This window comes from Panthera onca, chromosome D1 (assembly GCF_046562875.1).
Source record: "Panthera onca isolate mPanOnc1 chromosome D1, mPanOnc1 haplotype 2, whole genome shotgun sequence".
Classification (NCBI taxonomy): domain Eukaryota; kingdom Metazoa; phylum Chordata; class Mammalia; order Carnivora; family Felidae; genus Panthera; species Panthera onca.
This window is the reverse complement of record NC_138348.1, coordinates 27,448,598-28,012,498: the sequence shown is the minus strand read 5'-3', so window position 1 is coordinate 28,012,498 and position 563,901 is coordinate 27,448,598. Positions and strand designations below refer to the sequence as shown.

Sequence of the window (563,901 nt, the reverse complement as noted above, 5' to 3'; positions counted from 1 at the left end):
TCATCCAACAGGTGCCCTCCTCAATGCCGATCACCCACTTTCCCCTCCCTCCCACCCCCCATGGTTCTTCACTTTTGAAGCCTGATTACCAATCAGTTCAGGCAAACTGGCTATTTTAGGGAGCAATGCTAAGTTTAAATGCCTTCTATGTATTGGAGATAAGGAATACATCGAGGTCTCAGCTAATGTTTTCTATGCTTCCTACGGATGAGAGGAACCGATCAGGCCCACAATAATTTGTACTGTCACCATCTACTATCGTGTCTAAGGCTTATTTCTCATTTTCCTTTTAATTGTGCTTTTATGGGTTTTCTTGGTGGGGGTGACAGGAGGTTGGGTAGGGTTATTTTTGGTTATGCAAAAAAATTTTGTTTGAATTGTTATGTAGTAGAATCTATCAATCTTATTGCTCTGGATTTGGGGACCAAGATAGAAGGGCTTTCTCCATTCCCAGATAATAAATTCAATCATGGTTTTAGTACTTTCTTGGTTTCATTTTTTCCATTGAGATAGTGTTGCTAGAATTGGCAAATAAAAATACAGCACAATCAGCTAATTGAATTTCATACAAATAATTTTTTCTATAATTATGTACCAAGGGGTTAATGTAGGCAACTGTACATTTTAACTGGTAAGCCTACGTTTGGATTTATGATCCATTTAGAGTTTAATCTGGCGTATATTACACAGAATAGATCCAATTTTATCTTCTCCCAAATACAAATTCCATTTTCAAAAATAAATTTTAATGAAAGAGTAGTCTAAAATAAATTAATGACAATATGACATTTTGCTTCTGAATGCTGTGCTTTGCATCTTTCAAGAATGAAGAATATTTTCTGCTTAGCCAACATAATACTATCATACCTAATTAGATTAACATTCTTTAATATTATCTAATATATAGTACATATTCAAATTTTCCAATTGTCCCCAAATTTTCTTCACATCTGGTGTACTTAAATCAAGAGCCAATCCAGGACCACACATTATGTTTGGTTTTTCTGTTTCTTATATCTCTTTTAATCTAAGACAGTTGCTTTTTTCACAACACTGATGTGTTGAAGAGACTGACCAAGCCAGTTAGTTGTCTTTTAGAATGCATGTTCCACCTTATGGATTTGTCTCATTGTTTCCTCATGATGTCATCCCGTAAGTTTCCTGTAAAGGTGTGGTCACTGCCCATTAAGTAACATAAAACTTAATACTGGATTAGGGTGGAGACAGACCGATTCTGTTATATTCTTGCAACTAGAAAGTAATTCTTGGAGCATCTGGGTGGTTCAGTCGGTTAAGTGGCTGACTTTGGCTCAGGTCATGATCTCACAGCTAGTAAGTTCAAGTCCTGCCTCCTGATCTGCGGGTACAGCTCAGAGCCTGGAGCCTGCTTCGGATTTTGTGTCTCCATCTCTCTCTGCCACTCCCCCACTTGCGCTCTGTCTCTCACTCTCAAAAATAAATATTTAAAAAAATTATTTGATAAAATTCCACCCAAAGTTATGATTTAAGGAGACGGAAGTCTCCGAGCAGGGCAGGTCAGGGGCAGCCCCAAAGAGTAGGAGGCGAAGGGGGAGCAGGTGCCCTGGTCTGTTGTAGGGGCGCACTTTGGGCAAGAATCGGGAGCAAGAGACTGCAAGGCTAGGCCTGGGAGCAATGGCATCCAAAGAGGCACAAACAGTCAAAAATTTCAACATGGAAAATGACAGCCAGGAAAATGATTAAAAAAAAAAAAATGAAAAGGAGCAAGTTGCTAATAAAGGAGAGCCCTTAAGCCTCCCTTTGGAAGCTGGTGAATATTGTGTGTCCAGAGTAAATCATAGGCTCTTCCGTGTTTAGTCAGCCCATCCTTCAGTATAGGTGGGACATGATTCAGAGGCTTGCAGAGCCACAGGCAAGGATGAAAGAAGACAAGATGGGAAGGATTGGGAAGGTGAGAGAGCTGATGGAAAAGCTGAGGGAAAAGCAATTCAGTCATAGTCTGCAGGTAGTTAGCCCTGATCCTCCGCACCGTGACCATCATGATGAGTTTTGCCTTATGCCTCCAATCCTGATGTTTTCCCTGAAGTTAATGATAACACACACCTGCTTCCTAAACTTACATGTTCTCCGTATACCTTTGTTGTAAACATTGTGGGTCTCCTATTACCAACTTCTAAATGAATGTTGTATTTTGACCCAATCTGTAAGATTCTGTCAGCGGGGGAGTTTTACCCTATTGCATGGCAAAATGCTCATTATATATTGTGAAGTTAATAAAGCAGTTTAAAAAGCCAAGAAAGAAAGGAAGAAACAAAGAAAGAAAGAAAGGAGGAAAGAAAAGGACATCTCTAACAAAGTAGGAACAGAAGGAAACTTCCCTGTTTGATAAAGACTGTTTCCCAGAAATCTACAGTAGGCCATTTTAAATTATAGTAATGGTCACTTTCTTTTTTTTTATGCTTTTTAAAATTTTTATTTTATTTTTTTAATTTACATCCAAGTTAGTTAGCATATAGTGCAACAATGATTTCAGGGGTAGAGTCCTTAATGCCCCTTACCCGTTTAGCCCATCCCCCCTTCCACAACCCTTCCAGTAACCCTCTGTTTGTTCTCCATATTTAAGAGTCTCTTATGTTCTGTCCCCCTCCCTGTTTTTATATTATTTTTGCTTCCCTTCCCTTGTGTTCATCTGTTCTGTGTTTTAAAGTCCTCAAATGAGTGAAGTCATATGATACCTGTCTTTCTCTGACTAATTTCACTTAGCATAATAGTTGGAAACAGCAAGATTTCATTCTTTTTGATTGCCAAGTAATACTCCATTGTATATATATCTACCACATCTTCTTTATCCATTCATCCGTGGATGGACACTTGGGCTCTTTCCATACTTTGGCTATTGTTGATAGTGCTGCTATAAACATTAGGGTGCATGTGCCCCTTTGAAACAGCATACCTGTGTCCCTTGGATAAATACCTAGTAGTGCAATTGCTGGGTCATAGAGTAGTTCTATTTTTAATTTTTTGAGGAACCTCCATACTGTTTTCCAGAGTGGCTGCACCAGTTTGCATTCCCACCAGCAGTGCAAACGAGATCCTCTCTCTCTGCAACCTTGCCAACATCTGTTGTTGCCTGAGTTGTTAATGTTAGCCATTCTGACAGGTGTGAGGTAGTATCTCATTGTGGTTTTGATTTGCATTTCCCTGATGATGAGTGATGTTGAGCATTTTTTTCATGTGTTGTTGGCCATCTGGATGTCTTCTTTGGTGGTCACTTTCATTTCTACTGCTTAACACTGCACTGGAGGTCCCAGTTAATGCCAAATGAAATATTAATGTTAGAAAAGTGAGACAAATCTTGCAATATTCAAACAATATGACTTTCTACCTAGAAGACAGAAGTAAATCAATTGATAAACTATTAGAAATAACAATAAAATCCAGTAAGGTGTTCAAATAAAGGATCAACTTATAAAAATTAAGAGTTCCCTATACTCCATCAGTAATGGATTAGAAAAATGTCATAAATGATAAAATATACTCATGATAGCAATAGAAACCATAAAACATCCAGGGGCACCTGGGTGGCTCAGTCAGTCAAGTGTCTGACTTTGGATCAGATCATGATCTCATGGTTCATGAGTTCAAGCCCCACATTGGGCTCTGTGCTGACAGCTTAGAACCTGGAGCTTGCTTCAGATTCTGTGTCTCCTTCTCTCTCTGCCCCTCTCCGATTCGTGCTTTGTCTATCTCTGTCTCTCAAAAATAAATAAAAACATTACAAAAAAATTAAAAACAAAAAACCCATAAAACATCCAGAAACAGTTCGTCTGCTGGTTACCTATGACCTCCCAATTACCTAATGCTGTGGTCAGTCTTACTTGATCTACCAGCAATATTTGACAACACAATCACTCCTTTCTTTTGGAAACATTTTTGTCACTTTACATCCAGAATACATATTTCTTGGTTTTGCCACTATGTCATTGGCCAAATTTAAACACATACACATACACACACACACACACACACACACACACACATATGTATATGCGTATGTGTATGTATATGTTATACATATATATACACATACGCATATACATACATACATATATATACACATACGCATACATATATATACATATGTATATATACATATATATGTATGTTTTATATATATATATATATACATATATATATAACACACATAAGCCAACATTATTCATAAAATAATTACTATCAACACATATCTTGTAACATTTTATTACTGTGAATTTTGCCACTTGCAGTGTTTCCATAAATCCCCCAGGTGGCAGACAAATACAATTTCCACTTGATTAAACAAACTTGGTAAGAATGTTACTTACTGCAAATCAATTGGAAATATTAATCAGAATTCTAGAGTACAGGCCAAGTATACTTCCCATATGATTATGGAATTAATTTCTTATAACTTACATTAGAATTTCATTAGGAACATAAATGGCATTGTTAAATTGCTGAGCAATCATTGTAATTAGGCACTTTGATAAATATATATTCCACTTGATCCACCATCATAAACACTTAGAAATGTATCTACTGGGGATGGAAGTTAATACTGGCCCTTTGGGCTCTGAAAAAATCAATTAAGCATCACTGGTAATAAAGCAAAAGTACTGTTAACCAAGTAATTGTTTTTTTTTTTAATCTTTATTTATTTTTGAGAGAGAGAAATAGAGAGCAGGGGAGCAATAGAGAGAGGAAGACACAGAATCCAAAGCAGGCCCCAGCCTCTGAGCTGTCAGCACAGAGTCTGACCCAGGGCCCAAACTCAGGAACCGCAAGTTCATGACCTGAGCCGAAGTCGGACACTTAACTGACTGAGTCACCCAGGTGCCCCCCAACTAATTGAGTTGTTTTTTTTTTTTGTTTTTTTTTTAATTTTTTTTTTTCAACGTTTTTTTTTTTTTATTTTTTATTTTTGGGACAGAGAGAGACAGAGCATGAACGGGGGAGGGGCAGAGAGAGAGGGAGACACAGAATCGGAAACAGGCTCCAGGCTCCGAGCCATCAGCCCAGAGCCTGACGCGGGGCTCGAACTCACAGACCGCGAGATCGTGACCTGGCTGAAGTCGGACGCTTAACCGACTGCGCCACCCAGGCGCCCCAATTGAGTTTTTAAAAAATCTTTAGAGGGGCGCCTGGGTGGCTCGGTCGGTTAAGCATCTGACTTTGGCTTGAGTCATGATCTCATGGTTCATGGGTTCAAGCTCTACATCAGGACCTCTGCTGTCAGCACAGATCCTGCTTTGGACCCTCTTTCCCTTTCTCTCTGCCCCTCTCCCATGAGCACTATCTCTCTCTCTCCTCTCAAAAATAAATAAAAACATTTTTAAAAAATTCTTTAGAGATTTCTACCATTACTCCCAATTTTAAACTCTTGACAGTTAAAATTGGTCCTAAAAGTCTGGGTGTTTGTTATACTTGGTATAATTTATCCACTTGCTATAAATACATTAAGCGTACTCTACCTCCTCATACTCACAGCTATATTTTTCTAATGTTTCAGTATGCTTTCTATAAAAATGGAGCATGATCACAGCTGTGCAGAGGGATGGGCAAATAGTTTAAAGGCTTGTGTGAGAAGGACACAAATATATCTGGGATTTTATTTTTTAAAGTATGTATGATACTTCCAAGTAATGAATTCTCTATGTACATGGAAAGTCTGGAAAGACTATTGACTCATCTTAAATTAAAATGTTAATGAAACACATCTCTTACCCATTTTCTAAATGTAATCTGACTCTACTGCTGGCATTTAAAATTATTTGAAAATTAAAAAAAAATAAAGGCACTCAGTTAAAAACCATCTGGGCATTGTTAAATTTTATTTATTCTAAATATTTATTTTTTTTAAAAAATTTAATGTTTATTTATTTTTACGAATGAGAGAGCTCAGGGGAGGGTCAGAAACAGGGGGAGACACAGAATCTGAAGCAGGTTCTAGGATCTGAGCTGTCAGCACAGAGCCAGACACGGAGCTCAAGAACCATGAGATCATGACCTGAGCCCAAGTCAGATGCTTAAGTGACTGAGCCACCCAGTTGCCCCAATTGTTCTAAATATTTAAAAAATTTTCTTAAATTAGTCAAGAACTAGAACAACAATATGGGCAAAAACTGAGGTGGGGGGAGGAAAGCCAATTATAATCTCATCTCTTTGAAAAACAGTTTTTATTTCATACAGTCCCTTTTTGTATTCACTCATATGCATACATTTTTCCCATTTTAGAAAACATTTCATATATACAATTTAGATTTCTGTGAAGAGCTATTTTTCTGTTTTTAAAAATGTGGGGCCAGGGCACCTAGGTGACTCAGTCATATAAGTGTCTGGCTCTTGATTTCAGCTCAGGTCATGATCTCATGGCTGTGAGATTGAGCTCTAGGTCAGACTCTGCACTAGGTGTGGAGTCTGCTTGGGATTCTCTCTCTCCCTCTCTCCCTCGCCCCTCCCTCACTACCATATAAGCAAACAAACACGCTCATGCGTGTGCTCTCTCTCTCAAAATAAAATAAACTTTAAAAAAATGTGGGGCCAATATTAACTAGTATGACATAGACTTCATCCTGTCTCCAATTGCCTTTTAAGAGAAGCTAAACACTTTTGTCAGGGATAGACACCTAATAAGAATCTACCCTGTAGATAGACTCCACACTGAGTAATTAAGTAATCCAATCACATGTATCCTACTTGAAAGGTTGGAGAAAGCAGAGAGACACTAGGAGAGAGAGAAAGAAAAGCCATCTGGACTCTGGTGTAACCAGTCCTTGAATTGTCTCAGTTATGAAATGGCTTAATAATTTTAAACCACACATGCCCTTTCAGTTAACCCCCTTTTCCCTTAAGACTGAATGAAATTCTGTTCTTTGCAACCTAGAATGTGATACAACCACATTTTGATAAATTATCACTTTGTGTCCTGTTTCCCCTTCTTATTCTGTTTCCTTGCCTTTTATGTGAGCTTGTTCATTTGAAGTAGAAATAAGTTTTAAAAGCAGATTTTACCATCTCTAAAAACAACTTGATGTTGCATAAAAGTAAAGAGTATTTTATAACTTTGCTTCCACACTTTCATTATTGTTCTTCATCCTGAAAATCGTATAAAAGATGTATTCATTTTCTAGGAGAAAAATCCACAATCTCCATAAATTTATGTTAATCTAAAATTCCATGTCTGTTTTCAGGACATGAATTTGGCCCACAAAAGACTCTCAGTAAAATATGTATGCCTCATAATCTTTGGTGTAATAATATTCTGCACAATAGTACAATACTGCCACTATACTCTGGTGCTTTTCATCCAAAAACTCTTCTAAATTCCTTTTATGAGGCAACACATACTTAGACTCTATGATGGTCATTTCATTGTTTACTGGTAATAGTACACAGAAGGATGGAATGTGCTATCCCTGGCACAAAGAGTTCTGCTGGAAGTTTAGAGAGAATAAAATGTCTTCATACTTCAGTGACTACAGAGAAAATACTTGTGGAAAAGAGCAAAGTTCCAAGAAGTATATATTTATTATCTCTGTGCTGGTTAGTTGGAACTCTTCATCAATGAGATCATAGTTTTAATCCCAATGTGGCTCATTTATCTTTCCTAGCACCCTTAATCTTAGCGTGTACCCCCAGCCCTGGCCAACTGCTTGAGAATGTCTCTTCTTGTCCAAAGGGGAACCTGTTAAGAGAATAAAATAATCTGTGCAAATCCACCACTATAATTGGAGAACTAATTTAAAATGCTTGCCAGTTGACAATGGGTTAATAGTTACATTTTCATCTAGACACTAGTTAGTAGTCATATAGAAAGGCACTGCCTATATATACATAAACAATTCCTAAATGATTAAAAAATTTTTTTTTCATAACGTTTATTCATTTTTTGAGAGACAGAGAGAGACAGAGCATGAGCGGGGCAGGGCGGAGAGAGAGAGGGAGACACAGAATCCAAAGCAGGCTCCAGGCTCTGAACTAACAGCACAGAGCCTGATGCGGGGCTCGAGCCCACAAACTTTGAGATCATGACCTGAGCCAAAGTCAGACGCCCAACTGACTGAGCCACCCAGGCATCCCTCTAAATGATTTTAGATGAACAATTAATTGATCCATCTTAATAGTGCTGAGATTTCCCAAATGTGTTTCATTGCATTTCAGTATACAGATAGAGCCTTATTTATTATTTTTTAGATTTTATAATTGGAAGCTCGTACCTCTTGACCATCAAGACATGGTATTTGTCTTTCTCTTTCTGACTTATTTCACTTAGTATATGCCCTCAAGTTCCATCCATGTTGTCACAAATATCAGGATTTCCTTCTTTTTTATGGCTGAATTATATATATATAATCTCATGTCTTCTTTATGCATTCATCAGTCATTGGACACTTAGGTTGTTTTAGGTTGTTTTCATGTCCTGGATATTGTAAATATTACTGCAATGTACATGGGGGTGTAGATATATTTTCAAATTAGTATTTTGTTTGCTTCAAATAAATACCCAGAAGTGATTGCTGGATCATATGGTTGTTCCATTTTTTATTTTTTTTGGAACCTCCATACTGTTTTTCATAGTGGCCATACCAATTTACATTCCCATCAACAGTGTATAAAACTTTCTTTTTCTCCACATCCTTGCCAATTCTTACTTTCAAAAATTTTTATTTATTTTTGAAAGAGAGACAGAGTGTGACCAGGGGAGGGACAGAGAGAGAGGGAGACACAGAATCTGAAGCAGGGGTGCCTGGGTGGCTCAGTCCGTTAAGCATCTGACTTTGGCTCAGGTCATGATCTCATGGTCCGTGAGTTCAAGCCCCACGTTGGGCTCTGTGCTGACAGCTCAGAGCCTGTAGCCTGCTTCAGATTCTGTGTTCCCTCTCTCCCTGCCCCTCCCCTGTTCATGCTCTGTCTCTGTCTCAAAAATAAATAAACATTAAAAAAAAAACTGAAGCAAGCACCAGGTTCTGAGCTGTCAGCACAGAGCCCAACTCGGGGCTCAAACTCACCAACTGTGAGATCCTGACCTGAGCAAAAGTCGGATGCTTAACCGATTGAGTCACCCAGGCACCCAGCCAATACTTATTATTTCTTGTCTTTTTGATAATAGCCACTCTAACAGGAATGAAGTGATATCTCATTGTAGCTTTGATTTTCATTTTCCTGGTGATTAGTGACATTGGACACCTTTTCACATACCTGTTGGCCATCTGTATGCCTTTTTTGGAAAAATGTTCAGATCCTCTGCCCATTTTAAGATCAGGTTGTTTGTTTTCTTGCTATTGAGTTGTATGAGTTCTTTATATGTTTTGGATATTAACCCCTTATCAGATATATCATTTTCAAATATCTTCTCCCATTCTGTGGGTTGCCTTTTCATTTTGCTGATGGTCTCCATTGCTGTGCAGAAGCTTTTTAGTTTGATGTAGTCCCATTTATTTTTGCTTTTGTTGCCAAGAGTCTTAATAAAATGAAGGAAACAAAAAATTTTAAAAGATTAAGAGTCTTCGTATTCTAGCTTTACATCAAATTCATTTGTTTGAGGACACTGAACTGGTTTGGTCTGTAGAGCATGTGACTCTTGCTCTCAGGGTTGTGAGTTTGGGATCATGAGCTCAAGTCCCATGTTGGGTGTAAAGATTACTTAAAAAAAATAATAAATTTTTGAAGATGGTAAAAAAACAAAAAACAACAGGGGTGCCTGGGTAGCTCAGTCAGTCAAGTGTCCAATTTCAGCTCAGGTCATGTTCTCATGGTCCATGAGTTAGAGTCCCATGTCGGGCTCTGTGCTGACAGCTCAGAGTCCAGAGCCTGCTTCAGATTCTGTGTCTCCCTCTCTCTCTGCCCCTCCCCCTGCTTGCACTCTGTCTCTCTCTCTCTCTCAGAATAAATAAAACATTAAAAAATTTTTTTTAAATAAAAGTATCTAAGTGTTAAAATGCAACTATGAAAATGAGGGCAGGGACCTTGCTGGCAATATTAGACTTATTAAATATGAAGTTGTCAGTTATCCCCAAATTGATCTGTAGTATCAAGACAGTTATAATCAAAATATAAGCAAAATTTTTTTAGGATAATGATGAGCCAATTCTAAAATTTATGTAGAAAAAGAAGAACAAAGTTGAAGGTCTTACATTACCTGATTTCAAGACTATTAAGACAGTCTGATATTGACAAAATCACAGACACATGCCAATGCAACAAAACGGAATCCAGAAATGAATTCATACAATTTGTGACCAAAGGTCATTCAATGGGGAAAGGATAGACTTTTTAGCATATGGTATTAGAATAATTGAATATCTATGATCTAAAACTAAATCTCAACCTATACCTTATACAAAATTAACTCAGAATGGATCACAGACTTCTAAGTAAAACTATAAAAGTTTTGGAAAACACAAAGGAGAATTTGTTTTTTTTTACCTTTGATTAGACAAAGAATTTAGATATGATGCCCAAAGTGCATTTAATCCACAGAAGAAAATATTGATCAATTGGACGTTGTCAAAATCAAAAAGATTTTCTTTTTGGAAGACACCATTAAGGGGATAAAAAGACAAGCACAAACTGGGAGAAAATATTTACAAATCATATATCTGACAAAACAGTTGTATACACAACATATAAAGAACTCCTGAAACTTAACAATAAGGAAATAACACAATTTAGAAAATGAGCAAAAGATTTGAATAGCCACTTGACCAAAGAACATAAACAGATGGCAAATAAGCACACGAAAAGACGCTCAATTTCATTAGTCATTAAGGAAAGGCAAATTAAGGGGCGCCTGGGTGGCGCAGTCGGTTAAGCGTCCGACTTCAGCCAGGTCACGATCTCGCGGTCCGTGAGTTCGAGCCCCGCGTCGGGCTCTGGGCTGATGGCTCGGAGCCTGGAGCCTGTTTCCGATTCTGTGTCTCCCTCTCTCTCTGCCCCTCCCCCGTTCATGCTCTGTCTCTCTCTGTCCCAAAAATAAAAAAAATTAAAAACGTTGAAAAAGGAAAGGCAAATTAAAATGATGATAGGTTATGGGTGCAAACCTACTGAATAGCAAAACAATACCTGATAATACCAAGTGCTGATAAGGATGTAAAGCAGCTAGAATTCCTTTTTTTCCCCTCTCTTTTCTTTTCCTTCCTCCCTTCCTTCCTTCCTTCCTTCCTTCCTCTGTCCCTCCCTCTTTCTTCCTTTCTTTCTTTCTTTCTTTCTTTCTTTCTTTCTTTCTTTCTTTCTCTCTTTGTATTTTAGAGAGACAGAGTAGGGAGGGGCAAGGAGAGAGAGAGAATCTTTAGCAGGCGCCATACTCCGTTCGACCCTGGGATCACGACCTGTGCTGAAATTAAGAGTTGGTTGCTCAGCAGACTGAGCCATCCAGGTGCCCAAAAGCAGCTGGAACTCTTCACATTGCTGGTGGGAATGTAAAATGGTACGGACACTTCCTGAAACACTTTGGCAAATTTATTAAATAAATAAATAAATAAATAAATACGATATGACCCAGCAATTAATCCCACTGGTAAGTTTTCCCTAAGACAAATAAAAATTGTCCTCACATGAAAACCACATACAAATGTTTATAGCAACTTTATTCATCATATAAAAATACTAGAAACAAACCAAATGTCCATCAGTTGGTGTTGAATAAATGAACTGTAGCACATATATACTAAAGAAATGCTAATCCAGCAAATAAAAGGAACAACTATTGATATTACTGATATACAGAATAGTGTGGATGAATCTCAAACACATTATGCTTAGTGAAAGAAGCCAGACTCAGACCACATATTAGTTGATTCCATTTATATGACTTTCTGAAAAGGAAAAGCTATATGGTTGGAAACCAGATCGGTGATTGCCAGTTAATTTCACCAGGCAGTTGTGACAATTCTAAACTTGTAGCATCTTCCTTTGTCTCTTTTGCTGAATACTCCTTATCTCCCAAATTTAGAATGCTCTGGGACTAGTTACTGGAGCTTTTCTATCACAGTATTCTTTGGTGATCACATTCAATTCCATAGCCTCAAATACCAACTGTATGCTAACTACCAAATTCAGGCAATACCTCTATTCTGCCCTCCAGACTTATTAAACCCATAGCCTACCTGACATTTCCACTTGGGAATCTAGTAATATCTCAAACTTGACATATCTAAAATAAGCCTTCTTTTTTATGTAATTAAAAAAAAAATTTAATGTTTATTTATTTTTTAATTTTTTAATGTTTTATTTATTTTTAAGACAGAGAGAGACAGAGCATGAGTGGGGGAGGAGCAGAGAGAGAGGGAGACACAGAATCCGAAGCAGGCTCCAGGCTCTGAGCTGTCAGCACAGAGCCCGACGCGGGGATCGAACTCACAAACTGTGAGATCATGACCTGAGCCGAAGTCGGACGCTTAACCGACTGAGCCACCCGGGCACCCCATGTTTATTTATTTTTGAGAGAGACAGAGACAGAGAGAGTGTGAGCAGGGGAGGAGCAGAGAGAGGGAAACAGAATCTGAAGCACACACCAGGCTCTGAGCTGTTAGTGCAGAGTCAGATGTGGGGCTCAAACTCATGAACCATGAGATCATGACCTGAGCTAAAGTCAGAAGCTTAACTGACTTAGCCACCCGGGTGCCCCCAAAACTAGTCTTCTGATCTTGTTCCCCAAACCCTGTCTCTTGTAGGCTTTACCATGTCAGAAAATTTCAACGACATGTGTTCAATTGCTTAGGCCAAAAACAATGCAGTCACCCTTGACCTCTCTCTTTTTCTCTCATCCTATCCTAGCAGCAATTCTAGTAAATTCCATCTTCAAAAAACAAAACAAAACAACAACAACAAACAAAATCTAATCACTTCTCTCCACATCTACTGCCCCCCTCTGCTCCAGGCCACCATCATGTCTCACTTGGAATATTGTGATTGCCTTCTAACTGGTCTCCCACTTCTGCCTTTGACCCCTCTATTCGTTCTCCAAGAAACAGATGCCAAGACATGATTAAATGTACTAGAAATTTTTCATGAGAAGCCCCTGTGGGAGAAAACGAAGAGGGAGTTAGGAGAGGCTAGAAAAGCTGTCAGACTGTGATGTGAATTTAGGTGCAGATGAAGTGAAGGAAGTTTGGGTGGGACACTCTTAGGCTGCTGTCCAGTTAAGAAAATCTTTGTGTCAAAGTCATCTGTCAAAGGAGTCCTGTGATTCTAGGGAAGGGTCCTGCCTTAGTATCGCTGCTACGCTCAATCATTGGCTGAGAACAGCCAGTGCAAAGCATGCCCTTAAAATGCCACATTTGTGGCCCTCAATCAACTATGCTTTCTGCAGTAAGCCACTGAGAATGTTTTCCAGTACCTACCACATCCCCTTCAGTCCATTCTCTACACAGTTGTCAGAGTGATCTTGCTAAAATGTAGCCAGATCATTTAACTCTACTGCTCAAAACTTTTCAATCACTTCCCATTTAATTCAGAATTAAACCAAACTCCAAACATGGGCCACCCATTACTATAAAGAGGTGAGATCAATAGGTCCTCAACTACTAAACTGAAATATTTGTGACATATGTGGGGTAATCTGACCTGGTAGTGTGCTGTGACCAGATTTGGTAACATTTGGAAAGTCAGAAAGTACAAAGAAAGTACTTAGAAAAAATACAATTTGACTTCTCTGGAACCCTGTTATATGTTAGACCACCTTCTCAGAGTGTTAGATCATAGGATAGAGAGGGGATTGTATCAACATAAAACACATTTAATTCCAGTGAGAGAATAGGGAAAGTATGCATGCTTGAGGTTTTCTTGAAGAAGTATACAAAGATTCATCTATAACCAGGACTCTTAAGGTTGTAAGCAGATTGGAATTTCTCTCCTAGTTTCCTAACAAACAATTTAACTCTGTTTTCTATTCATCACTCCTGGAGGACAGAGATGACTCTGGAATTTATATACAAGGACAGTAAAAGGAGCAAGGGCTCCTTGGAGAAATGGTCAATTCCAAGGCTGGGGCAGGAAAAGACAAGATGAGTTGGGAACATCTTATAGTATTAGAAATTAAGGAAGTGCCGAAAAACTAAGGGGACATAGGAGCCAGCTTGAAGGGGGTCCCACCAGTCAAATATTGGCCAGTTTGAATAAACAAATAAATAATAACAGGAATGGGTTATTGTTCACTGATTAATAAGAAAGAAGCCATGAGTCCATGTTATTACAGAAAAAAAAAAAGTCACTATTTTATTGGCCTTGTAATAATTGACTCATACAAGAATCATCAATAAATACTAAAACTATTATGTGAAAAACTGTGGGAGAGCATGATATTCATGGTCTCAAACTATCACTCTGCAGAATACTTCCTAATTACAAAGAGAAAAGATGTCTTTCAGAGAAATTCAGGAGGAACTTAATGAAATGAACAAAGTTAACATCAATGATGAAGCAAGCTAACTGTAAGACTCCCTTAGGTTTGATGATTTATTGGAAGGACTCAGAAAACTTTAAAAAGCTGTTATCCTCACAGTTACAGTTTATTATAGCAAAAGGATATGAATTAACATCAGCAAAAGGATGGGGCAAAAGGAGCATGGGGCAAAGTCTGGAACAAACTAGGAATAATCTACTAGTTGTCGTTTCTCAGTGGGGTCACATGGACAGCACTCAATTCTCCCAGCAACCGTATGTGACTATATGTGTGAAGTGTTGACAACCAAAGAAGCTGACTCAAGCTGTGGTGTCCAGGGCTTTACTGGGGCCACTAAATAACTGTCCAGGGCCAGTTTTAGAAGCATGTATCACCATATGACTGACCTTAGGTACCCAATTACCAGATTCAGAGGTTGAACCCAAGCAGCATGGACCAGGGCCTGAGGCATATGAAAACAGCTATTCACCATAAATCAAATTGTTAGCATAAATTATCTGGTCAAACCGATACAGGATGGCCCAAGGCCCAAGGCATACAAAAACACTTTTTTCAGGCAGATTCTAAGGGCTGAGAGGTTATCTCCCAGGAGCTGGTCAAGGTCTAACCCTTTCTTTGGAATGTGCAGAGTTTAAGCAACCAAGCCTGCTGGGTTAACCCTTTATGGCATACCACAAGATAGGAAAAGAGCACAGATCAACAATGTATCATCCTGCCAAATTTTTAACTTAGATCTAATTGTAAGGAAACCATCAGAGATATCCAGATTGATTGACATTTGGCAAACAATTGTCCTGATTCTTAATTAATGTCAATGATATGAAAGAAAAAAAAGAAGCAAAAAAAAAAAAAAAAAAGAAGGGATGCTATTCTAGATTAAAAGAGACGAAAAGAGATGTCACAACTAAATACAATGTGTGATCTTTCATTGGATGTCCTTGGTCAAAGCAAAACAAAACACAACACATATAAAAGACATTATTGGGGCATTTGAATAGGGACTGCATTGCAGATAATAATACTGTATCCAGGTTAAATTTCTCAGATATGACAAAGACTCTCTCTTTGACCAAACTTTAGTCAGGTTCCTCTGAGTCCTGTTTCTCACTATGCCCCTGACCTTGGACTCTGTCATTGGCCCATCAAGTATAGTTTTAGCATGAATCCTGCTGGGTCAATATATGGAAAATCTGCCACCATTGGTATCTGACCACTCTTGATATCTGATTAAATTCTTCATCTCTTATCCTGCATATCTTATCACCCTGGCCTGCCTTCAGCAGGATCTCATCCAGTTTATTTATTTTATTTTTTACTTTTTTAAGCAATCTCTATGTCCAATGTGGGCCTTGAACTCAAAACCCTGAGATCAAGGGTTGCATACTCTATTGACTTAGCCAGCGATGCACCCCCATCATTGAGTTTAGCTACAGTCTCTCTGATGTTTCGTTTTAGTAATTTTCCATCAACGAACATTCACCCTGCTCCTTCCTTATAAATTCCTGTTTGTCATTGTCAGATTTGGAGTTGAGCTCAGTCTCTCTCCCATATTAGAAAACCCCATTGCAGTAGTTCTCCCTGAATAAAGTCTGCCATTCTGCCTTATCATCTTGAACAGTTATCATGAATAATTTTTTCTTGACCAAGTGTAATAATACGTGTACTATTATGATTATGAAGGAGATATCCTTATTTTTAGGATACATAGGCTGAAATATTTAGAATTGTTATGAAGTCTGCCACTAACATGCAAATAATTTAGCAAATACCTATATATATGTGTGTGTGTGTGTCTATGTATAGATATGTGTGTATAGGTTATATGTATATGTATATATGTGTATATGTGGGAAGAGAGGCATAGAGAGCGCACGAGAGAGAAAGCATATTTGGCAAAATGTTTACAGTTAAATGAACCTAGGATGAGTATTCAATATCCAATTCTTATGAGTTTTATGGTTTTTAAATTTTTTAAGATTTTATTTTATTTTAGTTAAAATTTGTTTATTTTTTTAATGTTTATTTTTGAGAGAGCGAGAGACAGAACACAAGCCGAGGAGAGGCAGAGAGAGAGGGAGACACAGAATCTGAAGCAGGCTCCAGGCTCTGAGCCATCAGCACAGAGCTCGACACAGGGTTCGAACCCACGAACTATGAGATCATGACCTGAGCCAAAGCCGGATGCTCAACCAACTGAGCCACCCAAATACCCCTAAAGATTTTATTTTTAAGTAATCTCTACACCCAACATGGGATTCAAACTTATAACCCCAAGATCAAAAGTTACATGCTCTACTGACTGATCCAGCCAGACACTCATCTGGGTTTTCTTTAATTTTGCAAAATAAAAAGTTGGAAAAAATAATTCAGTAAGGGGGGGGGGGGGGGGAAGAAAAGTATTAGAGGAAGAATTTCGCCAGGAAGACAGCTATTGGGTTTCCCTGTGTTGACATTTATTTATTTATTTTATCATGGTAAAAGACACATAACATTAAATTTACCACCTCAACCATTTTTTTAAAAAAGATTTAATTGTTTTTCTTCCAGCTGACCATGGGGTTGCTGCATGCACTAAAGGACACAACCAACAGAATTGGTTTCTTTTGCAAGATTGAAATCCTGGTAGGTCCAGAAACTGATGCCCAATTCCATTTCACTGGTATCAAAAAATATTACAAGTCTTATACTCTCACAGGGAGAATGAATTGTGTACTAGTCACATACAGAGGTATTGCTTTGATTGTCATATACTTCAAGTTAAGGTCTAAAACAACACCAGCTGTGAAAGCAACACAAATGGATTTTAAAGTGTACCTTATCTTCTAAGTTCCCATGCCTGGAGGAACTAATGTCAACTCGTCATGTGATCCTCAATTTGTACAATAAATTATGAACCTGGAAAACAACAACAACAACAACAATAACAACAGATTTTATTTTAAGTAATCTTTATACCCAGTGCAGGCCTCCAATGCACAACCTCGAGATCAAGAGTCACACGCTCCACCAACTGAGCCAGCCAAGCACCCCCACCTCAACACCAAAGTGTTCAATTCAGTAATGTCAAATATATTCACTTTGTTGTGCAACCGATCTTTCCTACAACTTTTCGTCTTGCAAAACTGAAACTTCATACCCACTAAACCCTAATTTCTCCCTTCCTTTTTCCCCAGCCTTTGACAACCATGTTTCTACTTATTGCTGCTAGATTTTGAGTACCTTAAGTACCTCTCATAAGTGGAATCATACAATATTTGTTCTTTCGTGGCTGTCTTATTTCACTTGGTATAATGTCCTTGGCATTGTGGTATATAATAGGATTTCCTTTCTTCTTTTTAAAGCTGCATAATATTCTATGTATGCATCACATTTTCTTTATCCATTTATCCATTGATGGACATTTGGGTTGCTTTCACCTCTTGGTTACTATGAATAATGCTGCAGTAAATGTGAGGGTGCAAGTATCTCTTTGAGATCCTGCTTTTAATTCTTTTAAATTCCCAGAAGTGGGATTGCTGGATCATATGGTAATTCTATTTTTAATTTTTTGAGGAATCTCCATACTGTTTTCCATAATGGCTACACCATTTTACACTCCCATCAATAGTACACAAGCGTTCCAATTTCCCCACATTCTCACCAACACCTGTTATTTTTTATTATTTTGATAGTGGCCATATCTCATTGTGATGCTGATTTGCGTGACTCTTATGATTAGCAATGTTAAATATTTTTTCATATATTTGTTGGCCATTTGTATATCTTCTTTGGAAAAATGTCTATTCAAGTCCTTTGCCCATTTTTAGTTTCAATTTTTTTTAAGCTTACTTATTTATTTTGAGAGAGAGAGAGTACACACAAGAAGGGGGAGGGACAGAGAGAGAGAGAGAGAGAGAGAGAGGAGGGAGAGAGAATCTAAAGAAGCTCTGTGCTATTAGTACAGAGCCAAAGATGTGGGACTTGATCTCATGAACTGAGATCATGACCTGAGCCAAAATCAAGAGTGTTTGGAGGCTTAACCAACTGAGCCACCCAGGTTCCCTCCTTTGCCTATTTTTTTGGATTATCTGTTTTTATTGTTGTTGAGTTGTAAGAGTTCCTTATATATATTTGATTTGCAAATATTTTCTCCCTTCTTATATAGGTTGATTTTTCACTCTGTTTATTGTTTCCTTTGATGCACAGAAGTTGTACAGTTTGATGTAGTCTCATTTAGGTATATTTGCTTTGTTGCCTGTGCTTTGGTGTCATATCCAAGAAATCATTGCCAAATCCAACGTCCTGAAGTTTTTCTCCTATGTTTTTTTCCAAGAAGATTTATGTTTCAGGTCTTACATTTAGGTCTTAATTTTGAGTTAACTTTTGCATATGGTGTCCGTATAGGATTCAACTTCATTATCTTGCATATGGACGTCCAGATAGCTATTGGCTTTTAAACTTCTTTTTACTGAATGGTTGACAACAATATTATTATAGTATCATAATATATGGATTACTGAGAGCATGAGAGTGGTCTTTTCTTTTTTGGTTTTTCAATTTAACTTGATTAAAAAAGTTACCCCAGCTTGATTTTATTTTATTTTATTTTTTTTAATAAGTTATGTATTTTTTTCAATTTTTTTTAACGTTTATTTATTTGTGAGACAGAGAGAGACAGAGCATGAATGGGGGAGGGTCAGACAGAGAGGGAGACACAGAATCCGAAATGGGCTCCAGGCTCTGAGCGGTCAGCACAGAGCCCCACGCGGGGCTCGAACTCACGGACCGCGAGATCATGACCTGAGCTTAAGTCAGAGGCTTAACCGACTGCGCCACCCAGGCGCCCCACCCCAGCTTGATTTTATAAAAGGAATGTGTGAATTTTCTCTGAAATAGATTTGAATATATAAATAAGTACATTCTTATACATCTTAAAAAGGTGAAAGAGGAAAAAGTCTGAGCAACTCTAATAATAGTACTAATAGAACTAACAGTACTCAGTAAATGCTAATATAGAAAAGTCAGTTGGCTAGAAAGAACAATAACAATAGGAAGAATGTAATTTGCTAGTTAATTTGCTTTCCAAAACTTACACTGTATTAAGAGGGCTTTGCTTAGAAAAGCAACATTAAAAGCAAACTCATATGCTAAGTGTTTCTCTGGAAAAAAACAGATGAATGTCTTAGGTAATATGATAGTGGAAGAGGAGACAAAACAAGAGGCAATTGGATTAATTTAATTAGTGTCCTGTTGAATTTAAGAATATAGTGTGCTGCACATGCACAGACATAGATCAGTAGCAGATTTAGGGAAGCACTATTAGACTGCACCTGTTGGAGTCCTCAGTGAATCCAGTCCTTGTGTAAGGCTTCCAGTTGGAGCTGGCAGTTGTTGTAGGGATTAAATTATTTAAAGCCTTCAGCTGGCTAGTGTAGGCAAGCAGTAGCTTAGAAAACACTTAATCTATTTTTTAAAATCTGTTCCTAAGTTTGCTTTGCTCAGGCTGTAAGACTACATGCACCACCCACCTGCCACATTCTGGAATCTTTTTGTGAGAGAGGGTAAATTTATCCAAGAGAAAGAATGATCTGTAAGGAATATCTATATTTTAATACACTATGCTTATTTTGAGCATAATTTATTTGTAATAAATATTTTGCTAAGCAACTAAAAAGCTATTGTTTAAACTTATGTTCAAAAGGGAATTACCAAATGACTTATTTCAACAGCAATCTTTTAAAGCTCCATTTTTAATTATAGTTAGAGGGGCTTTTGGTACCAATGTATTGGTCCTTTCAACAGGATCGTTTTTAAAAGGCAGCTCCATGTATATTAAGTAATATGGCAGCCCATTGCGATATATTTAATTTTGTTTAGAAAACTAGCATTACTTAATAACTGCACAGTGCCTTGAAGTGACCTAACAAGGAGTTTGGATAAAACCTTCCAGATAATTCTGAGGCAGAGGATTTACCAGGCAAACTATATGTAATTAATCATTACCTAGAGGCCCCGTGTATTTTTTTCTCTGTATTTTTTTTTCCAGAGATTTTTTTCTCAGGTTTCTCTCATGAAACCTACAAGTATCTTCTTTCCTACTATTTTCTATAAAAATAGAAATTTTTATTCTAGTTGGGGTCTCTATAATTTGCTAAAGGCATGATAGATTAGATTAATACATGTCCAAAACAAAGAACTATGTTTCTGACATCATTCACTTGTCTGAAGTTCTTTCTTGGCTGCCTCTATAATAACTAAACTGTTGGGGCACCTGGGTGGTTCAGTTGTTGAGTGTCAGACTTCAGCTCAGGTCATGATCTTGCGGCCATGATCTTGGGTTTGAGCCCCGCATCGGGGTCTGTGCTGACAGGTCAGAGCCTGGAGCCTGCTTCGGATTCTGTGTCTGCCCCTCCCCTGCTCACACTCTGTCTCTCTGTCAAAAATAAGTAAACATTAAAATAATAAAACTGTTATTTTTCCAAATTGCTAGACATGGAACTATGGTGGACAGATGCTCTTTTTTTTTTTTTTTTTTTTAGTTTATTTATCTATTTTTGAGAGAGAGAGGGAGAGCATTTGGGAGGGGCAAAGAGAAAGGGAGAGAGAGAATCCCAAGCCGACTCTGCACTGGCTACATGGAGCCTGACCCCACGAATCATGACACAGTGGAAATCAAGAGTTGGACGCTCAACCGACTGAGCCACCTAGGCACCCCTGTGGACATATACTTTTATCTGCCTGAATTTTGTGTATAGAATTTTTGAAACAAACACCACCCAATGAAATAGCAATAAAGTATTGAATGTAAAAGTCTCAAGTTTTCAGATTACAGGTCTTGAGATCTCTTACTTGTGAAGCTAACACATTTCATCAACTTCTTCCTTTTCTTCTTTAGAACTTTTCATTACTTTATTTTTAGAAGCTTATTTTGGGCATGAATAAGATGAAAGCAAAAATTTAGATATGTGGCAGAGGAAGAAAATCCATTTAGGACAATCTGCCTCTTAAACAGAGAAAATAAATAAAGCTATTCTAGTGCAATTTCTTACTTGGCTGCAAGCATGACCCTTAAAGAAGAGTGGAATGTGATTTCATGCTCAATGGTGCCAGACTTTGGAGAGTCAACTTGGGCCAGTCAAACTAAATGACCAAAACATTTACACCAGCCACATTATCATGATTTTTATTTAACTAATTTTATTCAGCCAGGCAAAGCTTCATATTCTCTCCCATGCAGTTGCTTTAAAAATGTTATCATTGGGCATTATCCCAGAACCCCATGGGCAAGTCTGTCAAGAAGTGCCAGCTCTGTTCCCATTTCTAGGCCACCTCCCTCAGAGTCTCTTTCTTGCTTTCAGCAGGCTCCCTAGGGATTCAGCCCTCATTCCTCTACTCCTCACAGCTGTCACCGCCTGCTCTATTTCCTGGGGTTCCTCCCCCACCCCATCCCACCTAAAACTGGTTGTGGTCTGACCCACTTTCTTTAGCTACCCCCCTTCCTTTCTGCCTCTGAAAATAAGTATGAAGCCTGTTTACACACTAAAGGAACAAAGTACATGGAGGAACTTACAATCCAGCTGTCTCTGCCTTTGTCATAAACATATCCTCTGTGGGAGACCCATCAACTCTCACGTGGCCGACTTCCTTTTAGAATCTATAAGGAATAAAACCAACATGTTTATTCAACTTCTCTTTCAGCTATTTGCCTTTCAGCTAGTACCACTTTGCCACTAGTGGTTGCTTACTACATACACAAGGATTGTTGGCATGAAATAGTTAAGAATTAAACTCCTGTGGCATCAAAAGGGAATAAGCACCCTTCACCTGGCACCCCTGGACCCATTACAGCCATTTGCGGTCACCAGCCTGGCCTCTGGAGGTATCTGAGTCTTACCTTCCTACCTTAGGTTTCTCTTGGCTGAATGCTTATCAAGATCAGCCAATCATGTCTCAAATTTCTAGTGTGTACTATTAAAAAAGTACTATCTGGAGTATGTTGGACCCTTGATTTCCCATATATAAGATGGGTCAGCGTGACCTTCTCCAGGTTTAACTCTTTAACTCTTTGACTCTTCTCATCAAACCCACACCCACACCCACACCAGAGGCCACTGGTAACAATCCATGGCCACCACCCGGACTCTTACTCAAGTAAGGATTCAAGATCTCTTTCTTTTAGTCTGCTTTGCACCACATCACATGTTAGCTCTCCTCCAGTCCCAAGCTGATTGAATTTGCTTTCTGGCTTTTTCTTATCTTTCCTCATTTAGATTTAATGATCAGGTTTCCTTTTTTTCCCCCTTGGAACTGACCTGGTAACTCCATAGAATACTGCCTCTGGCAATTTCTTTGGACTCAACAGGGAAATTAGATTAAATCCCTTCAAGAGCACAGGGCATGTTGTATCTATCTTATCCACAATGGTCTCCTTTGGGTAGTGTGCACTCATCATCAAAGTGTTTTTAATGATGATAGTGTTGAAGATTATGGCTTTGACAACACGTTCTGCTTTAAGAAAGCATTCTGTATGATGAGCACTGAGAAATGTATAGAATTGTTGAATCATTACATAGCACTAAAATAGCATCTAAAACTAATATAATGTTGTATGTTAATTATACTCGAATTCTTTAAACAAAATTAAAAAAAAAAAAAAAGCACTCCCTAGGTCTTTATGCTTGCAGTGATGTGACAGACTTAGAATCAGCCTACAGGGGCACAACATGGTATAGTGTCCATGACCATGAACTCTGGAGCCCGACTTCCTCTGTTCAAACACTTGCTCTGTCACTTTCTAGCCATGCAAACTTGGTCAAGTTACTTAGCTTCTCTAGGCCTCAGTTTGTAACCTGTTCGTCATCTGTAACCTGGGTGGAATACCCTAGGTATTCCTGGGGTTCTTATGACAGTTACCTGAGTTAGCATTACTAATGAACTTAGAACAGTGTCCAACACATTACAAACACAAAACTGTTAATCAGACAAAAAAAAGATTTTTAAAATAAATAATCAATCTACTTCTACCCTCCCAGGTAATACTAAAATATTATAATGTGGAACAGGTGGAAAATGTTTTTATGTGGTTCAGCCAAGTTCCAGAATGCATTTTAATTTAATTATAATCGCTTTGCTTAATATTGAATGCTTTCAATTCAGCTTTCAATCACTAATGCCAATCACCTAGTAGATAACTAGGTGGATAACCTAGTGGATAACTCTAAAGCTTTATGATAAGGTTTTTTTGTTTTGTTTTATTTTTCTACAAATTGTCTCTAAAGCGGAAATATCTTTTACATAAAATAGATATGTAAAAATGTGTGTGTTTATTTAAAATTTTTTTTTTAATGTTTTTATTTATTTTTGAGACAGAGAGAGGCAGAGCATGAGCAGGGGAGGGGCAGAGAGAGAGGGAGACACAGAATCAGAAGCAGGCTCCAGGCTCTGAGGTGTCAGCGCAGAGCCCAACGCGGACACAGACTGTGAGATCATGACCTGAGCGGAAGCCGGACGCTCAACCGACTGAGCCACCCAGGCGCCCCTCTGTGTGTGTTTATTTAAATATAGTTGAGGGGTGCCTGGGTGGCTCAGTTAGTTAAGTGTCTGAGTTCACCTCAGGTCATGATCTCACCGTTCGTGGATTCGAACCCTGCATGTGGCTCTGTGCTGACAGCCTAGAGCCTGGAGCCTGTCTCTGATTCTGTCTCACCCTCTCTCTCTGCTCCTCCCCAACTTGCACTCTGTCTCTCTCTCAAAAATAATAAATAAAAACACTTATGGGGCACCTGGGTGGCTCAGTCGGTTGAGCGTCCAACTTCGGCTCAGGTCATGATCTCACAGTTCGTGGGTTTGAGCCCCGCATCGGGCTCTGTGCTGACCGCTTGCTCAGAGCCTGGAGCCTGCTTCAGATTCTGTGTTTCCTTCTCTCTCTGCCCCTCCCCCGCTCATGCTTTGTCTCACTGTTTCTCAAAAATAAATAAATGTAAAAAAAAAAAAATTAAAAAAAAAATAAAAACATTTAAAAATTAAAAAAAATATATAGTTGAAACAAAGTGTTTTACATTTTCTTCTACATTTTTCTTTATGGATTAAGACTTACTCATATATTGCCAGCACCCTAAAAGGGAATGGTTAAAACAAATCACTGTACATCCTTTAAATGGTCTACTATGCAGCTGTTTAGAAGAATGCAGCAAATTTGTATATACTAATATGGAACAGCCACGCAGCTATATTACAATAAAAAAGGAAAGTGTAGAACAGTATGTATGGTATGCACATACACGGCAACACTCAAAATAAGGTATAAATAAAAAGCAACTTCATTCTTTCCCTTCCCTATCCCGTTAAACCTTAGAGGAAAGTTTGTGGAAGATTTTAACCTTTCTGATCACTCTTAGAAAAAAAAAAAAAATTAAAAGTCCCCCAAGCACTTGAATTTCCCGGAGTAGTTTCATTTCTGTCATTAAGTTGGCCACTCCAATGAAATGACTGAAACTCTAATAAACCTCTATATAAATTAGAGCTCAGCTCTGCTTTGAGCCCTGGGCAAAGGCCAAGCTGGGCAACTTCTTACCTTCTCAGCCTTGTTCTTCCGCAGCCTCTCCCCTGCTTCTCTAAACTCCTGTAGCTCTCCAGGTTTGAGAGAAGTGGGAAAAGTAAAAGACAGGAAAGGTCGTATCTGACTGACAAACAGGCAATTCTAGTTGGGACCTTTTAGGAGTAGCAGATCCTGGTTCTGATTCTTGATCTCTTCTGTGATTTTCTCAGAGGACCCCCCCCCCCCCCCCCCCCCCCGCAACTAGGAACCTCCAATTGTAATTCCTGAGATGTGGTTTGTGCTTTGTGCTTTGCTGTGGCAGGCCATTTCAACCTCTGACCCTCAGCCCTTGCATGTCTGATGATGACACACTCTCTGTCTGCCTGTCTGTCTGTCTGCCTCTCCCAGGGTCTTATGTCCCTCTGGGCAGCCCAATTGGATAATGCTGTTTTTAAGCCTGTTTCAACCTGTTTTTGCCCATAAATCCACTGGATCCTCACGTCAACGCAGCTCACTTCCAGGGAAGCTCGGCCTCTCCATTCTCTGCTTTTTCGGGCCTAAATCCGTAGCTTCTCACGTTAGATTTCCCAGCTGCGCGTCAGATACCATTCCACCACGCCCTCCAAACTCTGAGGGCTGCTATCCAGCCCAGCCCCAGAAGCGATCTCTTTGAAGGCTTCTTTTTGGTTTAAGGTAAGAGGAAACATCATTTTGCTGATCCTCGCGAGCATAAAGGAAACACACACAAGAATAACACAGTCCTCTCCAAAGAAATCGGCCTCTCTGTCCACTTCAACTTCAAGTCTTCTTTACCCTCAAGACTGGCCAAGGTTTGCAAAGCCAGTTTTTTATTCTTGCCATCATTGTAAGTCCTGTTTGGAAGACAGTCACAGTCCTTGGAATGTGAATGCGTGTGTCAGCTACTGTTTTCTCTCAACCTTTGAGGATACAGCCGAAACTAAGACAGAAAGTGTCTCATTATAGCATCCTACTTAACTTATGTGTCTGGAGAACATCTTTCTTCAAGAATACCTAAGAAACAGGTGCTTGCCTCCAGGGGAATGAAGGGGTGGAAGAGAGGGAGACAGTGGGAGACATTTCTCTGTGTAACCTCTGTGCCTTTTAAATTTTATACCATGTGCCTTTGTTACCTGTTCTGTATGTGTAATAATATCCCAAGATGCTTTCTCTTGTAAAGTCAGAGCAAGAACATACTGAAGAATGATGGTTTTTTTTTAAAAATAAAATAAAATAAAATTACAACTCAAGGCACAAAGTGAAGAGTTGATGTAATTATAAAGGTTTCCAAGTCAAGAAAGGCACTTTATCTTTACTTCTCTGTGTATTTTAGTTTTTTGTTCTGTTTTGGTTTCTGTGGACTAAATTATATTGTCTCAATTCTTCATTGCTTATGTCTGCCTTCTTGGTACCACCGAACTGATAAATTATGGTTGATTCAGTTTTACTTAAATTCTGTTTAACATTTCTTTTTTTTTTTTTATTTCTTTTTTTTTTTTTATTTCTTTTTTATTTTTTAATATATGAAATTTACTGTCAAATTGGTTTCCATACAACACCCAGTGCTCATCCCAAAAGGTGCCCTCCTCAATACCCATCACCCACCCTGCCCTCCCTCCCACCCCCCATTAACATTTCATTTTGAGTCACGGAAGAGTCGTGTTGAAAGGAAGCTTAAAAAGTATTATTTGAATGTTCCTCAGGTGTTGGATGAAGAAACTGAGGCCCTCATATTATGTCATCACAGCAAAAACATACTCCAGGAAACCTCCTGGAATGCAATGAATCCTGCCTGTTTTTTGTCATGCATGCGTGTGTGTGTGTGTATGTATGTATGTATGTGTGTGTGGTTTTTTTTTTTCTTCTCTTTTATTTTAAAGCCAGTGTTGAAGATAAATGAGAGTATTTACTGCATTATATAACCCAGTGACAGCCGTTGTTCCTGCCTAGTGTTACCCTTAGGGCAGGACTCAGTACTTCTCATTATATCTCAAAATAAAATCCATTCTACAGGGCACTAGAGGGAAAATTTTGTAGAGAAGATGGATTGGAGGATTACATCATGTAGCACACAATAAAATTTAATAAAAATCCCCATTAACCAGCTCTGTTCTCTCCCCAAGTTCATCGCCAGACACCAGGTATCTTCTTTCCCTTGTAGCCCTTTTATCAGGCAGACTTGTCAGGCCATCCCTGGTTACTATCACCTTCACAGCCTCTGCGATCTTCCCTGTGAACTCCCAAATCTTTCCTTTTTCTCCCACAGAGCAATTCAGCTCTTTTCTGGTTTCTTCAATTTTGCGTCTTCACACTTGAAATCCTGTTGAGCTAATAATGCACTTTCATTAGAAGAAGCAAGTAGTAAATGACATTTTTATTTTATTTTTTTATTTTATTTATTTTTCAAAATATTTTTTATGCTTATTTATTTTTGAAAGAGAGACAGAGTGTGAGTGGGGGAGAAGCAGAGAGAGAGGGAGACAGAATCAGAAACAGGCTCCGGGCTCTGAGCTGTCAGCGCAGAGCCCGACGACATGGGGCTCAAACTCATGAACTGTGAGATCATGACCTGAGTCGAAGTAGGACGCTCAACAGACTGAGCCACCCAGGCGCCCCAGTAAATGACATTTACTTTGTCTCAAAACAGAATTTCTTCCTCTCCCGTTAAGGAAAGCAACAAAAAGTACACATTGAATCCAGCTTTATATCATTAAGGACATTTGGTGTCACAGATCCCCAGAAAATTAGACGTAAAGACTTCGATTTAAAAGATGAAGAAGCTGATACCTAGAACAAGATCCATGGAAGTTTGTTAATTATCCTCCAAAATCTGTTTCCCCCTTTTCCATCGTGATAGATTTATAGCTTGGTGTGGCCCCATGACTAAACTGTCATCAGTAGAATGGAAACAGAGGTGCCTTGTGCAGCTTCCAAACCGCTTGCTTAAAAAGAATTTGCTTGTTCTTCACTTCTTCTCTTTCCTTGTCTGTTGAGCTGGAAATCAGACTTGACAGTAACACAACTCAGACCATCCACATAAAACCAATGCCCTAGCATCTTGCTCCTTTAAGAGTGGTCCATGGGCTAGTAGCATCAGCATCAGCTTGTTAGAATAGGCCCAACTCCAGATGGACTTAATCAGGGTGTGCAGTTTAACAAGATGCCCAGGTGACTCACATTTATATTAAAGTTTTGAAAGAACTACTTAGAAGATAGAGGAGCCATAAGATGGAAGGAATCAGGGTCCCTGATTGTGAGTAGCTGAAATACCCTGAAAGCCATCTATGTTCCCCCAACCCCCACGCTGTGTGTGTGTGTGTGTGTGTGTGTGTGTGTGTGTGTGTGTGTGGTAAAATACACAACATAAAATTTACTATCTTAACTATTTTTAAGTGTACAGTGCGGTGCTATTAAGTACATTTGTATTGTTGTACAACCGTCACTGTCACCCATCCCTGGAACATTTTTGATCTTGCAAAACCAAAACTCTGTACCCATTAAACAACACCTCCCTATTTTCTACTTCCCCTAGCTCCTGGGAACCGCCATTCTACTTTCTTCTGGACCCACCTACTTTGGGGATGTTAAGAAAGAGAGAGAGAGAGAAAAACTTCTAATTAATTGAAGCCACTATGTTTTGGTGCATACTGCTCAGATTCTCCTGCTATAGGATTGAAACACCTATTTTTTTCAGCTGTTAAGAGTATTTGCATAGAGTAGGGCGCCTGGGTGGCTCAGTTGGTTGAGCATCCGACTTCGGCTCAGGTCATGATCTCACAGCTCGTGAGTTCGAACCCCACATCGGGCTCTGTGCTGACAGCTCAGAGCCTGGAGCCTGCTCTGGATTCTTTTTCTCCCTCTCACTCTGCCCCTAACCCACTCATGCTCTGTCTCTGTCTCTCTCAAAAATAAATAAACATTAAAAAAAAAAAAAAGAGTATTTGCATATAGCAGCCTTAGCTCAGTCCCTATCCAGAAACTGCCTTGGCAATTTGTGGGTGAGAATTTGGGTGACATAACTTACCCAAAGTCATTCTAGGGTCAGGTGTTCTATATCCAGTGGATTCAGGAGTCAAAGCAATACAAGCCCTTGCCCCAATTTCAGATAACTCAGAAAAGTCATTCCAACTACAAAGCTTCCCTGGGGTTATTGTGATTACATCACAGTTATACCTTTCCCTTTGCCTAATTCTGCTTCCTCTATTCCCCCTGCCCCCGCCAAGGGTTGATCTCAGGACTACTCTCCAATAAATCTGGTATACAAATAAATTTGGTATCCTTGGCCTAAAGATAAGAGCTATCATAATGGGGAAGGCCATACCTCTAAAACTACCAAAGTAATAAATAAAAAATATCATATTCTGGAAACCAATTTGACAATAAATTTCATATATTAAAAAAAATAGGATAACATAAAAAAATATCATATTCTAGGGGTAATGATAGAGATTGTTGGTTTTATAAGGCCACTTGTTTTTTCCTTTTTAAAAATGGAAGTATAATTAATATACAGTGTTATATTGGTTTCAGGTATACAATATAAAGATTCAACAATTCTATACATCATTCAGTACTCATCAAGATAAATGTACTTTTAATCTTTTTTATCTATTTCACTCATCTCCCCCCCCCCCCCCAACTTACCTCCCCTCTGGCAACTACCTGTTTATTTTCTGTATTTAAGAGTCTGATTTTTTTGTTTGTCTCTTTGTTCCTTTGTTCATTAGTTTCGTTTGTTAAATTCCACATATGAGTAAAGTCATACGGTATTTGTCTTTCTCTGACTGACTTAATCACTTAGCATTATACTCTCTAGGTCCATCCATGTTGTTGCAAATGGCAAGATTGTATTCTTTTTTATGGCTAAGTAATATTCCATTGTGTGTATATACCATATCTTATTTATCCATTTATCTATGGATGAATATTTGGGTTGCTTCTGAGACAGGAGAACTAAAGGGACCCCATAAGAAATTGCTTTTTTCTCATTCCTTTCCCTGCTTCTGTTCTTGCTAGGACCTACACATGCCTTATAGAACAGACACTCTATATCCTCCTTGTAAAGGTCAAGGAGTTAATTATTTCTTTGGAAACTTCCAGCACAATATCAAATACAAATATCTAAGCAGTGACCGGGAAGCATCGTCATGAACACTTTCCAAGTGTTTTCCAAAACCACTGACTCACCAAGATCCGTAGCTCCAGGGTATAAGTGACTTATGAAGGACAAACACTTGTCTTTGTTTCTTGCTGCCTGAGAAGACACTTGCACTGGACCACAATCCTCAATAAAAACCCCAGACTCCAATCCAAGCAAAGAGGAGACTCACTCTTCTTTCCTTTCCAAGTCTTCTGAGGCTCTATTTGCATATGTACTCTCTCTATATCTTCAGTAAGTTCTGCTCTCACTTCCTCTCTGTTTGCATTTGCTTTCTATCCTGCACAAAGCCAAGAACCCTCTTGGCTGGTTCTGCAGGACACTCCTCTGGGTCCTCAGAACCAGCCAGCATGCATCACTTCCATGTCTTTGCTATTACAAAAAATGCTGCAATAAACATAGGGGTGCATTAAAGTTTTATTTATTTAAGTAATTTCTACACTCCACATGGGGCTTGAATTCACAACCCCGGGATCAAGAGTTGTATGCTCCTCTGACTGAGTCAGCCAGGCACCCTGATTTTTAATTTTTTGAGGAGCCTCTATACTGTTTTCCACAGTGACTTTACCAACTTGTATTGTCACTAACAGTACAAGAGGGTTCCTTTTTCTTCACATCTTCACCAACACTTGTTACTTCTTGTGTTTTTTATTTTTAGCTGTTCTAACATATAAGGTAATATCTCATTATGGTTTTGATTTGCATTTCCCTGGTGATTAGTGATGTTGATCATCATTTCATGTGTCTATTGCCTATCTGCATGTCTTCTTTGGAAAAATGTCTATTCAGCAGAAAAAATATGCAGCAAGAATATTTTATCCGGCAAGGCTGTCATTCAGAATAGGAGAGATGAGAGAGAATAGAGAGACTTTCCCAGACAACAAAAACTAAAGGAGTTCATGACCACTAAATCGGCCCCTGCAAGAAATATTAAAGGGGATTCTTTGAGTGGGGGGGAAAAAAAGCAACATAGACTAGAAAGGAAGAAAGAAAAATCTCTAGAAATGACTTTACAAATAATATGAAGGCACTAAATTCATATCTATCAATAATAAATCTGAATTTAAATGGACTAAGTATTCCAATCAAAAGACATAAGGAATCAGAATGGATTAAAACACGCACACATACACATAAGACTCATCCATTTGCTGCCTATCAAAGACTCATTTTAGACCCCAAAACACCTCCAGACTAAAAGTGAAGGAGAACTATCTATCATGCTAATGGACATCAAAAGAAAACTGGAGAAGCCATATTTATATCAGATAAACTAGATTTTAAACCAAACACTATAATAAGAGATGAAGAAGGGCATTATATCATAATAAAGGGGTCTACCGAACAAGATCTAACAATTGTAAATATTTATTCCCCCAACTTGAAAGCACCCAAAAATGTAAATCAATTAATAACAAACATAAAGAAACTCATTGATAATACAGAGTAGTAGGAGACTTTAACACCCCACTCACAACAATGGACAGATCATCTAAACAGAAAATCAACAAGGGAACAATGATTTTGAATGACACACCAGACCAGTTGGACTTAATAGATATATTTAGAGCATTTCATCCTAAAGCAGCAGAATAAACATTCTTTTCAAGTGTACATGGAACATTCTCCAGAATAGATCACATACTGGGGCACAAATCAGGCCTGAAGTATAAAAAAGATTGAGATCCTACCATGGATATTTTCAGACCACAATGCTATGAAACTTGAATTCAGCCACAAGAAAAAATTTGGAAAGACCACAAATAAATGGAGGTTAAAGTACGTCCTACAAAAGAATGAGTGGGTTAATCAGGAAATCAAAGAAGAAATAAAAAAATACATGGAAGAAAATAAAAATGAAAACACAATAGTCCAGAACTTTTGGGATGCAGCAAAGGCAGTCATAAGAGGGAAATATATAGTAATACAGTAATTCCTCAAGAAGCAGGACAAATCTCAAAATATGCAACCAAACCTTACACCTAAAGAAGCTATAAAATAAACAGCAGGGCACCCGGTAGGCTGAGTCTGTTGAGCAACCAACTCTTGATTTCAGCTCAGGTCTGATTGCCACAGAAATCAGACAAGAAAAAGAAATAAAAGGCATCCAAATTGGTAAGGAAGAAGTAAAACTTTCACTATTTGTAGATGATATGATACTATATATAGAAAACCCAAAAGACTCACCCCCAAAAAACTACTAGAACTAATAAGTGAATTCAGTAAAGTTGCAGGATAAAAAAATTAATATACAGAAATCTGCTGCATTTCCATTAACAAACAATAAAGTAGCAGAAAGAGAAATTAAGGAAACAATTCCATTTATGATTGCACACATACAAAATAAAATACGTAGGAATAAACTTAACCAAGGAAGTGAAAGATCTGTACTCTGAAGACTATAAAACATTGATGAAAGAAATTGGAGATGACGCAAACAAGTGGAAAGATATTCCATACTTATGAATTGGAAGAATATTATTAACATGTCCATACTACCCAAAGCAATCAAAGATTTAATGTAATTTCTATCAAAATGCCAACATTTTGACTAGAACTAAAGCAAACGATATTAAAATTTGTATGGAGCCACAAAAGATCCACAATAGCCAACACAATCTTGAGAAAGAACAAGGCTGGAGGAAACACTATCCCAGATTTCAAGATATACCACAAAGCTGAGTAATCAAAATGGTATGATATTGGCACAAAAATAGACACATAGATCAATAGAACAGAATAGAGACCCCAGAAATAAACCCATGATTTTATGTGTAATCTGTGATGAAGGGGACAAAAATATACAATGGGGATGGGGTGCCTGGGTGGCTCAGTCAGTTAAGCATCCGACTTAGGCTCAGGTCATGATCTCCCAGATCGTGAGCTCAAGCCCCATGTCGGGCTCTGTGCTGATAGCTCAGAGCCTGAAACCTGCTTCAGATTCTATGTCTCCCTCTCTCTCTCTGCCCCTCCCTGGTTCACACTCTGACTCTCTCTCTCTCTCTCTCTCAAAAATAAATAAATATTTAAAAATTTTTTTAATTAAAAAAATATATACAATGGGGAAAAGACAGTCTATTCAACAAATGGTGCTGGGAAAACTGGACAGCTACATATAAAAAATGAAACTATGGGAATGCAAGCTGGTGCAGCCACTCTGGAAAACAGTATGGAGGTCCCTCATTCCTGACTATCCTATGACCCTCCAATTGCACTACTAGGCATTTATCCACAGGATACAGGTGTGCTGTTTCGAAGGGACACATGCACCCCAATGTTTACAGCAGCACTATCAACAATAGCCAAAGTATGGAAAGAGCCCAAATGTCCATTGATGGATGAATGGATAAAGAAGATGTGGTATATATATACAATGGAGTATTACTCGGCAATCAAAAAAAAAAAAATGAAATCTTGCCATTTGCGACTATGTAGATGGAACTAGAGGGTATTATGCTGAGTGAAATTAGTCAGTCAGAGAAAGACAAAAATCATATGACTTCACTCATGAGGACTTTAAGAGACAAAACAGATGAACATAAAGGAAGGGAAACAAAAATAATATAAAACCAGGGAGGGAGACAAAACAGAAGAGACTCATAAATATGGAGAACTGAGGGTTACTGGAGGGGTTGTGGGAGGGGGGATGGGCTAAATGGGTAAGGGGCACTAAGGAATCTACTCCTGAAATCATTGTTGCACTATATGCTAACTAATTTTGATGTAAATTTTAAAAAATAAAAAATAAAATTAAAAAAAAAAAGAAACTAGACCACTTTATAACACCACACACAAAAATAAACTAAAAATGGATTAAAGATCTAAATGTGAAACCTGAAACCAAAAAAATCCAGAAATAAAACACAGGCAATAATTTATCTGACATCAGCCTTAGCAACATTTTTCTAGGTATGTCTCCTAAGGCAAAGGAAACAAAATCAAAAATAAACTATGGGAAAGAAAACCATCAACAAAACAAAAGGACAACCTACTGAATGGGGAAAGATATTTGTAAATGATTATGCAACAAGGGGTTAATATCCAAAATATATAAAGAACTTATATACGTCAAGGTGCCTGGATGGCTCAGTCAGTTGAGCATAGGACTCTTGATTTCGGCTCAGGTCGTTACCTCATGGTTTGTGAGTTTGGGCCCTGTGTTGGGCTCTGAGTTGACAGTGGGGAGCCTGCTTGGGATTTTCTCTCTCTTCCCATCCCCTGCTTATGCTTGCTCATGCTCTCTCCCTCTCCGTCAAATAAATAAACTTAAAAAAAAAAAAAGAATTTATACAGCTCAACACCAAAACTAAACCACAAAACCACCCAATTAAAAAATGGGCAGAGGATCTGAAAAGACATTTTTCCTTTTTTTCCCCAAATTTTTATTTAAATTTTAGTTAGTTAACATATAGTGTAATGTTGGTTTCAGGAGTAGAATTTAGTGGTTCATCACTTATGTATAACACCCAGTGCTCAACACAACAAGTGCCCTCCTTAATGCCCATCACCCATTTAACTCATCCCCCACCCCTCTCCCTCCACCAACCCTCAGTTTGCTCTCTACAGGTAAGAGTCTCTTATGGTTTGCTTTCCTCTCTTTCTTTTTTCCCCTTCCCTTATGTTCATCTGTTTTGTTTCTTAAATTCCACGTAGGAGTGAAGTCATATGGTATTTGTCTTTCTCTGACTGACTTATTTTGCTTAGCATAATACCTTCTAGTTCCATCCATGTCATTGCAAATGGCAAGATTTCATTTGTTCTTATGGCTGAGTAATATGCTATTATCTATATCTATATATCTGTATCTGTATCTATATCTATCTAGATATCTAGATAGGGGTGCATGTACCCCTTTGAATTAGTGTTTTTGTACTAATTGGGTAAATACTTATGAATGCAATTGCTGGATTGTAGGGTACTTCTATTTTTAACTTTTTGAGGAACTATCATACTGTTTTCTAGAGTGACCGCACCAGTTTGCGTTCCCACCAATACTGCAGTACCTTTCCCCACATCCTTGCCAACACTTGGTGTTTCCTGTGTTGGTAATTTTAGCCATCCCGACAAAGTGTGAGGTAGTTGTCTCATTATGGTTTTGATTTGTATTTCTCTGATAATGAGTGATGTTGAGCATCTTTTCATGTGTCTATTGGCCATCTGGATATATTCTTTGGAAAAATGTCTATTCATGTCTTCAGCCCATTCCTTAACTGGATTATTTGTTTTGGGGATGTTGAGTTTTATAAGTTCCTTATATATTTTGGATACTAATACTTTGTCAGATATGTCATTTGTAAATATCTTCTCCCACTCTGTAGGCTGCTTTTCGTTTTGGCGATTGTTTCCTTCACTATACAGAAGTTTTTATCTTGATGAAGTCCCAATACTTGATTTTTGCTTCTGCTTCCCTTTCCTCTGGAGATGTGTCTAGTAAGACGTTGCTACAGCTGAGGGTCAAAGAGGTTGCTGCCTGTGTTCTTCTGTAGGATTTTGATGGTTTCCTGTCTCACATTTAGGTCTTTTCATTCATTAAAAAAAATTTTTTTAATGATTATTTTTGAGAGACAGAGAGAGAGAGAGAGAGACAGAGCATGAGTTGGGGAGGGGCAGAAAGAGAGGGACACACAGATTCAGAAGCAGGCTTCAGGCTCTGAACTGTCAGCACAGAATCCAATGAGGGGAGGGGAGGTTGGGGGGGGGGCTCAAACTCGAACCACGAGATCACGACCTGAACTGAAGTTGGACGCTTAACTGACTGAGCCACCCAGGTGCCCCAGGTCTTTCATCCATTTTGAATTTATTTTTGTGTATGGTGTAAGAAAGTGGTCCAGTTTCATTCTTTTGCATGTTGCCACTTGGTTTTCCCAACGCCATTTGTTGAAGAAACTTTTTCCCACTGCATATTCTTTCCTGCTTTGTCAAAGATTAATTGACCATATAGTTGTGGGTTTATTTTGTTTCACTGATTTATGTGTCTATTTTTATGCCAGTACCATACAGTTTTGATCACTACAGCTTTAAAAAAAAATTCAAAGTTTGTTTTTGAGAGAGAGAGAGAAAGAGAGAGAGAGAGAGGGAGTGGGGCAGAGAGAGAGGGAGACACAGAATCCAAAGCAAGCTCCAGGCTCTGAGCTGTCAGCATAGCACCTGACGTGAGGCTCAAACTCATGAACCATGAGATCATGACCTGAGCAGAAGGCAGATAGACACTTAACAAATTGAGCCACCCAGGCACCCTGATCACTACAGCTTTGTAACATAACTTGAAGTCTGGAAACATGATGCCTCCAGCTTTGCTTTGTTTTTCAAGATTGCTTTGGCTATTTATGGCCTTTTGTGGTTCCAGACAAATTTTAGGATTGTTTCTTTTAGCTCTGTGATAAATGCTGTTGGTATTTTGATAGGGATTGCATTAAATACGTAGATTGCTTTGGGTAGTATAGACATTTTAACAATATTTGTTCTTCTGATCCATGAGCATGGAATGCCTTTCCATTTCTCTGTGTCCTCTTGAATTTCTTTCATCGGTGTTTTATAGTTTTCAGAGTACAGATCTTTTACCTCTTTGGTTAGGTGTATTCCTAAGTATCTCGTGCTTTTTGGTGCAATTGTAAATGAGGTTGATTCTTTGATTTCTCTTTCTGCTGCTTCATTATTGGTGTATAGAAATGCAACAAATTTCTGTATGTTAATTTCATATGCTGTGACTTTGTTGAATTCCTGTATCAGTTCTAGCAACTTTTTTGAGTCTTTGAGTTTTCTATATAGAGTATCATGTCATCTGCAAATAGTGAAAGTTTCACTACTTCCTTGCCAATTTGGATGTCTCTTATTTCTTTTTGTTGTCTGATTGTTGAGGGTGGACATTCCTGTCTTGTTCCTGACCATAGAGGAAAAAGCGCTCAGTTTTTCCCCAGTGAGGATGATATTAGCTGTGGGTTTTGTATATAGCCTTTATTATTTTGAGGTATGTTCCTTCTAAACCTACTTTGTTGAGTTTTTTTTTTTTTTTTTTTTATCATGGATGGATGTTGTACTTTGTCAAATGCTTTTTCTGCATCTATTGACATGATCATATGGTTCTCATCCTTTATTTTATTAATGTGTATCACTTTGATTGATTTGCAAATATTAAATCACCCTTGCAACTCAGGAATAAATCCAATTTTTTTTTAAATTTTTTTAACATTTATTTATTTTTAAGAGACAGAGAGAGACAGAGCATGAGCAGGGTAGGGGCAGAAAGAGAGGGAGACACAGAATCCAAAGCAGGCTCCAGGCACAAGCTATCAGTGCACAGCCTGATGTGGGGCTCGAACTCACAAACTGTGAGATCATGACCTGAGCCGAAGCCGGACGCTTTAACCGACTGAGCCACCCTGGTGCCCCATGGAATAAATCCCATTTGATTATGGTCAATGATTCTTTTAACATATTGTTGGATTCAGTTCACTATTATTTTATTGACGATTTTTGCATCCATGTTCATCAGGGATTTGGCCTGTAGTTCTCTTTTTTAGTGGAGTTTTTATCTGATTTAGGTATCAGGGTAATGCTGGCCTGAATCTTAGAATGAATTTGGAAGTTTTCCTTCCTTTTCTATTTTTTGGAATAGTTTGAGAAGAATAGATATTAACTCTTCTTTAAATGTTTGGTAGAATTTGCCCGTGAAGCCATCTGGCCCTAGATGTTTATTTTTCATCTGTATATCTTCTTCAGTAAAGTGTCTGTTCAACTTTTCTGCCTATCTTTAAATTGGATTATTTGTTTTTCTAATTGTTAAGTTTTAAGAGACCTCTATGTATTTAGGGTACAAGTCCTTTATCAGATATGTGTTTTGCAAATATTTTCTCCAAATTTATGGCCTGTCTTTTCATTCTTAAACAGTGTGTTTTGCAGAGCAGAATTTTTCAATCTGAATAAAATCCAATTTAACAATTTTTTCTTTCTTGGATCATGGTTTTGGTGTTTTATCTAAAGATACATTGCCAAACCCAAGGTCACCTAGAAAACAGGAGTGTTTTCTTCTAGGAGTTTTATATTTTTCATTTTACATCTGGTTCTATGATTCATTTTGAAATAATTTTTATGAAAAATGTAAGGTATGTGTCTATATTCGTTTTTTAATTTTATTTTAGGTGTATTTATTTATTTTGAGAGAGAGAGAGAGAGAGAGAGAGAGAGAGCACAAGTGGGGAAGAGGCAAAGAGAGAGAAAATCCCAAGCAGGCTCCACACTCAGCATGGAGCCCAACGCAGGGCTCAATCTCATGACTATGAGATCATGACCTGAGCTGAAATCAAGAGTTAGACACTTAGCTGACTTAGCCACCCAGGCAATCCACATTCATTTTTTAAGTATATGAACACGTAATTGTTGTAACACAATTTGTTGAAAAGACTTTTCTTTCTTTATCAAATTGCTTTTACTCCTTTGCCAATGATCAATTGTCTATATTTTTGTAAACCTATTTCTTTGCTCTGTATTCTGTTCTATTGATCTATGTGTCTATTCTTGCACCAATACCATACTGTCTTGACTACTATAGCTTTATAGTAGATCTTGATAATTTTTTATAGTTGATCTTAATAATAATCATTGTTAGATGATGTGAGTCATCCAATTTTTTTTTTCTTCTTCAGCAGTATGTTGGCTATTTTAGGTCTTTTGCCTTTCTTTTCTAATTTTTATTTATTTTTTATTTTTTAGTAATTTCTACATCCAACATGGGTCTCGAACTCACAACCTCAAGATCAAGAGTCATATCCTCTACCAACTGAGCCAACCAGGTGCCCCTCTTTTGCCTTTCCATATAAACTTTAGAATCACTTTGTCAATATCTACAAAATAGCTTATTGGGATTTTGATTGGGATAATTTTGAATCTATGGATCAGGTTAGGAAGAATTGAACCTTAACAATATTACATCTTCCAATCCCAAACAGAATATCTCTCCACATGTTTTAGGTCATTTTTATTTCTTTCCTTAGAGTTTTATAGTTTTTTGATATAGATATAACAAAATATTTGTAGTTTTTGATATAGATACTGCATATATTTTGTTAGATTTATACTTAAGTATTTCAATTTTCATGTTATTTTTAATGATACTGTTGTTTTGAATTGCAAATACCCATGTGCATTGTTTGTATATAGGAAAATAATTGACTTTTTATGTTAACTTCCCATCCTTTGAACTTGATGTGGTACTTGCTTCCAGCATTTTTTGGGTTGATTCTTTGGGATAGTCTATACAGATGATACTGTCATCTGTGAACAAAGACTCTTTTATTTCTCTTTTCCCAATCTGTATCCCTTTTATTTTGTTTCCTTGTCTTAATGTACTAGCTAGTGTTTCCAATACAATGTTAACTATATCTCCATTTAACTTTTCAGTTTAGTCTCTTCAAAAGCCAGATATATTCTGGAGAACACTAGACTACCACAAATGCAAACAAATAGTGGTCTCAACTGGAATTGTGCAAGATATGGTATCTTTGCTAGAGCAAATTAAATGATTTCAGATATATGATACAGCCATTGCTCTGAAGAATAATTTGTTTTCCAAGCCTATCAAGATAAGCTTGCATATATTTTTAGACTTGCCCCAGGGTTGTGTTAACTCTTTCCCATCTTCTATCACAGTGTATTCTGAAGGGGTCATTAAAGTATCACATTAGTCCATTTTACTGATGACATCATGTTAATTCAACTGGAAGAGGAAGAAGTGGCAAGGACATTGGGGGTTTTGGCAAGACACATGCCTTCCAGATGTGGGAAATTGACCCTACAAAGATTCAAGGTCTGGCCATATAAAGTATTCTGGGTCCAAGTAGCCTAGCTACTTGGTTATGCTGAAACCATCCCTCTAGCATAAAAGACAGGACTCCATTTGAGAATCTGATTCCAAGTTGCCTGACAAATGATATGGAGCCTCCCTCTTGTTGTAGCAGGTCCGTCAACCCTAACTAATATCGTAGTAATGTCCATTGAATGCTTACTTTTTTATAATTCTTTTCCTCTAATACTGCAAAGGAGGACACTAAGGTACACAACAGTTGATAACTTTTCTGAGGTTCTCCAGCAAGTGACAGAGCTGGGTTTTAAACCCTCACATTCTGCTTCCCAGAACTCCGCTTTTTTTTTTTTTTTTTTTTTTTTAGTTGTTTATTTTTGAGAGAGAGAGGAAGGGGCAGAGAGAGGGAGACACAGAACCCAAAGCAGGCTCCAGGCTCTGAGCTGTCAGCACAGATCTCAATGCGCGACTGTGAGATCATGACCTGAGCTGAAGTCAGACGCTCAACCAACTGAGCCACCCAGATGCCCCAGAACTCACACTCTTAAATCATTATGTGATATTGCCTCTCCAAATCCAAGGTCAAGTCAGTGGCAAAAACAGCCTGAGTCTTGGGTTTCCTGAATGCCAAGTTAGTGTTCTTTTCATTCATCCTCTCTCCATTTCTCTAGTGATGGGTAAGTTTTTCCTATTCTCCAGTTAAGGTTGTGTTCTCTATCTGACGTAGTGGTTAAGAGCTTGGGCTATGGTGTCAGACAGACCTGAGTCTCTGCCACTTCTCAGCAGTGTGTCATTGAGCATATTACATTCTTTGAGTTTTGGTTTCTACACATGTGATAGGAATAATAACAGTAGTATCCATGTCAGCTGATGTAAAGATTAAATAATAAAATATGTATTATGGAAGACAAAACTCTAGGACATAAGCTTTAATAATGTTAACTGGCATCATTATTTCTGCCTGGCTTCTGGAGATCTAAGGAGTTTCCCTCTTTCTTTGCCTCACTTTATGCTCTGTTTTGGTTTCCCATTCAGAGTGGGGAAATTTGATTCCTGAGAAGTTCATTTTAACCTGATTACTCAAGCTCAAAACATTGACTAGCAAATTGAAAGAGCACTGTGATTTGCCTTGGTATTGATACCACCTAGGGATTTCCTTGAGTCTCATAGTTGTTCAATATGTATAGACAGCAGTTGTATACATGATTACATAAAATGGAGGACCATTCATTTGTGCCTCAAGTATCATTTTCACCACGCAATCAGGAAGAAAACAGTTTTTCTTTGAAGGTAGTGGGTCTAATAGGGTTATCCTTCTGTTACAGAAACAAATCCTTTATAACACCTCCTTTATTATCCTGAAATAAAATTCATTAATATAATAAATATTTACACATATAATAAACAATGAAGGTGCTAACTTTAATATAAAAGAGAAATGAAGGGAATGCATTTTATAATAAAATATGTATTTCAATATATCAGTGCTCAGGCTTGACTACATTATGGGATGTGGAGGCAGTTGGATGTTTGCACCCGTGCCCAGAATCTTGCAAGTAATTAATAGCTATAAATGCAGACTTCTAGAGTTGCGTTGAACCAGTGACTTGAATATTGAGAGAACTGTGGCTATCAGTGGTTCTTTTCTGAAATGATGAAAAATACTCTGCAAAATTCCAAACAAACCAAAATACAGCTTTCCTTCATTCTAGAAATACAACATGTATTTCTAGAAAATTCAGTATGTTGGAATTTGGGGGAAATGGTATTTATATGAAAAAAATGAAGGTAGGTTGTAGGCTCAGGTAATTATGAACAGGTTTTTCACTGATATATCTGGAGAGACATCACAGTTGTGAGGGACCCAGAATAATTATTTGGAGTGGATAGCATCCCTGACAACTGTCCATTAAATCCCAGCAGTGCTTCTAATCAGTATGGTATCTGAAGATTCTCCCTCAGAAGCCAAAATGCTCCTGGAGAAGTTTCACCTGCTTTGAGAACCAGAGCTTTAAAGAAAATGTCATTATTATGTATGTATGTATGTATTTTAAAAATATTTATTTATTTTGAGAGAGAGAGAATGAGCACAAGTGGGGAGGGGCAGAGAGAGAGAGAATCCCAAGCAGACTCCACACTCAGTGGAGAGCCCAATGGGGTCTCAATCTCACTGTGAGATCATGGCCTGAGCTGAAATCAAGAGTCAGAAGATTAATTGATTGAGCCACCCAGGTGCCCCTTATGTATGGTTTTATTATATCAAGGCAGTGGCACTCAAAACTTCCCATAAATTTTTTCTTCAATATAATAATTATTTTACAAAATCTATCACTATTTTACAAATAAGGAAACAAGCTCATAGAGATTAAGCCACTTGTCCCTGGTCATGCAGCCATCAAGTGGCAGATGTAAACAGTTCCAACGCTTGGTCTTACCCCTCCCTGTTCACTACACCCCCCCCCCCCCCATTGGGAATGCATTGGAAAACTATGGCTCCTGGCTTGGGGCTCAACAATGATATGCTAGAACTTCAGCCCCTACCCTTACCTCCATCCCCTGGAAATCCCCTAAATTCTGGTTCCAGGAACTCTACTGAGCTGCCTTGCTGGTGGTATTTGCCTTTCCTCAACCTCTCTCTGAAAGTATCTTCCCCTGCCACCTTCCATGCCTCATTTCCATGGCCTCTGGCTTTCCCAGGGTAGCCTGGCTGAGGTGGCACAAGTGTGTACCCCTTCCCCACCCTCTGTTACTAGGTCATAAAGCAGGATGGACTCTAGTTCCAGTTTCCTGGAGAGTTTCAAGGGGGCAGCAACTGTTTTGTTTGATTGGGTCTTTATTCCAGGTCACTCTCCCTGGGAGTCTGATGTGGGTGGTTGAGACTGGCCTGGAAGTCTCTCTGTCAACCCTCGATAGTGTCCTTCCCTTCCATGTTCCAGTCATGCTAGTATACTCTGTTTCTCTTTCCCCTCCAGGTGAGCCTTTGTTCCAATTGTTTGTATGGGAACTTAAAAAGGGGGCCGTTATTCAGCAGCTCCTTGAGGGGACCTCATATTAGCCTCATGTGGAATAGAGTACAAAACACTCATGAATGTTTGGGATAAAGCTTGTGACTTAGGAAGACTCTTAGCTCCTAGATATTCTTTATGTTCTCTACCCTTTCCCCTTCCCCTTCCCTTCTCCATCCCACCCTCAGACTATCAGAACTATATATTCACTTCCCTGTTATAGGGATAAAAGGTAGAGCAGCATATCTTCTGTTTGTTAATTAGGTGTTTATGGTAACGACTCCCTGATCTCCCCCAACACCTTCATTCCCACCCCAGACATGTATTCTCAGATGAGGCCTTGCTTTGCCATTCATTCTAGGGTGACTTGCTATGAACCCCAGGGCAGGGTCTGACCTTATTTCATATTTGTATCATGCTGGAACCAAATACAGTACTGGCATTTAGTAAGTGTTCAATAAGCACTAGTTAAACAAATGCATGAATAAATGAATAAATAAAATTCTCACTCTTTTGAGGTCTGGAATGAAAAGCTCTACCTCACCATTAATTAAACACAAATTAAAATAAGGGATGCCTATTACCACCATTTGGATTGGCAAATAATTTGGAGAGGGTAAAATACAGTGTTAGTATAGTAGAGGCAGCTCTGCCAGAAGAAGTACTCTGTAGGCACTCTACAGCACTCAGCAGCCCTGGATGGGGGAGAAGGAACAGCTGGCTGACATTCACAGTAAGACCATGCATTGGTACTGCCCTGCTGAGGAGTGATTTGGCAACATGTGCCAATAATGTTTTCATGTTCTTGACTCAACAATTTATCCTAGGGAAATGATGATCGCTTCTCGGCCTTTTGGCTAAGATCAAGTGTAGTGTCCTAGGGAAATGATGAGGTATATATTTCCAAAAAATTGTTGATGGAAACATTATTTATAATCAGAAAACTTGGAAACGAGCATACAAAATATGGTACTGATTAAATTAACTATAGCACATCCACACAAAGAATATTTAATGACATAGGAAAAGATTCCATAATGTGTGAAAAAAATATAGTAGCTATAAAACATTGTTGAAAACATTTTTTTAAAAATATTTATTTTGGGGGCGCCTGGGTGGCTCAGTCGGTTGAGCGTCCGACTTCGGCTCAGGTCACGATCTCGCGGTCTGTGAGTTTGAGCCCCGCGTCAGGCTCTGGGCTGATGGCTCAGAGCCTGGAGCCTGCTTCCAATTCTGTGTCTCCCTCTCTCTCTGCCCCTCCCCCGTTCATGCTCTGTCTCTCTCTGTCTCAAAAATAAATAAATGTTAAAAAAAAATTTTTTTTTTTTAAATATATTTATTTTGGAGAGAGTGGAAGCAGGTGAGGGGCAGAGAGAAAGAGACGGTGGGGAGCGGGGGGGGGGGGGGGCCGGGAACAGAGGATCCAAAGTGGGTTCTGCACTGAGAGACTGACAGCAGTTAGCTGGAGTCCAGCGTGGGGCTCAAACTCATGAACCATGAGATCATGACCTGAGCCGAAATCCGACACTCAACCGACTGAGTCACCCAGGTGGCCCTGCTGAAAGAAATTTCAAAAGACACAAATAAACAGAAAAACATCTTGTGTTCAGGATTGGAAGATGTAATATTGTTGAAATGTCAATATTATCAAAATTGATAGAGATATGATACAATCCTTATGAAAATGTCAGGGGCATTTTTTTGCAGAAATAGAAAAATCGCCATAAAATTCAAACAAAATCTTAAGGGACACCAAATAGCTAACACAATTTGAACAAAGAACAAAGCTGGAGGTTTCACACTTCCTGATTTCAAAACTTATTACAAATCTACATTAATCAAAACAGGGTGGTACTGGCATAAAGGCAGACATGTAGACCAATGGAATAGTATAGAGAACCTATAAATAAACCCTATGATATATGGTCATATGATTTTCAACAAGGGTGCCAACACTATTAAATGAGGAAAAGACAATCTTTTCAACAAATGGTGATGGGAAAACTGAATATTCACAGGCAAAGGAATGAAGTTGGATCCATACCCTGCAACATATTAAAAAAATCAACTTGAAATAGACCAAAGACCTGAATGAAGAGCCAAAACGAATAAACTTTTATGAGAAAATGTAGAGGGAAAGCTTCATGATATTGGAACTGGCAGATAATGGAACCAAAAGCAAAGGCAACAAAAGTAAAAATGGATAAGTTGGCCTAAATCAAAATTTAAAACATCCATGCATCATAGGGCACGATCAACAGAGTATCCGGTATGTATATCTATATCTATATCTATATCTATATCTATATCTATATCTATATCTATATCTATATCATCTATATATCTATATCATTTATCTATATCTGTCTATATATATCTATATATCTGTATCCGTATATCTACATCTATCTATATCTATATCTGTATCACCTATATCTCCTAAAATGCAACAACTAGACAGATAACCCAATTTAAAAATGGACAAAAGACTTCAATAGACATTTCTCCAAAGAAGATATACAGACAGCCAACAAGTACATGAAAAGCACAAGTGAATGTCACTGATCTTTAGGGAAATGCAGATCAATGCCCCAATGAGATAGTACCTCACACCTACTGGGACGGGAGAAAGAGAGAAAGAAAGAAAGAAAGAAAGAAGAAAAAAGGAAGAAATAAAGGGAAAGAAAAATCACAAGTGCTCGTAGGATGTGGAAAAATTGGAACCCTTATGCATTGTTGGTGGGAATGTAATATGGTGCAGCTGCTATAAAAAACAAAATGATGAACCCTCGAAAAATTAAAAATGGAATTACTATCTGATCCAGCAATTCCACTTCTGGATATATACACAAGAGAATTGAAAGCAGGATCTTGAAGAGATATTATGCTCCTGTCCATGGAAGCATTATTCACAATAGCCAAAGGATGGAAGCAATCCAAATGTCTATCAGTGGATGATGGATAAAGTAAATGTGGTATATACATACAATGAAATATTGTTCAGTCTTAAAAGGAAGACGATTCTGACACATGCTGCAACACGGATGAATCTTGAAGACATTATAATAAGTGAGACATGACAGTCACAAAAAGGACAAATACTGTATGATTCCACATACAAATGCACCCAGAGTACTCAAATTCATAGAGTAGAATGGTGGTTTCCAGGGCCCGAGGAGAGAAGAGTATGGGAAATTATTGTTCAATTAATCAGATTTGCAATTTGAAAAGAGTTCTGGAGGTTGGTTGCACAGCAATGTGAGTATGTTTATCATTACTGAACTATACATCTAAAAATAATTAAGATGGTAAATTCTATGAATATGTATTTTGACACAATTAAGATACATTTTTATGAAAATTTAAACATAAAAATAAAAAGATAAATTGTATATATATGGAATTATTTCATTTTTTATTAAAATTTTTTTTTAATGTTTATTTATTTTTGAGAGAGAGATAAAGCACCAGCAGGGGAGGGGCAGAGAGAGAGGGAGACACAGAATCTGAAGCAGTCTCCAGGCTCTGAGCTGTCAGCACAGAGCCCAACATGGGGCTCGAACTCAGGGACTGCGAGATCATGACCTGAACCAAAGTCGGACACTTAACTAAGCCACCCAGGCGCCCCTGTATGGAATAATTTCAATTTAAAAATAGGTTAAAATATAGGTGAACATATATATGAATAGAGAGAGAGAACTTATATGTTACTGTATAGAGAGATGCAGAGGAAAAAAACTGGAAAGAAATACACCAAATGTTAGCAATGATTCTCTGTGGGTCAGTTGAATTAAGAATGATTTCTATTTCCCTCATTATACTTGCTCTGTATTTTTCAATGTCTAACAATGAATATATCCAATATATCTTTTAAATCAGAAAATTTTTTAAAAATAGAAGTAGTACTCTTAAAAATTAAACACTTGTTTGGTAAAACTCATGATAAATTTTTTAAACAGATGAGACTAGTAAAGATCAGGAAAAAATATTAGAAACATTCATAATAGGATTAATCTCCACAAAACATAAAAAGTTACTACAAATCAATAAAAAAAAATCAACTTCCCTGAACAAATACAGGCCTCTTACCTACAAATAATCACTTCACAGAGGAAAATAAATAAAAATAGCCAATAAATAGAGGTTTATTGTCATTAGCAACCGAGGAGATATAAACTGTAGCAATAAAATATCTTAAACAATCTAATTGACAGAAATTAAAATAATGGATAACATCAACTCTTAATGACTATTCAGAGATAAGGACACTGTTCTACTCTATTGGTGGGTCTTCACAATGGCCAAGCATTTTGGAAATCAAAGAGGCATTTATGTATTAAATTTTAAAATTCACATGTACTTTGACCAAATAGTTTTATTTCTAAGAATCCATTCTAAAGAAATACTCTTACATTCACAAAGAAGTGTGTGTACTTATTACTTTACCATTTTGAAATAACAAAAAAACTAGAAATAATCTAAATGTCTATCAATGGGTAAATAAATTATGATAATTTGTACTATGTAATAGTATCTTATAGTTCAAAAGAATCTATCAGGCCTCTATGTATTAACTTGCAAAGAATTTTGAAGACATAGAAAAGAAGACAAGGAAAATTATTATGAAAGAAAAAAACGTTTGAATGTGTATATGTGTACAAGTACATATATAGCATTCAAACTAAACTGTTGAAAGAGGTTTTCTCTGGACAGAAAATTTGAAGGTAGATGAAGAGTGATTTTTATATTTTGTTCTGTATATTTCTCTATTGTTTGCATTTATAATGAGAATGTGTTCATGTAATACTTATGAAAAGGTATTTTTATCAATAAATAAAAACAAAAATATTTTAGGTAATAAAGATTTTTTAAATGTAAATTTTAGTTAACATAGAGTGCAATATTGGTTTCAGGAATAAAAGATATTTTTAAAACCAAAGAAATCAATTGATTGGCTTTAGGAGGGAAGATTGGATTTTTTAAAGCAATAATCTTTTTTTTTTAACGTTTATTTATTTATTTAAGTAATCTACACACTCAATGTGGGGTTGGAACTCACAACCCCAAGATCAAGAGCTGCATGCATTTCCAACTGAGCCAGCCAGGTGCCCCTAGAGCAATAATCTTTTTAAAGTCAGAGTTGTGAGGATGATAATGTCTGATAATATGATAATTTACTTATTATAATTTTCTTAAAAAAATTTTTTTTAATGTTTATTTTTGAGAGAGGGAGAGACAGGGTGTAAGCTGGGGAGGGGCAGAGAGAGAGAGGGAGACACAGAATCCGAAGCAGGCTCCAGGCTCTGAGCTGTCTGCACAGAGCCTGACACAGGGCTCAAACTCACGAACCATGAGATCATGACCTGAGCCGAAGTCGGACACTCAACCGACAGAGCCACCCAGGTGCCCCACTTATTATAATTTTCATCAGTCCATACTGTTTTCTTGGTCATCTCAACATAGGAAACTTTTTAGTGATCATGGAGTTGATGACACTAAATACCAGCCACCTAATATTTAGTACTCAAAATACATGTTGTTTTATAAAAATATGCTAAAGTTTTAATGGTAGCATCCATGGGAGGATGTTTAGCATCCTTTATTTCCAGGCACCAAATGCTACTACCTCCACCCAGTCATTGAATAAATCAAAATTGCCCATCCTCCTCAACCCCACATTTCCAAATAGTTGTGCAGTACGGTTTCTGATTTAGGACTACGAGCTTCAGTAGTGAGGACATTTATTATTGTTGTTAAACAAGAAGCTTGAGACCTGGTAGTTCCCAGGTTGATGCAGTAGCTTACAAATGTTATGAAGAACCCCAGATCTTTCCGTCTGTTTGAACTCTACTATCTGTAATATGTTGTTTTCTCACCCTCAGTCTAGCTGCTGATGGTAACAAGATGGTTGCCTCAGCTCCAGGACTAATGCTCTCAAACAACTGTGTCCACAGGCAAGAAAAGGGCAATTTTTCTTCATGGGTCCCATTTAATTTAATTTAATTTAATTTAATTTAATTTAATTTTAATTTAATTTTTACTTTTTAAATGTTTATTTATTTTGAGAGAGAGAGCACATGCACCTGTGAGCAGGGGAGAGGGAGAGAGAGAGAGAGAGAGAGAGAGAGAGAGAGAGAGAATCCCAAGCAGGCTCCCACTTGGGGCTTGATCTCACTCGCCTTGAGATCATGATCTGAGCTGAAATCAAGAGTTGGATGCTTAACCGACTGAGCCACTCAGGCACCCCCTAGGGTACCATTTTATCTTATTTTATTATTTTATTTTTATTGTTGTTTTAATTTGTTATTTCTTTTTTTTTTTAATATATGAAATTTATTGTCAAATTGGTTTCCATACAACACCCAGTGCTCATCCCAAAAGGTGCCCTCCTCAATACCCATCACCCACCCTCCCGTCCCTCCCACCCCCCATCAACCCTCAGTTTGTTCTCAGTTTTTAACAGTCTCTTATGCTTTGGCTCTCTCCCACTCTAACCTCTTTTTTTTTTTTTTTCCTTCCCCTCCCCCATGGGTTTCTGTTAAGTTTCTCAGGATCCACATAAGAGTGAAACCATACGGTATCTGTCTTTCTCTGTATGGCTTATTTCATTTAGCATCACACTCTCCAGTTCCATCCACGTTGCTACAAAAGGCCATATTTCATTCTTTCTCGTTGCCACGTAGTATTCCATTGTGTATATAAACCACAATTTCTTTATCCATTCATCAGTTGATGGACATTTAGGCTCTTTCCATAATTTGGCTATTGTTGAGAGTGCTGCTATAAACACTGGGGTACAAGTGCCCCTATGCATCAGTACTCCTGTATCCCTTGGATAAATTCCTAGCAGTGCTATTGCTGGGTCATACGGTAGGTCTATTTTTAATTTTCTGAGGAACCTCCACACTGCTTTCCAGAGTGGCTGCACCAATTTGCATTCCCACAAACAGTGCAAGAGGGTTCCCTAGGGTACCATTTTAAAAGGAGAATAAATCTTTTTTAGAGATCCCTCAATAGACTTCCCAGTCAGTCTCCTAACAAGGATTGGGTACTTGGCTTTGCTCTTCCTACCTAGAGAGGAGATGAAGAGAGTAATATCTAGTACCTGCAGCTTTTATAAGGGGGGGGGGGCAAGCTTGGTGGTCTTAGTGAATGGCTGTTGATATTCTAATGTCTTCAGGTTTGACTGAAGTGAGAGATTGTCTTCTAGTCAAGAAAAGACTTAATGTTCCAATGAATACATAGTACCACTTTTTGTTCTGGAAAAGACAAAAGTTCCAATGACTTGGTGCTTTTTATACTCTTACTTCATCATGCTCCACTTTCATTTTTTATGGTTTTTATAATCAACTAGATTCAAAAAGAACTTCAGAAGGAGACAGCATGGGAACTAAATCACTTGGGCTCTAGGAGGCAAGAAGTTTTAATGTCTGCAATTCATGCTTATTGTATCTACCATAGCTTCACTTTTCCCTCTCAGGGGGCTGAACTGGAGTAGGTGTTGTAGGATAGCACAGTAGTTCTGGATTATGCCTTCTGGTATATTCCTAGCTCTGCCAAATGGCAGCAATATGATTAAGTTTCTTCATCTATAGGCACTGAAAAAAAAAATCTCGGCCCTCATAGAGTTTACATTTTAACACAGGGACACAAATAACACTATATAACAGATTTAAAGTATGTAGGATGTTAGGCAATGATTGCTATAGAAAAAAATTGAGTAAGGGACACCTGGTATATTGGGATGATGAGGGCAGGCTGCAGTATTGCAGGATGGTCAGGGGTAGTCTTATTGAGAAGATGATCTGTGAGAAAAGACTTGAAGAAAGTGAAAGAATGAGCCATGTGGTTGTATGGGTGAAGAGTATGGGTGAACAGAGGAAGAGCTAGGTCCTAAGGTGAAAGTACTAGGATAAAAGAATGACCAGTATTATATGACATCAGGGATGTTAATGGTGGCTGGGTGAAGTGATTGAAAGAGGGAATAGTAGGAGATAGGGTCATGGAAGCAAGGAGAGCACAGACGACATAGAGCCTTGTTGGTTGTTGTTAGGACCTTATTCTGAGTATAATGGGGAGACATGGAGGGTTTTGAGTAGAAGTGGGACATTCTCTGACAGATTTTTAAAAGACCCCCTTGATTGTTTTTCATGTTCTGAGAATGGAGGAGGGGGAAGGGTGGAAGTAGGCAGGTCAGTTAGGTAGCTACTGTAGGCACCTGGGCATCACAAGGGGGTTTGGACTCGTGTGCTAGCAGTGAAGGAAGTAAGAAGTGGCAAAACTCTGGACATATTTTGAAGGTAGAATTGGCAGAGTGTAATGATAGACGGGATATATGACTGGTTTGGAGTTGCCATCAACTGAGTGAGACTGTGGGTAAAGCAGGTTTGGGAAAGAATGTCAGAAGTTTTATTTTGGATATGTCAAGTTTGAAATGCTTATAAGACATTTAAGAAGAGATATCAACTAGATCTTTGCTATATTGTCTTATAGTTTTACGTTTTAATTTTTTAAAGTGTTTATGTATTTATTTTGAGGGGACAAAGAAAGAGAGTCTCCCAAGCAGGCTCTGCACTGTCAGCAGAGAGCCCATCTCAGGGCTTGATCCCATGAACCGTGAGACCATGACCTGAGCTTGGATCATGAGTTGATCAAGAGTCGGATGTTCAACCGACTAAGCCACCCAGACACCCTGATCATTGCATGTCAAAGCCTTTAATTCAATGCCTATAAAGTGATAAATGTTCAATAATGTTAACTACAAAGATGATGATAATTTTCATCACTCACCTCTGAGGGCTCTCTGATTCCCAATTTAGCCATCCTATCCCTTTAATTCAGCGAAAATAAAGTTGGGTTTTCCACTGCTCCATCTTGATTTCTATTTATAGCACAAACAATATAGTCCAACATTAGAGCAAAATTTAAAAAGAATATCTCATAATCTTACTAACTATACTGTTTTTATTTTTCTACATGTTTCTCATTTGTCTCATTTTGAAAACAATTTAAAATAGTTGAATCATAGTGTATATGTACATACATATCCTGGTTAGTTCCAGTAATATTATCCCATAAGTTATTTTTCAAGTTGCTACATAGTTTCAATATTTACAATCTTTAGTGGTTGCAAAATAATCCATATTTACTTGTGCTTTTGCTGTTGTTGTTCATTAGACTATTTGTCAATCTAGCAGTCTTATAACTAGGACTGAAATCTCATGCATTTACAATTTTTTTCCTCCTAGGATATATTGCCAAGAGCAGAATTACTGGGTCAAAGGGTATGAACATTTTTATAACTCTCAATATACAATGCCAAATTGTGAAAGGGTTGTACCAATTTACAATGGCAAAGGTTGGAGTTTTTCATAAGAAAAAAAAAAACAAACCCTAAAATCAAACACATGAAACCAGAGACATTTATAAAACAGATTTCCTAATTCCATTTTAATGAAAATCTACCCATACATGTTTTCAGGTAAGCCACACAGCCTCGGCTCATTTTTCTAGTCTACTTGATCTCTATGTTACACTTAGATTGTAGCCTGAGTTCGGACTTGCTTGTTGCTAGATATGGGGAATGATCTGATACAGTCTTTTTGTTACTTATACTGAGAATTGACTTTAAAAATCATTTAATTAAAGACTCATACATTCCCTTTTATATCCTTACTGTCTTATTCAGATGTTCTAGTTTTATGTCTGACTCCAGCTCTTTTAATGCACCAGGGGATAATCAATGATTTAATCTGGCCCCACCCCCACTGCCCTGGCTTAGGTTAGCTATTCAAAGACATTTAAGAGGCAGAATTAACTGGCCTTGGTGATTAGCTGAATAGCTAATGCCCTTCCTCTTAAAGGGTAAAGGGAAGCAGGTGGGGGACACTGAAGTAAAAACCAGGCAAGCTGGTTCAGACTGGGTTGGTTATGCCTTCAAGGTAACACTATAAGGGCAGGAGCAGTAAAAGCTAGTATATCACTTTTTTCAGGCCACAATAATGTTGCTCAACAAACTACCCCAAAACTCAGTGGTTAAATCTCCAATCATTGTTATTCCTCTTCCTTTCTCTTATTTTCCCTTTCTTCCTTCCCTGAACAATTTGGTCCTGAAGCTATTAGGTATGGCCGAACAAGCTATCATCTACGCCTGGTTGAGTAGGGGGGAAACTATGGTGGCCAAAGCAGGCTCTGAACACAGTGAGTGCTGGAGCCTGAATAGGCTAAAGAAGGTGTCTGCTTGGGGTATGGCCTTATTGAGGAGCCAAAGCCTGCGTAGGGTAAGAGAACATCTGGATGGGGGAGGTGGGGTGGCAGAGATGGGGATTGGCTACATGTAGAGGGGTTCATAAAATAATTATATGGAGGAGAATGGGAGAATGGTTTGTTGCTATTGGAAATAAAGGACACAAAATATAAAAAGGAAAAAAAAACTAGAATTATTCCTGTGCTACTGGGTTGTAGTAGGAAGTACCAAGTGGAACTCATGGCTTCCAGTATATTGTATATATTATATATTGAAATGAATCATATTCAGTTACATATGTTATATGTATTATATTGAATAATGCTATTATATACACATATATTCTAGAATTAGATTAGATAGTAGTAATGGTTGCACGACATACGAATATACTAAAAGTCACTGAATTGTATACTTCAAAATGGTGAATTTCATGTTATATGTATTATATCTCAATAAAAAATGTATGTGTATAGATTATTAGATAAATGAGGGAGAGAAATATAGTTGTATGCCCATTTCCCAGCTCTGTCCACTGAAGGAAACTAAGCCGTGACACCCCAATACCAATGAGCATGCCCAGTGACAAGATTTTGATTTTTAAATATCATTCTCTATTAAAAAGAATCAGGACTGTTTAGGGGTGCCTGGGGGACTCAGTTGGTTAACTATCTGACTTTTGATTTCAGCTCAGGTCATGATCTCATGGTTCAGGAAATGGAGCCCCACATTGGGCTCCTGTGCTGATGGTGTGGAGCCTGCTTAAGATTCTCTCTCCCTGTCTCTCTGCCCCTCCTTCACTCATATGTGGGTGCACACACACTCTCTCTCTCAAAATAAATACATAATTTTTAAAAGAATAAATCTTAAAAAAATAAGAATTAGGACTATTTAAAAGAATGGTAGTTTCTAGGTCTGACACAGGAAAAGGACAAGATGATCTTGGGATATCTTATTGTGTCAGAAAGTAAGGAAGTAGTCAAAGAATGCTGGGGACATGTCAGAAGATGCAGACACCAGCTTGAAGGGGCCCCCATTGGCCAACTCTGAAGGAATCTGAGCATCAGTATAAATGATGAAAGTAACAATGTAAAATGTAAAAAAAGTAAATGATGAAAGATTACAATCTTTTGAATAAAATACAAAACCGTAAGTCTACACTGCTATAAATCATTGGTTAAACTAAAAGTTTGATGAGGAATAGGCCATTTACATAGCATCCACAAAATATTTACTGATTATTTGGGAAAATGGAAACGTTTATAGTGGAGAAGACTCACAGACACCACTTTAATCAAGTATTAAGTGAACATCATCGGTAATTGAAATCAGGTGCCACTGGACAAGATGAGGTAGGAAAAAAACAGCATCACTTCTGTGATTCCTTCCAGAAGGGGAGGAAGGCATACATAAGCAAGCGAGCCTAGTAGGGAGTATGAAAACCCAAGTGTGGTGAAGAATGAATCTCCACAGAGGAAGGCCTGATGCCCTAACTAGGCAAGGAGAGCATCCACTTATGGGGGTGGTCTGGTTTGGGGCACCAGAGCCCAAGAAAGGTACAGAGAAGTGGCCTGAAAGGGGATGTTGGAGCCCAAGTGGGCTAAAGTGATTGTTCATGCAGGGAAACGGGATCCGGATGGGTGAGAAGGACTTCTCTGTTTAGGAGTGGCCTTGACCAAGGTGTCAGAACCCACGCAAAGTGTCTACATGGACAGGAGGCCCCGTGTGGGGAATCAGAACTAAACAGGAGGAGCATCAATTATGCCTAAGCATTTTATATTCAAACTACAGAAACCCAAAGACAAAGAGAAAATCTGGAAGAAGCCAGAGGGCAAAAAAATCACCTTACCTATCATATTACAGAAATAAAATTCATCAGAAACCATTTAAGCAAGATTAGAGTGGAGTGAAATATTTATATGTTAAGAAAAAAACCCCACCAACCTAGTGAATAGAGTGAATAATATAGTGATAGTTTCCAGTGAGATTATCCTTGAAAAGTGATGGAGACATGAAGATTTCCACAAACAAACAAAAACTCAGGGAATTTACTGCAAGCACAACTACCCTACAAGAAATGTTAAAAGAAAAATTTCAGGCAAAAGGAAAATTATATAGATCAAAAATTTAGATTTCTATAAAGAAGAGAAGAGCATTGGAGAAGGAATAAATGACAGTAAAATAAAATGTTTTATTTTTCTTAGTCTTAATTGATTTTAAAAGATAACTACTCATTTAATACAATGATAGTAACCATGTACAGAGTGGTTAGAACACATGGACAAGTGAAATGAATGACAGAAATTTCACAAGGGACAAGAAAGGAAGATTTGGGAATATTCTGTTGTAAGACATCTGTACTATATGTGAAAACAAGTAGTGTAATTTGGAAGTGTACTTATATTAGTTAAAAATGTACATTGTAAACTTTAGGGCAACCACTAACTTTTTTTTTTTTCTGAAGAGTAAATTGATATACCGTGACAGAAGATAAAATGAAATCATATAAAATGTTCCATTAGAACCACAGAAAGCAGAAAAAGAAAAAACAAATACAACAAATAGAAAATGATAACATAAGAGGAACAGGACATCTGACGAGGTGTCAGAGATTAAGCCAAGTGAAGAGGGCATCCATGCATGAGGGTGACTCAGAACAGGGTTTTGGAGGTAAAGCAGGGTGTGGAAGGTATCCACACAGGGAGAGGATCAGCAGCAGTGATGGAAGGTTAACTGTGTAAAGAGAAACTTCATTAAGTTTTTATTAAGTAAATATATTAAGGATATAATTATATAAATATAATTAAGGATAATATGAGCCAGGTTTCTCAGTGTCAGAAAGGAAATTACAAATATGGAAAGGGAGAAAACTAAGATGAAAGTTCTAGAATTGTCAGATATTGGGTTCTAAATACTATTCTCCACTAAAAGAACCAGAGAGTTCCTTAAAGAAATGGTTGATTGCATGGTTGGTGCAAAGGAAATAAAAGATGAGCCTGGACTGTACTATATTAGAATGTAAGGAAGTGTTCAAAGAATGGAGTCATGTCAAAAAAGATACAGAAGCCAGCATGAATGGGCTCCCATAGGCCAAATGGGAAAAGTTAAACATTCATGCAAAATAATAATAGCAGCAGGTTAGAAACCCTTGAATAAAATGGGAACCATGAGTTTGTATTATAAATAAATGAAGAAATTGAGAATTTGACAAGGAATGGGAAATGTAGATAGTTTTTAAAAACTCCTACAAAGTGATTATTACAAAGGAGGGAAAGAGAAACTTCACAGTGGAAAAATCTAGTGGACCCCTCTTTTTGTCAAGTGACCAAAGCAAATATCATCAATAATGAGAAAATTGTGTGCCACCTAATAGGTTGCAATAAGAATACAGCATTACGTCAGACATATTCCTGCCAAAGATGTATAATTTGAACCTACTCATGAGGAAACATCAGAAAAACATAGTACGAGGGACATTCTACAAAATGACTCTCTCGGGAGGGCCTGGGTGGTGCAGTCAGTTACCTGTCCAACTCTTGATTTGGGCTCAGGTAATGATCTCACAGTTCGTGGGATCCAGCCCCACGTCAGGCTCTGTGATAACAGAGACTCCCTCTCTCTGCCCCTCCTCTGTGCGCATGCTCTCTCGCTCTCTCTCTTCCTCTCAAAATAAATAAATAAATAGACTTAAAAAAATAACTGTCCTGTGATTTTCAAAAGTGTCACAATTATGAAAATCCAAGAAAGACTAAGGAACTGTTTGGGGCTAAAGGAGACTAAAGTGACATAACAACTAAATGAAAACACTGTGGAATGGATCCTTTGACAATAAAAACCATTATTAGGACAACTGATGAACTTGAATGGTGTCTAAGGATTAGATGGTAGTAACGTATCAATGTAATTTCCTCATCTTGATAGCTGTATTGTGATTATGTAGAATATTCTTCTCTGTAAGAAATACACACTTAAGTATTAAGGGGCCAATGATGGGACATTACGTTAGCATCTGACTCTAATGATTCAGGGGGTAATTCTTTGTACTGTACTTGCAAGTTCAAGTTTCAAACTATTTAAAAATAAAATAATCTATGGGAAGAAAAAAAGTAAGTAAACTTTTATATTTATCCATATGTATATGTAGAGAAAGAACTAAAAGATACACATTAACCTATTAACTGTTGTTAATTTGGGGAGGGAATTATGAGCTGGAATAGGAGTGAAAAGAGACTGTAAGATGTTACTCTCTAATTTTCTGTATTTGAAACTCTCAACAACAACAAAAAGTCAAGCTGTACTTCTAAAGAAAAAGGACCTCACTTGAAATGACTAAACTTTGAAGAGTTACTAGTCATAAACAATACTTCTGGTACTCCGAGGTATCCAGACTGATGGTTTTAAAAGATTTTATACTAGCTCCCACTGTAGAACTAGATACATTTGACCCTCAAACACCACGGGTTTGAACTGCATGGGTCCACTTAAAAAAAAAAAATTTTTTTTAATGTTTATTTATTATTAAGAGAGCGTGAGCAAGGGAGGGGCAGAGAGAGAGGGAGACACAGAATCGGAAGCAGGCTCCAGGCTCTGAGCTGTCAGCACAGAGCCCAACGGGGGTGGGGGGTGGGGGGGGCTGGAACTCACAAACCACAAGATCATGACCTGAGCCAAAGTCAGACGCTTAACCAACTGAGCCACCCAGGCGCCCCTGCATGGGTCCACTTAAACACGGATTTTTTTTCAATAAATACAGTATGGTACTGTAAATCTATTTTCTCCTTTTTAAAAAATTAAAAAAATTGTTTTAATGTTTATTCATTGTTGAGAGAGAGAGAGAGAGAAAGACAGAGCATGAGTGGGGGAGGGGCAGAGGGAGAGGAAACACAGAATCCGAAGCAGGCTCCAGGCTCTGAGCAGTCAGCGCAGAGCCTGACACGGGGCTTGAACTCACGGACTGTGAGATCATGACCTGAGCCGAGTTGGATGCTTAGTCAACTTGAGCTACCCAGGTGCTCCTCTATTTTCTCCTTCTTATGATTTTCTTAATGACATTTTCTTTTCTCTAGTTTACTTTATTGGGAGAATACAGTATGTAATACATGTAACAGACAAAAGTATGTGTTAATCTACTGTTTATGTTATTGGTAAGGATATTGGTCAACAGTGGGCTATAAGTAGTCAAGTTTGGGGGGATTGTATTGTATGTAGATTTTTGACTGCATGGCGGGTGTAACCCCTGCATTGTTCAAAGGTCAACTATATTGCAATATTGCTTCTATCTATAGAGTCTGTTTTGAAAGAGTCAGCCAGCCTTATCGTAGCTAAATGTAGCCACCAATTTGCTTTTTGTTTACTTTCTCTAACCGGTCCTTCCTAGATGTTTGGGAAATTTTAAGTACTTGATTCAACAGAACTTGCTTGCATTGTGTTCCTATAACCAGAGGCGTAAAGCGATCAGTACACATTTAACAAAGAAACAAAAATGAATGAGTACAGTGTTGTGAGGGGCGTATACACTAAGTTTAAATAAAAGCCTGAACTCGTTTCTTAACTCCTGATGAGTTCACAAGAATTTAATAACTGTTTGAGGTAAGGGTTCTACACTGAACTTTACATTAACACTAGACTAGAATTTAAGTTGCCCTGTGTTTTACTATAAATGTAAAGGAAGAAAAAAAGGAAGAGAAGAGGAAGAGAGAATTTTAAAGCCATAGTGCAGTGTTTTCTATCAAACCACAAAGTTGTGCAATTACCATTTGTTCTGTTTTTGTTTTTGCTTTTTTTTAAGAAGTGTTGAGAACTCAAAGATAAGTGTGCAGGCAGGGTCAGTTAAAGTTCTTGGATAACATATGTAGAGAAATTTGTTCTCAGAAGCGTTTTATTTGTCTTATTTTTTAATTTTTAAAAATTTTTTTAATGTTTATTTATTTTTGAGAGAGAGAGAGAGACAGAGCGTGAGTAGGGGAGGGGCAGAGAGACAGGGAGACACAGAATCCGAAGCAGGCTCCAGGCTCTGAGCTATCAGCACAGAGCCCCACATGGGGCTTGAACTCACAAGCCGTGAGATCATGACCTGAGCTGAAGTCAGCCACTTAACCCACTGAGTCACCCAGGTGCCCCTCAGAAGTGTTTTAAAGTTATATGCTGCATATATGTGAATTTCTGATGACTCACCATACTAGTTAGAATATAGCACTCGAAACCATCTCAGGACCTCATTCCTAGCCCTGTTTTTTCACTAGCCTGCAGGGACTGCCATATAACATTTAACATTAATAAACACAGCAACAAATATATATGTTTAGGGAAACTCCACAACATGGGAGGTACCTGAGGACAAAGGGAATTTGGGTTTTGGGAACCATTAAGTTTCAGAGTTTTGTTTTGTTTTGTTTTGTTTTTAAACACAAAATTAGGTTTTAGGCTTCTTTTGCAATGCCCAGAGTACCTAGTACTGCGTTTGGCTCACAAAAGTACTTGTTGACTTTAGAAAAACTTACTCTGACATGTGTCCTTAGAGACTTATTTCCCTGTCTTGATTCCCTGAGGCCGGTGTAAAAATAGAACATGACCAAAATGCGTTGCAGAAACAAACTTCTGGAAATATGCAATACTGGGTCATGCTTTTTTACCCTTTCTACCAGTAACAACAGTACAACTATGCACATGGAATTGCAATTTTACCTCATTTAAGTTTTACTAACATCCTGGAAACAAAGATCAGTGTATGCACTTGGTTTTACAGCATTCGAATGTAAGAGTTACTTTTCTTTCAGTTAGTAGTGCTTTCTCATGCAAAAAAAAAAAAAAAAAAAAAATACTCTACAGGGTCCATGATTTGATTTTAACGTCTACTAATACTAATAAATACAAGTTTTCAAAAAAACTTTAAAGCATAGTTTTCTACATTCTCTCCAATAAAATCCTATGTAATAGTCATGCACTGATTTAGAGACTGTATTTATTACTCAAAACTCTGATTCTTTAAAGGTTTGAGTTGAACATCATTTTCTTCAGAATGGAGCAAAGCACCATTTATTATTATTATTTTTTGTTTCTAAGCCACCAGTGTTTTTATTTCCATAGCAAGTTGGTTGAGACTGGGCTTTGCCTTCTGACTGCCTTGAGGGCCTCGCCTCACTACTCATTCACTTGTGAATTCAGCCTCCTCAGCTGTGCCTCAGATTCCTTATTTCTAGAAAAACGATAGTTAAATCTATCCTTATGAAGGGATTGTGCAGATCCTATTTATACAATGCTTAGCACAGCGTCTCGGACACAAATTAATCCTATGAAAATATTCTCAACATTGTAGTAAGCTTTTACTAACGATGCAAGGAAAAATGGATCCAGATTTCTAAGAGTTTGAAATCTTAAACCAACTTGCACTAGGATAAGTGCTAAGCTAAGAGCTAACATCTCTATGGCCAGAATGAATTCACAGTAGGAGGAGATTTTTGTAACTGAAGTCCTTGGAGGGGATTTTATGGGGGAGTAGAATCTGCACTGAGCTTTGAAGAATGAGAAATAATAAGAACTTAGAACCTTTTGTAAAATAGAAGCAACTTTGGCCAAACATTTTTTATTTGAAGATTTATTGGGAATCATTCATATATAACCATTTTGATTATTTTGTTTTTATGAAATATTTATATTTGTTTAAAAGGCTTAATTTCTATATAAATGATAACACTCATAATCTAATTAGAGAAAATCCAATTAAATAGTAAGTACTTAATTACGGTTCATTCAGATCTAAAGAACAAACTAATTTACTAACTACTACTAAGTTCCCAGTATGGATATGCCTTTCTTCATTCCTCCTTATGGAAAACTTGTATCTGTTATACACCCTAAGAAAGTGTAATTGATCTGCTGGTACCAGGCTTCACATTGGAATTAGAGGTGTTCACAGCCCATGAAGATATTGTTAGAGAGTTCTGTTTAGTGTTCAGTAGGTAGTAACATATTATGAACATACCATGAACCTTCATCATACACTGTAATTTAAAAAAGAGACGTAGGAACCCAAATCTGAAAAAGACCCTGTACAACCACTTAGGCTGACTTCAGCCTTCTGTGTGTGTGTGTGTGTGTGTGTGTGTGTGTGTGTGTGTGTGTGTTTTAAGGTTAAAAAAAAATTTTTTTTAAGTAATCATGGGGCTCGAACTCACAACTGTGAGATCAAGAGTCATGTGCTCCACTGACTGAGCCAACTAGGCCTCCCTTTTCTGTATTTACATTAGGAAACTAAGTCAGATTCTCCCAAGGATGTAAGTAAACAAGGAGGTGCATTAATTTTTCCAGGCACCTCTGGGATACCACTCTATGCTGTTGCCTTCTTAATCACCAAATTGCCTACAAAGTGGGAAAATAACATATGTCCCCAAATGTGATTCTTAGGATTAGGCTTATGAAAGTTGAGAAACAGGGAAAGCATATTGCCACAACCTCTGTCAAAAAGCTCTAACTTTTAAAGAACACATTTTGCCCTGTTTAAGGTCCTCAGTGAGTTCATACCGGTTCCAGAACCAACCCGTTACTAAGCCTTTCTACCAATGTGGGTGGTACTCACTCTTCTGACTCCAGGCCTCTCCAAACAGTGCTCCATGTTTCACACTTTTAGCTGATCAAAAACCCTGGTGCCCTTCTTTTAGGGGCTTGCTATACAACAGTCACTTCAATAAAATTATTCTACTAGGGAAACTTGCCTCCCTGCCTCCCTTCAGTATTTTACTGAAAAGACTGTCTATGGCTTGGAGTATTCAGAACATTGAACACCAAGAACACTGTGTTATTCTTGAGAAATTCTCTTCCAAATGTCGACTCTGATAAAGTATTTCACCTCCAGTGAATCATGGGAGTAACAGTCTCTTACAAACCACATATAATGAGATGGAAAAAAGAACAGCCTTGGCAAAATTTAGATCTGTTCAAATGTATTTGTGGCTTAGAAATCTATTGTTAATTTGCACAACATGTTCTGATGGCAGAATGACTTCCTAAATTTGAACTTGAAGTTGACATAAAGAGAAGCAATCTGACACCCCTGTTGCAATCAGCCTATTTTCAACAGTCAGGAAAACAAACTCAAATAAAACTTATCTCTGAATTTTTGGTAGGGTAAAACGGAAGGGATGGTGTCACTTTCCCTTTCTTGGGTTTTTAAAGCTCCAGGAGGACATTTTTTGGGAGTTACGTCCTTTGGTTATAATGAACGTGACAGGCAGATAGATCTCACAGAGATGCTTCAATGTCTGAAAATCTGCAGTTTCCGAGAAGAGCTGGAAATTTCTATTCTAAATGGAGGCTTGGTAAGCAGTCCTGATACATGTTTATTAAATTGGTTTAATTGCTGCTGATTTTCACATTTTGCTTTTGAGTTGAATCTCCAATATTTGACAGTTTTAGCACATGGGTTTCACAAGCAACAAATAAAAAAAGGTATCTTTGCAAATTTCCTCACCATTTAAAAAAACAGTAAGGAATATTTTGAACTTACAGAAAGCACTTGTTTCAACAAATTGGGCTGTTGTCTCAAATAGGAAGAAGCTTTTTGCTAATTGGATGTCTTGGCTTTGAAAAATGGTGAAACGATTTTCAAGCCCCTAAAACGATGAAAAATGGTATAGCGTTTTAGGTATCCTTTGCCAAGAAAACAACTACAGAGTAATGCTAAGATTGGAATGGGCTATTTGGGAAATGATTCTTCAAACTGCAAGTGCTTACAGGTAGCATCTGTTAAATAAATTAAGCTGCCAAAGGAGAACAAATGTGTCACCATGGCTGTATAAGTTGCATTTTTACAAGGGCCAAACAAGAAAATGAAAGAGAGATGAATGGTGATCGCGTGTCTGCTATTGGTGAATTAAAGTGTATTGTAAAGATGGTGAATATATTTTTAATATACACATGTCACTTCATGTCCTCTGGGAAACAGACATCAAGACGGAATTAGAAGTGTAAGAGATGTATTAGGGATAAGGAAGGCCTGTGAGAGATAAAGGGGGGAGAGCAGAAGTCAGTCTGTGAGGAAAGTCTGGCACCTGTGGGAGGAGCAAGGGAAGAACTGAGAATTGAACAGGAAGAGCTCTGGGTTATGTTGTGACGTTGAGAAAGTCTTGGCCCTTCCTACAGAGAGCTGCAGCACAGATTGCCAATAGAAGAGTTCTCTGTTGGCAGGAATGTCCAGACCATAGGCCCCAAACACCACTCACTCATTGGCTTAGAGCTGCCTAGGGAGACTGCCCTGGGTTTGGATGCTGAGACAAATCCTAAGTGAACTGCAGCTGAAGACTACTGACTGATCCCATTCTTCAGCAATTTCTCTCTTCAAAGGGTCTCTGAGCAGAGCAACTCCATCAGTGATGACAGTATGCATTATATCTTGCATATCTTCATCATTATGATGAAGAAAATAGAATTCCATCTGAGTCAAATTTTTTCTGCCTTGATTTGTAAGACACCAATATTATTTTGATAAATTTGCAATTTTTCTTTGCCAAGAGATGCATGGCTTATAATCCAATACACTACCCTTGGATTCAGATGTCTTGCTTCATGCTTTCTGAAGTCAATTTTGGGTTTTCGTTTGCTTTGGGTAAAAATTAATTGGTAATGCAGAGTATGATTTGTCATTTCATAATAATATCTTACTATAGATAGATTCCATGATTATTGTTGGGCAATTGTTAGGTGTTCTTAGTGATGCAATTTTTTAAGTTTATTTATTTTGAGACACACACACACACACACACACATACACACACACACACACACACACAGAGTAGCAGGGGAGAGTCAGAGACAGAATCCCAAGCAGGCTCTGTGCTGTCATCACAAAGCCTGACACGGGGCTTGAACTCACAAACCGTGAGATCATGACCTGAGCTGAGATCAAGAGTTAGACACTTAACTGACTGAGCCGCCCAGATGCCCCTAGTGATGAATTCTGAAACAAATATCTTACTACAAATCTTTGCATTTCTGAATGAGTTTAATTCGACAGCAACTCGAAGTTCCAAGGCACAATGTTTAAAAAAATAAAAAACAACTATTACTCCTTATAACTATATATTTGTGTGATGAAGAGTGTTAATGATACTATACAACCAAAACAAAATATAAAAGTGAATTGGAGGCAGAGGTAGATACAAGACAAATGATTTTACCTAATTTCTGATTTCCATTTTTAACAGTCATCAAATGTTAACAACTTCGTTGTTCTTTTGATTGACTTGATAAAAGTAAATATAAATGAGAAGAACTTATAAAATAGATGTATGTCAAAATTAAATGTATTCTGCATACAATGTTGACTTAAAATGGATTTTACAATTTTTAAATTTGGAGAACCCCTCTTTTACACTATAGATTAAAGGAATTCATTTCTTGGGATGTGATAGAAGGTAGGAGCTTCTTTAGGAAATAAAAAATACTGAAAAATAAAATTCCACAAATGTGAAATGTACACTGACCGGTTTCTTGAAGACTTACCTGGTTATGTTCAAGCCGTCAGCTGCTGCCACACTCCATCTTTGTAACTCAGTGGAATTGGAATGTTCATGTGAGTGAGAACTGTGGCTGGCAGTCCCACAATCCTCAAATCAATGCCACCATACCTTTGGGAAATCAAAAACATATCCTTCTTAGCAATTGCTTCAGAAGATGGAAAAGAATATACAGTGAAAAGTAGGTTTCCCTTCTTCCCCTAGTCCCTACTTACCCAGGTCGTTTCCTGGAGACAGCACAGTTATTAGTTGCTTGTTTATTCTTTCAGAGATATTCTATGTATTTGCATATATGCATTTATCCATAAAGCTTTATGTGCCACACTAATGGGAGCATGTTTTCCACAGTGTTCTAGGCCTTGCTTTTATCACAATATAGCTTAGTGGTTGTTCCATATCAGCACATAGAAATCTGCTTCATTTTAATTTTTATTTATTTTTAAGTTTATTTATTTATTTTTGAGGGAGAGAGAGAGAGAGAGCACAAGCAGGGGAGAGGCAGGGAAGGAGAGGAAGAGAATCCCCAGCAGGCTCCTTGCTGTCATCGCAGAGCCAGACACAGGGCTCTATCTCAGGAATCCTGAGATCATGACCTGAGCTGAAACCAAGAGTCAAGCTTAACTGGCTGAGCGTCCCTGCTTCATTTTAATTTTAATAGCTGCACAGTATTCCATTGTATGGATATGCCATAATTTACCTAACTGGGTTCCTATTTTTTTTTTTAATTTTTTTTATGTTTACTTATTTCTGAGACAGAGAGAGACAGAGCATGAGTGGGGGAAGGGCAGAGAGAGAGGGAGACACAGAATCAGAAGCAGGCTCCAGGCTCTGAGCTGTCAGCACAGAGCCTGACACGGGGCTCGAACTCACAAACCGTGAGATCGTGACCTGAGCCAAAGTCGGTTGCTCAACCGACTGAGCCACCCAGGTGCCCCGTAACTGGGTTCCTATTGATGAGCATTTGGATTGTTCCTAATCTTTTGCTACTATAAACAATGGTGCAAATAATATATTTATATATACAGCATTTCACAAATGTATGACCATATCTATAGGATAAATACCATTGTCTTTTTTGTACCAAATTGGTCTTTTTCTTAATGATTTTTAGAGCTGTATATTCATATAAAGGGAAGTTAACCTTTGATATATAAGTCCCTAATTTTTAAAATTTCATGTTAAACGTGGGTTAGAATCTTTCTATATTAAGTTTTCAATTTTTTAGGAATGTACATAACACAAGGGACAGAGGGATCGTGGAGATCTCAGGTGAGGATTGTCCATCGAAGTTTCCTTATTTAATAGGATATTTTACTTTACACAAATGTAAATTATAATCTGTAAGGACATGTTACATTTTTTATGGTAATTATCCTATGAAATAATTAGTCCATCACACCAGCAAACTTATTTTCTACTTGTTACTTTGTCATTTTTTCTGAATGCCAGTCTTAACAGCCTGTTACGGTATGAACTTGAAGACCTATCAAGAAAGTGAAACCTAAGCAAAGTTGGGCTTTTTGTAACATAATTCCTAGAGACAGATGCAAAGCTGTAATACAACCTAGTATTGCAGGAGTAAATAGAATTATTCTGTAACATTTGATAAGAAGTTAAGGCTTACTGTGCTGTAGATACTTTTGTTGGCATTCAGCGGTTGTGATCTGCAAAATCTTACAGCCAACTTTTGTTGTGCCCAACTAGTTTTGTTGTATCAAACTAAATAACATCTAAGGAGTGCATTTATTTTTAGTTTTAGTTTTTGAGTTCATTTATTTTTGATCTTGTGACTCAGGATTGAAAAAAAAATTAAACCCTTCTACACTCAGTGTTCACAAATGAATTTCTTTTACTTTTCAGAATATTTTTCATTTTGACAAGAAAGGAATGACATGTTAAATGGCCCTATCTTCCTATGATGCCAGTTTGGGAGAATTCTTTAAAGAACCTTTAGAAAGACATGTATCTACTTGCAAGGAACATAACCCCCAAGAGATTTTCTGGACTCTTCCCTAATTTTTGGGATGTTTGTCAAATTGCCTGCTTATGCTCATGCACTCACACTTAATTAGACATAATTCTTCTTTAGAAGAGTTTCATTTTAAAGAGAATCACAACTGTGATATCTTTGGAACTTATAAATATCTAGTCAAGGATTTCCTTGAGCTTGTCATCTGTTTCCTTACTTCAAAAGTTAAAACAGTGTTAGGCTTCATTTTTAAAATGTTGGGTTTGTTTTGCCAATACAGGAAAAGCAACACTTCCTAATTTCCTTAGATTGGCGCCCACATAATTTGAAATTATCTCAGCTCCAGATAAGTACTATTGTAATAAGAGGAATTAACAGGTTGAATGTGTGTATACACGTGGATGTCTATGTGTGTCTGTGGTGTGAATGTATATAAGTAATGTGATAGAAGATTTTAGGAACTCAGTAGGAAAATCAATAAATTTTTTAAAAGATTTTTTTATTATTTTTAAAAGTAATCTCTACATCCAACATGGGGCTCAAATATACAATATGCTTTACTGACTAAGCCAGCCAGGTGCCCCTGAATGTCAATTCATTTTTTAAACATTTGTTACCAACAAGAAGACTGAACTGAAGTGAACACCCCTGGTTCTACTAAGGCATTTCCTCTCTTTCATTAATTATTTCCCTGCATAAGTATTTTTCTAACCTTTAAATCCTTGAGTTAGGATTCATTAGTAAGTATATTTTTTATAGGAGCATAGTATTTCCTAAAATGGGTTTAAAAAAAATTTTTTTTTTGCTGTTTATTTATGTTTGAGAGGGAGAGACAGAGTGTGAGCAGGGGAGGGGCAAAGAGAGAGGGAGACAGAATCTGAAGCAGGCTCCTGGCTCTGAGCTGTCAGCACAGAGCCTGATGTGGGGCTTGAACTCATGGACCATGAGATCATGACCTGAGCTGAAGTCGGATACTTAACCAACTGAGACACCCAGGTGCCCCTCCTAAAGTGGTGTTTTAAGAAGAGTTAGACATTAATACAGTCTTTTAGACACTAATAGTTGCCTATCAACATTTATATAACTGTACTAAAAATAATTGTACAGATCTAGTTCAAAATTCTATTCTGTGTGGAAATTTCCCTTATAATATCTGTGATAAATGGTTAATCAGATTTTTTTGTTGTTGTTTTTGGTTAAAAGAATGTATGGGAAGCATCTAGAATTGTTCCTGGTACAATTCACTTTTGTGCTCACAAACATTTTTTATTAATTTTTTTATTTTTATTTTTAATTTTATTTTTCTAATGTTTTATTTATTTTTGACAGAGAGAGAGACAGAGCATGAGTGGGGGAGGAACAGAGAGAGAGGGAGACAAAGAATCAGAAGCAGGCTCCAGGCTCTGAGCTGTCAGCACAGAGCCCCACACGGGACTCGAACTCACAGACCGCGAGATCGTGACCTGAGCCAAAGTCGGACGTTCAACCGACTGAGCCACCCAGGTGCCCCACAAACATTTTTTAAATGGAGAAATTTTGCCAGTTGGTAATCATTAACTTCATTCAAAGATTTACCATAAGGTTCTTTTTCTCCTGGTTGTTCATATATTTTACTGATTATGTGAATAAAACATGTTCCTTTTTATGTATCCAAACAAAACAAAGTTAAAGTGAACTATAATCTTACCTCTCAGAAATGGTCACTATTAACACTTAGGTGTGTGTGTGTGTATATATATTATAATTAATTATATATGTATATTTGAACATATATAAACATTAATATATTTTTATTCCACAGAAATACATCATGTAACTTAAATTTTTAAACAATGTATCTTAGATATCTTTGTAAATAAAAATAGACTTGGGGTGAAATAGGTAAAGGGGATTAAGAATATACTTATTATGATGCACACTGAATAATATACTTACGATGCACACTGAGAACTGTTGAATCACTGCATTGTGCTCCTGAAACTAAAGTAACACTGTATGTTAACTACACTCGAATTTAAAAAAAAAAAAAGGTTTCAGGCTTTTTTTTTTTTTTTTTTAGATTGTATACTTTTTAATCCTGCAGTGTACTCCAATGTATGGCTGTACCCATGGTGACTTATCCAAACTCCCTGTGAGAGTTGTGATAGAGTATGTCAAGCTGTAATTTTGTTGCCAATGTGTTCAAGGAAAACACTCCTTTCATCCATTCAACAAAGTTTTATGAGAGTACTGCTTCAGTGGAGTTTACACTCTAATAGGAAGAGACAAAATAAACAAGCATGTAAACAAATGAACAAGATTTTTTTAGGGGATGATAAATGCTAGCCAAAGGCCGGTGTAATTGATGGAAGTCAGGTATGCCTGGTGGTCCAGGCGAAGAGTCATGAGCGTCATTTACATTTCAATGGTTGGCTTTGGGAGGGTTCAGGCAGGGAAAGCTTCAGGGTATCCCTGGTTTCTCATCTGCCTTCTCATCCCACTCTTTCCCTGGTCCCTTCTCCCCAGTCACACTGGACTTCTGACTCTTCCTGGAATATGCCAGGCTCTTTTCTGCTTTTGGGTCTTTACATTTCTTATTTGATCAGCCTAGAAAAACAACAACAACAACAACAACAACAACAACAACAACAACAACAACAAACCAAACTGCTATTCCTTCACATAATGAAGGAATTCATACCACTTAGGTCTCTGCTTAAAGCTATCTCCTTGTACATCCTATCTAAGATTGCTTCACCCCCACCCTCACTCCCACCATGATGTCTCCATTCAAATCCCTGGGCACTCTCTATATCTTTCTCTTGCTTAATTTTTCTTTGGTGCATTTACTGCTACCTGACCTTAATTCTTTACTTGTTTAAATTCTGTCAGCTCTACTAAAGTGTAAAAGCCACATAAGGGCATGGATTCTGTCTGCTCTGCATATCGTTGTGTCCCCAGTGTCTGGAACATTGTCTGGCACATAGTGGGTGATATTATTAGTTATCTATTCTGTGGAACATATTACACAAAACTTAGTGGTTTAAAACAATAAGCAGTTATCTCACAGTTTCTATGGATCAGGAGCTGGGCTAAGCTGGGTGGTTGTGACTCAGGGTCTTAAGGGGTTGTGTCAGTGTTGGCCCAGGCTGTAGTCATCTAAAAGCTGACTGAGGCTGGAGGGTCTGCTTCTAAGGTCCTTCATATGGTTGTTGGCCAGAGGCCTCAGTTCCTTGGTTTTTCCACGGGGCTGCTCTCAACATAGCCAGTTAGAAAGTAACGACAGAGGGGCACCTGGGTGGCTCAGTCGGTTGAGCATCCGACTTCGGCTCAGGTCACGATCTCGCGGTCCGTGAGTTCGAGCCCCGCGTCGGGCTCTGGGCTGATGGCTCAGAGCCTGGAGCCTGCTTCCGATTCTGTGTTTCCCTCTCTCTCTGCCCCTCCCCCGTTCATGCTCTGTCTCTGTCTCAAAAATAAATAAACGTTAAAAAAAAAAATTAAAAAAAAAAAGAAAGTAACGACAGAGAGAGAGAGAAAGAGCGTGCAATTGATCAAGGTGAAAGCCACAGTCCATTATTATGACCTAGTGTCTGAAGTTGTACACTATCCTTTCATTCTATTTGCTATATCCTCATCATTCTATTTGCTAAAACCAAGTCCCTAAGCAGCCCACACTCAAAGGGAGGGGAACTAAAGCCCATTTCTTAATGAAATGACTATTACGGAATTTGTGGACATATTTTAAAAACTATCACAGGGATGTGTAAGTTGGGTTATATCTTTAAACAATCACGTTGGCTGCTATGTGGAGAAAGGCTTACGGGTGAAGGGGGGTTGCGAAACAGAAACAATGAGACTGACGAGGAAGAGGATGATGGCAGCCAACACATTTATTAATTCATTTTCTGTGCCAGGAACTGGTCAACGCACCTGACGGCTATTAACTCACTTAATCCTCAGAACAACCTTACGAAGTATGCATCATTTTACTGTCTGCATTTTGTAGACAAGGAAATTGAGGCACAGAGACATTAAAAAACCAGCAGTATAGGTGAAAGATGATCTGATACAACTCCAACCGGGAATATTTCAAATGCCTTTATGTTCTTTAATTTATAATCCCAATTCATCAAACCCCTTAGCACAAAGTATTACAGGAATCTCTAAATTAATTGAAGATAATACTAAAACTATGCAAGATAATATACTCATAAATATGTACCATAGATTTTAAATTTCTGCCAGTGATTCCAGGGTAGTCCATGGTCTCTTTTTTTCAGTAATAGAAGTGCATAGTTAAAGATAAGAGTAAAACTGTGGGGTTTAAAATTTTTATTTTATATGTTTCTGGGGCAATAAATAACAAATTTACAAACACAATGACGGTCATGAGTTTATTTATCCTTTTGCAGATTTTATAAAACAAATTTATTTTGTGTTTTCAAATATTTGAATAAGTATATCTTCAGCCTCAGAACTTAATCTGTAATTGTCACACAACAGAATTGTTTTTTCTGAATCTAGATGGTGTACATAAGAAATACTATTATATCAATTATATAATACCCACATTAATATACCATTATTTTAGCTCATTGTATAATTTATATTTTAAATAAAATAAGTGGGGTGCCTGGGTCGCTCAGTCGGATAAGTGTCCAACTTCGGCTCAGGTCATGATCTCACAGTTTGTGGGTTCAAGCCCTGTGTTGGGCTCTGTGCTGACAGCTCAGTGCCTGGAGCCTGCTTCAGATTCAGTGTCTCCTTCTCTCTCTCTGTCCCTCCCCCACTTCTGCTCCCTCTCTCTCAAAAATAAATAAATAAACATAAAAAAATTAAAAAATCTATATATAAACAAATTAGATTTACCTTACACAGTTTTTAAATATTCTATTGCTTGTCATGCAGAGAATGAATGGTCTTCCTCATTTTAAATGAAATTCTGTAGTCTGCAGATCAGACATGACCTTTACATTGCAATCCTCAGTGTGTTGATTAAAGAAAATGTTTAGATTTTGTCACACATTTCGGGGTATCATGTATCTTAGTCAGTCAAGCGACTTCTGCTCAGGCCATGATGTATGGTTCGTGAGTTCAAGTATCACATGGGCTCTGTGCTGGTGGTGTGGAGCCTGCTTGGGATTCTCTTTCTCTCCCTCTCTCTGACCCTTCCCCAGGTGTGCTTTCTCTCTCTCAAAATAAATAAATCAACTTAAAGAAAAAAGATTTTGTTGCACATTTCATTAAAAAAATTTTTTTTTTAATCTTTTTATTTATTTTTGAGAGAAAGAAAGAGAGCATGAGTGGGGGAGGGACAGAGAGAGAGGGAGACACACAGTCCAAAGCAGGCTCTGAGCACAGAACCCGATGCGGGGCTCGAACCTACGAATTGTGAGATAGGACCTAAGTTGAAGTGCGACGCTTATCTGACTAAGCCACCCAGCAGACCTTGCACATTTCATTTTATTTTACTGCAATGTGAACTAATTATACTGTACACAGGAAAATATGTCACTTTTATTTTTGCTTTCATATTTGATTACTTCTCCCATAATCTCATAGGCTCTTTAATGATACCCCTTCATTCTTTTTTTCGTTTGCATTTTTTCCTGAAAATATGCTTTTTCCCTACTAGAAAAGAAAATGTATTGCTGCATTAATCCCAATAGCAATTTGATGAATAATGTTTCCCCTGTTATTTCAAAGGTGTGAGCAGGTTTCCATGCTCTCCAAAAAATAAACTGTGAAGACTGACAATGCTTGAACAGGGTTCAGTGTTTTAAGAAACAAACAAGATACACCACAGCATTAATCTCACGCATATCTAATAACATACATAATTATCGTGCTCCATAGTAATTTAGATGTATGGGTCACAAGCAGGTGACTCAGATAGCTATACTTCTATTTATTGAAGGCAAATCAGGCATTTTGGGGGGTCAGTTGGGGATAGAGGAAATAGTCTGAGAAGAAATTTCAGTAGATAATTGGTTATTAACTGAGAGGACTCCAGACAGTTGGGACTCTAAATTTTCTGGTTGGGGCATAGCCACAGGATAGACATTGGAATTTATGACAAGACGATTAATTCTCTTCTCTCGAGGGAAATTGCCCCTTTCAAAGTGCAACAAAAGCTAAAAAGGTGGTCCAGACACAAAGCTGAATGTAGTAAAGGTAAGAAGAGAGGTTTAAGCTTGAGAGTGACTGATTCTTCCTTTAAGAGGAAGAGAAGAGAAGGAAGAACAGAGAAGGGAAATCATGAGGAAAGTCAAGTGTTTCCTTTTGTAGCTTAAACTTTCTTCTCTCTCTGACTTCTGGGGCTGATCTCAAAAGGGACATGGACCCCTCAAAGGGGTGACCCTGAATATCTTCTCCAATTAGCCTGAAATTTTACTAATTAGACTTATTAAACATTTCGATTCAGTTAACCTTTACAGTGAGCCTACATATATCAGGTTGGCATAAGTGGTCTCACTTAATCCTCAGCTTCTTTGCAAGATAGGCATTCAAGGAATTCAAAGATAAGAAAAACGACTAAGGAAGGTATGAAATGTCCTCGAAGTCACACATTGACTGAAGAGTCTCCTGATTCCTCTTTGTCCAGTCTCCTTCCACCACTTCCTGGCAGGGTCAAAGGACAAAAAAGGAAGTTTGTATCAGCAGGGCTGTTGTGATGTGCGGGGGATGGGAGGGTGAGATTCACACTGCAGACATCACAGATTTGTGTTTTTATTATGACACTTTTCGGACATATGGCAGGAAAGTGTGTTGCCTTCACAAAATTGATACATTAGGACAATTTTATGACAGATGGAAGCAAAACATCATGTAAAGCGCCTTTTCCAATCCCAACGAAGTGTTTGGGCTATTGGCTGCTTTGCCTATTTTTAAACGTAAAATTTTTAAAGTATGTTTTAAATAGCACAAAATAGTCCTCCCTTATCCGCAAGGCTACATTCCAAGACTCCCGGTGGATGCCTGAAATGGCAGATAGTACTGAACCCTATATGCATTATGTTTTTTCTTTAAAAAAAAAAAAGTTTTTAACGTTTATTTATTTTTGAGAGACAGAGCACAAGCAAAGGAGGGGCAGAGAGAGACACAGAATTTGAAGCAGGCTCCAGGCTCTGAGCTGTCAGCACAGACCCTGATGCGGGGCTTGAACCCACGAACTGAGAGATCATGACTTGAGCTGAAGTCGGCCGCTTAACCAACTGAGCCACCCGGGTGCCCCCATTATGTTTTTTTCCTATATACACACTCCCCTTGATAAAGTTTAATTTATAAGTAAAGCACAGTAAAAAGATTAATGACAATAACTATTAATAAAGTAAAAAATTTATAACAACACACTATAATAAAAGTTATATGAATATGGTCTCTCAAAATATTTTAGTGCACTGTACTCACCCTTCTTCTTCCTGTGATGATGTGAGATGGTAAAAATACTTACCTGAAGGGATGAAGTGAGATGAGTGATGTAAGCATGATGTAAGTGTGATGTGGCACTGGGCTACCCCTGACCTTCTGAGAATACCTCAGAAGGAAGACCATCTCCTTCCAGATCACAGTTGACTGGGTAACAGAAACCATGGAAAGCAAGATGGTGGATGAGGGGGGATTACTCCACCTTTCCTAATATTAAAGTTGAATTTACTTGAGGAATCGTATTTTGATCAAAGAAAGAAGTAATTTTGGTGCTAAGGATATCTGGATGCAAGGTGGGGATAGGAGTGTCGCAGGGGGGGCACTTTGGGCTTCCAGAACATAATCTGGAGCAGTTGGAAGAGAGTGTCTTTGATCAGAGGAGGGAGAAAACCATGTATGTAGGGGGGATGTAATATAAGGAGCATCAGAAGCAAATAGGACAAAAGCACCAGGAAAGAGCGAGGAGATTACCAATCTAAATCTCACAACTTTACCTAGGCCCACTCTTTGTGTGTTCTGAAAGTCTTAAAGACGTACTTAGCCTCAGGTTGTTCCCCCGCCTCACCCACACTAGCAAATCTGGGAACAGCTCCCTATGTCCTGTCCCCCAGAAGAGCAGGTGTGACACAGATGCAGAGTAGGTTGTGGTGATATGAGGACAGACCCTCATATCACAGAGAATTTCTCCTTAAATGCCTGAAGTTTCACTAACCCAAGGGGACTGTATTAGTAGGCAGAATTTTTGTTGTAGTTATAACTGGTCATAGTTCTTGCAATGCATGGCTGAACACCCCACTTTTGTTAGGCGGGCACAGTTTTTTCTGGATGATGCTTGCATACTTCCTCATATATTCCACTATTGGTACATGACCTCAGAGAATAGGGAAAGGCAATATACTGCTTGGAGTCAAGCAGTCAATGTTGAACATGGAAGGGACTGGCTGTTTTCCTAGTTCAGGTATAAAGTGAGGGAGGAAGGAATCTGGGGACAAATCAGGGAGTTCCAATTTTGGGACGTTCTGATGAATCAGGTGGGATGACTGAGGCAGGAGGACTGGGTGTGTATGGTCTTGGGTAAAGAATGAGACCTGCCTGAGTCTCTGTTCTCACTTGCTGGAATTTCTATTTCCTCATCTGTAAAAGGAGAAGGTGGGACCGGACGAGCTTGGTTGACTTTTCTCCATGTACCATTTTAGACGACTGTAAACATCTACTTTCCTTTTAGAGCCTAATGTTTGTTGTATCCATGATTTTATGGTAAGAACTGTCAGGAACACGATATATATAGATATAGATATAGATATAGATATAGATATAGATATAGATATAGATATAGATATAGATATATAGATATATATAGATATATATATAGTTATATATATAGATATATTTAAGTAGGCTCCCTGTACAACACGAGGCTTGAACTCAAGACCTCAAGATCAAGAGTCACATGGTCTACTGACTGAGCCAGCCAGGAGCTATAGGAACACATTCTTTTTTTTTTTTTTTTTTTAATGTTTATTTATTTTGAGAGAGAAAAGAGAGACCACGCATGCATGTGAGTAGGTGAGGGGTAGAGAGAGGGAAGGAGAGAATCCCAAGCAGGCTCTGAGCTTTCAGCATGGAGCCTGACTCAGGGCTCGATCTCACAAATCATGAGATCATGACCTGAGCGGAAACCAAGTCTGACGCTGAACCAACTGAGCTACCCGGGTGCCCCAGGAATACATTCTTTAATTTAAACTCTTCTCAAGGGGAATTATAATCTCTTTTATGACTACATGTTTTACAAAAACATTTTAAAGGATGCTTTTAGTGAGTATCTTTGATTTGGGGTAGATGCTTAAAGCCACACAACTTGGGCACAAATCCAGCTCCATCATTTACTGCGTAACCTTGGACAAGTTTCTTAATCTCTGTGCTTCAATTCCCTCATCTATAAAATGAAAATAGTAATAGTTACCCTTGAGTTACTAAACAAAAACTTTCATAACGGTGCCTGGCATATGGTAGGACCTACAAAGTATGTGTGCGATGCAAGAATATCACTTAGGAGTGGTCTGCTCACTCAAAGCTTTTTAGAGGAGGGGCGCCTGGTTGGCTTGGTCGGTTAAGCATCCGACTTCGGCTCAGGTCATGATCTCACGGTCCGTGAGTTCGAGCCCTGCGTTGGGCTCTGTGCTGACAGCTCAGAGCCTGGAGCCTGTTTCAGATTCTGTGTCTCCCTCTCTCTGCCCCTCCCCCGTTCATGCTCTGTCTCTCTCTGTCTCAAAAATAAATAAACGTTAAAAAAAATTAAAAAAAAAAAAGCTTTTTAGAGGAGTGAACATTTGACTTGACTTTGAAGGACAGGTGGATTTCAATGACAGAGGGCAATATTGATGACAGAAATGTCATGTGCATGGAGAAATAAAAAGTGTCATTGGGAAGAGAGAAAAGCAAACTTCTGTGCAGTCATAGAGCCTATAGGAAAATGGCTATAAAGGTTTTATAGAGTCCAACTGTAATGTGCCTCAATAGCCAAACTAAGAAGTATGAACATTTTTAGTAGCTGAAACAGTCTGAATGTTTGTGAGCAGGGAAATGTAAAGATCAAAACAACATGGATGGACTAAGACACCAGGATACAATGTGTAGCACAGGGAATATAGTTAATAATGGAGTAACAACTTTATATGGTGACAGATGGTAGCTAGATTTATCACTTAGCAATGTCTATAAATGTTGAATCATTACATGTTACACCTGACACTAATATAATACTGTATATCAACTACACTTCAATTTAAAAAAAGTTAAGGAAAAGAGAAGAGAAAAACAAGGTGTATGATTTATTTTATTTGCCCATTTTCAATTTCCTTGGTTGTAACATTTTTTTTCTAATATAGAACCTATACTAGTCTATTATATTGCATTATAAGTACGTTTAACTTCCAAGAATGAAAGTCCAGAAGCTCTGGAGAGAGAGAACAAGGTAAACAGTGTGGTGTGGGCAGAGCTTTTCACTCCATGAGCTGGTGTCTGTTAGACAATGGATTCAATCAGTCCTGGAAAAAAGTCTTACATTTGGGCAAACCCTATAGAAATAATGTGCCAAGAATTAGAAGGATTCTCCAACCATGGAGACATCATTTAGGTTGCAGACGAGTGGGTGTGTTAGTGTTTTCACTCTTGGAGAAAGAAATTAAAGATTCAACTGAAGGCTTTAGAAAAACTTTACTAAAGGGAGTGATTGGTAGATTCTATTTTTTTTAATGTTTATATTTTTATTTTTGAGGGAGAGAAAGAATACAAGTGGGGAAGGGGCAGAGAGAGAGAGTGAGAAAGAGAATTCAAAGCAGGGTCTGTGCTGTCAGCAGAGAACCTGACTCAGGGCTTGAAACCACGAACTGTGAGATTATGACCTGAGCCAAAGTCAGACGCTTAACTGACTGAGACACCCAGGCACCCCTATAGATTCTATCTTAAGACGAGGGTGAAACTGGAAAAGCCAACAAGTTACAATCTTCATAAAATTTTTGAAGTGCTCTAAGAAGCGGAACCTGTGGAAAATAGACTTTGTAACTAATTACAAGTAGCAGACCATTTAGAGGTACATAATATTTGTACAAGGTTATGTACACGAAACAATGTATACTGCACTTTATGGGCAATTTGGAAACTTTACAAGGATGAATTTTACTATATGAGATTTTTACTTTCTGCTGACTGTAACATGGAACCCTCAGATTCAGATAAGATTTGTGAGCTTCCAGATTAAGATGAGATTATTCTTTCTTCCTTTCTTTCTTTCTCTCATTCTTTCTTCCTTTCTTTCTCTCTTTCTTTCTTTCTCTCTTTTTCTTTCTTTCTTTCTTCTTCTTCTTCTTCTTCTTCTTCTTCTTCTTCTTCTTCTTCTTGGAACAGAAACAGGTCTTTGGGCTGCAAAGAGTTACTTGTGTGGGCCAGTCAGCTATGCAAATGTAGGTAGGAGTGAGACACTCCTGAATGTTTTTTCCATTCCAGCTGCCCCTCCCTGAGGCCCAGGTATACAAAACTGATCTCTAGCAGGAGGTAAATTATTTGCATAAGGAGGCCAGGACCTTTGGGAGAGAGGAAACCCTAGAAGCCCCCTGCTGAAACTCTCCTGCCTCAGACCTGTAGTTAGGGAGCTCTTTTTGGTTGACTAGGTCCTCCTCACAGCTTCCCAAACCCCCAGTGGCAGGAAAGGATACCTAGGGTCTGGAGAAAAACAAACAAACCAATAAACCCCTAACTTCCTGAGGAAGGAGAGTGCATGTGGATGACCCAGGCTCTGTGACAAATCCCAAGATTTTTCTTTGCAGAAGTATCCCCATCCTCTGCTTAGCCTGTGGAAGGGCCATTTCTCTATAGTGACATCTACATGTGGTACAGTGAGGAACAAGGGCAGTGATGAACACAAGGTAAGTGGAAGGAGGACTGGTCTTCTTTGGAGGGAGTAATTTTTGGGTTTGGGGGTTGGGGAAAGACCTAAAAGAGAGAGAAAGAGGTCTTAGCTTTCATGTCTGGATGATCTCAAGCGATTGTGACTGCACTATGAGTTTGCAGAGTTTCATACTGCTTACACAGAAAATTTGTTTTTTTTATTTTACAAATACAAGTTGATCCTTGAAGAACATGGGTTTCAACTGCACAAGTCTATTTATATGTAGATTTTTTTCCCAGTAAATACAGTGCAGTACTGTAAATGTGTTTCTCTTGTTTGGATTTTTTATTTATTTATTTTAAAATTTTAAAAAAATTCTATTTATTTAAAGTAATCTCTACACCCAATGTGGGGTTTGAACTCATGACCCTGAGATCAAGAGTCACATGCTTTACTGATTGATCCGGTCAAGCACCCCTGTGATTTTCTTTTGTTCTTTTTTTTTAATTAAAAAAATTTTTTTTTAATATTTATTTTTGAGAGAGAGAAAGAGACAGAACGTGAGCAGGGGAGGGGCAGAGAGAGAGGGAGACACAGAATCTGAAACAGGCTTCAGGCTCTGAGCTGTCAGCACAGAGCCCAACATGGTGCTCCAACCCATGGACTGGGAGGTCATGACCTGAACTGAAGTCAGACACTTAACCGACTGAGCTACCCAGGCACCCCAAGCACCCCTGTGATTTTCTTAATAGCATTTTCTTTTCTTTTTTTTAATGTTTTTATTTATTTTTGAGACAGAGCACTAGCGGGGGAGGGGCAGAGAGAGAGGGAGACACAGAATCTGAAGGCTCCAGGCTCCAGGCTCTGAGCTGTCAGCACAGAGCCCGACACGGGGCTCCAACTCATGGAGTGTGAGATCATGACCTGAGCTGAAGTCAGCCGCTCAACCTACTGAGCCACCCAGGCGCCCCATCTTAATAGCATTTTCTTTTCTCTAGCTTACTTTATTGTAGGAACATACTATGCAATACGTATAACATACAAAATATGTGTTAATTGAGGGTGTTATCAGTAAGGCTTCTGGTCAACAGTAGGCTGTTAGTAATTAAGTTTTGGGTGAGTCAAAAATTATATGCAGATTTTTGATTGCACGGATTGGGGGGTCAGCACCCCTAACCTCTGAGTTGTTCAAAGTATTTATTGAGTTCCTTTGTACACCAGGCAATGAGTGATCCACCCTCTGGGTATGGAGCAGCCAACAAAATAGACCAAAAATTCTGCTGCCAGGGAGCTTACCTTTGAGGAAGAAATGGTGAGAAGGGGACAGAAAAATCTACACCATGGATGGTGGTAAGTCCTAAGGATAAAAATAAAAACAGGGAGTTTGGGGCACTTGGCTGGTTCAGTCAGAAGAGCATGTGACTCTTGATCTCAGGGTTGTGAGTTTGAGCCTCACATTGGGTGTAGAGATTACTAAAAAAACAAGTTAAAAAACTTAAAGAAACAAACCAACCCAGGGAGTTTGTATATGTATAGGTGGTTATCACCAAGGAAGTCTTCACTGACAAGGTAACATTTGAGTAAGGTCCTGAGGAGGAAAAATGACTGGAGTCTTTGAAGAAGAATGTACAGTAAGGACACAAAAAGTAGAAGGCCTTTTGTGGACCAGGTCTACCTAGGGTCTTAGAGACCATTTTAGGTCTGTTGTCAGGTTTTTAGCTTTTACTCTGAATGAAACTGGAAGTTACTAGAAGGAAAAATTTAAAAACACAGAAAAGTGCAAAGAAGAAAAATAGATGGTTCCCACACCTGAAGCCCATAGCTGTTTTTTTGGTTGGTTTGTTTGTTTTTTGTATCATGTTGTGGCCCTCCTTAGAATAAGGTCCTCTTATTCTTTTTATTCTTATTTTTTATTTGTACTCTTATTTATTCCTTTTATTCTTATTCTTTGCAGGTAGACTAGGTTTCTTTCTTCCTCTACCCTCATCTGCTTGGATTTATCCTCTCACTCTCACTAAAAACGGTTTCTCAAAATTTCCACTCTCTATTGCCTTTTTCTATGTGACTTTTGCATATGTCTTTTCTCTGGTCTTAAGTGTGTTCTGGGCTACTTTCACCACATCTGTCAGATCTCTACTTTCATTCACTCATTCATCTCGAGTAGTTGCACACAGCCCAGTGTTTCAGGGGTCTCCACGATGGGCTCAATGCTCTGCTCTTACCATCTTGAAATCCTTCATGATTTTAAACAAGGTGCCCCACCTTTTCCTTTTGCAGCCCTGAATCTAGCTGGTCCTGTGGACCATCTGCTATGCACCACTGTGTTGGAGCTGGGAAAAAATGGTGTACAAAAAGACGGGCTTTCTACTTTTGCAGAGCTTTCAGATTGGCGGAAGAGGTAGACATCAATCAAACAAACAGAAAATAAACATAAAATGGCAAATGAGAAAAATGCTACACATGAAGGATGTATCAGGATTTGGCTTAGAGAGGTCAGGAGATTCTTCCTCAGGAAGTGTTTAGTAGGAGAGAGAGAAACGAATGAGGTTTTTTTTTTATGGCTTCCCTACCCTCTCAGGTGTCTAGAGGCACCTGGGTGGCTCAGTGGGTTACGCGTCTGACTTTGGCTCAGGTCATGATCTCACAGTTTGTGAGTTCAAGCCCCAAGTCGAGCTCTGTGCTGATGCTCAGAGCTTGGAGCCTGTTTCAGATTCTGTGTCTCCCTCTCTCTCTGCCCCTCCCCTGCCCATGCTCTGTCTCTCTCTCTTTCAAAAATAAACATTAAAAAAAAATTGATTAGGGTCTATCCTCTCATTGCAGGATGTATACTTTTTTTAAATAATGCTTATTAATATTAAATTAGTTATTTGTATAATAGCCAACTTTCTAGAGAGAGTATAAACTCACAGGGTGTCTACCTTTTCATTGTATCCTCAGATGATAGCACAGTGCCCAGTACATAGTATTCAAGTAGTATTTCTGAATGCAAATATTATTGAATTATTTGGTACCATCTTTTTACACACAGTTAAGTTTTTCACATATAATTTAGTAGTCTGCGTTTTTAAAAAAAGTATATTTATTTTGAGAGAGAGAGAGAGCACAAGCTAGGCAGGGGAAGAGAGAGAGAGAGAGTGAGAGAGACAATCTAAGAAGGCTCTCCATTGTCAGTGCAGAGCCCAACGTGAGGTGGGGCTCAAACCCACGAACTATGAGATCATGACCTGAACAAAGTCAGACCACTTACCACTGAACTACCCAGGTGCCCCAGTAGTCTTCATTTTTGAAAAGAACACTGGAAATTTTCCATTTTTTTCTTACAAACTTCATAAAGTGGCTAAGTCAGGGGCTTTGAAAAATTATCTAGATGGTGTTCAGAATGGATTGGAGAGGGAAGAGATTGCAAGTAAAGGGATTAAGTTAGGAGACAGTAGGTATAAAGTGGAGGAGTACTTGAATGAACAGTGTTCATTGACTTATTTAGCAGCATTTACTAAAGACAACTATAAATCAGGCACTGTAAGTACTGGCAATGCAATTGTTAAAAAAGAAAAAATAGAATTCTCTCCTGGAACTTGCAGTGTGGTGAATACCAATGTCAGGGATAGAAAGGGGAAAAAAAGCCCAAACAAAATCCTCCTTTTCCCCTGCTTGTCCATAAAGGTAGTAATGCCACAAGTAGGGAGAATTGAAACCTCCTATTAGAAGTCATCCAGAGAAATGTTTTGCAAAAATTCTGGAAATTTGAAGTTCTAGTGGAATAGTTCCCTTCTTTCACTGAGATTTTTATTATTGTAACTTTCTCCTGCCAGCAGTGTTTTTATCCTTTTTTGGTTCTTTTAACTATTGCTTTTTTTTTAAAAAGTCAAAAGTAACTAAATACTAAGTAAAAAGGAATGGCTAATATGTTGCTATCTCTCTGAGAGACAGTCATTGTTTTGTTTTTCTGTTTTGGAAGCCTCACTGGTTATCCTCCCTAACTTGAAGAAAACAACCCTCATTTGAAAATAACTTCCAACTGCCTCAGGCATACTATCCTTTTCTCTTTTTAAAAGGAATCCTCAAAAATACTCCTCTCCCAGTTTGAAAAGCAGCAGGGGATAAATGTGTAGTATTAAATATGCAGCAATTTGCCACTCCCTTTGCCCTGCCTGTCCCAGTTACTGCAATAGAAAATGTCTGAGTAAAAATACATGCATGGTAGAGTCAAACCTCCTAGTGAGGGACTTACGAAAGGAACAAAGGACGCTTTCTTGGAGAAAGGTGTTCAGTTTCCAAAAAAATCAAAAGTTAAGAACAAAAGGAAAGAAGTATTAAGCAAAATTAACTCTGAATGATAGGTACTAGAAAGTCAGTTGTTCCTTCGCGCAAAGAAGGGGAGAGACGGCGTGCAGACCGAGGCTTTGCTGTATAACCTTGGGGAGGTCTCTTCAGCTTCTTTGAAGCCCTGTCCTAGCTTAAGAGTTTGGACCAAGGATCTCTAAGTTTCTTTCATCTCTAAAATTCTTTAATTCTATGATTACGTTGCTTGAGATGGGCCATTCTGTTGATTTCCTAGTCTCCAGGAGGGAGGTAACTAGTCTCTGGGAGAGGAACTAACTTGATGGAGTTATCAACACAGAGGTGGGTATACTTCACGATGACAGCGGTTGGGGCCTTAGAGAGGCTCTTGGAACATTTGCAGGAAGGCCTTTACTTCAATCCGACTTTACAATTCTCTTGACTCTTTGGGAAGGCGGAGACGGAGGGACCTGTTTTAGATTGGGACTGTTCACTCGATCAAGCATTTCCCCTTTCCTTATTTTTGGAACCCTTAAGAACAAACAAACAAAAAAACAAACAAACAAAAAACAAGCCACCAAGAAACAGATCCTAAATTGGAGGAAGGGTAAACTGTGATTACGGCATCTCGAAAGGCCTGTAAAATCCTGCTTCCTCATTTTAATCCTTTCTTCGGGTGGGTGGGTGGGGGTTAGGATCTTTTTTTAACTGTGTATTTTTGTCAAAGCGGGCCTAGTGCGAGGTTCAGAACGGCAGAGGGGGCGCTGACGGATGCTGCGGCGGCGGCGGGCGGGCGGGCTGGCGGGAGGGAGCCCCGGGTCCGGTCCACGCCGGCCGCCAGGCGGGCTCGGAGCTACAAGGGCGCGGCTGCGGGCGGGCCCCGGGGAGGGGCTTCGCGGAGGCGCCGGGGCCGGAGGCTAGCGGGGCCGCCCGGGCTCGGCGCGCAGCGCGGCCCGGCGGGCGGTGGCGCTGCGGAGGCGGCGGCCGAGGCCGGCGGGCGCGGAGGAGGGGCCCGAGACTGGGGCGGCCAGCGGCAGCTGCCTCCGTGACGACTGTCGGCAGCGCGGCGGCCTGAGGAGACCGAGCCGCGGGCCCCGGCGTCGCCGCGTCTCCTGGCTGTCTCCTTCTCCTCCTCTCGCGGCAGGGGCGTCAGGAATGGGCCCCCGCCGCCGCGGGCCCCGCACCCCGCGCCGCCCGTAGGCCCCAGCAGTCGGAGGCCGGCCGGCCGGCCTCTCGCCACCCCTCGCCCCAGCCCTGCGGTCCCCACCCCAAATCCCCGGGAAGGAAGATGAGGGAGACGGGCCCGGCGCTCAGCAGCCAGAGCAGCAGTAGCAGCAGCAGCGGTCGGGGGAGGGTGTTTCGCCGTTTCCTCTCAGCCGCCAGGACAAGATGGCAGCGGCCGCGGAGAGGGGCTGAGCCCGGGCTGGGTGGTGCCGCCTGCTGAAGCGCCTGGCTCCCTGTCCCCGGCACGGCCCCGCACCCCATCCCGGACATGCTCAGGGCTGCGGCCGCCCGAAGAGGGGAGAGCGCAGGCCTCTAGGAAGGTAAGGGAACAGGGCGAGGGGCGCCCCCACCCCAGGGTGGGGGGAGCAGCTCCTCTCGCGGGGCCTCCGGGCCCCCGGCTGGACTCCGGCCGGGCCCTACACCGCTGCAGAGGCCCGCAGCCGTCGCGCGCCCTGCATCCCCGACCGCCTCCCCTGCGCTCCGGTGCTCTGCGTTTTCGCCCCGGCCCCCGCCGAGCGGCGAGTCCGGGGGCCGCCTGGGGCTCGAGGCCGCCGGACGCGGGGGCCGCGCGTGCCTGGTGCGCGCGGTGGCGCAGCCTCCGGGAAGCCGCGCCGGGGCCGGGCTGGGCGGCCCCGGCCTTTCCTCTGCCAGGGTTGCGCAACCGCTCTTCCCAGCAACCGAAGTTTTGTTTAGTCCCACAGGGGGCCTCTTTCCCCACCGCAACCCTAGGCCGTAACTACGGAGACCTCTTGTCTTTCATTAAGGGGAACAAACACAAACACGCGCACGCACGCACGCAACTTGAGCGCCCCAGCCGATGGCTGCGTCCCTGGCTTTGTGGCCCAGTCACCAGCGTCGCCGAGCGGCCGGTTTAGAGGGTGTCAACTCAGGAGACGTGAGTGCGTGTGATTGTTGGGGAGGAGAAATGTGACCCGCCGCTCCGCGTCCCCTGCCGCGGCCGGAGGAAGGCGTGGCGGCCGCGCGACGGGGCTGTTGCCGGCTTCTCTCGTTACGGTGGCGGCCGCCCGCTTCCCTTCGCGAACTCGCGGAAAGACTTCGGATGGGAATGTCTGTTTTCCTGTCGGAAGAGAGACGGCTGTTTTAAAATGGTATGTGGCTCTCAGCTAAGCCTGTTGCCCAATCTTATCTCGGCTTGAGGAATTGCGCGAAAGGGTGTGTGCGTAAATTACCTTGGACCTGTTACAGAGTAGTCATAACACGTTCAGTCCTTGAACTGTGTTTTCACAACCTCTTGCTGCCCTGTTAGAATTGATTTTTCCACCTGTCAGGTCGCTGCTTCTAATTATAAGGAGCTTCTATTAGCAAGAGTGAAGTTTTTCAGATTATCGGTCCAGTTTACAGGGAAAGCTCGTGGTTGGTTCTGTTGTCGACTTTGTTAGATTGTCTCCCTGGTACTGGGCCGGGAAAGTTAGCTGGTTCACCAGCCTGGGGTTGCTTGTGCTTCTGTGTACCTTCTAGTAGTTTGGAGATCGGTTGATTCTCCCTCGCCTCCCCCGTCCCTCCCGTTTTAGGTATTTGCTTGGAAGTACTTCTGTGGCGTGGAATTACTTAATGTTCACATCATTTCACTTTATTTCAAAGTTTTAATTTCTTGGTGCCTTAATTTTTAAGAGGTACCCCTTTTGATAAAATTTTTGATGAAAACTTTTGAGCTGGATCGGTGGGCTTTGTTACCCAGCTAAAACATTTTAATCCTACATTCTCATTTAATTTTTCAGAAGCTGGGCAGGCCTCACCATATGTTTGATAAGTCTAGATTCTGCTTATGTTTGCAAGTGCAGTGCTAATTTTATACAGTGAGCCATGATAAGGTTTTGATAGGTCATGATTAAACTTAGTATTTAAGTAAACAAAATAAGGCTGACCTTTAAAAAGTAGTTTTTATAGTTTTATTGGTTACATGCCACTGAACAGTAATTGAAGTGTAACCAACCAAATAAAGTACCTTTTAAAATAAGGTTTTCTTGGTATATTTATGGGCCCATTCATAAAGTGTAGACAACTCTTATTTACAAAATATAATGCTCAACCTGTTTGAGGTTTATTTTTCTTTTATTTTTGAAACTACTTGCTTTTAATTTGTGTTAAGGTGGAGGGGTGCTGAAATATTTTAGAATTTGGACATTTCATTGCGGGTTTTTTTTTTTTTTTTTGCACTTATCATAAAATTAAATCATTTAATTTGGACCTGAATTTTTTTTTTTTTTCTACTTTAGGGAATATATTTTCTAAAAAAGACTTTTTTTTTTTTTTTTTTTTTTTTTTTGTGGAGAGCCTTAGATTAAAACTATGTTTTAAAAAGGTAAGATGAGCTTGAAATCTAGAACAGAACCAGTCATTAAATGTTTCAAATTTATATTTGGACATTGCTGACTACAGTAGCTAAACACATATTAGGCAAGCAGATCATAACATGGTGAGCCAGTCTTAGTTTATTGTCATAATACCTTTTCCATTGAACTAGTCATTATCTTGCTTATAAACCAGTCATTGGCTTCTGGGCATGGAGTTTTAGAGTCACATAAAAGTGGACAGTTTTTATGAGATAATTCTTCTTGTAAACATGCTTGAAAAGAAGCTTCAGATCATACTGTTTTAATTTTTTGGATGTCCTGTCATGGAGCACCATAAAATAAGGTGCAAATTACAGAGGTTAGGCTGCTGTAGCCAGTATGGCAGGGCACTTAAGTATTTGTTTATTGCAAAATTTTAAAAGCCTTTTTTTTCCCCCCTTGCAACTTAAAATAGCAACAGCTGTCAAATGAGCTTTTTGATTGAGCTTTTGTTTTAAATATTTGATAAATGAACACTGAAGGTATGTATAGGTAGGGGAAAAATATAAATTTCAGAATGCTGAAAAACTGTTTCCTAAACCTGTTTCACATGCATTGAATGGAATACTGGGTTGCATGTTATTTTCCATTTGAGTGTTAGAATGACTTATTTTGGTAACTTGAAGTTAGATTTCTATGTTCTCTGCGGCAGTTCGCCGAAGGTGGTCATATGGTACGTTAGAATTGTGTCATTGGTAGTTAAAAGGCATGAATAATGTAGTTTCCATTGCATTCCATTTATGTTTGAGTTTAGAGATAAAGATGTCTTTGCAATATTTGGATTTAAGTGTGTTCTAAAGAACTTTAAAGTTTTCGGTATTTAAAATATCCCTCCAGAGTTATTCTTGTCTCTCAACTATTAGAGGACACAGAGTAACTTGCTATATGATTATATTGTTGCTGCCAAAAGAAATGTTCATGTAAAAATTTCTGGGTTTGCTGCTGTCCTAATTTTCTAATGTCTGAAGTTGAGACTTAAAGTGTGGTATGTTTAACTTGGAAGTTATTTGTGAGACAAACTGCTAGAATTTCGTTAACGTGGAGGAGTCTGTCAGTAAGTTTTATTACTTTTTAAAGGTGTCCCTGACCCACACCCCGCTCAGACAACTTGCTGAAAACTTTGTTTAGGTAGTCCTTTCTATATAATACAAATGTAAGTCTAAAGGAATTATTTTAAATGTCGTTACTAGTTCTGGGTCCAGCTGCTTAAAAAACAACTTGATTAGTATCTTCAAGCACTTAACAGAAGTTGAATAGGGATACATGTTTGGAGTGGAAGTTCTGAATCCATGTCGATTTTCAGGGTAGCCAGAGGACTTATGTGGCTGACCTAAGGAAATACAGCCTATTTTTTTGGTTGAATTAAGAGTGATTTGGGGAAGGAAAAAAAAAAGTGATTTAGAGAGAAACGATATTAGTTTGCTGCTTCTGTAGCTTTGTCATAACTGTTTTTTTGGATCTTATCTTAATCACTGTTAGGACCAAGCTAGAATAGATATTTGGAAGGTATGTGTTACAAATTTTACCTAAATGTTTGTCATATTAGACCTTGACCTATTTGGCAGATCAGGCTGCTCTCCTCTGTTGATACTTGGGCCATATGTCATTACACAAAAGGCAACATATTGTCTGGATTCTGAGCACACATTGTTATGCCGGGGAGCTAGAGGCTCTTAGGACTTGGGTTTGTGTGGAAATTAAAAAAAAAAATAACTGGTCGAGTATTGGAAATACTGTATTTTTAGGGTGGTATTTGTGGTTTGATGACAGTTAAGTCAGTAAACTGATTTATTTTATCTTTTGTATTTTGTATTGAATGCCAAGTTTGTACTTTAGAAAGCTATCTTTTTCCAACAGAAAATCTTTGAACTGAAACAAGCCAAGGACACTATGTTTTACCTTCAGTGTATTTTGTTACTTTGACCCAAACAATATCTTCAGTTTTCTAAGACAGAATCTTTCCTTGCTGGGGAAGAGTGAATGGGAGGGAAGGTAGTGGGCAGGTAAGGTAGGGGAAGCTGGGCCCTAGTTGGAGGAAGAGGCTCATTTAATTAAATTTCTGAAACTTAGAAATCTGTTTTGACTTAAATGTTCAAGTTGCTAGAGATCAGAGTTCACTTAGTTATGAAATCAGTGAAATATGGGGTAGCTTGGGGGAAAGATTAGGAATATACGGTGGCACCTGTTAAAAGATCGGATTTATGAAATAATACCTGTTTATCATCCTTGACTGGTTTTTAAAACCCACTCCCTGCCCTTACCTTCCTTTCTTTTTGTCTTTTGTCTTTTCAATCCAAAGGACTTTGCTTAATGTAGAATTTAGGAAAGATAAACGTTCTGTACAGTTACAAAAATTTTACATTATATGCCTAATTTGAAACCAGAAGTGTGAAGAGCATAGAACATATTAATTGCTATTAAAATGAGTTTGATTTATAGGAATAACCTTTTTTTTTTTTTTTTTTTTTTTTTTTTTAGTTTTTAGAGATACTTGAAAATAAAACTAAGGTGCATATAATAAATGAATGGAGGTTTTTCAAGTTGAATTAAAACCCGACTTCTCTGCTGTCACTCAGTCCATGTTTACTTTCTGAGATTAACATCTCTTCTTTTAAAGATTAGATTTCCAGATGTACTTTTCATTTTTTTTTTTTTTTTTTGTTGCAGTGTATTTTTTTTCCCTTAAAAAGATCATACCTAAAAGAAATGGAGATTTAGAGAAGAATAATAAAGAGAAATACAGTAGTTTGTACCTTTGAGCTGTACTTTAGGTAAGGATCGAAATTGTGAAAGGCTAATTCTTGGTCACATTGTAAATAAAGGATTGTCAGTGGTAGTCAGATAATTTTTTTATTTTTTTTTATTTTACATAATCATTCATGCTGGAGCATCTTTTCTAATTTGAAAAAAAATGTTTAGATTTGATAGATTTTTGAAGTAATTAGATGAACAGAATGAGTCATTACCTCCACCTTTAGAATTGTGTAGTTTTTATAAATTACATTTGATTGCATATGGCTTACCAAGAACGTTGCCTTTAAAATTTGATAGAAACTATAAAACTTGGCTGCATATGACTAGCCAGTTACTGTTTACCATGGTTTGACTTATGATTTCTTGACTTTACTATGGTGTAAACACATGTGTATACACATTTGTGTACTTGGAATTTTGAATTTTGATCTTTTTCCAAGCTAGCAACATGGGGTCTGATACTCTTCCTGTAATGCTGGGCAGAGGCAGTCGCAGCTCCCAGACAGCTGACAATCATGAGGGTCAACAGTGATATACTTAAAACCATTCTGTACCACGACAACTATTCTGTTTTTCACTTTCACTATTCAGTACATTACTTGAGATATTCAACACTTTATTATAAAATAGGCTTTGTGTTAGATGATTTTGCCCAAGTGTAGGCTAATGTGTTTGAGTATGTTTAAGGTGGACCAGGCTAAGCTATGATGTTTGGTAGGTTAGGTGTATTAAATGCATTTTCTACTTGGTATTTTCAGTTTATGATGGGTTTATCGGGATGTGATCCCGTTTTAAGTTGGAGATCTGTATTCCATTTTAGAAATTGAAAAATAAAAGCATATGACTTACTAAAAATGTTTATGTTAATGTCAGTTCTTTAGCTTCCCTCTACTTTGTTGTGTATTATTCATAAATTAAATACAGTATCTTAGCATTTTTTAAAAATATGAAATAGTAAGCTTTGAAACATTTGCAGAAAAAACTTGGTTAGAAAATGTTTCATACCCTGTAAAGTGGTTATTTAAAGGGCTTAAAGATATCATTTGCGTATATTTTGACTGAGTGCTATCTGTTTAATAATACAACAAGAGCCTTGTAGGTTTGGTAAACTATACGACTTTAGATATATAATGTACAGTTTTAAATAGTTAATAAGTTAGATAGAGTGATAACATATTGAAAATTGAACCTGACTTTCTAGAGACATTTCTTCTAAGGTATGATTTAAATTAATACTTTGGAGGGCTTTAAATATGTAATTTGTGATAACTTATATTAAGATTAAATAGCATAAAGTGGCAAAATCATAATGAAAAGTGCTGGTTATGTGCTATATAGTTTATAGCTATGATGTTACATTTCACTACCTTCTCAAATCCATGTTTTGGACCAATTCGTAATCAGTTTCAGTGGAGGCAGTACAAGTATCTCTGCAGTATATTAACTGTAGTTTTGTGTTTTAAGTTAGATAAGAATAGTATTGGGTTCAAAAATATTAGGTTTTTAATCTGGTTACTATGCTTAAAATATTTTTTTGTAGCTGGATCACAGATACCACAAATAAATGAAATTTTGTGTCAGGTAAAACAGTGATAAAATATGTGAGTGAAAACTTTTATCTGGTATATATTTGCGTGTCCACTAAGTGCAGGATACTGTGCTATGAATGAAGAGAGGGAGACATGGTTCCTGCTTTGAGCAAATAGTAGGTGAAATTAGCCTACTACTGTACATGTTCTTTTATATTTGTGCGTATGTATGTGAGCTGGAGAACACTGCCTGAGAAAAATGATACACGTATAGCATGTTCAAGTTTTTTTTTTTTTTTTAAGACTGTTTATTTAATAAATAAATGATATTTAAAATGATCAGGAATGGTTTAGCTTCTGAAAGTTGCATATTAATACTTGCCATCCTTGTAGTGTTGAAAGCTGAAAAAGTCACTTGAACATATGAAAAAGATTCTATGAATTTAATTTTTGTTACAAGCTTTTCTGTCAAGTCTGACAAGTTTAGTAGTCTCACGGTTTTATAGAAATAGGTTGTATGTTAATTTAAATCAAGTGGAAATTCATATTTCTTAGATATGGTTAATTCAGTTCTCTTTTTCTCATGGTTTTTCCTTTTGGACATGCACAGTTCTTGCATTGCTTGAGAAAATTCTAATAGGTTTGCTTTGCTAACTGTATTTTTACCTTCTAAATTTGAAATGCAGAGCTCTCCAAACCTCATTCCTATGCCAACTGGAAAGAAAATAGAAGGTGAAAACCAGGGTATAGATAGAATTCCATTTTAAGGTACTTTTAAGAATATTGAAGTTGCTAGTTGTAACTTATTTGAAGTCACTATGCAGAAGGGGTATTACTTGTTCTTAATTTATGTAAATCAAAAGTATATATAACTTGGGGTCCTTGAAGCCAAGTCATGCAAAAAGGACAAGTATTTTATTACATTGCCCCATTATAATTGTATATGATATAGTCTTAATGAAATTTGACAATTTTGTGCGATCTTGATATTTTATACCTGTGAATTTAAAATTGAACTCTGTGTGGAAACTCACTTAGGTTGTTAGGGACTATAACATAATTGGTTTGCTAATACTTTTGAGTAGAAAACAGTTGGAATGTTTGCCTTCTGAGTTGCCCTAAGCCCAGTGTGGCATTTCTGAAAGTATATCCAGTTGCTACTCTGTTACTTGTGAAATCTCTCTTAAGTATCTCACATCTGAGGGTATATCTAGCTTGAAATTGTTTCTCATAATCTGACTGGAAGAAAATGCCTCAATTTATAACTTAGGAGGTAACCTAATACATTACATTTTGGGAAATTTTTACATTTCAAAATATGAAATAGTATCTGAACTGTTTCTTCAGGTCAGAGACCATGTCTTAAAAGTTTTTATATCCCTTAAACTGCATAATAGACATTGGGGAATCAAACATATAATTATTATAAAAGTAATCAAATACAGGCATGTGCTGCTTTACCTATATCCTTTAATCAAGGTAGCATCTTTACTGAACAGCTTTACAGGTACCTGCCCACACACTTTGCTTCTCAAAACCCTACTCTACCCCTCACTTCTTTTTTTTTTTTTTTTTAATTTTAAAAAATATTTAATTTTGAGACACACACACACACACACACACACACACACAGTGACCAGGGGAGGGGCAGAGAGAGAGGGAGACACAGAATCTGAAGCAGGCTCCAGGCTCCGAGCTGTCGGCACAGAGCCTGACATGGGGCTCCAACCCACAAACCTCCAAATCATGACCTGAGCTGGAGTTGGATGCTTAACTGACTGAGCCACCCAGGTGCCCCAACCCCTCACTTCTTGAATTCTAGCAGATGAGTCTATTTCCTGCATAGAGGTCAATAGGTATGAACTTCCTCCAGATTTCCAACCCTCTACCTCTGGATATAACTTCTACTAGTACACCCTATAGATTTTCACCACTCTCTGAAGGACTGAAACATCTGCTTCCCTCCAAGATTCCTGCCTGTTGTCTATTGTGGATTTCATCTGGAAATGTTTTTTTTCAGCATCTTGAGCCTGTCCAATAACTTCAAGCCTCCTCTTCCCCCCTTTCTTGGGCCTTTTTTCTTCAGCCTTTAAAAATGTTCAGATATCTGAGATCTTTTTTTTTTTTTTTTTAATGTTTATTTATTTATTTTGGGGAGGGGGGCAGAGAAAGAGGGAGAGAGAGAATCCCAAGCAGCCTCTGAGCTGTCAATGCAGAGCCCGACGTGAGGGCTTGATTTCACGAACTGTGAGATCAAGACCTGAGCTGACATTAAGAGTTGGATGCTCAGCCGACTGGGCCACCCAGGCATCTCTCAGATACCTGAGATCTAAAGCAGCCATCTTTTATTTTGCACTTTTTTTTTTTTTTAAGTTTACTTATTTATTTTGAAAGAAAGAACGGGTGGGGGAGTGGCATAGAGAGAGGGAGGACAGAGGATCAGAAGCGGTTTCTGCACTGACAGCAGATAGCCCGATGAGGGGCTCAAACTCATGAACTGCAAGATCATGACTTGACCCCAAGTCAGACACTTAACCAACTGAGCCACCCAGGTGCCCCATAAAGCAGCCATCTTTCAATTGTGCCTCCTCAGATGTGGACCTGGCTTCCTTTTTATTTCTTCCAGACTTCTTAAATGTGTACTTTACCCTCTGTTTGCTTTTGTATTCACTTCTTAGCCCTGGGCAGTATAGTTCTGTCCATGCCACTCTAGTGAAATTACTTCTGCTAAGCTCTCCACTAGTTTCTTTTATTCACAGTCTATGTATTCCTCCAGGTGATTGCATCCATAGTATACCCTACTTAATTCCGAGCTTTCAGCTCATCTTTTGAACTAGTGAGGTCCATATTCCCCCCCACAGCCAGCTCAGATTGAATTATCTTATGTCAAAATTTGTTTCTTTTTCTGTATTTCCTCTTTGTTATCTTCACTCATTTCTATTGCAGTTTATGTTGAAACTTTAAATCTTAAAATATTTATTTCTGGTGGATACATTAAAAAACCCTAACAAAATCTGCACGTTGTAAAACAAAATTTAGTAGTAGTTATCAAGTTTCCTTTTTGGAAATCCATACTAAGAAAATTGGGAATGTAAAAAAACTATTTATATGAAAATATTCATCACAACTTTATATAATATAGTGAACAAATTGGGAAGAAAAGCAGTTCAACAAATTATAGTATGCACACATGGCAGAATATTATGCTGCTATTCAAAATATCCTAGATAGAACAAATTGGCATACCAAGTTATACATGTACCATGATTGGAAACATATGATAAAACATACCCTGGAATGACTAGAAGGAAATAGGTTCATTTTACTGAATATTTTGTAATTTGTAGTAACTGAATAATTTAAAAATGATTTTTATACAGAAATTTCACCTCTTCCTGGAGTGAACAGTGTGTATGTTTTCATGATTTTAAGGCAAAATATATTAAATTTCATGTATTAGTCTTGTCTACCCATATTCTAGCAGTCTTATTCCAGGTAATGGTAATGGTGTAGTGATCATTTTTACCCTTTCAATTTGCAGGGTCTCTATGAACCAATAACATTTTTTAGATGTTTTTTTGTTTACTTTGAGAGAGCGAGAGAGCGCTTGCACAGGTGTGTGCATACATGGGCTGGGGAGGGGCAGAGATAGGGAGAGAGAGAACCCCAAGCAAGCTCCGCGCTATCAGCACAGAAAGGCAGAGCCTGACATGGGGCTCCATTTCATGGCTGTGAGATCATGACCTGAGCCAAATCAAGAGTCGGTCGCTTAACCTACTGAGCCACTCTTGGCACCCCTTAAGTTTTAACATTGTTATAAAATAACTGTTTTGGCAAATTCATCATGTATAGTTGATACGTGATCATTACTTTTATGTTTGAGATTCTATCTAACTTCTTATGCAAAAGCCTGAAAAATTATACAAAGTCACTTTTGGCCAGTAAGAGATTTATAGTTATTATCTAAAAATAAATTTCTCATCGTAAACTGTTAACTGTTTGGCCGTTTTTAGTCATGATTTAACATACTTTTTCTTTATTTTATCCCATGATATCAATAGTTGGCCTTAATTTTGAACTTAAAATGTGTTAGCTGTCACTTACTTAGGCATCTTCAAATGGAATTAAAGTTTTGTAATCACCTTTTTTATCTTTCTAATATGTTGATGGCATTTAAAAAGTTTCTTCAGCTAGATCTGAATATATTTTTCTTATATTTGTAATTCCGATACATAAATTTTGTAATATCATGTATGGTAGTGTGGCTTTTTACACTAATGTGAAAATTTTTTTTTCAGTGTTTATGTGGGGCTTGTAGTAGACAAATATTTTTGTCACCCTTGTTAATTCCATATAATTCTACAGTTTCAGTGCAAAGCTTATTACAAGCAACCTGATAATGTGTCATTTTATTTATTTTTAATTTATTTTTAATTTTTTAAATGTTTTTATTTTTGAAAGAGAGAGACAGACACAGTAAGTGTGGGGGAGGGGCAGAGAGAGAGGGAGACACAGAATCTGAAGCAGGCTCCAGGCTCTGAGCTGTCAGCACAGAGCCTGACGTGGGGCTCAAACCCATGAACTGCAAGATCATGACCTGAGCCCAAGTCGGATGCTTAACCAACTGAGCCACCCAGGCGCCCCTATTTTTTATTTTTTTTGATTGTGCACCTGTTCGAGCAGAGAGTGGGGAGGAAGAGAGAGAGGGGAGAGAGGATCCTAAGCAGGCTCTGTGGTATCAGCAGAGTCTGATGTGGGGCTTGAAACCATGAACCATGAGATCATGACCTTAGCTGGAGTTGGATACTTACCCAACTGAGCTCCCTAGCCCGTACCCCCCACCCCCTGCCAATTTTATTTTTAGGAATCTCTGTGCTCAATATAGGGCTCGAACTCACAACCCTGAGATCAAGAGTCACATGCTTTACCAACTGAGCCAGCCACGTGCCCCAGCAGTGTGTGTGTCATTTAAAAAAGTTAATGATTAGAGTTAGAACCAAACATAAGCAGTTCTAATAGATTTCTAAGAATTCAGTGTCCTTTCTTTGAGAGTACTCTTTTGAGCAGCAGCTTGTTTTCTTTCCTCCTTAGGTCTTTATGAATTTACACTGTTCTTTAGTTTCTTTCTGAGGTTCTTGGGGAGACTTGTTATAAATCTCTGCCTTGTCCCCTTCCTCACATTTGTCATGAGAATGAAGAGGTATTTATTTTTCTTAACATATTTTCATTTCTGTTCCTTCTATTGTTTCTGATGAGATACCATAGTTTCCTGAAGCACAGGATTTCCTGAAGCCATTGTGAGACACCCCAGTTCACAAGATATATATGACAGTTAAAATTTGAAACTTAAAAAATAGTGTTTCCATATTAGAAAGGTTTTGAAGGTACTTCACAAAATTTCTAAAAAAGGACATATAAAGTGGCATATCGGGCCATTAAAATATGAGTACGGAGAGAACATAATTGTAGGGAAAAAAACCTAACAACTTTGAATTTAAGAGTGTAGGTCACCTTAGGGCCATGTAGGATCTTAAAGGAATATGGAAAGAACAAGTAGTTGACTTTTTTGTCCCAGTTTATTGTTTCAAGCCCTAAAACGTTCATAAATATTTTCAAAACTAAAAGTACTATAATCAAGCTTATGCTGCTGTAAATATTTGTCTTTTCAGCTTTTACAAATACAAAACTGTTTTTTGTGTGGGTGGTGGGGGGAGCAGCTACAATTCTCTCTTCACGGGTGTTTAGATTTTAATTCTTGTGATATATGTTACTCTGGAGTGATAGTTCTCTTTCAGTTATGAGTACAAAATGAAAATTTCAAAGTTGTTTATTTAGGATAGCCTGTAATTTTGAGAAGTTTTGTAGAACAGGTCCTCTGATTCTATAAATGTTCATTTAGAACTTTGAATCATCATTTCTTACAAAAATTTTATCACCTGAATTTTTCCTTTATAATGCTTTGTCAGCAATGGACATATGATCAAATTATTAATCTAGGATTCAGCTTCCTCTGTTGATTTGAGTTGTTTTAGAGATACATTAGGTTAGGAGGTATTCTGGTAAGGATCATTGGACTTTTGTTTTTTTTAGTCTTTAATATTTCATACTCCTCTTTGCCTAAAAGTTAGTTACATAGATTTTTTTTCTTTTTTATACAAAACATAAAATTTTGTGGTAGTTCTTTTGGACAGATTTCCTATAAAATATAAAGGGGGCACTTGGGTGGTTCATTCAGTTAAGCATCTGACTTCAGCTCAGGTCATGGTCTCATGGTTCGTGGGTTCAAGCCCTGTGTCGGGTGCTGTGCTGACAGCCAGGAGCCTTGAGCCTGCTTCAGATTCTGTGTCTCCCTCTTTGTCTGTCCCTCCCCCGCTCGTGTTCTATCTCTCTCTTTCTCAAAATGAATAAACATTAAAAAAAAAAATAATTCATTTGGCTTTCTATTGAGGGAGTTGTTCATAACCCAAAGTTATAGAGCTGTTTACTTTTTCTAGCAATCCATCATGCAGGTATTGATACATATTGATTGACCAATTTGAATAAAAGTTTTCAGGGTGCCTGGGTGGCTCAGTTGATTGTCAGCCTTTGGCTCAGGTCAGGGTCTCCCAGTTCGTGGGTTTGAGCCCTGCATCAGGGTGTATGCTGACAGTGCAGAGCCTGCTTTGGATTCTCTCCCTCTCTTTCTGCCCCTCCTCTGCTCACACCCTCTCAGTTAAAGAAAAAAAAAAAAAAGAAAGAAATGTTAAAATAAAATAAATAAAAATTTTCTTTGTACTAAAGTTTTATAAACTAGATTTGCATTGTTAGTCTTAAAGTTTTCTTCAAGGAAGGGAGTGCTTCAGGTGAACTTTTTATCTTTGGTCAATTTTTCTTTTTTTGAAAAAATTTTTAAGTGTTTATTATTGACAGACAGAGACAGAGCATGAGCATGGGAGGCACAGAGGGAGAGGAGGAGACACAGAATCCGAAGCAGGATCCAGGCTCTGAGCTGTCAGCACAGAGCCGGACGCGGGGCTTGAACTCACAAACCGTGAGATCATGACCTGAGCCAAAGTCTGACGCTTAACCCGACTGAGCCACACAGGCGCCCCACTTTGGTCCATTTTTCTATCAGTATTTCATTTCTGTGTTTTTATGTTGTTTTATTTCTTAAAATTTAACTTAAAAAGTTTTTTTAAAGTAAGTTTTATACCTAACGTGGGGCTTGAACTCAAGACCGCGAGATCAAGAGTCCCGTGCTCTGCTGACTGAACCAGCCAAGCACCTCCAGGGTCTGATTTTAGATAGCTTAAAAAAATCTAGAAAATTATATGCTTTAGTAAGCATTGTCCTTAAGTATTCTTTTAATTAACTCTTTTTCAGCTTTTCTAAAGTAAAGGTTGGGGGGGGGGGCGTGTATTGCAGGGTGATTTCTAGCAGCTTTGAAATGTCCAACAGGTCATTTTCTGTTCCAAAAGTTGGAATGTTTTGCTAAGTCAGATGAAGCTTGTTATTTAACATGCTGATTTGTGTTATAGTCAACACATTCTCTAGATGCTTTGTTCACAATACTGCTGGAAAATACCCAAGACTTTAGTGTTTTCAGATAAATGTTTTGTAGGCACCTCAGATAGCAAGTTTATTTTATGAAGCTTTACATTAGGGGAAGTTCATTTATGTGAACATATTTCTTATGTGAAATGTTTTAGCGTAAGTAATTTCCTGGGCAGAATACTGGTAAAATAACCTGTTAATGATACAGGTATTTAAAATACTGATATTTATTAAATGACCAATGAAGAGAGTTAAACTCATTTACTATTCACATTGAACACTTAATTTCTGGTGTATTTATCTATTGTTTTCCAGTTGGACATGTTATTTTGTCTTTTATAAATACACTCTTTAAACAGTAATTGAGAAATGAAACCGTGTGACTAGAAACTACTTTTTATTGTCTGAATATTGCTAGTTAATGTGGTTCTATTTTCTAATTCCTATTGTAGAGCCTTGTATAGACTAGTACTAGGATTCTCTGTCTTTTCAAGAATAAGAAGACCTTTTTGTCAAATTAATTGGAGCACATAGTGAAATTCTACTTTTAGTCTCCATTGAAGAAATTACATAATGACCAAGAGCTCCAGAAACTACTGTGAATTAAGTAATACTTTTAAATGAAAAGATTTCTTCTCATTGCTTATGAATACTTTTTTTTTTTTTTTTTTTTTTTTTTAATGTTGGCTGATGATCCCAGGGACTCATTGTGTATCTGATGATTCTAGATTTTAGGTGATGTGGGTCATGTCTAAAATACTCAAAAGTACATTCCCAAATGAGTAACCCTTGAAGAGCAGCCTTGTGCAAGAAAAACATTTATTTTATGCCTGTCATTCATATTCTTTTTTTTCTGTTTAACTTACCACTTAACAAAAATTCAGACCTACAAAAAAATTACAATAGTACAAAGATTCTTACGTATCTTTCGCCTAGATTCTTCAGATATTAATATTTTATTCCATTTGTATTTACTTTTTTCTCTCTATCTGTATTTTTTCCTGAACTTTGTGAGTTGTAGTCATGATATCTCGTTACCCCTAATATATGTATATTTTTCGCCCCTAATGTTTTTCCTAAAAGCAAAGACTATTCATTTTTTTTTTAATGTTTATTTATTTTTTGAGAGAGAGTAGGGGAGGGACAAAGAGAGAGGGGGACATAGAATCCAAAGCTGGCTCCAGGTTCTGAGCTGTCAGCACAGAACCGGAAGCGGGGCTCAAACTCACAAGCTGTGAGATCATGACCTAAGCCAAAGTCAGATACTTAACCAACTGAGCCACCCAGGTGCCCCGACTATTCAGTTTTTATGTCTCTTTAGTTTTCTGTAATCTGAAAAGTTTCTTAGTCTTCGTGTTATTTTCTGACATCGACATTTTTGTAGAATGCTGCCAGTTATTTTGAAGAATGGCCCTGTTTGGATTTGTTTTCTTGTGCTTAGAAATATCATAGTATAATGTATTCCTCTTAGAACATTCATATCAGGAGGCACGATAGGTGCCATTACTACAGATTTTAACATTGATCACTTAATTAAGGTGGCACCTGCTGATTTCTTTCCTTTGATTAGTATGTATGCCATCGAAGCTTTCCTTTGATTATTAGTATGCCATGGAAGCTGGCAGAAGATAGACTGTTCGGTCAGAGTTAAAGGACCTTCTTACTCATAGCAGTAGCAGTAGTCACTGTGTCAGTATTTGCCCTGCTTCCTCAACTGAATTCCCTACAGGGTGATGTGAACAGGGCAGCCAGGTAACTCCTGCACAAAAGCAGTTGCATTACAGGAGAGGAACTCTAGGCTTAGGAAACTTGAATCTTTCCTAAGGGGCAGGAAGCCTGCCTGACATTTGACCAAGAGGGAGTCATTATCTTTATTATACTGAACATTAAGCAACCTGCCCTTTGCCCTGGAGGAAGACACTATACTATCTCTACCTTCCAGGGATGTTCAGGGATATAGAAATATCCTTTGAAAAGATACTCTGGAACATAGGCAGTGATGTTGCTTGCAAGACCAGGAGAAACATGAGAGACCACAGTGAATTGTCTCCCAACAGTAATATTCTGTTATCTTTAAAGCCTTCTCCCACTAGTTTTTGCATCTTTGCGTCTGTTGCATCTGTTGTTTCAATCAGTAATTATGATTGTTGCCAAATGGGGAATTTTATGAATTACTTTCCTCTCTTTCCTGACTTATTCCCGGGTTCTTCACTCCTGCCTCCTGGGGTGGGAACTTCCTAAGTAAACTACCTACTTGCAGGCCTTTCTTTAAGAATATACATTTAGGGGAATTGGGCTACATCACAAGGCACCTCAAAATCATCATGTCTAAAATCCAACTTTTTCTCTCAATTTTCTTGTGTTGTTGTTTTTTTTTTTAATATTTTCTGTTATCACTTGGCTATCTTTTTTTTTTTCAATAAGTTTGTTTTATTTATTTGAGAGAGACAGAGACAGCGTGAGTGGGGGAGGGGCAGAGAGAGGGAGAGAGAAAATCCCAAGCAGGCTCTGTGCTGCTGGTGGAGGCTGATGTGGGTCTCAAACTCATGAAACCATGAGATCATGACCTGAGCCAAAATCAAGAGTGGGATGCTTAACCAACTGAGCCAACCAGGCACCCCGGCTATAAGTTTTTCAAGCCAGAAACATGGTTGTGTTCCTCCCCACTCCTCACTGAGCTTTGTAGTTCTTCCTCCTGGCTACCTATTGGTAATCCATACTCCGTTTCATTCCTTGGTACTGTCTTTGCTGGGACTCTGATCAGCTGTTATCTGGACTATTAAGTAGTCTTTCAACTGTTGTTTCCGTTGTTTGTTTCTGTCCACTTCATCCTTTAGAACTTTGCCTGAGTGATCTTTCTAAAATACAAATATGATTATGTCGCTTTTCTATTTAAAACCCTTTAGAGGCATCCCATCCCCTATAGCTCCTTAACAAGGAACACAAGGTTCTTCATGATCGGTGCTCTTTTTTTTTTATAGTTGTCTTTCTTCTCAAGGATCATTGTTTTCTCCAGCAACCTACTCCCCTGGCAAGTTATGTTCTAGTGTGGAGGTTAGTGAACTTTTTTAAAGGGCTAGATGGCAAATAGTTTAGTTTTTCAAGCTGTGTATGGTCTCTGCTACAAATTTTTTTTTTTTTTCAAACAACCTTTAAAAAGTAAAAACCATTCTTGCTACGTGGACCATACAAAACAGGCTGGGTTGGATTTGGCCAAGCATAATTTGTGGTCCTTTTCTCTAGCCAAGTAAAGCTAATATGTCATATTTTCATTAGTCTTTGACTTGATATATGCTCTTGATTTCTATCTCATGGAATATTCTTTTCTACATAGGAGACTTCTTCCCATGATACTTCAAATTTTAGCTAATGTGGGAGTGGGGGGCACCTGGGTGGCTCAGTTGATTAAGCATCCAACTCTTGATTTCTGCTCAGGTCATGAGATCACGGTTTGTGAGATCGGAGATTGAGCCCTGTGTCTGGCTCAGTGCTCACAGCCAGGAGCCTGCTTGGGATTCTTTCCCCCCAGCCCCCCACCTCTGTTCCTCCCCTGTTCTTGCTCTCACAATGTGTTTTCTCTTTCTCTCAAAATAAATAAATAAACTTAAAAAAATTAGTTCATAGGTTAATGTAGTGAATCCTTTTGTGCTCTTTCAGGGCATTCTTCAATCATTTCTATTTTCTTTGCTACCTGCATATCTTGTACATCTTAGGTCACTGCCCTTGTTAGTGACATAGTTATGTGGATACATGTATTTCCCTTTTGCTAGAAGCAGCTCATCAATGAGAAAACATGTTTTCTTCATTGCTATGTCTTTCTGCTCCTAAATGGCTTTACTTGATTTGAATTGAAAGAAAAATTGGAAAAAAAAAAAAAAAAAGGACTGAAATCGGATATGGCTATTGAATATGCTAATACAATATATCTAAAATGGTTATTTATATTTTTTCTTTAAAAAATACATTCAGGGGCGCCTGGGTGGCTCAGTTGGTTAAGCGGCCGACTTTGGCTCAGGTCATGATCTCGCGGTCCGTGAGTTCGAGCCCCGCGTCAGGCTCTGTGCTGACAGCTCGGAGCCTGGAGCCTGTTTCGGATTCTGTGTCTCCCTCTCTCTGACCCTCCCCTGTTCATGCTCTGTCTCTCTCTGTCTTAAATATAAATAAAATGTAAAAAAAAAAAATAAAAAAATAAAAAAAATACATTCAGTTGAAGAGATTATTCTATTCTCTGGTAGATTTTTTTCCCTCTTCATTTAAACATTAATGTAAATTTAGGCTGTGAAAGTATAGGGAGTAACATAATCAACTCTATACAGTTGCCATCCGGGGTGCAAAATAAAAGTCACATAGTTGAAGTCTCTCCTTTTTCCTTTCTTTCTGGCACGTTTATCATTTCTGTGGGTGTTTTTATACTTTGACCACATAATTAATATATCTAAAGATTTATTTATTTTTGAGAGAGAGTGCCAGCGGGGAAGGGGCAGAGAGAGAGAGAGGGAGACAAAAGATCTGAAGCAGGCTCTGTGCTGACAGCAGCGAGCTTGATGCAGGGCTTGAACTCATGAGCCGTGAGATCATGACCTGAGCCGAAATCAGACACTCAACCGACTAAGCCACCCAAGTGTCCCACGAAATTAATATATCTAAATACAGTATAGATTTGTCTGTTACTAGTTTTTTCACATATGATAGTGTACTTCTGCAACTTGTTTTTTGTGGAGATTTATCCATGTTCATATATGTATTTTCAGTGAATTCATTTTGCTGCACATCATTAATTCTAACATACACGATTTCTCCCACATTTTAACATCTTCGAAATTGTGATACATCTTAAAATCAGTGATGTCACATTCTTATAATTGTTGTTTTCTCTTTATTTGTGGTATATAAATATATGATTATTGTGGTATAGGCCACTATTGTATTTTGTGCATTTTAGGAAAAAGCCACACTTTATTCTTTTCTGACAATCGGGTTTTTTCAAAAGTTTGCTATAAATATACAGAACAGCAGTGAACATTAATTTACCTGTGGGTTTTTAAAAATTTTTTAAATTTTTAATTTTTAATTTTTTTGTACCTATGTGAGTTTCTGTAGGCAGGATGTATACCTGGAAGAATTGCTAGATTATGGACTATGTCCATTTTCAGCTTTGCTCCCTAAAGTGATTGTACTTCTTTACCTTCTGTTGACCTACAACTTTTTAACATTGGGTATTGTCCTCCTTTTTGTCAGTCTGATGGGTATAAAATGGCATCTTACTGTAGTTCTAATGAGTGTTTTCCTTATTACTAATGGGGCTGAAAATTTTTTAATAAGTCTTTTGGCATGCATTTCCTTACCTGTGAATTGCTTGTATATATTTTTTATCCACTTTTCTACTGAATTTTGCCAAACACAATATGATTTCTTCAGATCTTTTGTTAGTTACATGTGTTGTCAGTATCTTCTCTGTTTCTATGGCTTATCTTTGTTTGTGTTATCATTGAATAAATACATACAAATTTTAAATTTTAGTAAAGTCAGCTTTTCCCATCTTTTCCTCGTTGTGTCTTTTCTTTGTTTAAAAAAAAACCTTTTCAGAGGTTTGTGATTTGTTAAAAACATAACATTAATTTTAAACTGAAAGGTATAAAAATACAAACCTCTAGGCTGACCATGGTGTATTTTGTGTTGTAAGACATTTATAGATGCAGAGGTTTGTTTTTTTTTTCTTCCCCCTTTAATGTTCTTTAGAATTGAAAGGTAGAAATATCTATAGTTGGTGGAGGTTTTCCCCCTCTTTACATTTATCCTCTTGAATATTCTAGCACTTCAGTTGGAGAATAGTTAGAGCATGTGGGTGTGAAACTGTTTAAATGTAATGAGGGACAAACACAGCAATGTAAACTTCTCATAATAAGTTCACAGGGGTCATTATATGTTAAAAACTTGGAAAATAACTAACTGGAGGTTTTTTTTTAAAATAATAAAGCAGTGAAGATCCTCTTTGTTTTTGGATGGGGTAGGGTGAGGTGGGTAGCCATTCCAAAATGAAGCATATGGGTTACCTATTCAGTCCATACAAAATATAAAGGAGTTTATAAACTCTTTTACCTTTGAAGTTTGTACCTATTAAAGAAAAAAAGGCCGGAGTGTGGGGCGCCTGGCTTGCTCAGTCAGTGGAGTATGTGGCTCTTGATCTTGGGTTTGTGAGTTCAAGCCCTACTTTGGGTGTAGAGACATTACTTAAAGAAAAACATCTTTAAAAAAGGCAGGAGTGATTAAATTCAGGTAAATTAACTTAATTTTTTAAAAAATAGCACCCAAAATTTGAACTTACAAGTGCAAATAATTTATAAAAGAGTTTTCCGTTGGATTAAATTAGTAGTTTTTTTCTTTTTCTTCCACAAAATATGATGTATTTCTTTGAAGCTGTCCTAAAAAACACTGATAGATTCATCTATATTTTATTGTCACAAACTAAAGTTTAGGTACTAATGAAGGAAGCTAAACTTTTTTTCTTTTGCTTCAAGTAATTGAATCTTTAAACTTCAAACTTGTAACTGAGAATAGGCTAATTGTAGTAAGATATAAGTATGGTAAAGGTAGAATTAAAATAATATTAAAACATTATTTGATAGTATTCACGGTGGATTTAGTTGTAAGATGTTTAAAGAGTGAATTTGATACAACTTTCATAGATTACTAACTCATTTATCATTTGAAAAATAAGTTGAAATTAGGCCAGTTAGTAGAAATTTAAACTTCAGCTCAAATTGTACAGCTTTTATTTAAAGGTTTTCATTCGTGGTATCACCATAAGTATTTCATGGGCTGTTACATGATTTTTTTGAGAGGACATACAACAAATTCATGTTAATATAATAAAATATTGTGGTTATGAGAGGTTTCAAAATAAAGTGGTCAAAATGCCATTGCAGTAACAAATTGTTTAATTCATGGCTTTAATCAATCACTGTGTCATTAAAATAGTGTAATACTTGTTTTTAGTATTCTTTTCTGTATTTAATACCTTATCTTTCAGTTTTAAAGCTCTTAAGAAAAATGTCCCTTAATCCCCTCTATGAAATGTTGACAGATTTTCAGTTGAAGCATATTTTCTAGGTATACCTATTTTCTAGGTATATTCATGAAAGCAAAATCTTTATGGGTAAACCAAGTTGGAAAAATCTATTATTTACATGAAACTAGATGATAGACAATATTGCTACATGAAGACTTCATTCTATCTCCTTTGATCTCTTTGTCAGACTTTGTGAACTCAAGGCACAGACATTTGTACAAAACTTTGAGTTATAATACAACTTACGTTTGCTGTATCTTAGAAAAAAAGGAAGTTTGAAAAGATGTGTGGCGCTAACACAGCTTTAGGTTTTATTCATTTAACTCTTTTCTAGACTTTGAACAGCGTAATTCCTCTTTGGCCCACTAGCTGAGTGAATTAGGTTGACCCTGTTATTTTCAAAAAGGCATTCTGCAGGGTTGAAAGTCATTATATTGATGCACAAAGCTCCTTTCTTGGAATGGCTTACTTTCTGATTTGCACATAAAAATGTTTTGGTAAAGACCGCCTTCCCTAAAGTGCTTTTACTTCTCTGAAAAAGTTTTGCTTTTGAATACTACCTCCTCTAAAGTGTTTCACTTCTTCTAACTTCATCATACCTGAAAGTGTGTGAGGAAAAGGATTGAGAGCCACTATTCAGATTTAGAATTTTGGATTCTTTTACTGCTAAGCATCTTTAAAAATGCCTTTTGTGTTACATAAGAGAAGTGTTAATTTTGAATGTATTGCACTAGAAGGAGAGGAACTAGAATTTAGCAAAGGATATTGGGAATTTGTGTGGTGGGAGATAGATAATCAGAAAGAGATGGTAGGTCAGAGGAAGAGATCGATAGTATTTTGAGGACAGAATGTGAAGTGCCGTTTTGATGTACCCAGGTCAGATCTTGAGGCTTAATTGAGATGAGGGAGAGAAAGAGGGCCAGAAGAAACGTTTGGATCCCAGTAAAGACCAGAATAGGCTGGCGATCTGGTGTAGTAGGGACCACTTGTGTGGGGTGGGGGGATGGTGGTAGTGGTGGTGTTTTCTTTGGTTTTTAGCATGCGCAATGATTTTTACATAGCGCTTTTCAGTCTTTTTGCCTCTGGTGCTGATCATAGCTGCTGGAAGGCAGTTATAATCTGTAATGTATGTTTGGTAATTTGACTGAAAACATCATTCTCTTAGTGAACTAGGTACTACTCTAACAGTGTAGAACATACCATTACTGTTTTCATGTAGGATAATCCTCCCGACTCTGTTAGCTTTGATGCCATTAGGTTAAAGGTGCTTTGGTACATTTTACTGACAAAACAGTCTTAACTGTATTTTTCATTTCCTGTTCCATTTGTCTCCTTTTAAAGAGTTTGGTAATAAGTTCAATTTTGAAAGTGAACTTCACTTGTATCTACCTTATTTTAATACATATCCTAGAAAGAGTTGATAGGTATGTTCAGAAAAGAACTCTGAAAGCAGGGTTTTTATGTAAACAGAATCAAAGGTTTACTTTGATCTAGTGTACTATTTGCTTATTTCCAGTTCAGTGAAAATATTCCCTAAGGTAACTTGCATTGAGGTGACTTCTTTTTTGTTGGTTGTTGTATTTTTTTTTTTTTTTTTTTTTTTTGATTGTGGAATAGTAGCTACAAATTTAATGCTTTGGTCTCTTATCCCTGTTTATTATGAGATAATTTTTTAGTGCCCTGAGCTTCTCTTTAAGTAAAAAAAAAAAAAAAAAAAGAAATTCTTCTTAAAAGACTTTCATTTTATTTGTTATTTTCATTTATTGTTGTTCATCTTTAGAAATACTGTTCTTTTGCATACTTATGTTTTAAATTCAAACTTGATGCTTTTAGTAATGTAATAATTTCTGTACTTTCCACTGATGGTCTGAAAGACCTGGGGATTATTCAGTAGTCATTTGGGAATGTCCAGCTAATAATGTGGGTTTCTATAGAGTTTTAAGTGTAATGTTTAATATTTGTCAAGAACTCAAATGAAAAAATAGAAAGCTCATTTGTTATAGCTATGGATGACATCAAGCTCTAGGTGTTAGTACAGCTAGGCCTGATGAATTAGATTTAAAAATAGAGATTTGAAAACCACCATGAAATACCACCTCACATCCATTAAGATGGCTATTATAAAAAAGAAAAAAAAATAGGTGTTGTTGAGGATATAGAGAAGTTGGAACCTTTGTGCACTACTGGTTGGAATTTGAATGGTACAGCTGCTCTGGAAAATATAGTGATTCCTCAAATTAAAAATAGAATTATTATATAATCAGGAATTCCACTTGTGGGTATATACACAGAAGATTTGAAGGTAGAGTCTTGAAATTTGTACATCCGTGTTCATACTAGCATTATTCACGATAGTCAAAAGGAGGAAGCAACCCAAATATCTTTTTTTTTTTTAAGATTTTATTTTTAAGTAATCTCTACCCCCAATGTGGGACTTGAACTCACAACCCCAAGATCAAGTGTTGCATGCTCCACTGGCTGAGCCAGGCAGGCACCCACCCCCCAATATCTTTCGATGGCTGAATGAATAAACAAAATATGACATATACATACAATGGAATATTACTTAGTCTTAAAAAGGAGGGGAATTCTGACACTGCTACGTGGATGAACCTTGAATACATTATGCTAAGTGAAGTAAGTCAGTCGTAAGAGCAAATACTGTACAATTTCATATATATGGTACCTAGAGTAGTTAAATTCATACAGAGCATAGAATGGTGGTGGTTGCCAGGGGCTGGGGCAGGGGACATTGGACAGTTGTTTAATGGGTAGAGTTTCAGTTTTGGAAGAGGAGAAAAGTTCTGGAGATGGATGCTAATGATTGTTGCACAACAGTGTGAATATATTTAATGCCATTGAACTGCACACTTAAAAATGATAAATTTTGTGTTTTGCATATTTTATCATAATTTTTTTTAAAAAGAAGTACATTTAAAAATTGAGATTTGCACAAGTAAGAGAAAGTTGAGTGAAGAGAATGTAAAGGCATCATTGCGTTTACTCAAATCTATTTGTGCTGTCACATACATTTTGAAGAAGAACCCAGTTACCTATGGGCTTTGTATAAGTTTGGCAGAATTGTTCAGAATTTTAATATTGGCTAATAAATTGAATGTAAGATAGTAAAGTATTTCTGTTTTTGCTTCCTCCCTTTTCAGAAAGCCTGAAAAGGGAAAAAAGTAGAAAACCTGGTTAGTGGTGGTCAGACAGACTCAGGTTTGTGGGTGTCAATGTTGGTTACATTGCTGTTTTGGTAATTGTAAAAGGATGTGAAAAATTTGGATACAATTCAGATGGGTCTTAAAGTCTTTTAGAGGGTTGGAAAAATAAGGCCCTATTAAAGTACCTGAGATTATTAAGCTTGAGGAATGGAAGCTTAATGGTTGCTCTCACAGGAGTCTTCACCATTCTCTGAGTGATATATTATAGGCAGCCCCAGCTCACAAAGGGGTAGTGTTACAAAACTTCATTTCTTAGTCAGTTGATAAGAACAAATGACAAAGTCATAAATAATAAAGCTACAGAGGTATAATGTAATTTGAATTGCAGTGAAAATAATAGGTAATAATAGTATTGTACTGAGTCTGTGTTTTAGACTCCATGGACTTAAGCAGCTCCTGTACTCTCCTTACTTACTGTACTGTATAAAATCCATAAACTTCAAGTATAAGATACTCTTATCAGACCATGAGTTTTATCTGATGGAGGATTGGGAGAAGAAAAGACTTAATACCTGGATATGGCAGGGAGTCACAGTGGCCAAGTTAATTAGTAATTTAGAGTTCTTTGCTTGTGGTCCTTTATGATAGCTGTCTCCAGCACCACCCTCACCCTTTCTTATGTGTTATGTATATGATGGGACATTCCTATCTGTGTTTATTTTCTAAAGTCTCCTTTGAGATTGGCCCTACATAGCACAGTGCTTGGTGAGGGGTAATTTTCTGAGTTTCCTTTAGTTAACCTTGGTTGGGGCTCTTGGCTTGTTTGCCTTCTAGCTTGGCATGTTGGGGAAGAAAAGGTAGGAACAGCAGAGTTCAGAAAAAAAATTTCTTTTAATATATTTTGTTTAACATTTATTTAGTTTTGAGAAACAGAGAGTGAATGGGGGGGGGGGGCAGAGAGAGAGGGAGACAGAAATCCCAAGCAGGCTCCAGGCTCTGAGTGGTCAGCACAGAGCCTGACGTGGGGCTTGAACCCACGGACTGCAAGATCAAGACCTGAGCCGAAGTCAGAAGTTCAACCGACTGGGCCACCCAGGCACCCCCAGAGTTCAGAAATTGTAGTAGATTCTTAAATATCAGTATGTCAGTTACCTGGATCTCAGCTGTTCATATAACACTTCGCTTTCAAATGGCATGGGATTGGCATAGGGTGCCTGAGTGGCTCAGTTGGTTAAGCGTCTGACTTCAGCTCAGGTCATGATATCACGCTTCGTGAGTTTGGGCCCTGCCTTGAGGCCCTGTGCTGACAGCTCCCTCTCTCTGTGCCCCCCCCCCCCCCCCACTCATGCTCTGTCTCTCAAAAATGAATAAATGTTAAAAAAATTTTTTTTAATGGCATGGATTGGCCAAGACTGGTATGCATTCTATTCCCTAGGATTTCATCCTTGTCTTTTGAGACTTGAGGGCCTTGAATTGGTAGGGCTTAAATTTGCTACGGTTTTTGTATAAACTAGATCATTTTTTCTCAGATGTTAGTGTGAATCTAAATGGCCTTGGGAGCTTGTACACATGCAGATGCCTGGACCTCACTACAGACCTACTGAATCAGAATCTTTCTGGGTGGAGTTTTAAATATTTTCACTTAACTCTTTATTAAGGAAAAGTGTAAACATTCAAAAGTAGAAACGCTTTTTACTTGATCATCAAGATCCTATGAAGTACAGTATATGGCTAATTTCATTTTATTCATATCCTCATCTATTTTCTCTATTATTTTGAAGCAAATCCCAGTATATTATTTCATCTCTAAATATGAAATCTATATATTCTATAATTTTTTTTAATGTTTATTTTTGAAGGTGAGAGAGCGTGAGCAGGAAGGGGCAGAGAGAGAGAGAAAGGGAGACACAGAATCCGAAGCAGGCTCCAGGCTCCGAGCTGTCAGCACAGAGCCTGACATGGGGCTCGAACTCACAAGTCATGAGATCATAACCTAAGCTGAAGTCAGACGCCCAACTGACTGAGCAATATACATACATAGTGAAAATTAAAGTGGTAAAAAGGGTATACAATGAAAAGTAAATCTTTGTCATTTGCCTCCAGAATTCTTGTTACTCTCCTCTGAGGCAAAGAAACTCACACTTTATATGTATACAGATATTCGGTGTATATGCAAATATATACATATGTAATTCTTTTTTTTTTAAAGTGTATTTATTTTGAGAGAGAGAGAGTGAGTAGGGGAGGAGCAGAGAAAGGGGGGAGCAGAGGATCCAAAGTGGCTTCCATGCTGACAGCAGAGAGCCCGATGCCGGGCTTGAACTCCTGAGCTGCGAGATCATGACCTGAGCTGAAGTTGGACATTCAACCAACTGAGCCACTCAGGCACCCTAATAATTCTATTGTAAAGTACACATTTTTCTGAATCTTGCTTTTTTCATACAACAATATGGGTATCAGTCCATAACAGGGTAGATTATTTTCATTCTTTTTTTTTTTTTTAATTTTTTTAACTTTATTTTTTATTTTTTAAAATTTACATCCACATTAGCCTATAGTGAAGCAATGATTTCAGGAGTAGATTCCTTAATGCCACTTACCTGTTTAGCCCATCCCCCCTCCCACAACCCCTCCAGCAACCCTCAGTTTGTTCTCCGTATTTATGAGTCTCTTCTGTTTTGTCCCACTCTCTGTTTTTATATTATTTTTGTTTCTCTTCCCTTATGAGTGAAGTTATATGATTTTTGTCCTTCTCTGACTAATTTTCATTTAGCATAATACCCTCCAGTTACATCCACGTAGTTGCAAATGGCAAGATTGTAGTTGGTCTTGTATTTACCCAGTGCTTTTTGAATGAGTGTTTAGGTTATACTGCATGAATATTCTTTTACTATATCTGAGGTGCCTGATTCTATGTCAGCTTTGTTAGGTATTGTCAAATTACTTTTCCTTTGTCTGTATGATAATACATGGTTTTCTAGGCTCACCGGTTCCCTTTTAAAGATGCTTTTCATGTCTCTCCTATTTATGTTCATGCGTTTCTTTAAATCCACAAGTATATTTATAATAGATGTTTTAGAAATTTTTTTGTGTCAGTTTCATCATCTGTTTCAGTCTATTTCTGTGGGTGTAGATCACAGAAGTGGTTTGAAATGGGAATCACGGTAATGCTAAATTGTTGAAGATAAGGTTGGCGGCCCTCACAAACATTAAGTGAATTAGATGATGGGTTCAATATGTTTAGAAGGAGTTTTCCCTGTGGCTTCGCCTCATTAAAAGGAGAAAAATTCGTGGAATTTTGAAACTTCTTCTGATGCTGGATGAAATGGTTTGGAACCCAGAATTTCAATTTACAATTTTTTCTTACACATTGAACATCAAATCTTAATTTGTCTAATAAGGTTTTATTGCTCATTTCTTACTAGAGCCAGGTCAGTTTAGGAATGTGGTAGGTAGTTATTAAGAAGTGTTTATTTATTTATTTTGAGAGAGAGCAGGAGCAGGGGAGGGGCAGAGAGAGAGGAAGAGAAAATCCCAAGCAGGCTCTGCACTGTCAGTGCAGACCCCAGCGCGGGGCTCAAACAGTGGAACCAGGAGATCATGACCTGAGCTGAAACCAAGAGTTGGATGCTTAACCAACTGAGCCACCCAGGTGCCCCAGAAATAATATCTTAAAAAAAAAAAAAAAATTTAGGAAGTTGAAGGAGGCATAAATTTATGCCCCAAGAGGGCAATGTATTTTCCTGTTCTTTTACTACACCCTAGCTATGTGACCTTGGCCAGTTACCTAATTCCTCTTGAGTTTTAGTTTTCTTAACAGTAAATTGGGAAGATATTAATATGGTTAAATAAAATATTGCAAATAAAGCATGTATTAAACCTCTGCATGGTAATTCCTTCCATAGGTGGTAACTCTTAATATTTTAAATATTTTACATATATTACATACTGTGATGGCAATCTGTTGTTTTTGAATTAAGGAATTGATGTTTGATTTGTTAAAACAGTATGAGACTGCCCAGTTAATACAATACAGATTTTTAAATTGTGGGGAGTGGAAATATTTTAAAATTAATTTGACCAACTCATATTTATTGAGCACCAACTCTATATCCTGGGTACCTTGTTTCAGATCTAGTGTGAAAGACTGATGGATACACTCACAATTGGAGTGTAATGTAATATCATGTCATGAATGCTAATTAGAAGAACATAGAAGCTTTTATTGAGCACTGAATGCCCAACTGTGGCCTAGGGAGTGAGTGGCGAGTGTGTGTTCCAAGTAAATCTTCAACAAGAAGGTATTGCATCACTTTGATCTGAATGTAAAGAAGTCCACTTAAGTGTACAAGGGTGGATGTGGAAAAAGATATTAAGTAAGGAGAACATCATGCAAAGGACCTATATCTTATTTACAATTTTTACAATTGATTATTTTTTCTGGGGCATTTCTTGAACTTTAGCTATAAGGAATGTGACTCTATTTATGCAGTGTATGTTTTCTTTCCTTGTCATTGGTTCATAAATGATAATTTGGTGATAGAATGCTTTACCTTTGCCAAATGTATATAGTTAAGGGATCTGTATTTTTCCCTTTTGGGAGAAAAATGGTTGGCATAGTTCCTAGGGTATATCTTGGCCATTACAGCTGCTTGGTAGATATTTTTTGGTTAACTAAATGCACTCAATTTTTTATTCCCAGGCTTATATGCAATACTCAAAATAGCTGAAGGATTAATTAGCTAAGATGGAGATACTGAAATGCTTATCTTCTCTAAGGGAAAAAAAATCTTAATGGAGTTTAATTATTTTTATAAATTATGGACTTGACCCTTGAGAGTTTTCTTTGAGATTTAAAATTAAAAGCAATTTTTTTTTGTAGTTAATAATGTCTTTTTCTTTCCTCCCTCCCCCCCCCAGGTATGGCCTCACAAGTCTTGGTCTACCCACCGTATGTTTATCAAACTCAGTCAAGTGCCTTTTGTAGTGTGAAGAAACTCAAAGTAGAGCCAAGCAGTTGTGTATTCCAGGAAAGAAACTATCCACGGACCTATGTGAATGGTAAAAATATTGGAAATTCTCATCCTCCCACGAAGGGTAGTGTTTTTCAGACAAAGATACCATTTAACAGACCTCGAGGACACAACTTTTCGTTGCAGACAAGTGCTGTTGTTTTAAAAAACACTGCGGGTGCTACAAAGGTCATAGCAGCTCAGGCACAGCAAGCTCAAGTGGAGGCACCTCAGATTGGGGCGTGGCGACACAGGTTCAATTTCCTAGAAGGCCCCCAGCGATGTGGATTGAAGCGCAAGAGTGAGGAGTTGGATAATCATAGCAGCGCAATGCAGATTGTTGATGAATTGTCCATACTTCCTGCAATGTTGCAAACCAACATGGGAAATCCAGTGACAGTTGTGACAACTACCACAGGAACAAAACAGAATTGTACCACTGGAGAAGGTGACTATCAGTTAGTACAGCATGAAGTCTTATGCTCCATGAAAAATACTTATGAAGTCCTTGATTTTCTTGGTCGAGGCACTTTTGGCCAGGTAGTCAAATGCTGGAAAAGAGGGACAAATGAAATTGTAGCAATCAAAATTTTGAAGAATCACCCTTCTTATGCACGTCAAGGTCAAATAGAAGTGAGCATATTAGCAAGACTCAGTACTGAAAATGCTGATGAATATAACTTTGTACGAGCTTATGAATGCTTTCAGCACCGTAACCATACTTGTTTAGTTTTTGAGATGCTGGAACAAAACTTGTATGACTTTTTGAAACAAAATAAGTTCAGCCCCCTGCCACTAAAAGTAATTCGACCCATTCTTCAACAAGTGGCCACTGCACTGAAAAAATTGAAAAGTCTTGGTTTAATTCATGCTGACCTCAAACCAGAAAATATTATGCTGGTGGATCCTGTTCGGCAGCCATACAGGGTTAAGGTGATAGACTTTGGGTCGGCCAGTCATGTATCAAAGACTGTTTGTTCAACATATCTACAATCTCGGTACTACAGGTAGGTGACAACTACCTTTTGGCTCTTTAATAAATGTTGAATTTTGGCTAAATGAAATAATTTTTTGTGTGTACATGGTAAAAAAGATGGCTTGGGTAAATAAATAAATCCAGACAAGATTGGTTTAGGTTTGAGGTGTTAAGAAGATTTTTAAAATTTAGGCATAAAATCTGCCTAAACAGAGTAGAAATCTCCCCAGCAGTTCCATGCCAAAGTTCCATGACCTGAAGGAATGATAGGTTATTAATGATGATCAAACAGAAGTCTTCAAATGTTGGGAAAGGGTTCATAGTAATTTTCGTATATATCTTTGAGTATTTTGGCACTTAGAGAACTAGTTTATTAAAGGTAATTAGATGTGACTGAATACTTAGATAAGAATTCAAAAAGTTATTTTGATTAGTGATACTGAGATTCAGACACACTTCATGGCTGCCTTGAATGTTTAGGCGACTTTTCCATAACAGGTTTGATTATGCTTCCATCTATATGTTATGGATAATGTTATTTTGGTGTTGGTGCTATGGGTGGAATTTAAAAAAGAAAATAATTTCCATGTAAATATTGATAAAGTGCTATAGTGTCATGATTAATACAATGCTAGCTTGGAGTGTCAATATGTAGTCTTAAGGGCTAATGATTACCAGGATTCAAAATATCTTCTTGAGTATGTAAAATGGTTTTGGATTCATGGTTTTATAATTTTGAGATACTGTTTTCATTTCAGCTAGAATGAAATATACTCTAGAGCCCCAAAACAGTGGGCAAATACAGGAGCTTGCCAATATTGGCCATTTTATAAGTTAGTGAATAGACAGATACATGCAGTTTGTTGTTGAAGATTGTTAGAACATGAGGATTATAAATTTAGGCCCAGCAAGGGTTGTTTTTTTTCTGGTTTTGTATCTACCTTTTTACTATACCTCTCATTCTGATTAGTGTCTTACAAATACATACTTTAGTACCCAGGACACTATATAGGAGAAATTTATTAGCTACTACAAAAAATGAACTCCAGATATATGCCCTGCCATTAGTAGGTTATTAGAAGGAGTCCCATATATATCACTTAGTGACAATTTATTAAAATATATATTAGAAATTAGGAATATAGTCTAATTATTCTTTAGTATATTCCTGGTTGTAAGATTTTTGGTATTAGAGTGCTAGATACTATTCTTAAAACCTTTTACATGATTTAAAAGCTTTGTAGTTGTATTACAGTATTAAGTCTTCTTTAATATATAATTACATTTATTTGAGCCTCTATTTCTGACAGATTTTTTTTAATGGAATACAGGATTAGTTTTTAGTTCATTTTTTTTTGCTGGAATAATTATTTTAAAATCTTATTTAACAGCATGAGAAGAGTAGTGTTTTTTCCCCTTCCCTTTGTACTCTATGGGTTCTGTCTTAAGAGCTTTTAGTTGTCAGCTAGCATATTATATAAACTCTAGGCTCCAGCTGCTTGGGCTCTATATTTAGTTCACTTGTTAGTAAATGACTTCATTTTATTTGGGTCCTGCATTATACTGCGTATCAGATTTAGCTCCGTGTGATACCTATACTCCTTTTCTTTATTGAAATCTTTTGGATGAGAGTAAAAAAAAAAAAAAAAGCTTTATTTTTTACACTTGAGAACATTTATTAAACATTTATTAAATGTTTCAAGGGAGTAAAGGAAATCCTTTAAAAAGCAATCTGAAATGCTAAATATTTTATGATGTTGATTTCTAGCAGTGGGCCTTTGCACAAATATTCGCTTCTGTTGGGAATGAGAAAAAAAAAAAGCTATGAATAATTGCTAAGTACAATTACTAAGTTTTGAATTTGTTTTTATATATAAATTTCAAGTGGATAATTTACCTGAATTTTAGAAGGTATACATACAGTTGCTAAATTGCAGATTCTTTGTTTAGAGTTAAAAAAAAAAAAATGAGGTTCTAATTTGTAAACAAGGACTCTGCTAGTAGCATTTTGATTTATGTTGCTTGGACAAAAACCTTTTAAAAGGACTTTATGCTAATTAGATCCAAGAGTTAGAAGAGTTAATACTAAGGTAGACTGGTGAAAGTGTCACATAGTCCTTAATCATGTGCTGTTTTAATATCTAGTGTAATTTTGCATGAAAATAGCAGGTAAACCATTAATCTTTTTCAATATTTGTTCACCAATTTTGGCTTAGTTTTTTTACCAAGTTTACTTATAAATTTGAGTAGACAGTAAGCAAAAGTGTTTTATACTTGATTTTTAACTTTTTGTTAAAAATATGTTGTATTTAAAAAATGAAAGCAGGAAGTGGAAACTTACCAAATTAAATATTTTTGAGCTAATCACAGTATGAACACACATACCCCAAGTTCCAAGGTAAACGATTTGTGTTTAAACATAGGTTCATGTGTTATTCTGTTTCTTTGAACTGGGCAACACAGAAATGTGTTGGGATATCTTAAAATAGCCAGGGGACAGTGGCCAGAAATTGTTGACTACTATAGATGGTGAGGCTGTCTACCTCTTGCAGTGATATAAGCCAGAAGTACATGCTAAGGGCATTGATTTGCTCAAGGTCAGCATGTTCTAAATTCAGCTGCATGAGTATGGTTTCTGTCAAGAACACACAGGGCTCTTGAACGCATAAAAGGTTTTAGCAGCAGAAGGTGCTGTGTTTCTGAGGTGTGGTGGCAGCATTCGGGTCATGAATCTTTTTCTCTTAAATATAGAATTCTAGCCTGTGATTTGAGTCATTTCAGAACATACAGACTGGAAAGTGTGCTGTAAAGTAACCTGAAAAGCCGTTGTATACTGAGTTGTATACAACTCAGTTGTAGTTTACTGAGTAATTTAGCATTCATTCATTGTTGTTGTGGTACAGAATGCTTTCTATTTTGCCTGTAATAGTTGACAGAAAGGTATGTAATGAATGAGAAACAATTAATTTAGCCTTATCAGTTTTTGTTTAGGGTATCCCCATCCCCTTATGCCTTTTTAGACCCAGAAGTATCAAAGACAAAGTTCCTATACCAAATTAAGTACAGAGAATGACCCATACAGTAATAACTAATACTTGATGTAGGTTGCTCCTATGATAATAGAAGACTGTGTATGTATACTACATTTTTTTCAGGTGCTTTTATTTGTATTTCCTAGTTTGTTTCTCATGACTCATCCCTATGAGTTAGGTAAGACAACTGGTAGAATTCCTATTTGAATAGGTTAAAACTGAAGCTCATAGAAGTCAAACAGGTCCAAATTCACACTCCAAGTTTAACTCAATTTTTGTTGAGTCCTTTTTATGTGCTGGCACTGTGCTAGGAATACAGATGTGATTAAACATGATTTCATAATTTGATAGAGGAGCAAAATAGTTTGTCTCAAGAAGTCCTAAGGTACAGGGGTGTACAGGGAGCTGTGGGAGTACAGAGGAGAGCACTTAACCTAATTTGAGCATTCAAAGAGGCTTCCAGGAAGAAATGACCCCTTGTGTGAGCTTTGAGAGTAGAGAAGGAGTTAGGTTGACTAGCATTAAAGTGTTCTCTTTCCCTAAACCACCCTTACCTAAAAAAACTCAGTATTGGCTAAAATTCCTGGCAATTTCTTCTCTGTATCATGAAACAGTTATTTTTATTTGGAAATCCGAATAAAAGGTTGTCAGTGGGGTTTCATTTTAACAGAAGTTTTAATTGAAATTTCCAAAAGTCTATAATGAGGTAGTTTTCAGTGCCATACATGGTGGCCATAGACATAGATTTCTCTCTCTCTTTCTCTCTCTCTCTCTCTCTCTCCAAATAAAAATTTTGGTAGGGCTCTTTTTTTTTTTTTAATGTTTATTTATTCTGAGAGAGAAAACATAAGGGGAGGGGCAGAGAGAGAAGGAGAGAGAGAATCTGAAGCAAGTTCCACACTGTTAGCGCAGAGCCCAACATGGAGCTTGATCCCGTGAGTCATGGGATCATGACCTGAACTGAAATCAAGAGTCAGGCACTTAACCGACTGAGCCATCCAGGTGCCCCAGAAATTTTGGTAGGACTCTTAAAGTTGTTTTTCTTTAAACAGCTTTATTGAGATATATTTCATGTACCATGAACTTTACCCATTTGAAATGTACAATTCAGTGGTTTTTAGTATATTTGTGGTTGTGCATCATCATGATCAATTTTAGAATATTGTCTTTACCCCCAGCAGAACTCCCTTTCCCATACCCCCTAGCCATCTTTCCCCAATCTCCCTATTCTCTAAGCCCTAGGCAACAAAAAAATCTTTTTAAAAAAATTTATATTGAGAGAGCGTGCATGTGCAGGGTAGGGGCAGAGAGAAGGAGAGAGAGAATCCCAAGTAGGCTCCACGCTGTCAGCACAGATCCCTATGCAGGGCTGGATCTCAACGAACTGAGAGATCATGATCTGAGTTGAAATCAAGAGTTGAATGCTTAACTGACTGAGCCATCCAGGTGCCCCAAATCTAATTTCTGTCTCTGTAGATTTGCACATTCTTAGCATTTTATATGAATGTATTCATGTGGTCCTTTTTGACTTTTTTTTTTCACTTAGCATAACATTTTCAAGGTTCATCCATGCTGTAGCATGTTATTAGTAATTCATTTCTTTTTGTTGTTACATAATATTCCATTGTATAGATACACTACATTTTTTTTTAATGTTTATTTTTGAGAGAGAGAGAGAGAGAGAGAGAGAGAGAGAGAGAGAGAGAATGAGCGGGGGAGGGGCAGAGAGAGAGGGAGACACAGAATGGGAAGCAGGCTCCAGGCTCCGAGCTGCAACATGGGGCTCGAACTCACAGACTGCGAGATCATGACCTGAGCTGAAGTCGGACGCCCAACTGACTGAGCCACCCAGGCGCCCCAAGATACCTTACATTTTATGTCCATCATTTGATTGAGACCTCTTAAAATGTTATCAGCAGAAAGATTCATGAGTAGAAAACTGTAAAATGGCACACAGTTAAGTCTTTAATCCAAGATAATTAGGGCATATAAAGTGTAAAGTATTGTGCTCGGTGCTGGTTATTCATTTAGGAGCAGAAATGTAGACCTAACCATTATGGTGCATGTAATCTAATGGGTAGAGAACCAAAAAGGTAAAGTAGTACTCTCTTAGGGAAAGGAACAGGGACAGAGAATACCAGGATGGAGTTACTTTTTTTGTTTTTGTTTTTTAACTTTTTGCTTGGAAATAATTTTAGACATATAAAAAAGTTGCAAAAATAGTACAGAGTATTCCTGTATACCTTTCACTTGGATTCTCTAAGTGTTTCAAATTTAAAAATTTTACCACTGTAGTTTTATCACTCATTCTTGGTTCTATGTACACTGTAACACATATTTTCTTCTTGCATTGTTTTTGAGAGTAAGTTTCAGACCGTGGGCCCCTTTACCTCTAAATACTTCCATGTGTGTTTCCTAAATATAAGGATATTCTCTTACATAACTCCAGTATGATGATTAAAATCATCATCAGTTAACATCAATTCAGTATTCTTGATTTGATGAACTATTTGAACCACTCAAAATACTATTTGATTTGAGGAAATTAAAATCTATTTAATACTAGTATAGCTTAGTTATAGACTTTATTCAGGTTTTACCAATTTTCTCACTTACGACCTTTTTCCTGCCCACAATTCAATACAAGATCACACAGTGCATCATTTGCCATGTATGCCCCTTTAATGTCCTCTCATCTGGAGTAGTTCCTTCGTTTTTTCTTTGCCTTTCATAACCCTGACACTTAAAAAAAATTTTTTAATGTTTATTTAAAAAAAATTCTTTTTAAATTTAATTTATTTTTTCCCCCTTAATATAATTTATTGTCAAATTGGTGTCCATATAACATCCAGTGCTCATCCCAACAAGTGCCCTCTTCCCTGCCTTTTATTTTATTTTTGAGAGAGACAGAGTGTGAGTTGGGGAGGGGCAGAGAGAGAGGGAGACAGAATCTAAAGCAGGCTTCAGGCTGCCAGATGTTAGCACAGAGCCTGATGCAAGGCTCGAACTCAGAAACCGCGAGATCATGACCTGAGCCGAAGTCGGACGTTTAACCAGCTGAGCCACCCAGTCGCCCCATAACCCTGAGCACTGGATAGTTGTTTTGTAGAATGCTCCTTAATTTTGGTTTGTCTGATGTTTTCAATTTATGCATTTTTAGACTACACAGAAGTGATGTTGTGATCTCACATATTGGGAGGCATATGATGTCATTTTGTCTCAACTGGTTAACTATGATTACTTTGTTGAGGTGGTGACTGCCAGATTTTTCCACTATAAGGTGTTTTTTCTTTGTAATTAATAAGTATCTTGGGGAGAGATACTTTAAAACTATACTGTTTTCTCATCTAATTTTCACGAACCAGTTTTAGCATCCATCCATTGGTGAATTTGGCCTTAAATATTTTTAAGTATGGGGCTGTGAGATGATGATTTTCTAATTCTGTCCTTCCTTTGTAAGGAATTCTTTTATAAGGAAGAGCTTTACTTGTTTTTAAGTTTGTTTCTGCATGGATTCATGGATTCATATTCAAAGGGTTATAATCTGTTACTTATTGTTATTTTTTTAGTGAATAATTGTCCTAAACTGTCCAGCAGGGGCCACGTTAAGCTTGCTTCTGTGTCTCTTTGCCATGGCCCCATTTGAGTGCTTACTTTCCGGTACCACAAGATGATCCATACTGACTTTGTATCTTTCCTTCCCCAACCCTGGTATTGGCCATTTCTCTAAGGAGCTTTGGTTCCTTTTATTGGAGAATGGTGTTTAAAAACCAAAATCTGGATGCTAGTGTCAGATGTGTTCATTAGTGCTAAGGTGTTCTTGCTTTTAGACCCTTTGAGTGGCGAAGCTAGAAAAAATGTGTGTGTGTGTGTGTGTGTGTGTTAGTGTAATTCTGTGTCTGTCTATATGTTAAAACCATGAATTCATACTGATATGTCCAGTTCTAATACCTCCAGAGTTCATTCTATCCTTCTTCCTTTATTTATAATCCCTTTTATAATTCCAGGAAATTTGGATCTCATTATCCACAATATGTTACTTATTAGTTCAGTTCTAGAATACACTTAACATAGTTTTGGTATTGCTACCCCTACCATTGCTAATTTACTAACCAGAGTACAACATTTATTTACAGTTCTTTTATTCTTTAGCCACAGACTTGGAGCATGTAGTCAAAATAGTGTGTTTTAAGTTACTTAGGTTCTTCTTCAAACCTCCGCTTTTCAGTGTGTGATTATTGTTTACTTGAAATATATTTAAGTTCATTTCTTTGTATTTCATTTTGGATCCACCCATGTCCTTTTTTGTTTGACTATGTGAAACATTAATTAATGTTCTAAAACTCAGAACCATGCTAAAACCATCAGAAGTGTCACTCCGTCTTTTCTGTCCTTCCCACCTCATTCCTACCTAATCCCTTTTGGTAACCATTATCATTAGTTTTCAATTTCTTCTTTGCATGTGGGTTTGTGTGTTTGTGTTTGGCAGGGGGTTATGTGAGCAGATAAATGTCTATTTTTTTGTTTCCTTTCTTACAGGAAAGGTAACATACTATAGCTACCTGTTTGCACTTGGCTGTTTTCCCTTAACAGTATTTCCTGGAAATCACTTCATGTCAGTTCATAGAGATCTTTCTATTTTATTGTGGATTACCATAGTTTATTCAGACACTTTCCTAGTTATTGGCATAGTGTTTCCCAATTACAATTACAAAGAATAGCTTTGTGGGGTGCCTGGGTGGCTCAGTCGGATGAATGGCCGACTTCGACTCAGGTCATGATCTCACGGTCCGGTCCGTGAGTTCGAGCCCCATGTCAGGCTCTGTGCTGATAGCTCAGAACTTGGAGCCTGCTTCTGTTTCTGTGTCTCCCTTTCTCTCTGCCCCTCCCCCATTCACGCTCTGTCTCTCTCTGCCTTTCAAAGATGAATAAATGTTAAAAAAAAAAATTAAAAAAAAAAAAGAATAGCTTTGTGCATATATAATTTTGTATTGTTCAGGTTGTATCTTCAAGGTAAATTTTCAGGAGTGGGATTATTTAATCAAAAGGTAAATGCATATATAGTTTTGTTAAATATTGCCAAATTTCTGTCAGTAAGAACTGTACCAGTTTGCATTCCCATCAGCAATATATGATAGTGCCTGTTTCTCTACAGCATTGCCAGCAGAATATGCTATTTAACAATTTTGCGAATCTAATGGTAGATCTATGTAGTTTTAATTTTCATTTCTCATTATGAGTGAGACATAATGAGTGTTTAAGGGTCATTTTAAAATTGTGTGAGTGTGGATTTTCTGTTCATGTCTTTTGCCTATTTTTGTATTAAGAGTTGACCATGGCCCTTTGTCTACCAGTTTTAAAGGTCTCTTACATATATGGAATATTAGTCCTTTATTTGTCATATATGTTGCATTTTTTTTTCATTTTGACTTTTTGATGTCTTTTTGTTTATTTGTTTGCCTTGTAAAAATTTTTTTGTGTGTGATCAATTTTATCTTCCCTTTTATTGCTTGTGGATTTTAAGTCGTGGTTAGAAAACCTTTTCCCATGCTAATTCAGGGAGGCATTTACCAGGGTGCCTGGGTGGCTCAGATTAGTTAAGCGTCTGACTTCAGCTCAGGTCATGATGTCATGGTTTGTGGGTTTGAGCCCTTAGGCTCTGTGCTGACAGCTCAGAGCCTGGAGCCTGCTTCAGGTTCCGTGTGTGTGTGTGTGTGTGTGTGTGTGTGTGTGTGTGTGTGTGTCTGTCTCTGTCTCTGTCTACCCTTCCCCCACTCATGCTCAGTCTGTCTGTCTCTCTCTCTCTCTCTCTGTCTCTCTCTCTCAAAATTAAATAAACATTAAAAAAAAACCAGACATTTGCCCTCTTCTAGTACTTACTGAATTACATTTTAAGTATTTAGATCTCTAATCTATTATAAGTTTATTCTTATAATTTGTTGAGGTATGGATCTAATGTTTTTTGTTTTTTGTTTCAGACAGCTAGTTAGTTGTAAGGACTTTAGGTTGGGTGGACAGGGTAAATTTCTAAGGACATGATATATTCAACTGAGGCCTGAAGGGAGACCACCAACCAGAGTGAGTGGAATTGAGAGCCTTGGGCAAAGAAAGAGCTGTGTGAAGCTCTTGAGATTGGTAAGAGTTTGATAAAGTAGAGAATCTGAAAGCTTGCCAATGAGGCTTAAGTGTAGTAGAGTGGATAAAGTAGGGGTGATTTGAGGATGTAAGGTAGCCACTATGGTTTATGTTTTAATCACTTTAATTGCTATTTGGAGGAGGAGGAGGAGGACCAGAATGAGAGTAGGAGTAGGAAAACCATTAGGAAAGAGGCATTAAAGTAATCCATAGAGAGGATGTGGTGGCAGTGCAAAGAAATGGATAGATTTAAGATACCTTTTGGTGTTAGTGTGGTTATTTTGCCTTTAGTAGGATACTCCCCATACCTACCTGGGGGAAAAATGCTTTGGTATGGTTGATGATATTTGTTGGACTGAAATTGTGTGTGAATTTAGACATGCACCTGACTCCTGGGGATTTCTATATATAAATGTATATTTAACACCATGTGTTAAACCTCCTCATTAAAAACGAGTAAAAACAAATAAGGAAAACAAAGTGACCTGGAAAACTCTCCATTAGCAGTATTTTAGACATGACTACCTGAATCTCAGGAAGTGAAATACAACGTTTGAAATTTTCTTAAGCTAAATCACATTTTGTTTTTAAAGTTGAATGATTTCAGGGGTGCCTCGGTGGCTCAGTCAGTTAAGTGTCCAACTCTTGATTTTGACTTAGGCCATGATCCCAGGGTTGTGGGATTGAGCCCCACGTCAGGCTCTGTGCTAAGTGTGGAGATTGTTATTCTTTCTCTCTCTCTCCCCTGCTTGTGCATGTGTGCTCTCTCTCTTTAAAAAAAAAAAAAAAAGTGGTTTATTTCAGGCTGATTTGTTTTATAATAACCCCAAATCATGGCTAGTATGACTACTAAAATGACTACATTTTATCATGTATTAAGATAAACATTTTTATAAAAATAGACTCACAGATTACATTGTTTTGCAGTTTGCTTTTGTTTAACTGTATACTTTGGTCCCCCCCCCCCCCCCCCCCGTGTATGTTTCCCTAGATTATTCTATGAAACTGTTAAATAGAATCTTCATGTGTGAACTCATTTAGATATTAATTGAACAGATTAACTGTGAAAGAGACAGTTATAAGGCAATAGAGAAAATTTGGATGTCAGATGATATAGGGAATTACTGATTTTTTTATGTGTGATAATAACATTGTGGTTATTATTTTTAAGTATCCCTTAGAGTTATATGTTGAAGTTTATAAGTGAAATTATATATCTGGGGTTTGCTTACTACCACCTAGTGGATAACCATTAATTATAATTTTAGACAGTCTTTGTTGATGCATTGGTAATTTTTGAAGCTAGGTTATTGGTAGATGGTGGTTCACACATAAGCTGTATTTGATGTTTTCTGTAGTAAAAGTAAATAAATACAGTTAAGTCTTAAATACTTTAAAACTAGATGCCAGGGGCGCCTGGGTGGCGCAGTCGGTTAAGCGTCCGACTTCAGCCAGGTCACGATCTCGCGGTCCGTGAGTTCGAGCCCCGCGTCAGGCTCTGGGCTGATGGCTCGGAGCCTGGAGACTGTTTCCGATTCTGTGTCTCCCTCTCTCTCTGCCCCTCCCCCGTTCATGCTCTGTCTCTCTGTGTCCCAAAAATAAATAAAAAAAAAAAAAAAAAAAAAAAACGTTGAAAAAAAAAAAAAAAAAAAAACTAGATGCCAAAGGGTGGGTGGGAGGGGGCTGGGTGGAATAAGTGAAAAAGATTAAGAGTGCTTACTGTGATGAGTGCTGACAAAAACAAACAAACAAAAAAACACTAAATGCCCAAAATAGTTATAGTTCTTAATATTTTACGAATCAGAAAATCCAAGGAATATGCTGTAGTTTTCTAGAGTGCTTTTATCAAAAGCAGGAGGTTTTTGGTGTGTAACCCTCAAAGTGTAAGATTCAAAATATTTAAGTAAGTAGAATTGAAATTTGATCTTGTATGTACTAAGCTTTCATGAAGCCTTTTTTTTTTTTCATTTTTTTTTTTCATGAAGCCTTTTGATATTCATATATCTACTTGCAGCCGTGACTAACTTCCTTTAGTTTCATGGATTGAGTGGTATAAGTCACTCAAATACTTTCAGATCAAGGTGTCTAGCTTAAAGGCTTTCCAAATTTTAATTAACTCCTCTTTTGTTTTTTACTTAGTTTTAGGCAATCTTTTATTTCTGATAGGTGAAAAATGGAAATTCTGATAATGAGAATCAAGAAAAATATTTTGTTTTGAAAGTATTTCATCAAATTATAATTTTAGATATGTTACTATTTTGTTAATATTTAGAAAGGAATATTGCCTTTCTAAAAATTGGTGTATAATATTAGAATATTTTTATACTTAGGTAATCCCTTCCTTTACATATTTCACTCTGAAACATTTGTCCATATAGCTCCCTATATTAAAAAAAAACAAATTGAACTAATTTGTAAACTGTACTGTCATCTTGACCTAACAGTTTGGTGGCCAAAATTATTTTTAAAATGGAATTTTTTTTCATTTTTTTATTGTGAAAAAACACATAAAGTAATATTTGTCATCTTAAGCATTTTTTTCATCTTGAACATTTTTAAGCAGGTAGTTCATTAGTATTAAGTATGTTCACATTGTTGTAAAACAGAGCTCTAGAACTTCATCTTGTACATTTTGAAGATCTATACCCACTGAATACCTCCCTTTTTCCCCCTCTCCTCAGCCCCTGGTCACCACCATTCTACTTACTGTTTTTATGAATTTGACTACTTACTTTAATTATCTCCTAGAAGGAGAATCATTTAGTCCTTGCCTTTTTGTGACTAGTATATCTCACTTAGCATAATGTCCTCAGTGTTCATCCATGTGGTAGCATGTGTCAGGATTTCCTTTCTTTCTAAGGCTGAAAAATTCTATTGTATGTATATTCCACATTTTGTTCATCCATTCTTTTATCACCGGACATTTGGGTTGCTTCCACCTCTTGGCTATCTTGAAAAGAGCTGCTATCAACACGAGTGTACAAATAGCTCTTCAAGACCCAACTTTCAGTTATTTTCTCTATGGACCCAGGGGTGGGATGGCTGCATCATGTGGTAGTTATATTTTTGTGATTTTTTTTTTTTTATGTTGAAAAGCCTTTAATTTCAGAGGTTATCAGCTTTTTCCCCCCTTGTGCTGTATAGCTTTGTGTTAAAGGTACACATTGTCTGTCTGATGAATGTACTGTAATAGAGTGTAATGTAATGGTATCAGTCCCAACCTCACACACACCTCAGAATGTATGTGCTTGTTTGTTTCGGAGTCTTCAGCATTTTCCTGTGAATGGAATTCATCACCGTGGCTATTATTAACAGAGTACCTGCTGCCACAGAAGAGTACAGGTTTGGTGGCCAGTGAATAATTTAGGTATCAGCTGGTGTGGTGAGATTGTATTACTTAGGAGAGAGATCTAATGAGTTAAACTTTGACATTAAAAAGAACAAACGTTTCTTTTGTGAGAAAACACTGAATTATAAAAAAATTTTGAATATACTGATCTAAAAGCCAGTGTACTAAATTAAAAATTATTTGATTTAATTTTTAATTACAAAGTAATGGATGCTTACTATCGGAAAAAAATTCCATAATCGAGAAGGCTGTGAAGCAAAGCAGGAGCATTCCCCCCCTTAGTGTTGTGTTTCTGTATTATAATTTTTATAATGTATTGTATCCTTCAAGCAGTTCTCTCTGATGTCATTTTGTTTTCTGATAATGCCACAGGGATCTTTCTTGTATGTCCTGGGACACTTGTTAGGTACATTTCCACAACATTTCTAGAAGATTTGTTGGGTCAAAAAGGTTATGTTACATTTTGCTGGTGGGCACTGCCATAGTTTCTTCCAGAAACATACTACTTGAGTTTATAATCTCACCCAGTAGTGTGTGAAAAATGCTCCACCCCCCTTTTTTCAAATTCTTGTCATTATAAGGATATTTCTGGTCTTTCAAATTGTTGGCTTAAATAGGCAAAACCAAAATCAAGTTTTAATTTTTTTATCACCTGCACTACATGAAAAAAAAAAAAGTTTTCTGTCTTAATATTACACTGCTAGACACTCTTTTGTATGGGCAATGAAAATGTAAAGATAAACAGGTTTCGTATAACAATCACCACATTTATTGGCTGCTTAGTACAGCCACTGTGCTAGAAACTTTTCTTAACTATCCCTTACCCATACAACAACCATGACAAATGGTAATACTTACATTTTACAAAGAGGGAATTTGAGATTCAGATATGGTAAGCAACTTGCTTAACACAGCTAATAAGTGGCAGAGCTGTGATTTGAACTCAGTCCTGCCTCTCCACTTTTCTATGCTCTTTCTCCAGGGATTTTCCCTCATATTCCTGAAACTCCTCTCTTGAAGGACACTGGTGATTTATTTGTTAATCACCAAATTTGATTTTTTTTTTTTTAAGTCCACATCTGGGACCTCTGTCATTCAGTGCTGTTAGTCCTTTTTTTTACTGAAACTTTCTTTGTTGGTTCCTAAACACTATACCCTCAGATTCTTCTTTCACTTCTCTGACAAACTTTCTTGTTCTTTTTTTTTTTTTTTTTTTAACCTCTTAAATGAATACATTCTATTGGGTTCAGTCCTGTACTCTCTTCTCATTCAATATATTCCCCTCTTGGAGATCTTAACTCTCCTCCATGACTTCAGTTTGTTTAATATGGTAAGCGTTCAGATACCTTCCTGAAGGTAGGAGGTAGATACCTACCTTTCAGGTAAGTTAGGTACCTGGCCCCCCTTTGAACACCTAATTTCTGTTTTTAGTTATTTCCTTGGACAGTCTCTGGATGTTTCTAACTCATGTTCAAAGATTCATCTTTCTCCCAGAGTCTTCTCATCTTCTCATATTACCATAACAAGATTATTAAAGAATCATTTTCCCTGCTCCTCATTGTTGGAAACTTTGGGTTTTTTGGTTTGTTTAGGTTTCCTGCTCAATGTCTAGTCACTGTGTGACCAAATCCTATTGATTTTACTTTTGAAATGTCCTCACATGTCAATTTGCCACACTTCATGTGTCTTGTTCTGGTCTAGACTTCTGTGCTAGATTAGAAAGTAATTTTTTGACCTATAGTCTCTGCCTTTTGCAGTTTATCCTGCATTGTTGGACATGTGTTACGGGTTGGTTTAAGAGATGACAGAAGTGCACACAGATGTGTACTTGGAAGATTTTTTTTTTTTTTTTTTTTTTTTACTACTTTGCTCTTTCTTACCCCCTAGTTCCTAATATGAGGGTGTACTTACCAGCAAATGTCACAAACTAACGACCTCTTGGAAACCTAATGTCAGTGGTATCGAGATTATGGTGTGCCTTTGGCCTTGAAATAGCCCTGTACAACTGGAAAAAGCTGACAGAGTAATCAAAAAAGTGACTCAAATACTTTAAAAATGTATGCTTAGGAAGCATTTGGTAACTTTTCAGTAGATTTTCTAGTACGCACCTTGATAACACAAGCCCTATATCTCTTTTCCTGTATCAGGAGTCTCTGTCCACTCTCTTCTGTGGTGTGGAGCCATTTCATATTGTAGCAGAATGCTCCCCGGCATTGTAAATGTGTATTTTTTCCCTCTTTCCTTTCTAAAGGCTAAACTAATGATCAACAGTTCTAAAAATAAAATAGTTGTATTAAAGTTACTGTGATGTGGAAGCAAATAATTTTATTAAAAAATTTTTTTTAATGTTTATTATTAAGAGACAGAGATGGAGCATGAGCATGGGAGGGGCAGAGAGAGGAAGAGACACAGAATCCAAAGCAGGCTCCAGGCTTTGAGCTGTTAGCACAGAGCCCAACATGGGGCTCGAACTCACAGACTTCGAGATCATAACTTGAGCCCAAGTCGGACGCTTAACCAACTGAGCCACCCAGGTGCCTCAGAAGCAAATAATTTTAGAGCTGGAAACATTTACATAGACATTTAGTCTAACTTATTATAGAAGAGGCAACTGAAATCCAGTATACCTAAATGAGAATTGGTATATCAGCGTTTATAAGTAACTCTTAATTTTTACATGTATTAATATGGGTATATTTGATTTTTAGTAATAGCAAAGTAATAATAAAATTATTCTTTGGAGTGCTTGGGTGGTTTAGTTAGTTGAGTGACCAACTCTTAGTTTGGGCTCAGGTCACGATCCCAGGGTCATGGGATCAAGCCACATATTGGGCTCCGCACTGAGTGTGGAGCCTGTTTGAGATTCCTTCCCCCTCTCCCCTGCTCGCTTCTTTAAATCTAAGGATATAGCTTCTTTATAAATGGTAAAATGTAATTGTAGAATTTGGCATTTGGTCGGTGAAATCAGTCAGTCAATTGGTGAAAGTCATCTGAAAACAGGAAAACCTTTTAAAAACAAAATACTTTTAGAAGTGTTTAGAAGGGATAAACTCATTGAGAGAATTTATATTTGCGTAGTTTGGTGGGGAACTGTGTAACATGAAAGAAGTATGTGTGTGAATCTTTTGAAGGTTTTGTTTGCTCTGAATTGCTTCTCATTAACATGTAACTGCTAGGAGAATGTCGTTGAATGAGTAACAGGCCTTTACGCACTATATAGTATTTTTGATAATGATGGTGTTCCTTTTTAGGGATTACAGGAAAACCTGAGACTTTTCAGTAGTTCATATGAGGCATTGAATATAAAGTATTTTCTTTTAAAAAAATTTTTTTTTAATGTTTGTTTTTGAGAGAGACAGACAGAGAGCGAGTGGAGGAGGAACAGTTAGACACAGAATCCGAAGCAGGCTCCAGGCTCCAGGCTCCGAGCCGTTAACACGGAGCCTGACGTGGGGCTCGAACTCACAGACCACGGGATCATGACCTGAGCTGAAGTCGGACACTCAACCGGCTGAGCCACCCTGGCACCCCTAAAGTATTTTCAAAGACAGGTAGAATTTAAAAAAATAAACAGTGTACTTAATGTTTGGTGCTAAATAATGCCAAATAACAAATTATGCTACCGTATTTATTCACAGGTTCATAATTCCTGTTCTGCCACTTAATATGTCAACTAGAGCAAATTGTTTAACCTTTCTGAGCCTCAGTTTACTCATCTGTAAAATGATGCTAATAGCTACCTCAAAGGTTCTTGTGAAGGTTCAACTCCACAATGCATGTGAAGCACTCAATATAGTCTTGGGAGATTGTATACACCCTATAAGTAGAAGCTATTAAAAATAAAAGGGTGTATGGTTTAAAGGAAAATTACGCAATGGTAACAAGATGGTAGGGAGTCTCCCAGTTGTTCCGTGATGGCTTACATTGTGTGTATGTCCTGCTGTTACCCCGCAGAGCAGAACCTTTGAAAGCTTATGTGAAGTAATTGACTTTGTGTTAATAATGGCTAATCTGTCATTTTTTGTGAACTTTTATTAAAGTAGAAGATAGTATAAAGTGTATAAATTTAAAATTTACAGTTTCATAATTGCAATGTGAACTAACCCTTATAACCACTACCCAAGTCAAGGTTATTGACTATTTGGATGTTCTATTTTGTGAAGTTTCTTTTGTCTGATTTTCTATTTGCTTGACTGTCTCATTCTTCTTCTTCTTTTTTTTAATGTTTATTTATTTTGGGACAGAGAGTGGGGGAGGAGCAGAGAGAGAGGAAGAGAGAGAATCCCAAGAAGGTTCTGTGTAGAGCCCAACGCGGTGCTTGATCCTAAGAACTGTTGAGATCATGACCTGAGCTGAAGTCAAGAGTTGTAGGCTTAACCAGCTGAGCCACCCAAGCACCCCTCATATGTGGTTTTTAAAGTGTTTATTCTCAATATGAAATCTTTTGGAGAAATGTCTTCTTCCATTCTGTGGCTTTCTTTTTCACTTTCTTAGAGCTGACTTAGGTGAATACATGGACCAATTTAATACATGATCTTATTTTAATATATAGTTGGCCCTTGAACAACATGGGTTTGAACTGCACGAGTCCACTTTTGCGGATTTTTTTTGATGAACATGGTACAGTGCTGTAAATGTGTTTTCTCTTCCTTATGATTTTTTAAAAATATTTTTTTTCAAGTCATCTCTACACCCAGTGTAGGGCTCGAACTTACAACCCTGAGATCAAGAGTTGCATGTTCTACCAATTGAGCCAGCCAGGCACCCCATCTTCCTTATGATTTTCTTAATAACATTTTATTTTTCTGTAGTTTACTTTATTAGGAGAATATTGTGTGTGTGTGTGTGTGTGTGTGTGTATAACACAAAATACCTATTTATGAACTATATTATCGTAAAAGCTTTATTAGTTGTTATTATTAGTTGTTAAGTTCTTGGGAAGTCAAAAGTTATTTTGACTGCATGGGTGTTGGTACCCCAAACTCCTCAGTATTGCTTTATTTTTCAAAATTCTCCTTCAGATTAGTAGAATTTTTGTCCTATTTAAGAAATTCTCAACATGAGTGGGGGAGAGGCAGAGAGAGAGAGGGAGACACAGAGTCTGAAGCAGGCTCCAGGCCCCAGATCTGTCAGCACAGAGCCCATGCAGGGCTCGAACTTGAACTTGTGAACCGAGAGATCATGACCTGAGCCGGAGTTGTATGCTTAACCGACTGAGCCACTCAGGCACCCCTCCTATATTTTCTTTTAAAAGATTTACTATTTTTTTTTATTTTAATTTTAATTTTTTATTTTTGAGAGAGAGAGAGACCAAGTGCGAGCAGGGGACAGGCAGAAAGAGAGGGAGACAGAGTTTGAAGCAGGTTCCAGGCTCTGAGCTGTCAGCACAGAGCACGACATGGGGCTTGAACTCACGGACTGTGAGATCATGACCTAAGCCAAAGTCGGGTGCCCAACCCATTGAGCCACCCAGGTGCCTCAAAAGCTTTATTGGTTTACCATCACATTTAGTTAGATCTGCCATCCATCTGGAATTGATTTTTGTGTATCGTATGAGGTAACAATTAAGGTACATTTTCCCCCACGTGGATATCCCTTAAACGGAGCACCATTTATTATTCTACTGTGTAGCAGTGACAACCTCGTCATAAACCAGCTGTGGGTTTATATGTGTGGGTGTTTTTGGACTCTCCATGATGCCCTGTCCTTATTTTGTCTCTTCTTGCACCAGTACCACAGTGTCATTACCATAACTGATAGTCCTCCTGCTTGTTCTTCAAAGCCTTGTTTCTGCTCCTTTGCATTTCTAGATGAATTTTAGAATATGTGAGTTATGCAAAAAATATTTTAATTTCTGAAGTATATTTTCCCCAGGTATGTTTGGGTGTTATTTTCTTAAAGCACTTTAAAGATGTTATCCTGTTATATTTTGGCTTTCCATTATTTCCATAGCAGATTGGCTCTTTTGTGGATGACAAGTCCTTTTTTCCCTCTGTGGCTACATTTAAGGTTTGTTTGTTTTTGTTTTTGTTTTTTGTTTTTTTGTTTTTGGTTTAAGCAGTTGACTCTGAGGTGTGTGTGTTGAATTCTGCTTGGCCTATGTTGAAATCCTGCCCTTAATATTTTAATGTGAAACTTTTCAAACTTACAAATAGGTTAAAAGGATTATATAGTGAACATGCATATACCTGACCACCTAGATTCTACAATTAACATTTTGCTACATTGTCTTTATCATAGGTATTTTTCTACTCATTATTCCATCTTTATTTAATAAGGTAATTCAAAGTAAGTTGTAGACATTAGCACATTGTACCACTGAACACTGAAGCATGTCAATCATAAAATAGCTTGAGGCACGCCTGGGTGGTTCAATCAGTTGAGCATCCAACTTCGGCTCAGGTCATGATCTCACAGTTTGTGAGTTTGAGCCCTGTGTTGGGCTTTGTGTTTACAGCTCAGAGTCTGGAGCCTGCTTCAGATTCTGTGTCTCCCTCTCTCTCTGCCTTTCCCCTGCTCTCTCTCTGTCTCTCTGTCAAAATAAACATTAAAAAGTTAAAAAAAATTAAAATAGCTCAATATTTATGGTTTTTTTTTAAAGTTTATTTATTTTGAGAGAGAGAGAGAGAGAGAGAGAGTGAGCATGAGTGGGGGAGGGGCAGAGAGGGAGAGAGTCCCAAGCAGGCTCCATGTGGTCAGTGCAGAGCCCGACGTGGGGCTCAATCCCATGAACTGTGAGGTCATGACCTGAGCTGAAATCAAGAGTCAGATGCTTAACCAACTGATCCACCCAGGCACCCCTATGATTCTTTTTTTTGAAGTAAGTTTTTTATATAGGAAACTGCACAAATCTTAAGTATACCATTTAGTGAGTTTTGACAAATGCATACGTACACCTGTGTAACCCAAATTCCTATCAAAATAATAGAATACTACCATCACCCCAAAAATTTCCCTCATGTCCCTTCCCATTTGGTCTTGTCTCTCACTCTTGCCCCTTCCATATGTAACTACTGATCTGAGTTTTTTCACTACAGATTACTTTTTTCTGTTCTAGAACTTAATAAAAATGAAACAATACAGCATGTACTCCTTTTTATCTAAGGTTATATTTCAATATAATGATTTTGTGATTTGTTGATATTTTATATTAGTAGATAATTTCTTTTGTTGCTGAGTGATTTTCTGGCACCAGAAGATTTCCATGCCCACCTTATACTTTCCCCACATTTAATCAGTCATTTCTCTTGGGAGACTTAGTTCTTTTTAGTGGGGGAATTGTATTTAGAAATCAAGAATTTGCTATTTTAAAAAGTAAATTCCAGTTTTATGGTGAAATTTTCTTGAACATTTCTATTGTTATTTTAAAGTCCCTGTAGGGGCGCCTGGGTGGCTTGATCGGTTAAGCGTCCGACTTCAGCTCAGGTCATGATCTCACGGTCCGTGAGTTCGAGCCCCGCGTCGGGCTCTGTGCTGACAGTTCAGAGCCTGGAGCCCGTTTCAGATTCTGTGTCTCCCTCTTTCTCTGCCCTCCCCTGTTCATGCTCTGTCTCTCTCTGTCTCAAAAATAAATAAACGTTAAAAAAAAAAAAATTAAAAAAAAAAAATAAAGTCCCTGTAATAATTTCACTGGCTATAAGGGGTGCCTGGGTGGCTCAGTTGGTTAAGTGACCAACTTCGGCTCAGGTCATAATTTCACGGCTCTTGAGTTCAAGTCCCATGTCAGGCTCTATGCTGTCAGCTCAGAGCCGGGGAGCCTGCTTCAGATTCTGTGTCTCCTGTCTCTGCCCCAGCCCCGCTTGCATTGTCTCTGTCTCTCAAAAATGAAAAAACTAAAAAAAAAAAAAAATTAAAAATATAATTTCATTGGCTATATAACTATAAGGCTTCTATTGAATTTTTTCTCCTTTTCTTTCTTTACATCTGATTTTATTTCCTATTTGGCTGGTAACGTTTTTTGTTTGTTTCTTTAGTACTTGATCTTGGGTATGAAAAATTCTTGAGCTGTGCTGTTCATTATGGTAGCTCTAATCACTCATGGCTGTTTAGGCTTAAATTTAAATTAATTAATATTAAATAAACTTAAAAATTCTTTTCCTCAGTCACGTTAGCCACACCTCAAGCGCGCAGTAACTACGTGTGACTACTACAGAGAACGGTCCTGTTTGTCCTTGTTCCTAGGATATAGCCCTTTATGGTTTCATTTGAAAAGCCTGGAGTATCCACCATGGCCCCTCTTCCTTGGCTGATTCTGAATTCCAGATTTTGTTTTCCCAGCTCAGTGGAATAGCTGTAGGCTAAATTTAGGCCACTCTTTTCTGTTCAGCCTCTATGTTTGACTGTCAGTTGGTGACTACCTTAAGGAAATGTAAGGCCAACTTTAATAATCAGTTTCTCTTTGCTCTGGGATTTTTGTTCCCTCAAGTCCTAGCTGTTTTGTTTGCTCTCTGATGACTTCACACAATTTTTTTTTAACAGTAGACTTTATTTCTTAGAACTGTTTTACGTTGACAGCAAAATTGAGCAGGAGATACAGTTTCCATACCCCTTAGTACAACCTCTCCCGCTCTGACTCCCCTGCCCCCTCAGCCACATCAGTACATTTGTTACAATTTTGTTGTAATTTCTTTTTAAAGTTTGTTTGTTTGTTTATTTATTTATTTATTTATTTATTTAGTAAGAGAGCACACGTGCAAGCGCAAGCTGGGAGGGGCAGAGAGAGAAAGAGTGAGAATCCCCAAGCAGGCAGCCTCCACAGTGCTTGATCCCACGAACCATGAGATCATGACCTGAGCTGAAATCAGGAGTCAGAGGCTTACCCGACTGAGCCACCTCGGCACCCCAAATTTGTTACAGTTGATGATCCTAAAGTGACATATCACTGTCACCCAAAAGCCACTGACACAGTTGTTGTGTGTGTGTTTGATCCAGTTTTTGTAGTTGGTCTTGCTGAGGGTATTAATCTGATAGCAGCTAATTAGTACCCTTCCATTTTCTTTTATTAGGTGGAATATAATTCAATATATTTGAAGGCATCTTACTGAGTTCTGGCAGTCCTTTGGGATGGTTATTTGTTGGGATATATGGTTCTGGTAGGAAAGTATGTAGAGGAAAATATGTGTATGTGGGTGTTCATATTTTCACATTCACTTAAATTCTGTTGTTCTAGGTACAGAAGTTGCTGAACGTAGTTGGACATTTTGTAGGTTATCAAATACCGGATAATTTAATTTAAAATGTATATTAAAATGGCATGTATTTGGGGGCATGGTGTCTAATGGAGTATTTTGTGTTCATTGCATACATCTTTAAGAAGTGACTTCTGTTTATAAAATACTCTGTCTGCCAGGGGCTATATAAAGTATCAAACCCAGTGAGAGGCAGCTCCTGATAATTAAGAACCTTATATTCTTCTTAATAGAGAAGATAAGACACATGCATAAATATTAACACTACTCCTTGTAGAAGGCACATTTTATTTCTTATGAGATTTATTGGTTAAACCCAAGTTCTGTTTTGGCATCACCATTCATTGACCCTGTGACCTTGGGAAAATCACTCAAGCAGTCAACTTCAGATGTTTTTTGGGGGAAGGGTTATTAATTATGTGCCAAGTACTTGATTTTATTGTTACAGTAATCTGGAAAGGCAAGTGTATCCCTCATTTGCAAATGCATGAGTTGAGGTGGCAATGACATTTATAACATGCCTAAGGCCTAGAGTTTTGTAAGTAACTACCAGATCTGGGATTTGAATTCTCTTCTGTTACTCCAAAGTTTATAGTCACTTGATTATACCAGCACATAACAATCTATCTGAGAAGTATCAATAAATATTCCTTGAAAAAACTGATGGTAGTAATATGTTTTTTAATATATGCTTCCCCCCCCCCCCCCCCAAATATGCTTTTAAGTGTAAGATAGCATCACTCCTGTGGTATTCCTGCTGAAAATAGATAACCTTGTGAGGAAACATGAAATGAACACAAATTGAGGTCCATTCTAGAAAACAACTGGTCCATATTCTTCAAAGATGACAGTATCAGGAAAACCACAAAGATGTTGAGGAGCTATTTCAGATAAGTGAAACTAAAGAGACATGGATTTGGGGTTTACTTAGTTTTAAAAATTTTGTTTGATATAAAGGAAGGCATTTCTTGGGAATATTGGCAAAATCTGAGTAATAGTATTGTATTAATATTTTCTGATTTTGACAAATACACTGTGGCTGTGTAAGAGATTGTCCTTGTTTTTATGAAGTACACACTAAATCAAGTATTTAGGGGTAAAGGGTTACAGTGTCTGCAACTTTCAGATGATTAACATTTGGGGAATCTGGTTGAAGAATTCTTTGTATTATTTTGCAGCTTTTCTATGGGTCTAACAGTATGTCAACATACAAGGAAAAAAAGTATGAGAAAATAGTAATATTCAGTAGTCCACCCCTTATCCAGGATTTTGCTTTTCACAGTTTCTGTGGTCCAGAAGGGAATGATTCTCCTGACTTCTGTCAGAGGATCAATACATCACAATGCCTGCTGCCTCATTCCCCTCATCTCATATCATCACAAGAAGGGTGGGTATAGTGTAGTAAGATATTTAGAGAAAGAGAGTACACTGACATGTTTTTATTACAGTATATTGTTATAATTATCCTGTTTTATTATTTGTTATTATTGTTAATCTCTTATTGTGTCCGGTTTATAAATTAACCTTTATCATAGGTATGTATGTACAGGAAAAACTGTGTGTGTGTGTGTGGGGGGGGGGGTGTTGGTACTATCCGTAGTTTCAGGCATCCACTGAGGGTCTTAGAACATAACCCCCCTGGGTAAGGGAGGAACTACTCTATTTCCCTGTTAAGATCATTGACCTATAAGAAATGGTGTACTCCAGAGTGCCACCAGATTATGTAAGATTACTTGATCAATCAATGCCTAATCTTCTAGCTTATTAATGCAAAGGTATATGGTCCTATGATTAAATAATGCGTTTGTAATAGTTCATAAAATAAAGGTGATTTATCTGCATGGTGTTGAGCTTGGACTGTCAACTCAGACTGCACAGGTTGTTTACAAGCTCTGCCATCCACAGAGACCTTGAAAAGTTGCTTCTGTGCTTCAGTTTCTTCATGTCTAGAATGGGATAATATAGTACCTTCCCCAGAGGATTTTGATAAGATTTAAAGAGATAATATGTGTAAAACATTTGGCACAGAATTTGACTCTTAAGAGTTCATAAACATTTTTTGTTATTTTCAGTAATTATTATGAAGTTATAAAATTGAATCATTTATTGCAATTAAATATTGCATTTTTTAAATGCAATTTATAGATTATGAGCTTCTGTTGGCAGCTACTGATGATGCATTATAATTATAAATATATCTCATAGTTAAATTTAGGAAATCCTGGATTGTTTTGTTCTTTCCTCCTAATCACCTGTAGAATAGGGATAACAACATTTATCTTATTACCTCATAGAATAAAATATTTGAACAGATTGTAAAATACAAATGCAATACAAATGTAAGATACTAATAATATAGTTTGTATATATGTTAGTTACACATTGATTTTTTTTTAAACATCCAGTAGTATATGACCAAACAAAATAAAAAGCAAACACATTCAACTCAGATATGTTTTTCCTTTATTATTTATGGATACTTTCATATTCCCCTACCAATTCAACCCATTTGCCTCTCTCTCTTGATGTATTACTAACAATTTTCTCAGTCTTCTCTCTCATGTCATGAGAATTCTTGGTGATCTTCCAACTGTTCTTGGTAGCTAAAACATGAAAGAAGTAGTGTTGTCTATAAATGGGATATGTTTCTGACCCCTCTACAAAATACTAGCTGTTGATCCTAGATGTTCAAATAATTGATGTATCCATCCTTTTGGACACTGGGCTCTAAGCCATACATTTGGCATGTTGGTGATGAATATCAAATCTTTGCCAACTCCCATTTTTCTACCTCACAGGTTTAACATTTAATAGGTTTTGGAATTATTTATCATTACTGCTGTTCTTTGTACTTGGTGCTTTGATCTGTATCATTGTCCTGCATACTTAAAAGATTAAGTGGCCTTGGAATAAGGATATTTTTAATTGTGATATTTTTAGCTTGCGACTTAAGCTGCATTTGAATGAGTGTCTATTCTAAGAGTGTGTGCACTTTGATTGCATTTCAACATGTTATTGAATAGCTGCGATTACAGTCATAAAAACAGTCTATGTGAATATCCAGTATTCTGTAGGGATGTTGTTGCCTCTGGTAATGCATTTCTTACCATATTAAAAATGTTCATAATTTAGAAAAATACTTCTAGAAGTGGTTGATTGTCTCTTTTGAAATTTATTTGCTTTTCTCAGAATGTTGAGGTTGTGTTGGTTATTTTTAAAAAGCTCCATACTGGGGCGCCTGGGTGGCTCAGTTGGTTAAGCGTCTGGCTCTCAATTTCAGCTCAGGTCATGATCTCATAGTTGTGAGATCGAGCCCTGTGTCAGGCTCTGTTCTGAGGGCATGGAGACTGCTTAGGGTTCTCTCTTTTTCCCTCTTTCTGTCTTTGTCCCACTCACTTATACATATGCACATGTGCACTATCTCTCTCAAAATAAATACACTTTTTTTTTTTTAAAGCTCCAAACTGTAGAATATTGACAAGGGTGTGATCAAACTGGAAATTAACTCACTAGTATATTTTAACAGTCATCTTTCTGTAAAAGTTCCCGTTGTAGAAATGTTCTTTGATATTTTCATAGGTTTTAGTAGCATTTTGATTTGGAAGGATTGTTAGAGGTCTTCCAGTGTTAGTTCCCTGTTGTGCTTAGAAGAGTCTCCTTCACGGTCTTCCTGCAGTGAGAGAGGCTCTACGTCGCACATTCAATGTCCTTTCTCTCCAGAGGCAGTGTATTCTTACCTCAAAAACTCTCGCTGGAAGATTATTCCTTATAGCAAAGGAAACAAAATTCACCTAACACTGATTATGTGGTCTAATTTGATGGTAGTAATATTAGAAGAAAACATGAAATTTCTATAAAGTCCAGGTGACTGACAATTTTTTTAACATTTTTTTTTTTTTTGTATCTTATTAGATACTTGTTTTAGAAACAAATATTGTGGGAATGTATACTTTCCCCTCCTTGCCAGGTTGATTCCGCAGAGTTAATTACCTATAAAACTTGAGTGTGTATCCTTTCTTAGATTGGCTGTCCTTGTACAAATGTATGTTTCCTGGTGCCTGCCTTTTATAACCACTTTTAGGTCTTTGCTGTCTTTTGCTAGGTACAGGGCTTTGACATGTAAGAATTTATTGAGTGTGTGATGTTAAATTGGTACTTATGAGTATAGATGGTCAAATCCACTGCTGAGCTCATTTCCTAATTGTTTCTGTAAAAGGATATTACAGTCATCTTTGGGAACACGGTATCTGCCAAAGTAAGAGCCTTATTTTAACTAAGATGTATCTAGCAGATGACTGTGTATTTAATGTGAAAGATTATTTATGGTTAAGATGAGTAAATGCTTAAAGATCAGAGAAAGGAGTAAAATGTCAACTAAGTTCTTTTACATAAGTGTATTTATATTTCACATTTCCTTGTTAGTCCTAAAATCAAAGATGATATGTTTAAAGAGAAAAGAACACTTTTAATGATAAGTATAGCATCCAAGTGGGAGAACTTCCAGTAAGACAAAAGTGTGATAGTTTCAGTAATCCTAGGAATTATTTATTTTAAAATGTAAGAGTTAAAGGTATGGGTTTTGAAGTCATAAAACCTGGCTTTCAATCCAGCTGTACCTTGTACTAACTGTGTGACCCGTAGGCAAGATACTTATCCTTGTATCTGTTTCTTCACCTATTAAAAGGATTAGCATAGCTATCAAATTGGTTAATACTTAAAAAGCACTTAGAGCATTGCCTGTTTCATAAGCCATTATGTAACTGATGTTATTGCTGTTATTATATATTTCCTAAAGGATTTATACAGAATGAAAAGTTGGTTTAAAAAATGACAGGAAAATCTTTAAAACAAACAAAAATTATCCTAGGAACACCTGATGGCTCAGTCGGTTAAGCATCCTGACTTCAGCTCAGGTCATGATATCATGGTTTGTGGGTTCAGGCCCCACCGTCAGTGCAGAGCCTGCTTGAGATTCTCTCTCTCCCTCTCTCTCTGCCTTTTCCCCCGCTGATGCTCGCGCATACTCTCTCTCTCTCTCTCTCTCTCTCTCTCTCTCTCAAATAAACTTAAAAAAAAAATTGTCCTAGTGGCGCCCGGCTGACCCAGCCAGTAGAGCATGTGACTCTTAATCTTGGGGTTGTGAGTTTGAACTCCACATTGGGTATAGAGCTTACTTAAAAAAGATTAAAAAAATAAAAAATTATCCTAGAAAACTAAGGACCAGTTAATCAGAAAAGGCACATAACAGATGTTTTCTCATGTTAGGGAACTGTTAGAGAACGTAGATAAGTTAGTATTTTTCTATTCTGTGGAAAATAAAACAGGAGCATAATTTTAATTGCATTGCTAAAATTACCTTGGTGTTAATTTCCAGGTCTTCTTTTTGACTTTCTTGTGTTTCTTTCAGTCATAAGATTTAATAATTTGAGATTGTGTATGGTTTAGAGAAAGTCTTTTTGAATCAGGCATTTGAAATCTTTAGTTCCATCACTTTCTGGGTAACTTGGGGTATTGTATCAGTTATCTGTTGTTGTGTAGCAACTGCTAACTTAGTTGCTTCAAAAACAATGATATATTATTTCTCATGATTCTGTGGGCTGGCTGTACTCAACTGAGGACTTCTTCTGTTTTACGTGGAACATTTTGTTTACCAGCATTTTTTATCCTGGAGCAGAAGAACAGTGCAGAAATCTGTCTTTTTAAAACACTTCTTTAAATGAGGTAATACATTAAAAGTTATTTCCATGATGCTTGACCCATTGTTAAAGCTCAGTAAATGGTATTTTGTTGTAGTTGTTGTTTTTGTTTTTTATATAGTCAAAACATTTAGCTTTCCCAAATGCAAAGTGGCTGGCATGTAAAAGTCTTGGTTGTTACCCGTTTGGCTTATGTATTTGATTTAACAAAACTATTCTTAGCATTTTCGATTTAGTGAATGTATGCTTATAGAGCTCCCTTTGATAGATCAGTTCATGATAAATGATGACTGAGTGCCTACTATGTGCCACACAGTTTTCTCACTGCTGGGAATATAGCATTGAGAGAATTAAAGTTCCTGCCCTTGGGACACTTGCCTAGCTGAGACGGTAGGGCATGTGACTCTTGATCTCAGGGTCGTGAGTTTGGGCCCCATGTTGGGTATAGAGATTACTTTAAAAGAAAAAAATGTTCCTGTCCTCATGGAACTTATATACTAGTGGGGGAGGGAAAAATAGGTAATAAACATATTTAGTTGGTTGGAAGTACTATAGAGAACTATAAAGCAGGATAAAGGAGGAAAGGTAAGTTTATGTGTTGGCAGGGGCTTACCCTTCTATATTTAAAGTGGTCAGGGAGGGGCTTTCTAATAAGTGATATTTGAGCAGAAACACAATGTAAGGGTAAAGAGATTATGTCCTGCTATTCCCTCTACTTGGAACAGATTTTGAAATAGGAACTCTGATTAGAAACAGTAAGGAGGCCAGTGTGGGTGGATCAGAGCAAGTAAGTGGTATAGTGATGGGAAATATTAGATGTAGTTAAGGGCTGAATCATGTGTGACCTTGTAGGCCATTGTAAGGGATTGACTTTACTCTGAGATGAGAAGCTGTTGGGGGTTTTGAAGAGAAGAATGGTGTGGTCTGACTTGTGTTTTAAATGGAGCTGCTAACTTGAGAATAGGTGGTAGAGGACAGGGGCAGAAGCAAGAAGAACAGTTAGGAAGCTTTTGCAGTAATCCAGATGAGAGATGATGGTGGCTTGGATTAGGGTTATGGTAGTAAAGGTGGAGCAAAATGGTCAAATTCTGGATCTTTTTTGAAGATGGAGTCAATGGGATCTGATGATAGATGTGGAAAGTGAGAGAAGGAGAAGGGTCAAATTTGATTCTCCCAGATTATGAATCTGAGAAACTAGGATAGCGTTGTCATTTCCTGAGATGGAGAAGGTTGGGGAAGGAGAGGTTTGGGGGGAAATTGGGAGTTCTTTTTGAATGTGTTTAGTTTGAGATCTGTAATAGATACTCAAGAAGAGACGTTGAGTGGACAGTTGGATACATAGGCCTGGAGGTAAAGAGAAAGGTCTGGGTTGGAGAGAGACATTTGAGAGTGTTAAGAATAGAGGTGGTATTTAAAACTCTGTGATTGGATGAGATCACTTAAGGGGAGTGAATGTTGATAGAGAAGTTGGACATCCAAGGACTGAGCCTTCGATACTCCAGAATTTAAAGCTTGTGGACATGAGATGGAACCAGAAAGGAATCTGAGAAGGGAATGCTAGTGAGATAAGGGGGAGAACGAAGAGTGGTGTTCTAGAAGACCAAATGCAGACAGTGTTTAAAGCAGGAGAGCATAATCATCAAGTCCAGTAAGTCAAGGATATGGCAGTGCAGTGGCTGATAGTGACCTTGACAAGAGAGCTATTTTGGTGGAATGGTGGGGAAATGAAAGCCTGATGAGAGTAAGTTCAATACGGGGGCAGAATTGGAGGCAGCTTTTCTAAATAGCGCTTTTAAAAAGGACTTGTATAAAGGGGAAAAAAAGAAAGGAGTGATGGCTGATGGAGAGTGTATAAAGAAGATGGTTTCGGGGGGGCGGGGGGAGAGAGAGACGAGGAGAGGGATGGGTGAAGAAATTGGTGGAGTGATATGCTTCAGTAAGTGAGCCTGGATGCCTTAGATAGAAGCACTGACAGATGCAAGTGGGCTAGTAGATGTGATGATGAGAAGGTGGAACTTTCTTTCAAATTCTATTTTTTTTTTTCAGTAAAGTAGGATGCAAGGACAACAGTCCGGAATGAGGATGGGGAGGAGGTGGTGGCTTGAGAAGAGAGGAGGTGTGAATTTGGACAGTGGGAGTATGAATAAATTATGGGAATGTATATACTGTTTAACATTTTACACACATTCTTTTATAGGTAAAAGCATAAGATTAGTCCTTTAGATAATCTTCAGAGAATGTAGGGTCCATAGAACTGCGTCTTTAAAAATGAAAATAAGAAGGCTCTGGTAAATTACTTGCCAGTGGAGGGAGAGCTAAGTGCTTACTCTTGAGCGTTTGAAATATAGCTCTCTTTAGATGGTTTTCATTGTTTGAAGTTAGTGGCTCCTTACCAGACTCCAAAATTTGTCTTCCTAGAGCTTTTGCACATTGATTCTCAATTTTTTAGTACCAGCCATAGCATAAAGTTCTTATGAAACTTACTGAAGGGAATTGCACCATGATCCACATTCTTTTAAAATGGATTGCCAGTATATGGGCAAGAGGTTCTTTTAGTGCCCTAGAGGTTTGACAAAGGGGTAGCACAAGATTAACTCGATCATAAAGACTGCTGCATCAAATTAAAACAGACAAATTGGTAGTTCCTTCAACACTCTTTTCCCTTTTGGATTTCTATTCCATCAAAGGCATTTTCTTCCTGTCCTGGCTAGTTCTGTCTGAGGCATCACTTGTCTTTGGTGCATAGCCTTTATGCTCTGACCTTCTTCAGCTCTGGAGTATTCTTGCTCCACAGCATTGGGAGCTGATATATGGCCTCTTTTGGTTAACTTATTTTTCATACTAGCCAAAAAAGGTAGAAAAAATTCAAATGTCCATCACTTGATAAGTGGATAAGTAAGTCTGGTATATCCACACAATGGAATACTATTCAGCAATAAAAGTTAGTGAAGTACTGACACATGCTACGACCTTGAAAACATGCCAGTGAAAGAAGCCACAAAAGATTATGTTAGATGATTCCAGAATAGGCAGATCTAAAGAGACCGAAAGATTTACTTTCGTGGTGGCCTTGGGATGGAGGAGTTTGGGAGGAATAGGGAGTAAATGCTAATGGATATAGGATTTCTTTTTGGGATGATGAAAATGTTCTAAAGTTGATTGTGGTGATGGTTACACAATTCTGTGAATATATAAAAACCATTGAATCATACCATACCTGAATGAAAGTGTTTTCTTAAAAATGCCTACTGCATCTTCTACCTTAGGAAAACTTCTCATTTTAGTATTTTCATCCTTACTGAGTTTACCATTTATTTACCTTTTCCAAGTTGGTCTTGCATTTCTCTAGTATCTTTTTAGCATGTAGATAAATACTTGTGTAGAAGTATCATTATGAGGAGGCTGGATGACTGTACCTTTCAGTCTCACTGAGGGATGTTACTTAGCGTCAGCTTCTGGCCCTTAGCTTGAAATTTCAGAAATTATTTGATTAGTGTTCTGGACTTGACCAGAACAGGGTGGTTCTGTCACTAGACTCACCAGAATCTGAAGTATATCAGCATTATGCTAATTTATTAATTTTAATGAGAAGTGAAGCTCTTAGGCAGACTAGATATTTACACTTGCCTAACCATTATATTCTCTATATGTAGAAAAGAAAACTTACTCTCTGTGAGTTAGGAATATGATAAACATTTGCTGGATGGCCATGAAATCATCATGTGAGTTCATAGTTTAGTGGTGTTTGCAGTGATGACCCAAGATATCTGTCTCTGTTACAAGAATGTAATTGTTCTTTGAGCTGGGTATCCTGAGCTCCTGAACTGAGATACCCTTTTTCCTAACAGGGCTGGTTTTTTTGGGCCAGTAAGTGAATTTTCAGCTTACAAAAGTAAATAAAGATGAAGTAAAGCAAATAAAATGTTCCATTAATAGTCATCTTCTTTTCTGAATGACAGGACTTCACTGTGTTCTTATTTGAAGCATCTGCTGCCAACATTCTCCTCTACTCTGGCAATAGTCCCCAGAGTTCAGTTTACATAGTTAAAAATTTTCTCTGTTTTCAGCTTCTCCACTTTACCCTATATTTTATATTAGTGTTTCAAGGTTTTAGAAAAGTAGAATTTATTCTTTAAAAAAAACTTTTTTAAATGTTTTTATTTATTTTTGAGAGCAAGCGAGTGAGAGAGACAGAGCATGAGTGGGGGAGGGGCAGAGAGAGAAGCACACAGAATCCAAAGCAGGCTCCAGCAGCACAGAGCCCGACGTGGGGCTTGAACCCACGAACCTCGAGATCATGACCTGAGCCGAAGTCAGACGCTCAACGGACTGAGCCACCCAGGTGCCCCGAAAGAATTTATTCTTAATGCTGATAAATTGGATTAAAAACACATGACAAGAAAAAAATAATAGTGAAGAAACATGGCATTTTAGATATATATTGCCTTTGTTACCATATGACCTAAATTTTTTAGTTTGTGGGTTCGACATTTCTAATTGTGAGTTATTATTTATAGAGTGGTAAACAAGAGGTTTAGTTATACTTTCCATTCATTTAGACATGTTTAATATGTGCTTTGCTTGGTCTCCAGAAGTACAAATGATGTGCATTCCCTGTTATATCCTTAGCACTGCTACATTATAGTTGCTCAGAAGGGAGTTAGGGTAGATGAAAAAAGGAGTGGGAGAATTTCCTTTAGGAGGAGAACAGAAAATTTAAGACTGGTCCACATATTAGAATCCCTGTTGTGATCATTTTTATACAAAAGTATAGTTAGCCCAGAGGAAGGATTTGAGAGCCAGAAAACTAGGCTTTATTCATTACTGACAGATGGATATATTGTTCTTTCATTCATAATTAAAAATTTAAAAATACATATATTTATTATTTATTTTTGAGAGGTGGGGGAGGGGCAGAGCAAGAGGGAGACACAGAATCTGATGCAGGCTCCTCCACCAGGCTCCAAGCTGTCAGCGCAGAGCCTGACACGGGGCTCAAACTCACTAACTGAGAGATCATGACCTGAGCTGATTGACTGAGCCCCCCCCCGCCCCAGGCACCCTGCATAATTTACTTTTTAAAGTTTAATGTATTTAAAGACTGAGTGGTGGAACTCTGACATCTCTGGCCGTTTCATCTAGATTGTAAATGCTTTTAAGGTATTGCCTCCCAGCCTTTTATGTTGATCCACATAGAAAATGGTAATATTTTATGTCATGCTAGGGTAGACTGGAGAGAATTTGGGCACATTTGAATGGGACTTGGTGAGGAAATTTGTTGCATTTTCTTTATGATATATGTATTTTATGATACATATGTATGTATTTTATGATATATATGTATTTTATGATACATAACTTTATCATATATATGTATTTGAAAATAAAATAGCAAAAGTTTTGGGGAATCTTGTGGCAACCATGGAATTGTGTCTCTCAGATTCTGCTTTCAGAGAACCTCTTAGAGGGGAGCACAGTTGACTGAGAGTCTCCAGCTGTTGCACTTCAGGTTTGCATCTGGGTTGTTCCTACCTAGCCAGGGACCAAACATAGTAGGGGCATTAGAGTTGGACTATTCTTGCTTGGTGGGGAGGTCTTATCACAGGTAATTTTTTGCTTAGAGACTCTGCATTGGCCCAGCCAAGACTTTCTCTTAATAGCACTGCAGTGGTGGGCTCTCTCTGTCCGACTCTCCCTTTGCCTCTCTCCTTTCACAGGTGTCAGAACTGCTCAAGGTCTGAGGGCTGTCTTCTACTCCTGCCTCCTCTCCCTGCCTTCCCCCAAGAAATTTCTTGTACATCTAACCTGCTTTCAGAAGACCGCAAATACACAATTTGTGTAAAACTTGCAGTTAAAATTCTTTCTAATTTTTTATTTTTATTTTTTAGAGAGGGAGAGGGAGAAGGAGAGAGAGAGAGAGAGAAAGAAAGAAAATCCCAAGCAGACTCCATGGTCAGCATAGAGCCCAGCATGGGGCTCTATCCCACGACCCTGGGATTATGACCTGAGCTGAAACCAAGAGTCAGGTGCTGAACCTATTGAGCCACCCATGCACCTCTCTTTCTTATTTTAAAATGAGAAATTTAAGTTTGCTTCTGTGAGTATAACTTTTGTATCTCAAGTTTTATTCTTAAAGTGGCTTTATACAGTTCCTGGTCAAGAGTTTGAAAAGATAGCTCCACATTCTTGTCACCATCAATTACAAATTTGGCTCATTTGTTAAGTGGTAGCAAACAGCAGAAGGAATTCATTGCTCTTTGTCTGATTGACAGAAACTGCTTTCTTATTGTTAACCAGGTATCAAATAATTTCAGTCTCTTTAAGTTGTATATCCAAGGCACTATCATTCTGTTAACTTTTCTTTCATTGCCAAACGTGATGTCGGAGTTTCCAGTAGCCAATTTCAAATCCCATTACGTTTTCATAGTAAATATTTCAAAATAATCATAAAACTCCTTAAAAAATTTTTTTTAATGTTTATTTATTTTTGACAGAGAGAGAGAGACAGAGCATGAGCGGGGGAGGGGCAGAGAGAGAGGGAGACACAGAATCCAAAGCAGGCTCCAGGCTCTGAGCTGTCTGCACAGAGCCTGAAGCAGGGCTCGAACTCACGAACTGTGAGATCATGGCCTAGCCGAAGTGGATGCTTAACCGACTGAGCTACCCAGGCGTCCCTACTCTTTATTAACTCTTGTGGCCATTTCTCTTTCTTTCTGCCTAGGCTTCTATTCCTCAAGGTCAGTTCAAACTCATTTCAGTCTGATCCTTTTTGTGTGTGTGACCTAACCTTTATAGGAATGACTTATTTGAGAAATGTTTACTGAGTGCATATTCTCTGCTAGGTTCTGTGTATATCATAATGAACAAAAAAAGGGTAAGATCTTCTCTGTCTTTTGTACAATATTGTGAATATGTAAGATTGATAACTTAGTGTAACTTGTTTTTTCCTCTCTTTCTACACAATTTAGCATTTGGTTATATCTGAATATAATTCACATGTATGCATCTACACAAACCCTTACTGACTAAGCATTTTGTCAAAAGAATGAAAGTATTTTATAACTATGTTCTAAAGATCTTTTATGGTATGGTTTTTAATAAATGCTTGTGGATTAAGAGTCTGTTGAACCTTAAGTATTAATTACAGCAGAGATGTCCAGGAGCGGAAGAGTCACTGGACAGATTCTAAATCAATGGAGAAAACAGCTTGCTTATCCCTAGAACTTACTGTGATCAGAAGAGCTGTAGAGAGAAGATGGAACGGTCTTCCCATTGGTCTAACTACTTGAGCCTGGGGCTTTGGTTCTCAACTTTGGCCATGTATTGGAATCACCTGGGAGCTTTAAAAAAATACTGATTCCTAAGTCTCTCCCACTCCCCACCCCTCCTCTCCTCAAGTTTCTGATTTAATTGGTATGGAGTGTGGCCAGGACCAAGTGATTATAATGTACAGCCAAGATGGAGAACCACTGGCTTAGGAGATAATGACAGCAGTATCAGTTAAAGAAATTAGCAGAAGCCTTATTTTGCTTAACTGTATATTTTGTCTAACTTATCTTGTCTAACTGTATATAATATGTATACTGAGAGGACCTGGGAACAGTGCCATCCTGGCACTAATGAGGACCCATAGCTCATTGACAGAGTTCTGACTGGTTAAGTCTGGGAAATTTAGAGTATCAAAATAGATAACTGTAGTAATGGATTATAACGCACTGGATAAAATAGGGTTCCATTAATTTAGGCTCACATAGGCAAATAAATGAGTAAATTGAAAATTTGATAAGAAAAGGATTATATATACAGTCCCAAACTGAAATCCTGCAAAATATTTAATTACAAAGGGAAAAGGAGGAACAAAGTGAACATTATTAGTACTAGAACAAATCAAAATTGTATGTCACCTGATGGCACATAATGAGAAAAAAAAAAACATCACTTCTCTAATACTCTTCCCAAAGATGTATAACCTGGATCTAATTATGAGGAAACACCAGGCAACCCTGCACTGAGAGACATTCTACAAATAACTGACCTGTAATATCTTATGCCAAGGTCATACAAATGAAGGAAAGACCCAAATTATTCTAAAAAAGAGATACTACAACTAAATGCAGTGCATGGTTCGGAATTGGATCCTTTTACCATAAAGGACATTCATTATTAGTATAATTGACCAAACTTGGGGTATGGGGCTTAGATAGTAGAGATGTACCAGTGTGCATTTCCTGATTTTGATGATTGTATTGTGGTTATGTGGGAGAATATCCTTGTTTGTAGGAAATGCAAAGTATAGAGTTATTTAGCAAATTACTCTCAAGTGGTTCAGGAAAAAAACCCACTCATTGTAATGTTCTTATAACTTCTCTGTAAGTTTGAGACTGTTCAGGGTAGCCATGATTGTATGGCTTACTTGGGAATTACATAGCTGTATGTGAAGCCTCTCAGAATGTTAATTTTATCATGGCAGGGCATGTGAAGTAGCACATATTTATCTGGGCATGATATTTTTCATGGAATACATTTTCCAAGTTATCAGAGCTTGTCAACTGATAAAATACTTTATACCTGTTCCGATGTCCTTTATTTTCTGCCTCTTAAAATTTTACTTGGTCTTGTCCCATTTGGATGACTAATGGTCCTGGTTTTGTGAATATTTATTATTGTGTTCTGAAGTAATATCTAGGACTAGATCCACTTTTAGCCTTTGGGGTTGTTTTGTTTTGCTCTTATCTTTCAGTGTCTGGTTTTCAATTCTGTTGATGTCACAGTGTATGTATTTCATAGTTTTCCAGTTCTCTTTCTAGTGTATTATTTCTAATTTGTTACAGTTGCAAAGTCAAGATCTGTGCTTTTTTCCCCCTTTTTAATATGTTAATAAAATTCTCTATGAGACTAAGTATAGAGATTTTTATCCTAGCAATGGTTGTATTCATTGTACCTTTTTAAGCTTAATGGCTAGGCTTCAAAGAGTTCTGAAAAGTGAAGTTACTATAAATAGAAGGTGACTTCTCTGTCATTTATTAACTTTTCTTAGAATGTCAGATGAATTAAGATAATTTTAGAGGGAAATCACTCTTTTTTTTTTCTTTCGATTTCAGAGCTCCAGAGATTATATTGGGGTTGCCATTTTGTGAAGCCATAGACATGTGGTCATTGGGATGTGTGATTGCAGAATTATTCCTTGGATGGCCACTCTACCCAGGAGCCTTGGAGTATGATCAGGTAACAAAACTTCATGATCATCGAGGTAGAATTTATAGAATGTAAAGAAAAATAGTAGACTTATATGAATGCATTTCCCAAGTATATAATACCTGTCAAAATCTTTTTAAAATAAAATAACAAAATCTGAGACCTTAGGGAATTTAAATTCAAGATCTCAAAACTGTATTTGGTTGTTTAAAAACTTTTATAACAATTGAAGTAAGCTTTCATAAAGTTACAATCCACAGGTCCCAAAACAGTTCTGCAAAAAACACTTGGGAGAATTTTTTGTATCATTTTTATGCTACAGACCTATAAAGGGCTGGACTGTATCCATTTAAATAATAGAGCTATGCTTGGGTGACAACTTTGATGGTGGATGAAATGTCAGCCACTTCCAAGGAATAAAAGGCCTCATAACTATTGGTCTTAAATCAACAACCATTATTGGACTTAAGTACTTCAGTCACTTGAACCCTCTTTAGTATTTTAAGTTGTTTTTGAACGGTGCTGAAAATCTGTTTAACATTATTTAAATCATTCTCCATCAGGCTCTGTGCTGGCAGCTCAGAGCCTGGAGCCTGCTTCTGATTTTGTGTCTCCCTCTCTTTCTGCCCCTCCCCTGCTTGCTCTCTGTCTCTTTCTCAAATAATAAACATTAAAAAATAAATTAAAAAAAAATAAATAAATGATTCTCAGTAGAATCCAGCAAATTATTTCATGAAACACTTTTCATGATAGTTTCAGTTATGTTCATTAGCTTCTCTAAGCTATTAGATCATATTGTTTGCTGTTTTATTTTTTTGTTTTTGTTTTTAATACCGAGGTTATTTTTGGAGTAATTATAATCTTAATCAGTATTTTTTGAAAAAGTTTCATAGCTTCAACCTTGTTAATAGATACATATACTCAAGTCATATTTTAGTGGAAAACATTAGTCAAAACTAACGAAGTGATTATATCAGTTTTGTCTTCAATTGGTTTGTAGTGGATAAATATAATTTTTATTTAAACAATATAGTGTTTAACTTTTAATGAAAAAATAGAACATTTCAATGCACACATAATCTAATTGTAACAATGAAATGTGCCTTATTTCTGACTTTCAGGGCTTAGCTTTCTATATCAAAAAGGGTCTGAGAGGTTGTAAATTTGGTGACTTCAGTGTTGCTGAAGTGATTCTACAAATCATTTAATAGTAATTATGAGATCAGATGTTATCATTAACTTTAATTTCTTCTTCCATAGACTTTCTACCCATAAGTCTCCTCTTTTAGGCTGGGCTTCCTATATTCTCTGCTTTTCTCCCTTTGTGTTCAGCATTCCTCTTAGAAGGTAGTTTCTGTAACCTTTTCCATACATACATCTTGGCTTCCTTCAGCTTTTTACCCAGCCACTAACTTTGATGCAGATGGCTAGACTGTGGCTAGTTTTGAACGAGTTGGTGATCTAGTTGCAGAATCCAATAATCTCTTAGCTGTTGAAGGACCAAGGGTACCAGTCACATGCTAGAAGTATACTTCTGGTTTTGTGGGTTACAAGTTATGACATGTATGGTATTATGGAGCAGAACACCATCTTGTGGCAACTTCAGATAGATTTGCTGCTGTACTTTGGATTGGGATTTTTACAGTTCTAGTCTTGGACACCTGTTGTTAGTACTGAGAAGGACCCTACAGATTTTCTAGTTATACTCTTTCCTGTTTTTTAAAGAGGATAATTGAGGTCCAGAAAAATGAAATGACTTGTTAAAAGTCACAGTGGTACTTTAAAACAAAGCCTTGATCAAACCTCAGTTTTTCTAAATTTCATAATAGATATCTTTTAAAACAGAGAACAGGTGTTAATCTGATTCAGATTAGCAGTACTTTCAGGATGTATATTACTTTAATTCCAAAAGGGTATAATAATTTAAAAAATAATTAGCATATAGCATCAGTAGTTGCATATTATCAATTTGATGTTTTAAAAGTTATTTTCCAATAACTTTCCCAATAACGCGGGTTATTTTCCAATAACGCAAGGGAATAGGATCGATGATGTGAGCATTCTTGTTTGGTTTCAGTCTTAGACTTTACACATATTTCCAAATATGATGTATGCTGTATAGGTTTTGATAAAGGTCAGATGTCAAATAGAGCTCCCTCTATTCCCAATTTTCTAAGTTTTTTCTTTTATCCTAAATTGGTTTGGACTTTCAATGCCTATTCTATTCTGTGCTGTGCTATGCTATGCTATGCTATGCTATGCTATTTTTATTCATTCATTCAGAGTGCAAGCGGGGGACAGGGGCAGAGGGAGAAAGAGAATCTTAAGCAAGCTCAGCGCTCAGCATGGAGCCCTACCTGGGGCTTAATCCCATGACCCTGGGATCATGACTTGAGCCGAAATTCAGAGTTGGACGCTCAACTGACTGAGCCACCCATGTGCCCCTCAAATGCTTTTATGCATCCATTAAAATGTTCACCTAAGTATTTCTAGGGGTTGTATTTTACTTTAGTCTACTTATTAATGCGGTTTGATTTCGTAGATTTTCCCCAGCTTCCTAGATTAAGATCATCAATTAGGATGTGAAGAGGCCATCAGTAGGGTATGCCTTTGTCCATTACCTGTTCCTTGTTCCAGTCATCTGCTGCCCTTATGTACTTGGGCACACAATTGGGGTGTTATTGTTATTTTATTTTTTAACTCATTTTTTTTTGCCTACAGTGGCAGTGCAGTGGGTAATAGTAATATTACTAATTAATACTTACTGAGCTCTTTTATATGCCAGAAACTGTTCTTAGACTTTCATTAACTCACTTGATGCTCACAATAACCCTGTGAGGTACATTCTACTATTGCCTCTGTTTTACAGATGAAGAAACCAAGGTGTGGGGAAGTTAAATAACTTGCCCAAGAATCCAACACAGGCAATCAGAATCCAGAATCTTTCCTGCTAGCAGTGGACCACGTCTACACTACCTTGTGGATAATGATACTTTCCATAAGGATCATTACAGTAGGGGAGAGAGTTAAAAGGACCCAACCAAACCCTGCACCTGTCTGTGCTCAATCCCTGGCACCAGCCCTCTTCCAGACTTTCCACTTCCAGACGTCCACTTTCACCTTCCCAACTGTCTCTCTGCTGTCACTTGAAGAGGATTTTCATGGTCTTTATGTTAGTTTCTCAAATCCATCAACCTCCACTGGCATTCTGTCTCCAGACTGAGTTTTAGTGATGGAGCCAAGAGCTTAGTTTATCATTTTGTTCTACGACGACATTTTGTATAAATGTTTATCTCTCAGAATGTATGAGAGTACAAGATACTCTTTTTAGTGTTTGCTTTTATTAATAGCATTGCTTTTACTACCAGAAGTGTTCTTCTATTACAAATCCATCAGTACTACTTATAAAGAAGGGATATTAGCCAATGAATTTGGAAAATTCAATTCCGCACGAACACAGAGCAGTTCTATATTTTATACATCTAGTAATAACTTTAATCTAAAATTGACAGAACCAAAAAAGAAAATAGATAAACCCACAGTCATAATTAGAAATTTTTAGCACATTTCTTTTAGTAATTGGTAGAGCAAAAGTAGAAAAAAAAGAGTATACAGAAGATTTGAGCTCATGAATAAGTTGATTTAATGACATAGGCGTGTAGTACTACATCCAAAACTACACACAAATTGTAGAATACATACTTTTCAAGTGCACATGGAACATTTACAAAAATAAAGACTTTCTATGAAATATAACTTATCTCTTAGGTCTTGTCTTAATGTCTAACCTTTATTTAATCTTCTAATGCAATAACAGTTTTGTTTTTTTCCCAAAGGAAGTGAAAAAGAATTAACAGTAGACCTATAATTATTATATACTTAAAAGCCACATTTGGGTCACCAGGAAAAAATTCATAGATTATTTTAATTCTGCATTATTGGGTTTGTGTTCTAGCTCTTTAATCATCTTTATCATCTATTTCTTAAAGCTTTTCCAAGGCAATTTCCTCTTTGAATTTTGGACTCTACAGCTAGGCATTGACCATGTCGAGAATTCCTCACGTCATATTTTCTCATCTCTGCATTTCATTCCCATTTGTACACCAACGTTTTGGTGTATGTGTTTAGAGAAGGCTGTCCTGTGAATTAGTGCTTGAATCCCTTCCTGTCTTAATTATAATACGACAGTATACTGTCTTATTACTGTTCTGTGTATTGGTTTTAACCTGTATTTACGAGGGAAATATCAAAAACATTCCAGGGAATTAAATAAATTTTATGGATGGCTAGACAATATTAACTTGGTAAATGTTGATTGTTCTTGCAAAATGTTTGTTGGAGTTTAGATAGAATCTCATCCAGAACAGCTAAAAGTCTGAATTTATATTCAAATTATCTTACTTGGTAATTTCAAGTCATATCCTGAGTAAGAAAAATAAAGTTCTCTATTTCATCTCCTGAGTGTTTAGGGGGAGTAGGAATCTTTGAAGAATTCTATTTTATCTGGCTATTTGGGTTGCATAGAGACCTTCTCAAGTAGCTGGCTCTTCATGTGTAGACTATCACAAAAATCCAAGAATGGAGCTATAATATGACTGGACTTTGTGAAGTCTAGAGTTGGAGGTGCTTTTGGATTCAAAGAGACATTTAATGGAATTAATACGCTTCAGTAGAACTTCGCTCTGGGACTGGATAAGTGTGAATTAGATGCTCTTTAAGTATTTTTATCTATTCTGATTTTAGTTTGCTACTCTGAGTTCTGCTTACAATTAACTTTGGTTATGTTAACATGGCCATTAGACTCCAGGTGCATTCAGCTCATTCCTCAACAGTGATTGATATTTCTTAGTTCACATTCCTGACATTGTAAGTCTAATTTGCTTATTAGCTTATTTCTAGTTGAGTTCACAACATGAATTTATGAATGAATCACTTCTGAGTCAGGTTTTCACCCTTCATTCACTGGGGACAGAGGAGGCAAAGGCTGAGTCTTTTCATGTATTAGGAGTTATAGATGGAACAGGGTTTTTTTTCTCCCCCCAGAAGACAGAGCAGGCATTATGACCAAAAATAAACTCACAAGATCACTTGCCATTTTTTTTTTCAGTGCTATTTCAATTGCCCTATTCTGTGTTCTTTTAACACTTTATTTTCTTCTTCATAATGGCACTTCCTAGCTTAATTGCAGATTACGTGCTTAAACATTTATCTATTTTACTGAACTTTATGCTTTTGAAGGTTGGCACCATGTTTTACTCATCTGCATATCTTTAGCATTTGACACATAGTAAATGCTCTGTGTATGTTTGTTGAATTGTGGAACGCCTTTCCCACCATCTGAAAGACTCTGATGTAACATCTAGGTACTGGACCCTTAGTACTTTTCACTTTTGGTTTTCATAAAACAAGGAAGTCAGCCACTCTGGGGATGTGGGGTGAGAGAAGGCACCACACTTCAAATGAAATGAAACGGATTTGTAAGGTGGATATTTTAGTTGTCATTTCAGGTAAAATTGAGGATACAAATATGGATAACTTATCTCTGTTGTCTAGAGACTCGACAGTCTAATAGGGAAAACAGACGTGTAAAAAAATAATTGTATTACAGTATTATAAATGTATTAAAATGGCTCTGTTTTAGGTTGATGGGAACACAGAGGAAAGGAATTATCTTTGTTTGAGAAGGTTAGGTAAAGCTGTATAGAGGAGAAGTTCTTGAACTGGGTCTTGAAGAAGGAACGGTACTAAAGTTTGTTGTTGTGGGACTTGGTGAAGTTGGGTGGGGAGGGGCACAGGGACATTGTTAAGTAGGAGTTAGCAGTTTAGGAAGGAGAAACAGCCCATGCAAAATTTAGTGTGGTGCTAGATGGGCTGCTGCTTTAAAGGACCATGTAAAGAGCAGGGAAGAGATAAAGCTCAAAGCCTGAATGCTATGATTGGAGGTTTGGAATTGATCCTGTAGGCGGTAAAGTAATTTTATACAAGGGGGTAACAGTCAGATTTGTGTTTTACCAAAAATGGCTGTTAGCAGTGTGAATACTGAATTGGGGGTGAATGGATGGCATCATTAGGGAGGCAGATAAACTACTTAGGAGGCTTGTGAAATTGTGTAACTCAGAATTGAAGAAGACTTGAAATGGAGATGGAGAGAAGGGACAGTTATGTGGGACCGTGATGATGGAGAGGTATGTGTCCGGTATAAATTTCAGATTTCTGATTTGGGTGTTTGGTGTTGCTGGGAAATACACGAGGATTAACAGGAAAATGAGTTGAGGATATGTTCATTTTGAGGTGCTTAAAGTCCAACCAGATGGAGAGTTTCCATAAGCAGTTGGATCTACAGCTCCAGAGCTAGAGATAAATATTTAGATACAGATTTAGAGATAAAATTGTGGGCACTTGGGGCTTATAGAGGGAAAGGACAGATAAAACTTCTACCCTACTGGTAAAGCCCTCAGCCTGCTAGTTCACTTTCACCCCTTGTCATTTTCTACTTAGTGAATCTCTGCACTTCAGTATCTGAGTATGTGGTATTTACTCCTGATTGTCCATATTTATTCATATTATACCCTTAGCATAAATCATAATAAGGTTTCCTAAAGAACGCTTACTTGTCCTTTCAGACTCAACTTGAGCATCACCTCTTTTGGAACTTTATGTGACTTCGGTTATTTTAGGTGTCCCTTCTCTGTCTTTCCATAAGCATGTATTTACTATGGTACTTACAACTCTGTATTATAATTGTTTACTTGTATGCTCCCTACTAGACTGCATTTCTTGAGGGCATAGACTACATCATTTAATTCTTGACCTAACATCTAGTTTAGTGTCTGATACAGAATACATGTTCAATTAATATCTATTACATGAAAGAATAAACTCTTCTGTTTTGTATATTATATTTCAGATTCGATATATTTCTCAGACTCAAGGTTTACCAGGAGAACAGCTGTTAAATGTGGGCACGAAATCCACAAGATTTTTTTGCAGAGAAACAGATATTTCTCATTCTGGTTGGAGATTAAAGGTAATTCATTAAAAAAGAAAAAAATTTGGAAAAAAATTTTTCTAAGGTGCTTCATGTAGATAATACCCTCCATGCCTATTTCTATTTTACTGCATTTCGGCCTCCTTCTGAATTTTCATTTTTGACCCCCTCCCTTTTTAATGGGGGGAGAAAAAAGCCCTCCCTGAGTAACTTAGCTCATTCTCTAACCTGACAACATAATTATTAACTCATCTTAAATGGTTTTTTAAATTTTGTGTATGTAATTACTTTTGTGTTGTGTGTTTCATCTTCTCTACTCAGTTTCCCATTATTAAGCTTTATAGGACAGGGACTGAATTTCAACATTTACTCCATAACCCAAGTGCCTCATTTATTCTTAGGCTTTTTGGGGGCTTAGTAAATCCCCAGTGATTAACTTTATAACCAGTTACTTTTTCATATGTATATATTTTTTTTAACTGAACCAAGCTCTTCTCATTTTTCTTTTGGTGCTTTTAAAAAGCACATTTTTGATAATTACTCTTTTAAAATTCCTTGCCTTAGGATATTCAGTGTTTTAGACTAAATGTGCCAGAACTAAAGAAATAAAGAATTTCCAAATGGTGGATAATAATATATTATTTCCCCTCTTTGATATATCCAATAAGACACTAGAAGAGCATGAGGCAGAGACAGGAATGAAGTCTAAAGAAGCCAGAAAGTACATATTCAACAGTCTGGATGATATAGTGCATGTGAGTACCACAGTCATGTTTGTCGTCTTCTGTGCTTACGATGATAGACCTGAATGCCAAGGATACCACAAGTTCATCATCTTCTAAATGACTATAGAGTGCTGTTGGTTTTAAGCTTTTCAAACAAAACTGATTCTAAGGTTTCAGCCCTTTAGGAACTAAACTGCATTTGTCTTTATCAAATATTATTAATTCCATCCTGTTCGTTAGTAGAAAGTATTTTCTTCAAAAGGGGAAATCCTAGCTCTACAAATTTCTTTTCTTTGCATTTGTTAGAAATGGATATTTGTTAAAATATTCGTTAATTTTTTTTACTTTGAATACTATTTGGTACTTTGAAACATTTTCTGAATTTATGAAACTCAATTATTTGTTCTTGTTTCAAAACAGTTGTAGTTCTCTGTTCCTTCCTGTGTTGTGTTTTTTTAAAACTGAAACTTTAACATCTATTACCTTTTATGGCTTATTTGTATTTGATGACTTGAAATTTTGATATTGTAGGTGAACACAGTGATGGATTTGGAAGGAAGTGATCTTTTGGCTGAGAAAGCTGATAGAAGAGAATTTGTTAGTCTGTTGAAGAAAATGTTGCTAATTGATGCAGATTTAAGAATTACTCCAGCTGAGACTTTGAACCATTCTTTTGTTAATATGAAACATCTTCTAGATTTCCCTCATAGCAACCAGTATGTTATTTTAAAATCTTCATTATTTTTTTGAAAGAGTACATTTATTGATTGATTGATTGATTGATTGATTGAGCATGAGTAGGGGAGGCACAGAGAGAGAGGGGGAGAGAGAGAATCTCAAGCAGACTCCGTGCTGTTAGCATGGAGACCACATTGGGGCTTGATCCCACCGTGAGATCATGACCTGAGCCAAAATCAAGAGACGCTTAACCGACTGAGCCACCCAGGTGCCCCATTTAAAGTCTGTTAAAATGGCATGGAGAAATAATACTAAGTCTTAGAAAATTAGTGTTTTAGAGAAATGATTCAATATATCTATTAAATGTAAATAATCTGAGTCAAGAGAGGTTAAGCTAACTCGACCAAATTCACATAGACTAGTAAGTGGCAGCACAGTACTGGAATATGAATCTGAGTTGCATTCCAATGTTCTTTTTCCAAAGTACCATACTGAAAATGACTGTGATTTTTTTACATGACATTCTTAACTTAATAGCCAGGCATATGTAATAAAAGGAAGTATTAACAGTTTTCCTCCCTCTTTTGAGTCCTACAGACTCCATCTTTAATTTCCTTTCACATCGTTTGCTTTCCTTGCCCACACCTTCTCCTCTGTGTTGTGGAAGGAAAGGAGGGTTTAAAAAAAAAATTTTTTTTTTTTTTAACATTTATTTCTGAGAGAGAGACAGAGCCTGAGTGGGAGAGGAGCAGAGAGAGAGAGAGAGGGAGACACAGAATCCAAAGCAGGCTCCGAGCTGTCAGCACAGAGCCCAATGGGGGGCTCGAACTCACAAACTGTGAGATCATGACCTGAGCCAAAGTCAGATGCTTAACCGACTGAACCACCTGGGTGCCCCAGGAAAGAAGGGTTTTTATGGGTTAATGGAAAAGAATATACCTATGCTCACATTGAGAAGGTCTTATCAGAGTTACCTTAGGTAAAGCTTATGCATTCTTTGAACCCCACACCTCTTCTTTGTAAGGCTGCAGGGGATAATGTAAATGACTACTTAAAACAACTTTTTATATTTTAAAATGACTGAGAGTGTCTGGGTGGCTTGGTTTTAGTTAAGTGCCCAAGTTAGGCTGAGGTCATGATCTCACAGCTTGTGAGTTTGAGCCCCTCATCGGGCACTCTGCTGTTAGTGAGGCGCTTGCACTCTCTCTCAAAAATAAACAAACATTAAAAAAATGACTGAATGAAGAAGTTTATAGGGTTGAACCAGTATCCGTTATTGTGGATTCCCCTTAAAATTGTTATTTTTCTCCCCAACAGTTGAAAATATCTAATGATTTCCATATATAAGCACTTTGAAAATAACATAACTATATATTTTGTATCGATAGTTTAGGGATGTAGAGATCTAGAAATTTTGGAAAAATTATTTAGAGCAAGGGTCATGAAATTATAGTTGTGCTAGTCAAAAAATGCTTACTGTTGCTTTGATGTCTTAGAAAATATTGCAGATATAAGATACATTTCCACTAGCTTTAAAATTCAATCTTTTGCGGGTTTTTCTGGTAGAAATAGTATTGAAAATAAGCAGATTAAGTGCAAGTCAGATAATTTTTTCTTTTAGAAATAATTTATAAATTTTAAACTACCCATAACATTTAAAATATTACAGTTACCTTCCCCCCCCCCCCCGTTTTTTTTTTTTTGCAGTGTAAAGTCCTGTTTTCATATTATGGATATTTGTAAGTCCCACCCAAATTCATGTGACACAAATAATCACAATAAAACTTCACTTTTAAGACCAGTTGCTTCAGGCAGTACTGCTAACCTGACAGCAAATTTTACTAAAATTGGCACATTAAGAAATCAGGTAAGAACTTATAATATTTAACAATTTGTACTCCTTTTTAAATGATTGCTCGTTTTGCTTTTGAAGTATATAGAAGTCTCATGTCAGCAATTAGAAGTCACAGTGCCGGGGAGGTTCTCGCGATGGTTATTCTGTAAAATCTCTACCATTTCAGGGCAATGATTAGAACATGTCTACCTAAACTCTTTTATTTCCTTTCACCTTTCACTCTCTTAATATCCCCTACCTACCTTTCTGTGCAGCAGCTCCATGAAAAGTAGAGTTGAGTAAAATCAGTTTCTGGGCCCATTTTTATCAGAGTTACGACTTTAAGAAGTGCATTCAAATTGTATTGGTAAAGCGTGCATGTAGACTACTCAGTACAATGCCGCCTGTGCTGATCCTTTCAGGCGTTAACCACGTCCGCTCACTCCGTTGGGCACCATGGAGTTCCTCTGCAGGCCGGAACTGCTCATTTCGGTTGTGGTGACGCTTTTCAGCAGACGCTGATTATCTGTCCCCCAGCTATTCAAGGTACTCCGATTTAAATTACACTTTGAATTTAGGCGTATGTTATTTTTAAACAAATTTAATTATATTTTTATAAAATATATTGCATAGTTGTTGCCACATTTGCCACATTGCTACATTTGAATTTAATTTAGGCTGGTCAGTAGCCTTTAGACCAGTGACACTTCTTTCGTGACTGGAGCTCCACTGTAATCATCACTGACAGAATGGGTCATCTGATAATTATATTTCCTGTAGAGTTGCATGATAAAATACCTTAGTAGAAATTAATGGGCTTGGAAAGCTATGGGTTGTCCTTTACTGGTTATCACAGCTCCAGATATTTAGGTAAGTACCTTTTATCTGTCTGTTATTACTAGACATTAAAGTAACTGAGAACTCAGTTCATTAAATTTTGGTCAAAAGAATTCTATCCAAGAATGTTACAGTCTTGTTCTTTATCCATACCTTAGGTTTTAAAAAAAGAGAGAGATTGTTTTTTGCTCAGTTAGATTATGCTCCTTAGATAAAAAGCAGAATAAAACCTCAGGTGAGATGAGTGGCAGAATACCTTTGAAGAGGCCATAAATTCTCACACGGGGGAATTTGTTAGTGGTTCTTAGAGGGCAACAGCAGCAAATGTTACAGCTGGAATAACCAGAATAAAATGTGACTTTCTAGGTCCTTTCATAGCACTTCGTCCTTGCTAGGCATCTAGTTCTGTCTTAAAGCAAGAGGTTAATTACAAATGAGGCCCTAAATGATTCTTTGAAGCGTGGTGGTAGGACTGTATAGCATCTGTGAAAGCAGTTGGTACTCAGTCAGGACACCTGGGCTAGAGTCCTGTTCTGTTTGCTGTCATTGTAGATGAGTCTGTTTAACCTGTTTTCAGCCTTAGTCAAAGGAAAAGACTGAGTAGATACGGTCCTGGTCACTTCTAGGTCTAATATTTCTGGATTCTGAAGGTTATTTAAATTTTTTATTTGATTCAAGGACTTAAATGATGTTTCTGAAGTTTTAATATCTCCTACAGTGCCTAATAAAGCACCAAGATATGTTTGTTGACTGGACTGACTGGTAGTAAGAGATGTGAAAACATCTCAACTCTTTAGCCATTTTTGTTCTACCAGGGGAACTTTATTTTCATCTTTTATGTATATTGGGTTTTCGTATAAGGTTTCATCGAGAGAAAGATTTGTAGCACTACAGATAAAAAAACTACTTAGATGGTTGATTTTTAAGGTGAAATTGTGGACCAACATGGTCTATAAGTATCTGTGACAGTGACCCATGGCTGGGGATAGTAAAATACCCATATTATCATGTCAGTGCTCTTAAAGACACTGTTGTGTTTATTTCTTTGTTTTTCCTCGATTGTTAATTATAAAAATTTCTAACCTAAAGAAAAAGTCAAAGAATAATACAGTGCCTTCTACCCTAGATTCAACAAGTGTTAACGTTTTGCCATATTTGCCGTCAGTCTATCTCAACGTACATATACTACCATTTGATAGTAAGTGGTAGGTAGACATCTTCCTTCTAAATACTTGAGCATGGAAGATTGACGCTTTTTTGTTTTTTAATTAGTTGTCATGTAAGTGACATTTGTGTCACATTGTGTCTCCACAAATGCATTTTCACTTAGATGAGTTTTAGTCTATACTAACAAATAGATTTTTAAGTTCTAATAATTTTCCCCCATGTACCAAAACCATATTTCATCAAGATTTAGAATAGCAGCTTTTTTTTTTTTTTTTTTTCAGAGCCTACCTTCTGTTTGTAGCAAAAATTTAGGAGGCTTGTGAGGCACATTTCTAAACACAGTTAAGGGTCATTTTTAAAACATTCAATGAGGTCCGATAAATCTTTTCTCTTTGTGCCTTATGATTGATGAAAGACTAGTGACCTTTCTACACATATGCTAACAGCTGTATGAGTGGTTCATAAGAAGGATAACAAAGAAAAGGAGACACTCTCAGACTCATAAACCCTTTAAATGTCAAGCACAATATTTTTGAATTAGAATTACCAGTAAGACAGAGCAAAATAACTTGTTAGCTTATGTAACAGGTGCAGTTGTAGCAGGATAGGCAGGCTCTATAAATATGTTGTTTCATTGTTTTTTGTCTTAGTGTAGTGTCTGCTTAGCAATGAAAGCTTCCTTGTCTAATCCACTTTAGTATCTCTGTAGAAAATCCCAGTATTGGTCTTTTTACCACTTTCCCTCATAATGTGCCACCAATCCATTTTGAAGAAACATTTTAAATGGTTATTGGGCAGCTGTTGGGTAGTAGTTCTGGCACCATTATAGTTTGTATTTTTAAATAGATTTTATGTCTTTTCTACTTCACTTTACATTTTTTGCTTTGAGGCTGTGGTGTCTAGTAGGTTCATCATGCATTTCATATATTCTCCATGTTATAGATATAATATGTAGGTATAGATATAGAAGTACTATATCCATAATATTATTACCTTTTTCAAGTTAACAAAGACTTAGCCAAGCTTCTGTTTAACAAATTTGAGTATGTATTCGACAAGCATTTCACATTATTTGGCAATCTGAAAAACTAGTTTTTCATCCCCTTTGGATGAAAACTGCTATTTTAGAATGAAATGCATTCCAACAAAATTCTCCTGTTGTACTAGAACAATCTTGTAAACTTTCGTGCCTTGCTCTGCAGATATGAAAGCAAATCTAATCAAGCAAAGATAAAATTTTAGCTAGCCTAAGAACTGTGTAGAAAATTGGGATCTTAATCACTGTTGAATTTGATAAAAATAAGTTAGATCTCATGAGGAGAGAAGATAATAGAATTCTTCTCATCATAAGGCATTAATTATGAGGAGAATTTAAGGGCAACATGACTTTTGTTGGGATTTGAGAATTCGCTCTGTCCTTTACCCCTTGTCAAAGTGAATTCTGCTTTTTTCTCTGATGAGACTGTCTTGCTGCCATACATCTACACTGCCTGGGTGCGCTTAGATTCCATTTCTTGGAGAATTTGCCGATCAAGACATGCTTTTTGGAAGGGCTAAGAAGGTCAGTTAAAAAAAAAAAAAAATCTGTAGATCTTTGTTAAACTTCATCCCTACCTAGCCTTTTCAGTGGATTTCAGGAGATAGAACACCCTGGGAGGAGGGTAAAAGCCTCTGTGAAGAAAAATAAGCACAACAAAATTAACAGGATTAACACTTACAGTGTATTTGCACAATAAAATTATGGGGTTATTTTTCAATAGTAAAAGAAAACAATTGTAGTATTTTTCTCTTACCTAAGATGGCTGCTTTTTCCACCAGCCTATACTGAAAATAACTGCTGCAAGAGGCTGGAATTAATCAAGCACTGAATTTATTCTTGTAACTGAGCTTTCTGAGCTTGGGGGATGTCCCTAAAATCTTGTTAGTGAAAGTTTTCAGTTGGGGTGATACTACTTCACTGTCTCAAAGTTTAATATAAGACAGTATCTATCTGCATGGTCCTTTTGCAATATATGACACAGAAACATTAACATTAACAGGATTAACGTGGCTGGTGATCTTGCTTTCTACTTGTCCTAGTGGGTAAGCAAAGTGGAAGATGTTTGTCCTGGAGTTCCAGCAGCTACTAGTAGATGAAGCCATATTGGTCAAAGCTTAGCACTATCATCGTATTAGGTCTGAAAGGTTATTTTTGCTTTTTCCTTTGGACCTTGGAATGAGTGTGTCTTCCGTGAATTTTCTTGAATCGTGTAAACCATCATGGCCTTTGAAGTGTGAAGTTGTGATACATTCCCCCTTTGGTGCTAAAAGTGTGAGATCCTATTACAGGTTTTAAAGAAGAGAATACTTGGCAGAGCTAAGTTTGTATGAAAAGATGAATGTTTACCTGCTAGAGGATCTGGATGTTGAGTTCGATTCACCTTTCCATGTCCTTTATCATAGTGGCAGAACTATTTGAAAAGGAAATAAAGCTATAATAAGCAAACTTTAAAAGGAATGGGAAGTTTCAAGAAAAGTAAATGATGCACCTTGGTGGTATGCATTTTAAAACAGTAGAAGGAGTAGCTTTATGTCAGTTTCTGGAATGATGTACCACAACGTAGATAGAAAGTACCTCACTTTCCTAAAAGATGGTTTTGTTAGTGTTATGAATATTTTATGTAGGGGATGATTTTATAAACCTAATCAGAATTTTAGTAAGTCTTTGAATTTCAAAGAGTTTTGTAAGTTAAGAGAAATCGTTTTTGATTTGAGAACTGTTTTTTTTTTTTTCTTCCTCTTTCACAGGTATTCCTGCAACACATGGTAAACCCACTAGTTATTCAATAAGAGTAGATAATACGGTTCCACTTGTAACTCAGGCCCCAGCTGTACAGCCACTACAGATCCGACCAGGAGTTCTTTCTCAGGTCGGTAATAATTTATTATTTTTGCATGTGTGCTGTCCTCCTTATACTCAAGAAGGGCAGTGATCCACTTGTAACATATCAGCCCGTGCTGTTGAGAAACAGAAAAGATGATCCGGATGGGAATTTGATCTTTTTTAGTTACTGGCTTTTACATAATTATTAATAATTGTTGCCTTAATATACTTTTGATTCTAAGATGTAGTAATGACGAATTACTTGTAACTCACTAGCTTTTCTTTTGTGCGTGGCACAGCAGACGTGGTCAGGTAGAACACAGCAGATGCTGGTACCTGCCTGGCAGCAGGTAACACCCATGGCTCCGGCTACTACTGCGTTAACTTCTGAGGGTATGGCTGGCTCACAGAGGCTTGGAGACTGGGGGTAAGTTAAAAACAAAAATACTTTTTGTGTGAAGTTTGTAAAATAGATCTGGGTATAGGAGGGATTCAATTTTTCTAAACTTTCTCCCTAGGAAAATGATTTCACACAGTAATCATTATAACTCAGTGATGCCACAACCTCTTCTAACCAATCAGATAACTTTATCGGCCCCGCAGCCAATTAGTGTGGGCATTGCACATGTTGTTTGGCCTCAGCCTGCCACTGTAAAGAAAAATAAACTGTGCCAGAACAGGTTGGTATTGATATTTTAACTTTCCTCTGCATTTTGAAAATTAATCTTTAAAGTAAATTTTGCATGTTCACTAAAGGGTCACTCTGTTTTATTCAAAATGACCTCTTTGATAGCTTTGTTACAAACACTAAGCCAGCTCCCTTCTCAATTTCTCAGAGGTATTTTGGTAAAACTAATGGAATGGGAGCCAGGAAGAGAGGAAATAAATGCTTTCAGTTGGTAAGATTGTCTTTATTGCCCTTTTGATTTATTATCTACATATAATTTTAGACAATTTTAGACACTCAGATATCACATTTACCAAAAAATGACCATTTTAATGTATGTAAATGCAATCTACACTGGTATTTCTAGAGATAATACTTTGTATTTACAAAACAGTCTATATATGTTAGTATGTTATATACGTGATCTTGAACATTGTTCATTTTAACAAGATATCCTAGAAAAATGTCATGTACATATTTTGATTATAGAAATGACACATTATTCCTTTGATTGCAGGAGTAATTCATTGCAGAATACGAATGTCCCACATTCAACATTTATTTCTCCAAAGATAGTAAATGGGAAAGACATTGAAGAAGTACGTTGTATAGAAACACAGGACAATCATAACTCAGAAGGAGAAGCAAGAGATTGTTGTGACACCTCTGTCAGGCAGGAGTCTGATTCATCGGTTTCTGACAAGCAGCGGCAAACCATCATCATTGCTGACTCCCCAAGTCCTGCAGTGAGTGTGATTACTATTAGCAGTGACACTGATGAGGAGGAGACATCGCAGAGACACTCACTCAGAGAGTAAGTGCCAAAAGCAGTTTGTGTTTATACTGCATCCTTAAGTAGCGGTGGCGCCCTCTGGTGTGGTGAAAAAGAAACTTTCTGGGACTTAACCCTTGTCTGTCAATGTCCTTGGGAGTGTACATCCTGAATAGTAACTAACATAATTATTATAGCATTTCTCCCATATTCATAGCTTTAGATTTTTGTCATTGTAAGTCACATTTAACTGCTTTATATCCTTAATTCATGTAAATTTTGGCTACTTCTCATTTTTGACCCATGTCTTTCCCATCCCTCTTCGCTAGATGTAAAGATAGTCTAGATTGTGAAGCTTGCCAGAGCACTTTGAATATCGATCGGATGTGTTCGCTAAGCAGTCCTGATAGTACTCTGAGCACCAGCTCCTCGGGGCAGTCCAGCCCATCCCCGTGCAAGAGACCGAACAGGTAAAGGAATTCCAGGGGGCGTATACCATAGATACTGGGACTGCCAAAAAGCCTGTGATTTCTTTTGTTGTTTATGTTAATACATACCTATTGATTTACCACAGTGGCTTCTTTCTTGGACGTAATTTTTTAACCAGATCACTTGGGTTTTAAGTGATAATTTTCTTTTATTGTTGTAGAACACATCTAAATGAAAAACTGAGGTTCTAATAAGAGATTTTTTTTTTAATGTTTTTTTTTTTGTTTGTTTGTTTTTTTTTTGAGACAGAGAGAGACAAAGCATGAGCAGGGGAGGGGCAGAGAGAGAGGGAGACACAGAATCTGAAGCAGGCTCCAGGCTCTGAGCTGTCAGCACAGAGCCCGACACGGGGCTCGAACTCACAGACTGTGAGATCATGACCTGGGCTGAAGTCGAACACTCAACCGACTGAGCCACCCAGGCGCCCCACTAACAAGTGATTTTTAAAGGATCATTTGTTTCTGAAAGGGCAGAAAGCCATGTCCTCAACTTCAGCTCCATAGGTGACAGTTACTACTTCAATTTGGAATAATAAGATAGCAAAATGAACATTTTAACATTTTAGCAAAGTAAACAAGGAATTTTTTGTGTAATAAAGTAATAACCCACTGTCAGTAGAGTATCCAGGAGGATTTTTTTTTTTCTCATTGGTGATCAATCTGTGTGGCTTTATCCACATTTCCTTTCCTACTCTTTTTTTGGCCAGGGACATGTACTGCCACTAAAGTAGTGAGCTTCTCCTAGCCAGCGTGATGTACTAACACGTTAAGAGAGAAGCCATAAACATCTCTGTGAAATACATTTGATTTCAACTTTTAGAAATTCTTTTTTTTTAGTGGAAACAAAAGATGAAAAATCTTTAAGTCTTAATTTTATACATTTGTTTTCTCTTTTTTCCTTTGTCAGGAAATATGATAGTGTATACTTTAGAAGACATAAAGACGTTTTAACACACCTTATGGATTGCTTATAATATGGTTTGGCAGTTGATATATACATACATATCTGTAAATATATACATCCGTATAAAAATTATATAAGTGTACAAATAACTATAAATATACATAAATATATATAAAAAGATGCTTCAAATTGCTAAGTGTGAAATGAATGATTAAAATAGACCATAAATGCTGTAGGAATTCCAAAGGGAGAGAGATTGTCATGGCCCGATGGGGCCAGGAAGAGAAATGTGGAGAGGTCCAGAGTCGTGTGGAGGACTCTGGCTAGGCCTTTGGAGAGGTGGGGAAGACCTCTCAGATATGTGGTTAAAAGGACCCAAATTACCACTAAAGGCATGAATCCTAACATTAGAATTTAATCTGAACTATCCAGGTCACATGAATATATGTTTTTACATTTCATTTAAATTATCCAGAACATTGCTTCTTTCGTAGTGTTTGGATGAGATTTCCTGGAGTTTATAAAGTGGAATTTTTTGAACCACTACTAAGAATCAAGTGGGAAGGGAAAGGAGAGAAAATAAAGTGCCAAAATGATGTACCTAAACAGGATAGAATTAGGGTTAACAGTCTGAGTAGAGAATTAATGTGAGAGTCTAGAAAATCTATGAAAAAAATAGTATTGGACAAGGAAGAAGTTGTAATTAGATATGAAATAACTGAATGAGATTCTCAACTTCCTGGAGCCTGGATAGTATTTAACTTAAGATTTAATGTTGAAAAACATATTATTCATAAAAAGACTTTCTTGTAGTATGTCAGATGAAGAACAGGAAAGTGGTTGTGATACTGTGGATGGCTCTCCAACATCAGACTCTTCGGGACATGACAGTCCATTTGCAGAGAGGAACTTTGTGGAGGACGCTCGTCAGAACCCGGAACTGGTAACCTCTGCCAATACGGAAACCAAACCAGCTGTTTGTACTGTTGTGGTGCCACCGATGGGACTAGAGAATGGATTAAATGCTGATGAGCATATGGCAAACACAGGTAAACTGAATCTCCCCTTCTCCCCGATTATCCCTTTAAAAAGTCTTAATTTGGGAACGTCAGAGAACAACATTGCCAAAAAATCATCTCTGAATTTCCAACTTGATCCTGCCAAACCTGTTGTACAAAGGAAATCTTTCCTTCTATCATTCAGTACTGGAAATCCTGAGACCACGTCTCTCTTTAATTTTAAGGTTGTCGGACCTTAAAATCACTACTGCGTAAAATACCTAAAGACCTTCCTCATTTTTATGTGAGCAGGAAAAAGCATCAGCTGTCTAATATTTTGTTCATTGCCAGATTCTGCCTGCCAGCCATCAGTAAAAGGACGATCAGCTCCTGGAAGATTAAACCAGCCTTCCACAGCAGGTAATCGCCAGCAGAAATTGACATCCGCATTCCAGCAACAGCATTTGAATTTCAGTCAGGTATGTTTGTGAATTTGTAAGAGTCTTTGGGATTCAAATTCAGCAGTTTTTCATTTGGAAGGAAAAAAGATTCTGAAACCATATGCAGTCTTGAAAAATGTTTCCCTTTTCATTATCCCAAGTGACTAAGGAGTAATTGGCCTACTAATAGGGTATTGAACCAGATTATCCATAAGCCTGAATTTTTCAGAAAGATTAGGCTTTTAGATTCTCTTAAATAATTTTTTAGTGTGTTTGTTGTCTTAGACCTTTCAACTGAAAATGTGCACTGATGGATTGATGGCCGCATTTGTTGTGTTAGTCGTTGGGAATAGTGATGCCTTACTGAGTACTTTACATCTCTTCGGTACTGTGCTCAGCAGTAGTGTTTCATTTTGGGAAAGAACAGAGAACAGGTATTGGAGTCAGACCTGCATTCAAATCCTGACTTTGCCAAATACTGCGTATATTACCTTGGCCAGGTCTCTTCAACAAATCTGGCCCACAGTTAATGGGCATAATAGCTATATTTGTAGGGTTGTTTTGGAATGAAATAATGTCTCATACGTAAGGTGTTAGCCTTACATAAAATAAGTAGCTATTAGTAGCGATGCGGGGGGGGGGGGGGGAGAGATAGTGACACTAGTAGCAATATAATGTTATCGTAATACATAGTAATAAATATTAAAGTGTTTAATATTAATGTGTATAACATTGATATTTTACTTTTCTCTGTGCTTAGTAGAAGTGGAGATCTGAGGGATCCTCTATGGATTATCAGTTACAGACTATATTGTAATTTCCCTTTGTTCCTTTCTTTTTAACTTATAGAGTACGTACTCAGCATTTTTTGTCTGTGTTTTTGAATAGGTTCAGCACTTTGGTTCTGGGCATCAGGAGTGGAATGGAAACTTCGGACATCGAAGACAGCAAGCTTATATCCCCACTAGCGTTACCAGTAATCCATTCACTCTTTCTCATGGAAGTCCCAATCACACAGCCGTGCATGCCCATCTGGCTGGAAATGCACATCTTGGAGGACAGCCTACTCTACTTCCATACCCATCATCAGCTACCCTCAGTAGTGCTGCACCGGTGGCCCACCTCTTAGCCTCTCCATGTACCTCAAGACCTATGTTACAGCATCCAACTTACAGTATCTCTCATCCCAGTGGCATAGTTCACCAAGTCCCAGTGGGCATAAATCCCCGCCTGTTACCATCCCCAACCATTCATCAGACTCAGTACAAACCAATCTTCCCACCACATTCTTACATTGCAGCATCACCTGCATATACTGGATTTCCACTGAGTCCAACAAAACTCAGCCAGTATCCATATATGTGAAAACTCCAAAAGAGTCTATTGAGGAAGCTCAATGATATAAACATTTGATTAAAAATAAAAACATGGTATTTAATAAATATTAGCCATGGCACAAGAAAATTATTTTTGAATCATGTAGACTTGGGTGCAATTTAAACAACTTTGAGCTTTAAAAAAAAAAAACAAAACTCACTTTTAATGTGTTTTGCACATTTGGTATAACTTGTCTTTGGTCATGTTATCTTCTTATGTAGTAACTCTAGACAGGTGACTTATGGGAGCAGAAGTCCAGTTTTGCTCCTGCTATTTTTTATAAAATTGCCTTCTAACTAGTGCAAGACACATCCACATTTGGGAAGCCATTCTGTGTACAGACTTAGAGCAACAGATGCACATATGTCAGAATTACAGCATACAAGTGAATTGTATTATCTGTGTCTTAGTGTATAAATGTTGGGTCACTTACCTAAGAAATTGAGCTATTGTTCTTTACATTTGCATGTGTCTTTGCATGGGCAAAATGTTGCCTAGACTTTGCTCTTAAATGTTGTTCTAATAATCTCAGCTGCATTGTAAACCGTTCCCACACATAGTGCCTTAAATATTTGAGGTTGTTGATGTTATTACCTATATATAAATGTTGAGGACTGCAGCACTTAAATTCAGATCTACTCTTTAGTTTCCTTTTGATAGAGTAATGTTCATTTTTGGTTTTGTGTGGTATGATTTCAGGTCGTAGCTGTTTTTTCCTTACTAAGAGGGCAGCATGTTTGCTATAGCTGAATTCTGCTGTCTGATTTTTCAGAATGATCTAGCTTCAAGAAAAGCAAGCAGTTAGTAGTGCTTAAGAAAAATTGATTCAGTATCTAATGGATAGTTGATATCTGTCACAACACAGCATTTTATATACTGTTAAGTGAAACTGCAATACAATCTAAGTTTATTTTGGGAGTGTTTGCTGTATAATTGGATTTAATGAAATGTTTAGAGGTGAAGTAGGCATGACTTTGAGTAGATAATGAAAGAAAATGCAAAATGCTTATTGATTCATGATGTGGTTTCATCCTAGCTTGGGCAAACCATGCAGTATTTAATAAATAGTAGCAGAATATTTACTATTGAAGCTTGAAAAGATGTGAGTTCTTTGTGTGCAATCTTTCATTTATGCATGTGAGAGGGCTTTTTGTTTTTGTTTTTTTTTTTAATATTTTTACATTGTAGTACTTGTTTTGCTTGTTGGTGGTGTTTGCTTATTTAATACATTCCGTCAGGGACAGAAATTACATGCTTTTTTTTTCCCCTAGGAAGTGTGTCTTGGGTTTTTCCTTTATTCTTTTCTTTTCTTTTTTCTTCTTTTTTGGTGGTGGTGGTGGTTATGTTTAAATGAAGTTGCTTTTACAGCACCAAAGACTTAATCATCCATTTCCTATATAAAAGGTAGCTACTTTTTTGCATAGACCTCAAGTATATTGTAGTATAGAGGTGGACTTTAAGGAAAGGTATTAAACAGGCTGTGTTTTAGCTTATGGGCAAGTAATAAATTGTATCATTTATCTTGAATGTATCATAGATAAGCTGCTATATAACGATTGCCACTTCAGATAGCTGTGAAATTAGGTGATTAACTAGTTGTTACTTAGCCTTCTAATTTCTGTATAAGTCTAATTACATGAAATAGAAGTTGGGGTTTTGATTTTTTACTTTGCTTTTCTGTTTGGAGTGTCATTGTAACTACTGTATTGTAAATGATGGAAAATAATTGCATATGTTATTTTGGGGTGTGTTATTTGCATCAGTATTTTATCTCTATTAATGTTTGTGCTCATCACTGCATATAAAAAACTTGGATGTATCAATGTAACTTAATTTTTTATTTTCATACTGGCATTGTAGACACTTGAGAAAGCTGTATCTTGCAGGCTTGACTTAACTTTTTTTCCTTAAAAATCTGGAATATAATCTTACAGCATTTACTGGAATAAACAGTACAAAGCATTTGAGTGTAAAAACTCTCCAAATGTTTTGGATTTACAGCATTTCTTTGATGAATGAATTGCATACCACTAGTACAGCTCTAATACAGCGTTGACAATAAGCTAATAATGGATAAACTTTTCTTTACTCCATTAACACAAGCAGTGTTTTATTTAATAATCATCAATGAAATAAATGTGCCTGAAATTGATTTTAAAAATTACAGTATTAGATCATAAAATAAAAACCAGCAGTACATTTTTAGTCACACTGAAAATGAAGGACTTAATTTTCCCCACAAGTTTCAGTGTTTTTAGTAATCAATTCTATGCATTTTATATAAATAGAAATATATATACATATATATATTACACATAAAAAAGAGGAGTAGCCTAAGATTAATTTAAAAGATTATTTACAGATGGCAAATTTATGGAGTCACTATTTAAGTAACCTTGCTGCCCTCCACAGCTTATTAATTTTATTTATACGGTCCAGCAGGTCACTGGTGTCTGCTCACTTCTTGGAACAGAATCCACACCGGCAGCGCATGTTTCAGAAACCCCGAGTGCAAAGGATCGATTTATGTTTGTACAGTAGGTACAAAACTGGCGCAGTTTTAGTTTCATTCAGGGCCACGTTTACTACCCTGAAATGTCGGATTTTCTGTATTTCAGTTCCAAGACTCTGACAGTCTTGTTAAATAAACAGTAAATGTTTTCGTAATGTAATAGTAAGGTGTGGTAATGGCGTACCCCCAGTTAAGTACTCTGCTCTTAACTGATTCTAATCACGGGTTTTTTAACGTGTTTAAGAATTAAAAATTTCAAAATCCTGCCAACGTCTAAATTCAACAAACTGACAAGAATTTGGATGTATACCCTCTTTAAAACCATTTGACGAGTTTTCTTTGGTTTTACTGCTTTCTTAAATAAAACACTGCATGATTCCAAGTTGCATATTTGCATACTGTTTTAACTTGCAGATTTATTATTATTTGTTTTTTTTACCCAATACCCTGATAATTTAGTTTTCTTTTCCTTCAGGGTGTTTAAATATGTTACTGTAGTAGCAAAGCCTTTTCACTTTTTAAAATCTCTACTACTAATTTTAATCTTGGTTTGTGTTGAGTAAAAGTTAAATCATACACTGCAAGGTGTAGGAAGATTTGTTTTAATGAACCCAATGATACAGATTTAATTACTAAGTTTGAACTGTTAACTGTTTAACAATTTTAGACTTGTGGCTTTCTTTCTTTGGTTTTGTTTTTGCTTTTACTTCTATGCTACACTAGTTTGCCATGTAGCAATTGCACTGTGCAATATTACAATAAGGACTGGGAAAATTTTTATGGATGTAATGTCTATTACGGTTTGCGCTAGTATTTCTCTCTAGTTCTCAGTGATTTAAATGTGACCAAGCCTTCTGTACTTTGTCACAAAAAGCGGGTTTTCCAGGTGACTATTTTGGTGAGTGTCAAAATAAGAATTTATGGTGTATTACTGTCGATTCACTTTGAATTAAAATATATATATTGCAGCAAACAGCATGTTGACTTTTTGTCCACCCCAGTACTGCTTTACGGGGGAGGGAAGGAAAAGGTTAGTGGTGCTCAGGATTTAACCTACATCATCGCATTTAATTCTCAGAACCACCGTGCGATAGGTACTGTTGTCTTCACCATTATATAAATGAAGAAATAGGTTCAGAATATCTAGGGGAGTTGTCCAGGGCCCCACTGCTGAGTGGTGAAACTGATACATGAGCCAGGCTGTCTAACTGTAACTAATCTACTTTCTGCCAGTTCTTTGTAAACTGACGGCTGAGACAGTGTGCCAGAAGTACTGCACCCACAGTATAACCACGACCCACTTCCCATTAATCTTATTTCTTTGAATATTTTTCTGAGGGAAATATTTGTGTTTAATATGTGTGGGTGAGGGGTGCCTGGGTGGCTCAGTCGGTTGAGCGAACGACTTCGGCTCAGGTCACGATCTCGCGGTCCGTGACTTCGAGCCCCGCGTCGGGCTCTGTGCTGACAGCTCAGAGCCTGGAGCCTGTTTCAGATTCTGTGTCTCCCTCTGTCTCTGACCCTCCCCTGTTCATGCTCTGTCTCTCTCTGTCTCAAAAATAAATAAACGTTAAAAAAAAAAAATTAAAAATATGTGTGGGTGAAGAATAGGGAATTCACATGGATTTCTAAGATGTACAACATGAGACTTCAAAAGAATGTAGTTGTCGTAGGCCACTTTACATTATGTCCTCAAATACTGTCCTTATACTGTAAGGATTAAATTTCGGGGGAGCATCAGTAGGAGAGGTTTGTGGGGAGCATTCTACCAGAGCACACCCAGAATTCATATTCTCAATCTTTCAACAAATCTTTAATTGACATATAACATATATGCATTTTGGTGTCTGTTTTTTTTTGTCTTGACATTTAAAAAAATTTTTTTTCTTTTTTTGAAGTGTGTTTGAGAGAGAAAGCAAGCAGGGGAGGGGCAAAGAGAGAGGGAGAGAGAGAGAGAATCCCAAGCTGACCTTGTGGAGCCTGACGCAGAGCTCAAACTCACGGACTGGGAGATCATGACCTGACCCGAAACCAAGAGTCAGATACATCCATATTGTGGATAGCAGTGGCTCCTTTATTCCCATTGCTGTATAGTATTCTTTTGTGTGCTTATATAGCAATTTGATGATGTTTTTGTTTGTATCTTTTGGAAAACACATGTATGCATTTCCTTTGGGTATATATGTGGGTTTGGCGCTGAGTCATAGGGTGTACATATGTTCCACATTATCAGATACTGCAAACAATATTCCAAAGTGGTTAAGTTCAATTTACATTCAATAGCAGTAATATGAGAGTCCCAGTTACTTCATGTCCTCACACATTATATATTTTTTTCTTTCATTTTAGTCATTCTTGGGGGTGTGAGTTGTTCAAAGTAATGCAAAGATTTCCACTTAGCCCAAGGCACTCATCCTACAAAGAGATGAGATCCAGAGTTTGCAATTTATGTGAAAGAGTTATGGGCTTCTTGAGAACACAAGTTTCCCCACTGAAAGTAGAGCATTTCATAAGCCAAAATGGTGTAAAGAAGCAGTTGCCATCAATTTTTATGGAAAAGGATCTGAGCTTTCACAGATCCAAAAACCAACCTCTTTAGGTTTTTTTCTGATACCCTAGGACACACATATACGAAGTAAGTAGAGCTAAAGCATGAATGTTTCCAGACCGAGTCCAAAGCTATGGCTACTTGATGCTGAGATGTGCTGAGTGTAGTTCCGCAGGAAGGAGCTTGGTGGGGCCACTCTCACTGCTGGGGACGCACTGCCTGCCCCCTATAACGCACCGTTCACCGTAACACAAACCGTGCTGAATGCTGTTTTTGCTTTTTGCCTCTTTGTGAAAATTGAAATCCTCCTCACATTTCTTTTGGTTAGCCTGAAAGGTGCAGTGGTGTAATGCAAACATTTAAACAATGGGAGATACCTGTACTAAAAGTACTCAGCCATTTAAAATGGATCAAAAGATATTAAAAAAAAAAATGTTTTCTGAAGAGATGAAGAAAGGTCTTTGAGCAACATGAGTAAAACATTGTCAGTGCTTAGCACAGTGCCTCACATGTAGTAGATAAGAGTCATTCAACAATATTTATGAAGCATCTACCATGTTTCAAGCACTATGTACTAGGCATGTATCAGTGGACAAGACAGAAGCTTCTCTCTCTCGTCCCTTTTGTGGGAGGGAAAGATTTAAAAGTTCCAATCGGGTAAGTGGGATAAAGAAAACAGAGTATACTGTGACTGGAGGGGGGGATATCGGAATGCCTCAGTGAGAAAATGACATTTGGGTTGTGACAAGGAGGATGCTAGTCAGCTATGCAGGGAAGGGGTATCTGGTGGAGGCAGCAGCAAGTGCAAAGGTCCTCAATCAGAAATGAGCTTTTAATATGGGCAAACCAAAACATGCCCGTGAGGCTAGAGAGTAAGTGTGCAGTTGTGAACAGAAGCTAGAAGATCGAACTAGAGGGTGGGCATGGAGGCCTTTGCCAAACGAAGGAATCTAGATTTAATGTCCTGCATTATGAGATGCCTTGGGGGCGGATTTTAAGCAGGCAGATTTAATGTCCTGCATTATGAGATGCCTTGGGGGCGGATTTTAAGCAGGCAGCCGTGCAGGGACAGAGCGGAAGCTGGAAGACCAGATAGGAGGTTGTTGAAATAGTTCAGATGAGAGATAATAGATACCAGTCCTTTGTCAAGACATTTGTATTACAAATGTTTTCTCCCAGGTTGTGACTTGTCCTTTCATTTTCTTCACAGGATGTTTGCAAGAGCAAAGGTTTTGAATTTTGATAAAGTCCCATTTATCAGTATATTCTTTTATGGTTTGTGCTTTTGTGTCTTAAGTTTTTACCTGTCCTAAAGTTGCAAAGACTTTTCTTCTTTGTTTCTGCCAGAAGGTTTATGGTTTTAGGTTTTATTAGGTCTGTGATTCATTTCATGTTAATTTTTGTGTCAACTTTTTATTTTAATGGCATTATTTTATCCTCTTGAGACTATGTATTTCTCTAATTAGAAGGATGGTCATTTGATTTTTTTTACCTTTATTTTTGAGAGAGAGACAGAGCGTGAGCAGAGGAGGAGCAGAGAGCAAGGGAGACACACAATCTGCAGCAGGCTCCAGGCTCTGAGCTGTGAGCACAGAGCCTGACGTGGGGCTCGAACCCACAAACTGCGAGATCATGACCTGAGCTGAAGTTGGACACTCAGCCGACTGAGCCACCCAGGTGCCCCAGAAGTATGGTCATTTGAAATAGAAAAAATAAGATGTTAATGTTTCATATTTTCCGTCACAAGAATAACTAATACATTATTATACTTGGGAAATGCAGAAGAAGCAGATTTTTAAAAATTCATTGAAATGTAAGTGTTCAGATAGTTAGAATAATGTAAGTAATTTTAGATTTTTCTATTTCAACTTGTAATAAGAGCACTTTGCATGTTTTACAGTTTCAGAAATATTTCGAATGCCAAAACATGAAATTTAGAGGTGATCAACTGTGTTCTAATCATTGCTTGTTTCCTCAGTGACTAAGGAGAATCCAAAGAATTCACTTTTTTTTTCTTAGCATATCAAATTTTCATACTATTTTCGGCAAGTTTTTTATTTTAAGAAAATATAAACAGGAAAAAAAAAAAAAAGAATAGTGCAAGGAACACACATATAACCTTAACCGGGATTCACCAGTTATTAACATTTACCGTGTTAGCTTCATCTCTATTTACATGTAATTTTATTTTTTTCTTTATTATTATTTTTTTAATATATGAAATTTATTGTCAAATTGGTTTCCATACAACACCCAGTGCTCATCCCAAAAAGTGCCCTCCTCAATACCCATCACCCACCCTCCCCTCCCTCCCACCCCCCATCAACCCTCAGTTTGTTCTCAGTTTTTAAGAGTCTCTTATGCTTTGGCTCTCTCCCACTCTAACCTCTTTTTTTTTTTTTTTTTTTTTCCTTCCCTTCCCCCATGGGTTCCTGTTAAGTTTCTCAGGATCCACATAAGAGTGAACACATACGGTATCTGTCTTTCTCTGTGTGGCTTATTTCACTTAGCATAACTCTCCAGTTCCATCCACGTTGCTACAAAGGGCCATATTTCATTCTTTCTCATTGCCATGTAGTACTCCATTGTGTATATAAACCACAATTTCTTTATCCATTCATCAGTTGATGGACATTTAGGCTCTTTCCATAATTTGGCTATTGTTGAGAGTGCTGCTATAAACATTGGGGTACAAGTGCCCCTATGCATCAGCACTCCTGTATCCCTTGGGTAAATTCCTAGCAGTGCTACTGCTGGGTCATAGGGTAGGTCTATTTTTAATTTTTTGAGGAACCTCCACACTGTTTTCCAGAGCGGCTGCACCAGTTTGCATTCCCACCAACAGTGCAAGAGGGTTCCTGTTTCTCCACATCCTCTCCAGCATCTGTAGTCTCCTGTTTACATGTAATTTTAAAATTGAACCTTTTGTGGACAGTCATGACCCCTAAATACTTAAGCATGCATCTGTAATGTTACTGTTTCTTATTTTTCCATCATAAGAGGAATTAATACATTATTATAGTATACTCAGGAAATGCAGAAAAACAGATTTTCAACTAACCACAAAGGTTTATGACATCCAGCAAAATTAACAATTTTATAGCATCTAATTTCTATTCCATATTCAGATTTGCACAATTGTTTCAAGAATGTCTTTTATAGCTATTCCCCTCTCCCCCCAACTCCAGAAACCAATCGAGATTCACCCATTGCATTTGGTTATGACATGTGTCTTTGACTACTTTTAATTCAGAACTGTCTGTTACCTTTTTGTAATGACATCTTTGAAGAATTTAGCCTAGAATGTCCTATATTCTGAATTTGTCTGACTTTCTTCATGCTAACTCGTTCCTCTCTCTATATTTTTCATAAAGTACAAGTTGGGTCTAATGGCTTGATTAGTTTCAATGTTTGTTCATTTGCAAGAACTATAGGAGATGTGTCCTTATTGCATCTTGTCAGGAAGCACGTAATTTCAGGTTGTCCATTATCAATAATGGCACTGGGATAAAGAGGTTGGTAGCACACCTCTCCATTGTTATCTGTGGGTTCGTACTTTGGCAGTATCAGTAACATGTGACTCAGTGGCTTTAGCGTCCATTGATGTTTGTTGTCTGAATCAGTTATTACATTGGGGGTTTCAATTCTGTCATTCCTCCTACATTCATTACCTGGCATCATTCATCACTCTGTAAAGAAAGGCTTTCTGGCTTTCTCCATTAGCTTGTTTGCATCCCCCTGTCCCCCTCCCATCATTATGGATTCATGGATTTTGCTTTATTCAGTAAATTAATTTGCTGAATCCCTTTGACATCACTGCACCAGTCTCCATGTTTCCTTGTTCTCTGGCCCAATAAGGTGACTTGGGCTCACCTTGTATTTTTCCTGCCTTGGATCTGGAATTGTCCATTTCTCCAAAGAGCCCAGGTTTCAAACAACCCAGCCTGAATAATGTTTATGTCCTACACATAGGCAATTCCTTTCTTTTTTGGAGTGCTGTTCATATATGGTGCCATGGGTGTTGCTGACCAAGATCAGTTCCTACTCGTAGTTTAGCTTTCATCCTGTATTTCCATTACTCAAGCTCAAATCTGAGTCTTCTTTCTGAGGAGAGATGCCCACCTCCTTTAGCTATCTTGTGACTATTCCTGATTGTGACTCCTTGCTGGCCTTGTGCATTGATTGCAGATGGTAATTCAAAGCCAGCATAAATGAGGAGAAGAATGAGTGACAATTTTAGAGGGCATGCGTGAAAGAAGAATTCATCTAATAAATGCTGTGTTTATAGCTGTTTCCCCAATAGTTAGCACCTGTGACAATGAATGTGGAATAAATGTGGACCCTAGGGTTTGAGGGCATTATTTAGTAAATCTTAGTAATATTTGCATTGTGTTCACCATGCTGACTTGACTTGAACCAGGAGATAAAGTGAGAGCAGGAATTGTGCTGCCTCATCTCCCAAGTATCTTATGCTTGCTTTTGTCATCATATTTCTTATGATTTCTTGTCTGCTTTTCCCACTAAACTCAACGCATTTTTATCTTGTATACTCTGTATCTTTGGTACTTATGATGTGTGTGCTTGGCCATAGTAAGCACTAAAACATTTGCAAAATAAATGAATGAAATCAACAAATATTTGTTGAATAGAATTTAGGAGGCTCAAATTTTATCATCTGCCTTGGTGCTAATTAGGTGGTAAGAATTTGAACAAGTTTGGGCTTCAGTTTATTCACTGACAAATTGCGAGAGTTGAGGGGTGCAAACTAAAACAGCGAGGGTTGGGCAGATGACCTAAGTATATGAATTAGACAGAGAGGAGACTGTGGCACAGTGGAGAGTCAAGCCCTGTCCACAGGGAGTGGGAAATGCATGCACGATGGCAGACCCAATGAGTACCAACTTTACCGTTTTGAGAAAACAGATGAATGTTGATGAAATACTGGCAACTAATTAAAAGTTAAAATTTTTTTTCATTTTAAATACCAATGGTCTGCAGGCCAGAGTTTGTGTGTAACCAGTCTGCTGGAATATTCTTTGAGTTTCCTTTCTGTTTTGACGTTGAGTAATTCTCATTACAATGTTGCTATATTGTGGTATGGCCAGCAGGGGGAGAAAGCATTCCCTAATTTTTCTCTCAAGTTTGGTCCCATAACTATAATGAAAATAACAAAGCAGAAATAGAGGGGCAGGGTTGGCTCTGTCCTATGAACATTGATAATACAATGTGAGAAGTTTCTAACTTTTATAGATAGATTTTGGAAAAGAGAGGATTCCAAGTCCTAGTGAATCCTTAAATTACTCAAACTAGTTGGTTTATCATGGAATCAAAGGAAGACATACGTTCATCCATACGTTCCTCTGCTGCCATTTGGACCTGCCATGTCGCCCAAAAATGTGTGGATCTTTTCATGTCCAGCGAAGGAAATCAAATTTAAGAGAATTTGACCGCTGGAAGGGGAGGGAAATGGCATCCTCCTCACAATAAGCCCTTTCTGCACCAAAATTATTTTTAGACTTTTTTATTTTGTGGAAGAAAGAAAAGGCTTAGTGAGCCTTAATAATTTACTTCAGATAACACAGAAAGAAACAGTGCTGAAATGTAAGGTCCCATTTGACTCCAAAGATTGTGGAAATTCTACCTGACCACATTCTCTAAACCCAGTGCTGGTGAATGTTTGACAACTAGCTGAGGCAGGAGGCAGGAAATGAGTGTTGCGTGCATATGTACCCACCTAAGTTTGTAAGTTGATTATAAACCTCATTAATATAAAGAATGTAGCACACAAATGATAATAAAATATACTTTTATGAATGAATATTCCACATAGCTAATCAATTCTCACAGGATGCATTCATTGACTTTTGCCAGATTTTTGTATCTATAGCCAACCTATGGTTCTAGTTAAATCACAACTTGAGAAGATCAGGCTATGAATAAATACTTGATTACTGTGTCATTTGGCAAAGAAGTTGCTTATATATTGATGAACAAAGGTAGTTCTGAGCTAAATGTTCATTGTTACTTTCTGTTACATTTAAGACTAAGTGAAACAGCAAAGACAGACCTTGGAACTTGCTGCCAATGACATGAGTGAATTCTTTGCTTAATTTGATGATAGTTTTCAAATATTGGAAAACGCCTCCTCTCAGTTTTTTGTGCCGTTTACAGTGGGCAGCTGCAGACATGATACACTTTTAACTTGCATTAACATTTTCTCCATCACTTAAGTCTAGAAAATCAAAGCAATAAACCAAAGTCTGGTTTGTAGTATTTCCAGTTTCCATGGTGTAAATGGTCCCATCATAGACAATTTCAGGCTACTTACATGATGTCACTGAACATGAAGTTGGGAAGGTTTGTGTGCCATTAGGTAGTATTTCCACCGTATAGATGCAACAGACAGAAATAACTTCAAGAGCACAGATAATAATAAAATGTATTAAAATAATTAGGAAGTGGTAAGCTTTGCAAACAAGCAGTCCTCACTTTGGACAGTAGTGTGGGACCGTAAAAATGACTATGAAAGCTGAAACCATGTTAAGTGGTCTTAATAATCAATGGGAAAAACTAGAATTGTTCCATGACCTTCAATATTTTCTTCAATAATTGCTTCAATAGTATAAAAGTAAACTTTTGTACTATTGGTTATAAATGTATATGGGGAAATGAAGAAATAGTAAGGTTAATATTTCTATGGCACACTAATTTAAGACATTAGAAACATTGAGAATTAAGGCTTCATGGTGCTTGTATTCTTCTCATTGTATAACTTACGATGCATGTTTTCTACACTGTGGTGAATTGTCCTGCTCCTTTCTAACTTTGGATCAGCTTTTCACATGTCATCCTTTGTGCTCTGAGTGTCGTGAAGACATATCCCTGAAAATTCTTCTAATGTGAATTTTTTTCCCCCAATATCTCTTCTCTGATCTCTTCGTCCTTTTTGTCATGAACACTTTGCTCATTTAGGTCAATGAGTTTGCCTTCACCAAGTGCCTCTGGCTTTATCTGTACAGTCTTTCAAACAACAGCCTGTCTGTATTCCCACAACCAGCCATTTCTTCTGAGTCCCTTCACCTTTGATTCAAATTTGACTTCCAGCATTATCAATTTTCATTTCTTTGCTGCACTAACATCTTTGCTGGGAAGTTCCCTTTCTTCATTATCCATGTTTGTAAAAAGCCACATGGGTTAGTCACGAGAAGACAAGTAGATAACACAACTACATGCTTTGTTGGCTGCGTGAACTGATTAACAGATGAGCAGTGATCAATCACCAACAGTCTTTGAAAGACATGATGTGACCGGTCACTGATCATGAAACACATCCATTATTTACATGTTGATTTATGGACTGGAGAGCCAACAGCCAAGTGCAAATGCTATGCAGTCACTCATAGCAAATATACTGTGGTTACTAAAATCTGAATCATGTTGGTGGCACACTGGTGTTATTTAAACTGTAGTAACTGAAATTCATGCATATTGGAATCACGTACAGTAAGGGCTGCTTGTATTTATTACCTTTGTTTTTAATACAGTTTAATTATAGCTATATGCAATTCAATTTTTAATAATTAGTGTATTTACTTATTTTTGAGAGAGAGAGAGAGAGAGAGAGAGAGAGAGAGGAGAGATGCGAGTGGGGGAGAGGCAGAGAGAGAAGGAGACACAATCTGAAGCAGGCTCCAGGCTCTGAGCTGTCAACACAGAGCCTGATGCTGAGCTTGAACCCACGAACCGCAAGATCATGACCTGAGCCGAAGTCGGACACTTAACCAACTGAGCCACCCAGGCGCCCCTAATAATGAGTGTGTTTAAACAACTGGTTCACAAAATTCCTGCAAATTTAACAATTGATTCTTTAAAAAAAAAATTTTTTTTAATGTTTATTTATTTTAGAGAGAGGGAAAGAGTGAGCAGGGAAGGGGCAGAGAGAGAGGGAGACACAGAATTCGAAACAGGCTCGAGGCTCTGAGCTGTCAGCACAGAGCCCAAGGTAGGGCTCCAGCTCACGTGGGCCTCGAGCTCATAAACCATGAGATCATGACCTGAACCGAAGTTGGACACTTAACCAACTGAGCTACCCCGGGGGGCCCCCTAACAGTTGATTCTTTTTTTTTTTTTTTAACGTTTATTTATTTTTGAGACAGAGAGAGACAGAGCATGAACGGGGGAGGGGCAGAGAGAGAGGGAGACACAGAATCGGAAGCAGGCTCCAGGCTCCGAGCCATCAGCCCAGAGCCCCACGCGGGGCTCGAACTCACGGACTCACGAACTCACGGACCGCGAGATCATGACCTCAGCTGAAGTCACGACCGCGAGGTCGTGACCGGAGCCGAAGCCGGACGCCCAACCGACTGAGCCACCCAGGTGCCCCCCTAACGGTTGATTCTAATAAGCTGGTGCAAGCCAGATCCTGTGCATTGCTATTAAACTCCATAAGGCGTTCAGTACTTTCACTTCCCTTATGTATGCGAACACCAGAGGGCTGTGACTTGTTCGCTCACAGGAACAATGGCATAGCCAGAGCTATCATTGCAAGGCTGATAATCTTTAAACTCTCCCGATAACTTTATTTCTAATAATCTGAAGGGTTACTATAAACCTACAGCCGTCTTCTACATCTTCTTCATATCCAGAAAGAGGATATATATATATATATTAATAATGTTAAAAGAATGCAACGTTTATGTTAGCTCTTCTAATTCCTTCCTAGCATTTTTCTTTCGTTAACAGCTGAGATAATCTATTAGTGAGTTTTTGGTAGGTTATAATCTATTAGTGAGTTTTTGGTAGGTTATAATCTATTAGTGAGTTTTTGGTAGGTTATACTGCAGTAACAAACGACCCCAAATCTCAGTAGCTACAAACAGCACCGCCTTATCTCTTGCTCTCACTGTATATTGGTCCCAGGTTGGTGGCAACTTTGCTCCTGGCTACGGGCCACGTGTAGTCCATGGGTTTTCTTCATTTTTGTATCTGGACTGAAGGGATTGTAAATATTGGACATGCTGTCCTAATGGAGGAGGGGAAAGATGCAGAGTTAGACCTTGCAGTGGTTCTCAAAGTTCGCGAATGGAACTGGCACACTGTCACTACGGTCACATTCCATCAGCTAAAAAGGTCACATGGCCGTGTCCAATATCAATGGGGAGGGGAAAAGAACCCAAACAGAAAGATACTGGAACGCACGTAGCAGTGGGTGGGGAAGTAGAATCTGACAGGGGAGTGAAGAAGAGACACAAACCTGGTTTCTGTCTCTCCTTGTGACAAAACACGAATAGCTTCTCAAAAAGCTACCAAAGCTCAGATATTTGATTTTTTTAAAAATTCACTTATTGAGATGAGAAAAAAGCCACCAAAGAGCCTTATATTTAATGGCCTAATGTCTTGTTACTTCAAGTGTGGCCTGTCAATCAGGATCAGCATCAGTTAGGAGCTTTTTATTTATTTGTTTATTAAAAAAAATTTTTTTTAATGTTTATTTATTTTTGAGACAGAGAGAGACAGAGCATGAACGGGGGAGGGTCAGAGAGAGGGAGACACAGAATCTGAAACAGGCCCCAGGCTCCCAGCGGTCAGCACAGAGCCCGACGCGGGGCTCAAACTCACGGACCGTGAGATCATGACCCGAGCAAAAGTCGGACGCCCAACTGACTGAGCCACCCAGGCGCCCCATTTAGGAGCTTTTTAGAAAAGCAGACTCAGGTGACCTCAGATTTCATCAGAATCTTCATTTTGACGAGGACTACAAATCCACGTACACATTACAATTTGTGAAGCTTGGGCCTCGTAGGCATCTCTACCCAGATGCCCTTTCTAGCTTTTGTTTGCCTTATCCCTCAAACTATTCTCTATTCCCAGATCTTGAAGAATGGCATCCTCATTCACCCCAAGCCCCAAACTGAAAGTTGTCCTCAATTCTTCCTCCTCCTATCACGTCACCTCTGTCAGACCCACTTCAACGTCATTCCTGTCTCCTCCTCACCAGCCCCCCTGTGCTATCTTGGTTCAGCTTAGGAACTTGTCTAAACTAATGCTCTGGCCTGACTTCCTTGCCTCCCATCCACCCCCACTCCCAACTCCAACCAACCTTCTTATTACTTGCCATATGGTCTTACCCGAATTCAATTCCAATTAAGATTGTAGCAGTGGAGGTGACAAGGGGATGCTTGGGACAAGTAAACACATAATCTAAATGAGTAGAGTTCTGCTTAGCAAATTCGGTTTCAAGACAAGTCTTTGATCAGTTTTCCGAAAGCTCCCCATGTGGAAATCCTGGAATTGCCCATGGATGCTTGCCTGCTTTAAAATCTTGGCTATCACTTTCCGGATACAGTCCAAATCTCCCAGGAGGATGTTAAATTCTCTATATGTCTGTGGCCTGACTCACCAATAGAATCTCTCATCGCTTTTCTCCTCATACTAAACAGCCATATTGGCAACCATATCGGAAGGTACCTTTGATTTGTAATTCCACACTTTTGCGTGGCTCAAATGCCCTCTCTCGCCCCATCTTATCTGCTTGTTCTGTCAAACTTCAAGTGTTACCTCCTCTGTCAGCCTCCCCAGACTCAGAAAGAGATTTAATGTCTCCTTCCTTATGTAATTTTCACCTATGGCATAGGTAATTGTTTTATAGTTTTAGCTCTGGATGGCTGTATCCTGAGGCCCTTGAGGACATGGGTTTTGTCTTACTCATCTCCATAGCCCCAGTGAGCACAGCGTTGGGCACATAGTAGATGCTTAATAAAGGTTTATGATAATTGAAACAGTAAAGATTAAAATGGCTTCAATCGGACATTGTGAAGAAATGATAAATCAGACTGGGTTAATATACAAAAAAAAGAAAAAAAGTCTACTCTCAGGCATATAACAGGTACTTAAGAATGGAAGATGCTTTTATCATGGTGCATGTTGCCTCTAAAGGAATGATGGTTTCATCTGGCCTAAAGATGCATTTGATCGGACTTCATAATAGAATAAAGTTGTTTTTGTCAAACAAAAAGGGGCATTGATTGGTTGGGAGGGCTGGCATTTATTGCTAGTGGGCTAAATCTATGATAGAGTGCGTTGTTTATATTACGTTTCTTACAAACCTTTCAAAAATGATAGATCTTTATTTTTTAATTATTTTTTTTTTGAGGACAGATTTTTACTTTATTACAAAAAGAAGCTTTTATATGGTCAGAAAATACAGGATTGATCCTTTTTTTTTTCTTCCTATGAAACGCTGCTGCTCCAAGAGCCAGAGTGAATTGTCTCCGCTCACTCCTCTACGTCCTGTCCTATTTACTTGGTGTGGATATCCTTGGCTCCTGAAAATCTGGCCCGTTAGTGCAAGGGCAACAAAGTCCTGTGACCAGCAGTGCCAGAAAGTCCCATTTCCATGTATTGCATCCATGCACACCTCCTAAAAGTGGGGTAGAGCGGGGAAACATTTTCCAAAATAGAGGTCATCTATATGATATATACCTACATACCTTTATTCATATCATGTCCAAATTTTTTTTTTAAAAAGAACACATTTATTATAAAATCATAACAAAGACTGGACAGTGTTTTGCCCATTCTGGAAAGATGAAACTCAGTAATAACACATCCCTGGAAACCTTCCAGAGATTGTGACAATAGCTCTCTGCTAAACAGTCAGATATTCTTTTTTTTTTTTTTTAATTTTTTTTTAACGTTTTATTTATTTTTGAGACAGAGACAGAGCATGAACGGGGGAGGGGCAGAGAGAGAGGGAGACACAGAATCGGAAGCAGGCTCCAGGCTCTGAGCCATCAGCCCAGAGCCCGACGCGGGGCTCGAAGTCATGGACCGCGAGATCGTGACCTGAGCTGAAGTCGGCTGCTTAACCGACTGAGCCACCCAGGCGCCCCAACAGTCAGATATTCTTGCGTTAAGCTTGGCGAAACTGCCTTTCAAAACCAGAAGGGGAAGAAGTGAAGCGAAGGAAGCACACTTTGCTCATCTTTCCAAATCAAATACGAGAAGGATCTTCCAATTAAGAGGCGCAAACATTTGTTCTTTTATTACCAATAGTACTACAACGAACAATGCAAATTTTGTGGTCTAATTTTGTTGAGTCTTTGTGGGTTTTCTTTTTTACAAAAAGTGATAGATATCTAAAATGAAATTTTAATGTTTTTATTTTTGAGAGAGAAAGAGAGAGAGAGAGAGAGAGAGAGAGAGGAAGACACAGAATCTGAAGCAGACTCCAGGCTCTGAACTGTCAGCATAGAGCCTGACGCGGGGCTGGAACTCGGGAACTGCAAGATAATGACCTGACCTGAAGTCAGATGCTTAACTGACTGACCCATGCAGGCGCCCCTAAACTGAAATTTTAAATATAAATACCCCTTACATGCTTAAGAAAAACACTTTACATAACAATAACATCAAAGATTTATTGAGCACTTGGTGCCAGATTCAGTTTTTTTTAACACCTTTATTGGGAGATGCTGTACATAACATAAAACTCACTAGTTTTGGGGCGCCTGGGTGGCTCAGTCGGTTAAGCGGCCGACTTCGGCTCAGGTCATGATCTCACGGTCTGTGAGTTCGAGCCCCGCGTCGGGCTCTGTGCTGACGGCTCAGAGCCTGGAGCCTGTTTCGGATTCTGTGTCTCCCTCTCTCTGACCCTCCCCTGTTCATGCTCTGTCTCTCCCTGTCTCAAAAATAAATGAAAATGTTAAAAAAATTAAAACAAAAACAAAAACAAAACTCACTAGTTTTAAGTACTCACTTAAGTGATGCTTAGTATATTTACAGAGTTATATATCCATAACCACAGTCTAACTTAGAACATTTTTGTCAGCATAAAAAGAAACCTTGTGCCCCCTGTCAGTCCTCATTTTTACTCCCCCAGCCCCGGGCAACCACGATTCCACTTTCTGACTCTTTGAGTTTGCCTTCTCTGGACATTTTGTATGAATGGAATCATATGATATGTGGCCTTTTGTGACTGGCTTCTTTCACTTAGCATAATACTCTCCAGGTTCATCTGTGTCTCAGCATGTGGCCGAACTTCGTTCCTGTTTATTGCTGAATACTATGCCAGTATCGCACATTTTTTTTATCCACCGACCAGCTGTTGGGAATTTGGGTTGTTTCCACATTTTGGCTCTTGGCGAATAATGCTGATACAAACATTTATGTTCAAGTATTTGTGTGGGCATATGGTTTTATTTATCTTGGGTAGATAGCCTTGATATCTTGGATAGACAGCTCCAGTTTTCTGAAGGAGGGAGACTGACTTTTACTTTTTTTCCCCTAAGGGTCACCGGTTATTAGGTGGTAGATGAGGACTGGAACCCAGGTTGTAAATCACTGAGATTTTCAATGGTCAGTCCTAGTTGCCACCCTACAGAGCCTGAGAAAAGGGCTTCACACAGCGAAGCTGGAGCTTGAAGGCAAAGCGATGCGGTAGAAATGAGCTAGTCCCATAGTGCCAGAGCCTGGACCATATCCCCGCTCTGCAATTAGATGAGCCCCAGGAGCACCAGAAATATTAACAAGACAAATTATCCCTTCACGGTTAAAAACTGCATTCTCCCACTGGAGGATATGGAGAATAATTAGCCAGAACCTGGGACATTGACTTGTCATCGACAGGAGACGGGTGCAAATGAAGCACTGAGTTTCGAGGCTACTCTAGGTCTGAGATCAGCCTCACCCACCTGGCCGCTCAGAGCTGGCCCTCGTGGGTGCGGGCACTGCCCTGCTGGGCCTGTCGTGCTGGCTCCTGGAGCGGGATGTGAAAGCCTCTTTCAGAAAAGCAGGTTGAGAGATGAGGGAAAGGGAAACAAGATGACCCACCATTCTGCAATGGCCTTTTAGTTGGCCTCCTAATGCCTCCTCGAATCCCTCTTCTAGTCTATTCTGTGAGGTGGAGAGTGATCTTCCCAAACACACATCTGATCGCTTACTCTGCTTGAAAATTCTCACAGCTCCCTACTGCCCTCAGCATTGTTAATTCAACCACATCTCCTTGCCCTCCAGGGCAGTTCTTGTCTGCAGGGACCCCCACCATGAGCATCTAGGACCAGACAGTGAGATGCAGGCAGGGGCTGGTAAATGCTCCATTTCATGTAACCCTGTTATGTTTTCTCAAGGGTGCCGAAAGCAGGGAAAACCAGATACCATGTTTAGAATTGCATTTTAAATTTCTGTCCCCCCCCCCCCCCACTTTAAAGTAATCTGAAATATATACCATGGCACTTTAGGCCCTCATGGTTTGTAAAGCCATGTTTTAGTTCCTGAACATGGCAGGTGACCCATACTTCCCCTTGTCAGCAATGCTCCACTCAGCACTCTTCACCATGTCTGGCAGCACTTGCCACGTGTGGCATAAGTGTGTGTCTCCCTCCCTTGACTCTAAGCACAGTAACAGTGGGGCAGGGGCACTGCACCCTGTAGGAACCACAGGACCTTAGCATAGTCTTGGACACACAAAAGAAAGACTTCAGTGTAGACTTGGGCTTTGTACAAGCAAGGACTGTCAGTAATAGAGATTAGGGCTAGAGCAGGTAGATCTGCTTATTGCAAAAAGAACGAAACAGAGGCCCAGGTATCTCCCCTGTAAGGCAATGTCTGGAAATTTCAGTTGAGAGCTAGAAACCACTGCCTGGAGATTGACCTTTGCCACTGGCCTAACAATTTTCTTTGTAAAAAGACACAGACTTTTTTTTTTTTTTTAAAACATGGTTACTGTTTAATTGGCAGCATTGTTTTCCTTCTTACTGGTACACAGAATAGTGGGGCAACTTGAAACCAATTGGTGCAGTGAAATACGGTCTATTTTCTTAAAAAGTTTTTTAAATGTTTATTTTTGAGAGAGAGAGAGAGTTCAAGTGGAGGAGTGGCAGAGAGAGAGGGAGACAGAATCTGAAGCAGGCTCCAGGCTTTGAGCTGTCAGCACAGAGCCCAATGTGGGGCTTGAACTCACAAACTGTGAGATCATGACTTGAGCTGGTCAGAGGATTAACCGACCAAGTCACCCAGGTGCCCCCAAAGAAACAGACTTCTAACGCTATGTAGCAATAATCACACATAGGGAAAATCCCAGAGCCTCAGTCTTAACAGACTAAAGTTAACAAAAGGGATTATGGTTCAGCAGGAATGCAATTATTATATAAGACTGAACACTGTGTGTCAAGTATATTTTTAAATGCTTGATATGTACCAATTCAATCCTTAAAACAACCCAATGAGGTAGGTTCTCATCATTTCCAGTGTTATAGACAAGTGTGATTTGTCCAAAGTTATACAGCTAGTATATGGCAGAACTTGAATTTAAATATCTAAGCAGTCAAGTTTCAGAGTCTGTGCACCGACTGATCATCAGTCGAGGACTGGGATCTCATCAAGCTTCCTGCACCAGCAGAAAACTTACCCGCAGTTGTTCCTGCTGGATGAGGATAGGGTACGAACTCAACCTCTCCACATCTGTGCCAGTGTGGATCTCCTGCCTTAACACCGGGTCTCCCCAAGTGCCCTCTGGGCGGCCCTCACCAGATACTTCACTCTTCCTCTGAAAACGTTGTACATGTGTTCCCACCTTTCCACCTTGCCATTTGCCGGGCCTGGCAAAACTGTAAATGTTGCCTTCTTTCACCTTCCCTCCTGATCCAGGCATAAATAGCCATCCCTCACCCACATTCCCGTGATGATGGGCAAGCTGCGCATGCCTCTGCCACCGGATACTCTCCACATCTCCCTAAAGTGAAGGTTCCCTAGAATGAAGGCTCCCTAAAGTGACCTCTACCCCTCTCAGTAGACTACAGGCTTCCTCAGGGCAAGGATCCTTTCTGCTCTGGACACCAGCCTCATCTGGCAGAGAAATTCAACCAAACCTGTCTAACAATATCACAGAAAAGTGATTTATATCTTGTCTAAGGCTGGCAAATAATAATTGAAGGGAAAATCCCAGTAGAGGACATGCTTTTGAGATACACATTTGCTATCTCTCGACCCCATGGAATTTGCCCCCCAAATCCTCCTGTCTCTCTCTGAATGCTCATAGATAGCCCAGCTGTGGTTTGATCTTGTCTCTTGCCTCACAGCCTCTCCCCTTCTGGATCTTTTCTACCTCAGGCCAGCAATGCCCTGCTACCTCTCCCTGGTGTCACCACTTGCTGCTGGGACCATTATTTCCCCTGCCTTGTGATGTTGCTTGAATCATGGCCATGGACTGGCTTCCTCATTAGTGTCTCGAACTCGTTCTCTGAGTTGTTTTCTTGGGTCAACCAGACTGCAAGTTTCTTAAAAACAGCAGAACTCACCTAAATGAACAGCTATCTTAAGTAATAATGACCCGAAGAAGGTATTACTGTGTTTCAGCAAACCTTAGATGCAGTATGAAACACATCTGACTTCTGAGAAGTTAGTATGTGGGAAAATGTGTCTTAGATGAAATATGGTGTTATTTCTATCCTACTGATGCACAATAAGTGAGATATAACACTTTTCCACACCCACTAGCTGGCTTGCTGTGCTTTGAGCACACCAGGCACGCTCTGCTTCTGTGTTTTGGCTCTTGCTGTCCTTTTATCTGGAATGTTCTCCCTGTGAGGCTTATTCCCTCACCACCTTCAGCTCTTTGCTTAAATATCACTTTCTCAGTGAGGCCTTCCTTCACCCTATTTAACACTGCAATACTCCCTTCCTGTTTTTCATTCTTTTATACTGATTTTTCTCCATAGCATCTATCACTTACTTGCTTATTGCCAGTCTAGTCATTTCACTAGAATGTCATAGGAGGGCGGAGATTTTGTTTGTGGCTGTTGCCCTCAGTGTCTAGAACAGTGCCTGACACTTAACAGGCAGTCAGTAAGTATTGTCGAATGCATAGAGCTTGAGCTTCATGAGGTCAGGGACGTGTGTTTTTTGCTCACCACTTACATCCCCAGCGCCTAACACAGTAGCTGGCAGGCAGTGGCCTCTGAATAAATGTTTATTGGCTGAGGGACGTATGAAGCACCGATGAACGAGGTAATTTGCTTAAGGTCATCTAGCTCGGCAAGGGGAAAAGCAAGGAAGCCAATTCAGCTGACTCGGACGCCTTTTGTTCCGCTGGATAGTGACTGCTTAATTCTCCTATCTGCAAGAAGGCTTTTATGGGAAGACGTTTCGCTATGTGCACTGTTTTGCACGTAGTATGGCTGCAGTAAATATTTATACTATGTTTTAGTCCAGCGTGTTATTGCAACTAGGCCATAGTCGCTTCAGGTCCTTGGGGGTAAACGGGGCATGCAGGTGTCTGCCGCCCCCTCAGAGAACTAGTGAACAAACAGCACAAAGCGCGCCCACCTATCTGCAAAGGGCTTTCCAAATTCAGGCTGAGGAGCTTACTGGCCTCTTCAGTACGTTGACCATCACCATCTACCCTCTTTTTGGGGCAGACGACCCCTCCTGGCGATCTCCCCTCCTCTAGACGGGAGACTGGCAGGGAAAGGAGGGAGAAGAGAAGGAACTCCTCCGCCGCCTCCACACCCACGTCTGGACCTCGGCGCGCGGGAACGGCCGCGAGGGGTCCCTCTTCGGGCCCGGGCCAGCGGGGTGCGCGGGAGCGGGGGGCGCGCGGTGGCTCCGCGCGGGGATGCGCGCGCGCGCCTGCCTCGCCTCCCTCGCCCGCTCCGGTAGCTACGTGCTTTCTTTGTCAATGAGGCGCCGCTCTGAGCTGCAGTAACACTCTCGGCCCGGGAGCCGGGGCCGGAGCTGGAACCCAAGCCGGAGCCAGCGCGGGGAGTGGGGCGGAGAGGCAGCAGCCGGCGGCGGGAGGGAGGGTCCCGAGCGCGCCCCGCGGCCGCCAGTGCCCGCTCCTCGCAGCCTCGCCCCCTCATCCCGCGGGAGCCGGCCCCGGGGGTGGGGGCCCCGGGCGGCGCCCGTCCCACCCTCGCAACCCGGGCGCGCCGGCGCGGGGCGACAGGCACCGTGGGAACCCCGGCCGGCTCCCGCCGCGGCTCCATGAGGCCCCGGGCCCTGAGCGGGTGAAGCCGCGGCTCCGCGGAGCCCGCCCCGGGCGCGGCAGGACGAGCGAGCAAGTCGCGCCTCCCGGCGCCCCCGCCCTCCGGCGCCCGGGCCATGGCCGGAGATGCCCGGTGAGGACCGGGGCGCCGAAAGCTGGGCTCCCCGGCGCGGTGCGGAGCGAGGCAGCGGCCTGGATGTGTGAAGCGTCCCCATGGCTCGGCAGGAGGCGAAGCCCCAGGGCCGCAGGGAAGCTGGGCAGGCGGCGCGGAGGCGCAGGGGCCGGGCGGGCGGGGGAGCCGCCGGCGGCCGGGGCGTGAGGGGCTCCGGGCCGGCGCCCGGGCTCCGGGCCGCCGCGTCCCAGGATGCGCCGCCGCCGCCGCCGCCGCCGCCGCCGCTGCCGCCGCTGCTGCTGGGACTCCTGCTGCTGGCGGCCCTCCCCGAGCACTGCCTGGCCGACCCGGGTAAGCACTTGGCGACTGCTTTGCCCCTATGGAGGTTTCTGGAGGAGCCGGGCCGCCCGTCGGGGCCGGCACCTGACGGGGTGGTGGTGGATGGAGAGGTCTTTGCAGCACCGGCGCTAGGATTTTCTCCGCCCTTTGCTGCTGCAACAGCGGGAGAACTGTCAGAAATCTGTCTCCGGGGAAGGCACCGTTGGGCGGGGAAGTAAAAAGAGGTGCATTCGCATCTTCTTTCTGGACAAGTTGCAGATCCTTCCTAGTGGTCCCACAGGCACGCTTCATTTAGATAAAGACATGGTGTGTTAAGACACCTTAAAAGGGATGTGTTTTAGTAGGACACATTTCAGGGTGGAGACATTCACTGTATTTTGGGCTCCCTGTTGGGTGTCCACTTTGTTTTAACTGCATGAAATGGCCAGAGAGTTTTAGGCAATTCCCGTGTCGGCTTCCCAATAGCGTTTCCCCCTACATGTTGACAGGAGACCCGTTTTCTTTTGGGATAGAGGTACCTAAAATAATTGCTTGCATCTTGCAAAGGGATCCAGGCACTGATCAAGTATATAACCCACTGTTTGCAGGAGGACAGTTAAAAATAATCAGGCTTGTCTCTTAGATTCCCAAGAACCCCCAAGAAATAGATCTCTGTAATTCCTTGGATGATTTTGAGAAATCTTTTGTAACTCTTTGCGGGGGGGGGGGGGGGGGGGATTATTCTGCTAATGTGCTTCCAAACTTACTGTGCAGTCAGGAATTGTCTGTGAAATAAGAATGATTACTATGGCACTTGGAAAGGTCAAGCTTTTGTTTGCGATGAAATTCTGTGCTCTTGGTACATTTAATTTATCAAGGAATATAGCTCTCACTTCAGCTAATGTGGTCCTGTAGTTATGTCATTTTTAGCAAGGACTAATGAAGACTGCTTTTTTCTCAGCATACTCCTTCCTCCAAATTAGATTAAATTTCCTAATTATGAAGGATTTTGAAGGATTCAGATAAGAGAGTTTCAGGTTTAAAATATTGCCTGTCTTCAGCTGCTTAATTCAAAGCCCCCCGCCCCCCTTTTGATTCACTTAAAGGGTCCCTGACATGAAGCATCTATGTTTGCAAGATACTGTCCAGGAATTTTTGTGTTATGATTATAGTGGTGACAAAGTTTGGTAATCTTTGGATGTGTGCCTGAGACCCAAGAAAAGCCTTTGAAGAATTTTAGCCCCCAGTTTTTATGCTTCTAGCAGTTTTCAGTGAAATGTATTTGGTATAATGGTTAAAAGGTAAGTCCTGAGTTAGACACATGCAAATACCCTAGTATTCCTTGGATCAGAAACACACTTTGAGTTTTTATTTAAAATAAATCAGATCTTTGGTAGTTTTGTAAACTGTTTATGAGATGTGAATTCCTGGATGTTGTTCATTTGAGTGCATATAGCAAAAAGTGTTCAACCATCTGTAATATGTGAAATTTGGATTTTAGGTATTGTTCTCGTTCAGCCTGATGTCACATGATTTCCTCTGATAGGTTTTGAATTTCTCTTCTCCCTTCCGACCTTTGTACATTGACCCTTCTGAACCTCTGTGGCTTTACTTGGCTCTTCTTTCAGACTGCCAGAGCCTGACTTAGGGAACTTTTGATCCATATCTTTTCATTTCAGCCCTGATGTCCTTTTTCTTTTCTCTTTTAGTGTGCTGATCATGGGGATAGTTAGGAAAGGTGCTTTGATTAAAATGATGGTAAAAATCATTAAAATTGATGTTCCCCTAAGCCCTCTGTCTTTCCCTCTCTCACTGGAGTGACTTGTTTCCTTTGTGCTTTTTGGGTGCCCTTTCTGCTGTCACCCTTGAGGACTAATTTCCCGTGGTCCAGATCACCTGTGGATCCAGAGTCTACCACTGGGCTCCATGGGTTCCTGTGGGTTTGCCACTGATTCAGTGCCATGACTTGTCTCTCTCTCAGTGGAAGACTTGAACACTGGCTCCCTGTCCTGCCTCTTATCTGCCTTCATTTGTTCTCTGGATTCCAGTTGAGGCAGCTTCACTGCACGGTGGGTGAGTGCTGGGACTGACTCCAGGCATCTCAAGGGGTTTGTGTCAGGAAGCAGTGTTTGGAGGGAGGCGGGAGAATGGATGGCACTTTTCTGGGACCTCTGATTTCCAACAACTTGGTTGGGGTACCTTCCAACAACAGGAGCGGTACCTGCTGCAGTTTGGTGCTGCTGCTCACTGCCAAATGTGTCTGATGCCGAGTTGCATGAGAAGCCAGACCTATGACATTAAGAGGCTATTAAAAGTGCTAGTTTGCTACAGTCAAGGCATTGCTGTTCCTTGTTTTCTAAGCAAGGCTAAGGCAGACATTTACCCAGGTTGAAAAATGGGTAAATAGATTTGTTTCAGGAAAATGCTGTGGTAGTTGTTCAGAATCTTTGTGTTCTGTGGGCCCAGCAGTGTGTTTCCAGCCTGTCTCCACCCAAGTGCTTTTGCTTTAAAATTCCTGAGGAATCAGGGCTCCTTCTCTTTGTCCTGTAAAAGGAAAGGCTGTTGCCCCTGGTGTCCTCCCTCAGACTCTCTCTCCTAACCTCCATCTCCATGGAGCCCTTGCTCCCAGGCCGTAACTTCTGTCTTGGATATGGAAGATGGATGTGGGAAAGAAGTTTCTTTAGAGCAGTGAGCGCTGACACCCTCTATCCTCTTCTGCCCTCAGGGGCTCCAGGCAGGATGGTAAAGTTCAGACTTGACTTCCCGACCTTCTTAATTACTGATCCTGTGTGCCAGTTGGGTGCAGGTGCAGTGCTCATTCCTTCATGGGACCTTGCCTCTCTGGGCCTCAGTTCTCTGATCTGTAAAATGGGGATAATAGCTCTAACCTCAGTGAGTTAATGAGGATCGAATGAGTTAATACATCTGAAGCATTTAAAACAGTGCTTGGTATACACAGTAAATGCTCAGTGAATGCTAGGTGTTCTTCTAAAATGGCAGATATAAATTTGGAAGCCATTAGCATGGGATTGGATGAGAAACCTAGAGAGTAAGTATAGAAAAGAGGAGTGACCTGAGCAATGAGGCCTGGAAAACTGCAGCATTTGGGGGTCCAGGAGAAGAGGGACCAGCAAAAGAGACTGAGAAAGGTTAGATGAGGACTAGCAATGAATGTTGGTATTTGGAGATGTGGATGTGTTTGGTGCCCTCAGAGTAGAGGGGGTGAAGGTCTTACTGCAGTGGGTTCAAGAGAGAAAGGAAGAGGATAAATCAGAGATTGTAAGAAAGACAACTCTTTTAACAGCTCCCTGCCCTCTGTGGCTTCTCTCTCCCCAAGTTCACCTTTCCACGCCACAGACCTGCTGAGATCTGTGGTTCAGGTTGTGCAGATTGTTGTGTTAATCCTCAAATCAGTTTTCTGGGTGTGCAGGATGGTTTGGTGTTGATCTGGGTGCATTTCAGGGAGGAGAGATGCAAAGAAAACAAAACAAAACCCCAAAACAAAACTTCCATGCTGTTATGCCATCTTGGCCCCCTCCCCAAAAAGACAGCTCTTTTGAAGTTTTGTCTATCAAGGAAAGCAGAGTAAGAGAGGAAGTGGGTCAAGAGAGGGTTAAGATGGGATATAATTGCATTATATTTGTGCTTTTCATTAAAACATTTTTTTAAATGTTTATTTTTGAGAGAGAGAGAGAGAGACAGAGCATGAACAGGGGAGGAGCAGAGAGAGAGGGAGACACAGAATCCAAAGCAGGCTCCAGCCTCTGAGCTGTCAGCACAGAGCCCCACGTGGGGCTTGAACTCACAAACCATGAGTCAGACGCTTAACGGACTGAGCCACCCAGGTGCCCCTGTACGTTTTCATTTTTTAACATTAAAAGGCGTATGGCAAGAGTTTGGTGTTTTTTCCCCCAGATATAGACAATCCAATAAAATATATTTGAGCTTTTTACTGTCAGTGTTATTTATTAGTGCTTCAAAGATACTTGCAAGATGTCCTAAACCTCGCCCCCTTTTCTTTCCCCATCCCACACATAAGTAAAGAAGATTTGGGGAACAGTAATGCTCTACTTTTAATATTGACATCAAACAGAAGTCAGATATCCCTGCCCTGCCTCCACACCTGCTCTAAAACTGAGCATCCTTGTGAAAACTTTGGGATTCTGGATTCTGATGACAACCAGAGAATCTCTCAGAAGCCTACTTCAGTCTTAAATTACTAGAATATGATCTGAGAATATTCAGCATGAATGTGCATGCTTTCTTTTTCACTTTCATTACCCTTCAAGCCTGTATTGTAGTTTTCTTTCTTTCTTTCCTTTCCTTTCCTTTTTTTCTTTTTTTTTAAACAAACAACAACTCTACTCTTCTGCAGACAAAAATGAATAGCTGGAATGATCCTAAGTGATTTCTTTGCTTGACAACATATTACAGAGGATTTGTAAACACACAGAGGGACACATTATTCTAGGTCACTAGATGTCTGCCTTGGATGGTGACTCTCTTTGGGGACTTCAGGACCAAAGGAACAGTTAGCATTCTGGGTATTGTAAGTATCAGTTATTGTAGCTGGAGGGAAGGTAGCAAGTGAGTCACATTGATGTGACAATGTTTATCAACCACCTGACATATACGAGGCCAAACTCTTCAGCACATACTGGAAGTATAGTGCAGAACTGGCCAGGCCTGGCCCCTGCCCTCGAACAGCCTATAGCTAAGGATAAGAAAGCCTTACTCAGTGGGTGGGGTGGCAGGTCAATTAAATACTTCTGTGAATTGGTTCAGGTGGGGGGATGTGGCAAGACATAAAGTATCAGCTTTGTCCAAATAGTCTGTCTCTGCTCAGCTGCACCCTGTGAGGGAATGAGGCCCAGGGTGTCAAAGTTCTGACTTCTCAAGAAAAGCTGGATCGTTATTCAAAATCTTGTTTTCAAATGTCACCAACTAATTCAGATTTTTGAAATGTCATGCTGTACAAAGAAAACACACCCATGAGCCGCCACTTTTTTTTTTCTTTTTTAAGTCAAGTTTATTAAGGTATAATTTACATACAGTAGAATTCATCCTTTTTAGGTATACTGCATGATTAGTTTTGACAGAAGTATATAATCATGGATCCACAGCCACAATTTAGATATAGAACATTTCTGTCACCTCCAGAAACTCCCTCCTGCTCCTTTGTAGTCAGTCCTTTCCCCCCTACACATCCAGTCCCTGACAAGCACCAATCTATTCTCTGTCCCTATAATTTTGCTTTTAACTGAGGCTCACATAAATGGAATCATACTGTATGTAACACTTTGTGTCTGGCTTCTCTGATTTAGCGTAATGCTCTTGAGAATCACATATGTTACTGCATATATGTATCTCCACTTCTGTACTTTTTTATTGTGATGTACCACAGTTGGCTTATCCATTTACCAGTTGATAGACATTTGGGGTGTTTCCAATTTGGGGCACACAAGTTTCTGTGTGGGCAGCTTTCATTCTCTTGGGTAATTACCTAGGAGTGGGATTTCTGGGTCTTAACATTAGATACGTGTTTAAACTTGTAAGAAACTGCCAAATTCTTTTCCAAAGTGGCTGTACGGTTTTGTATTCCCATTAGCAATGCGTGAGTGTTCTGGTTGCTTCTCTGTATCCTCACTGGCACTTGGTTTTGTCACCTTTCTTTTTTTAATTTAAATTCCAGCTATTCCAGTAGTTTCTAGTGGTGTCTTATTATAGTGTTAGTTTGCATTCTCTAGTTACTAATGACGTTGTGTGTCTTTTCATTTTCTTACTTGCTATCTACTTTGAAGTGTCTGTTGAGTCTTTTGCCCATGAAAAAAAATTGGATTATTTATTTTATTATTATTGAGTCTTGAACTTTTTTTATGTATTCTGGATACAAGTCGTTTATCAGGTATGTTTTTTTGCAAATATCTTCTCCCAGTCTATGGCCTGTCTTTTCGTTTCATTGACAGTATTTTCCAAGAAGAGAAGTTTTAAATTTTGATTAATTCTAGTTTATCAACTTTTAAAGTTAAGATTTATGGTTGTTGGGGTGAAGTAGGTGCAAGGGATTAAGAGTTCACTTACCCTGATGAGCACTGAGTATTGTATAGAGCTGCTGCATTGCTGTATCATACGCCTGAAACTAACACAACACTGTGAGTTAACTATGCTGGAATCAAAATAAAATAGATGAAATTAAAGAGCCTTCATTAAAAAAAGAAAAGATTTGTGGTTTTTGTATCTGAGGACAGACATACTTGCCTAACCAAACCGTAAAAGACTCATAAATACAGAGAACAGACTTGAAGGTTGCTGGAGGGGTGGTGGGTGGGGAGATGGGCTAAATGGGTGATGGGCATTAAGGAGGGCACTTGCTGGGATGAGCACTGGGTGTTATATGTAAGTAATCAATCCCTGGGTTCTATTCCTGAAACCAGTACTACACTCTATGTAAACTAACTTGAATTTAAATCAATAAATTTTTTAACAAAGGAAAAAAAAATACTTGCCTAACTTAAGGTCACAAACAGCTATGATTTCTTCTAGAAGTTTTATAGTTTTGTTTTGACCTTTAGATCTGTGGTTCATTTCATGTTAATTTTTGTATATAATGCAGGGAAAGAGTTGAGGTTAATGTTTTTTTGCATTGGGTGTTTAATTGTTCCAGCACCATTTATTAAAGAGATTATCTTTGCTCCATTGAATTACCTTGGTACTTTACATGTGCGGGTTTATTTCTGGAGTCTGGTTTGTTCTATTCATGTATACTTTTTTCCTTATGCCAATAAAACACTCTCTTGATTTATCTAGCTCAGGGTTTCTTTCTAGCTCAGCACTCCTGACATTTTAGGCTGGACAATTCTTTGTTGTGGGGGACTGTCCTGTGCCTTGTAGGATGTTTAGTGCCATCTCTGGCCTCAGTAGATGCCAGTAGCTCCCTCTCCTTTCCCAGTTGTAACAACCAAAATGTCTTCGGACATTGCTAAGTGGCCCCTGGGGGTAAAATTGCCCCTAGATGAGAGTTCCAGTGCTGTATAGTAAGTCCTGAAATTAGATACTGTGAATCCTCTAAATCTTTTTTTCTTTTTCAAAATCTTTTTGGATATTCTAGTTCTTCTGTTTTTCCATATAGATCTTAGTATCTTTTTGCCAATCTGTATAAAAAAGACTTGCTGGAATTTCTACTGGGATTTCATTGGAGAAGACTGGTATCTTAACAATATTGAATTTTTTGATTCATGAACCTATCTCTCTCCATTTATTTAGGTAGTCTTCCTCTTCTTTCATCAATGTCTTGTTGTTTTCAGCATATAAATTCTGCACATATGTTTTTCATGTTTTTCATTGGTTTGGAAAGCAGTACTTTAAAAAATCTTTGTTGATATATAGATATATGATTTTTAAAATATTAGCCTTGTATCATGTGACCTTTCTAAACTCACTTTAGTTTTAGTAGCTTTCTGTAGAATCTTGGGGATTTTTCTTTATTTCAGATATTTATGCCTTTCATTTTTTTCTCTTGCCTCATTGCACTGGTTAGAACTTCAAGTACACTGTTGGATAGGAATGGGGAGAGTGGACATCCTTGCCTTGATCTCATTCAGCCTTTCACTATTAAGTATGATGTTGGCTGTAGTTTTGTTTTTGTTTTTGTTCTTTGTAGAGGCCCTTTATCAGGTTTAGGAAGTTCCCTTCTATACCCAGTTTGCTGTGAAAAAAAATTTTTTTAATCATAAATGGGTATTGAATTTTGTCAAATGCTTTTCTCTGTTGAAATCACCACAGGGTTTTTCTTTTTCAGTCTGTGAAAAGGCATTAGTTGATTTTAGAATGTTGGGCCAACCTTGTATTCCTGGGATAAACTCCAGCTTAGTCATGATGTATATTCCAGCTGGACCTGATTTTCTGATCTTTTTGTTGGGAATTTATAAAGTCTTATGTTCATGAAGGATATTGATTGGTTTGTAGCTTTGTTTTCCTGATATGTTTTGTTTGGTTTTGGAATAAGGGTAATGCTGGTCTCTAAAATGGTTTGAAAGCAATCTCTCTTCTGTTTTATGAAAGTGTTTGGATAGAATTGGTATTATTTCTCCCCTAAGGCCTATGGTCTTACAGTTGAGATTGAAGATTGTTTAAGAATTTCTTTAGTAAAATAAGAAGTATCAGATACTTCTAGTACATTTCCTCATTCTTCAAGCTAACAGTGGACACTTTCTAGACATTAGGACATTGGTTTGGTTTAAGGTCTAGGGTGAATGGCCTGGGTGAGGCGAAATCATGTTGGATGCACTCAGGAGACCGTTCGCTCCTAGCTGGCTGTTGGCTATTTATCGAGTCACTTCACTTCTCAGAGCTTTAGTTTTCTCATCAGTAAATAAGACCTCAAGATCCACCGTTTTCCCTCCGTTCCCCTGGCTGCATGTTTCTGAGCCCTCAGCAAATGTTTTGGTGGGTTAGAGTATTTGTATTTCTTACCTCTTCGTTCATTGGTGGCAAGTCCAGTCAAGGACTCTCATTCTCAAAGGGAAGAGTTTTCCCATATTTTGTAGTCATGGTTCCAACGTGAAGCCTAGATAAATATTGGCTTATCTTTAATTTTCGTCGACTTTTTAAAAATTGTAAAAGTAATACATACTTTATTAAGTTCAAATAATGTGCAAGTTTATGCAGTAAAATGCAAAAGACCCTGTCGGCCCCATTGCTATTCCTAGAGTTGTGTGCTGTCGAGCAAACATGATCGATCCTTCCAGATCTTTTTTCAAAGGATATGTATACATATCCTAACTTAATTTTTTAAAGAGATTAAGGGTATAATATTCAGAATATTTTTCACTTACCACTGTATCATGGCCCTTTTTATTGTCTTTTTAAAAAAATGTTTATTTATTTATTTTGAGAGAGAGAGTGCATGAGCATGAGCAGGGGAGGGGCAGAGAGAGAGAGAGAGAATCAAGAGAGAGAGAGAGAGAGAGAGAGAGAGAGAGAGAGAGAGAGAGAAAGAATCGCAAGCAGGCTCTGTACTGTCTGTGCGGAGCCCATGTGGAGCTTGATTCCATAAGCTGTGAGATCCTGACCTGAACTGAAATCAAGAGTCAGATGCTCAACCAATGGAGCCACCCAGGCACCCCACATGGCCCTTTTTCCATTTTAAATTTGTCACAAGAGAATTTGAACTTCTCCCTGAAACATAGAAAAGCCCTTACTATAAAAGAGAACTTTTAAAAATCACAGATTGGATTCAAACCTACAGAGTTAAAACCTCTCCTTACACCATTTCTTCTATTTTGTCTATTCCTTGGCTTCCTTCCTTGGAAAAAACTTCCACAGATGTTAAGGAAAATCACAAACCCTCTTAAGCATCAAATAGGATAGGGACAAACACTGTGTTTACACCAACTAATGTAGATGTAAATAAGGCCAAGTAGCTGCCTCAAGTGTTTAGCCCAAGGACATCGCTGCACCTGCCATCTGTCCACTCAGGCAAGCCTCTGCCCTAATGCATCCTAACCACGAGAGGGGAATTTGATTTTGATTTTGATTTATATATGTTAAATCTACTCTTAGCTTGAAATAAAATCTTCTGACGTCAGAAACACAAAAATGACTTTGTTATTTATGCAGTATCAGTAAATAGGAAGGTCTAGAATATTTCTAACTTTACTCTTGTGACGTGAAATACGGAATTAAGTGCCAGAATGATACCAGGACTCCCGGACCTACCCCTCTACTTCTGTTTCTGGTAATGAATGCTGCCTCTCTGTCACTTGTCTTTTTATTTGCCAAATGTCAACAACAAACCAAGGAAGGCTGGAGAAAAATGTGAAGTCTGAGACGAAAATGTGTTGAAATTAACGTGCAGCTTGTAAGTCCTTGTCTAAAAGAGCTGAGCAAAAATATCTCTAAACCTACATACTTCATTATCAAATAATGAGTCTTTGTTTTGAAAAGAATAGAAGGATCTGGATTATGAGCATTATTTTGAATATAATTAAACTAGATTGAAGTGTATGAAAAAAATCAGTGCCATAGAGCCGTCTCTGGCGGTTTCCTGTTCTTATGTTACAAATACTGGAAGTGAACACACGAATCAACCTGGTAAATCCTACAGAAATGAAACCTTCTGTGTGTGTGTTGGTGGGGGGGGGGGGGAGGGTTGGAGAATAATTTCTTGTCTTTAGTCCAGCAATAAAAACAGCATTTTAAACAAGCGTTTTTCCAATGGCTAATGTGATATATTTACTTTTCCCTACAGGGATAATAGTCCCCAGAGTTTGGCATAGCACCTCATAGTTGTTGAAGTTTTTATTTTTTTATTTGAATCTCATGTCACTCCTAAGAGAGGGTTGAGGAAGTGATTTGCTAAAGGTCACCCAGTGGTCCAGGGATTTTTACATTGTTCTGTGATTCAGGAATTCTGTGTTATTCTCTGATTGTATGATTATACTATTCTATCATTACCTAGCTACTTAACTAAAACTACCTCAAATATGGGGCCTTTGGCCACAGGGGAATCTCATGTGACATATTCAGAATAGGAATGAAAATATAATTGGGCCGTGTGGACTATATAATTGATGGAAATAATAGCTAACATTTTTGAGCATTTGCTGTTTGTATCAGCTCATTTGATTTTCACAACAACCCTATGAAGTAGGTCGTTAGAATCCCCATGTTTCAGATGAGGAGCCTGAGGCATAGAGTAACTTTACAGTTACTCATCCAGTATCACATGGGTAAGTGTCAGAGGCAGGATTGGAACCCAGGCAGTTTGATCCCTTAGCTCTCACTCAGCTTCATTATATTGCCTTCCTCCACAGTAAGAAGCTGAGTTTACTGGATTTGTGTCTCAGGGACCTAGTGGCCTCTGTCTCTCTCTTTTCCTGCAGGCTGGATCTGTCCTTCTGCCTCTTCCTGTAGACTGGCTTTCTCTGCTTATCCAAAGCTTCTTGATCCCCCTGTAACTAAATCTTCTGGGTGCTTTTGCTCGCTGTGGTGCTCACTGCAGCCAGGATTGGCAAGAATATTCAGTTTAAGTGCCCACCATCCAGTCACTGTCCCATTTCTGTATTTCCCAGGAGGGCAAATCAGGCTGCTGTCATCTGGCCAATGGAGTCAGGAGTCTACCCCTCATCTGATCAGCAGAGGCCAGAGAAGAAGGGTCAGGTGGTACAAAAATGACTTCCTAGGCTGACCCCCTCTTTCAGCCATGCCTATGGTAGAGGGCAGTTTTAAAATTTTTTTTTTTTTTTCCAACGTTTTTTTTTTTATTTATTTTTGGGACAGAGAGAGACAGAGCATGAACGGGGGAGGGGCAGAGAGAGAGAGGGAGACACAGAATCGGAAACAGGCTCCAGGCTCCGAGCCATCAGCCCAGCACCTGACGCGGGGCTCAGAGCCTGACGCGGGGCTCAGAGCCTGACGCGGGGCTCAGAGCCTGACGCGGGGCTCGAACTCACGGACCGTGAGATCGTGACCTGGCTGAAGTCGGACGCTTAACCGACTGCACCACCCAGGCGCCCCGGTAGAGGGCAGTTTTAAATAAGGTGGTGTGGATAGGGCAAGCTTCCCCAAATCAGTCTCTTTCATAGCGGTGAAAAACCAGGTTCATGTGCTGGTAAGCTGGCTCTGTGAAAAACATTGAGGACAAGTGGCCTGATCTATAGTGTTGGCCGATTTCCATGGTATAAATACTCCCACCATGGCTGATTTCAAGCTATCAGTGTGACAGTGGAGTTGGGAAGAGATGCACACAGTTGGCTCAGCGCCAAAGTGATCCTGTCCATCTGCAAGCTGCATACACTACCCATGCAGTATGCACAGTAAGTGCACGGTGTCTCCAAGAAGTTTAAAGTCTGGGCTTAACAGGCTAACTAACTAGGTGGGTCTGTAGTTATGTAAAAGGAAATACTATTTCGAGGAAGAGAGGGTGGAAGTTAGATTGGGCATGCAGAGCCTAAAATAGCTTGAAGTATGTAGTCCTGAGTGTGCAATCTAGTAGGCACACAGAGATGCTTTCTAAAAAGTTACAATTCCCTTGCCTGTGATGTCTCACTTGTGACATAGAATTAACCGTTTTCATTGATTTTAAGATGTCAGGCCTCGTTTTCTTGGAGGTGCATGGGTTTTGTTGGCACTAAAAGTGTTTTTTTCCTTTCAGATGTCAGCAGTTCCTTCTCATTTGGTGTTGTCATTAACGGGCTCCTTTCTTCCACCTTATAAACCTAGAGAGGTGAAGGCCATGTGGTGGCCTATGAGACACCTTCCAGTTGAATAAACACTGTTAGTCTTGATTGGAGGCTTTTCTTTATGATCTTAAGGCCATTTCTCAGTTCATGTAATTATGCTGAAAGTCAAGACAGTCTTGTGACAACCACCCTTGACAGCACGTCACATGCCGTCACAGATCTCAAGGCTCGTCTGGTTGGCTCTTTTCCCTTGCACATCTGCGAGGGGACTGGGAGTCCTGGCTTCTGTATGCTTCTTATGGTTCTGCCGACGTTCCTGATCCTTCCTCGTGATGGGACTATGTCACTAACTCTGGCCAGCCCTAACAAAGGGTGGTGCTGGCCACTGGGAGATGGAATGAGGAAGTGTTAGCAACGTAGATCTCCTTCAGACACGGAGTCCCAAGTGTCCTACTGATGGAAGGTCAGTGTCTTTACCTATAAAAATAGCACAGTTAATTTATTCTTTTAATTTCCCAGGGGCTGTAGCGAGAGAAAAACTTGACAAGATTCTTCTTTTATGTTTCACTGGAGATTTGTCCTAGTTTATGGTTGTGTTGACTTCTGAATAGCACTAACATTTATGAAACGGCTACTGTTGTGTTAGTCCCTGGATCAGAGTTCCATCTTATTTAACCCCCATGATGACACCGTGAGGTAATTCTTGTCTACTTTGTTTGGAGGAAGCAAAGACTGAGAGAACATTTAAGAAATTGACTTGCCTGAGGGCACATTGTTTGTAAGTGGTGAAGATGGGATTTGAAACCAAATCTGACTACAATGTAAATACATTTTCTTCTACACCGTGCTGGCTTTCCCCCCTCAGCTTATTACATTTTCAAGCACACAGAAGAGTTGAAGGTACTGTATAGTGAATGGCTGTTACCTACCACCCGGATGATCCAATTAACATTTTGCTCTATGTTTTTATCATATGTCTTGTCTGTACTTCTTTTTCTTTTTAATTGATTTTTAAAAATTTATTTCATTTTTGAGAGAGAAAGAGAGAGAGAGCAAGCAAGCATGAGCAGAGGAGGGGTAGAGAGAGAGGGAGAGAGAGAATCCCAAGCAGGCTCCATGCTGACAGCATGGAGCTCTGCACTGGGCTGGATCTCATGAATCACAAGGTCATGAATTGGACGTCAAGAATAGGACGCTTAACTGACTGAGCCACCCAGGCACCCCTATTGTCTGTACTTCTTTCCATCCATTAATTCCTCTTTTTTTGATATATTCAAAGTTATCGAAGTTGCAGACATCAGTACATATTGTCCCTAAACACTGCAGCACACATGCCATTGATTAAACTTCAATATTTATTTTTTATTTTTTTAGGTAATTTTATGTACAGGGAAATATAGAAACCCTAAGTGTACGTTCCTACATTTTGACAAATGCATGCGTCTGTGTAACCCAAATTCTTGTTAGGACTTAGAACATGACCATCACCCTGGGAAATAAGTTCCCTCTTGCCCTCCTGTAGGCAGTCCCCTCCTTCAACACCTTTATCCACCCCAGGCATCACAGTTTGATTTTTTTCACCACGGCTTAGTTTTTTTTTTTTTTTTTTTTTTTTTTTTTTTTTTAATATATGAAATTTATTGTCAAATTAGTTTCCATACACCACGGCTTAGTTTTAATACCAGGCAGTCTTAAATAATGATGCCTGTTGTTTCTAAATGGACTCTTCCTGATATGTATTAATTGAGCCATTATTTATAGAGCAGCTGGTATGTGGCAAGTACTGTGCTGGGTGTGAGGGACATAGCTGGAAGGAAGCAGACATTGGCTCATGGGGGAGAGAGAGACATGGGTCAGCTCCTCATAGGAGTAAGTATACAATTACCTACAGAGGTGAATGCTGTGAAAGGGAAACCCTGGATGCCAGGGAGGCTTAGTGAGTAAGGAGGAGGATGATCAGGGAAGGCTTTCCTGGGGAAGTGAAACTTGAGCCAACATCAGAAGAATGAGTAGGAGATAGCCAGGCAGAGATTTAGAGCAAAGGGAAAGGTGGGCACTGTCTTCTGTGGTGGGAAGAAGTGTGGTTTATTCTGGAACCAGAGAGGAGGGTATGGCTATTGGGCAGGAATCATGAGGATAGTGACTGCTGGACTAAGCAGGAGAGGTGGCAGGGGCACATCACACAGGAGACAGGCCATGAACTCTAGCTTTTATCTTAAGAGGGACGAGAAGCCATTGTGTGATCTTGACATTCAATGGCCCAATCAGTTGGATGAAGAGGAGACATGGACTGTATGCTCTGGAATTATAGCTAAAATTTAATAGTTTTGGCATGAAACTTCCAAGTATTTTTCTAAGCTTATTTATTTATTTTGATAGGGAGAGAGAGTGTGTGTGTGAAAGTGGGGGAGGGACAGAGAGAGAGGGAGAGAGAGAGTTCCAAGCAGGCTCTGAGCTGTCAGCATAGAGCCTGGACATGGGACTTGAATTGTGAACTGTGAGATCATGACCTGAGCCAAAATTGAGAGTCAGATGCTTAACTGATTGAACCACCCAGCTGGCCCATGGAGCCTCAAAGTTTTAGGAGAACCCTCATTTACGTTATGAATCCTACACAGGTCTTCAGATTCCTCATGACTTTTTTCCCTCACCTGTTTGCCTGCCCAGGCAGTAACAGCTGCTCAATAAAGATCTTTGGTGCCTCCAGCTCTTGCTTGCCCACTCCTTCCATTCTCACTGCCTCCATTTCATGGTCTCTTTCACTCTTTAACTGAATACCCTCCTCTGCCCACTCCTCCCTGGAAAGGGATCCTGCTAGAGTCACAGTGACCGCCTGATCACTTGAATCCTGGGACAGTTGTCTAATCCCCTTTGCTCTGTTATTCTGTAGAGCCTCCCAACGTAGCCTCTTCCCAAACTTACGGATTGAACAACCACCTTTGTACCGATGATGTAAAAGGTTCTCTGTTCTGTCCTGAGGTTGAGACTCCTATGTCTCATTGGATACCTCTACCCGTGGCCACCGACACTTCAACATTTCTCCCTCAAAGGAAATTCATCTTCTTTGGAGTCCTGCTCCTCGCCAGTATTTGCAGTTTCAGTGAGTGTGACCAACTACCTTTTCATTGGAGCCAGAAATCTGAGAATCATTCTAGATTGTTTTCTTTTGCTCTTTCCCTTCATTTACTTGGCCACTAAATCTTGATAGTTGTATTTTTGAATGCTCTTGTAATTCTGTCCTTTTTCTCTCTCTGCTGCCTCATTTCAGACCCTCCCTCTTTGTGGTCTGTGTGTTCTTGTCAGAGCCATGCCTCCTAACTGACCACCCTCCTTCTAATCTTGGCCCCTGCTAACCAATCTCATCCTTCAGCCAGAGATTTTTATAAAACATGAATCTACCTAAACCCTTCAATGGAGTTCAGCTCCATTGCTTAGTGATCTGGGTACTTTATGAATGAGCCACCTCAACCCATACCTGTCACCATAGCTAGACTCGCAGTTCTCCTAAAGCCCATTTATGCCCCTTAGGTTTTATTCTTTCTGCCTGAGAAGCACTTCTGAGCCCTGCCTGCTTGGTTGGTGGCTGTACTTCCTTCAGGGCTCAGTCCAAGTCCTGCGTCCTTCAAGTATCCATTCCTGGCACACAGTCTGCTCTCATCCACAGGAGTTAGAAGCCATACTTCCCATTCCTACCCCCTGTACTGTCTGAATGGTTTACTGGTCTGCCTCCTTCATCAGTCTGTGAGCTCCTTAGAGTAGTTCTCTAAAGATAGTCCCAGGTTCACTGGGGTCCTAGAAACTCTTTCACAACAACTATGATCCATGTGCAAAAACTGTTTTCATGATAACTGAGGATACATACTGTTATAGCCATGTCTGTTAGAAGAAACAATGAAGGGCGCCTGGGTGGCTCAGTTGGTTGAGTGTCTGACTCTTGCCTTTGGCTCAGGTCACTATCTCATGGCCGCGTTGGGCTCTGTGCTAGATGTAGAGCCTGCTTAAGATTCATTCTCTCTCTCTCTGTCTCTCTCTCTGTCACTCTCTCCCCCACTCCCTCGCTCCCTTCCTCCCTCTATTTCTGCCCCTCCCTCCCCTTAAAAAAAAAAAAAAAGAAAGGAGAAACAATGAGCTCACTGGCTAGTGAGACAACTTGCTAGAGGAAGAGGGAAGAATATACTACAAAGTCAAGGCAGTTCTAAGGGACAGCCCAGATATGGGCTCCTGAGCTTAGGAAACAGTAAGAGCTGTCAGGGCAGGAAGGAATGCCACTTGATTGCTAAAAGGTGATGTGCCTGTGGAATCAGTTTCAGCTCTAAAGATGAAAGTGTGCAGATAACCCTTGAATTTCAAAGGCTGGGATCACGTCTTATTTGTCTTAACGTAGGGTCTTACACATACATAATACGTACAGGATAATCGTGGTGTGTATAAAGGAAGGAAGAGAATTTCCTAGTACATTCTCACCATACTCATAAAATCCTGTTCTATTATTTCTGGTCTTAAAACCTTTCTTGACTTTTCTGCCAAAAAATACCTGATGGGGTGGTCCCGGTGGTGGAATGGAGTGCAGGGATCACAGCCCAGAGGGCTGACTTCTGTCTATAGATGTGTTTTCAAAAATTAAACACTTGTCAAACAAAAATAAGAATCACTTAAAACTTGGGAGCTTTTCCATAAAAATTAGGATTCCTAGGTTCTCTTGAAATGATTAGAAGGTTGATCACACCGGTAAAATAAATTACATTCTTGCATGGCCACAATTAGCTAAAGTTGAATAGTGGCATCTCCTTTAGATGGGGCATCTGTCACAAGCCCCATCCTGTCCCACTGAAATCACATATTGACCGAGATGGGTTAACTCTGGTAACAATCCAGTATTCAAATCTGTAATGGCTCAAAGCCATAGAGTTTTATTCATTCACGTAAAGACCAAATGAGTGTACCTGATTGGCGGGAGCTCTCTACCAAGCAGTGATTTGGCGACCCAGGATCCTTCCTTTGTGATTTTGCCATCTTCAATCTGTGGCTTCCAAGGCTGCTGGGCTTGTCTGCATCCAGCCGATGGAAGGGGACGAGAAAGGGAAACAGGTCCAAAAGGGCTATGCATCATCCTGTTCACTTTTCAAGAGTGAGGGCTCCATCACTGGGCCACACCTACCTGCAGAAAGAGGCTGGGAAATGTAATATAAGAATGGGCCCAGAAGGAAAAGAAAACAGGTTTGGTGAACAGCCAGCTAGTATCTGATCCAACTCATTTATTTAACTTTCTTGGCTCCTTTAGGCATTTGAGTTTGCAATCCCTAGAGATTAAAGAAACCTGGGGTCAGGTCACTATAATGTCAGCTCCAGCAGGACAGGGGCTTAATCTGTTTTGGTCACTGCTGTATATGCAGTGCCTCGCACACAGTAGATGTTCAACAAATCTTTGTTGATTATATGAATGAATCCCCCTCTGCTCTGAGCAGAATGATATATAACTAGATGATAATAGCTACCATTTACTTAATGCTTATTATATGCTTAATTCTGTTAGTAGGCCTGGTGCTGCCTCAGGGAAAGAGTGCTAAGATTTGGTCAGTAATGATAGCTACAGGATTAGAAAGAAGGGTGGATGTGAGAATTTCTTTTTCTCTTGTCTCCCATTTTCAATGTTTTTCCGGGATTCCCTCTATCAATATACTGATGAAAAAATTTAATATATTGGTTGATGGTTAGGGGACAAGATCAGTTATTTTCAACTCTGTAGTTTTGGTAGACAGATGGTTGCTACTTAAAGTAAGATTTTCCTTTCTATATGCAACAAATTCCAATTGTATTGTACTCAGTTGTACCTAAATGGATCGTGATCCATTTCTTAAAGGGGCTGCTGAGGGGGCAGCAGCTCACCTGCAGTGTTTGTATCTCTCAGACTCTGCTGGAGCCCCTTTCCTGGAAAACCGCCCCTAAGAAGATGGAGGAACATAGGGAATATAGAAATGTGTAAACACATACCCCAAAGCGTAGATCATTCAGGTATTTACAGAAGTATTGTGAGAAGAAAAGGGTTAATGGGGTGGTGCTGGCAGGATTTCTGAGAAGTTGGGTTGATCTGGGGGAGGACCTTGAATCAGTCTTTAAAGGGAGGAGTTTGACTTGAGTGTTTTCCAGCCACAGTGGGAAACTCAGCTTTCGCCTGAGTGAGGGAGAGTGAAGGGGACTCAGTTAAACTCACTTAATTCTTTTTGCTCCCTTTGCCTCACAATAAGCACTCACTTTCTCTCTTTTTCTCTCTTTTAAAAGCTTTAAGGGGCGCCTGGGTGGCTCAGTCGGTTGAGTGGCCGACTTCGGCTCAGGTCATGATCTCATGGTCCGTGAGTTCGAGCCCCGCGTCGGGCTCTGTGCTGACAGCTCAGGGCCTGGAGCCTGTTTCAGATTCTGTGTCTCCCTCTCTCTGACCCTCCCCTGTTCATGCTCTGTCTCTCTCTGTCTCAAAAATAAATAAACGTTAAAAAAAAATTAAAAAAAAAAAGCTTTAAGTAATGAATTAATGCTTAGTTTTAGGCTTTCTCTCCCCTTTCTAAATTTCATCATAATTTCTTTAAAAGTTGAAACATTTTTTTCCTATTTAAAACGTGATCATGGGGCGCCTGGGTGGCTTGGTCGGTTAAGCGTCCGACTTCAGCTCAGGTCATGATCTCACGGTCCGTGAGTTCGAGCCCCGCGTCAGGCTCTGTGCTGACAGCTGGAGCCTGTTTTGGATTCTGTGTCTCCCTCTCTCTCTGCTCCTCCCCTGTTCATGCTCTGTCTCTCTCTGTCTCAAAAAAATAAATAAACGTTAAAAAAAAATTAAAAAAAAATGTGATCACAAGGCAACCTTAAAAAATATATTTATTTTTTACAAGACAACCTTTTAACAATGAGGGGCATCTGGGTGGCTTAGTTCATTGATTGTCCAACCCTTGATTTCAGTTCAGGTTATGATCTCACAGTTTGTGCACTGACAGCATGGAGCTTGCTTGGGATTCTCTCTCTCCCTCTGTCTCTGCCCCTCCGCACGCTTGTGCTCGCTTGCTCTCTCTCTCTCAATAATAATAATAATAATAATAATAATAATATTAAAGGAAAGTTTTGAAAGGAGGAAAACATCACTTACAGATTCCCTGCATTAATGCCTCAATTCGTATCTGGTTGGAAACTAAAAGTTCCAATTTGATAGTCGACTATTAAATACTAATGTTAGGGCAGCATCCTCTCTACACCAGATGACTTTTTACCAGTCTACGGTGAGATAAGTATAGGGGCTAAAGGTGTAGAAACATAGCAGTTAGACACTGTGGGACATCAGGTGTGTGTGGTTGCTGGATTTGCCCCACAGATCGGGAACTAGACCAGTTTGGGTGGGATTGAACCTACATGGTGAGTTGCAGATGCGATGAGCTGTAGGCGATGGACTAGAAAGTGAAAACCAACCAACCAGTGAACCAGCTAACAAAGACACAGTGCACTAGTCCTTTGCCATGGATAGTACTCTACACTGCTTGCTCATCTGTTATCACTTGCTCTTCTATTCATAGCCAAGTTAGAAGAAGAAGAAAAATCACCCATTAATCCCAGCAATCGAACTGTTCTTAGGATTGTTGTCTTTCCTGACATCCCTTTGCTTCGAATGCCTTTTACAAATATAATTATAACCATAATCCATCGTGGTTTCTGAATCTTTAAACGCAGACTTCCGGTTGACATTATGGGGAAATTTTTGTGATTCATCTATAGTCTGAATTAAAGATTTAGTAATCACTTAAGTCTCCTAATTGTCTCTTTTTAAAGGAATTTTCAGATCTTTCAGCTCCAATTAGTGTTTATAACACCCCGAGATTTTTGTGTTTTTTGAGCGGGAGGGAGAGGAGAAGAGAGTATTTTTCTTCTCGGTTCTAAATGTTTTTGGTTTATTGTCATGCAGGCAAGAACTGCTAAGAAATAATTCAAGCATGTTGTGTTCATCTTTTCAGTATTCTACTCTCATTAATCCCAAGGGTTACAGAAGATGCAGTTTTTGTCCTCTGTTTTCTCTGTTCAGGTGAGGTTAAATTCTTACAAGTCACCAAGCTTACCTGGTGGTTGAGACACCAGGCGGTGAGCTGGCCATCTGGTGAAATGGACATCACCTCCCACAAATAGGCATCTCCCATGGTGGAATGCCATCCCGAGGGCCATCGTTCTGAATCCCCCTGGCTCTGTCCACTGCCCACAGGCCATCTGTTCTCCCCCACCCCAGGGTTTATTTTGGCTTTGCATGCTGATGTATGATCAGATCTCTTCTGAGTCACCTGTGCCCACCTTGTTTTTTTTTTTTTTTTTTTTTTAATCTTTTCCATCTTTGGAAATGGTTCCAAATTGTACTCACTCAGTTTTATGAACTCAGAATAACAAAGATGAAGAAGGAAGGGGGATGTCGCCATGTTTTGTTGTAGGCTTTGGCACCCCAGCTTCTCTTTGTTGTGGCTCATCTGCCTGTGGGCTCAGCTTTTTGGCTTACAGCATCATTAAGCCTGCCCTTGCTGGAAAGAGCTAACCCCATTCATGCTCATAGGAAACCTATTTTTGATTCCTCACTAGTTCATTGCTTATCTCAAGCCATCTTTAAGAAGGATGTTTAATAATCTGTTCTGAATTTAGTAATAACTAATAGATAATTCCTATTATTCTGACACCATGTCATATTTTGACAATAATTTTGACAGTCTTGCTGGCTTCTGGTCTTTTCGGTATAGCACGTCTTTACGAGTCAATGATATTTGTAAATGTGTGGAATCAACCAATCAAATATTTACAGATGTGCATGATATCCTAAGTAAGACTAGTGCTAGGGGAAGTTTCCAAAATGGTACCAATAGTGCTTTTAAGAAATATACACAGGGGCACCTGGGTGGCTCAGTTGGTTCAGCGTCCGACTTCAGCTAAGGTCATTATCTGTTTATCTGTTAATCAGATATCTGTTAATCTGTTTATGAGTTCGAGCCCTGCGTCGGGCTGTGTGCTGACAGCTCGGAGCCTGGAGACTGCTTCTGATTCTGTGTCTCCCTATCTCTCTGTTCCTCCCCTGTTCACACTGTCTCTCTCTCTCAAAAATAAATAAACATTAAAAAAATGAAAAAAAAAAAGAAATATACACAAGGACATGGTGCAAGAAAGTAGTTAATTGAACATGGAAGGTAAAGTTTCCAGGTGTGCAGTGTATGGTACAGAGAATGAAAGTCAAAGAGTTTAATCTCATTTTTATTCCTGGACTGTGAAGTTTCACATCTCCTTTGCTTTGGGTTCCAATAGGAATGGACTAGTGGGTCCCTAGCGCTGAGGACGTGTCTGAAAGAGCAAGGATTGCTGAGTGTCTGTGTTCTGGGACCCCACAGTCTGGGATGGGGCTAGAGGTCCTCTGGGAACTTTCAAATTGTTTGCTTTTACCAGAGCATGTCTTAGAGAATCAGGCAGGCACCAGCAACAGAATCTTTAAAAAGAGAATTTGGCATTTTACTCCTGAAATATATTCTTGCCGCAAGACACAGTAGAAATTGTGGAATAAAGTTATCTTTAAACAGTTCTTATTTGAATTACCTGAAACTATAGTATATCTTTACTAAATAACTCTGTGACATGTACGTTATAGTGAAAGCAATCGTTTCCACTTATTCTTTGAACACCTACTGTGTTCCTGCCTCTGTGCTGAGTGCCTGATATGCTTATTACAGCTTTTAACCCTTTTTAAAAAAATTTTTATTTATTTATTTTTGAGAATGAGATAGAGAGCCAGCAGGGGAGAGGCAGAGAGAGAAGAAGACAAATTCTCAAGCAGGCTTCGCGCTGTCAGCACAGAGCCTGACATGAGCCCGAACTCAAGAACCGTGAGATCACGACCTAAGCCGAAACAAGAGTCGGATGCTTAACCAACCGAGCCATTCAGGCGCCCCAGCTCTTAACCTTCACGGCAGTTTTAATGAGGTGTGGCTGTAGTGATTCTCATTTTACAGATGGGGAAGCTGAGGCTGAGAGAGACAGTGTAACTTTGCCAGGACCATAGAGCATAATGGTGGTGGACCTGTCCCTGGAACCCAGGGCCTGTGCTCTGTCCCACTGCTATGCTGAGTGCTCTCTGTGATTGTATCTGCCCCTCCTCTGTCCCAGGCCTGAGGATAAGATAAAGCAGTTTTACCTGATAGGTGCATATTGTATGCTCTACAGAGTTTTTACACCCACCATCTCTATAGTATGATCTGGCCACAAAGCGGGTATGAGTGTGGCTGTGGCCACAAAAATGTCCACACTTGTCTCCACATTTCAGATTTCAGATACACACTAAATGGTATGTATTTCCAAGCTCTTATTATTTGGGATAATGAGAACTGACTAGACGGGGTTTTGACCCCCATAGTGCTTGAAATTCAAGTACACTGGCAAGAATTCTAAAGAGTTTTATGGAATTTTTCACAGCTCACACATACAGATTGACTCATTTGTGCCTTTGGTCTTGTTTCAGCCCTTAAAAAACTCATAGGCCTGAATCACACTGTGGCCACATCTAAATAAAATGTGGATGCCGTGGGATATGGTTCTGAATTTGCCCTTTGAGCTTGGTGAATTATGATTTTTGTCTGGGGACTTGTCATTTTCCCTGCCCTCAGTGACCGCTGCATTTCTCATGCTGGTAATATTGAAAATAATGTTTTGGTTTACAGCTACCTTTTATGGAATTCACATCAATTTATACCAGAGAATTGGATCCGAGATGGGTGTTGAGAATTTCTTGCATCTGTATGCTCAGTTAAAAAATGTCCAATAGCTTTCTTATGTCACTAATCTATTCAGCAGTAATTATTGAGTGCCTACTGTGTGCCAGGTGCTGTGCTGTCCTGAAGACTCACAATTACTCTGGTCCAGCCCATTTCTCAGGGCAGCCGCTAACCACTGCTGAGTGACCCTCATCGGTGCTCACCTGTTTACCAAACATTTACTGGAAGCCCATGTTGATTGATTACCCGGTATTAGGGCGTAGTCACAAGTATCTATACGTTAGGCTCAGACTCAGAGAACCTTGGTCAAAGAGACACTCCCAGGCTTCAGAGCACCGGGGACAAACAAAATAAATAAATGCTGGGTAGACAGGTAACAATCATTTAACCCAACTCCCTCATTTTACAGGTAAGACATTGAGGCTCCGAGAAGAATCATTTGGTCAAATTAAGGAACCAATAGTATTGAAGCTTTCATTTTAGGATTTGGCAACCTCTTGAGTTTTAAGTTCCACCAGTAGGATTTAAAAAAAAAAATTTTTTTTTAAATGTTTATTTATTTTTGACAGAGAGAGAGAGAGAGAGCGTGAGCGGGGGAGGGTCAGAGAGAGAGGGAGACAGAATCTGAAACAGGCTCCAGACTCTGAGCTGTCAGCACAGAGCCTGACACGGGACTCGAACTCACAGATTGTGAGATCATGACCTGAGCCAAAGTCGGACGCTCAACTGACTGAGCCACCCAGGTGCCCCTCTACCAGTAGGATTAAGGAATAAAATTCCTCTTTTTAAAAAAAAAAATTTTTTTTTTAATGTTTATTTTTGACAGAGAGATTGAGAGAGAGAGAGAGAGAGAGAGAGAGAGAGAGAGAGACAGGGCATGAGTGGGGAAGGGGCAGAGAGAGAGGGAGACACAGAATCTGAAATAAGCTCCAGGCTCTGAGCTGTCAGCACAGAGCCCAACGTGGGGCTCGAACTCACAGAATGCGAGATCATGACCTGAGCCGAAGTCGGACGCTCAACTGACTGAGCCACCCAGGTGCCCCTAAAATTCCTCTTTAAAACATTTTCCTGCTTTGACTCTTACAGTTTTCTAGATAGCCAACCAGTGGCAAAGAGAATTGAATATCACAAGATTCATTGTCTAGATGAGTAATTTCAGGCACACAGAGATTAAATGATTGGCTTGTGGTCACTCAGCTGGTTAATGATGGAATCAGACCCAGCGCCAGAGTGTCCTGACTCTTTGTCCACCATGGCCTGGCTGGAGCAGTACCCTTGTGCATCATTGGGAAGGAAAAGGGGGAGAACACATTGTAAGTGGAAGGCAAGGAAGATCTAGGGTGAACAAGCATGATATTTTGGAGCTTGATATGTGGTATTTTGGGTTCTGCCGTGAGGTTGCTTGTTCTCTGGCACTACCTGCAATGTGTGGGTGGGAAGCTGATTTGAATTTTTCTGAGTCTCCCTGCTACTTTTATTCCTTCACCTTCATACAAAGTATTCTCTTCTGTTGAGATTCCTGCCTCCCCTTTCCTTGTTGCTGTCACCTTCTGACGTTATAGGGGCGTGGCTTCACACTTATGGAGGCTTATGGCTTATGGAGGATTTGACACTCTCACAGTCTTTCTCCCCCTGCCAAGTCCTGCTGTCAGTGCAAGCAATCTCAGAAACCATGTGGCTACCCTACCTTCCCCTTCCCCAGCTTCAGAGTTGCTTGGCTTTTTAACTGGAGCCATCTTTATTTTCACTTCAGTTCCGCTGCATTTCCCCAGTGCCCATACCCTTGACCACCTGCAGGAGCTTGCACCCCCTCTGAAATCTTGGACTCTGGTATTCCACTCTGTCGATAGCCTCTTACCATTCTGGCATTTGCCCCCCTTTTCCCACTTGGCCTACTTTTTGGCCTCTCTGAGCTTTCAGCCCCCTCCACCTCTCACTTTTATCTTAGTCTGTCTCCCCCCATCATGCTTCTGCTTTCTTCTCCATCCAGCCAAGCCTCACACATGTCTCAGCTTACTTGCCCTTCTGTCTCTCTCATCCTGCATACCCTCAGCTCTGTGATACTCCCGCCATTCACTGTCTCTGCCTCAACCCACAGGCTGCTGAATATAGACAATACAACTGGTAATTTGTGCCCTTATGATTCTTGTTTCCAGCATCCCTGTAGCCAGCGGGTCCAACGCTGCTCATCTCCGCAGGGCCCTTGGGGCCACTTGTGGTCTGTTCATGGATTCCTCATTAGTGCCATGTCCCCAAATGGCTCTTCCAAATGACGGCGACTGTCTCTGAACCTTCTAACCTGCTTCCAGCCTTCCAGTGCACCTTCCTTCTCAATAGATGTCCTTTATGGCACCTTCTTCACCTGCTTATCCCTTAAATATGGGTGTGCCCTAAGATGTTTTAGCCTTCTTACTTCTGGCTTTACCAACATCCAGGTGCAGACAACTCAAAGTGCTACATCTCCACCATAGTTTCTGCTACACTCCAGCCTTGTTCTTCTGTGCTATGGACACTTCTAGTTAGATGCTCTCCAAGCACCTTGCACTCAGCTGTTTGTGGACCTGATCTCCTGACCTGTTCTTCCTGCTATATTCCTGGTCTTGGTGAATGGAGTCTCTGTCTGTGAGGCAATGCAAGCGAGAAACCAGAATCATCCTAAGGGCCTTTGCTGTCTTTCAGCCGGCACATCTAATTGGCCTTTCAGTTCTGTCTCCTTAATATTTCCCGTGTTCTTCCTTCCTCCTAAGGCCTTTACTCAGGCTCCTGTGATCTCCCATCTGGTGATTTCTGTCACCTCCTCTCTGGTCTCTTTTCTCCCTCCTTTGTCAGTCCATGCTCCCTAGGTCTTCCTAGATCAGAAAACAAATTATATTTCCTTCCTTAGCCTAGGGCTGAAAACTGTATCCAGCCCACAGATATGTTTATTTGACTCATAACATTAGCCTGTACCATATTTAAAAACAATTTTCTTTTGGCTTTACTTGCCTCTATTGAAAATCAGAACATTTCACGTGACAACTCCAGATTTCTTGCTTATCTTTGAAAACCAGAAGCCCTGGCCCTCTGGCTTCTGCATTCCTCTAAGGCAGCAGCTGCCTGGATAGAAAGACAGCCGTGCCTCTTAGATGGGTGCACCCTCTCCAGTTAGTCACAGACCCAACCTTCCCAGGTGTGATTTACTCACTGTCACCCACCTGGCTTTTGGCTTGTGGAATGAAGCTGGACCTCCTCAGGCTGCTAGCCCCCCGACCCCAGCAGCCCTTGTGTCCTGGGCCCATCAAGCTTAATTTCTGAGGGCACCTCAAAGCTGGCATTCTGTGTCACACCTCTGCCTTGGCAATCTCCCTCTTCTGGTTAAAACTCACACAAGAGGGAATATTCTTTCCTGAGGATCTTGGCAACCAAGTAAGATGACAGTTTCATCCTTCATCATTTGGATCAGGAGTCCATGAACCCCTAGAATATTCTTTCCTAACTTATTTTGATGGCAATATACAATAAGAACTACATTTTATATTTTGGCTCAGCACTTACATACACACACGTGTGCACATGCACACACACACACACACACACACAAACACGAGCACACATGTACCCACAACTGAAAATAAAGTACTGGGAAATAATACTTAGCATTACTTCTCTCTTCCTCCTTCCCTTCTTTTCCCCACTTTCTTTCCTCTTCCTCCATTCCTCCTTTTCTTCCTTTTGCTTCAGCTGGTCACTAAGTTGATTTCATGATCTAGTAATGGACCACAATCCATAATTTAAAAAACACTGTCCTGGGGTGTGTGTGTGTGTGTGTCTATAAATCCTTAAGATTATGTATTTAGGGGTGCCTGGATGGTTCAGTCTGTTAAATGTCTGACTTTAGTTCAGGTCATGATCTCATAGTTCGTGAGTTCAAGCCTTGTGTCGAGCTCTGTGCTGACAGCTCAGAGACTGGAGCCTGCTTCAGATTCTGTGTCTCCCTCTCTCTCTGCCTGTCCCCTACTCACACTCTGTCTCTATCTCTCTCTCTCAAAAATAAACATTAAAAATATTTTTAAAAAGATTATGTGTTTAGTATGGAAACCAATTTGACAATAAACTTCATATATTGAAAAAAAAAGATTATGTGTTTAAATATAGTATGTAGCATACCTGATTTTTCTGTGAGAAAGGAATTTCGTTAGCTTTCAGCTTTCCAAGGGACCTGATGAAAACAGATTTCATAACTACCGATTTAGATAATTTATTTTCAATGGGATTTGACATCGCCAGTTTGGTGCATCCAAGCATAGAAATTAGTGATAATTATTTTGAATGTGGGCCCTTCGTGTCAGCTCTCTGACATGTCCTGTATTGTTTGTTGTTAAATGAAGTTAATACTTGCAGACTCTCAGTGAGAGTGAAATGGATCCTTTAAATCTCTTGTACATGCGGGAGGGAAAAGCTGGGTGAGACACCATAAAAAGGATTTACTTGGTGAAGGATGTTTAATGAAACCTTCACTTGAAGTCAAATAAAATAACAATCAAGAAAAAAAAAAGTTTTTGGCTTATCTCAGGTCATTTATTCAACAACTGTCGTTGGTAATAGGAATGAAGAAAATAGTGATGAACAGAATAAATATTCTTGCCCTCATGAATCTTTCAATCCAGAAAAGAAGAATGAGAAATAGAAATAAAGTGTAAATAGAGCATTGATGTAAATATAATAAATATCATAAATGTATGATGCTGAAATCTATAATAGAAAAACTTAGGTTAAGCTTGTGGAAGGGGCTGTATAGGGAGTAACAGAAAAGACATTGTAAGATGAGCAATATTATTTTGAGCTGCAAAATGATTTAAAGTGGTTTTGAGTAACAGACAATTCAAATAAAATTGTCATAGTAAATTAACAAAAAATTTTCAGATTAAATATCCTCTGGTAATATCTTTTCTATTATCTCCCTATACATTTTGTTTTCTTAAAAAATTTTTTTAAAAATGTTTATTATATATTTATAAGAGAGAGACAGACACAGAGTGTGAGCAGAGGCAGGCAGAGAGAGAGAGGGAGACACAGAATCCGAAGCAGGCTTCAGGCTCTGAGCTGTCAGCACAGAGCCCAATGCGGGGCTCGAACTCACGAACTATGAGATCATGACCTGAGCCGAAGTTGGAAGTTTAACTGACTGAGCCACCCAGGTGCCCCTGTTTTCTTTTTTTTTTAAAAAATGTTTATTCATTTATTTTGAGAGATAGGGTGAGCACAAGCAGAGGAGGGGTGCAGAGAGAGAGAGACAGAGAGAGAGACAGAGAAAATCTCAAGCAGGCTCCACGCTGTCAGCACAGAGCCCTACGTGGGACTTGATCCCACGAACTGTGAGCTCATGACCTGATCTGAAATCAAGAGTTGGATGCTTTACCGACTGAGCCACCAGGCACTACCTTTTTTGTTTCCAAAAGAACTGAAATCTGTTCTGAGAATTGTATCTTATCCATGTAGTAGGTAGTCTTTAGCCCTGTTTTCAGAAGAGGAAGGCTATATATCTGTAGGCTTATGGACGTGGTCTGCTACAGGGAAGTTTCGTGATTCCTCCAAGTAGGGCGATTTATTATTACCTGTGTGTACCACCCCCTTGAGGGATTCTGGCAGTTGGAGCAAAACGAACTCATTACTACAAGAGTCAAAGAATGAAAGATGGCCATTGGGATGAGTCTTTTGGGGGAGCGGGCTTAGTAAAAAAATATAATTTTATTGTATTTTTGTGTGTGTGAATATAACAAAACCATGTTGCTCCCCCCAAACTGGCATGCAGAGAAGAGGGAAAAATTATAATCCAGAATCCCACAACCCCAACACCCCCGCTGTTCGCATTTCTGTTAGTTACTGAGTGTTGCTTTAATTTGCTTGGCTCTCTTTCAGGATGGCTGGGAGGGGAGGGGGCTCCTGCAGGCTCCCACTTATGCTTCACACGTGCGCAGGCCATATGGCCCCATGAATGTGCACGTGCGGGGGAGGGTTGGCTGCCGGGACCCCTAGGCTTTCCATTTGGTATCTCTGTTTTCGAATGATCTTTGGTCCAAGTCGTATGACCTCGTATGTCTCACAGACAGGTGGATGTAGATGGGGGGCTGCAGCACACACTTATCCTTGCTAACATCATGTCGTAATCCTGCAGAAATCTCGACCGCCTTAGCAGAGCTCCCCAGAGCCCTGGAATTCTGGGAGGCCTGACATTTGCTCCCTGCTCTGTACTTTTCTTTCTTAAGGCCTCCTGACCCCACGCTGCACTGAAGGGATTACCTCCCACTGCATCATCTTTGCAAATCGAATTGAAAAGGATCAGGGCAACTTCCAGGGAGCATTTAGTTTGCTGCCGCTTCTTTGGGTTCTTGTTCTTTTTTTCCCCTGGAATTCTTTGGTTAGCCTTCGCTTTCATATACCAGATGCCAGATGAGGTCTTCTTGCTCCTTAAACTCTACTTTTTAGACTGGCTTGAACGCCTCTGTTGCCCGCAGATAGAAGCATAAGGTTCTGAGATTCCTGCCAATTTTCAGCGTCTTATGTCCTTGCACTCACTTCTGCCTTTGAGCTTCCACTTGCACTGAATGAGCTCAGTTTAGGGGCTCTCTGTCCTTGTTCTTCACGTGGCCGCCTAGATAATAGGCAGTTGAGTCCTTTTTTTTAATTTCTTCAAAAACCCTGTGGGAACTAAGCATTTATAAGTACACAGAAGACATTATTTTTTAATTAAGAAAATTTTTTTTTATATTACATCTCCAGAACTTATTTATATCATAACTGGAAGTTTGTACCTTTTTAAAAATAAGTTTATTTATTTTGAGAGAGAAAGAGCAGGGGAGGGGCAGAGAGAAGGGAGAGAGAGAGAATCCCAAGTAGGCTCCACACTGTCAGCTCAGAACTGGACATGGGGCTGGAACCCATGAACTGTGAGATCATGACCCGAGCCAAAATCAAGAGTCGGATGCTCAACCAATTGAGCCACTCAGGCCCCCTGGAAGTTTGTATCTTTTGATCACCTCCACCCACTTCATCTATCCCTAACCTCCATTCTGACTCTGGTGACCACAAATCTCTTCTCTGTTCTATGAGTTCAGTTTTTTAGATTCCACATATAAGTGAGATTACATAGTATTTATCTTTGTCTGACTTATTTTACTTAGCATAATGACCTCAAGGTTTATCCATGTTGTCGCAGATGACAAGATTTCCTTCTTTTTTATGGCTACATAATATTCTCTCTCTCTGTCTCTGTCTCTGTCTCTGTCTCTCTCTCTCTCTCTCTCTCTCACACACACACACACACACACACACACACACACTACTATATAAGTATATAGCATATGATATATACATTCACATTTTCTTTATCCATTTATCCATTGATGGACAGTTAGATTGTTTCCATGTCTTGGCTATTGTAAATAATGCTGCAGTGAACATGGGGGTGTAAACATCTCTTTGACATAGTGATTTTGTTTTCTTTTGATAAATACCCAGAAGTGAAATTGCTGGTTCATATCGTTGTTTTATTTTTAATTATTTGAGACACCTCTATATTGTTTTATATAGTGGCTGCATCAGTTTACATTCCCATCAACAGTGCACAAGGAAGGGTTCCCTTTTCTCCACATCCTCACCAATGCATGTTATCTCTTGTCTTTTGATTTTAGGCATTCTAACAGGTGTTAGAAAGAGGTGATGTTTCATTGTGGTTTTCATTTATATTTCCCTGATGATTAATGATGGATGATTACCTTTGCATGTACCTGTTGGCTATTTGTATGTCCTATTCAGAAAAATGTTCAGTTCCTCTGCCCATTTTTAAATCAAATTGTTTTTTTGCAACTGAGTTGTATAAGTTCTTTATATATTTTGGATACTAACCCCTTAGCAGTATATGATTTGCAAATATTTTCTCCCATTTGGTGGGTAGCTTTTCCATTTTGTTGATGGTTTCTTCCTCCTCCTCCTTCTCCTCCTTCCCCTCCTTCCCCTCCTTCCCCCCTTCCCCCTTTTCCCCCTTCCCCTCCTCCTCCTTCTCCTTCTTTCTTCTCTTTCTTCTCCTCCTTCTCCCCCTCCTCCTCCTCCTCCTGGTTCTCCTTTTTTTTTTTTTTTTTTTTTTTTTTTTTAAATTTTTTTTTTTTTTTCAATGTTTTTTATTTATTTTTGGGACAGAGAGAGACAGAGCATGAACGGGGGAGGGGCAGAGAGAGAGGGAGACACAGAATCGGAAACAGGCTCCAGGCTCCGAGCCATCAGCCCAGAGCCTGACGCGGGGCTCGAACTCACGGACCGCGAGATCGTGACCTGGCTGAAGTCGGACGCTTAACCGACTGCGCCACCCAGGCGCCCCCTGGTTCTCCTTTTTAAAAGTAGGCTTCACACCCAACATGGAGCCCAATGCTGGATTTGAACTCATGACCCTGAGATTAAGACCTGAGCTGAGATCAAGAGTTGGACGCTTAAATGACTCAGCCACCCAGGCATCCCAAGATAACTCCCTTCTCAAGAGCTGTTAAGATTATAGAAGTTTCATCTCTTTACTTTGTTATCTACCTTCTAGAGAAAAAAAATGCAGTGAATTTGACTTTTCTGAAATAAGGGATAGTTGTTGTATACAAAATATAAAGATTGGAAAGTGCCTTTTGTAGCACCTTCTTTTCTAAAACACACAGTAGCTAATATGTTCTGGAGCTAAGAGGGAAGTTCTTTTAACTAATAACTGTTCTGGGGGTGGGCACGGGGGAGTAGAAAGTTAAACTCTAAGCTGGAAGTGAAATGCAGGGGACTTTGCCACTTAGCTGACCTTGGCTTTGGACCAATCTAGCCCTAAACCTAGTCCTAAACCTAGTCCTAAACCTTTAGGAAGGCTTTCTACACACAGATACCTTGTGTGTGCCATTTTTTTGGCATCTCTCCATCCCAGCTCTCCATGTCCAATGTGAAACAGATTTTCCTGTTAAAGGGTTGGTGACCTCATCTCCTGACACTGTTCTTAAGATTAGGTGTCCTGCCCTTAAACTGGACTCTAAAAAAGGCCAAAGGTCGTTTGTGTGGAAAACCATTTCTCCTGTAAAATAATACAGTGGTCAGAGGTTAGATGTTGGGGGGTTGGCGGGGGCACATGTCATAGCATCTGTGTTTGGTTGTCCTTTATTTTTTTGGAGGGGTTTGGAAGAATCTCACAACTATGCCTCCAACACTGAAACCAAATCATGTCAATACTGACACTTGTGAAACTCCAGACTCTTTAAGATCCTGGTACTGATGTATTGGTTTAATGGCTTTGCAAAAATTCTTCATCAGGGTCAGAAAGATGGTGGTTCATAGTTTATTGTTCTCTAAAGGGCTTTTTGTAGGAAAGTAAAATAGAAGACATTTACCACCCTGAGGGTTTTCACTGAGTGCTCTTTTTTTTCCCCCCTTGCTGGTTTTCCTGGTGATTAAAGGAGGTAGCATTTCTTCTAAGACATTTCCCTCCTTTGGGCTTCCCTGACATTTTTGTTTAATCCACTAATTTCATTAAGGGTAGGCTCTAATGTCACACACTTTGGATTGTGACTTTTCCCAGAATCCAGTAAGAAGGTGAAAGAAAATCAATAAAGATCAGTTGCTAAATCAAGGTCATTCTGCTGGCTTTTTCCTTTCTGTTCTCATTCCTTACTTATTCTTTCTGTGGAAAACACCCCTTTTGAATGGCTTCACTTGATCATTATCATAATGCTCTTTCTTAGTTTAAACTGAAAACCCCAAAGCTTGCTTTTCCAATATATTCTCACCCCCCCCCCCTTTTTTTTTTTCTTCCTGGTACTTTTATTTCCATAGTGGTTTTCTGTAAGTCCTCAGGGCATTTTGGCATGTGATTTGGCAGGAAAGCTCAATACCGTATAGAGTTACCTTTCACCCATTTCAGAGTAGGAAAAATAAACCCTTAAAACAGCCAAGAACAAACCCAGGGGAGTCTGAGCTGGTGAGGGCCACAAAGGCCATTTTGTTTTTTTCTCATTCACCTCTATTATCGCTGCCTTTCTGTCTTTTATTTCTCTTTGTTCATGGCCCTCTGCTGTGTCTGGGCTCCTGCCCTCCCCATTTCACAGAACTGTGTATATTAGATGTGGAGCATGGGCCATGGGAATCGTGAAGACCGACCCCCTCATTTCTTTTTGGAAAAGGCAACTAAGGCTTAGAGAAGTTACCATGATAGGAGGCAGTGCTTTGCAGAGGAGAAATTTTCACAAGGTTTGGGTCTGCAAAGGGGTAGGCTCACACGCCAGCCCAGCCATTTACTAGCAGGGTGCTTTTGGGCAAGTCTCTTAACGGTATGGCTGATATGTATACACCACATTTGTAGATGGGGACAGTAATATTCTTTGTGGAGTTACGAGGGTTAAGTGAGATGATGAATTTCATGTTGCTAGGCAGTGCCTAGGAAGTGACTCCAGAAAATGGCAACTGTTATCACAAGCTGGTTGGAGATAGTATCTAGTTTTTGTTATGGGTTCCTTACTATAATGGACCATGTTAACTGCCTGGGATCTGAAATACCTGCCTTGATCCATCTTGTGTTCTGCTTTCCAAGGTTTTCAGTCTTCATGGCTTTTGACCTTGAGGTTGGCTTTTCAGGTTATGACTTCATCTCCCCCTTTGAAATTAATACTGCATTTTATTTATTTATTTTTTTTCCAACGTTTTTTATTTATTTTTGGGACAGAGAGAGACAGAGCATGAATGGGGGAGGGGCAGAGAGAGAGAGGGAGACACAGAATCGGAAACAGGCTCCAGGCTCCGAGCCATCAGCCCAGAGCCTGATGCGGGGCTCGAACTCACGGACCGCGAGATCGTGACCCGGCTGAAGTCGGACACTTAACCGACTGCGCCACCCAGGCGCCCCCTAATACTGCATTTTAAATTCTACCAGGTTCTCTGTGGACCCACTCACGGAACACAGATGGGCGTAGGGGATGGGTAGAAGCATTTGACTTGTCCTTGGAGAAGATACAGGATTTGGGTCTGTGGAGAAGGCAGAAGGGAGTTCCAGGAAAAGGAAGCAGTATCAGCAAAACCAGAAGCAAGGATTTGCAAGATGTGTTTGGGGTGTAGTGAATTGTGTTGCAGGCCAGGAGGAAGACAGTTTCAGGGAGGCGGGACTAGTACTTCTGGAAAGTGCTGCAAAGATATGGAATTAGGAGAATTGAAGAGAGGTGAATGGATTTGGCTACACAAGATTCCTTCTTGAGCTTTGCAAGGGTCACTTTGGTGGAGCGGAGAGGACACAAACCACGTTGTTAAGGGGTTACACGTGGAGTGACAGGTGGGCAAGGGCGGTCTGTTAGTGTAGACCAGATATCTTCAACTGCTGGCCCACAGGTTCTTTAGCTTAGGTTGTTAGAGGCGAAATGAGAAATGCAATGTATTTTGTACGTTTAATTTTATTTATTTTTAATAGTCATCCTGTAATTTAAGATTATACTCTTCCTTTTTTTGGTTTCAAAATGCCTTTTCTGTTATGAGATGATGACGCTTCTCAACTGTAGCTGCACATTAGAGCCACTTGGGGAGCTTTTAGAAACTATAGGGTCCTGGCTGCCCCTCGGATAACTGAATCTGAATCCTGGGACAGACCAGGCACTGGTGTGGGTTTGGTGCTCTCCAGGTGACTCTGTTGTGCAGCCAGGGTGGTGAATCTCTCTGCTAGTGCATGGTAGGAATTTTGTGGTGGTGGTTGTCATTTTGTTTCAATGTTTAGACACCTTTATTTGGCAAAGTTAAAAACTGGAAACTCCTGGTTCATTATACCTAGCCTTGTTTGCTTTGTTTTATTTTCATTTTTTACTTACACTTAATTTTTGTTTTTCTGATTTGTAAAATTCTGATGGGAGGGACACAAGTGCTAGTAACATTTTAAATGACAAGGGAGTGTTTGTTATAGTTTTCTTATTATGAGGGAGCTCTCTTAGTTTTCTTTTTAAGGAGTGAGCTCTTCTAGTGCTCTCCATGACATTCCATGTATTCATATTTTCAGGAACAGTCCATTTGTATGAGGAAAACTCATTTGCGTTCCCCAGCACAGACAGAGTCACGGAGGACTGTTGAGAAATCAAGTCAGAGACAGAGTTGCTGGATGTCAAGCATGCAGGGCATCCTCCATTTGGGCCATCTCTTGCCTCTTTTGTGGAGAAGAGGGTTCTCGTGGTCCAGCCATGCTTTTTATTCTAGCTACACACGGGACGTCTTGTCCTTTCTGACCTTGAAGGTGAAACCTCTTTTTACAACTACAGGTCTGAAATGTAGCACCATGTAAGTGAAACATTATCATTTCTGCTTTGTGGCGCTTCTAGTTATTTTAATGTTTAAAGGTCAGAGTAGGAAACATCTTAAATGCAAAGCGTTTAATTTCCATTAGAGTTAAAGGTTTCTAAGCCTGTGTTATAGCCGATAAAAATGATGATGTTTAAATCAGCTAGTGTTCTATTTCTTACATGAATATTTTATATGAACTACCCAGGAAGAAAAGTCTATATGTTTACCCAACATTATGTCCAGTGGCTATTGGAAACTTGTCTTCTTGGGTTATGATATGAATAACTCCTGTTATATATCCAAATTTAAAAAGAATTACACGTATTGTTTTTGAGGCTTGCTTTGCAGACTAAGTATATTGGCTAAATCTTGCTAATATAGGCATTCCCTGAATTACCAACACCCTTACAGACTTGCTATAAATAAGACTGTGTGGGCTGCACTATGCAGGGAAAGTGGCTAGGTTCTACATTGGGGCAAGAAATGGTGTTTCTGGGAACTGCATTGCTCTAATATTAGTACTAAAGTACATAGTGTGTATAGTAATGAGTAAAGTTTGGAGGCAAAGAACCCAGTTTTACTTTATTTACCCCAGAGTTTCCCCAATTTATTTGAACATGGAATCCGTTTATAAAAAATACCTATTACCATTCTACAGAGTGAGTGGTCCATGGAACATGACTTTTGTTGGACGTGGATTTAGAATAATTAATTCTAGGAGAAGATGTTTTCTCTTAACAGTGCTGAGTTAGGATTGTGATGTTATCACTTAGCAAAATATGTAAATACACTTGACCCTTGAACAACCAGGGGGCAAGGGTTAGGGATGCTGATCCCTGTGCATTCAAAAATCTGCAGATATCTTGACTCCCCTAAAACTTAATTACTAGCAACCTACTGTTGGCTGGAAGCCTTACCAATGACATAAATAGTTGATTATCACATATTTGGTATGTTATTATATATTCTATTCTTAAAATAGAATATGCTAGAGAAAAGAGAATGTTAAGAAAGTCACAAGGAAGAGAAAATGCATTTATAGTCCTGGGTTGTAAAAATTCCATGTATAAGTGAACCTGTGCAGTTCAAACCCCTGTTGTTCAAGGGTCAATTGTATCTAAAAGTTCTGATGACTTTGGTCTTTTTTTTTATTAACTTGTTTTTTTGGGGCGCCTGGGTGGCTCAATCAGTTGAGCGTCTGACTTCAGCTCAGGCCGTGATCTCTCAGTTAACGAGTTCGAGCCCCGCGTTGGGCTCTGTGTTGACAGCTCAGAGTGTGGAGCCTGCTTCAGGTTCTGTGTCTCCTTCTCTCTCTCTGCCTCTCCCCAGCTCATGCTATCTCTCTCTGTCTCAAAAATAAAGATAAACATTAAAAAAAAATTTAAATTGTTTTTTCAATGTTTATTTATTTTTGAGAGACAGAGAGAGACAGAGAGAGAATGGGACAGGAGCAGTGAGAGAGGGAGACACAGAATCCGAAGCAGGTTCCAGGCTCTGAGCTGTCAGCACAGAGCTGGACGCGGGGCTCAAACCCACGAACTGTGAGATCATGACCTGAGCTGAAGTCAGGTGCTTAACCGACAGATCCACCCAGGCGCCCCATGCTCTTTTTATATTATAGTACAACCTGTGTCATTGTCTTCACTTATTTATTGTATAAGGTGTATTTTATCTTTATTAACACTGTTTCAGGCACTGGGGAGACAATGAAGATGACAATTATAATGAGAAATGTAATGTCTAAGAGGTCTACATGAACTGGTGTGGACTTGTGTGCCACGCAGATATCTGGACACTGCACGTAGCTTTGCAGAGCTGTCTTGTTGGAGAGGGTGAGAATATGGAAGTACGTCCAGTGCCTCTACTTGAGGTGTTCACATTTACGAAAAGTAAATCAGAGCAGGAGTCTGACAAAGGATTTGTGTGTGACACATGTAGGACTTTCAGTCTCCAGGAGCTGGATGTTTACGGTTACAGAATATTTGAAATTCCCTGAAAATCCTGAACTAGCCATTGACAAAACATTGGTGACATTATAATTTCTTAATTCAGAAAATCTGCTAACTAGCATTTTTATTAACTGCCACTCTCAATGAGTACATAAGTTTAGAAATCTGTTAATATTGCGGTCAGTAGTTTTGGAAATATCATTATAAATGAGTTTCTGCAACATTCTTAAGTGCCTTCGAAATCACACAAAAATTAAGCTAAATGCAGTATGGATTTAGCTTGAAGTATATTCCATGGTGTGGTAATTTATGAAATGAATAACCATGTATGACTAGATAGTCTCGTAAAAGAACTTAAAAAACATTTTGATAAAGGGAGCTCGGTCAGTTAAGTGGCTCGGTCAGTTAAGTGTCCGACTTTGGCTCAAGTCATGATCTCAAGGTTTGTGAGTTCAAGCCCCATGTCAGGTTCTGTGCTGACAGCTCAGAGCCTGGAGTGTGTTCAGATTCTGTGTCTCCCTCTCTCTCTCCTCCCTCCCCCACTTGTGCTCTCTCTCTCTCTGTCTCCCTCAAAAATAAATAAATAAACATTTAAAAAAATTGTGATAAAGAACACACAATTTACCTTCTTAACCATTTTCTAGGCGTACAGTTTAGTAGTGTTAAATATATTCACACTTTTGTCAAACAGTTCTCCAGAACTTTCCCATTTTGCAAATTTGAAATTCAATACTCATGAAGCAACACCTCCTGATTTCTCCCTCCTGCCAGCCCCTGATAAGCATTATTCTACTTTCTGTTCCTATGAATTTGACTACTTTCGATACTTCACATAAGTGGCCTGTAGTACTTGTATTTTTGTGATGGGCTAATTTCACTTAGAGTATCCTCAGGGCTCATCCATGCTGTAGCATGTGAAAGGATTTCCTTCCTTTTAAAGGCTGAGTAATATTCCATTGTATGTATATAACACATTTTCTTGATCCATTCATCAGTCAGTGGACATTTGGGTTGCTTCCAACTTTTGGCTGTTGTGATATTGTAAAGAACTTCTTAAAAAATGATGGATAGTTTCTATCATAGGCTTGTAATATAGTTCACTTAACAACCTTCTCCTGATGGATTTATAGGCCATTTATGGTTTCCCCTACCATAAACATCTGATGAATGTCTTTCACATAAATCATTGATTACATCTCTGATTATTTCCTTAGAATAAATTCCTGGAATGGAGTTCCTGGATCAAAAGGGATGCACATTTTTATGGCTTTTAGCACATGCTATCAAATTGTCTTCTATATGAATGTATGAAGTGCGGGAGGGAGCTGATTTCTCCACAACCTTGCCAGTATTGGGTGTTGTCACTAAGAAGGAAAACAACGGAAGACTTTTGCCAATTTGATAGTTGAAAATGGTATCATAGATCATATTGTTGTTTTAATGTGCGTTTTTTTGATTAGCACAGAGAGGTTGAACTTTGTGTTTTTTATGTGTCTGTCAGCTGTGTGTGTGTTGTATGTGTGTGTTAAAGATTCTATTCATATTCTTCACCCATTTTTCTTTTCTTTTTTTTTTTAACGTTTATTTATTTTTTTTGAGACAGAGAGAGACAGAGCATGAATGGGGGAGGGGCAGAGAGAGAGGGAGACACAGAATCGGAAGCAGGCTCCAGGCTCTGAGCCGTCAGCCCAGAGCCCGATGTGGGGCTCGAACTCACGGACTGTGAGATCGTGACCTGAGCTGAAGTCGGACGCTTAACCGACAGAGCCACCCAGGCGCACCACTTCACCCATTTTTCTATTAAGCCACTGTATATTTTTCCAATTGATTTGAAGACCCCTTTATAGAGTCATCATATTATATTTTATCATATGTTGTGCAGGTATTTGCCTCCCAGTTTATCATTTTCCTTTTAATTTTTATGGTGTTTTTTGACACCTGACATTTAATATAGCCAAATCAATGAATCTTTTCCTTTATGGTTTCTTTCCTCAGTGCATTATTGATAAGACTGGTGAAATATTAGGCAAAGCAAGTCTACTTTTCCCTGCTTCCTGCTTCAGAAAGACAGATGAAATTGTAGCCATTTTAGGTTAATGTAGGGCATTATACATTTCATATTCAATCATTTACTCATTCGAAAACATTTATCAAGTGCACATGGTGTTCTAGGCACCTGTGTGAAGATGCTGGATTGCACAATATGCATCTGGGTTGCACAAAGTGGTGTCCATTATGGATTTTCAGGCAGTTTCAATTTCAAATATGTACTCCATCCTATTATCAGTCTTAGGAGTCAGATTACCTGTTCTGAATTTGGCTTCTGAATGTATGGATGTACTATCCTTGGGTAACATGCCCATTTGGGGTCCTTCTTCGCATGCCTACATCTGGACCCAGAAGGCAGGTACACTTTCCAGGCTGCAGCTGGAAGGGGACCAAGGTCCTGCTGCAATGGAAGGTGTGAATGCAAGGTAAACATTGCTCCTTCTTGTTCTAAGAGGGAGCAGCATCTGTTTGCGGTGCCCAGTGGAACAGCCAAGTCCCTGTCGTCACTCCCTGGCCCACATTGCTCATGCTGGCTCATTCATTTCCTTTCTAAGCTACACAGAAGTCAGAGCCTGAGATGGGACCCTCACATCCATAGGCATCTTTCTTCACATTATTGCCAGGAGAGAGGGCCAAAGTGAAGGAGCTGTAAACACTGATGATTCCCAACCATGTAAAAGACCCCCTTCAAGCAGCAGCCAGCCCCAGATACCACGGGATGAGGACCTATCCTGTGGTAGGGCGACCACCCCTGAGTTAGGTGCCTTGAAAACTCTCCATGTGAGATATCACTGCTTCTCGGGCTGCGGGACTTCTGATGAGAATCCTGGTTGATAATCATTAGGGTCACATGTGGCAGTATTATGCCTCACTGGATTTGGTTTCAGCCCTTGCTCAGGGCCAGGAAATGGATTTTTAAAAATCACACTGTTGTACCACAGTTGGTCAGCTGCCCATGTCTGAAGTGTTCTACTTTGGGACTCTATAAATTTTGTAGTTTTTTCCCCTAGGAAATCCTTATAATTCGAAACAAATAATGGGTGATTATTTATTAATAGTTACTTTATGGAGAAGGAAATCGAGGCAGACTGACTCTCACCAGCCCATGCATATGGCTGCTCGGCGTCAGGGTGATTTTCAGCATATTTTGGTTTTATCTCCAGCTGGATGCCAGCTGTATTACGAGACAATATAAATTCAGAGCCTTTTATTCAGAAAACTCATTCATCTGATCATCCTAGACACACTTGTAATTCTATCAGGTGACATTAGAGGGTCACAGACTCAGAGACAGAACAATCTGTATAACTGCTTTCCAAGAGAACTTTCAGCATTCTAATGGAAATGTTTTATATCTGCTCTGTTTAATGCAGTAGCCACCAGCCACATGTGGCTATTGAACACTTGAAATGTGGCTAGTGTGACTGAGGAACTGAATTTTAAATTTTCATTAATTTTGGTTAATTTAAATTTAAATAGCCACATGTGGCTAGTTGGATGGCACAGATTTATAAAGCCCTGTGTTCATTTTGTTTTTATTGTAATTCACTGTGAGAAGCACATTTTATATTGTACTGCAGCACAGATGCACCATATGTGACCGAGGAAGCCCCCCTCCCTCATCACCCGAATTTCACCAAATGGTATTTAGACTTACTATAGACAGTGCACAGTGGTAATTTCTATTTCATTCTGTTCTGTTTCGTTTTTTAACATTTTTATGTATGTATGTATGTATGTATGTATTTATTATGGGGGGTAGAGAGGCAGAGAAAGGGAGAGACAGAGAATCCCAAGGGGGCTGCACGCTGTCAGCACAGAGTCTGACACAGGGCTCCATTTCACCAACCGTGAGATCACGACCTGAGCCGAAATCAGGAGTTGGTCACTTAACTGACTGAGCCACCGAGGCGCCCCACCTATTATTATTTTTTAAAAGGAGTGTAGTTGTAAGCTCGGGATTGACAGCTTTGAAGACCAGCAATAATGTTGTTTTTATTATTCATTTAGCAGTTGAAATATGAGATTTTTCAGCACCTCACCTCAGGAGAATTTTTGTAGCATGAAACTATTTAGTGAATATGTAAGCACAATTGTGTAAAAAAAAATCTATGTTCATATCAAAGTGTTTTTTTAAAAGTTTATTTATTTTTGAGAGAGACCGGGGGAGGGACACAGGGGGAGAGAGGGAGAGAGAATCCCAGGCAGGCTCCACAGTGTCGGTGCAGAGCCAGTTACGGGGCTTCATACCGCGAACCGTAAGATCATGACCTGAGCTGAAATCATGAGTCGAATGCTTAACCACCTGAGCCATCCAGGCGCCCCTGTTCTATTTCATTAATTAATTAATTTATTAATTTTTTTTAATGTTTGTTTGTTTGAGACGGAGAGAGACAGAGCACGAGCAGGGGAGGCCAGAGAGAGAGGGAGACAGAATCGGAAGCAGGCTCCAGGCTCCGAGCTGTCAGCACAGTCTGATGTGGGGCTCGAACCCACAAACCGTGAGATCATGACCTGTGCCAAAGTCAGACGCTTGACCGACTGAGCCACCCCACGAACCCCTGTTTCATTTTTTAAAATGGTGGTTTTGACTTTTTAAAATGGTGGTTTTGACCATTTTTTAAAATGGTGGTTTTGACTTAAAATGGTGGTTGTGACTCACAAGTGGGTTATAAGTTCCAGGTTTAAGAACATTGCGGTACATTATCTTCCCCACACCTCCAGCCATTTCCTCTACCTTTTATCTCTGGTCTCTGCATCTGGCCCCCTTGCAGGGACTTTGCACTTGCTGTTCCCTCTGCCTGGTGTGCTTTTCCCTGTATCATCTCATGACTACATTTCTCACCTCCTCAGATTTCTACTTTACTGTTCACCAAAGATCTTCTCCTGTAAACCACCCTACTGGGATGCTCTGGGGAGCTCTTATCCTGGCTTACTTTTTTGGTAGCATTCATTACCTGACATAGGTATCATTAGCTTGTTATCTGCTTTCCCAACTAGAGTATCAGTTCCATGAAGGCAGGGACTGTTTTGTGTGCTGGTATGTCCTAGCATCCAAAACAGGCTTTCAAGAAATATTTGTTGAATAATTGAACAGACAGGGCCCCATGATCTTACTGAGAGTTTTGGTTAAGGCTTTAATTTTTTTTTTTTTTTTTTTGGTGGGGGGGGGGGGTGGGGGAAGAGCGCAAGCAGGGGAGGGACAGAGAGAGGGGGACAGAAGATCTGAAGCAGGCTCTGTGCGGACTGGCTGACAGCAGTGAGCCCAGTGTGGGGCTCAAACTCATGAACCTCGAGATCATGACCTGAGCCGAAGTCAGATGCTCAACCAACTGAGCCACCCAGGTGTCCCTTTGTTATGGCTTTATATGCTTGTGGAAAAAGTTTGTGGGAACTTTCATTCATTCCTTTGGAGGTACTGAATTCATCCCAGTGGCCTGGCTTGTGCTCTGGTCACTGGGAATAGAGATGCTAGAGAAGAAGGTAGACACATCTTTCTCCTTTTGAAAATTTTAATTGGTGCCTGGGACTCTGCTGTGTACAGGTCCAGGAACATTGTGAATACGCACCAGACAATTAGAGGAGTCAGGTGGAGATTTTGTATTTTTCTAAAGTAAAAGCAGCCCTTACTAGAGCCGCCGGGTGGTGGGGCCAGCAGTGCAGGGAGGTCTAGGAAGGTAACCACAAACAGAATGTGATATGGAAACACTGGGTTTCTGGTGAGGTGCCCCCACTTAGCTGATATTGTAGATTCTCTGAGAGTTTCAGACTAGAAGTCAGGTTTTACCTTCCATTCCAGAAGCTCTCCATGCATCTCTTTATGGTTTTCTCCTACATTTTCCTTTCAGCCTAGAATAAAAATGGCCAGCCCCCCCCCCAAAAAAAAAAAGTTATTGCTTCAGTGCTGAGTGGCAAGCTTTATGAGAACTGAGTAATGGAGTTGTGGATAGCTATCTAATTATAATCATACCTTGAAATTTTTATTAGCCAGTCTTTGTATTTGATGGTTTCTGCTTATACTACGGATATGTTGGTGGTTCTTGAATCCATTTTGAAAGCACAAAGTGTTTCTATTCTTGGTGTATTTTCCCTCATCTTTCCTTATAGCCAGATTTATGATTCCTCAGACTTTTTCCCTGTCCTTCATTAGAGAGTCATCGGGATGGTGCTATTTTTTTCTCCTTTGTTGAGTGTACACAGTAAATATAATTTGTTGAATGGCTTTCTTTTTTTTTTTTTCAACAGGAAGTCTTCAAAGAGAGCCTATTATAGTATTAAGCCTCCATGTAATAAACAGTGGAGCTGGGCCAATAAGTCCAAAACATCTGAGCAATCTCTTTATATTGTACACTCGAGCTTTTAGATGCATAAATTTTACAGTACATCATCTGACACTATTTGTGATAAATATTCCCCAGTGATTAAATCATCATTTTATGATCTTATGCACAGAAAGAGCATCCACAAAGCTACTCCCCACTCATCGAGCTCAAATGTTATTGTCCTGGTTTGTATATCAGAAACCTTTTATTAATTTTGGTGGAGCTGTTCTAAAGAGGTCGTGTGGATTTTCACAAAACAGTTTTATATAAGAAGTACCTTTTTTTTTTTTTTTTTTTTTTAAGAGAGGGACAGAGAGAGTAGGGATTGGACCACTTGGTGGGTCAAACCAGAAAATGGACCTTGAAGTAAGAGAAGCTGTTGTCTTGATGGCCGTGGTTAATAAATATTTACAGTGACGTCTTGAGCTGCAACTCTGCAGTTTTGTTAGCATAAACGTTTCATAACCACAGAATACTTGATGAGCGTGTGGGACAGGCGACTGACGCAGTGTATCCAGCAGGATGAAACTGCACTTACACTTGTTAAGGATGTGTGTCTGCCTGCATCACATTTTTTTTTAACTGAGTTAATGCGGTGGTCCCAGCTGGGATTTTGACTGTTCTCCACTGATGGAGCTCATGGGAGGGTGACAAGAGACCCTCTGGCCCTGAGGAATGACTGTTGATTTACAGCCTCAGATGAAGCTAAAGCTGACAGTTAGTGTTTTAAATAATGCATACTTAGCTCTGCAAACAAATGAGCCAGATCCTTCCTCTTGCCAGAGTCTCTCTGGAGGAAGGTGGAGGTGCTTGGGGCAGCGCATTAACTCCCTCTGCTGGCATGTGGGCCCAGAAAGCCCCTCTTCTCGGGCAGGGGGCTGTACCAGTGGAAGTTTCCATGCAGTGGCTGATGAGGAGAAAAGGGAAAGAAGGCACAGGGAGTGTGTGGGGAGAGTGGGCAGAGGGGCCGCTGGAGCATATCATGGGGTGGGGGTGGGGCAGGTCAGAGAGGAAAGCCCAGCTGGTGGGGAGATGGTGTCCTGCCACAGGGGCTTTTAGACTTGTAGAATTAGGTAATTTCTTGCCACTCCAAGTATGGGCTGTGGGCTGGTAGCAACAGCATCACCAGGGAGCTTGTTTGAAATGCAGAAGCCTAGGCCCTAAGTCAGTCTTATGGATTCATAATCTTTACCTGGACAAGATCTCCAGGTGATTCGTATGCACCTGAAAGTTTAGGAAGTGCTGACTAAGCACTCTCATTTTAATACTTTTGCAGTCCTTGGTCAAGCATTAAATTATTAATGACTTATAAAGCAGATTAGTAAGTCGTTCAAACCATGCTGGTTTGCAGCCCCTCCCCTTTTAGGGAAGAAAAGACGGAATAACAACAATAATTTGAGTTTAGCCAGGACAGCAGTTAGTGGGAATTTTAATGCAATTTTGGCCATAACACACCATTGCCAGGGTGAACTCAGAGTGGTGCTTTCCAGCTCGAGCAGGCATCAGAATCACCAGAGGGCTTGTTAAAACACTGTTGGATCCCACCCCAGAGTTGCCGATTTAGTAGATTTTGGGATAGGGTCTGAGAATTTGTATTTCTTTTTTTTTTAATTAAAAAAATCTTTCTTTCTTTCTTTCTTTCTTTCTTTCTTTCTTTCTTTCTTTCGAGAGGCAGGGAGGGGCAGAGAGAGAGGGAGAGAGAGAATCCCAAGGGTGGAGCCCTGCTCGCAGTTAGAACTCACAAACTGTGAGATGACCTGGGATGAAACCAAGACTCAGGAGCTTAACCAACTGAGCCACCCAGGCGCCCCAAGAATTTGTGTTTCTAACAAGTTCCCGGGTGATGCTACTGCTGGTCTGGTGACCTCACTTTGACAGGTGTAATTCTGATTGTGGCAATCACGTGGCATTTGTCTGTGTGATCCCTGCCCCATGAAGTCTGTGTTCTGTCTCTCACCCATACCTCCTTACAACTGATTCTCATAGTATTGTCCACAATCCACCCATACCTACAGATTCCCAGAGTCCACTCTCTTGACCGTCTGAGTCAGAATCCCTAGTAGTGGGACACAGGACGGTTCATAAGCATCCCAGGGCAACTCTTAGATGCACATGTGTGCTCCTTCCTAAAGGATTACATTCTTAGTAGCTAGGGTGTGTTTTGCCCTTTTCTTGACCCTTTGTCACTTTGCTTGGGCCACTGCTGCACTGGGAGTGCCCTCCCACATCTACTCACAGGATTCTCCTGTTCTTCCAGGTCTTCCTCAGAAGCTACATCCTCCTTGAGACTTCCTTGATTCCCCCCAGCTGCATGTGATCCCTAGACTGTGCTTTTCTTTTAAAATAAGTTCTTTAAAATGAGATGTCAGTCCTTATATTTCAATCAATTCTAAGAAGCCCTTTCATCCTTCCCCAAGCCCTCTCCTCTTTTCTGAGTTGAATTTATAATATATGGCAACATGTGGCTTATTGTGAGGTGTAGGTCAGTGGACGTTGCCATGAGAAACAAGAAAAAGAATAAGAAAAGCTTATGACTTCTCAAAGTTTTAAGTGTTAAAAAGTCAATTGTATGTTACACAAAATAACATCGCCCCTAATGCTGTTAAGTATGTGCTCATAGCCCCTATTGATCGTAGGCTCTTGGATGGCTGAGACTGTCTTATATTCATCGTATTGGTCCCTCATGTACCTGGCTGATAGTAAGTGTTCAATAAATATTAGTTGAATGATATAAATGTGATTTATTTTTCTGCGGATGAAGTTGACACCACTCCTTTTCTGGAGTCATTTATTGCGTGTGGAAATACATACCCTGCTCTGGATACTGATGAGAAGGCAAATAGAAGAGATTCAACCAGGAAAATGATGATCTTCATTCAGGCTTTAAATGCACAAGGCTCCCCAGGAACCACCGAGAGCCCACCTGTTTCTGCAGAATCCTGGATGTATGTGGGACTCAGGATGGGGAGTGGGCAGGAGATGGGCTTTGGGAAAGGGCTGCCTGCCTGGACTCTCTGTTAGAAGGGCATGGGGAAATCCTAAAGTCCTCTAGCCCAGAGACCCTAGGTCTCTAGAATCTCTATATCCCAGGCACTTAGAATAGAAAGCAGGCTGGGTGTCAGTGCTTGTTGAATTAATGAATGAATTAATGAATGAATGAAATCCTGACTTTGAGTCCCCATCCACGTATCAAATCTTGACCTCTTTATGTCTCATTTGGTTCATTTTTAAAGGTAGGGATGTTACTTATGTACTCCAAATTATCTCAAGGAATTTTTGAGAGCCTAAGATGAATTAATTAATCTGAGAGCACTTTTTCTTTTCTTTTTTTCAAAATTAAAGTTTATTTTTTCATTAAAATTTTTTTAATGCTTTATTTTTGAGAGAGACAGAACATGAGTGGGGGAGGGGCAGAGAGAGAGGGAGACACAGACTCTGAAGCAGGTTCCAGGCTCTGAGCTCTCAGCACAGAGCCCGATGTGACATTTGAGGGGCTCAAACTGACCTGAGTTGAAGTCAGACACTTACCAACTGAGCCACTCAGGTGCCCTGTTTTTTCATTTTTGAGAGAGAGAGCATGAGCAGGGAAGGGGCAGAGAGAGAGGGAGATACAGAATCTGAAGCAGGCTCCATACTGACAGCAGTGGGGCTTGAACCCACGAACTGCAAGATCATGACCTGAGCTGAAGTCAGACCCTCAATCGACTGAGCCACCCAGGTTCCCCTGAGAGCACTTTTTAAAGTGTTAAATATGCATCATTACTTAGATCATAAGAGAACTTTTTCTGTGTTTATTACAAACAGCTCTTCTTGGTTCTGAAGGCCTATTTTATACATTTCTCAATTAGGGGACTCTTAGTTCTCTTGGTTGGCTCATTCTCTGATTTGCTCTGTATGCACAGCAAATACACTAATACTTGTTTCTCTGACAGCTGTATTTTATATGTTGTATTGCAGCATTCATTGAAGAAACTCTGGGCTTCTAAGAATGATTTGTTGTGGCATTTCCTTTTGAGACAGAAGCTTTGAAATAGGATAAATGTATAGGAGAGATATCTAGGTACAGTAGGGATGAGAGGAAGTCAGTGTTTGGACTTGGATCTCCTGAGTTCAGGTCCTGACTCTGCCCTTCATCTGCAATATGTGTGATCTTGGGCATTTTTTTTTTCTTTTGTAAGATTTTATTAGGGAGAATTTCAAATATACACAAAAATGTGGAAAGTAGTATAGTGAACCCCCCCCCCCCCCATTTACCCATCACTCAGCTTCAATGGCTGTTAACTGATGGCCAATTTGTTTCAATGGTAACAGCGTCTACTCTTCCCCCCAATATAATTTTTAATAGAATGCAAGATGTCATGTTCTTTCATTCATAGATATTTCAATATGAATCTCTAAAAAGATAAGGACCCTTTGTTAATTTTTATGATTTTTTTTCTTTTTCAAAGATTTTATGAAAAGTCCTTATAGAGCAATATCCAGACTCCAGATCCAGCTGCCAAGGAGACCCTGTTATGCTGTGGGTACTGGGTGTGGCGTGGCAGGTGGCTCTGACTTCCCACCCTTCTGTTTCGATGGGGGTGGTGGGAAGTACCCCGTCTTTGGGGTCCACAGTGCTCACCTGATCAGGCAGGGGCTTCTTAGCACCATTCTTACCACTTGGGCTCCAGGGAAGCATGATCTTCACTTTGATGCCCAGCACACTCTGTCTGAGCAGTTCACGGGTCCCCACTGTGAATCATCAGGCCACCCACAAACTTCATGGATTTAGCCCTCTGTCCTCAGAGTTTCCCAGACTCCATGACTTTGCAGCCTTTGGCCCCACTCTCCATGATGACCCATAGCACACCCTAGCAGGCCCTCCACACAGGAAGGCCTCCTAGGAGTGTGTAACCCAGAGACTCTGCCTGGGCAATAGCACACAGACCTTCTGTGGCCACCTTTTCAACATGAAGCCCTACACTGCCCTCAGGGGAGCCAAATCTCTTCTGAACCACAGCAGTCAATTCCCGGGTCTGCTGGCCCATCTCACCAAGGACATTCTATGTCCTGGTGGCCGGGATAATGATTTCTGTCCTGGTTGGTGTAATTCAGACCTCAACTCCAGAGTAGCCATCTTGAGTCAGTTCCCAAGTGAGAAGCTCATTCAGTTCAGCTTTGAAGATGCCATCAGTGACACACTGCCTCTTCATTGGAGATTTGCACCACCATCTTGCCTCTGTGTGCCACCAAAAGGAAAGCAGATAAGGGCCTTTTAAAAACAGAACTAAAATGTCATTATCATGTCTGAACAAATCAATAATTCTTAATATCAATAGAATCCAATGTCATAAATTTTCTTTTTCTTTTTACACTTTGTTTGAAATAGGATCCAAACAAGCTCCACATCTGATATTTATAAAAGTGTCTTTTATGTATCTTTTAATTTATGGGTTCTCTCTCACTTCTCTAAAGTGCAAGGGGAAAAAACCAGGTTGTTTTCTTATGGAATTTATCAGTTTGGATTATGCTGATCGTATCTTTGTGGCATATTTCCTATAAATTAGAGGCATGGCCAGACTTAGGTTAGGGTTTTGGTTTTGGTTTTGGATATTGGACATTGGACATGTTATTTGCTCTTTCTGACCTCTGTGAAATGGATTACAAACATATCTTATAGCTGTTATGAAATTAAAAAAGAGAATATCCAGGGAAGGATCACACCATATAAAGAGTAGTTGTCATTATGACTGGATTATACATTTTGTTAGCATTTGTGGGGCTGAGCCTAGGAAAGATACGTTCCTCCCACACTGGTCAGACTAAATATTTCAGCAGGTGCCATGTCAGGAGGCTGAGCATCAGGTGGTCTAGAGGTCATGCTCTACTATATTAGGTTTGATAGGAGTCAAACTAGTTAAATTCTCTGAGCTTTCCTCATTTCCTCAAATGTAGCTAATAACATATATCCTCAAAGTTCTGAGAAACAGAGATGATGTATGTAAAGAGACTTGAACATGGTACTCATCATGGGGTTGATGATTTTTGTTCTTGTTTCTTTTGATACCTGAGTTCTCATGTGGGACTTGGGGGCACTTAGGTTGAGAAGGGATTCTGGGTATGGCTGAGTCGGTGCCATGGGCTGGGGGTGTCACTAAAATTCTCTCTTTCCTCTTTTAAACATATTTGGGGTTAAAATAGCCTGCAGTATAATCAAAAGAAAGAAATAAAAGTAAACCCTTTGAGTGCTGAGCACAATTACATTTATTGGTGTGCAGCTGTTGGGATGTGAATGGAAATATCTAGTTTTTTCCATTATGACCAGGAGAAAGGCTGGGATTCTATTTTACACTGCATCAAATATGATATGGGTGCAGAAGCCCAGCAAACACCACCTTAGAGTGCCAGCACCAGGACTGAGATGTAGAGACTCTTTTGTGATGTGCCTCCCCTTTTTAAATGTTTATTTATTTTTGAGAGAGAAAGAGCATGAGTAGGAGAGGGCAGAGAGAGGAGAGGGTGACAAAGAATCGGAGGCCGGCTCCGGGCTCCAAGCTGTCAGCACAGAACCTGATACAGGGCTCGAACCCACAAACTGTGAGATCATGACCTGAGCCGAAGTTGGACCCTTAATTGACTGAACCACCCAGGCGCCCCTGTGATGTGCCCCCTTTTGATGCACCAAGAAGGGCAAAACATCCCATCAGGAGGATTCTTACTCAAAATGCACAATCTGACTCTATCATGAGAAAACAACAGACAAACCCAAATCGAGGGACATTTTGTAAAATACTTGACCAGTTCTCTTGGCAGATGTCAAGGCTGTGAAAGACAAAGACAGAGAGGAACTGTCACAGGTGGGCAGATGCTAGCAAAGACTTGAGAACTAAATCCAATGTGGGATCCAGGATTGGATCCTGCATGAGAAAAAGAACATCAGAGGCAAAGCTGGCAGCATTCAAATAAGGTCTGTCAAGTAGTTAATAGTAATTTATCAGAGTTATTTTCCTGATTTTGGCAGTTGTATTATGGTTATGTAAGATGTTAACATTGGAAGAAGCTGGCTGAAGGGTACTGAACTCTGTACTGTTTTTGTAATTTTCTGTAAGTCTAAAATTACCTCAAACATTAAACACACGATACTGGGATGCATGGCAGCTTTTGCAAAATGTACTGTTTTATAGGAAGTGGAGGGTGCTTCATTTTTGCACATTAACTTGAGAGCTAGAAACACCAACTTACTCTTGAGCTAAAGCAGGCAGGTTGCATCTTGACTGGTGAAGTTCCTCACTGTAGATTGACAGGGAGTCATGTCAACTCTTTGAGATTCCCCAGAGACCATCCTAGTGCACAGGTGGTTGGGCACCTGGGTTGACAGTGTTTTGGTTGCATCATCTTTCATATCTGGTTGATCTGGCAGATCTGACTGGTTAATAATGACAGTTCCCTCCTTAGATTGGATGCCCGTTATATGCTAGAAACTTGAGTGCTAAGTGCTTATCATCATTAATCCTCATAACATCCTTGAAAGGCAGTTGATAGTTCCCCCATTTTATGATACATCTCACAGAGATTCATTTGCCCAATATCACTGAGCTGGAGTGGAAATCTGACTCCAAAGCTCAGACTCTGACAGCTGTGCCATTTTGTTCTCCCTCTTACTCCCTCTTAATGGGTGCCCTCCTGGCCAGTCTAATGCCTGTGTTCCCCTGTGGGCCTCCAGACCTGGCCCCTCCCTTATCATTTATCTATCTATTGCTGGTTAGAAAGAGGTACTGGTATTTTTCTATCCTCCATTATCTATCTAATCGTAGAGTAGAATTGTATGTAGACTCTTTGGGGGCTGTTAATAGGTTTCTATGGTCAGATATCTTCGGGGGAACTTAGGGATAAATAAATTAAATAGCTCTCCACCTTTACCCAGGCAACTGAATACAGTTGGAAAAAACCACACAACCGGGCTTACTAGTCTCATCAGTTTGCTACCATTAACCTTGAGTGGGCTGTTCAAGCTGCCCAACACTGCTTCCCTATTGCCTTAGTCTAGTTGCCCACCCACTCTCTGGGAGAACTGCTTCACACCTTCTCCCCACTCCTAACGTCCCCACATCTCCTAAGAAAAAACTAGCCCAAGAGAATTTCTGCAAGCCTCCACTGCTGCCTCGACCAAGCTGCCCGTATCCTGCCTCCTCTCCTGTTAAGGATGAGGCATCTTTGATTCTTGTGCATGAGACTGAGGACCTACTGCCAGCAATTCTGCCTCCGGTCCCCTCTCTCCAGTTGCAGACGGGCATGTCCTCTATCTTCCGTTTTAGAAGAGCCCCCACCTTGACCACACATCCCCCTTCAGCTGCTGCTCTGTGCCTCTCTTCCCCTTTTCTGCAAACCTCCTTGGAAGAGTTTTCTTACCGACTGTCTCCAATTCCTTTCTTCCCATTATTGCTCTTTTTAAAAATTGAGGTGAAATTCACTTAACATAAAACCATTTTAATATGTTAAGATGTACAAGTCAGTAGCATTTAGTACATTCACATTGCTGTGTAACTACTGCCTTCATCTGGTTCCAAAGCCTTTTCCTCATCCCCAAAGTACCCCCCCTTACTTGTTACACAGTCATCCTCTATTCTCCCCTCCCGCTAGCCTCTGGCAACCACCAATCTATTTTCTGTCTCTACAGATTTACTTCTTTTGTATACTTTATAAAATGGAGTCATACAAAATGTTGACCTCATTTCATTTACATGATGTTTTCAGCGTTCATCCATGTTGTGGCATGCATCAGAATTCTATTACCTTTTATTGTGTAGTAGTATCCCATTGTATGTATATGGCACATTTTGTTTATCTGCTCATTAATTGATGGACATTTGGGTTGTTTTTACCTTTTGGCTATTGTGAGTAGTGCTGCTATGCACATCCATGTACAAGTATTTGTTTGAGTATCTGTTTTCTGTGCTTTTGGGCATATCCCTAGGAGTGGAATTTCTGGGTCACATGGTAATTCTACGTCTCACTTTTTGAGTAGCCACTGAAGTATTTGGTGGTTTGGGCCAAGTGGCTGGACCATCTTACATTACAATGCACAGGTGTTTCAGTTGCCTTACCTCCTCATCCATATTTGATACTTCCTGCTCCCCTCCCCCCCCCGCCGCCCCCACATAGCCACCCTAGTAGATATGAAGCAGTATCTCATTATGGTTTTGATTCCCATTTCCCTAATGGCTAATGAACATCTTTTCATGTGCTTGTTGGCCATTTCTGTATCTTTGGAGAAATGTCTATTCAAGTCCTTTGCCCTTTTTTTCATTGGGTTATTTGTCGTTGTTGTGGAGTTTCCCATTCTATCTTGAATCCACTTTAATCAGCTTTGCTTTAGTCCTTATCATCCCACAGAGTGACTCTTATCAAGGTTGCCAAAGGCTTCCCTCTTTGTCAAACCCAGCGGTCCATTCTCAGGCCTCATTTTCTTGTCTTTACAGCAACAGTTAAGGGGGGGTCGATCACTCCTTCCTTCCTGATGTGCTTTCTTCACTTGGCTTCCCAGATAACAACCATTCTTTCTTAGTTCTCCTCAGTGTTCTTTGCTGGTTCCTTCTCATCTTCATTACCTCTGGCTGTAAACTTCCTCTTGCCTCAGCTTTCACACCTCCTGTCTTTCTATCTCCACTTCCCTGGATGACCCCATTCTTCCAGTTGTTCAGGCCATCAATCTCGGAGCTGTCCTTGACCTCTCTTTTACCTCCTCCTCCTGGCTCTACCTCCACCTGGTTCTCCCTCCACAACATATCCAGACTCTGATCATGTCTCACAACCTCCACTGCAGTCACTCTGTTCTAAACCACCATCATTTGTTAGCTGGAATTTTGAAGTACCCTACAAATTGGCCTCCTAGTTTCTCTCCCTCCCTCTGCCATGATCCAGACTGTGTGAAACACAGCAGCCAGAGAGATCCTGTTAAATTGTGAGTCAGATCTCACATTACAGCTCTGCTCTGAAGCCTCCAGTTGCATCTCGTTTTACTTCAAGTTTGAGCCAAAATCTCTGTAGGATTTAGCCTTGGCTTCCTCTTCCATCTTGTTTCCTATCACTCTCCACCTTGCTCATACCACTTCAGCCACTGCTGGCATCTTTGCCGTGCCACAGTCCTGCCAAACACACTCCTGCCTCAGGGCCTTTGCACATATTGCTTTATCTGCCTGGAATGCTCTTCCTCCTGAAAGCCACAGGGCTTTCTCCCTTCCTATTTCTGTCCAAATGTCTTTCGCCAGTGAAGTCTCTGCTGATCATCTTATATAAAATAGCAACATCATCTTCCCTCTTCTGATCTCCCTTCCTATGCTTTATTTTTTCCCTTAGTACTTATATATTGCTTGGTTTCCCCTGTTGGAATATCAACCCCGCAAAAACAGGGATTTTGTTTGTTTGGTTGTTTGTTTACTGCTTTAGTCCCATTGTTTACAACTATGCCTGACATAAAAACATGGATACTTGGGGCTTTTCCTATTTTGTAATATGTAAATGTCCATTATAAGTCTCTAAAGATATTTTTGCAATATTCCTTTACCTCTTTTTTTTTTAAACCCATAGGGCCTGTTTTTCACAAAATATTTTTGGGAAGTGCTGGAATAGGCTTTCATTTGTATTTTATTTGTCAATCATATTTGGGGTGATGGGGGTGGTGAATGTTATGTAACCTGAGTCTTTTCCCCTTGACTAATAAAGCATTTCAGCATGTAGGAAAAATGTACATCCAAAAGGCCTGACCTTATCCTGAGGGTATGCTTGGATAACTCATTTAGGTAAGATCTGGCCAATGATTTCTTCTTTGGTTTTAAAAAGTGATGTTACATTTGAGTATTTCTGCATAGTTTCATGTTTATAAGCCAAGTGTGGTGTAACTTAGAAGTGGTTTCTCCTAGAGCTGTTGAAACAGTTCAAGCCTGCCCTTTCTCTGCTTTTGTCTCAATGCCCCAGATGACCTCCACTGGGCCCTTTGGGATGTCAGCATCCTGTAGGTTTGCTTAGGCGGCCTCTGTCCTGTTCTAGGACCAGGCTTACCTTGACCCTGTCAGAAGCAGCTCTGAGAAGGCAGTGGCTCTTTCTGTTTTGTTTGCCATTGTAGACCCAAACACTTGCACCATGCTGCGCACATAAGAGGTGGCCAATTAATATTTGTTGGATGAACCTTTGAAGTAGCACCGGGGAAAGCTCCTTCACCACCTCATGGTGACTTGTAATTAGGGTTCAGCTTCAATGAATTTTCTTTGAAAACATGTTTGAATATGTCCTGAATGGAAATCAAAACACTTTCCCTCCTATTTCCATGATCTTAGCTTACAAACAATAATATGGGTATTCTTGGAAAGAGTCTGCAGTTAGTCTGAATAGTTTGTGGTTAAATAAATTTCAAAAAAGAGATCCCATTTGGGCTTTTCATTTGAAAGCCACCATAATGTATGATAAAGTAGCTTGTGTGATCGGCATTCTCAGAAGAAAGTTGTTCTGATGAACTGTCCGTGTCATCTTTTGATTTTGAAAAGATGGAAGGAATGATGGTCAGCCTACAATGTAAATGGTGGTTTGATATTTTATTTCCTAGAAGTGGTCAAAAGAAGGGCAATGTTATTTCTGGAAATTGGGGAAAAGCCTAAGACTTGTGTATTTCAGCCTGCTTTCTTCAGCACAGAATGTTGTTCCCTTTCCTTTTGGCTTTTCCAGGGTGCTCTCTGATTTGCCCGGCAAGAAGAATTGCGTTATATCTGGCTAATTAACTCTGAGTGCTAATGTCTGAGGAGTAGCGTCTTGACTTGCTCTAATTAAGTTCAGCAGATTCAAAGGCCACCTGAATAGGGATAGGACAGACATTTGCTTTGGAAAGAGGTAGTAAAACCCCTTTAGGTGAGGAAGCAAATGGGGCTGTAATTTAGATCCTGGCATCAGGGTTTTTTTTTTTTTTTTTTTTTTTTTTGGTAGTTTTTTTATAGATGTCACCATAGTTACAGTGTCTCTGTAAATCACAAACATACTCCAGAAAGGAAAATGAAGAGACTCGTGGTTGCAGGTGAAGTGACCTAAATTTTTATAGTTCTGTAGTTTTTTTAAAAATCGTTTTGCTTCTACACATTTTATGGTTCTTTTAATTAGACTCATAGGACTGGGATGTTAAATGTCTAGTGGTCAATTATAATATTTATTGAGGTCGTGTGATGTGCTGGGTTTTGTCCGAAGAGTGTTGTCTAATTTAATTCTAAGTAATTCTGAGGTCTTGTAGTCTGGGCTCTCCAGAGGCAGGCAGGACCAATAGGATGCATATGTATATATATGTACCTATACCTATATTGATATCTAGAGATTATTATTATTATTGTTATTATTTTATTTTAGAGGAAGAGAGCATGAGCTGGGGAGAGGGGCAGAGGAAGAGAGAATCTTAAGCAGGCTCCAGGCTCAACACAGAGCCCGACACAGAACTTGATCCCACGACCCTGGGATCATGACCTGAACTGAAATCAAGAGTCAGACGCTTAACTGACTTAGCCACCCAGGCGCTTGCATATTTAGAGATTTATTATAAGGAAGTGGCTCATATGCTTATGGAGACTGAAAAGTCCAAGATCTGCAGTCGGCAAGCTGGAGACACAGGAGAGCTAATGGTTTTAGGTCCAATCCAAGTCTGAGTTTGAAGGCAAGAGACTAGTGTCCCAGATCGGATACAGTCAGGCAGAGAGAGTGAATTCCTTCTTACTGAGCCTTTTATTTTATTCAAGCCTTCAGCAGAGAGGGTGAGGCCCACCCACCTTGGGGAGGGCAATCTGCTTTATTCTGTCTAGTGAGTCAAATGGTAGTCTCATCCAGGACCACACTCACAAGAACATCCAGAATAATGTTTAGTCAGATATCTGGGCGCTCTGTGGTCCAGTCAAGTTGACACATAAAATTAAATGTCACAGGTAGGTACTGTTGTTATCCTCTGTAGAGATGAGGACACGGATGTAGAGAATGGTTGGGTAATTGTCTAGCGTTACAACTGGTAATCATGGAGACAGAACAAAAATGCAGGCAATCTGGCTCCCCCCAAATCCTCACTCTTAATTGGTACAGCAAACCACCTTGCAGAGGAGGCGCCTGAGATGGGGGAGGAAGGGTGGGAGAGAAGGGAAGCAGAGGGGTCCAGTGTCATGCCTCAGCCACCCAGTTAGAGGCAGAGCTGGGATTTGAACCCCGTCTCCTGACACTTGGCCCAGCCCCCTGGAGTCCTTCAGCTCCAGCATGAGGTATCCCCTGCATAATGGACATTTCGCTTACGAAAGGAAAAAAGTTAACTTTCAGTTCTACACTTGAATTGTTGACTTAAGCACTCTGGGCAGTAATTCTAGCTGTCTCACCTTATCAGCATTATAATTTGTGACCATAGTATTTCAGTCCTAGAAGATTCTCAGATGAGTTGGGCTGTATGGATGAGTATGGTAATTTTTAAAATAACTCTACCTTCCATTTCTAAAGCACTTCAGACTTTTTAGAGCACTCTCATATATACACATTATTTAAAAAATGGATTAGCTTGACAAAGTGGATTTACTCTTGGGTGATGGTCTTCTGTGGGTATGAATGGAAAAAAGGCTTTTACCTCCTCTTAGCCAAGATTAAAAAGGAATAAATGAGTTAAGAGAAGATGATGGAAGACAAAAGGGTGTTTATTCAAGCAGCATGATCACTGGGATGCAGCTCTGAAGGAGACTGAAGAGCCCTGGACCGGGACGTGAGGGGTCATAGCAACTGCTGTCATTGAAACCAGACAGTGCTGGGTTTGAATCGTGACCCTGCTACTTCCCAAAGAGACACATCGTGTCACCTCTGAACCTTTCCTGCTTTGTAAAACAGGACTGTGTACCTCACAGGAGGGTTGTAAGGATGAGAAGTGCTTGTCGGTGCATGCCACATAATAAGCCCTTGATAGATAACTTACAGCCCCCCTCCCCCACCTCCGATAGTCAGGCCTGCATTTGCCAGCCTTGAGCCGCTTGTTGTAAAGACCTTCACCCTGCCTGGCTCTTTCCCACCTTACTCCTGTACCTGTAGTGACCAGATCTGACTGGATTACAGCACGCCTGTCCCCTACCTTCACTGTATATGCCCAAACTGGATAAAGTGGCCTCTGGCCTGGTTCCTACTTTGCCTTGTGGATTCCTTGTCTGAACCCAGCCTGCCTGGCTGGCCCATTACCACCTGCTTACCCCTTTTCAGCCCTGTGCTGTCCCAGATTTCCCATCTTTGGCTAACTGTTGATGTCAAACTGTGTACATCTTTTTTCCTTTTTTAATGGTTTTTTTGGGGGGAGGGGGCAGAGATTTGGTTCACATGGATCATTTTCCCCCCAATTTTTTCTTTAAATTCTAGTTAGTTAACATATAGTGTAATATTGGTTTCAGGAGTAGAATTCAGTGATTTATCACTTATGTACAATACCCAGCGCCCATCACAAGTGCCCTCCTTAATGCCCATTACCCGTTTACTCATCCCCTGCCCACCTCCCTCCATCAATCTGTGGTTTGTTCTCTACAGGTAAGAATCTCTTATGGTTTGCTTCCCTCTCTTTTTTTTAGTTCCCCTATGCTCATCTGTTTTGTTTCTTAAATTCCACATATGAGTGAAATCATATGGTATTTGTCTTTCTCTGACTGACTTATTTCACTTAGTATAATACACTCTAATTCCATCCATGTCATTGCAAATGACAAGCTCTCATTCTTTTTTTGGGCTGAGTAATATTCCATTGTGTGTGTGTATGTATATACACACACAATACACACACACACAGACACACAGATACCACATCTTCTTTATCTAAAATGGATCATTTTATCGGGCACCTGGATGGCTCACTCAGTTAAGCATTCGACTTCGGCTCAGGTCATGATCTCACAGCTTGTGAGTTCAAGCCCCATGGAGGTGCTGTGCTGATAGTTCAGAGCCTGGAGCCCGCTTTGGATTCTGTCTCTGTCTCTCTCTGCCCCTCCCCCACTCGTGCACACTTTCTCTCTCTCTCTCTCTCTCTCTCTCTCAAATATAAATAAACATTAAGAAACTAAAAAAAAAAATGGGTCATTTTATTAAATTTTTTTAAATTTTACATTTATTTATTTTTGAGAAACAGAGTGAGACAAAGCGTGAGTGGGGGAGGGGCAGAGAGAGAGGGAGACACAGAATCTGAAGCAGGGTCCGGGGTCTGAGCTGTCAGCACAGACCCTGATGCGGGGCTCGAACCCACGAACTGCAAGATCATGACCTGAGCCGAAGTTGGATGCTCAACCGACTGAGCCACCCAGGTGCCCCTAAAATGGGTCATTTTAGCAGGAGCTGCATTATTTCAGCAGAGATAGTATAATTTGAGTCAAATTCCTGTTCATTTCTGGGGGAAAGTCAGTGAAGCTGATGGTTTACTGATTCCATTGGCTTCACTAAACTGGCAACAGTCAAGCTGGCTGCCAGTTTAGGCACAGACTTAGGTCCCATTCCTGGTTCTTATCCCATCTTATCTTGTCTCCTTACCTTATCTGGATTCAGTTCCAGAAACACCGCTCAGAGACCCAGGTGTGTGAACTGCCACTTTTAGAAGGACAGCACTCATCACTTTGCTGTAGCTCCTGAAAGCACCATTTCCCGGGTGAGAAGTGTTCTTCTATTGCCTTTGCCCCTTTCGGCATCCGTGTGATCAAAGTGCAGGGATTTGAAGATGCCTTAAGACGTAACCTTGGGGCTCTTAGAAATGGTGTTCTTATTTTGCATAGGCCCATCAGATCTGTCATATGCTGGTAACTTTGGTCATTTCTGAACATGTTCTGGTCAGTTAGTGATTTAGAACTTAAAAAAAAAAAAAGAATCTCCACACAGTCTTTCTCTCCGAACTGGCTACATTTCTGACTCTTCCAGTTTCTTTCCCTACTATCTGAAGTGGACCCTAATCCTGAGAAGGGAAATCTTCGTGACTTAGTTTGCAAATCATCACGTGTCCTTCATTTGTGAAGGAACAAGTCCCAGAGAGAAGGTGGAAATTACTGAACAAAAAAGGGCCTAATAATAATAATAATAATAATAATCTCTCACAGTTTGGTGAAATAACCATTCCTTTCAAAATTTGAATTTTGCTCTGCCCTGAAGAGTTTGATTTCATTTGCATGGAGAATTCTCTTATATTGTGGGGTTGTAGAAATTACAGCAATTATGGCTTGCGTGAAAACGAAAGAACGAGTTATGTCCAACATCTCTTAGTTGAGCAAATTCATGGTTAGTCTCGTCCAGTGTATCCCATCTGTGAGTAATAAGCCCCAGCTAGCCTCCCCTTTCTAGCTAGCGTGGGTGTTTGGATCAGTCTTAAACTCAATAGATGGAGTCAAAGAGGACTTGTCTAACTGTAAGTCTTTACACTTACCTGTTTGAATATTCCTTCGGACAGTTCAGATCTTCCTTCTGAATCACTTTCCCTCTTTTCTGAGTCCAGTTGACCCTTGAACAATATGGATTTGAACTGGTCAGGCCTGCTTACACATGGGTTTTCTTCAATAAATACAGTACAGTACTGTAAGTGTATTTCCTCTTCCTGATGATCTTACTAATAACATTTTCTTTAGGTAACTTCATTGTAAGAATTCAGTATGTAATACATATAACATTCAAACTATGGGTTAACCCGACTGTTTCTGTTATTGGTAAGGCTTCTGGCTCTCAGTAGTCAAGTGTTGGGGAAGTCAAAAGTTATACGCAGATTTTTGATGATGTGGAGGGTCAGAATCCCTAAAACTCTCATGTTGTTCAAGGGATAAACTGGACATTCTTTTAAAATTACTTTAGTGAGGATATGTTAGTAATTACCTGTATCCATTTTTGTTGGCCTGAAAATGTTTTGAAAGATAGTTTTGCTTGCTCTGGATTGATAGTTGTTTTCTTTCAACTCTTTGAAGATGTCATTTTGCTTTCATGCTTGATGCTGAGAAGTCAGCTCAGTCTTTGTCAATGATCTGTCTTGTCTCTGACAGCCGTCATTCTCTTCTCCTTGGTTTTGGTTTCTTCAGTTTCACTAAGTGTTGAAATTTTTGATGTCTAGATATTGATTACTTTTCATTTATTCTGGCTTGGGATTTACTGTATGTCTTCAATCTGAGGATTCATATCTTCAATTAATTTTAAAAATTGTCAGCCCTGCGGCGCCTGGGTGGCTCAGTCGGTTAAGGGTCCGACTTTGGCTCAGGTCATAATCTCGGAGTCGGTGAGTTTGAGCCCTGCATTGGGCTCTGTGCTGACAGCTCAGAGCTTGGAGCCTGCTTTGGATTCTGTGTCTCCCTCTCTATCTTCCCCTTCCCCCCTCATGCTCTGTCTCTGTCTCTCTCAAAAATAAATAAACACTAAAAAAAATTTTTTTTTAATTGTCAGCCCTTATTTATTTGAATATTACTTCTACCTCAATCTCCTTATTTTTCTCCTTTCTGGAACTGTACATTTTTTTTTTTAATTTTAGAGAGAGATAGAGAAAGAGAGAGCAGAGGTGGGGCAGAGGCAGAGAGAGAGAATCCTAAGCAGGCTTCATGCTCAGCATGGAGCCTGACAGGGGGATTCATCCCATGGACCTAGGATTGTGACCTGAAATGAAATCAAGAGTTGGAAGCTCAACTGACTGAGCCATCCAGACGCCCCTCTCCTTTCCAGAAATCTGATTAGACGTATGTTAAACCTTCTTACTTTGTCCCTCATATAACTTAGCTTTTAAAATGCATCTTAACGGGATGGGTGGTTCAGTCAGTTGAGTGACTGGCTCTTGGTTTGGGCTCAGGTCATGATCTCATGGTTCATGGGTTTGAGCCCTGCGTGGGGCTCTGTGCTGGCAGTGTGGGGCCTTCTTGGGATTCTTTCTCCCTCTCTGCCCCTCCCCTTCTCTCTCTCTCTCAAAATAAATAAATTGAAAACAAGTGAAGAATAAAGTGTTCTAAAAAAATAAAATGCATTTTAACAAGTCTTTCTGTGCTGCATTCTGGGTAATTTCCTCAAATCTATCTTAAGTTTTATACATCCTGTCTTAGGTTGTGTCTAATACGCTACTTACCTGTTTTTTTGGTTTTCATTATTATATTTTCTATTTCAGAAATTCTGTTTGGCTCTTTTTAAAAAATTGCTTACTCAACTGACTTCATCGTGTCTTTAGTCCCCTCTATTATTTCTTTATACATGTTAAACTTAATTATTTTTTATTTTGTGTCTGATCATTGCAATGTCTCCAGTTTGATAGCTGTCACTCATAGTGACTTGCTTACTCTTATTTTTAGTGATTTTTAAATTTTTAAAAAAAATTTTTGTTTTCAACATTTATTTATTTTTGAGAGAAAGAGACAGAGTGTGAGCGGGAGAGGGACACAGAAAGAGGGAGATATGGAATCTGAAGTAGGCTCCAGGCTCTGAGCTGTCAGCACAAAGCCTGATGCGGGGCTCAAACTCACAAGTGGTGAGATCATGACCTGAGCTGAAGTCGAATGCTTAACCAACTGAGCCACCCAGGTGCCCCTAGTGATGTTTTGTCTTTTTATTGTGAGCTCACTCATGTTGTTTGAAACTTTTTCTATGGGAATTGTTAGAGCCCTGTGTTTGAAGAGTCTTTCTCCAGAGGGAAAGGATTTGCATTTGTCCCAGCCATGGGATAATGACAACCAAGGGCTGTTTAATCACATTTTCAGTACTTCTAAGCCAAGATATCATGTGAATTCTAGCCCTACACCTGTATGAATGTGGGCTTTTGGTTAGGGACTCTCAGGAGATATTTATTTTTTCTTTTTTTTTTTTTTTTGCCTCACCAAGGCCAGGATAGATAAGTCTCCTTCTAAACAACAGCCTCATTCTCTGAGATTGTTTCCATTTGAGCATTGTGGCATTTTGGAAAAAAGTACTTAATCTGGTCTCTCACTATGATCAAGCCCCAGGCTTTGTTCCCAGGTACACACACCAAAACACAGTGTAAGAACCCAGGCTCCTGGGTCAGCTGATGTCCTTGGGGGCAAATGCTAGCTTTGCATTACCCAGTAAAATTACACTTTCTAGTTTATGGCTTCCAACTGTTTCCCTTTATTGCAACCTCAATCATGTTTTAAACTAGATTTTTAAAAAACATATTTTATCTCTTTCTTTAAGTGATCTTCTTAAAAGAGGCTTCTTCACCCACATAGTTGCAGAAACAAAGGTGCTAGGCAGTATTTTAGATGTTTGCAATACAGTGCACTGTGAATGAACAAGACAGTAAGATCCCATCTCTCACAGAGCTTACAGGTCAGTGGGGGTAGAGAAAGGAAACAAGTAAATAAATACCTAAGATAATTTCAATGGTGGTGAATACTATCATCTTTTATATTTTTAATTTATTTTTTTAAGTTTATTTATTTTTGAGAGACAGTATAAGCAGAGGAGGGGCAGAGAGAAAGGGAGAGAGAGAATCCCAAGCAAGCTCCATGCTGTCAGCACAGAGCCCGATATGGGGCTTGAACTCATGATCATGGGCTGAGATCTCAGGTGAGATCATGACCTGAGCTGAAATCAAGAGTTGGCACTTAGCTGTCTGACTCAGGTGCCCCAATACTATCATCTTTTAAAATATTCATAGTGACCCATGCAAGGGACTTGATCCTGCAAAAGATCCTGTATCTTTTAATCATTCCACCCCTGTGTTGTAAGATGAATCTACCATTAGTTGAATGAAACCGCCTCATTATTAAGTGATCGGTTAATTCAGTGGTGAGGACGACATGGTAGAAAAGCCCTAGAATTTGGGCTCAGAGTTAGACCGCATCTACATCCACCTAAAGCCGGTGTCCTCACGTGATTTTTTAAGGCATGTGTGAGATTGAAAATGACTTAGTGACAAGCTGAGAGCAATCATATAAGGCATGCATACAACTCTTCTCTGCAATTAAACTCATTTTAAAGCCATGTTATTTTATTAACAGAGTATTTTGCCTCATTTTTATCAGTGATATAGAAAGGTCAAGGAGTAACAAATAATTAGTTATTTTCAAGTGTTCAAATAAATCCATACCTTTAAAAATTGGAAGCATGGAGAGAAAAGAAAAGCTAAAAATGTTTTCTTTCTTAAAGAAATGATTAATACATCTGATAATAAAATTGATGCAGGAGATTCTGATCATCTAGTGGTCTGTTTAGGAATCATATGCTACTTGAGAGAAAGCTGTTTTTATAAGAAATGTCTGAAAATATCGAGTCAAGAACCCAGTAAATGAGAATGGTTTGTTGAGCCTCTTTCACCTGATTTAGAAACAGCTCCTGCTAATGAAATATGTCAGGAAATTTTCAGAGGTGTGAACAGTGAATGGGTAAGATGCTGCATTTCTTAAGTAGTTGATTTTGCTTGCCACCCCCAATTGACTTGAATTCACTAGTAGTCAGAGAGTCTCACTCTTTTTTGGTACCTTTTGGCAGCCTGGTGAAATTTATGGATTCTTCTCAGAATGGCGGTTTCAACAAAATCCATAGAATTGAAAAGAACGCCAATTACGTTGAAATGCAGCATTATTCACAGACACTGAAGAGTGTATAAGACCCCCTAGATTATTAACCTCTATGACCTGTTTCAATTACATCTCTATTCTTTTTTAAAAAATTGTTTAATGTTTATTTTTGAGAGAGAGAGAGAGAGAGAGAGAGAGAGAGAGAGAGACAGAGCGTGAGTGGGGGAGGGGCAGAGAGAGAGGGAGACACAGAATCCGAAGCAGGCTCCAGGCTCTGAGCTGTCAGCACAGAGCCTGATACGGGGCTTGAACTCACAAACTGCGAGATCATGACCTGAGCTGAAGTCAGACGCTTAACTGACTGAACCACCCAGGTGTCCTACATCTCTATTTTTGAACAGGAAAAGTAGTTTATGATATGACGGATTTCCTGAATTTCTCAAGAGGAAATAGAATTGGTGTCAGCTATAGATAGGTGCCGTAAGTCAGTGGTCTTATCACATATGTATGCATAATACACTTCTGCTGTGGAAAAAACATGGTACTTTGGAAAGGAGCTTTCTAAATTCTCAGTTTTGTACCTATGGGGTTTCTAGTAACATATGAACTTAGACAAGATCAGTGCTCTCTGGAGTATTGACCTTATATGTGAAAGATGACCTCAGAAAATAAACAAAAAGGAGGGAATATAAACAGAATCAATTTATTTTGGAATGCTGTGATTTATTTACAGCTGTCACAATAAAATGGAATACTGGTTATTTATTGTTCTTTTAAATATGAAAGAAAACGTTGAACTGCTTCAAATCATTGGAGACAGTCTAAACTGAACATCCTTAGAGGACTGATTCATTACGTTATATTCCTATAACAAAATCCTATACAGCCATTAACAGGATAGAGATGTATGTGCTCTTCTAGAATGAACTCTAAGATATGTCATTACATGGAAAAGGAAAGGTGTAGAAGAGTGTACCATGTATTCTCACTTATAAAAATGTGTCTATTAACAAAACATGATATTTCTGGAAAAAGGCACCAGTAATTGGTAACAATGATTATTTCTGGGAGGGGAACTTGAGGTCTGGAGGCTGATGAGGAGACTGACTTCTCATTGTATATCTATTTGTACTGCTTGAATGTTTTGCCATATGCACGTATTAGTGGTTCTAATTCATTAAAAAATGAATTGCCCTTGCTTCTAGCAGCTATTGATATTGAAATGAAATGGAAGCATATAAAGAATATGTACTAATTATGCCTGTCAAATAACATATTTCACTAATTAATACACTACTCAGTGCATGAAGAAGAAATTCTCAACACTTAGGCCTGCTCCAAATAAGAGTTCAGGGTGTAGATGGCAAGGCTTACAGTTAGGGATGTTCCCCCACGTCTCCTGAATGTCCTCCTGGGACCTGGTGTCTTCCTTCCATGCACACACACTGCTTTGCAGCTGTCTGTGTTCTCCTCCTCCTACTCTCCTTGGTCTGTGAACTCCTGGAGGAATGTGTCTCACACAGTGCCTGGCACAGAGCAGACCCACGATAAATGATGGAAGAATGAGTCACTCCTGATCCTGCCAGGAGTGAAGTCTGGAGATACAGAGATAAGTAGTGGGTGCTGAATCCCACAACAGAGCAGCCTGGGGAGACAGACCCCATGTCTTGGTGGTTCCCAGTTGGGTTGGGGGCAAAGGAAAGGGTGGAGGTGATGAAAGGAAACCAAGGAGGACTATTGTCTGATGAGGGCACCATCCCTTGGTGTCCTTGGTTTTGTCCCCAAACCTCTGTGTTGGGGGTGGTTGCTGATGGAGGAGACAAAGCCGGCAGAACAGTGGGGGCCGTGGGTGGGAGAGAATCAGAGAGAAATTGGGTAACAGCAGTTGTTCAGTGAAATTTCACAGTGCCTTTCAAGAATGAAATTCAATTTATATTTAGAATTTGATTTGAATCCAGAAGGAACACACAAGCTGGTTAATATCAAGACTCTGTAAGAAATAATTTGTGTCAGTTATTGAAAGGATTTGTAATCAAGCGTGAATGGAATGTCTGGTCACACTCATTCATTTATTCATTCATTCGTTTACTCCATATTTATTGTTGAGGTCTTGTGTGTCCTGTGAGGGATCCACAGATGAATTAGATAGGTCGTCTTCCTAAGTAGCTCATCATCAGAAATTAATTTAGCACAGTGGTTAAGAATGATATGTTGAATTCAGATTCTTGGATTCAAATCCTGGCTCTATTCCTTGTCACCTATGTGACCTTGAGCTAGTTGTTTAATTTCTTTGTGCTTCAACATCTCATTGCTAATATGAGAAAAGTGCCCATGTAAAGTGCCTAGGCAGTGCCAGGCATAATCAGGATTCAATAAATGTCAGTTTTATGGGTTTTTTTTAAAACATTCATTGATCCACTGAACACTTTTGGAGCTCCTGTTCTGTGTTAGGTACTGCTGTAGGCACTAAACAGAGACATAATTCCTATCTTCAAAGAACTCAGCTGTTTGTTGGTGTATTAGTTCTTTCTTCCTTCCTTTGTAACAAATTACCCAGTTCAGTGGCCCAAAACCCTGACAGACATGACTTACGTCTCACAGTTTCTGTGGATCAGGAATTCAGGATCAGCTTGACTGTTTCTGCTTAGGGTGTCTCATGAACTTACAGCCAAAATGTTTGCCAGAATTGCAGTCATCTGAAGGCTTGACTGGGGCTGGAGGATGTATTTATAAGGTGTCTCACTTATATGTTTGGCAAGTTGGTTCTTCTTCACATGGGCACTGCTTGAGTGTCCTCACAATATGGTATCTGGCTTTCCTCAGAGTAAGTGATCTGAGAGCCCAAACCAGAAACTTCAATGCCTTTTATGACCTAGCCTCAGAAACCAAACACCATCACCTCTGCTCTATTCTATCTGTCTCACAGCCCTGATTCAATATGGGAGGGGACTGTACACAAGCTTGTGTATAGGAGGAGGTGGGATCCTTGGGGACTGTCTTGGAGGCTGGCAAAGACAGCTGGGGAGGAACACATATAATCATGGGGAAAGTGCTGTGATGTAGATATGCCACAGGGAGCTTCTTGTCAGGAAAGGAGGAGGCAAAGCTTGAGTTCGGTTTTGAAGGAAAAGAACTGAGGAAAGGGAGTGTCCTGGGCAGAAGGCAGTTAAAGGAGAAAGGCACAGAGGCCAGAATAAGCATAACATACCCTGGAAGTTTGAACACATCTGTTGGTTTGCAGTGGAGTCTCTGGTAGGGCAGGGACAAGAATGTGGTGATGATGTCAGTACATGTAACTGATGTGATAGTAGTCATGACAGATTGTGACAGTTGTACTTACACAAATGAAAGAGAATGACGTCACATTCTTTAAGGATTTGCTTTCTGAAATACCTTTGTGGTATTTAAGATATTCATCCCTGCATCCATCCATCTGTCTACCCAACCATCCTCTGACTAAGCAGTATTTATTAATTACATTTGGACTGTATAATAAATAGTCTCTTAAGATGATGCACACTTTCTATTTTGTGGACACACAATTTGAGTATATTTTGCTTTACTTTTTCTTCATAGCACTACTTACTACTTGGCATTATATTGTATTTTATGCTTATCGCTTGTGTTCATCTCCAGAATATAAACCTCAAGAATATAGACTCCAGAAATTTTGCCTGAGTTGACGTCATTGTATCCCCAGTGCCTAGAATAATGCTTGGCACACGTGGGGGCTTAGTAAAGATGTGGTTGAGTAAGAGTGAAGTGAGGTGATAGAAGTGTGCAGAAGATGCTGTGGGAACTTGGGAGGAAATGTCCAGGTCTTTCTGAAGTGGGGAAAGGAGGTGGTTAGAGAGGACTTTGTAGAGTCCTTGCTGTCTGAACTGAGCTGGCCAGGTAGATGAGCTGAGCGTTCAAGACAGAGGAGATCTTGTAAGCAAAGGAATGGAGACGTATGAGAGTATGGCCACAGTTCTAGATGATGCTTGTCTCTCTACGTAGTTTGTGAAACGAAAAGTATAATTGCAAGATAAGAAAAGCATCTTCCAGCAGTTGCCATTATGTAATAATTCAGTTAAAACTCTGCATTAGAGGAAGCATCCTTTGCAGTTATTTCTGAACTTAAAACTTCACTAGTTGATAAGTGTCCTTGTGCTGTGGCTGTATATGAAACACAAAGAGCAGAGTTGTGTGTCCTTCCCATTATTGAGCTTTTTCCTCAATATTGCATGCATTCATCTTTTAAATACAATTCCTTGCTGCAGTGGCAATACATTTTAGTTTTTCCAATAGACTTGACATGAGATGTGTTTGTTGGCATCTCTGTTAACTTGAAGGTGTTTTTATGTCACACGGGTATGAGACAGAGCCATAGTTCAGGTTATTTTATAGTAAAGCAGGTTGCAGGTCTGTGATAAGGGAAGGTTGAATCCCATGCTGTATATACTGTACTCTAGGACCAGCTTCAGGTCTTTGTAGATTATTATTTTCCCAGTTCTCTTTTCCAGTGCAGGAATGTTGGCACACCTGAAGGTGCTTTCTTCACACCTCTGTGTGTCCCTTGTCCCTGAACTTCAGGAAAAAAGAAAAACCTTCATAGATTTGCAGGTAGTGTATTTAGGAAATTCTCCTCAGTGGTGGCCATGTTTACATAATCTGGAACTATTAACACCTTTGAAAAACAGTTTGAAAGAAACAACTTGGCTCCAAGAATTTCCCTTGGGCCCCGCTTTTTTCTTAGTAACTCATTTTGATTTTTTTTTAAATCCACATCTACTCACACTTAGCAACGTAAATGTGCAGTACCAAAGAGTAAACCTTCATATGTTGGAAAGGCAATTAATTTTGGTTCTACTAAAAAAGTGGAATTTAAATTTGATCTTAAATTGGAATAAAAAGGTAACAGTAATTGTCTGTGGACAGTGGGACTGTGGGTATTTTGTCTTCCTTCTACTTTTCATTTCCCTGTCAGTAATGGACATGTATTATTATTTTATAGTGAGTTTAAAACCAAGAAACTTTTTGGAAAATTTGCTTTTCAACTATAATATGTAATTTCTAGGCATTCTTTTTTGCAAAATAGATTTTGATTCCTCACTCTTTTTCTTCTTCAGAGCTCATTTTTCAAAGTCAGCAATGGCAGATTGAGTGATGGCTTCAAATGTCAGAAGAGGATTCTCATTTATTAACTAAAAGTTGCTGGAGAAGGTTAGCAGGGCAAGGCAGAGCCAACCAAGCGAGACCACTGGGGTTTTCCGAGGCAGGGTCAGGCTGCCAAAGAGGAAACAGTTGTTCCCACCTCACAACTCGCAGTTCCTATCAAGAAGGACCAGAAACAACATTTTTCTGTAACTCTCTGGTATTGATAATTGGGCATGTGAAGCTACTAAGACCAATTTTGCATGGGCAGTGTCTTCCAACATGCCTTTTGGCTGGTGCTTTTGAGGTGTTATCTCCTGACCATCCCCTCTGACCACAGTTGCATACCCACAAGCAAATCTGAGGAGCCCTAGGGCCTGGCCACTAAACCCATCCCATTCTCTTTCAGCCTCCTAATTTCCATTTATTCTTCACAGCCCACACAAACCCTAGGCCGGTGCACCCACCACCCCATGCAGGCCACTCCTGATGGTAGTAATAAAACAATATAGTTGTTTGTTTGTTTGTTTTTTAATTAGAGAGAGAGAGTGTGTACACAAGTTGGGAAGAGTGGCAGAGGGAGAGAGAGAGAATCTTAAGCAGGTTCCATGCTCAGTACAGAGCCTGATGCGGGGCTCGATCCTGTGACCCTGGGATTATGACCTGTGTCAAAATCAAACACCGGACGCTCAACTGACTGAGCTACCCAGGTGCTCCTAAAACAATATAGCTTTTAAATACACACATACACATGCATGTGTGCATACGCGTGCACACACACACACACACACACACGTACACTCAGCTTGTAGGTAGATGAGCTTCTAAGTTTCTTTCCAGCAGTTGTCTGTGAGGGCCTACAGTGTGCAATTCAGCAAAGATTCAAAAAGGAAGAAGGCATGGAATTGATAGCCTTACATGGGCATATGGGACCCACAAGCAAACAGATTTTACAAAGTTGAAAGTGGAAATTGCCTCAGAGAAAGTGTAAAGTGTTAAGAGCTCAGCTCTTTAACTGTTTATGAGAGGACAACATAAACAATCAACGTGGATATGTTTATAAGCATCCACAGGCACCTGAAGAAATGTGTTTATTTTCCTGAAGTTTCTCTAACATATGGCCATTTCTCCCTACATTATTTCTATTTATTGCACACAGTGGCAAGTTTATCATCCTTCATAATCATCATTAAATTCCACTTACTCTCCATTCTGAGTTAATTTGTTTGCTTTGTAGCCAAAAGGTTGTTTGAAGAACTGTTGTTCTGCTCTTGTCTGGAAGAGAACAGAAGTGCCTTACTTCTATGAGTGAGATCCCCTCATTCTCCTCCCTCTACTCACTAGCCACGTTTTAGCAAAAGTAAACTAAGTTTCTCTCCAGAACGTACCCCAGCTTAGAGGACTGAGTTGGACAATCTGAAGAAAACCTCAAAAGCAAGGATCTTCCTTTTCCTTGGACAAGTCTCCAAAGAGCCAACCCCTGCTTCCTTTCCACTCTTTCAGGCTTTTCTGGGACAAGAGGTCAAGAGCAATGAGCTATCATTTACTGAGTGCCTTCTGCATCTTAGGCATTTTATATATTCACCTCGAATTCTCTCACATTATCAGATGAAGAAACTGAGGCCAAGAAGTCAAGTAATTTGGCCAAAATCACATAGCTAGAATTTGGATACCGGTCTGCCTGACTCCAGAAACTAGTGTTTTTTGCATTGTGCTATGCTACTTCTAAAACAAGATCCCAATGAAAGAAAAAATAGTAAGTTCCAAACCATCAGACTTTAAAATAGTCTTCATTTACCAGTTTTCTCACGCTGATAATCCCTTCATTGTCCTGCCTTTCTTATCATATCTAGGAGGTTGGCAAAAGCTGGGAGAAACAGTACAAAAAGGGAGATGCCCATCATAGCCACCCCCACTGTGGAAGGAAGGTTGTTCCATTTATTTCTTGCTCTCAAACCCCGTGGTGATTGGCTGTTGATGAGCCAGCTTTGTCTCTTGACCCATACTTCAGCCTGTTGGGCACTTCTCTGAGGACCACTCACCCCTCTCTGAGTGTCTTCTCCCAACTGTGGATCTTACTGCTTTGCAGGGAACCTGGAGGCTGGGGTAAGTGTGGTAGGTTGTGGTGTCAATGCCTCTGTCTAGTCTTTTATTTTATTTTATTTTATTTTATTTTATTTATGTATTTATTTATTATTTATTTATTTATAAATTTACATCCAAGTTAGCATATAGTGCAATAATGATTTCAAGAGTAGAATCCAGTGATTCATCCCCTACATATAATACCCAGTGTTCATCCCAGCAAGTGTCTTCCTTAATGCCTCTTGCCCATTTAGCCATTCCTCCACCCACAACCCCTCCAGCAACCCTTAGTTTGTTCTCTATATTTAAGAGTCTCTTATGTTTTGCTCCCCTTCCTGTTTTTATATTCTTTTTGCTTCCCTTCACCTATGTTCATCTGTTTTGTGTCTTAAATTCCACATATGAGTGAAATCATATAACGTTTGTCTTTCTCTGACTAATTTCGCTTAACATAATATCCTCTAGTTCCATCCATGTTGTTGCAAATGGCAAGATTTCATTCTTTTTCATCACTGAGTAGCATTCCATTGTATATATATATAACACATCTTTTTTTTTAACTTTTTTCATGTTTATTTATTTTTGAGAGAGAGAGAGAGACAGACAGAGAGAGACAGAACATGAGTGGGGAAGGGGCAAAGTGAGGGAGACACAGAATCTGAAGTAGGCTCCAGGCTCTGAGCTGTCAGCACAGAACCCGATGCGGGGTTCGAATCCACAAACTGTGAGATCATGACCTGAGCTGAAGTTGGATGCTTAACCAACTGAGCCACCCAGGTGCCCCTATATACCACATCTTCTTTATCCATTCATCTGTTGATGGACATTTGGGCTCTTTCCATAATTTGGCTATTGTCGATAGCACTGCTATAAACATTGGGGTACATGTGTCCCTTTGAAACAACACACCTGTATCCTTTGGATAAATACCTAGTAGTGCAATTACTGGATTGTAGGGTAGTTCTATTTTTAATTTTTTGAGGCACCTCCACACTGTTTTCCAGAGTAGCTGCACCAGTTTGCATTTCCACAAGCAGTGCAAAAGAGTTCCCTTTTCTCTGCATCCTCACCAACATCTGTTGTTGCCGGAGTTGTTAATTTTAGCCATTCTGACAGGTATGAGGTGGTATCTCAATGTGGTTTTGATTTGTATTTCCCTGATGATGAGTGATGTTGAGCATTTTTTCATGTGTCTGTTTGCCATCTGGATGTCTTCTTTGGAAAAGTGTCCATTCATGTCTTTTGCACATTTCTTCACTTGGTTATTTGTTTTTTGGGTGTTGAGTTTGATAACTTAATAGATTTTGGATACTAACCCTTTATCTGATATGTCATTTGCAAATGTCTTCTCCGATTTCATTGGTTGCCTTTTAGTTTTGCTGATTGTTTCCTTCACTGTGCAGAAGCTTTTTATCTTAATGAGGTCCCAGTAGTTCATTTTTGCCTTTGTTTCCCTTGCTTCTGGAGACCTGTTGAGTAAGAAGTTGCTGTGGCCGAGGTCAAAGAGATTTTTGCCTGCTTTTACCTTTCGGATTTTGATGGCTTTCTGTCTTAATGTTTAGGTCTTTCATCCATTTTGAGTTTATTTTTATGTATGGTGTAAGAAAGTGGTCCAGGTTCATTCTTCTGCATGCCGCTGTCCAGTTTTCCCAACACCATTTGTTGAAGAGACTGTCTTTATTCCATTGGATATTCTTTCCTGCTTTGTCCAAGATTAGTTGGCCAAATGTTTGTGGGTCCATTTCTGAGTTCTCTATTCTGTTCCATTGATCTAAGTGTTTGTTTTGTGCCAGTACCATACTGTCTTGATAATTACAGCTTTGTAATACAGCTTGAATTCTGGAATTCTGATGCCTCCAGCTTTGGTTTTCTTTTTCAGGATTGCTTTGGCTATTCAGGGTCTTTTCTGGTTCCATACAAATTTTAGGATTGTTTGTTCTAGCTCTGTGAAAAATGCTGGTGATAATTTGATAGGGATTGCATTAAATGCATGGATTGCTTTGGGCAGTATCGACATTGTAATAGCATTTGTTCTTCTAATCTATGAGCATGGAATCTTTTTCCATTTTTTTGTGTCTTCTTCAATTTCTTAAGCTTTCTATAGTTTCCGGTGTATCGATTTTTCACCTCTTTGGTTAGGTTTATTCCTAGGTATTTTATGGTTTTGGGTATAATTGTAAATGGAATTGACTTCTTTGATTTCTCTTTCTGTTGCTTCAGTATTGGTGTATAGAAATGCAACTTATTTCTGTGCATTGATTTTATATCCTGTGACTTTGCTGAATTTATGGATCAGTTCTAGTGGTTTTTTGGTGGAATCTTTTGCATTTTCCACATAGAGTATCATGTCGTCTGCAAGGAGTGAAAGTTTGACTCCCTCTTTGCTGATTTGGATGCGTTTTATTCCTTTATGCTGTTTGATTGATGAGGCTAGGACTTCTAATACTATGTTGAATAACAGCAGTGAGAGTGGACATCCCTGTCATGTTCCTGACCTTAGAGGAAAAGCTCTCAGTTTTTCCCCATTGAGGATGATATTAGCGGTGGGTCTCTCCTATATGGCTTTTATGATCTGGAGGTATCATCTTTCTATCCATGCTTTCTTGAGAGTTTTTATTGAAAAAGGATGCTATATTTTGTCAAATGCTTTCTCTGCATCTATTGAGAGGATCATGAGGTTCTTGTCCTTTCTTTTATTAATGTGATGTATTACATTGATTGATTTGTGGATATTGGACCAACCCTGCATCCCAGGTATAAATGCCCCTTGTTCAGGGTGAATAATTCTTTTAATATATTGTTGGGTCTGGTTGTCTGGTATCTTGTTGAGAATTTTTGCATCCATGTTCATCAGGGAAATTGGTCTGTAGTTCTCCTTTTTAGTGGAGTCTTTGTCTGGTTTTGGAATCATGTCTGGTCTTTTTTATGAAGCAAGAGTTTTTCCTTCATGCTTCTTACTGCCCACTCTGGTGACTCAGACCTGGCCAGGATATACTCATGCTCAAGCTTAAACAAGGAATCTTTCCAGCTGGACTGGCACCTTTAAGATTCTTTTGATGAATCTGATTAGTTCCTGGGAAGCTACATGCGTCCTCAGAGTGGCTCACATAGTATAGCATTGCTCTTTCAGGTGGAAGCTGGATCCTTGCAAATGTCACGGGATAGATGAGCAAACGAATTAATTGCTGAGCATGTCAGTGAGTTGCAGAGGCTGTGAAAATTTTGAGGTTTCATGGAGGAGTCATATTATTTCTGGAAAGAACATCTGCCGGGATGTTCTCTAAATTTTTTCTGGAGAAGGTTTTAGTTTCAGCTTCCTCCAAATCTTAGGATGACTGGCAAAGGTAGGGAGTGGAGGACTAGAGCTATTAAAGTAAGACTGTTTAAGGGGGAGCCTCTAGTTGATGCTACGTTCTAGTATGAGTCAGCAGTGTGATAAGGCTGGTTAAAGGCTGATTCCCTCCTGGGCCATGTTAATAGAAATATGGTATCTAGAATCGGAGGTGTAATTGTTCCCCCATTCTCAGGGATGCTGGGGAGATACTCCTAGAGCAGTGGGTTCATTTCTGGAATTTCACTGGTTCAGTTATGTTTGTTTAAGGAATTCTAGAATCTTTCTGGGTCACTTTCCTGAGCTCACAAAGCAGGAGTGGTCAGAGGTGTCTGACGTCTAATCATATCATGAATATAATTGACTAAGACCAGGTGGATGATATTAAGTTTCAACTTAAATTCCCAACAAATCAGATAAAAACAGCAAAGAAAAATTAATACTTAGTAATTGTTGAACATCTGTAGTTTCTGCATTAATGTTTATTTTTGAAAACCATTTTTATTATGCTTAAGTTATATGAAAATAAACTCAAAAGCAGAACACATTATTTCATCATTCATCATCCAGTTGATCCTTCCTAGGTGAATAATGCTGGGGAAAATATTATAGGGAATACAAATAAGAATAACACATTTCTGTCCTTCCTTAATTCCCCCAGGTTTTGATTCCTCTGTTACAAAACTGTTTATATTCTTTTTTGGAGAAATCAGTAATACTGAATAAAAAAGTAAATAAAATTAAGGGCAAGAGTAAGATCCCTTCCGGTAGCAGAAAACTAAGCAAGCAGCTATTATAGAAACTCTCTGCCTGGAACCAAGAAGTAAGCAGAAGAGACTCTGAGTTGATGAATTAAATATCAAGAAGCCCTGGCCTCAGAACTGAAGCTTACTGAGAACTCTTCAAACCCTTGTTTATGCCCTAACTATCCTTACTTTACAACTGTTTCTAACTAACTCCAGTTCTAGCATCCTTGGAATGTCAGCAAGTCAGAGGCAATGAATGAGATGGAAAAGAGGATATCACTGACACAGGCCACTACCTTTTTAAAACATGGTAGGCAATAAATAAATACGGGCAGATACCCTGACAGTAATAGGGGTTGACATTAATAGCTAGGCAACAGATGTGACAGCAAGCTATAAAAATCTGTGCCTGGGGTAAGTTTAAATAGCCCCACTGAGCCCAGTGACCCTGAGGGCTTCATTGCATTAAGGTGCATTATAGTAATTGATGTGTTTCTTCTGAGTCTGATAGCCTGTGTTCATAAAGATGATCCTGAGGCCCCACAGGAAAAATTAAATTATGTTCAGTGGTTGCTGTTTAAGAAGGTATATGAGTATATTGCATTTTTTTCTTAAACTATTTTAGAAAGACATGCTTCCAAATGTCTAAAGCAGTGACGTCACCATAGAATTTCTTTTGAAAAGAATAGAGAAATAAGATGAAAAGGAATTGCTGATTTGAAAAGAGTTTGAAAACCATTTGGCAAAACATAAGTGTAGTGATTGCTACTTGGTTTTCCAGAAAGCATGGTTAGCCACAAGGACTCATTCTCCAAAGGAATTCTCTAGATTGCCAACAATAATATATGCTATAACTGAGCTGTCCAAAATGATAGCCATATGACTACCAGTCACATAGGACTATTTAAACTTAAGAATTAAGTGCCTTAGCTGTACTGGTGTCCACTAGTTAGTTACTTGTGGCTTATTTAGCTACTGTATTGGATAGCACACATATAAAGTATTTCCATCATCACAGAGTTGTTTTGGACATCACCACCATAGAAAGTCAGGAAGAAGCAAGGCTTCATGTCAGTATTAGTTTCTTAGTTGGTTTATGGTGTTTGAGTATTTGAATTAACTTCCTAGTGGCATTCCAGTTGGTTTAGTTCTATTACGGTCATAGTCTGAAAAATGCTGTATCTAAAATGATTTCATGAGTGTAATGTTTCTGCATAATTTAGGAGTGGCAAGAGGATTTATTTGAAAATGTGATGCTTCCGAGAGCCTTTTCCCCAAATGTACAGAGGTTTCTGGAAAAATCACAGAGGTCACCAGGCTCTTGGTTAATTCCATGTGAACTAATTGGTATACTTAACTTCATTTTTTCAGAGTTAATTCTGCAAGATATACATTGGAAGCAGTAGGGGAAAAAATATCAACCGGGTCTTCAAACAGATTTTACATATTTTTTAATATTTTTGGTAAAGAGAGAGACAGACAGACAGAGTAGGGGACAGAGAATCCAAAGTGGGCTCCATGCTGACAGCAGTGAGTCCAGTGTGAGGCTACAACTCATAAACCATGAGATCAAGACCTGAGCTGAAGTAGGCTGCTTAACCGACTGAGCCACTTTGGAGCCCCTCCGAACAGATTTTAGGGAGCAAAAATGTTTCTTCTTCACAGATATGTTCAACTGGAACACCATTATGTTTTAAATTATCTGAGGAGAAAATGTTCACCATCTCACTAGTGGTCCGATTTGTGAATGATGGTCATATTAAGAAGACATCTCTTAGGAAAAGAGGAAGACCAGTGAATTACAAGGAAGATAAAGGCATTCAATTACTGACCAAGAGGACTCCCCTTTTAGCTGGCTGATAGTCTTCATGATATATGTGGATTTAAGATGAAAAGAAGAGAAACCAAAGTCAGTTTAATAGCTAACTTATAATTTGAGCAGGGAACAAAATGACTTTTTCAATCTTATAAAACTCGGATCGATGGCCTAATTAATTTTTCTCCCAAGGGCAGCCAGTGCTCTGTGGGAGGTGGGGGTCATGAGAATGTCATAATGGTCCATGTGTGTCTCTAGCAACTTAGGTATTTCATATACGTGAGTGATGAAAATACACTGGTTTATAGAGGGTGTTGAACTTGTTAGGTTGCATGTAGGAAACAACTTTGTTCTTTCTTATGTCCTTCCCTTTTAATTCCTTCACTTTTTTAGCCTCTCTCAGATAATAAGCAAATAGTCTCTTTTCCCATGTATTAAAAAAGTTGGTCCAAGACCCAATTTAAAAGATATTTTCAAAAATCCAGTATAAAATATCTAATTTAAAACTTCTCCCCATCCCCAGAGCAGGCCTCCCTTGGTCTGAGGAGGAGAGATGTGTAATGTTTATTGTTTTTGTTTTTCAAAATTTACATCCAAGTTAGTTAGCATAGTGCAACAATGATTTCAGGAGTAGATTCTTTAATGCCCCTTACCCACTTAGCCCATCCCCCCTCCCACAACCCCTCCAGCAACCCTCTGTTTGTTCTCTATATTTAAGAGTCTCTTATGTTTTGTCCCCCTCCCTGTTTTTATATTCTTTTTGTTTCCCTTCCCTTATGTTCATCCATTTGGTATCATAGATTCCTCATATAAGTGAAGTTATATGGTATTTGTCTTTCTCTGATTGACTACTTTCGCTTAGCATAATACCCTCTAGTTCCATCCATGTTGTTGCAAATGTCAAGATTTCATTCTTTTTTGATTGCAGAGTAACACTCCATTGTGTGTGTGTGTGTGTGTGTGTATACACACACACACACACCACATTTTCTTTATCCATTCATCCATCGATGGACATTTGGGCTCTTTCCATACTTTGGCTATTGTCAATAACGCTGCTGTAAACATTGTGGTGCATGTGTCCTTTTGAAACAGCACACCTGTATCCCTTGGATAAATACCTAGTAGTGCAATTGCTGGGTTGTAGGGTAGTTCCATTTTTAATTTTTTGAGGAACCTCCATACTGTTTTCCGGAATGGCTGCACCAGTTTGCATTCCCACTGAGTTGTTAATGTTAGCCATTCTAACAGGTGTGAGGTGGTATCTCATCGTGGAATGGTTGTCATCTCTACTTCTTCCTCCCTTCATCCATCCCTTGGCTGCTGTAGTAAAGAGAATTGGGGATGGTGGAGAGGAAGGTCAAGGATCAAGGATGAGGAGCGATCTCACCTGATACTGTAGTTTGATATAGGACCTTCTGGCTTGGCAGATCACATGATGGCTCATCACGAGGTGCTTTTGAGGGTTCTCTGGAACCTCTGTTGCTGAGGCTTCTCATTTTTCCTAGCGAGGGAAGAACTTCAGTCCCCTCGAGCTGGGTGAGATATGTTGAAACATGCATCACACTGATAGCTTTCCATAGAAAATCTCTCTCCCTACCACCCCACCTGTGACTTCTCCCCTCTCTCTTTTAGAGCTTAGAGGTGGGTGGTGGGCTCAAGCTGGCAGAATTGGCAACTCAGTTTCATATATGTGTGTGTGTGTGTGTGTGTGTATATAATTTATTTTATATTATTTATATATAATATAAACATTATTATATATTATATTTATATTATTATATAATATAAATTTATATAATATATATATAATATATATTATATATAATTTATATAAATTACATATATACACATATATATGTAATTTATTTATTTTATATTTTATATTTTATTTATATATATTTTATTTATTTAATATAATTTATTGTCAACTTAGCTAACCTAAAGTGTATACAATATACTCTTGTACAGTGTATAGAGTGTATACAGTGTACCACATCTTTTTTTATCCATTCACTCATTGATAGACATTTGGGCTCTTTCCATAATTTGGCTACTGTTGGTGGCACTGCTATAAACATTGGGCTACATGTGTCCCTTTGAATCAGTACTCCTCTATCCTTTGGATAAATACCTACTAGTGCTATTGCTGGGTCATAGGGTAATCCTCTTTTTAATTTTTGAGGAACCTCCATACTGTTTTCCAGAGTGGCTGCATCTGTTTGCATTCCCACCAACAGTGCAAGAGGGTTCCCTTTTTTCCACATCCTCACCAACATTTGTTGTTTCCTGAGTTGTTAATTTTAGCCATTCCGACCAGTGTGAGGTGGTATCTCACTGTGGTTTTGATTTGTATTTCCCTGATGATAAGCAATGTTGAGCATCTTTTCATGTGTCTGTTGGCCATCTGGGTGTCTTCTTTGGGAAAGTGTCTATTCGTGCCTTCTGCCCATTTCTTCACTGGATTATTTGTTTTTCACATGTTGAGTTTGGTAAATTCTTTATAGATTTTGGATACTAACCCTTTATCTGATATGTCATTTGTAAATATCTTCTCCCATACCATTCGTTGCCTTTTAGTTTTGTTGATTATTTCCTTTGCTGAGCATAAGCCTTTTATTTTGATGAGGTCTCAATAATTCATTTTTGCTTTTATTTGCCTTGCTTTCGGAGACCTGTTGAGTAAGAGGTTGCTATGGCCGAGGTCAAAGAGATTGGGCAACTCAGTTTCTTGGTAGGTCCTGCCAAGATGGTTCTTGGCATCCATTGAGTGGTTTTGCCTTGTGGAACAACATCTCTGAGACCACGGAGGAAGTAGCCTTTAACATCCTGTTACAAAAGTGTCTCGATATCTCAGCCAGGAGGAGGCCTAGTTCAATAGGCTTCTCAGCTGGGAACCCTGATTCCTACATACTTGGTAGTGAATCCAGCGCTTCATGACATTTTAGTTTAATGTGGCCTCTGCCCACAAGGATTTAAGTCTCTACTAGGAAAAAAGACAAACACAAGTTCAGTCTGCATTATAGGTAATCCATGCTCATCTTGGTGTTTCCACAGCATTCGTTTAATAAGCATTCATTGAGTGTGCTGGATTTGGGTGGTGGGGTGGTCAAGGAAGACTTTCTGAAGGTGGTGGTGTCTTCTGAACTGGGTTTTGAGAGAGGAACAGCATATGCCTACGAAGATGAGGCCCAGCCCACTCTGGCCTTCCTTGGGCTGCACTTCTTTGTGGGACTGGGGATATGCAGGGCTGAGGGCCACCCAGAGCCTATGTCCTCCCTTCTAGAGTGTAGAATCAGTGTCCTGGTGTGGGTATTCAGGACTTTGGATTCCCTGTCCACATCTGCCTCCATGGCCTTCATGGGCCTCATTTGCTCCTCCCAGGGGCAGACTGTGACATCAGTGTGTACACCTCTAGGCCCAAGGGATGACAAAGAAGTGACTGTTCCAGGTGGCTGAGACAGAAAGATTTATATACAGCCTAGGATTTCCATTTCTACAAGGTCTTCAGTGGTGTGAATTGGAGCTGGGTGTGAGAAAAGCTGGTGGGGCCAGCAGAGGACCACAGACCAAGGTCTAGAGTGAGAATTCTGTATTTGAAGCTGGCCTTCTAGGTCATTATGAAGGAATCAATATCAAGATAGGATAGAACATATTTTAGTAATTTGTCAGCTTGATTTATAACTTTGAAATATACATATTTATGGCCTCTGGGCCTCCATTTGTGCTCCTCCCCAGGTTCTACAAATGCTAGAAGTGGGACTACAGGTAAGCACATTAATTTGGGTGATTGAATAGCCGCAGGTCCTCAGGGATAGAAGCTAGCCCTTGATTAATTAGAAAAGAATCCCAATTAGGAAGAGATCCAAGAATCAGATGAATTTTAGGTGAAACCTGCAATTATAGGAAGTCTCAGTTTGGTGAGGTCAGACCAGCTGCAAGTCGGGGAGTGTGGCTGTCTAAAGGGAGCTGTGTCAGAGTAGGCCTGTTGCAGATGCTTGCAGATGGTGCCTGGCACAGAGAAGGACATGAGAATGTTGCTGGTTGGCAACTTGATGGTTGGCTCTGTTTGTAGGATCTGTCATATTCAGAATGCAGACCTCTGAAAAAGGAGAGAAAGGGCAGGTGGCCCCTACCCAGGTGTGCTTTTTACCAATGATTGTGCTGATCAAGTGACAGTGTCCCTGTCCTCCTGTGGTTGGGATGAGAGCTCTAGGTGCCCCTGGGCTTGTGCTTTGTTCCCCATGGGAAGCTCAGCACAGAGTTAGGGAAAGTGTAGAATTAACAGTGTTAAACTTGAGAGCCCAAGACTTAGGATTTGGGAAGTGGTGGCGTCTGAAAGTGACAGCTGGGATGGTAGGAGTGGCACAATGACGAGTTTCAAGCTTTTAAACAACATGTTTATTACTTACATTGCTTTTTATAATCCTAAGCCCCCCAGTTTTTATTGCAATTACCAGCTGCTATGAGATGGGCTTTTTAAATGGACTGCATTTATAAATCTGGGCATTTGGGTGCTAGTGGAGAGTTTATTTCAACTTTACAGCAGCCTGAATTGATAATAGTGTTAAAGGATGCTGGGCTTCACCCATTTAGCTCAAACACAGCTATGTTTAATCTTGTTGGGGGCAGCAGGGAGAGTCACGTCTGCATTCATTTGGACATATACTCTGACTCCACTGCTTCAGAGGTCTGTTTCCCCTGTGTGTACATGTGCACGTGTGTGTGTGTGTGTGTGTGTGTGTGTGTGTGTGTTGGGGAGAGGAGGTGGGCAGGCATGTCTTTCTGAAGGGTGGTTTGGCAATGATCTTAGACATTTGCAGCCATTGCCTGACAGATCTGCCATCTAATGTCACATTGGTTATGGCCACTTGGCTGTGCTGTGTCTCACATAAGTCCTGTCTCATCAGGCTCAGCCCACGAGGGTATTCTTGGTGCAGCAATGTTCTATTAGCTGCATAACATACTGCTTTTTATTTGTCACTATAGAAGGGGTGAGGAGATGAAAATCCAGTGTCCTGGAGGATATGGAAAACCGCTTCTGATTCACGGGCTCCATCAGAACCTTCCATCCGTCTCTTCCTTTGTTTGGCTCGTAGAAATAGCCTTTGTCCCACCTGCTCCTTTTCCTCTTTGTTTGTTCTCTCCTTTAGCAACCCACAGCATATCTTTTATGCTCCCTCACTAAACTCCCTGCTCTTCATGAGAGCACTTCCTTTCACAGAAGGTGATTAAAATGTATGAGCACTCACTGACCACAGCTACCTTGGACAAGGCTACCTGTATTTGCTCCAACATAGCAAGGAACAATTAATCCTAAGTGCTCACCGGCCTCAGGGAGGAACCTCAGCTCAGCTCCACTGGAGTGGAATTAGAAAATTGGCTTTTTAGTTGTACCTTTTGATGGGAGGGGTGGGAGCGCAGAGATTGAGATGAGGTGGGGGGCAAAGGGAGGTGGGTAGGCACGCACATACCTGACTTGGAAGTGCTCCAGAACCCATCACTACACACACAACAGCCCAAGTTAGCTGCCTGGCACTGTGAGGATGGAGATGTGTGATGGGAAAGAAATTCTATTTGTTGGACTCACACGGTTGTGTGTATGTATCTGAGGGGTGAGTTAATGGGTTCCTGGGGTATCAGAGCCATCTATTGGCTTAAAAACATGGAGTGGCATTTGAGTGCTGACACAGCCAATCACGTCTTTAGCTTGCTTTTGTACAGGAGTACTGAATATTCAGCATCCATCATGAATGTATGTGTTTTTGTGTGCCTGATATTCAGTTACATATTGTTGGTCACAGTGAGGTTTATATGTATTGGGAAAGTTGTAGGCCTGGGATAGGATGTTTAATTAAAAACAATTCCCTTACCTATGTGCTTCTGCTTAATAAACAAAAATTGCTCTTAAGGATTTGCATTTTGTTCCTTGCAGAGATGGTGCAGGCGGAGATGGTCCTGAGAGAATTGGAATTCCTGGTCTTAGCTGTGTGGGATTATTAAAAGTGGATTTGCATGTATATGTTTCTTTCTCCCTTTCTTTTTATATGTTTATATGTAGAGAAAAACAGTCTGGAAGAATAGACACCAACATACCATGTGTAGTTTATCTCTGTCCAATGGGATTATAGGAAACTGATTTTCTTCTTATTCCATCTCTATTTTCTCATTTTCCTCAGTGAAATTGCTTTGCTGGGGTATTTAAAAACAGGTTAAAAAAAGAAGGTAATTAAAATTCAGTTGGGGAATTGATTTTTTTCCTATATATACATACATAATTCCCTATCACTAAAGAGTAATCAGTTTTATTTCACATCTTCATAAGAAATGGATTTATTTTGGTTAGTAGAAAAGAAAACAGAGCATTCTTCTATAGACCACTCTTTCAATAAAGAGAAAATTTGCTACTTAAAAATAAAATTTGATAGGCTGCTCTAATCATCCTATCTACTGTGTACTGGGCATCTACGGTGTGCCAGACACATCACACATGTTACTTCCAATTGTTCTAACAACACTCTGTGGTAGTTGTGTCCTCGGTGTTCTATTAGTAGGGTACAAAGAGGTTAACCAGCCTGCCTGAGGCTGCAGGTGAGTGCTGAGCTGGGGTTTGAGCAAATGTCTGACTCTAAACTTTGGTTCTTCCCATATGCCCTGCTGTCTCCCCCATAGGAGTTTGCTGTACCTCATGATTGCTATTCGTCCCGAGGCATTTCGTTCTACCTCATGCCCGGATAACAAAATAGTTCACACCTGTGGCCCCTTTTCTCCCAAAGGGCATGCTACTAATGCTAAATTAATTATCTGTTTTTAAAAAAAAACCTATCCAAGTAATAAAAGCACCCAACATAAGCCAACATTTATAGAGTGCTCACCATGTGCCAGACATACTGTCTTTTATATGATTTGTCTCATGTTTTTACAACAACCCTGGGAGGTAGATGTAGCATTTTGATCTTCATTTTGCAAATGTAGAAATTGAGGCATCAAGATATCTCAACTTCTTCAGGATCACCCAGCTACTGAGTATTTGAGCTGGTTTTAGGATCTAGGCAGTCAACTCCAGAGCCACCTGCTTCATTAGGACAAGATGCTGAAGAAAATCTTGACTTCCTTCTTGCTGGTTTACAATTGCTAAGCCTCTTCTGTGCCGAGGCCATGGCTATGGGAGCTTTCTGGAAGAGATGATGGTGGATGCTGAATCCCAAAGAGTGTCTGAGTCATTGAGTGGCTAGCCAATTCCTAATTCATAAGTGGATCACTACCTGGACAGACTTTATCAATCAGCAGAGTTCTTCCCACAGACCTTTGCTGGAGAATATCTTGAACTGTCTAATGAACAGGTTTTCAGTAAAAACTGGATGGAGAGCAATGATATTTGAGAAGATAACTTAAGGAGCATATTCTCTATTTCTTTGGAAACATTTAATTCTGAACTGTGGCTGGTAGTAGACTGTGAGAAGGTCACATTCTTAGACATGACCTTACCCATGAAAAACAGTTTTCATTTAGCTGTGTTTTATATTAGCCTTCTAATTGTTTTTGATGGTTTCAATAAAATAATCTGTGATATATTCCTTATGTAATATCTCTAAGAGAGTTTTCTTTGAGTTTTGTACTGAGAAAAGCTTTGGCTTCCCTGAGAAGCTGGTGTGTTTCTTCCCAAATAATAAGAATTATATAATTCACTGTATGGCTGCCAGCCATGGAAGTAGAGAGACATGTATTCAGTTAATAGGGACCTGAGGTCCTGGGTTCAAAACCTAATCCTTCCATTTATGGACCAGGGACCTTGAACAAGTTTCTTAACTTCCCTCTTTTTTTTATGTTTCCTTTCCAACAAAATGGAAATGGTAATGCCATGTTTCCTTGATTCTCAGCCATAATTTTTTTTTTATATTTTAACATCTTTGAAATCAAAGTGTTTTGTCAGAATTTAATTAGCAGACTTTTCTTTCTTAATGATGCCTTGTATTCATTGAAATATGGTAGCTCTCTCAATGGGTTATTATAAGAACTACAGAAAATAACACATGCATATCACTTAGCACATGAATATCATGAATGTTATGACCTTTTTTTCATACTTAGTCCCAGGAGCTACAATTGACCTTCTTGTTGCCTTATCTGCTTGCCTCCTCTTAACTGTTCTCTTCCTTTCATTTCAGTTTTACTTGTTTCATTTGTTAGTCCCTTTTGAAAGCCTGTATAAATGAATTGCCAAAAAAAATAGTGTTATAAGATGCATTAATTTTAAGTACCACCAGTTGAAACCACTCAGAATAAAGAGCAACCTCTTGGGCAAGAGAACAGTCAAGTCTATACCCACATGTTCTTGTACCAGAGGAAAGGAAACAATGACTATTTGTGATCAGGCTCATCTCAGGGACATCACTGAAAAAGTAGCTCAGATGACATCAGTGATTATTTTTCTGGCTGATAATTATTGGTCACAGGTAGTCTGAACCTCTTTCTCCTCAGCAGGACGTTTGGGAAAGACTGTTTAATGTTCTTTTGTATTACTTTCTAAGATACCTTTCCTAATGCTTTAACTTCTTTGCTCTCTAAATAATTGAACTCCTGCTATTTAGTGGCTCAGTTCTGCCCATTATTATTAAGAAGGAAGTTTTTGAATGTTGTCTTCCACGTTGCTTCAGATGCTGGTCTAGAATCTCTGTTTCTTAGAAGTTCTCTCCGTATGCTATGTTTCCAGAACACTGTGCTGGTGCCAGGTGGGAGGGGGCAAATAAAACTGGAAGGGGCAGAGAGATAAGTTTGTTCAGTGCCTACACCATGCCAGACCTTTGCTTGGCAGTTTACACACACCATCTCATTTGTAAAAGGCGAAAGATTTTTGTGATCTGAAGAGAAACCAGAGTATCCCACACCATCTCATTTGATCCTCATGATAATATTGTGAGCAGATATTATTATTGCTTCTTACAAATGAAGAAACAATCTCAGAGTGGATAAATTTGTTCAAGCTTACACAGCCAATAAATGGTAGATCTGTGATTTAAACGAAGTCTTGCCTGGTTCAAAGCCCATAATCTTTCCATGAATACTTCCTGAGGTCCTTGTCCGCTGTCATTTGTTGGTTCATTCATACTTTCATTCAGGCATGTAGGCATTCATTCAACTAACCAACATTTATTAATTGCCTGCTCTGTGTCAGGCACTGAGCAGGGACCTGAAGATACAAAGATTAATAAGATGCCATCTCCCCTGTTATATCACAGTGGAGGACACAGACAAACCAACAATGACACATTATAGCCGTGCATGACTGCAAGGCCCGGTGTGCGTGTGTGTGTGTGTGTGTGTGTGTGTGTGTGTGTGTGTGTGTGTACAAGCTAGTTGGGGCCCCTGCACTTTTCCCCCTGAATAACATTAACATTTACCTGCTCAAAGAAGTTAGCATTACCATTCCCTATTCCTACCATGTCTCTTTAAATTCATTCTCTATGCTGCAGTCAGAGTGATGTTTCCAGATGCATATCTCCTTATATCACTTTTCTGCTTGAAACTCCTTGATGGCTCTAAATGGCCCCAGGATAAAGTCCAGGCTTCTTAGCAAGGCTTACCAGCACCTTGTTGATCAGCCCTGCATCTCCCTCCACTGCAGTGTGCTTGATTCAGCTATCTGGGATTTCTGTGATGCTATCATGTTACAATCCAGGCTCCTGAGCCCCACATCTTCCTCCCCCCCAAGTCTTTGATTCGGCTATACTGAACCTCTTGCAGATCTGAGAAACCTAAAAACATGCCATGTGTCTCTGAGCTCTGGCCCTTTGCTCTGGGTGTTCTCCCTGCCTGAAACATCCCCCATCCTTCATCCCCCAACTTCTGCTAGACCTTATCTTCTTTCACTGTCACTTCCTGTGGGAACATTCCCTGACCCCAACATCTTGGTCAGGGGCCCCTGACCTCTGCCCAGGTAGGGCATTTACATATAGTTTTACAACCTTCTGTAGACTTGTCTGTCTCCTTTATTGGCCTGTAAGTGCCAGGACTTGATCTTGTCCTCTGCTGAGTCTTCAGCAGCTGGCACCCTGACTGGCACATAGTAGGAGCTTAATACACATTGTTGAGTGAGTGGATCATAAATTTATATGCCAATAGGAAGAAAATAAAAACTGTTTATGACTTTTTACAAATAAGCATTAAAAAATGGTTAGCAGTTTTGGAGGTGCCTGGGTGGCTCAGTTGGTTAAGCATCTGACTTTGGCTCAGGTCATGATCTCACGGTTTGTGAGTTCAAGCCCTGCATGGGACTCTGTGCCTGACAGCTCAGAGCCTGGAGCCTGCTTCAGATTTTGTGTCTCCCTCCCTCTCTGCCCCTCCCCCACTCACACTCTGTGTGTGTGTGCGTGTGTGTGTGTGCGTGTGTGTAAAATAAATAAACATTTAAAAATTTTTTAAAAAATGGTTAGCTTTTTTTCTTGTATGTTTTCTTAGTCTGACAGTTAATTTATTGTGTTAACTTGCCTGGATCATGGGATGCCCAGATAGCTGGTTAAATATTATTCCTGGGTGTGTATGTGAGGGTGCTTCTGGAAGAGATTAACATTTGATTTGGTAGACTGGGTGAAATCTCCCCAGTGTGGGTGGGCATCATCCCACCTGTTGAGGGCCTGGATTGAACAAAAAGATGGAGGAACAGAGGGTTGGCCATATGCCTGACTGTTGGGCTGGGACATTGATCTTTTCCAGCTCTTTGTGCTCCTGGTTCTCAAGCCTCAGACTTGGGCTAGAATCTACACCATCAATTCTCTGGCTCTTGGGCCTTGAAACTGCACCACCAGCTTTCCTGAATCTGCAACTTGCAGGCAGCAGATTGTGGGACTTTTCAACCTTCATATTCACCTGAGCCAGTTCCTTATAATAAATCTAATATCTAATATATATTATGTTATAATATTATATATTATAATATATAATAAGTGTTATACATATATAAATGTATATTTCCTATTGGTTCTGTTTCTCTAGAGAACCCTAGTACACATGGCTAAGTTGATTGACCTACATCTGGGAAGCACAAATAAGAAAGAGTACAAGTTGAAAATTTTGAGAAGCAGCAGCAGTCAGAGGAAGAGAGGAGTAAGAAAGGCAGTCTACAATTTATTGAGATGAGAATACTAGAATATTTTGTTCTCTAACAGAGCATGTGATTAACAAATAGGAAACAACACACAAGCACATCCATGCTAATGAATCAACGGAAACATTTCTATATAAAAAGCATGTCCAGCAGAGAGAGTGACTGTGGAGCAAAAGGAAGGTTTCATCCCAGACTTTGAAGGAGGAATAAACATAGCAGTGTTGCACGTGACATTAAATCAGTGGTAGGGACAAAGTGGGAGGGCTCCAGGGAACATGGGACAGCTACTTATAGGCTTAATAAGACATGGGACATGGGAGCTTAGTAAGTTTGCCTGGTTGGGATTGAAGTTCCCTGTGGGAGAAGGAGAGGCTGGTAGAGACCTTAGCAAAGGATCTTGCTTGGCATGCTGGTTGAGTAGTTTGCCATAAATAGCCTGGTTATCTGATTCCATAGCAGAATCCTGAACATCAGATCCTGAGAGCAGTACTGCTGTGTGTTTATTTTCTTCATTGCTTTCTCTGCGCGGTGTAGCAAGATCCAATTTTTTGTCTCTAGATCAGCTTTAATGAATATCTACTATGGGGTGAGAGATGCTGGCTTTATTTTGAGAGTGAAGAGAAAAAAAATGGTGACACTCTGTAGTGAGAAACATGTAACACTCTGGAGTCTGACTTGTTTATCTCATACTATCCCAGGGTTCAGGTGAATGAGAAGGTGAGAAACCCTGTACTTAAAAAAAAAAAAAAGAAAGAAAGAAAGAAAAAGAAAACAAACAAACTCCCTTGAGTTCCCTTGGAGTAGAGCAGTGGATGTCTACAGCCACCCTGTCATTAATTTCTCTTCATGTATCTACAGCCTTTTTCCAGATAGCCACATTTTTCCACTGACAAAACGTTTAATTCTCAGTGACATTTCTCCATCATTATAAATAGCAGGGAGTTTTTAATCATTTTTTAAGTGCCAAAGCTTTTTTCGCCCAGTGGGGCCATAGCGGTTTGAGCAAAGCCATTTGGATCCTAAAACAGATCGATTGGCAAGTATTACACTTGGCTCTTCAAAGGGAACTGCTGATTTTAGCATGTTAGGAAGTTTTACAAGGGTACACATTTTCATATTTTTCTCCTGTCAGTAGTTTCCATGGCACCAAAATTTTTGTGTAGCAGTCGACACTCCAGGGCAGCTCCAATTATCTCTAAGGGTGTGATAAATTTTGAAAAAATTATCAAAAAGAAATCAGTTCCAATTCACTGCAGTTATGGGGAATCCCAAACCCTGGCAAAGAACATTCCAGAGTCACCCAGCGAGCACCAAGTAACACCTGTCGGAGATTGTCATCAGTCCCAGACCTGGGACACACCCGTGGCCTCAGGTCTATTGCTGTCACATGATCTGTTGTTCTGCCCCTCTATTCCCCCCTGTCCATCATTCCTCTTTTATGTACTGGTGAGTGATGTGTGTTATTAATAAAACTTGGGAGAAAACACCATGTATGCAGTGAGAAGATTAAATTTTGTGAGTGTTGATTATCATTCTCAGCACTGCTTTAAAAATATATATTGTAATGAACTCTTCTCAGCTAAAATATGGCATTACGGAATCATAATTCTGGCTTCTGTGCCATTGTAATTTTGTGAGTATACTTTATTGCTCCCTAGTCCTGGGTGGAATGAAGAGATCGAGCTTATTTTTCTTTTTAAATGTTGTGGGGATATCAACAAATAGTTTGTAAAATGTCCTCAAGAAGGTAGAAGTGTTGGAAGAGGGAGCAAGAAAGTGCAGCAGGCTGTGTTGGGTCTGGGCAGCAGTGGGCCTCTAATGGGGGTTTTGTGTTTGTTTCTGTTTCTTAAACAGCTTTGTTGAGATACAAATTGTATGTTGTAAAATTCATTTAGAGTGGACAACTCGATGGTTTTTATCTGTTCAGAATTGTCCAAACCATCAACACCATTTCATGTTTAAATATTTTCATCACCCCCAAAATATGCCCATTAGTGGTCCCTGCATCACCTCTTCCTCCTGTCCCTAGGCAACACTAACCTACCTTCTGTTTCTGTGAATTTGTCTATTCTGAACATTTCATGTGAATGGAATGGTACAATACGTGGCCTTTTGTGTGTAACTTATTTTTTTTTTTTTACTTAGCATGGCTTTGTCAGGGTTCACCCATGTTTTAGCAAATATCAGTACTTTGTTCCTTTTTGATTGCCGAATAATATTGTGTGTTGTGTATATAACACATTTTGTTCATCAGTTTATGGATACATGGGTTGTTTCCACTTTTTGGGTATTGTGAACAATGCTACCATTAACATTCACATACAAGTTTTTGTGTGGACATGTCTTCGGTTCTCTCTAGGAGCAGAATGGCCGGGTAATATGGTAACTCTGTGTTTACCCATTGAAGGAACTGCCAGTGTTTTCCCAGAGTTTCTAAAAGCACCGTTTTACAATCCTACCAGCAGTATGTGAGGGTTCTAGTGTCTCCACATCCTCATCGATACTTGCTGTTGTTTGTCTTTTTGAGTTTAACCATCCCAGTGGATGTGAAGTGGTATCTCATTGTGGTTTTGGTTTGCCTTTCCCTGGTAGCTAATGATGTAGAACATCTTTTCATGTACTTATTGGCTATTTGTATGTCATCTTTGGAGCACTGTCTGTTCAAATCTTTTGGCCACTAATACTATGTTTTGAAAAACAATTTTTATTTTTTAGAGCATTTTTAGGTTCACAGCAAAATTGAACTGAACCCCCCTGCTCTCTCACATGCATAGCCCCACTTCCATCAATATCCCGCACCAGAATGGTGCATTTGTTACAATTGATGAACACTGAACATCACTATCACCCAAAGTCCATGGTTTATATTAGGGTTTACTCTTGGTGTTGTACATTCTATGGGTGTTGACAAATGTATAATGACATGTATCCACCATTATAATATCTATCATATAGTATGATATGCCCTAAAAGGCCTTCACGCTCCATCTGTTCATCCTTTTTGTCCTTCTAACTCCTGGCAGCCACTGATCTTATTGTTTCCTTAGTTTTGCCTTTTTGAGAATGTCATATAGTTGGAATAATATAGTATGTAGACTTTTCAGATTGGCTTATTTGACTTAGTAATTAATATACATTCAAGTGTCCCCATGTATTTTTGTGACTTGAGAGCTCATTTCTTTTTAGTGCTACATGATATTCCATTGGATGTGCCCCAGTTTTCCATTCACCTACTGAAGGATATTACTGGTTGCTTCCAAGTTTTGGTAAATACAAACAACACTGCAATAAACATCTGTATGTAAGTTTTTGTAGGCAGCCATAAGCCTCATTTGGGTAAATATAACATAGTACAATTGATGAATCATAGGGTAAGAGTAAGTTTACCTTTGTCAGAAACTTTCAAACTGTCTTCCTCAGTGGCTGCACCATTTTGCAGTCCAGCCAGCAGTGAATGAGAGCTCCAAGGATCCTCCACATCCTTGCCAGCATTTGGTGTTGTTGGTGTTTAGATTTTTGCCATTCTAATAGGTGTATCATGGTATCTTGTTTCCTTTTGTTCGTTTGAAAATTGGTTTGTCTTTTTATTATTGAACTCTAAGTTCTTTATACATTCTGGATACAAGTCCCTTATCAGATGGTTTGCACATATTTTCTCCTATTCTATGTGCTGTCTTTTCATTTTCTTGATGGTGTCCTTTGAAGCACAAGTGGTTTACATTTTGATCAAGTCTGATTTATCTTTTTTTTTTTCTGTCACTTGTGTTTCTGCCGTCATATCTAATAAGCCATTGCCTAACCCAAGGTCATAAAGACTTACTCCTATGTTTTCTTCTAAGAGTGTCATGGTTTTAGATCTTACATTTAGATTGATAATATATTTTGAGTTGATTTTTGTATATGGAATGAGGTAGGGGTCCAACTTCATTCTTTTAAATGTGCATATCCAGTTATTCCAGCATCATTTATTGAAATGACAATTATTTCCCAATTGGTGGTCTTGGCACCCTTGCCAAAAATCAGTTGATCATAAATATAAAAGTTTATTTCTGGATTCTCAGTTCTATTCCATTGATTTGTATGTCTGTTCTTAATACCAGTGCCACAATCTTGATGGATTACTGTAGCTTTGTAGTAAGTTTTGAAATCAAGAAGTGTGAGTGCTCTGACACTTTTTCAAAGACTGTTTTGGCTATTCTGGGTTCCTGGTGGAGTTTTTAATGCCAGAACACCACTTCCATTGAAGATGCTGGCTGCGGGAAGAAGGAGGTATGGTGGTGGCTGACAGAAGAGATAGTGAATGAGTATAGTACTGCTTCACTGTGGTGCAGTGGTTTGTTCAGGTGTCCGTGGTAACCCCAGGTGTTTCGGAAGGTTTCTTGCATTCTAAGTGAAGTATCTCACCTGACTGGTGACAGAATGAGAGATGGCAAGTTTGAATGCCATTCAGGAAATCTATTACTGTGCTGAACTTGGCAAGCTGCCAAGCTGGTGGCTTTAAAGGGAATGAGAATTTGCAGTTTTGTTGAAGGAGAAGTTTACTATGCAATCAGGGGACTGAGCTAATCAACACACAGACCATGCTGACTAGGGAATAAGGTGTTTAGGTGAATGAAAGGGGGTGATGTGCTCATTGAGATGACTCACCTTCCTCTCTCACTACGGACAGTAGAGAGGCTGGGACCAGATATTGGACTAGAGGGAAATTCAAGTGTAGTAAACCAAAGAGAGGCTATCTAAGGAAAGGAGGAACAGGTAGATGCTATGGGGCCAGAATCCAGAGCCCTTTGGATGCACTGAATCAGATCATGTCACCCTTCTGCTTGAAACTCTCCAGTGGGTTCCCCTTGTACTTGGAATGAAATCCACACTCTGTACAGGGGCTGTTGGCACCTACCTGTCCTCTCCCCCCGAACCTCCCCCCACCCCTTTTCATGGCTCAAGTCTAAGCTCAGATGTCACCTTAGTGAAGCCTTTCTTGTATACCCTATTAAAAATAACTTCCTCCAGTGTTACTTTGAAATACATTACCATGTTTTATTTGTGTTTTCTTGTAGAACTTATCACTATGTAAAAATTTCTCATTTATTTACTTATCTGCTTACCTATTAGCTGTCTCTTCCATTAGAATTCAAGTTTCATGAGAGCAGACCTGTGTGCCTCACTCAATTATGTATCCCTGACATCTGGAACGGTACTAGCCACAGAGTGGGAGCTCAATAAATAAGTGCTTGAGTGAATGAATGAATGAATGAATGAATACAGATTCTAGATCTCAAGCCAGGAAACTGGAGCCCAGGGGCCTGGGGACCCAGAATAAAACTCTGGCAGCTCAAGGTCAGCAACCAGGTCGAGGGCTGTAATGCATCAGAACTCCATCAGCTAAGAAGAGAGCAAAGTCAGCTCCTCTGGAGAAGTCTCCCTACAGCCTCCTGGCTGGGACCTGAGCCCAAAAGGAAGGAGTGTGTCCACAGGGTAGAATGGCCACTCTCACATTAGATGCACAGGAAAGGGGAGCTGAGCAGTCTGTTTTTGACATCTTTGAGAACATGAATGTGCCTTTAACAAATGTAGAAATCCAGTGAAGTATGACTCAGAAATGTTCCCTCTGACCTTCTGCCCAATGGGATGGAACATAATAAATTTCAAGATGTAAGATGTGTAATGTGGGATTTTTAGAAAGACACCATGATAAACAGTTTGTGGTGGAGTGAGCCTGTGTGGAGTACCCAGAAAGACACACGCACTCATGCACATCTGTTTGCACACAATTCTCTTTAGCTAACACTTCCCTTTTTGAGCCGCATTGAGGTGCCGCTTGCTTTGGGAACCATTGGACACCAGGGTGAGGGTCTCTCATTTAGATTGCTCTGGGCATGAGCTTGTCAGTTAATTACCCCTTCAACCCCCGCCCCTGAATTATGAGTTTCTCAAAGGACTGTGTTATTGTCTTTATATCCCTTTCCCCCAGCACACTGCCTGACCCACAGTCGGTACATAATATATGTTTGCTGAATGCACAAATGAATGCACACATATTTGTGTGCAGGAACATATTTTGGCTTTGTCTAAGTTCACGGAATCAGGAAACAGCCCCAGGGGCACAGGGCACCTGCTCTACTGAAGCAGCGTGTTGTGTGGAAACCTGTGAACGAATTATAGGTAAGATGAATGGGCCACATCTGGACAGCAGGCCAAGGTTCAGCCAGAGGAGGTGTTGGCTTGTCACACAGAAGGACAAGGCTTGAAGTTTTCTCTGGGATTTACTTCCCTAAATTAAAAGGGAACAGAGGGTAAAATAACTCCAACAACATTAAAGTCATTGTCTTCAAAGGCATGCAAGTTCCCCTGACCTTGAACTCACTGATGACATGGTATCATTGTACCACCACCTGCAGTCCTATGGCAGCAGCTGCCAACAGAAACCAAGCTAACAGGGTTCTGAGAGAGGCGAGCTTTGCTCCAGCCCAACAGGCTTGGATGGCTTTGCAGCCCCCAGAATGGGCAAGGATTTCTGCAAAGCTGTGTCTTGCAGAGACTGCAGTTTTGTCTTGGGAAAAACACAGATTGGCCTGAACTGGTTGAGGGGAGGAACAGAGAGAAAGAGGTTTCTCGGGCTTTGCAGAGCTGTTACAACCACATGGAGCAGATTTTCCGAGCTCACAGGCTCTGCCTGCAGAAGGCTGCATAGCAACAAGGGAGGGTGGATGGGGAGTTCTCCATTTCTGTCCTTGTAAAGAGCTGGTCACAGACAGTAATGGCATTTTCTCATCTGATTTTTATATTGTCCTTCATGTAAAGAGTAATCTATGATTTTGCTTTATATGAACTGATAGAATGACCACAGTCCCAAGCCCTTTACTTTAACTATCTCATTCAATCCTTACAATTGATTATCCCATTTTCACAAATGAGGAGGCTTAGACTTGGAGAGGTGAAGCATGTTGCCAACAGTCACTCACTTAGTAAATACAGAGTCAGTATTTGAACCCAAGGCAGTTAAAGATGTGAATGGGATACATACAAATTTGCAAAACTTAAGATATTTCTTTTTCAACAGAGATCACTATGATGTCTTTGTCCTCTTTGCCTTTGTTTGAATGGAGAAATAGCATAGCCAAGGGCATGGAACTTCTGTGGATTTGTCAACTGGAGTTTGGAAGTGTTGGGAGGGCTTGGGGCAGGAATGAGGAGGCTCTGAGGCAAGGCCAGAGGGCATTCAAGCCACATACAGACCACCTGGGAGCCACCACCTGGTCTTTCCTTGAGGGTCTGTGATTGGCTAGTGTTAGGAAGAAAAGCCAGAACGCGGAATTTACAGATGGCTTGTTGAGGGATGAGATTGGGGGACATCCAGGTTGAGAGAGGTTGGCAAAGAATGAGAATAAATATTTGACCAAAATGTAAGGGAGCAGTGGGCAGGAGGTCTGGGCTGCACAGAAGACAAGCTGGTCTTTGAAGTGGCTGAGACAAAGAGAAAGGGGAGGAAGTGCCAGGAATAGAATGGGAAATCAGTGGGAAATATAAAAGTTGAATTAGAAAATCTGAAATGAAAGCGGCGTTGGGGGGATAAGAGAAAACTTTTAGTTGTACTGGCATAGAAGAGAGATCTTGTGATTCTCAAGCCTTATCTCCTGTTATTAAGAGCTAGGTGTGGAAATTGAATCGAGGTGTGTGTTTTTGTTGGGAGGGAAAACAGGAGCTAACACTGGTTCCATTTTGATAGAGAATTTAAACTGATTTTAAACGACAAAAAAAAAAAAAAAAAAAAAAAAAAGAAGGAAAGATAGGACTGTTAGGACCAAGAGAAGCTGAGAATTCTACTGAGGTCCCCATTGAAAAGTTGTAATGTGCTGTGTAGTAAGCAGGAACTTGTTCTGAAAGACTGAGCTACCAGAAACATCCTTTTAGCTTATTTTCCTAAATCAAGTTAAATTTGGCTGCAAACCTCCATTAATGGTGTGTTATATGGGTTTTTTAAAAACAGCTTTATTGAGATGTAATTCACATACCATGCAATTCGCCCTTGAAAGTGTATAATTCAGTGCCTCTTTAGCATATGCACAGTTATACAACTATCCCAATTTATGAACACTTCATTAATCTAAAAAGAAACCCTGTACTCATTACCAGTACCCCAATCCTCCCAGTGCTAGGCAACCACCAGTTTTTTTTCTGTCTCTGTGGATTTGCTGATTCTGGACATCTTATTTATTTATTTATTTATTTATTTATTTATTTTAATATAATTTATTGTCAATTTGGTTTCCATACAACACCCAGTGCTCATCCCAACAAGTGCCCTCCTCAATGCCCATCACCCACTTTCCTCTCTCTCCCACACCCCATCAACCCTCAGTTTGTTCACCGTAAATTTAAGAGTCTCTTATGGTTTGCCTCCCTCCCTCTCTGTAACTTTTTTTTCCTCCTTCCCCTCCCCCATGGTCTTCTGTTAAGTTTCTCAAGATCCACATGTGAGTGAAAACATATGGTATCTGTCTTCTCTGACTGACTTATTTCACTCAGCACAATACCCTCCAGTTCATCCACATTGCTGCAAATGGCCAGATTTTATTCTTTCTCACTGCCAAGTAGTATTCCATTGTATATATAAACCACATCTTCTTTATCCATTCAGCAGTTGATGGACATTTAGGCTCTAAATGGAACTGTATAATCTGTAGACCTTTGGGACTAGCTTCTTTTACTTAGCATAATGTTTGCAGGCTTCATCCATGTTGTAGAATGTACCAGAACTTCATTCCTTTTTATGGCTGAACACTATTCACTTGTGTGGCTATGCCACACTATATTTACCCATTCACCAGTTGATGGATATTTGGGTTGTTTCCACCTTTTGGCTATTATTCATAATACTGCTAGGAACATTTGTGTACAAGTTATTGTGTGGATCGATGTTTTAATTTCTCTTTGGTATTCCTAGAAGTGTAATTCTTGGGTCATATGGGAACTCTATGTTTGGGGTGTTGTTTTTAGCCATAAGGTTGTAACAGAGTTACAAGGGGCTATGTGTACATGTTGGGGAAGGATCTCTGTACTTCAGTCCACATGAACACTACAAGATGCTCATTGTCCAAGTCATGTGGTGCATTTGAAAATGAAGGGTTCTGCTGTTTTCTGGAAACTCTTAGTCCCTCTGTGCCAAACTCTGCAATGGGATGGCTACTATTTGCCAAGGCTGACATACTTCCTGTTTTCTTCCTGGGCAGTCGTGTGCTACCGCCATCAGAAGCCCAGCCACCTCCTAGTATATCACATGGAAAGAGGAATCTGTCTTAGCTGCTACTGAAGGACATGGCACCATTACCATCCTCCACTAAATCTACTATCAGCAACTTACTTTTTTCCCCATATAACTGTACCAGCATTGAGTTTTCCCATTTGTAGCTATTTATTCAGGATATCTTTTTTTTTTTTTTAATTTTTTTTTTTTTAACATTTATTTATTTTTGAGACAGAGAGAGACCATGAACAGGGGAGGGTCAGAGAAAGAGGGAGACACAGAATCTGAAACAGGCTCCAGGCTCTGAGCTGTCAGCACAGAGCCCGATGCGGGGCTCGAACCCATAGGCTGTGAGATCATGACCTGAGCCAAAGTCGGACGCTCAACCGACGGAGCCACCCAGGCGCCCCTATTCAGGGATATCTTAAAGTTGTTTTAGTTTATTTTGCTTTAATGGCTAAAGCTGTTACATTTCTCTCTCTCTCCCTCTTTTTTTCCTCTTTAGATTTCCTTTAAGTGGACCATCTTCGCTGGCTCCCTTAATGAATAGAATCTGGATTTTTTTTTTTTTTGTATATATTTACATCAGTTCTTTATATATACTGTTTTTGGTTTGTTTTTTTTTTTTAATTTTTTTTTTTAACGTTTATTTATTTTTGAGACAGAGAGAGACAGAGCATGAACGGGGGAGGGGCAGAGAGAGAGGGAGACACAGAATTGGAAGCAGGCTCCAGGCTCCGAGCCATCAGCCCAGAGCCCGACGCGGGGCTCGAACTCACGGACCGCGAGATCGTGACCTGAGCTGAAGTCGGACGCTTAACCGACTGAGCCACCCAGGTGCCCCAATATATATACTGTTTTGAATAGTGAAAGTTTTATTACTTGTGTCTGTCATATTTCCACCTTACTTTTATTTAACTAATTAATTTCCCAAGCCCATTGATCTTTTCTATTTTATTTTTTTAGTAGTAAGACTGTTCTCTCATCTTTCTCAGACAGGGGTTAGGGGCACCAACCCCAGCACAGCTAAAACTCCACATATAACTTTTGACTTCCCAAAAGCTTAACTACTAATAGTCTGTTGTTGGCTAGAAGCCTTACTGATAACGTAAATAGTCAATTTACACATATTTTGTTATGTCCTATGTATTATATATTCTCATAATACAGTAAGCTAGAGAAAAAATGTTATTAAGAAAATCACAAGGAAGAGAAAATACATTTACAGTCCTGTACGGTATTAATGGAAAAGATCCATGCGGAAATGGACTCGTGGAGTTCAAATTCATGCTGTTCAAGGGTCAACCTTAGTTTAAATCAGTTTGAGTACACAATTTGCTGCCCTGTTTGAGATTTGTTATTTTGTCTCACCAGTATGCAAGGCACAATAAATCATTTTTAAGTTGGCATTTAACAATAGTTCCTTTTCCCACTTTTTTATTGAAGGATAGTTGACACACAGTGTTATATTCATTTCAGGTATGCAACTTAGTGATTTGACAAGTCTGTGTGTTATGCTGTGCTCACAAGAGAAGATTCCATCTGTCATCACCATACAATGCTATTACAAAACCATTCATTGTATTCCCTGTACTGTACTTTTCATCCTCATGATTCACTCCATAACTGGGAGCCTGGACCTCCCACTCCCCTTTCCCCATTTTGCCCACCCCCCCTCATTCCCTCTACTCTGCAAAGCATCAGTTTGTTCTCTGTATTTATGGGTCTGCTTTTTTTGCTTATTTGTTCATTTTGTTTGTCACATGGTATGTGTCTTACTGTTTCTGACTTACTTCACTTAGTATAATACCCTCTAGGTCCATCCATTTGTCACAAATGGAAAAATCTCATTCTCGTTATGGTTGAGTAATATTCCATTGGGTATACATACACCACATCGTCCTTATCCATTGATCTATTGATGGACACTTAGGTTGCTTCCATATCTCAGCTACAGTAAATATTGCTGCAATAAACAGGACTGCATGTATTTTTTCAAATTAGTGTTTTTGTTTTCTTTGGGTAAATACCCAATAGTGGAATTACTGGATCATAAGGTATTTCTGTTTTTAATTCTTTAGGAACTCCATACTGTTTTCTACAGTGGCCACACCAATTTACATTCCCGCCGACAGTACACAAGAGTTCCCTTTTCTCCACATCGTTGCCAATACTTGTTATTGCTTGTCTCTTTGATACCAGCCATTCTGACAGGTGTGAGGTGGTATCTCGTGATTTTGATTTGCATTTCCCTGATGATCAGATGTTGAGCATCTTTTCATGTGTCTCTTGTCTTTTTTTCTACTTTTGTGTTGCTTCTAATATGTCATTTATTACATTCCTTTACTAGTTTGAATTCTGTTTCTGAAGTGTATGTCATTTATTACATTCCTTTACTAGTTTGAATTCTGTTTCTGAAGCGATATTTGTTTTAATACAGCTCCATATAGTTTCAGTAACTGAAGCTTTATGGTTTATAATCCAGTGGGATGATCCAGCTTCACTTTTTTTTTTTTTTAAGGAAAAAAAGTCTTTGTTATTCCTTATTCCTCCAGATGAGTTTTACTATGTACTTGTCTGGTTCTAGAAAGTGTTCCAGTAGATCTTAATAGATATTGGATTAATGTATAAGTCAATGTAGGACATAGTTTCATCGCCTGAACCAGCTCTATGCCCTTAACTGTTCCTTTCAAGCCCAGGGGCTCATCCTATGTCCTCTATAATGCCCGGTTTCCCTGCTTCCTCCTCCTCTTCTCAGAGGAAGTTGGAAATTTCCTCCCTTCGGGAGCAGGGAGCATTACTCCATTTATTCAGGTTTTCTTTATTTCTCTTAATAGACTTTTACAGTTTTCTTCAAGTCCTGTGTGTCTCAAATTAAATGAATATTCAATGTTTTGTATTGCTGTTGAAAATATCATTTATTTCACCCGACTTTTCACTTTTGAGCTGTCTGATACTAGTATACGCAAAAGTCATTGATTTTTGTGGATTTATTTTATATACTCAATTTTGAGCAAGTCATTTTCTTGTTATCTTTCTAGAACTACACACATGTTTTCTGGAAATGGTGATACTTGTATTTTTTTCCCTTTCACCATCTTTGTGCTTCATTTTTTTCTTCAATAGTTTACTGTTAATATTTCTAGATTTAGGTCAGATAGGGATGGTGGCAAGGGACCTTTGCTGTTTTGCTTCCAATAGGTCTAAAACTAGTGCTTCACGATGAGTATGCTTATCCTTTCCACTGGGCTAAGACAAATTCTGTACCGTATTTAAAAAGAAAATAATAGGGGCGCCCGGGTGGCTCAGTCAGTTGAGCGTCCAACTTTGGCCCAGGTCATGACCTCACAGTTTGTGAGTTTGAGCCCCGCGTCAGGCTCTGGGCTGACAGCTCAGAGCCTGGAGCCTGCTTCGGATTCTGTGTCTCCCTCTCTCTCTGCCCCATCCCCACTCATGCTCTGTCTCTCTCTGTCTTAAATATAAATAAAACATTAAAAAAAATTAAAAAAAATAAAAAGAATTAATTAAAAATTAATGCTCCATTTTGCTGAGTTCCTTGTTGGCACATAGTTAATAATAATATGTTATCTAAGAACTTTTTTTCTTTGAATATGCTACATTGTAAATATATATATTTTTAAAATTTGTACTAGATGTACATTACTGAGACAAACTGTACTTGATTACTAATGATATTAAATGTTCAGTATTTTCCTGATATTTTCATTAGGGAAATAAACTACTATCCAGCCACCTTTTCCTCATCTCCTGCCTTTGTTCCTTCTTCCCTCATCCTCCTTTATTTTTTCTGTCTCTTCCCCTCCCCGCTTTCCCCTTCCCCTCCTTCCCTTTTATTCCCCCTCCTCTTCCTTCCTCTTCTTTTCTCTCTCTTCTCTCCCCTCTCCATCCCTTGCTTCTGGTGGTATCTTCGTCGGGTTTGGGAGTCAAGGCCATTACTTTATAAACTAACCTAGTTAATAATGTCATTATTCTAGAACAGAGGATTCATTCTCTAATAAGTGGCTCGGAGAAATTCTCCTGTGAGTTCAGTAGTAACAATGATCTTATCTGAGGAGTGGACAAGGGGATTGGAAGTTGTTGTGCAGGAGAATCCTACACTTTGGGAAGACGAATATGTCTGCCTTGAGTAGATGACTTTGGGGGTGATATGGGTGGGCCAGCTATTCAGGAGTTGGATACATTTAAACAACTTATCTAGAATGGTGGGGATGACAGAGAGCAGGAAAGGGACCAGTGAGGTGGCATGGGTCCCACCTGGCATTCAACTGGGCAGGACAAGCAAGGAAGCAGGATAGGTAGGCTCTTTTTTGCTCTTGGGGATCCTTTGTCTGTGGTAGGTATCTTTCTAACCAAGGAATTAGCTTGGCCATTTGCTCTTAGTCTTTTGGGTCTAGAAAATATTCTTCTTAATGAGGTACTGTCCATACAGTGAGGGTTGCAAATGGCTTCATTTTGGGTAGGTCCTTACCAGACACTCTTCCTAAGTGCGAAAGATGGAATCTTAAGGTTATTCTTATTATTTCAACCTTAACTCTAATTTTGGGGGTGTGGGGAGCTTGTGGAGCTTCTCTTTGAATTTCAAGTTTAGAACACTGTTAAGTGCAAGTCTCCAGACTTCTCTTTGACTTCACTCCTGCACCTAACTCTGTAGCATGTTGACTGATAACGTGGAGACTGTCTTTCAGCAAGGACCAGTGGTCTTTAGCCACCAGCCTCTTATGATCTCCGTATTGCTGCCTTTGTTTTCCTTTTTTCTCCTGGTGCCAATGTCACATGGTGTGGATCTTCACTGTTTCCAGTTATGGCTATTTCTTCTGTAGCAGAGGCAGTATGGTATGTTATTATGAGCAGGGCTGCCAGCTCCACCACTTAAAGTCGGAATGACCTTGGCCAGTTATTTAAGTCCTGTATAACTTGGCTTCTCCAACTCTATGATGAGAATCATGACCACTCTGTCCACACAGTTGTAAGAATGAGACTATCCCTATATGAGGCTTTATACAGTGCCTGAGAGAGGTGAGTACTCTATAAATACTAGCTGTAGCTACATTGTTATAGTCTCTTGGTGTGATAAAGCTGTAAATTAGGTTTCCTGTGATTCTGTGTGTTCTCCATTTAAACATTCTGGCTCCAATTATAATGTGTGTGTTTTTTCCCCACACCACCAAGCAATTCTGACACCAGCTGGGTGTCCTATAGTTCAACTCAATTCTGATACAGTACCTGCAGAGAGCACCCAATTCCCCCAGTTAAAGGCTCAGTCTCACCAGACTGCCCCCAGTTGAGACACCAGTCACAAGTCCAGATTGTCACCTGTGCTTCCAACCAACTGGCTATAAATCAAAGGTTCCCATGACCCCCTCCTTGGGTTCAGTTAATTTGCTAGAGCAGCTCACAGAACTCAGGAAACCCATTGACTCACTAGATTACCAGTTTATTACAAAGGATATCAAAAATAGAAATCAACAGCCAGATGAAAGGATACATAGGGCAAAGTCCTGAACAAAGAAGTTTCTGTCCTTGTGGAGCTTAGGGCTGGCATGGTGACATGTTGAAAATGTTCTGTTTCACCAACCTGGAAGCTCTTTGAACCCCATCCTTTTGGGCTTTTATGGAGGCTTTATTAGATAGGCATGAATGATTAAATCATTGGCCATTGGCAATTGTTTCAACCTCCAGTCTCTCTCCCTCCCAGAGGTCAGGAGGTGGGACTGAAAGTCCTAATCTTTAAATCACATGGTTGGTTTTCCTGGCAATGGCCCCATCCTTAGGAGATGTTCAGAGTCACCTCGTTAACATAACAAGGCACCTTTATAGCTCTCATGACTTAGGAAATTCCAAGAGTTTCGGGAACTCTGTGCCAGGAAGAGTGGATGAAGATCAAGCATAGAGTTCGTATTATAAATCACAATATCACACTGCTGTAACTGTTGGGGTTACTTACCCCAACCCTATTATTCAGTCCCACTCTGCAGTTTAAAAATTTTTTTTAAGTTTATTTATTTTTGACACAGAGAGAGAGCAAGCGTGAGCTAGGGAGGGGCAGAGAGAGAGAGGGAGACACAGAATCCGAAGCAGGCTCCAGGCTCCGAGCTGTCAGCACAGAGCCTGATGCGGGGCTTGAACTCACGAACCTTGAGATCATAACCTGGGCTGAAGTCGGACGCTTAACCGACTGAGCCACCCAGGTTCCCCCCCACTCTGCAGTTTATGAGTTTACTGCAGTATCCTAACTTCACTGCCCAATAATGCTTTTGATAATTTATTTCTTCCTGCATCTTTAAAATGTGTACTAGTCATGTGCCATGCTCCTGCTGGCCTTCAGAAAATCAGAGCCATTGTTTAGGATCAGCTTCCCTTTTCTACTTAATCCCAATATGCTTGAGTTTCTTTTTCATCTCCCTGAGTCAGAAGACTTCCCTTACCCCCTGACTTTGATGCTAATGGCCCAGCAGAGATATGGCTTCTTTCTTGGCCATTCATAGCCCAGCATTCTTGAACCTTATGACCCAAGTTGGGGCCTAATTTTTTACTGAAGCCATGGTGCTTCCCATCCTCAGGGAAAAGTCTCTTGTCCTGATGCACCCTGTCCACTGGAAAACTTGGACAAAAGGAGGAGCATGTGGTCATCTTGCCAGTTTGCCCTTTGCAGTTAACAAAGCTTTTGAGGATCTATGTTTTTAAGGATGGGTTTGGGGTCATCCTTAGTTGGTTTTATTATTGTTTCTGTTGGTGTAAGATATTTGATGTATTTTTATTTTGGCAAATTTTGTCTAAAGGGAATCCTTTGGAGATGCTGCTACTCACCTTGTTGAAAAAAAGTACTTAAACATTTAATTTATGAAATGATAGTTTGTATAATTGATTTAATTAAGTCTCTGTAATAAGTGATATTGTACTCAGAACAATGTTTTATTAAAGGCTAATGATCTTTGATAGGAGAGACACCATAACAGCTTTCTACTTTATCATCTCACGAAGGACAAATTATCCTTTGAATTGTTGCCTATGTGTAGAAATTCTTTTAACATCTTTCAAATGTCAAGGTCTTTCCAGATTAAAAAAAAAAAAAAGAATCTGTGAATAACTCAACCACAGAGCTGCCTGTAAAACTCAATTTCTGATGGTGATTAAGTATGTCACATAAACCTGATTACTGATGATAGGGCAGGTATTCTCAGCCTTGTTCTAGCTAAGACTTACTGTAACCCATCAATTCCTAACAGTTTCATTTATTGGAACCACTACATTGCCATCGAACACTTTGTGGACCTACGAAAGCAAGTGGCTTTAAGCGTTTTCAACAGAGTCTGCACATGATGAATATCAAGAAGTATTACATGGATCTCCATAGTAATTGATTATTCACCCAGTCATAAATAAATTGTATGTCTTCTCTCTGCCTTGACCTCTAGGAGGCCCATTAATTGGGAAAAGATAACATCCAATAATGAAAAGGCTGGTTGTTTTTTTAGATGTCAAAGTTTTGAGGTCAGGTTCCAGCAAGGACAGAGTCATTTGAGAAGGTTATTAACCATCTCTTTTTCTCAGCTGTGACTATAGATCATCATTTAGGACCACAGAGACTAGTTTGGAGGGGGCAGAGCTGCACTGTGGGGAGGAGCTATGTATTGACCAAGATGTCCAGTCCACTTGATTGAGGCAGTTTGCTAGATGGTGAGCACTAGAGACAAGGAACTGTGGTCTATTGCTTTTATATCCTTAGCAGCTAGCACAAAGAGGTTCTTGAATATTTATTGAGTGAATGCCATGGAGTTTTGGGGAGATAGGATGTTCTAGAAAAACCCTGGCATTTCAGTTTTGGGAGCATTTCTCCCCCCTGCTAGCCCTCAAAATCCTTGAGTTGAAGCATTGGTTTGTAAGTGTGAATGCATTTTTAAATCACTTGGGAACTTAAAAAAAAGTGACACTTGAGCCCTATCCTGAGGTTCTGATTTAACTAATCTGTGGTGGGACTCAGGCATAAGTGTTTTTCCAAAGTTTTCTCATGTACCACTAATGTACAGCCAAAGTCGAGGACCTCTGGACTAATAGGAAGACTTCTGTAGTAGTCTGAAGTTGAAAACCCAAGATTAGGTGTATTAGAATCCACACTTGATCAGGGCTGGGTGGGAGCCTGCTGATGAGTAAGAACTCTATGTCTTATGAGTAGTTGAAATCTTAGAAATTAAATCTAGAATGATCTTTCAGAGCCTTTCTTCCTTTTCATTTCCACTGCTTCTTGTTTTTTCTTTACTACCCCTTGGGGAGCAGGATGGTATAATAGTCCAGGAACAGGGGCATTGAGAGACTTAGATTCTGATCCATCATCTTCTAACTAGCTGTGTTCTTGGCCAAAGTACCTGACATCTCAGAATCTCGGTTTTCTCATTGGTCGAACAAAGACTTGGAATTTTAGAATCTTTTCAGTTTCAAATATGGTTTGGAAAATGTGCATTTCTGTGCTGTCCCACTCCTGCAGTCATGAGTCTATGATGTTTGTAGTGTTGAAACCCAGAGAGAACATTAGGAAAATGAGTTACACTAATGTCATAATTATTTACAGACCTCTGCTCCAGTCTCTGGGTAATTCCTAAATGTGAGACTGTTCATCTACAAATGTTTCCCTCAGTTTTCTTGAACAAATACCAAAAGATGACAAAAGGACTAAGTTTACTTATTTTAGTTGTCAAAAATATTTGTATTTATCAAATATTGTGTATTTTAATAGGAAGGGAGGCCAAATGGGCAAAGCAGGAAGTTTTGGGTATTGATTTAATATGATGTCTTGTTTAATAGTAATACACCATCAACGTTTATTAATTGTGTCATGTATTAGATGCTATTTTAGGGGCTCTATGCATATTCACTTAGTACTCCCAACAGCCATATGAGGTAGATTCTATTATTTTTCCAATGTTATGGTTAAGAAAATTGAAGCATATAAATGTTAACTTGCCTAAGGTTACTAACCAGGAAGTAGAAGGTCAGAGGTTTGAATTTAGGAAGACTACTTCCTAACCATTAAGGCAAATTGCCTCTAGAATAACAGCCTTTATTTCTATGATGCATTTACTTAGAAGAGCCCATCTTGCCTGCCTAAGAGCTTCTGTGAGGTGTTGTTTTTTACCTTCATTTTCTAGATTGGCTCAGAGAGTGTATATAATTTATGCAAGGTCATCCAGTCTGTGTGCAACAGCGCTTTTTGAACTTGGTCCAGTTGGCAGTGAAGGTGATTATAGTGGTGGTGGTGCAAGCTTTGCTCCATATAAGCCATTCAGGGGCCCAGGCTGACTGATAGACTGCTGTTTTCAGCCCATGGTTTCCAAAGCCACTCCATCCAGCAGCACATGGAAGAAAGAGAGTGGAGGGTCACACAAGCGGTTGTGATGAGCCAGGGCTGGAAGTAGCACATGTCTCTTCCAACCACACCCCACCAGCCACTCCAAACAGAATGGAGGTCTGGAAAATGTAGTCTAGATGTGTGCTCAGGAGTGAAGGAAAGTGGGTTAGGTGAACAGCTAGCCAGATTCTGCTGCAACAGCTAAAAATAATGAAAATATCAAACACTGCTGATTCTTGCTGTATGCCAGGCACTTAGTGATCTAGACAGTTTATAGACATTATCTCAGTAAATTCTGCTGACAGTCTTTGAGATAAGTACTACTTCTTACAAATGCCAATTTGAGAGATATTAAGAGAAATCAAGTGACTTTCCCAAGGTCATACAGATAGATGATTGATAGCAACACTTGAATTCAAACCTATGTCTGTCTGATTTTGGAGTCATAACCGTTCCATATGTTTTACATCTTCTTGGAGCAGGTAAGTCAGGAGAGCGGGGTTCCAGTCCCATTTTTGTCATGAATAGTACAATACAGGACTTGAGTAATGAGGCACCTAGGAGTGTGGGGAGCACTAGTTATCGTCCCTCTCTCCTACCCAAGACCTAGGCATGAAGGGTCTGAGTCTGGTCTCTCAGTTGGTAGAACCGCTTAATTTACTTCTAATTATCTAGCCTTTTCTAAATCCTGCATCCACATATGTTCAAACAGATCTAAAAGGTTTTCTCCTGATTATTCCCAGCACATCTACTTGCAGCTGCAGTCAGGTACATTAGCAGGGATCCAGGTGCCTGCCTTTTCGTTGACATTTAACACAGAGCCTTTTAAACTCTAGCATGCCCATAAATCACTTGGGATCCTATTAATATGAAGATTCTGCTTCCACAAGTCTAGGGCAAGGCCTGAGATGCTATATTTCTAACAAGCCCTCAGGTAATGCCCACCCTGCTGATCTCTCAACTACACTTAGAAGAGTAAGAATCTGGTGCTTGTATAACAGATGGAATCAGCCTGCTCCCTTCTCAGTTTGTTTTAGCACTTTGTTCCTATCTGTCATCTCACTCACTATCATGCAATGTAGCTAATGGGATAGATGTCTGCCTTCTCAACTAGATTCTGAATTTCTTGAGGCCTGAGACCATTGATACTTGAAACTTTTATGTCTGGCTTAATGCTTGATTCATAATCATTGCCAAATCCCTGTGTTCTGAATGGATGACTGATGACTGCAACTACAAGTATGAAGAAAGGCTTTGGGAGTCCTGCTCTTGAGGAACTGTCCAGGGTATTACTTCTCACCCTGTAGGGTGCTGTGTGAAAACTGCTAGCTGGCCATCAGCAAGTCCCGTGGAGCTTTTGATCCTTTGGTTCCTTCACTGTTCATATGGCATTGCAGTGTGATGCAAGACCAAAGATTAAAGGGATACATAGGAAATTGCCAGGCTTATGTTAATTTGGGGGTGTGGGAAGAAAGATCTGGAATACACAATCCATACGGTTTCATCCAGCCAGCATTGAGGAATTGCAGTTCCTTTTTGGCTGTTTTCTCATATGCACTAGGTTTTGAATCTGGGAATACTTTTGCAGCCCACACTAACGAAGCAAAACAAAACAAAACAAAACAAAACAAAACAAAACAACACATGACCCTAACCTATACATCCTTCCCCAACAAAACCCTTTCACATTTTGTTTTTCTTCTTCTTCTTCTTTTTATTTTCCTTATTGTTAAGGAATTGGAATCTCTGAGGACCACAGTTGTCTGAAATGGGATAGTGTCAAGCTATTTTATAAAGACACTTCTCCCCCCGGTGGTGGGTGCCCTTGAGGTCCTCTGAGGCCACAGGTCCACTGATTCTGACAAGTGACAGACCACCAACCAGGAAAAGAGAACACAGCCATCAAGTGCTTCAGGAGAGATCTAGTTTCTGTCAGGAGTTCCAGTGGCTTGGAGACAAGACCTATTTGTAGAGGGTGAGGTCTAGAAAAGGCACGGGAAAGAAGCAGGTCAAGTTTCCATACAGATGTGAGGCTAAGCCTTTTTATGGATCATGAAACCTCTCGAAAATCTGAAGAGATTTATGGTGCCTCTGACCAGGGGGACACATACATGCAAAATTTTGCATTTGATTTCAGTGATTTCAGGCTGTCTTTGGACCCCAGATTAAGAAGCCCTGGAGTGAAGAAGCATGAAGATTAGGGTATGTGTAAAGTGGGAAGGATTTAAAGAGGTTCTCTTTCTCTCTCTCATCTGTTCTCAAGTGGAATTGCACACAGGTACTTGTCATGGGCAGGGTTCTACCTTTTGTTATTTATGCTTCTTGGAGAAAGCTTGGCTTCTTTTCAAACACGGAAACAATCTTAGAGGTGACCAGAGATGTCAACAGCCATGATAACTGTGCCGCATAGGTCACTGTGTTAGTTCTGCTTCTTTAGCAAGATTAGGTTTTATTGTCCCAGGCACGGGTACAGTGTTTCCTATCAAAAGCAGTCCCACATACTCTATCCATTTTTCTCTTTGCCTGCAGTACTGTCATCAGATGAATACCAATCATTCTGGTGGATAGTTCTCAGTGCTGTTTGGAGTAACTATTTTTCAGGTTAGTTAACATTAGTATTTGCAGTAATAATGCAAAGGGTGGGGGAAAGGAGATGCAGCTTATGTTCATCATCACGAGAACATAGTGTTTTCTTTTAGTGGGAGTCCGTGTAGTTGTCACGATTTCTAATGTAAAGAGAGAAAGAACAGGATTCTTCATTGTCTGACCTGTACCTTCAGTTCGTGAAAGTGATGACAGAAGGTCTTGGTCCCTCCCCTGGGGCTTGGCTCATTGCAGCAACGGTGAGTTTTTGATTTGAGCTGCATCTGGGATGGTGAACTTGACTATGCATATTAATGCGATGCTAGGGGGCATCTTATATCTATTTCTCTGAGTTCCTGCTCTGTTGGAAAGGATGGTACTAGTAAAACACAAAATTCCAGCATCATGGGTACTGTTTCCCATGGGTTTGTGTAACAATTAAATTGTGCCTTTATGTCTGGGGAAAAGGATGGAAAATTGTCATTTTGACGTTTTGGCTCCCTAACCTCCATTTGCTCTCCAAATAGTACCGTGGTCTCCTTTTGGGGAATCACCTCTTCTCCAGTCTGGCGGGTCTGGTAACCAGGTTCCCTGTCTTCCCCTGGCCAAGGGGCAGGCTTGTGAATCAAACTGAGCCAGTAGCTCCTCCCTCCCCTGGGATTGCAGTTTCAAACAATGTGATTAGGGGACTAAAGACGGCTGAAGAACAGTCATTTCTAACAGCACGTCTTCAATAAGACTAGTCTCATCCCAGGCCAATTAAATCAGAATCTCAAAGGATGGGGTCAAGACATCAATATTCTTTAAAAGCTTTGAAATATTCCCAGATGATTCCAGTGTCCAGCGGGATAAGAGCCACTGCCAAAGAGGCTGCTTCTGGAGCCTCCAGACCTGCCTGCTTCCTTGATACCCTTCTCATTCAGTCTGTGACCTAAAAGCCTATCTTGAAATCCTCAGAATATTTAAATTAATAGGAATTGATTTTGTTTCTTGTAGTAGATGAGCCCTGATATTAAAATAAAAAATAATTGTATGGATATGTTTTACTCTGAACCCAATGCAAGTAAACCACCTTGCCAAGAAACCCCAAACTAATGGATCTGACAGCTTAGGGCCAACAAATACCCTCCCTTTCTTAATGGAAAAGCCAAATCTGCTCATGGAAAATCAACCCATTTTTCCACCAACATAAAGACTGGGAATTTCCATGGTATTAGGGAAAAACTTTTTAAGAATCCTTAGAAGGCTTAAGTAAAAGGACACTCTTAAGAACCAACATGCTCTCTTTTCCTTCTCTAGGCCCACTGGAGATAAATTAACAGGTAGTCAAATAGCTACTTACTGGCAGCAAACATGTGTAAATCAGGGACTTTGCAGACACTCTTCAAAGGTAGTTGGCAACAGCAGGGCTTTCTGGACCTTCAGAGAGTTTCTAAGTGCCTTAGATTTTCCAGTTGGCATTACAGAAGAGGAAATTGTATTTTAGTGAATGAGGGTGACAAGTGGCCAGTGAAAATGGAAATTTTTCCAAAAGCCAGATTTCATTTTGATTGTGTTGCATATCCGGACAAGAGGCACTTCGGTTTGATGCTTCTCCCCAGGTGCACTGCTGAGTTTCAGTTTTCTGAAGGAAGGTACAGAGGCATCTTCTGCAGCTCTCCTGTGAGAAGAAAGAATTTATAATTTGGTGGGCCGTACTGTGAATAATTTATCTGCATTTATAGTCACATCGCTTTTAATCATAGCCAAATATTGAAGCAGAATGATCTTGATAGGAAATAAATGCATTCTTTACTAAGTGCAAAGAAAGAAGAACTCTGCATTGTTGTAAAAAGAGTCACACACGGCTTAGTCATTGGGGATTATTGTCAAGTATATTAATAATCTTCTTAGGCCACTTTCAGAGATAAGAAGTTAGAAGGCAGTTGTCACTTTAAAATTGTCAGGGCTTCTTTCATTCATGGACAAATAACCCTGAAGTCACTGTACTTCCTTATAACATCTGTGAAGGAGGGGCTTAGGATCCCGGGAACTTTGGGTTGGACAGCACCATAAGGGTCATTGGTGGCAGCTGATGTGTGGTGCCAACATCTCTTCTGCAACATTGCTTTCTAGGCTAATACATATCTTGGTTTAACATGCCCAAGGCCCAGCTTTTTTTTTTTTTAAGTTTATTTATGTATTTTGAGAGAGACCGAGAGAGCATGAGCAGGAGAGGGGCAGAGAGAGAGAGGGAGAGAGGGAGAGCGAGAGAGAGAATCCCAAGTAGGCTCCACACTGTCAGTGCAGAGCTCCATGCGGGGCTCAAACCCACAAACTGTGAGATCATGATCTGAGCCCAAACCAAGAGTTGGCCGCTTAACCTGCTGAGCCACCCAGGCACCCCAAGGCACAGCTTTTGAATTCTACTCCCAGACATGTTCTTTGCATCTTAGTTTGGGTGGCTTGCAAACCCACCCCCTTCTCAGCATCTCCACTGCCACTCCTCATGTTCAATTACCATAAACTTTACCAAGCCATTGTAATAACTTCCTAAAAGGTTGTCTTGCTTCCACTCTTGCCTTTCCTTGCCCCCAACACTGCAATTCTTTCTTTACAAGACAGACAAAGTGATCTTTTAAATACACAACTCAGATTATATCACTCTCATTTAAAAGCCTCTAATAACCCATCTCAGTAAAACAAAACCTAAATTCTTTGTGGTAAACATAAGGGCCTGTGATTTAACAACCTGCCTCCTTTTCAGTCCTACTTTATATATTTCTTCCCTTTGCATATCATGTTCTGGACACAGTGGCTTCCCTCCCCTCACCCCTCCTGGTCCTTAAAGGACCCCTGGTCCTTTAAACAGAGACCTAATTCCTACCCCAGAACCCCTGTAATTACTTTTCTCATTGCCTAGAATCTCTTCCTAAAATCTTTCCATGACTACTCCTTCTTATCACTCAGATCTTAGTTCTGGTGTTACCTCTTCTGAGAAGCTTTCCTTGACTACCCACCCATTCTAAGGTAGCCTGGAGCTCTCCAGCACGTCATCCTACTTTTTCTTCTTCATAGAACTTTACCACCTTTGTGTCCTGATGAACTGCTTTTTTCCCCACTAGAGCCTAAATGCCACAAGAGCAGGAATTTTTGAAAAAACTCATAATTGTATCTTTAGTACTTGGAGTATTGCCCAGCAAAAAGTGGGTAACAGGAAACCGTAAAGTAAAGCCTAATTTGCAGACCCAACATTAAACAAGTAAATTGCCACACCTAAATATGTACCTTTATTAATAAGCCAGTGACATTCTTTCTGAGAAAACTAAAAAGTCATTACTACAGCCTATCTAAAGCCCAGTGGGGCCACATTTAGGTATGTTGTCACTTTCAAAAACCTATCACTTCTTCCTCCAAAGTCATCAAAAGGAATTAGAATCTTAACTGCAGTCTAAAGTAAAAACTTCAAAGTATTCTAAAACTTTTTAAACATCCTTTTTCCTCACTTTGTTCTTTCTTAGTGTCTGTAAGGAGTAGAGGGTTACAACTTTATGTATGTATGTATGTATTTATTTATTTAAAGTTTATTCACTTATTTTGAGAGAGAGAGAGAGAGAGTATGTGCAAGTGGGGAAGAGGCAGAGAGAGAGAGAGAGGGAGAGAGAGAGGGAGAGAGAGAGAATCCCACGCAGGCTCTGCACTGTCAGTACAGAGCCTGATATGGGGCTCAAACTCACAAACTGTGAGATCATGACCTGAGGTGAAGTCAGACACTTAACTGACTGAGCCACCCAGGTGCCCCTGCAACCTATTTATTAATACTTTCCCCTCTTTCCATTTATATTACAACAACAAACTTTGAAAATGAAAATATAAAAAAGAACACAACATAATAAGATGGTATTCTTTCTGTACAGACACATTTTATATTTACTTAACCTTTCTTCAAAATTACCAGTGAAGTTTGTGTTGAATAAATATGTGCACACAAAATAAAAGTCCATTAGAACTTAAATATGTAATTAAAGTAACAGCTGTTGCACTGTACTTGCCAGATTTGGTGTTTACTTGAACTGCAGTGCCAGATGGACGTGGATTCAAATCCCAGTTTGGGCATTTGCTGTCAGTGTGATCTTGGACAGGTCATGTAAATTCTCTGAGCCTTGGTCTCCTCACCTATGAAACAGAGATACTACTAGTGGTGATGTTATTTCATCCTTTGTGAGGATTAAATGAGATCATGTGAAAAGCATGGAAAGCATTTAGCACAGTTCTGGACTTTTGGCAAATTCTCAGTAAGAGTTAATTTCAACACCATAAATTGTTGATTTATGGGACTTGTTAATGGGACTGGGTATGATATCAGAGCATGTTAACATTATCTAAGGACTCCCTAGGAATCTTTCCCAAACCTTCTGTCTCTACCACCATCCCACAGAGCCTACCCAGGGCTCACTCTGCTCACCTTCCTCTTTATAATCTTTCTGTCAGTCTGCACTTGATGGCTACATTGAGAGGAGGATCTGCAGCAGTGCCTTGTGCCCTAATTGGAACATGAAGTGTAGTTTTTTTTTTTACTCAGGATCCAGCTGGCTAGGTCTTTTATACCCTTCTGATGTATCCTATTCCTCAGGGCTCAGTGGAGATGGCTTGTATATGCTTCATCATGTCTGGGATGGCTTAAATAGCTAAGGGCAAGGTTGAATAGCTCAACTGGGACAATATACATGAGTTTTTCCTCTACATAGTCTTTCCATGTTGCTAGCTTAAGCTTCCTCATAGCATGGAGGTCTCAGGGTTGCTGTACTTTTTATATGGCAGTTGGCTTCCTCTAGAGAAGAAGACACTGCCAGGATTTTAGAGTCTAGGCTCAGAAGTCCTATTCTGTTAGTCAAAGTGATTCTAAGTCCAGCCCAGATTCAAAGGTAGGGGAAAGAGACCCCACAACTTGATGGAGAATGTGCATAGGAGAAGAAAGGAATTGCTGGCAGTGTCTTTGGAGGTGATATGTCAGGAAGGAAAGTGCCCATTTCGTTCCTGCAAAGGAATGATGGGAGGGGATAGACGCTTCATGCACAGTGCACTCCCTACAAGACCACCACTCAGAGGCCCTAAACCTTTTCTTACATTAACCTGAGAGGGTAGGGAGGTAAGAGGGCTGATTCTTCACTGTGGTGACTCTCAAAGAACCCTGTGAAGATATGTGGTTGGTTGACCTGAAAGCTAGTAGCTCTTTAAACTTAAATATGAACACTTACAGCCTTTTTTGCTTGATTTCCCTCCTCTGAACCACTGCACTGAGCAATTAAAAGACAAACTTGACATTCTGCTGCTTAGAAAAGATCCTGCTCTTTCCTCCCATGTTAGCCTCTTGATTGTCTTCTCTATCCAGCTTACTTCAGCAAATAGACATCTCTATCCAAACTCAGGAACTGAGTAGATACATTTGCTTATTAAATAAATCCATACGATCTGAACTTTGATTACTCAAGAGAACTTTGGTTGCTTTTTGGATGAAGCTCGGAGAGTAGCTAATGCATTGGGTAGCAGCCCTTATTATCCAGACTTGTATCCAAACTCTCATGGGTTTAAGTAATGTGGTATGCTTATAGTGTATATATTTGGGTGTTTGGGCGGGGTTGGGGGGGGTCTATATTTTCATTCTAGAATGTGAGCTTTATTGAAAGCAAGGTCTGTGTCCTAGCCCCGTGGTTTATTTAGCATAGGCCTGGCACGTAATAGGTGCTCAGTGAGTAGTTGTTGATGGAATGAGTGAAGAGAATGTTATGTGCAGAGGCTTACTGTTCCCTGAAACCAGAGTGAACATCCCTATCTCTCCGTTTTGGTTTTGTGCCATTTTTGGACAAACTCCTAAGGCCTCAGAGTTATCTTATTTCCACTTATTAGATCTAGCCCATAACTGCAGGTGGTTGTAATCTTTTTGAATGCCACCTAGGTTATTAGCTACTTTCTAAGCTTCTTCGAAACCCTTCACTTGATGAATATGCATATGTTAAGCACTTACTATGTGCCAGGCTGTGTGTGGAGAGGGGGCGGGTGTCAAGAAAGAAATGGAAAACACAGTCCTGGTCATTAGAGAAGTTCTTCAAGGCTATTAACATGTCTGAATTTTTTGGTTTGGGTTTCAAGTCCTCTGAAATTTGGCTCTTGTCCTTATCTACCCACATATTAAACCACTTGTGTCCTGTCTCTTCTCCCTTCACTGGTATCAGGGTTGTTCTCTCACTATTTCAGATTTGGCACATTCACTTTTACCTTAGTGCTGTGTTACTTCCTATCTCCCACTCAACCTACAGCATGCAGTTATCGACCCAGTTTTACAGATAGGAATACTGAGATTTATTATAAAGAGGAGTTTTAGACTGGAGTTTCCAGGCTGATGGGATACTGTCTCTATTTTGTAGATTAGAAAAGAAACTTAGAGGGGTTAAATAACTTAACAAGGTGGAATCAGGATTTAAATCTAGAGTTTTATGGTTCTAAATCCAGTGCTATCATAGTGTTGACAGGAGAATTAAATGAGATAAAGTATATATAAAGCCCCCTAACACAGTGACTGGCTCATCAGGTCACTTAAAACTTAGTTTCTTTGTAGCGAAGTCGAATTCATTCCCCATTAATAAAGCAACCAAACCAGAAACACACATGGATTATTCTGCTTTAAAACTCAGTGCAACTTACAGCAAAATAAAGGATTTATATGGGGTCTTTCTTAACTTGGAATATCTGCAATATTCATATTCTGAACTATAAAATGGGGTGCTCATGTATAGCTCCACCCTACATGTTGCTGTCATGTTGCTGACACATTGCTGTTTGATCTCTGCCAGGAATTTTTGCTCTAAATGTCAGGATCAGAGGTGCCTGGGTGGCTCAGTCATTTAAGCATCTGACTCTAGATTGTGGCTCAGGTCTGACCCTAGATACTGGCTCAGGTCATGATCTCATCATTGTGAGATCAAGCCCTGCGTTGGGCTCCATTCTGGGCGTGGAGACTGCTTGGGATTCTCTTTCTCCCTCTCCCTCTGCCCCACCCTGGCTCATTCTCTCTCTCTCTCTCTCTCTCTCTCTCTCTCTCTCTCTCTCTCTCTCAAATAAATAAATAAATAAGTAAGTAAGTAAGTAAGTAAGTAAGTAAGTAAGTCAGGATCAGGAGAAGTAACAGAGGGAGTAGAAACACAGCAACAAAGTAGATGGAACTGTTGGAAGGACCTATTTGCTTACAGAAATTTCCAGAGAGAAAAAAGAGAGGCTTTTATTTGCTTTTCTTTTCAAATACAGGCATCCTTTTTCGTTCAAACTCAGGAAATCGAATAGCTGCAAATATATTTTCAGATAAATCCCCTGCTCTCCAAACTCTTGCAACCCATGTTATCAGAAAATCAGAAATCAAACAAATTTGTACAACACAGTATCTCTCACTGTATAAACTTTTCTATACAATCTCAGAAATTGAAGTCATTTAAATAATCTAGGACAGTTATAATTGCAGTTCATTTACTTTGGGTATATTTGTTGAGCCTTCTATGTTCCAAGAACTATATTTAGCAACCAGACATAGAGTAGTGAACAAAAAGGATAAGGTCACCATTGTCCTGGAGATAGCATTTTTGTGGGAGACTGAAGATAAATAAATACAAATAATTTGAGATACTAGTAAATACTATGAAGAAAATAATAATAATTTTCAAGAAAGAAAATTATCTTTTTTTCCTTGGGAATTATATATGTGGAGAACATTGTATATAAGTGATAATACTAACAGCTACTTAGTGCTATATGCGAGGCATTCTGAATATCTTACCTGTATTAACTCATTTAGTAATTCCAACAATTCTGTGAGGTGGCTACTATTATTATTCCCATTTTATGGGTGATGTGGCTGAGGCACAGGAAAGTTAAGTACTTGCCCAAGGTCATGTGATAAGTCTGTGTTAGAGCTGAGATTTGAATCCACATAGTATGATTTCAGGACCCACCCCAGTGTTGGAGATCTTCAGAAGCTGGTGGTGAGGGAGAGAGGAAGATTATATGGGAAGGAAGGATAAGAGAAGCAACCTCCTCAAGCGCACAGGCAGACAAGGTGTTCAGAACCTCAGGAGAGGGAGCGCTTTCAGAGAAGCTCATGCAGAACTTTGTAGCCTGCTTTTGCAGAGCTTACTTTGGTCTTCATGAATCAATCTTCATTTTCCCCTCTTGTTACACCAGTAATTCTGTTGCTGAGACCTGATTCCTAATGAGATTCTGCTCCACTAGCTTCTGGATAGAGCTACATCCCATCACTCATGAGAAGTCAGTTTTAATCAAGGGTTTTATGTAACTACCTTCCATCTCTGAGAGGAGCTTCAGAGACAGGGGAAGAGACTAAGTGTCAGTTTGCTGTATGGAAAGTTTTGCATTGAACGCTTTGAACACCTCTCTAGATCATCCGTTTTCTGTTTGTTTGAAGGAAATTTGGTGATATATGGACCTGATTCTTCTAATCTGTCCACAGGCACACTTGCTTTGTAGGCCTTTTCAGTTTCTCAAGTTGACCATGGAGTTTATTTCATTGGGTGCCATTTGTCATGCCATTTTAGTATTTTATTTACAATACCAAACAAAAATTATATCTAATGGGAAAATTGGTATCTCCCAGTTTAAATGTTGAAGAAACCTAACAAACAAATGCCAAATACAGGAATATCAAAGAAATAATTATCTATTACCAAAACATGGTTCTTGGAGTATAATGTGGTTTCATTGAAAGAACATAAGCTTCCTGAGACCTGGGTTCAAGCCTCAGATCTACCACTTGTGAGCTCCGTGACCTTGAGAAAATAATAATCTTATAACCTTGGTCGTCTTATGTCTTAAAATGGGGATAACACTGAATCTCATACAATTGTCTGTCAAGGTCAAATGAGATTATGCAGAGGACGTTCCTGGCACGGTGCCTAGCAATGGTAAATGCTAGTCAGTCTCTCCTCTTTCAATGCAAACTTTGCATGAAGTATAACATACACAATAGAAAAATGCACAAACTATAGGTATACAGCTTGCAGAATTTTTGCAAGTGAACACATATATATAAGCAGCACCTAGGTCAAGAAGCCAGCCCACCTGAATACCCCCTTATGTCTCTTTCCTATCACTATCTCACCTTACCATAGTTAAGTTTTAAATGTTTTTGAAATTTATATAAATAGAATTATAGAGTACATCTTTTGTGTCTGGCTTTGATTGCTTAACATTATGTTTATGAGATTCATCCATGTTGGTATGTGTAATTGTGATTTGTTCATCTTCATTCTGTATAATATTCCACTGTATGAATAGATCACAGTTACTAATCCATCCTGCTGTTAGTGGCCATTTGGGTGGTTTCCTTTTTATCTATTATGAATTTTCCTGCATATTATCATTCTAGTACCTGTCTTTTGGTGAGCATAGGTAGGCATTTCTATTGTATATGTATGGACTTTCCTCAGAGATACCGGAGGTCCTATTCCAGACCACCAGACTAAAACCAGTATCACAGTAAAGTGAGTTAAGTGAATTTTTTGGTTTCCCAGGGAATAGAAGAGTTAAAAGTTATGTGTACACTATACTGTAGTCTATTAAGTGTGAAATAGCATTATTGTCTAAAAAAAACACGATGTACATACCTCAATTAAGAAATACTCTATTGCTAAAAATCGCTAATCATCATCTGAACTTTCAGTGAGTTGCAATCTTTTTGCTAGTGAAGGGTCTTGCTTCAATGTTATGACCGCTGACTGATCAGTGTGCTGGTTGCGAAAGTTGGAATGGCTGTGGCAATTTCTTAAAATAAGACAGCAATCAAGTTTGCTGCATCGACTGACTCTTCCTTTTATGAATGATTTCTCTGTCGTATGCAATGGTGTTTGATAGCAGTTTACCCATGGTGAAACTTCTTTCAGAATTGGGATCAGTCCTCTCAAACCCTGCGACTATTTTACTGATTAGGTTTATGTAATAGTCTAAATCCTCTGTTGTCATTTCAACAATCTTCACAGCATCTTCCCCAGGAGTAGATTTCCATCTCAAGATACCACTTTCTTTGCTCATTCATAAGAAGCAACTCGTATCCATTAAAGTTTTAACAGAATGTGAGTGGGGGAGGGGCAGAGAGATACGCAACACAGAATCTGAAACAGGCTCCAGGCTCTGAGCTGTCAGCACAGAGCCCCATGCAGGGCTCGAACTCACAGACCACAAGATCATGACCTGAGCGGAAGTTGGTCACTTAACTGACTGAGCCACCCAGGTGCCCCTGTGTGTATTTTTATTGGGCATATTTCTAGGAGTGGAATTTCTGGGTCATTGGATATGTCTGTATGCTCAGCTTTTATAGACACTGTCAAATAGTTTCACAAAGTGGTCTCACTTCTTTCATTTCTTTCCTTTTTTTCCTACTTTTTTCCCCCGATTCCTTTTTACAAAGGAATATATTCTTTTCTTTTTTTCTTTTTTTTTTTCTTTTTTTTTAAAGATTTATTTATTTTTGAGAGAGAGAGAGCACAAGCAGGGAAGGGGGAGAGAGAGAAGGGGACAGAAGATCCAAAGCAGGCTCTATGCTGACAACAGTGAGCCCGATGTGGGGCTTGAACTCATGAACCGTGAGATCATGACCTAAGCCAAAGTCAGACACTCAACTGACTGAGCCACCCAGGCACCCCATGGTTCTTTTAAATAAGTGAGTTAGTACATCTATCACATGAATCTATTTGTCAAAATTATATTGGTAACCTACACCTTCAGTAATATTCCCATATGTAAAATGAAGTATGTCTCGATATGTTTGTAACTTTATTCCTAAGAGCTCCTTTTCCTGGAACGACTTCTCTCAGTCATCAAAAAGTGTTTTGACAGTTTCAAATATAGCAGAGCTTAAACTGGTTGATTTTCAATAGTGGTTTCAGTGTTTAGTCCAAGCTTTTCTCACCTCTCAATTATATGAATATAACTGTCCAAGTATTCACTTATCCTTGGTGAATCTTGGCTTCCAGCAGGGATGGTCAAAAGTACAGAGTGGGTACTTTCATTATTGCACTCAAACAACATTCATAAAAGTTCTACCTTCAAAACTGCCTAAAGACAGGTAATTTGATCACACCGGTCAGAGTGGCTAAAATGAACAAATCAAGAAACTATAGATGCTGGCGAGGATGTGGAGAAATGGGAACCCTCTTGCACTGTTGGTGGGAATGCAAACTGATGCAGCCACTCTGGAAAACAGTGTGGAGGTTTCTCAAAAAATTTAAAAGAAGCAGTACCCTACAACCCAGCAATAGCACTACTAGGAATTTACCCAATGGGATACAGGAGTGCTGATGCATAGGGGCACTTGTACCCCAGTGTCTATAGCAGCACTTTCAACAATGGCCAAATTATGGAAAGAGCCTAAATGTCCATCAACTGATGAATGGATAAAGAAGATGTGGTATATATATACAGTGGAATACTACTTGGCAATAAGAAAGAATGAAATCATGCCATTTGCAGCAATGTGGATGGAACTGGAAGGTATTATGCTGAGTGAAATAAGTCAGTCAGAGGAGGACAGATATCATATATTTTCACTTATATGTGGATCCTGAAAAACTTAACAGAAGCCCGTGGGGGAAGGGAAGGGGGAAAAATGTTTACAAACAAAGAGGGAGGGAGACAAACCTTTTTTTAAATGTTTCTTTTCTTTTTTTTTTTTTAATGTTTATTTATTTTTGAGAGTGAGAGAAACAGAGCATGAGTGGGGGAGGGGCAGAGAGAGAGAGGGAGACACAGAATCTGAAGCAGGCTCTAGGCTCTGAGCTGTCAGCACAGGGCCTGACGTGGTGCTCAAACTCACAGACCATAAGATCATGACCTGAGCCAAAGTTGGTGGCTTAACTGACCGAGCCACCCAGGCGCCCCAAACCATAAGAGACTCTTAAATACAGAGAACAAACGGAGGGGGGGGGAGGGGAAAGTGGGTGATGGGCATGGAAGAGGGCACTTGTTGGGATGAGCACTGGGTGTTGTATGGAAGCCAGTTTGACAATAAATTATATTAAAAAAAAAGAAATGTAATTTGAAGTCTCCTTAATCATGTAAGTTTTTCCTTTCTGATTTAAGGAGTTCTACGTTATCCTGCATATTCACCATCATCATTTTGCCTGTAGAGTGAATCACTTTATACGTATTATTTCATTTAATTTTCATTGCAAGCCCACCTAGTAGGAATGATTACATATTATCGAAGCCAAGGCACAGAGATGTTAAGTAAGTTGCTCCAGTACAGCTCACAAGTGGTGGAATCAAGGTTCTAACCTCAGGGCACAGGACTCTGAAGTCAGAGTTCCTTCTCTCTGTCACACATCCTCACAGGTCTCTGTCCTTTCCTCATAAGTACTTCAGTTACAAGTACAAAACACCCCGTGCACAAAACTCCTAGAAGTGAATCTTATGAATGTTCTCTTCACCCAAGTTCATTAGTCAGATGTCAGGAGAATCTGCAGCAAACTCCTGTTATCTGTGCTTTTAGTCAGTGAAGGTTGAAAACTACAACTGTGAACTCTGTCTCTTGTCTCTCCTTGCCAACCAGCTCAATATTCTACTGCCAATACAACCTTTCTCTTCTATCCGTGCCATTTGATACTCCCACGCTTGATTTGCATTGGGTTCCAAATCAATGGTAAACTTCTAGAGAAGTATAAATCCAGGCTACTTTCCACCCCGGCTAAACCCCCTCCCCATTTCCTCCAATTATCTGTAGTTCTCACTGTCGTCCAACTGAGCCTTCATCTATAATGTCTGCTGGTCCTCCTGTTATTTCAGGTTTGAGCAAAGCAATGGGGGACAGTTCCTTTCACCATCTGTGCTCTCTAGGAGGTTAATGTAGCAATGTTTGTAACAATTAGTGAAAAGGAGCCTTCTCTTGGATCCTTCCAACAAGTAGCCACCTTTGTTGTTTTTTATGGACAGAATTTTGGTGCCCGAGAATATGATTCCAAGACTACCAAACGTTTCAGAGGCAAAGTGAGGGATTCTAATCTTTGACCTCCATTATAATAATTGCTTATATCTACTGAGCACCTACCATGTGTAAGGCATTATTCAGGGTAAATTTTGTACAGCATATGACATATTAATTTGTCAACACAACAACCCTGAGAGGTCAGTTATTGTCCCCATTTTATAGATGAGGAAATTGAGGCAGAGAAGGTTAAGAAATTTACCCATGGCTGTCAGTTTAAAAGTGGCAGCACCAGAATTTGAACCCAGGCAGTCTGACTCTAATAGTGTTTACTCATTCTACTCCCCTGCCCAGTGATGGATGTGTTCTGGAAAGAGCTCTATCTCTGAAGTTAGGAAACTGGGATGGGTCCTGTCTCTGCCATTTATTAGCAGGCCATTTAAAGTGGGGGGGGGGCACTCAGTTTCCCTTTCTGTAGAATGAAGAACAGCTTGGGGTGATGTGATGTCCAATGAAAGTGCTGCATGTAAAAATGCTTCGTGAGCTAGAAAATAAATGCTAGATGCAACATTATGAGTGTTATCTCCTGGTATTACTCTCCTTGCGATGCAGCCTCAGTTCATTGAGATTTGATTCAAAACACATGATGAGGCTACAACGCACTGGTGTTAGAAAACCATCTGATACTTTGTTGAGCTGATGGATTGTTTCATCAACATTTCAAACTATGAAAATCCCTTGATTTCGGCCCACTGGAAGAACATAAAAATATTTGGATGGTTTCTGAAAATGGACTTCACTTAATATTGGAGTTCTGCTTTCTTAGATCTACTGATCCCAAAGTTCAGTTTGTTGCAGGAGCCCCACCTCCCCCTTAAACCAGGACCCCAGTGTAGGGCAGATGGAGCACCAAGGGCATGATGCCTGGGACGAGGCTCCCAAAGGTTGGGGGCTCTTGGACCGAATGAGGTCCAGCCCTGCTCAGTTTTCTTTTTTTTTTTTTTTATTAAAAATTTTTTTAATGTTTATTTATTATTAGAGAGAGAGAGAGAGACAGAGCATGAACATGGGAGGGGCAGAGAGAGGGGGAGACACAGAATCTGAAGCAGGCTCCAGACTCTGAGCTGTCAGCACAGAGCCCGAACTCAAGAGCTGTGAGATCATGACCTGAGCCAAAGTCAGACGCTTAACTGACTGAGCTATCCAGGTGCCCACGCCCTGCTCAGTTTTCTGTGGCAAACTCCTGAGCAGCTAGATTCCCAGGGAAAACACCTAATTGCTGGTATGGCAGTACCTTAAGCGGAAACAGCAAGGCATAGGGGAAAGAACACAAGGAAATTTGGGTCTTGTTGAATGCTGGCTCCCCAAAATACCACCAAATTACCTGTAGCTAAGACAAGGTTGAGTTTATTGCTTGCTTTAGTCAGGCAAACATTGCCTTGACAGAGTCTTAGCATCTCAGAGTGAGGAAAGTACAGTTGGGATCTTTATGAGGTTTTGAGGGTTCTGGATTAGGGTTGGGTGAGGATTAAGATATAATATGGGGCGCCTGGGTGGCGCAGTTGGTTAAGCGTCCGACTTCAGCCAGGTTACGATCTCGCAGTCCGTGAGTTCGAGCCCCGCGTCAGGCTCTGGGCTGATGGCTCGGAGCCTGGAGCCTGTTTCCGATTCTGTGTCTCCCTCTCTCTCTGCCCCTCCCCCGTTCATGCTCTGTCTCTCTCTGTCCCAAAAATAAATTAAAAACGTTGAAAAAAAAATTAAAAAAAAAAAAAAGATATAATAGTTTCGGATTAGTGGACACAGCAAAGCAAGAGTTTCAAACAGTCTTGGAATATCAGGTCATTTGATGCTATACACTGAAAAATCAGACAGTTTTAAGTAGGTTTTGGGGAGTAATTTGCAACTTTTGTCTTTCTGGCCATGAGTTTCCTGGAAGAGCAAAGTCATGTTGATGAAGGCAGTGGAGTAGTAAAGTCCCACCCAGTGAAGTCAACTAACTAGTCACATTGGTGTAGACTGTGAGATGTGTGGGTGTAGACAGTTTTCAGGTCTCATTCCAACTCCCGGCAGTTGTTTCCCAGCTGTGTGACCTGTCATCACCTGTGAAATGGAGATATTCATACCTACTTAATGAGGCATTTTGATGATTGAATCATATGATATGTATGAAATAACTTGAACGGAGTAAGTGTATTCAACTATTAGTGAGTTTCTGGGCTTTCAGAAATAGCTCCCAAAATTATCTTAAAGAACTAGGCTTCTGCATAGTCATGAAGCTACTGCCATAGCTGATAGTTGGAGAATGATGCTGCTGTAGCCAAGGCCCATGGTCCCAAAACACGTGTGCTGCACCCTCCCTTTCTCTGCACATGACTTAGCTCCAGATCAAAATCTTGTGCAGTGCATCTACTTAATGGAACCTAATTCACACTCAAAACCCCAGCTGCAAGGGCATCTGGGAAGTATAATTTTTGGTTTTCCAGACTCTATATGCTAGAAACAGGTTGGACTGGGTGTTGAGCATGGCACGTTATACAACACAGTATGCTACTAAAACTTCACTGTCAAGTCATGGTGGCTTCCTGAGTGAGTGGTCTCAGGCACTGGCCTCTGCCTTTTCCCCATCCTTATCATCCACTGGCCATTAGAGTCTTAATCTCCAAAGGGAGCAGAGGCAAGGAAAAGTAAATTGCTATACTTTGCTTCTTGCAGATGAAAGAGGAAAAGTTAAAAACCAGTGGCTACCGGTATAATGTACAGAGTACCAAAGTTGAAGAATTATACCCGAGTGTCTATCCAGGTTCACTGTCTCCATTCTGCCTACTCCAGGTTTTGGGCAAGGTGCTTTTCCCTGTAACCCAGATGTAACTCATAACCTTTCCCTCCCACCTATCCCTCCACTCCTACTACACCTTGTACGTAGCTTGCTAAGTATTTAGTCATCTGTTAATTATGACACATCACACAGTTGCATGAGAAATAGGTATCTCTATTGTGCACCCAGACGTTTCCCACTACCATCTCGCAAATCCTTTTGAGATACGTCCTCTGAATGAGGAAGGGCAAGACTGGTGTTTGAAGAAAGTGAAAGCCAGGATTTTTGCTTTAGGATTGCTGGTTTCCCTGCCTGTGTGTTAGTCTGTTAGGGCTGCCATAATAAAATACCACAGGCTGGGTGGCTTTACCAACAGAAATTGATTTTCTCAGTACTGGAAGGTGGAAATCCAAAATCAACGTGTTAGCAGGTTTGATTTCTCCTGAGGCCCCTCTCTTTGACTTGCTGACTTGCTGATGACTGCTTTCTTGTGTATGTGTCCCTGCTATCTTCCTCTTCTTATAAGGATAACAGTTCAATTGGATTAGGGCCCCACACCTTATGATCTCATTTATTATCTCTATAACACAGTCTCCAAATACAGTCACATTGGGGATTAGAGCTTCACCATGAATTTGAGGGAGCACAATATGGTCTATAACACAGTGTGATCTTGGACAAGTCATTTTACCTCTGGCTTTAGTTCCCTTATGTATAAAATGACAGGATTGTGGCATATGGCTGCCTTTCCACTGTTTGCTTCTGTCATCTCTTTGGGAGAGTTCGGCTCTTAAATGATAATTGAGAGGGTGACTTGTTTTCTGAAGTGCGACCAGTGGGCTATGTCACCCTCTCTGTGACCTTGACTGTCCACTGAGGAGTTCCTAACTACTCTTCTAACATTTTCCATACTGCATTGTATTTGTAATGATTTTCTGGCACATCTGTCTTCCCCGCAGTCTTTACAGACAAGGACTCCTTCCTTACCCTGCCTAGCTTGAGGAGAAAGGCCAAACCTACCCTGCAAGATTTGCAAATAGAAAATACCAAAGCCATGGTCACCTGTGTGGCTCAGTCGGTTGAGCGTTTGACTTTGGCTCAGGTCACGATCTTGTGGTTCACAGGTTGGAGCCCTGCATCCGGCTATGGGCTGACAGCTCAGATCCTGGAGCCTGCTTTGGATTCTGTGTCTCCCTCTCTCTCTGCCCCTCCCCTGCTTGTGCTTCTCCCTCTCCTTCTCCTTATCTCTCTCAAAAATAAATAAACATTTAAAAAATTAAAGAACAAAGAAAAGAACAAAGCCATATTCTAGGCTCCACTTTAATTTTTGTGCATTTTATCTCCCGTGGGCCTTGCACCTGCTCCCCCTTTATTTTCATCCCTCACTCCATTGCCAAAAATAACAGTTTTTATTTTATTTCCGGTGGTAATGGGACCACATCAGATAACATTTGTGACATTCGAGAAGTACAAATAGGTGAAGGGGATTAAAAGGTACACATTTCCAGTTATAAAATAAGTCGCAGGAATGTAAAGTACAACATAAGGAATAGACTCGATTAAAAAAAGAAAAGAAATACAAAGTCAAGCAAGCTCACATGTCATCACAAAAGAGAACCACTGCCTTTGTTAGGCAGCAGAAAGGGCACTCTCTGGAAGTGAAGGTTAATGTTCATTTTCACAGTGAACTATAAAAAGGTCATAAGGACTGATAAAATGTTCGTAGTGTTTATATGCTGTCTGCTCTTGGTTGGCCTGTGTTCCTGATCCCGTCTAAGGCAGGAGGTATATGATTTAGAGCCTTCGTTGATCTGCATAATCCATTAAAATGTCACTTTTTTAATTGCAGAAGCTATTCCTCTGCAGCACACACCTGCTGCTGCTGCTGCTGCTGGAATTTATAGCCAGGACACAGTGTGATTTGTGTTTGGAATGAACGTAGCCATCTCTGCCATCCCTGGCTGCCCTCAGTAATGTTGCTCTGACCCTTTACAGAAACTGGAAGTGAGTAGAAATGACTCCCCCCTCCAGGAAGTTCTGTTTCTTCACCTAGCACCTCTGAGGACTCACTTCTCTGCTTCAGAAATTGCTCTGCTGGTGCCATGTTTATACAGGGGAGAAATCTATGCGCAGCGTCAAATAAGAAGTAGCTTTGGAAATTGACTGTGCATAGCAGTCACAGTTGGACCACGAAACTGCAGAAGGAGCTTTCATGAGTGTGTGTCATAGGGACTGGCTAGGATGGCATAGAGTGGCTTACTTCTAGAATCTGAGGACTGTGTGTCTCTAAAGTAACCAGATTTTAGGGACACTGATATTGGACTCAGGCTTCTGAGATGTTCACCAGAAAGATAAGAGCTCTGAGAACTGGGGCAGGCAGCCGTGAAAGCAAAAGTGTGCTGATGCTGGAGAGGATGTGGACACAGCCAGAGAGGAGAATGAGTCTCAGATGCTTATGAAAATCATCCAAAGCGTGGGGGTGTGATGGCTGTGAGCTCCTGGTGGGCAAGAAATAAGCTGAAGTAAATGCTGTTCTTCTGAGTCAACTGTGGAGTGTGGATAAGCCTAGACCCCGGAGTGTCTGGCTCAATAAGTGTGAGATGGCTGTCCCCAGACGCTAAGCCAGATTCTGGGAACCACCAAGACAGGAAACAGACAGGAAAGTAAGTAGGAGTAGTATGATGCTGTGGAAAGAGCATGGGCTCCGGATTCACATGGACCAAGTTCAAGTCCCACTTAGGCAAATTACCACAGGAAACTCCATTTCTCTTACCCTCTTTCCAAGTGTGCTTTCCTAGGCCTCAGAAACTGGAAAGCTAAAAATTACTTTTCCATGGCTCTCATGCAGGTAGGGTTCCAGATATGAATTAGGGCCAGCCAATCAGAGGTCTCCACCAGCATCGGAGGCCACACCTGTGCTTCTGCGCTTTCTCCAGGAGAGCGAAGGCATTGCTCTGTTGGCTTCTTTTCTGTGGTATCCTGATTCTTTGGACATGTTCCTGGGAGCATAAGCCATTCCTTAAGCCATTTATTATCCTTGGTAAACCCCTTCCTGCTTATATTGTTTCCTCTGCAATGGAAGTCTAACTCATACATGAGGATGATGACATCTTAGTCAAAGTGTTGTTGGGAGAAGTAATGAGATAACATATGTCAAATATCTGTAAGTAGCTGGCCCTCAGTAAAATTAAATTCTCTTCAGAAGGGAACAAAATCTCCCGACTTAAAGACATTTTAGGAGACTTTTGGAGGATTCGATCCTAATCAGGGGATCAGTCACGCAGTATTACTGAGCATCTGTATATGCTTCCATCTCAACATTGAAATTCATGGTGAATCCACGCTATAGGGTCATTCGTGTCACAGAACCCAAAGCCTTGGCACCCAAGATGGATGACTGTAAAATCTAAGTCCCAAATATACACTGGTGTTGGGGTGTTCTGTAGAGACTGTAGGTGGAATCTCCTTGCACAGATAGCACATGTCAAGGACACAGGCTCTGGAGTCAACTGAACAAGTTCAAATGTCTTTCCCCCCTCTAGCTTAGATTAGTAACTCTTAGCTGCTCTGCTTTCAGCTCTCTGAACTCAGATTTCCCACCTGTAAGATGGGGGTTTTAAGAGTATCTGCCTTAGTATCTTACCTGTGAGGATTGAGTGAATTAATGCATCTGAAAGACTTAGCCTAGGCAGGCACGGTGCCAGTATGCATATAATAAATGTTAGCTATTAGTAGGTTGAGAATGATCATTTATCTAGAGAGCTTCTTCTGAGTATGAAATTTGCCTCAGGTCTTTTTCACAAGGTAGTTAGCCATTTCTCCTGGATAATCTTGATAATTTACTGCTGTAGGTATAGGCCTATCTCAGAATATTCTGATTTTAACGCTGTAAATGATTAGGTAAGATTCAAGTGGCTAGATTGCTTAGTTGATTATATTATTGTGAGAAATCTTTATTAAAAGATGATCAGATTTAGGTTTAAAAATAGACAAGAAGTGTAGATATCATGGCATTTTTATCAGAGTGATTGAATGTTTAACAATTTAATGGAGCGGGATAATAATCATGCTATAGTGGAATCATTATTTTTTTTAATAAATGCAATTAGACACTTGAATTTGGCCAGCATTTTGTTAAAATATTTACCTTGCCATGCTGCAGTGGTATAATGATTAATAAATATTATAGCCATTTTTTTCAGACAATCTAGTTTATTTCTGTCTCATAACTATTCCGAAGAAAGGAGGTGCAAGGTGAGGAGGTGGTTTTGCTTTATGAAGCCATCCAGAGACCCAGGTTCTTTTCTCTCACTGTTTAGCAATTTCCTAAGACGTGTTCCTTGTTTATAGAGTAGAGACTTGCTTACCAGTTACATATCTTATGTTCCAACCCAGAGGAGGGGTATGCAAGAGTACAGGGACAGCATTTTCTTTGTAGGGAAAGAGCATTACTTTTGTTCACATTCCATTGGTGAGAACTTAGTCACATGGTCACACCTATCTGCAAAAGATAGCTAATCTTTTAAAAAATGTATTTATTCCAGTATAATTAATATACAGTGTTATATTAGTTTCAGGTGTTCAATATAGTGATTCATCGATTCTATACATTACTCCATGCTCATCATGGTGAATGCACTCTTAATCCCTTTCACCCTTTTCACCCATTCCCCCACCATCTCCCCTCTGGTAGCCACCAGCTTGTTCTCTATATTTAAGAGTCTGGTTTTTTTGTTTGTGTCTTTTTTCCTTTGCTTGTTTGCTTTGTTTCTTAAATTCCACATATGAATAAAATCATATGGCATTTGTCTTTCTCTGACTAACTTATTGCACTTAGCATCATATCCTCTAGATCCATCCATGCTGTTGCAAATGGCAAGATTTCATTCTTTTTTATGGCTGAGTAATATTCCACTGTGTGTGTGTGTGTGTGTGTGTGTGTGTGTGTGTGTGTGTGTGTATCTATCTCATATCTTCTTTATCTACTCATAATAGGCTCTATTCTAAACCCTTTTAATGCCTTGTCTCCTTATATCAACTATGCAAGGAAGGTAGTTCATAGGTAAGAAAACTGAGGCACAGAGAGAGGTAAAGTGACTTGCCCAAGGTCACACAGCAAGTAAGTGTAGAACTGGGGTTTTCATCTGGGTCTGTCAGATTCCGGGGCTCATGTTCATACCCACTGAGACTGAAGACAGAAAAGAAAGCTAAAAGAACATTGCACAGAGTAGAGACACCTGAGCATGTGTCCTTCATCTGTGTCACACATTGGCTCTTGCTCCCTTCCTGCAGCGTTCCATTGATGATGTGGTGCAGTTGACCTCAGGACATGAGGGACAGAGGACATCAGCAGTGCCTTCTCCCAGGCACTCCCCACACAGTGGTCAGAATTGTCAGCCAAGAAGCTTTCCTTTTAGTTTCTAGATTTATAATAAAATCTTATCAAGCATATTCAAGAAAAAGTGAGTTTCAGGTGTTATGAGGTATTTGGGACTATACTGAACTGTTCACAAATAGGCTACAAAAATGAGTAAAATGCAAATAAATCAAGTATCTTCCAACTCAATAGAAGATCCTTTGGTGGAGAAGTGGAATCTTATACTGTTTTTCCTCACAGAGGTGGGGATGGGAGTGGTGTGCAATTGTGTATAAAGTTTGGATGGATGGTCAAGTCTCTGGTTGCTAGATACAGGCTGAATCAGAGATGGGAATTTTATTGAAAGTTACATTTTATTTGCAGAGGGCACATCCCAGAAGAGAGAGTACAGTTGGGCTTGATGAGACAGGAATCATCAGATCAAAGGCTGCCCAATTTCCTAATCTGTCTCTGCCCTTCTGTCCCCCTTTATTTGCCCCACACATGCTCTCATTTCTGCTTCTTTCTGTCCTCTCCTTTATGTTTCTCTGGGTTCCTGGTATCTGCTCTGGCACAAATAGCCAACTTGAAAGGGAAGCATGGAGCCCGGTGTCCCCCACACAACTAACTGAAATCTTCTGTGGTCCAGAGACAGCTGACCGCAGTGAGGCCAGAAGTGATTGACTTTCCCCAGGGCAGGTGTTCATGCTTGGGTCAGTTGGCAATAGGGGATGGTAGTGAACCAACTTAATGTTTTCAGGAGTGGGTATTTTGTAGAGAAGGGACCATGTGCTGGATAGACATTCTAACGGTGTCTTCCACCGCTGCACAAAATGACCATTTGTTGGTCATTTACCTTGTACAAGACCCTCTACTGTCTGAAAATGGAAATAAAGACTGTCCCAACTATTCCATTTAATTTATTCATATCCTAGTCTGAGACATCTGGACAGACAGATGTCCAAGGAGGTAAATAACAAAGGAAGCTACAGCTCTCTTTGCGTCAGTGACAAGGGCATCTTTCTTAGATAGTGGAGTTGTGTTGCAGTGTGAGCTACCCAACTGTTCCTCACTGTTCCAGATATCTCTTTTGAGGCATCTGGTTTACTGGAAGGTTGACAACCTGGAAAATACCAGAGGTTTATCTCCATAGAGGTTAAACATTAAACATGGTTTTGGAGTAAGCTGGAGAAAGAATAAACTCAGCAAAACTAGAGTGATATTTTATGCGAAATCATTGAAAAAATCTGAAACTATGAAAAATTGAGTCTGGAGAATTCATTTCCCAGAATGTGTGGTGGAAGCCACTGATGATCACCCTTTGCAAACCATGTTATTTTTACAGGTCACCCTTGACAATGCTGGCCTTGGTGACATCTCCAGAGGGTTTTCCCTCAGTGTTCTCATTTTCTGTGCCAAATATGGAGGATTTCACCGAAAACCCAATCCCTACAAAAGTGAGCTGTCTTCTAGGGAAATTGATTTCTCTTGATTTCCTATCAGTTTGCTTCGATACAAGGAGCCTATGGAGTAATCTTTCAATAAGCTTTGCCTGAGCACTTGCTGGTGCTTTATTTAATCACAGTTTTATGAACTCTTTGTACACCACCAGCCAATTTTGCAATCCCAGAATCTTGCTCAGGAGACAGACACTGATTTTGCCTGCAGTTGATTTTAAAGGCTTTACCATCTGGGATTTTTAGTAACATGTGAATAGCAAATGGATGCCGTGTTTTCAGGATTTTGTAGCCCAAACTCTAGGGTGGTCGTGCAGGAAATGCCTAGTAATAAATAAATAACATAAATTTGTTTCACATTTGTTTATGGAGCTAATGATCAACATAGATTTTAATAGCTGATACCTTGTTTAATTTGATTTGTTGCCTGAATGCCTAAGTTAGTAGATAGGAGGCAGTATGTTATTGCAAAGGTTAGTGTATTAATTTGGATTTCCTGAGAACATTTGACCCCTAATAAGAAACCCTTTCTTATCTTTCCCTCTCCCACAGCAGTGTTACTATGTTCAGAAAATGGAAACCAAACAAGGTTTAATTGACTTAATCAGGGGTTATATTTGCTTGCAAGGAGCAGAATGCACCTGAACCAGCTGAAGCCAAAAAGGCTTATATTTTGAAAAGCATGTAAGGGTATCTTATGGAACCCAGTGGTTTGGAGTATATGGCTGAGTTCGCCTAAAATGTGGAACTGGGGGTGCATGGGTGGCTCGGTCGGATGAGCATCGACTCTTGATTTCGGCTCAGATCATGATTTCATGGTTTGTGAGATCAAGCCCTGCATTGGGCTCTGCACTAGCAGCACAGAGCCTGCTTGGGATTCTCTCTCTCCCTCTCTCTCTGTCACAAAATAAATAAACATTTAATAAATAAATAAAATGTGGAACTGGAGCAACTAATCTAACTTCTCTTTTTAAGGTCACACTTTCAGGTCATTGCATTTTTCCATTCTTCTCTCTTTCCAAATCAGCATTCTTTGTTTTGGCATATATGTGCACCAAACATGGCTTCCTGTTTTCTATCACTTCCTTAGTCAAAGGCCCAATATGGAGTGACACAGTCTCCAGGTCCCAGTTTTAAATTCTTGGGGAAAAGTTCAAGGAGAACAGCTCAGACCAGTTATCCATTCCTGTCAAGCATCTGTGGCCAGGAAACCATGGTCATGTGATTACCAGTCTGCTCAGCTGGGGCTATGAGAGCTGATGCTCAGGGATAGAGGGGAGTAGATGATACAAAATGGGACTGTCAGGTGGGTGGTAAGAAGAAGATCATCAGTATCTTTGATTTGCCAGGTGTGAAAACAGCTTATTTGCATACCACTTGCAGCCTGGAGATGACATCTGTTTCCTGGCCCATCTCTATTAATCCTGCTGACTTTTTTTTCTGTTTTTCACTTTGTCTCTGAATCATTCTTTCACCTCCTCCCTTTCCTTCTCCTCATTTCATTTTCTCTCCTCTCTCAGCTGATGCTTTAAAAAGTAACATGATACATCTGATGGTGGAAGAAGCAGTGTCGGAATCCAAGACCAGTCTCTCATTCAGACTTGCCCAGTGCTAGACCTTGGGCAAGTCACCTAGTCGCCTTTGGCCCTGGTCTCATTTTCTAAAAATGAATGGAGCTAGGCTAGATGCTGAGAGAAACCTTAGGGATCACCTTTTCCTGGATGCTAAAGATCTTTCTACTCCTAATGTCGTTCCACAAGCATGGCACCCATGGCAGACGTTATTAATTGATTCCACCATGCTTCCCTGCTGATCCAGGACTGTGTTTAGAATCCTCCACAACAGTCCAGGCAGCCACTGCAATCACTTAGAGGCAACCCACCTGTGAGATGTAACTAATTAGCCATCTCTAAGCAAGAACTGGAGGCCAAATAGCTACCATTTTTTCTTCCTCTAACTTTCCTTAGAGAGATGGGATATGTGAAGCCATTGTTCCTGATTCCCTGGAATTTTGAAGGGAAAAATAAATAAATGCCCTCTTCTGCCCTTTTCTTCCCAATTATTCATTCTTTTACAGAAACTGTTTGCTTTCTAACCTCTATCCAATCCAGCCTTTAATTTCTCCCGTGGCTGAAGAATCGACAGTTCTTTCAGCAAAGATGAATCAGCCATGTTTGTCTGGGAGCCTCAGAATTAGACTGGCTCACTTTGCAACTGTGTGGTGGCAGGCAACAGTGAGAGTTATTTTACTTTTTGAAAGTATGTTTTCTGCAGTTATATTTGGACTGGAAAAAAGATCCTTGCAGTCTCAGCTCAAATGATATTCAATGTTCCTAATTGCTATTACCCTCAAATATGATAGTGAGTGAGGTCACATCTTCAGTTTACATTTCTCATCTATATTTACAAATGACACAGCTTTGGAACATCTGCTCTGCCTACAGAGCACTCATTTTTGCAGATGATGCAGCTGTAATGGCTGGTGGCACAATTGTTTCCTCGACGACAATGCTAGGAAACATCTCTTCCTTTCTGCCTTTCCTGCTGGATGCTGTTTTTTAAGTTGCCTTCTGGAGTTCATTTCTCCAGGAGACATGGGCCTAAACTTCTAATGCAGAATTTTTTTTTTTCTGCCGAAAGGCTTCTTCCTGATAGTTACTGAAGGCAGTCTCCCTGTGGCAGGGCCACCTTATGTAACAGCTCTGTAGGTAGAAAAGCTACAGGTCTAGAACTAAAGGAGACAAATGTAAAACCTTTGCAAAGATCACATCTGGGATAAAATCTGTATCTCTAATGCATAGGCACCCAGTGCTGGCTTTCTAGTCAAAATAATCCTTGGTGTTGGTAGAGAACATGGCCATCCCATTTTATTCCTCCTTGGAAAAGGGTAGTGCTCTAGATGAGTGAGGAAGAGTGGGGGTATGGTTCATACAGACTGCATTTAAATGCTTTCCTCTTGTTGTTATTTATTTCCATATTAAAATATGATAATAAAGGGACGCCTGGGTGACTCAGTCGGTTAAACATTTGACTTTTGGTTTCAGCTCAGGTCATGATCTCATGGTTCATGAGTTCGAGCCCTGCATTGGGCTCTGTACTGACAGTGTGGAGCCTGCTTGGCATTCTCTCTCTCCCTCTCTCTCTCTGCCCCTCCCCCATTTGCACTGTCTCTCTCTAAATAAATAAATAAACTTTAAAAATTAAAAAAAATACAATATAATAAAAGTGAGGACTTATATACTTTCATTTCTGGAGCTAACTGTCCATTTGCAGGAAATGTAGAGGACAGAGGAACATGTTGAATTGCATCATGAGCATGCATTGGCCCAGTCCAGACTATGGAAACTCCATAGCTTATTCATCAGATATGTTTTAAGGAAACAAAAGGAATGGAGGGGACAATTTGGAGATTAAAAGACACTTAAAAGACATGGTGGCTAAAGGATTAATCTATGACAAGGGGGATAAAACTATTTAAAAATGATTTCTTGGCTTAAGCCAAACCGTAATTAATGGGATCTTATAGATGACTTGATTTTGCCCTCATGTGTTACAGAGAAGGAACATGGAGCCCATGCAGGCAAAGCAATTTATTTCATGTCTAAAAGGGAGCAGGTGAGAGAACCATGGTCAGAATCCAGATCTCCTGGCTCATGTGTGAGGCTTCAACTACCTCCCCTGAGTATGATCTTTATCATACATTAATTTTATCTTGAGTTCACTGACATAGATAAAATCACAGTAGAGTTGACTACATATTGGAGATTCTTTGTGTTAATCTGCTCTGTTAATTGCTTTTCAAACAGATTGGCTCTGGCTTTGTCCTGTGTATAATGGCTGTAAGCCCAGGAGCTGTTACATTCTCTGACTTATGGATTCACAGAATAAAGTTAGTCTTTTGCTTTTTAGTTGCTTTGACATTATGAAGTTAGTTTTATTGTTCAGCACTATTAAAATGCTCTAGAGTTGCAATTAAAGCTATAAAATAATCTTTACCTTTGTTATTAAATTTCATTTTTCCCCAATAGTTCTGGCACTGATTTAAGTTACTTATTTTCACATGTGTAGCACTTTTTCTTGGAGAATTCATTCTTAAATAGACTAGATGTTTTGAAAAGGGGAACTGTTTGGTGTAGGTTGGCATGAAAAATAACCAGTTAAATTCTCAAATTTCTGAATAAAGACATGTATATCACTACCATACAAGCAATTTGGCCAACAAATTCACTTTACTAAAATACATTTTGAGTTAAATTATTCAATATTTCAATCCAGTTTGAGAGAAAATAGATTTTAATGAAGGCTATATAATATGCTATATTTTACAGTGACATGTTTGTCATAGATTATTTGTACTTTTGAAAAGAACCAGGATTTGAGGCTCAATTACAGGTAATTAACAATCCAACCAGTGTGCCACAAGAAACACTTAATTTCTCTTGATATTTGTTAAGAAGTTAACAATACATGCCACTAGTTCACTGGTAATGGTTCTAACAATTATTTACTGTGAAAATAATAGCATTAACAATTCAGGGTGGAAGACAATTGAATGTTATTTATCTTGAGGGTAATAATGCATGTTTTTAACTTCAAGAAGCTGTGCATTTATAATTATACTGGAGCAAGAGGTGTGGAAAATTACAAGCTAGATAAACTCTTGACTTCAAGAAAGCTGTTCTTTCTTTAGGGACCATCAGAGAAGGAGAGAGGTTTCCACCGCTTAAAATATCATTACGTTCTCAGTTTTCCCTTGGTCATCCAGACGAGCCCCTCCCAACTCTTAGTGTCACAGTGTTTTGTGGAGACTGCTGCTCCAAGTCAGGCCCTCCTCTCATTTCCTTCCTCCCTCCCCAACTCCATCAGTGATAAGTGGAAAATGCCTCCCTTGTACTCACCTGTGAAAGGAAACTTCGGGTCTCCTTCAAAAAAGGTTGATCATTGATATTCAGATTTGGACAGCTCATGGACTAGTAAAATGAAGAATTTTGGAAGCTCAATTTAGATTCTCAAACTTTTAATCTTGTCAACTGAGGGCATCGCTACACCATGCTGCCATTAGCATTTAGAAAAGCAAGGAAATGTTGACACCAAAAATGGAGGATTGTCCATTAGACCCAGAAAAGCAATTGATGAAAATACACATACATGCACACAATTATAGTTATATTTCTTGCTTTGTCTTGGTTAGGTGAAAACTGCATTAGATTGGAGTGTGGACGAGCATTGGAAACCTTGTGTTGAGTGATTTAAAAAACATGACATCTTTAAAAGGTGGACCTTTTCAAGTTTGTTAAACAATGTTAAACATCTTGGGTAGGGGCCTCACCTTATGTCCTCCCCTATGTTGAGGCAGGATACATTTGTGATTAAGGACATCAACCCTGAATCCAGAATGCCTAAATGTGTATGATATTATATATCGTGTAAGAGATTTGTTATGAGGATTTGGCTCGTGATTATGGGGGCTGAGAAGTTCCACCATCTGCAGGGGCCAAGCTGGAGACCCAGCAAAGCCCATGCTGTAATTCCAGCCAAAACTGAAGATTTAAGAACCAGGGAAATCGGTGGAGTAAATCCCGGTCCAAGGGCAGAAAAATTACCCTTACACAAATTAGCAGGAGGGGACCAAATCCTCCCTTAAAACAGAACTCTGATTTTTGTTCTGTTCGGGCCCACCCACACTGGGAAGGGCCACTGACTTTACTGAGTGCATCAGTGCAAATGCCAATTTCATCTAGAAACAGCCTCACAGACCCACACAGAAATGATGTTTAATCTGGCTACCCCATGGCCCAACAAATTGGCACATACAATTAACTATCACCTGTATCTTCCTGATAGTAGCGTTGTGAGGATGAAATGGGTTTATATTTGTAAGCAGATAGGAAAGTAGTGGACTACGGGGAACATTCAGTAAGCGTTAGTGTCTGGCACACGGTAGGTACTCAAATTAACTGAATGAGTGTGGGAAGGATAAGTTTCATGTCTATGGTAGGATGCTTTTACTGTGGTCTCTTGTCTTTCAAGTACAGACAGTTAGGCAGACACACATGGCATCTCCCTCTGACTCCCACCAAATGGTGTACAGTCTGTCCTAGGCTCCTCTATCCAGATTCCTGTGGAGACTGTGCTGAGTAGGCTCTCCCAGGTGGAGAGAGCACCAGCATTCTGGGCCCCTCTTTTGGGCACTCCTACTTCTGGCCAGACATCTCAAGACTCTGTTGCTAGTTACAGATTGTCCTCGTGACTAGAAGGATAAAGGAAAATCCATTGCCAGTGCTGAAAATTGTGTCTAATGATTTTTATTATTATTAGATAAACCAAGGCATTGGGAGATAGAAATGGAAATTTTGTCAGTGGAATAGATTTAAGCTTAACATAAATAGATCTTACTGCTTTATACCAAATGAGAGAAAACGTGGTCTTATCTAAATTATAGAATTTTTAAAAATAAATGCTATCTTGATATGAGCATCTATGTAAACACTAAAGCAAATAAACTGCTAATGAAAATTATTTGCTATGAACATACTGGCTATCTTTTTGAGTTTCGGTGCTTCTAAAAAGTTTGCAAATCATTTACTCAGAGTAAGTATTTCTCTTTCTTTCCTTCTTTCCTTCTTTCTTTCTTTCTTTCTTTCTTTCTTTCTTTCTTCTTCTCTCTTCTCTCTTTCTCTCTTTCTCTCTTTCTCTTTCTTTCACCTTAAAGGCAATTAGTTTGTTATTCAGTCCTAAAAGAGTTGGCTGATAATTTCTTTTTCTAAGCATCTGAATTAACAAATCCTGAAGTAGTGATATTCATTATTAATGAGGTTAGACTTCTATAGTAAAACTAATGCCTGACCCAGTCATCAATGAACATGAATTAAGGATTAATAATAATATTTTTTATTAATATGGGGAGCATATTCTGCTTCTTGGCCCCCACACAGATTTTGCAGATGTTTGGTGTTTAGTTGTAAGAAGGACATCAGTATCCATGAAGCATCACACAGCCTTCCCATTTTTCTTATGTCTCCATTTAGTGGGGGAAACAACCAAGTTATTGATATTATCATTTTACCTAAATTAACTTAATGCCCCAAGAAGGCACTAGAGCCAGTGAGTATAATGATGGTCCTTTCCGTTTGTTATACAGAACTTTACAGATTTCCTAGCGCTCACCCTTGTGCTATCCCAAGCGATGAATGTCAGTAGAGGAGGTCATGAATAAGTCTGCTAAAATACACCATGAAAGGAGCCTACCAGAGCAGAATCTGCCAGCTATTTAATTTTCAAAGAACATGTTTTCAGATTCCATGATGGATTTAGTCCACTTACCAGTTCTTTGGTTTTTCTGTATCTGAAATTGCTCAAGGGCAATGACTTTAAACTCTGAAATGATCTTCCGTTAAAATCCCCTCAAGGTGTTCAGAGCAGTGTCTCCTTGGGATATTAGCTAGTATCATGCAAAAAAGAAACAGAACAAAGAGTTCCACAGTCAATTAGTTTGGGGATTTTCTAGATTAAACATAACTTTTGTTTACCCTAAGACTTTTGGAGACTTTATGTACTTGTTTGCATGGTGACTCCCTGGTAAGAGGTTTCCTAAGCTATTTTGAATATAAAACCATTTTCCCCCCAGATTGTCTCATGGAACCAATATTGATGGGAACAGTTGTTGGGACATGGTACCTTTGCTTATTCTTGGTTTTAGAGACTGTCAGTTTGTGTAGATGTCTCTAATACAGGATTATTTTCTTTTCAATCTAACAAAATACTCTGTGAGATGCAAAATGAATGGGAAGGTCTCTGCCTGTCATGAACAACATTGTAGATGATACAAGAATGGGACTGCAATTTAAAAACATTTAAGAGTACAGAGTTTGGCCTATGATCATACCATTTGGACTTTAAATGTGGTGCAAAGTCTTAACCTTCTCTTTTTGTGTCCGTGTATGTTTTGTGCAGGCACTTATGTGTTTTGTTGACTATCACAGACTTTATAAATTTTTAATTTATTGGGGCACCTGGGTGGCTCAGTCGCTTAAGCGTCCGACTGCAGCTCAGGTCATGATCTCACAGCTCGTGAGTTCGAGCTCCGTGTCAGGCCCTGTGCTGACAGCTCAGAGCCTGGAGCCTATTTCAGATTGTGTCTCCCTCTCTCTCTCTGACCCTCCCCCGTTCATGCTCTGTCTCTCTCTGTCTCAAAAGTAAAATAAACGTTAAAAAAAAATTAAAAAAATTTTTTTTAAATTTATTAATTGATAGTTTATGCATTAAATGATTTATTATTATATATACACGTACATAATTTTTATAGAATTGCACAAATATGATCCTGGAATATACATGGGTTTCTCCTTTTTATCGCAGCCTTTCCCTCCCCTAGCACACATTTTTAGTGTGCTGACTGCATTCACTTACATATTTTGATGATTAGTTATTTAGTTAATATATCTTTATTTGATTTTGATATTAAAACAGTACTGGTTTCATAAAATATATTGGAAACATTTTCATATATTTAAAAGGCCCAAATTAGTTTGCTGAAGTTAGCATTGCCTTGTTTTTTTTTAAGTTAAGTAGAACTCAGCTGAATATATCTGCCTGGTGCCGTTTTCAATAGTCCTCCTTTTTCCTATGTTAACTTGTTTAGGTTTCTCATTTCTGGATTGATTTTTATTACGAAGGTTATTCATTTATGTATGTGTATTTATTATGAGAAGATATGTGTACATGAGAAGAGAAGCTCTGTCTCTGCCTTCTCTCAGCAGTTCAGCCATAGCTGTAAGATTTGTGTGTCTGATTTGTAAGGAATCCTAATGGGAAAGTGTTCTCTTTGCCACTATGCCAAGTAAGTCATTTCCAAAACCACATGATTGCTTGTGGAAGTAAGCAGACTTCGGGGGAGAAATCTAATGCAGAAACTCGGTAAGTCTTACGAATGCTAAGAAAGCCAGGTGGATTAACCAGGTAGTGGGGAATTATAGTTGGAGACGAAGGACTCACTGTAAGAAATGTGAACTAGTACTGAGAAGTTAGAATAAGTTTACCACAAATTGGGGGTATAATATACTGTTATCATAGTTTAGAAAAAAGACATGACTCTGAAATCTCTTAGTCAGATTTTGTGTTCCTTGCTGACAATCATGATAAGTAACATATATTGTACCAGGATGTGTTCCAAATATTTTCCATGGGTTAATGCCATTAGGGCTCAAGACAACCTGTGAGACAGAGGTTAATACTGTCCACATTGTGAAATGGAGAAACTGGCACAGAGAGGTCTGTAACTTGCCTAAGTTAACACAGCTGGAGCAAGGCAGGGGGACTGTGAACCCAGATCTCACAGCCTTCACTGGAACACTTGACCTCCTTCCCAATAAGGATTACAGCTTGTTAGTCTTTATAAGGGAGTGACTGTCCAAGAAAGGATTTGGAGGCATAAATGGCTAAGTGATTGAGCAAATAAGGGCGATAATTGGCTAGAACTTTAAGCAGAAAGGGAAAAGTACTCCAAAAGAGTTAAAAATGGAGAGTTGTAGGAACAATGACATCTTAACTATGGGACTGTCACTTAGAAGTGGTTTACGTTTACACTTTTCAACATGGCATGAAGCCCAGTAATATGCCTTTTGCCCAAATTTCTAAGCCCCTATTACTGCTTTTCATTTAGTTCATACTTTCCTACATCTTTAGTTTTTCTTGCCTGATGGATTAAAATGGTCTCAACTCTCCTTAGGGCTAGAATGAAATAGTGAAAAAATAGGAAGGTTTGGCAAAGTTGACTGATAGGATTGTCCTGTTTTGGAGGATCAGTTATTGGTGGTTAATTGCGTTTTCTATAGTTGAGCTTAGGCCGACTAGGGGGTGAGGCTTTTAAACTTATAAGTGACCCCATCAGAAGGATTGAAGGAGCAGAAGGAGAGGAGAGAGACTCCAAGTCCCGTTGATTTATTTCTGATTCAGATGGTTTTAGATGTGTGTGGTGATCTTATCCATAAGAGGAGGTCATTGTGTCTGTCCCACCTGCCACACAGGGTTGGTGATGACAGAATTGGAAGGGGATGAGGCTATTATTTATAAAACTGAAAAGGTATGAATAACCTGTATCTTAATAGTTGGAGGGCAGTTAAACAAATTATAATACCATGTCTTAGTGGGAACAATTTTCAGCCTTATCCAGTATGAAAAAATGCTTTAAAACAATGTTAAAAGACCAGAGGTGCAAAAAAAAAAAAAAAAAGTTGGATGTGAAGTGCAACCACAGGTCTGAAAAGCACATAAACCAAAGCTCTTCCAAGAATGAAACCTGAAAGAACTATTCACCACAGTGTGAATTGTGGTTTCCTTCATGTGGCGGGACATGCATGGGGAGGTGGCTGAGGGACACATGGGATTCTTTTCCTTCAACTTTTCCATCTTTTCCAAATTTTCTGTACTGATTACACAAAGTGAGGTTTTAGAAAATGAAAGAGCAAATGTATTGTGATGGGGGGGATCAGTTTTATTTTTAAATCTGTTTCACAAAAGATTTGAAAGCAATAAACTTTTTTTTTTTTAAGAAAATAGCTGTGAAACAGCTTTGAAAGTTAAAAAGCTTCTGTTGAGGCAGTAAACAGAACCTCCTATTTGCTGGCATCACTTCAAGGAGTGGCAGTTTGATTCTGTTTAACTGGCATATTGAAAAAGCCCCAGGAGAAATCACATTAGGAAGAATGTCCTAGGCGCCAAACTTCAGAAGTGTGGATTTGAGGTGGATGCTTCAACATGGAAATGATGCTTGGTTCATCTCTTTTGACCTTCTGGGAATCGAGGTCTCAGTGATTTAGAGCTGTGTTCAATAATGTCTGCTGAAGCAGCACCAAAGAGAGACTCATCGTCAAACTCACAGGGGCAATGACCATGTGGGCTCCCGTCTGCTGGGGTCCCTCTAGGAGGATGTAGCCCACCCTGGACCTGGAGATGGAGGAGCAGAGAGCCTTGGATCTGAAATCAGAGGAGTTGAGTCACACTCAGCCATGGGGTAACCGTGTGACCTTGGCCAAGCCGGCATTTAACCTCTCTGGGCAATGGTTTGCTCACCTGTAAAATGGGGATGATGACCTTTATCCTCTACCTCACAGGTACTGTGAGGAACAAGGTGGGATGAGGGAATTAAAAGATGCTGTAAACTGTAAGGGGTTCCACAGATGTGTGGGATCGTGGCAGTATGTGATCAGCAAGACATTTCTGAGTTTTGACTAGCATTCGGGGCCTCTGAGGAAGCCTGTGAGTGCATCCAAAGTATTGACAATGACAGCAATACCAATATTGACAACGACAGCAATACCAATAATAGTACTGTGTGCCAGGCACTGTTCTAAAGACTTTACATGTATCACCTCATTTTAACACCTAAAACAATTTCATGGTAATGTAGGTACCTTGACATAGGTACCGTAATAGTCCCCATTTTACAAATGAGGGAGAGGCACAATAAGGTTAAGTAGCTTGTCCAGGGTCACACAGCTAGCAAATGGAGCAGTAGGATTTGAATCCAAGCCATCTGACTCTGAGGCCTAATAGAAAGCTGCAGGTATTTCTCTCTGAAATATAAAGAGGAAGGGTTTGGGATACTTACTGATGTTTATTAGCTGGTTGTCTTAGTTTCTTCTATTCAAGAGCTGCTGTTGATCAGGTTTGCTTTTCGTTGAGTGTTACAATTAAGAAAATGGGCTGGCAGGCAGTGAGCAGGACAAAGTGGATGGCTTCATGACCCTGGTTGGAAATGGGTCATGCCTATAGCTAGGCCACCTGTGGGAAGGCTTCCTTCTCAGTGTCTCCAGCAGTCAAAGGAAGGAAGCGCTGAATGGAAAAAGACTGATTATGACTGTGTTACAGGAGTAGTTTGAGGAAACTAGGAAGCGATTCAGGGCCACATTGGGAGGCCCTTTGAATTTGACTGGAGAATATTTCTTTATATAAATATAAATATAGAGAACGTGAAGGAAGGTCAGAGAGAGGGAGAGAGAGAATCCCAAGTAGGCTCTTCATAGTCAGTGCAGAGCCTGAAGTGGGGCTTGATCCCATGAAGTTGAGATCATGACCTGAGCCAAAACTAAGAGTCAGACGCTTAACCAGCTGAGCCACCCAGGTGCCCCTGTGCCAATTATTATTCAATCTGATATTCTTACAGGAATGACTGTTTGCTTTCCTGAAGCTTTGAAAACCATGCTTTTATCTAAGCATGGCACAAACGAACCTAGTTTAAAATGTGTGTGTCAATTGTCTATGGAATGGGGTTCATGTCTCCTTGGGAAGGGAAGAAATGACTCATTTTAACTTTTCATTATTTTGAGGGTCTTTAGCTTGCTTTCACTTATTTCCAACTTAAATCCATCTCTGTTCCCCATCTATCTTCAGCCAGAGCCTCCTTAAATCTCTTGTCATTTAAGCTACTTCCCTTTAAATTTCTTTAGGCTACTAGTCCCTTGGTGGGATACACTATCCAAAGAGAAGGTAATTGTTGGCTTGTCCCTAGAACGAGTGATATTTGGGGGCACCTGGATGGCTCAGTCGGTTGAGTGTCTGACTTTGGCTCAGGTCATGATCTCACGGTTCATGGGTTCAAGCCCTATGTCGGACTCTTTGCTAACAGCTCAGAGCCTGGAGCCTGCTTTGAATTCTGTGTCTCCCTCTCTCTCTGCCCCTCCCCCACTCATGCTTTCTCTCTCTCAAAAATAAAAATAAGCATTAAAAAATGAAAAAAGAAGAATGAGTGATGCTTATGATATTCACAAAGGATAGCTATTCAGGAACTTGTGCAGGGAAACACCACTATCTTTCATCTCCCCCTCTTGTATGTGGGATATATGATTGCTTTTTGTGCATTGTTTTGAAGATCATTACTGTATTTGTCAGCAAAGAATAGTTCATATCATTCTAAGTAGAAAAAGTTAACAGTTTTGGAATACAGAGAGGGGTGGATTGGAGAGTTAGTAGGATTTCATTGAGAAAAAAAAGAATTCAGTAATTTGATTGAAACGTGCCTTCTTTTTTTTTTTTTTCCTTGAAAAATGGGATTTAAACAGAAGAGTCCAACCTGTTTCATAGCAACATTCCACTGTGTCTGCTGCTATTTGCTGATGTGGCTTTGTTTCTACTCTTGCAAAGCCCAGTATTCTCTTCAAATAACTTCCTCTGAGTCCCAGGTACTATGTTTGAATTTTTATTTCACAGCTTCTCTGTGAAATTCCAAACAAACATACCAACTTGGGCTTCTTTTTTACTGTCTTGATGGTACCCTCTCACCATCCTTTCTGCTACTCTTTAGTCATGGTACCTCATGCTGCATCTCTTCTTATATGCCCATTCCACAGCCCCCTACTCTCTACCTCTGTTAGTTTTTTATTTCTGTGTAACAGATTACCACAAACTTCCTGGCCCAAAACAACATGAATTTATTATTTCCCATTTCCCATGGGCACAGCTTCTTTGGATCCTCTACACAAGGTCTTATAAGGCCGCCATTGTGGTATCAGCAGGGCTGTGTTCTCATCTGGAGGCTTGACTGGAGAACGATCTACTTCCAAGTTCACTCAGGTTGCTGGCAGAATTAGTTTCCTTGTGGCTTCCATCTGGAAGGCCCTGGCTTCTTGCTGGTCATCAGTGGGAGGCCATCCTCAGTTCCAAAAGGCTGCTCAGAGTTCCTGGAGACTGCCTGCAGTTCTAGAAGCTACCCACAATCCTTTGCCACATGGGTTTTCCCAGTATGAGCTCTTAATTCATCAGGCCATCAAGGACAGCAAGTCTGCCAGCAAGACCGAGTCTTAGATTATATAAACACAAGTGGGTATCCCATCACCTTTGCCATATTATATTGGTTAGAAGTAACTCACAGGCTCTGCTCTGCTCATACTCAAGATGAGTTACACAAAGGCATGACCACCAAGAGACAGGGATCATGGGAATACTGTAGAGTGTGTCCAACACACTCTTATATCTAACCTATATCAAACTTCTACTTCACTGCCTTTTTTAAAATTTGGTTTTGCCCTACTTCTCCTAATTTACTTTTCCCTTCTTATAAATCTACCTCTCATTTGCCCCTCAAAATTTTCTCTTCCCTTTCCATTCCTTCCTGATACAACATTAATTAATACAGACATATTTTATTTATTAGCATAGACATAATTTTAAAATCTTGTGTATAAAGCAAAAGCAACTTTCATTGAAATAAAGAGTGCTTAACTGTGTTTTGGCTTCTGAATCCTTAGCTAATTAAAGCTGTAGAGATTCACTTCCCAGGAATGAGGGACACAATCCTGTATTGTTTCAGTTATTATTGCTGCACAGCAAACCACCCCTAGCTTCATGTTGTAAAATAACAACCATTTTGTAATGCTCGTGGTTTCAGGAATCCAGACAGAGCAAACTGAGGATGTCTTGTCTCTGTTCATGATTCCTGGGGACTCAGTAGGGAAGACTGAAACAGGGTGACTCAAGTGTTTAGGGACTAGAATTATCTGGAGGCTTCTTCATTCACATGTCTTGTGCCTGGGCAGGGATGACTGGGAAGCTTAGCTCACCTAAGACTATTGACTGGAGTACTTACACATGGCCTTTCCATGTGGTTTTGGGCTGTTCACAGAGTGGTGACTGGTTCTAGGAGGGAGAGTGAGGGAGCATATGGAGAGCAAGCCTTCCAAGAGGCCAAGTGAAAGCTGCCTGGCCTTTTGTAATGGTAGCCTTGGAAGTCATATGGCAATGCTTCTGCCTTGGTTGAACAGTCTCAAGCCCACTCAGCTTCAGGTGGGGACATAGACCTCACCTCTCAATGGGACGCATATAGGAGAATTTGCAGCCATTAAAAAAACACATATACAGGGGCACCTGGGTGGCTCAGTCGGTTAAGCGTCTGACTTTGGCTCAGGTCATGATCTGACACTTCATGGGTTCAAGCCCTGTGTCAGACTCTGTGCTGGCAGCTCAGAACCTGGAACCTGCTTTGGTTTCTGTGTCTCCCTCCCTTTCTGCCCCTCCCCAACTTATCCTCTATCTCCCTGTCAAGAATAAATATTAAAAAATAAAAAGAGTAAATGCTTTAAAAAACACATATGCAAACACAAACATATTTAAAAGACTACATTATCCTGAACTATGAGAATTGAAAGGGATCATAGAGGATGATCTATTTCAGTCTTCCACTATGGCTCAACTCCTTTTTACAACTGTCCAGTCACCCCATGCCTACACTACTTCGGGGAGTTTTCTTCTGGTCTCTGTTGTCATCTGTTCCCACTCCTTTCCAGTCTGTTCTATTCTTTATTCTGTAGCCAGAATGCTTGTTCTGAAACACAGATTTGCTCCTGTACATCATCCACCCTCACCTCCCCACCTCACCCCGCTCTACTACAAACCAGATTTTCTAACTTCAGCTCCCCTGGGCTTGTTTGTTTCTGTCAAATGTTTTGGCTAACGTTTTTTAGTCAATAATGGAGAAAACTCTAGAAGTACCTGTTCTTTCTTTTTTTATTTTTAACTTAAAATACGACTTCAGGGTGCTTAGCCATCTCTGGGGTCATCAGCACCATCAGTACTGCAGAACCATGGAAAAGGGGATCAGAGCATCATCAAGCAGGATGTTGTTTCTCTTCCCTAGCATGATATTTCCAGCTTTCTGATCAGTTGTGTCCTTGCCTCCTTTCCTGTGAAGCTCACTATCTTGTGCCCTCTCTCCTTGCCTTTCTGCCTGCAGGTTAACACAGGAAATGTGGGTGCTAATAGTCTGCTTTCTCTGTAGGTGCTTGTAGTGACACTGGGTCTTGTGAGGTGTCTCTAGTTCTAGGGTGAATGTGAGTAGTTTTACTTTCAGAAAGAAAGATGCCACTGCTGCCATCCTTCCCAAACACAAGCAACCTCGTTATTCTGCTGGAGATGACTTAGGGTCCTGAACACACATTTGCATCAAGATTCACGGTCCTTTCATTTTGCCTTTTGGGTTCTCTGATGAGGTTTATTTTGGTGTCATTGGCCTTGGCAGGTAGTTACATTCATCTTTGATTTTCTAGATTGTGAGTTTCCCAGTCCAGCCCTCATTGGTGGTACAGAAAAAAAGATTTAAGATACACAGGTGTCTTTGGCATCTTTGCTTAGGTATCATTTCATCAGAGACTGTGGCTCTCAGCCCAGCCCTGTAGGTTAGCTGTAGTATTTGCATATGTGTCATTACTTAACCTTATTGTCTAAATATGTTTAATGAGTCTTCTGTGCTGGGGTGGAAGCTCTGTGAGATCCCAGTGGTGCCTGTCTTGCTCACCCCTTCTCTCCAGGACCTACCACAGCAGGCACTTAGATGATCATCTGATGCCTGACTGTGTGGTATTTTGTTTGACAGGAACAGACAATCTGCAGATAACAGTCAGCCCAACCTCGGAGTCATTTCCTCATGGGAAATTGTTACCGATTTCACCAACATGGCCTTTCTCAGAAGTCCCGTCTTCCTCGGCAGTGGCCAGAATCAAGAATGTGCTGGCACCCTCCCCTGACAACACTAGCATGCTGCAGTTTGCCCGAACGCCTCCGCCCAAGACACACCGCAGAGCCAGGGCTCACGGGGACTTCTCTTCTTCCCTTTACCAAGGAAGTGGACATAGCGCCTCCCTTGAGCCTTCCAAGGATTCCACCGAGTCTCTCGTCCCACCAAGACCTCAAGGGGGAAAAGATGCAGCCTCCGTGTCAGGTTTGCCTCACACCAGCATGCTCCCCTCATTGTCCACTATCCCATCTCAGCCAGTTGGGGTAGGGACTCCTTCCATTTCACCACAACATTCCCCAAGACCAGACATTCTTTCATTTCTCCCTTCACATCCATCCTCTTCATTGGCTCCTGACTCACCTCATTCCATCATCTTTTCCAAGCCAGCCGAACGACCCACCAAAGTGCCTTTGTTTCCCCAAACAGCTCCAACTGGCTCCTTTTCAAGTGAGAGCATAGCTAATTCCCCACACCCATTTGCTGGGGAAATGAACCACACTCTGTCCAAAAATGCCCAGGATTTGATAGGCATCCCTCATCTAGGTCTTTTTGGATACTCAACAATGCAGCATCCTGAGCTGCCCCCCACAGAGGGTCCTCACACAGCAGGCTCCCCCACACCTGAGTTTTTGAGCTCTGTGGCAGAACTGTCCCATCTGTCTCCTCCACCCCTAGTGCCTGGAAGTCTTCTTCAGCTTCCAGATGGAACTCCCTCATGGTCAGTGTTGGAAGTGGCTTCAAGTCGTACATCCACACAGCTGGTTGAAGCTGAGGTGGCTGAAGGAGTGCATGGTGGGGTGTCTTTGCCAATTTCTAAGAGTGTGGTGGCCGCAGCAATGACCCAGGAGGCTGTGTCTTCACTCTTACAGACTGCAGAATCAGTGGCAGTGGAAACAACCAGCAGAAAGATAGCCCTTGCTACCACAAATGACACTGCTAACCCACTGCATTTGTCAGGGGCTCCAGAGAATTCTGAAGGGCTCCTCCTTGTAGCAGAACACACATCGTCCTCTTTGGTGCCTTCTCCTCTGCCTCTCACCACAGCCCGCAGAGGGCAAGCCATCCTTTCTGGGACATCCAACAGCACAGCAGCAGACTTTCCTTCTGCACCCACCTTTCTCCAGTTGGCACAGAACCATGCCTCTCCTTCCACCATGCCCAAAATGCCAACTCCTCAAAAAGAGGGCAGCGGTGGATCCCCTCCGACAGTGGCTACAGACTTCCCCTTCTCCAGCAAATTTCCCAATCTTCTTTCCACAACCTGGGCATTTCCCCTGCAGAAAGAAGATAGTGTGACAGCTGTTTTAAAGAAAAACGAAAAGGCAAATTTGACAGTTGATCTCCAGATCCTTCCAAGTAAAGAGATTCCAGGTCATCACACTGTAAATGGGTTCACCTCTGATTCTAGCCTGGATCATATTTCATCTTTTTTGATCACAACTCTAAGAACAAACCTCCTTCCTTCAGAATTACCTCTACCTTCCATCCCCTCTGCACAAAGCACCCAGACTATGTCCCCATCCCCTAGCTTGTCTGACATCAAGCCAGAGACTTATGCAGCTGTGATGGACCATTCTCAGTTGCCAGTTTCAACTTCCCAACAGGTGACAGCATTTCCCTCATCCACTGAGGTCTATGATTTCTCAACAACAAGACATGTGAAAAAGCCAGCAACCACAGATGTTTTCTGGAGTTCTCTTTCAGCAGAAACTGGATCTCTCTCCACAGAGCCGATGATATCTGGCTTGCTGCAGCAAACAAATTATTATTTAAATGGGCACACAATTAACTCCACCAGTTGGGAAACTCATTCAGCTTCAGCTACTCCTCCCAGTGGTTCAACTTCAGCTGCCAGTACAATAAGATCTTCAGATTTCAGAGAAACTGCCAGGCATTTAGTGACTGCAGAAGGCTCTAACATTCAGCGTCCAGTCCTTGGTATAAGCACCAACCAACCTATTCAACAGTCAGAGGTCACCATGGTTGGAAACCATACAGACTTCTTGTCAATAACCAATAACAACTATTCCAGAGATTTTCAAACAGCTGAGATTGAAGATTACCCATCCACAAGCCAACATGCTGTGTCTCATCCCCATCTACAGCTGCCTGCGCATTTAACACATGCTCTTTCACCAGCTTCTCCAAGTCTGACTTCCACAGCTAGCTTGCAGGAAATACTTTCAGATAAAACGGATTCAGTTCTCCCAATTTCCGGTGGCATCTACCCATCTCCTGTGATAAGTGTTTCCACACCATTCCAGAGTATCTTGAGATACCATTCTACTGCTGAATCTCCTCCTCTATCGACCAGGGCCCCATCCACAGTGCTGCTGGCTTCTCAGCACCCTGAGAAATGGACAGGTGCAGCCACTCATGCAGGTAGTTTGTTTCCCTGTACTCCCAAAATTGGTATGACTGTTTCTGTGGACAAGCATCTTCAAGTTCAACACAGATACCCAGTTTTGCTTAGAAGGAGCAGACACACACTATTGGGATGATGAATGAGTTAGCAGTCCCAGATAGTTGTGCCCTTGATCCTCTGCTGACTTGATTCTTTTGAAAGTACAGTCTCCAACTTACAATGGTTTGACTTACCATTTTGCAACTTTATAATGGTGCAAAAGCATTCAATAAAAATCATACTTTGAATTTTGAATTTGGATCTTTTCCCAGGCTAACAATAAGTGGTACAATCCTCTCTGGTGTTGATGGGCAGGGCAGTGAGTCAGACCTCCCAGTGAGCCACGAGATCATGGTCAACAATGATACAATTACAACCATCCTACACCCATACAACTATTCTGTCTTTTAGCACAGTATTCAATAAATTACCCAAGTGAGTCAACACTTTATTATAAAATAGGCTTGTGTTAGATGATTTTCCCCAACTGTAGGCTAAAGTAAGTGTTGTGAGCATGGTTAAGGTGGGCTGGGCTAAGCTAGGATGTTTGGGAGGTTATGTATATTATGTGCATTTTTGATTTATGATATTTTCAACTTATGATGGGTTTATTGAGACATAATCCCATTGTAAGGTGAGGAAGATCTGTATTAAGAACTTAAATGTCCTTATTACCAACCACAAATTTCTTTCCACACCACCCTTCCCCCCACCAATCACAGGTTTCTGTCAGTGGCATTCTCATTATGGGTAATTGACTTAATGAACCTAGAGCTGTTTTGCCTAAATCCCAGAGCAGAGACTTTTCACCTCAGCAAACTCATATGTTACATCCATTCATCACCACACCAAGTGACATGTGTACTGTGGGCCAATGACAGGCTTTGTTTTTTCTCTTTGCAGTAGACCCCTCGGTGTCGTCCAAGGCAGAACCAACAGCAGCATCAGCAGCTACGTTGTTACTGGGGAAATCAAGTCCACCGGCGCTGTCTGCAGCCCTGGTTGCCAAGGGCACTGGCAGCAGGGCTTCGGCCATGGCCTCGGGATTAGTCAAGAGCAGTTGGACCACTGCCCTAGCTAAAAATGTCACAAACAACGCAGCACCTGGCCCAAGGACGACACCGGGGGCAGTGCCTCCGGCCTTCTCATTCACACCAACCTACATGTTTTCAAGAACGGCACACACCGGGAGTGCTCACACAGCCATGCAAGGGACCACGGGCACCGCCTCTGGCCTGTTGTCCACAACACACCTCCCCAGGAAACCACAAGCCATGCACACAGGCCTCCCAAGCCCCACCAACCCAGACATGCCGAAGGCATCCACCACACGCCCACTGACAATCACAGCAGCCTTGACATCCGTTACTGCCCCAGTAAGGGCCACCCGGCTGCCACCTTTGCCGGCAGAAAATATAGATGCTGCGTCGACTGCTGTGGTCACAGCCGGCAAAATGGCATCCAACCTGGAGTGTCAAATGTCCAGTAAGCTCCTGGTGAAGACAGGTAAGAGTCCAGTGTCCTGATTTTATTTGAAAGCGGCAAGCACGTGCTGGTCTCAGAGATGTAGCAGAATTCTTTGATTTCTTTGAGATCGGTGGTTCTCAACCAGGGACAGTTGGCTCCTTCTCCCCCCCAGAAGACATTTGGCCATGTCTGGAGACATTTTTGGGTGTTTACAGCCTGGAGGGTAGGGAGGGTGCTACAGGCACGTAATGAGGCAGAGACCAGGATGCTGCTAAAAACCCTACAGCACACTGGATGGTCCTACAGCAAAGAATAATCCAGCCCCAAATGTCACAGTGATGAGGCCCAGAACCTTGATCCTTATCAAGTGGCAGAGGAGAGGGGGAGCTTTAGGAGATACAGATTCTAGGCCTGGGATCAGTCCTGATATCAGAGGCCCCCGGGAAACTGGTTCTGCCAGCGAGTCTGAGAAAACAAACCTGTAGCAATTTTTGCCTGTGGAGCAAATCAGTAATGTCTCACATGAATGAATGAAATGATTAGTACAATATCAGATCTTGGAAGCACTACAGAATTCAGAGAGGCTTTTGTGATGTATTCTCTCAGTCGGCAGATAGTAAAAGTACAGCCACACGATGTGGGTGCCCAGGATTTCTTTTGATCTTGAAAAAGAGGCCTTGAAAAAATTGGGTGGTATATGCTTTCTCTTTAGCCCCCACCGCCCAGTTGCAGCAAAGCAGGCCAGGAAGGCACAGGGTGCTTTTAATAGTGTGGTAGTGTTTGCTATAAAAAGCATTAGACACAGCATTTGAAAGAGCATGCCAGTGCTGAATGCTCGCATCCCGCCTTCCTCTTCACCCTACAAAGGATTAAATGAAATTATATCTGGAGACATACCCTATTCGAAAGTGGGAAATTGTGAAACTAGGCAAAGCACAAAGTACAGTATCTCTTTCTATTTCTCCAGAAATTATACCATCTGGTTTTCCACTTCCCCTTCACTGAGAGGCAGGCAACCCCAACTACCTAGATGCAGAAGTCTGGAATGTTCTCCCCCCTCCTTCATCACCATCCCTTTCACCCCACACCTGGTCAACCACCGGTGCCCTCGGTCTTACCTCCTTGAATCCCCCTTCCTCCTCCCCAACTGCCTCTTCCCTAGTTGACACTGTCGTCATCACTCAATTTCTGCAACAACAACCAAATTTATCTCTCTGCCTTAGACTATCCCCCCCTCCAATCTGTTCTTCAGTTTGCAGCCAATGGAACTTTCTAAAATATATGCCTTGGCTGAAAACCCTTCACTTCCCATCACCCTCAGGACCAAGCCTAAACAGGTATCCTGAGGCTTCACTTCTCATCCCTGTGTCTTTGCACTTGGTCTTTTCTCTGCTGGGAGTGTGTGTGTGTGTGTTTGGGCGGGGGGGGAGGGTGGTCCCTCTCTCCCGGGCCTAGCATACTTCCCTTATCCTTCAGGACTCAGTGGGAGCATCAGGAAACCTTACCTGATCCCCACCCCCTTGCCCAAGTCTGAGCTGGATCCTCCTCCTGGGGCTTCCAATGGCATTGTGGGCTTCCAATGGCATTTTAGACTTCCCTTCAAATAGCACCTGTCACATTCAGTCACAGGTGCCTACCTTCCACCCCAGCTCTCCATCCCCGTCTCTGTCCCACTTATGAGGTGGGGACTGTATCTTCCTGATTCAGGGGTGTTTTAGGCTGTAGGACCCAGCTCAGGGCCTGCCCTTAAGCAGGCTATCAGGGAACACTGTTACAGGAGTTTTCTTGCATGCAGACGCATCAAGGACCAGGTACTGCTGAACCTAATTTTCAAAGTCAGAGTCAGCGTTAGTCAGACATGAAGTGCAGCCAGCCTGTTAGCTCTCCCCACTAGGGTCAGACAATTACTAGGTCCTTCCTTCTTTGGACTTGAATGGGACCAACACAGCTATTACCCCGGCCCACCGCTCTCATTGGTTGGACCTGTGCTCACTAGCTTTACTCAGAACTTGCAGGAGGTAGAGGGTGGAGAGGAGAGGAGGATCATTACTTACCCTGATTACTGTGCTTCTGTTTGATCCCACAGTTCTCTTTCTGACCCAGAGGAGAGTGCAGATCAGTGAAACCTTGAGGTTCAATGTAGCCAAAGGGCTCACGCAGGCATTGCGGAAGGCTTTCCACCAGAATGACGTCTCGGCTCACGTAAGCCTCTTGCTTTTGTGATTAGACTAAGCCGTCCACATCTTCCTCTTGGGCCCAGAGGATGCTAGACTGTTTTCCTCCTCCCTGGGTATCGTAACCATACTTGTCAGAAGTAGAATCTTTCTTCATTTTGGCAAATAGCTAATGTGTGGTGACTAGAGAAAAAGGTCAGATTTTGAGATGGAAAATTGAGGTTAATTGCCTTATGTCTAATCTTTTTTTTTTTTTCCAAGCCTGGATATACTGTTTTGAATTGTCCCATTATCCAGTTGTTTAGGGAAATCTAATATTGTTAGTGTAATTTTCAAGAAACCATCCATTGCTTTTCCCTTTGTCTCCCTCAGCATTGTAAATAGTTGGTGATTTATTTCTGGACATTTAAAAATTATTGTAAATTGAGTCCAACTTTGCTTAAATAGCCAGCAGCAGACAGGGAAATGAACAGTTTTTTTTTCCTCCAAGAACTTTAATGCCAAGTACTATTTAACAACTGCAAGCTGATTTTGATGGTATATCCAAGTGATGGAAGCCTTGCTTTACACTCTTTTGGACTGATTCCAAGTTTTAAAGTCCTAAATGTGATTGGCAGTCGGGAGACAACCCTTTTCACCACTAAAAAATATTGCTCTGGCTTTTTCCTTTGATGTTTTGTTCTACAGCTGCATTCAGCTTCATGGTCTCCATGACCACACCAAGGACTAGGAATGAGGTTTGGTATGTAGTTTATCGGTCATTGTCAATCTCTTTTATATAATTCTGAGAGGGGTAAAAAAGGAAAAAGAAAGAAAGAAAGAAAGAAAGAAAGAAAGCAAGCATTTCATGAGAGGCATCTGTGGTTTCTGCACCAGAAACTTTATTTGAAAGTTGAAAATGTGAGTATTTCTATTTGGTCACCTGACATGTAATTTTCACTAAACTTCAGTCATTTGTAAACTATTCACAGTTTTTGCCTTTTCTGTATACCATCCCAGACCACTGTGATAATTAGTTATGAATTCAGGGTTTGTTTGTTTTTTTTAAGTTTATTTACTTTGAGAGAGAGACAGTGTGCAAGCATGAGCACGAGTAGGGGAGGGGCGGGGGGGGGGGGGGGCTCCTCCTGCTAATAGCAGTCTCCATGCTGTTAGCACAGAGCCCGACACGGGGCTTGATCTCACGAACTGTGAGATCATGACCTGAGCCAAAGTTGGATGCCTAACCAACTGAGCCACCCAGGCACCCTGTGAATTTGGTTTTTAAAAATAGGCTCATTTTTAAAAACTTAAATACCTTTCTTTTGAAAGGATGTTTGATATTAGTGCCATAAGTGGAAATGAAGATCATCTGCCACAAACATAAGGTAATCATAAAAATGAGTATAATGGTAACAGCTTATTACATTCAAGCAAGACATTGTTACTTGCAGAAGGCTCTAAGGCTGATGATGTCCCTTGTGTCCCTTTGTTTAAAAATATGATTAGCAAGCATTAGAGAGGTGTTAAAAATAAATAATCCCCAAACTGAGACTTCCTCCGTGGGGTAATTGGGATTTGAGTCACTTTCTCACTGGGCGATCTGGTATTGTTTAATGCTGTGTCTGTGTTACATGCAGAAGTATCTCTTGTTCCACCTACAGTCATCTTGAACACCACCTTTAGGTCACAAAGTGGCAGAGAGCACACAGTGTGGAGGAGGCAAAAGCATAGCCGTCTGTTGCAAAATCAGTTTTCTTGGTTTCTCTGACAAATACACGTGACATTACTAATGGAAATGCAAGAGTCGGAGTGTGTGTGTGGGAGGGAAGCGTGTGTTTAAAACACCCTGGGGGGTGCCTGGGGGGCTCAGTCAGTTGAGTGCCCAACTCTCAGTTTCAGCTCAGGTCATGATCTCATGGTTCGTGAGTTTGATCCCGGCATCCAGCTCTGTGCTGACACAAATTTTCTCAAAAATAAATACTTTTTAAAACCCAAAATACGAAACAAACCAAAAAACAAAAAAAAAAACAAAAAAAAAAACCCTCCACCCTGAACTGTTATAAAGCACTAAGAAGGCAAAAGAAAACAAAAATAAAATGTAAAGCCTCAAAAATCTTCCAGTTGGGTCATAAAGAGTTCAGCACATCAGTATCCCTTAGAACTCAATTTTAAGAGAGACTCTGTATAGCCCATCCCCATCCTAACCTTGGCCTTGAACCAACCTACAAGCCAGCTTTTAAAGAGAGGAATTCACCTCATTTATTATCTGACTCCCTGTCCTGAAGGAGCCTCCACCTTATCTATCATTTCTGCCTTTTAATTTTCATAAATGATAAGAACTATAATAAAGCTATTCTTCCCAGCATTTCATCTCTGGAAATCTCTTTTACTGACTGTCTCCTGTCTGCCTTCTTGATTGACCATTGGTGCTCACAAGATTATACTCAGGTATTTAAGGAATCAAGAAAACCTGGGGCACCTGAGTGGCTCAGTCAGTTGAGCATCCGACTTTGGCTCAGGTCATGATCTCATGGTCTGTGAGTTCGAGCCCCACATTAGGCTCGCTGCTGTCAGCTCAGAGCCCACTTCAGATCTTCTGTCCCGCCCCCCTCTCTTTCTGCCCCTTCCCTGCTCGCTGTCTCAAAAATAAACAAACATTAAAAAAAAAGAAAGAAAGAAAGAAAAGAAAACCCCCACAGATTTAATTCTATTCCATGTAGGTGTGATATAAATTGCATTTTCCTATTGTTTTGTACTCTGATATTTTGAGACTTGCCAATCCATGTGTGCTGTATAGAACTGTTAGAATATTTGTTGAATGAGAACATCGTATTCCACAGCCTTGCTAAATAACAGTTGTGGTTCTAAGAAATACCAACAAGAACTTAAAGCACCATGGAAATAAACACTGAGTTCTGGGTCCGTTTGTTTTGTAGGTGGACATTCTGGAACATTCTCATAACGTCACAGTTGGTTATTATGCTACCAAAGGGAGACTGGTATACTTGCCTGCCGTAGTGATTGAAATGCTGGGTGTTTATGGGGTCAGCAACGTCACTGCAGATCTGAAGCAACATACCCCAAACTTACAGTCAGTGGCAGTACTTGCCTCCCCGTGGAATCCCCAGCCTGCAGGCTACTTCCAGCTGAGAACAGGCAAGTACCTATCCGTTCTGGGATTGGGGGCAGTACCAAGATGACACCCTGTTTAAAAAGGTCAGTGCCAGCTGCTCCATCATCTCTTAAAGCCCTTGTGCACTTTCCTCAAAGGGCCCTGCTAATCAACTGTCCAGTTCCCTGCACATGAGCCTAAAGTTCCCAACCCTGGATTTATTAGAAATGGTCCTTCGCTGGAGCCTTCCTTCCCAATTTATATAATTAGTACTTTATGAGCAACAAATACTGTATTTTTACTTTTTTTCCCCCGTATTTCCAGTGGATACTGATAAGAGCTAAGCATCCATAAAACCTGTGCTTTGGAGCAATACGTTCTAGGTGCCACTGAATCTGAATCTCCGAGTTTAGGCCTTAGAGTCTTTCTCTCAAGCTCCCTCGTGATTCTGATCATGTGGTTGGTGAACCACAAGAGTGAAGAAACCATCAAAACTGAAAGACTCCATCAACTTAGTGATGCAGGCCAACTGACTCTTTTTCCCCTTCCAAAGAAAGAGAAGACATGATCTTTCTTTGATCGTTTTGTTTTTTTTTTAATCATTCTTGGAGCAGATGTCTGCATAATCCAACCAAATGATCACTAAGCCCTTTGCATTACAAGGAACCTCAGGTTCGATCATGCTTTTAACTCTTCTCTATTATAAATCATTTTAAGAGTCACTTCCAGCACTACAACTAACCCCTGTCAGTCCTTACTTGCCTGATTTCTCTGATGTCAAATCATGCTGTTTTATATGGTGATTGTTAAGTCCAAGGAACTAAGACACACAACTTTGGTGAGAGCGGATTGATTACTCCCATTCCAGTGCTGCAGTTTGTGAGCCAGTCCGACAACATCCAGTCCTGCAAGTTTGCTCAGACGATGGAACAGAGACTGCAGAAGGCCTTTCAGGATGCAGAGAGGAAAGTCCTGAATACCAAGAGCAATCTGACAATTCAGGTAAGGAGGAGGGCACTTCCACCATGTAGTTGACAGAGGCCAGCCATGATGCAAATGCTGGCAAGGGGACTTGCTCCCCTATTTCAAAACTGTCTGGTGTAAATGTAACTTTGTACTTTGGGCATGTGATGTAGACAGGAGGAGATGCCACTCTGGGCCACGGAGTCGAGTTGGTCCTGGCATTGATGAGAATGTCTGGAGTATGGCCATGACAGCAGGGATGCTGTTTTGCTATCTACCTGGTATGGTTTGGGATTTTGTATTTATTTTCCCATGTGAAGCTTCCTCGGGCCTTCCCAATACATTTACTATTTTAAAAATGAAACTAGCTATGCTGTATAAGATATAGTCTCATAAAATGAATCAAATATCTTGTAAAATGAATCCATTCTAAATAGCTAACTCATCAAGATTTGCCTATCTTGTGATTTGCATTGCATTATTTTCTTCTTTTAGAGTTTATTTATTTGTTCATTGTGTGTGTGTGTGTGTGTGTGTGAGAGAGAGAGAGAGAGAGACAGACAGACAGACAGACAGAGAGAGAGAGAGAGAGAGAGCATGCAAGCAGGAGCAGAGAGAGAGGGGGAGAGAGAGAATCCCAAGCAGTCTCCACACTCAGGGCTCGAACTCACAAACCTTGAGATCATGACCTGAGCCGAAGTCAAGAGTTGGATGCTTAACCAGTTGAGCCACCGAGGCACCCCTGCATTGAGTTATTTTCTAGACATCCACATGCACAGTCACCCTAGTTCTAGTTTACACACACACACACACACACACACACACACACACACACACACATTTTATATTTGGGGCTTACCATATGCCAGGACTGTGCTAGGTGTTTTAAAAATATCTTGCTAAATAATACTCAAGATATCCCCCTGAAGTATTATTATCACCATTTCACAAAAGAGGGAACTGAGAGAGAGGCTAAGAAACTTCCAGAAGGTCACATGGTTGGTAAAGAATGGAACAAAGATTTGAGTCAAAGCCCATAATCTTATTCACTATGCTATACTATGAAACTTTTGGCAAACACATGAATTCTTTCCCAGGAAAATCCTACTCCTAGTCTACTATATTTCAGTTTACTGGATTTACAGTAGACACGCCACTAAAGCTTTTCTCAGACCCACTTTTTGCAATTATATAGTTAACATCCCTCTAAAGTCAGATGCTTCTTAATGATATTCATGCAGCCCCCAAATTTCTCTGATTAACTGTACAACCCAATGTCTCTATTTTTACTGAACTAAATCCTTTGCAATTAAACCCAGTGGTTTTGAAATTGACATTTAGCATAAGTGAATTATCAGCAAAGCCAATACGTTGTAGAAAGCATACAATTTAATTTGAACGAGCAGCTTTCCTTTTCTAGATTTATCCAAAGTGTATATGGAAGTATCTCATTATGATTTGGTTCATATTAGATTAAGATCTAAAAACGTGTCACAAACACAAGATTTATGTAAGAAGTATGACTCAGCTCCCTTGTGGGAGATCTTTTTCTTTCTGATTGGATTGTGATCCTCACAGGTGCATGATTCTAGTTAGGGCTCAGCAGCAAACATATACTCTGATTGTATTCAGGAAGCACAGACCCAATGAGTGCCTGGTATTTATCAGGCACTGGGAGAGACATCAAGATAAATAAGCTGACTTTGTCCTTAAGAAGGCTCACTTGTGTTGTTGTATGAGAGTAATGGGCCATGAACTTTGTAAAGCAAGTAGCAAACTTCCCTTAGAAAAGACTATAACAGACAATTTGAAAACTGCATCTACATACATTTTATTTTATTTTATTTATTTTATTTTATTTTATTTTACTTATTGTATTGTATTTTTATTTAATTTTTTTAGAGAAAGAGAGAACATGTGAGTGGGGGCATGGGGAAGGGCAGAAGGAAAGAGAGAGAGAATCTTAAGTAGGCTCCATGCCCAATGTGGGGCTCAGTCTCATGACCCTGCAATCATGACCTGAGCCGAAATCAAGAGTCAGATGTTTAACCAATTGAGCCACCCAGGTGCCCCTGCATCTACATGCATTTTAGATGCTCTTGAACATTTCAGCAACTCTTGAAATGAATGGATAATTGGGTGAGTTGTTTTGTTAACCCTATTTCTCTTTTTGCCATGGCTGACAGGAATTCCAGAACCAATTTGTTGCCTGGATTTTGGAACCCTATATGCAAAAGGCCCCTATATCATGCATATATTAGCTACATGCTAACCATCCCCCTGGGGTTGTCTTTAATCCCCCTGGGCTTGTACCCTGACATGGTTTTTGTAATTAATAACTTTCTGTTTTATGGTATTAAATGTAATTTAGAGGGCAGCTTAGATTCTTTCTGGAATAAGACCACATAAATATTTAATTAATTTGTTCACAGAGTCATTGAAAAGTGACTTTTTTTTTTTACTTGTATAGCATTGGTATTAGGGGCTAGATTACAGTATACTCAATTAGGACCTTTTTGGTTGTGAATTGAAGCATATAAGGCTTAAACAAAAAGAGGTGATTGGCTCATATAACTGAAAGGTTCACAGCATATTTCCTTCAGGCCCAATTTGATTCAGGTGCTTATATGATTTCTTCATGAAGTTCTCTCTTTATACCTTGGTCTTGCCCTGGGCTCGCATCATCTTCAGGACCAGTAGGGTGGTCCCTGGCACCTCCAGGTTTGCCTCATCCTTACTGCTCACGGTCTTATGGAACCAAGGTGCCTTTTTTTGTGGCATTCCAGGGAAAATCCTGGGATTAGCTCTCATTGGACCCAGATGGACTATGTGCCCATTTATGGAGCAGTAACTGTGACCAAGGAGATAAAATGTCCCAATCAAGTAGGCCTGGCTATGCCCACTCCTAGAGCTTGAGCACACGAATCCAACTGGAGAGAAGAGGTGTTTGCCTGAGGAAATTATGGTGCTGCCATAGAAGAAGGGAGAATGGATGCTGGGTGGGCAAAACAACAGCATTCCATTCCACTAGCATTTTTTAAGGTCTGATTAGCTAAATGGATTGTGGCAGGAGTGAGTGGGAAGTAAGAGATAAGGCCAGAAGTCACAGGAGTCTAAAAGTAAAGAGGTAATGGGAAAGTGCCCCCTGTAGGGGCTGCTTGTACTAGGGACAAGGCATGACTTTCAGGGAACATTGACATGACCTTAGCTCAGGCCTGTGAACCTCTTCTTATTTATGAAGCTAGTATTAAGCAGCCACCAAGAATGGTTACACTTTTCTTAACTATAAAAATGAGGTTATTAAAGAAGACAAAAAAAGGACAATTTGTGCTTATGAATTGGAAGACTTGATATTGTTAAGATATCAGTACTGCTAAGAGCGATCTATAGATTCTGTGCAATCCCTATTAAAATCCCAGTGACTTTTTTTTTTCAGAAATAGAAAAACCCATCCTAGAATTCATATGATTCATTTGGTATCTCAAAGGACCATGAATAGCCAAAACAATCTTGAAAAAGAAAAACATAGTTGGAATTCTCATGCTTTCTGATTTCAAAACTTACTACAGAGCTACAATAATCAGAACAGTGTGGTACTGGCATAAAGGCAGACATATAGACAAATGGAACACAAACAAGATTGCAAAAAAAAAAAATCTTTGCATATATGGTCAAATGATTTTTGACAAGGGCCTCAAATCCATTCAATGGGGAGAAGACAATCTTTTCAACCAATGGTATCGGGAGAACTGGACATCCACAAACAAAAGAATGAAGTTGGACCCTTATCTAACACCATATACAAAAATTAACTTAAGTGGATCAAAGACCTAAACATGAGAGCCAAAACTATAGGACTCTTAGAAGAAAACAGAGGAGAAAACTTCATGGTATTGAATTTGGCAATGATTTCCTGGATATGACACCAAAAGTATGGGCAACAAAAGAAAAAGTAGTTAAATTGTACTTCAGAATTAAACACTTTTGGGGCATCTCGGTGGCTCAGTCAGTTAAGCTTCTGACATCGGCTCAGGTCATGATCTCACAGTTTGTGGGTTTGAGGCCCATGTTGGGCTCTGTGCTGACAGCTCAGAGCCTGGAGCCTGCTTCAGACTCTGTGTCTCCTCTCTTTGCCCCTCCCCCACTCATGCTCTGTCTCTCTCTGTCTTTCAAAAATAAAAAAATGTTTAAAATTAAAAAAAAAACACTTTTGTAGATCAAAGGGCACAGTTGATCAAAAGGCAACCCACAGAATGGAAGACAATAATTGCAAATCATATATTGGATAAGGAGTAAATATCTAGAATATATAAAGAACTTCTCCAACTCAAAAACATAAAAACAATCTGATAAAGAAATGAGCAAACAGCTTGAATACACATTTCTCCAAATAAGATACATAGATCAATAAGTACATGAAAAAATGTTCTACATGACTAATCATTAGGGAAATGAAAATCGAAACCACAATATACCACTTCACACCTATACGCTTCATACCTATTAGGGTGGCTATTTAGAAAAAAGAAAAGGGTTCCTGGGTGTCTCAGTAGGTTGAGAGTCCACTTTCAGCTCAGGTCATCATCTTGCGGTTCGTGAGTTGGTGCTCCGTGTTGGGCTCTGTGCTGATAGCTCGGAACCTGGAACCTGCTTTGGATTTTATGTCTCCTTCTCTCTGCCTCTTTCTCTCTCTCTCTTAAAAATAAATAAACATTAAAAAATTTTTTAAAAGATAAAAAATAGCAAGTGTTGGTAAGAATATGGAGGAATTGGAATCCTCGTGCATTGCTGGTGAGCTTCTCAAACAGCATAGCTCTGTGGAAAATGGTATGGTGGTTCCTTAAAAAATTAAACATAGAATTACCATATGATCCAGCAATTCTACTTCTGGGTATATACCCAAAAGAAAGTGGGGACTTGAAGAGATATATGTATACCCATGTTCATAACATTATTCACAGCAGGCAAAATGTGGTAGCAGCCCAAGTGTCAATCCACAGAAGAATGGACAAGAAATGTAGTATATACATCCGATGGACTGTTATTCATCTTTTAAAAGGAAGGAAATGCTGACATATGCTACAACATGGACGAAGCTTGAGGACATTATGCTAAGTGAAATAAGCTAGTCACAACAGGACAAATACTATGTGATTCCTCTTATAAAAGGTGTTCAGTTTTGTCACATGAATAGAGTAGAATGTTGGTTTTCAGGGGCTGAGGAGAGGAAGAAATGGAGAGTTGTTTAATAGGTACAGAGTTTCAGTTTGGGAAGATGAAAAAGTTGTGGAGATGGATGGTGGTGATGGCCACACAACAGTGTGAATGTACTTAAGGCCGCTGAACTGTACCCTTAAAATGGTTAACAAGATAACTTTATGTGTATTTTGCCACATTTTTTTTTAAAGTTAACTTACCAGATCCAGTGTAGTTTCTGTAGAAGAAACTGTAAGTTCTATAGGCATCTTTGGGATCCAGTGAGATTTAGTTTAGTTGAAAAGCAAAAAATAGAATGTTCACACTGGAGATAATGGTCAAAAAGTTATTTTCGTTATTATTCTTTTAGGTGCCAGTACAGTTGAGTCTTTTGAGTTGTTCAGAAAGAAGCACCTTTATTTTTGGTACCCTGGGAAGGTGGCATGAATACCTGTGCCTCAACCACAGTCCAAAAATACTTTCAGAAAAGAGAGAAAGAGTTGACTAGAAACATTGATTGAGTGTATCATTAATCATGGGACTACAGGCTCTGTGTTAGAAAATTATATAGCAACTTCCAGGGGTGCCTGGGTGGCTCAATCAGGTTGAGCATCTGACTTCAGCTTGGGTCATGATCTTGTGGTCCATGAGTTTGAGCCCCACGTCGGACTCTGTGCTGATGGCTCGGAGCCTGGAGCCTGCTTTGGATTCTGTGTCTCCCTCTCTCTCTCTGCCCTCCCCTACTCTCAGTCTCTCTCTCTCTCTCTCTCTGTCTGTCTCTCAAAAATAAATAAACATTAAAAAAAATTTAAAAAGAAAATTATATAGCAACTTCCACTTATGGGAAAAGTGAGAAATAACAAGAAGGTATTCTTGACAATCTTTTTAAAAATAATGTCTAAAAGGAAAGTTGCAGGGATATTTATGTCTGAACACACAAATGTCTGGGAAAGACAGGATTATCAGTTGGCTCCCTGCAGGAAGAGAGGTCACACTCAGATAAAGGTAATTTGAAGAAAGTCTAATAAAAGGGACTCTTTGCAGAAGCATGGGCAGGCTCTAGGAAAACCACTTATAGCCAAGGCTATAAGTATTGGGGCCTGATGGGGCAAGAGGAAAGAGCAGTTACAGGAGGCAGAGGCCAAAGCTGCCCCATAAGAGCCCCACTGTGGGAAAAGAGTCCCCGACATACCAGTTCTCTGACCCCACTCTCCTTCCAGTCTCTCACATCCTCCCGAGCTCCTTTTAGCTGAAGCCAGAGGGAAAGGAGCCCACTGAGGTGGTCCACAGTGTCTGCCTTTCGGGGCACTGAGCAAAATGTGGGTGGGTGGGTGGCAAGTGAATCCGGAAGGGGAGAGGGCACAGAACAGAACCCAGCACAGAACCCCAACTATCTCACCAAATTAAATAACTTCCTACTGCATCTGTTTTTCAAATCTCATCTGTGGGATATTTTCGTCCATACATTGACCCAGAAAACCGCATTTTCCAGTAATGAGAAAACGGACTTAGACAAAATTCAAGAAGAAAACCACACGATCTCATAGTAATATTTACATATTCCATATTGAATTAATAGGTCACAAGGAAATGTAATCACTCTCAAAAGAGGCTGTTTTATATTTCTGAATTCCTTTTGTAATCAGGTTCAATCACTCTGCCCGTTCGCTAGGGTGATGATCAGTTGTGTAGAAACTTCAAGGTTCCCCCCACATTTAACACAGGCTTTCTCTGAGCAGTTGAGGCCTCTTAGATTTAACATTTCCACGCTCTATCTTGTATTTTCAGAACCATAAATGTAACCTGAGACAATTTAGCCCCTGGAAGAGATACACATACCTGGTTAAAACCCGAAGTCAGACTATCTGGGTTAGAATCCTGGCTACATAACTTATTATCTATTATCTATGTGATCATGGGCAAGTCTCTTGATCATTCCAGGCCTCAGTTTGCTCCTCTGTAAAATGGGGCCATAGCTGGATACACTTCATGGGGTTGTGGTGAGAACCGAATGAGATCACGTGTCCTCAGCACAGTGCCTGGCACTCAGCCAGCAATCCATAAATGACGGGTATTTGTTATTCTTGTCTCTTCCTTGCTTTTCTTCATGTCCCTCTCATCTCTACCCTCAACTTCTGCTTAAACTTCTCCTCCCAGGGCTTCCATCTTATTTGGCATGTCTCCCTCCCCTTTCCTCCTGTGTCGATTCAGATTGTGAGCACATCCAATGCCTCCCAGACAGTCACCTTGGTGTACGTGGTGGGCAATCGGAGCTCCTTCCTCAACGGCACGGTCGCCAGCAGCCTCCTCCGCCAGCTCTCAGCTGAGCTGGTTGGGTTCTACCTCACCTACCCGCCGCTCACCATTGCTGAACGTGAGTATGTTCACCCCTCACAGGGACACTGCCTTTTCCCTTCCTCTCAGGTCCCTTCCCCATTTAACAAATGTCTATTGTGCCAGGCGCATACTAACTCTTTTATCGTGAAACAACTGAAATCGGTGATAAACGGGGATTGAATTGATAACAAGTATATTGCACACTGAACAAAAGCGTTGGTTAGGTGCCTTTACAGTTCATATATCTTATGTCATCGAATCCTCACAAAGCACCCTATAGTAGTACAGAATGCGCCCCACTTTGCAAAGGAGAAAACTGAAGTTCCAGGAGGTATAACAAGATGCTCACTGTCACAGCTAATGAGACATGGAACCTAGGGCTTGAACCCAAACGGTCTGCCTTTGAGCTTACAGTAACTGCCCCGTGGGGCGTCTGTCCTTGTGGCATTCTGGGTTGCTATGGTTTCCACCCATTTGTGCCATCAGCAAATGTTTCCGGGCCTTCAGCCCTTGCCCTGGCTATAGATAACATAATGCAACTCATTTGCAATCAGCATCGTGACTTTACTGGATGAAGTCCCCATAGTCAGTCTTGTAGCCTCCTCTTCCTCTAATGTTTCAGTTATATAATCCTCATTACCATGCAGAAGGCATAGACTCCAAAGACAGTGCAGCCTACATTTTGTACCCAAACACTTACTTGGTAGCCAAAGGAAGTCAAGATTTGTGCTCTTAAAGGTAGTTGTTAATACATTTCTCAAGGTCATTGGTCAAGTTTTGTTTTTTTTTTTTAACTTTCTGTTTCCTTCTGTGGTTGCATTTGATACTGTAAATAAATGAAATTGTGTGTGTGGATGTACTTAGCACACAGTAGCCACTCAGAATTGTTTTGAGTGTTTAAATGGCAAGCTTTTGCGAATTTCCACATAGTAAGGAAAGATGACTCTGAATTTTGTGGAAAGGACAATGTCATGAAAGATGGCATTATGTCACATGGCAGCATGTGAAGAATTTATTTTCTTTCCTCTTGATATTCTGATAATAACAACAACTAAGATTTATTGAGCACTTACCATGTGCCAGGCTCTGCGCTAAACCCTTTACATGAATTAGCGCTTATGGCCACCATACCTTCAAAAGAACCAGGACTATGTCACAAACATTTGGCTAATAATAAACTTAGTCCTTGACACTGGAAAAATCCATTCAAGAGAGGATCATTCCTAAAAATATTAGTGATGGTTGGATAGTTTTTACAAAGAATGTTATAGTTAAGACAGGTTCTAGCTGTGAGTTTTGATAGTGAAGATGTTCCACTTAGGAAGGTTCTGATGAAAAAATCAGAAGAGCAGAAATTTACAAACCCTAAAAACCGCTTCATCTGAAAGTTAGCCCTTTACTAAGCATTTTACTTTTCAGAACAGCGAAATAGTTCTGGCCTGTATATCCTGGAGTTCCTAAGAATGATAAAGCTGAATTTAGCTGTTTGATATTTTATTATGTATGTCCATTTTCCTAAGTAATATTTACATATAAAAACTGTGAAAGTAACTTGGTGTGTTTCTTATTTGTTTTAGCACTGGAATATCCCAACCTTGATATATCGGAAACAACCAGAGACTATTGGGTAATAACAGGTAATCTCTTATTTTACTCCCCCTTTCCTCTTATCAGGTTGCTGTGTGTTTTCTTTAACTACACGTCAAAAGAAGTCCCCAAAACGAAATAATAATATAATAATAATAATAATAATAATAATAAAAACTGCATGCCATTCAGTGATAGAATCAGCATCTTTTCTTTGGTCCTGTCTTTTTTTTTTTAATAGTTTTTAAAGTTTATTTTTATTTATTTTGAGAGACAGCAAGAGGGGGGAGGGGCAGAGACAGGGAGAGAGAGAGAGAATCCCAAGCAGGCTGTGCACTGCCAGCATAGAGCCTGACACGGTGCTCGATCTCACCAGCCATGAGATCATGACATGAGCTGAAGTCTAGAGTTGGGTGCTTAACCGACTGAGCCACCCAGGGGTCCCTCTTTGGTCCTGTCTTATAAGTCAAGGAGTTACTTCCATAGGGCCAGAAATGGGTAAAGTAAGCTAAGAAAAGATATCATATGAAGGTGAATATTAGGTAACCATTCAAAACAGCAAATTGTAAAATCCCATCCACTGCTTCCTCTTTGCAAAAAGTAGACAATCAGAAGGTATGACAGTAACCTGTGGATGTTTAGGGACTGTCCCTGGGAATGGTTATTTATTTAAAGATGGTAGGCCTTTCTGCAGTGCCCTACAAAACCCCAGTGAAAGGCTGAGGAATGCTAGGCATGCATTTTTCTCTTTCCTCGGCACACGCCCCACACCTACACTGATCCTGGTGGAACCCAGTCGTGTCCTGACAGTGAGGGCGAATGGAAGTAGAAGGGAGTTTGGGTGACATTTTCTTTTTTTCCTTGACATTTCCCAGCTGAGCTTTATGAAACAGCAAAAAACTTGTTTGTGTTTTTCCAAAGCCGGACAGTCACTCTGAAAATGTTACAGAAAGCAAGGATTGGGAGCAAAGAGAGAAGACAGATATTTGTGGGAGAAAGTGACCAGCCCAGCTGTACATGGAGTGGGGAGGGGAAGGGGAAAGTATTAGCTTGGTAGGGACACCATAGCAAAGTACCACAGACTTTTGGGGCTTCAGCAGCAGGAATTTATTTTCTCATAATTCCAGAGGCTGGAAGCCTGACATCAGAGTGTCACCAGGCTTGGTTTCTTCTGAGGCCTCTCTCCTTGGCTTGTAGATGGCCATCTTTACTTGGCATCTTCCCTCTGTGTGTGTCTGTGTCCTAAACTCCTCCTCCTCTTCTTTTTTTTTTTTTAAGTTTATTTATTTATTTATTTTGAGAGAGAGAGAGAGAGAGAGAGCACAAGAGTACAGGTTGGGGAAGGGCAGGGAGAGGGAGAGAGAGAGAATCCCAAGCAGACTCCCTACCACCAGTACAGAGCCCGATGTGGGGCTCCAACCTGTGAACCATGAGATCGTGACCTGAGCCAAAACCAAGAGTCAGATGCTCAACTGACTGAGCCACCCAGGCGCCCCCTAAACTCCTCTTCTTATAAGGACACCCATCATACTGGATGAGGGCGCACCCATATGACCTTATTTTACCTTACTCACCTCTTTAAGGGCCTCATCTCCAAATACAATCCCATTCTGAGGTACTGGGGGTTAAGACTTCAACATATGAACTTTGGGAGGACATAATTCAGCCCCTAACACAGAGAGAGGAAGATCCTACAAGTTGTGGAAGTTGTGCCTGGGCAAGCCGGTCTGAAACCTCCCTCCCTTCTCCCCTGCCCTATTCCCTCCCTCACCTGCTGTCCCAAACCAGCAGTAGACAGGTTGCTGCCTAGAATCCTGACAAAGGAGCACACTGCCCTGCTCAATGAGGCCCGCTCCAGACCTCTCTGGAATGGCAGAAAATCACATTGCTTTCTCCCTGGTAGAGCCATGGATATGCAGACATTATTTTACCTGCTAAGAAGACAAACTGAAGAAATCTGTTATTTAAAAATTTTTATTTATTTTGAGAAAGACAGAGACAGCATGGAGGGGGGGTAGTTAGAGAAGGAGAGAGAGAATCCCAAGCAGGCTCCACGCTGCCAGCACAGAACCAGACGTGGGGCCCGAACACACAAAGCTGTGAGATCATGACCTGAGCTGAAACCAAGAGTCAGGTGCTTGGGGCGCCTAGGTGGCTCAGTCGGTGGAGCATCCTACTTCGGCTCAGGTCATGATCTCGCGGTTTGTGAGTTCGAGCCCTGCGTCGGGCTCTGTGCTGACAGCTCAGAGCCTGGAGCCTGCTTCGGATTCTGTGTCTCCTCCTCTCTCTGCCCCTCCCCTGCTCATGCTCTGTCTCTCTGTCTCTCAATAATAAATAAAAAAAAACATTTTAAAAAATTTTAAAAAAAAAGTCAGGTGCTTAACCGACTGAACCACCCAGGTGTCCCAAGAAATCTGTTTTAAAAGAATAAAAATGGAGTTTGTACACGAGAGGGAGATGATATTAACCCAGCAGTGCCATTTTGAACCAGCAGGTTATGAAACACTTCCAGAAGCATGTTTACTCCAGCAGGAATGCTGCTCTTTACCTTGCAGACATCTCTCCTAGTAACTGTAAGCTTTATGCTAAATGGTAACATATCTGCCCTTAAACACCAGCTGCCCTGGACAGCTTCCTGTCTCGCCCTTTCCTTATGTACCCAGATCCTGCCCTGACTCTGTCTGAGTGGCATAACCTTCACAAAATCATCCTGGGACTTCACCTCTTGCCCGCTCAGCTGTGTAACCTTCATTTATTTATGTTGTTGCTGTTGCTGCTGCTAATCGGAATACACAGTGGCCTCTGTCACTGTGTTTGGGGCTGGTTGGCCCAGTTAGTGCCCATGGGAGGGGAGAGAACCAGCTTCAGGATGGCCTTCCTTCCTTCCCACCAGCTCCCACCAGCCTTTGACCATCATTTATGGGAACTAGGATGAAGATAGCTTTGTTCATCGTGCTCCGAGGCACATCCCCTTGAATAACCACTCTGCCCTTTGCTCCCAGATGTCCGTCAAGGGTACTGCATCTTCTTTCCTCATTTGCAGCAGCTCAGAGGATGGGGAACAACTTTCCTTTCCATAGTTGGTATTATAAAACCCTGACATGTTTCCATCTGCTTCCCCACTAAATTTATATTAAATATATTTTTACACGCTGTTCACTTCTCCTTTCCCTGAGCACAGGTCCCTCGTGGCTCCGTTAGGGTGATTCCTGCAGCACCTCTGTCGTCCGTGGATCTTGTGGCCAGGATTGTGTATATGAGGCAGGACAGAGATGCACAGACTTCATATTGCTGCCTCACAGGGGTCAGAGCCCATCTTAGGTTTATCCACTTGTCTCTGTGGAACCCACTAGTCAAAATATCCCAGACCCAGAAGGCTTATGATTTCTTCTGGTCTTAGCCCAGCTGCTGCTAACCATAGCATGTCCTTGAGCACGTCACTCAGGCCCTGTGGGCATCTCACTCTCACCTGTGGAATGAGGGGAAGATAGGAGCTGAGCTGTCTGGTTCTTTTGGCTCTGAATGTATGGGATTCAGTTACACATAAAACAATTCAATATAGGAAGCTGAATCAGGCCGACCTGATTGCTAGAATTTTAGAGCCCGGTGCAGTTGTAAATAAAGAAGGATTAAGAGACCAGTGATGTAACAGCCCCCGAATCTTCTGGACCAGCTCCTTTGAACACAGCTGGGGACTTGCTCGCCTCCTCTGAGCTGAGTCAGTGGTGGCTAAGGGTGGGTGGCCGGGGCCCTGGCTGGTGTGATGGGCTGCTGTCCTCGTGGGCACGTGTGCCGGGGTCCAAGACCCCCTACTGCTTCTGGGTCACTGTGAGAGATGTGGTCTCACGCCCCTTTCCAGGCCCTTTGGGCAGGTGAAGAAGACTGAGAGCCTGGGGCCTGCCATAGTTCTCAGGGGGAAGGAAAGGAGCCACAGTCCTGGAACATAGTTATTTCTTCCTCTGGGAAGGATGTGTCTAGCAAGAAAGGAGCACATTTGAGCAACAACAACAGCCAGCATTTATGGGCCTCCTCTCTCGTACCTTTTAGCACGCCCCTCGAAGCATGTCTCTTAGAAAGTGTTGTTCCCCATAATGACACAATCAGGAGTAGGTTATGATCCCTGTGTATTCAGATGAGGGACAAGGGTCCAGAGGAACTAAGGGACTTGCCCAAGAGCACTCAGTAAGGGGGCACCAGGATGCAAACCCGGACCCCCCCTTTCAACCCCCAATTCTTCAACAGCTGCCAGGGAGGGACACATTCTCTTTGCAAACAGAGCAGTGAGGCACATGGGAACTGTCCAGTTGTGGGTTCCATGTAACTCTTTGGGAGGTTCCCACAGCCACCTGCAGTGCCCTGAAGATTGTGGTTTGTTTTTATTCTCCCTCAATTAACAAAATTGGGGTAAAATAAACATAACATGCAATGTACTATTTTCACCATTTTTAAGTGCACAATTCAGTGGTATTAAGTACGTTCACAGTGTTGATGTAGCCATCACCACTATCTATTTCTGGAGCTTTTTCATCACGGGGAGGCTTTGACCATCCCTTTCTTTGATGTCTGTCCTTGCATCATCACTGGGCTTCCCTTAAAGTAATCCGTGATGATGCCCTTTGACTGTCCTGTGTGCCCACTCTTACCCTTGTCTGGTAGTCAGGAGAGGCCAACTTAGAAGTAGTTTTTCAACAGTGGTTTTATAATTTTACTAGAGGAGCATCTTTGAAGCAGTAAGAACGAGGGTTCTGCTATCTGGGGCCAGGAGGTAGGCGGTCCTTCCTCAGCCTGACAGCTCATCAGGAGGGATTCCAAGGGGCCTCTTGGGGACCTGCCGCAGAAGGAGCAGTGCAGGCGTGTTTTATCTTTGCAGGAATTCTGCTGACAGATGAGCTGAGAGTCCCTCACAAGGGCCCTGGAAAGAGAGCTGCTCTATACCCTCCGTAGGGATTATTTAGCATTTGTGGCTTCAAAGAAGTAATTTCTGAGACTCAGCTGTGGGTTTTATGTTTCTCTTGATCGGTTTCAACATCATTCTCTGTATCGTGTTGTCATCAGTCACTTGTTCTGGCCCCATACCGAATGTGCCCATAACAACAGCTCATTCTTTATATTCAGACTATTTCCATATCCCTGTAGATGGGTGGTCTTAATGGCCCTTGGCTGGACTATGGTAGTACAAACTCTGTTACATGAAAAGTCTTGTATTACATTCCCAGCCCATGATAAGTTTTCATCTCTTTGAAAAGATGAGAAGTTTTTTAAACATTTTTGATTTCAGAGGTGACTGTGTTTGGAGGCAGTATTTGTGTGTTTGGGGTTAAGTGTGTTTCCCAAGGGACTTGGAAGAAGGACTGGGCTTTCTTCGGGGGGAGAGGGTCAAAGGAAGTTGTTCCCGTGGTAGGTGACTGTTTCAGGCCCAGGATGGCCCTGGTGTTCCTTGTGGTCCTCCTCCTTGCAGTAGCCTGGAATTCTATCATTAACGCCTCAGCTACCCAAATAGCCCTGGGTATAGATGAAAGAGCAGTGGAGGAAGGATGGAAAGAGGGGCTTCATTTCCCTTCTATGCACCAGGCACTGTAATAAGCTGTTTTATACATCTTGTCTCATTTCAACCTTACAGCCCATAAGGATAGATGTGCTGTGATACCGACTTTCTTACTCCCTTTTTGCAGAGAAGGACTTGGACTCAGAAAGGGCCAGAGGCTTGCCGGAAGTCCAACTGGCAAGCACCAGCACAGAAACAGAACCCACTCTTTTTATTACACAGTTCCGCTCTCGAATGGGATGGTACCTGAGAGGCCCTGGGCCACTTTAGAGGTGGGTCCCAAAAGGACCCCATAGAGGAGAGAGAGACAAGGACACTGAACAGGGTGGCTTTTCTATGTATAAGGGGCTGGGTTGCAGGATGGAGCTCAGCTTCCCTATCAAAGCTGCTGAGAAGGGAAAATATAATAAAGATAGCCCTGAGCCAGGGCTTCTGAGTGGGAACCAGTAAAAAAAAAAAAAAAAAAAAAAAAAAATCCAATTAGTCATACCTGCAGCTATGCTGTATTCCCATATGGTCTCTAACAACACATAACATCTTAAATGAGGTTTGGATTAAATGCAGCAGCATTAAACATGTCACAGCTTGTGGAGGAGAGAGCCCAGGCATTGGAGTTACATAAGCATGGGTCTGAACCCTGACTTTGCTTGTTACTAGCTGTGTGCCCTTAGGCAAGTCATATAACCTTTCAGCATCTATAACGTGTGGACAGTGATCCCTAACTCCTGGGGATCTTGTGAAGGTAGACTGAAGTAAGGAAGGCCAAGTCCTAACATGAGATAAGGCCCATGGCCTTTAGTGGCTGGTGCAGGGGCGGTGGTGGTTGTGGTTTCTTGATCCACGGGGAGCCTGTCCCCTGAGCAGCCCCTCTGCCTTCTGCATCCACAGTGCTACAGGGCGTGGACAATTCGCTGGTGGGCCTGCACAACCAGAGCTTCGCCCGGGTCATGGAGCAGCGCCTGGCCCAGCTATTCATGATGTCCCAGCAGCAAGGCCGACGGTTTAAACGGGCCACTACCTTGGGAAGCTACACCGTGCAGGTGGGTGTGTATGTGTACTAAACCACTGGGGTCTTGTAATAAATGTACGGGAGTGTGCTGAGACTCAGTAAACCATGCTGTGTGCAGACGAGCGCCTGCCTTGCACACTGACTAAGCCACGTAATCAACACTACTCTTAGGTTTCGGGGGTTCACGGTCCTAAGCATCAAAGTCGTGGAGGAGGGTGAGAGTTAGCTACTCTCCTGTATTACTGCTAGACTGTAAGGTTTCAGAACAAATTCTGCACACGTGCACGTATTTATTAGACAAAAGTGATTAGTAAGCAAGCATAGACTTTCTACTCCCCAACCTGTTCTGGAGACTAGATGGAGTCCCAGAGCTCGGGACCTTCAGATCTCTTGCCACAACTCCTATGGATGGCAGATGCACCAATCAATATTCCAGCTGCAGGAGTCTGTTATCCTTATTTAGTCAGTCTCAACAAACAGAGCCCTCCATGTTTATAATGGTCAGGTGACCACACGGGGATTCAGGCGAGAGAGCTGTAGCAGACACTATTGATGCATTGCCCAAATCCCCTTCCCATTTCTACTGAATGCTACTGGGCTTCCAACAGCCACTGCTGAACCTTTATTGAAGGGCCATTCTTGAGATGCCAGAACCCACTTTGTCGATGCCATGGCTGGCTGGAAGTGCCTGGGAATTAACTAGCGGTGGGGGTGTGAATACAGCAACTCTCTTGCTTTGTGGCTATGAGAATTCTGAAACGTATGTTTTCAGTAATTGCCAGATATTTCCCATAGAATTAAGCTTTTTTAGCTGCCCACAGTGGTAACCAGATTAAGAATGTACCTCTCACTAGTTCCCTTCCACCCCCTGAATCACCTCTTCACCCTCCCGTCAGTTCCATGCACCTCCCAAATAATCCATCTACAAGGATTCAGCTCTTCTCAGTCTGCTTCAGAGGGAACTCTACAGACACAATGACCATCCCCAAGGTTAGAGGCTCCAAGCTTCTTTCTTGATTCTTTATTCAATTTGAGCAAGAGTGGGAACCATCTCTAACATTCTAGCCAATCCATGTATCTTGAATACCACTAATTTCACCAAAACTGGGAACCCATTGCTAACATTTGTTATGCTAATTAACAAAGCTCTGTTGAGCAAGATGTCAAAGTATAGAAGCACTCCTGGCGGCTGCCTCCGGAGTGTGGGCTTCCTAATTGGAATTGAGCAAACTGCCCCTAGAGTGTGAACTCGTGATTGGCAATTGCCACATCTAGGGTGTAACTTAATGCAAACACACATGCTTGATATTACCATGTCTAAGAGAGGAAGCGTTTTATAGAAAATTATAGGCATTACTCCAATCTGTCTGCAGATTGTGTCCTCGGGAGTTTGAAAGTACAAACAACTCATTTTCTGGACCACACTTCCTTGCCTGAGACAAGCATCATCCCTTGAGGGAGATTCTAGGTCCTCCATTCACAGTTGGTGAATTTGGCCCCTTGTCCTCCTAGATGCTGCTTTCATTCTAAGTCTTAGTGGTCTGTGACAGCCTGTGACCAGGTGAAGTGATGGTTTATTTCTTGTGCCAGGTTTATGGTTTACCCTCTCTAGGGTCCATGTGAGCCCTATAATTCACACTTCTCCAAATAAGAGAAAGGAAGTCGTTGGGACTCAGACAGTGAAATGGGATTTGCCTCAGCTGAAGGGAGAGAAAGAACGACCATATAATCCTGGTGTTTTTTGTAAACCTAAGAAACCTAATCCATTCTACATGTATAAAACAGCCCACCAAGGTATTCTTTCCTCGTTTCTTCTGTGTAGTCAATGTGATTGGCTCCATAGCTGCCTGGGAAGTCTGAGTGAAGTGAGTAGGGATTTATTTCTGCAAATCCTAATTTATAAAGGTGGTAACATAACCCTTGGAGGAATCTTCGTAAGACGAATTGAAATTGAAATTGAGTGAAGGTATTAAATATTTGAATGCGCATTCACCTTCTACGTGGTTGTACTAACACTGTCCTTACCTCCTCTCCTTTGAGGGACAGGAATGCCGTGGCCAATTTTCCCAAATAAAATTTGCTCTTACATAGCTTACATCATCCTTCCACCCAGAGGCCTTTCTTCTGGGCTCAAATAATTTTAAAAGATGAGCCACCTTCATGAAGATGGAAACTTGTATGTCTGGAATTTAAAGATGTTCCTCTAGTGAATGTATCTGAAAAATTGAGTCTGAAGAAGAAATACATATGACCAATAAACAATTTTTAATATTTAACTCCACTTGTCATCAAAATAATACAAGTTTTAACTACCACAAGATATCGTTTTCACCTACCAAAGATTTATGATGGTACTATCCAGGGTTGGTGAGCATGAAGTGAAATGGGTACTTTCAAACACCGTAAGTGGGTATGACCTTTGTGGAGAACCAGTGAGCAATTTAGACAAGTACCTCTGGGATGGTCACAAACTTACTCCTGGAAATACGTTTTGAGGAGAATAGAGGTGAACACAAAAACCAGAAAGTGAGAGCAGTGTCTTTCAGAGAGTGTCCAGAAAAATGGTCCTATGAGGTGCCTTGGGGCAAAGAGGCTCTGTGGCCATATCAGTTTGGCAAGGATTCATCCTGTAGCCCCTTCTTGAAGATTCCCAAGGCCTGTTGGCATACCAAAGGCTCTAAAAAGACCTGTAGTAAAGAAATTCCTTAATTTTGGCCAACATACTAGTTTGGAAATTTAAATGCCGATAAGACCCTTGTTTTTAGTAATATATTTCTCCGACATTTTATTATGAACATTTTTAAGCCCACAGAAAGAAGTTTTATAGTGAACACCAACAAATTCACCATCTAGGTTCTAAAATTAACAGTGTGCTATGTTACTATTTTATATTTGGTAACATACTCATTTCCATAGCACAGATCAGTTTGGTCTGTTCTAGAGCTTCATATAAATGGAAGTATATTCTCTTTTGTATAAAGCTTTTTTGACTCCATGTAGTGTTTTTTGGGTTCATCACATTGTGTTATGCAGGAGCTTATTCCTTTTTATTGCTGAATAATATTCCCTTGTATGAATAGACTACAGTTTACTTAACCACTCTTCTGTTGATGGACACCCAGACTTTTTCCAGTTTTCAGCTACTTTAAACAAAGCTGCTATGCCCATTCTTCTACAAATCTTTCTGTAGCCATATATTTTCATTTCTCTTGAGTATGTGGGAGTGGAGTTGCTGGTTCATAGCGTTGGTGTATGTTAGCTCTGTGACAAACTGCTAGACCTTTTCCCAAAGTTTACCATTTTACACTCCCACCATCCAGATGTAGAGTTCCAGTCACTCCACACCCTCATCAGCACTTGGTATTGTCAGCCCTTATTTCAGTCATTCTGCTGGGTGATAGCAGTGCCTTTTTTCTCCATTGAGCATTTTGTATATGCTTATTGGCCTTTCAGATAGTATCTGGTCAGATTTTTTTTAAACCCGTTTTTTATTGGGCTGTAGTAATACCTATTTTTAATTGTTATGTATAGCATACGTACAAAGGAGTATAAAGACATGTAGACTTCAAAGAACACCAATAAAAAGAAATCACAACCCAAAGTAAATTACCCTTACCTTACCCCAGAAGCCTTTTATGTGTCTTCTCTGATTATACCTACTCCCTTCCTTTCTATCAGAGTTGAGTGTGCTTCTGAATTTTGTTTTAAGTCATGCCTAAATTTTCTGTATAGATTTTACCATCCATGTGTGTATGTATCCCTAAAGAGTACATCATTTGGTTTTGCCTGTTTTTGAATTTTATATTCAGTGATTTGTTTCTTATCAGGCTTTTTTATTCACCCATATTGATACAAATAGACATAGTTTATTTATACTACTCTATAATATTTCATTGTGTGACTATATCATTAACTCATTAATCCATCCTACTGTTAGTGACTTTTGAATTTTCCGAGTTTTTGCTCTTGTGACCAATATTGCTGTAAACATTTCTGCCATACCTTTTAATATCCTATGAAGCTCATAATCTGTAATATACACTTTGGAAAATACTATACTATAATGTTTATCAGTTGTTAATTATAGTAGTGAAAACTTGATAACAAAGTAACCATTCAAAAATGAAGTGTTTGTTGAGTTTATGAGGCATGCATAGGACAGAACATTATGTATAAAAATTTATGTTTTGTGTATTTATAATAACAATCAATTAGCTACAGTACTGAAAAATGAGTAACAATTTGTTTAACAATAAGTGATTTGCTAAATAAGTTTATGAGGTGTGCATCAGAATGCTGTGTAGAAATTACCATTTATGCTTTTGTTATATTTAAGGTCATTTAAGGATGTAAGTAAAAATAGCAGTGTATGATTCTAGATAGAGAGTGTGATAAATAGCTTTGTAAAATACTAAATAAAAGGTTTGTGTGGAAAACCAGCAATGAACAGAAGCAAATGCTCCAAGATAATAGTAATTAGCTTGTGGTAGAGGGATTGGAAATTGTTTTTATTTTATTACATTTCTTGATGGCTTTCTGTATTCTCACACTTTCTGTAGTGAATATGTATAACTTGTCCAGGGAGAAAAAGCAACAAAGGTTATTTTAGAAAAAAGAACTTTGAGTCTCCAAGTACTGCTTTTATCAGAGATCCTTTGAATTGCAGACATATAAGTTCATTTTTTTTTTTTCCCTCTCTGGCAATTGCAGGAGTTTGAAATTAGAAATCTTGTTTGAGAATAACCTAACATGCCCTGAATTAATGTGCAGGCCTATTTTCAAATGAGGCCAGAGTTCTCTGGAGGCTGGAAGACATCACCATTTCAGCGTTTCTTCTCCAGTCTCAAGCTGTTCTTTCCAGATGTTCATATTTTCAGAACCTTTTTCTCCTCCCTGTCTCCCTTTCCAGCAATAGCAGCGCTTCTTGGGATGCTGGTGATGGGGAGGTACACAAAGGTTGAGCTCTAAAAAATACGTTGTGGGTCCAATTAGGCACCGAAGGCTTCAGCAATCAGGAGAGAGCCTGCTGATCGCCCAGGTGATTGCAGGGTCGGTACAAGATGCCCTGTAAACATGGCCTCTCTTTTTCTGAAAGATGGTAAAGATGCAACGGGTGCCGGGACCCAAGGACCCGGCGGAGCTGACTTACTACACCCTGTACAACGGGAAGCCATTGCTGGGGACCGCAGCTGCCAAGATCCTGAGCACCATTGACTCCCAAAGGATGGCCTTGACCCTGCATCATGTTGTCCTTCTGCAAGCTGACCGTAAGGGGATAGTCTTTCCATTCATTATTTTTTAATGCCATTAAATGTTTCCTGCAAATTAAAGTGATTCCCCAAACTCACGTTAATGGACCCAGACCTAAACATATTTTGTGTTCTAGAAGGTTCTTAAATCAGTCAGCTATTTCCTGTGTTGTTTGAAGCAGTAGGTTTTGGGTAAGGGATATGTTTTGGATACTAAGATGATGATAATGATATTGCTTTGTCCCTAATCCTACCCACTCTTCCTCCTCACCATAGTCCTGTGCACAGCTAGAAAAATCGCCACGGCTGAGATTATATTGTCTTCTGGGGAATTAAAGATAATTTGATTCAATAAGCATTTATAGAGTCCTGCATGAACTGTTCTCGGTGCTGGCGGACATACAGAAGTGGTTAGACCTGGTCACTGACTTTAAGGAGCAGAGAAGGAATTAATGAGGATATAAAGGAGCAGAAAGCGGGTAAATGCAGTGAGGAGGCAGAATGATCCAGTGCTCAGCAGAGGGACAGTTTGCTCTGAAGGGCCATCAAGAAAGAAAGAACAGAGAAAAGGTATTAAAAACAATAGTTGCCTCCTCTGTGGCAGGTACTATGCTTGTTGCCTTACATGGATTTTCTCACTTTCTCCTCTCTTTGGAGCATCTTCATTCAGCTCCAAATTCCAGATGAGGAAACCTAGGCTCAGGAAAGTTAACTAACTTGCTCAATATCACAGAACTGGTACTTGGATCACCAGGATTTGAATCTGGATCTATGTGCCTTCAAGTGTGTGTTCTCAACTGTATCACATGCTAAGATTTCAGCAGGAGGAGAGGAAAGGTATATATTCCAGAAAGAGGGAGAAACATGAGAAAAGGAAGGGAGGCAAAAAGTGCCACACATACTTGAAAAACAAGGGGTTTGAGTTGCCTGGAGAGCAGACACGTGAGGAAGAGTTGATGAGCTCAGAAAGGGTTTTGCTTGGGAGACTGGGGCCTTGGATGGTGGGAGAAGGAGATCATACGTAATACAGTGGGCTGTGGGGAGCTACTGAAGACTTCTGTATGCAGGAGTAGTGTCATTAGAACTACCCAGTATTCAGGGAGGATAACCTGTCAGCGGTGTCCAGGATAAGAGCAGCAGGACTAGTGAGGAGGCTCTGCAGTGGCCCCGGCATTGGGGACCCAAACAAGGTCTGTAAAGAAAACGAGGATGGGGGCAGTGATGAAGATAAGAGATCATGTGGTAGACATTTTAGGTTTGGTAGCCCGCTGAGCATCAGGGGATGGAAGGTCATCTCCCATTGATTTCCTAGTTGGCATCCATGCTCCTTAAGAACCCGATGCCTGGTTCATGGTTTTCCTCTTCTGCTCATCTCTTGCCTTCCATCTGCGGTGAGTGTGGCTTCCATGTTGATGCAGATTCACTCCTCCTTGGCCAACAGATTCTCACAGACACACCTTTGCCTAGAAACCATGGTCATCCTGTGCAATCTTGTCTTTGAAATGATATTTTAAAGCCAGATTCTCGTCTTTTGTTCCTCTCTCCTTCCCTCCCTGTGGGCTCTGTCCCCATCTCTGGTCAGGTCAGCTACTTGCTCCATTGGTTTTGCTGCATCCTCTTTATGTGAGTCCCCCAGGTTTCCATTCTCAGCTCTTTCCCCCTCTCCAGGTAGAGAATAAATTATAGAGGAAGGAGTGAAAAGCATGGCAGGTGCCCAGGTGAGAGGTGAAGGTGGTAGGGGTAGAGATAGAGACCAGACAAGTGTATGGATTTGGCGTATTTTGAGGGACAGAGTTGATGGGGCAAGATAATGGATTCTGTGTGTGGCAGGAGGAGGTGAGGGTCAGAGGAATCAAGGGTGACTCCTACGTGTTTGCTTGAGTGCTGGTTGTAGTGTCATTTGTTGAGATGCAGAAGATGCAGGAAAGAAAGAGGTTTATTGGGGCTAGAGCAAGAGTGGGGAGGTGGAATTGAGAGTTTGGTTGGGACATGTTAGGTTTGAGATGTCTAAAAGACATCTATGCAGAGCTCAGGAGCTAGGACCCCAGATTCATCAACACAGGTGACGGAACTAAGGGAGCAGGTGAAATTAACCAGATTAGCCATGAGTATAGCTGGGTAATCCACATGAGGAAAGAGCTGGGGCCAGCAAAGGACACTGAGAAGGAGTGGCCAGGAAGATGGGAGGAAGCCCAGGAGAGTGGGGTCCAGAAATAAGCAAAAAAAGGAATGTACTGGAAGGAAGTGAGCTGCTGTGTCAACTTCTCCTGTGCTATAAGGGCAGAGATTAACTGGATTTGGCAAGGTAGAGATTGTTGGTGACTTTGGTAAGAGTGGTTTCCAGGCAGAGTTGGTGGCGATGCTTAGCTAGGGTGGATTGAGGGGAGGATGGGGCTGGGGAAGTAGTGACAGCAAAGGGGAGAAATTAATGGTGCAGTTACTGGAGAGGCACATGGGAGATACTGGGGCACAGCTGAATATCGATGTGTTACTGTAATAGGGAGAAATAGACGATGCAGAAGAGAGAGACACGAACTGTCTTGGAGTGAAGTCCTTAAGTGGACAAGGTGGGTGGCAGAAGCGGAGGGTTCAGACCCAGTGAGGAGCAGGGGCAGCTCATCCTTTTGCACTGGGAGGTTAAGCAGAGTCCAGGGGTGTGGGTGCTGGTCAGGTAGCCATTCAGTTATGGAAGCCTGAGGACATTTTCTGTGATTGTTTCTGCTCTCTTGGGACAGAATGAGGTGAGGTTGGCAGGTGAGGCTGAGGTTGTGTGTGGGGGGTGTTTGAGCAAGGGTGCAACAGTATCCACTGAGAATCTGCCAACTGATTACAGAAATACCTTAAGATTGGCATGTCTTGGGGCGCCTGGGTGGCTCAGTCGGTTGGGCGTCCGACTTCAGCTCAGGTCACGATCTCGCGGTCCATGAGTTCGAGCCCCGCATCGGGCTCTGGGCTGATGGCTCGGAGCCTGGAGCCTGCTTCTGATTCTGTGTCTCCCTCTCTCTCTGCCCCTCCCCCGTTCATGCTCTGTCTCTCTCTGTCTCAAAAATAAATAAACGTTAAAAAAAAAAATTAAAAAAAAAAAAAAGATTGGCACGTCTTCCCTCCTCAGGCTTCACTGCTGTGTGCAAACCATTTCTTCTAGTCTCTCAATATCCCGATCCTTCGAAGCTGCCTCCCCCTCACTGCAGTCTCCTCCAAACACCCTGCTGTTCCCCATAATTCACTGGACACTTAAACCCGATTCATTGTCTTTTCCTCTCCATCGCCTTTCCTGTCCCCAATCCATCCTCAGTGCTAACCATTTGGTTCTTTGACCTCCTCACTTCTAATACAGGCCTTGTGGTACTTGGGAAGGGGCAGGAAAGGGGAGCTGGCTTATTTACAGCAAAAAAGTGAATGGAGCATCAGGAGGAAGGGTTGAGGCTCTGGGGGCTTTGCCAATGGTGGTTGATGGGAAACAGTGGAAAGTTTGAGAGCGTGGGCAGGAGAGACAGATTGTATCAGACTAGAAGGTGCATAGAGCTTTCTGGAAATGAGAGTTGGGAGGCGACTATGCCTGCCTGCAAAGTGGCTGTCCCTCAATGGCACTTCTCTGTTGCCTTCATGGCCACTTGGTCCTCTCCATTCCTGTCTAATAACTCACAAATAAATGTGTTTCCTTTTCTCCATTTCACTGTTATCTCTTCTTGGGCTTTGCTGGTTCTTTCCAAATGACTCAACCTCAGACACTCTGCTGTTAATGTCCTGTCCGTACTGTAATTAGGGTTATCCTAATACACAGATTCTGATCTCACATCTACTCCATTAAAAAAAAAATTGGTGGCTCTCCATTGTTCACAGAATAAAATCTGAACTTCTCAAAGTGGATCTTCCGAGCCCTTCACAACAGGTACTTAACAAATGTTCAGGTCTCTTCACAACCTGCTCTCCGGGCTACTGTTCCAATCATACTGTCCATTTTGCTCTCCTTCCTACTTCATGCTTCAGCCATACAGGAGGATTCATTCTTCACGTTCCCTGGTCCTCTGAAGCCATCCCTGTCCCCATCTCCCTTAGTGCCAGACGCTTCCACTGCCTTTATCACGTGGGGCCAACGAGTTGTTTTTGCTCTCTGTCCCTCATAAACTCCCTGAAAGCAGGTACCACATCTCATTCATCTTTGAATATCCAGCTCCAGCTACTTCCTGGCTCTGTTCTTGTGAGAGCGAAGGACTGACCTTTGCTAAATGTCTCTGCCAGGCCCTGGGCGAGGCATGTGGTGGAAGACACCACAGGTGAGCACTTGAGAGCAGAGTCTTTGCAACATGGCAGACCTGGATTCATACCCCAGCTCTTCCACTGTCTAACTTTGGAGCTCCAGGAAAAAAAAAAGACCCTCTCTAACCTTCATTTTCCTCATCTGTAAAATGAGAATATAAAAAAGCCCTGACCTCACAGAGCTACTTGGAGGGTGAAGCAAGATAAGTATTGCATGTAAGGGGCTTTGTACACTCCTGGGGCACCTACTGAGTGCTTCGTAAATGATCCACTGAATGTCTTATAAGTCATCTATAAGGTAGAAGGACTGAAGGGGAGAGAGACTGAAGGAGGAAAGGTGACTTGAAGATTAGGAACCCCTATAATTCAGAGAAAAGTGTGCTAGTGATGAAAATAGGAAGGGGATTGGAGGGGAAAGCATTTCTGGAAGGGAGAAGGTAATTGATTCACTTTGGGCCATGTTGAAGTTAAAGTGATGAGATATTAAGGGCCGCTATTCAGATACTGAGGAGGTGTTACAGGTTATGGAGGGGGTGTTGTTGGGACTCAGGGTGGAGTTCAGGAACGTTTTGAGAGGTCAAGGCTAGATCTCAGGAGAGAGGTTAAAGTTACATGATAGGTTTTGAGAATGTTGTATATACAGGTTAGAAATAAATTCCCAGAGAACATTCAAGGAGAGTGCAGAGCTGGAGGACAGACCCTGGGAAATGCCTCCATGCTCAGGATCAAATGAGGAGGAAGCGAAGACCAATGAAGAAGAAGAGAAGCAAAGATGTCTTAAATCTCACTTTCCCTTAATAGTTTTGAAATCAGCCTGCAATGTGAATCTGAGGTCAGCACCTTAAATGGAGAGTCACGGTGTTGAACGAACAGCTTGTCCCTCTGAAGGGAGAGTGTTAACGTTCTGTGGGTTCCAGTATTTTCTAAATCACTGGGGCCACCTTGCAGTGCCCTGCATGCACTGCCCCCTTGACTCACATCCCCTCTGAGTAACGGGACAGTAATGACTGCTACAGAAGTGGCCGCATGTCCGACAGAGGTTTTCATCTGCTCCGTTTGCAGGATCTGGAGTGAGGGGCCCTTCAGAACAGTGACCCAGCTGGTGGAGTAGGGAAAATTCTCCCCAAACTGAAGCTGACCGGAGTAGTATACCTTACATGGCCATCAGACATTATTTCAAAAAATGTCACTTTAAGAAAGTGAGAGACTGATCCTTTGGCAAAGGAAATTTGTGTTCATTCATTCTTCCGACAAATATTTTTGAGCACCTGTTATGTGCCTGGTGCTCTCCTGGCACTGGAGACAAACCCCCTGCCCTCACAGAGCTTACATTCCTGAGTAGCAGACCAAATAAGCAAAATAAGTAAACAATATGTTAGATGCTAATAAGTGCCATGGAGAAAAATTAAGCAGGGAAGGCCAGGGAGTATCAAGGAAATAATGGTCATGATTTTATTTTATTTTATTAAAGTTTATTTATCTATTTTGAGAGAGAGAGAGAGAGAGAGAGAGCACATGCGCACAAGTGGGGGAGGGGCAAGAAGAGAGGGAGAGCAAGAATCCCAAGCAGGCTCCGTGCTGCCAGCACAGAGCCCAACACAGGGCTCAGTCTCATGAATTTTATGATCATGACCTGAGCTGAAACCAAGAGTTGGACACTCAGCCAACTGAGCCACCCAGTGTCCTTAATGGCCATGATTTTAAATGTCTGGGGGTTAAGAAGATCAGTGAGTGACTGCCTGAGGCCACCTAGGGACAAGGTTCCAGGCAGAGGGGGAGGGTTTGAGACCCAGCAAGGGTGTCACTGATAGAAGAGAGTAGCAGCCAGGAGGTCAGGGTGCAGGTGAGGGGTCACAGTTACTAGAGCCCCAAGGGCTGCACCCTGAGTGGAATGAGAGCTACAGGAATGTTGGGCAGGAGATTGACATGGACTGAGTGCTCCCCAGGGCCCTGGGCCCTGAGCCAGCCCCTCCTCTGCATACACACACACACACACACACACACACACACACACACAACACCTCCAGGCATGTGTGTTAACTTAGAACTGACAAACTGTATTTCAGAGTGGTGACTTTTCATAAAAATGTCTAACCTCCCCGTGGCTCAGTTTCCTCACCTGCAAATTGAGGGTAAGAATAGCACCTGGGCAAAGAACCTATCCCAGTGCCTAAGGCACAGCAGAAGGTCAGAACATGTTGTCCCCCCCTTTCTTATCCTTTCTGTATTGAAGTTCTTGCAAATTAAATAACCATTCATGCCTCTTCTGTACATGACTTGCAGTTTTAGATCACTATGCCAATGAATACATTAGATTTGAGTGATTTCAGTTGACCTAACTTTAGTATCTCTTTGACCATTAAAGGAATTTATTAATATACCTAAGATAAATATATTCTTTCCATTTAAATAGAGGTGAAAGGATTTTATATCCTGCACCAGGAAGGAACATACATATACACCAAAACAAAAAAACAAAGTAAAAGCAGAACACATGTAAATATTAAGTCTTGCTAATGAGATATTTATTTAGGGTATCATGTTCTGATACACTATACATTTTTCTTCATCAGGATAGAATAGCATAGGCAAAAGAGGCATATTATTTTTTTTCATAGAAACCCTTAAGTTTTAAAGAATGTTAGTGGCATAAAACTCACATATAAATACTAAATCGCTAAAAGCAGTAGCAATTAAATGTTTGATGTCACCAGAGGCACATTATCTAATGAGCTGTTTTCAGAAGTTAATAATGTGATTAATCACCGATTGATAAAAACTACGGAAAAGAAGCCTTTTTTGTCCTAATAGAACTCCAAATCCAAGTGCTGCTTGATGAGAGGCAGATCTTGGCTAATAAGTTACCAACTGAAGTCAGAAAGGGTGGTTAAAGTCAGAGAGAAAAGACCAGCTGACTCACCGTGTGGCACTTACCAGTGGGGTCTCTAAATTATTCCAGAGCCTTGTCCTCAGCTTTGTGAGTCTAGTAGCCCTCAGAGTTCAGCAGCATCAGGAAGACCAACTTATGTTAACCAGACTTATAAGGGATTGATATGTAAACCAGACTGGTAGTATATTAATTTCAAATATAGGCTAGAACTACCAAAGAGATGGGACTTCTTTAACTGGCCATTCCTTTTTGCCATATGAAAACCTATATGGGGAGCTGAGTTGCAACAGGGAAAATGGTAGTTCATTTGTACCTTCATTTGACTTTTAATTGAGCACCTACTGTGTACAAAGCCCTGTTCTAGGCCCTGGGAGCATAGCAGTGAACAAGAGACAAAAAACCTCCCTGCCCTCTTGGAGTGTACCTTTTCGTGGAGGAGCCAGGACAGATGATGAAACAAATACATATGTATCATGTCAGATGGTAATGCCTGCTTTGGAGCCTTACCATTCCATTTGTGGCCAGGGGCCTGCTGCATGAGCACCACCCAGAGCTTGTTAGAAAGGCAGAATCTCAGGCCTCACCCCAATTCACAGAATCAGAATCGTACATTTGAACAAGATTCCCAGGCAATTAGCATGCACATTCAAGTTTGAGAGGCACTGCTTTAGAGAAAAATTAAGTAGGACAAGGGGGATGGAGAATGCCAGGGTCAGGGATTGCTATCTGATAGAGGGTAGACATAGTGACATTTGTTTAGAGCCCTGAAAGAAGTAAGGGAGGGAGCCATGTATATCTAGGCGAAGAGCATTCTAACTGTAAGAATAAGCTGGTGCAAAGGCCCTGAGAGAGGAGCATGTCCAGCGTGTTTGAGGAACAATAGGAGGCTGGTAGGCTGGAAGAGTGAGTTAAGGGAAGAGCAGTGGGCGGTAAGGCCAGAGAAGTAACCAGGGTGGTTGGAAAAGCAGATTACTTATGGTCTTCTAGAAATTATAAGGACTCTGGCCCTTACTCTGAGGGGAGTGGGGGCCTCTGGAAGGTTTTGAGCAGAGGAGTGTTGTGATCTGAATTTCTAAAGGATCACTCCAGCTGTTGTGTTGCAAATGGTCTATAGAGGACAAGGGACAAGGTAGGAAGCCATTGCAGTAATTCAAATGAGAGATGTTGGTAGGTTGGACCACAGTGGGTGTAGCAATAGAAAGAAGTGAACAGATTGTGGATTTATTTGGAAGATGGAGATGACAGGGTTTGCCAATGAATAGGAAGTTGGATAAGAATAAAAGAGAAGGGTCAACATCAGTGGCAAAGTTATTGCCTTGAGCAACTGGAAGGAAGGAGTTGCAATTTATTGGACTATCACAAGAGCAGGTTTGGGGGAAAATTGAGAGTTGGATTCTGAACATGATAAATTTGAGATATCTCTTAAGTACCCATTTGGAAATTTGAGTTGGCGAATCTCAAATGGCATCCATGGTAGTTGGATATAGGAATCTAGAGTTCAAGGTAGTGGTCCTGGTTGGAGATCTATACATGAACACAGATGGTATTTAAAGCCATGAGTCTATGGGATCATCTAGGGTATAGGAGAACAGAGAACTTGGGTAGGATTGATGGACAGTATCACTAAACCGAAACAGCCAGTTGCAGCCATCTTGTTCACCACGATAGACCTGTCCCGGCTGGATTACCTGCGTCTGCCAGTTGGGGCACATTCCTCTGACATGGACAAGTTCTTGCCTGCCCTTTGGCTCTCTTTTCCAGATTTCCTATAAACCCACTCCCTTCCAGTAATTATTTTCCTAGACAATTGTTTTGGTTACTGTTTTCTTTACTCTAGTTCTAAGAACATATTAATCTTTTTGATTGGACAGAAGTATCTTCCAGGCTTCCCCGCCAGTGAGCATAGGGGAGACTCATCCATTTCATGTCAAGGGCTTTTTCTTTTTTCTTACATCTTCCTAACCCAACATAACAAAAAGCTGAAAGAACTGTATGGTGAACACCTGTGTCCCCACCACCTAGAGTCCACAATTAGCATTTTACTATGCTTTCGTTATCACATATTTATCTCCCTGTCCTTCCATCCAGCCATTAATCCAACTTGTTTTTTCTTGATGCATTTCAAAGTAAGTTGCAAACATCAGCAGACTTCAACTGTAAACACTTCAACATGCGTATTGTTGCCTAGAATTCAATATTTGTTTATGATGTTTTAGGTAAAATTTACACAGAATAAAATGTACATATCTTAAGTATACTGTTTGATGAGTTTTGACAAATGTATACACCTGTGTGACCCTAACCCCTATCCTGATATAGAGCATGACCATTACCCTGTTGCCCTTTGCAGGTTAATTAATTCCAACCCCACTCCCACAGAGGCACCTACTCTTCTAATAACACATTCTTCCTGCTGACAATAGCTTTGGTTACTTTTTACTCTGGCTTTGAGAGCAGCCTGATCCTTATGATTAGACCAAGGCATTTCCAAGCTTCCCCAGCCAGCCCATGGGGGGTTAGATCCACCCACTCAGCTATGTTTATTCATTGCTCACTTGGAGGGTGGCTTCACTACAGTATTTAGAGTCATTTCTCTGTAGCCTTGCCTCCTGCCTCTAATCCAACTCTGACCCTTAGACTTTCTCTCTTCTCTTTGGATTCATAGACATTACTTTTGGGGAAAATTGATACCAATCCATCTTCCTCTTTCTCTTAAGAATAGTGAAGGCTAGCATTTATTGAGCACCTAGTAGGGACCACACCAAAGCCCCACATACACCCCCGTCTCTCTGGTGCCTTACAAAGTGATAATCCCGTTTTACATACGAGGAAAATTGAGACTCAGAGACCTTGAATAACTTGCCCAAGGCAAGGGCCTTTCTGATCCCAAACCCTCTTCACCATCTCATGACTTGGGGACCAAGGGTGTGGGGGCTGCTTTCCCCCTTCTGGTGCCCCTTGTCACGTGCCTCCTTCTGCTTTTCCCACAGCCGTGGTGAAGAATCCACCCAACAACCTGTGGATCATCGCGGCAGTGCTGGCACCCATTGCTGTGGTCACGGTCATCATCATCATCATCACTGCTGTGCTCTGCCGGAAGAACAAGAACGACTTCAAGCCGGACACCATGATGAACCTGCCTCAGAGAGCAAAGGTGCGGGAAGTGGTAGCTTTTGAGGTCATTGCAAGTACCTTCAGAAACATTCTGACAAGCCCTATCTTGAAGGAGACCCTTTATTTATTCAGATTTTTAAAAAAACTATAGCAAATAATACATAACATAAAATCTACCACCTTAACCATTTTTAAGTGTACAATTCAGTGTTTTTCAGTATACTCCCATCATTGTGCACCATTTATGTTTATCGTCAGGCCATGATAGCTAATGCTTACCTAATAACGCTCTCTCTCTGAGCCGTAAGTACTTCTGACGGCTTTACATACAGCACCTCCACCCTCACAGCAATGCTTTAAGGAAGAGCCATTGTTTTGCAGGTGAGGAAACTGAGACACAGAAAATTAGGAGCTGGATAGACCTGAAAGGGGCTGTGGAGGCCATCTAATCTGACATCGTCCTTTTCCAGAGAAGTAGCTCTAAGATCACACAGTTTGTAAGTAGCAGAACTGATGGTAGAACCAGGGCTTTTGGCTCCTAGTGCAGGGCTCTTCTGGGCACATGAGACTCTCAAAATTTTCCTTCTTCCATTGACCGGAGTGACTTATCTTCAAAGGCTGCCATGATGGGCAAGCTGCAGAGTCTTGGCTGGGCAGTCATCACACGCTGGTTCGGTGGCTCAACTGGAGGCTGGCCGGGAGCCCGTGCACCCTGCACAGCCTCCACACCTCTGGTGACGGGGAGGGGAGTGGACTGAGGAAACTCCCAGCGCTAATTTTCCAGTCACATAGCTCCCTTCATGATATCCCCTCGAGGGAAATACAGTAATCTGTAATACCTGATCTTTAAATAATGCCTTACAATTTGCTGGGTTCTTCTGGGTCTGTGACCTCGTCTGCTCATCACAGCAGCCCTATAAGGTAGATCATAGTCAGGGCAGGTTTTATTATTTTCACATTACTGTTGAGAAGGCTAAGGAAAGAGAGGCTGTGGAGATTTGTCCAAAGTCACATAACTAGCAGCAAAAGGAGCGACTCGGGCCCATAGCTGTGTCTTTGGGCTCTTTCCACATTATACCCGTTCCTGAGCCCTGAGATTTGGCAGGTAGACTCTTCCTCCATCACTGAACTTCTGAGCTTTGTCCACCTGTGCAGGAATGAAACAGCAAAAGGAATTTTCATTCCATTGGAATGCAGGTCAGGGAGATAGTCCTTGCCAGCAGTCATGCATGCCTGGTTCTTTCTGGACGATCACACCTTGCTTCAGTAAAAGAAATCAATTGAATTTTATCGTTTGTTAAACGAATTCACCTGTTGCAAAGCTGCAGTTTGATTAGACGCTCTGTCTACCAAAGAGCCAAACTCCAAAGAATGTTGTTCTGTTTCTGTTGACACAAAGGGCACCCGCTTTCCAGATGCAGCACAGTGTTGGCCATCGCCCAGGCAGTGACAAATAAAACTGTTCCAAGAAGGGGGTCTTTCATTTCCATCTTAGCTTAGTTACAACCTGAGCCTTCCAGACATAACAGTAATTACCAGAATCTAACTGCAGCCGAGTCCAGGAATGCAAAACATGCCATACTGAGGTTGTAAATGGCAACTCTGTGTTACAGATTAAGCCAAAATTTTATTAATTTGCTAAGGTGAGTTGGGCAGCACACGATTTCAGTGTACCTTCTGGCTTGAAAGCTGTTTGGAGCTGAAAGAGATTCATGTTTGTGGGTTGTCATAGCCCCTTTTATGTTCCTACCTGGTGAATTGTGCTTGAAGAGATACGTGGCCGATGTTGAAAATCAAGCCAATTTATGTTCCAAGAGAAGACTGAATTCACTTGTGTGTGGTAGCTCTGGTTGTTTTCTCCCTCAATGAGGCTGAGCTCCGCACTTTGATTTGCAAAGCTCCTTTATCACAGGAAGCCAGCGGGGTGGAACTGCCTCTTTGTTACCGCAGTCCTTCTGCCCTCGCAACCCAGGGACACTGCAGTGTTGGAGAGGAGAGAGCTGCCCGCGTCGCATCTCACACCGTGTGTGTGTGACCAGAATTCATTTAATGCCAAGGAAAGAGGCGGAATGAAAAAGTTAGCCTTCGTGACCACTCCATAGCGTGGGAGGATGGTCTCCTAGTCTCCAGGGACATCACCGCGTCTTTAGAATGCAGACGGCAGTGCCACAGGACATTCCCGGGGATCCCTGCTGAGTCTCAGTAATAGACTTGACAGGCTAAGAGGAGCTGAGTGCAGCCGTCCTGGGAGCTGAGGCCAGGGCGTGCACGCCCGTACCCTTCTTCGGAGACAAGGTACCATAGACGTGACCCTGTTACCATGGTTGTCAGCTGGGCTTCTGTAGGTAGTGTTGAGAAAATGATAAACGCAGGAGGGCCAGGTGTCAGGGCTCTCGTGAGCTTCTTTCTTCCTGGTTCATTTCTCTTTACTCTTTGTCATTGGATTCACAGCCTTTGCCCAGTGTTTCCCTTCATATAATTGATGAGAACACAGCTTCCTGGAGCAGGCAGCCTTACAGGACAGTAGGTAGGGCCACATCCAGATGCAGGATGGAGCATGGAGGGCCCACAATGGTTGGCATGACCATCTGCCCGGGACAGGTCAGTCACCCCCTGAAGGTGCCCAGCTGTTTCCTCTTTTTCACAGACCGTGTGGCCTGTATTTAACCTCTTTGTGCCTCAGTTTTCCCATCTGTGAAATGGGGATGATAACAGTGTTTACTTATAGGTTGTTGTGAGGATTGATTTTCGTAAGTTACTTTGAGCTGTGCCTGGCACATAAATATTACATACAAGTTGGCCTTCATTAGTATAAAGGTCCTTTTTTTCTTCAAAGGTCTGGATAGCATGTCTACCTTTGAAATTGTTGAGGATTATTTTGATTTTCTAATTTTACAAAACTCGTTGAAGCAGCTATAGATACTTCATTATGTCTTAATAGTATCAGGGGTCACGAGGGTGTGTCCAATGGCAATTAATTTCAGGTGATTTTCAAACTGAAGACTGAAAGACCACTACCCATCAGTCAGAAGAGTGAGGGACTGGTCTTGAGTCTTTCACCACTTAGCTGTGCGATCTTGGGCAAGTCACTGGACTTCTCTGAGCTTTTGTGTTCTTGCCTGTTAAACGAAGACTATGATGTTTGCCCTGCTTCCTCAGAGGGTGTTTGTGAGCACAAAATGAGGTGTCAGTGTTTTGAAGGCTGTCAGGACTGAGCATATGTGAGAACTGTTATTATTAACCTAATAACAGTGGCCACCCTTGAAGCCTGTCCTTCCTTAATATCTCTGTTTCTGCTCACTCACCATCAACCCAGTCCCCTGAAGTATCTAGCAGGTAACTTCAACACAGTGTGAAGGGTGAGGTGCCAAATCCAGGCCGAGTGGGGGCAAGAGGGAGAGGACCAGAGCCAGCTTGCTGTCCTTACTAGGTTCTTGGGAAGCCTTAGCTGCCATCGGAGACTCTCAGTTCCTCACAGACAGGCCAGTAGTCTCAACATGGGAGCCAGGCCAAGTACGGTAGCAGATGCCCAACCAAGATGGTAGGCTGCAGGATGAGGGGAAAGGCCATGGGAGGAATCATCAGGCAGTGCTCAGATGTCCTGGCTCTGCATCACGCAGACCTGGGTGCAAATCCTGACCCCACCCCCGACCAGCTGGGTGAGCCTGAGGAAGTTGCTTAAGCTCTCCGACCCTCAGTTTATTTATCTTTAAAATGGAGACTCATAATAATGCCACCCCCTTGAACTGCAGTGCGGATGAAATGTCATAATTGACATCATGCATTCAGCACTGTACCAGTCATACCAAATAAGGCTGAAACTGTGAATGCCTTGAGGGCATGGACTGGCTATTATTCATCCTCATATATCCAGCACCAGGCACAGTCCGAGGCAAAAGCCAGTGCTCAGTAACTATAGTTGGCACTATGCTGAATAGGCTAATGGGGGCATGGGAGGATTATGGAAAAGGTACCAACAGGAAGCGTGGCTGAGCAGGTGGGTCCAGCCAGACTGCAAAGGGCCTTAAATGCCTTGCTGAAGACTTTGAGTGCCGTGAAACACTTTTAAAAATTTTTTTCTTAATGTTTATTTATTTTTGAAAGACAGAGTGTGAGCAGGGGAGGGGCAGAGAGAGAGAGACAGAATCTGAAGCAATCTCCAGGCTCTGAGCCATCAGCACAGATCCCGATGTGGGACTAGAACCCACGAACTGCGAGATCGTGATCTGAGCCGAAGTCAGATGCTTGACCAACTGAGCCACCCAGGTGCCCCAAACCATTTTTTTTTTTTTAACGTTTTATTTATTTTTGAGACAGAGAGAGACAGAGCATGAACGGGGGAGGGGCAGAGAGAGAGGGAGACACAGAATCGGAAGCAGGCTCCAGGCTCCAAGCCATCAGCCCAGAGCCCGACGCGGGGCTCGAACTCACGGACCGCGAGATCATGACCTGAGCTGAAGTCGGCCACTCAACCGACTGAGCCACCCAGGCGCCCCTCAAACCATTTTTTTAAGTAGGCTTTGCACCCAGAGCAGAGCCGAATGCAGGGCTTAAACTCAATACGCTGAGATCAAGACCTGGGCTGAGATCGAGAGTCAGATGCTTAATTAACTGGGCCACTCAGGCGCTCCCGATGAGAGACTTTTAATGGCAGAGTACATGACTTGATGTGGTTTTCAGGAAGATAACTTTGGAAGCTGGTCAAAGGAACTGAATGGAAGCCACAAGACCAAGCAGGAGACAATGAAACAGTGGACCTGGGGAGAAAAGCTCAGCTTCTAGAAACATTTCAGGTGAATCCAATTGGTGACCATTGGTTGGAGGAGCTGGCAATTCAGTAGTCTAGGAACATGACCAGGTTGTTCGCAGGCTCCATTCTGTTTCATGTGGCACCACAGGAGGGAGGAATTGAACAGACAAACACTGTTTCAGAAGCACGTTCCCGGATCCTGGCACGGAATGTCCATGGTCACCATTTGGGTCAGAGTGTGTGTCTCAGTGAAGAGGAAGGGCTGAGCACACTTTCCAGAGTGAGTTTTCCTGGGAATTGGGGGAACTGTCCATGGCAGAACTACAGACAGCTTGAAATAAGGAAGCTTTGCTGGATTTAGCAATAAAACTCCGTCTTGTCCTGAGATGTGGTAGTAAGATTTGATAGGCTGGACCACAGTCCTAGACCATTCCATTTGGCTGGAGCCTCTCTGTTACATTTCTTAGCTAAATTCACTGCTGAAGGAGGGGCTTCTCTCCATGTCAAGTTCCAATGAAACACACATGGTGGAGGTGGAGTTTCTTCCCCAAATTTTCTTTTCTTTTCTCTTCTTTTTTTAAGTAGGCTCCATGCCCAACATGGAGCCCAATGCAGGGCTTAAACGCATGACTCTGAGATTAAGACCTGAGGTGAGACTGTGGGATGTTTAATGGACCGAGCCACCCAGGCACCCCTCATCTCCAAATTTTCCTGAAAAGAATCACTGATTTCTATTTCACCTGGTCTATGATTTAATGGGAGGCTAACAATATTAACTATTATCTATTGAGCACTTACAACGTACCAAGCACTTCACTAAATGCTGAACATTTACCTACTTAATCCACGCAACATCTCTTTGAGGGTGGTTAAATCACTTCCACATACTTACACATTTGATCCTGTTTACCCTGCTATGATCTCCATTTTATAGGTGAGGAAACTGATGTGCCAAGAATTTCAGTGTCTTGCCCAAGGTCACCTAGCTAATACATGGGAGAACCAGGATTGGAACCCAGGCAGTCTGCTTTTGGAGCTGGTGCTCTCCACCACCCCACTGTCCTGCCTTAAATCTGTGTTGTGCTGCTCTGGTGTGTAAAGAGAATAGAGACACTCCCAGGAGTTGTTAAAATACACCTCTTGGTTTTTTATTGCCCCACTAATAGATGTCTACTGGGCTTTGTTCACAGCTGCCCTATTCACTTGGGATTTCAGACATTGTGCAATAAAAGCCTTGCTAATTACCCACTAATGAATCATAGGAGAGCCATAGGTCTGGATTTGAGTGATTCCATAAATTCCATTTTATTATTAATAATTGTACTGCTTCACATGTGGAAGCATGTTTCTTTCCCTCTGTTTTCAGAGCTGTGATTCCCCTTTAATACTCAGGTGTGGCCTAGGTACTGCAGATCTGATTATCTTCATTTCTCAGATGAGAAAATTGAGGTTCAGAATTCCAGCGACTTGGCAAAGTCACACACCCCTTACTATGCATAAGGCCATGTGAAAGTAGGGTTCAGGGATGATGAGATGTTCCTAGGCAGGAGATGATACAGGACCTATTTCATATAATAATTAAGAGTCTCTAGCAGTATCCAGTAACTTAAAATTGGTCATTTAAAATTCTTTGGGGTGCCTGGGTGGCTCAGTCGGTTAAGCCTCTGACTTTGGCTCAGGTCATGATCTCACGGTTTGTGGGTTCGAGCCCTGCGTCGGGCTCTGTGCTGACAGCTCGGAGCCTGGAGCCTGCTTCGGATCCTGTGTCTCCTCTCTCTGCCCTTCCCCCACTTGTGCTCTGACTCTGTCTCTCAAAAATAAATAAATGTATAAAAAATTTTTTTTAATTCCTGGAAGAAGTTTGTTCTCACACACATATTTGCATCTTGTTTACACTATTCATTTTTCCAAGTAAGTCTTCCCCTTAGAGATTCTATAGCTAAGTGGAATTAGCACAGATTCTGATTTCGCAGATAGAAATTATGAGGGAGATTTGGGTTAACTCTCGTTCATCAGAAAGCTAAGTATGGTCCTGTCACATGCACTCTCCTGCCCATCTTCTCTTAAAGCCGTCATTATAGTCACACTTTGCCAAAAACGTGACCACAAATCTGTTTCCTCTTTGCAGCCTGTGCAAGGCTTTGACTATGCCAAGCAGCACCTGGGCCAGCAAGGGGCGGATGAGGAGGTTGTCCCTGTGACTCAGGAAACGGTGGTCCTACCGCTCCCTGTTAGAGATGCTCCTGCCTCTCAGGAAAGAGACATCGCCCAGGACGGAAGCACCATCAAGACGGCCAAGTCCACCGAAACCAGAAAGAGGTAGGCATGGGATCAACTTCTGCCTCTCCAAATCAAAAAGGGAAATCATTGATGGTGAGAGCAGTGGAAGCCTCAAGTTAATACCACTTTTCTCTTTAAAAATTCCCGCCTTCCGGGGCACCTTGGGTGGCTCAGTTGGTTGAGCATCCGACTTCGGCTCAGGTCATGATCTCACAGTTCGTGAGTTCAAGCCCCACATAGGACTTGCTGCTGTGAGGGCAGAGCCTGCTTTGGATCCTCTGCCCTCCTCTTTCTCTGCCCCTCCCCTGCTTCCACTCTCTGAAAAAATAAAATAAACATTTAAAAATAAATAAATAAATAAATAAATAAATAAATAAATAAATAAAAATAAAAATTCTCCCCTTCAGGGGTGCCTGGGTGGGTCAGTTGGTCGAGGATCCAACTCTCAATCTCGGCTCAGATCATGATCTCATAGTTTGTGGCTCTGAGCCCCACCTCAGGCTCTCTGCTGACAGTGTGGAGCCTGCTTAGGATTCTCTCTCTCTCTCTCTCTCTCTCTCTCTCTCTCTCTCTGCCCCTCCCCAGCTCATGCCCACTCTCTCTCCAAATAAATAAATAAACTAAAAAAAAAAAACTCCCCTTGGGGTGCCTGGGTGGCTCAGTCAGTCAAGCATCTGACTTCAGCTCAGGTCATGATCTCACGGTTCATGAGTTTGAGCCCTACATCAGGCTCTGTACTGACAGCTCAGAGCCTGGAGCCTGCTTTGGATTCTGTGTCTCCCTCTCTCTGCCCCACCCCTGCTCACCTCTGTCTGTCTCTCTCTCTCAAAAATAAATGAACATTAAAAACAAAATCCCCTTCATGCTTGTTTTGAGTTTTTGAGGAGACTAAAGTAGGTGACAAGAATCACAATACTTGCTTCTCATGAGCTGTAATTCGTAAGGTTTTACATCACTGACCAGCCACAACAGTAGAAATTTTGCTTTCATATTTATTACAACAAATTTGGCACTGGCATCACACTTAGATTTTTTACCTTATTTTAAAAGCAGTGCCTTTGATTCAGTAGAGTTGTATTTTATCTGGCAGTTTTTCAGTAATGTATGGTTTTAGTTCAAAACCATTTTTAGGAGATTTTACCGTGAACAGAGCACTTTGACAGGCATTGGGAGGCCTACAGAAAGGTTTATGATTGGTTCCTGACCCCCAAGAATCTCATGATGGAGACACCGAGAGATAAATACCTGGAAACCAAGCATGATGTGCAGGTGCTCATAGAGGAGTCTGAATGAAGTACTATGGAAAAGAAAGGAAGAACTTAAATCTGATGAGGGAAAGGATTGGGGAGGAGCTTATGTTTTAGCTGGGCCTCGGAGGGTGAGTAGAGTGTCAGTAGTTGTGGAGAGATAATTCACATAATGGCAAATGTCCCTAGGGTTTAGAGTTCACAGTGGTTGGGATACAGTAAGGATGAAACCAGAAGATAAGTGAAAATTGTGGAGGGTCTTAACCACCAGGCTATGGAGTTTGACCTTTGTTCTCTGGGTAGTGGGAAGCCACTAAAAGTTCTTTGGGAAGACAGTGATGTCCAGTCTGAATTTTAGAAAGACTGCTCCAGTGGCAGTGTGGATGATAGATGGAAGAGGTTAGGCTAGAGGCCAGGAGACTTGTTGTAAGGACTTTACAATAGTCTTATAAAGAGGTAATGAATTCTATGGCAAGGCTTGTTGGCTGGCCAAACCAACTGCCATTGCCAAGTCCCTTCTCCATTGCCTGAGACCACAATGGATGCTAGAAAAGCTACATCATCTCTGCCTCCTTTTTTCTCTCCCTCCCTTCACCTAATAGATACTAACTGATTGCTGTTTACCAGGCACTGGGGATACTGCAGGGAACAAGACAAAGTTCCTATTCTCACTGTGCTCACAATCTGGTGGGGAGAGATAGGCAATAAACTGAGAAATAGATACATAGTAAGTCAGGTGGTGATGCATTATGAAGAAGAAAACCAAAGCATGATAAGATAGAGCAATGGAAAGGGAGACATGCTGCTATTTTAGCTAGGAAGTCAGGGACGGCCTTTCTGATAAAGTGACACTTGAGAAAGACGTGTAAGCCTCAAAGCTATCTTGGAGAAGAATGTTCCAAGCAGATGGAACAGTGTGTGCAAAGCCCAGAGGAGGGAATCTCTTAAAATATTTAAAGAAGAGCAAGAAGGCCAAAGAGACCGATGTGAACTAGGGAGGAAGTAGTGGCGGATGAATCAGAGAAGTTGCCTGAATTTGATCATATTAGGCTTTTATCAATCAAAGTCGGGACTTGGAATTTCTTTTTTTTTTTTTTAATTTTTTTAACGTTTATTTACTTTTGAGACAGAGAGAGACAGAGCATGAATGGGGGAGTGTCAGAGAGAGAGAGGGAGACACAGAATCTGAAACAGGCTCCAGGCTCCGAGCTGTCAGCACAGAGCCCGACACGGGGCTTGAACTCTCACCAACCGTGAGATCATGACCCGAGCTGAAGTCAGCCGCTCAACCGACTGAGCCACCCAGGCGCCCCAAGGGACTTGGAATTTCATCATGAGTAAAGATTGGAAGTCATTGGAGGGTTTTGAGAAGAACAGTGACATGATGTGACTTGCCATTTTAAAGGATCACTCTGGCTGCTGTATGGAAAACAGATGGTGTAGAAGTGGAATGGAAGCAGAGAGACAGTTAGGAGATTATAACAGTAGTCCAGGTGACGTAGATGGTGGTGTGGGCCAAGGCATGGTGGTGTGAGAAGTGATAGGGTTCTAGACATGTTTTGAAGGAAAAGCTGTAGTTAGCCTTGATTTGCTGATAGATTGTTGGGAGGAGTAGAAATAGAGAGGGATGAATTTGCCATTGGTTGTATGGGAGAGGACTAGAAGAGAAGAAATTTGTAGGGGATGATCATGAGTTTGGATGTGGGCATGTTAAGTTTGAGATGTCACTTAGACATTCAAGTGGAAGTGTTCAGAACTCAGCTAACTGTAGAAGTCTGGGGTTCAGAGGAGAGGTCCAGAGTAGAAATATAAATGAGGAGTTGTCAGTATTTAGTTAAGCTGTGACACTGGATGGGGTCACCTGGGAGAGTATAGATAGAAAAGAGACCCACGACCTGACCCCTGGAACACTACAATTATTAGAGGTCCAGGTGATGAAGGGGAATCAGCACAGGAGACCAAAAAGCATCAGGAAAAAAGCCCTGGGGAGGACAAAGCAAGAACAGAATCCAGGAAGCCAAGAGAAGGGAGTAGTTTGAAGGGGAAAGAAGGATTGTCTGTGTCAAATACACAAAGTTTGTGCTGGAGTCATGCAACAAGTCTCTGTTTTCCCTCCAGGAGCTCTTTGTACCTCAGAGGTACAGAGAAACAGAGGGTTGGATTTCAGCCTGGGTAGGAAAGAAGGTTGAGGGGATGTGGATGAGTTATCTATTGCTCCACAATAAGCTACTCCACAGCTTAGCAGCTTAAAATAGCAGCCTTTTATTTAGCTCCTGATTTTTGGTGGGTCAGAAGTTTGGGCTCAGCTCAGGAAGGTGGTGGTTCTGGGCTGAGATGGGCTTGGCTAATCTCAGCTGGGCTCACTCATGTGTCTGTAGTCAGGTGGTAGGTTGGCTAGGCTGGCTTGTTGGTGATAACCTTGTCTGGGATGGCCAGGTAACTGGGGCTACATGGTCTCTCATCCTCCAGCAGGCCAGCTCTGGCTTTCTCGCAGGTTGTCTCACAGGGTGTTCCATGTACCGCAAGAAAACAAGCCCCCAGGGGCAACACTTCTCAAATCTTTGCTTGTGTCAAGTTCACTACTGTCCTGTTGGCCAAAATAAGACACATGGTCTAGTCCAGAGTCAGTGTGGGAGGAGGCTACCAAAGCTTGGTTACAGGGAGGTAAGAATAAATTGGGATCAGAACTGCAAGAGTCTGCCTCAGCATGAAGAGTTGAAACATATGAAGCAATAGATTATTTATCTGAGTTGACTGGCAAGTAGGATCACCTGCAGTAATTATTCTCATTATGATCTTTGCCAAATACAATACAGGCATGTTAAAAACATATTTATCACCTATTAGAGGACACTGAAAAGAGGTAAATAGAATTACTAAAATGAGAATATTAACATAACACTGCTGGGAAGAATAAAAATTATTTTCTACCCATTCTAGTTGAATGATTTAAATTATGTAAGGATTTCTTTAAAAATGATCTTTTCTTTTTTTAGAACAAGCATTTCTTCTTGAATTAGCAAGGAATCTACTTTTGGTAAACAAACTCAATTACTTACCCCCAGAATTTTATTAGGAAATATGGACTTATGAAACAAATATAGATAAAGAAAACAGTGTCTATGCAGCTGAATGATTTCTACATTTGCTTCATAATGTTACCATAATAACAGAAATTTACTAAGGGCTGTATCATTGCCAAAGCTATGCGAGAAACCTCACCTCTGTTCCAGTTCAGCTGACCACGGGAGTCCAATTCATTTGGGAAGATATTAAGATGCTGAAACCAAAACCAAACCCATGTTGCATTTATTTTTCTGGCTTTTCCGTCTTGCCACATCAGTCTCCTCATTCCTGCTGATTGTGGCCTGCATAACCTCTCAGAATGGGTCTGTTAGGTGATCCGAAAAGTTTTGCAAGTGAAAAATAGGAGAAACCAGTGATTTGATGGTCATTAAGGTATCTCAGTTTTTAAAAATGGTTTTCAAACTGAAATCTGAGGATTCAGCCACTCGCAGATAATCAGATAGGTGTTACAGGTCCTTTTCCTCTCACTAAGGCTCCTGGGGATGCTCTTTCATTGGCCTGTGACTGGGACTAATGGGCAAAGATAGAGAATCAACCTCATAGGGACAGCCATGGGCAATGGGTACTTTAATTCAGTGATTGGCCATAATTGTTCAGCAATTGATTAATCCCCACCTCCATGACTCTTCATCCGGACTCCATGTACACCCATATCCCCAGAAGGGGGGGAGGGGGACTGTGGAGTTCAGTAGCCTAAAACTATGGCCTCACAAGGGGCACTTTCTTGCTCTCAGAAACAGTTTTGTTACTGTCATGTGAGTGGACACATACACAAATCTCACCTTATGTTTTTGACCAGAAGTTTGGGTTGATGGCTCCATGTAAACATAAGTTCATAAGTGGATGAAAGAGTAAAGCAGAGTTGGAGTTTCTCCCCAGAAATGTGTTCATTCATACCTTTCCCTGGAGTTGAGAGGAACAACCAGAAAATTGCTTCAGGATCAAATGAAGGAAAGGCCCTGCAAATGATACAAACACTGTTAAGTATATCATGAACGTGAAAATGGGTTACAAGAAGCCTTTCTCCTTTCTTCCTTTCTGGACCTCAATGAAAGCCTGTTGTCCTAACAAAGCCAGTTGGAAAAGTAGGTGCCATTAACTGTGAGGTTCTGAAAACCATCCAAGGGCTTATGTCTTCTCTTTGTATGTATATTTGTATAGCCAGCACTCAGTGCTCAAATAGATGTTGGGTAAATTATATACACTTGATAAATTATCTGGGACACCTGGCTGGCTCAGTCAGTGGAGCATGTGACTCTTGATCTCAGGGTTGTGGGTCTGAACCCCATGTTGGGGGTTAGAAATTACTTTAAAAAGTAAAATCTTTAAAAAAAATTAATGCCTTATCTATATTTTCTCAAGCTGCATTCTTTGTATTTCTATCTTATGGTGAAGGAGATTTGGGGCCAAATAAACTGGGAAATGGTGGATTAAACAAAAGGAGATGATAGGACTGTTTATGATAGGACTGATGGAGCCTTTGATATGTTAATGTTCATTAGGAGCACCCAAAGAAGGAATATAATAGACAACATTTCCTAAACTTGTCTGTGGAACTTTGGCAAGGAATGTCTCATTTGGTTCTGTTGTTCTGTGGAACCCTCTGGGCAGATTTTGCATTATCCCATGGATGTGAGTGGGCACTGTCATTGGTCACGGTTTTAGGGTGCTGAAGTGTACTAAAGAGTACAGGACCGAGAATTCTCCATTCCCATAGGATGAAAAGGGAAAAGGGAGGGGAAGGAAAAAGAACATCTACAAAGATACATAGCTTCCACTTAAAAAGCTGCTTACTTACTGGTCAAGTACTACGTGTTATTCCAGCCAATTTTCCATTGTAGGGGCCTTTAGGTTCCGAATTTGGACAATTGACAGAGAAGAATAAGAAGTTTGATGAGGCTTCTGGATATCTGCCTCCTGATTGTCTCCACAGAAGGGAAGGCAGTTGGACTTTATGATGATCCGAGACCTGAGGGAGCACGAACCTCAGCAGGGTCTCTAAGAGTCCGTTTCCCGCAGAGTTTCAGAAGATCAGAATCACCCCCCACCTAAGGGAAGGGGAGAAGGCCCTGTGGCTTGCCCTATGTAATGCCTGCCTCATCTGAGGACATTGTAGGACTCTGTAGACGCTCTGGTGTGGAGGAGAGCCCCTACCTGCAGGGGGAGCGCTGGTTTCCAGGACTGATTTGCCACTCGCCTTCACATTCCTCACTTGCTAAACAAGGGTGACAGTCACCAAACCAGTGTAATGATTCACTAACAATTTTGAAAGCATTCTGCATAGTCTTTGGCACCTACTTGGTGCTTGTGATGGGGAGCCCTTGGACAGCATGGGTGGTGTCCTAGTATCTCTGTATACCAGTGTACCTGGCATAATGCCCAGCACAAAGCTGGTGCACATGACATATTTCCTGAAGAAATGAATAGCTGAAATTGGTAGTTTCAAGTGTAAGTGGTTACCAGTTAGCACAGTGAAAGAATGTGCGTGTGTGCACACGTGCGGATATGTGTAAGACAGAATAACTCAGTGGTGGAGTGACTTAAGCTTTAGTGGTCAAAGTATATTCTGTAAAGGGAATAGGCAAAGAGAACCGTGTCTAATGCACGTCCCTGTAGATGTCACGTGAATCAAATGCTCTGCAACACTATCCAAAGTGCCGTGTTTTAAAAAGAGGGCATGCTTACAAACACCATCACCGCCGTTTCCATAGTCACTGGGGGTTAATGGAACAGAGATGGGACCTGAGGGCCGCGCTCACTGAACTTCTCTTTGGAGCTAAGCGCTCCACGTAAACAATGCACTCCACAGCGACCAGCTGCTTAACCCACGCGGTAGTGTGGGGCTTGCTGTGTTTTCTTTTCCTGTATCATTTCTTCTTTGTGGATAAAACCAGAACGAAAGGCGACAGACATAAACTGTGCAAATAAAATAACCTTGAGAGGAGGCTGCTGGAGTCGAAACTTACCATCTCCCTGTTGCTATGGTTACTTCCAGCAGGTCGCCCAGTGAGAATGGCTCTGTCATCAGCAAGGAATCAGGGAAGCCCAGCTCAGGGAGGCGCTCGCCCCAGAATGTAATGGCACAGCAGAAAGTGACAAAGGAGGAGGCACGGAAGAGAAATGGTGAGAAGCCCTCCTTGCCATCACCACCCCGGGGCCCGTCCCACACACACTTGCACACACGTGTGCGCCCACGTTCACACAGACCCATGCGCTGTAACCCTACCTTCTTCTCTCTGGTGTGCCCCAGAAAGGTCAGGAGTCTGCTAACTACCTCCTGGGGTATCGCCTCTCCCCTTTTCTGAATTATTGTGTCTCATGCCCTCTGCTCCCTGTTCTTATGGAATTGAGCAGTGCCTTAGAAAAGCCCTGTGCAGAGTGAGCTGGTGTTTGCCTTGAATGTTTCTAATTCTTGGCTGAATTGACAGGATTCCTAGCCACAGGTCCACTTGGGCAGCAGATCTCTGACTCACTGCTGGTCGTGGAGATTCCCCTCATTTTCTTGCCCTGACTCCCTTGATAAGTCTTAGGGGTTCAGTCTCTGCCAGTGAATGCAGATGCCACCAATCCACCCCTCCTAGGAAAAACAGCACAGTAATAAATCCGTCATCATAAAACTCAGCCTGTGCTTCTGCCTTTATTCTCCAAGGAAACGTATCTGTTTGGTTTCTCTCTCACACAGATCTTTTCCCTCCCTATAAAGGATGGGCATCAGAGTTTATTTCAAAGTCATCAGAACACAGCCTTACAGTGTTGCTGCACTATCTATACGTTGTGTCTGTTGGACATCCTTGTGTGTCCCCTCCTCCTGGCCCCACCTTTGTCCTGGCCATCATCTCCATGCACCCCTTCCATGTTTGATGCTGGCTGACAGGAGCCCAGGTTCAACTACCTGGTGCTGCCACTCATATTAGAAGAAATTCCTTTCAGGTTTCAGTGGGTTGTTAGGTGGCATTCTACAGAAATGCCACATGAAAAGCCAAACAATCTGGCACTGGGGTTAGGTGTGCTTCCCTTTTAAAGGAATTTGATGGGGTGTGGTTCAGGGACTCTCTCTTGGAGGTAGTTCCAGAATATTCCTTTGTTTCTTTTTTCTGGCCTAAAAAAGAAAAACAAGGAATAATGTTGCACAATAGATTTGTCTTCTGCAGGGAAAATGTGGTCTCCATTCCCATTTCCAGCCATGATATAAAGCACTGGTTTAACTTGTCATACTGATTTGATTCTTGAATTTCTTCTTCTCCTGAATTCCCCATGGCCTGTAACACAGAGGCTGTGCTTTCTACACCAGAATCAGGGTCTGGCACGTGGGGTTTTCCTGGAATAGCTACCCTACGTGAGACCACCAGAAATCCTACCTATCACCTCTCTGCCAAGCCAGCTCACAGAAGGCTTCCCAGAAATATATAAAGTCAAGTCAAAGTCTGTCCTCCCACACATGTCCCATCACCCACCCGGGTCCTCAGATGACCTTGAGTAACTCAGCATGTGTCTTTCTCAGACCTTCTTACTATGCATATGACAACACACACAATCTTTTTTGTTGTATTGCTTTGTTAATAAAGTGAATCAATGTACATACTGTCCTGTGCCCTTTTGCTTGCTTAAAAATGTACAACGTACAGACTCCTCTGTCAGTAAATCACATTTATAAGATGACGCCCTTCCCTCTCCCTTGCATTTAATCCACAGGGGAGGAGGGAGCAGAGCCTGTTTCAGACCCTATCACTCCCCACCCTGGCTGGGGAGATACTGACCTGCCCCAAATGTTCCTGCTGACCTTCCGTTCTTGTTTTTCCACCACTCTACCTGCCTCCTTATTGTTTAGGTCACTTTGATTATTTAAATATCAGTCTCAGAAATAACAAGAGCAGCCTGCATGAATGAAATCCAATTACTGTGCTATGTTGAGGTTTTAATACATTTGTTCTATCAAAAAGCCATCCTTTCTCCAGGTTTATGGTACTTCATTGCATTTTATTTTTGTCAGAAAGAAACAGAAAGTGAGTTTTCAGGGTTGGCCGCTTCTCTTGTGCCTCAGGTTCCCATTCAGTGAGGTTCAGCTTGAAACTTTGACACAGAAATGATGGGACCGATTTGTTTAAGGTAAAATCCAGCAAATGCTGAAGCCCATCAGAATTCTGGGGTGGACCTTCCATAGAACCTGTCCTTTTCTTCATCACAGGGCTCCACATTCTCATATATCCGTGAGGTTAGAGCTCACCAAAATATCAGTAGTGTGTTTTATTGGAATGGAAGACAAGCCGAAGGGAGGGAGGGAGGGAGGGAGGGAGGGAGGAAGGAAGGAAGGAAGGAAGGAAGGAAGGAAGGAAGGAAGGAAGGAAGGAATTCCTGATTTATGGAAGTTAAAACCAACAGTGAAAATAAGATACAACTAGATTGGGGACAGTGACATTTATGATGATGCTGATGTGATGGTGTCTAGGACACTTCTACAGTTTAGCTGTGGCCTTTCCTTCAGCATTCTCCCACATTTTTTCTTTTAGGGACTAATTATGCATCAAATATTCCCACGAACCTGCTGTACTCCCACACTTTAATAAATGAATATTTAACATATTCTCTTTTTACATCAGTCTTTTGGCAGGGAGCAGGATAACTAATTATTTTTCTCATAAACCTGGAGGGGTTATTGTACACATCTGAATCTTATTTGAGAATAAGGATGGGCAAGAACTGTAGTTTGTCCAACTTCCAGGGTATCCTTTTCCCATCCCATTATAGTTATGCTCTTTCCTTACCCTGTCCACACGGGGTGGGAAGTGAGGGTGTCACAACCCAGAATCAGTAAAACTGCTGTGTGCCATCTCTTCACCCTCTGCATGGTTTAGTGATCACAGAACTTGAACTTCTACATGTTCACCTGTTTTGCAAGTACTAACAACTAACAACAATCTCCTTTCCAAAGTCAGGAAATTGTAGTCATTCATTCCTTCCTTCCTTCATTGATGCAGAAAATCCTTATTAAAAGCCAGCTATACCTGAGACACCACTAAAGGCAATAGACATCTGCCTTTTAAAGGGTAGGCAAGAATGGAGCTTATATTCTAGGGGCAGGGATGGGCACAGGTTAAATCAGTACAAGGCAGCAGAGAGAAGTACTATGCAGAAAGTATAACATAACAAGCTAATGGGCAAGTTATTTTAGATTCATGAATAAGGGAGTTTTTTTTCAAGCTGCAGTTGAAAAATAAGAAGGAACTAGACATGTAAAGACCTAGGGAAAGAGCATTCTGAACGAACACCTAATACAGAATCCCAGAGGTGCGAACAAGCCTGATGTAGGCTGTTCAAGCAGGCCATTGTAGCTGGAACAAAGTGGATAAAGGGAGAGGTAGGACATGTGCTCGGCCAGGTGGTCAGAGCCAACTCACAAAGACTCAGGGTTTTATTCTGAGAGAGATGAGGCTTTGGAGGGTTATGATCATAGGAGTCCTGTGATCTGGTTACCTTTTGAAGAGATAATCATCCTGGCTGCTGTGACTATGTATCTTAAGTAGGACAACAAGGGTGGAAGCTCACAGGAGAGAGGTTGTTTAGGTGGATTATGTATGTATCACTGCATAACAAACTATCCCAACACCTGGCAACCAAAAATGACAATCTATGTTTATTATCTCATGTAATGTCTGCAGATCAGGAATTAAGGAGTGGCTTAGTTGGGTGGTTCTGGCTCAGAGTACCTCAGGAGGTCATAGTCCAGATGTTGACCTGGGTTGTAGTCATCTAAAGGCTTGACTGGGACTTCAGTCCACTTACAAGATGGCTTGCTCACATAGTTATTGGAAGGAGTCTCAGTTTCGTGCTGCGTGGGTTGCTTCATAGGGCTGTTTGAGTGTCCTCATAACATGGTAGTTGACTTTCCCCAGAGTAAGTGATCCACGAGAGAGCAAGGTGGAAGCCACAAGGGTTTTTTTGTTTTGTTTTGTTTTGTTTTTTTATGACCTAGCCTTGGAAGTAACACACTGTCATTTCTGCTATTTCCTATTGGTTACATGGATCGGTCCTATTCATCGTGACTGTGAATATCAGGAGGCTAGTGCCATCTTGGGTGCCATCTTGGAGGCTGGCTGCCATAGGTGGCTTTCATAGTAGTTGTCCAGGTCTGACATAATGGTGGCCAGGCAAGAATTGACCAGCAAAACTCTACTTTAGAAGATGTATGAGTAGAGATTTTCTTCTGTCATTGGCTGTTTGGTGGCCTATTTGCAAATAAGTCCACAGAAGCAGGAAATACTCCAATTATAGCCTATTGTTAGACCATGAGGTGTTTTGGCCCCATCGTAAAATAACAATTTACTCAGCTTAATTTGACAAATCTATGATTATGATAGAGTGACAATATGATACAAACTATGTGTTTCTGGGTAATTTAAATGACGTCCTGATCTCTTGGAAAGATGAATACACTTCTATTACGTTCATATTTTATAGAACACCGATTTTGCTCCTAAATTGCCTACTGGTTTAGTTGTTTGAACAGGCTTAATTTATCTCTTGCCCAGCCGTGCTCCATAAACTGTCATTCTTAGAGTTACCTAATGGGAGTGTGCTTTAAGCACAAGTCAATCAGCAAGGTACTACTGGCCCTGGAACTTCTTCTGCCAGCTTAGTTGTGGAAGCACGAGGCAGACTGGTGTCTTTCAGCAATCAGGGCAGAATTATCTGTCAGCAGGGAGAATTACTTTAACAGAGTGTAGGCAGAATTCACTCTATTTAATTAGGGAAGTTGTCTACAGTTTTAAATTAGTTTCTCTGGCAGTTATTTCTTAGCTTTCTTTTGTTTCGACAAATGAAAAAACCCTAACCCAAATCATTGGAGAAGCAGCCTTGAGAAAGAAAAAAATAAACCAAATGTTAGCAGCAGTTCCCATGGCTGGTTGACCAGGGAAGACTTACTACCCTTACATCTTGCAAAACGGGATGGCTTTGGTGGCACAGACTGAACTGAATGCTGTTACTCTTTTGACTGTCATATTTAAGAATAGTTGCCAGGTTTGGCCAAATTGTACTTTTTTCATCTCCAACTCAACTCAAACATAGAGAAAAAAAATTTACTTTTTTTCCCCAAAAACATTTTGTCACAATTTTGAAAGAATGATTGTTACTGTTTATATTCAAACCTTTACAGTTCTTTCCTACCCATTGATCATGCAGTGGAAGAGTGACTAGTATAGATCTTAAGAGAAACCCTTGAACAATAGTGAGCCCTTGGCAAAGAACCAGGTGCTATTGTTGCTGAGGTCACTTTGAATAAAGTAATGTCCTTAGGCGTTGAGCCTTACACAGATTCCCCCAGGATCATGCAGCTCCCCTACACCATAAAAATCAGAGTGTTTATGTTGTGCTTCAGTGCCTGCAAGTGACGAAGAGGAAGGAGCGGTGCTTTTTGACAACTCTGGCAAGGCGGCTGCTGATCCCTTTGACACATCTTCTGGATCTGTGCAGCTCATCGCGATAAAACCCACAGCCCTCCCCGTGGTGCATCCCACATCGGACCGGAGCCAGGAGTCAGCAGTCCTCAACGGTGAGGTGAGCACTTGGCGACCCAGAGCGGGGGACAGCCAGTGCAGCCAGGCCTCTGGGAATTCAGACTAAGAGACACCACCTGGAAATGCTGGGTGCAGGTTGCGTCCAGGTGTACGGGACTCTGTCGGTCATGTTTACCTCCGTGTGCACCGGCCTCGACGGGATGAATCAGGACACGAGTCACCCAAAAAAATTGTTGGGTGATGTTTTTGAGGAGTTTTTGCCTTTCTTAAGAAGCCCGAGGGGACTTTTTAAAAACTGTAGTTATGGGGGCACCTGGGTGACTCAGTCAATAGAGCATGTGACACTTGATCTTGGGGTTGTGAGTTCAAGCCCCACTTTGAGGGTGGAGTTTATTTAAAAATTGTGGGTTTTTAAAAACAGTAGTTATGAAGAGAATCATCAGAAATTCTTCCCCACTGTAAGCACACACACACAACCATCTGCCTTCTTTGGTAACACTCCTAAACTGTTCATTACGGGGTGCCAGTTGTAGTAGCATAAAAGGGGCTTGAGATTATAAAGAACCAGTGGAGATAATGTTATACAGGCAGGAATGTGGTCTACCACATAGGCTTTGAAATGACTTTTACTCCTTTTAGCAAGCTGGAAACAAGCCCCTGCCTGCTCCCAGGAGGATATCAATGCATATCATGATGTTAATCAATTTTCCTAAGAGTCTGGAAAAACTTTGTAACATACTCCAGAGAATGATGATTTGACCAAAAAAAAACCAGATGGATGGATGGATAGTAGGTGTGGGCAGGTTAGAGAAGAGCAAAAGGGAAAGTCAGGGAAAGAGTATCTCCTGCCCCAGAATGGTCAGTGCGCTGAAAATGTTTATGAATTTTTAAGAACATGCAATGTGGAACCTGCGTGTGACCATTAACCTTACAGGTGCATACACACATACTTCGTTTTTTCTCTCTTGTCCAGCTGTTGTGTTGATTGTTCATTCCATTTGTTTATACTCTGCTGTTGTTACCTACAACAGGTGGGAGATTTCCAAGGTTTTAAAGTCTTTTCCCCATCGCACCTTAAGGAACATGCCAGGCCCCTGTATACCTGGGTGTTGAAACCATATCAGGGGCTCATCCTCATTCCCCGATCCGGGCCACATGATTCAGGAAGTGCCTCTTGCTTTCTGGACAGGAAGACTGAGCTGGCATAAAGGTGTGATAGGTTGAGGTTCATCAATTTTGGGGTTTTTTGTTTGTTTGTTTACTCCTTTACTGTTATCTTTTCCCCAAAAAGGTGCTTCCTCATTCCCAAGCAGATGAGGGAGGACAAGACTTTATGCTGGAGCCACCATTTGGTTCTCCTTCCCCTAGCCCAGAGCCAGGGAACGGAAGTGACACAGAGGGATGATGGATGGAAGAAAGGAATGGATGGATAGAGAGGACCAGAGAAAGTAGGATCAGGAAGGCGCTACTCCAAGCAAAGCCCCATTCCTTCCAGTCTTGCCTCTGGGGGTAGGAGAGGCATGACTGACCATTGAGGCCAGGGTGGTGCCCAGCTGGGTCACAACCCTTTGTGGGATAGTCCAATAAACATCGTGGATTCTCAGCACCACTGGTGCCTAGTGTTTCCAGGCCTCTGTGGCCACAGCACCTCTTGGTCCTCTTGGCCTTGGTTTCCCAACAAACCGATGGTGGCAGGAAGGGGTAGGGGAGAAAAGCATCCCTGTCCCGGGAGCCTCACAGGCTGTATCAGGAGAGCAACCCCCCGGATTGGAGGCAGGTGGATCCCAGACATGGCTAACCCACATATCATAGATGCTCTTGTTGAGTGGCATCCCCTGGAAAAGGGCATCTAGATCCCAGAACAACCCTGAGGGGCCATGGGTTTCAGGGGCCAACCCCTAGTAGGCTGCGCCAATTGAAGGTGGGCATGGGGACAGGATATGGGTAGTACTGGAACCAAGAGCATTATCACATTGGGAGTGTAGATGGGCAAGTAGGAGGTGGGCAGCTGCCCCCAGAGTGAAGGCCTGTGACTCCCACTGAACAGCCCCCCAGGGTCTGGGGTACTCTGCAGTAAGTGGAGGGAGCAGACTCTGTGCTCAGGAGAGAGGGTGCAGGCCTCCTGGTTCCCCTCTGGGAAGTCTCTCCCTCTGCTCTACTGAGCCCAGGGAGGGGATGAAGGGGCCACAGAGGCCTCTCAGAGGGCAGCACTGGAGTGGGCACCACCTCCTTCCCACTGTGCCCAGAGCCAGCTGGACCTGGGGTGCTCCATGGTGCCCCCTCCCTGGTGTCCCCTAGCAAAGACTTTATGCTAACACCCTCACTGGGCAGTGGCTGGGAAGTGGGGAGCCGGTATCACCGGCTGTGCAGCATGTAGGGGCCCAGGTCCTTGGCAAAGGCTCCCCACAAGCCCCTGCTCTGCCAGCCCCAACACAGGGCCATGTTGTGCAGCCCCAGCCCCTCAGCTAGGATCAGGCTCATGACGACTGCCCAGAAGTTGCCCTTGACCTGGAGCTTCCCAGGATCTTTAGGCACCTTGCAGGAGCATCAGTTTGAGGAGAGGTTGTGGCAGATGGAATCCTTCTAGCCCTACGGTCGTCCCTGAAGAAGGGGAATGTGGCCCGGACCTGATGGATGATCTGGGCCAGCTTCAACCTGTGGGAGGGTGCAGCCTGGACCACCCAGGCAACCATGGCCAAGTAGGTGTAGGGGGGCTTGTTATGCCACAGGTATCTCTGTTTCCTCCCCATGGGGGCTGGGAAGACAACTCCAACCTGGGAAGCCCCAGGCCTGGGTCGCTGTAGGTCCCCATACGGGGGAGGCAAGCGGTGTGGGCCTGGCCCTGTGGAGGGTGCAAGGCAGTGTGGCAGTGTGGTGAGGCAGGGCTGGGGGCCTGAGGCCCAAGGTTCCTCCATTTTTAGAAGGAACTTCATTGGTTATAGGCTTACAGAGCACTTCTGTGCTAACTTCCTCATTTTTTAGACAAAGAAACTGAGGCCAGAGGGGCAAGCGGCTTGCTCAGAGTCACACGGTAGTTATTATGATAGCCATGATACGATGTTCAGGCGCCCTGAATCCCTGTCCAGTGCTCCTTCCCTCTCTTTAACTCACTGCGGCCCATTAGTGAAAACTAGCATTGTGCTTAAAAGAGCACAGACTCTCAAGCTATGCTTCACGGATTTGAATTCATCTCTTATACTTACTCTTCTTGTGACCTTAGGCAGGTTAGTTCGTTTCTTTGTGCCTCGGTATTTCCATTTGTAAAATGGGGCTATTGGGAAAATCAAATGAGTTAATATAAGTAAAATCCTTAGAACAGTGCTTAGCACACAATAAGTACATTATCATTGGTATTATTAATTAGTCAGCCAATGAGCAAGGATTTGTTGATCATTTATCATTTTATATTGCCCACTTCTATACCTTGGGGACCTGTGTGTCTTCTCAAAGCCGATCATGCCCTCCAAATCTTCTGTTAGGCACACTTCTGCCACCAGACACACAAGCCCAGTGATAAAGGCCTCTGAGGTTGTCACTAATGCACTGCTAACTGCTCTTGATCAGCATGTTCTGCCCAGTAAGGACCCAGAGAGTGGCCGCCATGCCTGGATCTTTAAACCCCAGCTTGGTGATGTGAATGTCATGGGGACACATTCTGGATCTCAGCTAAATTCAACATTTCACTCCCTTTTGCTGCCAGGCTCATCACCCCATCCCAGTAGGAGAACAGATGAGCATTTTGCCTATCCAGAAATGGATACTTGTTACATTGTGGTAGCTAAAGGAATGGACCTTGCTGGCATTTGGACTGGAAAAGAGGCCTGAACTGATCCCTGTAATTTGCTGCCTTGTGGCATTTAAGGCAGATGGTCTTATAATTTTCTTCCTTTTTCTCTTATGGTTGGCATGTTTCAGTGAAGAAACCACAACCCCAAAGCCATAAATTTTCCTTTTATGAATTATAGGTAATTCTTTTAAACATTATTTTAAAGAAAACATAACAACCACATAGAATGTTCAGAAGAAAAAGGAAAAATCACTGTAATCTCACTACCCTACCATATCCTGTTTTCATTTTCTCTACCTCCTCCTCAAACTTTTGATCAAACTCGTGTATATTTTAGAATCTCATACAGACAACTTTATATCTTGTATCTTAAACATTTGCGGTGTTGCTATGGTCTTTGGGATGGTTGCTGTTAATGACTTAGTTAAGTAGGTATACCATTGATTGGAAAAGTGATCTCCCATTGTTCAAAGCTTCCAGGTATTTTTTTTTTTTTGGTTTTAGTTTTAGTTCCGGTTATTATATGTGAGCAATTTCATGCTTGACTTTGAAAATCTCTTTATTCTGACATAATTTTAGATTTACCTAAGAGTTGCAGTGATAGTACAGAGAGCCCCACCAGCTCTTTACCTACCCCGAGTGTGAACATCTTACATAACCACAGAATAATTATCAAACCCAGAAAATTAACATTTGTACTCTGTGATTGACTAATCTAAGACCTAATTTGAATTTCACTGGTTTTCCAGCTAATGTCTCTTTCCTGTTCCCAGGATCCAGTCCAAGATCCCACATAGCATTTAGTTGTGTCCTTAGTCTCCTCCAGTCTGAACGGTTCCTCAGTCATTCCTTGTGACCATTCTTTGTCTCATGACCATTACTCTTTTGAAGAGTGCTGGGCAGTTATCAGGTACAATATCTCTCGGTCTGGGTTTGTCCAGTGTTTTCTAATGATTGGATTGAAGTTATGCATTTTTGGCATAACCACGGGGGTGATAGTCCCTTTTGTCAGCATCATATCGGGAAATATTTGATACTGACATGACTGATTACTGGTGATGTTAACTTTCATCCCTGACTTTGAAGCTCTCTTGGAATGTTGCTTAAGGAGAGATTCCAGAAATGGGATTCCTGCCTCAGAGGATGTCATACTAGCTTCTTGTCCCTTTTAGTTTTCTTGGTGGCAGGCAGAATAAGGGAACAATTAAGACCTGTGAAATGCTACCAGCCTAAAAATATCATTAGGGCTCAGGTTGGGGAGATCTTTGCAAAAGTTAGGAAAAGTATGCTGTAAAAACAAAACATCTAAATGGAGCTGTGTGTTGATGAACCTTCGGCCTCATCCTGTAGGTTGATACGTATCTTACCACTAGATGAATTATCTCTTTATGCATTACAGAAAACTCTTTTAAAGATTATTTTAAAGCAAACATAATAACACCACTATACATGGTTATATTAATATAGTCAAGTCCGGTTACAAACAGCACTGATGGTCCTCCATGTAATCCAGTAGGTGTCAGGCTGACTTCATCATTCAGCTTCATTCGTGGGTGTAACTTCCTCATCATTTGTTATTTATTTAACATAGCCATCTGTTGGTATCTTTGACAAGTCAGAAGGTGTGTTGGCCATGTTCCTCTTGATGTGACCAGACTGACTTTGCCCCATAGAGCAGAAATTGGCTGGCATTAGTGGCCATACAAGGCTTCAGAACTACCTATCTCTCAAGAAAGATACAGATTGACAAAAATAAGCCCTCACATGCAGGTTGGTAGAGTGGAAGGACCTTGGGAACAGCATGTCTGCTCTCCCTTCACCCTAAGTTCATCCTAACTCAGCCTCTTCCAGGAACTGGCTATTGTATCCATCTGGGCACCAGCTAAATGACTAGGGGAGGTCATTGGGTTCCTCAGGGCTGGAGCTAGAAGTAGAGAACCAACTCAGAAGCTCCCGCACAGGAGAACCAAAGGAGTTTAGGTGGGATCAGCCTTACACCACAAAGACCTGAGGAGGTTTGGGTAGACTAGGGAGAAGAAGCCCCCGAAGGAAGGTCCAAGTGACTTAGGTGACTGTTGGGCTCCACACTGTTTGTGGCCCACTGTTGGGGGCTGGTCTTGGAATGGGACACAGGTGGGTCTAGCTGGCTCAAGGACCTGAGGTGAAGCCTAGGACAGCTTTTGCAGGAGTTGTGACCTGGTGAAAACCTCCCACCTGTTGGCCATGCCTGGTCAGCTGTGGGCCTGAGACATACTCTCTCTCCCCAGGTAAACAAAGCCCTGAAGCAGAAGTCAGACATCGAGCACTATCGGAACAAGCTACGCCTCAAAGCCAAGAGGAAGGGATATTACGACTTTCCACCGGTGGAGACAAACAAGGCTCAGACAGAAAGAAAAAAGATGTATGAGAAAACCCCAAAGGAAATCGAGCACGTTTTGGATCCAGACCCAGAACTGTGTGCTCCATTCTCTGAGTCTAAAAACAGGTGCAGTGTCTAAGGGCTTCTCTGATGGTCTCAGGACCGTTAGTGGGATGAGGGCAGAGGGTGCCTTGGGTAATACAGCTCTGGTCTCTTGATCTGTCCTTAGGACTGTGATCATTGCTGGCTGCTGATCTGGACCATGCTAGTCTGTGCAAGCCAGTACTCCATAATGAGTTTAGAAAAGAATAAAATTGAAGCCATTAAAAAAAAAAAAATACTTGGGCAAACAACCGTAATTGTCCTTTAGCTTAATAATATTTCCAAACCAGTAGCTGTTTCAGAGATGGGTAAAGATATAATTATCACACTCCTGGTTATGCAACTTCCAGATCAAAGGACATTGTATTTTTCAGTTAATTATTGGCTCTTGTGTAAGAAAAGCAAATTTTGTGCCCCACCTTTTCATTCAGCATCAGTAAATACTTACCACATACCTACTCAGAGCTCTGTGCTGAGTTCCTCTCTTTAATTCATAGATTTGTTCATTTATTTGACATTTATCATTACCTACTCTGTACTGGGCACCCTGCAAGCTGCTGAATACTCTCGTGGCCATGTAGGCTTTTTCTCATTCATTCGTTCGTTCATTCCACTCATTTAGCATTTTATGGTAGACAAGACAGCCCAGTCATTGCTTTTGTAGAACTTAAGGTCTGATGGGACAAAAAGATAGCTACCCCCAGAAGTTTGTTACTCATAAGTTCAGAGGGTGTTTGCAACATGAGGTGACATAACAGCCTAAAAGGGGGACCTGGCCTCAGAGGGAGGGTGAGGCCCAGCGGTTTGGATTGACATCATCCCAAGCTTTTTTGCTCACTAAGCAGAGAGTGAGCGACCTCACCTACTGGTTTAGCAAAGCTAAACATCTTTCTTCTTTCCTCCCCATCCTAAAGCACCTCCTCGGAAGCATTTTCATGGTTTGAGACCATCCCTTTCAAATATACATTCTCCTTGGCAACAGCCCCTTGGCTTTGGGCATGCCAGCTCTCCGATCCACGCCATACACAGCCTTGGCAGATCCACCCTCCACGAACCGGGTGAGACACGACAGCTCCCGCCCTGAGTGGGTATTTGTTAAAAGCACACATGACTATGTGACAGGCTCAGATGGGATCACAAGATCAAGGTGGGAGGAGGGGCCCAATTTTATTAGCAGAATTGGTATCATTTATTTATAGTAGAGGAAAGAAAGAATTCATTTACCATGTTTCTAATTAGACTTGGTGCGTCTGATCAGCTGTTGATGTAAAAATCACACTTTGACGGGGCTCACGTGTATTGTGATACAACATGTATGTGTCACCGTGTTGATAACCGTAGAAAGGAGGGAAGAAGGATATGGATTTTATAGGAAGGCTGGTGGCTTCTTCAGCTTGTAAGCTGCACTTGAGGACTTTTTAGTCAGGGGTCTTCTACAGACCAGGGCAGAGAGTTGCTTTTCCCGGGTTTTCTGCTGCCACTTGGGAAAAGAATCAAGAGTCATGTGCAAATACAAGGAACTTAGCTTGGAAGTTATTTGGGAAATACATAAAGTATTTCAGTTGAAGCTTTTTATAAGGAGAGTGGACACAACTTCATTGCCATAGACCTGCATCCCCACTGCTCAGCAAAAGCTCAGGCCAGATTCTCAAGGCCCTTCGATGGCCTGCTGATGCTGTCAGTGTGTATTCCATTCTCCATAAATGTCTGTTGAAGAAGGGATTGAACGACTCTCAAAATAATGTTTAAAAAATTTTTTTTAACATGAAGGGGAAATGTGGAAGATCCCAAATTGGGTGAGGTGGGTTAGGAATGGAGAGGAGACGAATAAGGAATGGGAATGGGAAGGGAAGGATTAACAGAGACAAAGAGAGTGGCAGTGACCTGGTAAGCTCTGAGGTGTTACTCTTTTCTTCTTCTTTTTTTTTTTTAAGTTTATTTATTTTGAGAGAGAGAGGGAGAGAGAGAGAATCCCAAACAGGCTCTGCGCTGTCAGGGCAGAGCCCCACACAGGGGCTTGATCTTGGGAACCGTGAGATCACGACCTGAGCTGAAATCAAGAGTCGGACACTTAACCAGCAGAGCCACGCAGGCACCCCCCTGAGGTGGTATTCTTGTCACACTCTGTCGTTGACTCGAGAGGCTGCTCCTCGTGTGTGGTGTCTGTTGTCATAGGTTGGAGTTACCTGTTCATTGGTGCTCTCAGTTCAGCTCCGCAGAGGTTCTGCCCTCAGTGACGTCACCACTGCAAGGCACACGTGAGGGAATCATTGTCCGGTCCAGGGGTAACCAGGATTTTACCCTGAGACCTAAATTACATCAAATCAGAGACAGCGTTTAGATTCCAAACGTTGACTCATCCCCACCTCTTTTAAAAGAGTCCTCACAGCTTTTTCTTTAAAGTCAGAAGAACACCCCCATTTTTATGTCATAAACTCTTACCCGGAGGCACAAAGAATGAAATGTAACTGAGGCAGATGCTGGCAGAGTCCCCCCCGCTACAGATTCCCATGGCCCCCACTGCTCTGGTACATCCTACATCCAGCAGCATCCTCCTTCCTGTGAGCATCTATGACTCTGATTTGAGGGCTTTTTCTCAGCAGCCCCCGCCAGAAGTGCCACGTAGCTGATGCGCTCTGGAGCAGTTTCAGTCAATGACAGATGGGAGCCGATGGGTAAACACCCCAGCAGGAGAACTCTGAGGTGTAAGCCACACTGTTGTAATAACCACATTTTCTAGCTTTTGTGTTTGACCGTTTGACTTCTGGGATCTTGCCAACTCTTAGAGAAACTGCCCCTCCCAGGGCTGTCTAGCCAATTCCTAGAGACTGTCAAGGGCTGGCCTGCAGGTGCCCCTTTTATATGTGAACCAAACAAACCAGTGTCCATGCCCCAACCTCCTCCTCACCAAGGGCTGTCACACTCTGGGCTCCAATCCCCCTGCCCTGACCACCTGAGGACAGGGTACCTCACAACCAGGAACAGCCCCTATGTCCCAGGGGGCTGCTGAAATTATTCCAGAAATCCAATCTGCGGCCCATTTACCCTGCCTTGCCTTCCCAAAGAAACCACAATAAAGTCTCTTGCCTTTACCTCCTACTGCCTTGTGACTGATCCTGGTGCTTCCCCATGTGGTGCCCCATGGCATGCCCCATCCCCTTGGAATTGTAAGTATAACAAACTATCTTTTCAACGGCCGTCACCTCCTGATCTGTTGGTCTTGCCATATCTAAATAAAATAAAGCCTACATTTTAATGCAACTATGCCCCATGCTTCTCCAGGAAGATTGAGCCCTAGCTGCCCAAAATACTAATCTGCTGTATATCATACCCTTTATTAACCTCCTTCCTGAGAATTCTCTAGATTGAGCCCCAGCTGCCCAAAATACTAATCTGCTGTATATCATACCCTTTATCAACCTCCTTCCCGAGAATTCTGTCTCATTTCCCCACTTCCCAAATTGTGCTTCCTGGAATCTCTTCCCAAGTAAACCATTTGCACTCAAATCCTCACAGAGCCTGCTTCCAGGAATACCCAACCTAAGGCAATAACTTACAAAGACAGAGCTGCTCTGATGGAAGCAGGGCCTCGGCCTCCTCCTCCTCCTCGCTGGTTTACGTTCCATCCTTATGGAACCCTAGGTTTCCACAGAACACAGTTTGGGAACTACTTTCTTAAACTTTATTGTGGGATCAAAAAACCCCTAAAAATGCAAATAAAATTTATCACTATCTGTGCAGCAGTATTTTCAGAGGTAAAAAACTTTGCAAGTTTCAAAATGCATTAACTTTTAAAGAATATAGCAAAATACAAACAAGAAATGAATGTACCTAATGGAACTCCATTAGAGAGGTAATTCCTCTACCAAGAGCCTAATTTATTTCTAAGTAGTTGCTTACACACCAGGCACACATTAGTGGTCTCCTCAATTGAGATCCATGTTAAATAGCAGCCTTTAGGCTGGGTATCATTATGGAACACTGTCTTTGATGGAAAAGGAGACTGGAGTGCACCCCAGTGTCTAAGTACTCACCCACATTCATGGTTCTTGAAAGGGCTCACAGTCTCGCTATTGTATTTCTAATACTTCCAAAACAGCCTACTTAAATGTCAATTGCTAATCCTAGTATTTACTGCCCACCCACCCCCACCCCCCCCCCCCCCCCCGCCCACACCCTTATTAGTAAATCTTTTCTAAATGGGCTAATTGGCAATCTCAGTACAGTTGTGAAGTCTGCTTTTTTAAAAAGTGATTTGTAATTAGGTCAAGGATGAGAATTCTTTGGGATCTGCCTTAAAGTGTGAATCACTCTGTATCACAAGGTCATGTTCCATTCCTAAAGGAAGCTTCTAATTGCAGATAACGACAGGGCAGTTTATAATATTAGGTTTAAGCTCCTATATTAGTCAGGATTCTTTTGGTTGCAAATGATGGCAACCCAGCACCAACTGGTTAAATACAAAGAGAATTCATCAGTGAATGTGAAAGGTCAAGACTTCAGGCATGACCGGATCCAAGGGGTCATACAACATCCCCCTTTTGGGCTTGCCCTGTCATCACACTAGAGGCTCTTGCCTCATAGTGGCAAACTGGCTGCCAGCAATTTTTGGCTTATATCCTGTCCTCTTAGAAACTTCAATGCCAAGAGAATGCCTCTTTCCTGGTTGCTCTGGTGAAAGCCCTGAGACTCAGTCTCATTAGACCAACTCACATGACCACCCTCTAACCGATCATTGTGGCCATGGGGATGTGATGCTTGATTGTCCAGCCTGAATCACAGGCTAACCACAACAGGAAGGATAGCCTCCAGAGAACATCATAGTGCTGTCACCAAAAGAAGGTTAACATGGGTATCAGGCAAGCAGAGATCACAGAGACTCTCTCAACACATGTAAGCTCCTCATAGTGAGGGAGCAGGCCTAATAATGTCTATTTTATCCCCTAGGCCAATTGCAAGGGTAGTGTTTCACCTTGGGAATTCTAAGGGCTATTCTAGACTAATAATAGCATGCGACTCTCATGCCACCACTAACTGGGTGTGTGATCATGAAGAGGTACATATATGTATACCCGCCAGGTTTCTGGCTCCCCGCGTAGTCACTGGGAATAAAGAATGTGACCTCTTCACCTTTAACTCATGAATGGATAGAATCTTGGAACGGAGACATAAAATAGGTGATGTTTGGGGAAGTCCCTGAAAATAGATGCTCTGAAGTGCCAGTTATTATTCACGGGGAGAAACCGATTGTTGGATGACAGGCAGTAGCCACCTTTGTCACTCAGCAGTGTCATGTGAAACCGCCTACCCCCATCGGGCCTCACTCCCCACTTGTAAGAGTTGCCTCTTCAGGAAGAAAAGCGCAGCCACAACCCTCACAGTGTTCCTGTTCCTTCCTCTTCAAAAAGATGCCTCAAATGGCAAGTGTAAGCAGACAATGGTGACAAATGTATGCATTTCCTGAGGGAGCTGAGGGGAGCCTCTCAACATGCTATGCCCTGGGCCTGGAATGTTCTGTGTAGGATTGGCATGTGCCTGGCTCTATTTAGGTCTCAGGTGAACTGTCCCCCTCTCTATCCTATCTAAAGTTGCCCCCGTTTTAGCCATCCTCTGTCACATCTTCTTTTTCTTTTTTTATTTTCTTAAGTTTATTTATTTTGAGAGAAAGAAAGAGAGAGAGCACAAATGGGGGGAGGGGCAGAGAGAGAGAGGGAGAGAGAGAATCCCAAGCAGGCTATGTAATTAGTGCAGAGCCCAATGCAGGGCTCGAACTCACAAACCACAAGATCATGACTTGAGCTGAAACCAAAAGTTGGACACTTAAATGATTGAGCCACCCAGGCACCTGCATATTATTTTTCTTAATAGCACTTACCACCTTCTGAAATATTGTGAATTGTCTGTCTCCCTCATTAGAATGTAAGCTCCAGGAGAGCAGGGCCATGTCTGTCTTGCTCACTGTGGATCCTTATCATCTTCCACAGTGCCTGGCACATGGTAGGCATTTGGTAAATATTGGATGGATGGATGGATGGATGGATGGATGGATGGATAAGCTCCAAACTGCCTCTTGGTTTACGGCTCCTCAGGCCAGAAAGGAATCCACTGGGGGGAAGGTAGAAAAGAAAATCTATCAGTATTTACAGTATTAAGTGGCCCATTAGCCACAGGATTTACTAACACATCGTGAAATCCTGCCTGTGAAATCAGAAAGATTAAAAAGAACAGCAGGCTAGCTGAGTCAACAGTCAACAAAAGCAAGTTTGTTCTCCAGCATTTGCTGTCCTGGAGGGTCAGGTCAAGGGAGAGTCCCCGGCCTTGCCATCAGCAGCATTTTAGATGAGGTTGTAGTGTTGCAATTGATTATAGTTACCGAGTTTCCATTAGAAGAGTATTTACAATTCAGCCAAATGCTTATAGCATCTGTGAAAACAGAAACAAAAACAGAAACAATCTTTTATTCCACTATTCCTATGGCCTCTGATGGTCGGAGAGCAAATAGCATGAATTCTGAGATCTGCAAGGCAAATCCAAACCCTTCATTGGTTGCCTGTAGTTTGGATCAGTGGAGAATTCCATCTGTCAGGGCATTTGCTGCATCATAACAGTTGTTGGATTTTCTTCAGGCAACAGATGAAGAACTCTGTCTACCGAAGCCGGCAGTCTCTGAATAGCCCGAGTCCTGGGGAAACGGAGATGGACCTTCTGGTGACTCGGGAGCGACCCCGGCGTGGAATCCGTAACAGCGGATACGATGTAAGTGTCTGCTGGGCCAAGGTGATTATAGGCTTTGCTTTCCCATAAGAGCAGCGGAGATAGAACACCCCAAAATGTTTCACTTCACTATATATTTGTGGAATTTAAAAGTGCACTAAAATGTTTTCTCTTGCATTATTCGTTACTACCTCTTTTGCAAGTAAGACTACTTGGAATGTGTCAGAGTAACAAATTATGGCTAAAAGGATTCTGATTTCTGAATCCAACCATTTTATGAATAGTACAGTATTGATCTTAAGTCAATAGTGTTTCTAAATGTTCTTAATTTTTTCCCCTCTGTCCTTAAAACTCAGTAGGAACCACGGCTGTGAGTTAGAATTCATTTGAACACAGGCTTCTTTTAATCCATAGCAGTGTTGAGAAGTTGGATTGGTTCCTGATTTCATAACTCCTCAATATGCCATGGAAACCATGAGATGTCCAACGGAGTGATTTGGTGATTTCATATGATGAAGCCCATGCTTATGTTCAGTGATGTCTCCAAACTGAAAAAATTGTTCCAACCCCATCGAACTTCCCAGATGAGAGTTACAGTGTGGTGCCTCACATCCAGTCGCTCACATCCTGTTAACGTCGTTGTACCCCTGAGCATACATGAATGCGACTCTGGTGGAGGCATTCAGGAATGCTTCGCCCTACCCCAGGATTTCAGATGGCCTGAAATCTACTCTTAGGTTTTATGAAAAAGGTTTCTTTCCCATTCTCCTAAAATATTTCTCTAATTACAAATAAGGGTTTTTTTTGTATCAAGAGTTATGATTCAAAAATGTCTGGATACAGTTTTGTAATCGTCTGTGAGATTGTGATTTGCAAATGACACTCGATTTCTTAAATATACCATGCTGATTTGAATACCAAAAGATTTTTCCCCGCTCAGGTTTGGCCATTGTTTGCCACAAAATCTTTAAGTGGGATTTTAGTGATTCCATTAAAAACAAATATTCTGCCTAATTTGAATTTCTGGTTACCTTACATTCAAACTTGACATTTGTGTTAGTGGTTAATAATCTTTTATTTCTGTTTTTCTTTTTTGTATAAAACAAATTGATAGTTAATTTTATAAAATTCCAGATGCTTTGGGCAAATCTTTTCTTTTCCTCCAGGTGAAATTTTTCAACATTGATTTTTCTCCTCATAAAAATATTTTTTATTCCAAACTCGGCCAACAATTTGATAATCAGTCAGTGGTTAAAAATCAGGTATTTGACTTTTCCAGCTAATCTCTCCCTACGAACAGTGAATATCTTTCCTACATGCTTATAGTTTCAGGGACTCCTTTTGCTCAGGCATTCCTGAGGTATGATAGGATTCTTAAACATATTTCAAGATTGGAAATAAATAGGCATCTTGTGAGAGTCTAGGCACAGACATTTTTACAGTTTGGGGAAATAGGGCAGAGATTTGCCTATTAGTCTTGAAAAGAGGACCGTGCAGTTGTTGTTGTTGTTTAACTGCTATATGCCATGACTTGCCGTGCTGACTTCATACTTTTAGACCGCCACGTTAGTACATGACTTACAACAACAGAAGGAGGGAGATGATATTTAAAAAGAGGTTGCTCACCCCTCACACTTGTATAAATATTCCAATTATAGATTGCTTTCAGGGAAGCCCTCTTCATTCTCATCGATTTTTCTTAAATATACATGTCTTGAGAATTGCATATCATCTCAAAAGGATAAGCAAAGATAAGTTTCCTTAAGACAAAACGATCACCAAGGGACCAATTTTAAGAATTTAGACTGTTGTCTGTAAGAATGCAGTTTGCTTCCTGTTTCTCCTCCTGTGCCTTTTGGTCTGATCACATGAAAAGCACCTCTCATTTATTGACTGCACACAATAGACCAGCCTCTATTCTAGTCTTTTTATGTGAATTATCTAATTGAATTTGCACAGACGCCAGTGAGGTAGGAACCCTCCCTGCACCCATTGTACAGATGAGGAAACCCCGGCACAGAACAGTTGCATCATTTGTCTCCCCAACTCCCAGAGCCTATCCTCTTAACTGCTGTGCAGTAGGACTTCCATATAAACCCACCACACTATCTATCTGCCTTCACATGACGTAATACATATCCTGTGTCTCTGATCTCACCAAGAGGCTGGATGTCAGGTTTCATAAGAATCCTTGCATGGATAACTCATACCAGCAAACAATAGACCGGCAGATAAAGTAGGAAAAGAAGACAGTCATAGCTTTTTTCAACTTGATTTTCCAAAAATGCCAGGGCACTCCTGACAAAAGAACCCATTAGCCCAGCAGTGAACAGGTCATTCGGTTGGAAGCATGTCCTTCTTCCTACTGGGTCTGGGGATCTTGAAGCCAGGCCAAGATTTCCAGTCATTTCTGCCAGATTAGGGAACACCAGGGGGACTGGCTCCTTGACATGATAGAAACAGAAGCAGTGGGAGATTGATTTAATTTTTCCAAAGCTGACTACGTTAGAATCCCAACAAGAAAGCCTGGGTGTAAAAATAAATTAGTAAATAAATAAATAAGCAAACACACACACTCGCAACACAGGCAAATCTGAGCCCTGGGACTGATGGCAGCCTGGATTGTTTCAAAATGTTTCCATAGAGCAGGATGTGTTGGGGCCTGCACAAGAGACAATCAGCTCCAAGGGCTTTGGGAATCTCTATGTTTTGCAGCAACAATTCTTAACCTCTTTGTCCCCCCTAACAGCTAAGGGATGCAACACACTCCTGGCAGTCACTGTGGCTCACTTGGGTAGTAATTTTCTAAACCCCATTAGACAGAATGCATAATTTTAGAAAGATGTCCCAAACTCATCACTGCTAAAAGGCCAGACCATATCTTTAAACTAACTTTGGCATTGAAATGAATTCCTCCCAGTGCATAAAGCAGGTAGAAAAAAAATGTCACCTTAATATTTAAAAGCAAAAATGCATCTGTTTCAAAGTATTTTTCTAAATGTTATTTTCTGAATGCAAGTCATGGAGAAAATAACAAGGTGATGAGGAGGGAAAAGAAAATGCCCCAAATGTGAATGATCAGGTAGAATAAAGACCCAAGTGATTTTCCCTATGTCAGCCAAATTAGCAATCCCTTTATGTGGTTGAGGAATCAACCTTTGCTTCCAAAGGACAAGGAATAATCATATTGTTCCCCCTGGCATAAAAATACACATCCTCAACCTTGATTTGTGTTTGGAGTTTTAAAAAATGTGACAGAAATGGGGTCAGGTATACATGTGCCTTGGCAATGAGGGAGACTCTGGAACAGAACTTTTGAACTATAACTTTGAAAATGAATGCCCACCTCTCAGAAGCAGAGACCTTTACAGGCTCCTTCTCCTCAGGTTTCTCTCCAGCACCTTGCCCAAGCTCCACACCCTGGTGGTCCTCAGAGAGCCTTCATGGTAAACCCTAAAATGTGGCTGAAGGGTTTGAAAATGTTGAGGATGACTGGTCCACTGATGCCTCTCAGAAGAGGTGGTGTTGAAGGTTCTGCTGTCGGGGCACAGCCACCAGTCATTCCAGGGGTGTTCTCCAAGGAAATGTGTGGAAATGTTAGTGACAGCCAGATGGCTTTGCAATTGAGAAGTAGATGTAAATCTATAATAAGAGGTACAAAGGCAAGATTCTGCTGCAGAAAACAGAAAACATCAAGCCATTGGAATAGGCCAAAAATGACTGTGCGGAGTTAGGCGCTCACAAAACCTTTGGAGGGCTGGCAGTGTGTTCTGGGAGAGACTGAGAACAGAACCCCAGGGCTGGCCCTGACCAGGGCCGGCTGCCTCTGCCCCCAGCAGGACGGTGGGGAGGTGGTCTGCCCTGGGACAACCAGGGAGCAGAAAGACGGGCTCTGGCTCATTTCCTGGGCCCAGCCTCCACATCAGTGCACCTCACTGACAGAACCCCGTGTCCTGCATAGCCACCGCCGCGGAGAGGGCCCCAAGCGAGCATGGGCCTGTCAGCCTTGGCACTGGAGGAGCACCCGCGGCAAGGAGGTTGTGGAATGCTGGCCGCCATCCCCACAAGTGAGAGATGCGATGAGAATTACCAGCCAGAGCAATATTTGGGGAGCGGTGGGGAGACTAGTGGAGGCACGTTTGGCCAAGGGGAAGATGAAAGCATCACTCAGAGCTTAGTCCCCAGCCTCTGGCTGAAGGCGTGGGTGTGCTGTGTCGGGTGTAATAGGGCTTTTATTTGCTGGCGTCTCTCAGCTCACAGGGCAACCAGCTCCTTTTGTGTCAGGTGAACGGTGGTTACTAGAAAGAGAGGAGGCCAAAGGATCAGAGCAGTTGTTTTGATGGGTTCCATCTGCAGAGGAATGAAATATGATCTGGAAAGCCCCGACTGCCTGTAACAGCTCGTAGCAAGTCTGAGGCCTTCTAGGGAAATTTGTCAATCCTATATTATTAATGGAAGCCTCTCCTCCTCACTCCCCAGCACATCGCCAGCATCTTATGGCTTTGGGATGATGGTCAGAAACCAAGGAGACTAGTGCTGTTTCGTGTTCCCAGTTAAGGGGTGGCCAACTCTTGGTTTCATCGGGAGGCAAATGGGTGGATTTGAGCATTTTGTTTGTTATGCTCTGAACTGGGTGCTCTCGTGTCGACCCCACCCTCACCGCCATCACCCTCTCCGCATCCAAGCTGGGACTGTCTTATCTGTGTCCTCCCAAATCAGCCTTTAATCTCTTTCTCCTACCTCTGCCAGCTAGCTTAAGCTGTTAATAAGCCTGGCTTGATACATTGTCTCAAGTTAATTTATGCCATATTATATTTTATCGGGGGGCTTTTGATCCTAAGGATAATAAGAAACCAGTCCCCCAGAGGGTGCTTAGGCAGCTCAATTGGTTGCGCATCTGACTCTTGATTTTGGCTCAGGTCACCATCCCAGGGTTGTGGGATCGAGGCCTGCATTGGGCTCCATGCTGAGTGTGGAACGTGCTTAAGATTTTCTCTCTCTCTCTCTCTCTCAATCTCTCCTTCTGCCCCTCTTCCCTGCCCACGCTGTCTCGTGCTCACTCTCTCTCTCAAATTAAAAAAATAGAAAAAGAAAATCAGTCTCCCTGATTGAGCCCAAGGCAAAGTAGTGGAGGTGTTTGGTGGTGAAGGGGGTGTTTTGCTGTAGTCCAGATCTCACCGGGCTGGTGGCTGTCCAGATACTTGCTAACCCCGCAAAAATGGAGGCCACTTTGCAAGTGGGGAGCAGGAAGTAGATTCTCGTTGGCAGCTTTGGAAAGGACTGGGCCAGGTTTCAGGATGGCCCTGTGACCTCACTTGGAGCCAGGCCCCCCTCCAGGCCCAGGACTTCCCTACCATGCAGGCAGTTTCCCGCTGGGCAGGAGACAGGCAACTTCCTCTCTGTTGTAAGCACGCAGGTGCCATCTGCTTGCTCATTGTCTCTGATTCCCTGAGCTCCGAGCACTACTGCTGCTGCTCCTAATGCCCACCTGCCCATCCCGCTGCTCCTGGACTCTGAGACCTCATAGTCTCTTATGACAGGCCAGGGTCCCCAGTGTGCTCTAGGTATGGACACCCGTAAGGAAAAGGAATGAAGCAGGATTAGGCAGAGTTAAAAGTCGGGCTGTGGTACAGATGCTACAAGGCCTCAGCTAACCTCACACGGCCCCGCAGAGTTGTTCCAAGTGCGGATGAAGCATCTGGGCTCTTGTACTCTGGCACTGACCAGCCATTGGGTGTCCGTGGGTGAGGCAGCTCTCTTTAGCCAAAGATAATTCCTAATGAGAGAATTGGCCTTGCTGATTCCCGCCGATGCCCAGGGAGAGCAAAGGCAGTTCCCAGTTGACAGCTGAGCGCTGGCCCAGCAGCTGGAGGAAAAGTCCTACTGTCCTAGCAGCATAGGACACCAACCACTCCACCCCAGGTCCTCCCAGCGCTGTGTGCTCCTCAGCTCACCTGTGCTCCCAAATCCTTCCAGGAGCTGGAGACCAGCAGACTAATGAGAATCCTGTTCAGTTCTTCTAGCAAATGTTTACCAAGTGCTGTGGCAACCATGGCATCGTACGTGCATTGAACATCAGGGAGACTGATTTTCTTTTTCTTTTTTTTTAATTTGAGAGAGAGAGAGAGAGAGCACGAGAGAGCATGGGCAGGGAAGAGGGGCAGAGGGAGAGATTGAGAGAGAGAGAGAGAGAGAGAGAGAGAGAGAGAGAGAAAATCTTTAGCAGGCTCCACACTCAGCATGGAGCCCAATGCAGACTCCATGTTGTGAATGCAGCATGTTGTGAATTCAACAATGTAGACCCTGAAAGACAAAGGGGAAAATTTAAATATTGCCCCCGAATTAGCTTTTGCATATATTCTGTTTGTACATTAGAGATTATATATTTCTTTTCACACATAACTCTATACTATTGTATACACAGGCCATGTGTCCTATACCACGTGGACAATTAAAGGGCCTTTCAAAGGTTTTACTTTCTTTGATTTTTTTTTAATTTTTTTTTTTAACATTTATTTATTTTTGAGACAGAGAGAGACAGAGCATGAACGGGGGAGGGGCAGAGAGAGAGGGAGACACAGAATCGGAAGCAGGCTCCAGGCTCTGTGTCATCAGCCCAGAGCCCGACGCGGGGCTCGAACTCACGGGCCGGGAGATCGTGACCTGAGCTGAAGTCGGACGCTCAACTGACTGAGCCACCCAGGCGCCCCTGATTTTTTTTTTTAACGTTCTCTGATTTCTACTTTCTCTGCTGGCATTAGCATGTAAGCCCCACAGGTGATTCCACCATACTCCCCGTGTGGGGGTCTCTGGAGAAGAGAAAGATGGATTAACTCGAGCCTTTGCCCCAGGTGCTTTTACACACTAGCAGAGCAGACAGGTGGAAGCACGTGCAATAGGGCTGTGGCCGTGACTTTGGATGGGAAGAGGTCCGTTTCTGTCTGTGCCACGGCTTCTGCAGATCCAGACCCAGACAGCAGTACCCAACCACTGCAGAAGCCACCAAATAGCTGGCGGAAGAGTCCTTCTAAAACACATGCTCTTACTTGTTTTTAAGTTTTTCTTAGTGTTTATTTTTTTGAGAGAGAGACAGAGACAGAGGATAAGCGTGGGAGGGGCAGAGAGAGAGGGAGACACAGAATCCGAAGCAGGCTCCAGGCTCCGAGCTGTCAGCACAGAGCCCGACGTGGGGCTTGAACCCACAAACCTCGAGATCGTGGCCTGAGCCAAAGTTGGACGCTTAACTGACTGAGCCACCTGGGTGCCCCAAACACACACCCTTATTTCAAGTTCTTTAGTAGTTTCCCACAGCTCTAAGGGTAAGGTTAGACCCTCAGCTTCTGGCTCGGGACTCATCTGCTCTGGCTGGCCCTGAGCATGCCCTTCTATCTGATGCTCTCCACTCCCTAATCCATCCTTAGCTCCGGGCCCTCTACACCCTTCCCACATTTGTCATGTGGACTCACTTCTCTGTGTCTTTGCCTGTGATTATCTCTCTGCTCAAAACATCTCTTCCCACCTACTTCATGAAGCCAAAGTTTCACAGTCTCAGCCCTACTGAATTTGGGGACTGGGTAACTCTGTCTGGAGGGCTGTCCTGTGCATTGTGGGATGTTTAACGGCATCGCTGGTCTCTACCCACTAGTTACCATAGCACCTCCCAGTTGTGACAACCAAAAATGTTTCCAAAAAATTGTACCCTCGGGGCAGACCCACTAAGGATTGAGAACCAGTGATTCGGGCAATGCTTGCAGAACTTAGAACATTTTCTCCCCCAAAATCTTTTCCTTGACCCCATACCTATGGGTCTGACTTAGGTGTCTGTCCTCTGTGTTCCAGAAGCACCTGGGACTCACCTTCATCAAAGCCCTTATTCCTTGTCTTCCGTCTGTCGATTTACTTGTGTTGTTTCCTCCATTTGACTCCTCAAGGACAGGAATCATGTTTTATTCATCCTGGAAACCTCAGCACTCAGAATAGGAACGAGCACATAGTAAATGCAGTGCCTCTATTTGTTGAGCAGATGAACAAACAATTGTGTCAACCCGAGGTGGTGACTCCCGAGCTGAGACTTGAAAATATGGGGCAGATTTATAACTCTGAGTCATATAAACATTTGATTCGACTGGCTTATCAAAAGTGTAGATGAATGTATGTTACTGTTTGAAGTTCAGTGTAAATAGTGGTTATCAGTTAGGATGCTTTGGCTAAAATGACAGAAAACCCGACTTGAATCAAATGGTCTTAAATCATGAAGGGAATGTACTGAGTACAATAAATCCAGGCTTGGTCTGATTGGGGCTCCAGTTGTATTTCTTCACATTATGCTGCGCTGTCCTCCTTACGTGTTGGATTCATCCATAGGTTGGCTCTACTAGAAAGTGGCTACAGCAGCCTTGGCCCTATAGCTACATACTCTGTTGACCATTGAAAGAGAGAATTTCTTTTTTCCAGCCATGAAACAAAGTGGGTTTTACTATAACTGAGCCTCTGAAGGTCAAGTGCCCACCCCCGTATCCATGGGAGACTTAACGCTGATTGATTTAACTCAGTCAGACCTTACCATAAGACCTGGGGTAGGCTAGTCCTCCCCTCCCCCAGACCACTTGGCTGAGACATGGGGAGAGGAGTGGATGGGTGCTGAGGCCATCGCAGTATCTGCTACTTGAGGAACATTGGTAATTGGGCCTCTTAAGGAGCAACACCAGTGTCACCCTCCACATCACTGGTCCCTCTAGTCTCAATCTTCTCTTCTTCGGTAGGCCCTCCATAAAGAGAAAGATGAGAGCGGTGAAAAGCCAATGGCCACTGTTCCTCATGGGCTCAGGAAGTCTTAGCTACAGCAAGAAGTTGTGTTTTAGGTGCAGAGGAGAAAAGGAGATTTTTTTGGATCCTGTCTGGCTTTTTCAAGACAGACCTGAAAGGAGAAAGAGCAGATCTGTGTGGGCGGTGGGAGCGCCTGTTTTGTCATGGGATGGTGTGGACTTTCAAAACTGATCTACTGTCTCCTCGCTGCCTGCAGCACCAGCTCCGCTAGGAAAATGAGGAAAAACAGGTGATGGCTCCCCTCAAAAGTGCACAGTGAAATAGCTCCCATGAGAGAAGCCATTCTTAAGTGTTCTCATCTATAAAACGGGGATACGAATGGCACCTGCCTTACAGAGCTGTTGTAAGAATTAAATGAGTTAATGCAGATAAAGCACATAGAAAACATACAGTGAACATTGGCTGTTCTAACTATGGCTAACACAGTCCAGGAGAGAGAGACGGAGACTATGTTTTGGTTCTTTTCCATTCTAGCACTTTGGACATCTCAGGACTGCTATGAATTTTATCACACATTGTGATATTGTGATTTATGATAAGATATATATGTTTGGTTTTCATCCACTATTCCTGGCACAGAGCTCCAAAAACCCTTGGGATTTCCCAAGTGATGAGAAGATTAAGGTGTCTTTTGTTATGTTAATGAGGCGACTTGGAAAGCACCTAAGGATGGGGGCTGGTTGTCTGTAGAGCCAACCTTGTGATTAAGGGGGTTGGAACTTTCAGTGAAATTTGCAGTTTTGCTGAGACTTTTAAAAATTCCATTTGTAGGCACCTGGGTGGCTCAGTGGGTTGAGCATCCAACTCTTTTTTTTTTTTAATGTTTATTTTTTTTATTATTTATTTAGAGAGAGAGTGAGAAGCAGGGGAGGGGCAGAGAGAGAGGGACAGAGAATCTCAAGCAGGCTTCACTCTGTCAGCACAGAGCTCAGTGTGGGGCTTGATTCCACAAACATTGAGATCATGACCTGAGTCAAAATCAAGAGTCGAACACTTAACCGACTGAGCTACCCATCTGCCTCTTGATTTCAGCTTGGGTCATGATTCCAGAGTCATGGGATCAAGCCCCACGTGAGGCTCAGCACTGAGCATGGAGCCTGCTTAAGATTCTCTCTCTCCCCCTCTACCCTTTCCCCACTCATACACGCTTGTGCACATGCGCTCTCTCTCTCTTTCTCTCTGTCACTCTCTTTCAAAAAAAAAAATTCCACTTGCATGCCTATTGTGCAAAAGAAGTCACCAAACCCTTAATCTGAGCCCTCCTACCTGTTCTGAAAGGTACCAATGTCCCTTTATTGTCAGAGAAGTTTTTGATTTTCAGCTCAGCGCTAATCACAGCTCCACCCAGTAAGGAGAACAGACTGAACAAATTCTGCACCTTCAGCAGAAGGCAGGCTCAGGAGGCAGCTGCTGCCTCCACCTGTGCCCTGCTAGCTTTTGTCCCCACAAGGTGAAGTGAAAACCCCTGGACTCTGGTTTCTAGAAGCAATATTGTGAATATGTGTCTGCTTCCTCAGTGGCAGGCAGCACTTGCAGTGGGGCCGTTCTGGCCAGGGCAGGCAATAGATGGAGAGAAGCAGTACTATTTTGTGTTGCCCAAGGGACCCTGTTTGGGTGGAGAGAAAAACGGACATGGAGCCAGATCAAGTCATCATGGCCACCTAGCCCAGAAATGGATCCTGCTGAACCCTCCACTTGGTCTCTGGGACCTTGCTGTGAAGGTGCAGAATTTGTTCAGTCTGTTTTCCTTACTGGGTGGAGCTGTGATTAGCGCTGAGCTGAAAATCAGAGCCTTGGGGCAAGTTCTTACCTGGGTGAGGCAAAGCGATGTTGCACATACTTGTGTGTCCTAGGAAATATGGCCTTCTAAGACGTCTATCCACTTTGGGGCTCAAAACTCAAGGAATTCTGGAATAAATGGCCTCAAGAGCCCTTCGTCCCTCCTCTTCAACTCTATTCTGGATAAGGATGTCTCATGTGGTGTCTAAATGACGTGTCTCTTGATCCGATGGGGGCCCCCAAATGTGTGGGGATGATCAATAATCCGGTAGAAGCTGATGGCGTGGGTGGTGAAAGAATCCACCTGAGGCAGAGCAAAAGAAACAGAAGTCTACTGAATACACTGCAAGGGAGTGGTGGGCAGGGCAGCAAAGGAGAGCCTGTCTGCCATGAGGCAGCCCATGGGAGCTGTTTTTAAAGGGGGAAGATGAGCAAGTATGGCAACTTATGGAATTTTCCCTTTTTTGGTAACTGGGCCTCGTTGTAAGTAGCCCATTGGTTAGTTAGCATCTATGGATATTTTGAGGTCACCTGATGGGCCTGTCTGTAGTCAGCCAGGTGGTCGCTGTGGGCCCTTTCTACATTCCATTGCTCAAGCCCATTTGCCTAAAAGTGGCCTCTATATCTAATTCATTTTAGACACTTGGAAATGTCTTTTACTGGTAAAGGCTTTTGAGCAGAGAACCTCCAGGCTCTTTTTAAGATGAATTTCCACTTATTCATTCAATAAGTATGTATTAAAGTCCTACTGTTTGCCATTCTGGGATGTAACAGGACACACCACAAAGTCCCTGCCCTCACGGAGCTTCTGTTCCAGTAGGAAGGACAGGTAATAAACATCTGATCACACAGATGTTCAGCACAACGTCAGAAATACTGTGGAGGAACATAAAGCCGGGCAACACAATGGAGGAAAACAGGAGGCACTCTTTATAGGTTGGCTGGGGTGAGGCTGTCTGTCGAAGTGACTTCTGAGCAGAGACCTGAAATGAGGGAGCTAGCCAGGTTGGCCCCTTGGGGAAGAGCATTTGGGCAGAAGGAATAGCAACTGGGAGGGCACAGAGGAAGATGCATGCTTGGGGAGCTCAGAGAACATCAAGGACACTCATATAACAGGGTACTCCTTCTTGATAAAAGGTCTCAATTTCAACTCCTTCCTTCATTTCATCCTCAGATCTCATCCCCAGCAAGTCCTGTCAGCTCTCTTTCAAAACATTTCTCGAGCTCATCCACGTCTTCTTTGTACATGACCACCCTAATTCAAGCCCTTGCCATTTCTCCTTACCTGGATTCTGCAAGAGCCTTCTAACTTGCCTTCCATAAATTCCAATCACACTTCTCTCTTGCTTAAAATTCCTCAAGAGTTTCCCATTGCCCTTTGAAAACACTCCAGCCTTCTTACCACGGCCTTCAAGACTCTACGTGATCTGGCTCCTACCTGCCTTTCTAGCCCCATCTCCTCTGACAGTTGGGGCTCCAGCCACATGGTCCATGTATTGGTCAGCTCAGGCAGTCCTAAGTACCACAGACCTGGTGACTTGAAACAACTGCAATGTATTTTCTCACAGTTCTGGGGGCTAGACATCTAAGATCCAGGTGTTGGCAAGGTCGGTTCCTTCTGGGGGTTGTGTGGGGAAGGATCTTCAGGCCTCTCTTCTTGGATTCTAGATGGTTGTCTTTTCCCTGTCTTCATACTGTCTTCCCTCTTTACATGCCTGCCTCTAAATATCCTCTTTTATAAGAACACCAGGCATTTTGAACAATGGCCTCATTTTAACTTAATTACCTCTGCAAAGACCCTATCTCCAAATACAGTTTCATTCCCAGGTCCTGAGATTAGGACTTCAACATATGAATTTGGGGGGTTCACAATTTAGCCCATAACAGTCCACCTTACTTTTTCTCAAATACTACAAGCTCTTTCCCATCTCAGGACTTTTTCATAAGCTTCCCCTATGATCTTCCCATGGCTAACCCCTTCTTCAGGTCTTCAAAAATGTCACCTCTTCAGAGAGGCCTTCCCTGACCATCCCCATAGAATTAATGATGTTGGCCAAGCCTTTTTGTTTTGTTGTAACTAAGGCAAATTTTATGATAAAATGTATAGGTCTTTAGTACAAGTGGATGAGCATTGACACATGTGTGTACCCTTATAACCACCAGTCCACTCAAAATATAGGACATTTTTATCACCTCCTGAAAGTTACCCCATTCCTCATGGCATTCAGTCTGCACCATACCCCACTCTGGCAACCACATTCCTGATATCTACCTTCATTGTTTTACCTGTTCTTGGACTTCATATAAATGACATCCATCATTCAGCATGTACTTGTTTGTGTCTGACTTCTTTTGCTTAGAATTCACCTATGTTATGGTATGCATCTGTCATTTATTTACTTTTTTTATTACTGAGAACTATTGTGTCGTATAAATAGACCACTAATTGTTTGTCTGTCATTCTGGTGTTGGACATTTGGGTCGTTTCCAGTTTGGAGCTACCAGAAAGCACTGCCATAAATATTTTCACGTACATATTTTGCAAACATATGTGCTATGGTCTGAATGTTTGCATCCCCCCAAAATTTGTATGTTCCAATCCTAATCTCCAATGTGTTGGTATTAGGAGGCAGGGTCTTTGGGAAGTGACGAGGTCATGAGTGTGGAGTCCTCATGAATGGGATTCGTGCCCTTGTAAAAAAGACCCCAGACAGCTCCCTCACCCCTTGCTCCATGTGAGGAGTGAGTCCTTGTGAGGGGGAGTCTTCCATGTAAGGATATAGTGAGTCCTTCTGGGTCACAGACCCGGAAGAGGACCTTCACCCAGCCAAGCTAGCATCCTCCGACTTCCAGCCTCCAGAACGGTGAGAAATACATTTCTATTGTTTATAGGCTACTTGGGCTGTGGTATTTTGTTCTGGGAACCTGAATGGACCAAGACAACCTTTTCCTTTATCTTGGATAAATATATGTAGGAGTGGAATTTCTGAGTCATAAGGTATATGTTCAACTTTTAAGAAACTACAAACATGTTTACAAAGCACGTGTACTATTTTATCTGCCAGCAATGTGACAGTTCTAATTTTACTCCTCAACCTCACCAACATTTGTCGTTATTAATCTTCATTTTAGCCATTCCAGTGAAAGTGAAATGATAGAATTTCCTAATTGCTAATGATGTCGAGCATGTCCTCATGTGTTTATTGGACATGTTATGTATCTTCTTTAACTGACATGTCTATTCCAGCCTTTTGCCAAATCTCTGAATTGAGTTGTCCTTTTGTTCTTCATTTGTAGGAATTCCATGTATATTCTGGATACAAATCCTAATATTTTCTCCTGGTCCATGGCTAGTCCTTTAATTAGGTGTCTGATAGAAAACCAGTTTTTAATTTTGATGAAGTCTTCGAGCTATAGAATATGCTCTGGGACCAGGCAGTAGGACTGAGCTGTGTCCTAAGCTGTGTCCCATGTTGAAATACTTTCTAGAAAGAAGGTACTCGGGGGTCCCAGCAGGGCTGCCATTTCCTTCAAGTTTGTTCTACGGTATTTCAAGGAGAAGCTGAAGTAACATGGATACTTAGCCCCTGTGTGGGCTGTCCTAGGACAACACTGAAAGGATCACAGATTCTCACTCTCTCCAGTAGGCACCAGGAGTCAAGCCTAGGGGGTTCATGTATTCAGGTGTGGAGAAGAAATGGCCTTAATTTCTTCTAAATATCTATGGCCTTTGCTGCCGAGTGATGATATGCCATAAGAATCCAAGATCTTCAATATGTATATATGCTCTGACCCCATAATTCTACTTCTAGGGGTTTAACCCAGGGCTGAATCCATGGTTTATGCATAGTGTTAAACACAAGTATACGTATTTCAGCTTTGTTTCTATAGTAAGATGTTAGGACACCATCTAAAATAGTGGACTATTGCATATAGCCTGAAAACTCCATATAGCAGAATGCTATGACATCATTTAAAGGTATTCCCTATAATACATATATTTATTGGCAGAGACATTTCACAATGTTGTTGTATAAAAAAGGTTTTAAAATATTATATATAATCCCATTTTATAAAAAACCTTATATATGTATATATACGTGTGTGTGCGTGTGTTCTGTTTTTAAAACCATGACCCAGATGGCTCAGTCTGAGAGAGTGTCTGTGTTAACAAAAGTAATTTTTAAATACTTCTACTCCTTCACTCATATTTTTCATATACATGAAGGCTATTATATCATGCCCAGCAATACTTTTTAAATTTCCTCAGTTCCTCTCCCAGTCACATGTCATAGCTGCTTCTGCACCTCTCTCCAAAATCCCACTTAAAAATCCTGCAGCCCACACCCCTTCTGCCTGTTCTTTCTTTTCCACCTCATATTTTCCATCATGAAAGCTGGAGAATATGTGTGTCCAATGCTGCGCCCTCCTTGGAAGGGGGGAGGGGAGAAACTGAGCATTCTTCCTACTTGCCCAGGATGGGGTAGTGAGAATTGAGGAGAGAGGGTTGTTGGCAATGCTCCCGCATTGGTAATCTTTCTCCCATTTCATATGCATAGGAAGCATCTAGAAGGACATGCACAAAGGCCAAAATGTTAACAGTACTTATTTCTGGTGGTAGGATTAGAGTGGATTTTAATTTTCTTCTTCTTGCTTATCTGTGTTTTCTAATTTCCTGTCATGAACAGACATTCCCTGATTAATTTCTTAGAATTTTTATTGAAGTACATCTTGATTCATTTATAAAATAGTTTTTTTAAGAAAAATAGTTCCCCAGTGCTTCACAAGAGTATGAGGTTGGAGAAGCAAGTACTGTGAACTTCAAGTTAAAGAGCTTTAAAAATATATTATCTGTCCCAGATGCAGCTCCCAACATTGTACCCAAGCCAAGCATCTGTCAACACTGGGAGGCTTGTCTTTGCTCCTGTATCCCCCTTTTTGTCAAATAAAAGCAAAAGATGTTTTCAGAAATGTGCAAGTCAGGGAGAATGGCTTGGGACAAGTTAAGCCAGTAGACATGATTATGCCTTATCTGGAAAATAGGTACAACCATATGGTCCTCAGGGATGGGTGAGATAACATGCTTGGAAAACCCAGTACAAGACTGGCCCATTACTGGTCCTCAAGTACATTTGAGCACGTGCTATGTTAAGTTCTTTCACTCAGAAGGCAATTCCTGGTTCCGGCTTTGGGGTAGGCCCTGGGATGGAGGCTGTGGACATAAGGATGAGATGTGGGCTCAACCCTGTAGGCACTCCCAATCTATGGGATGAAGAAATAACAATAATGATAGAAGCTAATAATTATCAAATGCTGATGTGCCAGACACTCTTAGAAGAGCTTTATATCTATATAATGGTGTTTTCCATCTTTCTAGTAATCTATGAGATAATTATTGTATAGTCTTGGTAATTATTGTATAGTCTGTCTTCCTGGTCACAGAAGTCTGTTTGTCCCTCTCTCAGAGCCCATTTCTGTGGTAAGGTAATGGATCTATTTAGATATGTACAAAGGGTAATCTGCCAGTTATAGGCAACATATTGAATGATCTATTTCTTCATCTGTAAAATAAGGAGACTCACAGTTGCTACCTCATAGATTACTGAAAGAAAAAATGAATATATATAAAGCACTTAAAACAGTGTCTGGCACATAAGCTGTGAATAACTGTTAGCTGCTATTTTTGTTGTCGTTGTCCTTGTTATTTGTCTCCTCCTATATACTGGGAACTCCTTGAGGGCTAGGTCACTATCTTATTAATTGCTGTATCCACAACTCTCAACCCAGGACCTAGGTGAAATAATAATTGTCTGTTAAGTAAAAGAGCAAATTTATCACTGCTCACATATTTCAAGGTGGGGAAGGAGGTTGGCAGGGTATTCCCTTCATGAGTAGACATCGGATTCCCCCCAGAATGATGACAGTAGGAGGAACCCAGGCCCTCCACAAGGCCTGTGAGAACCACAAGGTCCTTCACAGATTAAAGATCAACTCCCCCATTTTATAGATGAGGAGACTGAGGCTTAGGGATTTCATGTGACTTGCCTGTGGTCATACAGCTCATCAGCACTCGAATGAATGTGTTAGGAATGTGGGCTCTTTAACGTAACCTCAAGTTATACCCCATGGGCAGTTAGACAGGATTTCATATTGGTTTAATTTCACAAAGCTTTTTTGGGTATTCCAAGTATCTGATGCTAAGCTCCTAAGAGACAGAGGTGAGTGGGCTCGGGGAGTGTCCAGACTTGGACAAGACAGACATTAAATAAGCAAATACAAGTGTGATGAGGGGGCATCCCAGGGTATAATGAGAGTTTGTCTTGTTTCCATTGGTAGATGTCAAGAGACTGAAAAACCAAGTGAGAAGAGTGGGAAAATAGGAGGCTGGAACAAACGTATCGAAGTTAGTTGGGTTATAACTGTGGGCCCTCCTGTTAAAGGGAAGCCCTGTCCCATATGAAATGCACACCCTGGGGTGGGAAGCAGAGGCTGACTTCTGTTGCAGTACTGTGGGGTGGATGCAGTGGGAGCGTGGAGAAAGTGTCTCCACTTCCTCAGCCAAGGTTATCTCTCCCCAACAGTATTACTCAGAGAACCAACCTGCCAAGCCAGCACAGCTCCACCCCCCCCCCCCCGGGGGGCTCCTGGGAGAGCCTCAGAGTGGAGAGTTGTTGCTAAGAAGTGTATTTTTGTCCTACTTAAGGCACAACTATAAATTCACATAATAGATCTACCAATATGACTGAAAATGCATAGCACAACTCAGGGGTGGGAAAAATCATAGCTCACCCCAGTGCCATTAATCTTCCACCTGGGAGTAGTTTAGCATTAAGCATCCATTATTTATTAGGGAGACGGGGATGCAGGGAGGAAGGGCAATGTGTGGGTAGCAACCAGTATTGACAGGGAAATGTGAGAGACAATGCGGTACAGCAGAATGTGCAAGGGCCAGGAGCTGAGAGGACAAGGCTCTGCCATTGCCCACCTGGGTGACTTTGGATAAGTCACTTAAACACTCTGGCCTTGATTACCTCATCTGTAAAATAGGGTTTGATTTAAATGGTCTCCTCAAGTCCTTCCAGGGTCTGAAATTCTATCCAGAATGTTCTATGCATTGTGAAGAAAATTTTTGTCAGAAGTTGCATTCACTACCCTGGAAGGAATCCCCAAGCCTTCGGGGAGCACATTTCCGGGAAAGCGATCTCAAACCTCTTCCTAAAGATCCCCAATTTATAAGAGCCCCATGGGGGCATGCACCCAGGTATGAAGTGTCTAGGAGTTTGTTTATTATGGCAAAAGTAATTTTGCCTTCTACTCCAGAACCTATTGTGACCTGTGTTCATATCAAAATAGTATTCTCAATTCATACTATAGATGGTTGTTGATAAATCTAGAATTGAAGGTTGACAGAGAACCTCATCTTTTGATCTTGAACTAGGGCTAAGCCTTAACTCTGGGTGATACAATTAGAGGAAATGTCTCCTTTTTTGTGTTTTCTGTAATTTCTATTTTTTCTCTAATGCACTTATATTAATTTAAGACTAAAGGAAAGTAAATATTTAAATTTTCCTGTTTTTAAAATAGGAAAAATAGGGACGCCTGGGTGGCTCAGTCAGTTAAGCATCCGACTTCAGCTCAGGTCATGATCTCATGGTTCATGGGTTCAAGCCCTGAGTTGGGCTGTGTGCTGACAGCTTGGAACCTGGAGCCTGCTTCAGATTCTGTGTCTCCCTCTCTCTCTGCCCCTCCCCCACTCGTGCTGTGTGTGTGTGTGTCTCTCTCTCTCTCAAAAACAAATAAACATTAAAATATATATAAATAGGAAAAATAACAAATTGCTGACCTTCCATATGTAGATTTTAAGGAGGGAAAGACTTCCCTTTATGAACAAGTTCCCTGGTGACCTTTTCTTATGCTCTATCTCATGTATCCAGTTTATGCATAGTAATTATATGAGAAACAGGTGCAGGTGAATATATAAAAGTAATAATAATGACAATTATGGTGATGACGGTGGCTACTATTCCTGTGTTTCACCATACACTACTGTTCTAAACTTTGTGTGTATCATTGTGTTTAATCCTTGTAAGACCCCTGGAGGTAGACGCTATTATCCTCATTTTACAGATGAGGAAATTGAAGCAACAGGAAGTTAAGTAACTTTGCAGGTTGGAAAATCTTTCATGCCCTGTCTTTTATCTTCTCAGCACACCTTTTAGATCTGGCCTGGCTGCAGCCTCTACCCTACCCAGCAATAACTTGACCATGTCACCTTAGCGATCCCTTGGCTTTTGCTTCTGCCCTGAGGCTTCTCCATCTCTGTTCGTGGGACACCCATGGGAGCCCATTGCACCGATCTGGCACCTGCACAGATCTCAGAGTACAAGGACACTTTCTAGAGGAACTCTTGACTGATGGGGGCTGAGGACTGGTAGACAAAATTTTGTTCTACGATCTTAAAGCATATTCTGCTTGGTTCCTGGGAGCGTCCTGGTGGGATTAAGCTTCAATTGCCCACAGCAATCATGAATTTAGTGCCCACCCTTAATTGGCTTTTTTTCCTTCCCTCAATTTACTCATCCCAGGCCCCAACTCCTATTTCCTGGAATTGTTTTCCAAAATAAATAATCTGCATATAAAATAAGTCTCAGGTCCTTCCTTTTGGAGGAACCTAAGCTAAGACATTGCCAATGGTCACACAGCTGTTAAATTGTGGCACGCAGGTAGGAGAATGTTCATTCCACGTAAAATAATAATAAATACCCAGAGCTAGGGTATAAATACATACATCTTTTTAATTGGGTATGTGTGTATGGAGAAGTTCACATGCACACCTGGATAGATTTAGGAGTAGAACAAGTACACCAAAGGTTAATGGATTTTTAGATTTTTTTCCCCCTCTTACTTATCTGTATTGTCTAATTTTGCTAAAGTGACAATGTGTCACTTATGTCGCGGATGGACAGCAGAATGGCAAACTGATCTGTGCTGATTTATTCTCCCAGAACGCTCGAGTCTTTTAGAAGACAATAGTAGCCACGGACACGCTTGAAGTGAACGTGGATTACTCTCCTACAGCCTTACTTTCAGAGTGTCACAAAAATAAGTCTCAGACCAAGAGACCAAAGACACAGGCAGATTCATTGAATAAGCATTCATCTGCAGGTGAGCATAAGACAGTCCATGCAGCCTGCTCTGGAAGCTCATGACGCCCCAGCCTCTGCCCACTTAGGTACTGCAGCTACTCCCTAAATGGAAGGTTCACAGGAAGAAGGCAGGGGAACATTCCAGATCAGTCGGTCTCAAACTTGAGCAGGCGTGAGAATCTCCTAGAGGGCTTGCTAAAGCACAGGTTGCTGGACCCTGCCCCAGAGTGTGCACCACACTTTGAGATCAGTGATCTAGAGGCAGGATTTTGTTGCTTTCTCTGATAATTGGTATCAGGCAACCGGCAGTCCCCTACATGGCTGGACACGCGACCCTTTAGAGTTTAGTCTAGAGCACCAACACTTAGACTGCCAGACGCTCTAGATTCTTTTACCTAAAATGCATGAGGGTGGAGAATCTCTCTACAAGGTTTTAGAGATTATCACTAATGTTGTCAATGAAAAGCCATTTCTCATCATCCTTATGACAGTTAGCAAAGCCTGCTGCATCGCTCGAGCTATGGGAAAGTGAGGTATGCATGGATATCTGGAGTGTGACCTCACTAACATAATGCTAGCTGACCCACCCTGTGTGTGAGTTCCAGATGGGCAGCTAGGAGATAACATAAATGAACACTTCACCTGATATCACATGTCCAAGCTGAACATTTTAGAGTAAGTACAGACAACATTAATGGGAAGGACAGTTCATTAACAAATCCACGGGCGTGTGTTTGATCCCACAGACTGAGCCTGAGATCATAGAGGAAACCAACATCGACAGAGTGAATGAGCCCCGGGGCTATGCCCGATCAAGGCAGATGAAAGGTCACTCGGAGACCTCCACACTGAGCTCCCAGCCCTCCATCGATGAGGTCAGGCAGCAGATGCACATGCTACTGGAGGAGGCCTTCAGCCTGGCATCTGCAGGCCACGCGGGCCAGAGCCGGCACCAGGAGGCTTACGGCTCAGCACAGCACCTGCCCTACTCGGAGGTTGTGACCAGTGCTCCAGGGACCATGACGCGGCCCAGGGCAGGGGTGCAGTGGGTACCCACCTATCGCCCAGAAATGTACCAGTACAGTCTGCCTCGACCGGTAAGTCCGACGTCCCATCCACCTGCCACCATCGGGTCAGCTCTGCCCAGGGTGTTATGACAGGGGTCTCAGAGTGGGAGCTTCTAGTGGTAAATCACCTTGGGATTTTGAGACATACTTTTCTGGACCCTCATCCCATCCTCCACCCCATGATCCAAGCCTAAGCCTGTGGGCACAAGCACACAGACAGCCCTTACATCAAACCATAGTACATTTTAGAATGAATTTCCTTTTCTACTGTCCCTGCTGTAAAGGGTTGACCTCATTCTTCATGCACTGGTGGTTTCCTGCATTTCCAAGTGTGAGGAAATGTCAGAACACATTGCAAAGCTGCATGTTAGGGGCCATGCGCCTGGTGGTTCAGAGCAGAGGCTCAGGGGGCAGGTGGTTTGACTTCGAATCCCTGCCCGACCACTCACTAGCCTTGGAGACATCATTTAAATTCTCTGCCGCTGAAATGAACAAGATAACCAACTTCCTAGGGTTGTAAAGATTAAGCGAGATGATATATCTGAGGCACTTATAAGAATGCCAGGCACAGATGCTGCAACGGTGTCACTCGTGATTATTTCATTTAGTGGTAACTGCACCTCCGTATCTGAGAAAGCACCCAGTGACTAAAAGCTTCCATAATTTAAACAACAATTTTAATTAGGATGCGTCTCATTCATTACCATAGCATCTACAGATATCTTTTTTAAAAGATGGATAAGCCACAGACCATAATAAACAATGCAATGTGCATGTACAGATTCCATCCTTGTAATAGTTCATGACCCATCCCCAAGGGTTACTCATTAATAGAGCTTTATAAATTGTCATTGTGATATGTAATTACATAACAAAAGCCAACATTTTTTGAGTGTTTTAGTCATTAGGTATTGATCATATGTATGTTAGCTCATTTATTTAGTCCTTACTACAACAAGCCACTGAGGCGAGTACTTGTTTTGTCCCTATTTTACAGATGAGGAAACTGAGGTTACACACTTGCTCAAGTCACACAGACAGGAAGGGGCACAGCTGGGACCCAAAGCCAGCTGTGTCCAGCTCCAGAGCCCATGTGCTTAACTGGCATGCTGTTCTCCCTTGTGCTATGTTGCATTGCCTCTTTCATTTGCAGTAGACTATTTGGGACATCTGTGGGCCTGTGGAGCCTTGTGATGATTTCACACCCCTACCCTTCACGGTCCACACCACACAGGAACTTAATAAATTGCTGTTACGCTACATAACTACATAGCCTGCACACTAGTGTGAATTTCTTTATTGTTCTCCTTTGCTCCAGATTTCTCCTCTCCTCCAAGTCACTGAGATGTCTCCCCTTGACACTGCTCCTCATACCCTCTGTCCTTGAATGTCTGTGTCTAGCCTTACCTTTCCTGTTGGCTGAGTTGAACAGGACAGACTGAAGATCTGGGGTGGGGCAGCTGTGTTTGCTTGGGGCTATCATCACTGCAAGGCTTTGTCCTTAGGTTGGGAAGTGCAGAATTTCTGTTTCTATTCACTTCACAGTGACCAGCCCCTGGGAATTTGACTCAAACGCCGATTACACTCACAATAACTGATTTGTTATTAAGGATTCGAACTTACAAACCTGCAGTGAGAAGCTGGGTGACCACAGAGGCCAGAATACTTCCATTTGCTGGTCAGTGTGGTCTTTCGATAAGTAAAAGTCAGTCTAAGGAAAGTAAGACATTGTCAGGAGAGCTGGTTATTATTGGAGCCGTCTTCTCAGTCTCTGATACACAAATCTGGAGAGTACAGGCAATAAAGGACATAGGTAAACACCAGCCATCTTTTTTATATCCCATTTTCTGAGATATGGGTAGAATACGATGCAAAATTCTTCAAGTAATTTTTAAGCTAAAATAGAAGACTTTGGGGCAATGACCAGATCTTAAGAATATGAGTTAGCCTCCGCCATCAGGGAGGTTTGCTGGGTATGCCTTCCGGAAGTGTGTCAACAACTCTGGAGCCACATGCTCTCCTCAGTTGAAGTCCAAACATCCTTTTTTCCAGAAAGAGTCAGAATAATTCTCACTGAGCCTTACAAATCCATCAACTTTAAAACACTTCCCTTTGGGGGTGCCTGGATGGCTCAGTTGGTCAAGCGTCCCAACTTTGGCTCAGGTCATGATCTCGCAGTCCGTGGATACGAGCCTTGTGTTGGGCTCTGTGCTGAGAGCTTAGAGCCTGAAGCCTGCTTTGGATTCCATGTCTCCCTCTCTTTCTCTCTCTGCCTTCCCACACTCACGTTCTGTCTCTCTCTCTTTCTCAAAAATAAATAAACATTAAAAAAATAAATAAATAAAATACTTCCCTTTGGCCATCATGTTACTGTTTGCACAATTAGAACTTTCTGATTGTCCACTAAATTGGTACCCACCCTTATGGGGGAAAGAAGAGATTTTTCTCACTGAGATTGAGAAAACACCCTGATCTCACCACATTTATAAGCAGCTCTTCAGTGTCTGTCCCCTGGGAAAATCACCTGTCTCTGTTCTGTATTGATTCACACTGACCTCAGTTTTGTTGGTTCATCCTTCTTGATCTCCATACACGGACCCCGTGCCTGGATTTTCCCTCAGTCCAGAGTAGAATGGCACACACCAGCTAAATGACCTTAGCCTGGGGCTATAGCTCTGAGCCTCAGATGCCTCAGCCATGAAATAGTGGTGATGAGAGGGCCACGGTAAGGATGAAGTGATCATTCATGTAAAATGCTTGGCACGGTCCTGCACCTGGTGAGCACCCACTGCTTGTTTGCTGATGTTTGTCAGAGGGCTTTCAGATGATGCCTAGCACCTCAAATTGCCTGAGAGATGGTAGTCATTATAATAAAAATATCCTGTCCTTTTCACAGAATTCCACTAGTTATATCCCTTTTCCTGACTGTGCTGACACTACTTCTATTCCTCCTCCTGCTCTATTAAATTCCTTTAAGAGCATGCTCCGGATACCCCACCCGAGGGTCCCAGAGAAGCCCCACTTCTGGTTAAAGACGATTCTCAAGAACAGCTGGAGAATCTGGCTCTGGGTTGGAGGCTAGCTTCTGGGGATCCATAAAGAGGTCTGGTTTCAGAGAGAAAAAACATCCAGGATGAGTCTTCCAACTGCTGACGGAATCCACATCCATGATGCCTCAATTTAACAAAACCATCAAAAAATTTCTTATTTTTAGCACATATGAAGACCTAGATCGTTCTGTTTGTTATAATTTGGGGTTGGCAGTTGTGCCAAGAAGGGCAAAAACATCAGCATTATACTCTTGAAAAATCAGGCCACCGAAAACTGGAAAAGAACTGAGAACACAGCAGAGAGATGGGCCATCAAACTGGAACAATATGAAAGGCAGTTCTTTTGTTATTAAGGCTTCCGCCTTTTTTTTTCTTTCTTTCATTTTTTTTTTTTTTTTTTTTTTTTTGCCAACACACAGGGTCCCTATTTTCATGAGAGGAGAAAATCACTAACAATACACAGTAGAAATAATGAGTCTCAACCCAAGTTCTTGCCGAGCCCCCTTGTGCTATGATAATGTGGAAATCAATAGAAAAGGTGGCAATTTAGGATGATAACTATGATTACTTTTCAGCTTCCCCAAAAGGAAGCACTGGGAGCTCGGCCGGAGGATAATTGGAAGCTGGTGGTTTTCAATGTGCTGGGCCAGCCTGATGTCATTTATGTCATGGAAAAGGTTACTGCTGGCAGCTTGGGACTCCTGCACCGCAGTCCTGAACATATTTCACCCCCTGAATCTGTGAAGAGATTGGACTTGACACCTAATGTCCCATCCAGTTTTGCCAGCAGCCCTAATGGGTCTGCACCAAGTGGAATGAAAACATCCTAAAGCCTTCCTGTGGGTGTCAGAGTAAGGGATCTGGAGAAAGGCAGCAGGGTTAAAACATCCTCCCCACTAGAGGCTTTCCAGAGCAATGAACGGTAATAATTATAACAACGTCAACAGCTGCCATCTGTTGAGCTCTCATTGCATATACCGGACACAAAGCTAAGTGCTGTGTAGACATCACCTCTTCTCATCTAACAAGCATCCTGTGAAGTCAATGTTATTATTATTCACGTGTACCCGGTGAGGAAACTGAGGCTCGGAGAAGTAAAGAAACATGCCCAAGGTCACACAGCTATCAAGGGCAGACACAAAGTGAGAACCTAGAGCTGACTTCAAAGACCACATGTTTTCCTCCCTTTGGCCCAGTGAGCCCAGGGATGTCCTGCAGACCCTGAGGAGACTCAAATCTCCAGAACTTCAGAGTGTGATCGTCTCATAAGGAAGCTGGCCCAGTTTGAGAGGGTTTTGTCCAACACTATCATTGCCGCTTATGAAGGAGACAACTCTATTAAAATGAAAATGAGAATCTTACAGCTTTTTTTCCTCCTCTCCCCTCAAAAACAAAACAAAAACCTTTGTTGATGAGATAGGCAGACATGTCAGGTATAAGTTTACATCCACCACAACATTTGGGTTCAAGAGATGATTATGTTTCTTCTGTTTCTGTAAACCTGATTTGAATCTGTTCTGAGCTCCCATCTGGCCAGGTGGGTCAGAAATTCAATGTTTTTATTGGGTTCCCTCCACCTCTCATTGCTCAAAAGTCACTGGCGGTTTGAGGCAGTTGGACCACAGGGAGAGGGTCCATCCCGGCTCTGTTGATGGGGCATTGTCCAACTCTTGGGAGTCCTTGAAGGCAGGTCATGCTGTTATACCTAGGCTAGCCTTGGCATTGGGGATCTTTGCCTCTGGACTACCCTGAGAAAGCCTCCTTGAAAACCATCTGAGTACCCAACATCCAGCAAAGGCTCCAGGGGAAGGGAGAAAGGGAGGTAGGAGATGAAGTCTAGAGAATACTTAGCCCACAAAACTCAGAGGTGCAAGACATGTACTTTGATTTTTCGCTTATCTTCTCCATGTGCCAAAAGCTCAATTTCAGTTCAGGGTCTCCTTCTCTCCTCCTGGGTTAAGCTATTGAGGGGGCCTACATGATGCAAAGCATGGCGGGGGGGTGGGAAGAATCTGGTTTCAGTTTGTCCTCATCTAACTCCTCTGGCTGGCATCCCTGATAAGTCCTTGATTCCATCTAGTCTCCAGGTGTTGGTCCAGGTAGAGCACAGCTGTATCCTGGTCCTCTTGCTTGTAAGCAACTTCCAGACTCTCCCCCCCTTCCTTCCATGCTTCACTATACTCATTCCCCCTCTTTGTCTCTCCCCTGGTGTCTCTGTCTCTCTCCCCCTCACACACACACACACACACACACACACACACACACACACACATCTATCCTTTCACCCTTTCTAGCATCTTCCTCATATTATCCTTTTCCCCCCTGTCTCCCCCCAGAGTGAGGCAGAACATAGAGCCCCCTTTCCAGACCCATCAGCATCTAAGCTCTCTGGCTTGCCTCCCACTCCCTCCCTTTCTTAACCCAAGGGTGTTTACCTCACCTAGGGGCAATAATCTAAACATACCTCACTTCTTCCAAATCTCTTCTTTTGGCATCAACTTTAGGTCTTGAGTGCTTTAGAGCTTAAGTTTTTGATATTTAAAATCCTAAACTCTTAGGGGGGGCACCTGACTGGTTCAATTGGTTGAGCATATGACTCTTGATCTTGGGGTCATGAGTTAGACCCCCATGTTGGGTGTAGAGATTACTTTTAAAATAATAAAATAAAATTTAAATTAAAAAAATAAAATAAAATCCTAAACTTTTGCAATTCAATAGTTTTGACCATCAAAACTCCAATGAGGACTGGCTCTCACGCCTTCTTCATGGCCATCACCTTCCTTCCCTGGGGCAGGAAGGTAGGATGCCCTTGTTGCTTGGGGCAGGGGAAGGGCCCTGGACTTCAGGAATTGTGAGGTGAAAAAAGTCTTGATTACTACAGTTATTGTATCAAAATATTATCCTGTCTCAAAGGAAGAGAGTATTACTATAGAGGACCCAATGTGTGACAGATGTTACATTAACATATAAAATGAGTTTTTCAAACAGCCTTTAAAATGGGGGTATAATACTGTTAACCTCCATCACTAGTGAGAAAGCAGGCACAGGCAAGGTAAGTTGCTTGAGATCAAGCAGCTGGTAAGGATCAAGCCAGGATTCAACCCCAGTTTTGTCTGGTTTCAAACCCATCCCCTCTGTACCACAATACCCCTAGCTCAGAATTGCAAGACAGTGCCCTTAACTGGCTGTGTGTTTTTAGACAAGTCAGTTTACCTCTCTGGCCTTTAGTATCCTCCTTGGTTAAGGTAAAGTATATGGTCTCAATGTCTCCTGCTCTCTTTCCAGTTCAAACCTTTTATGATTCCAGAGGCCTTGGAAGCCTTAGATATTGCTCTATCAGTAGCTCCTGGTAAACTAACAGATCAAGATAGGCACTGGATTTTTACTACAGGGTTAGTCTTCAATTACCAAGTCCTCTGTTTTCAACTAAATAGGAAATATCCTTCTGGAAGATTTTACCTCCTCCACCAGGATAAGAAGTTACAGCCACATGTAGACTTAGGTAGATACCTATTTAGCCTGGAAGTGGTATTGTCAGCATCAGCAGAATATACTTGAAGGGACACCATTCAGTGCAACCCAGCATGATTAGCAGGTATGGAAAGACTCATGCATCCATTCTGACCTGGGGCTGGCCTCCAATGAGGGTGGGTTGACTTTGACCTGTCAGTCCTCCTTCCACCACCCATGCAAAGCCTGAGACCCCTGACCTGTTCCTGTAGGCACAAGCTGCCCTCTTGGACCTATCATGCCTATAGTGCTACCCTTGAGGTTGATCCTGATCACCTTCCTCCTTCTGGATGGGTGCACCTGCACAAGAAGGGACCAGCACCCAGTGGGTTTCACCTGGGTTCACTCTCTACTGGGGTTACTAGAGAGGATGGCCTTGACCCAACCCCATCACCTCCCACCCAAGAACATTACAACTGAACCTTTGAGTAGACTATGTAGTCCCCTTTTCCCCTTCTACTTTTACAACCAAACTTCTGAGCCCAAAGACTGGCCAGCCTACTCTAGTTACTCCCAGGCTCCTTCCACCTCAGAGACCTCAGACCTGTTTACAAAAACTACCTTCAATTCTGAGTCTTGGATCTCCTTTCTAGCCAGAGGCAGGGATCCCAAAAGATGGTGCCAGGCTGGGCACATTATGGCCACTGTCATGGAACTGGAAACTTGAAATCAGGCAACAGTTTTGAGGAATAGCTTCCAGTGGAATCCTAATCACAAAGCAGTCATCAGGAAGTCAAGGTTCCAGATGCGTATCAAGAGAAATCAGAATGTGAAGCCAGGAGGGCTTAGAACTATGGGAAACCTGCACAGGGGGGAGGGGGGAGGTAGGAAGACACTGTGGGTGGGGATTCTCTCAGCCCCCAAGCACAGGGCACAAGTTCTGCTTTTTTATGTGGCCCCTGTGGCTACCCCAGGGCTCTGTAGATACAGCCCAAAGGAGACTGTGTGATCTCCTGCTCAGTCTTGCTTGTCACTGGCAAAATCTTCCGAAGAAGACAATTCCCTTGGTACTTATCAAAAGTTCAGAATTTTTAATCAATTCTTTGGTAAATCAATTTACCATTCATTAAATCAAGAATTTAATCAGTTCTTTGGCTACAGGACAGACACAGGCATAGAAGGGCTTTTTCTTGGCTGGAAAACTATGTTGAGCAAAGAATAAGCCTTCCAGGAACCAGGGATAAAAATAAGTTGTCTGTCTCTCTACTGAGTATTGTGAGAGGCCAGAAGAGAGAAGAGGGGCTCTAAACCCCTTTCTCTATTTTGGGAAAGGCATGTTCTTACTTGATGGTTTCTTGATAATAATGGAGTATAAGCTGGAAGGATGTCCCAAGACAATGATTTTCAAACTCTCTGCAAAACCTTAGAGTTCAGGGAGGTCCCAGGTTATCATCATGCAGGTAAGTGAAGGGCCAAATTCACCAGGGCACCGCCCCTCTCCCCAACTTCAACCAGAGAAGCCCTGCTTTGATCTAGTTATGTATTCAAGTTGTGTCAAAGCTATTTCATGGCTATAGAAGAGTTTGTTTGGAAGCCCGTGAGTTACTCCAATGCCTTATTTCACAAGGAAAATGAAAAACATCAACAAAAATGAGGTGCAGAGAGACTGTCTACAGAAAGTGAATGGCTGAATCAAGATGAGAATTTGGTCTCCTGGGTTTGGTTCACTCAACATTCATTGAGCAAATACTTATTTAGCACTATTCTGTGCAAAGCATTTTGCTTTGTAAGGTAGGGGTAGCATGGTTGCTGAACCCCATCCTAGCTTAGGATCTAGTAGAGCTTCAGATTTTGGTTCCCAGAATCCTACCTTAGCGTACATAGTTTATTGATGCTTTAAAAAAAAAAAAAAAAAAAAAGGAAATGCAACACGGTAATGTAGCTTTCCATATTGACTCAGCCAGTACCTCTAAACCTGGGCAAATGTTTTCTTTCATTCTTGTCCTAGAAAATTAGTATTGCTATTACACTCCTAGGCTAACAGTTTCTTTGAGCACTTTGCATTCATTCCATGGTCTTTTGGGTGACATTGAGAAGTCCCCATATTGTAGATAATATGCCTTTTCTCTCTGGCTGCTTTAAAGATGTTCTCTATGTCTCTGGTACTCTACAATTTCATTACAATGTATCTACATGTGTTTTATTTGTCCTGCTTGGGATCATCGTACTTCCTGAACTTATTAATCTACTGATTTTATCCATTCTGGAAAATTCTTAGTCATTGCTTCTTTGAATATTGCCTCTCTTCCTCTCTGGGACTTTGGGACTTTTAGACCTTCTTACTCTGTCCTCCATATATTTTTTTTTTTACTTCTCTTTTATATATCCTATCTCCTTATGTCTTTGTGCTTCATTCTTAGTAATTTCCTCAATTCCGTTTTCTAGTTTATTAATATTCTCTTCATCTGTGGCACATCGATTACTTAATTCCCCTATGTTGAGTGTTTTCTTTCAGTAATTACACTTCACTCCTAAAAGTTCTAATTGTTCTTTCTCAAATCTGCCAGATCATTCCTGATAGTTTCTCTGTCTGGTCTTTTTTTTTTTTTTTTTTTTTACATTTTTTACCTTTCTGTTTTCTGTTTTGTATCTGGAAATTTTTAACTCTTAAGTCCTTAAAGATCTAAATAAGTCATTTGTTTGTTTGTTTGTTTGTTTGTTTGTTTGTTTGTTTTTCTCCTGACTCTCACCTATGTTTTCTGGTCTTTGATGATGAGCTATTATTTGCTCATCTTAATCTATGCCGATCCTGAGAGCCTGGTTTAGGGAAATCTCCTCCAAACAGGACTTAGAATTGCTCCTGCCTGAGTGCTACCAGCCTCCCTCTGTGGAAGGGACCAATGTCAGCTCCTTCCAGGTTGATTGTGAGTGTCTCAGTTCCACCTGTCCCATCCCCTTGCCCTGTCCTGAAGCTTGCTCTCTTAATCATTTGCCAACATGCACTTGTCTTCCAGGCAACACCCCTCACCTTTCATATTTGCTTACTACTCACTATTTCTACCTCTGGTTTCAGCACATGGTTTTGTTTTAGTTGGCTGAGGTGTGTGCTGGGGCAGGGGTACGGGTAGTGGGTAGGGTCCTTGAGCTTTCCCTTGCATCTTGCAATTCCCACAGTGCATCAAGAAGCATGTTTCATCTAGGATCTAAGCCCTTAAAAGTATGTAGTCTGCCATAACGCTGGGAAGAAGACCTCATTCAGTTCAAAGAACCCTATTTATGGATTCCCTCTGCTGCTGCTTTTTGTCCTGAAGCCTTCGGGCTTAAAGTCTTGTCAGCTTGTTCCTCAAGAGATCTAGCAGGCATGATACCTAAAGAAAAAGATGAATGAGAAGCACAAGTTAAGCTTTGTCTTGCCAGAGAGCATTTCTAGATTTTCTTTCGCTAAAGGAGGCTGTGGCCTGGCTCTCTGATCCTGTCTATCCTCTGACTGTTTTCATTTTATCCCCTCACGTGTTGATTAAAGTCTTCTCTTTCGTGACAGTTCTAATCCTTTATCTTTGAATAGTGCTTTATAGATTGTGAAATACTTAAACATACACCGACTTGCCTGATCTTCTTAGCAGCCCTCTGAGCAAGGCATCCTTGTCCCCACTTTGGAAGAGGACAGCAAGGCCCAGAGAGGTCACCCAACTTGCTTAGGGACATACAGTCTATTTGTCAGCAAACTAGGACCTCCACCCATACTTCCTGATTCTAAAGCCATCCCTTCCCCCCCAACTAAATCTGCTTTCCACGAGTGACAAAGTAAAACGCAATCAGTGATTCATTCATTCCTTCATTCATTCATTTATTCATTTATTTATTGATCATACATGATCTACCAGGCACTGTTGCAGGCATGAGGATATAGCTGACCGCAAAGCCCTTCCCACATTACAGTCCAGCTGGTGGCAGGAAATACCTAAACAAGCAATGATATAATACCATAGGGTGACAATTGCTATGGCAAAAAATAAAGCAGAATATGGAGAGAGAGTAAATGGGGCTCTAGGGGAACATGGGGCTGGCTGAATGAGATGAAGGAAGGAACCATGGGAAGGATTAGGAGAAAAGCGTCCCAGGGGGAAGAAGCAGCACATACAAAAGCTGGAGGCAGGAAAGAACTTGGCTTATTCTAAGATCAATCGAAGGACTCCGTGACTACAATGGCCCAAGCAAAGGGGAGCCTGGCTGGAGATGAGATGGAAGAGGGGACTGGGGAACATAAGGAAGATTAGGGGAGATTTTGAGGAAGGCAGGAAAACCTGACCTGGGAGTCTGCTTTCCTTTTCAGTAACAAGAACCTGTGTGTTGATGGACACTGCATTTTAACAGATCTTCCTCTACTGCTCGTCTATTTCACAGGCATACAGGTTTTCCCAGCTTCCTGAAATGGTCATGGGCTCTCCCCCTCCACCTGTACCTCCCCGGACTGGCCCTGTGGCTGTTGCTTCTCTCAGGCGGTAACACATTCCTTTCTTTGCTTTGCTTGGAATGTTTGGAGATTTGTTCCTGTGTACCCTGACCTGACACATCTCCTTCATGGCCGTCCCACTGAGGGTGCAATCACCTGTACAGACAACCTCGTGCCTGGGGTGCTCCAAGTACCATGAAGGAAGTGGGAGCACAGAGAGGGTTCACCAACTTTCTTATCATTTGACATGGGAAGTCCTTTAGAACCCACAACTGAAGAAACTCAAGGTCAACCAACCCATACCATAGAAGCCCCATACCCTTACCTTCAACATCTAAAAATTATTCCAGCTCAGGCCACTCCAACGGTTGCCTCCAGTCTGGGCCCCTCCTGGCACGTGTGTGTACCCAGAAGTCCCTTTGTTGTTTAGGGGTGGTGGCTAAGAGGCCAGGGAGCAGCATGTCTGGGCACCCAGCCTAACTCATGACTTCCAAGATGGGAGGCTGAGAGCACATGAACTCAGATATGTATAAACGTATTAACTCAGATATAAAGATATAACTCAGATATGATAAAGATATTGTCTTTGTGATCTTATAAAAAGCACATGTTTTAGATAAAGATAGGCAAGAAACACAAAATCCATGAGTGCTGGGAGATGCTGGAATAGGCATCAGGTCCAGGGTTAAAGAAACAACTGTACCCTGGGATAGGTATGATCCCCTGCCCTGGCCCTCCTACCCTAGCCTCCCCCAACATGCTAGCCACACCTTATCTGTGGACCACAGGTCTGAACTTTGTGAAAATGGTGAAGAAAAATGAGTTTTTCCTCCAAAATGGCCCTGCCCTCATTTCCCGCAGTTTAGAATGCCAGGCTGTGTGTAGACACCAGCCCTTGACTCCAGTCGAGCTCAGAGTGGGTTGGGAAGCAGCACACCAGGGTTCTATCCTAACCCTGTATAAAACCCTGGGCAAGTTGCCTCAACTCTCTGGCCCCTGTTTCCTTATTGTAAAATGAGGGAGACGACCTAACTGATCGCAGAGATTCTAGGATTCCTCCAAGGGGGCTAAGTGTATGGGGCAGAACATGGGAGTTTTCCTCGGAAGGGTTTTCTAAACTAGTAGCAGATGCCTGGAGTAGTATCTGGGAAGCCAGGGCTGTGGGAGAGATCAACCAAGAGAAAGATGGAGGGATCAAGAAAGGAAGGGAGACCCCACATTACTGAGCCTCCAGCAGCCACCCTGATGTAGGGTCAAATCATCACAGCCTCTGTGTTTAACCCTCCCTGGGCAATACTGGGAAGCCTCAATTACTCCTGATGGTTCTGAATGCCAGGAACTTCACGTCAGTCATTTGTGGCCCATTTGCTGAAGGCCAGTATCTGTTTCTTATTTCTTACCCACCAGTCTCTTCCCCTGCCCTTCCACCCTGTCTACCGTCTTGCCAAATATCAGCAGGTCACTGCTTTCCATATAGACCCAGACGATTAGACCACGGAGGAGCCTCGGAGAGGGGTTCATCCACCCTTTTGTTTCACAGACCAGGAAACTGAGGCTGAGCGAGGGGAGGTAGATAGAACCCACACCCCCGCCTCCTGGTCCGGCTGCGGTGCTGTGGCTCTGTTCTGCTATTACAGTGACAGACACTTGGCTGCTCAGAGCTGGCAGCCTGCCACCTGCTGTGGCTGTCTTTGCCTCCTTCCATTTTAATTTTAGGAGCCTGAAATCCCTCTGTGAAGGGGAGGTTAGAGACTGGCTAAAGCACCCTTTATTAGAGGGGAGAAGCTGGCACCCGTGGAGCCCAGGCAGCCCTCTTCTCACTGGCATTCTGAGCACTAAGTGGAAATATGATGTGTTTAATGGGCCGGATTCTCTGCTCGCCTGTGGGATCGGGGGACAAAAAGTGTTCTGTCATTCATAACGCCTAGAAAGTGCTAGGCTCCTGCTTCCGGGAGCAGTCCAAGCTTCTCAGAGCCTTGGGCTTCTTGCTACCACCAGCAGCAGGAAACTGTGGCCCTCTGGCCCTCGCAGGTCACCAGCCCTGGTGTCTGGAAGGGGAGCGACCAGGCACACCAGACGGAGCCTTCTCATTGGCTGCTGATGATGTCATCCCCCCAGGTCGACCATCCCCAGCTAATACCCAGCGCTAATTGCCTGGCTTATTTTATGTGGAAATTAAGTGTGCTACTCCCCAGAGACACAAGAGCCACCCTCGGGGGAGCACTGACCTTGAATATCTAAAAATGACTTAAGTTCGGGCCACCACAACCGCTGCTCCAACTCCAGACGCGCTTGGCCTTCTTTGTTATTCAGGGGAGGGGGGGGCGGCACATCCAGGCCTGAGGACCCCCACCCTCGTGGGGCTTGGAGACCGCCAAGGTCCCCTGAGGCGACCCCCAGAGGTGCAAGCGGTGGGAACCTCGCCTTGGGTGGGAGCGGCTAACGCAGCCCCTCTGCACCCCCCAGGTCCACCTCGGACGTGGGCAGCAAGACCAGGATGGCCGAGTCCGCAGGGCCCGAACCGGCCCAGCTGCACGACAGCCCCTCCTTCGCGCAGGTGTCCAGAGGCCCCGTGTCCGTGGCGCAGTTGGACCAGTCGGCTTTAAATTACTCAGGTGGGCAAGAGGAGAAACGCTGAAAAAGGCCAGTGCTGTACCCCAGCCCCACCCCGGTGCCGTGCTCTTTGCACTCCCGCACCCCCCAAATCCACACAAGCCATCTGCTCCCTGTCATCCTTAGCAATCCAGGCAACTGTGTGTCTGACTTCAGTAGCTCTGGTTGGAAGAGCTACTGTTCTATTTCTTTAAAAAATCTGAAATATGACAAAATATTAAGGTATGCTACAGTAAGGGTATATGCTAACATTTGCCAGACTTCAGGGTTTCTTTTTAAATTATTATGTATCTTTAAAGCATTGCAGACAGAACCCTCCAGCTCTATCTCATTCCCCGTCTTCCCAGACGTAATCCCAGTTCTTAAATTGAGGGTGCTTTTTGCTACATATGTGTGCATATCCAATAGTGCATATTAAATGCTTTTGTTATTTTACACGTATACGAGTGATATCAAACCATACATTTCCTTCTGCATTTGTTTTCTTGACTCAGCATTGTTTTCAGGATGGGTACATGTTGGTCTAGTTGATTTGTTTAAACTGCCACATGGTATTGAATGATATGACATGCCAGTTTAACCTTTCCCCTAATGAGGGACATATTGGTTGTTTCCAGTCTTTTGCTATTAGAAACAATGCTGAAATTAACCCCAAGGTTTTTTCATGCCCTGATCGCTTTTTTAGTCTATTCAAAGCATGCCTTTTAGACTAAAACTGCGAACACTTAATCGTCAACACTTAACTAAAGAATTCACCGTGTCCGGAAATTCCATCAGTGGAATCCATTCCTTTTGGTTCCTTTTCTGGGATTTTTTAAAAACACCCATTCTCCCTGGAGAAACGTATCTGGACACTAAGGTGTCCCTTCTTCTTGCCAGTAGGTCAGGGGTGTTGGGATGGGGATGGGGGAGTTGGTGAGGGTTCAGCGAGGGGAGTTGGGCCATCATTTCTCTAGAAAACCAGGTCTGAGTCATAGCAGATGACTGGGCAGGTGGGCAAGGCTAGGGCTGCAGGTAGAGGTCTGCTCCACACCTCATTTTCCCCTCCCCCCATGCCAGAGTTCGCCGTTTGCCAGCTTCCCCCAGCTTTGTGCGAATGTCAGCCCGGTAGGTGGGATGCTGGCCTAATCCTCCCCATCCATCTCCTCCATGCCAGGTAATACGGTGCCGGCAGTGTTCGCCATCCCAGCTGCCAACAGACCTGGCTTCACCGGCTATTTCATCCCAACGCCTCCCTCGTCCTACAGAAACCAGGCCTGGATGTCCTATGCAGGAGAGAATGAGCTCCCAAGCCAGTGGGCCGATTCGGTGAGAGCCTCGCTGATTCCCTCACAGCCTTACCTGCTGGACACACTTTAGGGAGAAAACAGATGAGAGGTTGAGACAGCGTGTTGTTATCTCTGCCCCCTTCCCACCAACCAGGTGGCTGACATCAAGCATTTTAGTGGAGACAGTGTAGTCAAGTGGGATGTCTTTTGAGAGAAAACTTGAGACCCAACTTCCGGTCTGGATTCCACCTCATTCTAGCAGGGCGTTCTTAGTCAAATAAATTTTCATTGTAACCATCATTTTTTGAGTATTTTCTATGTGCCAGACATCATGTTAGATGTTTTATTTATATTATCTTATTCTTCACAACAATCCTATCCGGTAGGTATTATTATTCCCATGATGTGTCCCATTTTGCAAATGAAGAAACTGAGGCCTAGTCAGGTGACATGACTGTCTAAAGCCACACAGCTTTAAACCAATAATAATAATAATAATAATAATAATAAAGCCACACAGCTTTCATAAGGTGCTAAGGCCAAAATTCAAACCTTCATTGGTCTGGCTCCAAAGCCTTTATTAAATTTGTTCCTTTTAGTTTTAAAATTCTGTAAAAATTTTAGATGGAGTATCAGAAGATATAGTTTTAGAAACTCAAGATTGAATTACTTGGCACATAGATCCTAAGGCATCCTGCCTGACTTCCAGCAAAGGGTTGTGTTGTTGTGACCCCCTGGTTCCATGCTCTATCATAAGTAGGAGCATATGGCACAGTGGACCTGGCCCGGCCTAGACCAAAGAGGGCAGCAGCCAGATGAACCTGGATAGTCACACCCAGACCTGTCTCGGAGTCACCTGTCAAGGGCTGCTAAGTGAGAAAACCAAGCAAATGAAAACAGCACAATGCTGGCCTCTGGTGTGGGTTGCCCCAACCCCTCTGTGTTGTCATCCATCATGGATAAGAAAGGCAGGCTGTCTCCCAGACTTAACTTGAGGGCCACCTGGGAATGAGTGTCATTTTAGGGTTTGGTCTCAACATTTGAAATATATCCTAGATTTATCAAACATCTAGCCCAAGGCCTGGGTCATCTTTTCTCTCTGTCTAAAACCCTGAGGTTCATACCTTCTACCCCTACAGGTTCAACTCGGCCTCAGCATTGGTGTCTATTCTTAGGGTAGTGATGCCACATCTAAACAACATCATTGGGGTAAAACTATCCTACATATATTAATTTTCCTGATGATCAAAGCTTATCCCTTTAATTTTCAAAATATTTAAAAATGCGTACTATCTTGCATTAAAAAATTCTGGAATGAATTATATCTCCCCTCCCCTCCTTTAAAAGAGGAATGTAATTTGAATTGTCTTTAAAAAATGATTCAGCATCATTAGGATGCCTTACTATACTAAAATGACATTTGCAAGATGAGCTCTGATGGTAGGATTATCGCCCCTACATCAGACATCTCCAAAATACTATAATTTTTGGAGTTATTACAACATTCAATATGATTTTTCTTTCTTTGACCTTGCTCCCAACCAGAGCTTATATTGCTGTCAGTGTCCCCACTTCCACAGATATACTCACCTTAAATATGCTTTTCCTAATGGGCTATTTTCTGCAAATGGAGCATGTCTGAGCTCATTAGAATTATTTGTCAAATTGGAGTAAATAAGCTTTAAGAGTAACTTGTAAGGATTCCCTATTGTTAAGTCTACAAATCTTTTTTTATTTTTTTAAATGTTTATTTGAGAGAGAGAGAGAGAGAGTTGGGGAGGGGCAGAGAGAGAAGGAGACACAGAATCCAAAGCAGGCTCCAGGCTCTGAGCTGTCAGCACAGAGCCAAAAACAGGGCTTGAACTCACAAACCGTGAGATCATGAGCTGAGCTGAAGTCGGATGCTTAACCACCTGAACCACCCAGGTGCCCCAAGTCTACAAATCTTAATGTGAGACTTTATGGCATCTGTTTTGGTTGTTTGTGGGCTTTTTCTTCCTTTGTCGTGCTCAGCTGTTTTAAATAGCTAAAATCACTGGGTATGAGTTGATCAGTTCAGAGCTTACTTGACTCCATAATTCCACTTACAATCTAAACATAATGTGTGCTTTTCAGAAAGTAGATGATACTTAACTTGTGCTAATTAAACAGTAAATCTACAGCTTTGTCGGTTCACCCTCTGTATGGAAAGTTCCAGTGGGTACTCTAGAGGAGTCAACAGAAGTGTTTTCCAAAACCTCTTGCTCTCAAGACACAGATGATAGCTTAGCTGGGCTAATGGTGACTTCCAGATGCCTTTGGGTTCATATTGCCTTAAAGATGAAGGAACAGGAACCCAGCAAATCCAAACCTAACCTTCCTAATGGGATGATCTGATCATTCTGGGCCCATCCTCTCAGTGTTAGGGAGAGTTAGTTTTCTATTAGTTGTTTTTAAGAGGAACGTGATCACCACAACCTAAATGGGTCTTTGCTGGGGCCCAGTTACCACCTGCAGTTAAGCAGAGAGGTTGTGCCCATGCAGGAACGACACCGGGGAGGAGAACAGGTGATTTCTCACATGTGAAAGAAAGTGCAGGAAGCTCAGAGAGACTGAGCTTGTCAGCTTGAGAAATTGGGACAGGGATGGTGTCCGCTTCCACATCCATCTGAGAAGGAGAAAGGTCCCACCATCATTTGGGTGCCTGACCTTCCCGATCCCAGGTCTCCAGACTTCAGGAGTAAGCTCAGATAAAATCACCTCAACCTGGCTTGACAAATAGGTTTCATCCTTGGAGCTGGATGGAGAAGGATTGGGAGGGGTGTGCTGTGATCAACAGGTGATGCCTGCCATGGGCACTGCCTAGGAAAGGGGCGGTTTTTGCCTGTCCTGAATTTTGGCCAGCAAGATGTGATGGCTCCAGCCTGAATCTACTGTAAGAGAGGAAGAGCTTCTCGTCTCTTCGTCTTCTCTGCTTCTGGATATTACCCTGAGGGCACTCCAGTGGAGTCAGGTATCCCTTGCCTGTCCCAGCCATTGGTACCAAGATGCTTGATGCTGTAGAACTGAGGGATCTCAAGAGTTGGACGCTCACTCTAAGCTCCAGCTAAATTTGGAATGCAGAGAAAGGAGATATGACAGCTTCCCTCACAAACATATGGCACCAGCGGGTCATCCTCCAGTGATTTTCCAACTGTGTTCCTCAGAACCCCAAGTTCTATGAGACTCCCTGCTGTGTACCATGAATAATTCTGGGCACTGGTACACAGTGATAAGCAAGCAAGACACAGTTTTGCCTTGACGAAGTTGGTGGCCTGAGACAGGTGTTGGCATCTTGGGTGATGGCTGTTACTGTAGAGAAACTGCACGGAAGCACCTTACAGGGAGCCCTTGGCTAACGTAGGGCAGGGGAAGGTGTCCTGGAAGAACGAACGTTTGCGCTGAGACGTGATGGGCAAGTCCCCTATCCTGGCTTTGGATCTGCTTCCCTCCAGTCGCCTCCTGCACATTCCTAGTGCTTGTGGCCCAAGGACATGGACAGCTCAACTCTGGTTTTCCTCTAAGGTGTAAGGGAAATATGCACAGCCCTCACCCACCATTAGTACCCATTTGCCACTTTGTCTTTCTTATCAGGTCTTGGGAAATTAAAGCCCCAAACTTTGGGACATCCATCCTATTACTTCTTCCCTCACTCCGGTCCCCATAGGCCCTCACCTAGGCCATTGACGTAGCCTCACATCTCTCCTCTTGACCTCCAGTGGGTCTACCTCAAGAGTGTCCTTTCTAGAATACAGGCCCCTCCTCTGCCTGATGCGCACTGGTGGCTCCCTGGCCAGGTGTCAGGCATCCATCTCAGAAAGCTGCCTTCTCAGGAGGGCTCGTCAGAACATCTCAGGCGGGGAGTAGAAGGAGGCCACTTTCCTGCTAAATATTCACCCGTCCAAAATTTCTGACTCTTCACCCAACCCATCCTACTCCATCCTCACCAGAGCCCAGACAAGTATCTCTGTAAAGAATGGAAACATGCTGTATTCCTCAGAAGGGTGCCATAGAAAACTAGGCTCTGTAACCTGGCACTTGGTGGCTTTCTGATCTGGCCCTGCCTATCTGTCTTTCCTGAGCTCCTTCCATACGCTGTACATCCTCTCTGGTCAGACGAAACTCCCAAAGCATCCCTGCATCCCCGTGCACACCCAACCTTTGCCTTTGCTTTTCCTCTGCTCGGAAGCCCCTCCCAACTTGTTTTCCTGGCAAGGGCCTATTCATCTTCCAGACACAGCTAAGCTGCTGCTCCCCGAAAGCCGCCTGACTCCCCACACGTGTCCATTCCTCACAGCACCCTGTGCCTACGTTGTCCACAGGCATTCACCCCACAGGCTTCCAACTAGCATTATGGGATATAAAGGCCTTTTGTGGGTTGCCCTTGAACAGCATCCCCATGTGTGGCACTGTTTCTGTGGGAAAGTTGATCCTGAATTGCAGATCACTGACTTGTCCTTATTACTAGATATGTCCATATATTTAAGCACAGAAGTATGTGTCTTCCACATTTCTTTTAATTTTTCTTTTTAACGTTTATTTTATTTTTGAGACAGAGAGAGACAGAGCATGAACGGGGGAGGGTCAGAGAGAGAGGGAGACACAGAATCTGAAACAGGCTCCAGGCTCTGAGCAGTCAGCACAGAGCCCGACGCGGGGCTCGAACTCACAGACCACGAGATCATGACCTGAGCCGAAGTCGGACGCTTAACCGACTGAGCCGCCCAGGTGCCCCTGTGTCTTCCACTTTTAATGAAAAGAAGAAATTTTTCAAGAAACCAAGATCATATCCCAGATCCGAGACAGTACAGTGATTAACTCCCAGCCCTTGGCATCAGACAGACCTGCTCAAAGCATATCTGAGTGGCTTGTTAACCATGTCACCTGAGACTGTGACACACTTTCCTTCAGTGTCCTCTTCTGTAAAACAAGGATAACAACATCTACCTCCTAGGTTGTTGCTTTGAGAATTAAGTGAGATAATGTGTGGAAAGCCCTAAGCATAGGACTCCTTCAGTGTTAGCAGTTATCGTTGGGAATAAATCCCTGAGTCCTTTGAGGTCCATAAAGAACAGTACTTCTGTTTGCTGGATTGTGCTTATGTTAAAAAGGTAGGCAGATAGATTCAGGTGGAGACTCGGGCATGTTCCAGCTGTTTATAGCAACCTTCAAAACACCTACTTAATTCATCCAACCAGCATATCCAGCGAGTCCAAATTACCTATTTTCTAAACAGACTCCAGGTTTTTTATGTGCACGGTGGTCTCCCATTTTCTTCTGGATCTCTTTCGTTGCCTTCAGTCCCCTCCTGCGTCCAGTATCAAGCGTGTCCTGTGACTTGAACCCCTTCCTAATCCCGGGCCCTTCTCTTCTCTCCCGACACCCTCTGCAGGTCCCCCTCCCAGGGTACATCGAGGCTTACCCCCGGTCACGTTATCAGCAAAACTCTCCCTCCAGGCTCCCTCGCCAGTACAGCCAGCCAGCAGGCATGCACCCCAGCCTGGAGCAGGCCCCGGTGCCATCCGCGGCGGCCTCGCAGCAGAGCCTCACTGAGAACGACCCGTCTGACACGCCCCTGACCAACATCTCCACGGCAGCCCTCGTGAAGGCCATCCGGGAAGAGGTGGCCAAGCTGGCCAAGAAACAGACAGACATGTTTGAGTTCCAGGTCTAATGCCTTAGCCCCGTGGGACTTCCAGACTCTGAGGAAGCCGTCTTCTGCTTTCTCAGCCTAACGTGTTGGGACTTGAGGCATAGACCGTGTGTGAGTCTTTCTCACCCTCAGTCTCTGAACAGGTGAACAGTGGGGCTTCTGGGCAACAGAGGAGACTCTTGAACAACTTGATTCTTGGCTTATTCAACTGATTGTATGTCAAGAAGTCCCTGTGTGGGACCATATGTTTGATAATCTGTGAAGTTAAATGTTTGAACTGTGGGTGTATTTCCCTTTGGAGCCTTAGTCACAAGAGACACTAACTAATCTGCAGATCCCTATCCAATGCCACATTTTAATAAATCACCAGAAGGGGGAGAACATTGCTCTGTCTTCGGTGAGTTCTGCATGTTAACTCTGTTTCTGTGTTAAAGGCAATGCAGGCATCTGATTAAGCACCAGACTGTACTCTCTCTCATTCAGCCATGACTGTAATTGTTAAAATCACCTCCGGTCTGTAAAGGAGGCACGGACTCCAGCCAAGAAACTTCAGTCCTTTTCTTTCAAAGGTTCATATTCAGATGAAGTGGATCAAAATCAGGACTGTCGATGACTGTACCTATAAATAGTCCTGACTCTTTTGTCCTTCCATTAACTAAACAAAGGCTGAGAAATAGAGCAGATGAGAGGGAATGGCGGATTCGTGTTGACAAGTTTCTGAAGAGGTGTTGTTGTTTTGGAACTTGAGCACCCCGCACATTGGGATCTCACTGAAAGAGAATTGGTGCTAAGAGCTTTTAAGATCCTACAAAAGAAAAACAGTCATTTGTGGAGGTTTTTCTTTGCCTTGCAATGAAGGTGGCCTGAGAACAAGCTTCTCTCTTTTTTGAGATAATGGATACATGGACTTTGACAGGAAAACCTCTGTCTCTTCAACAGCGATGTCCAGCATGTGCTGCTGAGCGATACAGAAGGAAGTAGCAATTGATGCCTGTTTGAAGCAGAAAGAGTGGACTCCTCGGTCTCCCCAGGCTGCAGCCTCTGTTTATAGGAGCTTCTGAATGTAGAAAATCTGTTGACTTACATTTAAATGTAAATAACATTTTTTTTAAGTGTATGGAGTTTGCCAGTTCCCTCCCTCCACGCCCCTGTAGTTAATGGATGCAGGAGGACATTTGCTGAAAGGACAGGGCTGCTGACCTTGTGACCGTGATGTGGTAAATGACATTCCCTGGCATGGTGAGTCAGCTTCTAGAGCTCTGGGTGGACACTGCCTCACAGCCCTGAGGCACCAGCTGCTGACTGTCAGTGCAAAAGTAAAACTTCAGGTAGCCCAGGAGAGGGAACACTCTGGTTCCCTCACCAACTCTGCTGGGGCTTACCTGGTGTCTGTTGGAGAACAAGGTCCTGTCCTGCCTTCACCCATGACCCATCTAGCTTCAGCTGTGTCCATGCCTTCTTGAGCCCATCTTTCCATTTCCCTCATGAGTTTCTTTGGTCTTTACTGAGAGAAGGTAGAAATTTAAAAGTTGAGAGAAGAGTAGGAGTGGAACTGATTAGAATGGGAGATTCAAACTGTCAAAGCACAGACTTTTCAAAGAAGCTGTTTTTATTTCCCAATGGCAAATTGCCCTTTCTGGAAAGTTCCGGAGATGATGTGTCATGGTATCCCCAGACAAGTCTCTTGTTCAGATGATATTAGGTAGTGTCCTTTTGGTATGCTGGTTGATCTTTCATAGTGTTAGTTTTTTGTTACTTAAAAAAAAAAAACAGCTATAAATAAAATGTATTTTTGTAATTTCCATGTGTATATATGGTATATTTCTACCAATGGCCAGTTGTTGTAGTCCAAAACCTAAATCAGCTTGCAAAACACTGTGGATGGTGCAAGATTTTATTGACAGATTAACACAATGCCTAAGTCTATCCAAATAGGTATTCAATGCACTTGAATGAACAAAGAGCCAAAGAAACTCAGCCTTTTCATGCAAATGGTATGAGTCTGATAAAGTCAGCCACATTGTCCCGCCTTATCAATAATATTAATATTTCATCAGTGCAATGATATCAACCCAGTACTTTGTCTACTTGGTAAATGCCTGGAAATCCTGTATGTGACAATGAAGTTTCAAGACCTTAGTGTAATTAAAATATATGCTTCAAAGACAATGTCTGAGCTTTGGATGTTCCAGTGACTTACAGAGAATGAGCCTACAGTCTGCAGTGGTGTGGCCCCAGCTTGCTAAGAGGATGGAGAAACAAATCATTGCAGTCTTTGCAGAACCCCATGAAATATTGAGTTCATCAACTGAGACGACTAAAAATATAGCGTGCTAAATCAGACACTCTGATAAACTAGACACCACAGGTTTAAGAAAAGTATATGGAAGGAAAACCTTAAGTTGAAAAGAAATCAATCTGTTCATGTTTTTTTCCACCAATGGGGAGACAGCTGCCATTGCCAGATTTTCTGTGATTAATATGTGGTCCCTTCTCTGAAGAGTCTCCTGGTGTCATGGAGGGGACAGACGCCTGGACAGCTGCCTCTGAGGAAAGGCAGAAGTGCCTCATGGAGGCAAAAATAGAGTCCCGTGAGAGCCCAGGGGCTCTATGTTCCTCATGACCCTCCAGACAGTTGAAGAAGCCACAGAGGACCTTGGCAATCTCGGAGAAGGAATCAGAAGTCCAGAAAAGTGGAGTGACCTCCTGGAGGATTCCACCCCAAGCCTGCTGATTCATGATTCAACTTGCTTTCCATTTCACCATGCTGCCTGCACGCTTGTCTGTGATGCGTTTCTTGAACTGTGCTAGGAAGTTTAAAAAGTAGACAAGGGTCATGTGAGGGACGCCCTATGTTCTTGTGAAGAAAAAAAAGATGATTGGATATGTAAAGGACTTCAGATAAAGTGTATAGAGGACGATGCATTTGTGGCATAATAAACACTTTTTGGAACTTGTTTTGATGTGAGTTTTCTGCCTTCATGAAAAGAAATGCATTTGGGCTTTTTCCAGAGAGTGCCATTGAGGAAACGGTGTTCTCAGCTGCTGTTCAAGACTGCAGGGGAGCAGTCCTCTCTCAGTGCCATGTATCCAAACAAGCAGGCGGTGAGGCCATGACAGCTTGTCATTATGAGGTAGCAGATTCTATGCTATGCATTAGGAGAGGCAGTCCCATGGTGCAAGAACATGAAAGTCTATTGTGTGCCCTGGTACCTATGATCTGAGAGGGCAGTGGTTACCTATGCAACAGCAAGTTTCCTCTTTCAGGGTGTGCTATTGTGCTATGGACTTAATGTTGTGTCTCAACCCCCACCCCACACCCCACCCCCGCCTTCATATGTTGAAATCCTAATCCCGATGTGATGCTATTAGGAGGTGGGGGCCTTGGGGTTGAATAGGTCATAAAGGTGGAGTCCTCATGAATGGGATTAGTGCCCTTGTAAAAGGGATCTCAGAGAGCCCTCTTGCCTTCTTTTTTTGCAATGTGAGGATACGCTAAGAAGTCAACGGTCTTGCAACTCTGAAGAGGGTTCTCACCAGACCCTGATCCTGCTGGCACCCTGATCTTGGACTTCCAGCCTCCAAAAGTGTGAGAAATAAATTTCTGTTGTTTAAAAGCCACTCAGTCTGTCATACTTTGTTATGGCAGCCTGGGCTGACTGAGACAGAGTGGATTATATAAGCACCAGTTCTCTGGTCCTGGAAGTTATGTTGTGCACTTAATTTAAGAATTCAGCAGTAGAACATATAATTTCTGAATAATCTTGATGGAAGAACGGATAGGAAAAATATATATCAGAGTACAGATGGAGAAAGACAGGAATTTAAATACCTGACCAAAAGAAGAAAGAAAGAAAGAAAAGAAAATTCTTCTAACAGAAATTAGAAGAGACGGAAATTAGAGAAAATGGATCAAAAGACTTAAATATTGATTATAGATAAATAAGCTTCTTTTTTGTACCTAGGCCACCTTTTTCTATGCATTCAATGTTTAATGAGTAAAATAACAGATATTATTTCTAAAGTTTGAGAAAATAATTTAAACTTGATCTGTTCCTTCTACCACACACCAGAAAATAGTTTGGACTTTGCTTACAAAATACAGCTAAACACTCTTAGGGAAATATAGTGATCCAGCTTAGAGCAGTAACTGACTCAGATCCATGCTTTAGAAATTAAATTCTCCCCTATAGTCAGTCCCACCTTGAAGGTATTCTAGTCAAAGACCTTTGCAGGGACAGTTCACACTTGCTCAAAAGTGTGGGGGTTGACGGAGAGAACACAGGGCCATTTCATAGAAACAAAACACAGCTCCCACATGGGACACTCTTGCATTCTCTCACATCTTCCCTCTGTATGTGCTTTCATCTCTGTTTCTCTCTGTATATTCTGTGTATTTGCTCAGTTCTCTTGCTTCCCTTGGCCTTCTAGCATTCTCTGTTTTCTCTTTACTGTGTACACAGCCGAGAATCCATCCCAGGACCCACTCTGCACCACCTTTTCTTTCCTGTACCCACCCCTTTCTGGTACCATCTCTTCCCAAATATTGAGACTCTGAGCGGTCCAGTCCATCGGCCTGTGGAGGAGCCACCCTTGGGTCCTGTGCCTATCCAATCAGCTATAACCAAGGAGGTAGAATCCTGTAAGGCAAGCGTGGCCTCCTGGACTGACTCTTTCAGTAAGAGCCTTTGTTGGGGGCTAGTTCCCAGACCAGAGGAGGAGCGTGGGTGGGCAGAACCTTCAAAAGGAACCTCCTCGGCACTGGAATTGATCAGCACTCCAGACAGCAAGTGAGCGATCCCTGTGGAAACTGCCGCAGAGAGGACTGTCCCCCTTGACTTGCGCGTCAGGTGGAAATGCATGCATTTGAAACCCTGGTGGACTGGCCGGCCTTGCCCCAACCACGTGCCATCCCAGCAGCAGTGCTACTGATACGACTTCTGGGTCTAAGAATGATTTGTGGTCAAGCCCCAGGTAGCACCACATCTTGCTCAGCAGATAATAAATACTTGTAAATTGAATCGCATGATCTTAGCTCAGGTGCCATTAAATGTAGCTCACCACCACACACCTGCATGGATGAGGAAATTGATGAGTCTCTTTATAGAGTCTTTTGAAGCAAAGTTAGTGTCAAGTGGAATTGATATTATTGTGGCTCTGCCCTTCCAAAGATAATAAGTTAGTGTCCTGAGAATTGAAAGGTCTCTTGATTTCGCAAGGTGAATGGTTACAGATTAGAGTCCTAGCCTGTGGTAAGTACTAAAATGTAGGGGGCTTCTGGAAGGAAAATTTAGGAAATAGAATAGTGCCAGAAACAAATCCTTTTAGACAATGTTAAGTTGCTTTGACTACGCAGGTTTCAAAAACAGGGACATTTGTGAGGTGGCAGAATTTGTCTCCATATGTCAAACCCATACTTTAGTGAAAGCCATTACATAATGAAATCTAGAAATTGATTATTTTCATTCTCTGACCTTGGCCAGACTTTTATAAATTATGGAGGGAGGCTGTCAATGTATATTACATAAATTAACTGTGACCTCACCTTATTTCCCCCATCTCTTGCTTATATTTAAATCCACCCCACCCACATACTAACTGAGAGAAGGTTTGTACCAAACAGAATCAGAATATATCATTCATTGATCTGGAAATCTTGAAGAAGCCATGAATAGTCAAGGCCTTAGACAACTCACTCTAAACCATTTTCTGACTCCTTATCTATAAATTGAGCATAATGGGGCGCCTGGGTGGCTCAGTCGGTTAAGTGTCCGACTTCGGCTCAGGTCATGATCTCGCGGTTCGTGGGTTTGAGCCCCGCATCGGGCTCTGTGCTGACAGCTCAGAGCCTAGGGCCTGCTTCTGATTCTGTGTCTCCCCTTCTCTGCCCCTGCCCGACCCATACTGTGTCTCCCTCTTTTTCAAAAATAAATAAACATAAAAAAAATTTTTTGAAACAGTAAGTATAACACATCCTACCTCCCATGATGTTTGTGAGGAGCATATGGCATATTGTATCTGAAAATGATTTGAGAAGTATATTTGAAGGCATTCTTACTAAAGTATTAGCTTCATAATTCTGTCTTGTGTGGTGAAATATTTTAGCTCCTTCTATCTACTGAACTAATTGGTCACAAATTCTATAAAATAAAATAATATATATTCTATAAAATAAAAAAATGAAAATGTTCCCAACTCTGGAACTGCCCACAAAAGCCAGCCTCATGTGGAGCTGTATTTTGCTGTTGCTGTTGTCACTGTTTACATTTCAGAGGCAATACAAGCACTTGTACTTGTGCTTTCACTCAGGGTGGAAAACCTAGGCTGGCGATTCCCACCAACCACATTAGATACACATGAGGCAAAGATAAGTACTGAACAGGAACTTGGACTCTAGCTGTTGTCACTTCATGCTTTGCTTTCTGATTAACTTCGTACATCTTTGGCCTGTGCAGGAACAGAGTGTTCATATGCTGGTAGAATTTTTTATTTTAAAATAAAAGGCATAAGCTTTCATTCCCCCAAACCTGCCTACTTTCTCATTCTATTTCCTCTATATGGTGAGATGGAATCCCCTTCACAATCCAACTGCACAGTGAGTTATCGGACAAGAGCACCTATTGTGGTCTCAGAAGCCATCCCAGCCTGAGGCATGAGCTCCTTGGCCAAAAAGAACTCACCCCTGGCCATCCAGTCAACACACCCATGACTGTGATCTTGGAGCCAATGACTTCCCAGTGCACCCAGGGCAGAATAAGCCAATGTCTTGTCATATGCCCTTCTCAGAGCATAAAGAAGTCCCATCCAGGTCAGTGGCTCCCAAGGAGTCCAGGATGACATTGGTATGGGACACAAACTTCCAAGACCACCTACCTTTCCCTGCCTTTGCTAGTCCCAGCAATCATGATGTCTGCCTTACGTTCAGCCCTATTTGTGTGTTGTATCAATGCCCTGCCCTCTGATGTACGCTGATTGAACAGGAGACCCTTCTGACCCAGGAGCCACAAATTCATAGGCTGACCAGCCACAAGAAATGTAGCTCAGCACATGGGGCCAAGCCAACTGGATTCTCTCTGTAGGAAATACCAAGACACGGAGTCTATTAGCAACAGATGCTGAAACTCAATGGTCAAGCCTCAGAGGCCATGATGGGCTATATTCAGAGCAAAGGTCTAAGAAAACAGAATATTGAGTAAGAAGTAGCCTTGAGGCCAAGGAGACTTAGAATATAGGTAAGTAAAACTATCTCCTGTAACAAAAATAGACAAATGAAAACCAACTCTGAGTGTTTTGGAGGAGTCCCTGTGTCCTAATGGAGAGCCACAACCCGGGGGCTTTTGTGGCTCCATTCAGACTCAGCTTGGACAGTAACTGCATGTTGTTTCTCACTGGAGCCTAGTCTGAAGCTCTCTGCAAGTACTCAGAAGTACTTAGAGACTGAAGAAGCAACTTTTACCCCTCTCTCTGCCCCTCTGTAAAGAGGGCTCACATGTGCACAAAAAACACTCCCAAAGCCACTGTCTTGCTGCGGTGATGGGGACTAAACCTAGAGCCTCCACAAAATTTTATGGTGCTCACTCACCATTGCAGAGAATAGGGCCAGTGTGCCCAGGAACGGAGGGGTTCCCTCTGCCTCCATTTTCTTTTTCTTCCCTCCTGGACCCTGGCTGCTCTGAACCTTCAGGACAAATGAAATGATCAAATATAAGGAAGTGCCATTCATCCCAGGAATGGCAGACAGACACAGACGCAGGGAGCTGGAAAAGACACATGGCAATCCCAGCCTTTCCCTACTGCGGTCCCATCAGAAAAAGGAGAGCAAACTTATTCCAAAGGATGATCTCTAGACTTCTGTGAGTCACTGTCATGCATCCAATTCATGAGCTCTGCTGGCCACTGAAAGCTGGAAAGAATGCACCTAAGGAAGGGTGTGGAACCACATAATGGAAACATTAGTGAGGGAGTGGTCAACGGTCAATTACCTGTAAAATGTACACAGACGGTTAGCAAGAAACATAATTGCTTGGAGTCTCTCTATGATGTCTTGGAGGTGTGGTTGTGGCAAAATACTGGTTTGCACAGTTGGGCGCTTCATTTTAACCTTTCAGTGTTCCTGTTTTCACATAAACATATAACTCATATTTAAAGAGAGTCCATCTGACTCCTTAGAACTGAAATAAAGTTTTATTAGCCTAACAGTTTCACCACCAACCCCTCCTCCAAACCAAAGAATTCTAGCAAACTCTTGAAGGTAAAGGCCCTCCAGGTTACCTGGTCTCTAAATGGGCTATATGAGCTTGCTCTGGACTCTGATGGACTTTCACTGAACATATAAAAGAGTTTGCATTTGCCCCTGGTGCCAACTCCATCACAGTTGGTAGCTACAGCCTTTGGGAGACCCAAAGGGCCTGTGGAGGCCACACCTCTTGAGGCCATATCTCTAGTGACACCAACACAACCTAATGAAAAATCAGGCTACCACCCAGATAGATGTCTTGCCCACAGGATATTTGGAAACAGTTGGATTTGGGGCACAGAGTCTACAAGTAAGCCAGATGTTGGATTAGATTATTCCTGCTTCACCTTACGCTGCTAGGATTTGTGATGGCAAAGTCAAAAGCTATTTGCATCCTCCTGGAGAAGACCCATTTTCTAGATTAAAATTGGTAATGTTAAAAGAAAGGGCCTGGAAAGTCTTAAGACTGTGAAAACACAGAGCTGCCAAATTGTATGAATTGCTTCATATATTCATATCCAGGTGCTTTGGAAACTAAGAGTTTACTTCTCCTTAAGATTTTGTCACCAAAACTGGTAGGTCCTATACTAGCCTTCGGTGTTTGGGGGACCAATTCCTTAGAATGGGCCCAGGTAAGAGAACCAAAGACTAGGACCAGAAATCAGATGCCACACCTGAGCAGAAATGAGGGCTGAAGAAAGGCTCCAGGGCTGCCTTTCTGCCAGGACCATGCATTATGGGCACGGTTTTATCCTATGGATCATTAATCTTTCATCTCATTGGAACTATACAGGAAGCACTGATAGAACCTTCCACATAGCCATCCAGCCAGCTCTTCATTGGCTGAGCAAACATTTCCTAAGTACCTACTCTGCAGCAGACTCCACGCTAAGTGATGAGGATTCAACAGTGAACAGGACACAGCGCTGCCCCTCGCAGAACTTACGATCAGGAAAGATTGATCCTTGAGACACAGAGCCCAACGTGTGAAGGACCACCTTTCATTCAGTGCATTTTCCAGCTTGTAAGAGGTAGATGAAATAAAAAACAAATGCATCCAAATGAAAACCAAAGTCCCCTTCCTTCTGGAAACATTTAGGTTTAGAAAGGACAGAGTCTACAGTTGCATCTTCTAATGATGTTACACAGTTTTCCTTATCAGTGATCTTTAACTAGGGAGGAGGATGCCCACAATATCTCCTTGGGGACAGAGAGCAAATTGCCATCTTCCAAGAATCAACAAATGTTATAAACCCAAATTTCAGAGCTGTCAAATGAAATCAGGCACCCAAATTGTAAGAAAAGGAATAACCGATTTGGGGACAATCCAATCCAATTGGGAACAATTGGACCGATTGGGGACAATTGCAATCCAAATGAAAATTTCAGGAACCGCATATTTTACAAATGAAACCACAGTACACCGAATACTTTCATTTTACATTGTTCATACCAATAAAGTGCCATTCAGAATGCACTGGGTTATTAATGAATGGGTTTTGGTTTTTATTCAGCCTCTGAAATATAGCGCTCGATGGAGCAAATCTAGGTGAATCAGGTAGAGCTTTGCAAGGATACCATTTCTTTGCTGCATTTGTCTGTTGAGCTTAGTTGAAATTGAGTTTGTTTTTTTCTTGGCAAAATTTGCATTTGAAATAAAGCACGTTGTCTTAGTGATAATTTTCTTTCCAAGGTGTTAGAGGCGATTCTGCTCACATCTTGTCTTTTCTGTCACTTAAAATTAATTTCTCCATTCCCCATAAGAAAAAGATTTTAACAAGCATTTACAAATTCTCAGAATATTAGAAATCGCCATGTGATGAAAGGATGTATCTTGTTTTTTTTCTGAAATTATACAATCCCAGACTTACTGAGTTGGAAGAGAATTTAGTGGGGAAATTATCTGGCTCTGTACCCTGCAATCAATACAGGATAAACCTCATACCTTGTATACATGATGTTGGCTTACCTGGCCAAAGATTAAGCAGAATTAGGGCTTCAGCAAGGCAGGTACTCAAAATGAGGGGGAGGGAAATGAATGGGAGGTTGGGGGGAAGATGGAGAATGTTAAAATATCATTTGATATTTAGGGCAAAAAAAGTAATGTAGTCGCCATGGGGTGGAAGTGGGGGAATTGTCTTCATTTTAAGCTACATATGGAGTAAGAGGACACTAAAATCTTTTTTAAAGGTTTTACTGTAGCTCTGAATCTATGCCATGACCATTGTTACCACATGGGTATAGGGATCCCCATTTTAGGATTTGCAATCATTCAGACCTGGATTTGAACCTCACTTTTACCTCATTCTAGTTACTTTGGACAAGTCATGTCCCCTCTTTGAGCCTTATCTGTGAAATGAAGAGAAGATCTAGTTTATGATGTGACTATAGAGCTGAAAGGAGAAAGTGCCTGGCTTATACCTGCATGACACCCTACGAGCATGATGGATTATTATCTATTTATATACCTCTGTCTAGATCTGAGCTGTCCAACACAGCAGCCAGTAACCCATGTGGCTATTTAAACTGAAATATAATGGGGCACCTGGGTGGCTCAGTTGGTTGAATGTCCGACTCTTGATTTCAGGTCAGGTCATGATCCCAGGGTCATCGGATCGAGCCCCTCATTGGACTCAGCACTGAGCATGGAGCCTGCTTAAGATTCTCTCTCTCCTTCTACCCCTCTCCCCGGCTCATTCTCTCTCTGAAATAAAATAATAAAAAAATAAAATATACAGAAATATGATAATTAGAATGAAATAAAATTTAAAATCCAGTTCCTCTATTGCATTAGCCACATGTCAAGTCTCAACAGCCACATGTGGCTAATGGCTTCTATATTAAACAGCACAGACTCAGAACATTTCTATCATTGCAGAAAGTTCTATTAGACAGCATAGGTCTAGACCATCCATCCATTCATGGATAACACTAATAACAGATAATAGACAGATAGACAACAGCCAAGAGATAAATATCTGTATTTATATATATTTATGTTTGTTTATTTATATGTAAGTAGAGAGAGAGATATGTACTTACTTAGGGACTGTTGTCTATCTGCCTATTTATTTATTATTGTCATCCATTAATGGTTGGATGGTGTGTGTATATATATATATATATATATATGTATATATATGACTAATAGGAACTAGGTAGATAAATGACAGGAGGGAGGAATAACTAGGAATACACTGTAGATGATGCTACAGACTGACTTGTGCCACCCCCCCCGCCCCCCCCATCGCCCCAAACCTGTATGTTAATCCCCGATGTGCTGGTATATGGAGAGGGAGACTTTGGGAGGTAATTATATTTGGATGAGATCATGAGGGTGGGGTCCCCAAGATAGGATCAGTGTGCTTATAAGAAGGGGACGAGACACCAGAACTCTCTCTGCCATGTAAGGACACAGCAAGAAGGCAGCCAACTGCAAGCCAGGACGAGAGCTCTCACCAGGAACAAGAACTGGCCTGCACCTTGGGCTTGGGCTTACCAGCCTACAGAACTGTGAGAAGTAAACATCTCTTGCTTAAGCCCCACAGTCTGCAGAATTTGGGTATAGCAGCCCCGGCAGACCAACACAGACAATAAGTGTTAATGAGTTTTCAGTCTAGCTTCTTCTATTCATGTGAACCGGACTTTTCAGCTTGCAACTGGTTCTGAAAAGAGATCCCCCCACCCCCACCCCACATGAGTAAAATGTGCCTCTCAGCAGGCAGCCGCCTGCAGCGTCTCAGAAAGGCCCCGGCCTGCACCTGTGTTTATTTTTGCAGTGAATGGCCGAATGTCTCCTCCTCCTCACAGGTTTCGAAACTAGATTTTTTCCTGTATACTAATGAACAAGCTGATACATGTCAGCTCTGGATGCGAGAGGACTAGAAAGCAAAGGGGGGTGGGGGGCGGGGGGGGGGGGGGGTCTTTTCCCTCCCACTTCTAAGTTCGGGCTGCCACCTAGTGGGTCCCACCATGAGAGAAACAGGAGGGTTTTGTGTTAAGGACCAGAAACCCGGGTGCAAAATGTGCCCAGCAAACCCTACCAAGCAAAATGGTGGTGTCAGGTCGTGAGCTGAGCGCTTTACACACGTTATCTCACTTCATTTGAAACAACCCCAAGCAGGGGGTATTATCATGCACGTTTTCCAGATGAGAAAAGAGGCTCAGAGAAAGTGAAGAACCTGCTTCATTGGAAGAATGCTTGGATGAATAAATGAACAAAGGAGTAAAATGAATGCAGGCTTAATTTATATGCAGTGTTCAGAGTTACAGAACCAGCTGCATTCAGATCAACTCTGAGATGAGATTAATAATCCTCGGTGAGTCTGTGAATGGACAGATGGAATCGCTGATACTGATTGATTCCTCCCTCCAGAGGAATCCTCCTTCCGGACCCTGCTGACTGTGTGACCTTCGCCGCTCTGGCTCCCCTCTCCCCCAGCTTGTGACATAACTCCTAGGAACTGGGACTAGGAAACCGTTTGCTGTGGGTTGCGAATAGGAAGCCCAGTGTGGCTGTGTGAGTCACTGAGGAGTTACTTTACGAGGAGGGCAAGGCAGGAATGTGGAGGAAGAGATAAGAGGCCACGCACCAATCAGCATGAGGCCCATGAGGGACATGTGGTGTCTTTGAACGCAGCTTGTCCCCCCACTCTGAGTGCTTGAGGGGGCTGCCGTCACAGGAGCCTGGCCACCCCTCCCTCCCCAACATGGACAGAGATGGACTTGGAGCCGGGGTGGAGCCCCAACCACATTTCCTCTCTGAGGATGGAAAGTTTCAGTGCAGCCCTCCACTGGCAGCACCGGTTCCTTTCCTTCTAGAGACCTGGATGCCTCCTTTCTTAACATTTCTCTCATGTTAGTTTCTATTGCTTGCAACCAGAGAACCTCCCTGTCAGCCCCTCTTGTTACTTAAGCTAGTTAGAGCCACTCTGTTCCCCCCACACCCCCTACCCCACAACCAAAAGAAACCCTGAGATAGGTGGATTCTCAGCTCAGGGATTCATTTTTCGGGTTCCCCTCTAGTTCTGTTTCCTCCAGGCGCTGCGCACGCACCTTCTGTGTGAGCTGACTCCCTGGTGTGGAAGGTGAAGGCTCCGGGTGGTGGGTGGCCACAGCCCTCCCTCAGAGGACCCACCTGCAGAGAGGCTGAGCCCTTGGCTTGTCCACTGTGGGCGATGGGGTGCTGCCTGGAAGAAATGTGGTCGGCCCTCTCAAGAAAAAAGACTCACCTTCCTCCCAACTGGGGGCAGCTTCACATCTGTCACCTTATTTCTTGACCCCCACCAACCATCCTGTGAGAGCAACATGTCCATTTTACAGATGAGGAAACAGGTTCAGAGGGGTTGGGTGACTTTCTCAAGGCCACAGATCTGGTTGGCGACAAAATCAAGACACTGTTGAAAAGGCAGGTGTGCCAGGAGGCACCCATGTTCGCTTCCCGCGAAAACGTTAAAGCGGTGATAGGCTCTCTCTTCCTTCTCTTCCTAGAAGTCAGGCTCCTGCGGGCCCAGATCCTGCCTGACTCCTTTGGCTGTAGAGTGGGGAACAAATCACTTGCATAAAGAAGTGGGAGGTTTTCCCATTACACTTAAATTTTGTATTTCCCTCAGGACTAACAGATCTGTGATGAAGGGGGTGCGGTATATACAGCTGGTTTCATGTTCAATAAAGTTCCATGTTCTATCTTGCTCAAAACAGTTACCACTGGAGAGGAGGGACTTCAGTCCCCCACCTGCAGGGTATTTTACCTCTAGATTCCCTGTACCCTAATTACCAGAAAGTAGAAGTCACTAATCTGATTGACCAGAGTCCAGAACATTCCTTGGGCCCCATGTTACCAGAGGGTAGGCTTACTAGATCTTAGGTCAGCACATACGTGCTCCATGAAAGCCTATTTATTTCAGGGTACAGCCTTTGTGGCCAGGCCTGACCAGGAGCTTCTTTCCTGCCTCTGTCATGTTTACAACGGAGTGGGCCAATCAGGCCAGAGGAAGAAGGAAGCCTCGTTTATACTTTCAGCCCAACTTCAAATGCTTCAGAGCAGCTTTCTCTTTATTTAGCTCAGTTATGAACAAAGTGGTACTTCTGTTTCGTATCTGGTGGTGTGCTAGTAAATGTTCAACAACCAACACTTTGGGGGAGTGGAGATGGGTAGGAACAAACCTGATTTCTACATTCACCAGTTTCCACGGTGTAAAAACTCTCATGATGGCCAATATCAAAATACCAACATGACATTATCAGGAAGTAATGCACATTATTACACCGTTATATAGTATTTCCACCAACTATAGTGGTGCAAATAGACATAGCCTGAAGAACATAGCTAGTTGTAAAATGTAGCAAAATAATTAGGAAGTGATGGATTTTGAATCTCTATTAAACTTAGTTGTAAATATAGTTTGTGAGTTGAAACAGTTTAATTTTTTTAATGTTCATTTCTTTATTTTGCGAGAGACAGAATCCCAAGCAGGCTCTGCACTGTCAGCATAGAGCCCGACACGGGGCTCGATCTCAAGAACCATGAGATCATGACCTGACTGGAAATCAAGAGCTGGACGCTTAACCACCTGAGCCACCCAGGCGCCCTGATGCAGTTTACTTTTTAATAACGGATGTCTTTAACAACCAGCTTACAAAATTCCTGAATTTTAACAATTGGCTCTCACAAGCTTTTCAAGCTGGCTCCGGCACGCCACCGCCTTCATCTATTATTCCTTGCATATGCTGTCCTCTCAATCAGGACTCCTGTCCGTTTCATCTGCCAATATCCTCTTCTTTGGCGAGTGGTCTCTTCCATTCCATTTTATTCTGGAGGAGCCTCTCTTCCCTCACTTATAAAACACGCCAAGTGTCGTGCCTACTCCACAAGGCGATGGTGAGGATTGAATTGTTCATGTCAATGTCATGTGCCTCTCTGCTAGGCACATGGTATGCAATTAATAAATAGGTGGCCAATCTTATGAGCGTGATGGGGAAGGAGGTGAGTGGTTAGGGGTCCTCAGGGGGCGAGAGCTACTGGGATGGGGGAGGGGATGGGAAACAGGCCCCCACTAGATACATTGCCCTTGGTTTTCCCCACCCTCTCATTAAAATTCTCCAGCCCTTCTCACTGGCTTTGCCAGCCTGAATTTTTCCAGGGTGAACAAGGGAGCTTCTCCAGCAACAAACGGCTTGGGGCAATAAAAATCTGCCTTCTTCCCGGGGAGGGGAGTAGGGCCTGGAATCCCTGCCCAGGGTTAAGAGGACTCCTACCGGTGGATCAGAGCTTACAAACTGCGGGACCCACCAGCCTTTGTTCGGCTGCAACTGCGTTTTCGAACCATTTGAATTCGCTGTTAAGATTTAGAAGCCAGGAACTTTCACCTGACATGGTGCTCAGCTCTTGCCTGGGCAACACTCCGCTGGAACTCAGGATCGGCTGCCCGGCACGCACCGCGGCTGGCTTGTCTCCACGGGGCTCCCTGCACGCTCTTCCACGGTTCCCAGCTGGGCCTTGCAGGCATGCGCATTTGCGTCCTCAGACACTTGGTCACTGCTGGAACATTTGGGCCTGTGTATGCAACTTCCTGGCTCCTACCAGCCATTTCCCCATCTCCCCGCATCTGCATCCTCACACCACAGACGGGACCTGGTGTGATTCCCGATGAACCATCTCTGCTCCACGTACAGAAATAGGTCCCACCTATCTGTCCACTCCAGGCACAATTCCAGCAATTCCTCGTCTCCTCCATCATCACTTTTTCTCCCTCCCGACCACAGGCAGTCACTTCTCCCGTCTTTATAAAGAAAGCCTTCTCCACTCCGCTTGCCCTGCCAGTTTCTGCTCTAGTTCTCTGCTCTCCATGGCAGCTAACGACCTCGGAAGAGTCTCTTCTACCTATGGTCTCCAATTCATCTCCCCCGCTTCTCTCTTAAACCAACTCGAGTCGGGCGTTAAACCCCCATCACTCAACGGAAACTGCTCTTGACAAGATCACCAACACTAAATCCTTGTTGCCAAGTCCAAGAGTGAATCTCAGGCTCAGGGCTATTGGTCAAGAGCTGGCCACGCCCCCTCCTCGACACTTCCTTCACTTGATTCTAAGATGCCTTTCTTTGCGCAAAGCCCAAACGTCACAAATATTTGGCTATGTTCCACAGTGGCTGCAGGCATAGTGGGGGCACAAGGAAATCCAGATGCCAAGCATCAAAATGTTACACTCGATGAAGACTTGTTTCCTAAAATATTCTTTATTTGTGGGCTTGTGTCGCTGAGCTCTCGCTCCTCCTTGCCTTAAGACAGCACCTGGCCTCACGAGTGGTGCCACAAGCCATAGACACCTCTGCCCTAGCAGGGGGGAAAGGACAGGTGGGGCGGGGCCACACTGTGCTGCACCATCACTTCTTGCTTAGTTGGATTATTATGACAGCCTTCTTCCTGCTTTCCCTGCTTCTTTCCTTAGTCTACTCTTACAAGCACAAGTCAGACACTATCACTTGGCTGAAAAACCTCTAACTACTGCATCCTCCACTGGGAGTAAAACCAGAGTCATTGCCATGGCTGCAAAGTCCCATGTGGAAGGACCCTCTGCACTCAACCCTACCATGCTCCCTTCAGTCCTCCTGCTCCAGCCATCTGGGCTCTTTGCTGACCCTAAAACATCCCAGTATGCCCCCAGCCTCAGCCTTTGCACTGGCCCTTGTGCCTGGAACATTCCCCCATGTGCCACATGGCTATCACCCTCAACTTCCTTCACACCTTATTTAAATGTTACCTCTTCTAGAAACCTTATTTGAAATGCCACCCTGTTTTCTTCTGACCCTCCTGACCAACCTTGCCCTACTATTTTTGTTTCCCCCTTAGCAGGTTATCTGTGATACCATATTATGATATTTATTGTCTGTGTCTCCCCAACTCCCAATCCCAAGAGTCTAGGAGGGTACCTGGTACATAATAAGCACGTGAATTTCTAGGAAGGATCATGGCTTTGATCAGATCATCAAAGAGTGTTGTGGTCCAAAAGCTATCCAACAAAACACTTCCCAGGACTAAAGCTGTTTGAAAACCAACTATCTGTTCCAGTCCTCAAAGAGCCTTTCTGAGTAGGGGCACCACAACCAAATATATATTGCCCTTGGCTTTCCCAATTCCCTCCACTGGGAGGTGTTGGGGGGGGGGGTCCCCTGAATGCCAGCTGGGCAGCAGCTTCCAGACCCTGTGAGAGAGCTCCCCCAGCAGCAGCACAGAGAGCAGACAAACCAAGAGATTTACCACACAAGTGGGCACTGTATATGGAGTACATGCTGGGAGCAATGGGAACAGCAGTAAATACAGAACAGAAAATAATGATCTTTGACACGACAACAAATGGGACACATTATCTAAGCACTAACACCTAAGGAGGCAGCTGCCCTAGCTCTGGGATGCAGATCCTCAGGAGAGAGAGGCTGACTTCTTTCCAGGCTGCCTTGTCTTCAGTCCTTGTAACTTTTCATCTTTCAGTGCCTTCAAGAATTTATCTGCAGGAGAGCAAAACAAACATGGCTGTAGTAAAGATAAGGGCTCTTCTAACACTTCCAAAGTAAGCTTCTAGGACGCAATTGTGTGCTCCCTGCATGAACCCAGAACCCAACATGGGTAGGAAAAAACCCCTAACAGCCAAAACATGTTTAAGTGGAGCAAATGTAGTAAAGAGGTCCAAGACTCAGCCTGTTTTCTAGGGATTTTTTCCGTGCCTTTGGGGAAGAGGACCTTACAGGGTGCCTGACGAGTTGGGGACCATTCTCATGGCCACATTAACCTAAACATTTAGGTTATTTCATACTCCCCTTCCGTGTGTGGCAGGGGAGCCAACTTAACCTGTGTGGTTGTTTATAATAGCGGGGATAGTCCTTCTAGAACAATCTTCCCTCCTCCAGTGTTGAACTGCAAGCCTTAGCCGGAACACGTGATAGAAAGACAGTCTGCAGAACAGCCTATGGCTAATGAATATTCTACAGTGTGAGAGGTCCTTGTGCCGAGTAGAATCAAATTTAACTTTACCCTTCAAGGAGAACAATCAGTCAGCTTGCATGCTAGAGGAATCCTGCCCACATCAGAGCACACCTGGTCTGCCCTCGTCCAGAGCCCTAAGACTTTAGATGTAACATCTAGAGTCCAAAACCCTGGTGAGAGGACTACCAGAGCCAGGGCTAGGGTTCACAGGGAGGTTACCTTCCAGCATTAAGAAGTGGAGGGCCCCAGAGGCCCTCAGTGAACTGTCCTTGGGCTTTCTGGGTCTTGCACAATTCCCACCTCTACTTACGGACACTCCAACTGCTATTCGCTTCCCCCTCCTCACATGGAGGACCACAGTTGGAGGTAAACACTAAAGCTCAGGTCTCTGAAGGAAGGGGTTTGTGTGTGGCGGGTGATGGTAATATTACTACCACAGGGGACGGGACAGTCATGGTGCAGGGGGTGTCAAGTGCAGGATGGGGTGGTGGTGGATGGAGGTTTGGAGGCTGAGAGTCCAGATTACCAAAAGGGCTCAGGATGGAGGGAGGGTGAAGTTTGGGACAAGAGTGTTCACGAAATCCTGACAGTGATGAGGGAGGGCGTCGGTTGAAATCCAGGAGGAGTGAATCTGGGTGCTGGGGGCGGGGATTGTCGATCTGGGATCTGGACTGAAGTCTTAGCCGGTGGCCACATTGCCGGGGAGGGGATTTGGGAGGCATGGAGCCAAGGGGGGAGCGAGTCAAGGCCGGCCAAGGAGGTCACGCACAGCGCTGGGAGTCGAAGCCGTCCCCAGTGATGGTGAGTAGCTCCAGCTCCTTAATCCGGATCTCCAGCTCGCATAACTCCTCGGGGTGGGAGGCGGAGGCGAGCCGGGGAGTCGAGGGGCAGGGAGCAAGGGGCGAGGCAGCCACCTCGGGCCCTGGCGGTGGCGAGTAGAAGAAGCGCAGAGGCTCGTAGGGTATGGAGGCCAGGCCGGAAGGCCAGGGCGGGGGCCAGGGGCGCTCGCCCGGGGGCCCCAGGCCGGGTGGCGGCGGCAGGGGCGCCTGAGGGAGGGACCGTCCCCCCGGCGCCGCCCCGCCAGGTTTCAGCGGCACGAAAAGCTTCTTCCAGATGTTGAAGTCGCTGAGCGGAGACGAGGAGACGCCGCGATCGTAGAGGGACGGGAAGTAGAGGGGCGGAGCAGGCCGCTGGCTCATGGTGGGGCTCTGGCCGCCTCGCCGCCCCTTCGGCATCTTTTGAATGGGAGGCTGCGTGGGAGGAACCCCGCGCCTGGAGACGCGCGCCCCAACCCGGAGTCGTCAGGTTCTGAGGTTCCACAGGCCACGCCCCGGCGGAGCGCGGCCCCACCCCTTCGACCAGCCCCGCCCCCGAATAGGCGGGGTTCTGCGGGCCGGCTGGCCACGCCCCAGAACGTGCCCCTCCCACTGAGGACTGGCCTCGCCCCTGGAGCAGGAGTGGGTTGACTAGCAGCGGTGACCGGCAGGCGCGCCTTAATCCGCCGCCCTACCGCCCCCGGGTTTCCGCTGCGCCCCGCGGCCACCACACGCCAGCCAATTTTTTCGCCCCCTCCGGTCCCGCCCCTCGACTCTTCCCACTGCCCCTACGTTCCGCAAACCTGGCTTTGCCGCTATTGCGGCCCTGGCTCCAGCTCCCATCTCACATGTCATCAGAAACTCAGACAAAAACAGGAAGCAGGGAGCTGGCCAGAACTGCAAGAGAATACATTTTTCAGTCTTCTCCTTTCATAGGGAGAAAAATAATATTTCCTAGAAACCTGCCCGCTGCGACAGCAGACTTCCCTTACCACCCTCTCTGCAAAGTATCTGGGGAAATGAGTTGACATCTATCCTACGGGAGGCAAAGGAGAAGATGGTTGACTGGGAATGGCTGTTAAAACCAACCGATGTTTCTGCCAAACTTCCCAGGGTTGTGGAAGATTCTGGAAAAGGGGACTCTGGTATGGACTTGTAATAGAGTGGCAGTAGGTCTTCAATGAAATGCAGTTTAGTTCTTTTCCAGACACATTACCAGGCGCTAACAGGAAGCAAACTGCCCATAGGAAATCCCACCTCAAATAGCTCACTCTCTTTAAGAGTGACCTGTAGGGGCGCCTGGGTGGCTCAGTCGCTTGAGCGTTCGACTTCGGGTCAGGTCACGATTTTGCAGTCCGTGAATTCGAGCCCCGCGTCGGGCTCTGGGCCGATGGCTCAGAGCCTGGAGCCTGTTTCCGATCTGTGTCTCCCTCTCTCTCTGCCCCTCCCCCGTTCATGCTCTGTCTCTCTCTGTCTCAAAAATAAAATAAAATGTTAAAAAAAAAAATTAAAAAGAGTGACCTGTAGGGGTGGCTGAGTGGGTTAAGTGCCTGACTTCAGCTCAGGTCATTATCTCACGGTTCTTGAGTTCGAGTCCGTGTCAGGGTCTGTGCTGACAGTTCAGAGCCTGGAGCCTGCGTGGGATTCTGTGTCTCCCTCTTTCTCTGCTCCTCCCCCATTCACCCTCTGTCTTCCTCTCTCAAAAATAAATAAACATTTAAAAAAGATAATAATTAAAAAAAAAAAGTGACCTGTACTGTCCAAGGGACTTGTCCAGCTCATTTACATACATGAGTAACTTGTATTAGCCACAGACTGGGGGCGGGGGGGGGGGGGGATAAATTTCCTTCAAAGCCTCCACCTAATGATTATTGGTATGTAGGGGCCAGTTTAGATTGGCTAGTCAGTACCAGCTCCATTAGCAAAAATGACTATATACAGATGCTGTATATAGGTGTGTGTGTGTGTGGTGTGTGTGTGTAGCAGAACAGTGGAGACAGATGTCCAGGCTGGAGATCTTTGGGTAAGTTGCTTGACTTCTAAGACAGTTTTCTGTAAAACAGAAATACGAGAACCAGGCTGCCTCACTTGCTTGTGGCAATCCGACAGAAGACAGAATGGTGTGTGTGAAGCACTTGTAAGCTTAGAAACTGTCCAAGTGTAAGGAGCAGCTGTCCCCACTGAGGGACCTATCTGAAGCTGAAAGCTTTGTCTTCCTATACTTAGTGTAAACTCCTTGAGGGCAAGAATCCAGCCTTATAATACTGAACATATAATAGACTTAATAAATACTCGAGAACTATTGAAACAGTGTTACGTGTTTGGGGAACTGAAGGGGACCAGAATATAGCACTCTAAAACATGCCACTTTGGCATAAGGATTATTGTGAACTGAAGGCAATTGAGGAACAGCAGACACAGGGGAAACTCTGTACTCTCCCTTTCTGCCTAAAAGCAGGGTATAAATTTCCCTTTGTGAAGGTATCCTCCTCCCCTTTCCCATATCAGGAAGAAGAGATGATTCTTATCACTGGAGATGGCACGGACAAGAGCCTGCATAAACAAATCTTACTACACAACCCTTACCTTTGATAAACTTCCCCCATATATCTACCTTCCTACAATTTATGACTTCTAGAAGCCCAATCCCCTTTTCCTTTGTCTTGTCTCTTGTCCACAATTTGTCACCCTTTGTTAAAATGGCTTATAAGCTCTCAAGCCTAAATGTTTCTTTGGGTTTTCACATCTTTTCTGTGAGGCCCCATGTGCATGCATAACAAATCTTTTCTGTTAATCTGTTTTTTCCCAGTTTAATTCACACGATCCAACTACTGAACCTAAGAGAATAGAGGAAACTTCCTCCCCGCCCCCCCCCCCCGCCCCCCGCCACCGTCACCGCCACCTCTACAGAACCATAGTAGTGGTGAGAACCAGAGTTTTGGACTCAGACCTGGGACCAAGCCCTGGACCTACTGTGTACTCAGCTGTGTGGATGAACTTTTCTGAACCTCAGTTTTTTATCTATGTAATGGGAATAATAATGGTACCAGATGAAGGAGCATAAGGCAAGCTGACAGCCACAAACACCGCCACACCCCCTCCCCTGACCCCCACCCCAGGTGGAATATGTGTGATATTTCTCGGGCACTCCTGGCTGCCCAAAAACAAAGGAAAGGGGGAAAACAAATTGTTAACTGATAGAGATCATAATCCTGCAGGACCTAAATCTCCATCACCCCTCCTATTGATGTGGGGGACAAAGGCAGAAGGAAATGGCAGATAGAACTAAATTACCTTATAACCTGCAGCCCATTGACAAATACTTGAAGCTGGCAGAGTAAAATGTTTCTCCAGGAACTCCCTATGGTCTTAATGCTAATGCTTTGCTAGAGGGAAAACCACCTTAGTTTGACAATAGCTAGGCCTCCACTATCTTGGGAGTCTTCTTTAACCTATGAAAATCTCACTGGAAACTTCCCCTGGATTTTACCTCCCCCAGCCCCATAGTATATAACCAGTCTCTCCTCATGTCCCTGGGCAACTCTTTCTGCCCATGGTTCCTGTCCTCGTGGTTTAATAAAGTCACGGTTTTTGCACCAAAGATGTCCTTGGCTCTGGACCCCATGAGCCCCGCTATCACCCCTAAAACCTCATCAATACCTACTCCTTGAATTGGTAAGATTAAATGAGACAATCTAAGTACTCTGCCATAGAACATGTTCAGTAATGTTAACTCTTTTATTCTATGTTGAAGATCCTTAGATTTTGCATTATGTTCTTTAAATGATGCAGTCACATTTTTACTCCTATGTATCCATTCAAAGAGAAAAAGCTTACAGATTTTAACTCCATGGTAATCTAAACAGATTTTATACTGGGTGGCTTAATTATAAGACAATCATAACATTACAAATAGTAGGTTAAAAGAAAGGTGGTTTCCTCTAACAACCACACAACAAGAAAACTCAGGTGCCACAGTGAACAAACACTGAGATAAATCCCAGCGAAGTCTATATGGGGTAATAACCTCAGTAGTTACGGCAAAACCCCACAAATTATTCCTGCAAACATCTGGGAAAGTCAAGTTGGTGATGAAAAAACAGAACAGGTTTATGTTTATTTTAAAAACATTTTTTTATGTTTATTTTTGAGAGAGAGCGAGCGGGGGAGGGGCAGAGAGAGAGGGAGACACAATCTGAAGCAGGCTCCTGGCTTTGAGCTGTCAGCACAGAACCCAGCATGGGGCTCAAACCCACGAACTGTGAGATCCTGACCCGAGCTGAAGTCAGATGCTTAACTGAGTCACCCAGGTGCCCCTAGATACCCCTAGTTACCTCATCTATTTTAAACAGAACATTCCCCTCCCTGGGCTCTGAAGCTCTAGTGTCACCTGTCTTGCCTTTCAAATTCCCCATTAAGAACCATCCTGTTGGGGCTTGAGGGATTCCATCTCTTTCTTTTTTTTTTTTTTGAGAGAGAGAGAGAGAGAGAGAGAGATTGAGAGAGTGAGAGGGGAAGGGGCATAGAAAGAGGGAGAAAGAGTCCTAAGGAGGCTCTGTGCTGGCAGTGTGGAGCCTGATGTGGGGCTCGAATTCATGAAATGTAAGATCATGACCTGAGCCGAAATCAAGAACCAGATGCTTAACTGACTGAGCAACCCAGGTACCCCTGAGGGATTCAATTGCTAAGACCCAAGCTCCCTGCCTGCACTTGGAACCAGTGAGAGAGATGCTCACACGGGTTCCTCTTTGCTACTAAAGGTCTTTTGGAGGACACGGCTTGAGGTCTGGAAGCCAGGTGGGATTACTAGAACTACATCCCTCAGCTGAGCTCACCTACCCGGCGCAAGGGCCTGTGGGAAAGGGCCTTGTCCGCAGAGAAAGAGCCTTTACTGGCACAGCGAAGAGCAGGCCAAAGACAGACCTGGTCCGTTCTCCAAACTCACCCAAAAGGGCAGTTCTTCTTCCACTCTCAGGAGAAGGAGGCACACGAGTGTCACCCTTAAGACACGTGACACAGGATGCCTGGGTGGCTCAGTCCGTTAAGGCTCTTGGTTTTGGCTCAGGTCATGACCTCACGGTTCGTGAGTTCGAGCCCCACATCAGGCTCTGTGCTGACCGCTCAGAACCTGGAACCTGCTTTGGATTCTGTGTGTGTCTCTCTCTCTGTCCCTCCCCTTCTCCCTCCATCTCTCTCTCTCTCTTAAACTTAAAAAAAAAAAACCACACATGGCACAGTGGGGTGAGGGTTCCTCCCAAAACTCTGATTTAAACTCTCTAACCCAGGCCCCTTAGTTGGGGGTTATGATTTCCCATCACCAAAGCCCTCTTCAGCCAGGAGCTGCCGGGACTACGTGGGTTACTGTTTGCCACATTTCCTCAGCCATGGCTTGCCGGAGGAGTAAGACAGCTCAGCACCTCAGCTCTGCATCTAGACACGCTGCTGGTGATCACAGCCTCCCCAGGTTCCCAGGCTCGTGAAGGGCACATCGTGATTTGCCATGTCTGCCTTGGCTCCAGATGGCTTTTAGGGCCATGTAGTGCTTGTGGTTTGGAATACAACAGAGAGGTTGTGGAGTGAATGTTTGTGGTCATCCCCCCACCACCAAATTTATATGTTAAAATCCTAACCCCCAATATGAGGCCATTAGGAGGTGGGGCCTTTGGGAGGTGATTAGGTCAGGAGGTGGAGCCCTCGTGAATGGGATTAGTGCCCTTAGAAAAGAGAGCTCAGGGGGCCTGGGTGGCTCAGTTAAGCATCCGACTTCCGCTCAGGTCATTGTTAGGGTCAGGTGTAAGGCAGGGTAAAGATAGGAGTCAGAGGCTAAAAAATTTTAGCAGTCAAAGGCTTTATTTGGGAACTAAGGTCTCGGGTGAGGTTCCGTGACTCAGGGAGGGAGAGAGAGAGAGAGAGAGAGAGAAGTCAGGGAAGTCTCACCCAGGTGTGGTGGGGTGGGGTTTTTAAGCTGCAGTCGTTCCAGGTTTAGGTCCAGGTGGGCCTTTTTCGCATCAGGTCGTGCTGTGGCTCGGTGATTGGTTGACCTCCAACTGTTTCTGGCACCCTACTAGGGGCTTTTCCTTGGGTTGCACTGGCAAGATGGCCGTCCCCTCTACTGTGGTTCCAAGGACATCCTAACATTCCAACCTCTTATTGGTGATAATGGGCGACGGATCTGATCTGGCTGCTTCCTGAGGGTGTAAGGGCGACGTCATGGTATGTGGGGCCTGAGGTTGGAATGCGGGAATATGGCCGGACCATCATCTGGCGAAATGCAACCTGGGAAACTTCATGAATTCGCTTTTGTACGAAACGGAGAAAACAAGGTAAGAGCAGAAGTATTATACAGATAGCAACTAGTGGGGTGACTATGGTGAGGAGCCAAGTTAGGAGGGGTGATTGCCACCAGGAGGTTAGGGGGTGTGAGGATCCTGGGCGGGCGGATAGAGTTTTTTGGATTTCCTTTAGGTGTTCTATATTGGTTTCAACTAAGCCTGACTCATTGAGGTAGTAGCAACATTCTTCCCTCAGGAACAGGCATGTTCCCCCTTTTTTGCTGTCAGGAGATGTAGGGCTCGTCGGTTTTGTAGAGTGACCTGTGCTAGGGAGTTGATCTGCCTCTGTAAGGCGGATAGGGAGGTTGCTGAGGCTTCTAGTTTATTGAGGATGTCTTGGCCCAACAAGGGGACGGGGCAGGAGGGGATGACTAGGAAGGAGTGGGAGAAGTGGAAGCCATCCAGGCAGCAGATGAGTACCGGTGTGCATGGGGGAATGGAGGGGGTGCCATTTATGCCCATGACCGAAACGGAGGACGGCGTAGTGGGGCCGGAATAGCTCGGCAGGACAGAATATGTAGCCCCCGTGTCCAACAGAAAGGAGATGGACTTATCCGCTACCTGGAGTTTTACCCTGGGCTCAGTGTGGGTCACCAGCCCACCGGTGTGGGTCACCGGCCCGAGTCTGGGCCTCGTCAGTCGTCATCCTCCATCTCCAGCAGTTGGAAGGCAGAGTCCAATCGGGGTGAAGCCTCGCCATGTGGGGGCGTTGCGAGTCTGTCCTCCCCTGGGTTAGGAGAATCGGATTCCCAATGGCCCATTTGCTGGCACAATGGGCATGGACTGGTAGGCTTTTTGGGATGGGGACACTGACGAGACCAATGGCCTTCTTGGCCACATTTAAAGCATGGCCCTGGAGGGGGCCATGGCCCGGAGGGCTTTATTGTGGCTGGCCTCAGGGCAGCTACCAAGGCTGGGGTCTGTAATTGTACCGTTTGTTGGAGACGGGCCTATCGCCGTTGTTCTTGAGCTTCCTCTCGGCCATTAAAAACTTTAAAAGCCATCTTTACCAGGTCGGCCATAGGGGTTTGAGGACCATCTTCGGCCTTTTTTAGTTTTTTTTGAATATCAGGGGCTGATTGGGAAATAAAATAGGTGGCCAATACTGTGGCCCCAGCGGGGTTGGTAGGGTCTAGTCTGGTATACTGGGTAAGTGCCTCTGTAAGCTGGCTAAGGAAGGCTGCGGGGTTTTCATTGGGGTCCTGTATTATTTCTTGAAGTTTGTTAAAATTTACTGATTTGAGGTTGCCCTCATGCCTGCTAGTAGGCACTAGATCATCTGGTCCCAGCACCGGTGACCATTGCCTGCATGTTGGTAGTTCCAATTGGGGTCGGCCGCCGGGACAGCATCGGCCCCTACAGACTGGCATAGTGGCGTCGGTCATGTGGGTTTGGTCTGCATATTCCCTGGCTGTGGCCTGGATGCGCTCCCTCTCCTCAGGGGTGAGGGTAGAGGTGAGGATTACATGGATGTCATGCCATGTGAGACTGTAGGCTTGGGCAAGGTATTGGAATTCCTTAATGTATTGGGTGGGGGTCAGCGGAGAATGACCCTAACCGCTTTTCAATGGCGGATAAGTCTTGGAGGGAGAAGGGGACGTGAACACGAACCAGGCCTTCAGGTCCTGCACCTCATGGAGAGGTAAGATGGCCGCTGGGGTCTGTTCGCTGGGAGGGGCCTGAGCACGAGTTGGGGATGATATAGGAGGCAAGGGCGGGACGGCTGGGGGTTGGGAGTATGGAGTGGGGGCGAGAGCCGGTGGGCGGCGTGGCTAGATCCTCTAACGGGTCGGAGATGGGGGAAGTTGGTGAGGTGGGGTTGTCGGGGGGATTGTGGGCGGGCAAGGAGCATACATGCAGAGGGGCAGGAGGAACATAGGTTGGGGCGAGACCTGAGGTCCCAAAAGGCCATGACGTAGGGTATTTCTCCCTGTTTTCCCAGCCAATGGCAGAAATTGCCCAGATTGGTTAAGATTTGGTATTGTACAGACCTCTCGGGTGGCCATTGAGGATCATTATCTAATTTGTACTGAGGCCAGACTACAGCGCGAAGGCAGATGAGTCGGTTACGACGAAGTTCGCCTTGTAAGCCCAGGAGCCGGAAGTTTTAACAGACATTGGAGGGGGGTAAGAGATCGAGGCGGTTTAGACTCGGTACTCCCCATTGGCATGGCAGGGCGAGGCGTCCCTCGCGCTGCAATAAGGGGCCTATTGGCGTGCGGGCCTTGCGGCTTGTGGAGGAAAGGAGGCTGACTTGCGAGACGTCTCTCGTGGGTGTCAGCCGTAGTTGGAGGAGGGAAGGAGGGGTCTGTCCTACTTACCGGCTCCTGTAGGCGCTTTTGAGTAGGTGGTTGGCCTCTGGCTTGGCAAGGAGGGAGCTCAGCCAAGGGAGGCGAGCTACTACCTCCCCCCGGGTTTCGGCACCAAATGTTAGGGTCAGGCGTAAGGCAGGGTAAAGATAGGAGTCAGAGGCTAAAAAATTTTAGCACTCAAAGGCTTTATTTGGGAACTAAGGTCTCCGGCGAGGTTCTGTGACTCAGGGAGGGAGAGGGAGAGTCGCACCCAGGTGTGGTGGGGGTGGGGTGGGGTTTTTAAGCTGCAGTGGTTCAGGGTTTAGGTCCAGGTGGGCCTTTTTCGCATCAGGTCGTGCTGTCGCTCGGTGATTGGTTGACTTCCAATTGGTTCTGCAACGCTACTAGGGGCTTTTCGTTGGGTTGCACTGGCAAGATGGCCGTCCCCTCTACTGTGGTTCCAAGGACATCCTAACAGTCATGATCTCAGGGTTCCTGAGTTCCAGCCCCGCATTGGGCTCTATGCTGACAACTCGGAGCCTGGAGCCTGCTTTGGGTTCTATGTCTCCCTCTCTCTCTGCCCCTCCCCTGCTCATGCTCTGTCTCTCTCTCTCTCACAAATAAACATTAATAGAAGAAGAAGAAGAAAAGAGAGGTCAGAGAGCTCCTTTGCCCTTTCCACCATGTGAGGAAACAGCCAGATGATGGATGCCTGTGAGCCAGGAAGGGGTTTTCACCAGACACAAGATATGCCAGAGTCTTGCTCTTGTACTTTCCAGCTTCCACGTCTGTGAGAAATAAATGTTTGTTGCTTAAGCCACCTAGTCTGTGGCATTTTGTTATAGTAGCCTGAATGCACGTTTGAACCCAGGAGTCTGCGACTTGGGGAAAATCACATCACCTCTCTGAACTTCAATCTTCTATAAAATGAAGACAATATCTACTTCACAGCGTTGATGTAGTTGATGAAAATATGTACAAGCAGTACCTGGGACACACAGTGGGTGCTCAATAAAGTGTGACTGTGATGATTATACAGTCTTAGGTGGATTCTTTAGTCCACCATGAAGCCCTAGTGAGTTGACTAGGAAAATGGAGTGGGGAAGGGGGGGGCGTGTCACTTCTAGAAGACCAAACCCACTCCAGATAATTTAGCAAGCCCTATACCCTGGAAACTGCTTCCTTGCTGTAGTGCTGAGGACAGTGATAGTAAACACGTGAAGAGAGGCTACCTACCGTGTGCCACACACTTGTCTTAACTCCGCTAATCTTCCTAACAACCCTGGTCTCGGGTGGTGTTATCCAAATTTTCCAGATGAGAAAACTGAGGCACGTGAAGTGAAGCAATTGCCCGAGGTCCTGTGACTGGTTAGCGTCAGAGCTGGCATTCCTAACAGGTGGATGAGCTCCACCGCCCCTCCTCTGGGCCCCCCCACAGGCCCCCCAGCCCTCAGGGCAGGCCCACAGCTGGGCACTTGGCCTCCTGTCCTCTTCCCGGCAGGGGGCTGGCTCTACTTGGAAGTTGTTTGTGCCCAGCTATTCTGGGAACAGCCTTTTTCTTGATCACTCATCTGAATTAACCATTGTGTTGGTCTGGATCTAGGGGACCAGATCCAGGGGACGTTCACACTTCACAACACCCTCCATTTATAAAAGTTTCTGAGAAGTACAGTTTAGTCCTTATTCTCATTTCCCTCAGTGGGTGTTCCTCTGTACTGGCAGGGTCAGCAAATCCTTTAATAAATGGAAGCCTGAGAGGCAGTTGAGCGCAATGGAGCGAACAGGCCTTGGAAGATCCACCGGCATCAGCCAGCTGTACGGCCTTTGGGTAAAAATAATTGCAGCGAGCACCTCCTGACGGCTTACGATTGTGCATTCTCATGTTATCTGGATAGCAACGCTCACAGTGTATACATCTGTCAGAATTTTCTGGGCACAAGCAACAGAAATTGATACTGAGAATTTACACAGAGGGCTAGGAGACAGCTCATGGGTGTGAAAGCTTAAGAGTTAGGTGGAGGAGGTACAAAAACCGGAGTAGCTTCAGGATCGAGGTAGCAGGAAGGAGTCAATAACCTGTTCAGTTCCGTCCCGGGGGTGGTAGCCAGCTGTTGGTTGGCCGGCTATTCTTTCTTTCTTTCTTTCTTTCTTTATTTTTTTTAATGTTTATTTATTCTTGAGACAGAGACAGAGCATGAGGGGGGAGGGACAGAGAGAGAGGGAGACACAGAATCTGAAACAGGCTCCAGGCTCCGAGCTGTCAGCACAGAGCCCGACGTGGGGCTGGAACCCACGAACTGTGAGATCATGACCTGAGCCGAAGCCGGCCGCTCAACCGACTGAGCCACCCAGGCGCCTCATTGGCTGGCTATTCTTAATGACTATTCCCTTATCCTTTTATCCTTGCCACCTTCCCCTTACAGAGGTTGGAAAAATTAAATACTAGCTTTGCCAGTCCCCCTTTAAGGTAGGGGTGGCCATGGGACACAGTTGCGGTCAGAAGATATGACCAGAGGATAGCTGGGAATTTCTGGGAAAGATTATACTTTCCTGATAAGACTGATGAAAACTGAAGCTTTCCCTTCATCTCTTTCTGCCTTAAAACTTGCAATGCTGGAACTTCTGCAGTCCCTTTGTGATCAGGAGGGAAAGACCAAGACTATCGCCAACAGACACACCAGCCCAGACATTGTGGAGCAGTTGAACCAATGCCAGCGGCTGCTTACCTGCAGAGTGTTTATGCGAGAAAATCAGACTTTGTCTGATTAAGCTACTCTGAGTTGGGTTGTCTGTTACTTGCAGGCTTCCTGAGAGGCTCACACCTTCAACCAAAACCGTTTCCCCCCCCCCCCCCCCCCCAGTCCTTGCAGAACTCCACCGAAGACTTAAATTCTGGGGAAGAACATGCCCAACTTTCTCGGCTGGAGGAGGGTAGGCCACCTTCGTTAACGGTTCCGCCGATACCGCACTTAAAGGGTGGGGTGGGGGGGTTCCTCAAAAGATGAGTATGCTCTCGTTGCCAGAGGTGGGGGGAACAGAGGCCAAGAGGCTGAAAGTCAAATGTCCGTTAAGATGGGTGTCACGGTTACAGCCGTGAGGCTGACGCAGAGTCTCAGGGTGGCGACATAGTATGCCCGAAGCCTCTGCGGCATGGGCACGTACGGGGCCTGGCACTTTACCTTGCTGCAAGTGTATTGCATTTAAGTAAAGGATTGCTGGCGTGGGATTTCATTGTAAACCCAAATCTTAAAAAAAAATTCTCAAAGCTACATTATTCATATCATATACACGTTATTTCCATCCCAATCTTGAGTGTTCTTTTAACTGCTTCCCATAGCTCGGGAAGGAGGGTGGTTTAGTTAGCAACTGTCAGTTAACCCTTTTCACTAGATGTCTTGGTTAGAGATATTTGGTTGCAAAGAACACAACCTTTCTCACTCATTCAAGCACCAGGAAAGGGCAGGAGGAGTTACAGTATGATTAGACCTGACTGAATCCAAGGGCAGAAATGGACAGGAAACTAATTTGTAAGCACTCTGATGGATTTGGGTATAGATGATAAATACTATTCATGATTACTGAGAAAAATTAAGTGGACCCCTACATTTATAGTGTTTGGAATAGTGCCTGGCACATGGTAAGCCCTCAAGTTGGGACCAGTATACTCCAGGGTTTAACATTCAGGGTCAGGCCCCATTTTGTCTACATCAGGAGAGTTTATGAACTGAAACACTAAGTTCCAGTTCTGGCCATAACACCATGTCACGAAAACACATGAGAAGGTAAACAACGCTGTTTACATTCCCGTAAGGCCTCCATCTTATCCGCATCAAAGTTTTGCCTGATTTTTATAAAACTGACAGCCAGACGGGGTGGTGTTAACTGAGCCAGCGTGGGCACGGATTGTATATAGGAGTGACACGGTGTGGTTGGCTGGTTTGCATGGAGCCAACAATAGTGAGGCTGGAGAGAGAAGCACCCTTAGGGAAGCCCATCACGGAAATGAAGGTCCTCACTCCACAGTGTAGGACTTGTTTCCCAGTTCAGTGCCCTTGCCCCCTGCAGGGTGTGTGGTGTCTCACCACTTCGCCTCCCAGAGGCTGTGGACCTACACGACTGCTGGGGAAAAGGAGGACAGACAGACATCCTTACTTACAACAGAGCCTTGCAGGCACCCATCTACTCCAAAATAATGCATATATAAACAGGAAGTTTTAGCCCAAGTAGAAATCTTGTGGTGAACAATCCCATAATAGGCAATATGAATAGGAGATCTCTGGTCAATTTCTACAAAGCCAGTGGAGTGAATACAATGTGTTTCACTGTCGATTCTCCGATCCCTTTAGTTTTAACAACCCTGGACTCCATGTAACCTGCGTCTTTATTATAGCCCACTTCCTATCTGCCAGACACTTTACAAATGTGAGACCACAAGCCTCACACAATTTTTTTTTTTTTTTTTTACTTTTTTTTTTTTTTTTTTTTTTTATTATTTATTTTTGGGACAGAGAGACAGAGCATGAACGGGGGAGGGGCAGAGAGAGAGGGAGACACAGAATCGGAAACAGGCTCCAGGCTCCGAGCCATCAGCCCAGAGCCTGACGCGGGGCTCGAACTCACGGACCGCGAGATCGTGACCTGGCTGAAGTCGGACGCTTAACCGACTGCGCCACCCAGGCGCCCCTCACACAATTTTTTTTGAGGTAGGTGCAGGAAGCCGGAGTTCAGACAGGGCCAGAAAGCTTGTCTAGAGACATAGCCAATTAGTGGAAGGGACAGGATCTGAACCCAGGCCCCCAACTACCAAATCCATGCACTCAACTGCTGTTATCCTGAAATGAAATAATTATGAGAGGCAGTGGGCCTTGGAAACAGACTGTGGCAAACACAGTGTTTTGAAATTATATCATGTTTCCTAAAAGTCCTAAGTGGGTTCTACAAAGCTCACCCGGTTGGATAACGTAAACTTTCAGTGAAAAAACAACTGTACTTAATGTTTTTCTTTTTTTTTTTTAATTTTTTTTTTAATGTTTATTTTTAAGACAGAGAGAGACAGAGCATGAACGGGAGAGGGTCAGAGAGAGAGGGAGACACAGAATCTGAAGCAGGCTCCAGGCTCTGAGCTGTCAGCACAGAGCCCGACGCGGGGCTCGAACTCACAGACCGTGAGATCATGACCTGAGCCAAAGTCAGACGCTCAACCGACTGAGCCACCCAGGCGCCCCTTAATGTTTTTATTTCTAAAAAGAGGCAGGCATCAATTTCTTCAAAGCAAAAAAGCACCCGGATCTCCTCCAGGCTTTGTCCCAAAGTCAAATTGGCATGCATTAAAGGCAGGTGCAAAGGACATAAGGTAGCACAGTGGCCGACTGGGCAGCTGAGTGTGAACCCTAGACTTGACGATATATTAACCTTGGTGACAGTCAGCAATTCAAATTTCTTCAAACGTAGTTTTCTTCCTAATCAGTGAGATGATGATAGTACAGAAAAAAATACATGTAAAACAGAGCACAGAACCCCGCACCATCAAGTTCCCCTCATTAGAGGGGATATCAGGTAAGTACTGCTTCCAGCCAGTGCTGTGCCTTCTCAGCACAAGAATCTCTTAGAAATGTTAGCATTAGTTCAGACTGTTTGCAAGGAAAACAAACCCAATGTAAGCTAGCAGATGTTGAACACTGATGAGGAACTTACAATGTGCAAGATGAATCATCTGGCCCCAGAGGACTCAAACATATAAAGCATGGTTCATGCTCAGGGAGTTCCAAGTCCAAAAATGTGGGTGAGGCAGGCTCTTATCTTATCAGGACACACCCTACATGTTAAGTCATGGGGCCCAAGGGGAATATACTCATAGGACCCAAGGGGAATATACTCATATCTTGAGGCTCAGGACTTTCAGGACTAAGTTGGACAATGGGTCAGTGTCCTTTGGGATATACTAGGAGTTCCACTATCTACGCAATGGGTATATCTTGCATCCATAGCTCACTCCCCAAGAGAGAGGATCCAATGGGGTTATCACCCCCCAATATTAAACCCAGTATGGAAATTCCTATAAAAACCATGCAAAGGCTATTGACTCTCCACTCACCTGGCCTATTGCCTTTGGGTCAAGACGCCCCATGCTCCAGTCCATGGTGTGAGTCAGAACTTTTTGCAAAAAAAAACCCCAAAGCTTAAGGCCGTTTATTATGGCCCTTGGTCATTTCAACTCCCAGGAGCCCTCTCCCCATCTCCCTATTTAGCAGCACTCAGAGTCTGCTTTAGACAATTATCCCTTTCTCGACGCACTCTGGCCCCAAAGTGGGCACGTGACCCAAGACAGCAGTCAGACAGTCACACGCTAGAATCTGAATCTTTAGAGAGAACATTTTGGAACTGCCCAAATCCTGGCTTTTTGTAGTCTGGTTGAATTCTCCCTCCAAAGTTCCCCTAGATTAATTTTCTACGTAAGTGAGTCAAAATTGGTTCTGTTTCCTAAAGGCCTGTGTGAAAGGAACTGCTTTTTGCTCAGCCAGCAGCTGTGCGCACTTCAGTACTTCTTTGGGTGGGAAAGATCCTAGTGAGGAAAGAGGTACACGTAGTATTTTGTCTTGGACAAGGGAATTAAAGACGCTGTAAGGAAAAACACTGAGCCAGTAAGTAACCCAGACCACCAAGGCAATGCTAGGTTTTGTTGAGGAAGGTCCTAGTCGTCTCTGTTCAAGTAAGGGCATCAACACGAGACAGCTGACACTGGTCACGCTCTTCTCTTTCAGTTGCTACCACTGGGTGTCCCGCATGTTGTTTTCCTTCCGGGCCAATAACCACGCTCGTGCATTTGGTTAAATTTTATTTTTGGAAAGGCATTCCTCCCAGTTTGTTGAGATTACATAATCAAGGGGTCTTAAAAAAATGTTAATCATGAAAGCCTAGCATCATCTGCAAAAATCAGGCTATGCTGCTAAGTACAATCAAGATTATAAGAACACAAATGTCCTTAAGTCTACCGGATCTTAAGAATTATTCACCATCACCCACTAGAAAAAGGCAAAACGTTGCCCTCCTGAAAAGGTGGATCACTTTTCAGAAAACCAGAAGAGCTTCCCAAAGCCTTAACAATCGTGATTATGTTAATAATCCTTACACATGCATTTTACGCAATCTGTGCTAAGTCAGCTAGGAGTCAACAGGCCGGAAGTAGGCAGACAAATCACACCCTTGCTGTTGCTGCTGTTCGTGAGGACACTTGGAGGTCCCCACCTGCAACTCAGAGGCTCTTCCCATCGTGTTCATACAGTATAAGTACACGTATGAAGAGACTTGCTACCAGTACTATGCAAAACAAGCACACTTAATACCGCAAGTCATTTTTAACACAGGATGTCCAAATGTTCAGACTTTTAACTATGTGTGACAAAGCCAAGATATCCCACCATTCCAATAAAAAAATGGGAGGGGTAGTTTTAACATATCATTAATATGTCCTATTAAGTTTTTCTAGGGAAGACAGAGTAGCCCATACACAATCTAGGGACAGAGGAAAACTCAGATCTCGGAAGACCTGGGGTTTCCATGCCCCGCCATGTGGAGGGCTTACCTTCTTCCTTGCCAGACACCTGCTAGTTGCGAAGACCAAGGTCATTCCCATTGCTCTGCATTAGGAATTTCACTGCCCCTGACAGCCCACACGTGGAAGGTTCTTTGTGCCTGCGTGGCAGCACAGGGCACGTAAAGGGAGAGGATGAAAGCATTCCCCGAGAGACTGCTGAAAAGAACCCCCTGCCCCGGTCTGCCCCCAAAAGCACTCATGATACTCTAACTACATTCAAGGAATGAGAGGGAAAAGAACGGAGACATGCAGAGCCTAATGTACTCCAGCGGCCACCGCAAAGCTGGTCTTGCAACAAGCAGAGGGACAAGCACGTGACCTAGCTCAAATCGCCCGCATCTCCCTCTTCAGTTTCTTCCCTCCGACGGGTCTTTGCTGCCAACACGACCGGTCTTCAAAGGCGCTGAGTCTCTCTTTTTACCAAGTGGCTCAAGCTACTTTTAATCCTTCCCAATAGGATCCAGGTGAAAATAGCCTTGGGCATGCAGCAGCAGAGGAAACAAGGAATATACAGAAACAAAGTTTAGGAGAAGGGCCTCCCAGTGTTGAGTTAGAGACAAAGGTTCCAGGCTGCTGCCAGCAGCGGGGTCACCAGCAGAGCCATCTTCCCAGAGACAGTGGTGCCAAAGCTCCTGTTACACAGGTCCTGCTGGCAGCAGCGGTACCGGAGCTTCTGAAGCCCGAAGGAAGCTGAGATGTGCTCGAAATTGCAGTCCGCCAACTTCCAGCACTGGTAGTAATAGGATTTGGGCTCTGTGGGGGAGACACACACACAAGGGTGAGGAAGTGGGCAATGTTCTGTGCCTGCCTTCGAACTCCTGATCCTACTTCTTAGAACCTAGCTCCGAAGGGAAGTAGAGACATCCGGGCAAGAATACGTATCCTAGTCGGGCTATAAAGGGGAACGATTGAGCGACTGATGATGCGGCTCGAAAAGGAACTTTGCGCTAAAACCAAAGTCTCATGAGAACCTGCACAGCTGTGTGTGGTGGGAGCCCACAGGGGATCGTACTGAGGTTTTAGGGGTTTACTAAGATTTTTAAACACATACTCACATTGATCCAACAACCTTACTTCTAGAATTTGCTCTATGAAGTTCCTTGTGAAAAAGATTAGGAGAGATCCTCAAGAATGGTTACTGCAGGGGGCGCCTGGGTGGCTCAGTGGGTTAAGCATCCAACTTCAGCTCAGGTCATGATCTCACGGTTCGTGGGTTCGAGCCCCGCGTCGGGCTCTGTGCTGACAGCTCAGAGCCTGGAGCCTGTTTCAGATTCTGTGTCTCCCTCTCTCTCTGCCCCTTCCCTGCTCGTACTTTGTCTCTCTCAAAAATAAACATTTAAAAAAATACCTAAGAAGTGGAAACCCACATGTCCATTAATTGGTGAATAGATAAACAAAATGTGGTCTATCCATACACTGGAATATTATTCAGCCATAAAAATGAATGGAAGTATTGATAACGTGCAATAACACGGGTGAACCTTAAACACATTATGCTTGGTGAAAGAAGCCAGTCACAAAGGCCACAAATACTGTAGGATTCCGTTTATATGAAATGTCCAGAACAGGAAAATCCAGGGGGACAGCAGGTAGATTAGTAACTTCTGGGTTATGTGGCAGGGAGGAATGGGAAGTGACTACTTAATGGGTAAGGATTTTCTTTTCGGGATAAAAATATTCTGCAATTAGTGATGACAGACGTGCAACCTTGTGAATACACTAAAAGTCACTGCATTGTATTATTTTAAATTGTATGTGAATTGTATCTCAATAGAATGGATGCAGGACAGTATGTAGAATGAGAGCCATCTGTGTAAATAAAGTGTATGTGTGGAGGTAAATGCATTAATTTTTTTCTGGAAAAATCCCCAAGGAATTTAACAGTGTTACCTTCATGGAAGACTATCCTTCATTTATATGTCGCTTATGGACTGAGATTTTTTTTTTTTAAGTCATTGGATACTTTTTAAAATATTTTAAACTTCATTTAAAAATCATTAGACTATTCAGTAATATAGGAAGAGTTTCCAAGAAAACATGCCACTATGGTCCCAATCTTTGCACACATAGAAAAAGAAAAGCCAAAAGCATATATGCCAACTATCCCATGGTTTTTTTAATATTCAGAAAAATTAAGGGAAAAGCAATGTGTTAGTTGAGAGGAATTATGGTAGATTTTCCTCTCCAAAATAACTGTCTATGTGCCAAGACTGTGTGCTACAAACTGGGGATATACAGACATAGAAGGTATGGTCCTTGCCCTGGAATCACTTTCTTATCTTCTGTGCTGGGAAAAAAGAAAAAAAAATGCAGATACCTATTTCCTTATTAAAGGCTTGTAACTAAATTTCATTCATAGCTGGGAACAAAACTACATTTTTTAAAAAGTTTTATTTATTTTGAGAGAGAAAGAGAACAGGCGCACAGAAGCAGGGGAGGGTCAGGGAGAAAGGGAGAGAGAGAATCCCATGCAGGCTCCGCGCCATCAGCGCAGAGCCCAACTTGGGGCTTGATCTCACGACCTTGAGATCATGACCTGAGCCAAAATCAAGAGTCGGACATTTAACTGACTCAGCCACCCAGGCGCCCTCAAAACTACATTCATAATTGCAAATGTAACTGTCCCACCTCCCCCTCAGAGGGAATGTGTGTTTGGACTGAATTTTAATGAAGTTTGGTCAAGTGGCAGAGGCCAGACAGAGTGTTCTAGTGACTTTACTTTCTTGGTCATTGGTATTTAAGAAGATGCCTCCAATAGAGGATGCTGTAGAATAGGGCAAGTTACTGCTTTCCATAATACTAACCAGGCAGTGGAACTGGAAAAACATTAAAGCTACCAGAATTTTAATTAGGGGAACCTAACAGCCTGGAGAGAGCAGATAGCAATTTATTAATAATTGCTACCAATTAATCATTTTACTATGTGTCCTGCAGTGAGCCAAGCATCTGCTTCAATGATCTTTTTAATTGTTTTTAATGTTTATTTTTGAAGGAAAGAGAGACAGAGCATGAGCGGGGGAGGGGCAGGGAGAGAGAGGGAGACAGAATCTGAAGCAGGTTCCAGGCTCTGAGCTGTCAGCACGGAGCCTGACACCAGGCTCAAACTCATGAACTGTGAGATCACGACCTGAGCTGAGGTCGGATGCTTAACCAACTGAACCACCCAGGCGCCCTCTACTTCAATGATCTTATCTGCATAACAACCTCTGATGTGGTGAGCTCACCAAAGCCTCCGTCAGAACCACCCAAATAAAGCGGATTATATCAGAGTCACTGGAATGTTAGAGGTTCTCTCTCTGCTTGAGGCATCATCCCGGCTCTCTTTGAAGATTTAGTTTGCGTCTAACGTCACCAAGCAACAGTCCCTAATTGTCCTCGGCACCTCTAAGTGTGCCCCTTGTTCAGAAGGTCATAACGGCAATGATGGCTTGGCACAGTCACGAGGCTTCTGCCAGAGTCTAAGCACGTGGTTTGTAATGCTGGGACATGGCCAGGATGCCAGGAAGTATCAGCTGAATTCACACTCAACGCCTACTTCTCTTCTAGACTCACTCTGTGCAGCACCATCATGTGCGTTTTCTCTTCAAACTGCCCCCCTGACCCCAGAAGAGAAGTATGCCCACTTTCTAGTTGGGGAAATGTGGCTAGAGTAGTTGAATGATCTCTCCAATGAGTACCTGACCTTTGACTCATGTTTTTGACAGTGTGCCCTGCCTCTCCCAGGAGACGTCAATCCGAGCTGCAGGGGGATTTAGGTGCTCTGTTAGTATCTGTCTTACCGCAAGGTCAAAACAGCTCTAGTTCAAGAACTGCTATTACATGTCTGGCCGAATTTGGGGACTTCTGTACATAAGAAGAAACATATTTAAGATTCATGTTATCCCTTTTTAAAAAACAGATTTTATTGTTTAGAGGACCTTTAGATTCACGGCAAAATTGAGCAGATGTAGAGTTCTCAGCCCCCTGACACCTCTGTGCCCGCCCTAAAGAACCTCCCCTTTATCAGCATCTCCCCCACCGCCCCCCCCCCCCCCCAGTGGTACACTTGTTACAACTGAGGAACCCACATGGATTTATCATTACCGTCCAAAATCCATCATTTACGTTTCGGTTCGCTCTGGGTGTTGCATGCAGTTTGACATACACGTGGCACATGTCCACCAATATAGTATCACGCAGAGTAGTTTTGTTGCCCTAAAATCCTGTGCTCCACCTTTTCATCCCTCCCTCCTTCCTGCTAACCCCTGGCAACCAATGACCTCTTTATGGTCTCCTTTTGCCTTTTCCAAAATGTCCTACCATGGAATGATACATTACATAGCCTTTTCGTATTGGCTTGTTTCCCTCAGTAATAGGCATTTAATTTTCCTTCATGTCTTTTCATGGCTTCATAGCTCATTTCTTTTTAGTCCATTGTCTGGATGTACTACAATGCACAGTTCATTTACCCATTCACTTACTGAAGGGCATCTGGTTGCTTCCAAATCTTGGCAACCATGAATAAAGCTGCTAGAAACATCTGTGTGCAGGTTTTTGTGTGGACAGAAGTTTTCAACCCCTTTGGGTATATATTCAGTGAGTGCTGAATCACACAGTGAGAGCATATTTAGCTTATTTAAGAAACTGCCAAGCCGCACCATTTTGCATTCCCACGAGCAGCGAACGACAGTTCCTTTTGCTCTGAACCCTTGTCAGCATTTGGTGTTGTCAGCATTTTGGATTTTGGCCACTATTAATAGGTGGGTCTTGTTATTTATATGAACCACTTTTTCTTCCCCAAAGTTTATTTATTTTGAGAGAGAGACAGACAGAGAGAGAGAGCAAGAGGGGGAGGGGCAGAGAGAGGAGGAGACAGAATCCCAAGCAGGCTCCATGCTGTCAGAGCAGAGCTGGATGTGGGGCTCGAACTCACAAACAGTGAGATCATGACCTAAGCTGAAGTCAAGAGTCGGATGTTTAACTCACTGAACCACCCAGGCGCCCCTACACAAACCACTTTTAAAAGTGGAACAATTCATTATAAGATAAGTTTTGGATGTCTCACGTATAGCATGGTGAGAATAGTTACTAATACTGTATTGTATGCTTGAAATTTGCTAAGAGGATAGATCTTAGTGTTCTCATCACACACAAAAAAGGCAACTGTGTGAGGTGCTGGATGTGTTAATTAGATCACTGTGGTAATCATTTCACAATGCATACAAATATCAAATCATTACACTGTGTACCTCAAGCATACACGATTTTTCTCTATCAATTATTGTTCAGTAAAGTGTTAAACAATGGGATTTGAGAGCTGGAAAAAAGATATGGCTCTACTTCCCTCCTTCCCTCTCCTCTTCACCTCTACCATCCAATACACATATTACATTTCATAAATGAAAAAACACAGGCAGAAGGAGCTTACTGGATGGAGGCAGGACAGAGATGGGAGATGGGAGCTCCTAACTGCTAATCTAATTCTTACTCTACACATAATATTGCCTTTATTCTGTTAGTATCCAAAATCTATAAAGAACTTCTCAAACTCAACACCCAAAAAACAAATAATCCACTGAAGAAATGGGCAAGAGACATGAATAGACACTTCTCCAAAGAAGACATCCAGATGGCCACCCGACACATGAAAAAATGCTCAACATCACTCATCATCAGGGAAATACAAATCAAAACCATAAGGAGATATCACCTTACACCTGTCAGAATGGCTCACATTAACAACTCAGGCAACAACAGATGTTGGCGAGGATGTGGAGAAAGAGGAACCCTTTTGCATTGTTGGTGGGAATGCAAGCTGGTGCAGCCACTCTGGAAAACAGTATGGAGGTTCCTCAAAAAACTAAAAATAGAACTACTCTATGACCCAGCAATTGCACTACTAGGCATTTATCCACCATTTATCCAAAACAGGTGTGCTGTTTTGAAGGGACACATGCACCCCCAAGTTTATAGCAGCACTATCAACAATAGCCAAAGTATGGAAAGAGCCCAAATGTCCATCGATGGATGAATGGATAAAGAAAATGTGGTGTGTATGTATGTATATATATACATATATATATATATATATGTATGTATATAATGGAGTATTACTCGGCAATCAAAAAGAATGAAATCTTGCCATTTACAACTATGTGGATGGAACTGGAGGGTATTCTGCTAAGTGAAATTAGTCAGAGAAAGACAAAAATCATGACTTCACTCATATGAAGACTTTAAGAGACAAAACAGATTAACATAAGGAAAGGGAAACAAAAATAATATAAAAACAGAGAGGGGGACAAAACAGAAGAGACTCATAAATATGGAGAACAAACTGAGGGTTACTGGAGGGGTTGTGGGAGGGGGGGTGGGCTAAATGGGTAAAGGGAATTAAGGAATCTACTCCTGAAATCATTGTTTCACTATAAGCTAACTAATTTGGATACAAATTTTAAAAAATAAAAAATTAAATTAAATATTAAAAAAATATTGCCTCTATTCTCTTATTTGGAAATGACACTTTTTGTGGAGGGAGGTGGGAGAGATGTGGTTGAAGAGACACAGATGATCAAGGTTAACTTGATGCATGTGCTCATACATAACTGTGTTCAAATATTCGTGGAGTGAGTGGCTATGTTCTCTCCAGGGGCCTTATTGTGCTTTCTACATTAACAATGAATTATTATGGGCCTCTCTATCGAGGTAGAGGACCTGTCCTACACAATCAAGGACCTTGCATTGTAGGGCTTGGAATTTTAGCCACGTTCCAGGAATTTATATCAAAATTATCAGACACTCCAGTCAGACAGGATAATTCTGATTTGTGCTTACTTATTGAAGGATTTCTTATTTCTAGGCAAATTAATCTTCTTCTCCTTTCTATTGGGTTTTTCTGAACCTGTGGGTCTCCCGAGCCTTTTAGGAGTTCACCTGATATGTTCAGTATTCTTTGTTGCTGACTCTGGAAAGGCTTTGTGGTAGAGTATAGAAGAAGAGAATAACCTTGAAGGGTGTTTTTATTTTTCTCTCTTAGATGACAGTTACTGCTTGTTGAATACAAGCCTGATGAGAATGAATGTGGCACTCATTTTCTCCCAGGCCCTCCTCATCCCCTTACAGTTAGGAGGCAGGGAAGGGGCAGGCTCTTACCGCCTTCAATGTAGAGACACGAGTCAAGATTCGATGAACAAACGGAGGTCTTAGTGCAGTTACCACTCACTGGTGCCACACAGCTGTAGCATGTCAGGCTATGACCTAGAATCAGAAAGAAACCCGTCAGGACTTGTTAGAGCAGCACTAACTTGCCATCCTGGCAGAAGGAGGCCCACCATCTGCACTCGATGGGACGGGGGCTCGCAGCTCACAGCGCGCTTCCATTCCCACACAGATCCGTAGCAGATCTATTTTTCCAACCTCAAACTGCAGTCCCAGCAGCAATTTTTGGATCCTGATACAAGTACAAAAAGAATTTCCATGTGTCAAAATCCCTAGAACTGTGCAAATGAGAAGCTTCCTCTTACCCTCAACTAGAAGTGATTTTTAAAAAGTGATTAATTTGCAGCGATGTATTAAAAGGTAACTATCAAGAGAATAAACTAACAGAATTCTATAAATGCCTTCCAGGCAATGAATACTCTCTGATCACATTCTCATAGATCGATAATCAGTTATGTGGCAGTATCTGTCTGTGTGAAAGGACATTTTTGAAAATGAAATATGTAAAATCTCATAGAAGAATGTCATGGTGAAACCCAGACCAAGTGTGGGTTTTAGAACCCAAGAGCTAACTTGCAGTTCTAAGGCCAAAGCAAATATCCATCCCCGGCGGGGGGGAGGGAATTTTCCAGAAGGCCAGAAGAAAGTGGCTCCTCACTATCTGAGCATATAGGAGCCAAGCTCTCTAGAGCATCTTAAATGGCCATGTTCGCCTTCCCTGGTGTGAAATCCCACCTAGCAGACGACTCTCCATCTGTGAAGGTTCCAGATTAACCTTTGAAAGGTCAGTCCAAATAACTCCCTCTTTCCACTTTGTTTGCAGATGATGAGACAGATGCCTGGAGCCAGGCGCCCCCCCATAGGGTGAAGGTGGTGGGGGGGGGGTGGTTAGCCCACTCTGCCTCTTCCTTCCTGAGGGCGTTGGTTGCCCCTGTGTGGGAGGGGAGCCTCAATCGGAAGAGACGCAATGTTTCTGCAGTCCCCTCCCTGTTCCAGATGCGTGTACACACGCATGAGAGGGGAGAATGTAAGAGGGAGGGTGTGTTCTAGCTCAAATTCTGGAGACGGCCGTTTGAAAGGTTGTTCCTAGGACTGAATCTTCTCCTGGCTAGAGCCAGAGTTCACTTGGTTTCTTCTTCTTCTTTTTAATGTTTATTTATTTATTTTTGAGAGAGGAAGAGATAAAGCAGTGAGAAGGGGAGGGGCAGAGAGGGGGGGGAGACAGAGCATCCCAAGTAGACTCCCCGCTCCCAGCGCGGAGCCCGACACAGGGCTCAAACCCGTGAACCATGAGGTCCTGACCTGAGAGGCAATCAGAGTCAGATGCCCAACCACGTCACCCACGTGCCCCTTCATGTGGCTTCTTGACAAACCTTTAAACAGTGGAACCAAAGTTCACCTTTGGAAATTCTGTTGGGCAGAAATATTCATAGCTACCATGTTCATTCAGTGTGCAAATATCCACGTACCCACATGCTAAGCATTGGGTCAGTCTTGCTGAGGTCGAAGAAAAAGTGAGCGCATGACCTCACAGTTCAGATCCATGTCCCCGGGGACCGCTCACCTGAATGGCAGAGGACAGCCAGGATGAGCAGGAGCACCAGCAGGATGAATCCTTGGCTTCCCATCGTGATCATTCACAGACTCTGTAAGGAAGGGACACAAAGGGTGGTCACAAACCAACAAATGGGTGCTGGTTATCTCAGAGACCGACAGCTGGAGGGCCCGGAGCCTTCAGGAAGCATGGGGAAGGAGTTAGCAGATCGAGAAATGGTCTAGAAATGGTCTGGGGTGCCGTGAACCAAGGTGCTCTCCTGGTCCCTCCTCTTGCCCCCAAACCTCAGGTTACTAAAAAAACGCTGCCGGTCCTGGGAGAAGGGTGGCTGTGGGAGTCAAAGTGCACCTGGCCGAGAGTCAGCAGTGCCCGGGCCCCAACCCCAGCTCTCACCTACAGTGGCCGTGAATAAACGTCCACTCCAAGCCACAGTCGTCATGATCATGCAGTGGGGATAGCACTCTCTTCCCCATAAGTGGTGTTTAGTCAAACAGGAATATGAGAAAAATACTTAATTCAGCAACTACAATTCCCACTCTGCTGGCCCCACCCGAAACTGCTGGCTGAGCCAGGGCCTAGCAAGGGTCACCTTTCCAGGCCATGCCACTAAGTGTGTCAGACCAGACAGGTGACACTGGTGCCCTCCAGATGCCGGTGCCTCCTGCGGCAGAACAGGAGGCAAAGGTTTAGCATGCACAGAAGCTCCCCACCTTAGCAAGTGTGATGGAGACACCACCTTGTTCACCTCCTCCCCTCTGGGGAGGTAAAGAGGGGTCTGGGTGACTTTGACGACCAGTCCCACTACAGTAATGCCTACGTGGGTACAGTGAGCATCAGGGGAGGAGAGGGAAGGGTTGAGATAGCTCAAACCCTTTTCACCCGATAAGGAAGGCAAAGCACAGAGAGATTTCTAACTGAGTAAGTATAAGTCATCTCTAAGAAGTCTCCCAATCCCACCCCTACCTTCCCGACCCCCTCCTGAAACAAGGAGGCAACAGTGCCTCTAAACCAAGATGCCCCACAATCTAGGCCCCTCAGCCCCACAGGTCAGGACTTCTGCCTGACAGGCCCAGGGTCTCTTGGTAGGTGAGCCCCCACCCCTCTTTAAGTTAGGAACAGCATCTCCACACCTCTGAAGGTCATCCTCTGCTCAGGAATGGGCTGAAGATGGTCAGGGGAGGGTTGAGAACCAGAAAGAACAGATTCTGGCATTGCTCAAAGAAAACACTGAGTAAGTCATGCCTGGATCAAAGAGACACGTTGCTTTCCTGATGTGTGGGGAACTAGGAAGAAAACCAAACAGGGCCTGGCCTTTCTTTACAAGTTGTTGAATAACCTCTACTTCCTTCTGGCCTCTTCAAAATCTGCAACAACCTACTAATGGCCACCACCCCCCCCCCCCATGCTGAGCCTCCTGGGGGTTAGCTACCCACAGCAACCCCATACAGTGAGGATTGGAGGTGCCCAAGGGCAGAGGTTAGAGCTCAGATGTCGGAGTGGCAGAGATCTGGATGTAGGGCAGGTTATGCGGCTGCAACCAGGCCTCACTCACTTCATCTACAACAAGCAGCGGGTACAGAGGTGCGATCCAACACCGTGAGGATTTATGGAGGTAAAACAAGTTAAATGAGTATGTGCTTGACACAGCCAGGCACACACAAGTGGTGGGTGTGTGGATGCACACAGACCTCTTGCCCTAACTCAGACAGGCTTGTCTACTACACCTCCTGTTCTGAGTACCTGAGTCCTCGCATCTTTCTTCCTGGCCCCTTCCCTGAGAGGTGGGGGCCCTGAGGGCTCCGTACTCTAAGCGATGAGGAAGAGGCCTCAGCCCCTCCTGCTGGCATCCTGACTGCCCTGCAATGCCCTCTGCCTGGAGCCAGAAGAGTGAGAACCCCTTCTACTCTCCCCTTGCTAGTGAGTGACCTGGGCCTGGGCACACTGCCAGCTCCCCGCCTGGCTTCTCACGTTCACCAGTTTCTGGGCAGAAAGGATAACTGACACGTTCAAGTTAGACAGGGCTCAGGTCTGTGAAGAACAAGGAGAGGAAGGTATTAATCTGAGGTCCCTCACAGCAGGGCAGGGGCTACAAAATAAGAACGGCTGCCACATCAGGTGTCCCCCCTGGAGGAGGAGGAGGGAGGGAGCTCCAGGCCAGGGTCAGGAACTGGGAAGATGTCAGGCTGGCAGGAACTTCCAGGCTTCCCCTGGAATGGTAACAGCATCCTGACAAACGGGGCCATACACAGAGGTGTCCCCTGATGAAGTGCATTGGAAAGAACCTGCCTACTAAGAAATGCTCATCTCTTAAAAAAAGCAGGGAAGAAACAATGAGCTGCTTAAGGGACAGGCTTTCCTGTCTGGTCTGGAGAGTCTGAACAAGGCCTTGAACAGTTCTGGCTCTGCCACCTACGTGCTGTGAACTCAACCTCTGAACTCCACTCTCCATTCACTAGCATGGGGATAAATACACATACTGCATGGTACAACACCCGGCACTCAAGAAGGCACTCCAAAAGCAGTCGCCACTATAGTATTACTGAAGAGTTGTGAGGTTACCAGGAGGAAGAAACGGGGGAGAGAGGGGGTGGTGGGAGGGAGGGGTGTGGAGGGTAGACAGAAGGTAGCGTTAGGTGAGGAAGCCAGACAAATGCCCTGGAATGGATGAGCCGGGGGCACCGAGGGCACCAAACGTTAAGGCAGCCCCCAGATTTTGGAGTTGGAGAGCGTCAAGTCTTGGTTTCGACACATCACTTTGCTGGCTGGTAGTCACTGTGGCTGCTTCCGTGACATGGCTGTGGGAGGGGAGGGCAAAGACGGCAGAGGAAGAAGTGGCCAGTGTGCTGATACCAAGGTTAAGCTGTTCAAATCGAAATGAGACCAAGTCTTCATTAACCACTACTAAAATATCAATTTCCAAGGGCAAAATGTTGTCATGGCAGGAGAGGGAGGAAAGAAAATACCTGATTGCTTTAAAGCTATTTTATAAATGCCCCCAACATGTTGACAGTAGTTAATGCTAAGACGGATTATTTATGATTTCTTATTTCTCTTCCTGACCCTTTACTTTTTGCCATACTTTCCCCAGCTATTCTATAATGGACCAGGTGTTACTTTTATAATCAGAGATATTGGGAAAATCCACACATAACAAATGTTTCCCTTTTGGTGGTCACCTATCACCCATCTTTTGGCAAATCTTTCTTCAGACTTAAAACAAAAACAAACAAACTGAACCTCATAATTTCAAACTCTTACCCCCTAGTCTAAAACACCCTCTGCTTTAAACTTTAAAATGATGCCCATAAGTTAAGTGTACATCAGATGCTCTGCCATGACTTTCCCACTCCACCCAAGCCAAACACTTCCATGCAAAATGCACCCAGAGGGCCCCAACACTCTTCTTTGCTAAACACATTAACTCATTTAAACAGTGGATTTAAGGGGCACCTGGGTGGCTCAGTCGGTTAAGCGTCCAACTTCGGCTCAGGTCACAATCTCACGGTTCCAGGGTTTGAGCCCCGCGTCAGGCTCTGAGCTGACAACTCAGAGCCTGGAGCCTGCTTCAGATTCTGCGTCTCCCTCTCTCCCTGCCTCTCCCCCACTCACGCTCTGTGTGTGTGTGTGTGTGTGTGTGTGTGTGTGTGTGTGTGTGTGTGTGTATGTCTTTCTCTCTCTCAAAAATAAAAAAACAAATTAAAAAATTAAAAAAAAAATTTAAACCGTGGATTTAATTATTGGAAACAGACGAAAGTCATTCTGAATAAAGTCCAAAGACTAAAGATGGGTGAGCCTCCTGGAAAATACCATTTTGGAGCTGTAATACACACTTGAAGCCAGTCTTAGGAAGTATGGACAGGTTTTTCTGGCTGACTCTGAACCTGATTCCTTCAGGGGTGCTCCAAATAGGCTTTTCATCTGCAGGAATAAGTAAACACTAGAAGATAGATAAGCACTGTCTAAAACAGTAAACATTTGGCAACATACATGGCTATGAGTAAATTAGGATACAATTCTATGGTGGGGAACTGCACAGCCATGAAGAGGGACAAACAGGGAAGGCTGTTCACAATGTATTAAGGAAAAAGCCAGTTTAAAAATAGCTATAATCTTATTACTTTTTGTTGAAAGTGATGCTTGGAATACTATATCAACTTTCCTGAACATTTTTGGAACACGTGGTTGATAGAACAGTAGAATTATGAGCAGCTTGTTCATGCTTAAATATACTTTCTTAACAATAAACATTTTTATAGAAAGAGTTCTGAACGTGATAGCAGGATATGTTAATGTACTTACAAATCATTTTACTTGCAGCTTAAGTTTTTTTTCTACTACTCAACCTGATTAGGTATAAAAATATATACCACTTTTCAAAATTGGCTTGAGGTAAAAAAATGTTTTGTGTACATATCCTCTCCTGTGTCTATCTGGTGACAATTATTTTAGTCACACTCTGTATTGGTAAAATATGAGGCTTGGGTGATTCTCTTGCAGTCCTGCAAGAGAGAGCTATATTCTAATCCCACTTTGCTGCCGATTCATAGAACCTTAAAGCAGTCAAATGAGAACTGATGCGTTCCTCCATTTGTGAAGGGGTGATGATTATTCTATATAATGAAAAAAATATAAGATTAATATGTGAGGGTTTTAAAGCTTAATATGGACTAAAAAGTAGCAGTTTAAGGAACAAACAAGCAGACAAATGTACATGCAATCCTGGAGTTACTCTGTCTTGGGCTCAGTCAGACCTGACCTAGAAATAGTATTTTTACTTCTTAGCGGCCAATTTCTGAATTCTTTCCCATTTATCAGGATAGTAAAATAAACAGGTGTAGAACCCAGGAGAAATAGTTGAAGGAAGAAACCAGGACTCTTCTATTTGAAAAAATATAGTCAGAGACAATTACTGTCTTCAGATATGCTGAGGGTCACTGAGAAAGGGAGGGAGAGGTTATCCTGTGTAGTTTCCAAAGGCAGCATCAGGACTTCCTAAGGAACAACTATTTGCCTCCACCCCATCCCTCCTACCTTCCTGCTGTGTGTGAGGCAATGTGCAGAGTATCAGCACATCTGGAAAGCAATTCCCTTGGTAAAATGTAAAAAAACCTCTCATCACTTGACAATGTTCAAGCAGAGAGCAGAGATCAAGGATCACAGACATTGCAGAAAAGGTTCCTGCAGAAGGCAGCAAGGGGTTAAAACCAAAGTTCTCAGAAGTACAAAAGATTCATTTTACAATAAAACCAACCTGATAATTATTTATTCATTTGCATCCACCTGAGATGGAAGAGGAAGCTGAAACGTTGCAAGGTGATTTACAAATACAGACATCCCTGATCAAGTTCCTGAAAATGCTTTAGGTAGCAAATTTATGGATAGTGTGAGCCCACATTCCACCCCCCCCCCCCATATTCCATTATTTTAAAAGGAAAACAAAGGGATGTTACTGTCCATCCAGAAACTCCAACCAGTCCTTCCAAATAACTATCTAAACAATCCATAGAACTTGAACATGAAGCATTTAACACATCGCTATTTAATGACACAGCTTAAGCAAATGAAAGGAATTCACTGGTGAGTGGGCATATTTACTGCCATTAAGTAGGTTCACTCTCAACACCTACACCCCATTCATCCCACAACAATTATTTATGAGCCCCCTGTGGGCAGGTACTGTGCTAGGCGCTGTGTTAGTGACCAGTGAACCAGGCAAGGCCCTGCCTAGAACTTTATAATCTAGTGGAGGTAGACATCACCTAGTGCTAAAGACTAGAAAGAAAAGAAAATAAGGAAACAGCACCAGTTCTGAAACACAAGTGGCATAAGAGTCACCTGGAAGGCCATTAAGCACAGATGCAGAGCCCATCTCTAGAGGTTCTGGGTCTTGGGTCTGGGGTGTGGGGGACAAGAATTTGCACTTCTAACCAGGAACACACTGAAAACCACTGGGTTAGAGGGTGACCAGGGACAAGGGTGAGGCTAGTTTAGATAGGGCTGGAAGCGTCTCTCCCAACAATGTTGTGAGAGAAGCTGTTGGTTCTAATTAAATAATTAAAGGCTTCTTCTCCTTTTAAGGGCCTGTGTGATTACACTGGGTCCAATGTCACTGAATGCATTAACTGTATTTAATCCTCACACAATGTTGTAAAGTAAATTTAATCTGCCTCCATTTATCAAAAGAGGAAACTGGATCAAGGAGGGGAATGAATTTAGGCAACTGTGGTAGGCAGAATAAATAACACCTCTCTTCCCCAAAGGTGTCCGCATCCTAATTCCCAGTACCTGTGAATACTGGCAACCTTAGATGGCAAGTGACTTTGTAGATGAGATTAAGGTTACAACCTGTTCTGGATTATCCATAATCGTGTGGGCGATTACACTGAAGAGGACAGGAAGGCAGTAGGATCTGTCAGAGATGTGAAAACAGAAGCGGGACGCCTGGGTGGCTCAGCTGGTTAAGTGTCCAACTTCAGCTCAGGTCCTGATATCAGGGTTGGGAGTTCGAGCCCCACATCGGGCTCTCTTCGGATCTTCTGTCTCTCTTTCTTTCTGCCCTTCCCCCACTCATTCCTTCTCTCTCTCCCCCCACCTCAAAAATAAATAAACATAAAAAAAAAAAGAAAAGAAAATGAAGCAAGTGGGGGAGCCTCATTGACAGCTGGTAGAGCATGTGACTCTTGATATCAGGGTTGTAAGTCTGAGCCCCACGTTACAGACCTACTTAAAAATAAAATCTTAAAAAAAAAAACAGGAAGAAGAAGAGGCAAGAGATTCAAGGAGGATGATGGAGCTCTCTTACTACTGCTGATTTTGTGAACTGATGAAGCGGGGTGGGGGGCCACAGATGAGGCATACAGGTGGCCTCCAGAATAGTCCTCAACTGACACTTGACCAGGAAACGGGACCTCAGTCCTCTAACCAAATGGACTCTATTGTGCCAATAACCTGAATGAGCAAGGAATGGCTTTTCCCACAGAGCCTCCAGAAAGGAACACAGTACTACCAACACATTGACATGAACCTGGTGATGCCCACAGCAAGACTTCTGACATACGGAACCACAGATTTAATTAATCTGTGTTGTGTTAAGCCCCTAAACTTGTGATGATCTGTTTCAGCAGCAATAGAAAACGGATGCACCAACCCCAGAACTGGTAAATAGTTAAAGCAGCATTTAAACTCAGCTCTGAGCTTCTACCCACAGTTAAACTCTCTGGAGAGGAGACTTCTCGTGAATTCAGCTTCTGAAGTAAATTATTAAGCTGAGGCCACCAGACAAGAGACTTTTATATCAATGCTGGTTCCAAGAGATTCACAGATACCCATCAGTTTAGTTTCTGTTCCTGGGAGCGTGGCACCTCAGAGGCTGATGAACTTTAAGGCCAGAAGTGTCCTCAAAAATGAAATCTAGGGTTCTCATGTTCTAGAAAATTACTGGAACCCCAGGGAATGAAGTTACCTGTCCCGAGGCAACACGTTAGTTGCAGAGCCACACTGGGTGGGTCCTGCTTCCATTCACCAGGGGCTGGTAACTCACAAGTGGCTTAGTGTCAGAGGCTTGGAGCTTTGCCTCCTTATCACCTTGGGACATATACAGTGCCTGCTGCAGCCACGTATACAGAGACACCTAGACAAAAATCAGTTACTCAGTTCACAGAAGTAATTACATCAGAAGGTAGAGACAACCAGAAAGCCACCATCATAATGAACAGCCCCTCCCAGCCACCTGGGAGGTCCCACTGCCAGGGACAACCATCCCAAAACTCTCTAAACCACATAAATCTGCAGCTTTCCCTACAAGGGCCTTCTCTGCCATTTGTTCCAGGACTGCAAGAGCTAGAGGTCTCCGAAGAGGGCCTCTTATTAGAGAGCCAACTCATGGCCCTGCCCTTTGAGGTTATACATGCACAGCCAATGAATGGTTTAGTGAAGATATTTCACAAAGATACAGCGCTTAGATAAAAAGTGCATATTCCCCTTGAGGAAAACCTCAAGCACCTCTGGGCTTGGTTTTGTTTTTTGGCATTCTGGCCGAAGTTTGAGAGTTGACCCAGAATTTTTAATGTGCTTCTTTTCAGGAGCTTGTACCTGCAGCTGTCAAGGTGAATTCCATTACACAGCTGCTCTCCTTATTGTAAAACCCACTTTATTTGGGCTTTGATTTTCCAAATCACTCAGTAATAATGGGCTGTTTTCCTTATATCAAGATTCAGCAAAAGGTTTCCTGTTTCTGCTTTAAAAATACAGAAGTGACAAGTTGTAGGCATTTTTGGTTCTCCGTGAGGCAAGTCTTTACCTTCCTTGGGGTTACAAATCTACCGCCAGAGTAAATAACCACATTTAAGAAAATGTTTTTTAATGTTTATTTTTGAGGGAGAAAGAGAGAGACTATGAGCAGGGGAGGGGCAGAGAGAATGGGAGAGAGAGAATCCAAAGCGGGCTCCAAGCTATCAGCAGAGAGCCTGCTCGAGGCTCCAACTCAGGAACCATGAGATCATGACCTGAGCTGATGTCAGATCCTTAGCCGACTGAGCCACCCAGGCGCCCCATAAATAACCACATTTTGAGAAATGTTAACACCCCTAACAATGAACATTCTGAGCTGTATGTATCTTCCTTGGAGAAGTGGGCGTAAAATGCCCTTATGGGGAACAGGAACAATTGCTGTGGGGACACCCAAAATACTAATAGCCACCATCTGTGCCTCACAAACAGGTGCCAAACTGATTTCCACGAATTACCTCAGTCCTTTTAACACCCTATGAAGTAAGGCCTATTATTTTACTGATAATAATGTGAGGTTAAACAGCTCGCTCAAGATTACCCAGCCAGTAAACAGCAGAGCCAAGATTCAAACCCGGGTGTGCTGCCCAGGCCCTTGACCGCTACACCGTGACACATGAACTTGGTGGTTGTGAATTCACCATTTCTATTCATGCACACCAAGCTTCAAACTCTACCTGATTCCAGGTGGATTCCAGAGCCATGGTCACCGAGAGACAGATTAAGCTAGGCAAGGTAGGGCAAAAGTGGTAGAAAAGAGGTGTTTTCCTGAGAATTGAACACAGAGTCATCTCTGGGTTAAGTCTCCTACGTTTGAAGACTTTACCTCCATTTCACAAATTGTTTATTATCACAAGCTAACCTTGACAGGGGCCCTATGTAGGCTATGTCTCTAAATCTATAAAATGTACAGGCTGATTTGTTTAGAATTAAGTAGAAGTATTGCAGTTGAGAGAGGTGGGCAGCCAGGTCTCCACTGGGGCCCCTTAACCTCTTGAAGAAAGTCACCACCAAGTAAGAACATGATTTTTAAAAGCACCAGCTGGTGGGTGCTTGGGTGACTCAGTGGGTAAGCATTTGATTTTGGCTCAGGTCATGATCTCATGTGGACTGAGTCCCAGATCGGCTCCTGGCTAAGCCTGCTAGGGGTCCTCTCTCTCCCTTTCTCTCTGCCCTGTCTCCGCTCATGCGCGTGCTCTCTCGCTCTCAAAATAAATAACATTAAAAAAAAAAAGGCATCAGCTGGTCACAACAGGAGGTACCATGGCCACAGGCGGTTATAGAGAGTAGGAAAAGCACCATCAAAAGGAAAGCATGAGAAAGTCTCTGGGCTAGCGCCTTCACAAGGTGCAAGATGAACGCACTATTTCACAACCCGGGCCTGCCCAGGACAGAAGCAGGAAACCTGATCTCAGAAGTCTCTGCCAAGGTGAGTCACTAACTCCAGCTCCTCTCATTGTGGGTGCGTTCCAGGCTAGCTTCCAGAAGCCATTTCCATTGCCCGGCCGCCGCCCACGTGTGTTAGTTAGCTAGCCGAGAGATGGCATATGTGACGCGGCGCATTTCCAGGATCCATGGAGAGCCTGCTTCTCGTTAAATAACAACACAAACCTCGATTTAACATTGCTTTGCAAGTCCGCTGCCAGACTCCAGGAAGGGGGTAGCCCCCTCAAAACAAAATGTCTACGTTTCGGCCCCGCCCTTTTTCCAATTCCAAATTTGTACAGCTAGAGAAGGTCTGTTACCACCTGGCACGGAGCGGGTTTAACCTCCTTTCGAGGCATGATTTCTCTTCCCTAAGGTGCAAGAGCTTCCCTTCAGAGCGAGGCGAGGGCAGGTGGTCGGGGTTCCAGGAAGATATTCCCTAGGCAACGGAGGGCACAGCGCGCAGGATTTGGGCTGTTTCAGAAAGGGCGCCCACTCCTCCCCCCCTTCTCTTCTTTTTGTTAACAAAAAGAAGAGAAGGGGGGGAGGAGTTGTGCAGGGCTCTCCTAGGCAGCCCCAGGCAGGCCACCAGGGGCCTCCGGTGCCGGGAAGCCTCGGGCCGCGGGCAGAAGGGCCTGGGGAGGATGCCGAGAGTCGCCACTCCTCCTGGGGTCTCCGCCCGCCCCGATCCCGCCGCAGGTGAGGGCACGCGCCAAATCTAGCTCACTGCGGCCTCAGGTTCCGGGTGCGGCTCGGACCCAGCCCAGCCCAGCCCAGCCCAGCCTAGGGCCTTACCTGCCAGCAACCAGGGTGTCTGTTCCAGCGCCGCTCGGCCCGTGTGCTCTGGCCCCGCAGGTCTTTTCAGCCTGGGTAGCTGAAAGCCCGGAAGCTCCGCCCCCTCCCGCTGGCCCTACCCCTGCGGCTGCTAGGTCTGGCACTCGCGCGCCGCAGTCTGGGAGCCCAAGGTCACCCAGGTCCTAGAGCGATCTGTAGACCCTTGGAGCTCACCGCGCGCGCCCAGACCACCTGAGCGACGGCCGCGCAACCAGCCCTGGCCAGGCAACGGGGCAACTACTGCGCGCAGGGTGACTCAGGCTACCCGCCCAGATTCAGAAAAAAGACCGTGGCCACGAATAGATTAAGGTCTTTAAAACCCCAGAAACGGAAAGTTTATGTCCTCCTCTGATTTGTTTTAGGAAACAAATATATGAAAAGTCCACGACTTCAGATTTTCCGTTCGTTAAAAAAAAAATAAAATGTTTCAAAAAACTTTATTGTGCCCATGCCAAGCCCCCACTTGGCCTGGCTGTCAGGTTCTCCAACCCTGCTGCAGCCTGAGTCTCCTTCTTTTTCGTAAATGCATGAGATACCATTTAAGTAGGGAAATCATATAACTGATTATGACATGTGCTTTCTACCACGATCCTGATGGCTTTTGGATGTCAGGGAATGAGTTTCAGTTGGTGGTGCCCAAATCTTGGTTTTCCTCTCTAGAAATGGGAGTCTCAAACCAAGACTTACTTTGATATTTAAAATGTGTCTGCTGAAAACAGCAAATACAGGGGCGCCTGAGTGGCTCAGTCAGTTAAACGGCTGACATCAGCTAGGGTTTGATCTCTCGGTTCGTGAGTTTGGGCCCTGGTCCAGCTCTGTGCTGACAGCTCAGAACCTGGAGCCTGCTTCGGATTCTGAGTCTCTCTCTGTGTCTCTCTCTTTCTCTGCCCCTCCCCCGCCTTGCATTCTCTTTCAAAATAAATAAATAACTTAAAAAAAAAAAACAGCAAATACATGTATTTCCTTGTTTACTAAACTCTTTCACATGCATTATCTCATAGGCATCCTATTAGCTATTGCCTCCTTGTAACTCTTGGATTCTGAGATCCCACCCTCTCCTGGTTTTGCTTCCAGTTTCTCGATCTTTCAGGCTTTTTTTTTTTTTTTTTCCAAACATTTATTTATTTATTTTGAGGGAGAGAGAGAGAGAATGAGTGGGGGAGAGGCAGGGAGAGAGAATCCCAAGCAGGCTCTTCGCTGTCACACAGGGCCCAATGCGGGGCTCAGTCTCACAAACTGTGCCATCATGACCTGAGCAGAAATCAAGAGTCAGAAACTTTACTCATTGAGCCATCCAGGCGCCCCATCCTTTCAGTCTTGAGCCTTTTCCACTACCTCTCATAAATCTGGTGTTGCCAGGTTGGACTGAGAACCACTGCTCTGTGCTCCTTGGGCGAGAACACTGCATCTGCTTGGTTTTACCTTGGGGATGTGTGTTTGCAGGTAATTTGCAAATCTATATTCTCCATTCCTGACCACTCTCCCTCAGTTTTCATATTCATACCTGACTGCTGAAACTAGTGTGTCCTACAGGCTTCTTGAATTCAAAATGTGTCCAAATTTCATCTCCAGTGTCCAACTGCATTTCCTGCAAACTTTGTTTTTCATAAATGAAGCCAGAAACCTGGGAATCAACTTTGATTTCTTCCACTCTTTCACATCTAATCACCAACTCCTACATAATCATGTAGATATCGGTTTTGTCTTTTCAGTCCACTCCCACCGCCAATGCTCTAATTTAAGCCGGTAGCATGTCTTACTTGGAGTATTACAAGTCCTTCACCCTAGGTCTCCATGCTGCCCATGTTAATTTCTGCATCACTGTCCTTACGTGTACCCCCCCCCCCTTTTCTACCTGTTCTCCACAGGACTGTTAGAAACCTGGTTGGCTTACCTCTCCAGCCTTATGTTTGACTTTACTTTCCATTTAATTGGTCCCTTTTCTCATCATCCTTCCTGGGTTATAATAGGACTGCAGCTGCCATCTTGCAACCACGAGGTGACCTTTATGATTAAAGCCTTGTGCAAAGGATGGCAGAACAGAAACCTGGAAGGAATCTGCAAATGATGACACCACTGGGCCACTGTATCAGTCCTCAACTAGTCACCCTTGACTTTTCACAAAAGAAAAATAACCCCTAAACTATTTGCTGCTGTTCATTTAGGTATCTGTCTCATCCTAATTGATACATCAAGCTTTAGACAAATGAGTGAAAGAAAGATAGTGGTCTCAAGGGACCTCCACCTTCACTATACCTGGGCTTCGCTCTACAAAAGCTTAGGCTGGCCAACCATTATGTGTGAATACACATTCTTGCCGATGAAATACAACACTTGAGCATGTTGTCAACCAATCAATCATACCTTGGTATGAATGAGAGGTCATTCATTCAACATGCTAAGAGAAAGTGAACTTAAATGAGAGGATAAATAAGCCTGAAGTATTCTGAGAAGCAAGAATTGAATGGGGTCGCAGGGGAGATGAGGGGCATCCTGAGTATTCTGTGAATAGAGAGGAGAGGTCAGCCAGAAAAGACAAAGAAGCAAAAATGGCAAGGGATGCTGGGACCAACTTTAACTTTCCACATTAACTAGTTTTAAATTACTGCTTTACTGGGAAACTTTCTCTTTTTAAAGCTCAGTAGGTTGGCTTTTTTTTTTTTTTTTTTTTTAAAGGGAGAGATAGGCATAATAGAAGGATTTGGTAGACTGATGATAAAATTAAAAAATAGGCAGGAAAAACTACTTACTCCATTTCAGAACATTTTGACACGAGACAATATGAAAGGGTCTTCATAGTCCCTGGGGGCAGCTGCTTAACCCGGCATATACTTCCCTCTTCCTACAGTTTTCCCTACAAAAGAACTATTCTTGCAGAAAACAGAAAGTAGAGCATATGACAGGGTATAGTCAAAGCCAGGAAATGACTTTGAATGGGCCTCTGGCAACAGGACAATGAATTTCAATTTCATTTCCCATCTTAAGATGGAAAGGTGCAAAGGCTGATTAATATTAGTTTATGCAAAATAGGCAATTACACAAAATACGGGATCAGAACCAAAATTCGTTTTTAAAATGTGAGTTTTTGCCACTTGGAGGATGTCATTCCAAACTCTTAATTGTATAATTACAAAAAAATTCATGTTTATACTTAACATAAAATTCATGTCACTTATCACAAAGTTAGACAGTCAAGTGTATAAAGGAGAAACAAAACAGAAGCAGTATTTACAGATTTAGACTACATGAGACATCGTGAAGATTCTTCTGTTAATAAACAACACAACACATAGTTTTACACACATTTCGAAAACGATGCATCTGTGAACAATATGAAAAAAGGTCATTGCACTAAAGACTTTAAATTAAATTCAAGGTTGTCATGTTGAAGGTTTTAAATTAAATTCAAGGTTGGTAGAGTTGAAGACTGAATGCAAGGCCAAGGTCATAGTGATAAAGACTTTAAGTTCGAGGTTGTAGTGATGAAAACTTTAAATTCAAGGACAGATTGTCTAAGAAAGGACAAACAACTAGCATTCAAACTATTAGGTCAATTAGTTCCCCGGGAGTACAAAATATATAGGAATCACTAAATGGATTAGCCTAATTACAAATTCTGTTCATTTCTAAATAATTCACAACTGCAAGAAGTCTTTTCACAGAATCATTCAGTCACATAGTTTCTCTCTATCCCTGTGTAGGTATTTCTGCTACATTTAAAAATCCTCATTCAAAACAGTTCCCTCTCATTTCCCTATCTGTAGAAGTATAAAATCTTTTAAAGCAAAGCAATGTCGGTTCTTTAGCTAGAGAACTATTCACCCATGGACTTCTAGAAGAGGGGGAAAAAAAGAAGAAAAAAAAAAGATTCCCATTTCCTCCTCTACCTCAGAAACACAAAGCAAACCAAAACAATCCAATTCCTAATGCAGTGTCGCAGAGAACCCAGGGCCTGGAACAACATTTCATGCTAGTTTTCCTGCAATGTGCTGAGAACAATTTAGTTATTTACATTATTGAGAAATCTACTTAACAAACTGGATTCATGCCAGTGCTTCCCGCCTGCAGAGCCTTGCTAGAAAAGGCGAGAGCAGCGGCGCCTGCGAATGGGAACATCAAAGACTCTCCTTCGTCTCTCTTCCTCGTCATCTTCATCAGATTCGTCCATATCTGCCGAATCGTCATCGTCTTCCTCCTCCTCCTCTTCTTCTTCCTCTTCCATCTCTTCATATTCGTCAGGACCCATTTCCTTGAAAGAGAAGACAATCTTTTGATAAGAACTTCCATCAGTTTTTTATACTTATTTTATGTAAGTTCTCACTTATCTATAAACAACTGGACACGCCATATATGAATTTCTATAGACTTGAACAATGTATTTTCATAATGCATATGCTGATGCAAGAATCTATATATGTGTAGATACATATATGTATGCTGATGCAAGAATATATATATGTTATCTATACATATATATATATATATATACACACACACACACACGTTTTAGAATGCTCAATGTGGTTTTAATGGTAGATATATTTCATTAATACAGTATTTATTTTTTACCTGGTAGTTGATAATTTGTACAAGGTAGCCAACAGACCACTCCTAACAACCCAAGATAAAATTTTACTGAATTTATTTCAGTGGATTAAGTAACAATTCTTTATTAATCTATATGCTTGTAGAAAAGAGGATGCAAAAATATTAATAAGGTATGACCTCTACTGGTAACTTTTATGTACTGTCACGAGGTTTACTAGATTTCTATGGAGCTCCTACTATAAAGACACATCGATTCAATTCAACCACCATGGGTAGCCTCTACTTTGAAATTAACTCATTGAAGGCTCTCTGAATAGGGCAATAGTGAGGTTGAACACACAATATCTGATCATCTCATGGAAACTTCGTGTCTCTAATCAGGTCTTGATTTACTCTGCTGTCACTTTTTCTCTTTCATACATTTGAAGACTCAATGAGAGGAGTTGCTATATGGGACAGAGTTCTGAATAGCAGGGAGCACCTAGGTGGTGATGTAGGAAGTACTGGGAAACGTGGGATGTGATGTCAGCAAAAGCCCTTCCTTCCCCCGAGGCCTTTATGGCATTTCATATCCAGCACTCACTACCCCTCTGATCTCATCTCTGACCACTCTCCCCCAGTCACTGCACTCCAGCTACATCGGCCTTCTTGCAATTCTTCAAACATACCAAGCATTAGTATTATGTTTATGTAACATGAGTGCTTCAGGGCCTTTGCACTTGCTGCTCTTTTGTGTGGAACACCATTCTCCCACATAAATCCACCTGGCTCCCTCTACTTCTTTCAAGTCTCAAATCAAATGTCACCAAGGCATTCCCCAACATATCTTTATATGAGAACAACCCAACAGACACTCCTTATATCTTTTACTCTGATTTTTCTCCAGAGCACTTTTTACGACTTGGTATAACTAGATAGTGTTTATTTGCTACCCTTGTCTCTTCCAGCTAGAATGTAAATTCCAAGGCAGAGGTTTTTTTTGTTTTGTTTTGTTTTTAATTTCCTCAACTTTCTTTTTTTTTTATTGAGGTATAATTGACATACAACATTACATTAGTTCCAGGTGTACAACATAATGAGTTGATATTTGTATATATTACAAAATGATCACCACAGTAAGTCTAGTTAACATCCATCACCATACATAGTTACAGAATGTTTTCTTGTGATGAGAACTTTTAAGATTTATTCTCTTAGCAACTTTCAAATAGGCAATACAGTATTAACTATGGTCACCATGCTGTACATTACATCCCCGAAGGCAGATTTTGGCTGTGTTGTTCACTGCATTTCCCCCAGCACCTAGCAGGTACTCAATAATATTTGTTGAGCAAGCAAATTAATTAATGTGGGAGAAAGAAATTGTTCTTTAGGAGCTGTCAAAGGATTGTCACTTAGGATTTATTATAACACTAATAACAACAACATTAACAACAATCAGAGAAAATATACATAAATATGACATGATATTCCATTATTTTTATTTTTTTTATTTTCTCAATCTAGGGAATGAAGACTTTAAAATTCAGTAGAAGGTTCCAAAGGGGCGACGGGGAAGGCTTAGGAAATTCTAAAACATTAAATTCAGGTAGCATGATCATCAGTCATCTTAATGAAGAAGAGAACAGAAAAAACTGTTAAAGAAATCAACGCGGCTAAAGAGGGAGGTTGCTGATGGTCTCTGATAAAAGTGTACACACAGAAGCAGCAGACGGAAAGAGGCGCACAGGGGTAAGATGGAAATAAATAAGCAGCGGGAACCTCTCAAGTGTCCAAAAGCAAACAACAAACCCACCTAGAGCAAGAAAAGGCTTAAGATCAACCAAAAGTATATTTTATAGTGACATTCAAAGTATAAAGCAAAAGCCAAGTATTAAGTACAATAATTATCATATGGTCAGGGCACAAAAAAGGAGAACAATTCCATTTCCATATCAAGAAAACGAGTATTTCCACAGGGAAGGTACAATACAAGTACAACACAATACAAATACAATCCCCACTGCCTCTTTCATGTTGATTAGAAATAAGTCCAGAATTCTCATTTCTTTTATTGATTTCTCATCCTTGAGAGAGAGAAACATTTTCCACAAGGCATGCCAAAATTGTATATGCTTATTTGTGGTTGGGAGGAAATTAAAACTCTAAATAAGTAAGAACATGGTTAAGAGGGTTGAACATGTAATGAGTTTATTATTATAATTTAAAATTAGAAATTTAAAAATTGTAAACTTTAAAAAAAGAGTATGTAAATATTATAAAACTTCTCAGTTTTCATTTCTAACATGATAAATATTGATATAACCCATATAAACAAGAGTTCTTTGAAGTCCTCAATAATTTTTAAAAGTTTAAGGGAGCCATGAGACCGAAAAGTTTGAGAACTACTGTCCTAAATTAAAGACTACTTTATACCCCACCCTAACAAACATTAAAAACAAGTCTCAACAGGAGCAAGCTGACCCCACAGTAACTTAACTGCCTGCCCAAACAAACCTCAACATTCTTTACACTTTACGTCTGGAATATTAGCAACTTTAGGACAAGAAATATTATCAGAGACAGAGAGAGAGATTTCATAATAATAAAAGAAAGCACTTCATTAAAAAAACGTAAGAATCCCAAGCATATTTGCATATAATTATAGAGCTTCAAAATACATGAAGCATATCTGATAGAATTAAAAAGAGAAATGGACGAAACTAATTGTGGTTGGAGATTTCAACAATCATCTTTCAGAGAACAAGGACAAAAAAAAAATCAGTTAATATATAGAAGATTTGAAAAACAGTCAACCAATCTAAACTATCATTTATAGCATAATATTCCCACGAACAGCAGAATATACATTCTTTTCAAATACACAGGGATTAGTTACCAAAATAGACCATAATGCTGGGACATAAAACATTTAAAAGGGTTGAAACTACACACAGTGAGTTCTCTAACCATAACAAAATTAGAAATTATTAAACAAGAGTTAACTGGAAAACCTCCAAATGTTTGAAAATTAACACATTTTTAGAAAAGTTACAGACCAAAATTAAATTACAAGGGAAATTTGAGAATATTTTGAATTAAATGTTATTGAAAACAAAATATCGAAATTTATGAAACACAGCCAAAACAGGGCTTTAGCGAAAAGAAAGGCCTAAAGTCAATAATCTAAACTTCTACCTTAAGAAGCTGGTAAAAAAACAAACGAACCACAAAGTGGTAGGAGGAGATAAATAAATATAATTGCAGAAATCAATGAAATAGAAAATGAGCAAACAATAGAGAAAACCAGTGAAACCCAAAGTTGTTCTTTCAAATGACCAGTAAAAGGGATAACCCCTTAGGTGAACTGATCAACAAAAGATATAAATTACCAATATTAAGAGCAAAAAAGGGCATATGACTACAGTTCTTGCGGCCATTAAAAGGATATCAAGGGAATATTGTAAATAATTTTATGCCAGTAAGTTCAACATTTAGACAAAATGGACAAATTCCTTGAAAGACACAAATTACCAAGAGTGAAACAAGAAGCAATAGAAAATACATTATAGAAATTAAATTCCTATTTCAAACTTTCCCACCAAGAGAACTCTAGTGCCAGATGGCTTCACTAATGAGCTATATCAAACATTCATAGGTGATACCAATCTCATACAGAAACTGGACTGGTCAAAAACAGGAGAATGTTATAGGAAGTAACAAATTCCTGGTGCTGGAAATATACAGTAGAAAGCATTCTTCCACTGGGAGGGAAGCTAAACTTCACTTCCAAACCCAGACTGTAGATACTTTTCACCAGACATGCAAGTGTAATGGCCTACAGTCTCAACGTTATCCTTCTCTTTCCAAACGGGGAATGTGTCAGCTCTAGGCCTGATTAATATCATGTCCATCTTCCCACACTTATCTTGGACTCGCCCATCAGGGTCATCCCAGGAGCCGGAGGGCCCTCTCTGAACATTCAACACCTATGACTCAGTTACATTCTGGGTATACAAGTCATATTTTATTTTATTCCTATTATATAGCTGGAGCCTCATAATTCTCTTTAATCCATAATCTTTTATAATCCATAAGATTGGGGTACTGCCACGATCATAAGGTAATCCTAAAGATGAGATTTCAAAATTATACCTAGTTGATTTAGGAAACGATCCCAAAGAGAGACGACTACAAAGAGGGTTTAATGGGTAGACTTGTACTTTTAGTCGTCTCTCTATAGGATATTTGTATTACTTTACAAAATTGGGATTTTTAGCAAAAACACTGCAAGAAATTGTTTTCCTAATCTTCATGAAATAAAATAAAGCCTGTTCTAACTGGTCTAGTGTGGTGTTTCTCATTAGGCCACAGAATTGTTTTTGGAAACAGCGGAAAAGAGACTGAACCTTTAAAACCAGTAACTATTTTACATGATACTATGATGGTGGATACGTGTCATTATACATTTGTCCAAACCCACAGAATATCTAACACCAAGAGTGAACCCGAATGTAGACTATGGATTTTGGGTGATTTTGATATGCTAATGTAGGTTCATCAACTGTTAACAAAAATACCACTCTGGTGGGAGCTACTGATAATGGGGAAGTCTGTGCATGCATGGGGGCAGGGGGTATTTGGGAAATTTCTGTACCTTCTGCTCAATTTTCTATGAATCTAAAACTGCTCAAAAAAAGTGACGTCTATGAAAAACAAAAAACAAAACAAAAAAACAGCTAACAGTAGAGTTACTCTGATTGAAGTGTATGCAGTCTAGCTTACTTATTATCCACCACCCCTACATATTCACATGGCCCCCCCATGATATTTCCTCAGAATCTCTAGGGTTCTCTGGGAACACCATTTGTAAACCATTTGTCTGGCTAATCAACAAAATCCCTCTGTGGAGTTAATTCTACAAAGTCACATAAATCAGTCCCAGAGGAAAATTTAACTCACCAATCGGGCTATAGACACCCTGAATGTTGGACAAGCCATATGGAATCGGGGAATAGCAACATTAAAGATCTTGTCTTTAAAGTAAAGAAAATGGAAGGTATAATATCCTTCCATATATCCTGATGTTGTAGAAAATGTGGTACAACTTGTGTATTCATATACCCGACCTGGGCTGATGATTGGAAATTCACCTGCAGAGAAGACAGTAATAAGAAACCAAGGTATAAAATTCAGTTCTTCATCACAGCAAATAAGATAATGCCCTCTGTGGGATTATGCAAACTATGTTAAAGTAAATGCACGATTAGGAAAAAAAAACAACTAAAAGAAAACATAGCAAAATGTTAACAGTGATGGTATTAGGGTTCAGAAACTTAAGATAATCATAATCTTTGAAAAGGCTGAATGTCAATGACAATCAGAGCTAAAGATGATTGAAATCCACAAATAAAAATCTGAGTTACTGATTTTAACATTTCCCCCAAATTTCAAAGAGATGACCAATATGAAATTTATTTTCTCCTTCTGCTCTATGCCCAGTAACCACAGACTATGATAACAAATAATTATCCCACTGAAAAAAAAAATAAATAAAGAACTTAAGAAGCAAATAAAGAACTCGGGTGATCTACAGAATGGAAAATCAATCCCTGAATAATTGTTTGCTATAATTTTAGAAAAGTTCATGTTTAAGGTACTAATCTAATAGAATAATGATCTTTACACATTATATTTATAAAGCAAATATTGGAGTCAAAGAAAGCCCAAAATCTATGATATCTTTCACATTGTAAACACAGCTATTAAAAGATCAGTCTTATCCACTGACTACATCATGCATTTTCCAAGCTGTATGCAACATAGATGCTCTCCAAAATGTCTTAGAGGCAACTGATATGTAAACCCAAATCTTGAGTTACATACCAACTACTCCAGGTCCTTGAACTTCTTCTACATCACCTTTAGCATTCGTTATTCTCCAATAGCGACTGTCCAACTGACAAGCCTTCTCAGGAAGTGCATCCTTTGACATTTCAATCCTGGAGAAGGGAATGGGGTGGTAGAGACACAAATCTGGCCTGATTTTGTTTCTTTTGTTTAAGAGCTATAATATTTGGACTAAGACTATGAAAAAGTTCCCAAAGGAAATTAAGAAACCCAACCCAACGTCTGTGTTAACCATCTATTTCTATAAGCTCTCAAAGATAACGGCTTGATTAGCTTGACTCTCCCACAGAAATGCTTTCACTCAATTTGCTCACTTGACTTTCCGTAAGAATCAACAATAGAAAGGGCAACATAAAAATTTATAAACACACTGGGTGATAATAATCTTTTGCTGTTCAAGTAAAGATGAATGTATGAAATGCTTACTAGAATTTAGTGCAATGAAAACTTACTGTTTCTTTTTCACAGGACATTTCCCTTTTGCTTCTAGAAAGCTCAAAGCAAAATGTCACTAGTCAGTTACTAGGATTACACCTTGACTGTTTCCCAATACTATTATTTCCCCCTTTTCTCTAGGAATCTGCTGTCCCTTATTTTGAGTACCCTATAAGCAAGTGTCGGTATTATTATTTTAAGCATGTTTCAAGCCTAGGCAGGATTTGAATTAAACAATTAAAATAACAAACATCAGGGCGCCTGGGTGGCTCAGTCAGTTAAGCATCCAACTTTTGATTTCAGCTCAGGTCATGATCCCATAGTCCTTGAGATTGAGCCCCACATTGGACATGCTGACAGTGCGGACCCTGCTTGGGATGCTCTCTCCTCTCTCTCTGCCCCTCTCTTGCTCACACTTGCAGGCTCTCTCTCAAAGATAAATAAACTTAAAAAAAAATCCAAAACACAAACATCTGCACCTATGTAACTGGATATATCAAAGGCTGCATATAATACCAAAATCCTATGATGCTCCCTGGTTAGTATATGGCAGCAAAAATATTTCCAGTGTGTATATATGCACGTACATGTACTTTTAAAATATATATAACACATCATAAAAAATAAATATAAAAATAAATCTAAAAACAAAGTATCCTTAATCCCTTAGAGCAATAAGCTATCTTTATGTCACAGCACAGAGTACTTCTAATTAAAGCGAATTTAATATTTGTTTTTTATTTAACCAAATCCAGTGCTTAATACCGTGTCTGATACTAGGCAGCACCTAATAAATATTTGATTTTTAACTGAATATAGGCAAGCTAACTGAAATTTAAAATGCACGGTTTCATCCTGGGCAATTTGATAGCTTCTGGAATGCATTACAACTCTCCCAGAGAGCTTTCATGATGATTACAACTTAGTGTCCACCTCAAGGAACCTGGCACAATTCTTTAAACACAGTACATCTGCAAGAAATAACTTAAGTAACTTGGAGGTTACTGTAAACTCAAGTCCCTTACGGACACTAGCTTATAAAAAATTTTGTTATCCACTTTCCTCCACACCTCAGCAAGAAGCTGTCTTTCAAAATGCGTTTCATGTATCGTGTCAAAGGGGAGAGAACAACACAACCACAGGATATAGCCCACCATTAACTGAAAGGCGACCCCATTTACAGTTCTCACCTGATTCGGTATGTGAAGAAGTAGTGGGGTGGATGTACAGAGCTAAGTTCTGGCAGAAACGACGTGGAAACTGACACTGTAATGTCCCCAGTTGTTGCTACACACTCCGGATCGTGAACATATCTAGATAATTTTAAAACATTAAACATTTTTTAATCAACTAACTTCAAGTCTCTAAGATGAAAGATCTCAAGATCTTTCTTGTGTGAAATGGCTTTTACTTCATTTTAGGATCAAAAATTTAAACCATATTTGGGAACGTAAAGGTATAGTCCCTTTAAGCTGAGAAGAAAACTAGAAATTATGAACTAGAAAACCTTGAAGACTTTAGATCTGTAAGGACAGCAGCCAAGGCTCAATGAGCAGTGGTTCCAGTAATGATTCACTGATTAAACTGGAAACTGAAAAGAGCTTATCTCAGTTTTCAGAGCCAGGAAACTTTTGGGACACCTGAAAGTCCTATCAACAGTGGCTCTGACAATAAAATGTGTTAGCAAGTTATTCTAGAGACCTCTAATTTCTAACTAATTTGTCATTTCTGCCAACCAGGCTACTGTGAACCAATATTACCTCTACCACTATCTGTCACACCTGGAGGGTTCATTTAGAGACAATAAATAGTATTTGCCAGGAGTTAGTAGTTACTGACTTCCTATTCAGAATAAATCCATTAACTGGCAAACAGCTTCCCCCACCCCAAAGGAAACTATGTATAAAAAGAAACTATACTATAAAGCCCTAACTTCTAAATCAAAATCAGTTTTTTCTCTTGATCCTTCAAGAGAAGAAAAATATTGCCTCTCCAAGTGTCTGAATGTGGCTTTAAAGTGAGAATAAAGTAGTGGCGTTTAAGAAAACGAGAGGTTCTATTATTAACCTTCTTCCAAACTTCATCTCAAGATCTGTAACTAATGTTTTCTTCTGATTTACAAATATTTTTATTTGAAAAGTCTTGAGTGAAATACCTGAAAATCTGGTCTCTGATGATAGGGAAGCCACCCGATACAACATTGTTGACATAAGAAGTAAACCAGTCAGTAAAAGTAGCACCTATAAACCAGGAAGGGGTGGGGAGGAAGAGAAGGACAAATAAGTTTTGCAAAATCTGTACAGGAAACAAGTAAACAATGATAATTTCTCTCTGCTTAAGATATGAGGTCAAAACTAGAAACACAGATACACTTGTACTTACCGTTCATAGATCAATTTCCATTCTCAATTCTCATCTCATTCTCAACTACCCTGCTAGGGAATCTTCCATCTACCTTCAAGCTATTTTTATGCTTATAATTCAATAATAAATTTTTAAACTTTATTTTGTGCTGGTACAAGAATAAAAAGCCTTCTTCTGTCTATCATTTCTAGAACATATGGAACAAAAGAGATACAGCTATGTTTAGAAGAAACTACAGGAAAAATATCAGCACCTATCCTCACATGATCAGGGTATACCCTTGGCCCAGGTACGTCCTGACTCACGCACGAAATTCTGGCAGAAGCCAGGCTCAGTCCGGGCATCTAACAAGGGTAGGGCACTGTGGAGTTCTGAGCATCAGACCAATCCCAAAGTAGTCTAGTTGCACCTCTACAGATTCAAATGCATTACAGTCCTCCATATTCAACCACCTCCATTTTCTTGTCCAGACCAGACTACACATCCGTGATCTACTGAGCGGATCAATGACAAGTATTTACATGAATTATGTTTGCCCCTTCTAGGTAATATAACATAACTTTCTCAGACCCCCATTATCTATTATTAATACAACTCAGTGCCTGGCAATATTAGTCCCTTAATCAATGTTTTTCTGTTATTTCTCTGTAATCTTGTTTCTAGTAACCCAGTTCTTACATTCTGCCATGCTGAACACTGGAGCTAAATTTATAGCATTTACTTACTATTCTACTATTCCGAGAATAATAGAAGATACAATTTAAGCTTGGGTCTTGTGTCTAGCTTTAAAATTTTAAGGGCATCAACCGAGAGAAGGGAAACCACAATAGTAGGCTCTTTTCTCAGTGTCTACTAATGAATGACCTATTCTGACCCTTTATTTATTGAATGTTACTGTATTCAAATGATCACCTACCATCTATCCACTCTGAACAAGATATTAAGGAGCCACATGAATAATGTCATTAAAATTCAAAGAAGTTACAATTTTGTTTTTAGAACTAGTAATTTCCCTGTAAAGTTTAAAACATCATTTTGTATAATTCATGGAATAAAGTGTTACGGTGAGAAAACCTCAAATTGTTCATGGTTTACCTAAAAAAGAAATTGGTGTTGTATTTTAATATATCTTAATTTATTACAATACACACCCAAGTGTGTTCTTTAAAATAAGGACAAAATTTCCTAGGTAGTCTTCATTACTCAACTTATCTGAACAGCTTCTCGTTTTCTTAAATATCAGTTAATAATTTACCAAACACCAAGAGATTCCATCTTGTGTTTTACCAAAAATTCCAAGAAAGTCAAACTTAGTTGAATCAAGATGTAATTTATATATTCCAAAGTAGTTTACTTTTTAAAGTAAGCCTATATCTTGGCGTCTCTTTGATAGCACTGGGGTTTTATCAAGGCAGCTTAAAGGAAGCCACTTTCTTATCTCTCCTCCCAGCACTAACTTCTCACCCCATCTGTCCTCCCTCATCTCAAATCTTTTGCTTTGCTGCTCTCTTATTCCGGGAGACATCCCAGCTACCAGAATACTATTCATCAGACCTTAGTACTCTGCTGTAGCGGTGGGGCCTTCCACACCATGTCAGACCAGCACCAAACTAAGAATAAGAAACTCACAGAGCTCAGCCGGTAGCTTACCTTAGAGTTCAGGAAGCCTTTAGTTTATAAATTAGTAGCACCACTGTTCTAGAGCCATGGTGATCACCTCTGAAGGTATGTGCTATGCAAAGATGCCAAAGAGGGCAGTGAGAAGGGGCATACTCCCCAGAGGGCACTTAACTTGGAAACAACCGACTACAGGAATCAGGGGGAGCTAAAAGCTAGAGGCTAAGTTAAATAGTTTTTTTGTAACTTACCACGTAGGGGTGAGAGTTTCTTGATATTGTGAAGCATATACCACAAATCCGTAATGTGTCACAGTGTGGAACAAATGGAGACTAATACTCTGTCTGAGGTTCCAATTAGGAGATATAATTAAATGCAGACACCTTAGCCTCCAAGGCCCCTTTACTATTAATATATGGGGATGTGTAATATGTGCCTTTAAAAAGCAGAGTGGATAGTCAGGAAGCATCTCTTAAGGGAGGAAAATCTAAGCAAAACAAGATTGGATGAATAGCAAAGAGGTGAGCCGCAACTGCATACAAACTGTATTGTTCTCAAAATCCTGTGAGAAATACCTTTGAAGGCCAAGAAAAACTAGTTGCGGCAAGGAGTTCATCGAGCAGAGTTTACATTGGTTTCTGAAGACTGCTGTTGGGAGATCTCTAGTGTGACTCACCAGTATTTTACTGTAATTGGCCCCACAGACTTTATAGGTATAAAGTTGTTTTATCTATCGATATCTCTAATTATGTATTAATATGATTGATGGAAAGTGCATGCGTGTATACATACACACATACTCATAGTAATTCTATTCATTTCACTGTTCTACAGCAGAGTCCCAGGAGTACAAGATTATACAGGGCATGGCTTTTTCCCAAATAGAAAAGAAATTCAAAGTACAAGGGCTACTCGAATGAGAGCCTAGATGCAGTACTTTCTAAACCAGCAAGCTGTAAGAAGGACAAGTGTAAACTGTCAGCTGATCAAGTAATTGGAAAAGTTTTTACCAACTTCATTTTTTTGACAAGGAAGGAGAAAGGAAAAGGAAGGAAGACTGTTTTTTGTCCTACCTATGATAAACATGTCAATAGCAGCTGGATTCCGAGCCATTTGGTCCTAGGCAAGAAAAAGAATATTATAATCGAGAAAAATATATTTTACTTAATTTCTCATTGTTTGTTACCTGCATCTTTCCCTGGAGACAAGGCAAAATTGATAAAAATAACAAGTGCTCTAACCAACACTCGGACATTCCTTACACTTTTCAGTCCTGCTCTTATTAGGATTTCTATATTTAGGCCCTTTCTAGAAAGTCCTTCAAAGAGTGCCAGGCACTTCTCAATAACAGTTAAACCACTTATGTACTGCTATTACTGTTACAGTGAACTAAAAAAATTATCCTTTAAGTTAAGAAGTTAAGGTAAGAAGATATACAGCCTATTAAGACGGGGCTCTGGATTCAGAGTCAAGAGACCTGAACAATTCTAGACTGGTCACTTCTCTCAGTAAATGGAGAGACCAAGCCATCATCCTACAACCTTACAGAGGTAGCAAGTCAAAAACGAGATAAAAGACATGAAAATGCTTAGGAAGAAATAAAAGCTATGAAAGCTCTTTAAATATTTTAAATGTTATATGGAGTCACGTCTCTGAGATACCTATGATTTTCTACTTTAAATTCTTCTTTTAAGTTAAAAGTTCACATCTTGGCAAAAATGAAGCCAGAAGATCTACAACTACAAAATTACAAAGAACTGAAGAAGTAAGAATGAAACCAAATACCACACTGTCTGTGTTTACACTAAAATCATAACAAAAGCCTCCCCAAAAAAGTCATTATTTTTCAACAACTCAGCTATCTAATGAAGTGTTTAAAAAGTTTCTATTGCACTCAGAACTTGAATCCATTGATGTTCAAAAGCTAAATTTTTTAAGTTGGAAATGTATATTACAATTACTTCAACAAAATCTCATTTGTTTTCCTCAAATTTGAATTACCTTAACACATATCACAGCCCTCCCTCTGTGTGCACAGTGGTTTGCATTGTTTATCCAATGTCTTCTGACATTTCATTATGTCAGAATATTACGGCCAGATATTAGCCCTCTAATTAGATGGGTCTATTAATTAAGTTGTATAATGCTCTATACCATTCTACAGTCCTGAAAATTCCTAAGGCACACATTTATACACTTATCAGAACACATCTTACAGCCATATTTAAAAACACTCTCTACTTACTGGACATTGGTAGAAAACTTCATTTTTGTTTCGGCCCTCGGCAGCTTCCACTGCTATGTACTGACTCAAACCAGTATGTATGCAAAAAGTTAAAGGGAGACAGTATTTCAGTCCCTGTCTCTGCTGGAAGCCTCCAGCAGCCGTATCGACGTCTAACAAATCCTCAGAACGATAGTGATTGGACAGCGCCATACTTCCCAACAACCTAAGAACAGAGACTCAAAAATGTCATCAATTGCAGTGCCAAACAAACAGCTGTGCTTCATCCTTTTGATGAACGATGTTTACATCAACAGCTTTATTAGAACTGATGAATATGTCCATTCTAAAGCGGGAACACCAAAAACACCGCAATTTCTTTACATTCAAACACTTGAGTGGAAAGATTCTGATCTAAATTAAAAGCTTAAGCGTCTAAAATGTCTTAAAGACCTTTTTAAAAGAAAAATCATTTTATTGCTTTCAAGACTATCTTGCCATAATATACTGATTTGCTAGTGTTTTGCTATATATGCGTGTATGACTATTTTAATGTTTGAAGGTGTAAATTCTGATAGTTTTATCTTACTACAACCTTTAGCTTACCCTAACCTACCAGACAATATCAACGTAAACCAACCTAAGCCTTGACCAAATTTTCATAAACTTTGGATGCATGGGGTCTAAACTGATCTCACTGCATATACATGAGAACATAGGTATTGGTCCTTGATGGAACCTTGATGGAAGGAATCCTTGATGATAGGATTCCTATCCTAAGTTTCACTATTTGTACTGAGGATAGATATAAATCCCTGTGTAGAAATTAGGACCTGTTTGTCGTGTCAATTCTGGGAAACTCTTTTATTAAAGCTCTCTCCTATTTGCTCTTAAATTATGACAATTTTTAAATTTTTGTCAAGTTTCGGTTCAGTAGGGAAAAAAGACTAGGAAAAAGTCAGCCAGTAATTTACACTGAATTTAGTCCTAATTGCCCAATATTTGATTTCTGAATACTACCTTGTAATCTCAGTATGATCACCCTGTACTCACTCAACTCTGATCAAAATGGTAACAGAGTCTCATGATTCTTCACACACAAAGACACATCACCTTCCACTAAGAACAATGTAAAGTTCTCCCTAAACTCTTAGGAGCATTTCATTAAATGCAACGTCTCTCAGATAGTTTAATTTTCACAAAAGAACAAAAAGATTAGACCCAAAGTATATACTTTTTAATACTGTGAATGAATTCGACAGCTACTACTACATGGCCTGCTTTTGCCAAAGGTTCCATAATGAATACTTCCTCTTAAAAATAGGCCGTTTAATTATAGGCTATGCCTGAAATAGGACAAAACTATACTTTCTTTGGTGTATGTAGCTCTGAACTAATTATTGCATTTTATATATATGGTACTCAGAATTTATATCAAGCTCTTCAAAACAATTTACCTGGGACAAAGACTTTAAGGGTTCTGAACAGTTTTAGTTAAAATATACTCACACACACACACATCCACCCTATGTACTACAGTACCCACCCCAACCCCAATCAGACTTTGTTTTAGAAGCATAAAGATGCATTGATAGAAATATTGCTTGCATGAGACATATTTACTTTAGTAAAATCAAATTCAAGCTATAGGGTTTTTTTTTTAAGATTTTTTTTTAAGGTTTATTTATTTTTGAGAGAGAGAGCATGTGTCTGTGAGCGAGACACAGAATCTGAAGCAAGCTCTGGGCTCTGAGCTGTCAGCACAGACCTGGACTTGGGGCTTGAACCCACGAATTGTGAGATCATGACCTGAACCGAAGTCGGATGCTTAACCGACCGAGCCACCAGGGGCCCTGAGATTTTGTCTTTTGGATTCTTACAAAGAAGAGGGAATTCCTGTACACCTTTAATCTGTTAAGAGTAAGTACAAATTGTTTTTATTTTCATTCTGGGAAATCATTTGTGTCATTAAAAATAATCCAAATGGAAAACATCTTACCCAGGAACCACTAACTTTTGACCATTGTGGATACGATATGAACATCGATAATCATCAGGAAGCTTGCAACCAATCTGAGCTTCCACTGCATCCAGGTCTTCCTCTCGAGCGCCCTCTGCAAATACACAAAAAAGCAAATTATGAAGAAACAATAATCCTTATATCTAAGGGCAAATACAACCTTCCGCTAGCCAGTGGGACAATCGTAGAGCAAGTGAATTCTGTCCAAATTGTACTGCTGAAATATAGGGAAATTAGATGGAAAATTCAGAGCAACAATATATCACTTTGGATTGACTCTGACATTTGAAGCACTGAGAAAGAAACAACTCAGTTTCCTCTCAACAGGGAAAACACTGGTGCTCAGTAAAATATGGAAAGGTAGGCAGCAGGGGGATCCACAGTAATTTTTTTGCATTATGCTGCAAACTTTAGGATATATCTCACTTTTCTTAATCTAACACACTCACACTTCTCTACTAAAAAAAGCCTCTCCAGTTCTCCAAACTGATGCTGTTCAAGAGTCTTAACATAGTCTCTCAATGAGAAATACAGGGCATAGGTGGGTATAAGTTCATGCTGTGGGGAAGCCATTAACTTAAACCCAATATTGCATGTTTGTAAGCTTGCCATATATTCCAGCTTCAAAAAGCCGGAAGTGATGACAAATACCAAGAGAAGGGATTCACTTCCAGCAATGGCTCACCAGGTTGTTGGAGCAAACTTCTTGCTGAGAACCAGGAAAATGCAACCGAAAATTGGTTTCAAGGCTTTTGCAGAACCTCAAAGACAGTGAGGACAGGGGGAGAGGAGATCAGAAGAACAGGGAAACTGAGAGCTCAGCAGGGCCGTTGGAGCAACCTTGTCTTAGAGGCAAGTGCCAAGTCTAAAAGCAAACATGTGGCTGAGAAGCTGAGCAAGGCTTTTGGCAGCAACACTGAGAGAATTTTCCAAAATTGATGAAAACACCAAACCACAGATTCAAAAAGCACTTTAGCCAGTGGAGAACAGTTATAAAGAAAATCATATCTAGACTCATTATTGGGAAACTGCTGAAAATCAGAGACAAAGAGAAATCTTAAAAAGCAGCCAAAGGGGGAAAGTCAGGCAGTCCCCTTCAAAGGTATAACAATCAGACTGACAGCTACATTCTCAACAGAAACAATAGAAGCCAGAAGAATGGTATCTTCGAAGTGCTGAAAAAAATAACTGTTGACTAAATTCTATACCCACTGTATATATATATTTCAAAAGTGTAGGTGAGAGAAATACATTTTTAGATGAAAAACAATCTGAAAAATTCAGGAGTAGGGGTCTCTCCTTTAAAAAATTACTAAAAATGGGGTGCCTGAATGGCTCAGTCAGTTGGGCATCTGACTTTGGCTCAGGTCATGATCTTACAATTGGTTAGTTCATGAGTTTGAGCCCTGGAGCTGATAGCTCAGCATAGAGCTGTGCCTCCCTCTCTCTCTGCCCCTCCCCCATTCATGCTCCGTGGCTCTCTCTCTCTCAAAAATAAAAAAATATTAAAATAAATAAACAGAAATTTTTAAAAATTAAAACAAAACACTTAAAGGAATTCTTCCGGTAGAAGAAAAATGATCCCAAATGAAAGCATGAAGATGCAGCAAGAAATGAAGAGCAATGAGAAAAGGTAGATATGGAGGTAAGTCTAAAATGAAATTGAACTGAATATATAAAATAATAATAATAATCTTTTCAGGGATAGAAAATATGTCCAATATTAAAATCACAAAAACTGTAACACAAGAGGCAGGAGGGAGATAATTGGAGTTAAAGTAGTCTAAGGTTCTTGTATTGTCCAGGAAGAGGTAAAAATACTAATTTACAATAGATTTTAATTAAATCAGAGGTGCATACTTAAATCTCTAGGGTAATTGCTAAAAAAGTTATATAAGAAAAGGAGGTACAGAATAAAACATAATTAAGAAGAATAGAAAAAAAGGAACATCTGTTCAGGAGCACAAATAAAAAACAATTAGGAACATGGCATATATATAAATCCAAATACAGTAATAATTACATTAAATATAAATAAACTAAATAACCTAATAAATAAAAGAATGACAGAAACAAAACAAAACACAATCATATACAAGAGAAACATCTTAGAGATGTAGATACAGAAAAGAAAGTTAAAATAGCTCTACCAAAATCACACAAAATAGACTTTCAGGCACACAGCATTATCAGAAGTAACAGAAGGCTTTTTGTAATGGCAAAAAGGTTAAATTGACTACACAAATATTATAATGCTAATTTTGTGTAACTAATAACACAGCTTCAAAATGTATTTTTTTTAAATTTTTTTTTTTTAACGTTTATTTATTTTTGAGACAGAGAGAGACAGAGCATGAATGGGGGAGGGTCAGAGAGAGGGAGACACAGAATCCGAAACAGGCTCCAGGCTCTGAGCTGTCAGCACAGAGCCCGACGCGGGGCTCGAACCCACAGGCTGCGAGATCATGACCTGAGCCGAAGTTGGCTGCTTAACCGACCGAGCCACCCAGGTGCCCCTCAAAATGTATTTTTTAAAATAACAGAACTAAAATTGAAAAAAGATACATCCACAACCACAGTTATTAGTTTTCTATTGCTGTGCTATTAGCAGCTGAAACCGCATTCATTTACTGTCCCACAATTTCTGTAGGTAAGAAGTCTGGGCATGACTGAATTGGATCCTCCGCACAGGTCCCACTGGCTGAAATCACTGTGTCAACTCCGGCTGCTATGCATCTTAGGTTATGCATCTTATGCTTGAAGTCCTCTTCCAACTTCACTGGTTATGGTCAGAATTCATTTCCTTGCAGTTGCAGGACTGTGGTCCTCAGCTCCCAGAAGCCACCTGCCATTCCCTATTACATGGCCCTCATCACAACATGCTGGTTTACTTATTCAAAGCCAATACGAAATACCCATGCTTCAAATCTCTCTGCCTTCTGGAAGGGCCCGGTTCCTTTCAAGGGCTCACCTGATTAGGTAAGGCCTGCTCCGGATAATTTTAATTTTGATTAACAATTAACTCAAATTCGACTAATTTGGGACCTTAATTAAATCTGCAAAGCCCATTCACCTTTGTCACATATTACCTAAAAACAGGACTGAAATCAATTATCTCCAGCACCACTCACACTCAAAGGGAGGCTATTATCATACCAGGCATGTACAGCAGGGGTGAATCTTTGGAGCTCTCTCAGAATTCTGCCTACCACACTGAGAAATTTTAACATACCCCTCTCAATAACTAATAGAACAAGTAGACAAAAAGAAAAAAGAAAATAAAATCAGTAAGAGTGCAAAAGATTTAAACAAAATTAACAATTTTTGCCTAATTATATATACAGTACTGAATCCAACAATCGCAAAATATACATTCTTTTCAAGAGTACATGGAACATTTACCAAGACAGAGTATATGCTGGACCAGAGAACAAAGCACAACAAATTTCAAATGACTGAAATCAGAGTATATTCTCTGATCCAGTGGAATTAAAATATAAATTATATTAAGAAGATTACTTTAAAAAAAAACTCAAACATCTGGAAACCAAGCAATACATTTCTATATAATCTGTGGCTCAAAGAAGAAATCAAAAGAAATCAGAAAATATTTTGAATCTCACGTAAATTAAAATACAACATATTAAAACTTATGAGATGAAGCTAAAGCCATGCTTAAAGGGAAATCTGTAGCAAATGCATCTGAAGAAAACAAGAAAGCCTAAAAATTTATGATCTAATCACCTCAGGTAAAGGAAAAAGCCACAGTAAAGTCAGAAAGAAATCAGAGAAATTAATGAAATAATAGAAAATGAATATAGAGAGGATTGACAAAGGCTAAAGTCAGTTCTTTGAAAAAACTATTAAGGTTAACTCTGATCAAGAATAACAGAAAAAGCACAAATAATATCAGAAACGGAAAGGTGAAATCATTACAGATACAACAGCAAGCATCATACAGATAAAAGGATATTATAAAAACCTTTACAGCAGTAAATTAGAACATGTAAATGAAGTGGACAATTTCCTAGAAATATACTCAAAACTGACATAAGAATAAGTAGAAAATCTGAATAGTACTCTATCTAATAAAGAAATTGCATCTGTAACTTAAAACCTTCCCACAGTGAAAACTCCAGGACTGAATGGCTTCGCTGGTACATTCCACTAACAATTTAAGCAAGACAGACTACCAAGCTTATATAAACTTTTCCAGAGAACAGAAAAAGAAGCAACACTTTCCAACTTGGCTGGCCTTTTATAAGGCCAGCATCATCTTGATACCAAAACCTGACAAGAACATTGCAAGAAGGAAAAATTACAGGCCAAAGTCTCTCTTGAACATGGATGTAAAAACCCCAATCAAATACTAGCAAATCAAATCCAACATATGAAAAGGATATTACAGCCAAAGTATGTTTATTCCAGAAATACAAAGTTGGTTTAATATTCAGAAAATCAATGAATGCAATTCAGCATATTAACAGAATGAAGTAGGAAAATCGTGATAATCAGAAGGCTGGAAAGTCATTTGACAAAAACTCAAGTATCCACACAAAGACAGGGGGGCCTGGGTTGGTTAAGCAGCTGCCTTTGGCTCAGGTCATGATCTCACAGTTCGTGGGTTTGAGCCCCACATGGGGCTCTGTGCTGAGAGCTCAGAGCCTGCAGCCAGCTTGGTATTCTGTGTGTGTCTCTCTCTCTGCCTCTCCCCCGCTCATCCTCTGTCTGTCTGTCTCTCTCTCAAAAATGAATAAACATTAAAAAAAATTTTTAAGCAGGAAGACAAAAATAGGGGTGCCTAGGTGGCTCATTTGGTTAAGCATCTGACCCTTCATTTTGGTTCAAGTCATGATCTCAAGATTTGTGAGTTCAAGCCCCATGTCAGGATCTACACTGACAGTGTGGAGTCTGCTTGGGATTCTCTGTCTCCCTCTCTCTTTCTCTCAAAAATTTTTTTTAATGTTTATTTATTTTTGTATATTTTGTATATTTTGTAAATATATTTGTATATTTTGTATTGTATATTTTTTTAATGTTTATTTATTTTTGAGAGGGAGAGAGAGACAGAGTGAGAGTGGGGGAGGGACAGAGAGAGAGGGAGACACAGAATCCCAAGCAGGCTCCAGGCTCTGAGCTGTCAGCACAGAGCCCGTTGTGGGGCTTGAACTCACAAACCGTGAGATCATGACCTGAGCTGAAGTCAGACACTTAACCAACTGAGCCACCCAGGCACCCCTCAAAAACAAATAAACTTTAAAATAAAAAATAAAACACAAAGACAAAAGTAAAAAAAAAAAAAAATCTCTCCACAAACTAGGATCAGAAGAGACTTTCTTCCATGTGATAAAGAATAGCTACAAAAAACCTACAGCAAACATCATCTTTAAAGGAGAAATGTTGAAAGCTTTCCCTCTGTGATCAGAAAGATAAGGATGCTCACTCTCAGCATTTCTATCCAACATCACACCGAAGGCCTTAGCTAGTGCAGTAAAACAGGAAAAAGAAATGAATGACGTGAAGACTGGAAAGCTAGAAATAAAAGTGTCATTATTCAATATCTTTAGGGAAATGTAAATTAAAATCACCACTACATACCCACTAGAAAGGCAAAAAAAAAAAAAAAAAAAAAAAAAAAGAATGACAATGTTAAAGTGCTGGTAGGACTGTAAAGTTTTAGAACCACTTTGGAAAATTAATAGTATCTTCTGAAGTTTAACATAAGCATACTCCACAAGCCAGGAAACCCAATCCTCGATATTTACTTGATAGAAATATGCTCATATGTACACCAAAAATTATCTGTAACATTATTTATAATAGCCCCAAACTAGAAATAACCCAATATCCATCGACAGTAGAATGAATCTATAAATTAGAGCCTACCCATGTAATGGCAGACTATAGTGCAACAAAAATGAACAAGCTACTGTTACACACAATACAGTTGAATCTCACAGACAAAATAGAAATAATTCACATAAAATATAGACTTAATCATGCAATTTATATAAAGTTCAAAAAGAGAAAACTATTCAGTGGTGCTAGCAATCAGGATAGCAATTACCTCTGAGAAAGATGGGGTGGGGGCGGGGCTCTAGGTACAGAAAATCATTCTACTTCTTGACCTGGAGGGTGTTACAATGGTCATGTTTATGTTGTGATAATTTATCAAGTTGTACACTTATGATCCACACGCATTTCTGTATGTTAGTTAACATTACCAGTGATGGCGTGTGGATGATAATCTTTCTAAACACCCATTACCCCAATCTAATCATAAGTAATTCTTCAGACAAAGCTGTTTTGAGAAACATTCTACAAAATACCTGACCAATACTCCTTCAGACTATCAAGATCATGAAAGACAAGGAAAGACAGAGAAATTGCCACAGACCAGAAGACACTAAGGAGACATGACAATTAGAGGCAATGTGGTATTCTGGATTGAATTCCAGAATCAAATTCCATATTAATGGAAACTGTGGTGAAATCCGAATGAAACCTGGAGTTTAGTTAATAGTTACATACCAATGAAGACTTTAGTTTTGACAAATGTCCCATAGGGAGATACACTAGGGGAAACTGAAACTGGGTGAAGTGTGTACAAGAACTCTCTGTACTAGCTTTGCAACTTACTGCAATCTACAATTATTCCAAAATAAAAAGTTTATTTAAAAAAAAAAAAAAAAGTTTAGTACAAAAGAAAACATGAATAGTTGCCTGAACCAGAAATTGAGAGGAAGGAAACTAATATTGGTATAGTTAGTGCTACATGTTGGACATTTAACATATAACCTTACGAAAATAAGAATTTCTTGAAGAAGAGATAGCTGGACGGAAAAAAGTAAAACAATGACAACAAGAGAGAAAAATAAGGAAATACATGTTTACAATATAGTAAAATCAAGGTTGAGAGGGACATCTTCCTATGGTAGAATTTGGGCCACAACCAGACCAGGCTCAAATCTCAGCTCTGCCACCCACGAGCTGTGTGATCTCTGGCAAGTAATTTCACCTCTTTAATCCATTTCATCTGGCAAATGGGGAATAATACTACCTGCCTGAGAGAATTATAGTGAGGATTAAATAAGCTTCCTGTGTTTAATATAGTGCTTTCCTGGCACTCAATAAATGTTCATGTACTTCCGTTGCTCCTTAGACTACTTGTGTGAAAAAGCAGGGAAAAGGTTACTGGAAGCCAAGAAACCTCCACTGAAATTCTACCTCTGTCACTTACTAGTTATGGGACCTTGTGTAAATCACCTAAACTCTCTGAGCCTGTCCCTGCACCTGTAAAACAAGGGAACTGGTATAAATCGGGGACTGACAAATTACAACCTGCAGCCCAAATCCCAGCCTGCAGCCTGTTTCTGTAAATGAAGTTTTCTTGGAACACTGCCTCGCCCCTTTGTCTATGTATTATCTATGGCTGCTTCCCCACAATAACAGTAGAGTTGAATAGTTGTGACAGAGACCATCTAGCTCTCAAAGACTAAAATATTTACTATCTGGTCATTTAAAGAAAAAGTTTGCCAACCTCTGGTCTAAATGGTCTCAAAGGCCCCTTTCAAATCTGAAGTTCTAAGCCCACATGTAAGGTAAATATGGAATCTGAAGACACATGTTATATACCATTAGATAGATTGGTACAAGATATATTAATATACCATAATTTCAAGGTACTCTGTAAAACTTTCCCCAAGCCCGATGCCTATTTGCTTTCCAAGTTTCCTTTCTATCTGCCATCTCCATAACCTTGAGATTGAGTCAGGGACTGTCGCTGCTGAGGTGAGTAGCTAGTTCCCGATTCAGCCCTACAACTCATAGGCCTGGCACCCCTAGAATCCCCAGCATTCCAGATATCAAACAGCTTTTACCCCATTCCTCAGGGCAAAACCCCCAGACAACTGTCACCTGGGAATGAAACAGGGGCCATCAAGGAAGTCTCTGACAACCTCACCTCTAACCATTAGGTACAGAACAGTGAGCAGCGAACCTGGGAATGCCAAATGGGAGTCCTCCCAACCCCCCAAAAAAAGGAGGAAAAAAAAGAAAAACAAAAAAAGAAGCTGCTCTGTATCTTTAGTTTCTTCATTTCTTGGTAGCTCTGTGACTAAAAGGAGAACCATGCTTATATTCTCATGGTCCGAACATGCTAGTATTGGACTTGCTCTCTAAGAGTCCTAAGACACTCTGGACAAAATAGGATAGGTCCTCTCTCCCATCAGTTATTGAGACCATAGCTCTGGGGTCAGCTCTATATATTCAAATCCTGGCTCTGCGGCCTTTTGTTTTGTGACAGCAAACAACTTACTTGGCTTTTTATATCTTAGGTAGTTCACCTATATAATAATTATCTATCTCATAAGATTTGGATAATATGGAATAATATAAAACAATTAGCTTAGTTCCTTGATTTGTGTTTAATACAAAATAATAGCTATTACAAACCCTTACCTATTTTACTTATATTCTGAAATACCTATTTTCGGAATGACCTTCCTCTTGAAATTATTTAACCCCACATACCAAGTAGATATTGCTCATATTGTTTTTTTCTTCCAAGACAAAAAAGCCACTGAAGATATTAATCAAGGATACTTTCCTTCAAAGCTCTACTCTCCCTGCCAAATCAATCTTTCCTCTAGCTCCTAGCAACTCAGTTTGAAGTACCTGGTCATACAACCATGGTTTGTACGAAATTCATGTTTGCATGGGAAGTTACAGTGAAAATACGGAATGTAAAAGGAAGGCTGTTTCTAAAGAGACCTTAGTTCAAAAGGAATACATGTGAGAAGAACTGATACCAATTACAGCTCAGCTCAGCAAAGCCAAAACATGTTTTATATTCCTTTTAGTGGAGAAATCTGAAAAAACTTGGGGACTAAGTAGCAATATATCTGCAACCTATTTATATACTTTCCTGGGCATAAATTAGCAAATCAAATGAATGGGAAAGAGCTTGTTAATATCTCTTCCCAGAGTTGGACAATAATAGAAAGAGCACAAATTCTGGGGTCAAATAGACCTCAGTTCAAATCTTAGTTTTAACTGTTCTGTAAATGTCAAAATAGGGATGAAAGGTTTCCTTATTTTAGTATGCTCCTCTCACACTCTTAAAGACCCAGGTCTTTAATACTTGATCTTTCTAGATCATTAGACTATCAAACAACAATTTACTTGCACTAAAAATAAGAAAGAGGGTTGATACAGCAGGCAGTTTTTCAATTAAAAAACAAATCCTTTGAAAGAAATCACAATAGTTATCCTCAAGCACTCTTCCTATTAGTGAGTTTATTATAAAATATAAGGATACAAGGAGTTCAGCTTTCCCTTCTAATAAATAATCACATGGGTCCCAAGGCACTCAAAAATGGGACAAGCAGTAAAGCAAGAGTCCTTTTAGTAATATAGGCTTCCTATTTTCTTGGCCAAATATGAATGGTGAATTACAGATAATGTTGGTGAATTATAGAGTAGCATAGATGATAAGAAAACCAAAGTTATTTAACCTATTTATACTACAGTTACTAGATGAAGAAGGGAGACCCTGCATTCCCAGTACCTTTCAGAGACAAAACCATCCGAGGACATCTGGGCTCCAAATATTTCTTGAGATCATCCCAGGCCTTTTTAATAGCAGCATAATGGTCAATGTATCTTCCTACATCAGAGTAAGTATCTATGAAGAGAGATTTCCAACACTGATTCTTCTGTGTTTTCTCTTCCCTAAACAGATTTTAAAAAATGAGATTAAAAATCTTTTGAAATGAAATTAAACACTTACCAACATACTTTATTGGGAATTTGTGCTTACCTCTCCCTTCCTTTTCATTTATTTTAGCTACAAATGAAGACTAGATAGCAAAAGTGATACATACATCAAAAATTCTACAGGAGTTATTGCTGGCAGGGTGGGATTATGAGTCACTTATTGTCTTATTTCTACTTATTCTTTCCCCTAAGTTTTCCCCTATGTCCTTAATGAAACACAATGTGAATAGTATGTAAGGTATGAATTTCAACTTACTCCTTAAAACATCACAATTATAAAGTTTTAAAGCATATATGTAGTTGTTTTACTTTAGAAAACGTTTAGAATTTAATGATATAACGATACTAATACAATTTATCTACACTGGGTTACCCAGTAGCATTCAAAGTAATCACATGATTCAATCTCTCATTTGGTACAATTTCACATACATTTATTGAGTGTCTACTCAGCCATGGAGGACATTAAAAAATGAGGCTTGGGGCGCCTGGGTGGCGCAGTCGGTTAAGCGTCCGACTTCAGCCAGGTCACATCTTGCGGTGAGTTCGAGCCCCGCGTCAGGCTCTGGGCTGATGGCTCAGAGCCTGGAGCCTGTTTCCGATTCTGTGTCTCCCTCTCTCTCTGCCCCTCCCCCGTTCATGCTCTGTCTCTCTCTGTCCCAAAAATAAATAAAAAACGTTGAAAAAAAAATTAAAAAAAAAAAAAATGAGGCTTATTTTCTGCCCTCAAATAATGTATATTCTAATCAGGGGGAAAGAATGAAGCGTAAACTTAAGAGTCAGAAGTGGCACAGGATAAGGCAGCTACAAAGGGCCTTCCGGTATCATGCTAACGAGGTTGGACCTTATCCTGTAGGGAACAGAGAGCTACTGAAGGGTTTTAACAGGGGAGCTGAAAGAGAGAATTGTGGTTGTGGTTTGGGAGGTGTGTAAACTAGAGGCCCAAGAGATGAGTCAGGAGGGTTGTGAGGAGTTCTGGTAAGAGATGATGAACTGACCTAAAACGGGTAGCTAGATGAAATGAGAAAAAAGATTCAAGAAATATAGAGAGGCTAAAATCAGAAAGGGCTTGGTAATTGAATGAATGTAGAGACAGAAAGAGAGGAGATCTAGGATGATGCCTGTTTCTGGCTTGGAAGGCCCAGGTGGATGGTACCACCATGAAGATGAGGAATGCAGGAGAATCGGGTTTAGGGATGGTGAAAACAACAATTCAGGTGTTGTTTGGGGGGTGGGGAGAGACAGGGGTTGGAAGGAAAATAATGTACATACATATTATCAAAACCATACAGTACCAACAAACTTATGAAAAACTAGTCTCCTATTCTAAGTCCAACCCTTCAAAGGAAACTTTAGTTATTTCTGGAAGTTATAAGTCTAAACATTTATGCCTCTAGTCTTGATCTATCGATTTTATATCTATCTACTGATACCCCAAAGAAAAAGATCAGTTCAGACAATACTTAAAATTTCCTCTTCCCCATTCTTCCTCCTCCCAGGGTTTGATAGCCTATTATTTTTAGTTCTACTGAGTAACTTGCAGCTTTAAATAATATACTTAGACCTTTACTTCTTGCTTTGCCAACTTGCCAGGACTTGATTCCCTCGATCTAAGAAAAAGATATTGACAACCCTACCTTTTCTTTTGTCTTTCCCAACGCCACCTACTGTCAACTACACTTTCATTCTGTCAAGTTTATTAACATTTACTGAACTCAGAAAACCCTGGTGGGTCATCCAATGGAAAAGGTCCAGCAGGCGGTTGTGATCTCTGTGGGGATGTCAGGGATGGACATTCAGGTTTGGGAGTTAGGAGCACACAGGCAGCCACTACAAACGGCAACATGCGTGCAGAATTCGTAGAGGGAGAAGAACAGTGGCCCAAGGATAGAAGCTTAGAGAACACCAGCATTTACTGGGAGGCACAAGGAGAACAATCAAAGGAGATAAAGAGAGCCTTGGGTTAGAGAGGAGGATGCAGACAGACTAGTGTTACAGAAGCCAAGGGACGGATTTCAGAAATACATATTTCCTGAATACTCACTCAGATATCAGCCAGTATTTTTTGCAATGTCTTCTCCACAGCGGATCATGACTTGATAGCTGGCTAAGCCTTCGACTGACATAGCAACAACTGGCAGTAACCAGATTCAAGGTTAGTATGAAAGAAAATAAGAAAACAGTTTAGAAATAAAGATAAAAATACTCAATGTTGTTTGATTTTATTCCCTTTACGTTTCTTATTTCCCACTTTCCACCCTTATAATTGCAAAACAGTATTTTCTAAAACCTGTTCAGCATGTTAGCTACTATAATTACCTTGTGAGTGGTGAAATCTTAACTATTTGAGTTCACGAATAAACCCCCCAAACCTCTACAACTATAGTTTTCGTATGAAAGTCTATAAAACACATAAACTTTTGGAGTTGTTAATTTCAAATCAAAGAGTTTTCATGCACTTATTATTGGGACAGTACTTCTACATACAGGAAGAAATGTTACTCAGATGTAAACAAAAAAGAAATGTTAAGATCTGCAAGACATTTGATATTAAATACATAAGCCTTTTGTCTTTTTTTGTTCCAATTTTTTCTTAAAGGAAAGAAATACTGCAGCCAAAACCAATTTTAATTATAGCAACTATTGGAAAGCCCATCTCTAAAATATGTCAGAATCATTATAGTTCTGATTCAGTATCCATAGTGATCCAAGTTAGTATCGGCTGCTCAAAAACATGGAATATTAGAGATAAATAATTTTCTTATTATATAGAGACTTCTAATACAATAGTGCTCCAGTCCTATAAAGCCTACCCTACTTAATTAATTTGCAAAAAGAATGAACCTAGGATTAGGAAAATGGATTTCGGTCCTTTCAGAAGATGAATCACAGGTTGTAGAAAAGCCGATATTCAAAGATCTCAGCTGCGCAATAGGTAATCAATTAAGGGAATCTTAAATTACATGGGGCTTGTCAAAGCCATGACTGGGGCATGTGAGAAACCAACTGATGGTAAATAATATAATAGCCTTTGTTCAGTTTTCAGATTTTACACAAACATCATCCTGATCCTTTTCTTCCAAGCTCAGGAGGTGCCCAAACTAATATTTGCAAACATAGGAATCCCTCCAGTTTTGTGAATTTGGAGTTCATTCCTTCTTTTCTTGATCCTTCTCTCTCTACTGTCCCAAGAGGTAAACAACATAAAAGAATCTCTGGAATAAGCACCAAAGGTGATTTTGATGTACGTGAAGGATGAGAAATACTGTTCTAGACATTCTGACTCTGTTGGCTTGGGGTAAGATCTGTATCTCAAGCATGTGTATGTTTAAAAAGTGTCACATGTTGGGGCCCCTGGGTGGCTTAGTCCATTGAACATCAGACTCTTGATCTAGGCTGAGCTCATCATCTCACAGTACGTGAGACCAAGCCCGCATAGGAGCCTGCTTGGGATTCTCGCTCTCCCTATCTCTCTGCCCCTCCCCTGCTTGTTCTCTCTCTCTCTCTCAAAATAAATAAACTTAAAAAAAAGTGTCACATATAATTCTGAGACACAGTGAGGGTTAAGAATGAATAGTACACAATAAATCATTGGGAAGAGATCCACATTGTGCAGTTAATATTACACAATGATTCCAACAGACTACCCCAATCCAACACCATCCAGTTCAGTAAATATGTATCTAAAACTTTGGAGCTCAGCAATAGGCAAGACACTTGGCAAAGTGGGCTGTATAGTGCAGGAAAGAAGTTGTAGTACACTGGAAACTTTTTTGTAAATAAAATGTGATGTTTGTGACAGTTAACTTTATGTGTCAACTTGCCTGCACCAAGGGATAGATAACCAGATAGCTGTTTAAACATTTCTGTGTGTGTGTGTATGTGTGTGTATAGATGTTTCTGGAAAGGATTAGCATTTGAAATGGTGGACAATGTGGGTGGGCATCATCTAATCCATTGAGGGCCTGAATAGAACAAAAAGGTTCTTCTCTAAAGCATTTAAAATAAAATCTGATCCCCTCATCTTGGCTCACAGGGTCCTGCATGATCTCACCAGTCTCTTCTCAAGCCATTCTGCCTGTGAGTCACTCCCTAACTCCCACAACACCATTCTAGCACCTCCAACAGGCTATGTTATTGTCCAATCAGCTTCTGAACACACTGTTCCCTCTGCCAGGACTGCTCTATGCCATCCTTCATATACGACAACTCCTTGCAATGTGAACTGATCATCCCTCCCTCCCATTCCTTTACAGAGGAACTGGTTTATTTCCTTCATAGCAAACAGCATCTCTTGTAATTATGCACTTTGTTTTCCCATCTTGCCCACACAACTGTAAAACTTCGTAAGAGAGGCCTCTCTGTCTTGTTCACTGTTATATCCCCAACATTTAACTGGCTGGCACACAGCAGGCACTGAAAAAGAATCTACTGAATAAATGAAGAATACTAAGATAAACAAACAGTCTTTACCTTTTGAGAATTTTTAAAAATGTTTATTTATTTATTTTGAGGAGAGACAGTGAGAGAGAGAGAGAGAGAGAGAACATGAGGGAGGGGCAGAGAGGATCCCAAGCGGGCTTGGAGCTGTCAGCATAGAGCCTGACCCTGGGCTCAAACTCCACTGGAACTCACGGCTGTGAGATCATGACCTGCGTGGAAATCAAGAATCAGATGCTTAACTGACTGAGCTCCCCAGGCACCCCAAGACAGTCTTTACTTTTAAGAAGTGCACAGATCTAGGGGTGCCTGGGGGGCTCAGCGGGTTGAGGGTCCAACTCTTGATTTCGGCTCGGGTCATGCTCATGATCCCAGGGTTGTGGGATCGAGCCCCACGACAGGCTAGATCTATGCTGAGCATGGAGCCTGCTTGAGATTCTTTCTTTCTTCCCCTCTGTCCCTCCCCCCACTCGTTCCCTCTTTCTAAAAAAAATAAAATTTAAATTAAAAAAAAAAAGCACACAATCTATCTGGTATGACAAATAAACTCTGCAAAAGAAAGAAGAAGGTAGAGGAATCAGGAGAGAGGGTCTTAAAGAAATTCCATCTTGCCAGGTTGAGAAAAGGCAAGCAAGGCTTCCAGGCAGGGTCAAGAGCTTAAGCCACTGAACAAAAAAACACAAGTGTGCAGTATGCTGGCAGAGGTCTGATTTGGCTAGAGTGGTCTGTGCCAAATTGATAAGGACCACAAATGCTCCCAGAAGTTTAGGTTATAGTCTGTAAATAAACAAGAAGTATCATAGGTTAAGGAGAATGACAGCCAGATCTGTCTTAGAAAAATCACTCTGGCAGCAATGTGTGTGTGTGTGTCTTAGATTTCTAAGAGGCTATATAGCAACAAAATATTGCAGATGAAAACAGTTTGCTCCTGGAACAGCCTTTTCCAAAGAAAAGACAAATGTTATTTCTTTGCTTTAAGTACCAGCCTGGGTAGAGAAAATTTATTTTCTTGAAAAACAAAGTTACAGGCACTAATATAGATAGCAGCCAGAAACTGGAGTTATCCCTCTCTCGCCACATAGCTAGGCAAGCCAACAATTATTAATAAATCCAAGAATGCTGTATTTCTAAAAGAATTTCTGTTAACACAGGGCACAATAATCAAATGGTTATAATCCAGTTGGTAATACAAAAAACAAATCAAAACAAAACAAAACGAATCTTGCCTACCCATCCTTAAGAGGGCGATTTTGCCTCCTCTGCAAATACATATGGTGGCACAAGAAAGCCAGAGCCATGCCACCAGCTGTCAAGGGTGTAAACAACGCCATTTCTTCCACCATCCCAGACAGTCCCGAGCGCAGAAGGAACTGGGCACTTAACCACCCTTACCAGCAACCGGTGTTTATTTTTGGAACGGATGCTGGTAATGTGGGAAACCCAAAGCGTACAGGGGAGAAGACGGTCACCTGTATCGCACCACCGGAAGTCACTACCAAAACACAAAATCCAACATGCAACCGTGAGGAGGAAAGCTGGCAGCAAAACAATTATCAAGCATAGATGTCCGAAAGTGAGCCCTGCTAGATATTATGGTACCACGGAAGTCGCACCTGGGGGCGGGTCAGAGGGTCGCCTGGCTCCTTCTTTCCGGCGCCCCACCTGCCCACTACTGCGTCCCAGTCCGCAGGCCCTGGTCCAAGCAGAAAAGAGCACTTGGCCTGGACAGGGGCTTTTCCAAAGCATCCAGGGCTGGGCCAGATCGGGCCGAAACCAGCGGGGCGGGAGGCGGGTACTGGGCACTGGGGTTGGCGGGGCAGCAGCCGGGAGAAATACCTCCCCGATCTTACAACTGGGCCTCGCCGAGGCCTGGGAGAGAGGACTCTCGTCGCTCCTCAGGCCTGGGCCCTGGACGGGAGGAAGATCTAAAGGCGGGGCCCTTTCCGCCCCCGTCTCGCCCAGGCCCTGGGGTGGCTCTGCAGGATCAGGGCTGCCCTGGCGTCACCTTCTGGCTGACGCGGGAGTCCAGGTCCGGTCGGCTGGCCGGGCCTCCGTCCCTCCTGCCTCACTGCCTTCCCCCGTCCCGTGACCCCACCCCTGCCATGCGCGTCGTCCCATTACTTGATTAGGTCCCGGTAGTCCAAGAAGGATAAGATGAGGAGCAGGGGATCGGTCGGCAGCGATTCTAGGGTCAGCGGTGCCGACTGGGTCTCCATCGCCGCCATCTTGCCTGGCCCGGTGCAGGCCTGGCCCCGCCCCGGTCCCGCCCAGACCCCGCCCCCCGCCGCCACCGCCCGAGCCGCTCCCCAGCCGCTGGTACAGGTTTGTTATGTAACCGCCAGGACGGCCCCGCCCACAGGGCGGATCGAAGGGGCGGCTCCCGGCAAGGCTCCACCCCCGCCCCGTGGGCCCCAGGCCAGTGCAGTAGGACCCGCTGCTTCGCGGATCCCGGCTCCGCTACCGTGCGCGAGCTCTGCAGGCTGTCTCCTATTCCCCGTGACATCTCCCGCACTCTCTCCTCCCACTCCAGTCCCTAAACTTGCCCACCCCGGACCCCTTTCAGCCTTTGTTCCCAAAGACTTTTGTCTGCCTGGCTCTCTCTAGCCCTCCCGCCCCCGTATGTGAAATTTTACACCCGGTATCCTCGGAGACAGGCCCCAAATCTCACCCTAAGTCCTCTCCGCCCTTGACCCCCAAATCCTTCGCTCCTCTTAGTCTTCCAACCTAGAAACCTTGTTTTTCCGGTCAGCCTCCCTCGCCCCGCGTGTCCCTAGCACACAACAGGGCGGCTCTGAGCCTTGTCCATTCAGTAGGCGCAGAGTTGAGAAATTAGCCAGAGGTGCCAGGCTCCTCCCGAATTGGGGAAATGATTTTTGAAGGAATTATTTTAACCACCTCCCCAAGTTAAAGGTGCACAGGTACTGGATCTAAAGGTCAGACGCTTTCACTTAATTTGGTCGTCAAGGTTATTCAGCCCATTAGGGCAATGCAAAGTGTGTGCTAAATGGATTCCCCCCCCCCCCCCCCCAAGGTTTAATCTCAGCAATGTTAAGTATCCTGGGTGTGAAGGGATGAGCCAAAACCGCTAGTGGGCGTAACTGAGGCATGGCGGTTGCCCATTGTTAGCTTCACCAAGGTGGTACAAAAGTGCTGGTGGGAGAAGTGAATATACACTTACCTGAATCCTCCTTTTCCCTTGCTTTTCCAACGGCAGTATGGTGTAAGGGACTTCGAGGAGTCCAGTGAGACCTGGGGATCACGAATCTGTCATTTACTTTACTAGAATGGAGCTGGTGGACTAGCTAACCATGCCTAAATTCTGTGAGCTTCTGGACTCATCTCTAAAATCTATCCCTCCCCTAAAGTGGTTTATGGATGGAAATGAAGTTTTGTTTGTGTTAAGTGCCTGACTAGATAGTCAGTAAATGTTAATTTCCGAAGCCTATGCATACATCCATTACTAAGTTTTCCAAACTCTTCCATATCCTGGAGAAGGTTTCCTCCTAGCTATATGGAAAAGTAGAAATAAGTCCACCATCCAACCCAAACCACTCCATTTCCTCAATTCACCATACCATTAATGTTTTATATTTGTGATTTTTCTAATATTTATAACTCCTCTCCCCCATCCACAGTGTATTAATCATGTTTTTGAATTTTCTGTATGTTGTGATGTTTTGATCCTAAAAATCTTGCTGTCAGAGGACAGACTGTCCTCCTAGGGCTAGCTAGTTCTTACAGGGAGCAAATAACTTGGTTGGGAGCACACCTCTCATATGCAAACCAACCCCTCTTTTACCTAACTCTCACACACCAAGCCAATATTTCCCCTGCCCTAAATCATCCGAGGGCCAGGTACCAGGCAACTAGAGCCCAGGCCCACCATGTATTGTTCAGACTAGCCGGTCCTAAGCTGCTTACTCTTCCTTGCCCTGCCTTTCCTGGAAACCCCAATAAAGTCCCTGGCCTAACCTTTCCCCTTGCTCCTGCTTCTGCATCCCGAGTAAACCAGATGCTTCCACTGTGGCCCTACATGATGTGGTATGCCCCCTTCTCCAGTGAGATGTAGTAAAAATCTTTCAATGGCATTGGCCTTGCCATGTTGGCACTCACCTCCATACGTTAAAATCCCACTGATAAAAATGAGACCCTCACTTAGGAAGAAAACACAAAAACTAAAACAAAGGAAACTGCTCACCTCTCTGTACTTTCAAACTATTTATGCACACATTTAGGGCATTTCGAGAGTTGGATTCAGGCCGGCTGTTCCCTATTTGTCTCTCTTACCAGACTGTAAGTTCTCAGTCTTTTTCATCCTTGTGACTCCAGGGCCTAGCATGACATTCAACAAGCAGAAAGTTTAAATTTAGGTTGAGCAGATGAAGACAGCAATCATTGCTATTTGCCATGGAACCATACCTACGTGTAGATACAGGTACATGCTTATTTTGATTGGATTCTAATTCATGCTTGTCTCTATTTCTCCGTCGGATAAGCAATTTAACTTGTTTTAAGTCCAAAAGCTGGGGCGGGGAGTTTTCAGTGCAATGCATTTGCTTCTGCTACCCTATTGTATTTTCCTTTCCTTTCCTTTGGACTTGCTCCAGTTATGACCAAATGAGAAGACCAGAAGTATGATGTTACCTTACTACCATGGTCGGGATGAAGGTGAGATGAGACAGGTACTCACCTGGGAGACAAAATTTAAGGGAGTGCCAAAAAAAACCCCAAAACCTCAATAATCAAAATAAGTCATATTTTAATGCAGTATTTTTTAAAAAAAAACCCAAAATGAATGCAAAACTCTATAATGAACAAAACAGCAAAATTTTAAGTAAAAACTGGATTCCCACAGTGCTGTTGGAGCGAAAGGCAAGGAAAAAATGAACAGCTAAATACATGTTTTCATGTCTTTTTTAAATGATTATTTTTCTCCCAGAAGGTCAGAAGGGGCGCTCAGGTGGAGGACCAGCTTCTCCCAGGTGGTGGGGTTCAGAACTCCTGCTATCTCCCCTAGACCCTCTATCTCAGGCTGCAGAGCTGTGCCACTGTCGCATCTTGGAGACCGCCATCAGGTTGCCAGCCCTCTTGTCCAACAGCCTATGCCTTCTGGGGAGGTGGTTTCAACCCGGGCCCCACTTTCCTCCCCGGCATGGTATGAAGTCAGTAGAGGAGGTTGGGGGAGCAGTGGAGGTGCGCGAGGCCAGGAGAGCCTGTTCCTGGGCTGTGGCTTTCTGTTACCACCTCCCTCCCAAATACCTACAATAATGGCTGGAGAAGGGGTAGGGATAGGGAGGCAGGACTTGACTATTTGGGTCCCGTGGACTAAGACTGAAGGCAAGGGCTCCAGAGCCTGTGTGCCTGGGTGGGAGAAACAGTTCTTCCAAGTCTGCTAATTGTTTTGGATGCTATTCTTTAAAGGGCACAGAAGGATTTCACTAAAATAGTATTTGCTTGCCATTAATATTCCTGTAGTAAATCACAGAAAGCACAAGGTTCTGAAAAAAGAGTTCATATGTGGAAGTTTTTAAAAAAGGTTTCTCTGCTCTCTCAGGGAGTGATAATGCTTGAGAAATAAATACGCTTACGTGTTCTCTTGAGAACCCCAGTGTCACTTTGGCCTATGGTGTATGGTTTTTAGAGCACAACGCCTTACCTGCAGATAATTACGTTGTAGTATCATCAGCTTCCAGGTTCCCATCCGCTATTCCAGTAAGTCCCTCAGATGTTCATTCATATCTTATCAAGGGCAAGGGTCTGGGCTCTGGCCTGTAAGGAATTAAGATGAGCACAGTGCTGTTCCAGCTTTGATGCCAGTACTCTTCAGAAGGTGAGAGATACACCCCCTCCTGTTTGGGGGACAATCCACATAGTCCCTTATTATCACGGTTTAGCAACTAGCTGCCTCAGCAGATGTGAGTTTGCTGAGAGGCAGGACCGCAGTCACCAGATACTGAGTTCTAGAGGCTCCTGGTAAACGGAGCCTTACCCGTACTCTGCCCCCCATATATAAAACACCATAGTTTAGGGTCTCTATTAGCTCTCTATCGAACACTTTCTGGGATGTGTCTAGTCTTCCTTTGCCCAGCCTCATGTACCTCTCAGTGGGATAATGAAAGCTGAGAGCTGAGACAGGGAGAGGGATCCTGTGCTCTCTCCTCCCTCTCTGCTTGTACCCCTCCCCCCAACATTTTGCATTTATGCTGCCTGGCATTGGGGGTGTGTGTGTCCTGAGCCCTTGAAAGACGGCTGCATGAAGGTCACACTCCACTTTGTCCCTTGCTAAGTGTTTTTGGGAATGGCCTCCTGGGGCAGGAAACATTCTCAGGTGATTCTCAGGGGGTCTTGTCAGGTAGCAGGGAAGGCCTGGGAGTGGACCCCGCCACCTCTGGGGTCAGCGCTCTTAGTTGTGGTGAGGCAGCCTGGGCATCTGGGAGTATAGGGGATGATGAGGCGGGAGGATCGGGTTGGAACTGCCAGACCCCTACTGCCCCAAACAAGTGCGTCACCTGAAAGAAAAACCTTGGGCCAAAAGACAGCTGGTGATTGGTCAAAAGGAGGCCTGCCTCTGCAGAGCCCAGAAAAAATTCAGGAATATGCTTATGCTTTACGGCTGAAAGCAGGGAGAAGGATAAAATTACAGATATGTGTGGAAATGAGAGGCCGCCACTGCAGCTCGGAAAGGCAACCTGCCTGATGCGTTGATGCAAAAATCTGGAATGGATTTTTCTGCTCCTCTGGAGCAAAAACACAAACGGATGGCTAATGAGAAGTCCGGAATGGTTGTAAGAGATTTAAAGGCACAATTCCAGAAGTCATATAAATTTGTTCTGGGACTGGTCACCCTTCCTCCTCCCTTAGGTGAGACTTTAAATGCTCCTGAATTTGCTCAATAAATGTCTTTTGTTTTGTCTGGTACATGCTTCTTGTTTTCCTGCAGCCTGTGTACTTGATAGGAACCTTCTGGATGCATGGTGACTGAACCCTGCAGACTGGATACATTTGAAGTGCCCCCAACACTGGACTCTAAACTAGTGAACACTGAAGGTGCGACCAAGAATGGTTTGTAATCCCAAAGCTTGCCCAGAGTGCATCATTGAAACAATGTCTCCTATCAGGGGCGAAGAAAATGCAGTATTCTCACACAGTATGGGCCAGGGTGCCAAATAATACCATCCACCAATTTAATAGCTTGTGGGGCTGGGGAAGCCACTAGTAGCCACTAGAATTTGAGTCTTACTGTGACCTTTTGAGGCTTAACCAGGTCAGTTTATCCACTGTTGTTCCTGTAGTGCCTGACAGACATTATAAGAGAGGCTGAACCAGTATGCACTTGGTGGGCAGGCTTAGATGGGCTAGTGCTTTTTTTTTTATTATTTTATTTTTTTTAATTTTTTAAATTTTTAATTTTTTTTGGTGGCGGGAGGATATTCCCCAGGAAGAAGGGAAAAATCAGCCTCTGACCTAAGCTCTGTTCTATGTTCCTGGAGGCTGATCTCTATGAACTTCTTCACCTGGGCTCCCTTGTCATCTGGCTTCTGGTTGCGTTCAGCCATTGGGAGGCATTGGTAGGAGACTGGGGAAGAGGGGAGAAAAGAGAAGGTAGGGCTATTTAATGTCCACCAGCTGGGGTTTTAGCAGTAGCTGTGTTTCTCTGTGAAGAACACTCCTTGTGGTGCCCTCTCTCAACTCTTCATACTGTCCAGTACCCCTGGTCCCTCCCATCGCTCTTTCAGGGTTGGAAACAGCTCTCCTCCATTTACTAATCTCTGGGCACCTCACCACCCTATATTTATTCCTCCATCCTGCTCATATCTCCGCAAGTAATCTCATTGAGTTCTGTTCAGTTATTTCATTTTGAAAAGTCTGTTTCCTTATAGGACCCTGCCTAACGTCATTTGACTTACCCCAGCAAGAGTACTGTAATAAGCTCCCCAGGAGAACCTTATCAGTGAGCCGAACGGTGCCAGAACAATGAGATCTGCTGCTTGGGGCCGAACATGCCAATATACTGATGGCACAGCACTGCACATACTGCGTGCATTCTGTTGTGTCCCATCTTGGAGAAGCTGACCAAAGATGGATGGGCTTGGAAACTTTTGAAGGCTGTATAGATATGTTTGCTACCTTGATTGTGGGGACGGTATCACAAGAGTGTGTGTATATATCCAAATTCATCAAAACATATACATTAAATACATGCAATTTTTGCGTACCAGTTATGCCTCAATAAAGCTGTAAAAGAGAAAAATAAGAGAAGAAATGCTTCCGTTATTCATGGGACCCCTTGGGGGCTTCCTGTGCAGCTACCAGCTACTGATAGTAATGGAGGTCCAACCTCTGGTTGGCCTATTTTGGAAATAAGACTCTTCATTCCTAGGAATTTTACTACAGCCTTTATATACAAGCTAAGCATCCACATTTGAAAAGGGACCACCTTCTAAGGCAAGAAGGCTTGACAGCAATCCAGTCATACAGGAAAGCGAACCTCGTCCTGGAAATTCCTATACCCTTCAGACTCACGGAATTACAGGTATCATCAGTGTTCAGTCTTACAGCAGATTGGAGAATTTGGAAACGAGATTTTCTTGTCAGCTAAGCCTACAAGGACTTCCTTCTGTGGCCAAGCCTGAACCTAGCCTGTTCTGGGAAAAGAGAATGTCACTGAAAGGAAGTGACTTTTCTTTTTGAATGACTGCCACCTGTCAGTCCCATCTTGCACTGAGTCCTCAACTGTCTGATAGCCCCAAGCTTCTGAAATTGAGCCAGTTAGTGACAGGCAGTACAAATCAGGATACTAGCTCACAATGTAATTGTTGAGCATGTTTTCTTTTTAATAAATGTTCATTGGACAAAAGAACAAAACAAGTTGGGTGTGACCACTATAGAAACTGTTGCAATGTAAATGAAACAGATTGCAAATGCAAGGCCTTTTTCTTTCTTTCTTTCTTTCTTTCTTTCTTTCTTTCTTTCTTTCTTTCATGCAAGGACTTTTGTAAGCAAATACTGCAAAACAAGAAAACATTAGGCAGGGCCAAATCACCAAGGAAATATAATTAAAGAAACAGGTAGGTAATTTATGTAGTTATAATTTATTTCAGATAAAGAATGAATAATTTTTTAGTATAAATATGTACGAGACATGGATCAGCCTTGAGGGAAGTGTGCTAAATGAAATAATCCAGACAGAGAAAAACAAGTGCTGCATGGTATCACTCGCATGTGGAATCTTTAAAAAAAAAAAAAAAAAAAAAGCTGAATTCATAGAACCAGAGTAGAATAGTGGCTGCCTGGGGATGGGGGGGATGGGAAGAGCCTGGCAAAAGAGTACAAACTTTCAATTACAAAATGAATGGGTCTGAGGATCCAATGTATAACATGATAACTATAACTGATAATTCTGCATTATATACTTGGAATTTACTAAGACGGCCCCCACTTAAGTGGTCTCAGCCCCCACAAAAAGACAAATACGTGAGGTGACAGATGTGTTAATGAACTTGATTGTGAGAATCTTTGCACAATGTATATGTACATCAAATTGTCATGTTGGACACTTTAAATATATTACAATTCTATTTGTCAATTATAGCTCAATAAAGCTGAAAAAAAATTGGGGCACATGGGTGGCTCAATCGATTAAGAGTCCAATTCTTGATCTTAGCCCAGGTCTTGATCTCAGGATCGTGAGTTCAAGCCCCACATTGGGCTGTGCGCTGGGCGTGAAGCTTACTTTAAAAATAAAATAATTAAGTAAACTAAAATCAGAGAGAGAATAAAAATAAATAAAATGCTAATACAACTTAAAAAGAAATGTATAAATATTTTTAAGAGGTTATGCTTATATTGTTGTATAACTGGTACTTTTTAAAGAATTTGTAAACTCTTTTCCTTCTTAGCAAATACTCAACTACATCATCATTATTGATGACTGCATGTGTGTTCCTTAATAGGAATACATCCATATTTTAGGTAATCAGTCTCCTATTGTGTGATATTTAGAAAATTTCCAATTTTATCACAATAAACAGCAGTGTGATAAATACCCATGTACATTCATTTTTGTGAATTGTTTCAGTCACATTCATAGAACAAATTTTAGGTGTGGAACTGCTGGGTCAAATTTGCAAACTTTTTTTTAGCTTGTCCCCTATTTCTAAATGGCTCTCAAAATAGGCTACAGATAAAACATTGAGTTCTAGGTATAGAAGTAGTACAGACCACATTCTCTGACCCAAATACGGAAAAATCACAAATGAATAATCATCTCAAAAGCCTGACCTCAAAAAGCAAATAAATAAAAGTGTTGTCTAAAAACCTCTTTGGTCAAAGAAGAAATGAACAATGATATTATGGAATTGTTTGACAGTAATACCAGTCAGAATGGCTTACAAAAAAAGTGTTTTATTTTTCTGCGAAAACTTTACCAAGAAGCAAATTTAAAACCTTAAACATTTTCTGTATTAAACAAGGAAGCCAAAAGACATATCAAACATTCTGCTCAAGTTCTAAAGAACAAATACACTTAGGGGATGCCAGATATATATAAATTAAGGGAAGGACAATGGAAAGAATAGGGGATAGAAAATAGAAAATAGAATTGACAAATAAGTTCCCTGTCTTGCTTTCTGTGTGTGTAAGTCTGCATTTGTGTATGTGTGTGTATTCATGTGTGCTCAAAGGAGCAGGGACCACATGGAACCTTCCCACATTTTGCTGACGGTTGGGAGAAAAGACAAACTCAAACCCAACCAACACTCACAGTAGGATTAACTGGGATAATGTCAGAGTCAGTAGAGTGCCATGAAAGCACAAATGTGGAAATGACTAATTTAGTGGTGGGCGGGTCAGTGAAGGAAAGCATCCCACAGAATGTGACAGCTGAATTGAGCATCTTGCAATGGGAAGGATTTTGCCAAGTAAAATGCTCGTAGAGAGAAAGTGAAATTTAGGTATAGGGGATTGTTTTCAAGGCACTAGTATTTTTTTTTTTTCTATGCCTAATTAGTTCTAGACATCTACAGGACTATTAACTATACAGTCTTATCATTTTTAATTGTGTGTTTTCTTTTAGAGCAGGATTCTTTTGATTCAGGTACATTATTTTTAGATCCCGCCTTATATTATTAATAATTATGGCAGAAAATGAACTTCATAGAAATTAAATGTCTTATTTCTTTTCTGTAATTAGCTAATGATGTTAGTATGCAAAGATAAATTCCAAATCTACTTTATCCTATTGAAAGGATATGTGGCATGGATCTATGTGTGTTCAAGGAAAGGAGAGTCTGTAAAACCATATGAAAATCTTTTCATTAATTTTAAATTTTTAGAAGTGTATCTGTTGGATGTCCCGTGACTCAGTTATAGAATCTTATTTACTAAGTATGTAATAGGAAGAATGAGGTATGCAGAACTTCTTTTTCCAGAAAGGTATTTCCAGAAACTTTTTATTGTCCTTGTTATTATGAGTATTTTCAAAATGCAAACTTCTGAATTTAGTATTATTCCTTTTGGGAGGGAAAGAATGTTAACGTGTGTGTGTGTGTGTGTGTGTGTGTGTGTGTGTGATGAGTGTTTGTTAAAGCATAGAGAAAGGTGTGGAAAGATAGATATAGATATAGATATAGATATAGATATAGATATAGATATAGATATGTAGATATAAAGTTTCTTTGGGGATGGAGAGGGGAATATTGTGGAAAAGGTGAGTGAGGGGAAAGAATGAAAGGAGATGATTAGTTTATTCCTTTTTATTTATACATTTGTATTGTTTTGTTACAGCGACAACTGGTGTGCTGGTTAATTGTATGTTATCAACTTGACTAGACCATGAAGTGCCCGGACATTTGGTTATTATTCTGAATGTGTCTGTTCAGTGTGTTTCCGGATAAGATTAACATTTGAACCACTAGACTGGGGTATCAATGAAAATCCCACAGCTAAAATCACACTTAACAGTGAATGACTGGAAGTTTTCATCTCTAGGATCAGGAACAAGACAAAGATAACTACTCTCATCACTGCTATTCAATATTATAGTGCGGATTCCAGTCAGGGAAATTAAACAAGAAAAGGAGTAAAAGACATCTGGATTGGAGAAGAAGAAGCAAAACTATATTTGCACATGACATGCTCTTATATAGAGAAAATCCTAAGGAATCCAAACACCCCAAAATTAGAGCTAATAAACAAGTTCAGTGAAGTGGTGGGATACGGCAATATACAAAAATCTACTGTATTCCTATGCATTAGCGATGGACAACCCAAAAAGTGAAAAATAACAAAATAGTTCCATTTAAAGAGCATCAAAAATAATAAAAACACTTAGGAATAAATTTAACAGAAGTAGGGCATGATAGGTACCCTGAAAACTATAAAACATCATTGATAGATATTTTTAAAGATGTTATAAATGGAAAGGCATGCCATATTCATGAATTGGAAGATTTGTTGTTAAGATGACAACATTTCCCAAGCTGATCTACAGATTCAATTCAATTTCTGTCAAAAGCCTGGATAGTGCTTTTTGGAGCAATTGGCAGGATGATCCTAAAATTCATATGAAATGAAAGGGATCCAGAATACCAACACAATCTTGAAAAAGGAGAATAAAGTTGGAGGACTCCCATACCCTGATTTCAAAATTTACTAGAAAGTTACAGCAAAAAAGAAAGTGCAGTATTAGCAAGAGAATTATATAGATCAGTGGAATAAAATTGGGAGTCTGGAAATAAACTCATACATTTAATTCAATTGAGTTTTGACAAGGATGTTAAGACAGTTCAATGAAGAAAGAATAATGTTTTCAACAAACAGTGCTGGGACGGATGCAAAAAAATGCAAAAAAAAAAAAAAGAAGAAGTTGGATCCTTACTTCACACCCTATATAAAAATTAATTCCGAATGGGTCAATGACTTAAATATTAGAGCTAAAACCATAAAACTTTTAGAAGAAAATGTACAGGTAAATCATCATGACTTTGGCAATGGATTCTCAGAGATGAAATCAAACCCATGGGCAACAAAAGAAAACATAGATAAATTGGAGTTCATCAAAATTTAAAGCTTTTGTGTTTTAATGGATTCTATCCAGAAAGTGAAAAGACAACCCATATAATGGGAGAAAGTATTTGCAAAATATATTATCTATCTATCTATCTATCTGTCTATCATCTATGTATCTATCACTTAGCCAATAATAAAAAGACAGCCCAAGTAAAAACTGAGTAAAATACATAAATAGACATTTTTCCAAAGAAGATATATAAGTGGCCAATTAGCACATTAAAAGGTGTTTAACATCATTAGGCATTAGGAAAATGCAAATCAAAAACAATGTCACGGGTTATCTGGCTCATTTGGAAGATCATGCAATTCTTGATTTCAGGATTGTGGGTTCAAATTCCACATTGGATGTAGAGATGACTTAAAAAAACCCAAAACATAATATCACTTTCCGTCCACTAGGATGCCTATGATCAAAAAGATAGATAATCACAAGTGTTGATGAATATGTGAAGAAATTGAAAACCCCATATATTGCTAGTGGGAATGTAAAATTGTTAGTCACTTTTTTGTGATGAAAGAAATTATTTAACCAAAACACGTGTTGACACTTAAGGCTTAACTAGAATAAATCTGTCCAAAGTAAAATAGTGTTAAGGACCAAGCAGATAATCACTGGTTTATATGACATAGTAGCAAGAGTTCACTGCAGGAAAAAAAACAAAAACAAAAAAAGTGGATCCAACTTCCATTGTAAGACCTCTCAAACAGTTTGGCAATTCCTCCAAAAGTTAAATATGGAGTTATCATCTTGGTGTGACCCAGCGATTCCACTCCTAAGTATATACCCAAGAGAATTGAAAATCTATGTTCACACGAAAACTTACACCTGGATGCTCATAGTGGCATTATACATAATAGCCAAAAGGTAGAAACAACCTAAACTTCCATCAACTGTTGGATAATAAAATGTGGCACATTCATACAATGGAATATTACTTAGCAAGAAAAAAAAAGAGAGAGAGAAAGAAAAGAGAAAAAGAAAAAAAAATGAAATGAAGGACTGTTCTGTAAGGTGGATGAACCTTGAAAACAATATGCTAAGTGAAAGATGCCAATCACAAAAGACCACATACTACAATGTCCACTATAGGCCACTGCTTCCATGGAGGCAGAAAGCAGGTTAGTGATTGCCAGACAATGTGGGGAGGGAGGGAGTGGAGACCAATTGCTAACAAGTAGGTTTCTTTGGGGGTGATGAAAGTATTTTGGACTTACACTTTCTTACGCTTGCAAAAGAATTATAATTATACAATTCTGTAACTATACTAAAAACCACTGAACTGTGCACTTTAAAAACAAAGTCATCATTTTCTCACATAATTGTCTTGAGAAAACAGTTGGATAATGCTTGAGAGATAATATGCTGCCATTCAGTATAATGAAAACTGCCTACCTCTGGATAATTACACAATATCTTCGTCTGTTTTACAGTCCACAGCGACTGCTCAGTGGTTCTTCAGAAGTGTCTCCCATTGTCCGTAAGTTTCTGTACTTGCTACTGTCACGGCCCGGTCAGGCTAGGACCACCAGGGATAAACCTGTAGTCTGACAAAGTCAGGTTTATTGGTTCATTGCAATGAGAAAAACCACACAGTAGAGTTACTCTGGACCTTCTCCAAATAGGGAAAAGTAGAGTTATTGTAGAGTTTGGGGGAAGAATGGAATCTGGGTGAAATTCAAATGAACTAGTGTTTCAATGCACTTTAGGCAATGCAGGGTGAGTGTAAAAGGCTCATCACCAGGTCTGGACTGTGAAATGGGCACAAGGTCCTATTTCCTCAGAAACCACTAAGTTAAGGTAAATGTAGATTCTTGTGTCCAGACACCTTTATCTGAACCTCTGCACCTGGCTTCTATGTCAAGTTTGCTTCTCTGCTTCGGAGTGTCTTAGTTCCTTCAGGCAAGACTGGGATATTTCGTTCTTACGGAAATAATGTCAAACAGCGACGTTACTGATACTCTGATTTTAGAAGACAAGTCTTCTGAGAGCAAGAAAGCGGTAGTCATTCTTAGAAGGTGGTCCTGTGGTACTTTTCAGCTGCAGTGTGTCCCTGGGAGAAGTAATGTTTGCTGTGAACTTTGTAGCTGTCTTTGCCTGTGTCTGTTACCCCAGTCCGATGAATGGCAGGTCTGGTGTTTTACTTCCTCAGCACTTAGGGGGTTACAAGGATTGACACAATGCTGCTTGTGCTCTTAAGTCCCTAGAGGTAAGAAAGGCAACACTTTAATTAAGGAGGAACCAACCGGGTTGACCTGAAGGTTCATGTCCTCTGCCTTTATTGCTTACTGGGGCCCTGGTTCAGCAGGTCTGAGTTAGCTCAGAGGAAGGACAGGCTGGAGTCTAGGGGCCATTTCTCCAGGCAAGAAACTGTGCTGTCATTGGCCTCCTGCATGTCCCTTAGGGAGAGCACAGCACCGCCAATCTCCCACTGCAGTGGCCAGGCCAGCTGTGCCCAGCTTAGACACATGTGCTGTTATGAGCTGAGGGGCGGGGAGGAGGTCCTGCCTCCACTGCTCCTAGGTGTCCTGGGAACCATATTTGTACTTGTGACTGGCCCCAGTGACATGTGGATCCTTGTCCTCTTGCATGACTATTCTGACCACAAAAGCACACTTTGTCTCTAATTTTTAGAAGTGGTCATTTCAAGCAGGGCCACCTTAGGGGTGGGAAATATTGCTTCTTAGGGGTTGTGCTGGGTCTTAGGAAGGGCTGAAGACTAGGCACCGGGGCCTCAGGTGTCTGCAAACCCAGGAGTGGGTGAGGTGGCCTCAGTTTAAAAATCTAGACTGCATGGGGTGTGCTCTGAGGTTTGGGAGGGAAGTGGAGGGTAGCAGGGACTCTGCCAGTCCCAGAAGCTCAAAAGCAAGCGTGCCATTTAAAAGAGAGATAGATTGACTACAGAGGCAAAACCCCAGTAGTGAGGCTGCTTATTGCTAGGAAAAAAAGGAGGTGGTTATTGAAGCAGAGGATAGAAACACAGTGAGGTTGGAGGGGACAGACTGAGGGGGCGGTCAGACCTGCAGCCAGGCAGATGGACTGATAGAAAAACCTGGTGTGGATTTCACTCCTCCTCTGCAAACCACCCCTCCTTCCCAGACTTCCGGGTCAATGGGAAAACCTGGAATGGCTATAGGAAAATTACAGAGACGGCACTAGCAGGAACCAGGGCTAGGTCTGAGATTGACTCCCTGACCTCTCTCTCTCTTTCTCTCAAGAGAGGCCTCCAAATTTCCTGAATTTTGTAGAGACCAGAACTTATGAGGCTAATAATAGTGGTAATAATAGTGATCTATTCTTTGTATAATTGTTATGTGTGATCTTGCGACCTTGAATGTCCCTGATAGTGACTCCTGTAGGTGACTTCTTTTTTTTTATATTTCCAAGTTCTTAAAATCTTTTTATTTTATTTTATTTTTTTAATTTACATCCAAATTAGTTAGCATATAGTGCAACACTGATTTCAGGAGTAGATTCCTTAATGCCCCTTACCCATTTAGCCCATCCCCCCCCCCCCACAGCCCCTCCAGTAACCCTCTGTTTGGTCTCTATATTTAAGAGTCTCCTATGTTTTGTCCCCTTCCCTGTTTTTTTTTTTTTATTATTATTTTTGCTTCCCTTCCCTTATGTTCACCTGTTCTGTGTCTTTAAGTCCTCATATGAGTGAAGTCATATGATATTTGTCTTTCTCTGACTAATTTTGCTTAACATAATACCCTCTAGTTCCATCCACATAGTTGCAAATGGCAAGATTTCATTCTTTTTGATTGCCGAGTAATACTCCATTGTATATATACACCACATTTTCTTTATCCATTCATCCGTTGATGGACATTTGGGCTCTTTCCATAC

At 41.2% G+C, this 563,901-nt stretch overlaps 6 protein-coding genes, 1 long non-coding RNA gene and 4 pseudogenes across 14 annotated transcripts; 6 read left to right on the top strand and 5 right to left on the bottom strand.

Moving 5' to 3' along the window:
* Positions 1-1,548: 1,548 nt before the first annotated feature.
* Positions 1,549-2,125, top strand: LOC144613091 (protein BEX1-like; annotated as a pseudogene).
* A 14,847-nt stretch (positions 2,126-16,972) lies between these two features.
* LOC132661609 (ATP synthase F(0) complex subunit k, mitochondrial pseudogene) lies at positions 16,973-17,285 on the top strand (annotated as a pseudogene).
* A 26,464-nt stretch (positions 17,286-43,749) lies between these two features.
* On the top strand, positions 43,750-43,842 carry LOC132662684 (U2 spliceosomal RNA; annotated as a pseudogene).
* Positions 43,843-84,144: 40,302 nt separating this feature from the next.
* Positions 84,145-175,145, top strand: HIPK3 (homeodomain interacting protein kinase 3). Of its 6 annotated transcripts, none has more exons than XM_078433363.2 (17): positions 84,145-84,256; positions 113,260-114,358; positions 150,829-150,952; positions 157,830-157,949; positions 158,579-158,665; positions 159,167-159,351; positions 161,021-161,180; positions 161,570-161,693; positions 165,939-166,060; positions 166,317-166,441; positions 166,533-166,694; positions 166,851-166,913; positions 167,199-167,495; positions 167,783-167,923; positions 169,659-169,894; positions 170,195-170,322; positions 171,172-175,145. In XM_078433363.2, exons 2-17 carry the CDS (start codon positions 113,262-113,264, stop codon positions 171,646-171,648), a joined length of 3,648 nt encoding a protein of 1,215 aa, XP_078289489.1. In that variant the 5' UTR covers positions 84,145-84,256; positions 113,260-113,261; the 3' UTR covers positions 171,649-175,145. The 6 variants fall into 6 exon arrangements, with proteins under 6 accessions (XP_078289489.1, XP_078289486.1, XP_078289491.1 ...); XM_078433360.2 differs by having other exon boundaries at positions 166,314-166,441; XM_078433362.2 differs by lacking the exon at positions 84,145-84,256 and adding an exon at positions 84,453-84,831 and having other exon boundaries at positions 166,314-166,441.
* Positions 175,146-194,786: 19,641 nt separating this feature from the next.
* Positions 194,787-462,079, top strand: KIAA1549L (KIAA1549 like). 2 transcript variants are annotated; one of them, XM_060606310.3, is made up of 21 exons: positions 194,787-195,163; positions 343,531-346,053; positions 346,979-347,581; positions 349,629-349,744; positions 352,635-352,854; positions 353,679-353,812; positions 361,181-361,343; positions 362,884-362,943; positions 369,327-369,478; positions 374,543-374,714; positions 384,837-385,000; positions 391,839-392,029; positions 399,320-399,447; positions 404,699-404,877; positions 410,892-411,109; positions 417,712-417,841; positions 438,297-438,647; positions 449,522-449,619; positions 452,037-452,185; positions 453,340-453,491; positions 458,862-462,079. In XM_060606310.3, the coding sequence occupies exons 1-21, from the start codon at positions 194,914-194,916 to the stop codon at positions 459,141-459,143; spliced, it is 6,435 nt and encodes a 2,144-aa protein (XP_060462293.2). In that variant the 5' UTR covers positions 194,787-194,913; the 3' UTR covers positions 459,144-462,079. The 2 variants fall into 2 exon arrangements, with proteins under 2 accessions (XP_060462293.2, XP_060462294.2); XM_060606311.3 differs by having other exon boundaries at positions 194,790-195,163; positions 343,531-343,875.
* Positions 243,208-243,772, bottom strand: LOC132661611 (small ribosomal subunit protein uS3 pseudogene; annotated as a pseudogene).
* LOC144613014 (forkhead box protein H1) lies at positions 405,972-407,649 on the bottom strand. The gene is given in 6 exon segments (XM_078433918.2): positions 405,972-406,036; positions 406,576-406,767; positions 406,770-406,949; positions 406,952-407,428; positions 407,431-407,586; positions 407,589-407,649. Coding segments are annotated over 6 exon segments (1,131 nt in total).
* Positions 462,080-476,605: 14,526 nt separating the features above from the next.
* Positions 476,606-478,685, bottom strand: CD1H11orf91 (chromosome D1 C11orf91 homolog). Its single transcript, XM_060606312.2, has 2 exons — positions 478,107-478,685; positions 476,606-476,862 (listed from the first exon to the last, which is right to left on the bottom strand). Exons 1-2 carry the CDS (start codon positions 478,570-478,572, stop codon positions 476,777-476,779), a joined length of 552 nt encoding a protein of 183 aa, XP_060462295.1. The 5' UTR covers positions 478,573-478,685; the 3' UTR covers positions 476,606-476,776.
* A 14,908-nt stretch (positions 478,686-493,593) lies between these two features.
* CD59 (CD59 molecule (CD59 blood group)) lies at positions 493,594-513,747 on the bottom strand. 2 transcript variants are annotated; one of them, XM_078433367.2, is made up of 4 exons: positions 513,628-513,747; positions 503,131-503,212; positions 501,501-501,605; positions 493,594-495,122 (listed from the first exon to the last, which is right to left on the bottom strand). In XM_078433367.2, the coding sequence occupies exons 2-4, from the start codon at positions 503,201-503,203 to the stop codon at positions 494,920-494,922; spliced, it is 381 nt and encodes a 126-aa protein (XP_078289493.2). In that variant the 5' UTR covers positions 503,204-503,212; positions 513,628-513,747; the 3' UTR covers positions 493,594-494,919. The 2 variants fall into 2 exon arrangements, with proteins under 2 accessions (XP_078289493.2, XP_078289494.2); XM_078433368.2 differs by lacking the exon at positions 513,628-513,747 and adding an exon at positions 510,584-510,727.
* A 2,970-nt stretch (positions 513,748-516,717) lies between these two features.
* On the bottom strand, positions 516,718-549,235 carry FBXO3 (F-box protein 3). Its single transcript, XM_060606314.3, has 11 exons — positions 549,102-549,235; positions 544,585-544,674; positions 542,332-542,495; positions 532,743-532,857; positions 530,765-530,969; positions 529,593-529,638; positions 526,694-526,778; positions 525,729-525,851; positions 524,080-524,195; positions 523,156-523,346; positions 516,718-517,915 (listed from the first exon to the last, which is right to left on the bottom strand). Exons 1-11 carry the CDS (start codon positions 549,203-549,205, stop codon positions 517,742-517,744), a joined length of 1,413 nt encoding a protein of 470 aa, XP_060462297.1. The 5' UTR covers positions 549,206-549,235; the 3' UTR covers positions 516,718-517,741.
* A 1,950-nt stretch (positions 549,236-551,185) lies between these two features.
* Positions 551,186-555,165, top strand: LOC132662470 (uncharacterized). Its single transcript, XR_009602599.2, has 4 exons — positions 551,186-551,415; positions 551,588-551,648; positions 553,921-554,027; positions 554,861-555,165. It is a non-coding gene; the product is annotated as an uncharacterized LOC132662470 (long non-coding RNA).
* Positions 555,166-563,901: the final 8,736 nt, after the last annotated feature.

Coding starts and splice junctions, on each gene's coding strand:
- KIAA1549L (XM_060606310.3), top strand. CDS start 194,914: ATGGCTCGGCAGGAGGCGAAGCCCCAGGGCCGCAGGGAAGCTGGGCAG. Junction 369,479..374,542: donor TGGGAAGCTACACCGTGCAG/GTGGGTGTGTAT, acceptor TTTTTCTGAAAG/ATGGTAAAGATGCAACGGGT. Junction 411,110..417,711: donor TTCTCTGAGTCTAAAAACAG/GTGCAGTGTCTA, acceptor GATTTTCTTCAG/GCAACAGATGAAGAACTCTG.
- HIPK3 (XM_078433360.2), top strand. CDS start 113,262: ATGGCCTCACAAGTCTTGGTCTACCCACCGTATGTTTATCAAACTCAG. Junction 114,359..150,828: donor CTACAATCTCGGTACTACAG/GTAGGTGACAAC, acceptor TTTCGATTTCAG/AGCTCCAGAGATTATATTGG. Junction 166,914..167,198: donor GAAATAAATGCTTTCAGTTG/GTAAGATTGTCT, acceptor CTTTGATTGCAG/GAGTAATTCATTGCAGAATA.
- CD1H11orf91 (XM_060606312.2), bottom strand. CDS start 478,572: ATGCCGAAGGGGCGGCGAGGCGGCCAGAGCCCCACCATGAGCCAGCGG. Junction 476,863..478,106: donor CGGCTTCGACTCCCAGCGCT/GTGCGTGACCTC, acceptor GCTCTCCTGCAG/ATAAATTCTTGAAGGCACTG.
- FBXO3 (XM_060606314.3), bottom strand. CDS start 549,205: ATGGCGGCGATGGAGACCCAGTCGGCACCGCTGACCCTAGAATCGCTG. Junction 532,858..542,331: donor GATGGTTTTGTCTCTGAAAG/GTACTGGGAATG, acceptor GTGTATTTGCAG/AGGGCGCTCGAGAGGAAGAC. Junction 525,852..526,693: donor ATCAGAGACCAGATTTTCAG/GTATTTCACTCA, acceptor AAAATTATCTAG/ATATGTTCACGATCCGGAGT.
- CD59 (XM_078433367.2), bottom strand. CDS start 503,203: ATGATCACGATGGGAAGCCAAGGATTCATCCTGCTGGTGCTCCTGCTC. Junction 501,606..503,130: donor GGCTGTCCTCTGCCATTCAG/GTGAGCGGTCCC, acceptor TTCTGATTCTAG/GTCATAGCCTGACATGCTAC. Junction 495,123..501,500: donor GTGTCTCTACATTGAAGGCG/GTAAGAGCCTGC, acceptor TCTCCCCCACAG/AGCCCAAATCCTATTACTAC.